The following is a 569,076-nucleotide window of genomic DNA, read 5'->3' as shown; positions in this document are numbered from 1 at the left end:
CACCTGCCCCTAGGGAAGTTTTACGTCCGAGTCTTTGTGTAGCCCACCGCCCTGGGCAGGCAGCACTGATGCAAGGAGAGTATAAGTCAGAATCAGAATTTGCAAAGTGCTGATTTTATCCCAAGTGGACTCAGAAGCTCCATAGGAAAGGAGCATGAAGAATATGGACATCGATGTAACCGTGATACCCAAGCCAACTGCCAGGAAAGGTCTTTCACAGCTATGGCTGCCCCTCCTGCCCTGGACCCACTGGAGACCACCAGGCAGGAGACCTGCTCTCTCCCACTGGTGGCTGGAGTTGGATACTGTTTTCTGACACACCGTGTCCAATGGCTGGAGTCCTTAAGGACAGCAAAACTTTAGGGTTCAGTGACACAGCCTCACAGAGGTATGACTCACCTGCTTCTAACCCTCTGTTTGCTTGAGACTGTTGTGCCCTTGATCGAAACCCTTCAGGGAAGGGCTTTAAGCAGAGGAGAGATGAGGTCAGACTTCTGCTCTAGGGGCTCCCTGGGCTGCTGCGTGGGAGAGAGACTGAGTGGCAGGGCCAGAAGCCAGATGTCCAGGTGGGGGGGCAAATGCAGGGACCTCTGGGAGGGAGGATATGGTGTGGTACAGATTTTCCCAGAGAGGTCAGAAGAGTATGGGAAATATAACCCTGGACATGGAGTGAGAGCAGCCAACGATGCTGCTCTGTGTCTCTAGGGACTGCGGAGCCACCTTACTTAGCTCAGCCTCGGTTTCCTCATCTGTAAAAGAAAAAAAAAGATGAAACTATCTGCCTCAAATGATTGTAGGGATGATTAAAGAAGTCATTTAAAGGGATTGGCAAGTACCTGGCAGGAAGGAAGTGATGGCTAACTCTCAGCAGCTGTTGTTGCCTCTCATGGTGAGCTCCATGGGTGTGCACCTGCGTGGCTATTCACGGCCCCACACTCAGGAGAGCCCTGCACTAGGTTCAATGCTGCACTGCCACTGTCTTGAAATTCTTAATGATTTTATCTTTGAACTTGTCTTTTGTGAGTGAAATCCGATGGGACTTGCGCATGAGCAGAGGGCATACGAGCACATACTGCCCCCTACACAGATAGTGTGCGTGATGCCCCACGAGCATATCATTCCAGTGAACTCACAAAGCCTGAGAGTTCAGCAAAACTCAGGGCAAGTACAAGAGAAGTGTGTTAGGTCTGCAATGGAGTATGTAGGAATTTTGACAGGCTAGAGAGGCTCCAGTTTCCAATTTAACCAGAGCTTGCTTCAAACACAGAAAGAAGGCAACAGTGTTCTAAGAAACACAACAACAAGAGGTCCTATCCATCCTTTCTTATTCATGTTACCTGCCTGTATGAGCCAACCACTAACACTGAAAACGATGGCACAGAAGGAAAGAAAGAGAATTGTGACAGTCTTCTTTGTCATCAGTAAGCCACAGACAAGGAGTATTGGTAGAATATGTGAGTATCAAGAAATGAAATAAAAGCAGCTGAGTTCATTTTGTGTAGCATTTCCGCTGTCCTGGTAAGAATGAAATACGTGCTTATGTACAAGCTGTAAAATATGAATTGCACCATTGCGGTGACTCCACATATGAGTTAAATGCTCTAGTACTTGTTTTTAAAGCTGGCATTGCTCAATACAAAGATGAACAGTAAAATCTGTGCTAGTAATTTAAAATTTTCTTTTCTTAGAATGACATTAAACAGCAGAAAAGGAAAAGCTTTATATGTTAGTACCTTTAACCACATTTGTTTCCTGCTCTTTGAACAAGGAGCCCCACATTTTCATTTTCCCCTGGGCTCTGCACTTTCCACTGTAGCAAGCCCTGTTGCCCTTTAATTAAAACTCAGGGGTAGACGAGGACTGGGGAGGAACAGGCCTGGCCCTTAGACACTAGAGCCTAGGGTGACAGGCACGTTATATGGTCAGAAGATACACCTTGGACTCCACATCCAAGCAAGTGAGCCAGCCCAGGGGATGGTCAGTCCAGCTCTGCCCTCGTCTCAGACCCGGTCTCCCCGAGGTCTGAGCGAGCATCCTCGTCCCTTCCCCCTCCACCCCAATGCCATCATCCCCGCCTGTCTAACTCCCCCAGTTCTCACCCTACCTAGCTCAGAAGGATGCATGGCTTTTGTCTTCTAATCTAGAAAAATCGACCCTGGGGCTGGTTCCCTGGAAGCAGGGTCTTAGATGGGGCAGGGGGAGGAGATAAGCAAGGATCCTACTGGACTCTAACATCAGCCCATCCTACAGGGAGCTCTGGAGCATTTGTGACACCAAAAAGCTGCCTCCCTTTGACAAAGAGGCTGGGCTCTTGCATCTCCATTTCAGCCAGTCTGTGGCTGCAGGTTGATCCAGGAATGGTTGCCTTAGGGCTCAGTGGCTCTCATTCAGCCCAGGGCAATTCTCCTCCAGAGAAGGGGTCAGCCATGCTCCATCAGCAGCTGGGGGACGGGGCATCTGAGAGGAACACCAACAGTGACCGCTACAGAGTCTAACCCTGAACAATTAGGAAACCGAGGGCCAAAGTCAGAGCGACCTTCCCCACTGTCACTCAGAGATGTAATGGTAGACCGAAGTCAAAGCCACATCTCCTGACTTGGGGCAGGGGCTCGGTTAATCTCTTGTCACAGGCCCACCCAGAAGACAAGGGCTCTGCGTCTTTTCAGTCTCCATCTGAAAAGTGGGGATGAAACACCGCCTCCCCAGGCACTTGGGAGGAATAGGAGTCTTGTGGAGAGCTCCCTGGGGGAGGGGGACTGAGCACAGAGCCACGTACAACACACGGGCAACGTGGACAAGAGTGTTAAAACATCGGTGTCATTCTCTTTGTCTCACTCCTTGATGTGAGACCTTCTCACTCTTTGCCGAACGTGTACTTGCCTCTGGAAACCATGGAATTGATATAAGTGTGTGCAAAAATAAACAAAACACTCCGGGTTCAGCGTTTGACTCCCAAAATTGGATTTTGATTTCCACACCTATAATTGTGGAAAACAGGCTTTGATGTGTGAGAGACGAAATTTCTAAATTCCTGGATCACCCCTTGACACTATGGACTAAACGTAGCCACCTTGCATGGCAGAAACACACCAGGGGTCTCTGCTTCATTGGCTGATGACTCCCCGGGGCCTGGGCTGGGTCTGCCCACAGTGGGTGCCCCTCCTCCTCTGTGGGATGCGGACAAGTGGTGTATTGCACTGTGTAGACAGGGCAGGGGCTGGAACATGAGGGAGTTTCCCTCCGGAGATGAAGGTGAGGTAGAAAGGCCCCCTCCTGGACAACAGAGAAGCAGGAGGGGCGGGGCAAAAGGAAGGCTGTGAGGGACCTCGCTCATCAGGGATGGGGAGAGGCTGGCAGGAGAGCGGGGAGCTGCTCCTCATTCTTCCGGGCAGGCTGGCCTGTGGCTGCAGAGTCAGTTCCTGCAGTAGGGTGGCCCAGCTGGGAGAGGGGCTAGCTGCAGGAACCCCAGGGTCCCAGTCCTACACCACAGAGGACAGAGAACTCACATGAGAGTCCCTTCACTGCCCTCGCTCCCTGGGGCTGAGGAGGTGCTGCAGGAACCATTGGACCAGAGAGGAAGGTGAGGTGACAAAGAGAAAAGTTTTAAGCTTGAGCTGAACTGTCGTGTGTGCATTTCAGACGCTGCCACATGTGGCAGTTCCTGCACCCCTCCCCTTCACCAACGTCACAAGGTGACAGGCACTCCTACTCCCGACCCTGATGGAAATAGCTTGTAAAGGTCTGAGGCTGTCTGTCCTCAGCACCTACGTGAGGCTTGCCCCGGGGCAGGCTCTTATTCTTACTGTGTCACAGAATCTCAGTGAGGTCCAGAGATCCCTTCTCAGAACGTTGATTTTAAATCCATAAAATAAAATACTGGAATTACAAAGGAGATCAATGATCCTGAAGTAGGCATCAAAATAGTTTTAAAAACCTGTCATGGGGCCAGCCCCAGTGGCCTAGTGGTTAAGTTCTATGTGCTCTGCTTTGGCAGCCGAGTTTGGTTGGTTCGCAGGCACAGACCTATACCACTTGTCAGCCATGCTGTGGCGGCGACCCACATACAACATAGAGGAAGATTGGCATAGATGTTAGCTCAGGGCAAATCTTCCTCAGTAAAAAAAAACAAATCTGTCATATAATGACACATGTGCTTCCTAATAATTAAACAACAAGATCTAGTGGCAGGACTATAACTATTGTAATTTCAAAGTAGTGATAAGCACAAATGATATTTTGAAATATCCCCAACAGCTTAATGTGCTATGAAAATATCTGTGACTTCTATTGGGAATAAAAATCACAGCTTCTTTTAGGGAAATCTTAAATTTCAGTTAAAGGCTAGGAGAAATGAAGATATAATATTTTCCCCGTCCCTGTTTACAGACTCACAAAATCCCCTCCATCACTCTCGTGTTCCAGGAGCCCCAGGTTAAGAACCCCTCACTCCAGGGCCTGTGACTGCCTTCCAGAGGGTCAACTCTGAAACTCTGGTCCTGCTGTTCAAAGCAGACAATCTGCCCTTTTTGAAGCTGGGCAGCAGTGAGAAGAGCTCACAAGTGAGGTTCTAGCAGTGGGAGATGGGACAGTACATCAGAAAGGGCTTTGGGGGTGGGGGCCAGCCTGGTGGCACAGCAGTTAAGTGTACGCGTTCCATTTTGGCGGCCCGGGGATCGCCGGTTCAGATCCCAGGTGCAGACATGGCACTGCTTGTCAAGCCATGCTGTGGTAGGTGTCCCACATATAAAGTAGAGGAAGATGGACATGGATGTTAGCTCAGGGCCAGTCTTCCTCAGCAAAACGAGGATTAGCAGCAGATGTTAGTTCAGGGCTAATCTTCCTCCAAAAAAGAAAAGAAAAGAAAGGCCTTGGGCCTCCTGCATGGGGATTCAGAATGCAGATTCCTGGGGCCCTGATCAGACCAACTAGTTCCCTTGCCTGGGAATCTGCACTTTAAACAGAGCTCCGGTGACAGCTTCCACAGCTTTCACAAACATCCTAGAACTTCTCTGGTGCCCTATCCTAACCAGGGACAAGACAGACAGAAAAGAGCCCTGGGATGCTCTCACTTCCTCCCCCGGCCCAAGTGCAAGTGGCGTCGTTGCCAGAGATGAGCCGGCAGCCCCTGGCCCCTCCAGGGCCCCTCCGCGTGTAAGTGATGCCTGAAACATGAGGCCACGCCGCCTCCTAGCAGAGAAACCCGAGTGGAGGAGTGTGCAGCCGGATTGAAGGACCGGGGACTCAGGGCCTCGCCGCCTCCCTCCCACGCTTCACCCGCCGCCACGCTGAATCTCAAACAAGCCGAGGAGCCCTGGCTGCTGGAGGGGCCCAGGAAGTGAGGCCAGGCACCATGAGGGCAGGAAGGCACCCGAGGCGGAAGGCCTGCATGGACAAGCAAGCCGCATGAGCCCTCAGGGGCTGAGCAAGCCCTGCTGACCATGAGCCGCCAGCTACAGGGCCTCGGGGAGGAAGGTGAGTCCACCCTCATCTCGCAGGGCCCACCCACAGGGTTCCTGGGCTGCTGCAGGAGACGGGGAAGCAGAGGATGTCTTGCCAGGACAGGGACCCGGGTTTGAGTCCAGGGCCTGGCACTTGCTCGCTGAGTGGCCTCAGTCTGGTTATCCAGCCACTCCCCGCCTCATCCATGAGATGAAGGCAGCCACCGCTTCCTTGCAGGGCTATTGGAGGGATTAAAAACAACATGTGCACAGTACCTTGCACAGCGCCTGTGTCAACACCGTGTGGCAGAGGCCATCAGAGCCCGCCAGGGTCTTTCACCCTCCTGCTGTCTTTGTTAGAGTCACCTTTCCTTAGCAATCCCTTCAGCAGTTTTCTCTGTCTGTCTGTTTGGGGCAAGGGGTTGTGGGGATGTCCTGACTCCATGACTATTCCAGGATGTCAGATAAATGTCAGGACTGGAGACTCTGGGGCTTGCTAGTCAAATAACCGCAGCCGGGTTCCAGTCTGCGGAGCCGCGAACCAGCTGAGGGTTCGCACAGTGAAATGGGGCAGTGCAGAGAGGGGAACTTTCCAGAGGTCAGCTGTTCATCCCGGGTGCATCTCTTACAGCAGGAGGTGGAGTGAGAGGGCGGGCGAGGAGCGGCTCTCCGGGCACAGGTGAGAGGGGCGTGCATTCTGGGGAGCCTGCAGTGCCAGCTCAGCCTGGCAATCCAGCCCCCATCCAGTGTTCTTTTTCACCCTCTTTCTTCTCTCTCCTCTCTCTCCCTCCATTCCTCCCTCCCTTGCTCACTCTTATTCAACACAATGCAAGGAGCCCTCCGAGGCAGGTGGTTTAATTGGGGAGGGAGCAGAGTGCTGGGCAGAGAGGGCCTGCCCTCAGCCCTGGGTGGCAGGGGTGATGCCCAGAGCTAGTGACACTGAGTTGAGCCTTGGGAAGCAGTGAACATCCACCAGCCTGGGGGGCAGGGAAGCGCGTTCCTGGCGGCTGGGAGGAGGTAGAGCCGGGACTCACACCCAGGCCACCTGACTCCAGACAGCCCTCTCTTAACCTCCACAAAATGCAGCAGAGGTGGGTGCTTGGCCACCTCCCATCAGGAATGTGGCCACAGGTCTTCCGTGAGCCAGTGAGGCTTTACCCAGAGCGGGCAACCAGCTCCTGGAGAAGCCGGAGGAAGTTGTAGGCCAGAGAGCAGACCGTCCGCTGCCATTAGGAGGCCAGAAGCCACATGCACAGTTGGGCATCCTACACTTCAGGTCACAGATGTGTGTGGATATGATGTTGTTTCTCCTCTTTGCATCCCAGGCAGGGCCCCAAGTGTAGGTGAGGAAGCAGAATCTTGGGGAGCAGTGGACTTCTGGGGGGTTGGAAGAGATGCCCCTGCCCCATTGTGGGCAAAGGTACTTGTCCTGGCCCCCACCCTGGCACACAGTACGTGGAGGCATTGGCCCCAGGATCCACCTCATCTGCCTCTTTTGCCAAGCCCTTCCCTCTTGTCGCCTACTGTGCTTCTACTGCTGGGGGCCTGAGTCCCTGATGAGGCAGCTCCATGACAAGGAGGGAGACCCAAGAGGAAGACATACAGAACAGCCAGGGCTCTGGGCAGGAGGGAGGGGCCGTGGAGGCACCACTGGAGTCTCAGCACTGCTTCCTGCCCCCGGAGCTGCCCCGTGGCTACTGTCCCTCCTCCCAACCCCACCAGTCCTTACCTCCCTCCAGGGACATGTGAGTGGACATGAGAAAGGGCACCGTGCCCCAGTGTGGCGGGATGAGAAACCCCTTCCACACAGGGTCAGCTTCCTTGGTGACAGTTGTCTGCTGGGTGTCTGAGTCTGGTCCTTCACGTTCCATTCCCATGTTGTCCTCCAGTTGCTGTCCCTTCCGCACCCAGCCTGGGTCCCCCTCTGCCCCAGCTGAAGGGGCTGACCTTGTCGGGGGTCCCTGTGGGCAAATGGTCCTTGGGCAGGACTGAAATGGAAAGTTGTTTTGCCTAAAACGAAAACCTTTTCCTACCGAAATATTCCACACACACCCCCTTCCCTTTGCCACTCTCCCCTCCCCATAGAAAAGAGGAAATGGGTCGGAATTTTCACCTCAGGGCTCCAAATGGTCCAGGGGTGCCGTGAAGTTAAATGTTGGGAATCTGTTAAATTAAGTGAAACCCAATTACGCGAAGATTTCCATTTTAAATCTCCTCTGGAGTCACCTCTAGGGGACCTGATATCCTATTCCTTCAGCTTATGTTCTACAAGGAGGAAAAAAAGTGTCTGAGAACACAGAGTTCTCTTCTCAAAATGAGTTATTATTCCATTAGTGAAAGAGGGTCAGAAGGCTCCCTCCTCCCGTGTCATCGGGCGAATGCACTCACCTGTTCAGATCACCAAGTTGGAGGGTGAGCCTGACCCAGTGGGCTTCCAGCTGCTCCTCAGCCCATCTTCCGCTCTGAATTGTCTGACTCAGTGAGGTGCACAAATGCGAGGAGGCCTGCCGTGTGTGAGGGAGCGCATGCTGGGCTTGGAGGTCTTCCTGAGGCGACAGCTGCCTTTCTAGCTCCTAAATTATGCATCATGTGGAGTCCATTGAAAACTGACTATGAAGAGAAACTGAAAAAGCAGCTTCTTTCCTGTGTGGAGGTTTGGGGAAGACTGAAGGGCAAACTCAGGCTTGCTTTCCACAGTCCACATGAAGTTTGTTCGGTTGGGAAATTAGATTACAATAGGAATCACAGCTTGGAAAAAAATGTATGAACTCCCCAAGTTATAGCTACGATGCTTGGAAGAATGCTTGGTACAGCTCGTTATGAAAAAGAAAACTATTTATTAGCTGATTGAGGACACATGGAGTTCAGAAGAGAATGCAAACATATATTGACTTTCTTATCCAGTCCTTTCGAGCATATGGAGCCAGTCTTGGATGCGGGCCCAGGAGACCCTTCTCCTTAATCCCTTGCCCACTCTCTCTGCTCCTCTGCCCTCTCTGAGAGCCTAGCTCAGTTCTAGAGCTTTCCTAGGAGTCTTGGCTCCAGTGACTCACATATTCTCACTCTTACTCCCATGTCTTTGGAGGGAGTGGATTTGTTTCTGGCTCCCTCCCTCCTCCAGGAGAGGGTTGAAGTCTTCCAGAGCCCTGGGGAGGAGCATCTACAGGACAAACCCATCTCTCACTGGCTAATACTGGCCAGCTTCCTAAATTGGGTGAGTTATTATTGCATTTAATCTTTCTTTACATTGTCTTACCAAAAATCCTTTTCCTACAGGGGATGAGGAGAAGAAAGAGGTTAGGGCAAAGGTGGATGAAGAAAACATGTCCTGCCACACAGACAATTACCTGTCTTTGAATCTGTAAACAGCACCCAGTGCTTTTCAGTGTGCTTTTCAGTTATCTCATTGGTCCCTGCTGTAATGGCAGCAATTGGAAACCAAGTCCAAAAGACATGGACACTGTTAATGGTGGAGTCAGACGCATGCTTGATGCCTCTTCTTGCCTTCACAGCAAGTGAAGAGCCACAGCAGACATGCTCACAGGGCCTGCCCTACGGTGACTAGGGATCAGTGTCCCCAACAGCCTCTTCAGTGCTGCTAGCATGATCCTTTGATGAGACCACATCCTGCAAAACATGCTCCAGAATCTCCCACTCCATATTTCAACCCAGCTCCCCATAGGCATAGACCTCTCTCTGGGCAACCTCCTCTCTCCACACACCCTGCCCTGACCATACCTGAGGTTCGGCCCTGCCTTGGTTACCCATGCCCCAAACTTCTTGGCATTTCCACTGGGGCCCTTCGAGCCCCTGTTTCCTCTGCCCAGAATCCCCCCACTTTGTAACAACCACCACCCTCTCCTATCTCCACCCCTTTCTTCTCTTGGCAGCCTCCTGTTCGTCCTTCAAGATTCAAAGTAAACATCAGTTCTTTGTGAAGCATTTCCAACCATCCCGATCATAATTCACCACTCGGTATTTCCATGGCCTCTTTTCTTTAGTCCACCATTTATTCCTTCTTTTTAAAAACAAAATACGTTTATCTAAGTTATCATCAAAAGCCGGCTCCCTAAATATCACCAACATAAGATGTTGATAAGACAAAACTGATTTATTACTTAGAGCAGACAAAGCTTTGGCAGTGTCGCACAGAGGGGAAGGTAAGGTCAGAATTTATTGAAAATTGAAAGTTTGATTTAAGGCAATTCTTTCAAAGTGAAAGTTTGATTAGGATTGGATAAAAATCACAATACAACAGCAAGGCCAGGATTTTGAGGCAAGGCATTCAGAGAATCTTAGAGTGCAAATTTTCTGTGATGCTTTCCATTGAAGAGTTGATGGGTCTTTGGGAAAATCCTATGATGAACAGTCAAGCCATTTGCCTGGGCAAGACACCCCCAGAAAAATAAAGTGATGCTAATAAAGACAGAGGCATAGCACAAAGTCATCTTAATATAGAGACAAAGGTGTAGCCTGGGTTCTCCGTGTCCAGGCTGAGTGTGGGGTAGATGGTTTTGGTTCTCAGTCCGTCCTTGTGGTCATTCTTCAGCCTGAGCTGAAGGGCAGACCATCAATATCTGAGAGTGTCAGTGCAGATCGTCACCAGTGTTTGAGGTCTCATACTTGCATGTCAATTGTCCCTTGATAATTATTTCAGCCTCCAAGTTTCTGATGGTAATTGTTTCAACCTGTGAGTCAGATTGCCCAGTTCTTTCTTCTGGATGACCCTTTGCTGGACTATTTGATACACAGCAGATGCAGCTGGAGGTCACACACCTGAACACTGGTGCACAGGTAAATACTAAGAGATTATGACCAGAGTTTATAGAGTCCACTTTTCATCCAGGAGCCAGGAGTGCCCACGCTGAACAATAGAACAGATCTCATGCCCAATCTGAAGAGTGCACAGAACCAAATATGGGGTCATTAGTCAAATGGCCCAGTTTTCTGATGTCTTTATTTACTTCTGGAATCCTTTAACAATGGTAAAGGTCTCTGAGAGATCTGCAGGAATGTAAGTGCATCATCCTTCCCCTAAAACAACTCACATCACCTTGGCCCTCGAGAGCTCAGTATTACAGCTGAAGCAGCTCTGTTCTGAGCCATCACCTGTCTGATTTCATAAACCTCTCGGGAGATAAGGTTCTTATGGCCTTAGTGGCATTGCCTAAATCAGCGACTATTCTCTCAGTCATAGCATGTAAGAGTCACTCTACTATCCAGGCCTCTTGTAAAACATGAAGAGTCCTGAGGAGAGAAGAAATTCAGAATTCCCCTAGAGTAGTTAGGGTTTCAGTTCCTGAATCAGGGCCCAGTTTTAATCCTTATTCACTGGAATTATCTACTGATCTCTTTTTCCTAGAGGAGAAACCAATGGGCCAAAATGGACCCTGGGTGATGTCAGAGACAATCCTGAGAGTAGGTCTTAGCTTACCAAGGTAACAAGCTCCTGTCTGATTTGTGAGTAGTAGCTAATAGTCTTCTGTGCCAGATCCAGCACCAGTCTTTGGGGGTCAAACAGTGATATGGTTTTGGCCAAAATACTCCTATGGGTCCATCAAATAATGCTGTAACCTTTTAGCACCATTCATTAAGAATTATTTGGTGTCAGGCAGTGAATTTTGTAGTATCAAGATCATTAGGTGGGCCTGAAGCAAAAGAAATGTAATGTGTCTTGCTTGTAAGATTTGTGAAAGTGAGACAGTCTCCAAACATACACCACCTGTCCACTAATCCTCTTCCAAGTTCTATTTCAGTGAAAGGTCAGTTACAAAGACTAGCTGTCACAAAAGGTCCCCAAGTATTGTTTCAGGGAGGCAATGCCCTTCTAGGATGCCATGGGGGTTTTGGATCTCTGGCAACCCGGCCTACTGTAGAGTTTGCCATCTAGAAAGTCACCCAGTTTTGAGTCCAGTTACCCAGGAAGCCAACTGATTTCTTACAAGGACCAAAGGAAACTGGGTGGTTCCCAAGGGAATGTGCACTTTAGCCAGTTCATGGGTGAATTGTAGCTGGTTATTAGAGGTATACCAAAGAGTGATTAAGGACGCAAATAGCAATATTAGAAATAGGGGCTTATAAGTAACACAGTTAAAAGTAGCCTTAAGTTAGTGAGAGGAAAGAAGAAAGGTAAAAGACTAGAAAACAGAAGAATACAAGATTTAAGATGACAGTCTGTGGTCTTGTTCCATGGATCTTGGGCACAGCTGTCTACATCCAGAAGTTGTCTGCTTCAGGAGGGCTCCTAAGAACCCTCCGCCTGAGGTCACCAGTTGAGACCATCTTTCAGTAATTTGAGGATGGTTTGTCTCCTTAGTTGAAGAACATAAATCCAAGAACCAACCCCTTATGAGTTTCACTACTGTGCTAGTTGTTATCAGTACCCAACAGAGTCCTTCCAGTTGGAGTTCTGAGGCAGTCCTTTGTTGAAGACAAAAACTGGCCTACAGCTTTGGAGTGAAAAAAAAAGTATCTGTAGGTGACAGAGACTTAAAATGACTCTGGTTAACTTATTACTGATAACTTTCAAACGTGAAATATTTCGGGGCCAGCCCCATGGCCGAGTGGTTAAGTTTGCACGCTGCAGCGGCCCAGGGTGTCGCCAATTTGATCGTAGGAGCAGACCTAGCACCGCTCATCAAGCCATACTGAGGTGGCGTCCCACATAGCAGAGCCAGAAGGACCCACAGCTAGAATATGCAACTATGTCCTGGGGGCCTTTGGGGAGAAGAAGAAGAAGAGATAAAAAACAGATTGGCAACAGATGTTAGCTCAGGTGCAAATCTTTAAAAAAAAAAAAATGAAAGGTTTAATGTAACTGACTAATTTAGTAGATAAGCTATGATTAAAAAATATTTTTTAAAGTGAAATATTTTGTCGCAATAATGAAACTGACAAAGAAATTTGGTCATTCCTGTAGCCTGCAAAACAAACTTGATAAAAGTAATCTAAAAGCTTTGGACAAAATGTCTGTAATGATTCAGCATGTTTTACATCCAATTTATAAAGATGGTTAAACATAATCTTTACAGAGAAAATACCTTGAGGTATAACATACAATTAGATAAAGACATATACATAACATACCAAGAATATACCAAGCATATAAGAAAAATATATCAAGAATACCAAGTAAAGAGATTTAGTAAGTCTGGAGTTGGTCCTAAGCGTATGTATTTTGATAAAACTCCATAGGTAAGTCTGATGTGCATCTCCAAATGAAAAGCACGGCCCTAAAAGATGCAAGATTCAAATTTTAAAAGACTGTCACCAAATAAGCATTTTATAAATGGTAACTGATTATACTCTTACCTAACATAAGAAAACCGCCATCAGGACTCTGAAAAATAGAAATAGATGACGGACAGCAAGGGCATTGACAAATCTGTAGGAACTGCCCGTAGGGCATACGATTGCTGAAATGTTGTAATATTTGACCTATACAAGTTTAACTTGGAAAACGCTAAGGAATCTCTTCTGATTTGATGACTTTTCCCATGAAACTTTAACAGTAACATATCAGATAATCCTAATTGTTTCTGGCACCTGTCTTTTTTATAAGGTAGAAGAACAAGGCTTTGTGAATTTACCAGGGGCCCTCTGGGAAATCTCAAAGATAGTTTTAGATACATAAGATACTCTGAAAGTTACTATGCTTCATTTCACGCTTAGGAGTCAATCTTAGAAACAAAAAAATTCAAAAGTTGTCAGCTTTGAACACTTAGGATAGGATCATGGGTGCCTTAGAAACAATATTTGGCTACTCATTTGAAAGTGACAACAGGGCCGGCCCAGTGGCACGGCGGTTAAGTTCACATGTTCCACTTTGGGGACCTAGAGTTCGCCGGTTCAGATCCCAGGTGCAGACATGGCACCATTTGTCAAGCCATGCTGTGGTAGGCATCCCAGATAAAGTAGAGGAAGATGGGCACAGATGTTAGCTCAGGGCTAATCTTCCTCAAAAAAATAAATAAATAAAATAAAAGTTAAAAAAAAAAGAAAGGGGCCGGCTCCGTGGCCGAGTGGTTAAGTTCACGCGCTACGCTGCAGCAGCCCAGGGTTCGGATCCTGGGCGCAGACATGGCACCGCTCATCAGGCCACGTTGAGGCGGCGTCCCACATCCCACAACTAGAAGGACCTGCAACTAAGATATACAACTGTGCACAGGGAAGGGTTTGGGGAGATAAAGCAGGAAAAAAAAAAAAAAGAAGATTGGCAACAGTTGTTAGCCCAGGTGCCAATCCTTAAAAAAAAAAAAAAAGGAAGATTGGCAACAGTTGTTAGCCCAGGTGCCAATCTTAAAAAAAAAAAAAAAGAAGAGAAAGTGACAGCAAAACATTTTAAAATAAGCATAGAAGGTGTTATGATTACCTACCAAGAACCTTAGCTCTTTCATAAATGAGAAAGCTTTGTTTTCTTAAATAATCAAGGCCATAAAGCCAACACAAAACACAGAAAATTATTGTGGGAAGACACAAAATCTTTGCTATGTAGGCAGATTATGGGTGGAGGGTGGGGAGACCTTATATATTGTAGGTGAAAACGACAGTAAACAATAAAAATAAACAGAAACAAGAGCATCAAAACTGAGCAGATTTTAGGACTTTAACACATTTCATAGCTTTTCAGCCTCATTATTTGCACACCTATAATCCTTCGCCAATAAAATTCCCTTTCCATGAACCTTCCGCTATTTTCTATTTCCGTTCAGGTTTGGTCCTTCACCGCTCTCCTTACTCTGCAAAAACCAGTCATTTCACTTTAGGACAAAGAGCTTTTCCTTTAACATGAACACATTTCTTTATTTTGCATGCAAAATTGTACCTGTCTGTCAAGATTGATCACAGTAGAGTCTCATTTAATTAAAACTTTTAACCAAAGGAACTTCTATTTCACAGAATAAACTGCGAGGATGGACAATTTCAGCTGTCACACATCAGCATTTTAGACTAGCAGAATTTATGAATACACATAACACAATACAAACGCACACATCCCATACACAATATCCACAAAATAACTCACTGGGATTGTGATTGGGGCTGCATTAAATCTATAGATGAAGTTGGGAAGATTTGACATCTTAGTAATATTATCTTCCTATCCATGGACATGGAATCTCTCTCCATTTATTTAAATCTTGGATTTCTCTCATCAGAGTTTTGTAGTTTCCCTTGGATCACTCATACATATTTTGTTAAATTTATACTTAAGTATTTTGGGTTTTGTTACCAAGGAAAATGTTTTGTTTTTAATTTCAATTTCTAATTGCTCATTGCTGGTATACAGGACTTTTACACGTTAACCTTGTTTTCTCCAATTCCTGTAATTGCTTATTAGTTCTAGGGGGATTTTTGTTGATTCTTGGAGAGTTTTCTACATAGATAATGATATTGTCTGTGAACAGACAGTTTTATTTCTTCCTTCCCAATCAGAATACCTTTTCTCTTTTTGTCTTGTCTTATTGCATTAACTCGGACTTCTAGTACAATGTTGAACAGATAAGAGGGGACGTGAGAGGGGACGTCCTTTTCTTGTTCCCACTCTTAGTGGGAAAGAAAATAGTTTCTCAACATTAAGTATGATGTTAGCTGTAGGGTTTTTTGTAGAAATTCTTAATCAGGTTGAGGAAGTTCCCCTGTATTCCTAGTTTGCTGAGAGTTTTTTTCTGTTTTTGTTTTCATTTTTAAAGATTTTATTTTTTCCTTTTTCTCCCCAAAGCCCCCTGGTACATAGTTGTATATTCTTCGTTGTGGGTCCTTCTAGTTGTGGCATGTGGGACGCCGCCTCAGCGTGGTTTGATGAGCAGTGCCATGTCCGCGCCCAGGATTCGAACCAATGCAACACTGGGCCGCCTGCAGCGGAGCACACAAACTTAACCACTCGGCCACAGGGCCAGCCCTCTGCTGAGAGTTTTTATCATGAACGGATGTTCCATTTTTTCAAACTCTTTTTCTGCAGCTAGTGATGTGATCACATGATTCTCTTCATTATCATGTTAATATGACAGATTATATTAATTGATTTTCTAATGTTGAATGAGTCTTGCATACCTGGAATAAATTCCACTTGGTTGTGGTGTATAATTCTTTTTATATGTTTTTGGATTCGATTTCCTTATATTTTATTGAGGATTTTTGCATGTATGTTCATGAGAGATATTGGTCTGTAATTTTCCTCTTATGAAATGTTTTTGTCTGGTTTTGGTATTGGGGGAATGCAAGCTTCCTAAAATGAATTAGAAAGTATTCCTTCTGCTTCTATTCTGGAACATATTGTAGAGAAATTGTATCACTTCTTCTTTAAACATTTAAACAAACGATTCATTAAAAATAATTCACTGGTGAAACCATCCAGGACTGGTGCTATCTATTTTGGAATGTTATTAATTGTTGATCCAATATCTTAAATAGATGCAGGTCTATTCAGATTAACTATTTCTCCTTGTGTGAGTTTTGGTAGATTGTGTCTTTATAAGAATTTGTTTCATCCAAGCTATCAAATTTATAATCATCAAGTTGTTCATAATATTCCTTATTATCCTTTTATGTCCATGTGATCTATAGTGATGACCCCTCTTTCTTTTCTGATATTAGTAATTTGTGCCTTCTTGCTTTTTTCTTGGTTAGCCTGGCTAGAGGTTTATCAATATAATTAATCTTTTCAATGAACTAGGTTTTGGTTTCACATTTTTTCCTTTATTTTCCTGTTTTCAGTTTCACGGATCTCTACTCTAATTTTTATTTTTATTTTCTTCTGCTTACTTTGGATTTAATTTGTTCTTCTCTTCTAGTTTCCTAAGGTGCTTAGATTGTTAAATTTGTCTGTCTTCTTTTCTAATGGATGCATTCAATGCTATAAATTTATCTCTAAGCACTACTTTTGCTGCATCCCACAAATTTTGATAAGTTCTATTTTCATTTAAATTTAGTTCAAAGTACTTTTTAGTTTCTTTTGAAACTTCTTCTTTGCCCATATGTTATGTAAAAGTGTGTTGTTTCATCTCCAAATATTTTGGTGTTTTCCAGCTGTCTTTCGGTTTAACTTCTAGTTTAATTGCATTGTGATCTGAGAGCCTAATTTGTATGATTTCTATTTTTTAAAATTTGTTAACATATGTTTTATGGGCCAGAATGTAGTCTATCTTGGTGAATGTTCCAAATGAACTCAAGAAGAATGTGTATCCTGCTGTTGTTGGATGAAGTGTTCTATAAATGTCAATTAGATCCAGTTGATTGATGGTGCTGTTCAGTTCAGTTATGTCCTTCTTTATTTTCTGCCTGCTGGATCTGTCAGTTACTGATAGAGGGATGTTGGAGTCTCCAGCTGTAATAATGGATTTTTCTGTTTCTCCTTGCAGTTCTATCAGTTTTTGCCTCACGTATTTTGGTGCTTTATTGTTGGGTGCATACACACGAAGGATTGTTTTGTCTTCTTGGGGAACTGAACTCTTTAACATTATGTAATTCCCTGCTTTATCCCTGGTAATTTTCCTTGCTCTGAAATCTGCTTTGTCTGAAATTAGTACAGGTACTCTAGCTTCGTTTTGGTTAGTGTTAGCGTGGCATATTTTTTTTTCAATTCTTTACTTTTGATCTATGTGTGTCTTTATATTTTAAATGGATTTTTTGTAGACAACATAGTTGGGTGTTTTGGGGGGGTTTTTTGCAGGGAAGACTCAACCTGAGCTAACATCTGTTGCCAATCCTCTTCTTTTTTTTCCCTCTCCAAAGCCTCAGTACATGGTTGTATATCTTAGTTTTAAGTCCTTCTAGTTCTTCTATGTGAGCCACCACCACAGCATGGCAACTGACAGATGGGTGGTGTGGTTCCACACCTGGAAAGTGAACCCAGGCCACCAAAGTGGTGAGAGCATCAAACTTTAACCACTAGGCCACCAGGGCTGGCTCAGTTGGGTCTTTTTTTAATCCACTCTGACAGTCTCTGTCTTTCATTGGTGTATTTAAACCATTGATGTTTAAAGTGATTATCAATATAGTTGGATTAATATTTACCACATTTATTGCTGTTTTCTATTCATTGCCCTTGTTCTTTGTTTCTATTTTTGTCTTCCACTCTTCTCCTGTCTTTGTGGTTTTGGTTGAGCATTTTATATGATTCCAGTTTCTCTCCTCTTTTAGTATATCAATTATACTTCTTTTTTAACTTTTTTTTTTTAGTGGTTGCACTAGAGTTTGCAATATCCATTTACAACTAATCCAAGTCCACTTTCAAATTATACTATTCCACTTCATGGGTAGTGCAAGTACTTTATAACAGAGTATTCTCAATTCCTCCTTCCTGTCCCTTTGACATTGCTGTCATTCATTTCACTTATCCACAAGCCATAATCATCCAATATATCGTTGCTATTATTATTTTAAACAAACTCTTATCTGTTAGATCAGTTAAGAATAAGAAAGATAAAAGATTTTATATTTCCTTCATTTATTCCTTCTTGAATGCTTTCTTTCTTTATTCAGATCTAAGTTCTTGACCTACATCATTTTCCTTCTCTCTGAAGAACTTCACATTACTTACAAGACAAGCCGACTCAATTTTTGTTTGTCTGAGAAAGTCTTTATTTCTCTTCCATGTTTGAAGAATAATTTTGCTGGATACAGAGTTCTAGGTTATGGTTTTTCCTTTCACCACTTTAAATATTTCACTCCACTATCTCCTTGCTTGTGTGTTTTCTGAAGGGTAGTCTAATATAATTCTTATACTTGCTCTTCTATAGATAAAATGTTTCTTTCCTCTGGCTTCTTTCAAGATTTTCTCTGTCTTTGATTTTCTGCAGTTTGAATATGATATGTCTAGGTGGAGATTTTTGGCATTCATCCTGCTTGGTGTTCTCTGAGCTTCTTGAATCTGTGGTTTGGTGTCTGTCATTAATTTTAGAGGATTCTCAGCCATTATTACTTCAAATATTTCTTCTATTCCTTTCTCTCTGGTATTCCTATTGCATATATGTTACACATTTTCTAATTGTCCCACAATTCTTGGATATTCTGCTCTAGCTTTTCCATTCTTTTTTTTTCTTTGCTTTTCAGTTTGGGAAGTTCCACTGACATATCTTCTGCTCTCCTGACTCTTTCCTTGACTATGATCAGTCTATTAATGAGCCCATCAAAGACGGTCTTCATTTCTTTTTACAATGTTTTCAGTTTCTAGGATTTCCTTTTGATTCTTTCAATTGAGAGTTTCAATCTCCCTGCTTACATTACCCACTTGTTCTTGCATGTTGTCCACTTTTTCCGTTACACCTGTTAGCATATTATTCATTGTTGCTTTAAAAGATTTTTTTTTAAGTTTTTATTTTTTTTCCTTTTTCTCCCCACAGCTCCCCGGTACATAGTTGTATATTCTTCATTGTGGGTCCTTCTAGTTGTGGCATGTGGGACGCTGCCTCAGCATGGTTTGATGAGCAGTGTCATGTCTGCGCCCAGGATTCAAACCAACAAAACACTGGGCCGCCTGCAGTGGAGCGCACGAACTTAACCACTGGGCCACAGGGTCAGCCCCTGTTGCTTTAAATTTTTGATATGGTAATTCCATATGACTCTGCTGTATCAGAGTCTGGTTTTGATACTTGTTCTTCAAACTGTGGTTTTCGCCTTTTAGTATCCCTTGTAATTTTTTGTTGAAACCCAACATGATGTGCTGGATAAAAGGAACTGGGGTAAATTGGCCTTTAGTGTGAGGTTTTGTTTATCTGGCTAGAAGTTAGGCTCTGTTTACTATTTGCTAGAGCTATAGGTGTCAGAGGATTCAATTTTCTTTAGTGTCCTTGTTCTTGTGTCCGCTGCTGTTTTTTAGTTTTCTTAGAAACTCTTTTTCTTAGAGCCTGAGCCTTGCAGTTCTTTTAGTTGTCATCTCTTTTTACTACACAGCAGCCCTATTGATGTGGTGGTTAAATATGGGGGCAGAGGAAGTGTTCTATAATCCTGTGATTAAGTTTCAGTCTTTCAGTGATCCTGTGCCTCTAGACTATGACATTTACAAGTGCTTTTTAGTGTTTTTCCCCCTTAGGAGAGATAGGAAGGCTAGCGGTGGCTGGAGTCGGGTGTTCCCCTTCCTCCAGGTTGGTTAGGCTGGTGAACTCCAGTCAGTTAGGCTCACTTTGGTAAAATAGTTTCCCTGAGGACAGGCCTTTGTTAAGGAGAACAGGACGCTCTGGGTTACTTTCCATATCTCAGAATGGTTACTGTCATCTGCTCCTGCTGGAAGCACCAGGGATTTTCCTCTAATCTCCACAGTCAGAACCTGGAAGGGCTCCTGAAGGTAAAACTCATGAAAGTGTAGGGTCCCCCTAAACTGGGCCTCCATAGGTTTTAACTCTTATGCTAGTCCACACTGAGCCTCCAGCAATTGCTTGGTTACAGTTTGTGTTCCTACCTGTATTAACCATGCCTTTTATTTTCTATATTCTGATGCTTTGGCATCTTGGGGCTCTGCTGGCCTTAAAGGGACTACCCCTCCTAGCTTTAGCTGACTCCTAGAGGTAGCAAACAACTCACCTGCAAGTGTGCCTTTCAGATGCAAACCAACCAACCCAGAGCTCATACCCCAACCACCTCCTTTATCAGGGTCTCACACTCTGGGCTTCTATCCCACCAGCCCTGATCACCCCAGGGCCAGGTCCCAGACAGCTAAGGACAGCCCGTATGCCCCAGAGCCACTGAAATTATTCAAACTAGTCAACCCTAACCCTCCTTAACCTGCTTCACCTGTTCCTTCCCTCAGAAACCACAATAAAGGCTCTTTCCCACATTTTCCCTCTCTCCTTCTGCCTCCTGACGGAACCTAGTGCTTCCCCATGTGTCTCTACATGGCGTGATGTGATATGCCTCCAGTTTCTAGGGATCTGTGAGTACAATAAACCTCTTCCTTCATGGCAGTCATTTCCATGTCTGAGTGTCTTACCTACCTGGTTAAAATAAGTCCTGAGTATCCCTTAAAACACTACCAGTCCTGGCTCCCAGGAAGGGCTTCTGCTCCAGGTAAGCTATGATTCTCTGCCTCGCCCTCCATTTTTTGGGACAGTAGCTTGCCCTATGAACTCAGTTCTCTAATGGATCTAAGATGAGTGGGTTTTTGGGTGTTTTTTCAGCTCCTTCCTTGTTGTCAGGATGGGGGTGATGACTTCCAGGCTCTGTGCTAGCCTGGGACAGTCCTAGTTTTAAAATGGTAAGTCCCATGTCCTAAAAGCCCCCTTCCCCACACCCACTTGGTATCTACCCCTGCTCCACACCGACTCATTCCCTACCTACTAATTGCCTAACCTCCACCCCACATCCACTTGCTACCTCACCCTGCCTGATACCCACTCACTGTACATCCCCACACTCCATTTTCAGGTCTCAGCTTGGAAGTTTCTTCCTTTAGAATGCCTTCCTCAAGTCTGGGTGAAGTCCACCCCATGCTTCTTGGACCATAGACTAATCACACTCTCTCTCTTCCACTAACTCCAAATTTGATGAGGGAAAGAATCTCATCAGTCTCATTTATTGCTGTAGTCCTGTACCTGAACAATGTCTAGCAGATGATCAATAAATGTTTTTGTACAGGTGAATGAGTTACTGAATAAACAGACATGTGTATATCCTTTGAGTTTTTGGCCAACTCAGTTAGCCAAGCAGGTAAGCACCTTGTCCATTTGAATATGCTACCAATATCCTAGTTTGAGATACAAGAAGAGAACTTTGGGTAGTTTCTCTCTGAACCTCAAAGCAAATTCCACTCACTAAATCCAACATGCTCCAGCTTACATCAGACTTGCACAGATCTTATCTCAGTTGGATTCCCTACCAACGCTTTGAGAAAGGTGCCTATAGATAGATTGGGTTCCCTGGAAGCAGAGCAGGAGATGGGGATTCTGTGCATGTGACTTATCAAGGGTGGTTCTAGGAGACAAGGAAGGAGGAAAACAGGACAGGGAAAGGGAAGGGGCTGAGCAAGCGTGTGTATTCAGCAGGAGTCTAGCCACGGCCTGATCCCACAGGGAGCTCTGGAGCATGAATGAACCATACACTTGCTCTGCCTTGAGTCAGGAGTGGACTTTTGTACCAGTTGGTAATTGGCTGTGGGCTGATTCAAGGAGAGGAGAGGGATGTAAACTAGGAAGTTCCCAAGAAGATGGTTCCCATCAACCAAGGGCTCCCTAGAGAAGGGAGAAGCTGTGAGCTGTTAGAGCCAGCATGCACAGTAGCTATGGGATGATGCAGTGGCCAGGTAATGGGGATCTGGGACCGCCAACAGCACATACTGAGTACCCAAGAGGAAGCTGACTCAGAGAGAACAAGCAACCTGCCCAGAGTTACCCAGGTAATAACCAGCAGAACAAGGCTTCAGGCCCAGACATCCAGACTCTGAATCCCCTGCTCGGTCTGCCCAAATTCCTCCACACCAGCCATCAACCGGTTTTGGTTACTGTTTCACAGGGCGGCTTGCTCCTCAGAATTGAAGCTCAAGGGTCAGGGAAGCAGAGAGGAAAGCTCCCTGTGGCCGCTACATCATATGCACAACCTTGGAAGGAGGCCAGATAAGGAGTAGGATAGAGGCGAAAATGTGAGAACCTGGGACTCTGTGGCCTGGACTTCGTCACTGACTGGAATGCTGCTGGGAATGGTGGGGGCCCAACTCCACCCTGCTCTGCCCAGAGTTTGGGTTCTCGCAATGCTCTTGGGGAACTCTGCCTGGTCATGGCAGAAAAGCCTGGCCGCCGCAGGGCGGGGGAGCGAGGATATGGACTTGCGACGGTGAGAACAAGTGTTCTAGAGCCAGATCAGGTTCCAGGCAATGCCCACTCGGACACAGGGCCTCAGAGAGCAAAAGTGGCAAGCAGGCTGGAGACGGGAGGGGAAAAGGCCTTTGTTGGGTACCTCCCATGGGCCAGATCCTGTACTCTTTTTAATTAACCCTCCCAACCATGTAGCCATATAGGGAGTAGGGGCTACAAGAGCCATTTTATAGATGAGGAAACTGAGCTGCAGAAAAGTTAAGTAGTTTATCTGTGGTCAAAGAGGTAAATGTTAGAGATGAGCTGAGACTCAAAGTGATTAAATGACTTTCTCAAAGATACCCAGCTAGTGAGTGGTGGAGAGGTTGGTTATTAACACCAGAATCTCATTATAATTTTTCCTGAATTTAATTTGTAAATGCCTATATGGATAGTTGTGCTTAAACCAGCTGTTGGGCAAACTGTTTGGAAAGTTCATACTGTAGAGTAGATTCTGCTCAACCAGGCCATTTGCCAATGCTATAAAGTCATGGTTTAAAAAAACACTCCGGCAGTGTTGAGAAACACAACCTGAACTGGTTCAGCTGCTCTCACCCTCCATGTCTTCCCTTATGCCGGGCAGGGGCACAGGAGGGGCAGCCTCTGGAGAGTGGAGCCAGCCGGGCCCTTCCTGTCTCAGTGGTCCAGCCTTACCAAAAAGAGGCCCATGCTTGGCCTTGGCCCTGGGGATCAGGAGATGACTCAGTTCTGACCCCAAGAAACTGAGCATGTGAAAGGAGGAAAGGCACATGCCTAGATCTCTACTCCGCAGAGTGTGGGAGTGCCAGCCCATCAGAGGAGGGAGACATTAATTCTCATCCCAGACCAGAGGCTCCAAAAGAGGTGGCCTTTGGAACCAAGAAGCTCCAGGAGGCATCTTGGGCATCGGATTTCTCACAGCTGGGGGCACTTTCCTGGGGTCCAGGCAGTGAGGCCAGAACTGTCCATTTCTTTCTCCTGCAGGTGACAGGTCTGGGAGGAGACCCTCGAGGAAGCAGGCTCCCAAAGCCCAGGGTGCGCCAGGCAAGCGTGGAGCACCTCCCGGCAGGAAGGAGCGGGCTGGTGGAAGCCCAAGGCCGGGGTCCCCACGGAGTAAGCAGGCCGAGCGCAGGAGACCCCGAGAGGAGCTGAGGAAACCTGAGCGAAGCACGGCAGAGAGGACCTCCAAGGGGAGGAGGAAGAGTGATGGGAGGACTTCCTTCAAGGAGCAGAGGGCACCCCCAAAGAAGGAAAAGGAGACGCCGAGGAAGGAGGAGATGTGGAAGCCGCTGAAGAAACACAGGTGTGCTGTGACTCTGATTCAGGCGCGTTTTCAATCCTTGCTTTCCCTCTCCTGCTGGCCCTTCTGTCTCCCCTGATGAGGGGCAGATGTCCCCTCCCATGCGAATAGGCTGCCCTGCTCTCTCCTCCTCTTCCCTTTGTCCCTGCCTTTGCCACTGCCTGGCTCTCTGCGGGGGAGTTGGGGGCCAAACTAGGAGGAGGATCAAGGCCATCATGAGTGGAGTGGCCACTAGGCATGCTCGGCTCAGCACCTCGTGTCAGATGGTGCAAGTGGAAGCTCTGAGTGGGGAGGTGACATCGCAACAGGCGAGACAAGATCCCAAGTCTCCTGAATTTCAGCTGGTGATTCACCACAGCTCTTGAAGAGGAGCTGAGAGAAATGAGCAAAATTGGACGCAGGAATCACTGTAGGGCTCAGGCACACCATTTTTCCAATCTGGACCTGGGTTGTCATCTGTGAAATGGGGCATTGATCCAGAAGGCCTTCCAGGGTTCCGCCAGCTCTGAAATTCTAGAATCTGGGGCTTTGATTTCTTTGTCTTATTTCCTTTGTTCCGTTAGCACTAGCACGCGTGGGGCAGTGGACAGAGCTGGCTTATGGAATCAGCAAGTCAGGATTCTAGTTCCATGTTTTGCTACCAATTTTGATGGGACATCTCCCTCTCTTTGCCTCCCTTTTTTGCTTCACTCTCTTCCCGGAACGTTTAAGAATCCCTGTTGATAAAGGCTGGGGAGGCTTTTGAAACAGTTGGAGGTATTGGGATGATGGCAAAAAGCTGCTGCTACCTCCCACCGGGTTCTAACAAATTTTACTTCTCCACCTTTACAGAGAGGGAACTGAGGCCCTCAAAAGGGGCCACTGATTTCTTCTGTCACCCGTGCCAGCCATCTCTGGCGTGATTAGGTCTCTTGTCCAGTCTGGTTGTCCCTGGACGTAAGCTAAAGGGGTAAAAGATGCATGGTGCCTTTAGCAACTTAAAGAGAACTTGACTGTATTGCTGATGGGCCCTGGAGTGTCCTGAACTTTAGAGGGAGGCTGCAGCATCCTAAACGGACTACAGGTGTCTGGATGGAAGGTGCAAAGTGAGGAATACAGACAAGCACTCATTCATGCCATTTTCAGCTGAATGCCTTGGCAGGACATAGAGAGATGAAAAGACTCAGTCCTGTCCCCCAGATGCTGACAGTCTAGCAGGGGAATAAGCATGGCGATCAGTCATCATAAGACAGGACAGAAAGCAGTATGTATATGAAAAGGATCTGATGAAGCACTGTATTGTGGGGCACTGGGGCCTCAGAGTTCCTCCATGGAGAAGGGAAGCATGTCAATAAGGCTTTGAAGCATAGGTGGAATTTGAACAAGCAATGACTGAATGCACCCCCAGACTGAGGGAACAGCCTAGGCAGAGACCCAAAGGCAGATGTCGTGGGGTGCATATGAGATGTGGCAAAAAATCCCCCTGCTCTAGGCTTGCCAGCGTTCAAGGGCTGGGGCCCCTCCTCTCCACTCCATTCTCCTATGAATCTCCTTGCTCTTCAGGAGTTCACCAAAGCTAAAACTCACGGAGGCTGCTGCAAACTGCTCTGTAAAATCTGCAGTAACCCAAGCCCACATCCTGTTGTTTCCATTTATGAAGCTGGCTAAGAAGGCAGCCCAGGAAGAACCCTTCTCCAGCCCCTCCCTCACCTCCCACCCCCCATCCCCACTCCCCTGTCAGCTGCTGTCTTGCTCAGCTGAGAGTCACTATTTTGATGAATGAAGGAGGCTGTGAGAAGTGCACACAAGAACTTGAATTTTGTGGCCGCTGAGCACATAGTTTTGTCTGTGAGGTGGTGAGGGTCATCACACGGCAGGGTTTCCAGCCGGAAGTTCTCTAGAGCTGCGCTGTCCAGTGCCATAGCCACTAGCCAAATGTTGGGCACTTGAAACGTGGCTGGCGTGACTGAGGAACTGAATTTCTGATTCAATTTAATTTCAGTTCAGTGTGAATACTACTGAGTTGACACAAGAGTTAGTGAATTTACTTAACTTGCACAGATAGATGTAGTTTTGAAATTGATTTAACTTTGAAGCCAAAGCATTTCTTCTAAAAAAAAAAAAAAAGACTAATTTTATCAGTGCAGATGCCAATGTCAAAGGAAAATGATATTCTGCTACTTGATTCATTTATTGGGAAACTTTTAAGTATATCTATAACAATTTGGGTATGTAAATCTACTTTTTCAACTATAAATTGTTTGAAATCCAAATACAGATCAAATGTGTTAGGAAAATTTAGTGTCTGAATTGACATGCACAATGAGTGTAGGACGAACACCGGATTTTGAAGACAGTACAGAAAGAATGTAAAATGTCTCATCAATAATTTTTATGTTGATTACATGTTGAAATTATAATTTTTTAATATTGGATTAAATGAAATGCATTATTAAAATTAATTCTGCTCGTTTGATTTTACCATTTTAACGTGGCTTGTAGAAAATTTAAAATTACAATAAGCGGCTTGCATTATATTTCTGTTGGGCAGCAATGCACTAGAGTGTGGTGTATGGGGAGGACTCAGGGAAATTAAATTTGGGGAGGCAGTCCTCCCGCTGCCTTAGGCCACAGGACAGATTTGTGGCCTTTTCTGACAGGTGGTGGGAGTCGCTGAGGGCTAATGAGCAAGGGCAGGCCTGTGAGGGGTGGTTGGAGCTGTGGGCGTCGGGGAGCACAGCCCACCTGTCTTGCCCATGGGCTCTTCTGCATTCCACAGAGTACCTGAGGACAGTCTCTTCCCTTTCACTCTCCTCTACTCCACTCTGGCCCTGCCTCCAGATCGTCCTCCTTGGCCTCCAGCACCTCTGTTGGGGAGTCTTTGTCTGAGGAGGAGCTGGCCCAGATCCTGGAGCAGGTGGAAGACAAGAAGAAGCTCATTGCCACCATGCGGAACAAGCCCTGGCCCATGGCAAAGAAGCTGACCGAGCTCAGGTGAGCAGGTGGTGGCCGGTCAGGGCCTCTTGACGTCCAAAAGGCTCCGCTCCTTCTGATGGGCGTGGGAGTCCCTTCTTCCTCTCCGCCCCAAGACATTCACCCTCCCACTCTGCTTTGGTCCCCCTCTGTCCCCAGCAAAAGCACAGTGCCTGGGGGGCTGCTGTGGGCCAGCACCCAGCAGGGTCCAGCAGGAGAGACGGAGGATCATGGCACTGCCACCTACGCCCAACCCTTCCACTGCCTGACGGCCCTTCTGTCCCATGCCCCCATCTCATCTGGTGGCTTCTGTGCCTCCCTTACAACCCAACACAGACATGCCTTTCAACAGGTACAGACCTCTCTTGTGTTCTTTCAGCAACAGAGTCTCTCCCACTTGGAGCATGGAGAGCAGGAAGACACGGTCTGTCTCAGCTACTCTCCTGTCCCAAATGCCTAACATGTGTCAAGTTTGCATTGATGCTCTGTGAGTGTTGTTCTGGCCTCATACCCATGCCCTTCACTCCTATTTTCCACTCAGCTGCTTCTCTGGTTTCCGTATGAAAGGCTGGCACAACAAGCATTTTATGATTCTTGAGTCTCTGCTGCAGTTTTGAGATTAAGGCAGGAGTCACATTGCTTAACTTCTGGTTTTCTATGAAAAAATTCTCATCCAACCTTACCATTTTCCCCCAAGTCCTCCTGGGTTTTTCTTTTTTTTTCTTGAAGATTGGCAATGGAGCTACCAACTGATGCCAATCTTTTTCTTCTTCTTCTCCCCAAAGCCCCCCAATACATAGTTGCATATTGCATATTCTAGTTGTAGGTCCCTCTGGTTCTGCTACATGGGATGCCACCTCAGCATGGCCTGATGAGCGATGCCATGTCCGCGCCCAGGATCCGAACTGGTAAAACCCTGGGCCACTGCAGCAGAGCGCACGAACTTAACCACTCGGCCACAGGCCGGCCCCCTCCTGGGTTTTTCTGCCACAAGGCTGGGGGTCACTCCCGTTCCCTTTCCCTCTCTATAAAGTCATTTTCTCTGGCTCCTCTCACACCTGAGTTTCCTCATTACTCAAATCAAAGCCTCCCCCTTTATTACGTAGAACAATTTGGCAGCCCATGACATGTTCAGCCTCACTGTTTGCACCGAAGAAGCATAGCGGGAACGCTGGCTGCACAAACACAGTGCAGACCTTGACGAGGTTCTGGTAATAGAGCTTACTCCACATCCCGGCAAATTATTACATTGTCTCCCATGCAGGGCAGGAAGAAATGATGATCCAGGCCAACGATGACCAACAACTTTCTGGGATGATGGAAATGCTCTAAATCTGCACTATCTAATGCAATAGCCACTGGGCATACGTGGCTAGTGAGTTCTTGAGAAGTAGTTGGTGTGACTGAGAAACTGAATTTTTCGTTTTAATTTATTTAGATTTAAATCGTCACATGTGGCGGTGGCTACAGTCTAGGCGGTAGATATAGCTTCAGGCAGTGGCTATCTTCCTTCCCAACTCCTTTTTTCTGAGTCTCTTCTCTCTGCTCCCTCAAGGACAGGTTCTTCCTCCTTCCATCTGTCACTCTAAGAGAACCTCACCCTCACTCAAGTGTCGCCTGAACACATCTTTTATTAACGGTGGAAAAAGAGCAACGTTGATGCTTGTGAAAATGAGATCTCCAGCTGGCGGGAAGTCTCAGGGACCATAAAATCCTTGGCTGCTGTTCAGCTGCCCAGAGGAGAAGTCTGACATCCCCTCCAGCCCGAGGGGCAGAGCTCCTGGTCTTGGTACGAGTGGGAAGTGGCTAAGGCCTGAGAAGCTGAAAAGACTCATGTCTCTCTCACTGGGGCGGGTCTCCCGGGAAAACAGTGGTCTCCTCCCTCCAGACCTCTCTCCTTCCTCTTCGCTCTCTAGGCGCCTCATGCCACACTCAAGTCTAAGGCTCTCCAGCCTCTGGGTGTCCACTCCAGCCAGTGCCTCTGCCTAGAAGATCTCTGCTTTCTGCTAGCCAACTTGGCTAATTCCTACACACCCTGTAAGACTCGAGCCCAGTGTCCGCTCTGCAGGGAAGTCCCCATTACCCTCCCTGCATTCAGGCTGAGTTATTTACTGCCCCTCTGATCCCTGAGGCACTGTCCCCTCACTTGACTGGATGCTCTTGTTTGCAGAGCTGTGCCATATTCATCTTTTAGTATTCTTTCTTTTTTATATATAGACATTTACTGAGCGTTCCGTATGTGCCAGGCACTATTCTGAGTGCTGTATGTGTAATTCATTTAATCCTCATAGCCACCCTGTGATATAGGTACTGTTATTATTGTTCCCATTTTACCCATCAACAAACTGAGGCACAGAGCAATTGAGTAATTTGCCCAAAGTCACACAGTGAGTTAAGTGGCGTCACCTGCATTTGAACTCAGGAATTTCTGGCTCCAGAACTTACACTCTTAATGTGATCACCTCCCTACATTTACTAGAATTCTAAAATGCACCCCTTAGGCTCCCGTATGATTTCCTCTTCTGGCAATAAAGTCTTCAACTGCATCCCCAGACTACACCCTCTTTCTTCAGAAGTAATGCTTTGGGGACCCCAGTCTCTGGCCCAGTCAGGCAGCTGGCAGACCTGGGCATAGTTGTTGTAGACAAACTAAGAAGGAAGGCAAGGCACAAAGAGCAACAGCAGTGAATGGGGCAAGCCTGTGTTCACACCTCACATCCGAGTGGCTTTGGATGGCCATTCAATCCTTCTCAGGCTGGTTTGCTTCCCTTAACCTCTCTGAGCCTCATATGCCTCATTTGTAGAATAGGAATAATAATATCTACCTCACAGAGTTGTTCTGACAAATTCAAAATATTTATATTAAGTGGCCAGCACATAATATGCAATTAATAAATGGTAGTTATTGTTATTATTCAAGCTTGAACATCTTTTGTGCCAGATACTGTGTTGAGCCCTGAGACATGAGGATGGGGAACAAAGATGCATCAGAGAAGACATTTATTAATGGACAGCATTAATAACGACACAAGGTAGGCTGTGATGTTGGCAAAAGAGCTTCCAGCACCCATGAGTCAGGGATGTTTGCTTTAATCATAGAATTAATTGGGTATATCTCTCAGCTTTGTCAGAAGGCTGATGTCTTAGAAAATTACCAAACTGATTGCTTTCTTCAGAGAGATATGAAGAATTCCACTTCCAGGAAGGTGGAGTAGACATACTTCTCTCCCTATTCTTCCCCCTAAGCACAAATACAACCCTGGATGTTATATGTAAAGCAAACATAAGAAGGCTCAGAAAGGTGGAGAGAAGAAAGCAGACTACCTAAGGACCTCAGGACCAAAGAAATGACAGGACGTTGAGTTCCAGGGTGTCTTTTTAGCCTTAAAAATCCCAAACTGGATACTGGAGAAGCTGCCCTTCCAGAAACGTTGACAGACACAGATAAAAAACGCATTGACAAAAGTCTGCTCTCTCTTGCCAAAGGACCTGGAAAGAGACATCCTGGCAAAACAGAAAACTCTTAGACGATAACAATGCTATTTCAACCAAACCCCACAAAGAAAAGAGCACCTCCACCTCCATCCCTGGCAGCAAAAGCCAAGTGGGAAAGCCTAGATTTCCTCCCATGCCAGGTTACAACAGGGTGCCCCCAAATCCCCCATCAGGTGTCAGAGAAGGCCAAGTGGGGAGCAGAGACTTTCATCCCCACAGGGCAGTAATGATCCCTCCCTATCCTCATGGTGTCCGTGGAGGCCACATGGGGAGTCTGGACTTTCACCATCACCTGGCAGTAACAAGGCATCCCTCCCCAGGATGATATGAGCAGAAGTCTGGTGGGGTGCCTGAGCTCCCATCCCTGCTCAGCAGTAACAAGAAGCTCCTACCTGGCCCCAGTGTCGAAGAAGGCCAAGTGAAGAACCTAGGTTTCCAGCTGGAAGTAACCAGGCAGTATCCCCCTTCACCTACTGGAGCAGGGTCAGAGGATGGCTGCTAGAGCACAAATTTAACTAAGATCCAGTCTTATAACATAATATCCCAAATGTCCAGGCTTCAGTCGAAAATCACTCTTCATACCAAGAACCAGGAAGATCTCAAACTAAATGATAAAAGACAATCAACAGATGCTAATACCAAGATGATATAGACATTAGAATTATCTGACAAAGATTTTAAAGAAGCTACCATAAAAATGCTTCAGTGAGCAATTATGAATGTGTGAAACAGAGGAAGAAATAGAAAGTCTCAGAAGAGATATAGAAGATATAAAAAAGAACAACTGGAAATTTTACAAGTAAAAAATACAGTAACTAAAATTAAAAACTCAGTGAATGAGCTCAACAGTAGAATGGAGATAACAGAGTAAAGAAATAGTGAAGTTGAAGATAGAACAAGAGAAATTACCCAATCTGAGCAATGGAGAGAAAATAGTCTGGGGAAAAAAAGTAAACAGAGACTCAGGGACATGTGGGACTATAATAAATAATCCAACATTAGTGTCTTCTCCAAATCCTGTGCCTTGGATATAAAGAGGAAAAAATGGAGTCCTAGAAGAAGAGATAAAAGAGGATGGGGCTGAAAAAGTCTTCGAAGAAACAAGGACTGAAAATTTCTCAAATTTGGCAAAACGTACAGATTCAAGAAGCTAAACAAACTCCAAACATGATAAACCCAAAGTAATCCATGTCCAGATACACCATAGTCAAACTTCTGAATACTAATAAGCAGTCAGAGAAACAATGCATTTCCTATAGGGGAAAAATAATTAGAAGGACAGCAAACTTCTCATCAGAAACCATGGAGGACAGAAGGAAGTGGCACAACAATTTTTTTTTTTAAGATTGGCACTTGAGCTAACAACTGTCGCCAATCTTCTTTTTTTTTTTTTTCTGCTTTTTCTCCCCAAATCCCCCCAGTACATGGTTCTATATTTTAGTTGTGGGTCCTTCTAGTGGTGGCATGTGGGACACAACCTCAACATAACCTGACGAGTGGTGCCATGTTTGCGCCCAGGATCTGAACCAGCGAAACCCTGGGCTGCCGAAGTGGAGCATGGGAAGTTAACCACTCAGCACGGGGCCGGCCCCCACAACAATTTTTCAAGTGCTAAATGAAAATAATTGCCAGTCCAGAATTTATATCCAGCAAAAATATCCTTTAAAAATAAAGCAGAAATCAAGACATTCTCAGATGAAGAAAAACTTTAAAAATTTGTCACCAATAGACCTACCCTAAAAGAATGACTAATTAAATAAAGTTTTCTAAACTGAAAGGAAGTGATAAAATAAGGAATCTTAGAACATTAGGAAGGAAGAATATGGTAAGAGCAAAAGTGTTGGAAAATATGGATTTTCCTTCTCCTCTTGGGTATTTAAAATTATGTTTAACAGTTGAAGAAAAATTATAACACCATCTAATATGGTTCTCAGTGAATGCAGAGGAAATATTCAAGGCAATTATAAACGGAGAGGGTAAAGGCACATAAAGGGAAGTAATGTTTCTACACTTTGATAAAATATCAGCACCAGTTGACTTTGATATATATACCCAAAACAACTGCTAAAAAGGCTTACAAAGAGAAGTTTGCTGTCATTTTATGCAAAAACATTATAGATAAGTCAAAACGGAATCCTAAAAAATGTTCAAGTAACCCAGAGGAAGGCAGGAAAAAGGAAAGCAGAAATGAAAAACAGAGAGAGCAAACAGAAAGCAAGAAATAAAATAGTAGGTTTAAACCTTAGTAGATCAGTAATTACATTAAATGTAAGTGGTCTAAATACACCAATTAAAAGACAAAGATTGGCAGAATGGATTTTAAAAATGATTTAAGTACATGAAGTCTATAAGAAACTCACTTTAAATATGATTATATATGTAGGTGGAGAGTAAAAAGACAGCCAAAAAATTATACTGTGCAAACATTAGCCAAAATACAGCAGTAGGAGAGGCTGTGTAAATATTAAAGTCAACTTCAGGGTAAAGAAAATTCCCAGGGATGGAGAGGAACATTACATGATAAACAACTCAATCCACCAAGAAGACATAACAATCTTAAATGTGTATGCACCGAAGAGGTCAGTGGTTTGGGTACTACTGTGTATTAGTTACGCAGTGCTGTATAGTAAATTACCCTAAAACTTAGTAGTTTAAAATAATAATAAACATTCATTATCATCTATGGGTCAGAAATTCGGAAGCAGCTTAGCTGGGCAGTTCTGACTTGGAGTCTCTCATAAGGTTGAGTCAAGGCGTTGGCCAGGACTGCAGAAGGTCTGACTGGGGCTGGTGAATCGCTTTCAAGGTGGCTCACTCACATGGATGACAAATTGGCTCTGGTTGTTAGAAGGAGCCTCAGTTTTTCTCTCCATATGGGCCTCTCCATAGGCTGCTTGAGTGTCTTCATGACACGGCAGCTAGCTTTCCCCAGAGGAGGAGGAATTCAAGGAGAAAGTCACAATACCCTTTATGTCCTAGTCTCAGAAGTCATAAACTGTTGCTTCTACCACCTTCTATTCATTGACAGCAAGTTACTAAGTCTAGCCCACATTCAAGGGGAGGAGAATTAAGTTCTACATTTTAAAATGAGGAATGTCAAATAATTTGCTGGCATATTTTAAAACCACCACATGTGGGAAGCCAGGCATTCTTGGCTAGCCTCAACTGTCCTCAGATTGATACGGTGAGGTCTTTAGAGCAGATGCCTCTACCTGGCTGATCTGAATTTCCACTTAGAATGGGCTCAGCATCTGGTTGATCCTTGTCTCCACAGCTAAAAATGCAAATTGCTTGGGGACAAAGAGAGACACCAAACCGGCATGACCTAGACCACCTTTGACCTCTGGCCACCTCCAACCTCTAGCCACCTCCTTTTGGCCACCTGTGTTCCCTACTTACATTGAGATGTATTCAATATTTCAGCCTGGCTCATACACTCTCCCAACATTCTGCATGGGACAGCAAACCTCTGTCATCAAACACAGGCTGTCCTGTGTCTATTTTTACCTCTGCATCTCAAAATTAAGTATAATTTTGAATCTGATCTCCTTCACTAGGGGAGGAGTTTGGGAGGTACATCATCTGAGAGAGACCTTGGGTCAACTTTAGAGTGTTCCCATTTGGAAGTCCAAGTTACCGAGCCCCCTGTCCAGGCACCTGGGCGAGCAGAAGTTTCCTCCCATCAGCCTCTGGGCTAGCAAAGAATCTCATCAGCTTCCCACTCCAGGAGCTGCAGTTTCCTCAGAAGGGTAAAGGGTGACTGCCCGCGAAATGAAATTGCTGGCCTCACAGTGCATGCAATCACACATTCAATTCTCATAATACTATCCCCATTTTTAGGTGAACACTCTGAGAGGCACAGAGTCCTGCCTGGTTCTCTCTGGCACAAAAAGCCGCACAATGTGCCTCTCTCGCTCCCAACAGTAACCACTGGCCACCTTGACCATGTTTTCCAGACTGTGATTTGGGCCACTTTATCTACAGGGAGGGTCTTCCTGGAGGCAAATGTGAGGGGGTTCTGAAGTGCTGTCTGCAGTGTGGCTGCCTCCTAAAAGCCCTTTCTTCAGTAACTTCCTCCTCTGCTGAGTGTTGGAGGGGCCTGAGGGGTCTGCCAAAAGTGACTTTGAGACCCAGGTCCCCAGAAGCTGCCTCAAAATAATGGACTCTTCCTCTCTTCCCTTTCATTTCATTTACCCCACACCATCTGGTTTGAGGAAAAAAGAGAGGTGAGTTTGTGGGAAGTTCCCAGCTGAAAGGACACTGCCAACAAGGAGGGGACGGAAGCACCTTCCAGAAGTAAGATTTGCAGCAGTTGGGAAGTGCAGGGCAGGAGCCAGTGTTTCCATATACCAAATACTGTCGCTGGTAAGGAAGACCATGATATTCTGGATCACAGGTGACACATTTAAAGGAGTTTGCTGTAAAAATGTTAGTTATTATTTATGTACCTTTGCTGAATCCAAAAAAGTTTACTGTGTCCATCAAAATTCTTGAACCAGATGGACTCTTCACAGCAAGTGGTCCTCAGAGCTTGCACCCAACACTGGGCAGAGCCCTCTGTTCTGCCGAGGGCTCTCTGGGGGTCTGGACATCAGGAAGAGAAGCATTTGCTGCCAGGTTCAATGGCTCAGGCACAAGACCTGGCCTTTACTTTTGAGAACTCTCATCTGAAGTCCCAAAATATTAACACTTGGCACACTTAAACTCAAAAACCCCAAGGGCTTACGAGTCTTTGCTCACTCATAAGATTCAGGACGCGGACAAAAATATGAGTTTCATGAAAATATTCTTTGGTGTCACAGAGATGTTGGTAGCCGCAGATAACTCCCTGCCGGGACATGGCCTGCCTAGAGGGGAAACAGCGAGCTGATCCGTTGTGAAGTACCTGCAGCCCAGCTTTTGACCATGGGCTCAGTGAGGCTCCTCAGCCTCATTGATATTGAGACATCCTAGTAAAGCCAGCCTCAGGATTAACCCCAGGGGAGAATGTGACTTTGATTCCTGTCAGGTGCCCGCACTTGCGCCTTGGAGGTGGTGTAGGCATTGTGTAACAAGCAGTGGGGCTGCAGCAACAGCAGCCAGACACACAGCTCCACAGTGCCTTCTTCCACTCAGCCCGAGACGGACTTCATTCTTCATCTGCTTGTGTGGGTTTATCCAGTTGTTGCTGATAAACTGGCCCCCTGGGTCGGGGGTGCGATAGAGGGAGCCTGATTTGTCTTTTGCTGATTTCCATGGGCTAAGTACTCCCACTATGGCCAATTTCAAGCTATCAGTGGTTTAACAACTGGTTGGCCAAGTTCCTGAATGTTTAACAATCAGTTTTCCGGAGCCAGTCCTCACCAGCTCCAGCACACCCTCCCAGAGTGTCTAACCGACAAACTGACTCCTGTGTTTCTCATCCAAACTTCCCCGGATGTTCATTCACTCACTCAACATTCATGCAGTCCACAAATATCTACTGAGTGCTGTGTTCACTTTCTATTGCTGCTATAGCAAATTGCCACAAGCTTAAGAGTTTAAAACAGCACTCATTTACTAGCTCACAGTTCTGTTGGTCAGAAGTCCAGCATGGTGTGGCTGGATTCTCTGCCTAGGGTCTCCTGGGGCCAAAATCAAGGCATCAGCAAGGCTGCAGTGCCCATCAGGGATTTGAAGTCCTCTTTCCAGCTCACTGGCTTTTGGCAGAATTCATTTCCTTGTCTTGCTTTCCATGAGGTGTCCTCCAGAGAGGACCAGCAAAAGAAGGTCGAAAATTCTCCTCCTTCAAATTTCTCTGGCTTTCCCTTCTGCCATATCTCTCTCTGACTCTTCCGCCTTCTTCTTCTCTTTTTAAGAGTTCATGTGGTTACATTGGGTCCTTCCAGAGATTCCAAGATAATCTCCCTATTTTAAAGTCTGTAATCTTAATTACATCTACGAAGACTCTTTCGACATTCACGGATATACCACCAGGGGGTGAAGGTCATGGAGACCAAAATTCTGCCTACAGGCACCTGTCATGTACTAAGCACTATTCTTGGCATTCAGGAACTTCAGTAGACAGAACAGACAAAATGCTCTGCCTTCATGGAACTTCCAATCTAATTAGGAGAGTAAAAACACTCAAGGCTTCCAGCCATCTACACATCCTCATAGTTCAGATTTCTTTGGGTTAAATGTTAATTGAATTCCTGCCCTTTTTTTTTTTTTCTAACCAGGGAGGCCCAAGAATTTGTGGAGAAGTATGAAGGAGCCTTGGGAAAGGGGAAAGGCAAGAGACTCTACGCCTATAAGATGCTGATGGCTAAGGTGTGTGGTACAGAGGCAGCAAACCTGTGGAAGGGCTTGCTCAGCTTCTGAATCTGGGTGACCTTCGCAGGCACCTGCCCAGCCTCGCCATTTATGTCCAGCTCCCCCAGAATCCTGAGCGCAAGGTCCGGTAGACCTTTCCAATTCATCCAGGATTGGAAACCAACTGTATCCTGTCAATTTCTCTACTTTGTCTGTGAAGAACTAAACTCACAAAATTGATGGTGTTAAAACCACTGGGATCTTATTTTTAGGACACACTGATGAATCATCCATTTTTATATAACACCTCAATAATTTTTTAATGTATTCCTTGTTTATTGGTGTCTTCAAGTTTTAACTTTTTCTTGGGGACATTTTGATATTTCATATTTTTCCCAAAATTTGATCATTTCATTAAGATTTTCATATGCGTTACCAGAAAGTTGCAGGTGGTGGTCCCACAATTTTTGTAATTACTTTCTATATATGTTGGGTTTAAATCTTTTTTATTCTTAATATTATTTTTCTCCTTTTACAGTTTTAATCGCCAGCCAACTATCTATGGGTCATTTTATTAACTTATCTAGAAACTATTTACCATTTAACAGCTGCACAGTCAGATCCTTTTTTCCCAACTAAGGAGGGTGCTCTGTCCTCTGTGTTTACCTTCCCTTATTGTTTTTAAGATTTTTTTTTATTTTTTATTTTTTTTAAGATTTTTTTTTTCATTTTTTTCCTTTCTCTCCCCAAAGCCCCCCAGTACATAGTTGTATATTCTTCGTTGTGGGTCCTTCTAGTTGCGGCATGTGTGACCCTGCCTCAGCGTGGTTTGATGAGCAGCGCCATGTCCGCGCCCAGGATTTGAACCAACAAAACACTGGGCCGCCTGCAGCATAGCGCAGGAACTTAACCACTCAGCCACGGGGCCAGCCCCTCCCTCGTTGTTTTTAGTTCTTTGTTTTTCTCTCTCTTTGCATTCTCTGAAATTTCCCAGGTTTAATGTCAATATCATTGAATCAATTTTCTTCTGTCTCAATTATAATATAATTCTGTTAATGAACTTTTAGCTACTTTGTAATCCTTCCATACTTCACCTGTATTCTTTTTTAAATCTCAAAAAAAGTAGTGTTATCCTTTACTCTAGAAGCCATATCTCTTGTATCCTATTACGAATGCTGAACAATTTCTCAAAATTTAGTTATGTATCCTAGAGGAAATGCTTTCCAAAAATTTCAGAGAATGATGTCCCTTTTTCCTTGTTCTGCGTACTATTTCTCAAGCCTTACTGGTTGTTTTTAGTCATTGAGACCCTGATTTCATCCACAAACAGGATGCTTAGTTTGCCTGCGTCTTGTTCGACTGCTGTTTGAATTTTGTTTTCCTATATATAGCTAGGGAGCCAGATGACATGCCCAGTTAGTAACCCGGTCCTGGGGCAGCAGCCACCATCTCACGCAGCTCTGAGGAGGGGAGTTGGGGCCTCCTCCTGCCCACGCTCCAGCGCAGTTTTCTGATTCTCTAAACCAATGAAGGATAAGAGCCTCGATGCAGAGCTTCTCCCTGGCCTCCGTCTGCCTCTGCCCCTCTCCAGGGCATCACTTTCCAGGCCAAGATGCCCATAGCCTTGAGGTTGTCAGGTGGCTGCCAAGTGACCAGATGGTAGGCTATGTCTCCAGGGGCCTCACTTGGCAACGTCCGTTCCCTCTTTTGGCCCTCAGCCTTGCAAGCGTATATTTTGTACTGATTTTATCAGCACTCTGACAGGGAATCCATCTCTCTGGGGAGGACTCACATTAATAAAGCTTTTCAGACTGACATATAAAACCAGGTGCCCAATTATTCATTTACAAGGAGAAATAACTGATGCAAGAACTGGAAAATTTGAAGTCTACATCAGCAGTGCCTTTCATTTTTGATAGTAGAGTTAGTTATACGGGAAGCTAAAGCATAATTCCAATTCCAAGCTATTAATTTGCAATGAAAAATCACTGCCATAGAAACCAAAATACTCACAGCCCAGGTGATGGGCAAATGCTTTCCTTATAGACAAACCCACGTAGGAATCCAAATAAGCCAAAGATGACTTTTAGCACAGAATCAGAACTAGGGAAGGTAGATGAAGCAATGGGGCCGGAGTGCCCAGTGTCCATCACCCGCCATTCCCCACATCCCTCCCTTCCTCTCTTAGGGATATCTTTGCCGTTATCGTCAACTAGTCTTTTGTTTATCAGTTCCTCTTCTCCTCTGCATCTGCGACCATCTCCCTCTTCTGACAGATATTTTTCTTCCTTATATAGTAATCACCCCATCAGGATATGGTCAAAGCCTTCAGGTCTGGAAGCCTGTCTGAATCCTTCAGATAAATTTTCCCTTTCATTCTTTAATGAATTTACAAGGGAAAGTCTCATTTCCTTCATGACCAAGTTCTTAGGAGAACTTTGTAATAATAGAAACTGATTTTAGGATCGTCTCCCTGCTATCTCTTGGCTGGCTTCTATGAATTGCTTAATTCCAAATGGATTTATTTCCAGGGGGTAGGGCTGCTGGAGATCAGCCCTTTCAAGACTTGACAAATTTTCACCCAGCCAGCAGACAGACAGCTACTCAGGTTTCTGATTGGTACAAACTCTGAGTGTTGGAGCTGGGAACAGACTGTGGAAAGGAGCAAAATGCCTTCCTAACTCCTTTCAGAAAAAAGCAGGCTATTGTTTCACCAGGAGAAGAATGGGAAGCCGTGGGCTGAGGTCTCTACCAGCTCCACCAGCCTTATAGCTTAGCAACAGTTCCTGTCAGATTAAGGCACGTGGCTGTCTGCCAAACGTGGGTGTGAGAGTTGCAAGATTTCTTTTTTCCCTTGAATTTGTGTTTTAAGACAAAGGAGGTTGCATCAGCGATTGCTAACCCAATTTGACCCCCCAAACCAGAAATTATACACAGAATCTCTAAGTTCATGTGTAAACTATCCAAACCTGAAATTTTATCAGCACTGTAGACAAATGCAAGGTATTGCTGATCCCCTGGCTTCTCTCCTATCCACGTCTGACTTCGGCAGCCTGGGTTTAACACCTCCAAGATGGCAGCCTCACCCACAGGTCGATCTCATGTTGACACATCAACATCAACACGTACCTCCAACGTCCCCCTCCAGGCCCCCATGCAGCATGTTAATGAACTGAGGATGTTACCTGTCTAATTTCAGAAATGGGTCAAGTTTAAGAGAGACTTTCATAATTTCAAGACTCAATGTATTCCCTGGGAAATGAAGATCAAGGACATCGAAAGTGAGTATTTTGGTGTCACTCTTTTTAATTGGTTTACTGAAGAGTTTTCCACAGGCTTAGATTGTGTTCTTGACCAGGTGATTAGATTATTTCTTAGGTTCTGTTGTATAAAAAAAAAAAAAAGGGCTTTGGACTAGTCAGACCAAGATTAAAATTGTCCTTCACTTTCTGATTGTGGGAGCTAAGGCAGATTGGTTAAGCCTACATTACCTCAGCTTATTTATCTGGAAAAAGAACATGGAGATCAGGATGTCCGTTCCACAGACTGGGTTTCACAGATTGAATCCATCACATGCATAAAGTGCTCAGTAGTGTTGACTTCCTCCTTCTGCAATACTTAAATTTCACCATCTTTTCTCTCTTGAGGTCATTTTGGTTCTTCAGTGGCATCATATTTCATCTTTCTCCGATGGATGTATGGGGTTAACCTCGTCCTTTTTGGCTTAATATTTGGTCTCGTCATAATTCCAGAGGTAAGAAAAGAACTTCCTATATCTTTGGATAGTGTTGAGGCTCAGCATGACCACCGTCTTCGTTTATGTTAATCAAATACTCTCTGTTTTACAAAGAACCAATCACTGATTTGAAATTCTATTCTCACATCAATTGCCCAGATAGTTCCACACAAAGAATAGAACCAAAACACTTGTGTTTCTAAATTAAGAGATGGATCCTACATTTTTCTACTTGTCATTTTACTTTAAGATCATTTGAGAGTTAATATCTCAGTGAATTTTTTTCTTTTACTCTGAAAACAAGGAACAGAATGCATTATATCATAATTTATTACCAAAAACCCTGCATTTGAATAGCGCTCTTCAGTATTCTCCAGACACAGTCTTGTTATGGATGTAGGCAGATGCTTCCTCATGGATGAGTGATTGAGAGACAAAAAAGGAATAAACACATGGCTTGTGCAAAGTTACACAATAAATTTGTGGTGAATGAGATGCCAGGTCTCCTGAGTATTGGCCTGGGGTCTTTTCCAAGGGTGCCTGTGGTCCACTGAGCGCTGAGCACACTGATTGCTGCAGTCCTGCCTGAACCTCTTAGTGCCGGTGCCGGGTACGCGAGAGGATTTACTTCAACAGCTTTGAGGGTAACGATATGTCTTCATCTAGTATTTTCTTCCTTCCAGGTTTATTAATTGGTTCTATAACACCTTAGTGACCCCTATTTTATTATAAATGGTTCCATGAGCGTATTGGGAGTCCGTTCTATCTGTAATTACATCCTTGGGAAACTTTTCTGCACATCCACTTTTCAAATTGAAAGACTTCCACCGAATGTGAATTAAATCAGACTAGTTGGAAGATGTGGATGGTGTATTGTAATAGTGCTTGGCAGCAAAGTAGTTTTACATTATTTATTAAACCACTGAATTCTTTTCTACCTTACCTAAAAAGTGTGCTTAAATATGTCATTAACTAGCTTTTATACTCCTTTATATTCACACTTGGAGATCAAGGGTTATGAGTCCACTTAGTTTTACATATATTCTTCAGCCATTATCACTCTCCAAACTAGAGATAAGGATTTTTAAACTTTCTAGTAAATTCATGCAAATGCCCTTGCACCAAATCTGGTTCTTCCCAAGGGGAAAATATTGCCAGAAGCTAACTGGAAGTTTCACTTCTTCCTTCCATAGCCAAGGAAGTGTGAGTTTTCCCCGGTAGCTACCAGATTTATTTCCATGAAAAGAGAATATATTTAAATATTGTAGGCCTATGAGACATCACTGGAATTGTGCTAGACAGTGGTCCCAGAGGCTGTCTTCTTAGGTAGTTGAATAATTTTAAGGACACTGAGGTTTTTTTTTTAAGGAAACATTAAATTTTGCATAATTTATGTAAAGTGCTATAATTTATAAATATTTCACATGAGGGGAACATTCGTTTGAAACAATGAAAGCTGAGTGATTGGTCCATTCCAATGAAGCAGCCAAGACCTGAACTGTCCAGGCAAGAGTGCCTTGACTTGATTGGTTGGTGACTTGGAAAGCCATACTGGAGTAGGGTAGGGGAAAGGAGAGAGACAGACAAACAGACAGGCAGAGAGGGCTGACTGGAATGAGGAGCCCCGGGCCAGGAAGAAGGACCACGAGGGGAGAGGGAGAGAGGCAAAGACCAGTTAAGAGCCTATTGCAATAGCTCAGTCCCAGATCAAGGTATTGTCAATGGGAATGGATTAAAAGAGAGGAATTAGAGAGAAGTAGAACAAACAAGACTTGATGACAGGTTGGATAATGGCAGCTGAGAATGTGAGGTGTCCCAAGATGGCTTCCTAGTTAGGATAATATGCAATTGGCCACATGGGAACCAGACACACCAAAACTCACCTTAAATAGAGTAGAAGAGGTGCCCTGTTGGTCAAAGACACGAATAACTTCAGATCCCCAGGGTTTTCAGCATAAGTCTGATGATCAGATATTCCCATGGCTCATGGATGTCTTAAAGCCAACCAGGGTGAATCAGAGGGTCTGAGAATAAGAATATTAGAAGTGCTCAGATGTTAGGCAACTTTAGCAGAATTTCTCCTCATACTCATCTTTCTTTGCCACAAACCCTCAATACCATTTTAATGGAATTAAACAGCTCTGAATGCTAGAATGAATCTTGCTCAGCTTTAATGACAATTGCCTATAGAGCCCAGGATGCCTACATGATCCCTGGGGAGCCCTCTGTTTTATGCTGCAGGAACTGGCTGTCAAGGCTGTACTGGATGTTGAGTTCATGTACTTCTTGTCTCAACATGGAGTGCATGTGAAAATCACATGGGAGGTGTTTTTAAAAATACCAGGTCCTAGGCCCACCCCAATCAGTTGAATCTAAATCTATAAGAGTGTGGTCTTGGCATCTCTATTTTAAAAGTTCCTGTGGTAGGCAGACATCTAAGATTACCCCCAATGATTCCCACCTCCTGGTATTACGTGCTTGTATAATCCCCTCCCCTTGAGTATAGGCTAGACGTAGTGACTCACTCTTAACAAATAGAATATAACCAAAGTTACTGGCTGTCACTTACATGACTAGATTATAAAAAACTATGACTTCCATCTTGCTGGCATTCTCTCTCAATTCCCTTCTTGGCTTGCATGCTTTGATGAAGCAAAAGATAAGAAAAGCCCATCGGGCAAGGAACTGAGAGTGGCCTTCAGAGAACAGCCAGCAAGGAACAGAGGCCCTCAGACCAACAACCCGTAAGGAACTAACTCTTGCCAACAATCACATGAGTGCATTTAGAATCAGATCCTTCCCCAGCCAGACTTTCAGATGAGACCAAAGCCCTGGAAGACACCTTGAAGGTGGCCTGTGAGAGACTCTGAAGCAAAGGACTCACCTAAACCATCCCAGATTCCTGACCCACAGAAACGGTGGGATAATAAATGTGGTTGTTTTAAGCCACTAAGTGTTAGGGTAATTTTTACACAACAACAGATCACTCATACAGCTCTCCAGGTGATTCTAATATGCAGCCAGGGTTGATAATTGCTGGTATACATTAATGAATTAAATTAAATACTTCTTAAAAATACCTTGCAAGCTCTGCTCTGGGGTTAACATAGACAGCATTCAGTCAGTAAGCCTCATATTGATATTTCCTCTAAAAATTATCATTAAAATATTTCAGATATATGGAAAGGTATAAAGAATGAGTCCATTTGCCTACTAGTTAGTTTAAAAATGAAAAATTACAGATACACTAAAGTCCTCTAATTATGTCTCCCCAATTGTATTACCTACACAACCATTACTTGTAATATTCTCCTGAACTTTCCATTTCAATTTACATTTTAAACTGTATTGGCTTAAAGATACACACAGTAGTTTCTTGTTTTTTAAAATCACTTGTGTCTCTGAAGTTATATTCCCTTTTGCATTACAGTGTAATTTTTTCTCTCTCAATTATATTAAAGATTTATCTCTTTTCGTTATTTTGTTAAAGAAACAACTTTGGCTTTGTTGATCCTCTCTGATAGGTCTTTTTTTTAATTCAGGTTTTCTGGTGGGGTATAACTGACATACTGTAAAATCCACTCTTTTTAGATGTACAGTTGGGTGAGTTTTGACAAATATATACAGTTGGTAACCATCACCACAATTGAGCTATAGAATAGTTCCATCATCCCAAAAAATTCCCTTGTGCCCCCTTTGCAAGCAATTTTCTCTCCTTACTTTCAGCCCTTGACAAGCAGTGATCTGATTTCTGTCCCTAAAGTTTTGCCTTTTCCGGAATTTCATATAAATAGAATCATGCAGTGTGTGCGTTTGTGTCTGGCCTCTTTCACTTGGCACGAGATCTTTGAGATTCGTTCATGTTGTTGCCTGTATCAGTAGTCTGTTCCTTTATTGCTGAGCAATATTCCATTGTGTGGATGGACCATGTGATCTATTCACCAGCTCGTGACCACTTGGGTTGTTCCCAGTTTGGGACCATTGTAAATAAAGTTACCGTAAATATTCACATTCAGGTCTTTGTCTTATTTATCTTCATCTTCTATATCATTAATTTCTAGTCTTACTATTTCTTTTCTGCTAATTTCTTTGGGTTGGTGTTAGCTATCTTTTGCTGTGTAACAAAAATATCCCAAATTGTTTGCTGAAAACAACAAACATTTATCATCTCACAGTGTCTGTGGTTCTGGAGGGGCATACCCAGAGCGTTACAAAGACCTGACATTCAGTTTCTTAAACTAGGTAGGGGATACACAGTAGTTAACTTTCTTTTCCTTATAATCAACTCTACATATATGATATAGATAGATAGATATACTACTTTATGTACAATATATTTCCCAATAAGGATATAAACTTTTAAACAAACAAAAAGAAATGAGGGAATTACCTAAAATTGATGAAGCTTTAAATGAAAAAACTAAAGTAATGTTACATTAAATGGTCAAATACTAAAGCCTGTGTTACTAAAAATCAAGAGCAACATGATATGCCCCTGTCCTCACTACTTTTAAACATTATTTTAAAATTTCTACCTAACACAGTAAGTCAAGAAAATTAAACTTATACATTTTGTACAAAAAAATACAAAATTATCTTCGTTTGCAAGTGATATTCTTGTATACCCAGAAAATCCCAATGAGTCTACCAAAAGTTACTTGACTTAATGAAGGAGTATGTTTTGATGGCTGGAGTCATTTGAAATAAACAAACATCAGTGGCATTTTCTACACTCTCAATATCCAGTTTGAAATGAAATTTAAAACTCTCATACTCATGATAGCAATAAATCTATATAATCACTAGTAATAAATTTAACAAATTAGAAGATTTCTATGAGGAACATTATAAAGCACTATAGGATAAAAATACAACTGAATAAACAGGAGGACACATTCTTGGAAGGGAAAATTTAATACCATAAAAAGAAGTCAGGGGCCAGCCCCATGGCCTAGTGATTAAGCTCTGCGTGCTCTGCTTTGGTGGCCCAAGATCAGTTCCCAGTCACAGACCTACACCACTCATCGGCAGCCATGCTGTGGTGGTGACCCACATACAAAATAGAGGAAGATTGGCACAGATGTTAGCTCAGGGTGAATTTTTCTCAGCCAAAAAAAAAAAAAAATAGGTAACATTTCAAGTAAATAAACAATAATTCAGTATTTAAAAAAAAAGTCAATCCTTCCCAAATTGATATGTAAACTTAATACAATTCTGATTTTTTTGTAATTAAGGAGCAAATAAAGGCATATCTATGAGGGTATTAGTAATAGAATCATGTGTACAAGAAGAACTGGAAATACTCTAATGTCCAACGGGGTATTTGTTAAGTAAGTTTATAGTACATACACATGATTAGATATTTTGAAGTCATTTTATTTTGAGAAATACCATATGACATAGGGAATTGGTTATAAAATACTATTAAGCTAAATAATCAGACTAAAATATATATAAAACTCAGAAACAACTGAAAGGAAATACACAAATATCTAACAGTCATTACCTTGGGGATGTGGAGGTGATAGGTAATTTTTAAAATGCTTTTCTCTACTTTTCCACATTTTCTACAATGAATATGTGATACTTTTACAATCAGGAAAGTGATGAATGTTACTTAAAGAAGAAACAATGTGTCCTGCTCTGAGAAAGAAAGTACGTAACCCAGTATCCCAATGTCTCTGTGTGTTTGTATTTCCTCCACGTGTAATTGTGTCGTTCTGTTCCTACATAAGGTACTCATGGGCACGCCCTATGGAAGTATACCCAGAAAGACAGTACCTCGGGCTGAGGAAGAAAAAGCCATGGATTTTTCCGTCCTTTGGGATTTTGAGGTACCATTGTGAACAATGCCAATGTGATACCAAACAAGGGCTCGATCTGCTCATTGCAAGATAAATGGCCAAGAAGGTGCTGGTAGAGAAAGAACTTTAATAAGCAATAAGCCAGCAAATCAGAAGATGGTGGACTACCATCCTAAGAAACCCATCTTAAAGGAAAACTCATTTGGAAATGACTTATATAAGGCAAACAGGGTTGGGGAGGGGGCTCAGGAGTGTCAGGTGATGGATGACCACAGAACGTTGGGCACTTCTCTGTAGCAGATCTGCTGAATGCAACATTCCTGAGGAATCTACGAAAACCTCAGTTACCTCCTTATCTGGGACAGAAGGAACAGTTTGGGCAGAGGACATAAATTCTCTGCTAACAAGTTCTTCTTTCTTTCTACCAGTTACAGATTAGCTTGCCTACATGCAGTTCTAAGTGTTTTTTCCAAAGCACATTGTGAGAATAAGATGAGGAGGGGCCTTGGGGACTGAAGTTCTAAGAGTCCTCTGCGCAGGGGCGACTGTCTGTCATATTTCTTCATGGGTCTCACGTGCAAATTCATGGGGGTTCTACGTGTTGCATGTGGTAGATCTTTAGTCTGGGACGTGTAAAGCTTACAGTTGGTCGCTGTAGCTTCTCCACGCTCCTGTGAGATGCTTAGTCAGGCAGAGGCTGTCATCAAGCTCCTCTCTTACCAGCAGTCCTCCCGCTGTTCTGCTAGGCAGGCTCAGAAACTTTGGTTACTTTCTTTCCCATGTTAACCTTGTGGGTACAGACACAGTTTCATCCTAATGCAGGGTAACGTTAACTCCTTCTTCCTCGGTTTCAAATGCACTTCCATTTTGTGATTGTGAGCCCTAAAGATTGCTTGGATAAGTGTGAAATGTCGCACTGAATTATCAAAAAATCGGGGCTCTAATCAAATAGGACCCCAGCACTATGCAAAACAAGCTAGCCAAACAACAGTCCTCCTTGGTCCTCTTCATGGGTCCTTTCTCCAGGCACACACTCTGAGGATGTGAGTCCCCCATGATGCCAATGGTCCCCTCATTCTGCCAGCTTTATGTATTATGGTCTTACCGTATGGTTTTCTCTCTCCATACCCACATTAAGACCCAGGTCTGTGACTACTCCAGCCTTTCCCCAAGTGTCACATGGCATGTTCAAGTGAATGTCATATCTGCTCTTCAAGTTCAACATCTATCCCACCAAAGCCACGTCTCTTCCCATCTCCTTTACTGCGACCATCGCTCACCCCGTCGTTCACGTCTGAAACCCGAGAGTCATCCTACACTTCTCCCTCTTCCTCACCACCTCCTCCCACATCCAATCAGCCACTAAGTCTGATCCCACTTACTAAATACTTCTTGAATCGGTTTCCTTTTCTCCATCCCCTTTACCTCTCCTTTGAATAATGCCACCACGGTACCAGGACTGCTGTCAGAATCTTCTACCTCTGCTCCTTGTCTTGGCTTGGCTTCTAAAATCTCCACTCCCTCTGCTGCCAGGGTGATTTTTCTAAAATGCAAATCTGACCCTGTCTGATATTCAGTTATTCCCGTTCCCAAATGGAATAAAATCTGGAGTTCTTAATTGGGTCTACAAAAGAATGGTTCGTGAGCTGGCTGCTCCCTACCTCTCCAGCCCCATGTCTATTTAAGACCTCACACTTTGTGCCCCAATATTATCAAGCTTGGGGGAAGTCCCTGAATGCAAGACACACTTTTAGTGCCTGCCTGCCTTTGCTCGTGGCTCTACGCCTGGAACACCTCTCCCTCCTTTTGGAATCCCTACACTCCAGTGCCTCTGGGGGGCTTGGTCTGCAGCTGTGAGGAGTCCTGGAGATGGGAGGCCTGGCTGAAGTGGCTCAAGCAACAGGGCATTGCTGCCGCTATCTTTCACTCTCATGGTTAGACTCAAGACCCCTCAGAAACATGTGAAAGTGAGTTGGAGTGTTTTTCCAAGTCATTTGGAACAGGAGTGGTTCCAAATACTCTGCTCCTAAGGATTAAGGATTTTCTTTGTTGTTTATTTTACCCAACAACCCCTGATGAAACATCCCATTTACCCAAAACAAACTGAATTTATTCAACATTAATCCCATTTTATATTCAACAGACATATAAGTGCTAAAATTCTAAGTTAATATCACACCTAACAAGTATACTAATTTTACCTAAAAATCAAAACCAAAACTTGCAGTTCGGGTTAGACTATGAGCCTTGCCACATAGAGTTTTCTTTAGAAGTTTTGAAATACTGAGATGATTCACAGACTTCTGTCTACTTCTGGAGTGTTAAATTAAGACTCTGGGGCTGGGGGAAAAGAATTTGGAGCTTTATGTACCTGTGCACACTGACTCACACACACACATCTTCTCCTTAATTTGATCCTAAATGTTAACAACACTCTCCTCTCCATCCTGTACCTGTGCACTCTGTACAATGGAGAAATAAAGAGATGGAAGAAAGGAGAGAGGGGGAGACATGGAGACATGGAGAGACTCTGGAGCAACTGAGGGAAGTGAAGGGAAGGACCAGGACATCCAGAACTCTTCCTTCCTCCCCTCAGACTCCTGCTAAAGCCCTGAGAGAAACCCCCGGTAGAATGGACGCATCTGGTGACTGTCTGTGCTGAGCTTGCAAAGCCAGAGCATTTGGGTTTGCTGTCCCACAGGGCTACATCAAGTACTCTCCTCTCTTCTACGGCTACTACAACAACCAGAGGACCATCGGGTGGCTGAGGTACAGGCTGCCCATGGCTTACTTCATGGTGGGGGTCAGCGTGTTCGGCTATAGCCTGACGATTGTCATTAGATCGTAAGTATGACCGTCTCATCTACAGGCTTTTAATTTTCTTCACACAAACAGCCCACCCCCATGGTCACTCTGCACCTACTTACCTTCTTATAGGGAATTTAGAGAGAAAACAAGGAAACAAAGCAAATGCAATCGCAAAATGTGGTATAAAAGACATAAACAGGGAAGCGTGGGAAGTTCTTGGAAATGGGATAGAACTCCTCTAGACAGGGCTGAGAACTGCCAGCCACAGTGCAAGTCTGGGGCACGGCATTTTAAACAAAGTGAGGGCATGTGCAAAGGCCCCAAGGTAGCCACTGTCCCAGTGTGTTCCAGAAACTGTCAAAAGGCCAGTGTGGCTTGAGGAGGGGCAGAGTACCTGGTAAGGTAAGCTGGAGAAGTTTGCAAGACCCGTCTCTGCCGTCTCCAGAGCTCAGCTTCCTCAGAAAAACTCTTCTGCCCCTCTGTAACTCCAGCCTGCGTGTGAGAACCCAGCCTGGTATTGATGAAGATATAGACAATAAGCCTAAATGAATGCAGGTGGCTGTAATTAACCACGGTGTCCTCTCTGGCCCCAACTCTACCTGTCCTTCTGGCCAGAAATGGCCTTGTAATATGTCTATGGTTCTTAATTGGTAATCTCTAAAGAAAAAATTTGGCCTAGCCCATGAATTGCCTTCTTCTAAGTCAAGGGACCCCAGTCAGTGAAGCTGGGGGGCAGGGCACAGTCTCCTGCACATTCCTGACCACCAAGGCCCACCCACCCTCCAGCAGGGCCACAGAGGTCACCTCTTCCAGAAGAACATGGGAGCCGTGTCTGCAGGAGAGGAGTAGAGCCCTCTGGAAGCCTGATTAGAACCCCTGGAAGGGCAGTGTGTGGGCCCAGCTTGACTTTCTATCACATCGTCTCAGGTGAAAATGCTGCTGTTCACGAGGGCCTGCCCAGCACATGACAGGGACCACTGGGTGGTATGTGGCTGCCCAGCTCCAACAAGCAAAATGGGGGAAAAAACGGGGAGACAGGTTTGGTTTTATTCTTAGCCCTCGTGTTATTACCTTTTTTCCTGCTATTATCCCAGATAAGTATAAGGATACAGAATGTTTCCCCGATGAACCAAAAAGCTAACTTAAGCCAACCAAGGCCCCAGAACAGCGCCCCCTGCTGTTGTATCTGATAGAGCCCCTGCTCAATTCTGTGCTTCTGGCAGGGCTGAGCTCCAGGGAGCACCAAGAGAGGTTGAAGATAGGGAGGATGAAATAGATGGGTAATAAGGCAGGTCCAAGGTACTTCCAACCAAGCTTGCTTAAGAAAAGGAAGTGAGTGTTACCTGGTTGTGGTACCAACTGCCTCAGGGCTTATTGGGTTTTATATCAGAAAAAAATATATTTTCTATCCAAGAAAATAGATGAGTTAGAAGGAGATGTTCCTGTGTGAGAATAGAGCAGAGGTCTAAAACATTGGCAGATGAGTCAAGCCACAGGAAATCAGATGTCAGAGCAGAAAACATGATTAAGTGTCCTGTATCCTGCAGACTCCTTATTACCCAACGGACACCCCGTGTGCTCGCAGGGGACTCTGAGTTTGGGGGGAAGGCGCCTTGGCTATCATTAGTCCGATTCACATCTGTCTTGGCTCGTTCCCCTCATTGGATGTGTGCTACCTGTGCCCAAGACCAGCTCAGGGTGACGAAGCAGAAAGAGGGCAGATACAACAACAGTGGTGTGCACCCTACAGGATGGCCAGCAACACCCAGGGCAGCACGAGCGAGGGGGAGAGCGATAACTTTACATTCAGCTTCAAGATGTTCACCAGCTGGGACTACCTGATCGGGAACTCAGAGACAGCTGACAACAAATATGCCTCCATCACCACCAGCTTCAAGGTAGTCACCCCGGGCAGTTCCCACTTCCTGGGGGAACTTTGGGTCCCTCCAGTCATTGGGAGACTTCCCCCAGCTGGGGCATTGGAAATAAGATCCCCAAATAATTTGTGGCAAGAGCTTTACCAGAGGGGTGAGCTTAGCTCTCACACCTTCAAGAAAGGATGCTCCTGGCTGGTCCCCACCGTCTGTTTCCTTATATGGTGCAGAATCCCGGATGCTGAGACCTGGTCCTGCCTCTTTCCTTGTGGAACTGTTTTCTGCTGGAGGAAGTGGAAGGACTCCTTTGGGCTGCAGTTCTCAACCTTTTATGCATGTTAGAATCGCCTAAGGAGCTTTAAAAACCTCTGGGATCCACCCCCAGAGATAATGGTATAATCAGTCTGGAACGGGGTCCCGGCTTTATTTTTTTTCTAAAGCTCTCCAAGTGATTGGAACACCCAGAAACAGCTGAGAATCCTGGTTTGCAGGTGTGAGAATAAAGGAATCAATTAAGTGTGCAGCTCCACACTTAATTGTCTCGTTAATTTGTTCACAAAAGAGGTGGCCTAAAGAATATAAAATAAAAACAAACCAGAGGGTAAGCAAGTGAGTGAAGGCAGAAGCTGGTACGCTGAAGCACTGCACATCCTGTTTTCTCCTCCGTGGCTGTAAAAACCGTCCAGACTCCGGATATTTCAATATTTCTGCCATCTGATCTGTCAGGCTTTCTTTCCCCCAGGATCTGGCAGAGGTCAGGTTTACGCTGCAGCTGTGCTTGGTTGTCCTGTTTCCTTCCCTCACCTCTCTCTCTGCCCTCCCTGGGAGGAGAAGTGGGCTGCTGCCCCCTGACTGGTGCCTACAAATAGCAGGTACACCTGCCAGGGACAGGACCTGGGCTCGGCGGCTCACTCTATGGCTTTCATGAGCCCGAGTCCAGTCGGCTTGGCAGAGGGGGGAGCAAGGAGCTGCCTCCTTCCCTGCTCACAGCAGTGGGGAGCCTCTGGCGGAGCATCCAAGGGCAGGGTGGGGGTCAGTGGGGGCTCTGACTCTTCCTCCAGAGACAAAAAAGGTCAATGCCTGTGAAGCACTTTGAACAGGTGGCAAGGAGATGGCTTCTCCCCTGAGTCTATTAAAAACAGAGATCATACATTTACACAGCAGGGTGTGTGTTGTGAGAACTGTGTGCATTAATGTGTATTCACTGCCTGATGAGTTACTTAAACCTGAACCTGAACACAGTAACTGTTAATTGCTTGGCAAAGTCTCCTTCCAGGTGCTTTGATGTCCAGGAGACCGCGTTTTCCATCCTGGCTCTGCCATATGCTGTTTGTGCCTTCATAGAGTTACTGATGTAGGATACAAAGTTAATAATTTAAAAATCCATCATATTTTTATGTACTAGCAGCGAGCAATTAGAAAATAAATTTTTAATTCCATTTACAATAAAGTTATGTAAATTACAAAATATTTTTGGGCATAGATTTAGCCAAAATAAAAAAGTGCAAGACTGCTGTACCAAAAAGTACAAAACATTGCTGAAAGAAATTAAGAAACTCTAAATAAATGGAGAGATATACCATACTCATGGATTAGAACAGGGGTCAGCAAACTCAGGCCCAGGGTCCAAATCCAGCCAGCTGCCTATTTTTGTAAATAAGATTTTGTTGAAACAAAGCCATGCCCATTTATTTATATGTTCTCTGCGCTTTCTTTCATGCCACAGAGGCACAGTTGAGTAGTTGTGAGAGAGACCACATAGCATGCAAAGCTGAAAAGATTTACTATCTGTCTGGCTTTTTATAGACAAAGTTTGCCAGCCCCTGGGTTAGAAGACTCAATATTGTTAAGATTCAATTTTAATCTATTTGATCTGTAAATTTTTTTCTTTTTTTTCTAAAGATTGGCACCTGAGCTAACATCTGTTGCCAATCTTCTTTTTTTTCCTTCTCCCTCCCTCTCCCCAAAGCCCCCCCAGTACATAGTTGTATATTCTAGTTGTTGGTCCTTCTAGTTCTGCTGTGTGGGATGCTGCCTCTGAATGGCTTGATGAGCGGTGCCATGTCTGTGCCCAGCATCCAAACTGGCAAAACCCCGGGCTGTCGAAGCAGAGTGCGTGAACTTAACCACTTGGCCACGGGACCGGCCCCTGATCTATAAATTTAAAACAATCCAAATCAGTTACTGAAATTTCTCTGGGCCTAGCTGTCTATAATGTGAGTAATAATAGTAACTACGCTATTGGTTTGTTGTTGGGATTAAGAGGGATAATGCATGGCAGGTGTTCAGCACCACATCTGGCACACAGTAAGGATTCAATAAACCGGAGCTTTTGTCGTTACATGTACCAAAGAAACAGCAACAACAAAATACATTTTCTTAAGGAGAAAACTAATTCTCCCCAGGGCAACACTGCCTTACATCACCCGCTCTGGATTATTCCGTTTGTGGAAATATAGAAAGTAGTAATCTCAGGAGCCCAGTAACAGTGGTTCCTGTTGGTTCGTGCCCTGTCATTATTCACTTCTCATTTTCACACATCAAGGAATCAATAGTGGATGAACAAGAGAGTAACAAAGAAGAAAATATCCACCTGACGAGATTTCTCCGTGTCCTGGCCAACTTTCTCATCATCTGCTGTTTGTGTGGGAGCGGGTACCTCATTTACTTTGTGGTGAAGCGATCCCAGGAATTCTCCAAAAGGCAGAATATCAGCTGGTATGAAAGGAATGAGGTAAGGAGGGCATCTCTGCTGAAGTGAATGTGGTGGGCAAATACTGAAATTATACTGGTTTCCTATGCCATGTAGCTGAATTACTGAAAGTCTGGATTATAGGACTCGTTTTAAAAAGTGAAATTACATCCCTTTCCAGTCAAGTAGTATGAACATCTTGAACAAAGAGTTGCTTGTCACTTGGCTTCTGTAGCTGGATAAAGCTGGATTTAATTAGCATGTCAGTCAACTGAATAGCCAGTTGTCTTAACACCAATTATTAAAAAGGTGACCCTTTCTTCACAGCTCTACAGTGCCATATATCACAAATCAAGCGTCTATTATTGTGTGGGTGTGATTCTGGGCTCTCTTTTCTATTCCATTGGTCTATTTGTTCCTGCACTAATAACACACTGATAAACTATGGCTTTGCAGTATGTCTGATATCTAGTAAAGGGAATTCTCTCATTGAGATCCACAGTAAAACATGTTACAGTTTTATCGTGATTATACTGAATCCATAAATCTCTTTGGGGAATTTGACATTTGTGGTAGTTGACAAAAATGGCTACAAATTCTTCCCATCCTTGTATGCGCATTTCTTTGCAACGTGATTTTCTAGCTCCTCCTATGAAGAGGTGGAATCTGTTCCCCTGTTCCTTGAATCCAGCTGGACTGGGACATGTGACTTGCTTTGCCAATGGGACAGTAGCAACTGTGATACAAGCAGACTTGAAAAGTGCTTGTGTTATCAGGACTTGTGCCTTGGGAACCCTGAGACTTCCACCATGTGAACAATCCCGGGCTGGTCTGCTCAATGATGAGAAACACGTGGCTCACTTATCTCAACACTCTAGGTGATAGCTAGTCAACCAGACATGTGAATGAAGCCATCAACCATCAGTTGCCCATAGATTCATGAATGAATCCAGGTGAGACCAACAGAAGAACCACCTGGCTAAGCCCAGAAAAAAATAGTGACCAAGTGAATCATAAGCTAAATAAATTAAATAATAAGAAAAAATCTATCTCCTCCACAAAGCAAGAGAGGACAGAAAAAGATATATGAAACTAGTAGGACAAATATAAAGCACAAATCAGATAGATTTAAATCTAAATATATCAGTGATTACAATAAATATAAATGAATTAAAGCTACAGTTTAAAGGCAATAATAATCAGGATGGATTTTTAACAAGCTGCATGCTTTTTACAATTAACTCATCTAAAACATCAGATCACTAAGCTGTGAGAGGGATACAAAAGATGCCCAGGATGGATTCTGCCCTTAAGCGGATTGCAGTTTCCCTAGGAAGCAGATTTTACAAAAATAAACCAAAACACAAACGAGTAGGCAAGAATAAGGTGGTCAAATAAAATGTTTTGAGTTACAGATGTGTTGCAGGTGGAAAAGTCCATGTGAGCTGGAGGGACAGGAAGGTTTTGTGGCAAAGGTAGGAATTAGGCTGAGCATTGGACGAACGTGTAAAAGAAAAGGGCAATGGTGGATGTGGGGCAGTGATGGCTCTGGAGGTGGGAAGAACGGCAGGAGCAGGGGCGGGGGTGTGAAGGTGATAAGAAGCCATGCCAATGGTCAATGCGAGAGAGTGTGGGAGAGTCAGGACCAGAAGTGTTGACCAACCTACAATTTGGTCAGCAGTTCAAGAATTGACTCTCCATGGGGGTGATCAGTTTAGTTGCAGAGAGAATGTTCTCTTTTGATCAGGTTCAGTTAAACGAATCAGGCTTCTCCTAAAATCAGAACGAAAATTGAGTGCTTACCACTTACCAGGCTCTGGGCTAGTAGATTTACATCCATTATCTCTTCTGACTCTCACAATAAGGACTGTCATCACCGTTTTATACATGGAGAAATATGAAGCTCAGAGAAGTCATATAACTTTCCTAAGTTACAAAACCAGCAAGTGATAGAGCTGGGACTCAAACCCAGACAGCTGACTCCAAATGCCACCCTCTTAACCACATCCCTCTGCTGTTGGTTCCCTTCTGCGATCTGACCTTCCTGTCCTCCGTGCTCCTGAGATAAGGGCTATCACTGTGACTCCTACCTGGCTCACAACTGTTATAGAACAGAAAGCACTGTCCCATGTGTTAATTCACTTGCTTCTCAAAGAAACTTTGCTATTTTTGCCAATACTAATAACAAAAATCGTGATAGCAACCAGTCGCAGAGCAATTATGATGCGTGGGACATAGGTTGACTGTTCAGGGCATGCTGGTGCCTTGGCTAGGGTCACACAGCAAGTTGTGAGACCCCAGGGCATCTCCAGGGGCAGGGGAGGAGGCAGCAGGCAGATGGAGATGCCTAGCCCTGAGGGTACGGGGATGGTGGCCCAGCAAGTGATAATGATGACGCAAGGAATGCAGGCTTTCCTGATTTCTCAGGTAGAGATCGTGATGTCCCTGCTTGGGATGTTTTGTCCCCCTCTGTTCGAAACCATTGCTGCCCTGGAGAATTACCACCCGCGCATTGGCCTGAAGTGGCAGCTGGGACGCATCTTTGCACTCTTCCTGGGGAACCTCTACACGTTTCTCTTGGCCCTGATGGATGATGTCCACCTCAAGGTAAAGACCACAAGCTCCCCCCAGTCCCTGGTGCCCACCCAATTTCCCTTTTAAAAATATAATAATTTCCTTATATGTAATTTATATTAAAGAATTTTTGGAAAGTTCAAAAAAGTAAAATGAAAAAAAATCCCCAGAATCCTATGACCCCGAAACAACCATTGTTAACATTTTGCTGCAGTTTTTCACCGTCCTTTTCTTAGGTTGTCTTTTTCACATCCTGTACTTGTCATTTGGTACCCTTAGTATATTATCTGCAGCCTTTCCCATATTGTTTCGTAGCTGCCATAAATGTTTACCAGCCGGGTGAATGTCCGTCGAGGTGATACGTCATGGTTAACTTAACCTTCGTCACTGCTCACCGGTCGGTTATGGAGCACTCACTATGTCAGGCCCTGGGGGTACAGCAGAGAACAAGACACAAGGTGTCTTGTGTCTTTTTCCAAGGGTGTTCACGCTCTAGGCTAGGAGACAGCTCATTCATTACAGCATGCTGCAGGATATGCTTCAATGGGTGCAAACCCAGGGCAGCATGGCAGTGCGTAGGAGGGGCTCCAGAACCCCCCTGGGGAATCTTGGCAGACATTGGGAAAAGCAGAGGGAACAGCTGGTGCAAACAGGGAACTCAGGATGGCTGAACAATGGAGTGGAGGAGAAGAAATGAAAACTGAGACTAGGGGCAGGGCTAGATGATGCTTCTCCTCCATCCCTCCCTCCTCATTATTGAGCAGCATGGACTTTTCCCCGAAGTTAACAGGAAGCTATTGGAAGGTTCCAAGCATGGAAGTGACTGGATCTGGCCCTGCCCTACCCTTCCACTCTCACCTCTAGCTTCCCTCCCGCTGCAGCAGACTGTTTCACCCTTCCTGAGCCTCACATTTTCTCCACGGGGCAAAATCCTCTCCTCCCTCTCTCTCCATCCTTCTTCCATTTTTGACTAGTTGGCTAATCCTCCCTGAGGTTTTGGCTCAGGGGTCACTGCCTCCAGGGAGTCTTCCATGGCCCCCACTGTTTGATGTGGATATTCCTCCGTCCCAGGGAGCATTTCCCACAACTCTTATCACTCTGTTCTGTGACTGTCTCTGCTCATCTCTGTCGCTCACTAGACTGTGAACTTTCTGAGGAAAGCCCCATCTCTCTTGTTCAGTCTTATATCACTGCTGCCCTATTTGCTCCGGATTGACCCTGAATAAGTTATTCTCAAAAGAAGAACGAGTGATTGGATGGATGGATGGATAGATGGATGGATGAACAGAATACCTTAGAGAAGACAAATTCATGGAAAAGACCCAATGACTTCAACCAGCTGCCCCCTTCTCCCATACAGATTGAAAGGCTGGGGAGAGCATTTCTGCAGAGACTCTGTTGAGGGGTAGGGCAGAGGCTAGGTGGTGGAGTGATAGCAAATGCTGGCTTTAATTGTTGTTCCTGTGGAAATGGTTGGACTGTGCCTGGCTCCTTCTAACCCCACGTCTCTATCTTCCATTCTAGCTTTCTAATGAAGAGACAATAAAGAACCTCACACATTGGACCCTGTTTAACTATTACAACTCCTCAGGTTGGAATGAGAGTGTCCCCCGGCCGCCCCTGCACCCTGCAGATGTGCCCCGGGGTTTGTGCTGGGAGACCGCCGTGGGCATTGTGAGTAGTTATGCTCTCCTGAAAACACGATCCCTATTCTCAGCTCTTTGTTATTCCTTCCTTGATGTTTCCATTTTTAAGCCACTGAAATGTCCATCCAGTATTTCTTAGGATAGTTCCACCTTTTTACTTTCCTTTTTTTTTTTTTTTTTTTAACGTCCCACATGTTTTTCTCTATGCTCCATTCATTAATCTAATACCACTGGATTTATTTAGAATTTTACTGCAGATTTCACTGAAAACCTAAGGTTCTCCACCTGGAAATCATGAATAAATACTTCAAAAATTGGATGAAGGATTTTGCATGTATATGCATTTGTGCATTTTTCTATAAAGAGAATTAATGGTTTTCATTAGAGTCTCAAAAATTAACAACTACCATTTCCCTTATCCACTTTCACATGGTTCCTGTGGCTTGCACAGTGTGGACTTCAAAGCCTAGTCTTCTTTGCCTTCCCAGGCAGGAACTTGAAGCATTCATGGGTAACACAGGGATCAAGTGCCTTCTCTTCCTCAACTCCAACTCTTTTCACGGCATTTCTATTCCTCTGCCACCCCACTGAGACGCAGAGTTTGTTACTTTTACGTGGGTCCCCTGAAGAATCCGCTCACCTAGGGCATTAGACAACAGTGTTGTTAACTGAGGGTGATGAAGTACTGCAGAGGAGGGGATTACATCACACACGCCATTGAACACTGCCGACAAGTCCCCCAGCAGATATTTTCCCTGCTCTTTCCCATGGATCCTGGGGCCCTTTTCTCCCCAGGCCCTTCAGGGAGGGCTCAGGCTCATCATTACTTGTCTCCTCCAGCCCAGATTCTCCCATACTCTACAAATCCTCCTCATCTTTAATGTGCAGAGCAATTCAGCTTCCCCAGTTCCTGCAATTCTAAACCCATTACAGTGTATAACAAAGATTCCTCAAGTCAATAAAACCCACCTCCTTTAGAAGGCAGAAGAGAGTTTTTTACCTACAGGATTCCTTTGGAATATTCTGCTGTAGAATTTTGCATTTCCTGTCTCACATCCTTTGACGTCATCCCTCTTGCCCTCCTCCCTGAATGCCCACCACTGTTCCCATCACTGATTAAAGCTTGTTTCTTTCTGAGTTTGTTGGTAATGATGAATTTGAGGCGTTATGTCCTCTCACCTATATCCTCCACCACCTCCACCCTAGGCTCCAGAGCATCACTTTGCACAGAAGTGGAGACCTCATACATGTTGATTTGTCTTTTACTTAGGAGCATTAACCTGAATTCTTATTGAAGAATAATCCCCAAAACTCATCAGCTGTTCACCCAGCGAACATTTATCAGCCATCTTGGAGGACATAAAAACGAGTAAAGTAGACCCTGTGCCCCCCAGGACCTCCAGGTCTATTAGATGTCTTAAAGGTTGTGATGATGTCTGGCAGATCTTTCCAATTTTTCAAAAGAAATTTAAGAAATGATTTGTACTCTACAAAGCAGAGAAAGCTTCGTTCCTTTGCTTTTGACTCTTCTGCTATGTGCCTCTGTGAAAAATCTGCATTATTTTCTCTATATGCCAAAAAAAAATCCAATTAGCAGGAGGTGAAGAAAGCTGGCTGTCATCCCCAGAGGCGATGATCAGATTCAGTCTTAGCTGGGGCAGCGGGCGCTTCAGAGCAGGTGGGGGAAGCAAGAAGTAAGCCTTCAGACCCTATATCTGTGCAATAGTGCTGATAACTACCAAGCACTAGGCATTGCCAATGTGCCAGGCAATTTGCACACATAATCACTGAGCTTCCCAATAACCCTGCAAAGTTAATATCATTATCAGCTTCGAGAGGTTCAGAGATTATTCCAAAGCAATACAATTAGTAAACTGTGGAGCTGGGACCTAAATTAAGCATTTTCCAAAGCCTGGGGTCCTTTCTCTGCCACCAAGAATCAGAAGGTCACAGAGAAGAATTCAGGTGGGTGGGGGAGAATTTGCATGGCAGCAATCAGCTGGGAGAAGAGGACAAGGTCAAATCCTGACCCCCCCCTTTTCCTGTGTTCCTCCTTGCAGGAATTCATGAGGCTGACGGTGTCCGACATGCTGGTAACGTACATCACCATCCTGGTGGGGGACTTCCTGCGGGCTTGTTTTGTCCGGTTCATGAACTACTGCTGGTGCTGGGACCTGGAGGCTGGATTTGTAGGTCACCATTTCACAGATATTCCACAGCAGGGCATTTCAACCATCCCCTTTGACATAGTCAGATGTATTCTTGTGCATTTCTTTAGATACTTAATGCCAGTCTCCACTCTGTGAAGTAGTGAAGTATTTCATCTGTATTTCCTTTAAGGGTCCTCTATGCCTTCTTAGAGGAAACTGCTTTTTCCCAAAGTAATTAACAATGTGACTTTCTTATCTGAGAAATGGAGCCATTTGGCCTTGGGAAACGTGGACCACACTCTTCAGTGCTGAGCAGATGGTTGGGTAGAGAAATGCCGAAGCAGCATCAACTCTTGTTAGGGAAGGCAAGAAACACTAGACTTGGAAGTCCATACTGTGCAAGCTACAGGAACAATAGTGAACGTGGATAAGGGGAAATGGTAGTATTTAGTTTCTGAGACGCTAAGGAAATCCTAGAGTGGGGGAGGGCAGATGTGGATGTGAATGTTTCAGAAAGTCCTGGAACGCACCAAGAACACAGTACCCATTGGTGCCGCCTTCTGCATTAGGCTTCGAGAAAACTCTGTGACTCTTATTCCCTCCACCTGGGATGCTCCTCTTCCCCACCTACGTGAGAAAGTGCTCATTCTAAACGTGTGTCATTTCCTCTCTGTTGTTGCCATCTATGATCTGGCAGAACCTCTGGCCTCATCTGTCCTGTGTGTGTCTCTCCCACAACACCTCACTCACTCACCCAGTAGTCACTGGTGTGTTGGTGAGAGGAGACCCCCCCCCTTAACTAGTCTCTATGCCTTGTTTACTGTGTCGTCCACATCGTGGCCCAGGTAAGGGCCCCACTACAAGTTTCTGTTGGATTTTTTTCTTTTCTTTTTTATTTCTGAGGAAGATTCGCCCTGAGCTAACATCTGTTGCCAATCTTCCTCTTTTTGCTTAAGGAAGATTCGCCCTGAGCCAACATCTGTGCCAATCTTCCTCTATTTTGTGCTTGGGTTGCCACCACAGCATGGCTGCCGATGAGTGGTGTAGGTCTGGGCCGGGCAACCAAACCTGGGCTGCCAAAGTGGAGCACGCCAAACTTAACCACTAAGACATGGGGCTGGTCCCGTATTTTTTTCTTTTAGTCATCAGGCACAGTTTTACACAAAAGCCTACTCAACTCCTCCCCAGCAGCAAGGAGAACTTTATAATCTTATCTGAGAACAAGGATGCCAGAAGCTGGTGCTCAAAGAGGATGGCATCTTTAATAGGAAGACACCACATTGCCAAGATGTCATTGCCCTCAAATTAATTTATAAGTTCAGCAAGATCTCAAAATAACACGAAAGTTCATTTAAAAAATAAGCATGTGGAAATAGCCAGGAAGATTTTTAAGACAGCAAAATGAAAGGGACTAGACCTACTTTTATATTAAAACATATTATGAAACTATAACAACTAACACTGGTACTAGGGAAGAGACAAACTTATCAATGGAACAGACTGAAAATTCCAGAAATCGGTACAATCTACAGGGAAATTTGGTTTATGATAAAGGAAGTCTTTCAAACCAGAGGGAAAAAGGAGGATTATATAACAAGTGGTTGAGACAACTGGTTAACTGTTGGAGGGGGAACTATATCTCGCACTCATTTCACCTAAGTAAATAAATTGTAGGTGAGGGCTAGCCCCGTGGCCCAGTGGTTAAGTTTGGCGCACTTTGTTTAGGCGGCCTGGGTTCATTCCCAGGTGCAGACCTACACCGCTCATTGGCTGCTGTGCTGTGGTGGCAGCCCACATATACAATAGAGGAAGATTGGCAACAGATGTTAGCTCAGGGTGACTCTTCCTCACCTAAATAAATAAATGAATACATAAATAAATTGTAGGTGAATCAAAGTTTTAAACATCAAAAAATGAAATCATAAATTCCTAAAAGAAAGTGTATATAAACTTATAATCTTGGAGTGAGGAAGATTTTTCTAAGCGAGACACAAAACCCAGCAGACAAAACATTTTTAAAAATATTTTAAAATGTTAAGTTTTAAATTCCCAGGATTTAACCCTCATGTAATTGGATTATGTGTGTTTCCTCCTTTGATCCCTGCTTGCCCCACCTTCCTTTCTTTCTCTTCTAATTTCTCATTCCTCCCTCTCATTCCTGTCACTCTGTCTTCATTTCTGGAAGACAAATTGGGAAGTTGGTTTAAGCACACTTCATTAGGGCCCCCAGCTCACCTGTGCTCACAAACTCTCTTCCTTCAAATATTTGACAGATCTCCAAAACTCTGATAACACGAACCTGGCTGAGCTCTTTCTTTTCCATGAACTGCTCTCAGGCTAGAGGAAGACGAGAAAGAGAACAGAAAATTGGAGGAGTGATTTATTTACTTGTTTGTTTGTTTTTAAAGCTTCCTTTTCATGTGATTCTCATTTAATTATTTGCTTTTCATGATTTATAGAGTCACTCCTTGATTATAATGTCAAGGTCCATTCCTGATTAGAGGATTGATAAAATGTTCTCTTAGGGGCCGGGGTCCTCCCAAGAATACACTGTCAGGCCCTAAAAGGTAAAAATTCTCACTTTTTTAATTGAAAAAAGTTTCAACTTTGAGAACTTCAAAACTTTTCTTTAAAAGTTGAAAACGTGTTAAAGAAATAGAACCCTTAATCTAAGATTCCTTTCTGGTCGCCACAGCAGGGTCTTTGGGGTGGAGTAGCCCTGGCTTGGCCAGTTGGCTGGTAATGGTAATGGGGTCTGGCTGATCCCACCAAACAGCTCTCTCTCTCTCTCCCTCCCTCCCTTCCTCCCTCCCTCCCTGCAGCCCTCATATGCTGAATTTGATATTAGTGGCAACGTGCTTGGTTTGATCTTCAACCAAGGAATGATCTGGTGAGTCATCCCTTTCTTCTGGGGATTACCTCATTCGGGGAGTCAAAAAACTGGAATCCCAGGCTTTACCCCTCAACTAACTGGGGAGAGGCTGGACAAACCCTCTGGCCTCTCTGAGCCACCTTCTTTAACATAAAAATTGGAAGGCAGAGCTAGATGAGAACCAGGGCAGTGTTTGGCCCATCCACGTGCTACCATGGACTTAGAGAGAGAAGGAGGTAGGCAGAGAAGGAAAAAAAGAAGGAACAGGGAGGAGAGAAGGAAAAAAGAAGAAAAGAAAAAGTGGGGAGGGAAGAAAGGAGGAGAAGGAAGGAAGAGAGGGAGGAGAAAAGGAAAGGCAAGAAAGAAGGAAGGAGGGAGAAAATGGAAGGAGAGAGGAAGGAGGTAAATGAACTAAGGAACTTCCTCCTCTGAGAAGGGAGTTAGAAAAAGCTGCACAACTTGAGCCAAGGACTTTCAAGATGCCAAGGGCTCGCCAAAGCCAACGCCCAATTCTCCTAATGTAAGGACTTCAGATACTTTTCTGAGCAGCAATGCTGTGTTAGAGAGACCGTGGAGAAACAGACGGGAGGCCGTGTAATTTGCTAGATGCCTAGTGGTGAGCCAGTAATGCTCAGAATGTCTCCCTCTCCTGAGGAATGGACGCCGATGGCTGGTGATAAATGTCCCGGTTAGATGGGAGGCCCCCTCCCTTGGACCTGCAGAGAAAGCAGCAAGGCCTCATGCCCCTAACCCATCAATCCCATTTCCTTCTGTCATTCTTCCCTGGCCTCTCCTGCTGCTGGGCCAACCAGGTGTGCATTTTCTGCCCTTCCAGGATGGGTTCCTTCTATGCCCCGGGTCTGGTGGGCATCAACGTGCTGCGCCTGCTGACCTCCATGTACTTCCAGTGCTGGGCAGTGATGAGCAGCAATGTCCCCCACGAACGCGTGTTCAAAGCCTCCAGATCCAACAACTTCTACATGGGCCTCCTGCTGCTGGTGCTCTTCCTCAGCCTCCTGCCCGTGGCCTACACCATCATGTCCCTCCCACCCTCCTTTGATTGCGGGCCATTCAGGTGCACAGTCTTGGTTGCATGGGAGCAGCTCCTCTGCCAGGGCAATCTGCTCAGAGAGCACTGGCTAGAATGCCAGGTCTGGTTTCATGTCAGCCTTCAAAAGGCCACAAAGCTTTGGGCAAATCATCAGTGCTGTTCAATAGAGCTATCTGCAAGGATGGAAATGTTCTATGTCTGTGCAATCCAATATGGTAGCCACCAGCCACATGTGGCTATTGAGCTCTTGAAATGAGGAGCAAGAAACTGAATTTCTAATCTTATTTAATTTTAATTAATTTTAATTTAAATAACCACACATGGCTAATGGCTACCCTATTGGACAGCATACCTCTAAGCTTTTAACATATGAATAATCTACTGCCCTGGATTACCTTACCACAGGATAAGTAATGGGGGATATGAGTAACAGGAGAAGATGAAATGACGGTACATCTACAAGTGCCATTCAAATGTGAAGCAGCTACTGAGAGCTTTCACTGGGCCCCCTTGCTCTGTGGAGCATTTGCCAGCACTCGGGGTTCAGGGTATAAGTCAGATTAGTTTAGGAGACCAGACATTGTATAAAGAGATAAATAACTATATAAGGAGGTAGACTGAGAAATAATGGGATCTACTGCTCTCTTTCCAAACGTGAGACCCTCTGAAAACAAAGCCCTCTCTCTACTCCATGAAAAGAGGTTCTGTCGTTCAAGAAGTTTGGAACATGCTGCCCCTGTTATCTGCTACCTTCTTGCTTAGAAATGCTCGATGCACACTTCTTTATTAAAGGCTCAGAAGAATTGTGCAATAAGATAACGTGTGCAAGCCAGTGTTTCCATCCTTATTGACCCTGTCTTCATGTGACACCCATTCAGGGCTGGGAGTAGGGTGAGGTGAGTGAGGCCCCAATCTTGCACATGCAGGACCCTAAGAGTGAGCACCCCAGCAGTACTCTGCACCCCTGGGCCCCACCCGCCTCACTCTAGGCCCAGCCCTGCCTACCAACGCAGATTAGCACACTTTGGGAACTGCTGATGTGGTACTTCTCAGGGACTTTATAAGAGACTTATGTAAATAAAGCCCTGTGGTTGGTGCCCCACAGTGAGTGCGGAGAAAGCTCAGAGGAGACAGACATTACCAGGAGTGCTCACAGCAGGGTGTGGTCTGGCTGAACAGGGGTTCAGACAGAAGGAAAGGGGGGCTAGGTCTAGAGTAGAAGACAGTGCTGAGCTGTAGAAGGCCTGGGGTGCCAGGCTGCAGGGAGAGCCACATGGAAGAAGCTTCGCTTGGCTTCCTCCTGAGCAAGGTTTGGAGGGCCAGGCCCTGGGTACAAATGCCAGTGCCCCTTTGCTCAGGCTGCCCACCTGTCCCAGGCAGGAGGCGAGTGACTGGGCCTGTGCCGTGCCTGGCCCTCGCCATCAACCCCACCCTTGCCTCCTCTGCTTCTCTGAAAGGCCCTGACAGCCCATACCCAGAGAGCAGGGGGAGGGACCTGAAAATGGAACTCAGAAGGAAGATGGCTCCACCTCCGTCCTGTCACTCTTCTGATCAAAACCTGCCAATGGCTGGAAACTTCATCCCTCAGATACTTTCACAGCTGTCCTCTCACTTTCTTCAGGTCTTTTCTCAAAGACCATCTTCTCAGTGAGGCCTTCCCTGGATACCCTAACTAAAATGTCACACACACACACACACACACACACATACTTCTTATTGTTTCCTTTTATCATATCACCTTATCACCATCTAGCACGCCATTCCTCTTGCTTATTTATCCTGTTTGTTGCCTGTATCCCTCACTAGGACATAAGCTCCATGAGGGTGTGACTTTTGCTTTCTTTCTCACTGCTTTATATCCACTGTCTAGAAGAGAACACCTGGTTTATGGTCAATGCTCCAACTACACCCTTCACCTCACAGAAATTCACCTTTACAGGGAGGGACTTGGGTTTGGACCGGATCAAATGCCTATAGGGGCCAGGCAGGCAGCATAAATGAAGGAGGTGAGCATTACAGGTGAGCATGGAGTTAAAAGCACGGGTCGGTAAACTACAGCCCCTGGACCAAATCCAGACCACCACCTGTTTTTGTAAATAAAGTATTATTGGAACACAGCCACATCCATTTGCTTACATATAATCTGTAGTTGCTTTCACAACACAACAGCAGAAATGAGTAGTTGTAACAGAGAACATCTGGCCCACAAAATCTAAAATCCAGCCCTTTTCAGAAAAAGTTAGCGTACTCTCTGACTTAGAGCATAGACTCTAGAGCCAGCTCTGTCATTTGCCAGCTGGGTCATCTGGAGCAGTTACTTAGCTCCCTGCGCCACAGGTTCATTGCCTGTAAGATGGAAATAATGGTAGTACCTACATCACAGGGTTGTTATGAGGATTCATAAAGCACTTAGAGGAGTGTGCTAGTGAGGCAGATATACGCGTTTGTTAAGCCTGAACCCTGCCCAAATTGGGAGTAGCTGGTTCTCACCTCCAGCCAATTGTTACCATGAGGAACATGGACCCAGTATTACCAGATCTTCATAGAAATCTGAACTTTTATTTGAAACCCCCTAATATTTTTATTACAGCAAGTAATTCAAGGGTTTTAAAGAACAAAAATACTATACCAATGCACAGAACAAATCTGTGGACGTTGGCCAGCATTTCACCTGTGTGTCCTCCCAGACAGAAGCTATAGGTATGCAGGTCTGCACGTAGCCAGAGATACAGAGCCACTGTCTCCTGCCTAGGTCCTGGAAGGGTAAGGCTGGGAGAGAGATTGGTGCTTGACCATGGGCTCAGGCTTTTCCTGTGGCCAGTGAACCAAGAACCAGCTAGACTTCTGGAGCCAACTTAGAGAAGTCTTTTATTGCATTCAGCGCACCAGGGCATACTGATCGCTTTTATGAGTGGTAGGAGAGAGCACTCACGTCTATTTCAAATTCCTTATTGATTCATTCATTCATTTTTGAGGGAAGAGGAAGAGCTATCCCAAGAAACAGAATATAGGGAAGCACTGCAGATTCCAGTCCCTCAATATAACTCACAGGAGAGAAGCAGAAGATTATAGCTGCCAATAAATCCCCAGATTCACTTCAGTCTGTATTCGTGGCCCAAATCTCTCTAATGTTTTTACTTCTGAGGAGGATAGGAGCTGATTTGAACTTCCTTTCTCTTCTCTTCCTGCCTTTGTTGAAATTCTATCAACAGTCCTCATAACTGGCCAGAATGAGGTAGGGAAGGAGGAAGAAAGGTGCCAAGGACCCTGAGAATCCCACACACTTTTCAGCGAAGAGGGACAGTGGTGGTAACGAGGGGGTAGCCAGGGTGTTTTGAGTTCCTGGTTTGTGCCAGGCATCGCATGAGGCACCCGTTTAATCCTTATAATAATCCTACAAGGTAGGAGGCATTATCTACACCAAGGGTCAACCGACTCTTTTCGTAAAGAGCCTGATAGTAAATATCTCAGGCTTTGCAGATCAAGAGGCAAAATCAAGAATATTATGTAGATATTTATATAACAAGAAAGAAACTAATGCCCACAAAGTTTTTATTGACAAAATTCAAAATATGATCATAATAGAGTATAATTTTTTATAATACAATGAGAAGAATGGAATTCTTTCTTTAGGGGGTTGATAATACTTCACATAATGGGGGTTCAAAGTTATTGTTGCCTATGATCAAAAATCAGTGTACTCCCCAGTTTGCCACCTCTGCTGCTGGTCCATCATTGTACCAGACGTGGCAACACATCTCCTACCAAAGGAAAAAGATCACCATAAAGCTTTACTACTGCTAAACCGTTGAACTGTGCAGTAGGTCAAGTCAGGATGTTCAGCTTCTGTTTCTGACAAAAAGGTACAGATACGAAAATGATTAAGTCAAGAGAACGAATGAAGATCACCAGTGACACGATTGATTTCATTGCACATGATAGATTCAAATATTTTCTGCAAACCACCTACTGATGAATAAGACAATGATTAACCATAGTCTGTAAACACCTAATGTTTCAAAAGCTTTGTAAGTCTGTCCAGCTCAGCCTTTTCTTACTCTACACATATTTGGACCAGTATCAGTTGTAGCGCATCATAGCAGGTCCCACTTCAGGTTGTACTGAATTAGCATTTTATCAATTTCTTTGAAAATATTCTGACCCATATTCGTTCCACATAGAATATTTATAGAAGTTAATTCTTCAGTCACTTAGAACTTGCATTAATTCCTCAAATAAACAACAACTGAGCAGTTTCAGTAATTTCTATGGATTCATCAAGAGCCAAGGAAGAACACTTGAAATCGTCTGCCTTGTTTTTGATAGGATATTCCTCTCAGTGTCCTCAACTCTTCAAGCAGCCGTTCTTGCTGGAAATTCTAAAAGTCTTAAACAAGTTTATTTTCTCTGGGTACATTTCTTCAGCTCCTGCAATCAAACACGATTTAATTACCTCACCACTGGTAAATAAGAAACATGATTTTGTAAACTGTAGGAAAGGGGATCCTTATTGTATGGAGAGAGAAAGCATCACTGAATTCCCCTACAGTTGTGTGGAAAGCTCAATTTGTAAGCAATGAACGTGGATATTTAGCTGAGGAGATTTCTAAGCAAAGTGTTGAAGGTACAGCCTGATTTCTTCTTGCTGTTCATAGTAAAATGTGAGAGGAAAGAGATAAAGTGAGGAAAGAACTAATAAGCAAAAGGAACCAGGACTTGATGATTTTGGAATTTCTTAGCCTATCTAGATTTCAAAAGCCTGTCCAGACACTAAAACAGATTCACTGTCAGGAAAATGTGCTCTAATGAGAAAGCCAAGGCTGGACAACCTTTGGCTAGTGCTTCTGAAGGATCAAAAGATCTGAACATTCATTTACACAGAGGATTTTTATTTTTTTCCCCCAAGGAAAATTCGCCCTGAGCTAACATCTGTGCCAATCTTGCTCTATTTTGTATGTGGGTTACCACCACAGCATGGCCACTGACGAGCAGTGTAGGTCCACACGTGGGAACCAAACCCAGGCCACTGAAGTGGAGCACACTGAACTTAACCACTAAGCCACGGGGCCAGCCCCATAGAGGACTCTTTTAAGCATGTGACTCATGGATCCTCTCAGCCATCTCAGCATAAGCCAGAAATAGAGCTAGGATTATTCATGAAAGATCTGTGTAGGACCCGCTTGTCTAACGGACTGAATTCCCATAACATACATGGAAGACCCACGAGGTTTTTGAGAATGTTATATCAGTAGGAACACTGCCAGCTTGGACTGAAAGGAACAGAGAAAAGACAAAATGAAGGAAAGCCATTGGACTCCAAAAATTCTCCAGTCAGTAAACAGGCTGATGAAGTCTACTCAGTTGAAACGTGTGCTAGTCTTCAAGAAAAAGGAAGGATGACTCTGAGGGCAGAGTACTGGGCTGAAGGGCAGAGCTGACGGCACAGAGGGTGGAGCCAAGAGCCCAGAGGATTATTCTCAGGCCTTTGAAACCTAATGAAGTTTGGCTGATTAAATTTCAAAATTTCTAGGAACTGATGATTCCTTTCTCCCTTCCATTTTGGAATTAGAATGTCTGTAACTGTTATCCTAAAGCTGTCGTACAATTGTATTTGGGGAGTAAATAACTTGTATTATGGTTTCATAGGTCCACAGATAGAGAGGAATTTTTCCCCAGGATGGATCATACCCAGAGTCTCATCTATACCTTATTTAGATGCTGAGTTTTGTGACTTTTGAGCTGATGATATTTAGATGAGACTTTGGACTTTGAGTTGATGCTGTAATGGATTAAGACTTTTGGAGATGTAGAGAAGGGGTGAATATATTTTGCAGGTAGGATGAATATGAATCTTTGGGGGCCAGAGAGCAGACTGTGGTAGGCTAAATAATAGCCCACAAGTTACCCAGATCCTAATCTCTGGAACCTGTAGATGTTACCTTATAAAGCAAAAGGGCCTTTGCCAGTGTGATTAGATTAAGAATCTTAGGATGGGAGACTATCCTGGATTATCCAAGTAGGCCCTAAATCACGAGTGTCCTTATAAGAGGGAGGCCAACGGAGATTTGACTACAGAAGAGCAGAAAGTGATGTGACCTTGGAAATAGAGAAAGATTTGGAGATTCTATGCTGCTGGCTTTGAAGATGGCTGAAGGCGCCACAAGCCAAGGAATTCAAAGAATAAAGCTCTATAAGCTGAAAAAAAGAAAACAAGCAACCAGGTTCTCCCCCAGAGCCTTCCTCTGAAGGGAGCACAGCCCTGCCAACACCCTGGTTTCAGCTCAGTGAAACCATCCAAGCTTTTGGCCTCCAGAACTGTAAGAGAATAAGTTTGTATGGTTTTAAGCCACTAATGTGGTGATTTGTTACAGCAGGCACCAGAAACTAATCCATCATGATTCAATGACAAAATAATCCACACTTGACTGTGACTTAAAAGCATAACATTTGAAGTCCATTTTTCTGTTCTTATTTTTACATGATGGGTATGTACTGGTAATGAAAAAGGAAATTAAATGTTATAATAGGGTGATACGCATGGCTCTTGAAATGCTGTAACATTATAACTGCATTATTGCAACAGTGCTAAGCACTGAGATGGCCACAAATGGTCTCTGACATAACTGCTCATCTCTGCCATTACAGCACAAATCAACCATAGACAATACATAAATAAAGGAGCATGGCTGTGTCCCAATAACATTTTATTTATGGACACTAAAGTTTGTACTTCAGGGACCAGCCCAGTGGCACAGCAGTTAAGTTCACACGTTCTGCTTTGGCGGCCCAGGGTTCACCGATTTGGATCCTAGGTGTAGACCTGGCATTGTTTGGCAAGCCATGCTGTGGCAGGCGTCCCACTTATAAAGTAGAGGAAGATGGGCACGGATGTTAGCTCAGGGCTAATCTTCCTCAAAAAAAAAAAAATTGAAATATGAAGTACAAACCTTATTATTATTATTTTTGTTTTTGAGGAAGATTAGCCCTGAGCTAACATCTGCGGCCAATCCTCCTCTTTTTGCTGGGGAAGCCTGGCCCTGAGCTAACATCCGTGCCCATCTTCCTCTACTTTATATGTGGGATGCCTGCCACAGCATGGCTTGCCAAGCAGTGCCACGTCCACACCTGGGATCCAAACTGGTGAACCCTGGGCCACTGAAGAGGAACACGCGAACTTAACCGCTGCGCCACTGGACCGGCCCCCATACTTCAATTTTTATGTGTCAGGAAATATTATTCTTCTTTTGATATTTTTCTAATCATTTAAATATGTAAAAACCTTCTTAGCTCAGAGGCCATATAAAAACAAGCAGCAAGTCGAATTCAGTCCATGGCCATTGTTTGTCAATCCCTGATCAACACTTTACATAAGAGAAAAATGAAGCTTCTAGCTGCAACATTTTGGAGGGAACTTAAAATTTGACAGACCCCTACTCAACATTTTATATGAATTCATATCTATGTCCTCTAAGCAAGCTTCTGAGACAAATACCATTATTATACTTATAATACCATATTATGTTATGTTATCATTGTACCATATTATACAGACAAGGAAACTAGGGCAGAGAAATTTTCAGTATCTTGCCCAAAGATATCAAACCTCTGCAGCAGGGTCCAACCGAACTTGCTATATGGTGAAAAATTCCATATCTGCTCTTCAAATATAGTAGCTGCTAGTCACACGACTATTGAACACTTGAATGTGTGACTAAGAAAATCAATTTTTAATTTTATGTAACTAATTTTATTTTACTTTTAATAGCCACATTGGACAGTACAGCTCTAGCGGGGAGAGCGAGGGTATGAATGCAGATAGAAAGCAAATTTAGGTAAATTGTCCATGGTGTCCCACAGCTAATAAATGGAGAAGCAGGAATTTGAACCAGGAATTTCAAATCCCAAAGTCAACTTCTTGGCACCAAAACTATCAACCGAAAGCCAGCAGCGGCCCGGAGTCTCTGGCAGGCATTTGTGGAAGTCAGTCTGCATAACCGTTCTTTGGTATTCAAAGAAAATCAAAATTACTGTTGTGAACTGTCCAGGAGCCTGTCTCAGACGATCCAATCTCCTTGAATTATAATCCGAAGATTAATTGTAGTTATTTTTGAGAGGCACCATGGGAGGTGCATCACATCTGCCTCTGGAGAACCATTTCTGTGCCAGGGGGCCCAGAAGAAGCTCCTTGCTGGTCTTATAGCTACATCGCAGGCAATTCTTCCCAGTGAGAGTATAGGAGAAACCCATTTCCATCTTACTGAGGAAGATATCAGACATAGGAGACCCATGTAGTTTGAGAGGCTGTGGTGCTGACCCAGCTACAAGCTCCAGCCAAAATGGCAGCCCCTCGTGGGGCATTTTTACTCACAGTCCATTTTGGAGCAGAGCTCTGGTTCTTCCAGGAAAGCAGTAGTGAGTGGCAGCTTTGGACCATGGGGGCAATGGCACAGTTGCGTGTGCCACATGAGCTCGGCAGCACGATCTAAGCCAAGGTGTCCTCTCCTCTTTCCAGTGGGAAAAACAGAATGTATGACGTCATCCAAGAGACAATTGAAAACGACTTCCCAACCTTCCTGGGCAAGATCTTCGCTTTCCTCGCCAATCCAGGCCTGATCATTCCAGCCATCCTCCTGATGTTGTAAGTTAGCCAGGCTCCACGGCTCCGCCTCAGTGAAGCCTCGCCTTGCAGTGTAGACTCCTTGGCAGTTCCTTCTTTCCTGGCCCTTAGTCTGGATTTCCCAGAGGCAGATCCTGAGACGAAAATTCAAATGCAAATAGTTTACTGGGGAGGGGAGTAAGGAAGCGAGACAGAGAAGGGACAGGAAGGTGCATATTACCACTGGGATGACTTTAATCCTGCTGGGGAATTCTGGGAAACAGTGTGCCTCTGAGTTATCCCGCGCAAGGGTGAGGGGTCCGGGGCATTCGTACACCAGCTCCCAGCAGTCACACGACGTAGCTTTCCTCACTCAACATTACGTTTGGGAGATTTACCCATGTGGGTACACGAGCACACATTTTAATGGCTCTACTGTGTCGCACTGTATGACTAAACGACAGTTTATCCATTCCTCTGCATAGAGGTGTTTATGTTGTTTCCATTTTTTTGCCATTGCAAGTGTGCTCCTTGTTTGCGTCTCCTGGCACAAATGTGAGCATTTCTCTAAGATGGACCTCTAGAAGTGGAGCTCTGGGTCATGGATATGGGTTTCTTCAATCTTCTTTAGATAGTTCTGAATTGCTCTCCAAAATAGATGTATTTCCTTACATCCTCGATTTCAAACATCCTCTGCTTCTGGTCCCGGCATGAGAGAGGGCTGACGTGATAGAACCACCTGACTGTCCTGTTACCTCCTGAGGAAATTGTGGAACCCAGACAGCAAACCTGACCCTTGAAGGCAGCAAAGGAAAACACTAAATTCGGAAACAGCCTCCGGAGGAACATAGCCACTCATGAGCATTTTATCCTCCCTACCTCCAGTTCCTCCGTCATAAACGGGTTGTTAATTAGGAGAAAGGGCAAGATCTGGCACTGAGTAGGGGTCTTACAAAACACCTACTGGTCCCTTCACCTGTCCTCCCTTCTTTCCACCCACAGTCCTCTGAGTCTTTTCTTCAGGAGGCTCATATGACAGCCTCTGACCCACACTCTGCCCCAAAGACAATGTGGTTCCTGCTTTCAGGTTGGAGAGAGCTCACAGACTCTACTGAAGTGGCTATGGGCGGCCCTGCCCTGAGGGGAAGACTTAGAATACCCAAGCTGGAGCAGCTGAGGCTTGAAATTCACGGAGAAAAGTGACAATTAGGATGAACCTAAAAAGCTCCCAGGCCACGAGCTGGCAGAGCACCCAATCCAGGTGGCACCCTGGCTTTTGTGGCCTCCCTCTTCTCAGATGGTGCAGTCCAGGTCAAAGCCCTGGCTCTTGGGTCCTGAGAAAGGGAAGCCCAGGCTACAGCCTCAAAGGACACCCAGTCATCCAGGACTCTGAAAACCAGCAGCCCAGCACAGACAGTCCCGTCAGTGCTCCCTGGGCAGGGGAGCTTCAGAGCATCCAGAGCTGTGTTTCCAGGCAAACTGGGAGCAGGCACCGAGCACCTGTCGCTCCTCTCTCAGCACTTCAAGACTGTGGAGAGAGCTTTGGCTCCAAATGTGGGTTCCAATGAGTCTAACGGATGGGGTGACCTTGGGCAAATTACTTAACCTCTCTGAATTCCAGGATACTGATCTGTGAAGATGGGAGTCATCCTTTCTACTTCATGGGGTTTTGTCAAAACCAGTGAGATGTGGGGTGGGATGCACATGGCAGGTGCCTGGGAACCACAAGCAGCTTCTTCTGCAAACAAGAAAGGCTGCTGCTTCGCCAGCTCTTCCGATTTCCCAGAAGAGAGATTCCTTTAGCCAACCTTTCCTGAGCACCTTGAGAGCTAGAAATTTGTGTAGGTCATTTCCATGTTCAACAAAATAGAGAGAGAGCGGGGATGTCCAGGACCTTCTCCACGTTGAGTGGAGAATATAGGATGGTAGGACTTCCCTCCACCCCGCCCAGAGGCAAAAAGCCCTGACACCTATTCCAGGAAGCCTGCCTTGATTCCTTGGGTGGCCAGCTCTTGTCATTTTCCAAGATCGCAGAATCACAGGAGACACGCTTTTCTCTTGCAGCCTGGCCATATACTACCTGAACTCAGTTTCCAAAAGCCTTTCCCGAGCTAACGCCCAGCTGAGGAAGAAAATCCAAGCGGTGAGTCTGTCGAGAGTTTTCATTCAAAAAGATGTCATGTTTCTGTTTGTTGCTAATTTGCTCTGTAAGCCCACTTGTATCTTTAAATGGCCTTCTTCTAAACCAAATCCAAAAATATCTGTATTATAGGAAGCAGCCTTGGGAGATTCAACATGTGTTTAATCGTTTGGGAGTACATAACAATAATGACTTAAATTTTAAGAGGTTGCTAAAGGACAGGAGAAATTCAGTGGATTCAACCAATGTTCATACATAATAAAATCAGTACCCACAATAATTTCTACAGATTAAAACTGATACTAAAAAAAAGAATACTGCTGTCAAAACAGCATATTGCTTGTTCCCCATGGCCTAAGAGGTCTCTTAAGTCCCCTCCACACGGGGCAGCCTCTCTCCACATCATCTGACACCCTGACTTCTGACTGCTCTCTTCAGCAATCCCAGCCCCCACCCACACCTCCTACACACACACGGTAAAGGGCGGACCCCAACTCTCTCTAAGCCCCGTCCTCCTGCTTCCTCACTCCCTCTTCTGGAACGAACCTCATCTGCCTCACAGCCTCATCTGCTCTTCCTTCTCTTAATCTCACTGTCCTCCTACCCAGATAGAAAACCACTGAGACACGGGACTGGAGGGCTTCTGTCACCCCCGGCCAGTGTGCCTTCAAATGCTGGGCAACCCTGAGTCTGGGGCTGCCCTCTGAGTCATGAGGACCAATACTAGGCGATTGAAGGTAGTTACCGAGAACCGGAGACAGAGTCCTTGCCCTCTAGATCTCCCCATCCTGGGCTCTGAGCCTCAAAGACCCATTTCCCTGGCCAGGACTGACTGTTCCTTTTTTCCTGCAGCTGCAAGAACTTGAGAAGAACCATAAATCTGTCAAAGGCAGAGCCACAGCGAGAGGTTCAGAGGACACGGCTAAAGACAGCCCCCAAAATGCCACCCAGCTCCAGCTCACCAAAGAAGGTAAATTCTGTTTCCTGATGATTGCTTTTCACCAGGCCACATGGGAAGGTGGGAAGAGCGTATGTGGTGAAATCACCCAATCTGGGATTGAAATCAGAATTCGGACAATCATTAGCTGTATGAAGTTGGGCAAGTTACAATAAAGATCAATGGTAGCACCTGCTTCACTGGGTGGTGAAAACAAGATGGGATCATGCGTGTAAAGTGCTTCCCAGCATTCCTGGCACAGAGAAAGACTCAAGGAATCTGAGCTGGTAGGAGTACCTGCAAAATGGGGAAGTGCCACCACTTCCCTTGCAGTGTCATTTCACTCATTTCTATCCCCTGAGTCTCTCACCACATTTCCTATGGTGACTGTTCTTCTTATATTCCTTGCAATTTAGTCTTCATTTCTGAAATGACTTTTTTCTTCTTCTTCTTCACTTTTTCTCCTGAGTCTGTCAGATCCCATGTCATATCCTCATGATCTGCTACTTAACCCATCATAGGAGCACAACTGGTGTCCCACTGGATCCCTAGGTGTGGGCCGACATGGATCACAGCCACCCCAGATGGAGGACGTATTGATTTTCTATATTGTTCCGAGCGTTTTCTTTAGGAGGAGAAATAGGGAGATTTGCATTTTGCAGCTTCTGCTCCTATCAGAACCAGTTTGTATTCTCAAAAAAGAGCAGCGCTGGAATTTCTAGAATAAAGGGTGAGAAAAGGCCACATGAGGAGTCCAGAGAAAGTATCACAGGGCCTCCTAGGGGAGTGAGCAGAGACCATCTACCCCCTGGGACTGGAATACTAACATATTGAAATAAACCATAAACAAGCGGATGTTGCAAAAAGGGGACAAGAAGTCTGTGTCAAAATAGAACCCGTCCTGGTGAGTCTCCCCAATTTATGGAAGACATTTTGAAGCTGCAGACGTTCTTGTTAGTAAGATCAGCCAGCAGTCCATAGATGCCCGCAGACTGGTTCAGAGATGAAATGCAGAAGAGCGACGGGCTGGCAGCTTGTGGTGAAGCTGAAGAAAATATTTGAAATAACCTAATTTTTCCAGATGGGGCAAGAAATGGAGTAAATGTGACATTATGTTGTAATATCACCAACAAAAACAAGACATATTTGGATATCAATGGACTTAAGTATGAAAGGAAAAACATTGGTGTATAAAATGTCTTTCATGAGAAACCAAGAAACTTACACTGAATGACAGTGGTTGACTCATGTCCCCACAGTTCCAATGTGCCTGTCCACTTTACCCACCCCTTTACCCTCCCTTCTCAACAGGCTGCTGTTTGGAAGTTTGCCGTGGGCAAAATTTGAATTTTTATTACAGATATAAAGCTTTTTCAATTTTACGCTGATTAAATCAGTAGTGTGGTATTTGACTTTTAAAAAATAAAAGTGTTATCTGAACACATCAGTGGGTCTAGGGTGTTGGAGAGAGCTTAGGAAGATGGTCAACCTTTCATCTGGAACTCTCCAATAGCCTCTATTGCTGCCCTCACTTAGCTTCTCTTCTTAAAGTATTTGCTAGAATGATGCTAGCTGCTCTAATAAACAGGCCCAAAACAGCTAATGGCTCAAACACAATAAAAGTTTACTTCTCACTCAACATAAAGTCCAAATTGGGTGTTTTCACTTGATGGCCACTTTCTTCCCAAGTGATGATGTGGTGGCCTTGGCTCCTTCCATCCTGTGACTCCACCTGTATCAAGCTAGTGCAAGGGGAAGAGCCTAGAGGACACACCTGGAAGGGGAGCACACCAAAGCCTGGACTGGGATCGCAGCCCACACCCATCCACAACGGAAACTTAGTGCATTTCTGTGTCCCAGGAACTGGGTTTGGTGAAGAACAAGCCAGTAATTGCCCCTAACTTGGAGTAAGGGGAAGGGAAGGAAAAGAGTAAGTGAAAGAGCTGGAAACTGGATCTGATTTCCAGAAGCACCATCCTGGGGCTGATCCAGTTTACACCGTCCCTTCCATCATCATGTTTCACTGTGGCCACCAACTGTGAGGCTGTCGCTTTATCGTCCCAATGCTACACTCAAGAAAACCCAGGCTCAGAGAGTCTAGCACTCCAACTCTACTTCTCCAGCCACCAGACAATACTCCTCCAACACATCTGTTTATGCAAAGGCTAGACCAAGGTGCCTCCAGACCCTGAGGGGGATCTGACCATCCTCACACCACCAAATAGGAATGAAATCTATGTACAGTGCAGGGAAGCTCCAGGGAGCTGCCATTCATACCAGGAAACTGGAGGAAAACCTCCCACATCCTCATTCTTGTCTTGGTTCATTTTTCAGGGGCCACACCTCACTCTGCCAGCCAAAGCCAGACCCTGGACAAGAAGACACAGAGCGCTGGGACCTCCAGTTCTGCTAGTGAGACCATGCTGCCTGCCTCCCAGCATCTCCCTGTATCTCGGCTCCCTAACGTCAGACCAGATTCTGGCCGTGGCCGGCCTCATACTCATCCTTGGAAGTCAGCCTCTGGAAAGAGTGCTGGGAGACCTCCCCACTGACAGCTGGGACTCGCAGGAGCACCATTCGGGGCTGATCCTCAGGCCCCACTGGCTCACACCCCTCTAAATGAGTGTCTCTCTTCCTCTCTCCTCTCACACACTTGCACATTCTCTCTCCTCTCATCAAATGTGGGAACTTTGATGACTTAGTCTCAGGCCCTTTTTGGCTACTAAGGGGGGAGGGCAATAGCTTCATCTGCCCTTTCGGGGAGCTGAGCCGCCGCACCCACTAACTGCCCTTCCCAGTACCCTGGTTCAGGCAGCTCTGGACCTTGCACTCACGGTGGTCTCCCTTGGCGTCAGACTTCAGGAGGAAGGGACAAGGTTGTCACGACCATCACAGTCTTTTTTCATGGTGCCCATGTTGGGACACAGGTTTCTGCCAGCTCCACCGAGAGGAGGGTGCAGAGGGACCCACCTTCCTGACCATCACCTCTGTCCAAAGGAGGCAAGGTGGCTTAAGCACAAGGTACAAGAAGCCAATGAAAACAAACGGAGCCAAAGTCCAGCCATGATGAGTGCAAAGATAGGGACACCCCAAAACCCAGGCTGAGGGGAGCTGATGCCTTTAAGCACCAAAAATGCATTGGGACCCCCCAGCTAGCAACATTGACTGTTATTTATTGAGCAGTTGGCTTGTTCTGAGTACTGAGGATTTCTATTAAAGACAGCTGTCTGCAGGATTGTGCCAGATAATTTATTCTTCAATGCAGCATTAGTCTGGAAAATGGCTCAAGATCATGCTTGGGGTGGATGAGGTACATAGAGCGTACAGGTATCTATATCACCCAACCGTGTCTGGAAAATGGACTGTATAAACCCAACCGCTCAATAAATAACAGGTTATCAGGGGCGTGGATAAGATCAAACAGCCTCAGGCTCAGGTTATGAACGTATGCTTTTCTGTGTCTATGGAGAGAAATGTGGCACATGTGTGTAACTCATTACCAATGCGTCTTGTTTGAGAAAGGAGCCAAGGAATTGGAGAAGCCTTTCAAATTTGACAGGAGGGTTTTCTCATTCACGAAATGAGTGTAAAGTGCCACCATCTTGTGGTTATTTCATGCAATTTCCTTTCCCGAAGCTCTTCCTAGTCACTGGATTTTAAACGGCACATTCCATTTCCATTGGTCCCCATTAGCGTTGCCCAGAGTAAAAACTCTGGGTTAATTTACACCAAAATGACACAGGAGCCATATGCTAGGCTAAATAAAAGGGGAATAGATGCTATAGAGTATGATCCTTCTCAATGAGTGAGAAAAGCAAGGAGAAAGCAAGAACGGAGGGAGGAAAGGCCTACACGTGGAAAGGAAAGGCCCCATGTGCCACTTGGCTTTAAAGCTTGAGCCTGGAGCCGGCCTGGGAAACCCACAGCTCCCCTTCAGTCCTGCTGCCCATGCAGGACATTTTCTCAGCTGGAACTTTTTGAGAAATCAGTCCTGCACGTCACCTCCAAATTAATCTCCAAACAAACACTGCTTGATGGAGAATGAGGGTCTCATCAGACCCAAGCCACTCAGCCTGGCCTTCATTCAAGGGTCCTTATGTTCCAGGTCTTACATGCTAGATCCTTCAGTCTTTTGTCCAACTACTGACCAGGATGACTCTTACACTTCTAGCAGATTCTTTCCTTGTTTCCGGCTTTTGCTTCCACTCTTTCCATCCTCCTTCTCTAAACGACCTACACATTCTTCTATGAATATACAAAATCCCTCCTGGCCATGAAGTCTTCCTCAGGAACACTAGCCCAAACAGTCTTCCGGTCAGCCTCCCATACTACTGCATTTCAGCACTTGATTATGTCCAGTCTCCCAGGATTATGAAGTCTCTGAAGTAGGAGGTCATGGGTTAGCATTACCATTGTTTTTATTATTCTCCCAGATGTCTGCATTGTTTACTCCCTTGCTTAAGATCTCTGCTCAAATGTCACCTCTTCGCTGAGAGCCTCTATGAAACAGGCAACATTCCTTCACGCTTATCAACACCTGATGCGCTACATATCTGCTTGATTTTCCGTCTCTCCCTAGAATGTAAACTCCATCACAGCAGTGACTTGGTTTGTTTCCTACCGTATCCCCAGCACCTAGAAAGAAACCCGGCATGCGTTAGGCACACAAAACATTTTTTTTTAACAAATGGAAGAATTGATTCTGTAGCTTCTTGAACACCAAGAGTTAATAGCTGATTCCTTATCTGCAAAAGAAGAAAGGCATTGGATCATACAGTCTACTAGGTGCCTGCTAGCTCAAAATTTACCTGTGTCCTCAGGGGCCCAGAAGAGACCAGCTGAATGGAATTGCTTCTTTGGGTTCTGAGAAGATGAATAGATGTAGCTTTGGGCTCATTTCTCTGCTCACTCCTCCCACCACTCCAGTCTTCATGTCTGTGAGGTGTGTGCACACTAAAAAGTCTCCTAGGTCTAATGCATATATAAAGATGCCAGCTATCAGGGCCACACGAGCACTTGAAGAACTGAGCTGAGGTTGACAGAAGCTGCAATCAAAGGTTAGGAAGCTCGCTCGCTTGCGGCACCCCAAAATTGTTTTGATCAATAACACCTTGCCTCCTCATCCAAAACGTAAGTAATGTCCTTCCCAGTGCAAAATCGGATGCTACCCAGTGCAAATTCATTAGGCAGTGACGGGTGGCCGGAGTTTTTCAAAGAGAAAGAGGAAGAAACAATGCTTAGAAAGTAGCCATGGGAAGCAAGGAAGACATGAACCTTTAACATCCATCTAAATGATGTGTGTTTAGGTCATAGAAGGAATTACAACAGAAGCTAGAATAAATTTGGAATTGAATTATAATGAAAATATTGCACACCAAAATTTGTAGACTACAACTAAAGCAGGACTTAGAGGAAAATGCATATTGAAGAAGAAAAGCTTAAACGAATGGCCAAACATCCATATTAAGAAATGAAGCAGAGAACAGCAAAATAAAGCCGAACAAGTAGAAGAAAGGAAACAATAAAGAGCAAAAATTAATTCAAAAGGAGATAAACACAACAGAGAGAGTCAACAAAATCAAAAGCTTATTGTTTGAAAAGTGAGTAAGAATGAAAATTTTCTGACTGATGAACTAAAAAAAGAAAGAAGGTAAAAATAAATATTAAGGATAAAAAGGAGATCACTAGTACAGATGCTGCAGAAAAGATTAAAAATTTTCCAATTCAAACCTAAAAAATGTGAAAGCATAGATGAACAAATTCCCAGAAAACTATAACAAAATTGGTCCAAGAAAGAAGAAAACCTGAATAATTCTGTGACCATTATAAATTTGAATCCATAATTTAAAATATGCTTTCAAGATCTTCTCTTTGTTTTGGGGGTTTTGCTGTTTTATTATAATCAGAGCAAGCGTGGATTCCTTTTTGTTTATCCTGCTTGAGGTGCATTCCTGTATCTTTGCATCCACGCTCTTCATCAGTTCTGGGGAAACTTCATCCACCATCTCTCAAATATTGTTCTTCCTAGTGATGGTTAATTTTATGTGTCAGCTTGACAGGGCTAGGGGATGCCCAGATAGCTGATAAAACATTATATCTGGTGCGTCGGTGAGGATGTTTCCGGGAGAGATGAGCATTCGAATTGGTGAACTAAGTAAAGCAGACAGCCCTCCCAAACGTGGGTGGGCGTCATCCAGTCTTTTGAGTGCCAGAATAGAACAAAAAGGTGAAGGAAGGGCAAATTAGTTCTATCTCTGCTTGGGCTGAGACATCCATCTTCTCCTCCCCTTGGACATTGGCACTCCTGGTTCTCAGCCTTTCAGACTCAGATCCAGACTTACAACATCAGCAGCCTCCTACCACCATTCTCAAGCCTTTGGGCTTGGACTGAACTACACCACAGCTTTCCTGGTTCTCCAGCTGGCAGACAACAGATCGTGGGACTTCTTGGCCTCCATAACCATGTGAGCCAATTCCTACAATAAATCTCCTCATATATATCTATGTACATCCGATTGCTTCTGTTTCTCTGAAGAACCTTGACTAACACACTCTATTTTTCCTTCCTACCTTCTGGCAGAACAGAAGCTAAACCCTCTCATTCCACATCCTGTCTCCTCATTGCTCTCTCACCTATCTAATCTCTCTTTGTTGCATGATGGATAAGTTATTTCATTAGATCTTCCAATTCACTAATGCTCTCTTCAGCCATGCCTAATTTGCTAATGAGTCATTGCGTTTCTTTTAAATTTCAACAAGTTTCTTATTTCTACAAGTTTCATATCTGTTCATTTCTGCCCTGCTGCCCTGACCATGGCACAGATGAAGCTGCATGCCTCCAAAAAAAACGATTTACAGAACCTTTCCTGTAAAAGGTCAGATAGTATTGTGGACTTTGTGCACCACATATACTCTCTGTTGCATATATATTTTTTCCAACCCTTTAAAAATGTAAAAATCATTCTTAGCTCTTGGGCCCTACAAAAGCAAGGTACAGGCCATATTTGGCCCATGGGTCACAGCTTGCTGACTCCTGCTCTAGAGATCCCACACTCCACCCAGCAGAATGGTCACCACAGCACAGGAAAGCTAATACAGCATTCGTGAGGATAAAAGCCCCTCTGGTAATGAGCCTGGTCCTCCCAGCTCATATAAGGCAGGCAAGTGATCCCAAAGACCATGTATACCTCAATGAGGAAATGCATGGGTGCCACACAGCATGGAACCAGTAGAGGCCTGAAATAAGGAGACCAGGAGCTCAGAGTTTCAAGCATCTGGCTGAGATCAGCATGTCTCAGAGGACAGAGGGCACAGGCTAGGGACCAGTCCAAAGCAGCCATGTTACAGCAGGGATTAATGGGGTCCCAAGACACAGTACTAGAACCTGAACACAAAGACCTGAGACATCCCCCCACCCCTTCTCCCTACAACTAGGCTCTGAGAGCACTCTCATAAACCCTGGTGCCATTCTGAAAAGAGCTGAAGAAGAGAGAGGAAATCTAAAAGACTCTTAGCAACACTGTTTAAACCAGAAATGATTGAGATACCAATAATTGTCAAGTTTACACACTGAACATATTTTCCAGGTTCCAACAATATTTAATCAGAGTGACAGTAAACTGTCCATCTACTGCCACTGGAAATTGAAAAATGGAATGCATAACTGTTTTACCGTGTGAAACTAAACTGTGTTTAAAGATGATCTGTCTACATGTGTAAGTTAATGGCTAAAGTGAATGAAATGAGTCAAGGTACCTGGATGTATAAAAAAATGGGGTTTTAGTAGAGTCTTTTGGGAAGTGATGGGAGAATTGGGACTAAACTGAGAACAGGTCAAATGAAATGTTGTTGTAATATTATTGACAAAAAAGAACAAGATGAGGGGCCAGCCTGGTGGCGTAGTGGTTAAATAAGCATGGTGGCCCAGAGTTCATAGGTTCAGATCTCAAGTGTGCAGAGCTACACACCACTCATCAAGCCACGCTGTGGCAGCATCCCACATACAAAAAGAGAGGAAGATTGGCACAGATGTTAGCTTAGCAACAATCTTCCTCAAGCAAAAAGTGGAAGATTGGCGACAGATGTTAGCTCAGGGCCAATCTTCCTCACACACACAAAAAAACCAGAACAAGATGAAAGACCACTAACACTTGCTGAGTTCCTACTACATGCCAGGTACCACACCTGTGTCATGTCTGGCCTATAGTAGATGTTTGATAAAATCTTTGTTGAAGAGACAAATGAATCCTCAGTCTTCATCCTGCAGAAGAAATGAAAGCTCAGGAAGATTAGGTGATTAACTTAAGGTCACCTGAACCCCGGTTTGCTGATTCTGATACGTATTTACTGCTGCTTAATATATCATCTCGAAATTTAGTGACTTAAAAACCACAATATATTATTTCTCACAGTTCTGTGGGTAGTCGGGGCCCAACTAGGTGGTTCTTCTGCTGGTCTTGTTTGGGGTCACTCATGTGGCTGCAGTCAGATGGCAGCAAGGGCTGGAACACATGACATGGCTTTACCCGTGGGTCTTCTCTCTTGACAGGGACAGCTGGAAAGCTGGACCTCTCCCGGAAGTCTCGGGGCCTTTCCTTCTCCATGTGGCTCTCCAGCACGTAGCTGAACTTCTTATGAGGCAACTCAAGGCTCCCAAGAATGCAAAACGCTGAGTAGTGGAACTGGCACAGAATCACTTCTGCCGCATTCTACTGGCAAAAAAGTCACAGACCCAGCCCTGTTCACTGTGGGAGGGGACTATACAAGGACCAAATGCCAGGAGGCACGGATCACGGGTGGTCATCTTTGGAGACTAGCTACCGCAGGTGATCCTGGGACACCACGCCCTTGACCTTCCCGTTACTTCATGCCACGATGAACACCCGCAATAGAACACGATTGGCTACTCTGCCTCAGAGAGATCATTCTGGCAGTGGAGAGACAGGTGGTTTAGAGAAGGGGAAACCAAAGCTTTTGCAAAAGTCCTGAATTAGGCAGGACTGGTGGTGGTGGTGGTGAAGACCTGAACACAGACAGGAAAAGTGAACCCAGCAAACAGGCCAAAAGGAAGGAAGACACAGTCTCTAACATCACACGCTGCAGAGGTCCCGCTGGGGTCAGGACTATGAAATATCCGGGAGCTAGTTTAGTTAAGAGATGGAGGTGAGGAAGCCAAAGGAATATTTTTAGTGTTTGCACCATGTCCCCGTCTAATCATAAGCATTTGTTTTAGGTTTTTTTTTAAAGATTGGCACCTAACAACTGTTGCGAATCTTTTTCTTTTTTCCTGCTTTTTCTCCCCAAAACCCCCCAGCACATAGTTGCATGTTTTAGTTATGGGTCCTTCTAGTTGTGGCATGTGGGACGCTGCCTCAGCGTGGCCTGACAAGCGGTGCCATGTCCACGCCCAGGATCCGAACCTGTGAAACCCAGGGCCACCGAAGCGGAGCGCGTGAACTTAACCACTCGGCTACGGGGCGGCTAGTATTTGCATCTCACTAGTTGAAGTGCACTTTTCTTCAGCCGTCTCGTCTCTGAGTTAGCAAACCTCTTCAGCACAGCTCCATTATAACCAGAGGACTCAAACCTATTCAAAGTACCACTGTGGTTAACTTTCAGCTCAGTGACTCTCAAGCTTTTTGCATTTAATCCACAAAAGTGTGTTTACATAACTAACATATATAGTATATATACATATTTCCCCACGTATATATATGTATGTTTATACATACATGTATACGTATGCATGTTTACCTGAGACAAAAGTTTCACAAATCAATACCCCTCCTCACTCTATGTGACATATTATTCCCTATTCTCTTTCTTCCTATGTTTTTAATGCTGGCTAAGAATGTCTAAATAAATTCTACATTCCACTAATAGATTCTGACTTCTCCTTTGAAAACCCCTATCTAAGCAGATAAGCACCTGTAACCCCAGGAATATTTAGGATTAAGTATAGAAATAATGAAGCAATCAAAGTCATAGCATTAATATTTTCCATTACAATTTGGAACCCTTTATTTAACCTGGTATCTATAAAACAGAATTTAACATACTAATGTATGTAATAGATTAGTTTTGCAATTCAATTTTTTTTTCTTTAAAGATTTTATTTTTCCTTTTTCTCCCCAAAGCCCCCTGGTACATACTTGCGTATTTTGGGTTGTGGTTCCTTCCAGTTGTGGCACGTGGGACACCGCCTCAGCATGGCTTGATGAGCGGTGCCATGTCCACGCCCAGGATCTGAATCGGTGAAACCCTGGGCCGCCCAAGCAGAGCACCAACTTAGCCATTCAGCCACGGGCTGGCCCCTTGCAATTCAATTTTTAAACGTGGAGTAACTGATTCAGACTCAGGTTGCAAGTGGATATATGTAACAGAACATAACCATATTTGTAAGCAATACTGAGACTGAGAGTTTAAGATTTACCAGCCATATTTTTAAGTTAATATATTAAGACTGAGCTCAGTACTTGGATTTTGTTTGTCAAGTGACCGAATTGCTTAAGAAGAAATAAAATAAATTGAATTTATAAATGCACTTCAGTTATGGGAATTTAAGTTATAAAAATCCCCTTAAAATGATGCTAATCTACCAGCATGTATACTACCCTAGGAGAACTAGGTTTTGGATTTGCAACTCTAACATTAACTATTAAAGCAAAAGTAATTTCAAAATAGTCGACTGAATGCCCAAAAGCCACCCTCGAGGACATGGAAGTGGCTCCAATCCACCGCTGGCTAACTGGGCGCTAACATCTAGGGCCATTCAACAGGGCGAGCAACACGTGGCCCAGCAAAAGGAGCCCCGTTCTGCTGAAGCAGGGGAACGAGAAACCGACCTGGGAGGAGGTGGGATCGTCTTCCTTTTCGACTTTATCTCCGGCCACCCTCATTTTTGGAAATAATAAATAAAATACAATTTAAAATTGTATTTTAAGGCCAGCTACGAGGAGTCACGATTCCTCAGGGTCTACGCCAGTTTGCCCCAGGCCCCCTTCCGTTCTAGAGAGGAGGAAAGGGCGCGCGGCCCCGAGGCTCCTGGGAAGGTCTTCCCCGAGTGGGAAGCCGGGACGAAGGGGTCCTGGGGACGTGAGGCGCAGGGAGAGGTCTGGGGCCCCAGGTACGGTGCCACGGAAAGCCGAGGGGGCAAGTTTCTGCCCGGGGAGGGTCGCCGCGGCCCAAGCGGGGCCTCCCGCCCACGTTTTACCGAGCTCTGCCTCCCGTAATTATCTGATGAAAACAGAGGGAACGGACCATTATCCAAACAGCACCTTTCCCGACCGTCCTGCGGCCCGCATGCCGCCCAGATACGGCGCGTCCCCAGCAACAACGCACGCGCGCGCCGCAGCGGCAGCCGGAAAAGGCCAGCCAGCCCGCGCTCGCCCCCCGCCCCCTCCCCCGGGCCGTACCACCCGGGCGGGCCCCCCGCCCAAAGGCCCCGAAAGGTATCGTCCTCGGCCTCTGATTGGCCGACGGTGCGGGGGCGTGGCCTCTGGAGCCGGGTTCCGCGCGCCAGAGCCCGCTCGTCGCATTGCGAGCCGGGCCGGGAGCGGGCGCCATGGTGAGGAGTGGTTCGGCGGTGTGGGCGAGGAGAAGGCCGCGCTGCGAGCCCGGGTGCAGGCCGGAGCCCGCGCCGGGGCCGGGGCCTACGCTGGGAGCGGGGCTGGGTGAACGCGGGGGCCGCGCTGACGCTCGCGCCCCGGCTCCCGTTCCAGGTGCTGCTGCACGTGCTGTTCGAGCATGCGGTCGGCTACGCGCTGCTGGCGCTGAAGGAGGTGGAGGAGATCAGCCTGCTGCTGCCGCAGGTGGGTGCCGCGGGGGGCTCGCCTTCCGCGCCGTGGCCCAGCCGGCGCGCGGCCCCCAGCATGCACCGCGCGCTCCCACGTGGCCGGCCGCGCCGTGGGGGGGGCCCCAGAGCCAGGGCGTCCTTAGTGCGTTCGGACTTAGAGACTCGTTAGGACCACTCAGAAGTAAGCCTCCCTGACTCCGCCCCGTACCGACGAAGCAGATCTGGGATTTAGGGCCCATGATCGGTTCCTTTTTAAAGCGTCCGGTTGGTTCTTAGGTGCGTGCTAGGCCGAGAACCGCTGCTTTACTGCGCCCTAGAGGCAAGAGCGAGGGAAAGAAACCATTCATCCTTTCTCCCTCAGGTGGAGGAGTGCGTGCTCAACCTGGGCAAGTTCCACAATATCGTTCGTCTCGTGGCCTTTTGTCCCTTTGCCTCGTCCCAGGTTGCCTTGGAAAATGCCAACGCTGTGTCTGAAGGTGAGTCGGCCACCACCATGTATCTTACGGAGGTAAGGCAGACAGAGTTCTGCTGCTGTTCTCCTAGGGGAGCTTGTGATAATTTGCTTTCCTCAGCTAAATTGTTCTCTCTGGTATGGGCTAAGCTGTATTTAATGTGTAGAGGATGTAGTTTTAAAATCTTCATAGAGTTCAAGATCTGGAATATATGGTAGGTTAAATGTAATACCTTAAGTGCACAATCCAGGATGTAGGCTTTATTTTCTTGTGGGCATTGGAATGATAAATGATACTTAAATCTGGTAGGGCAGGCGAGTTTAATGCTAAACCCAATCAAATGTCATTCTCTGCTACTTTGTTCACTTGATTGAAAAGGGCAATTCCGATACTTAAAAGCCAAGAAAAAGAGGTTGGTCCCAGAAGGCAAATCAAGTATTTCATCATGCTCCGGGGTGTTTTAAGCTTTCGGTTATGTATTTCACTGTTTTCTTGGACCTCCCATGGTTGATGCAGGCTTTGCAGTGATGACTTGAGTCTGTCAATCCCCTGAGTGCAGTCACTGATGTCTCCATGTCTCTGAGCAAAGCCTGAAGGGGAGGGGTCTAGGCATGCCATCCCAGCATGTTCTGCTGGACCATCGGAAGATAGATCTGTCACTTAAATCAGTTGAGGGCCCAGGGTCCCTTTTATGATTTTCAGCATCCTTCAGCTTGTTAGTGGGAGCTCTGTTCTTTGCTCTGAGGTGTTGTTCACGAGGACCTCCGCCTGCTCTTGGAGACTCACTTGCCGTCCAAAAAAAAGAAAGTACTCCTGGGTGTTGGGGACCCCAAGATTGGTGCTGCTATACAAGAGGAGTTAGGATACAACTGCCAGACTGGAGGCGTGATAGCTGAGATCCTGCGAGGTGAGACCATCGTCTGTTAGCATTCATGCCATTCTTCACATCTTCGAAGGAGATTCTGGAAACTTAATGGGGTGCTTAAGGTTGCTTCTGGGAAGCCTTCCTGCTTGGCTGGTGCCCATGGTGCAGGAGCCAGCTGAGAGCCCTTCCTTGCTCACAGTCTTGCCCTCCTCCAGGAGTTCGTCTGCACTTCCACAACCTGGTGAAGGGTCTGACAGATCTGTCTGCTTGTAAAGCCCAACTGGGGCTGGGACACAGCTATTCTCGTGCCAAAGTTAAGTTTAATGTGAACCGGGTGGACAATATGATTATCCAGTCCATTAGCCTTCTGGACCAGTTGGATAAGGACATCAATACCTTCTCCATGCGTGTCAGGTAAAGTGCAGGGGCAACCCCTGAGAACGGGGTCTTTGGCTCGTGGTTGAGCTAGTTTTGAATACTGAGATCAAGACTAGCTTCTGTGGGTAGAACCATGTGGGGTGGGGTGGGCTGGGCTGGGCCTCCTGGTGCTTACCACAGGCTGTGTTCTTACACTGACTGTATAGAAAGAGGAGGCAGAGCAAACCCACCCCATATACACCTCAGCCCAGGCCCTTTGCCTGGTCTGTATTGTGAATGGGGGGACAAGGAGTTGAGGAGGTTTTGAATGTGACTTCTTCCCCGGCCCTTCAGGCAGAGAGTCAGTGTGGAGAGGGCTGAGGCTGTAGCTTTATTTGAGAGGACAGCTGAGCCAGGGAGTGATTGTGGTTCTTTGCAGGGAGTGGTACGGGTATCACTTTCCTGAGCTGGTGAAGATCATCAATGACAATGCCACATACTGCCGCCTTGCTCAGTTCATTGGAAACCGAAGGGAGCTGAATGAAGAAAAGTTGGAGAAGCTGGAGGAGCTAACAATGGATGGGGCCAAAGCCAAGGCTATTCTGGATGCCTCGCGGTCCTCCATGGGTCAGTACAGAGCCTGGCAGCCAAAATAAGGTATGGGGCTCTGGAGGTCTGACTTGCACATTTACACTTGGTGTCGCTTAGGCATGGACATATCAGCCATCGATTTGATAAACATCGAGAGCTTCTCCAGCCGTGTGGTGTCTTTGTCAGAGTACCGCCAGAGCCTACACACTTACCTGCGATCCAAGATGAGCCAAGTAGCCCCCAGCCTGTCAGCCCTAATTGGGGAAGCGGTGCGTCATGGGGAGCACAGAAATGGGGATTGAGGAACATTGCCATGTATATCCACACTGCTTTATTTCCTGACCCACCATATCTTCCCTAATTGCACTTCAAGGGGAGAGGCGAAGCAGGGTTACGCAGTTGGTATGTTGGCAATTGTAGCTTCCCTAATTCTTTGAATCCTTCTCCAGGTAGGTGCACGTCTCATTGCTCATGCTGGCAGCCTCACCAACCTGGCCAAGTATCCAGCGTCCACAGTGCAGATCCTTGGGGCTGAAAAGGCCCTGTTCAGGTACCAGTGAGGGCACCTGCCCACACTCAGGTACCACTTCTGGTGCCCACTGCTTGTTTGGGGATCACAGTGATGGCTAACCAGGGCTCCCTGACCTATACAGGCCTCTGCTATGGGGGTGATGGCCAGTCCTGGTGTCTGAGTGATTCCCAGGGCCCAGCAAAGGGACCAAGTTTCCAGGTCAGCGACATTGGATGCCTTCCCTCTGTCTCTGGGAGCTGTGGGTTGGCACAAGGTGGGGTGAAGACCCAGCCCAGCCTGAGGCTCGATCTGGAAACTGGGGGAAGTAGGGAGGGGAGGAGCTGCCTTGGCTAATAGGGTTGAAATTTCTGATCTTGAAATCTCCACTGCATATTCTTCTCCCAGAGCCCTGAAGACAAGGGGTAACACCCCAAAATATGGACTCATTTTCCACTCTACCTTCATTGGCCGAGCAGCTGCCAAGAACAAAGGCCGCATCTCCCGATATCTGGCAAACAAATGCAGTATTGCCTCACGAATTGATTGCTTCTCTGGTATGGGGCGGGGTTGGCAGTTGTGAGGAAAAGGGAGGGAGGGAGGCTGACGACCTTAGCAGCTTCTACAATGATGCCAGTATTTTTCGTCAACAGCAGTTCACCTAGTGAGTGTTGATACTTTGGGTCTGAGTGGAGCTGACAGTAGAGGGAATACTGGGGTGGGGAGTAGTTTGCCCTTTAAGGGGCTGACAGGCTTTGTTTACCCACACACACACACATCCAGAGGTCCCCACAAGTGTATTTGGGGAGAAGCTTCGAGAACAAGTCGAGGAGCGGCTGTCCTTTTATGAGACTGGAGAGATTCCACGAAAGAATCTGGATGTCATGAAGGAGGCAATGGTTCAGGTCAGTTTGGGCTTCACTAGGTGGGGGAGGACCATAGCTGGCTGTTGGAGGTGATGAGCTGTCTTAGCCTGACCTGGTAGAGTGGAGGCAAAAAACTGATTTAATGAGCCTGATCCAGTAAAGCCAGAAGGGAGACCTGGAGAGCCGCAGGTCTGGAGAACTTTTTTAGCACTTTTCTTTGGCCAGGCAGAGGAAGCGGCTGCTGAGATTACCAGGAAGCTGGAGAAACAGGAGAAGAAACGCTTGAAGAAGGAAAAGAAACGCCTGGCTGCAATTGCTGCCCTTGCATCTTCAGAAAACAGCAGCAGTACCCCGGAGGAGTGTGAGGTCAGTAGGCAGGTTAGCCCTCAGGCCTAGGTGTGAAGATCTTAGGTTGTAAGATTTTCAACAGCAGGACACAGGTTGTGCTACCTTAAGCCATAGTCTTGAGTCCAGGCTTTTGGACTGAAATAAGGACCTGAAATATCTAAAACTACCTCTTGAGAGAACTTGCACAAGAGTACAGAGAGCTGGTTGCAGTACACACGCATTTCCTGGGCAAGTGTTTTCTGTCCTTGGCTGCCTCCCAGGAGTCTTCAACTGGGGGTAGTGTAAATTCCTGCTCTGCTTGTTCTCAGACGTGTGTCTGGAGGTACCATTTTCTAGCGGGGATTGGGGAAGGGAGGTTTCAAATGTGCTAGGTTAGAATCACTTCTCCTGGGATCTTCACATAGTGCCCAATTTGTCAAATAGTGTTTCAGGGTCCCTTCTGGAACTTGGCATGATGATTCTATAGTGACCAGGATGGTGAGTTTTTCTATAAATTATTTAATGGGCTTAGATAATCACATTTTCTCCCCACCTTCTAAGTGGGAGTCACCCTTGGGGTAGATATCCAGAATTATATCCATATAGTTAAAACTATCCCAGTGGGTTTTTTTTTCAAGATTTTATTTTTTTCATTTTTCTCCCCAAAGCCCCCCAGTACATAGTTGTGTATTCTTTGTTGTGGCATGTGGGATGCTGCCTCAGCGTGGTTTGATGAGCAGTCCCTTGTCCGCGCCCAGGATTCGAACCAATGAAACACTGGGCCGCCTGCAGCGGAGCGTGCCAACTTAACCACTCGGCCACAGGGCCAGCCCCAAAACTATCCCAGTTTTAACAGCATTTCCACCAGTCTTTCTGCCCTACTACTTGCCAGAATTTTAATGGAGTGTGTTCATACAATGATGAGTGACACTGCTCCATGTCCACTTCCCTTTTTTAGGAGACAAGTGAGAGACCCAAAAAGAAGAAAAAGCAAAAGCTCCAGGAGGCTCCTCAGGAGAATGGAATGGAAGACCCATCTGTCTCTTTCTCCAAACCCAAGAAAAAGAAATCTTTTTCCAAGGAGGAGCTGGTAACTAGTGATCTTGAAGAGACAGCTGGCAGTGGGAGTCTTCCCAAGAGGAAGAAATCTTCCCCCAAAGTGGAAACAGTTACTGACCCTGAAGAGGCAGGAAACAGGAGTGTCCCCAAGAAAAAGAGGAAATTCTCTTCCAGAGAGGAGCCGCTCAGCAGTGGACCTGAAGAGGCTGCTGGCAGCAAGAGCAACAGCTCTAAAAAAAAGAAAAAGCTCCAAAAGCTATCCCAGGAAGATTAGAATGGACATCTCCTGCTGGGGCCTAACCCACAGGACATTTTCCAACAACCTAACCCATCCCTTAAACCCCAATAAAAACAAATTCATAAAGAGTCGATATACATGTTTTATTGAGGCACCTTAAACAGGTGTGGGTGGGACCTATGGGCGGGACAGGGCATCAATGACAGCCTCAGTGAAGTCTTGGCAGGTAGCATAGCCACCCATGTCAGAAGTTCGAACCTGTGGGGGAGAATTGTCATCATCCCTGTGGCCTAGGCCCCATCCCTAACCCCCCCTCCAACCACCACCTAATAGTTCCCTAAGGAAGCCAGCCCCAGGACAACCTAGGCTCTGCCCAGGTGGTGGTTATGGTCAGGTTAAGGGCTCTTCTCTGGTCCACTGTACTGAAGGGAGATGTAGGTAGTATGGTCCTTGTGAGGTTGGAGGGACTAAAGGGCTCTAGCCCCCATAAGGGTGCAGGTGGCCGATGACAGACTTGATGAAGTCGGTTGTGGTGCTGTAGCCGCCCATGTCTCGAGTCCGCACCTACAGCCACCACCGGCAACAGCCGTGGGGGAGAAGAGAAGAGAGCCCATGAAGGGGGGGTAGGGCAATGTGATGGCAATGGGATCCAAGAAGGGGTGACAAGGCTAAAAAGAAGATGCAATGCAGCAGAGATGCAAGGCCAAAAGAAGATGCGATGCGGCAGAGATGCAAGGTGGCCAGGTTTGGAAGAGCATAGGGGCCCATCCACTCCTGAGAGCCAGAGCCACTCTTAGAGCCTATGCTGCAGCCTGGGCAGGATGGAAGGCTGAGCATGAAGTGAGATGGGGAACACTGACTGGAGACAGCATGAGGATGCCTTGGAGGAAATAAGGAGAGAGACCAGGCGGAGGAAAGATGAGGGCAGGGGAATGCAGATGAGGATGGGCTTCCAGATGTGAAGGTGCCCCCAGGGCCTCATCCTGCCTGCTATCTCCCTCTGCTCCTCCATCCCCCATACTCCCCCCAGAGAGACAGCTGCAAGTTTGGCTTGAAGATGGCCCATAAAAGAGCCAAGGGATGGAGCAGGAAAGAGGGAAGAGCAGATGGGAACTAAGGCAAAGGAGATCAAGAGGATGAAACAGCCAAGAGAAGGGAGGTGAAGAACAGCCCTGAGAGGGACAGCGGAAGACCACACAGCAGATATTCTGGGGTGCTGGAGGGAAAGGCGGTCCCAATTCAGGTTCCCCAGAGAGTAGTGCCAAGGCCCTGAGCCCTGCAGCCTCTCTAAACTCACCTTGCCCACTTTGATCACCTTCTTCACGGCATCTGCAATCATGTTGGAGTGATACTCGAGACTGTCAATGTGGACAGAAGAAACTGAGATTCCTCCCACATCATCCCCGACTTCCCCACCTGTGCTCCCCCTTACAACACCGGGCCTCCTCCCCCAGCCCACCATGACCTACTTGAGATGCCGCAGCATGTTGGAAGCTGACAACAGCATAGCGGTGGGGTTGGCTATATTCCTGCCCACTGCCTGGGCAAATGGGTGCCGGGCACCCTGTGGAGAGAGGAGCAGACCAGAGTCACTGCAAGCAGATGTCATGCAGCAGCTGAGGTCAGGGAAGGGCATTAGGGCAGAGGGAGGTCAGACCAGGGACACTCAGAAAAGGCATTGGGAGGGTGGAGGGCAGGAGCAGGCCAGGGTTACTTAGGAGAGGACAGAGTGGGGGAACTATCAGGGGAAACCTGAGGTCAGAAGAAGGGCATGCAGAGAGGGCTGAGGGAGGAGGGGACCTCACTCACCGTCTCAAAGACTGCGTACTCTGCACTGTAGCTCTCACCGGGGACCACACCAGCTCCCCCAACCAAGCCAGCAGCCAGATTGTCGATAATGTTCCCATAGAGATTGGGCATCACCAGCACATCAAACTGGTAAGGATTCTGTACCAGCTAGGGGGTGAAATGTGGGCATGGAGAAGAGAAGTAAATGCCACTCCTGCCCTCCCTCAGCACTGAGAGTGTAGACACAGGGAAGGCCTTACCTGCATGCAGCAGTTGTCTATGATCATTGTCTCAAACTTGATTTTGGGGTACAGTTCAGCAACTTCCTCACAGCACTGCAGGAATAACCCATCCCCAAGTTTCCTGTCCGTGGGCCAAAGGAAACAGATTCAGCCAAGAGAGTGCAGGGGGCTACCTTCCCAGGATCCTTCCCAAGGCAAAACCATTTCCCTCACATGATGTTGGCCTTGTGGACAGCCGTGACCTTGCTCCGCCCCTTCTTAGTGGCGTAGTCGAAGGCGAACTTTGCAATCCGCTGAGATTTGGTTCGAGTGACAATCTTCAAGCACTCAATCACACCCCTTGCACTCTGCGTAAAAAGAGAGAAGCAGCTAGATGACACTGGAAAGAACGGAAGAAGGAGCTATGCCTCTCTCCCACCTTTGCCCCTGCCCTCCCCAATTTCTAGGGCCTCACCTCATGTTCCAGAGAGCTGTATTCCCCTTCTGTCTGCTCCCGAATGATCACCAGATCTAAATTGTTGTGTCGAGTCTTATACCCAGGAAGTGACTTCACATGGACTACATTGGCAAACAAGTCCAACTTACGCCTGGGGGTGGGACAAAGCCATCAGCACTGTCCCTGGTGCCCCAGTACCCCTCTAACCCATGGCCCCTTGTCACCTACCTCAGCCGCATATCGTAGGAGGCTAATTCCCCCTTATACTCCATCGGGGTGTGGATCTTTCCTGCATAAACAAAGTTGGCAGGGGAGGGTGTCAGGCACAGGCCAAGCCCAAGGGCACCCAGATTGGGGTCCAATCTTCTCAGTGACATAATGCAACCCAGACTCTCATTTCCCACTCCCAAATCAGTGACCCTTAAGTGGCTCTAGAGGCAAGAGGCAAAGAAGAATAACGTAATTAAAACCAGAAACATCCATCCATCCACTGTTTTAATTTTAGTCACCATATTCAACTTACGTTGAAACTTCAAAATGACCTAAAAGGAGGACAGATGCTATTTTCATGTTATCAAAGAGCCTGGGTTTAACAGGTTGAGAAAAAATGCTACCTTTCTTGATGTTTCTGTGTTTATGCATTTGAAATTTTCTCAACCAACACTTATTAAATATCAACCATGTGTCAGGCACTAAGGATATCAACCAAAAAACACAACACACAACTCTTGTCCTCAAAGGGCAAACAATGCATTGGGGAAGGCAGATAATATGAAAGACATGATACAAACCATGGGAGAGGTATTAACGGCATACATAAGAACACAGAGACGAAATTCCTTCTGGTAATATCAAGAAGTGTCACAGAAAAGCTGGCACTTCAGCCAGCCCTTAGGTTAACTGAGTGCAGTAGGTTGAATAGTGACCCTCAAAATGATATGTCCATGCCCTAACTACCAGAACCTGTAAATGTGACCGTATTTGGGAAAATAGTGTTTGCAGATACAATTAAGTTAAAGATCTTAGATGAAATCATCCTGGATTAGAGTGGACCCTAAATCCAATGACAAGTCCTTATATAAGAAAAGGAGAAACAGATACACAGAACAGAAGGGAGAAAACCATACGAAGACAGAGGCAGAGATTGGCATGATGCACCTACAAGCCAAGAAATACCAAGGAACACCAGGAGCCATGAGGAACCACCAGAAGCTGGAAGGGGCAAGGAAGGTTCTCCCCTAAGCCTGCAGAGGGAGCCCTGCTAACATGTTAATTTCAGAATTCTGGCCTCCAAAGCTGAGAGAGAATCAATTTCTGTTATTTTAAGCCACCAGGTTTATAGTAGTTTGTTACAGCAGCCCCAGGAAACTAACACAGTGAGTAGAAAGGATTCTGACAGCCAGCATCAAATGAAGAACATTCTGGGCAGAAGGAACACTGTAAGTCAAGATAGTACATGTATTTGGAAACTAAGACAGTCTACTGTGACCAAAGCACAGAACAAGTATTGTGGAAATGAAGGCAGAAAAGCTGAGTCAGCTTACAAAGAACTTACTTTCCTATGCTAAGGCTGGGCCTGGCAAAGTCACGCTTGTCTGTCCAAGAGAAGAGATGTAGAAGATGGACTGTAGGGGCAGAACTGGAAACCAAAAGATCTAATGAGGAGATTAAAGTAGAGAAGCTGAAGGGAAGACAGAATGAAAGGGGCAGCCAGAAGTGTCATTCTAGAAACACAAGACGACTTGATGACCCATAATGCAGTCCCATGACAGACCCCCAACTCTTGGAGCCCTTCTCTATAGATAGCTCACGTCATCTCTCAACTCCTGGGTTTCCAACACAAAGGAACAAATGGGCACCAATCAGCGGTGGGGGCTTGGGGGAGTTAACGTATTAGTATGTGCGGAGAGAAGCTTAATGAACATTTGTTCTTTAGATTTTTAAATGACACATGGGCAGGATAGCAAGGGGGCACACGTACCAATGATGGCCACCTTGTTCTCCTTCATGGAACTCAGCACCTGCTCCAGCTTCTCCTCAGATGCCATATTCTGTACCTCGCTCAGGTGATGTTCCTGGAACTCCACCGGGACAGAGGCAGCCTTCAAGGACAGGTCCCAAAAATCGCAGGGTCAGAATCAAGTAAGTCCTTTCCAACCCACTCCATCGTCCCTGCTGGCTGATTCCCCCGAGCCCCTCACCTTGAACACCTCCTTGACAGCGTGCATCAGCTCAGGCCCCACACCGTCTCCTGGGAGCATGGTCACGGGAAAGGCGCCCTCCACCCTTACATCCTCGGCCTGCAAGCGAGGCCATCAGAGCTAGAGCTGGGGCGGGAGCAGGGGTCCTGAGGGCAAGGGAGGGATGGGGAAGCCTGGGGAGGAGGTGTCAGGGACTTAGGCGAGACCAGAGCCGGACTTGGGCTTACCTGGCTCCGCGAGGCGGCGTGCGCCACCGCCGAGGTACCCAGGCTCCGCCATGCCCCCGGGTTCGGGGCAGCAACCAGCGCCTGCGACAGGGATACACAAGCCTGTGAGGTCGGGTCGAGGATCCCCGGACCCCGAATACCGCAGTGAGCCTGGTACAAACCCGCTGCTCCCCCGCCCGCCCCCAGCCCGGCCTGACCCCCCGGGCTCACTCGGGTCAACCAGCGGACGCCACCGAGAGCCGCCATGTTTCCCGCAGGAGGTCGCGTGGGAAGTGACGCCGGAAGCTGGCGCGGCCCGGCCCCCTGACTTCCGGTCCGTCATGGGGCGCTAGGCGGTTCTCCCTTTACTTCTCAAACCAATACTTCCTGGCCACTGCTTTTCCTGCTTCCTTTTCATCTTCTTCTCATGACACCTTATCCTGGAGGCTAATGGGAGACGCAACCAGTTTGTCTACTTCTTTAAGTCACCATATTTAGTTTATGTTGAAATTCAAAGTAACATTAAAGGAAAATATGAGGTGGCATGTTTGTCAAACAAGGACCTGAGCTGAATAACAAGTTGAGAAACAATCTGTCTTAATGTTTTCATATCTACTTGTTTCTTATTCTTTTAACCAGTACTCACTGAACGTTCATATGTCAGGCACTAAAAGCGTTACTGAACACGACACAGTCCATGGGAGAAGGTGTGTGTCTGGTTTCTCCTTAGGTCTCCCAGCCTGCCCAGTTCCTCTGTATTAACCAAGTTTCCTCATTGTTTTTTCCTATGTGGTCTTGTTGTTTGGTCTGACAGTTGTTTCCTTAATAGTGTCCCAGGCCTGAAATCCCCTGAGCAGGATGGTAGTTGGAGACAAAAATTACTTCAGCCATATAAATGTGACTAAAAGGGAATTTTAGACGGATCTTTAAAATTCCAGTCACATGCTGTTTACTAGTGATGTGCCTAAAAACGAAATGACACAGGACTATTTGCCTAAGCCAGTGTTCTGGAGGTGTGGTTTTGGATCACCTGTCCAAGTGGACCAGGGGCACTTGTAAAAGTGCAGACTTATGAGTCCCACCCCAGACTTGCTGAATGGGAATCTCAGGAATGGGGCCCCCCAAAATACATTTTTAATGGACTCCCCCAGATGATACTCACTGAAATTTAAGAACCACTAGCTAGGTTCTCTGTGATTTGTATACCTCATCCATCCAAAAATATGCAGAATGTTCTCCCAGCCCAAGAGACGGAATGCAGTGGTTCTAATCTTGGGGACCAAGCACAGGCTTTGTGCCTCCTTCTCTGCATTCTTTTTGGCAGGGCATTCTCTACGGTAGTAGGATGGAAAGATTTTTAGATTTAAAGTTTAAATAATGAATATGTAATAAGAGTCTTGAACAAATGAAAAGTGCTGTGTAAATATAAGGCTGTTATAAATATTATGGTTAATATAATGTGTTAATATATAATATTAATATACTCCTCAGTCTCTACTCATATATCCCATAGAACATTAAAACCAGAGAGTGTCACAGTCTTGTTCCCATAGACTCCCTAGTCCCAACTTCCACACTGCCATTGCTATCCACCACCATTTTTCTCCTCCAAATATTGCTCTTTCTGATAAAGAAAAAGTGAAAGATTTACTCTTTTTAAAAACTATATTGAAAAAATATATATTGGCTGTTACTTTAGGAAATTTAGAGTGAGAAAGCAGAGATATGTGCCATCTTGATCCAATCTCTGATAATAATCAAATCTGCATCTCAAGAAATATTTTTTTCTTGAGAGTCACTACAACATTATCTCCAACTCTAAATTCTGCACAGACCTGAGCCAAGACTGATGCTCAAACAATATCTTCTAACTGGTGTAATGCCATGTGGCTGTCAGCATGGTAAAAGGGACAGATGAAGGGCACCAGTTGGCGCTCAAGCCAAGGAGATGAGACCATCATTGTCTAAAGGCCATTGTGTTCTCTCTGTGAGCTTGGCGAGCTTTCCTGGCTTTCAAGTCCCCATGAGCACACCTCTCACTGATACTGCCTGAGAATGGGGATGTTCAGTCAGGATCCTTGAAAAGTTCCTTAACCAATCTCTTGGGCAGGGGAGGGAGGTTAAACCATCTTGTTCCTTCCAACTGTTAAGGAGCACATATGAGCGTTCAGTGTGAGGTTGGGTGAACTGAATGTCAGTTTCCTAGGCCTACAAATCCTCCAGTACAGGGTTCCTAACCTGAGGTCCACAGAGCCTCCAGGTGTCCGTGAATACAAATCAGTACCATGAACTTGAAGGGGGAAAGTCCAAAACTCACATCTTTGTTCTCACGAACCTCTAACTGAGATTTAGCATTTCCTTTCATTATGAGTCTAGAATGAAATTATAGTGCTACCTGTAGCACCCTTGACTTTGTCGCTAATAGAAATTATATTTCATACCACGTTTCATTTGTGGCAGATCTCTTGAAATATCATTTCAGATATCACTCTCATTCCTATTTGGATATTATTTGACCCAATGTTAGATTTTGTAACTTAATACATTAATAAGGCAGCACACACCCTACTCTCTTACAAGGTTGCTTTGTTATTTTTATGTATCAATATAATGAGTTTTCTTTGTAACCCTGTTTGTTTTACTTCATGCATTTAAAGCTTTTCCTAAGAAGAGGGCAGGGGAAGGAGCTCAGCAAGATGCAGCCTCAGCTGGAGTCTACCTCACCTTGATCTGGGGAGCACTGGAGCATGAAAGATGTCTCAGGGTTGTCCCAATTTGAGGCAAGGCTTAATAACCCTGCATCAGCCCTGCATAGCCTGGTCTCCCAGGCACCTCTGGCTCTAGAAGGCTCCTTTTGGCCATGGACAACCCTCCAGAGAAGGAAGTCGCTGTGAGCAGTTAATGACCAACACCTGAAGCAGTCGGGGGACTGGATGCACCAGCTGGCAAAGAGCATCTGGACAAGGCAGCTACTGCGCTGTGGAGGTGAGAATGAACATGATGCACCGAGACAGGGTGAGGAGAGCGGGTATGGTTGAGGAGATGAGGTACAGTGAGGAGTAGTAAGTAATACTGGTGTAAGTGCTGAGGCTCAGAGAAATGGAGAGGAATTTATGAGCAATACTAAGGATCCCATTGGGATGGTGACTGTGAATTTATCACAGTACAATTGTGTGTGATTTCATGGAGAAAACCAACACTTGGGTTCATCCAAAAGTAGTATTTTGCCAGAGAGAGGTACAAGGGAGCTGCGGGTGGTGGCAAAATGGGATCGAGACAGAAGTGAAGTCAGTCAGAAGAGAGCTAATGGATGAGCAGGTAAGAAAAGGATCAAAGGCCCCAAAGTATTCAAAGAGTAGTGCTTGTGGGAGTCATTGGGCATGTAAGATGGAAGGAGAGGAGGGTGTCTCCACCTGCAGTGTTGGAAGTCAAGAGGATGCCAGTGATAATGAAGTCCCAGATGGGACTATGGGAGTGGGTGCTGAAGAGAGGTCAAGGAGACCCCTGCAGAGGAGGGCACAGACCCACAATATTGGATGAGTCATCTGTGTCACCATGGGAGTCACCCGAGATAGTCTCATCAGCTGAGGCAGGGGAAAGACTACAATCTAGGTGCCAGAGTCTTCTCTTGCTGAGCAGGAGAGACTAGGGGATCAGAGATGTCAGAGAAGGAGAAAGGTGATCTCAATGACTGGGAAAAGCCCCCAAGAGTAGAACTTCTTTTTAAATATAAATTTTAATTCTATTATATAAATATTATAATTATTTTTATATTACATATTTTATAATATATATAAATATATAATTTATAGCATATATAAATATATAATTTATTTTTACTATGTATTATATATAAATATATTTTATGTAATATGTTTATATTAGTTTTAATATAAAATTTTGCTTGAGTATTTTTAATTAGTAAGCAAATGATTACATTCCTTTTTTTAAAAAAATATTGTAAATAGGGGCCAGCCCCGTGGCCAAGTGGTTAAGTTCACGCGCTCTGCTGCAGGCGGCCCCGTGTTTCATCAGTTTGAATCCTGGACGCGGACATGGCACCGCTCATTGAGCCATGCTGAGGCAGCGTCCCACATGCCACAACTAGAAGGACCCACAGCTAAGAATATACAACTATGTACCGGGGGGCTTTGGGGAGAAAAAGGAAAAAAATAAAATCTTTTAAAAAAATGGTTTAAAAAAAATATTGTACCTGGGGCCACAGTTTCTTACCACTCCAATCATAGCCCCTAATCCTTCTGCCCTGTCCCCAGATGCAGTTAGTCATCTCCTTCAAAACCTTTTTCCTCTGCACGTACACCCCCAACACACACACAGAATATATAGTATTGTTTTTTGTATGGGTGTGTGCTTCAGAATAAATGGTTTCACACTCTATATACTTACTGTCCTATAATTTACTTTTTCACTGAACACTATGTCTTAGAGATCTAAGATACCATGTCTTAGAGAATGAGCAGACTCGTTTTATTTTGCTGCATAGTATTCTGTAATATGAATTTACTAAATTTATTGAGCCTTTCTTAAGTTGATGAACACTTAGGTGGTTTCTAGTTTGGGCCATTACCAGCAATATTTCTGTGTATATCCCTGTATGATTTTCTTTGTACACAGGATAAATGTCACAAAGTGCCCCCAAAGCACATGTACCCATGTATATATTTCAGTTATGAATGCGTTCTGCTGCAACAAACAGAAAACTCATTAAACAAATTACGATTGTTGAGTTTTTTCCCCCACACTTCCGAAAATAAGGAGTTACTGGGATTGGTTTAGTTGCTTGGTGATACACCCTAGGATCCAGGCTCTCTTAACTTTTCACTCTGCCAGCCATAGTGAGTTGTCTGATTTCTTCATCCTTGGTGCCTCATACTCACAATATTGCTGCTGCAGTTCTAGCCATCACTTCCACATTTAGAGCTGGAAAGGGAGAGAAAGAACAGTCCCAGCCACATCTAATCCTTATCAGAAATGTAAAATCTTCCCCAGAAACACTCTTAGCAGATTTCCACTTAGGAATCACAGGCCAAAACTAGGTCCCTGACCACTCATACTGAAGGGAGGCTGAAAAGAAGGGACGAGGTTTGTCCCGATTGGCTTAAACTAATTCTTCACACCCTGGCTGCACATTAGAATCACCTAGGGAGCTTTTAAAAATTACCTGTTTGGGCCCCACCACCAGAGGTTTTGATATAATTGGTCTGGGGTAGGGCCCAGACACTGGTGTTTTGTTTAAAGCTCCCTGGATGACTCTTAAAGTCGACCAGAGTCGAGAACCAGTGGCTTGCACCAACCATGATCCTTCACCTGGGGCTGGGCAGGTGTATCAACAGGATTAGATTCAGCTGCAGTGACAACACACACCATACCCTCAGCATAAACAAGAGAGGGGTTTATTTCTCACTAACATAATACTTCAGTGAGAGTTGGTTCAGGGCTCCATGGTGGCAGAGGCTTAGATTCTATTTTCTTGTTGGTCTCCTTGCAAGGCCTCCATTCGCAAGGTCAATCAAGATCCAAGACAGTTATTCCAGCTCCAGCCATCATGTATGCATTCCAACTAGCAAGACAAAGGACAGGGAAGAAGAGCAGAGGCCCCCAGCCCTTCAATGGCCCTTCCTGAAAGCTGCATATACCATTTCTGCTCACGTCCCGCATGACATGGAAATGTGTTCGTCTTTCCCTTCAAAGCTCTAGCTTTTGCTTCAGAAGATGTCCTCTACCTTAAGATGATAAGCATATTCTCCAATATTTTTTCTAATGCTCTTGTGGTTTTGTGTATTTATATGATTTACGTCATTAATTTATCTGAAATGTAGTTTTGTAAAGGTTAAAGATAAATACCTAACTTTCTTTTTTCTAAAGATTAGCTAATTGCCCCAGTATCATTTATCTTTCCTCCAGATAAGAAATTCTACCTTTATCAAACACTAAAGTCCCACATATCTTAAGTCAAACCATGTTAAACTGCTGAAATCTATCACCTCACCCAACTTTACTTTCTCAATTATACCACTGGTCACTAGTGGATGTCATAGTATGTGTTTATTTGTTTGTTTATTGTCTATGTCTCTCACTTGAATCAAAGAAATTCAAAGAAAGCTGGGATTTTGTCATTTTTGTCAACCGCTGGCTCACGTGTATCTGCTAATTGAATGGATGAAATTTATCCTTGAGTACGTTAATATATATTGATAAAATTTCTAATGTTGAGCCATCCTCGTATGTTAGAAAAGTCAGCTTGGTTATGATATATTATTCCTGAAGTATACTGCTCTGTTTCATCTGCTAACATCTATTTAAGACTTTCACATCTGTGTTCTTGAAAGAGCTTGGATTTCTCCTGTCTTTGCTTCTTTTGCCATCATCCAGTTTGGGCATCAGGACTGAGAAACAGGATTTTTTAAAAAGAGACAGATGCAGACACGACCTGGAAGTGGCCATGAGGGAGGAACTATTGGGAGAGGCAATCAGCCACAAGCCCCGAGTGTCCCCGCACGTTCTTTCTGGGTATGCTAAGAATGCAAGGTCCTAACTGCTCTTTGCCCACACCATTTCTCAGGCTTGTGTTTGCAGTGAGCAACCTGGAGGAATAAGATATCTCCCCCCAGAAATGCAAATCAAAACTACACTAAGATATCACCTTACACCCGTTAGAATGACAAAAATATCTAAAACTAATAGTAACAAATGTTGGAGAGGTTGTGGAGAAAAAGGAACCCTCATACACTGCTGGTGGGAATGCAAACTGGTGCAGCCACTATGGAAAACAGTATGGAGATTCCTCAAAAAATTAAAAATAGAAATACCATATGATCCAGCCATCCCACTACGGGGTATTTATCCAAAGAGCTTGAAGTCAGCAATCCCAAAAGTCCTATGCACCCCAATGTTCATTGCAGTATTATTTACAATAGCCAAGACATGGAAGCAACCTAAGTGCCCAGCAACAGACGAATGGATAAAGAAGATGTGGTATATATATATACAATGGAATACTACTCAGCTGCAAAACAGAACAAAATCATTCCATTTGCAATAACATGGATGGACCTTGAGGGAATTATGTTAAGTGAAATAAGCCAGCGAGAGAAAGATAATCTGTGTATGACTCCACTCATATGAGGAATTTAAAATTATGGACTAAGAACAGTTTAGTGGATACCAGGGGAAAAGTGGGGTGGGGGTGGGCACAAAGGGTGAAGTGGTGCACCTACAACATGAATGACAAACATTAATGTACAACTGAAATTTCACAAGATTGTAACCTATCATTAACTCAATAAAAAAAAAAAAAGATATCTCCCCCCCAGGACAAAGAGCAGGCTTGCTTATTTTCTGCTGCAAAAGAGGTGGGTTTCCCAAGCTCGGTGTTCCTCAAATGCAACACAAACCCACTGCGTGCAGAGTATATACCGGAGCCCTCCACATTGCCTCTGTGGGACTTAAGGGGCAAGGAAAACTATGTAAACATTATGTTTATGCGCTTGCTGTGCCATGAGTAATAAAGTCTTTTGTCTCTGACCCAGGAGTCTCATCTTGGCCAGCATCCATGAAAGAGTAAGAGGCTATTCACTTACCAGCAAGGTAAATTCCAAGGCTGGACCCTGACAGTTTTAGCAATGAGGATGGTGTGCTGACAAAGACATAGCTTTCTGGAAGAGGAAGGACAAGGACCCCTGGAGCTGAATAGGGGATATGAAAAGACTCCCTGGCCTATGTTAGCGAGTCCTTTCACCCAAACGGTGGGCGACAGGGCAAGGATGGCTAGGGTGAGGGTCTCACACTGTCTTACCTGTTAATGAGACTAAGCAGTGAGAGGCAGGGTTGAAACAAGCCACCTGAATGGCGCTTTGGTTCCTCCGTGCAGGAAGTGGAAGGGATGTTATGACAACGGGGCAGAAAGCCCCACAGCCCCACCCAAAATGCAGTATGAATGTGGCTGCTGAATCAAAGAGTCTGGAGCTGGGGGCCGGCCCGGTGGCGCAGCGGTTAAGTTCGCACGTTCCGCTTCTGGGCGGCCCGGGGTTCGCTGGTTCGGATCCCGGGTGCGGACATGGCACTGCTTGGCAGCCATGCTGTGGTAGGCGTCCCACGTATAAACTAGAGGAAGATGGGCACGGATGTTAGCTCAGAGCCAGGCTTCCTCAGCAAAAAGAGGAGGACTGGCAGTAGTTAGCTGAGGGCTAATCTTCCTCCAAAAAAAAAAACAAAAAAAAAAAGAGTCTGGAGCTGAAATAAATGGTATCAGCCATGATGTTTGAAATAGAGCTTTAAGTGAACCAAAAACATTTCAGGTTTATTTGGTTGAGCCCCACAAGGGGCTACTCAAACCCAAAGTGAATGAAAAGTCTTGCTTACTGGCACAGACCTGCTCTCTCCCTCACTACTCCACTCTCAGCTGCTTTGATGAAAGAATAGAGTATACTGGGACCTTGGAGGAGGCAAGGGCCTCAAGCGTTTATCACTCTGTTGGACCCAAGCACCCATGTCACCATCTTACCCCTTCAGCAGGCAGGGTAGCTGAATGCAGTGAGGAGCAGGGGGCAAAATGACCCTGGGCTCTGGTGCCCCCTGGACTGACACTAGACGTACACCGGGAGGAAGCAGCGGCATGCCAACCCTGGGGCCAGAGGCCAAGAGAAAATAAAAGCCTCCTAGCTGCCCCCAGGGGGCTAGTCTCCCCCACCACCCAGCACTCCCTATGCTGGAATAGCATGATCTCCTGGAGCTGGGACAGCTCCTCATCCACACACACTAAACTCCTTGGTCTGTTTTCCCAAAAGGTGAAAAAAATAAATAAATAAGTAAAGTCACCCAATTTCAACTGATGGGCTTTGAGCAAAGTTTGCAGTGGGGAAGGGGAATTAAAGCGACCCAGTAGCTGGGCCCTTTGGGCCAATTCAATATACTACTGGGGCTTCCACTGCTGAAATTTATAACAGTATTGACGTTTGTACAGGCTTGTGTTGTGAATGCCAATATGTGTCAGAGGGGATTCACCATTTCAGAGACCACTGCATGTAAAGAGATGATTCCTGAACCCTCTAGGATGGTCCAGAAGGAACCCCATAGGCTTCCAAGAGAAGAAAGGGAAACCGGAGAAATCCTCAATGGCTCCCAGATTACTGAGAAGCCATTCTCCAGCACAACAGCACCACCTGTTGGACACAGTCACCAACCACATTCCTTTTTTTAAAAAAGGAACCTGCTAATTTGTTACTGACCCACAGAGGTCCCATGACTCTCCAACCTGACATCCTCATTTTGGGATGGGTCAACTTAGATTTGGTGGCTATCAAGGGAAGGGCACAAAAGGCCTTACTAGTCAAATGGAAATACTGTATTCAAGAGCACAACTGGCCTAGCCCTAACATTATCTAGATTTTACATGAGAAGGTGGCAGTAATCCCTTTGAGGGACCCTCCATTCCTCACTTCATCACCTGAAGCAAAACTGACAGCTCAATGGGGCCCTCAACTCACAGAGGGTCCCCTAAGTGCCTGCCTGGTTTGCTGATGGTTCGGCTAAGCTGACACCCAATGGTGTCCACATTCAATTTCGGTGCCAGCTATGTGGAATCAAAAGCAGGCATGGTCGGGGCTGGCCCCGTGGCCGAGTGGTTGAGTTCGCGCGCTCCGCTGCAGGCGGCCCAGTGTTTCGTGCGTTCGAATCCTGGGCGTGGACATGGCACTGCTCATCAAACCACGCTGAGGCAGCGTCCCACACGCCACAGCTAGAAGAACCCACAACGAGAAATGTACAACTATGTACTAGGGGGCTTTGGGGAGAAAAAGGAAAAAAAAAAAAAAAAAGCAGGCATGGTCATTCTACTCAATGGGCAGAACTCAAGGCAGTGCTAATCGTCCCAGCCAAAACTTCCCCTGATGAACTGGCTACATTTTTACTGCCTTTGTGCTTTGCCAATGTCCTAGCAATCTTTTCTGCAAGACTGGCAGATTAAAGTATTCTTTGGAGCCACAAACTGTGGAAACAGATTCAGCTTCCAATCAGACAGCCTGGATCACTCATGGAGATGCCCATGGTAAGGGTCCTTCTCTAATAAGACCAACCGGAATCAAGCTGGTGATCCAACCTGCACCGCCCATATGACCACCATCACTGCTTGGATCCATCATCGCACCAGACACGGCAACACATCCATCATCATGGACTGGGCACAAAGTAAAGAAGTGTATGTTTCTGATGCAGAAGCCACCACTACATACCAGACTTGTGACACCTCTCAAAAGTTGAACTGTTTTTCTTACAGTAAAGAGGCCACATTGCACAGGGCATCGCTCCCTATTGGCTCCTGGATGATTGACTACATTAGACTTTTGACCCTCTCTCTGGACTATCATTGGTGCCTCACTGTTGTGGGCATATTTTCACGTCACAGTGTTGTCCTAGTCTGATGAGGCCATTCTGGACACACTATTGTGGCCCTTGAAACTAAGCCATGTCAAGTTTTTGTCTTTTCAGACCATCTATAGTCTGACAATGATGCACCCTTTGTTGCAAAAGCCAATCCACAATGGGCCAATAGTCAAGGTACTCGATGGCCATGCCATGCTCTCTACCATCGGCAGGCATCTGGTGTTACTGAGCACTGGAATGGCCTCCTAAAAAATAACTCAAAAAATTTCTGACTACCTCCCTCATCTCCTTTTGGTCCACATACCTCAGTGAGGTGGTGTGGTCACTGAATGCCGCCATTGCCAGACAAGGATCATCTCCTCTCAGACATTTCCTGGGTAATGATCAGGACAAAAAGGGTGGAGGGCTATATAGACCTATTCTGAAGATTTGGGATTCTGACTATCTCTGGGCATACTGATTCTTTTTTCCCTCCTAACAACAAGCCCAGGCCAGCCTCTAGGTAGCAGGTGTTGGCAAAAGTACCTAGGCCCTGGCAAAAGTAGGCCTAGGGTATTCAAACGGAATTCTTGTCTAAAGACTTGGATTGTCTTGATAGAGTGGCATGATTCTAGGTCATAAAGGTAATGACCACTTGGTTGAGTACACTGTTTGCCAAATTCCCATATGTTGACCCACACAGGGCAAGGTGTGAGACAGAATGGGTCTCTGTGAATTTTATCCATTCACACCTGGCCCCTCCAGACAAAAGGTCAGGGTATGAGAAGGGAAAGACTGGAGAAAAGATGAAGATATAGCTACTGGAATGAGACATGCTGCTTTCGTGGCTATGGAGGCCTGGTGGGAAGACACCTTAGAAGCCAGCAGGTGCAGGGAGGGGGGAACAATTAACATTCTCTTTGTCCTCTGGATCCAGCACTGCAGCCTAGCAAAACCATCACCTAGTTCAGCTGAGTCAAGAAACAGCTGCAGCTCCAGCTCTGGGTTTGTCATCCTGTTCATGAGCTATGCAAACAGAATTTATATGGGCATGGCCAGTCCCAGACTATTTGGTTGTACCCTTTGCCATCAATGGCAGCTCCTGAATATGGAACCTCCCCCTCCCTAGTACTTATACAAACACACCATCCAGAACAACCTTGTTTCAATCTGACCAGTGCACATGCATGTACTTTTTCTGTCACTGAATGGCCTTGGCTCATGTATGGCAAATGAGGTTGCAACTGTTTGATGACACTGTCCATGTGGATTGACCAAACCATTGTAATGATGATGCAAATCAGATTTAACACCAAATCTTGAACTTGAGTGACATGTGACCCTTCAGGGTGTATGTTTGTACGTGGGCCATGGAATGTCTCTCTGTTAGGAGGGGCATTGCTTTTTGATCCATCTGTTGCCTCCTATAATTATTAGCAATGACATCAAAGAGGAGCAGAATCATCTAAAACCCACTTGTGAGAATTTTAATGGATAATAACCTGGCTTTAGGCTATATCCTGGCTGTCTGAAATAAGACCTACTGATGCCCTTGAGACTTACTCACAACTGACTGAGTCTGGGACCCTGGGTGACAAGTTGAAGCCAACACTTCAGCTTGGCGTCATCTTGCTGCTTGAAGTTCTATGACTAGTAGCAGAGATTGGAGATGGGAGCTCAACTCTCCTGCTAAAGTGTCCCCCCAGTGGCTCCCATTGTGTTATTATTCAAGACTGAATAACTCAGCCTAGATTTGGGGAACGGGATGGATCCTGAGATAAAACTAATGCCTGTAGTGAGGGTTTTTCCTGAAGCAGTTGAAGAGACCTCAGCAGTCAACAGGGCGGAAGGCTGAGCTGGGGCAGGCACACCCACCAGGAAACCTTTTGGGATGGCCCTCACCTTTTTTGTTTCCTTCATGGAACTATGTGAACAGCCACATTCAGTGCATGATCTAATTTTTAAATTTTTCCTATATATTTTAATTCCCACCAGGGCACAAGACAAGGATCCAAATGCCTGCCTGACACTCTGGGACCTCCAGGGGGCGCTATGGCCCAACGCACAGCCTGGCCAAAGGGATCCTTGGGGAACGCACCACTTTGGGTCTGTTTTCTAGGCTGTGGCACTCCCTTTTAGAGAAAAAAAAAAAGAGAGAGAGAGAGTGAGAGAGAGGGAAGAGCTCCGCTGATTTTTAAAATATCATTTTAAGGCCCAGGTCTACAGGAAAAATTCCAAGCTCCTCAGCATGGCATCTGAGACAGGAGCATGATGCTTCAGGCGCTAAAAGCTTCCACCTGGAAGCAAGCACAGCAAGCCCACTCATTCAGCTCTACTAGTCTTCACATATGCTGATCCTCCTGCTCGAGACCCCCTTCGCCCCCTCTCAGGCTCAGGCCCTTCTTCTGTGCTGGTCCCAGTACTTGCCACTGCTTCTTCAACAGCCAGGTCACTCTGGAGTGACACGGAGTGTTTACAAGTCTCCCACCACCACACTGTGGTGCCCATAACGGCATGGCCTGTGTTCCAGTCTTTGCTTATCCTCCAGCACCATGCACATGACAAGACCCCTTCCCATGGATGCGAACACGAAGGTCCCCAACAGAGAAGGATGAGGTCAGAGGCTCTGGGGCGGTGATCTGGGGTGAGCCTCTGCCTGGACCAGAAGGGACTAGCATTCTCTGTAGGCCTGGACCCAGCTTCCTCTATGTGTCACCACCAGCCCTCCAGTTCTCTGTGGGCACAGCCACAGCAGGCCCCCAAATCCCTTCATCATGGAGAAACTGCAGCAGTTTGAAAGGAGAAATTTACCAAAGGAACCAAGAAAAATAATGCAAAATAAAAACTCACATAGAGTTCCAAGAAATAGTCTTGGTGGATCTTAAGCAGAGATACTTAACCTCTGACCCCAAGGGCTGACCCAGAATTGGCTCCTTGTCGTTCCACCTGCTGGGCCCAAGTGATGCCCTCAGCCCCCAGAAGCCTCACCCTTTGGCTCAGAGGCTCTAGCCCAGAAGCCCTTCTCTGGGGCTGTGGGCCCTGGGAAGCCGCAAACACCAGCCTGGGTGGTTTCTTTCTAGTCCATGTGGTTAACATAGAAGAGAAACCCACACAAGTCAGGAGCCCGTCCAGCCAGGCCTTAGCTTAGTGCTACTTTCCTGGGTTGACTGACTCCCCTTTCTGCCCCAGGTGAATTCCTTGCACCTCTCCCCCAAATCTACCTTGTGAAGGAGCCTTCTCGAACCATAAAAATTGCAACGCCAAAGCCCTTCAAGCATCATGAAAAGGAACGTGGACCCTGTTGCCCCCCAGAGAAGAAAGGTGTTGTAGAAGTAAGGGCATTGCAGCTGGAGGGGACAGCCCGAGCAAAGGCATGGAGCTGAGCGGCATTTGGGAAATAGTAAGATCTGTGTCAGGCAAGCAACGGAGTCTCACGGCAAGGGAATGGAGGGCAGGCTGGCAAGAGACATTTGGATCAGGCACTGAAGGGCCTAGAATGTCCCTAAACTGAATCCCTAAATGTCTCCTTGGGGAACGATGAGAGACATTTGGAAGTTTCTAAGCAGGTGATGGCCTGCTTTTAAGAACCATGGCGGGAGGATGGAGGGTGGCTGAGGGTGGGCAGCTGGGGGCAGGGAGGGAGCTAAGGAGGCTGTGATCAGACTGGGGCAGACCTCTCCTCCAAGCCCGAGTGGAGTCTAGCAGAGGGCAAGTAAGTTTCACAGTTAATGATACTCACTGTGGGCATTGGAGTAGGGAGAAGCACATGGAGGGAGAATCCTTAAGGCTTGACAGAGAGGTGGCTGCAGGCAGGGCAAGGAAAGTGTCAGAGATGAACTCCTCGGCCCCAAGCCTGGTGGGCATCAGAAGGAGGTGCCACGGACAGACAGGGGAGGCAGGAGGAAGAACCGATTTGTGAGGAATGGGTATGAATGGGGCCAGGGCATGTGGAGACGAAGCAGCCCCACCCCCAGCCCAGGGGCAGAGCTCTTTGTGATAGGGACCCTCCCTGGAGGCAGGAGCTCCCCTCCTCCCCGAGGGTCAAGCCCAGTTCTGTCCTCAGCAGCTGACGTTCAGGACTGACAGAGCACAGTGGAGGCCCACACTAGGAGATCATTTCCCCAAGACGGCCTCTGAGACTGTGGAAGAGCAGGAGTTCTCTGAGGGGAGAAAAGGAGAAGGAGCAAGGTCCAGCAGGTGAGGGCACTCAGAGGGCCAGGAGGAGGACAGTGTACTCAGGTGGTCAGGATGGCCTTCCCAGGTGTGTGGGGAAGGAGGAAGTGCAAAGAGGCCGGTGCTGCAGGGGGCTCAGAGGGCCTGTGGCCGAGAGAAGAGCAAACAGTTCAGAGCTGGAAGGGAGCCAGACCACTGGGGCTTCAGGAGTGGCTTGCTGGGGGCGGCAAGACATCCTTGGTGGAGTGTGCCTGTGGACTTTCTCAGAAACAGGAGGGGCACAAGTTGGAGGAGGAGGTGGGGACAAGGGAAGTGTTCTTTTAAGAATGAGGAGGTCTGAGTAGAGGAAAGACAGAGGATCAAGCCACTGCACAGATCAGATGGGGCAACACCAGGAGGTGCAGAAGATGGGACTGAGCAAAGAGGGCCTGAGTCCACGTGCTCCTCCAGGCTGCAAGGAGAGAAGAGACCAAGAAAGGATCAACACGGATGGCAGAGAGAGACAGCAGGATTCTGCCAAGATTCCCTGTGTCCTCTCCATAAAGTAAGAGGTAGGGTGTCTGCTGGAAATTGAGAGAGTCAGAGGAACGTTTGAGGCTGGAGAGAAGGGTGGAACAAGTATGGAGCAGCTCTGGGGAGTTTCTCTAGAGCAATGCTTCTCAAATGTAAAGTGACACAAATCACCTGGGATCCCGGGATCCCCGTTAAAAGATAGTTTCTGATTCAGCAGGTCTGGGCAGGGCCTAAGATTCTGCATTTCTAACAAGCTCCCGCATAATGATGATGCTGCTGGTCCCAGGACCACACTGGGAGGAGCAAGGATTTAGAGAGTCAGATAAGAGATGGAGAAAGAAACTGGCATAAGAATTCATGTTGAAAAGAGACGTACCTCTGATAATCTCACCTGGGGTAAAAGCTGAGACCTTAAGAAGTCTGGGTGGGAGTGACAGCTCCTCCAGGTGATGGGGAGCTGGGCATGGAGAGGGAGGGATGGTAACAAAAGTCCAGAGAGGAGTAGGGGGACCTCTGGCCCAGCAGCACCCCTGGGACCCCTCATCTGGATCCATGTGGTGTGGACCACTAACTGCATACTTGGAGGCCCCCTGAAAGAGGACGGGAGTCAGGGTGAACAGCAGGCAGGGCAGGCCACCCCTATGCTGTTCTGCAGGAAAGTGCTGCACTCATTGTGGGCTTGTTCAAAGTCTGGCCAGGACACACCAAGCCAGAATGTGGGGAGAGGGGCAGAAATGGTTCTGCCCCCCGAGGTCAAGGGCCAGATAATTTCTGTGCCAGGAACTAACAAAAGAGGAATGAAATCTGAGAGGGAAGATTCTCTGGCTAGGGAGAAAGAGGAAGTGAGTTGGGCTGAGTCCTAACTCCAAGCCTTAAGTATGCAACTTGCAATCAAAACTTAAGAGGTTTCTGAAAGGCACAGGTTGGAAACGAAAATGCTTTAGGTTTAGGCAACGTAGAGACGAGGACTAGGGATGGGGGATGCAGCGACGGGGCTCAGCAAGTCCGGGGCCCAGTCTAAGAGAGAGAGGTGTGAGTCCTAGGCTGAGGTTAAACCGAGGTCAAGATCGCCAGGAGAAATGCGGGAGGGCCGCCGGGGCGAGCAAAGAACATCAAGAGTAAAAGCTTGCAAAATGAGCAGCAATTGCGGGAACAGGGCGTCGGCGGGGAGAGGACGGCGGGTACATGGGAGAGGGAGATGAGGCCAAGAAGCCGGAGCTTCGTCCTGTGGCGACCCGGAGGCGGTGGAGGTTTCTGAGCTTTAGCCGGGCTCCCCCGCTGCGCATCCCCGTCTGCTCCCGGCCCAGGCCTCCCCGGCCCCGCTGGTCCCTCCTGTTCCTTCACGCGGCCTCGCTCAGGCCGCAGCCCCCAGCCCCAGCGACCGACTCGCCAGGGTCCGCCCCGCCGCGGCGGCCCGGGCCCGGCCGCTCCTCCCCCGATGATGTCACGTCCCTGGCCGCCCCTCGGCCGGCCGCGCCGCCCCGCCCCCGCCTCCCCCGGCCCCCAGTCCCCTGGGCCCGCCCGCTCCCGCCATCCCTCCTCCCGCCCGCGCTCCCTCCCTTCGGCTCCCGCTCCCCCGGGAGCGGCGGCGGCGGCGGGATGGCCCGGGCCCGCGGCCAGGCCCCGGGGAGCGGCGGTCGGCGGCGGCCGCGGCGGGGCGGCGCGGGAACCGGGCCCCGGGGGGAGTCGGCCGGGCTGCTGCTGCTGCTGCTCCAGGTGCTGCCGCCCGGGGCTGCGGCAGGGCCGGGGCGCCGGGGCACGCGGGGCGCTGGCGGCGGCGGCGTCTGCTGGCCCGGCGCTGCCCCTGCCTTTCCCCGGGACGCGCGGCTGCTGCTGCTCCTACCGCCGCTGCCGCCCCTGTCGCCGCCGCCGCCGCCGCCGAGCTCCGCGCCCGCCGCCTCCGCCTCCCGGATGGTAATCAGCGCCCCGCGCCGGCGCCGCGGGCGGGCGGGAGGTGGGGGCGGCGAGGGGGAAAGGGCGGGCAGCCCCGCGCCCCCGCCTTGCCGGAGGCAGCTCCCGGGGCGCTCGGGCCCCCCCTCCGACGACCGCGGCCCTGGGCAGCCGCCAGAGCGCGCCTCTGGGGCGCCTCCGCGCGGACCGGGAGCCGGCTCCGCTCCCGCCCTCCCCGCCCCGCTCGCAGTCCGCCCGCTGGCGCTCAGGCCGCGGGGGAATCCCTCCATCTCCCCGCCCCGCGCCCCGGGAGGGGAGGGGACAGCGCCGGCGCTCGCGGACCCGCTTTCTCCGAGGGAGCGCCCAAGAGGCTAGCGCGCACTGAGCTGCCGGGACGCGGAGTGCGCGGCGCTCCTGGAGGCGCCCGGTGCCGTCGGGTCCCGCGGAGCTGAGACGCCCGCAGCCTCAGCGGTACCGGATCCCCGGCGGGGAGGGCGCCCACCGACTGCGCGCCCTTATGTTCCCTGCGCAGGACGCTCTGCCCCGCGGCGGGCTCAACCTGAAGGAGGAGCCGCTGCTGCCCGCCGGTCTGGGCTCGGTGCGCTCCTGGATGCAGGGAGCGGGCATCCTGGACGCCAGCACCGCGGCGCAGAGGTAAGCGCTCGGACCGGACCCGGCGCGCTCGGGTTGGACGGCTCCGCGCCGCCTTCCCTCCTCTTGCTGAGCTGCTGGGGCGAGGGGTAGAGGGAGCCCTAACTCTGGACAGTCCCGGCAAGCTCTCCCGCCCGCCCTGCCCCGAGCGCCTGTGCTTCCCCCTGAGGATATGGGGCGGGCCGGGGCGGGGCTTCTGTCTCCAGTCCGGACTGTCCGGGCTCTGATTTCTCGCTGTAGCTCACGGGCTCGGCCGTCCATGGCTCTAGAGGAGGAGGAGGCATCCTGGCTGCCGAAGTCCCTGAGCCATGTCCCACAGGCACCAGCCGTCAAGGGAGGGCCAACCCCTCCTTCCTGGGCAGTCCCCGTACCTCTCCTTGTCCAATTCCGCGGCTCTCTGCCAGGAAAGGCACGAAAGCCAGCCCCCTTTCTGCTTTCCCACGCCCCTCAGAGTTGGAGGATGGGGGTGTGCAAAGCTGGGGAAGTGAAGCGGCTGGGGGCTGAAGAGTGGGGAAGAGAAGAGGTGGGCAGTCGGCTTGGCTGGAATGATTGGGGCTGAGAATGGGCAGGGCCCTTCAGGTTCCGCCCCTCCTCAAGGTGTTTCTCTGGTGGGTCCTGTGGGAAGCAGGGCTTCCTGGGAACCCAGCATCCACGCCCATCTCCTCTGGTTCCTTTAAAGGAGTCTGGGGAGGGGGCTCGTGGGGGGTGGACTCTCAGATTTGGAAACGAAGTTTAAAGGTTTGTTGATCTGCCCCCCACAACACCTGGGCCCCAGGCTTTTTGATCCCCAAGTTGTGAGCATGGGGGGGGGGGGGGAGGTTGAGACATCCTCCCAGGAGTTCTCAGTGGTTGGGACTAGGGAGGTGCTGCCTCTGCAGACAGCTGGGGCAGTGGGAGCTGAGCTTCCCAGAGGTCTGAGCAGCTGCTTGTCTAGCAGCCTGAAGGGATTCTAGTGGCCGGATGCCAGGGCAGACCAGGTGTGGCACCCGGGTCACACATTCACATCCTCAGTCCTGTTCAGGGGACACCACTCATAGTCCAACCCCAATCTCACCCCTTAACAAACACATACCTTGTTTCACATGCAAACTGAACTGGTGTTTTCGAGGTCCTGTCCTTCCATGACTGTCAGGAGGGAGCACTGGGGGCTCTCGCTGCAGCTCACCTCTTCAGGAAGAGAAGGGGTCTTGCCTGTGAATCAACCTACATAAGTTTTACTCATAAAGTAACTATATTCCAGGAAAATTGGAAAATAGAAAACAAAACTCCACCTCTCTAATACAACTACTGTCAACATTTTAGTGTATTTCCTTCCATCTTTCTTCCCGTTAACATGTTTTTTCTTGTGCTATGCATACTGTTCTCTATCCTGCCTGTTTTTCTGTTGGTTCATTTTTTTAATTTAACTTGAGATGAGTAATTTCTTAACGCACCCCATCTTTTTCTCTACCACAGTGGTGAGAGCTCCTTGTAAGGTTGGGTGGGGAGTTCCAGTGGGGCCTCTGGGATTTAAGGTTCTTATTTGTCTCCGACCCTCCCCTGTGTCCCTGCCCCAAGCCAGCAGATTTGATGAGGCGGAAGCAGATGTGAATGAGGCAGTGTCCTTGTCGCCTGTGTGGGTGCAGAAAGTGTGGGGATGAAGCTCCTCCCAGAGGATCGGGCCACCAGCAGTGTTGTGGGATCCACATGCAGGGGATCTTGAGTGGGGCTGGGGTGTCCAGTCTGAGTCCCCAGGACCACATCACTGGAACTCAGAAGGCTTCTCCAGTTGGAAGAGGAGCATTTCTTCAGGCCTGGGCTGCTTATCTCCAAGTCTGGAGACTTCTCCATCTCAGGACACAGGCTGGGAACCCCCACCCCCCGTTTGGTTGGCTCTGGGCTGCCTCCTTCCAGAGGTGAGCAGGCTAATCCTTTTTCCTCATTCTTGCCGAGGAGGCCCATCATCTCTCCCATTTGTATCTTGATCCTCAGTCAGTTCTCTGCTCACGTCTTCCCCTCCCAAAACAAAAATGCCTTTCCTGTCCCCACCTCTCTCTTCATCCTCTGCCTGGTTTCTCTCCCTCTCATGTGTGAGAAACTTACCCAGGAGCACCCCCACCCAAGGCAGTTGTCTTTGATGCCTTACTTGCCTTTGCCCCACAGCTACCGGGTGGTCAAGGCTTCTGGATGTTCCCTTTGAGTCCTACTCCTAATCTCAGTGCCCATGGCCACCCTTTAACAGTGACACACCCTTACCCTCCACCACTTTCCTTCCTGGCTTGAAGGTTAACCTACACAGGGTGACCACCTCAGCCTCCTAGCCCCACTGCCCCAGCCCCAGCCTCTGGGCACTCCCCAAAACCATCTGCCATGCACTGGGACCACAGCAATATTTCCAAAGAACTCTTCTCTGATCCTATCCCTCACCGATTAAAAACTTCAGTGATCCCCATTTCCTGCCGGATATTTGGCATTCAAGGCCCATGACAGTCAGACCCAGAACTTCCTTCCAGCCTCTGTATGATACTTGACATCCAGCAATGTTGGAGAATTAGTTGTTTCTCTTGAAACAGTTCTTCTACTCCCAGCACCCACACACCCACTGAATAAAGTCTTGCAGCCCCCGGGACCCACCCCACCCAGCACTGTCTCTCTCTGTGCCCTCCCACCCTGTCCAGGGGAATGGTTTGTAGTGCTGTCCAAGGATGCTTGCCACAGGCCAGAGTCAGCTGAGCCTTGCCTGTCCCGAGCTTCCTTGCCCTGCCAGCCTGTGCCTTCCTTTAAGGCAAGGATGATAGCTCATTCATCCTTGTTACCACAGCACCAGGACAAACTCGAGCAGTCAGTAGAGGGGCAATGAGTGGCTGCTCAGGGAAGCAGGAGTGCATGTCAGAAGGTTTCTGAATCCCTGTCTGTTGGGCTCCCCTTTCCACGTTGGTGGGCTTCAGGGCCTACCCGACCCCAGGAACCAGGTACTGAGCAGCTGCTGCTCCCCAGCTTTACCATGCCAAGGTTTTACAGAAGGTGGAGGAGGAGGAGAAGGCCCAGGGCCTGCTCAGATCAGTGAGGGAGGTTCTGCCAACAGGAAGGAAAGTTCTGAGCAAAAGAAGGAGTAGGTAGAAAAGAGGGGCTGCATACCCTTACACTGAAGGCACCAGGGAACGGGAGGCTGGTGCAAAGGCTGGCTGGGTCTCCCCAGTAGGGAACTCTACACAGAGCCCCTGGCCAAGCTGTGACTGTCCCTACCTGGGCCAGCAGGACTTTATCTCTGAGACCCATATCCCAGCCCCAGCCCACCTTCCCCGGACCTCCCTGTGGACCCATGTCCTCTTGCTAGGGTGCTCAGCCCAGAAGAAGCTCTCGTCTCCTACTGGTGGGATTCCCAGCCTAGGGAGACCCCTGGAGGACCCAGGCCAGCCCTCCCCCTTGAGCTGGTCCCAGTGCACTAACAGGGCCTTGAGAGGGAAGCCAGCTGGGGCTGCCTTTCCTGTAAGCAGCTGCAGGCTCGCCTCCCTGCTAGGAAATGCTTTTGTTTGCTTTAATAATTAATAGCTGCTCCTCAGCCTGGGACCTGGCAGGCAGGCCTGTGGGTGGGTGGCGAGGGGGTAGGCAGAGAGAAGCAGGGTGGGCAGTCTGTAGGTAGAATTGAGGGCAAGAGGAAGAGTGGGAGAGCTGGCTAGTGAGACCCCACACACACACATTTTGGTGGCTGAGACAATTTTGTGGGGCAGATGAGCAGAGTCGCTGCTGGGGCCGTGGGATCAGGATATGAAGCAGCCCCAAAGCCTCCTCTCTGACAGCCCCCTCTGGACACCGGTTCTGGGCAGCTGCGTTGTTGAGATGGGTGTGCCCCCGTGAGATGCTGCTTTTATCTTTCCTGGTCTCTGGCACAGCCAGGCTCTGGGCATGTCAGGCTGGGCCAGCCTGGGCCAATAGATCTTGACTGGGGCCAGGAATGCCAGGCCCAGCTTGATGATGATCAGCAGTCCCGGGGGCCAAGGGGATGCCCGCAGGGAGAACGGGGGCCAGTGGGAAGACTGGAGGCAGAGGAAAGGAAGAGGAGACTGATGCAGCCATGCCTGCATGGGGAAAAGAAGAGCTGGATTTAGCAGAGACTTTAGGAAAATCTGAGACAGGGGTGAGATGCAGCAGACACAATTTTTGCTCTTTTCACCTCCTGGGAGGGTCAACAAGGAGCTTCTCCCATTGCTGATGACCTCAGGGCTTGTCCCCATTTCCCCAGCATCTCAGCCTCCAAGACCGTTCAGGCCCAAGCCAAGGCACTGCTCAGAACCTTGGGGTGTCAAGATGGGCAAAAGTTAGGATTTGGTGGGGGGCAAGGGGAAGTAGAAGCCCTGGGGGTGCCTCTGGGGGAGGCCAAAGCTCTGGCCTCGGCTACTGTCCTCTGTGGCATTTGGCATGCTTCTTTGAAATTGCTCGTATTTATAATAAGCGTGTAGTCAAGGATGTAAGGAGCTACAAGTGGGCTTCTGAGTAGAGAGCAGAGACCATGAGGGAGGCGTTGTGTCCAATAGACAGCAGTGGTAGGGTCCAGGGGTTCCCACGAGAAGGGCCCTGGGGCATCCTGCTCAGCCTCGCAAAGGAGCATCTTCAGGGACCCACTGGGTGGCCCCAGCAATAGCAGCCAGACAACTCTGCAGCCCCAGCATGTCCCCACATGCATCCCTCTGTTCTCTGGAGCACAGGCCACCTGAACAGCCCAAGCTGTGAAGGTCAGGGTGTCCTTGGTGTCATCTTTCACCTGGATTCCCAGCACAGTCCTCAGGAGGCCCTTGCACACCCATGTTTGTTACAAGGCAGGTGTCCCCCAACCAAAAAGGTAGCTGTGCAAACCGAAGCTTTTCTGTCACAGTCTCATTGAACTTTTGGGCTATTTCAGAACAAAAGGTGGGAAGGGGGCGAGTGAGCCATGGTGGAAATATGAAAATGAGCACTTTCTCCTCCCACATCCGGGTTCTTTGGTACAGGAGCAAATGCTTCACCGCCTTATCACACTCCGGAGTTGATAGGAAAGTATTTTGAACATTTTGTTGAAAACAATCTTTTTAAGAAAGCGAAGAGATGTGTAATTCATTTTGGAGTCTTACAAAAGTGGTTAATGTGGCTGTTTTCATCTCTCAGCTGCATTTATCTGAAAAAGGCGCTTATGTGGCATACTTTTTGCACTAATGATGCTAAGTGAATGAGATGTTTCTGAATTATAGGCTCCAGCAATCCGTGTACCAGGTGAGGCAGTTCTTATGTATATCTGCCAAGCTGCACTCAGGCCCTGGGCTGCAGCTGTGCTGGCTTCCATCACACCACAGGCCTCTGGATGGCTGGGAGTTGGTGCCCCGCCCTTATCCCCTCAGGGCTCCAAGGGCCTGCTTCCCCTGCCGGCATCTGCTTCCTAAGACTTTCTTAGGCTGCCAGAGCCTGCTCTGCCCACTTGCACACAGGCCAGAAGTACCTGAGAAATGAAGCCCCAGAAGTCACTCCCTGAACCAATGACTGACCGGAGCTGGTGGACGGATACCCCAGCTCCCTCCCCAGCCCTCTGCGGGGATCACTCTGAAGCACATGTCCTAGACTCTTTCCAGAGCTCCCCGTGGGACTGAGCTGCCGTTGCCCACAGTGGTAACTTGTTGATAATGCACCCTTCATGGATTGCCTTTCCTTTTTCCTTCTCTCTCCCTTCCCATCCCCACTAGTGTTTCCTGGAATCACCTCCCACATAAGCTGTTTGCATTTGAATCTTTGTCTCTGGGTCTGTTTCTGGGGAAATCCAAATAAAACCCTTGCCTCTCCAGACTTCAGGGGCTCTCATCTTGCTTCCCTTCTTTCTTTTAGATAAGGATTCATATCAGTAGACATCTTCGCAGTTTCTCCCCACACCCCAGTGGTCGTCTTGGGCAACCCCACTTTGGAGACCACAGAATCAGACACGTTGGCCTTCATCTGCACCTCTCAGTCTCTAAGCTAGTGTGAGAGCAGACAGTGCCCCACCTCCCTCCTGCATCCCATACATGCGCACCCAGGTGCGCCCAGCAGGGGCTCCCAGACCTCTGGGCACCCTCTGTGTCTACCTCCTGAGTAGTTTGAGCGGATCTCTATGTTTCTTTCTTTCTGTTCTTTAATCTGGGTTTGTTTACTCATTACAAGAGCATCAGCTGTTCCCAAGGGGAGAAGAGGAAAAGTCTCCTCTCCCCGCTTCAGGACTCCCCCTTTGGGGCTTGCAGTTCCATCCAGGGATGTCACTGGTCACCTACTGCACATTGAGGGTAGGTGTCTGGGGGAACCAGGAGAAGGACCCGCCTCTGGGCTCTTGCTGATGTGCTGATCCTTCTGTCATCCTCTGTCTCTTGTTCACGAGAAATACTAGAACGTCTTTAAAGCTAAAGCTTTTCTCAGTTCACCTTGCTCTTCTCACATGTCCGGCAGGGGTATGAACTGGGTAAACTGGAGACATTCACAGACTAGGAGCAGCCCTGGTGTGCCCAGCAGGGGTCTTGGCCATTCTGCAATCCTCTCCTGGTCTGCAGGGGGCTGGGGCTGTCACTCATATTGTTCTGTTGTTCATGATAGCGATCTTGTTCCGGAGCCATAAACTAGCCACCTCTGTCCCATTGCTTTGCTTGGATGGGTGTGAGCCCAGGAGGATGATTGTGCCTCAGACCCACTAAGCAAGGTGGGGAAGGAAGGTGATGCTGAGCTGCCTCAGGGGAAGTGGAAATGAGCCTGACCCCACTGCAGAGTAGGGCACAGGCCTGGGAGGCAGTGTGACCCCCTCCATGCCCCTCAGCTGGCAGCACTGGATACTGGTCCACAGACCCAGGCAGGGGTGCCTGCTACCTTTCCCCTCCCTGGATCCCCTGACCTCTCTCCCTGGAAATCCCCTCCAGTGTGGAGGGCAAGCCCTGTGAAGGGAGCTTGACCTGGGGATTAGGCCAGACTTCCCAGGTCTGGTCCTCAGGAGCCTGGTGGGAACAGCAGGCAGCCGGGACCCAGGACTGACTGATATGTGCCAAGAGGGATGGGTGAGAGAGGAAGCTCAGCAGCATTGATGGACTCTTGGCCTGAAAGTGCGGGCACGTGTGTAGAAAGGGTATGTTGAGTAGTCTAGGGGATTGTGTTATTGCTCAGCATCCACCTCTCCTATTAAAGCCTCTTTCATTCTCTATACCCTCCATCCTTGCTGTCTGAGAGCCTTCCAGGCACCTTTCCTGGGCTTGGTGGCAGAATAAAGGGCAGAGTGATCTGGGATAGTACTACAAGCTGGCCCCCTTCTGGCCTTCTCCTCCCTGAGGTGGTTCTGGAACCTGTCCCTGAGAGTTTCTCTTCCCCTCTAAGCTGATCCTGGGGGCAGGAGGGAGGAGTCAAAGTTGCTGCCTCATTAGCATATTCATCAACAGTAATCAGGGACCTGCTGTGATCAAAGCCCTCTTCAGGCCTCCCTGTCTCAGCAAATGGGAAGCGGGAGGGTCAAGGCCTGGACTTGAAAGGACTGTAACCTGACAGGGAGGGAAGAGGAGGAAGGATGGACGGAGGATGGATGTCCCTGGAGAAGGGAACATGTGTAGAAAGAACCTTTGGTGGGAAAGAGAAGGTGTTGGTGGCCCCTCTCCTCATCGTGATCAGGGACAAGCAAGACCCATCACTTGTGCCTCTGAGATCAGCATTTCACATACACCACTGAGGATCCGAAGCAGACTTTCAGGAGAAGGAACAATTTTCATTTTATTGTTTATATATTTACTGTAATCTGTATGAGTAAAAACACAACAAGCCTTTCAAGCCCATGACATCCCAGATATTATAGGTTCACATGAAACAAGTGTCAATTGATGTAAAATTATACGAAGAAAACTATTAAGTAGTAATGAATATGGCAGATATTGTCACAGTGGCACATCCATGATGGGACTCTGGCCTGAATGGCTCTCAAGGCAGTTCCAACATCCTCATCCTCTCTGCATCGCTGCAACAGCCTCCCACTTTTTCACCACCCTATGTCCTCCCCGCCTGCAGCATCTTCTAACCCCTGCCTGGCTTCAGAACCTTCTGCTGGCCTTTAGTCCTGTTTCCCAAACTATGTCCCTCAACAAAAGAGCTCTGTAATCAAGTAAGCATGGGGTGTTAGTTATGTGCTGCCACATAAAAATTACCCCCAAACTCAGCAGTGTAAAACAACAGACATTCATTATCTCATACAGTTTCTGAGAGTCAGAAGTCACGGAGCAGCGCCACTGGGTGGTTCTGGCTCAGGGTTTCTTATGAGGCTACAATCAAGATGATAGCCATGGCTGCAGTCATCTCAAGGCTTGACTGGGGCTGGTGGAGCTTCTTCCAAGGTGGCACACTCACACAGCTGGCAAATTAGTGCTGGCTATTGGCAGGAGGTCTCAGTTCTTCTCCATGTGGTCCTTCCATAGGGCTGCTTGAGTGTTCTCACAACATGGCAGCCAGCTTCCATGACAGACAACAAGGCAGAAGCCACAATGTCTTCTATGACCTAATCTTGGAAATGATATGCTATTGCTTTTGCCATATTCTATTGACTACATAGATCAACCCTCGTACATTATGGGAAGAGACTACTCAAGGGCATGAATGCCAGGAGGCAGGGATCCCGGGGACCATCTTGGAGGCTGGCTACCACACATGGGGAACACTTGCCTGAGCGAGGTCAAGCAGGGTCCACTCCTGGAGGGTGTCTCAGGGCCCCGCTCATACACTCATGGGTGCTAGGAAGCCGCATTTCCTAGCAATTGTGGCCATAGCACTTTACTGTAGAGGGAGGATGTGGGGCTATGAGAGATCTAAGGGACACACTTTGGAGGAACTTGACCCAGGGAAGACGGTCTAAACTTTGGTTTTCGTGTCCCTGTATAGTCTGATACTTCACATGCAACCTTTTCTCTCCTCACTTCCCTTTTTGAAATCTGTGGTCCAACTGTAGGTCACACCTACAGCTATTTCTTATGCTGTTTGTTCTGCCCTTTGCCTGCTCACACCTGCTGAGCTCCTATCCATTCCTCAAGGATTGGGGAAAAAGCCACCACCTCCATGAGGTCTTCCCCTCATCTCTCACAGAAAGAATTCATTTCTTCTTCCTTTGCTTCTATAGTTTCTTCTGTAGTAATATCTTTTGGAGGCCCCCACCACTTCGTCTTGTGTTACAGCTCTCTGTATGCGTCTTCCCTCCCTTTCCAGATATTTGACTCCGGCCCCACTAGGTGCCTTGTGTCCAGCGCTTGGTGTATCACTGAGGGTCAGGAAAGATTTGGTGAATAGGGCCTTGGCTCTTCTCCTCCTTCTCTTGCCCTAGCCTTGCTTCTGGGAATCGTTTCTGATGAGCCAGGAGAAAGCCCTGGGCAAGGCCAGACCAGAAGGTCCTCCTGCTCAGGGGAGCTAGTGGCTGTCTTTCCCAAAGTGTAGAGGCAGATCCCTCTACTTAGAGAGGGCATCCCCTGCCTTCAGCCATGGCCCAGGGTCCAGGCTGAGCAGACTAGTGGCCCTGAGCCAGTTTGATGTCTCAGAGAGTCTGTTGGGCATCGTCATCTCCCAGGCAACGCCACAGGCTCGTGTACACAGCCGCGCGCTGCATACAGCGAGATATTTGTTCCAGACCCCCCCAGTTGCCTCTTGATGCCCTAAAGGGCAGTCACAGGAGCCTCTGGTCAGTAAGATGGGCTGTTTGTACATTTGATTTTGGAGATCGGCCTTTCAAAATGTGGGGCCTGGGGAAAAGCTGGGAGGGATCCTGGCAGGGATGCCTCTGTTTCCACCTGCTGTGCCACTTGTTCCCAAGGGAGCAGACTTGGGTGACCTTGGTCCCAGGAGGCCTCTGTCTGGAACTGAGATGGCTCTGAGAAGGATGGAATGGGCCCATCTAATTTGATTTGTTGCCCAAACTCTTGACATGTCAGAGCCAAGTCCTGTCCAGCCCACCTTTCTGGTCAGAGGCGATGGGGTCTTTCTCGCCAGAGGGCACGTTGGTGGTTCTCCAGCTCCTTTCCTCCCCACAGTGGCATAGGCCTGGCACGAGCACATTTTGAGAAGCAGCCCCCCTCCAACCTCAGGAAATCCAACTTCTTCCACTTCGTACTGGCCATGTACGACCGGCAGGGGCAGCCTGTGGAGGTGGAACGCACAGCCTTCATCGACTTTGTGGAAAAAGACCGAGTGAGAGGCCCGTGGGCTCGCTGGGATGGAGCCTGGGGTGGGGCAGGAGGGCTTCAGGGACCCCCCTCCCACTGGGGCAGATGAGTGGATAGATGGTGGAGGAGTGGAGAAGGGGGGAAGGGAATGGATGGGATGGAAGGAGAGAGGGTGGGGTTAGGGAGGAGTGTTGGGCGGGGGTGGCTGGAGGATCCCTGGGAACACCAAGCATCCTCCCCATTTTGTCCCTGCAGGAGCCTGGGGCTGAAAAGACCAACAATGGGATCCATTACCGCCTCCGGCTGGTATATAACAATGGTGAGTGAAGCCCACTGCCCAATGGGCACCACAGCACCAAGTGACATAAAGCCCCACTATCAGAGCTGAGGAGACCCCTGGCTCCAGAGGAGAAGATGTGGAGTGTGGTCCAGTCATCAGAGGCCACATGTGCTCCCCATACAACCAGCCCTCTCCACTTTCCCACCTTTAGGACTTCGGACAGAGCAGGACCTGTATGTGCGGCTCATCGACTCCATGTCCAAGCAGGTAAGCCAGTCCAGGGCATGCTCAGGCCTGTCCCACCCTCCTCTCAGGCCTGTCTGCTCCATGGTCTGAGCTAGCATCCTTGCCCCTGCCCTCGTCTTCCTGGTGCCATCATCCCCACTGGTCCACTAGCTCCCCCAGTTCTCACCCCGCCTACCATAAGAGGATGTGTGACACTTGCCCTCTGGTCTAAAAAAGGAAAATATTTGTATAAAGACCCTGTCTTAGGTCGAGTTTCCTAGAAGCCCAGCCTAGATGGGGATTTAGGTGCATGAGGTTTATTGGGGAGACAGGGAGAGGGGCCTCAGGAGAAGGGGAGGGAGGGAAGTGGGACAGGGCAGGGCATGCTCAGTAAGGATGGGGTCTCAGTTGGAGCCTAACCTCAGCCTGATCCATAGGGAACTCTGGAGAAGGAATGGTGTTAGAGCTGTCCCACCTTGAGGCAAGGAGGTCAGGATTCTGTACCTCGTATCAGTCAGTCTGTGGCTGGGGATCACTCCCAAGGGGAGAATATAACCTTCCGGACATTTTCAAGGGAGGCAGCTCCTATCTGCTGAGAGCAGTTCTCAAGAGAAAGTCCTTAGCAGCCAACACTAACTGCAGCTGGGGGATGGGTGCACGGGTCCAGTCAAGGGGACTGGCGGGGGGTGGGGCCCAAGAGCTTCTACTGCAGACCCCCACACCTTGCTGATGTGGAAGGTCACGGGAAGGAGGCTCAGAGGCCAATGTAAGGTGCTCAGGGAGACTGAAAGCTGAATAAGCCCTAATGGATTCTGCAGAGGCAGGGCCCCATCTCAGGGCTTTTCAGAGAAGTTGTACTTGCTGGGAAGGAGGGGGCTGGCTCTCAAATGGGCCCATCAGCAGCCCGAATGCAAGGTGGGGACTTGGGCTTTCCCACCCACGCAAGATCTTCCGGCAGCTTCTACCCAATCCCAGGGCAGAAGAAGAAATGTGTTGTTTCTAGAAAGCCTGTGGTCGCCGTGGTGTGGCAGGAAGACCAGGCAGTGGGAAAGTGGGATTGTGTGGGGGACAAGTGTGGAAGGGGCGGGAGGAAGTCCAGAGAGAGAGGGACCCCACGAGAATGAGGGATGGCTGGGAGGCCCAGGGGGTTATCAAAAGGGAAGCCAGATTTGCAGTTTAGGAAGCTCCCTCCTTGCTTCAGGGCAGAGTGGAGGCTGGGGGACTGGTGGAGAGGCTGATCCAACAGTCCAAGGGAGAGAAGCTGGCCTGGGCTGGGGAGGTGAGGCATGGGGAGAGAGGCTGATTAGCTGATGGGGATAGCCTAGAGGGACAATGCTTGTGAGCAGGAGGCAGAGGTGAACTAGGGGCATGGGAACAGTGGAGACAGAAGTGTGCTACCCCGCTGGCAGCCCGGCCTTGGTCCTTGTGTTCTGGGGGCCTCCCTGGCCCCAAGCAAAGCTGGATGTGGAAAGAGCTGCCTGTGGACAAACAGCATCTGTAGACCTCATGCCACTCTTGCCCACCATGGTGCTGGTCCTGGTTTGGGGAGCCAGTCTCCCAGCTCCTGCTTTGCACTCTTGGGCACCCCAAAGCAAGTTGGAGGGCCTGATCTTCCCTGGGGGCAGGGCCCATCTCTTCCCCTTACACTTGGACTTAAGAGAAGCCGTCTTGCCCTGAGCTGTGAACTTCCCCCGAGCTGTGAACTTCCCCCTCCCCAGGCCATCATCTATGAGGGGCAGGACAAGAACCCCGAAATGTGCCGAGTGCTGCTCACCCACGAGATCATGTGCAGGTAAGAAGAGCTGGGTCACTTGCACCATGTCCCTTGGCCAAGAGGTTGCCAAGGACTCCCACCAGGCCCTGCCTCCTCCTGCTGCCACCACCCCCCTCCCTGCTGCTCCCCGGGGAAGCCTGGTCGGGAGGCAAGCAGGGAGGAGGAAGGCCCCTGGGCACAGTGCTGGCTGAGGAGAGGGTCCTTGAGGCCCCATTAGCCTGGACTGTTTATGTGGCTTCTCCAAGTGTTTTTGTAAGAGAGGCCTCCTGCTGCTACTGGGAAGCTTAACTAATAAAGCTCTGGGGAGGGCTAGCTGGGGAGATGGGGGCAGGGCCTGGGCCTCCTAGAGTAGCTCTGAAACAGGAGGGAGGAAACTCCGCTGCCTGCTAGTGAACCTCAAGGCGGCATCCTGGGTTGGGTGGAGGGAACACAGCCCTTGGCTCCCTTTCCCCATTATCTGAGAGCATGGCATTTCTAGGCAAGGTATCCCCAGGAGATGCCGGGGAGACAGGGTCCCCAGAAGCAGTTCCTCATGCCCGGAAAAGGCAGTAGTGTTCAAAAATCTGGTTGGGACAGTAGCTACCTTCGGGAAGGGCAGTGACAAGGAGGGGGCTCGAGGGGGCTTCTGGGGCAATGGTCACATGATATTTCTTGGTCTGGTACTGGTTACATGGGTGGGTTCACTTTTCAATAATTCATGAGCTGCATGCTTACAATTTGAGCCGTTTTCTATATGTATAAAAAGTGTACAGAGAGAGAGACCCTGTAGGTGGCCAGCAGCCTGCCCTTTCCTGCATCCTCCAGGAGCATCATGCCTTTGGGACCAGGGTTTCCTGGCCAACCTTATCCCCAGGGCTGGGCTCTCCAGGTCCCCGCAAGGGACCGTCACTGCCTTCCTCTCCCAGACCTCTGGGAGTGAGCCCTTCTGGCCCACGGACTCCATACCAAGAGACAGGACATCAGCATCCTCACCCCAGAGCTACACACACACACACACACACACACACACACACTCTCCATAATCTCCTTCTCCTTCACTCCCTCCTCATCTTCCTCCAGCCGGTGCTGTGACCGGAAGAGCTGTGGCAACCGGAATGAGACGCCCTCAGACCCCGTCATTATTGACAGGTACAGGCTTGGGGAGGGGGCCTGGGAGCTGCAAGGCCAGGGCGGTTGGCCTCAGTCACAGAGCACTGGTGGTGGCTCCAGGGAGGAGCGGAGCTGCCCGCCCCACCCCCCGCCCCCATGTTTGTGGCTCCCAGCAGAGAGAGAAACTGTCAGACACTAGGGAGCCGCCAGCCAGCCATGGCTCCCTGAGTAAAGCCCCTGGTGGCAGACTCTCTGAGGCTGGAGTTAGGAGCTGTGTTCTCCGACAGAAGGGGCCCGGGAAGGGCAGGGGATTGGGCGGGGTGGAGTGGGGTGGGGTGGGGTCAGGGAGTGGGAAGTGAACCGGTGCCCAGAGAGAGGCTGCAGAGGATGGAGGGCTGGCGGGGACCTGGCAGCGAAAGCTCGCTTCTGGTCCTGGCGCCACCTCTGTGCTGTTTGGCTTGACTTTTCTGAACGTTTGTTCCCTTCGTTTGAAAACTAGGGAAATGCTTGGCAGGTTGCAGTCTTAGGACTGTCAAGATGGTGCATTGAAAACGCTTTCTCCCACCATGATCTTTTGAAGTTATTTTATTTCTTTTTGAATAGGAAATGCATATATAAGGTACAAAATTCAAAAGATACCAAAGAGGAAATAATGAGAAGGAAGCCTTCCCCCACCCCTGGTATAGCACACTGTACACACTTTTTTGTACGTTCTCTTTATTTTATTTGTGACAATATATCTTAGAGATCATTCCAGATTGGAACATAAACTCTACCTTATTCTCCTTTGAATAGATAAAACATTCACAAGGTGCAGGGATTCAAAAAGTTTGAAAGGGTTTACAGCAAAGTCGACCACCTCTGCCTCTGACCCATCCATTGCCCTCCACATAAGCAGCGACTGTTAGCAGTTTCTTGAATGTCCTTCCTGAGATAGCCTGTGCATAGACAAGAAAATACAGATATATATTCTTTTTGTGCCTTTCCTTCTATTTTTATAAAATTGTTGGCATACTAAATGTACTTTTTAGCACCTTTCTTTTTCTCTAAAAAACATCTATCTAGGAGCTTATGTCAGGACACAGGAAGTCTCCTTATTCCTTTTTGCCACTGCAAAATATTCCATTGTATGGATGGACTGTAATTTCTTTAAATAGTCTCTATTGCTGGACATTTTGGCTGTTTTCATTCATTTTCAGGGATAAAATATGCTGCAGTGAATTATTTTGTCCATGTGTCATTTTGCACATATAGGAATTTATATGAAAGATGTTACTAGAAGTAGAATTGCTGGGTCAAAAGATATATGCATTTGTAATTTTGATAGTTATTGCCAGTTTACCTTCTGTAGAGATTATACCAATTAACATTCATACCATCAATTTTGAGAATGCCTGTTCCACACACTCTGGCCAATTGAGTATGTTGTTTATTCATTCAACAAATAATTTTTTAACATCTTCCCCATGCCAGGGTCTCTTCTATATGCTGTGGATTAAGCAGTGACCAAAACAGACAAAAAGCCTTGTGTTCATGGGCTTACAATCTAGCAGAGGAGAGAGACATAAACTACCTGAATGAGTAAAAAGTGTGACATGTTCGTTGGTGATAAAGGCTAAGGAGAAAAAGAAAGCCATCGCGGAAGATCAGAGAGTCCCCAGGAAGGGGATGTTGCAATGTAGAAGATTTAAGGAAAGCCTCACTGATAAGATGACATTTGAGCCAAGACCTGAAGAAAGAAGGGAGTGAGCCATGTATGAATTTGGGGCAAGAATGTTCTCAGCAGGCGTGTACCTGGTGTGTTTAAGGAACAGTGAGAAGGCCCAGGTGATTGGAGTGAGAGGACAGTAAGAGGACATGATGTCAGAGAACTAATGGATGAGGCAGGAGGGAGGCACGATGGTGCAGGGCCTTGTAGGCTGCATGTAGACTATTGTAAAGACTTGGGCTTTTATTCTGAATGACATGGAAGCCATTGGGGAGTTTTAAGCAAAGGGGTATGCCCTGATTTACATTTTAGCAAGATCACTCTAGCTCCTGTGTTGAAGAGGACTTGTAGGAGGAAAGGGTGGAAGCAAGGAGATGAGTTAGGAAGCCGTTCCAACTATCTAGAAGAGAGATGACAGAGGCTGAGACAAGGGATGTTAGAGAGGAGGCTGTCAGAAGTGGCTGGATTCTAGATATATTTCATAGGCAGGACTCACAGGGTTTGTTATGGAAGGAGAAGCAAAGTGACAGAAAGAGAAGTCAAAGACATCGTCAAAGGGGACCAGCCCCGTGGCCAAGTGGTTAAATTCATGTACTCCACTTCGGCGGCCCAGGATTTCTCCAGTTCAGATCCTGGGCGCAGACCTAGCACCACTCACCAAGCCATGTGGAGGTGGCGTCCCACACAGCACAACTATAAGGACCTGTAACTAGAATATACAACTATGTACCAAGGGGCTTTGGGGAGAAGAATAAGGGGGAAAAAAGGAAGATTTGCAACAGATGTTAGAAAAGAAAAATAAAGACATCTCTAAGTTTTCTGGCCTGAGCAACTTAGGAGGATGGAGTTGCTGTTTATTAAGAAGAGGGAGGAGCTGGTTTGGGAGGAGGTTGATCAGGAGTTTGGTTTGGGGCATGTTATGTTTAAAGTGCTTACTAAACATCCAGGTAGGGATGTTGAAAAAGCAGCTAAAACCATGAGTATAGATCTCAAGGGAAAGGTCCAGGCTACAGATATAAACTTGAATGAAGAAATCATCAAGGGCATGAGTGTTATTAAACATAGAAGAGGTTCAAGGACTGAATCCTGGGGTGTCTAGTGTTTAGAAGTCATGGAGATGTGGAACCAGCAAAGGAGAATGAGAAGGAACAGCCAGTGAAGTAAGAGGGAAATCAGAGGAGTGAAGTGTCCTGGAGGCCTAGATAAGAAAATATTCCCCAAAGGAGGCAATAGTCAACTGCATCAAATGCTGCTCATGCATGTGATAAGAAGACTAAGAATTGACTGTTAGATTTAGCAACGCGGGGACATTGGTGACCTCAACAAGAGCTAGTTCAGTGGATTGTAGGGCCAGGAGTCTTATAGGAGTATGTCTGAGACAGGACAGGAGAAGAGAGATTAGAGAAATGACTAGAGGGACTCTGGAGTTTTGCTCGAAAAGGGGTCAAAGAAATATAGTGGTGGCTGGAGCATGGTGTAAGACCAAGAAAAAAGATAGCTTCTTCATATGCTGATGAGAAAAACGCAGTCAGAACTGGGAAAATGATGATGCAAGAGATAGAAGGGAGAATTGCTAAAAGCATGTCCTTTAGTGAGCAAAGGGCACGGGATCTCATGCACGGGACTGATTTTAGCTGGGAGCATAGATGTTTATCCAAGGAAACAGCAGGGAAGACAGAGAACCTGGACACAAAGTGTGTAAATGGGTATCTCCAATGTAGGAGCTTGCAGACATTCTCTTCTGAATGCTTTGTTTTCTCAGTGCAATAAGAAACAAGGTCAGCAGTTGAGGATGAGGATGGAGAGGCAGACACTAGGGCATGAGATAGTTGTCCAGGAGGGTGAATAGGCCATGGAAAGCTTGTGTGATTGCCAGGCAGCGCTAAGGACCTGCCTGAGGTTTGTGGTCATAAATTTAAAGTGAGGGCTTTCTTTGACCGTGCAGAGCTGCACAGATGCAGGCACAGAGTGGTGGCATATAACCAGATTTCGGAGTTTGCCAGGTAAGTACAATGAAACATGAGAGGGCAAGAGTGTGCAAAGTGCATGCAAGGGGTGTTTACAAAAATAGAACCAGGAATTTAAGCTAGGTAAGGAGAGGAATATGGGAGGGTGAAGAGAAGGCAGGATGAACGGAACGCAGATTCTGATGGGACCAAAGAATTATTGGAGTTGAGAGACTAGAAGAGGGTTGAGCTGAAGGTTAGAAGGTGGTTAGAGAGTAGGTTGCTTGTAGGCAGGCTTATTCAGGAATTTATTAGTAATGTGTGGCCAAGGGAGGGTGGCCAAGGTCATAGGAGGAGAGGTGCTCAAGGACTGGAGAGGAGAATGTGTTGGAAGAATTATCTATCTATGTTGATATTGAAATCACCAAGAATTATGACAGGACCAATGTTCAAAAGCACATATAGTGTTCCAGGAGTGAAATCTTTAAAGAGTGAAGACAAACGATCTCAAGGTTGAGAAATGACTGCAACAAGCAATGGGTGCTATAATTATTTTTTGTCTTTCTCCATCATATAAATGAACTGTGATATCCCAGTGAATTCCATTTCTCTTACACTGAGGTTGAGCACATTTTCATGAATTTAAAGTCTGTTTGTATTTCCTTTTCTGTAAAGTATCTGTTCATATCCTTTGTTTTTCTGTAAAGGATTGGCTTTTACTGATTTGTAGGAGTATATTTGTATTAAGGGAATTAGATGTTTGTCATGAGTTGTACTTATTTTTTCCTAGTTGGTTGTTGTCTTTTAACTTTTCTTAGGGTGACACTTGCCCAATTCCTCTATCTTTTAAGTACTCTGGATTTTTATTATATTTAGAAAGGCCTTTCTCATGCCAAGATTATTTTTAAAAATTTATCCTGTGGTTTCTTCTAGTACTTTTATGGCTTCATTGTTTACATTTAAATATTGATGCATTTGAAAAAATTTCATTATGATGTCCAATATGATACATACAAAAGAAAAATATAGCAAAATAGAAATTATGAAGCATAATAATCAATGTAGTGCTATGAACCTACCAACAAACTTAGAACATTAAAAATTCCACTGAAGCCACCTCTATGTTCCTTCCCGGTCCCATATCACCGCCTACCCCTCCCCTAAAGGTAGTAAGTAAATTGAGCTGTGTGTTTATCATGGCCTTTCTTTTTAAAAAATACTTTACCACAGATTAGGTAATCTTAAACAATAGGTTGTTTAGTTGTGCTTCTGTTTAACTCGGCAAAAGTGATATCACCTTGTAGTAGTCTTCTAAAATGTTCTTTTTCAATTCTGCGTTATATTTCTCAGATTTTTCTCTGTTGCTGTATTTAGCTGTAGTTTATTGTATCGCATTTTTGCTGCGGTAAGCAAAGGTGCTGTAACCATTCTTGTTTGTCTCTCCTAATGTGAGTAGGTACCAGAGTTCGTTAGGCTATAGACCTAGGATTGGAGTTGCCAGGTCGTAGGGTATGCTCATGGTCAACTTTATGAGTCAATGTCCAGCTGTTTCCCAAGGTGATTGTGCTGAGGAACACCCTGCCCACACTGACCAAGTTCCTGTTGTTCCACATCCTCACCAATGCTTAATATGTCAAACTTCTTAATATTTGCCGGTTTAGTGGGTGTACACAGAATTTTGTGGTGGACTTAATTTGCATTTTTCTGATTACTAGTGAACTTAAACATCTTTTTATTTGTTTATTGGGTTTTGTATTACTTCTGTTAAGTAGTTGCTGAAGTCTTTTGCCCACTTTTCTTTTTGAATTGTTTGGGTTTTTTCATATTGATGTTAATGGTTCTTGTAGACCCTAGATACTGATCCTTTGTCAAGGAAGTATATTTCAAGCATCTCAATGGAGTTGAATTTATCAGTATTTTCCTCATGGTCTTTACTCTGTGTTTTATTTAAGAAATCTTTCCCGGGGCCGGCTCCGTGGCCGAGTGGTTAAGTTCGCGCGCTCCGCTGCGGCGGCCCAGGGTTCGGATCCCGGGCGCGGACACGGCACCCCTCAGGCCACGTTGAGGTGGTGTCCCACATCCCACAACTAGAAGGACATGCAACTAAGATATACAACTGTGTATGGGGGCGGGGGGAAGGGTTGGGGGAGATAAAGCAGAAAAAAAAAAAGATTGGCAACAGTTGTTAGCCCAGGTGCCAATCTTTAAAAAAAGGAAGAAAGAAATCTTTCCCTATGCCAAGTCAAAGATATTCTCCTATATTTTCTTCTAAAGGTTTCATAGTTGTTCTCTTTTACATTTAGGTTTGTAATCCATGTGGAACTAATTTGGGGGCATGGTGTGAATTAAGGAATCAATGTAATTATTTTTACTTATATATCACTAATTATTCCACTATTAATTATTTAGTTCATCCTTTCCCACCAAACTGCGGTACCATCTATGTCCCAAATCGAGTTTCCTTCTATTTTGTGGGTCTGATTCTAGAATCTTTGTTTTTATTCCTTTGGTCTGTCGATGATTCTTGTGCTAGCATCACATTGTTTTAATGACTATAGCTTTGTAATAATGATATAGACAAGTGTGTAGGGCAAGTCTCCCACCTTCTCTTGTTCTTCAAGGGAGGACTGGCATTTTGGCATTTTGTCTTTCCATATAAATTTTAGAATTCACTTATAAAGTTACACACACACACACATATCTTTGGGGATTTTGATTAATCTTACAATTAACTTATATGTCAATTTGGAGGAGAATTTACATCTTCTTGCTACTGAGTCTTCCTATCCACAAATATAGTGTGTTTCTCCATTAATATAGATCTTCTTTAATGCCTTTCAATAAAGTTTTATAATTTTCTCAATAAAGGCCACCTACACTTATTGTTTTCATTCATTTAGTCAATATTTATTGAGCATCTAGTATGTACGAGGCACTGTTCTAGGATCCAGAAATACCAGAATAAACAAAACAGACAAAAATATCTATACTCATGGAGGGAAAAGACATGAGAGTGGGCAATAAAAAATAATTATAAGTATGTTAGAAGGTGATAAGTGGAAAAAATAGAAAAAAATAAAACTGAGCAGGAATTTGGAGTTGAAGGAGGTGCAATTTTAAATGGAGTGGTCACAGTAGGCAAGATTGAGAAGGTGGAGTTTGAGGAAAGACTTGAAGGGGTGAGGAAATGAGCCATTCTGATATGTGGTATGGGTAGCTTATTTCTAGGTACAATTTATATTTTGTTGCTGTTGTAAATTATATCTTTTGTTATGTTTTCTGTTTATTGATAGTAAAGAGAAATGCAATTGATATTTACATGTGGATCTTTGTCTTTAGACTTGTTTTGTTTTGTTTTTTACTATATAGACGGCCATCTTACGCAAACGATGACTGTTTTGTTTTTCCTATCCAATCCTTATGTTGTTTTTTTCTTGCTCTGTTGCACTGACTAGAACGTCAACTACGGCCTTGACTATAAACAGTGGTAATGGGCATTCTTGTCATGTTTTCGATTTTAGAGACAATGCTTCCAGTGTTTCACCATTACAACCGTTGTTAATTGTAGCTATTTGGTAGCTATATATCATCAGGTTAAAAGTTTGGTAACATTTTTGGGTTGTTGGGTTTTTTAAATCATGAATAGATATTGAATTTCACGTGTTGCTTTTCTCCACATATATTGAGTTGACCATATAGTTTTTCTCCTTTAAACTATTAATGTACTGAATTTCATTAATAGATTTTCTAATACTGAATTTCTCCTGGTATAAACCTAACTTGATGATTTACTATCTTCTTTATAGGCTGCAGGATTTGCTCTGTTAATAATGTGTTTAGAGTTTTTGCATTTACGTTCAACAGTAATTGACTTGTAATTTTCTCTTCTTATAATGTCCTAGTATGAGTTTGACAATCAGTGGCATACCAGCCTCAGATAATTAGGTGGAGCGTATCCTTTCTTTGACTATTTGCTGAATGAGTTTGGATGAGTTCGGAATGATTTGTTGCTTGAAAATTTGTTATAATTTACCTTGAATTTTGGGGAATGAGGAGGAGAAAATTTTTAAACCATTGATTCAATTTTTTAGTGGTCATAGAACTATTTAGGCCTTCTATGTATTTTTTACTCTGTTTTGGTGAGTTATATTTTTTAAGGAATTTGTACGTTGTACCTAAATTTTCAGATTTGTTTCCGTAAAGTTGTTCATGGTGTTCTCTTATCTTTTTGATCTCCACTGTATCTTTAGCCGTGAGCCTTTTCCATTCTTGATATTAATTGTTTGTATCCTATCTTTCTCCTTGATAAGTTCCAACAACAATTTGCTTTTTATTAGTCTTTTTCTAAAAACTTTTTAGCTTTTTCAGTCTTTTTCTAATGTGTTTGTTTTGCACTACATTCATTCTGCATTTATCTTTATTATCTCCCTTCTTCTTTTATTGGGTTTATTTTGTTGTTCTTTTCTAACTTCTTAAGCTGGATGCTTAGCTCATTAATTCTTAGCCTTCTTCTTTACTAATATAATCATTTAAGGCTATGACATTTCCTTAAAATACTACTTTTCCTGTATCTCACATTTCCATATCTCATATTTTCATTATCTCTCAGTTCCAAGGATTGTTAAATTTCTCTTATGATTTTTCTGTTAATAAATGAGCTATTTATGTGTTTTTCTTTATTCTTTATTTTTAAATTAACTTTGTGATGTATAATTGATATGCAATCAAATGTGCATAAAGTATACAATTTGAAAAGTTTTGACGTATGTATACGCTGATGAAATGATCAGCACAGTTGAGATAGTGACCATATCCTTCCCCAAAAGTTTCTTACGCACCCTTGGAATCTCTCCCTCTATCCCCTTACCTCCATCCTCAGGCGACCATGGATCTGCTTTCTGTCGTTATAGATTTGTTTGCGTTTTCTAGAGTTTTGTATAAATGGAATTATACAGTATGTGCTTTTTTTGTCTAGCTTCTTTTGCTCAGCATAATTATTTTTTTGAGTTTCATCCGTGTTGTATATATCAATAGTTCATTTCTTTTTATTGCTGAGTAGTATTCATTTTATGAATATAGCAAAATTTGTTTGTGCCTCCATCTCTTGATAGACATTTGGGTTGTTTCCAGTTGGGACTATTACAAATAAAGCTTTATAAACCTTTATGTGCAAGTCCTTGTATGGACAAATGTTTTCATTTCTCTTAGGTAAAATACCTAGGAGTGGAATGGTTGTATCATACAACAAGTGTATGTTTAACTTTATAAGTAATTGCCTGTTTTCCAAAGTGGTTGTACTATTTTACATTCCCATCAACCTGAGAAGGCTCTTTTTAATTTTAGCCATTCTAATAGGTGTGTAGTGCTAGCTCATTATGGTTTTAATTTGCATATCCCTAATGACTAATGATGCTGAACATCTTTTCAGGAGCTTATTTGCCATTTATATATTTCCTTTGGTGACGTGTCTGTTCTAATTTTCCATTACCCTTCTTTTTTTATGGGTTGTTTTTCATATTACTCAGTTGTGTGAGTTCTTTATATATGTACTGTGGATAAAAGTCAGATATATATTTTGCAAAAAATTTTTCCCAGTCAGTGGCGTGTCTTTTCATTCTCTTAACAGTGTTTTTTGAAGAGTATGAGTTTTTAATTTTCATAAAGTCCATTTTATAAATTTTTCCCTTTGTGTGTTGTGCTTTTGGTGTCGTAGCTTAAAAATCTTTGCCTAACTCAAGGCCACAGTAATATTCCCCTTTCTTCTATAAATCTTGTACTTTTAGGTTTTAAATTTAGGTTTAGGACCCATTTTGAGTTAATTTTTGTAGGTGATGAGAGGTATGAATTCAAGGTGCTTTGTTTTGTGACATTCATTTCTTCTAGCACCGTTTCCTTTAAAAAGCTATCCTTTGTCCATTACATTGCCTTTGCTCCTTTGTAAAAAAGTCAGTTGCTTATATATGTGTGGGGTTATTTCTGGACTCTCCATTCTCTTCCATTGATCCATTAGTCTAGCTTTTATGCCAATACCACTCTGTTTTTATTACTGTTGCTTTAAAATAATTCTTGAAATCACATAATTTAGGTTCTCCAAGTTTGTTTCTTCATTACAACTTTTTTCTTTGCATTTCCATATGAATTTGGGGATCAGCTTATCAATTTCTACAAAAAAAAACCATTGAGATCTTGATGGAGATTACTTTGAATCTATAGATCAATTTGGGAAAACTGATATCTTAACAATATTGACTCTTCCAACCCATGAACAAAGTATATATCTCCATTTATTTAAATTTTTCTTTAATCTCTCTCATCAATCTTTTGTAGTTTTTAAAGATTTTATTTTTTCCTTTTTCTCCCCAAAGCCCCCTGGTACATAGTTGTATATGCTTAGTTGTGGGTCCTTCTAGTTGTGGCATGTGGGATGCCACCTCAGCATGGCCTAATGAGCGGTGCCATGTCCGCGCCCAGGATTTGAAACGGCGAAACCCTGGGCCACTGCAGTGGAGCGCAGGAAATAACCACTCGGCCACGGGGCCAGCCCCCTTTTTTTTTTTAAGATTTAACTTTTTCCTTTTTCTCAAATTTTTGTAGTTTTTAGACTACAGATCTTTCACATCCTTTGTTCAAATTTATCCCTTAGTATTTCGTTATTTTCATGCTATTGTAAATGCTATTTTAAATTTTAATTTCCAATTATTTGTTTCTGTATATAAATACGCATAGTTTTTGTATATTGATCTTGTAGCCTCCTTAAACTTACTTCTTAGTTCTAGTAGCTTTTTAAAGAGTCCATTCGATTTTCCACGTAGACAATCTTGTCATCTGCAAATAAAGACACTTTTATATATTCCTTTCCAATCTGGTTGTCTTTTACTTATTTTTCTTGCCTGATTATACTGGCTAGACTTTCCAGTACAATGTTGAATAGTAGTGGTGAGAATGAGAATGGACGTCTGTCTTAGTCCTTGTCTTAGGTGGAAAGCACTCAGTCTTTCACCATTATGTATGTATGTATGCAGCTATACGTTTTTCATACATGCCTTTTATCAGGTTGAGGAAGTTCCCTACTATTTTTAGTACTGAGAATTTTGTCAGGAGTAGATGTTAGATTTTGTCAAATGCTTTTTTCTGCATCTATTGAGATGATCATATTTTTTTTCTTTGTTAGTTCAATATGGTGAATTGCATAAATTGGTTTTCCAATGTTAAACCAGCCCTACATTTCCCAGATAAACCTCACTTGATCATAGTGTATTATCTCTTTAATATACTGTTGGGTTTGGTTTAAATTTTGATTAAACTTGATTAAAATCTTTAGAATTTTTGCATCTACATTCATGATGCAATTTGTCTGTAGTTTTCTTGTAATTTATTTGTCTCGTTTTGGTATCAGGTATGCTGATTCTATGAGGCCATAGAATGAGTTGGGAGGTATTTCCTCTTCTTCAATTTTTGGAAGAGTTTGTGTAGAACTGGTATTACTTCTTAAGTGTTTGGTAGAATTCACTAATGAAGCCATCTGGGCCTGGAGTTTTCTTTGTGGCAAGTATTTTAACTATAATTTTAGTGTCTCTAATAGAATAGGTTATCTACTTCTAGAATTGGTAATTTGTATCTTTCAAGGAATTTGTCCATTCCTTGACTTTGTTGGCATAAAATTGTTCATAATATTCCCTATCCATCTAATATCTCTAGAATCTGTAGTGATGTCACCATTCTCGTTTCTGATATTGGCAACTTGTATCTTCTCTCTTTTTTTCCTGATCAGTCTGGCTACAGGTTTATCCATTTTATTGATCTTCTAAAAGAACCAGCTTTTGATTTCATCAATTTTATCCACTGTTTTTCTGTTTCCTATTTTGATATTTATTAGTTCTTTTCTTCGCTTACTTTGGGTTTAATTTCCTCTCCTTTTTCTGATTTCCTAGAGTAGAAGCTGAGGTTGTTGATTCAAGATCTTTTTTTCTGTCTAAAATAGACCTTTAGTGCTATACATTTCTCCCTAAGTACTGCTTTAGGGGCATCCTACAAATCCTGATATGTCATATTTTCATTTCCTTTCAGGTAAAAATACTCTCTAATTTCCCTTTCGAGTTTTTCTTCCCCCATGTGCTATTTAGTTTCCAAAAATTTGGTGATTCTCCTAGGACCTTTCCATTATTGATTTCTAATTTAACTCAATTGTTTTCAGAGAACATACACTTTGTACGATTTTAATCCTTTTGAATTTCTTGAGATTTGTTTTATGGCCCAGAATATAGCCTACCTTGGTGAATGTTTTGTATGCAGTTGGGAAGAATGTGTATTCTATTGTTGTTGGATGGGGTGTTCTATTAATATCAAATAGATTAGTTGACAGTATTGTGTGAGTCTAGTATATCCTGTCTGATTATCTGCCTGTTGATTCTGTTATTAAAATCGCCAACTATTACTGTGGATTTGTCTCTCTCTCCTTGAGGTTCTATCAGTATTGCTTCATGTAATTTGAAAAACTGTTACTAGGTGCATAAATTTTAGGATTGTTATGTCCTCTTGTTTAATTCACTCCTCTATCATGAATCCATGAAACCTATTTTGATAATAATATAGCCTTTCCAGCTTTCTTTTGACTAGTATTAGCATTAAATCTTTTTCCATTCTTTTACTTTTAATTTGTTTGTGTCTTCAGATTCAACATGCACTTTTTGTAGACAGCATATAGTTCAGTCATTTTTTAAATCCAATCTGATAATCTCTACCTTTTAATTGGGATATTTAGACCATTTACATTTAATGTGATTGTTGATATGGTTAGCTTTGAGTGTATCATTTTGATATTTGCTTTCTATTTGTTCTGTCTCTTCTTTATTCTTTTTTTCACATTCTTTTAGATTATTCAGGTATTTTTTAATTTTTCCATTTTATCTCCTTTGTCGGCTTATTAGCAAAACTCTTTATTTTGTTATTTTAGTGACTGCTTTAGGACTTAAAGTACACATCTCTTTTTTTAATGTTAATTTTTTATTTCTGTATCATTGAGACCTGTCTTGTTATTTGTCTAGCTTTTTTTATTTTTTTGTGAGAATGATTGGCCTTGTGCTAACATCCATTGCCAATCTTCCTCTTTTTGCTTGAGGAAGATTATCCCTGAGCTAACATCTGTGCCAATCTTCCTCTATTTTGTATGTGGGATGCTGCCACAGCATAATTTGGTGAGCAGTATGTGGGTCTATGCCCTGGATCCAAACCTGCAAACCCCGGGCTGCTGAAGCAGAGCACATGAACTTAACCACTATGCCACCAGGCCAGCGCCTAAAGTACACATCCTTAACTTATTGCAATCTACCTTCAATTATACTGCTTCATGTGTAATATGCTATTGTTGTCATGAATTTTATTTTTACATATGTTACAAAATCCACAATACATTGATGTTATTTTTGTTTAAACAATTATTTTTAGAGATTTAAATAATATGAAAAATATCTTATATATTTACCCATGTAGTTACCATTTCTAGTGCTCTTCATTCTTTTCTGTAGATCCAGATTTCCATCTGGTATCATTTTTCTTATGACTGAAGGACATCCTTTAATATTTCTTGTATTTTTTGAAAGATATTTTTGCTAGGTATAGAATTCTAGGTTGACAGTTGTTGTTGTTATTGTTGTTGTTTTAAGATGTTGCTCCACTGTCTTTTCTCTTGCGTTCTTGATGAGAAATCTGATACCATCATCTTTGTTCCTTTGTACCTAACATGTCTTTTATCTCTGGCTGCTCTTAAGATTTTCTCTTTATTCATTTTTAGCAACTTCATTATCACGTATCTTAGTATCGTTTTTCATGTTTCTTGTGCTTGGAGTTCATTGATCATTTTGGATCTATAAGTTTACAGTTTTCATTACATTTAGAAAGTTTTTCACCATTATTTCTTCAGGTATTTTTTCTGCCCCCTTCCTCCTTTGAGGACTCCAATTACCCAAATATTAAAATGGTGGAGGTTGTCCTGCAGCTTACTAATAATCCTTTCATTTGGGGTTTGTTTTTTTTTTTTCTGTTTTTCATTTTGGATAGCTTCTACTGCTATGCCTTCAAGTTCCCTAATCTTTTCTTCTTCAATGTTTCATCTGTTGTTAATTCTGTCCAATATATATTTTATCTCCAACATCGTAGTTTTCATCTCCACAAGTTTGATTTGAATCTTTTACAAAGTAGAGACTTCCATGTCTCTATTTACATTTTTTTAACACACCAAGTACAATTATAGTAACTCTTTTAATGTCCTTTTCTCCTAATTCTAACATTTGTGTCTATTCTGTATCACTTTCAATTGATTGATTATTCTCCTCATTATGGGCCATATTTTTTTGCATCTTGGCATGCCTGGTATTCTGTGATTGGATGCCACACACTGTGTATTTTTCCTTGTTGGGTGGTGGAAATTTTTGTACTCCTATAAATCTCCTTGAGCTTTGTTCTGGGATGCAGTTAAGTGACTTGGAAATAGTTTGATCTTTTTGAATCTTGCTTTCATGATTTATTAGATGGGCTCATAGCAATACTCAGTCTGGGATAATTATCCCGAACTGCTAAAGTAAGATCTTCCTGAATACTCTACCCAATGTGCCATGAATTATGAGTTTTTTCAGCCTAGCTAATAGAAACAGGCACTATTCCTATCTCTATGTGAGCACCAGAATTGTTCCTTTATTCCTTTTGGGTGATTCTTTCCTTGGCCTTAGGCAGTTTCCTCATATGCATGCACTGATGAGTACTCTAGTAAATACTCAAGGAGGACCCTCCACAAGTTTCTGCTTTCTCTTTCTGTGTACCTCTCACCTCTTTGAGACTCTGTCCTATGAAATCTAGCTACCTTGGTCTCTCTGGACTCTCAGCTTCATCTCCTCAACACTGGGAGTCTGCTGGGCTCTGCCTCAGTTTCCCCTCCCTGTGCTGCAGCTTGGAAACTCTCAAAATGATATGGTGGGAGTTTTGTCAGGTTCACCTCATTTATTTCTCATCTTTCAGGGATCACTGTCCTTTGTTGTCTGATGTCTATTGTCTTGAAAAATGTCGTCATGTATATTGTCTGGTTTGTTTCGTGTTCTATTTTTTTCAGGCTGTAGGTAAATGTGGTCTCGTTATTCCATCTTGGCTAGAGGCAGAAGTGAGTTTTGTAATTTCCAAACATGTGGAATTTTTGTAGTTATTTTTGTCACTAATTTCTAACCTAATCCTGTGTCTAATTGGGTCTACCATTTTACATATGTCCATTAAATCAAGATTATTAATTGTGTTTTTCAGAGCTGTCTTTATCTGCTTGATCTATTAAAAATTGAGAAATTAGGTTACAATCTTCCATGAGAACTTTCAGTTTATCTTTGTGAGTTTCATCAATATTTGATATGTATTATATATATATAATATATGTGATATTTATAATTAATATATAATCAGTAATATGTATATTATTGACTGTTTTATTAAGTGTGGATGAGTTTTAAAATCTTAGAACTTTCTTCTGAATTGAAACTTGTATCAGTATTTATTGATCCTTTATTTCTAATAATATTTTTGCTAAAAAGTCCTTTTTGTCTGATATTATTTAGAGGCTCTCTCAACTTACTTTTGGTTATATTTACCTCATATACCTTTTTCCATCCTTTTATTTTCAAACATTGTGTGTCCTTATGTTTCAGATAGTTCTCTTTTAATGGCACATTGCTGATTTATTTTTTAGAATCTAGTCTATTTTTTAACTGGCAAGTTTAGTCCACTTTATTGAGATTACTGATTTATTTCAACTATTTTCTACCGTCTTACTTTGTGCTTTCTGTTTGTTCCATTTCTTCTATGTTTCTTTGTTTTCCCTTTTTCCTATTTAAAAAATTGAATATTTTGTTTGGTGTAGTGTATGTGTTTGTTTTTCAATTTTTCCCTTTATTGGTTTAGAAGTTTATTTACTTCATTTCTATTCTTTTAGTGACTACTCTTGAAATTTACTATATATTCTTAGTAAAATCATAGTTCCTTTCCTGACTAATATTAGAATCTTTGACAGTGGTATGCTGGAGCTGGCTCATACCAGTTCACAAAAGCTAATTGTTAGCATCTCTTCTCAACTCCATAATCACTGACATCACGTTGGTAGCTTGAAATCAGCCATGGGGGGACATATATATCCGTGGAAATCAACAAACATTATAAATCAGGGGTTTTTCCTCCTGAAAATGGTTGTTAAACATTTACCAGCACACCACTGATCTTGGACCATTCTACTACTCCTGCCTTATTTATAAGGCTTATTTATAAGCCATGTAGTTCAGAATTTCAATTCTTTTTAAATTCCACATATTGTTATTATTCTTTTTATTATATGTGAACAATTTTTCTTTAGATTTACCAAATTTTTGCTCATATTTTCCTTCTTGCCTCTCACAACTTCCTCTAGGGTCATTCTCTCTCTTTCTGAAGTACATCTTTTAGAAGTTCCTACTTTAGTGAAGGTCTGTGGTGGTAAACAGTATGCGCGCCTTTGTTTTACTATTAGTGTCTTTATATCATTCTCTTTCTTGAAAGATGGTTTTCCTGGGAGCACAAGTCTAGGTTGACAGTTATTTTTTACTTAGCACTTTGAAAATATTTGTGTACGGCATAGTTGTCATTCTTTTGTGGGTAAACTCGCCTTTCTCTCTGGCTGTATAGAAGAGCTTCTCTGGGTTCAGCCCCATGGCCCCCCCCGTGGCTGAGTGGTTATGTTTGCACTCTGCTTCAGCGACCTGGGCTTTCACTGGTTTGGATCCTGGGCGCCAACATGGCACTGCTTATCAGGCCACGCTGAGGCAGCATCCCACATGCCACAAGTAGAAGAACCCACAACTGAAAAATATACAACTATGTACTTGGGGGATTTGGGGAGAAAAAGCAGGGAAAAAAAAGATGAGCTTCTTTTTGTCGTTGGAGTTCTTCAGTTTCATTCTAAGGTATCTAAGTGTGGATTTTTTTTTATCCTGCTTAGAATTTGTTGGCCTACTTATATCTGTGGATTTATATCTTTCATCAGTTTTGGAAATCTGTTAGCCTTTATCTAATGTTACGTCTCATTCATATTCTCTCTTTTCTCCTCTGGCACTTCAAATGACACTCCAATTTAGACTTTTGATTCTACTCTCCATATAGCCTAAACAATTTTATATTTCTGACCTGCTTTCCTCTTTGTGCTGCATTCTGGGTAATTTTTTTATTGATCTTCCAGTTCATTAATTCTCTGTTTAGTTGCATCTAAACTATTATTTAATTCATCCATTAAGCTTATAATTTCAGTGATTTTACTTTTCATTTCTAAAAGTTTTATTTAGTTCTTTTTCAAATATGTCTAGCTACTTGCATAGTCTCTTGTTGCTTTTCGTTTTCCTTTAATAAACTTTTTTATTTCTGTAAAGTTTTTGTGGTTATTTCCCATTCTGTATTTGATGATTCTGATATCTGAAACTTGGGGTACTAAATCTCTTGTTCATTACTTCTGCTGATTCTCATTCTTGATGGTTTGTTTCTTTGTTTGGTGTTTTTGTTGTTATTGTTGTGATAGTGATGATTTTGGCTCATATGTGGTTGAACCAAATCTGGGCCAAAATGGGATGCTTTCCTCTGAAAGAATTTGTGTTTGAGGCTACCAGGAATAGAGGGTGCTACCAACATGGGACCTTTCCCGATTCCCCTGAGGATCCAGCATCATCCTCTGAGGTGAGGTGGTCCCTATTCTGCATCCTAGTGCTTATATTGGCATTTGCCACCAGTACAATCCTAATATTTGTGTTAGCTCATAATTCATGGTTCCCACTCACATTTCAACTCACTTGCTTTTGTTTTTTAATATCCTTGGAGATTCTCCTTGCCTTTTAGATTAAAGCTCGTGATCTAGTTATATTGGGAAGGCACTTCAAGATATGTAGTCTGCCATAATACTGGACAAGGAAATCATCCATTTGGAATTGACTCTGGTGAAAGGGAGGAAATATGGGTCCACCTCTATTTTTTTCTGATGGCTTCCAGTTGTCCCAACATCAATTATTGAATAATCCATCTTTCCCCACTAATTTTAATGTCACCATGCTATATTCTAAACATAATTGTATGTATTTCTGGACTTTCCATCCTATTTCATTATTCCATCTACTTATTCATTTATAAATATGCTGTTTCAATTTTTGAAGCTTATAACATGTTTTAGTAACTGGCAGATCTAGTACTCCCTCCCCACTACTCTTATATTTTAGAATTTTCCCAACTATTTTAAATTATTTTTTATATCACCTTTACAATTAAGTTGTCCAGGTCACCAAAACATTACCTCCTGATGTCATATTTTTAATTGGGGTAAAAAACACATAACAAGGGGCCAACCCCGTGGCCGAGTGGTTAAGTTCATGCACTCCACTTCAGCAGCCCAGGGTTTCTCTGGTTTGGATCCTGGGCGCAGACATGGCACTGCTCATCAGGCCATGCTGAGGCGGTGTCCCACATAGCAGAGCCAGAAGGACCTATAACTAGAATATACAACTATGTACTAGGGGGCTTTGGGGAGAAGAGGAAGAAAAGAAAGATTGGCAACAGATATTAGCTCAGGTGCCAATCTTTAAAAAAATATTAAATAAATAATGTAAAATTTACCATGTTTACCATTTTTGCTGTCATTGTTGAGCACATATGCTGTGCCTGGGACTGTGCTAAATGCTTTACTTCAATCTTATTTAATCCTTGCAACATCCCTGTGAGGCAGGCATTATTTCCCTCTTTTCAGCTGAGGTACTTGGGGCTCTGAAAGTTAAATACCTTGACCAGAGTCTTACAGGTGAGGAACTAGGAGAACCACAGCTGTATCCAGATCTCTCTGTCTCTTGAGCTTAAGCGGGCCTGCTGCCTATTTCCCCATGTCTGATCTGTCGTAGGCCTTCTCAGGGCTTTTTGGTACCGTCTCTGGGTTGGCCCCTTAACCCTTCTGTCTCTCTCATGAGCCTGGTTCAGACCCTCCTCACCCTTTTCTCATTATTGCAGCAGCTTCCTTGCTGTTATCCCTGTCTTTACCAAGTTGCTCCTGCTTCCACGCCATCTCACTCTGCTACCAGTTTAATCTTCCAAAAATAGTTTTTCTTTCTTTATTTATTTTTAATTATTTTATTGAGGTCGTAATGGTTTATAATATTGTGTAATTTCAGGTGTACATTATTATTTATCTGTTTCTGTATAGACTGCCTCATGCTCACCACCAATAGTCTAATTTTTATCCGTCACCATATATATGTGCCCCTTTACCCCTTTCGCCCACCCCCTAATGCCCTTCCCCTCTGGTAACCACTAATCTGTTCTCTTTATCCATGTGTTTGTTTATCTTCCACATATGAGTGAAGTCATGCAGTGTTTGTCTTTCTCTGTTTGGCTTGTTTCACTTAAAATAATACCCTCGAAGTCCATCCACGTTGTTGCAAATGGGACAGTTTTGTCTTTTGTCGGGGGTAGGGGGAGGAATATTGGTCTTGAGTTAACATCTATGCCAGTCTTCCTCGATTTTATGTGGGATGCCACCACAGCGTGGCTTGATAAGCAGTGCTAGGTCTATGCTGGGATCTGAACCTGCGAACCCTAGGCTGCTGAAGCAGAGCATGTGAACTTAATCACTACACAGCCTGGTCGGCCCCAATTTTGTCCTTGTTTAATGGCTGAGTAGTATTCCATTCTATATATATACACCACATCTTAATACACTTGTCAGTTGATGGGCACTTGGGTTGCTCCACGTCTTGACTAATATGAATAATGCAGCAATGAACGTAGGGGTGCATAAGTCTCTTTGGATTGTTGATTTCAAGTTCTTTGGATAAATACCCAGTAGAGAGAAAGCTGGATCATATGGTATTTCTATTTTTAATTTTTTGAGAAATCTCCATACTCTTTTCCATAGTGGCTGCACTAGTTTGCATTCCCACCAGCAGTGTATGAAGGTTCCCTTCTCTCCACATCCTCTCTGTCATTTGTCATTTTTTGTCTTGGTGATTATAGCCATTCTGACATGTGTAAGGTGATATCTCATTGTACTTTTGATTTGCATTTCACTAATAATTAGTGATGTTGAACATCTTTTCATGTGCCTGTTGGCCACCTATATATCTTCTTTGGAAAAATGTCTGTTCATAGCCTCTGTCCATTTTTTGATTGAGTTTGTTTTTTTGCTGTTGAGCTGTGTGACTTCTTTAAATATTTTGGAAATTACCCCCTTATCATATATATGATTTGCAAATATTTTCTCCTAGTTGATGGGTTGTCTTTTTGTTTTGTTCCTGGTTTCCTTTGCCTTGCAGAAGCTCTTTAGTCTGATGTAGTCCCATTTGTTTATTTTTTCTTTTGTTTCCCATGCCTCGTTAGACATAGTATTTGAAAAGATGCTGCTAAGACTGATGTCAAAGAGTGTACTGCCTATATTTTCTTCTAGGAGTTTTATGGTTTCAAGTCTTACTTCAAGTCTTTAATCCATTTTGAGTTAATTTTTGTGTATGGCTTACTGTCATTCTTTGGAGTATGACTATCCCGTTTTCCTAACAGTTTATTGAAGAGACTGTGCTTTCTCCATTGTATGTTCTTGACTCTTTGTTGAAGATTAGCTGTCCATGGATATATGGTTTTATTTCTGGCTTTCTATTCTGTTCCACCGACCTGTGTGTCTGTTTTTGTGCCAGTACCATGCTGTTTTCACTACTATAGCTTTGTAGTATATTTTGAAGTCAGGGATTGTGATGCCTCCGGCTTTGTTCCTTTTTCTCAGGATTGTTTTAGCTATTCGGAGTCTTTTCTTGTTCCATATAAATTTTAGGATCCTTTGTTCTATTTCCAGGAAGAATGTCATTGGGATTCTGATTGGGATTGCGTTGAATCTGTAGATTGCTTTTGGTAATATGGACAATTTAACTATGTTTGTTCTTCCAATCCATGAGCATAGAATATCTTTCCATTTCTTTATGTCATCTTTGATTTTTTTCAATAATGTCTTAGAGTTTTCAGTGTATAGGTCTTTCACCTCCTTGGTTAAGTTTATTCCTAGATATTTTATTCTTTTTGTTGCAATTGTAAATGGGATTGTATTCTTGAGTTCTCTTTCTGTTAGTTCTTTTATTAATGTATAGACATTAATGTGTGGAAAACTGATTTTGTAAGTTGATTTTGTACCCTGCAACTTTGCTGTAGTTGTTGATTATTTCTAATGATTTTCTTGTGGATTCTTTAGGGGTTTCTACATATAGGATCATGTCATCTGCAAACAGTCAGAGTTTCACTTCTTCCTTGCCAATTTGGATACCTCTCATTTCTTTTTCTTGCCTAATTGGTCTGGCCAAAACCTCCAGTATTATATTGAATATGAGTGGCAAGAGTGGGCACCCTTGTCTTGTTCCTGTTCTCAGAGGGATGGCTTTCAGTGTTTCCCCATTGAGTATGATGTTGGCTGTGGGTTTGTCATAGGTGGCCTTTATTATCTTGAGGTACTTACCTTCTATACTCATTTTATTGAGAGTTTTTATCATAAATGATGTTGGATCTTGTCAAATGCTTTCTCTGCATCTGTTGAGATAATCATGTGATTCTTATTCCTCATTTTGTTAATGTGGTGTATCACATTGGTTGATACGCAGATGTTGAACCATCCCTGCATCCCTGGTATAAATCCCATTTGATCATGGTGTATGATCCTTTTAATGTATTGCTGTATCTAGTTTGCCAATATCTTGTTGAGGATTTTTGCAGCTATATTGAACAGCAATGTTGGCCTGTAAATTTCCTTCTTTGTATTGTCCTCGTCTAGTTTTGATATGAGGGTGATGTTGCCCTCATAGAATGACTTAGGAAGCATTCATCTTCTTCAACTTTTTGGAATAGTTTGAGAAGGATACATATTAAATCTTCTTTGAATGTTTGGTAGACTGCTCCATAGAAGCCATCTGGTCCTGGACTTTTGTTTTTTGGGAGGTATTTGATTACTGTTTCAATCTTTTTACTTGTGATTGGTCTATTCAGATTCACTATTTCTTCTTCTTTTTTTTTTTTTAAAGATTGGCACCTGAGCTAACAACTGTTGCCAAACTTCCTTTTTTTTTATTCTTCTCCCCAAAGCCCCCCAGTACATAGTTGTGGGTTCTAATTGTGAGTGCCTCTGATTGTGCTATGTGGGACGCCGCCTCAGCATGGCCTGATGGGTGGTGCCATGTCCGCACCCAGGATCCAAACTGGCAAAACCCTGGGCTGCCGAAGCAGAGCACGTGAACTCAACCACTCGGCCGTGGGGCCAGGCCCCAGATTCTCTATTGCTTCTTGATTCAGCTTTGGGAGGTTGTACGAGTCTAAGAATTTATCCATTTCTTCTCGGTTATGCAATTTGTTGGTAGTTTTTCCTAGTATTCTCTTATAATCCTTTGTATTTCTGTGGTATCCATTGTAATTTCTCCTCTTTCATTTCTGATTTTATTTATTTGAGCCTTCTCTCCTTTTTTCTTAGTGAGTCTGACTAAGTGTTTGTCAATTTTGTTTACCTTCTCAAAGAACCTGCTATTTGTTTCACTGATCCTTTCTACTGTTTTTGTTTGGTTAGTTGGTCTCTCTTTCACTTATTTCTTCTCTAAGTTTTATTATTTCCCTGCTTCTGCTGACTTTGGGCTTTGTTTGTTCTTCTTTTTCTTGTTCTGTTAGGTGTAGTTTAAGATTACTTATTTGAAGGACTGGCCCCACAGCTGAGTGGTTACATCCGCACACTCCACTTCAGCAGCCCAGGGTTTTGTCAGTTCGGATTCTGGCCGTGGATATGGCACTGCTTATCAAGCCATGCTGAGGCAGCATCCCACATAGCACAACCAGAGGCACTCACAACTAGAATTTACAACTATGTTCTGGGGGGCTTTGGGGAAGAGAAGAAGAAGAAGAAGAAAAGATTGGCAACAGTTGTTAGCTCAGGTGCCAATCTTTTTTTAGAAAAACCCTCCGTTTAAAAACAAAAAGATTACTCATTTGAGATTTTTCTTGTTTGTTAAGGTGGGCCTGTATTGCTATGAATTTCCCTCTTAGGACCACTTTTGCTGCATCCTGTAAGAGTTGGTATGATGTACTTTCAGTTTCATTTATCTCCGTGTATATTTTTTATTTCTCCTTTGATTTCTTCATTGATCCAATGGTTGTTCAGTACCATGTTGTTTAGTCTCCACATATTTGTCACTTTCCCAGCTTTTTTCTTATAGTTGATTTCTAATTTCATAGCATTGTGGTAGGAAAAGATGCTTGATATTATTTTAATCTTAAATTTATTGAGGCTTGTCATGTTTCTCAGCATATGGTCTATCTCTGAGAATGTTCTATGTGCACTTGAGACAAATGTGTATTCTACTGTTTTGGGATGAAATGTTCTATATATATCTATAAAGTCCATCTGCTCAAGTGTTTCATTTAAATCCACTATTTCCTTGTTGACTTTCTGTCTGGATGATCTATCCATTGATGTAAGTGGGGTGTTGAGGTCCCCTACTATTATTGTCTTGCTGTTAATTTCTCAGTTTAGGTCTGTTAATAGTTGCTTTATATAATTTTGTGCTCCTCTGTTAGGTGCATATATATTCATAAGTGTTATATCCTCTTGGTGGAATGTCCCTTTATCATTATATGCTGCCCCTCTTTGTCTCTCATTGCCTTTTTTATCTTCAAGTCTGCTTTGTCTGACGTAAGTATGGCAACACCTGCTTTCTTTTGCTTGCCATTTGCTTGGAGTATCATCTTCCATCCCTTCACTTTGAGCCTGTGTTTGTCTTTAGAGCTGAGATGCATTTCCTGGAGGCAGCATATTGTTGGGTCTTGTTTTGTAATCTATCCAACCACTTGTGTCTTTTGATTGGAGAAGTCAATCCATTTACATTTAGAGTGATTGTTTATGTATGAGGGCTTAATACTGCCATTTTATCTCTTGTTTTCTGGTTGTTCTATATTACCCTTGTTTCTCTTCCCTTGTATTTCTGACTGTCATTTCAGTTTGGTGGTTTTCTGTGATGGTTTTTTGTTTTCTCTTTCTATACTAATTATGCCTCTGCTCTGAATTTTTGTTTAGTGGTTACTGTGAGGTTTGTATAAAAGATCTCATAGATGAGATAGTCCATTTTCTGATAGCCTCCTCTCCCTTAGCCCAAGTAAGTTCCATCTCTTTACTCTTCCCCTTCTAAGTTATTGTTGTCACAAATTATTCTGTTTTGTGTTTTTGGGTTTGTGATTAAAATGAAGTATTTATAGTTATTTTTTATGCTTTCCTTCCCTTTGTCTTTTATGTTATAACTGTTTGCTAACCTCTTCTGATAGAGAGCTGTAGGTTTCTAATTTGTATATCTATTTGTCTCCTTGCTCAAAGCTTTGTAAACCTTTGCCTTTTTGTTTCAGGTATGATGCCTTCCTTCATCATTTCTTGTAAGGGAGGTCTAGTGGCAATGAACTCCCTCAACTTTTGTTCATCTGGGAAAGCTTTTATTTCTCCGTCATATCTGAAAGATAGTTTCTCTGGATGGAATATCCTTGGCTGAAAGTTTTTGCCTTTAAGTATTTTGAATATATCATTCCACTGTCTCCTAGCTTGTAAGAATTCTGCTGTGAAATCCGCTGAAAGCCTGATAGGGGCTCCTTTGTAAGTCATTCTCTTCTACCTTGCTGCCCTTAATATTTTTCTTTCTCATTGACTTTTTCCAGTTTTACTATTATACGCCTTGCAGAAAGTCTTTTTTGCACTGACATAATTAGGAGTTCTATTGGTTTCATATACTTCCAAGTCCAGTTCCTTACCAGGTTTGGTAAGTTCTCAGCTATTATTCCTTTGAACAAGCTCTCTGTTCCTTTCTCCCTCCCTTCTCCCTCTGGAATATGTATAGTCCTTACATTTCATTTCCTAATTGAGTAGGATATTTCTCAAAGAGTTTCCTCATTTTTTTATGTCTTAGTCCTCTCTCCTCCTCCACCTGAAGCATTTCTTTATTTCTGTCCTTTACATTACTAATTCTGTCTTCCATAAAAAGTCAGCTCTATTTTTTAAGGTTTCTAGATTGTTTTTTATCTCATTCATTGTGCTCTTCACCTCCAGAATTCCTGTTTGTGTTTTTTTTGTTTTTTTTTGTTTTTTTTTTTAGTGAAGAATTCCTTCTGCCCATTAATTTTATTCCTGGGTTCATTGAACTGTCTTTCTGTGTTTTCTTGTAACTCATTGAATTTCTTTATGACAGCTATTTTGAATTCTCTGTCATTTAGATTGTAAATTTCTGTGAGTTCAGGATTGGTTTCTATAGACTTGTCATCTTCCTTCTGCTCCGAAGTGTTAATGTAATTCTTCGTGGTGTTTGATGAAGTGATCCTTTGCCAGTACATAATGGTAGTATCAGGTCACAGATCCCATCAGCCACCTCTGGGGGGTGGGGACAGCAGCTGTGTCTTCTGAACCCTTCTTGTCTGCTGGAAGTTGTTCTTATAGGGCTCATCTGTATTTGCCTGCTGGCCACAGCTGCTTAGCAAGTCTCACATGCACATGCAGGTGTTCTGGTGGAGAACCACTGCCTTGGCTGGAGACTAGCCAAGCTAATGTGCTAGGCAGGAGGGGAGTGGTGCTTTCTTTTGCAAACACGGGCCCGCTCTGTGCTCATGGGTGGTTTGTCTGGGCTGCTGCACTTGGTAGGGGCACCCACGTGCTGGCTGAGCCATGCCACTCAGTTTGGAATGTTCCCGTTGGTGGGACTACAACTCCAAAAGTGAAAGCATTCACACAAGCCTGCCTGCTCCCCCTCCTCCTCTTATAATGGCCCACTGGCTGCTGTGTGAGGACCCATGACCCAGATTGCTGCCTCTGAGGAGGGAAAGGGGATCCGCTCACCCTTTTCCACTGTTTCCCTGGGATCCAGTACCCCTACCTTCAGATATATGGCTGCATGGATCTTGCAGAAGTCCTATTGTGCTTTGTAGGAAAACCTCTGTTGGTTAATGAATGTCCATTTGGTTGTAACTTAGGGGGAAGAGACTAAGGGAACAGCTCACTCCACCATGATACTGACCTCACTCCTCCATCTTTACCATTTTTTTGTACAGTTCAGCAGTGTTAAGTATATTCACGTTATTACGCAACACATCTCCAGAACTTTTTCTTCTTGTAGAACTGAAACTCCATACCCTTTAAACAACTCCCCATTTTCCCTTCTCCCAAGTCCTGGTAGCCACCATTCTACTTTCTGTTTCTATGAATTTGGCTACTTTGGATACCTCATATAAGTGGAATCATACAGTATTTGTCTTTTCATCACTGGATTATTTCACTTAGCATACTGTTCTCAAGGTTCATCCATGTTGCAGCATGTAACAGGATTTCCTTCCTTGTTGAGGGTAAATAATATTCCATTTTATGTATATATCACATTCATCCATCAATGGACACTTGAGTACTTCCATCTCTTGACTATTATGAATAATGCTGCTATGAATATGAGTGTGAAAATATCTCTTTGAGACCCTGCTTTTAGTTCTTTTGTATATATACTCAAAAAGGGGATTGATGGATGATACGATAGTTTTTTAAATTTTTTTGAGGAACACCATACTGTTTTCCATAGCAGTTGTGCCATTTCGTGATCCCACCCACAGTGCACAGGGTTCTAATTTCTCCACCCCCTCACCAAAACTTGTGTCTTTTTTTTCTATAGTAGCCATCCTAACAGCTGTGAGATGATATCTCATTGTGGGTTTGATTTGCATTTCTCTAATGATAGGTGATTTTGAGCATCTTTTTAGATGTTTGTTGGCCATCATCTTTGGAGAAATGCCTGTTGAAGTCCTTTGCCCATTTTTTTTATTGGGTTATTTGTTTTTTTGTTGTTGAGTTGTAGTCTTTTATATATTCTGTATATTAACCCCTTATTAGATATATGATTGCATATATTTTCTACCATTCTTTATGTTTTCTTTCCACTCTATTGATTGTGTGTAATTTTCATTGAGATCATGTTTAATGTATACTAACCTAGGTAGAAATGAAATCTTTATGATGCTACATCTTAAAAGTGTTACATAAAATGTAACATTTATTTTATGAGCTGCAATAAAGAGGGTTGTTCAAGTCTTCTGTTTCCTTGCTGATCTTCTGCCTCGTAGTTCTATCCAAAAATAAATTTGTAATGTCTTTTATATTCTGCATAGTTACTTTTCCTAAGACTCTTTGTTTCTTCATGTGGATTCTAATTACTGCCTTGTGTCCTTTCATTTCAGACTGAAAGACTCACATTAGTATTTTGTGTAGGAAAGATCTGTTGGTGATGAATTCTCTCAGTTTTTGTTTATCTGGAAATGTCTTAATTCATCCTTCATGTTTATTTAATTTTAATTAATTTATCCTTCATTTCTGAAGGATAATTTTGCTGGATGTAGAATTTTTGGTTGACAGTCATTTTCTTTCAGCTCTTTGAATATGTCTTCCCACTGTTGTCTGACCTCCATGGTTTCTGATGAGAAGTCTGCTGTTATCTTACTGAAGATCCCTTGTATGTGATGAGTTGCTTCTCTCTTTTTGCTTCCTTGGTTCTTTCTTTGTCTTTGTCTTTCAACAGTTTGAGTGTGATGTGTATACACGTAGATCTCTTTAGGTTCATACTACTTGGAGTTCATTATGTTTCTTGGATGAGAGGAATAAGATTTTTCATCAAATTTGGAAAGTTTTGGGGCATTGTTTCTTCTTTCTTTTCTGCCCCTTTCCCTTTCTTCTCTCCTGCTGAGACTCCCATTTTTCCTATGTTGGTATGCTTGATGGTGTCCCATAACATCTTAGGCCCTGTTCATTTTTCTTCATTCTTTTTTCTTTCTGCTCCAGAACTGGATAATCTCAATTGACTTATCTTCAAGTTCACTGATTTTTTTCTTCTGTCAATTCAGATATGCTGTTGAGTTCCTCTAGAAAATTTTTGTTTCAACTCCAGAATTTAAATTTGAGGGTTTTTTTGTAATTTGTATCTCTTTATTGATGTTCTGTATTGAGTGATATATCATTCTCCTACTTTTCTTAAATTCATGAGACATAGTTTCCTTTAGTTCTTTGAACATATTTATAATAGCTGATTTAAAGTCTTTGTCTAGTAAGTCTAACATGTGGGCTTCCTCAGGGACAGTTCCTATTGAGTCCTTTATTTCTCACATATGGTCCATAATTTCCTGTTACTTTGCATGTGTCATAATTATTTGTTGAAAACTGGATATTTTAATAATAGAATGTGTTAAGTCTGGAAATAAGATCCCTCTTCCCAGTGTTTGTTTGTTTAGTGACTTTCCTGGACTACTTCTATAAAGCCTGTATTCGCTGTCATGTGTGATCACTGACATTTCTGTTCAGTTAGCTTAGTGGTCAGTTCTTGAGTGGACAGGTGTTTCCTTAAATGCCTTGAACCAGTAAGTCTTCAACCTTTTGCTGAAAGGTTCTCTGTGTGTTGGGCATGACTTCAATGCTCCAGCAATTTAAAACTCTCCCTTAACCTTTAATTCGTGCTTGTGCAGGGTTCCTAGGTCAGCCAGAGATGAGAGACTAGGGCCTTCTGAGATCTTTCCTGGGCATATGCTGTTCCCTGCACATACACATTGCCTTCTAGATCTCCAGGAACATATAAGAACTTTTCAGAGCCCCCCAAGAACATCTCATTCCCACTTTTTCTTTAAAATTTTTTGGCCAGACTCCTGTCTGCCCCAACTGGTATCTCTGCCTCAAGCAACAGCAATGTTAAACAGTTTCCCCTGGTTGTTTTCAACACCCTAAGGATAGGGCTTTTCCCACCAAGCAAGCTCTGAGTCAGGTCAAACTGACAACAAGTCCTGTGAATGGGGCTATCAGGGAGCTGCCAGACAGGTCAAATAATGACAGTTGTCTGGGGATGCAGCTTGTTGAGAAGCTCCAAATCCAGTCTGTCCCTTCCAGTGGCTATTAGGCTGCTAGTTTTCACAACTGCCATGTTGGCAAGGCTGCTGATTTTCAAGGCTACGGCAGAGCTGAGGAGAGGGGGATGGGCATAGGGCAAATTAAAACACTGCAAAGCTCTCTGTTCTTACTAAGATTCAGCCATTTTTCTTGGGTAAATACTCCTTGGATTGTTGCAAGCTTTTGTTAATTTTCAGAGTTCTGAAAAAGTTGGTTTTGACCATTTTTGCCTATGTTCCTGTTGCTTTATGGAGGAACGCATTTTCAGAGTCCTTGATCTGCAATTCTCAATGTTCTATCCTGCAATTGACATTTTTAATCTAAGTTTAAGATTTTACCTTGTTTCCTGTTAAAAGTGATTTGGGGGCTTTGGTCTAGCATTCATTCTATCACAGTAATTTTGACTCTTGAATTCCATTATGAATCAATGAGCACCTGCTGTGGGGCAGGTACTATGATGGATGCTTGGGAGAAGAAAGAAAAGTTTAAACAATGATTCCTGCCCTCTGAGAGCTTATAGAGCAGTTGAGGGGACAAAACATAATTATGTGCGCCTTTATATAATGATAAGAGGAAATAGAGAATAATATAAGGCTTTAAGACGACATTATCCAGTAGAACTTGCAATGATAGAAATGAACTGCACTGACCAATGCAGTAGCCAATAATCACATACATCTGCTGGACACTTGAAATGTAGCTACTGTCACTGAGGAATTAAATTTTTTATTTTATTTTATTGTAATTAATTTAAACATAAGCAACCACATGTTGCTACCTTATTGGACATCACAGCTCTAAGACCAAAGGTTTCCTTAATTGGCCAGGATGACTGGTATAGGAGTGGGTGGGGAAGATTCCCACCCATGGGAGGCCCACAGCTCTCCTTCTCTGGCTCCCAGGGGTGGGCAATGGACACTCTCTGGCACGTAGTTGTGCTTGGCGCACGGTGGATGTTGTGCAGTGATGCTGTTGAAATAGGTTTTGTCTAAGCCACTTGGCAGAGGTAAACTCTAGTCTGCCTTGTTGTGGGCAAACTTAGACCCCAATCCCTAGATCAGGCATAACCTGACAAGTGCAATTTGATGAGAAGGGTTACAGAGCTGCAAAAGAATCAGCCCCGCTTCTTTACCCAGTGGTCAATGCGACATTCACTGATTTTTCTCTGCAGCCATAAAATAAGCTCATAACAGCATCCATCTCCTTTCAGCCTTTTCAGTAGATTCTCTTTGCTCCCCCACTGATGCTGTAAGCATAGGCTTCTGTCTAGGGCCCATTCTGGCAATTTCCCCCTTAAGGTCCTAGAACCTTCCTGCTGGGTCAATGCTGAAGAGGGGCTGAGGTTTTCCCTCTTGCCTGCAGAATGAACTACACTTCCTTCCCTCACCCCACCCCTTTCAGAGCTGGGAGCATTTGAGGGAGGGAGAAGCAGAAGGGGTTAATGAGAGATTCCCTCATGTACCCTGGGAGTCACGTGGGCTGGGATGCCAGTTACAAGGACAGGGTCCCCCAGCCGCCCTTAATTCAGAGCAAGGACTTAAGAGAAGACCTCTGGGCAACTGAAGCCAAGCTCAGAGTCAGAGTGGCCCCCATGCTGAGGCAGGAGCAGAGCTGTGGACAATGTCCCCAGAGGATATTGGAGGACAGGGTGAATGAAGGCATGAGGAGGCCTGGGGACCGTAATAGGTGGAGTGGGAGATGGCTAGTGAATGAAATGTCTGCAATTTGACAAATTCTTTCCATAAAGTGAAGGGTTCTTCAGGGTTTGAGGACTCAAGCTAACCTGGAATGTCCGGCTATATGGCTCAGAGCAAGGGCTCACCTCCCTCAGCTTCAGTTTCCTCATTTGTAAATGGAGCTGACTCTTAACCCCAACCAGTAGGGAGGTTGTGAAGTTAAGTAAGATGCATTTATGCAGTGCCCAGCCCAGGGCCTGCCACCATATCATTTCATACCCGACTCCGCCCTCCCCACAATGGACCATCTTAGAGGGTATGTGCAACTGAGCCTAGACAGCAGCAAGAAAGTCAGTTAAAGCCAAGGAAGAACTTTCTGACTCTGACCACAGTCAGATGAGCAGGAGAGGAGTATGAGCCTCTGCCAGGGGTCCTAGGATGTCTGGGCTGGGATTGGGTCCTTCTCCGAATAGGAAGGGGACACTCTCAGCCTTCTGTCTATTCTCTCTGCCCTGGGTCGCTTGGCACATTGTGGAAGGTGCCAGGCCTTGCCAACCCCCACCTCTGCCTCTCTCATGATTCATAAATAGGAGGTGCCAAGGTCTCTGGCTTTGGAGCCTGGTTCACCCGCCCAAGGCCAGAGGCGCATTCAACTTCTTCCCTTCAGTCTTGGGACCCCCATCTTCCCCTTTATATCCCCAAATTACTCACAAGCACACCTTCCTCCTCTGTGGCTCCGTCTGCCTGTCCATCCCCCAGCCCTGCATCCTACCTGTTCTCCATCCCTCCTCCTCTTCTCTTCTTCCCATGGAGTCCAATATTCTGCATTCACAGAAGACTCCCTGGGCTGGGGGGACATGCAGGTGATGTGTGTTCAAATGAGCACAAATGGACTTCATGCTTAGGTGACCCACTGTCACCACTCCAGCCTGTCCCTGACACTCCACATGGGGTGCCCAGAGGCCTCCCATTAGCAGCCCCTTCACCCCTTTCCCCCTCCCCTCAGGCCCCGTAGGGGAAAGTGGAGTCACCACCACTCTTCATGGGCAGCTGGGGGCCCCTTAGCAGTCTTTCCAACTCCTCTCCCCCTCTCCTCAGGCCCCATGCCCAGCCCCGAGGTTTGGAGAGCCTAGTAAGTGCCCTATCAACATGTTAATCAAATTACTTAGGAGCTAAAATTGACGCTGTTCATTAATTATACAAGATTATGCTAATTGTGCATGCAAATGCATGCAGGGGAACAGAAGGTGTTCAGGCGCATGGTGGGCCATTAGCATAGAGGATGGGGTGCGGGTGCATTGGCATGCTAATGTATGCGCTGGCTATTTATAGTCCCCCAGCCCATCTGCACTGCAGCCACCTCTGTCCCAAGTGGGGATCATGATGGGGAGGCCAGGTCCAGGCCTGGCAGGTGGCTATGGTCCTGGGGACACTGGGCCTTGGCTGCTGTCCCAGATCAAAACTGGGAAGTAGTGTGTGCCACCCCCACCTGGGCCACCCCTACCTGGGCCTGGACTCTCGCACCAACTCCTCATTCACCATCACTTCTCTGGCCTAGGCCCTTTGGTGCCTGCTTCTCCCTGGAGGCAAAATGACTCTTCCAAATGACACAACCAAGAAGGCACCCCCTGCTGACTCCCCATCACCCACAGGTCAAAATCCACATGATTTGGTACCAGCTCCCCAGGGCCAGGTCCACAGCTGCCCTCCTCAGTCTTGTCAGGCACCACTGGGAAAGTGTGCCATGCATGCCACCTGCCCCTTGGCAGGGCTGTAATTCCCTTTGCATGGAGAGCCCCTGCCTCCTACTCCTCTTCTAGGGAAAATACCCCTGGTCCTCCAAGACCCCAAATGCCCAGGATCATATGCGACCTCTAGGAACCCTTCCACCTCCCCCAGGCCAAGTGACTGCTGCAGATTACACTTGGCAAGTAATCTTGCATGCCCACCACTCTATCTTACTGGTTGTACTTTGAGTTTCTCTCTTTGCTGCTTGATTGTAATTTCCTTAAGATCTTGTTCAGGGGCGGCTCCGTGGCCGAGTGGTTAAGTTCACCCGCTCAGCTTCGGCGGCCCAGGGTTTTGCCGGTTCGGATCCTGGGCATGGACACGGCACTGCTCATTAAGCCATGCTAAGGTGGCATCCCACATGCCACAACTAGAAGGACCCACAACTAAAACTATATAACTGTGTACCTGGGGGCTTGGGGAGAAAAAGGAAAGATAAAATCTTAACAAAGGTCTTGTTCACCTCTAGATGCCACTGCCTGGCACATAGAAAGTGTTGAATACATTTTTTAAATGGTCCAGTCATCTGTACCCTCCTCTGTCCTCGAGCTGGAGGCAGGGAGCAGCAGACAATGAAAACACAGACGCTGCCCCAAAAGATGTTCTGTTTCTTCTGAGCCTCATGAGCTCAAAGGCAAGCCGTTTGGGGTTAAATTAGCAGAGGACACCCCCCCCCCCCCGCCATTTCCCCATCACAGGCTGTAGGCTGTAATGCCAACTTTGGACTTGGAAATAAATACTAGTTTTATTCTACCCTTTGCTCCCAATCTGCTTTCTTTCCCAAGGCATTCATACACAGGGTGCTCTGTTGTTTTGAACACGCTGCCCCAACCCATGTATCCATTCACATCACTTCTTCGTTCTAGGTCTGCACTGTCTGATACAGTAGCCATGAGCCACATTTGACTACTTAAATTTAAATTAATTAAAATCAAATAATGGGGCCGGCCCCATGGCCAAGTGGTTAAGTTTGCGTGCTCCGCTTCAGCGGCCCAGGGTTTCACCAGTTCGGATCCTGGGCGCGGACCTGGCACTGCTCATCAGTCCACGCTGAGGCAGCATCCCACATGCCACAACCAGAGGCACAACTAGAATATACAACTATGTACTGGGGGGCTTTGGGGAGAAGGAGGAACAATAAATAAATAAAATCTTTAAAAATGAAATGAAATTGAAAATTTAATTTCTCAGTCACACTAGCTGCATTTCAAGTGCTCAGTTGCCACATGCAGGTAGTGGATATCATTTTGGGAAAAGCACAGTGCTTGCAATCCAGACATTCGTTTCTTTGCTCCTAACAGTCTGTAGTTGCAAGCACTCTTGGGCTCAGTCCAGCTCTTTCAGTTACTAACAACTTTCTCTTTGGAAGTGGGAACATAATTTCAGCTCTAAGTAGGTATCTCATGGGGATGCAGGGAGTAAAAAGCTGGTGAAAAGCTCTGTGACCTGGTTTCTTGGGATAAGATTCCTAGAAGCAGAGCCAGATAGGGGGATCCTTGTGAAAGTGATTTATTGGAGGAGAGCTCTTGGGAGAAAAGGAGTGAGGGGAGCAGGATGGGCAGGAGAAGGAGCTTAGAAGGAAATAGTTTCAGCTGCAGGATAGCATCCTCCTGATCCTTTGGGAGTTCTGGAGTATGAATAGAGTTGGTCCTCCTTGTTATGTCAGTCTTTGGCTGTGGGTTGCTGGTGGGGAGCGTATGCTTCTGGCTGAGGATAATTCTTGGGTAGTGGGGGCAGCTGGGAGCCCTTTAACAGGCGACACTCACAGGAGCTGGGGCATGGGGGAATCCAGGCGGGCACCAACCCACCACATGATACCGGGACACTGGCTTCCAACAAGCAGCTCCATCCTGCTCTGCTCTCCATCCCACTCTGCGTTCCATCCCCTGAGAACCCAGAGTTTAACAGTGGACTCACATCAGTCACCTCCACATTTCGCTTATCTGTTGTCTCTTTTGAGTAAAGCGTTGCAATAGGGGAACTTTCCTTATGCAGTGGTGTCACCCCTGAGAAGTTACGTATAAGTCAAACTTTTGCACTTAAGTCATGTTCAGTCCAGCAATTGCTTCTTTGGTAGGGAATATTCCATTGACAAGGAAGGTTCATTTTAATTTCATCTTGAGTCGTTTTTACAGAGAGGAATAAAAAACATTTATTAGAAGTTTTTAGGAAGGCTAGACTAAGTTCAGATACGGTAAGGTAGGTGTGTGTGTGAACTGCTCTTATGTCTCACTGAAATCATAGGCATCAGAGTCATGATGTGTAACCACCACCTTTTAATTACTTTATTAACTGAATGACCACTGCTCACACCTCTTCATCTGGTATTTTGTTAAACTTTTTTTTTTTTTTTTTGACGAAGATTAGCCCTGAGCTAACTACTGCCAATCCTCCTCTTTTTGCTGAGGAAGACTGGCCCTGAGCTAACATCCTTGCCTATCTTCCTCTACTTTATACGTGGGACGCCTACCACAGCATGGCCTGCCAAGCGGTGCCATGTCTGTACCCGGGAACTGAACGGGTGAACCCCGGGCCGCTGAAAAGCAGAAGGTGCGAACTTAACCGCTGCACTGCTGGGCCGGCCCCTGTTAAACTTTTCATTGTGGAGAATGTTGAACATGTAGACAGAATAGAGTGACGAACCACGTGTACCCTCCACTGAGCTTCAGCAGTTGGCTTATCTTGTACAACTAATCTTTAACCCTGAAAATCTTCTCAGACTAAGAGCAGCAGTCACAATAGCCAAAGGCCCAAAACTAGGAGCAAGGGGACCTGAGTCTCCTTTGCGACCCTGATGAATTTGTAACCTTGAGGAAATCCCCTGAAGTAGCTGGCTGGTCCCTGCACAGCCTGCTTCTCCGGGCTGCTTTGGAACCCGAGCTTGCTGCACCTGCTGCAGCGCCACCCTCAGGGCTGGGGCGGGGCTGCACTCTGAGAACCCCACTTCTAGGGCCTTTCCCATGACTCTTGTCAGTATCAGTGATTCATGAAGTCCTGAGTTCGTATCCCGACTTTGGCATTTACTGTGACTTTGCAGTTTATTCTCGCTCATCCTCGGTTTTCTCATCTGTAAGGTGGGAATGATTGCAGACCTACACCCCCTCAGGATTATGAGAGGCTTAAACAAGGTAATTCAAGTGACGTTCTGCAGAGTTCCAGGCACTTTCTTGATAGATTGTGCTTGATAGATTAGACCCAGATCACTTTTTAAATTTTTTTGCATAGTTTTGCATTTTATCTGTAACCCTTGCTTATATTTATGGTGTTTTCTTCCAGTCATTCTAACAGCAACTCCTGCACTTGACCCTTGTCTTTCTATGAGGCCCAGATGAGGAGACCATGCCCCTAAAGAGCTTCATGACCACAGTGGGGATGACGCTGGGCACAGGTCCTTCTCCAATCCAGGGGGCATCCTAAAATGCTCACCCTCCTTGGGGGTCTCAGGTCAGCCGGGGCTATGGGCTTGGCCTCCTCTTGCATTCCCCAGGCTCCCTTCCAGCCCCATAGGGCAACAGAGGTTGGGGTGCTGCTCACAATCCCCTATCCCCCTACGCTCCCTACTCTCCCACCTCTCTGTCCGCAACCCCACCCTCTGCTCATCCAGGCTTGGTGGAGAGTGCTTCCCTGGTGACAAGCAGGACTTCACAGACCCTCAACAAAGTACACATCCCTTCTTACTTCAGGACCCTGTGGGGTGTCCCAGGTCCCAGAATCTTGCCCTCACTTACTGAGACCCTGCCCAGGCTCTCTTCTTTCCAGGAGAGTCCAGTGCCTCAGTTTCCACATCCACATGTATATTTGTCTCTCTCCGGCTCCCTTCCCATCAGCTTCTCTGACCCTCCCCAGTTCTCAGCCCTACCCCTGGCCTCCCCGCAGACATGGCCTGGAGGACCTGCTGCCCCTCCTTCCTCTTCCCTGACTCCATTCTCATCCTTTCCCAACTGCTCTGGGTGGAACAGAGTGTCACCCCATGGGTTCCAGCCTACAGACAAGTCTCCTGGGCTGTCCTCACATTATTCCCCCAACCCCGGCCCTGCAGCCTGGCAGCTGTGGATGCTGTGTCTGCCCCTCAGTGGTGGGAAAGCCAGGCCCAGCGCCCTGCCCTGAGGCTGAGGAGTAGCCAGGCACTGCTGGGACAGGGGAGAGTTTGGGCCCTGTTTCCTGTTCCCCTAGAGCAGAATGGAAGTCCCCCAACTCCAGGCCCTGTGATGCAGCGTTCGTGACACTAGCCTTGGAGGCAGGATCCTTTGGGTGCCAGGCACCCTTGTTAAAGAATAATGTTCAAAATGTTAGAAACATAATTCTCATACATATTGTTACTGAGCATGTGTTGAAGTTTTCTATGACTTATTGATGAGAGAACTAGCAGGATGACATAGCTGGTTCAAAGAAGGCTAAGAGGAACTGACATATACTATATACATATATATATATGGAGGAGCGGGGAGGGGAGAGGGAAATTATTTACGTTTCCCCAAAAAACACATTTGCAGCTTTCTGCAAATTAACACTTAACTTTACAGAGTCTGGGCCCCAATCAATAGCAAATACAGTCAAAGTTACTTCCTCCTAGAGAATCAGATAACTCATAAGTGGCTTTGTTAACCTAGCACTCTAGAGCAGCATTGTCAATATAAATATAATGCTAGCCACGTATGTGATTTAAAATTGTCTAGTAGCTACGTTTTAAAAAACAAAAAGCAACTGGTAAAATTAATTGTGACAATATACTTTAACCCAATATGTCCAAAATATTATCATTTCAGCATGTAATCAATACCAAAAAATTACTAATGGGATATTTTGACATTCTTTTTTTCTAACTAGGTCTTTGAAATCCAATGTATATTTCACACTTCCAGCACATACTCAGTTCAGACTAACTTCATTTCTGGTGCTCAGTTCCAAGCAGGGCTAGTGGCTACCATATCAGATAGTGCAGCTCTGGAGCAGTGGTTCTCAAACCTTAGGGTGTGCCAGAATCACCTGGAGAGCTTATGACAACACAGATGTCTGGGCCCCAGCCCGAGAGTTTCCAATTCAGGGGGTCTGAGCTGGGGCCTGAGATTCTGAATTTCTAGTAAGTTCTCAGATGATGCTGATGCTGCTGGTCTGGGCACCACTCTTTGAAACTACCATTCCACGAGGACTTTGAAAGCACTCGCAGGCATCCTTATGCCTGTTTTCACGCTGTGGATAATTGTTCTCAGTAGCCCTGAGGCTCTGGGGGGTGGGGTGCAGCGATAGCAGCAGGCTCTCTGGAGAGTGTTTGCATTGGTTTGGCCTCTGGCTGAGTGGGCTGCGGGCTGTGAGCAGCTCACGCACTACCAAGTGGCAGTGGGAGAGATTTCAGCAGCTCTACCACTGATGGCATGAATGTGTGGCTCTGACCAAGAGTTCAGAGGGAAGGGAAAAGGGGACTGACCCTCAACACCCCCACAGAGGGCCCACGCCTTGGCTGCTTCTCACTCAAAACCACTCTGCCAACCAGGCTCAAAAACTGAGATGTTCCGGGGCAGATCTGCATAGATGGAGGTCCCGGCAGGACCCTCGGGCTCTCAGGGAGGGATGGTCCCCAAGCCTAGAGTTGGCCAGAAAGACTGGACAGACAGGAAATGGTAACTGCTGTAGACCCAAAGGACAAATGCAACCTGTAACTTATTTCTTCAAATAAGTTATACTGGAAAGGGGAAAGGTGGGAAAACCTACTGAGCAAGGGCTATAGAAGGGCCAGAGGGGGCTCCCCCATGGGGAGCCAGGACCCTGCAGGAAACAGCAGCCTGAGGCCTTGGGAGGTCAGAAGTAAAGGATGTCCTAGAGGCAGCACTGGAAGGCATCTCAGCAGCCATGAATCACTGCTGCTCTCCTGGTTCACAGATGAGGATGGATACCAGAGATGCAGGATCTACCCCGGGTCTCACAGCGAGTCTGTGCCTGGGCCGGAGCCTACATCTCCGGCCCCATCCCAGGAACCCTTCCTCTGGATCCCGTAGGTTTAGGAGCAGGGTTGGGTGCAATGGGCACGTGTGTGGATGTAAGGGAAGTACGTGTCATCTTTGAGACACTCCTATGCTTGGTGCATCATCAGTGATATCCAAGAATTAGCATTAATGCCCTTTAGGACAGGGACTGTGTCCTATCTTGGTGTTTTGCCCTCCTCCTTCCAGCACCTTGTAAAGGACTGAGCACATGAATATGGAATTTAAATGAACTTGTCTGCACTATGTGTGATTATGATGTCTACACTCTATGTCACATAAATGTGGGACATGCAGGAGGTGACTACTGTGGACATAGGGGTGTCTACACCATGGGTGTCTTATAGGGGTTTAGGGAATCATACTATGGCATATAATGTGAGGCGAATGGAGTGTCTACACTGCGCAGGTGTACTATTTGGGAGCATTTGCTGTGTCTACACCTTGGGGTGACCTATAGGGGTATATAGGGCGTCTCTACTATGGTGACTACTGTTTGGGGCATATAAGCTGTCTGCACTGCGGGGCATAGGGGGGTATGGAGTGTGTACATGGTGGGCGTGCATTGTTTGAGGTCATAGAAGGTGTATGTCTGCACCTCAGAGTGCTCTGCGGGGTTGTGTAGAAGGTCTACACTACAGGAAAGTATTCTGGGGAGTGTCCACTGTGGATGGAAAGGCATGCGGATGTAACGTCTCTATGGAAAGAGAACCGAAAGGGGCTCCCAGAGGGGATCCTCTTGTGTGGGGGAATATGACAGATGCTGAAGGGCCAGCAGGGGGACAGAGGCAGGGCCCGTGGGGAGGTGCATCTCCAGGAAAGTGACTGGTGGCTGCACCAGTCACCAATGGGGGACTGCCCCCTGGGACAACTCTGTCCCAGGTGTCCCAACACTTGAGGACCTCCTCTTTAGGGATTAGCTTTCAGAGCCTGTAACAAATCTTCCTCTGAATGTGAATTTCATGTTTGTAGACTGGAGGCAACTCTGATGAGTTCCATGGATGTTCAAATTTGAGGTTCAAAACCAGAGGGCAAGGGGCTAGGCCCATGGCCAAGTTAAGTTTGCGTGCTCCACTTCGGTGGCCCATGGGTTCTCCAGTTCGGATCCTGGGCGCGGACATGGCACCACTCATCAAGCCATGCTGGAGTGGCATCCCACATGCCACAACTAGAAGGACCCACAGCTATGTACCAGGGGGCTTTGGGAGAAAAAGGAAAAATAAAATCTAAAAAAAAAAAAAAGACAGAGGGCAGTGGTAAAACAAAGAAGCTGGCTGGAGAAACTCACAGTGTGGCCCAGAAGGCTGTGCCACAGGCCAGGAACCCCGCACACTTTAGCCAAGCACCTTACAGTTTATAAAGCGCATCTCCCCAGATACTCATAGAGTCCTGTAGGGGCTAAGGCAGATATTGATAGTATCCTGAGTTCACTAAGGGTACAAAACCAGAGCATTGTCCAGGGTTATCTTACTGGTGCATGGCAGGACCGAGGCCCCACCATCCCAACCAGCTGCCTGGAAGGACTGGAGGACCAAGGGCTCATGTGTTTGTCTAAAAAGCAACCTCATCACTGCATATACTGTGCCTTTTCCTGATTCCTGTATGTGAAAAGGAAGATCTTCACTGTGTATCTGTACAGCGTGTCTGAAGGTACCTGTGTGTCTGTGATGGGCATCCACTCTGTGTAATTAGGTTTGTACTCTGTGTGTAATGGACATAGAAGGCGTGGAGATCTGTTTCCAGGGGGACGTGCTGGGGCAGGGCATCTGCTATGTGTGAGAGAGATCTGCTGCGTCTAAGGGGGATCTGCTATGTGCGAGGCGGATTTGTTGTGGGGGGATCTGCTTGCTATATGTGATGACTATACAGTATTTGCAACAACCGTCTTTTGGGTGATCATATACAACGTAAAATGGTGTATTCATATATATAATCTATGTGTTCCATATTCTTTCAGTGCATATACTATGTAGGATAGTTACACACTCCACGTGAGGGATACACACTTTGTGTGCATAGTGTGCCATGTGTGCGTGCTGAGTACAGGCTGTATATGGAGCACATATTGCATACACTCCTGTGAAGGGTATACCCTGAGTGTGGGTTACACGCTATGTGTTATGGCTATGTTTTGTGAATAATAGAATGTAAGGCATATGCAGTGTATATAATGGACATACAGTTTATGGCGAGTATGCATTGTGTGGGTGATGAGTATACTCTGGGGGAGGGATATGCCATGGGATATGGATGCACTCTATGTGTGATGGGCATATACTATGACAAATATGCATGGTGTGGGATGTTTACAGGAAAATGTGAGTGCCTGCTATATATGGAGTATACATTGGGTGATGGGTATAGCTCATGAGTAATCAGTATACATACTACATTTAATGGACATACCTTTTATGATGAGTATATTTGTGTGAATGTGATGAGCATACACTTTGTGGGACAAATAAGCACTGTGTGATCTGTACACCATGGGGACATATTCTGCGTAGTGAAGGAGTCCTTGGGACCGGTCTCCTCGGTGTGTACACCCTGTGTATATGCAGCTTATGATGGGAATATGGGGTGTGAACCTGTGTGTGAGCAGGCAGAGGGGAGTCACCTGCAGGAGGGAGCATGGCAGGAAGCAGTTGGATCTTCATCTGTTTCCAGAACCCCAGACCCTTGAGCCCACCGACCACACTGTTTCAGGTTCTTCCTCAAGTTCTTCCTCAAATGCAACCAGAACTGCCTAAAGAATGCAGGGAATCCCCGAGACATGCGCCGCTTCCAGGTGGGTCTGGGGGGATAGTTCCCCCTGCAAACCCATCCTTTCCAGATAGTGGGGGAGGGGGAGGCTGTGGCCCTGCCATGCTGGGAAAGGCCCCAGGGCAGACCTCTGCCCAGCCCTGTGCTTCAGGGCCTGGCGCCTGCTGGGGGTGGGGCAGCTCCATCTCAACTGATGCTGGCTGCCAAGGGAGGCTTCATTAGAGTCCCACTTAAGGAGATGCTAATTGTGACATTTTTACATGATTAACGACCCAGCTAATTTGCATAGCGTGAAGCAGAGAGCAGCTGCCCTTAGCACATCCCCAACCTGTACACCCCTCCCAGTGAAGAGCTGGGGGGAGCAGGCAGCCCCAATTTCCTCCCAAGGGTGGGGGCTCCCACTGATAGGTTCTCTAGCTAATGCTGCCCCCCAAACCAAAACTCTCATTCCCAAATGCCTAAGACCCATCCCTGCCTTGGAGCCCCAAGGATACAGCCTGGGGGGCTGGAGGGGGGAGTCCAAAAACAGGAGTCACTCTGTCCAAGGAGCCAGAGTTTTTTCCAGGGTTCTTGATTTTTCTAGCTCCTGGGCGTCAGTTCCTCTAGGCAGCTAGAGACTGTGCATCTGTGGGTGTCACCTAATCCAGCTGACCCCTTTCTACCAGCTCAGTCCCTGAGGGCCTGAAGCTCTTCCCAGTGCTAGTGACCCTGAATTCCATCATGTAGCCATCAGCCTCAAGTTGCTGGTGCCCGGCATCAGTCCCCTCTCGCGAACCCCCGAGGGCCCCAACCAGGCTGGCCTCGGCTCTCCCCGCAGGTGGTGGTGTCCACGACGGTGAGCGTGGATGGACACGTGCTGGCCGTGTCTGACAACATGTTTGTGCACAACAACTCCAAGCATGGCCGCAGGGCGCGCCGCCTGGACCCCTCCGAAGGTCAGGACGCCTGGCCCAGCCCGGGCTGCCGCGGGTCCAGCCAACCCCCCAGTTCCCACCTTGGCGCGGGCCCCTGACCTGCCTTCTCTCCTGCCTCCCAGCTGCCACCCCCTGCATCAAGGCCATCAGCCCTGGAGAGGGCTGGACCACAGGGGGCGCCACCGTGATTGTCATCGGCGACAATTTCTTCGACGGGTTGCAGGTCGTGTTTGGGAACGTGCTCGTGTGGAGCGAGGTGGGCCACCCCCGCCAGTCTCCCTCCGGACCTCGCGGCTGGGCCCTCCCCTCGCCCGGTCGAACCGCAGGCCTCCCCTCTCCCCTCACAGCTCATCACGCCCCACGCCATACGGGTGCAGACGCCCCCGCGGCACATTCCTGGGGTGGTAGAGGTGACCCTCTCCTACAAGTCCAAGCAATTTTGCAAGGGAGCCCCGGGCCGCTTTGTCTACACAGGTAAGGAGTTGGGTTGGTGGAAGGAGCCACATCCCGCGAGAGCCCAGGGTCCGAGTTACCAAGTATCTACTGTGTCACCACGCCCCCTAAACAGCTGCATCCCCGCCCATGCCCCAGCCTGTACCCTGTGACTCCTCGTCTCGCAGGACAGTCTTCCCCTGTTTCTTCTCGGTTTCCCTCCCTGGCCTCTAGTTCCCGATCCCCTCCCTGGAGTGGCATGGAATCCCCTCCCTGGCCAGACAATTCTCCCGGCCTTGGGCTTCCTGCCAGGGCGTCTCCCCTGCCCCCATCCCTTCTCAGGGTCTAGAATATCTCCGTGGGAGTGTTTATTTCAAAGATGTCCCCAAATAGGCTCGCTGCTCCCCGAATCTTCCCTGAGTCTGTTGGTTCCCCCAAGCCACCCCAGGCTGCACTGCATGCACATGAACATACCCCCCACCACACACACACGCCCCTTGCAGGAAGCCAAGGTGAGAAGTTAACACAAGACATGAGTGAATGCCATTCTCTGAAGAGCCATTGTAGAATTCTCCCATCCTGGCTCTCTTTGGCCATGGGCCAGGACTCTCTCTGCCTCCACCCTCCTGCCCTGCCCCAGCCCAAGCCTCTCACTTCTCCCCATCCCCGCACCCCACCCAACGGATATACAACAAGCCTTTCCCGGGGCGCTGGACGCTAGGTAGTGACCCTGCTTACTGTCAGGGAGTTCCAGTCTAAAGTGGGGAGGCCAAGCAGTGAACACAGGGTGGGGCAGATGGAGTTGCAGGTGGCGGGGCTGGCAGTCAGAGAAAACCTCCAGGAGGGAGTGTGGGCTAAACTGGCCTAAGGTGGGACAGAGGGATGAATAGGGAGGTAGAGATGGGGAAGGAAAGGCTTCTGGGAGAAGGAATACAAGCACAAAGACCCAGAATAAAGAACATTCACTAAACCTGCAGTTGGAGAAGATAGGGAGTTTGAGGCTGGTGAGTTAGATTGGGCCAGGCTGCAGAAGAGGAGGAGGAGAGTAGAAAAGGAGAGGATGAGGGCTTCTGGAACCTGGTCAGGAGGCCACTGCGGCCCCCTGAGAGCCCTGGATGTGGGCCAGTCCCTTCCTTGGGAAAACATGCTAACCTCCAATGGTCAGAGTCCACCTGAGCTGTGATAAATGGAGATGGTTGAGTTTTTTCTTTTTTACAATAAATAATTTGCTCCTGATAAGACCAAATGCAGACAGAAAATTCTCCCTTCAGCCCTGCCCCTAGGAATATAGAAGCTAATATGTACATACAGTTTCCTTTTTTTCTAATCACAAGTGGGATCTTTTAGTGCATGTGTGTTAATGCCAAGCTCCTGGCCCAGGGCTTGGCTCAGTAAATGAATGAGCAAAGAAAGGAACTGAGGAAACGTCCTAAACCTCGCTGACCCGGGCGCCCTGAGTTTTCCGAGAGGGTTGGGCTGGGCGGGGCAGAAGGGGTCTGCAGCCAGGCTCCTGGCCTGGTTGCTTGAGGGTTTGCCCTGAGTGCCTGGCGCTGGGAGGGGCCTTCCTCCAAACACAGCCCCTCTCCCCAGCCCTGAACGAGCCCACCATTGACTATGGATTCCAGAGGCTACAGAAAGTCATTCCCAGACACCCCGGAGATCCTGAGCGGCTGCCCAAGGTACTCAGAGGGGCGCTGCCGGGCAGGGATGAGGGTGTCCTGTGGCCGAGGTGGGGAGAAGGAGGAGGCTCCCAGCCCCTCCGCCACCGCAGGGGCTGCCCCTCCGTCCCGCTGTCTCCTCCCCTGCCCCCAGGAAGTGCTGTTGAAGCGGGCGGCCGACTTAGCCGAGGCTCTGTACGGAGTGCCCAGCAGTAACCAGGTATGGCGCTTCCGCCCGCCTCCTGGCGCTGCCAGGCCCGGGGCTGTCCCCCTCCCGGCGCCTGCGGCTGCCTCGGCCGTGCCCTGCTCTTGTCTTCGCAGGAGCTCCTCCTGAAGCGCGCGGCGGACGTGGCTGAGGCTCTGTACAGCGCCCCCCGTGCGCCCGCGCCACTCGGACCCCTGGCTCCAAGCCACCCGCACCCCGCCGTCGTGGGCATCAACGCCTTCAGCAGCCCGCTGGCCATCGCTGTCGGGGACGCCACGCCCGGGCCGGAGCCGGGTGCGTCCCGCCGCCCCCTCCCGGCAGTGCCCGGCACCCGGATGGCCCCTTCCCTGCCGGCTCTGGGCCCCTGACTGCCGCTCTCTCGCAGGCTATGCGCGCAGCTGCAGCAGCGCGTCCCCCCGCGGGTTCGCGCCCAGCCCCGGCTCGCAGCAGAGCAGCTACGGCAGCGGCCTCGGAGCCGGCCTCGGCGGCTACGGGGCACCTGGCGTGGCCGGACTCGGCGTGCCCGGGTCCCCTAGCTTCCTCAATGGCTCCACAGCCACCTCACCCTTTGCCAGTGAGTGTCCCCTACCCGCAGAGGGCGGGACCGGGGTCCCGGGAAGCAGAATGGGGCTCAGCCCTGCCCATTCTGAGCTCTTAGGGCGGGCGGGCGCGGGGGCGGGGGTGGCACACATGTTTCTTGAGGGTGGACCCTGGCCTTCCCCTTGGGAGCCAGGCCAGCCCTCTCTGCCTGCAACCTCTCTGCGTTGGGCACCTGTGCCTTAACCCCACCCTCCATTGCACATCCCAGGACCTTAGGGCCACAGCAGTTCTTGCACGTTTAGTTCTTTTTGCTGACTCCAGTGGTACACATCGCTTCTAGTGCTCCCCTCCTCCTGAAACGGGCTTTGATGAGCAGACGTCCAGCTGAAACCTGGCGGACTGCCACCTTTCCATCTCATGCCAGGACTTCGAGAGGAGGCTGGCGCCCCCTGCCGGAAGCCTGAGGGAACTCAGGGCTCGAGAAAAGCGGTCTTTCCCCTGGCCCCGAGCCCCGCCGGAGCCTGAGTCTGAGAGGCAGGGGTCGCGGGAGGGAGATGTGGCCCCCTGCTATCTGGCTGCGCAGAGCGAGCGAATTTTGCGTGGTCAGACAGCTGGATTCAGAGTTTGGATGTCCAAATCAGGAGCTGTCTGACATTCAGCAAGTTACTTTACTTCTTTGAACTTCAGTTTCCTCTCTGAAAATGAGATCAGTATCTCTCTCTCACACACACACACACACACACACCCCTTGCTTAGGGTTGTTCTCAGAACAGAGTGTGCCACTGTGCGTAAAGAGCCCAGGCACAATTCAGAAAGAGTGTATGATTTCATAGTCTCAGCACTGACTGTGGGCACTGTGACCATCTGTCTGGCGTATTGGGGGGGCAGCTCAGAGCTGGGTAGATGAGCAATAGAGATTTTCTGCTTTTGCCATTTTGCACTGCCTTCAAGTCACTCCTTCCAACACCAAGTTCAAGAATGTCCTGTTTCCAGCTCCTTATAGTTTAGCTATTCAGCAGACATCTATAAAACATCTATGGTGTGCCAAGCACTGGGCTCGGGGTTTAACTCCATCCCTGCTCGCCTGCAAGGAGCCTCCCTATCAATTGTAAGAGAGGTTATACCTCAAGTCCTGGGAGACGCTGCTGAGCCAGAGGAATGGGGAAGGCTGCCCAAGGGGGAGCTGGTTGTGGCTTTTCCTGCAGTTCCCTCTCCCCATCCTCTGGCTTATGTTTGCTCTTGCTGAGGACTGAATATCTGGCCCCTGCCCAGCCTTCCTTGGTGCTGTTCCTTCTGACTGCACATGTGAGATTGGCTCTCTTCTCATGGCCTGCGCTCCCTTCTGGGACCCAAAGCCTCGTATGGCAGCGTCCACGCAGACCATGACCCTCTGGTGGCCCAACCAAAACCCCATCTCTCCTGGCCCTTTGCTCACACCAGGCTCCACTGCTCCCACTTCCCTTCACTTCTGGGAAAGTACTTTTACAGCCTCTCTCTGGGTGCCCCTCAGATTTGAAACTGGTGGGGACTGGAATACCAGCCACTCTCCCCACCGCACACAGTGCTGTCGGCAGAGGAACACACTACTCCAGGGGGCAGAACCCAGCCCACCTGGGGTCTTCCCATTTAGCCAGAGGATTGAGAATTCTAGAGCTGCTTAAGCCCCACTTCCAGCATCAGCTAGGGACACCTTGGACACACCTGAAGGTCCATCCCACCTCCTGATATTGTCTTAACCGGTGCTTACCCAGATCCCCATCCATTCTCCATGTGCATGGTACTTTGTGGCACACCTCCAGGGGATGTCATTCTCATTGAGTTTGCCAGGAACTGCGTGGAATGACACCCACAACTGTTCCAGACAGAGAGTCTGGGGCTGTCTGCTTGGACCTCCCTTTAGTCTTCTGCTTTAGCTGCCAGCAGCCGTGGACTGACCCACAGCTCCCAGTACTACCCAAGCTACACTATGTGGCTGTGAGCCCCAGGCCTGAAGAGATATAGTACATTTTCTGGCATCCGTCTCAAGTCATCTATGGAGATCCATGGGGCTGAGAACATTTAGAACAGGGACAGCTGTTGAAGGCATCATTGCATGAGGGGCAGGGGCAGCTCTGATACCAAAGGCAGCCTTCTCAGGCTATTGGTTTCCTCCAGGAGGGTCCCAGCCCCACCCAGTTGCCAGCTACTTGGACAACACTCAAAATCACAGCCTTATGGGTCTTCAGAAGAAAGAGTCAGGGAATTGGGCTCAGATGAGGATGTAGAAAGGGGATCCAGAGATGCCTTGGACAGGCAGGAGCCCCCAGGAGAGGACGCTGCAGGAAGGAGGGGCAGGCCAAGCCTGTTTGCAGGAGGCTCCCTGGCTATTCCCAGGAGAAGAAGCCACAGCCCTGGATGGCTGGGGGCTAGAGAACAGGAAGATCTGAGGATGTCGATCCCTACACCTTCCTTTAAAATGGACCAGCTGGAAGAGGGAGATACAGGAGGCCTCTTGGACCCTGGCTGGAGATGGCAAGGACCTGCATTAAGCTGGAAGAGAACAGAGTGCCTGGGGTGGGGGGTAATTGGTAAGGGAACATATTTGTGGAGGAAGTTAGGGTGCTTGTTGTGTGAGCTGTGATTCTAGACAGAGAAGCCTTATAACAGGAGCTTATGTATACCCCCAAACTTCATCCCTGACCACTTGCCCGAGCTCTGCTATGAACTCTCATCTTTGACTCTAACCTTGGCACCCCAGGGCCTAGAAATGTTTCTTAGCATCTCAGAATCCTGGTGGTTTTCAGTGGGAACTCTAACTTGTTCCTTCTCTTGCTCATCCCTCATCTTTGAGCATACCTCCCAGTCTTCAGTTTTGTTGGATGTTCTGGTTTTGCTTTCATTTTTACCTAGTCTTATCCTGTCACCTCCAGTTCTGAGAAGGGGTCTGCAAAACCCCCAAAAAGGCGAGTGCTGGCCCAAGACCCCAGACGCTTCCAGCTTGTCTCTAGTCCCTGCCCTGTGCTGGTCTCCCCAAAACCCTCACAGCCCCCATTGAGGTCTGAGCCTGGTGCCCAGGTCAGCAGCCCATGTGGGGCCCACTGCCCAGACCAGGGCCCCAACTGAGCTGCTCACTCTGGTGCTGTCTCCCTGTTGTGTCTCCCACCGCCTTCCCTGCTGCACCTGCCCCTCCCCGCCCCGCCCCGGAGTCATGCCCTCTAGCCCCCCGCTGGCCGCTGCCTCCTCCATGTCCCTCCCGGCCGCTGCCCCCACCACCAGTGTCTTCTCCTTCTCGCCTGTCAACATGATCTCCGCTGTCAAACAGAGGAGCGCCTTTGCCCCCGTGCTGCGCCCGCCCAGCTCCCCAACCCAGGCCTGCCCCAGAGCCCACGGAGAGGGGCTTCCAGGTGAGTGAGCGAGGCTGCCCCACTGGGGCGTGGTGGAGCAGCAGGGCTTGAGAGGCCCACTCCCTCCACATCTCACCATACCAGTTGACCAGTTCTCCCTGGAGGCTGCAGAGCAGGGAGCTCTACGGGTGCCCAAGGAGGTCCATCTGGACCTCACTTTCCTGGGCCTCATAGCTTGGGATGGTCACCACTCTGGATGCTATCAACTGGCCACTTGGCCAAGGGGAAGGAGACTCACATCTCAGTTGAAGAAGGTCTGGAAACTACCCCAGGGCCCCACCCCCATCCACCTGAGCCCAGAGCAAACTCGGAGCTGAAGGGACTCCACCCGACACCGGCTGCGTGCCTTTGACCTGTGCCTCCCTGTGTCCACTGGGGGGTAGCACACACCATTGTGAGAGACTGGGTAACTGGATGGAAGGGACTGACCTTCTATATGGTTTAGCCCAGCTTCCCCTCCCCCATTTTACAGATAAAAAATTGAGACCAAGTCCCCCCTCCTGCACCCATTAGTGAAATGGTTGTCGTTTGCCATTTATCAATCTCCTCCAAGTCAACATCCAATTTAACAAAGCCTAGCCCTAACCGGTAGTGTATAGCAAGTCAAAAAAAGTCCCCGAGAGTAACATGACCCTTAGGGTGGGCTTGTTAAACAATAATGCTCTAGGATGATTTAAAGGGTACCCAGTCACTTTTTGCCTTGTTTACAATTTTTGGATAATTTGTCTTAAGATGTCTAGAGCTTAAAATATGAGGGGTGCAGAGGACAGAAGGCCACTGATTTCTCCTTTGAGCACATCATGGGAGGGGGTTAGGCAGGGGCCGGGGGTGATGGAAGTGATGAATTTCGTGGAGATGTGGGAGGAAGACAGGCTGCTGCTGTGTTGGCTCTTTCCTTTTCTGTCCTGGTACTTGGTCATATGCTTCCTTACCTTGAGACAGGCCCTCTGAAGGAGGCAGGGCTGGCAAGAAGAGCCCAGAGTCATCTCTCTCGATTGAGGAAGCTAGGGGAGCCAGGACTCAGGGCTGCACCTCATAGGAGGTCTAGTTAGAGACGTCACCTAACTCTCTGCTGTGCTGGCCCCAGGCCAGGGCTAAGGGTGACCAACTACCTTCAAGGTAGATACCTCTGCCCTCAGAAAGTGCTATACACCCTGCATGCTGTCCCTAGCCCAGAGAGGGACAGGAGATAAGGTCCCCATGCTACACGTGGCTTATGGCTTCTCTCCGTGTGTTATCTCTCCTTGTGTTATTGCAGACCAGCCTTTTGAGGATTCCGACAAGTTCCACTCTCCAGCCCGGGGGCTTCAGAGCCTGGCATACTCCTAATTGTGGTAAGTCTCTGGCTGGGTCTTGCCTCCTACCCCGGCCCTGGATGGGCTCCCTCTCCAAAAGACCTTAGCAGGAATGGGGAGCTGGGGTCCAAGTCTCTTTCTCTAGGTCCAGGCCACATAGCCCATCCTGGTGGCCCAAGCTGAGCAAGTGGAGAGAAGTGGTTTCCTGTCTCCTTGCAGCCAGCCTTCCTTCAGGATCTTCTTTCGTTCCACCCACCAGGTCTGCAGGTGTTGCCCCCACTGAGACCAGACTGTTGGTCCCTCCAGGAATCACACCCACGCCCTGGATGGCAGCACAGACAGATACAGGGCCAGCGCTGCAGACAGACCTCAAACCATGGGCCTGGACGGGGAGAGGCCTTCCTCCCCATGCTCAAGGCCCCTCCCAGCCCCACAGGCTTCTCTCACCTCCCTTTCTTGGGGCTGGTTGGAAGCCCAGCACTGTGCTGATGCTCTTGGCATGAGAGCATCCCGGGGAGGTGCTAGGATGCCAGGCCTCACTCCCTGGGTCGGTTCCTCTGGAAGAGAAATACCTTGTACAGACCAAGGGCATTGGGTGACAGGAGCACAGGATGGGCACTGTGGGAAAGAGGACAACTCAGGGAGAGGTGGCCTGGGAAGGTCCTGTTTGCATCTGGCCAAGCATCCCAACTTACCTCCAGGGCAAGGGGTGGTGGCCAGCAGCCTCCGGAGGCCTGCCCAGGCTCCCATGGAGCTTCCGATGGCTGCTTGACCCTGTAGCTGCCTCACTCCTTTTGAGACCTGCGCACTCATGCTTGCCACATCAGGAATCTCGGTGGGGGCTTTGGACATGGAGGGTGCAGAAGAGGGGGTGCCAGGCCCCAGAATATGGGTCTTCCCCGTAATGGATGTCTCATGGACTGTGGCCCCCACCCACACATGACTCTGGCTGGCCCCATAGAACCATGGAATGGATTCAGCTGCCCCTGACCTCACACTCTGCTCTGCTGAGGTTGGGGAAAACAGAACAATAAACACAGATGCAGGTGGCCACCCAGCCTCTCTTGTCTGCTTCCTTAGCATGGGTCTGCTTTTTTCAGCGGTGCTGTAGCTCTCATGGGGCCCCTCTAAACCATGCCTCTGGGCAGTCTTCTTGCACCCTGGGCTTTTCAACAGCCCCAGAGTTCAACTGAGCAAGTATCCTTTGCTCCATCTCTGCTCTCAGGTACTGTGGTCTGGGTAGGGGCACGCTAGCAGGCCTGAGGACCCAGGACACAGGCTCAGCCCTGAGAACCCTGGCAAGGAGCAGAATCTGGCCACAGAGGACTCAGTCCCCCAGCTGTCTGGCCAGGACCAAGGTGATGGTTGTCAGAAGGACAAGGCTCAGAACCAGAACAGAGCAAACTAAACACTACCCAGATGTTTTGAGCTTCATCCCACTCGGAGGCTGCAGGGCCTCACCTGGGCTGTGTCAGGCAGCTTTTGGCTCACAGGAGAGCCTATTTTGAGTAACGCCACCCCTCCTGCCTCCTCTCTCCTCCCCAGGCCTAGGTACCTTCTGGCTCTCCTGTCTCAGAGATTGGGACGAGGGGTAGTAAAGAGGCAAGGCTCCCAGGCTCATTTACTGCCCCCCCCCCCCCCGCAATGAATCCCAGTTGTCTCCATGAGACATGTTCCCTAGACCCCATAGGCCTAGTTGTCTGACCCTGGAAGCCACTTTTTTGACCCACTGTCCAGAGAGCCCACTGTCCAGCCCCAGGTCTCAGGCCCTCCTCTCTCTCCTGGCAGCACTCCTTGGCTCTGGCCTTTGGAAACCCTGTCCTTTCCTTACCCACTTGCCCACACTCTGCAGCCCTCTGGACAAACACACTTGCCAAGGCAGATGGGCTGGCCCTGTCCATCAGAGGCCTCCACTGCCTTCTCTTGTCTTATTGGCCAGTACCTGGGATTCATCTCACCTAGGACCTGTGACAGGGTTAGTGTCTGGTCATCCTGCCCTATTTTCAGTGCTCACCTGGCCTGTCCCTCAGTTCCTGCTTCCAGCCTGTGTTGCAGAGCCCCAAAGCCTGTGAGCCCATGCCCTGCTGCATTCAGGCTCCGCACAGTTCCCACTGCCCAGGGCCCTCCCAGGGTGGGCACCCGCAGGACTCCACTCTGACTGGACGTGGGTGGTTACTGGATGGTGATCACACTCTGCTTCCTGGGATGGGTCAGGTGCCGTGGTTGATATAAATGAGGTGTGATATCTGTCCTCAGAGACCTCACAACAGTGTGCTCCAGCCACCATGTGGGTCAACACTGCCCTCTCCCTCATCCACAGCAGGCAGAGCTAATCAGTTATGAAGTTTGCTATGGACTGAATTGTGTCCTCCCAAAATTCATACCTTGAAGCCCTAACCTCTCCTCCCCATGGGACTGTATTTGGAGACAGAGCCTTTAAGGAGGTGAAAGGTTAGTAAGATCGTAAGAGTGGGGCTCTAGTCTGATAGAACTGGTGTCCTGTATAAAGAGAAAGAGACTCCAGAGCTCTCCCTCCACCATGTGAGGACACAATGAGAAGGTGGCCGTCTACAAGCCAGGAGAGAGTCCTCACCAGGAACCAAATCAATTCAACTGCCACCTTGACCCGGGACTTGTAATTTCCAGAACTGTGAGAAAATAAATCTCTATTGCTTAAGCCACCCAGTCTATGGTATTTTATTCTGGGAACCCGGGCTGACTAATACAATGTTCTTTCCCACATGTTGTAGTTTTGGTTCCCCTAGAAGCGGAAGCTGAGACAGTCCCTGCCGGAGAACTCTGGGAAACACTTTAGAGCACACCACAGAGTTTTTGCACCCAAGGGACAAAGGATCTAAGATGCTGATCCTCCAGCCCTCATCTCTCATTGCCTGAGGGCTGCTCCCAGGAGATTAACCCTCTAGCACTTCTGGCCTGCCCCTCCCACCTGCAGAGAAAAAACCACCAGTTAGGCTTCTGTTGTACAATGTTGTAAGCAAATTCTAGAATAATGAGTCAAAGGGATATAGGCCAGGCACTGATAGCCTCTGCTATGCCTCAGAGCCACCAGGATCACAGAATCCTTTTCAACACAGCCCCTGATTAGAGCTGTAACTTGAGATGAAAACTATTAACCAAATGTGGTAGATATCACACCAGGCCTTTTTGTAGCCAATAAATCAGTCACAAGTCCGTGTAAGACGAGCCTGCAAGCAATCCTGGGCCTGTGTCTGCGTCTGCGTCTGCAGCACCTCCAACAAAGCAACAAGGGCATCTTCTGGGCCTCACAGACGGATTACTTCCTGGACTGCCCACATTCCTTAGTCTACTCCATTTTCAGTAGCTCCAGCAATCCTAAATCTGAGGATGACATTGAGCCAAGTGACAGAAGCTCAGTCTTGATCTTACATAAACCTGTATAGAGACCCCACTGCCCAATAAATGCTATCAGATAACCAGGTCTTAGTTTAGCAACAGTCCTGAGGCCTCGTACACAAGACAGAATTGATTGATTCCTGGGGCTTGACCCCTACATGTGCTGGACATCCCAGACCAGTGATGGAAATCCTAATCTTGGCTCCAAAGCCTACGTTCATTTTGGTCAGAGTGGTATCATTCACTTGGAATGGAGGTTATCTTAGTATGGATTCCTCTCAGGAGCAGAGCCCTGAGACAAGGATTTGGGTTCAGATGGTTTATTTGGGAGGCAATCTCAGGAAGCACCAGTGAGCGAGGAAGGAAGAGAAGCAGCGAAGGGAAGGAAACCCAACACAGTGTGTTATTGAGCAAGTTACTACTGTGGGTTTTCTGGACCTCAATCCCACTGGGGAACTCTGGGAAACATATTAAGTAAATGCCTCAGAGATTTCCCACCTGAGAGGCGAGGGAGCTTGCGTATTTGTATACTATCTTCCATCAGTCAGGGGTTGAGGGCTTCTGGGGGCAGTGGGAGGGAAGCACTACCTTCCTGGCACTACAGTTGGCCCCTTGGGTGAGAAAACAAGGCCCCAGACACTAGAGAAAGCTCTCAGGCAAAGAGATGCAGGTGCTGGCAGATGGAGTCAGACAAGTATACACCAAAAAGGTAAAGATGAGGGAATACAGATGGGGTATAACAGGGTCTGCCCTGGAGGTGGTCCCTGGCAGTCAGCCTGTGGAAAAGGAGGCTGGCTTTTCATACTTAGTACATTTAGAGTGGTCATGAATTTTCCTCTACCTACAGATCCCACTGTTCTTGGGACTAGGTGACAGAAACTCTGCCCAGGCTGTTTCTAGTTGAGGTATCAAGATGCCAGGTGACAAAGGGACCCTTCGCAGCATCAGCCCGCCCCCAGGCTTTTTCCCACAGGGCCAATGAGGATGGGGGTTGGATGGGGGTCAGACCCTTGGTTGCTTGCCCTTCAGAGAGAAAGCATCTCCAGGAAGTCCTCTGCTTTCTCCCCATGTATGTTTCCCGGCAGAACCAGACTGCTGTGTTCTACATCCTACCCGGGGGATCATACAGCCTCTGGGGCTGCATTTGGCTGGAACAGGACCCACTGTGGATAGGCCTCACTGATTCAAGGGAAGCCACACAGCAGCTTTGACCAGCCCTACTACTGACTATTCTGCAAAATACCCTTCTTCCTCCCACCCACGTCCATGTTGGTGGGGCCCTTAGCTTCTTCCAAAAAGGAAAAATCTCCCAGAAAAATGGAAACTGCCACGCAGTGGGGAAAGGATGGTCTTTTCAGTAGTGGCATTGGGTCAGTTGGATACTCATATGAAAACATTAAACTTGACCTCTGCCTCACACCTTATACAAAAATCAATTCCAAGTGGACTGTTGATCTAAACGTGAAAGCTAAAATAATAAAGCTTCATGCCCTTGAATATAGACTAGAAGTCTCTTTCCAGAGTAACCTCCAAGGTCTATTTCCTCACTGTATGATCAACTTTAGAATGAGGCAAGCATTGAACATATTTGAGGTGATTCAAATGGACCCCAAGATCTCTTTTCCCTTCCCTAGGATAGTTTTTATAAATAGGAAAAATTTTCACAGATCACAGTGTCTTTCTCCCCTAGAATAGACAGGCTTTTCACAGTTACTGATTCTCTGAAGCTCCTAGCTCCTGAGCCTAGGGTAGCTCCCTTCCCCCTCCCCATCCACATCTTCGAGGCTATAAGTATACCCTTCAGCTTCCTTCCTCTGCTACCACCGCAGTGGCAGTGACAACACTCATTGGATGGTGGCAAAGAATGAACCAGCTCCTTGAAGCCACCAGGCTTGAAGTTCTGTGTTCACAAGACTCCCACTGTGAGAGTCCTGATAGTTGTGGGGCATTGGCTACTCCCGTGGACTCAGATCCTCCTGTCACTTCTTTACATTCCCCTTCTCTTCACTCTCATTATGAGCTTTTGATGACTAGAACTTATTAACTGAATGTAGTGTAAGTTGTCAATTTTTTCTTTATAATTAGTGCTTCTTGTATCCTTTTAAGAAATCTTGGGGCCAGCCTGGTGGCATAGTGGTTAAGTTCATGGGCTCTGCTTCGGCAGCCCGGGGTTCACAGGCCCGGATCACAGGCAAGGACCTAGCATCACTCAACAAGCCATGCTGTGGTGGCATCCCACATAAAACAGAGGAAGATTGGCACAGATGTTAGCTCAGTGATAATCTTCCTCAAGCAAAAAGAGGAAGGTTGGCAACAGATGTTAGCTCAGGGACACTCTTCCTCACACAAAGAAAGAAAGAAAGAAAGAAATCTTCACCTACCCCAAAATCAAGAAGATAATTTGATTTTTTTGTGTATGGTATAAGCTAGGGATCAAGTTTAATTTTTTCTTTTTTTGTACGGATAGCCAATTGGCTCCACACCACTTATTTGTTGTTGTTGTCGTTGTAAAGATTGGCACCTGAGCTAACATCTGTTGCCAATCTTCTTTTTTTCCCTTCTTCTCCTCAAAACCCCCCAGTACGTAGTTGTATATTCTAGTTGTATGTCCTTCTGGCTGTATATGGGAAGCCGCCTCAGCATGGCCTGATGAGTGGTGCTAGGTCTGTGCCCAGAATCCGAACTGGCAAAACCCTGGGCCACCAAAGCAGAGTGCATGAACATAACCACTTGGCCATAGGGCCAGCCCTCCCACACCACTCATTGACATGACCATCTTTTCCCCTACTGCACTGCAGGAGCATCTTTATCATAAATGAAGTGTCCATATATGTATGAGTCTGTTCTAGATTCTCTGTTCCGATCCATTGGTCTTTTTGTCTATCTTTATACCAATACTACACTATCATAATTACTTTCAATTTATAGGAAGTTTTTATATCCAGTACAACAAGTCATCCAACTTAGTTCTTCATGCTTATCTTGGCTATACTTGGTCCTTTGCGTTTCCATATAAATTTTATAATTAGTTTAATAATTTCTATTTTTTAAAAACCTGCTGAATTTTCATTGAGATTGCATTAAGTTTATAGATCAATTAATGGAGAATTGACACCTTTAACAGATTGAATATTTCAATCTATGGATATTGCATATTCCTCCATTTATTTAAATCTTTTAAAAGTTCTCTTAATAGGATTTTATAGGTCTCTATGTGGGAGGCTTACACATCTTTCATTTATTCCTCAGTATTTGATTATTTTGTGCTATTATAAATATATCATTTTCTTAATTTCACTTTCTGTTTGTGGGCACATAGAAATACGACTGATTTTCGTACAATAACCTTCTATCCAGCAACCTTGCTTAGCTCACTTATAGCAAGACTTTATCCATAGATTATCTTGAATTTTCTTAAGTAAATAATTACATCATCTGAAAGAAAGACAGTTTCATCTCTTCATTTTCAGTCCTTATTTCTTTTACTTCTACACTGGTTGGAAGCTCCAATACAATGTTGAGTAGAAGTATTGGTGGTGGACATCTTTATTATGTTCCTGGTTGCAGAAGGCAAATTTTTAAGATTTAACCATTAAGTATCATATTTGGTTTTATACATATCCTTCTATTCTTAATTTTCCTTTAAAATTTTAAAATTGTGAATAGATGCCAAATTTTATGAAATGCTTTTTCTGCATGTATTAAGATAATCGTGTGACGGTCTCCATTATTTTGTTAATGTGCTGAATTACATTAATTCTATGTCTAGTGTTAAGTAATTGCATTAACTGTTTAATTACATGTTTAATGGTACACTCCTTTGTCTCCTTTACCCAGAGTATACCAATTGTTAACATGTAGCCCCATCCCCCCCACGTTTGTACTACTCTCCCGGAAGGCATCCTTTGGCCCTCACCTTCCCCACTTCTCCTCAAGAAGCTAGGCTTCTGGGAAACAAAATGCAGAGATCTGCAGACTACCTCGGTCCTTCACCCTGCCGTGCTACCTTCTGGGAGCAGGGGAGGTAAAAAAAACCACAAGAGCAAACACAAATTAATCTCTCACTAAGTCATTCTACCTCAATTCTACCCTGTCTCTCCCCAGCTGGACTCTTAGTTCTGGGTTCCCTCTACTGGAGCTCCAGAATAGCACTTGTGGGCCATCTGTCCAGGAGCCCCTGCCTCCACTCACTTCCCAAGGGGAAGGTGTCCAAAGCACCCCGCCTCGCCTTAGCCTTGGCAAGGGAGTGCAGAGTGGCAGCCCCCAGGGGGATTGCGGGGTTCTGCTTTTGGAGCTGCGGGGACTGCCGAGGAGAATGGGTGGGAGGGTTCTGAGTGCACAAACCCCTTTCCCCACCCCCCGCCCCCACTGGAGACACAATGGAAGAAACTTCGTGACTCCAAAGATATAGAAGAGGCTTCCCAGCAGGGCAGTAACAGAAACAAGATCGTTTTTGCACATGTCTTTGGGCTATTTTATTCCTTGAGAGAGAAGGAGCCAAGCATTTAAAGGAGAAAGGAAAAACGCCGTCAAGTAGCACTGTTTTTTGGGGCCCAGCATCCTGGCATCTTGGTTCTCCAAAGCCTTTCCTTCCTCAGCCTCTGCCAGCTTGGGAGTGAAAGCTGCTCCCAATGTAACCTGGGCTGTGCGGTGGGCCCCTCAGGCTAAGCTGCCGGAGCTCGGGGGATGAGCTGGGAGAAGCTGCGAAGGTGCTAGGAGAGGGGAGGTGTGGATGTCGCCCCATGGCAGGGTTGTAAAGTCCTGTCCATCCAGCACTGTGGCCAAGGGCCACTCCGTAGCCTGGCAGCCATCCCGTGAGTCCAGTTCCTGAAGGCCTGCCTCGGGATGGAGTGTGGGGCAGGAAAGCCCTTTGGCCTGGGTCCTTGCCCTGCTTCATCTCCCAGGGTTCCACCCACCTGGGAGCCTGGCCCTCCTCCATACATCCATCAGCTCACCTAGAGCCTGAGTCCACTTTCAGGTGAGTGAGGGAGAGTCTGGCCACTTCCCAGCTGGCACCATCCAAAGCCCAGCCAGCCTTGGCTTCTGTGGTAAAAACTGGTTTGTCTGGGCTGTTCCCCAGGCCCTTCTTGGAGCCAGGCCTAGAAGGCCACCTTTGCCAAGACAAATTGTGGCTGCTGGGTGGAATGTGGTAGAATGGCTGCTGAGCAGGCCCAAACCTGACAGGCCTGTCAATCGTGTCCCTGCCAGTTCCACAGCAGGGAGCCCCTTTTCCACAACAGGGTCCCCAGGGTGAGGCCAGGCCAGGACCAGGTACCAAGAGACTGTCAGGCATCTCTCCACCCTCTTTTGAGTGAGTAGGGGCATCCCCTCCCTTGGTCTCACCTGAAAACCAAAAGCCCATAATGAGGCCTCAAGGTTGACAGAATTCCTCCAAACCCGCTTCCTCCGGGGGAGCGGGGAGAGGCTCAGTAGCAGAAGGCGGGAGAGGAAGGGTGTAGGGAGATGTGTGTGCCTCTGTGTGTGCCTCTGGGTGTATGTGTGGAGTGGGGGCTGCCAGAGCAGGAGAAAGAACCCCAGCAGGGCTTCTTCCTCCCTCAACACAGCCCAGTATAAGGGGGCTACATTGCCATTAGATCCCCCACTTACTCAGCACTTGCCATAAACCCATTCCCTTAGGTGGGATTCCCTGAAAGCAGGACCTGAAATGGGGATTTGGGAGCATGTGAAAGTACTCTCTGGAAGAAAAGGGGTGAGGGTGGGGGAGCTAAGCAAGAATGTGCTCTCGGTAGGCTCTAGCATGATCCCCCCGGGAGCTCTGGAGCATGAGGCACAGGCACCACAGTTGGACCCTCTTAGTGGCAAGGAGATGACTATAATACCCCTGTGCCAGTCAGTCATTGGCTGCTGGTTGCCAGAATGGGGTGGAACATAACCACTGGGTCAAGTAGCTCCCTTTGGCCAAAAGCAGTACTTGGGGGCAGGGGGCATCTGTGAACTGTTAGCAGCCAACACCCCAAAGTTAGGGGATGGGTACACTGGCTAGGAAGGAGGATCTTGGTGAGACGCTAAGGGACTCCACTATACCCATCTGTGTATTACCTCCAAGACCAGGGCCTAGGCCTTCCTTTATGGTACCACCCCTTCTTGGATGGCAAGGACTCTCCTTCTGTTTCAAGCAGGGCTTATAGGGAATATCCTGGGCTGTTGACAAACAAAGGGCAGCGATCCACCCATCAGATGAGGCTCTGGAGAGCTCTGCAGCAGAGGTGGACTTATAGCCAGTGGAACAATTGACTCAACAGCGGTCACTCATTGGAAGAGTGATGGGTGGTGTCTACAACACTCTGCTGACCCAGGGCTCCTCATTCATTGCCACAGATGTCTCTGAAAGCTGGCCCACCCTCTTGTGCCTGTCATTCTCTGCCTCCTCACCCCTGCTACCCAAGTTGGCCCCATTTCCTTTCTCCTCTACCTCCCAGATCAGGTGACCCTCAGCCAGTCCCCAAGGTAGGGGGAGAGGTGGCAGTCTTGCTGTCCCTCTAGTCTCTTTCCAAGAGATCATCTTGGCATCAACTCCTGCTTCCCTCAGGCCTTCCCTTTTGATATTCAAAAGCCAACTTCCAAAACAAAACAAAAATTTCTGAGCCTGCTCTGTTCCCCCTCTGACTTGCTGGGATAGCATCTTAATTCTCCTTTGGGCAATGTGGACATTACTGACTGACTGGGGGAAGATCACAGAAATGAGGGAAGAGAGGAGGAGGGAAGTTCAAAGGGATGCAGTGTCCGGAGCCTGGGAAGGGGACACTAACAGGAAGCTGATGGGAGGGAGCGTTAGGAACAAATAAAGGATGCGTGGAAAGCACTTCGTGCACCAAAAGACAAGTAAAACAAAACAAAAGCGCAGTAGAGACTCCCACTTTGAGAAGACGGAATAGATGTACTTTCCCCTATTCCTTCTGCTAAGTATAACTTAAAACCCTGGACATTATATATAAAACAAACACAAAAAGACTCTGAAAGGTAGAGAAAAGGAGATAATCTGGGGACTTCAACATCTGAGGAAAGAAATGGCAGTGAGTTCCATGGGTTTTCTTTTTGCCTTGTATATTCCAGATTTGGAACTGAAGAAGCTGGCAACCCCAAAATGCCAATGGGTGCAAACAACAACAAAAAAAGGCCCCAACGAAAACCCACTCTTTCTAGCCAAGGGACCAAGAAAGGAGCAACCTGGTAAGATAAACTTTTAGATAAAAAAGTCTCTACTCCAGCCAAACCCCTAGAATAAACTCTGGCCCCACCTATGCCCAGGCCAGCAAAGGCCCAGTGGAGAGCCTAAACTTCCACCCTCCCGAGGCTGCAATGAGGTACCCAGCAACCCTGCTGGAGTGACGTCAAAGAAGACCAAGTGGAGAGCTGAGACTTTCATCCCTGCCAGCTGACAACGAGGTCTCCACTTGGCCCCACCCATGTGTTCTTACTGACTCCTCAGTGAAAACCACGTAAGGAACCCGGATTTCCACCCCACTCAGCAGTTACAAGCGGCCTCTCACCCTCCCTACTGGGATGGTGTCACAGGAAGCCTAATGGAGAGTCAGGACTTTCGCCATGGCCCAGAGGTAACAAGGCTACTCCCCCATGGAGGTGTCAGTGGCAGTCACACTTGGAGCCAGACCTCCCACCTCTGTCCATCAGTAAAAAGGAGCACCCTCATCTCCAGGTGTCAACAGAGGTCAAGTGAGAAACTTGTACCTTGGACCTCCACCTAGCAGTTCCCACCGCTTTCCCTGACAGATTGGTGTCAGAAGAAGCAAGTTAAAATATAAAATTTAAATAAGATCTAGAGTCTCGTAACATAATGCAGAACTTTCAGGTCCTAATTGAAAGTGATTCATCACACCAAGAACCAGGAAGATCTTAAAATGAGAAAAGACCATCCATAGATGCAACACTGAGATGACAGAGGTATTAGAATTATCTGACAAAGATAAAGTAGACATGAGAAAAAAGGCTTCAGCAAACAATTACAAATACTTTTAAAACAAACAAAAAATAACCTCAGCAAAGAAATAGAAAATATCGGTGAAGAATTAGAAAGAAGAACCACATGGAAATATTATAACTGAAAAATACAGTAACTGAAATTAAAAGCTCAGTGGATGGGCTCACCAGCAGAATGGAGGACACAAAGGAAAGAATCAGTAAACAGAAGACAAAATTATAGAAATGACCAAATCTGAGTGAAAACAGACTGAAAAAAAATAAAGAGAGCCTCAGAGACCTGAGGGTTTATAACAAAAGAGTTAACATTAGTGTCACCAGAGACCCAAAAGGAGAGGAGAAAGAAAGGACTGAAAAAGTACTTCAAGAAATAGCTGAAAACTTCCCACCGATGTCGTAAGGGCCCTCCACCATTGAGAAAGACGCTATTTGAAAAAGAGACCTCTGACGGCTCTTTTGAGTAGTAACCTAATTCCATATATACTTGTGTTTCTTATAAAGCTGTAATTAAAAGAACATTTGTAACTTCAAAGTTCCAAGAAGCCTGAGGAGTTGAGTCACTATATTGGGTGTGCTCCCCCAATTCTTCTTCTTGCACACAGATTTTAGTAAGTGATAGTTTGACACTGAATTGTGAGCCTGTGGCCTCTATTTCCTCCATGCTGCTTTCACAAACTTGGGGGCATTTAGCTTGAGACTCATCTTTCACAGGCTGAAACCACTTGTGTCTCCCTCTCCATGGATATCAAACAGGTTTTGTCTCAAGCACATACTAGTACATATGGTGTCTTTGTACAAATTAGAAAAAAAAATCCCTTTCTCAAGGAGAAAAAAAGAAGTATGTGGTGATTTATTTCTTAACAATAATAATTAGGACAAACATACAGAAGCACCTGGTTCCTCCCAAAACTGAAAGCCTTTTATGTCACCTGATATATTTCTAGATGAGGAATGTGCTATCTGCAGAATCCAAAGAAGCTGCCAGGCATTGTGCTTCCTTCCTTGTGGTGGGGCATGCAAGATGCAGCAATTGGTCTCTTACTTTGGAGGAGACATCCTGGCATGCCCTTGATTAATGGATCCCATAAAACTTTATTGAAGTAGCAGTTCCCTGAATCTTCATAGGGTTTATTTCCCAGCATCTGGAGTGCATGTGTCTTACCAAGGCCTGTAGCGTGCTAGCCATGTCATGCTCATCTTGCCCAATCAGCATGATGTCAGCAAAGTAAAGAGCCCTTGTAGTGTTCCACAAGATGTACAGATGGTCCAGATATTTTCAAGCTTACACTTAACGTAGCCCTAGGGCAAAACTCTAGATGAATATTCTTGACTATTCTGTGTGAATGAGAAGTGTTTCTGATCCTCTTTTCTAATTGGGATGGAATTCTAATATAGAATTCACCATATTAACAAACTTAAAAAAGAAAAAAATATATGATCATTTCAATAGATCCAGAGAAAGCAGTTGACAAAATCTAACGTCCATTCATTCCAATAAAAATTCTCAGCAAACTCAGATTAGAAGAGAATCTCCTCAAGATGCTAAAGGACATCTTTAGAAAGCTAACAGATAACATCAAACTGAATGTTTCTCTCCTAAAATCATGAAGGAGGCAAGGATGTCTACTCTCACCACTCCTGTTTGGGGTTTCCTGTACTTCTTTGATCTGCAAATTTATGTCTTTCACCAAATCTGGGGGGTTTTCAGCCATTGTTTCTTAATTCCTATTTAATATAGTACTGCAAGTCCTAGCAAGTGAAATAAAGCAAGAAAAAGAAATAAAAGGCTTAATGTTGTAAAACAACAACAAAAAAACTATCCCTATTGACAAAGGACATGATCATCTATGCAGAAAATCCTAAGGAATCTATTTTTTAAAAAGCTCCCAGGGAGCCGGCCCCACTGCCCAGTGGTTAAGTTCGTGTGCTCGGCTGCAGCGGCCCAGGGTTTCACTGGTTTGGATCCTGGGCACAGACATAGCACTGCTCATCAGGCCACCTTGAGGCAGCATCCCACATGCCACAACTAGAAGGACCTGCAACTAAGATGTACAACTATGTACCGGGGGGATTTGGGGAGATAAATCAGAAAATAAAAAAAGATTGGCAACAGTTGTTAGCTCAGGTGCCAATCTTTAAAAAAAAAAGCTCCCAGAACTAATAAGCAAGGTTAGCAAGGTCACAAGAATTGAGACCAATATACAAAAATCAATCATATTTCAATATACCAGCAATAAACAACTAGAAAGTGAAATTTTTGAAAAGAGTACTGCTATTAGTTTGCTAGGGCTGCCGCAGACTGGGTGGCTAATGCAAGAGAAAGCAATTTTCTCATAGTTCTGATGTGAAGTCCAAGGTCAAAGTTTTTGAAGATTTGGTTTCTCCTGACACATCTTTCCTTGGTTTATTGATAGATGCCCTTTCACTGTGTCCTCACATGGCCTTTTCTCTTTGCGTGCGTTTCTCTGGTGTCTCTCCCTCTTTTTATAAGGACTGGGTTAGGGTCTATGCATCTGACCTCATTTATCCTTAATTACCTCTTTAAAGGCTCTATCTCCAAACTCAGTCACATTCTAAAGTTCTGGGGGTTGGGACTTCAACATAGGAATTTAGGGGTACACAATTCAGTCCGTATAGTACCTTTTACAATAACTCAAAAAAATGAAATAGACATAAATCTAACAAAATATATGCAGGATTTGTAGGCTAGAAACTGTAAAATGCTAATACAAGTGATCAAAGAAGACCTAATAAAAGGAAAAACATACTGTGTTCATGGATTGGAAGACACAGTACATTTGAGATGTCGATTCTCCCCCAAATTGACCTATAAATTTAATGCAATTCCAATCAAAATCTCAGCAGGATTCCTTGTAGATATAAACAAGCTAAATCTAAAATGTATATAGAAAGGTAAAGAAACTAGAATAGGCAAAACAATTTTTAAAAAGATAGAGGATTTACACTAGACAATTTTTTGTAGAGTTTTTTTATTGTAATAAAAGTTACCATTATGATAATTTTTAAGTGTACAATCGGTGACATTAAGTACGTTCACAATGATGTAATGCTGGAAGTACTATCCATTTCCAGAACTTTTTTCAACATCCCAAACAGAAACACTGTACCCATTGAAAAATAACTCCTCACTCCCCCTCCTCCTAGTCCCTGGTAACTTCTATTTGACTTTCTGTCTCTATGAATTTGCCTATTCTCAATACCTCATATAAGTGGAATCAAATGATATTTGTCCTTTTGTGTCTGGCTTATTTCACTTAGCATAACATTAACAGGTTTTGTCTCTATTGGAGCTTGTATCACAATTTCATTCCTTTTCATGGCTGAGTAATACTCTATTGGATGTGTAGACTACATTTTGTTTACTCATTCAATTTGTGATGAACACTTGGGTTGTATCTACCTTTTGGCTATTGGGAATAATGCTGCTATGAACATTGGTATACAAGTATCTGTTTGAGTTCCTGCTTAAAATTTTGGGGGGGGTGGAATATACCTAGGAGTGGAATTGCTGGATCATTTGGGAATTTTATGTTTAACTTTTTGAGGAACCACTAAACTCTTTTTGACAGCAGCTGTAACATTTTATATTCCCACTAGCATTACAAGGGTTCCAATTTCTCCACATCATTGCCAATACTTGTTATTTTCCATTTTATTGATAATAGCCATCCTAATGGGTATGAAGTGCTGTCTCATTGTGGTTTCGATTTACATTTCCCTAATGACTAATGATGGTGAGCATCTTTTCATGTAGTCATTGGCCACTTATATATCTTTTTTGAAGAAATGTGTTCAAGTCTTTGGCCCATTTTTTTTTTTTTTAAGATTTTATTTTTTCCTTTTTCTCCCCAAAGCCCCCCGGTACATAGTTGTATATTCTTCGTTGTGGGTCCTTCTAGTTGTGGCATGTGGGACGCTGCCTCAGCGTGGTTTGATGAGCAGTGCCATGTCTGTGCCCAGGATTCGAACCAATGAAACCCTGGGCCACCTGCAGCAGAGCGCGCAAACTTAACCACTCGGCCACGGGGCCAGCCCCCTTGGCCCATTTTTGAATTGGTTTGTTTTGTTGTTGTTGTTGAGTTGTCGGAGTTCTTTATGTATGCTAGATGTTTAAATTTCTGTAAATATTTTCTCCCATTCTGTGTATTGTCTTTTCACTCTCTTGCAGTGTTATTTGATGCACAAAACGTTTTAAATTGATGAAGTCTAATTTATCTGTTTTTCTTTTGTTGCCTTGCTTTTGGTGTTCTATCCAAGAAATCCTTGACAAAACCAACGTCATGATGATTTTCTCCTGTTTTCTTCCAGGAGTTTTATAGTTTTAGCTTTTAAGTTTAGGTTTTTGATCTCTTTTGAGTTAATTTTTGTATATGGTGTAAGGTAAGGGTCCAACTTCATTCTTTTGCATGTTCATACTACCCAATTTTAAGATGTATCATGAAGCTACAGTAGTCAAGACAGTGTGGTATTGGTGAAAGGATAAATACATACCCATGCAACAGACTAAAAATTTCAGAAATAGACCCACACAAATATGGTCAACAGATCTTTAACAAAAGTATGAAGGCATTTCAATGGAGAAAGAATGGTCTTTTCAACAAAAGGTGCTGGAAAAACTGGACCTCCATATGCAAAAAAATAACCCTCAACTTACATCTCACAAATATAAAAATTAACTCAAAAAGGGATTATAAATCTAAGTGTAGTGTGTAAAACTGTAAAACTTTCAGAAGAAAACATAGGAAAAAGTCTTTGTAAGTTTTGGTTAGTCAAAGAGTTCTCAGAACACAAAAAGTACTGTGTATAAAAGAGAACATTGATAAATGGAACTGCATCAAAATTTAAAACTTCTGCTTGGCACAGAACACAATTAAGAGAATAAAAAGATAAGCCACAGATTGGGAGAAAATATTTGCAAATCACGTATTAGACAAAGGACTTGTATTCAACTCTCAAATTTTTAAATGGACAGAAGACTCCCTTTTTTTGCCCCCTGTACGTGATGAGTCACTTCTCTCTTGCTGCTTCCAAGACTCTCTCTTTGTCTTCTGACAGGTTGATTTTATATCTAGATGTGGATCTCTTTGAGTGTATCCTGCTGAGAGTTCATTGAGCTAAGGCAAAAATACAGGAACAGAAAGGTTATCAGTGATGGCCTAGGGTTTGCACAAGGGAATTCTCTATGTTCGTGTCTACAAACAGGTGATGGGTACAAGAATCTATGCATGTGACTCACTGAAATGTACATCAAAAAAAGGTGAGTTTTATTGTATGCAAATTTTTAATAAATGAAAATGGCTACTTTTAAAAAACATCAAATGTTCACACAAAGTTTAACTTTTTTTTTTTTTTTTGAGGAAGATTAGCCCTGAGCTAACTACTGCCAAACCTCCTTTTTTTGCTAAGGAAGACTGGCCCTGAGCTGACATCCATGCCCATCTTCCTCTACTTTATATGAGGGACGACTACCACAGTATGGCTTTTGCCAAGCAGTGCCATGTCCACACCCAGGATCCAAACCAGCGAACCCTGGGCCGCTGAGAAGTGGGACGCACGAACTTAACCACTTCGCCACCAGGCCAGCCCCCTTAACATATATTTTTAAGGGAACACCAATGTACTCCCACGAGGAAGAGGAAAAGAATATTGCCAAGCTCCAGAAGCCTGCCATGTTCTCCTCCCTAATTGGTGCTCCATTGCTCCCCCTAGGATCAATCGCTATTCCTAATTTTATCATAATCATATCCTTGCTTTCCTTTATTATTCTATCACTCAAGCATCCATAAACAATTTAATTCCATTTTCCCTTTGTGTTTTGCTTATTTCACTCAAAATTGTTTCTATGAGAGTCTTCCATGTTGCATATGGCGGTTGTTCATTTTCATTCCTCTATACAATTCCATTGCATAAATGTACCATATTTTATTCTCCATTGTACTCTTGATGGACATTTGGACTGATTCCAACGAGGGTCTATGACAAATAAAGCCACTATAAGCATTCATGTACATGTATCCTTTTGCACATCTGTGAGAGTTTCTCTATGGTATATATTGTATACCCAGAAATAGGGGCACGTGTGCCTTCAATTTTGCTAAATTATGCTGAAGTGTTCTTCATCTTGTCATATAAGTCAAGCGGAATGCAAAAGCAAACACCTCTAGTGACACATGGTGCAGACACCAAAAAGGATTTATTGGAGAAAACTTCTAGGCAAAGTGTGGGGAGAATGTACATAATGCCCAGAAGTCCTCTTAGCTAAAAGATGGCATGCTAGGCCAGGCAGGGCTGATCTCACTGCTAAAAGAACTCCCGCAGAGGGGCCCATTCTCACGCCACTTTACATATTATGAGGAAGGAAGGAGGGACCTGAGAACCCCTTGACAACTATGTAACAGAGGGAGCTTTCTGGCCAGGAAAATGTCTCACTAGATGTGGGGAAAATTCAGAGCGTGGACATCACCTGGGGGAGATCGCACACCATTTCAGTTATGCTGAACTAGCTGGTTCTAGGCTACCCAAAGAGAGAAGGGAGAGAGTCAGTGGAAACTTCCAGCAGACACACCTGAGTGTGTTCAGTTAATCATTATATCATGTCTGTCTCTGGTAGTTTTCTTTGCCCTGATGTCAACTATATCTGATATTAAAATAGCCACTCCTGCTCTCCTTTGATTAATGTTTGCATGACATATCTTTTTTCATCCTTTTACTTTCAAGATGCCCATAGCTTTACATTTGAAGTGAGTTTATTGTAGTATATAGTTGAGTCATGTCTTCTAATCCATTCTGCCAATAAGCTGTGCACTTCTCTTTATGTATATTAAACTTTGATGAATAAAAAAAGTCTTTTTTTTTGGGAAAAAATGATGTTGTACAAGAGGAACTGGAGGTAGGGAGAGAAGGAGCAGGGAGATGGGAGATGTGGCCCCAAATTCCTCATGGTGATCTTGCATTGAAAACATGACAGAGAAACAGACATACCTCGAGAAACAAACAACACAAGAGCCCAGAACCAGGCAGAGCTTACATAACAAAGGGCTACATGCACATCTGTGTGCCATATTTTGCCTGTCAGTATCTGTCCCGTTCCTGCCCTTGCAAGCTCTCCTCTGAATTGCAGGGGGCTGGGAGCCTGGAAACCACAATTTGTGGGCTTCTTTGCAAGCTAGGTTACAGTTGGATTTTGCCAGTGGCCTTCAGAGGTTGGAAATTAGAAACTGGAAAGAAGGGAGAAATTATTCTACTTCTGGTTCTGGCCATGGCAGGTGACCACAAGTGATCACAAGTGGCTACAGGTGGCCACAGGTGACTGTGGGCTCCAGCACCATCAGCAAACACAGGCTTATCAATACCAGACCAAGGGTGTTATCAGATTCCTGATTTCTAGGTAAAACTCTCTTCTCCCTTTTTCTCACCCAGCTCTTCCAACACCTTTATATCCAATGCCCAGCATTAAATTTCCCCCTGCTTGAAATACCTAGACTGGGTTGTTTTCCTGGCAAGACACAGACTGACACATAACTTCCCCTTAGTCTGAAAGAAACTATTTAAATCCTGTCATTTACCAACTCTCCAAAAATGACTAGTGAAGCAAATTCAAATGCTGTCAGCTGTTCTCTTTAATTCTCTCTCTTGGAGCTATCTCTGTCCACACCCCTGCACTTGGCCCACCCCCCATCTAAACTCCTAGAACCATGGCCTCTATCGCATCCTTGACCGTTTGAGCTCCTGTTGATCTGCAGTGCTGTATTTCACTCCCATGGATGTAACTCCCTTGTCTGTGCTCCCACAGCAACCGGCCTTCACCTTAGCACACCTCACACTGGACTGTACTAAAGTGTCCTCTCTCTTGACTGGTCCTGGGTGGGCACTGTTTACCTTTGACTCCTTGCACACTTGGCACTGAGCAGACGCCTACAGAATGTTTAACTGCACTACAATGGCACCTGCTACCGAAGTTGATGGTTGATGAGTTGAGTCACTCTGCCAAGCCCTAGGTTCAAAAAGAACCCAGGCAGGATCCTCTTTCCACGCTATTTCTCCAGAAGTCAACTGATGAGAGTATGCAAGTGTGTGTAGAATAGGCTGGGGGAGAAGGGGGAGCTGAGGCCTGGCCCAAGGGGAGGACCTGAGAAATAAAGACCACAGGAAGATTGGCTGAGGTACCAGGTAGCTTTAATGGGTCCAAGCACCTCTTACCCCACTTTGTCCCTCCCTCCCCACTCTCAACCCCCCTCCCTCAGTTCTAGACAGGTCCAGCCTGCCCAAGGCTCTGGGGCTTTTCTGGAGGTGTTAGTCCTTCTGTCCCCTCAGCCGCTCCAGCCGCCTCCGAAGATCTGGGGGCACCTTCGCCCCAGCTGCCAGCAGCTCTCGAAGTCTCTGTTTGGGAGTCTTGGTGAGGTGGAAATTGCAGGGCATGGGGCCCTCTTCAAAGGTGACCCGGCAGCTTCGTGTCACTGTGTGGTAGCCCTCAGCACTGGCAGTCACCATATAGTCCCCTGGGGTCAGCAGGCGCCAGTAATCCCCGCCCCACGCTGAGAGAAGTGAAAGGCAAGATCAGGGTCCAGTGATCCTCGGCTTCTGACTCAGCATAAAGCCCTCCTGCACCTCCGCCATCCCTTCCCCAGACACGCACCTGTTGTCACATCATGGTTAATCCCGTCCACGGCAATGACAGCATCAGCAATCCCAAGCTCCGTGTCCTTGTCCCGCACGACTCCTGCAATGCCCATGCGCACCTGTGTGGGGACAGGTTATCAAAATCCTTTCCCTTCAGCATGAGAATGTTCCTTCAGTTCATTTCCTGGCTCTGCTCCCCTGTGAACTTGAAAAAGACAGTACGTCTACCATGCTCCCAGGTGACGATACACTGGTAAAAATATCTGATTGATCAGTTGCATCTGGACTGGGAGAACTATAAATACCTGACAGGAAGGCATATCTTCGGGCTTCCCCAAGTTCAATGACCCTTGTTACTGGGCTTGTCGTTTTAGAACCTTTGGAAACTATACCGATGGAGCTAGTGCAAGGGACATGAGTTCCTGTGGAATATGAAGCGTCTATGCCAGGGCACTTCCTGCACTTGCCTTATGTGAACCTTTTGTGAGAACAGCTCTCCCGAGAATAGCTCTGGGACCACCGCCCAGACTGCCATGGGGTCTACTCCTACTGGCTAACAATGTCTGACGCCACCCTGCTGGCAAACTGTGCTTCCTGTCCTACATCCCTCCAAGTCAATCTGATGCCAAGTGCAACCCACGGCATTTGTGAGTCAGAATATTCAGCTGGACCTTAGGAGACCCCTGTGGGGAGCTGCAACCTACACGGAGGGCAGACCAGCCAGGAATGACTTGGGCAGGCTGGGGGTGAGGGATTCGGATCCGACCTGTTCCAGGTAGGTGAGGAGGGCATCTTTGTTGTTCTCCCACTCCTGGGGCAGTTCATTCTCGTGAGGGAACTTGTCACAAGACAGCTCCACAGTGACCTCAAAGCAGTTGGTGTGTAGGTAGCTGAAGTCATTCATGCCTAGGGGTACCACAGACACTGGAGCCTAACGGGGAAGGACGGGAGCCCCACCCTCCTGGGGCCCTCCTCTGAGAGACACTTCCCAGTGGGAATTGACACCAATGCTGTATGTGACAGCAGACTGTCTTATTGGGGTGGGGTTCAAGGGACAGGGCTAACTCCATCCTCAGGCACCTACTCCCAGGGACTGTGTGCCAGTCAGCCCCGTTGATGACGTTGCCATGCAAGGAGAAGTCCTGGTTGTGGCAGGGTCGGCGATCTGGATCCTGCATGGCCCGATTAGTGCCGGCATAGACGGTGCTGAGCCAGCGAAACACGGCATCATCTGGGGTGGGCGTGAGTTCACGGGCAGCCCACGGGGTCCGAGTCATGTCAAATGGGTAGGACACCACGAGCTCACCCCCGTGGAGGTTGGCACTCAGCACAAAGGGGATCCGCTCCATCCACTGGATCACTGCCCGCGTTTCAGGAGCCACCTGGACAGGGGCAGGTCAGGAGGGGAGGGAGACAGAGACAAGGGCCCCCAGGGTGGCTCTCCACCACTGCCCCCAGAATACTCACAGTGGCATTGGGCAGGGTATAGTAAGTGGGCAGTGGCAGGTGATGGTTGGGGACAGTGTCAGGCACCAGCCCATCATCTTCTGCTTCCCAAAGTGGTGTGTTGAGGTCAGCAAAATTATGGTTAAGGTCAATACCCTGCTGGTTCCAGCGGCCCTCTGCCCAGCCCACCAGCTCCGAGCCCTGCCAGGGAAAGGGCTTGTTCAAGACAAGCAGACTCCAGGCACCAGGGAGGAAAGAGCAGGGTGGCCCCTCTGCCAGGCTGCCTACCCGGCGGAAGGCAGTCTCATAGCCATCAGGGTTCATGGAGGGCAGCAGGTGAATGCGCATCTCGGTGAGCAGCCGGGTCACCCGTGGGTCTCCTCGCAGGAACTCACGGCACAGGAACTGCATCAGAAGCAGGAGCAACTCCCGCCCCAGGGCCTCATTCCCATGCATGCCGGCCACATAGCGCACCTCAGGCTCCCCTGGGAACACACAGGGGCTTGCAGCTGGCTCACACCCATGGCTCCTCCCTGTGCCTACCTTTCCCCACCCGGCCTGCCAGTACCCAGCTCATGCTCCCCAGGCTGGTCCGACATTTCCATCACATACAGCTTCAGGCCCTGGTGGCTCTTCCCGATGCTGTAGACGCGGGTGATGTTGGGGCATTGCTCGTTCACCTCCTTCATCAGCTGGGGCATAGGAGGATTAGACCCAGGGGTCAGACCACATGTGGCTGTGGAAGGACTTACAAAAGCCAGTGGTGGCCTACACAGATGGGGGCACCATGGCATGGTACAGGAGGGGAGCACCAGACAGGAAGGAAGGGTCAGAACAGGAGAGGCATTCATAACAAGGGAAACTAGGGAAGAGTTTAAGGGTCAACAGGAAAGAAAGATGAGACAGCAGGGGATAGAGGGGGCCATAAGGGCAGTCATAGCAGGTTACGCCGTGGTGGGAAGGGGACTTGAGATAGGCAGCTCCTCCCTCCTGGCTCATAGGGGTTACATCTGACCTTCCTCATGGCCTTATAATTGTGATGCCGGAAGTCCAGAGGGTCGGGGGATCCCAGCACAGGGGCCTCAGGGAACAGGCTGTTAGGATCTGGTGGAGAGGGAGTTCATGGGAAAGGGTGAGTTCACAGTGGAGGTTGCACCCTGCCCATCCAGCCTTGTCCAACTGCCCACCTGAGACGGGGCAGGCCAGGATCTCTGCCCGGAGGCAAGATGCGCCTCCCTGGAGCCACGTCTGGGGCAGCAGGCGAATGAAGCGAGCCACCTGGGGCTCAGGCAGGAGGTTCAGCACTGGTGTCTCTGGGTCTGAGTTGGCAGGAAATACCTGGCGGCATCAAGTCCTTTGTTGGAGCTGCTGGAATCCCAGCAGCTTGGCTCAGGATCCAGGAAAGGAGCTGAGGCCTCCAAGCTCACTGTCAAACCCACCCTGGTGGGCTCAGCTGGAGACTTGCACTCTGTTTCAAACACAGACACCCTGCCCACAACCCCTGCCAATGGGCAGCCCTAGGCGGCCGTGCTTTCTGGCTTGGTCACAGCTCATTAGACCAATAGGGCCACATGACTCAGGAGAAGCCCATCCTAAAGCTGGCCTGGACCCCACCCCATAGCCTGGTGTGAAAAGGTCCATGAGAAGGGGAGATAAGTGATGCAAGGACCAGAGGCCCTTTGCCAGAAGGGGTGTTCCAACAGGAGGCATGAATGGCACCCACGTCACAGAGGAAGTATTTGGGGAAGATGCAGGCATGTTCCAGAGCAGCCTGGTTCCCAAGGCTGCCTGCTGGTGCCACCCATCCTGACAACAACCCCCTTTCTCCTGGGATGCCCAAGTTGGCATCTGTTCTTTGTCCTCAGAGGAGCCCCAGCCCAGCCCAGCACCTTAGAGTGATCTGGGTGCCCAACTCCCAGCACAGAGGGCCTCAGCCACCATGGGACCACTCACCGCGTCCATTCCACTGCTGCGGTTCCTACTCCCCCACCAGGTCCGACTGTCATTGCTAAACTGGACCTTGTATGATGTGACCCAGTCGTACCTGGCAGGAGTGGTGGTGGAGATAATCAGTGGCCCCAGGACTCCCACTCCAGCCCTCCTAAGTCTGTGTATGACTTCCCGACCTGGAGCTAGCCTGCCTCACCTCCAGATAGAGTTCCTGCCCTGTGTGATAACGCCTGAGAAGCGGGTAGGGTGCCTAGCATCCACTTGAAACCACGGCTCAGAATCCTGCTCCTCAGCACACCAGGCCCCATCATATAGATCACCATCCTCTAGGCCTGACTGTGGGCACAGAACATGGTGATTAGACCACAAGGGCAGTGTGGGGTGGGCCAGGATGGGGAGTGGGGCGCAGCAGGAAGAAGGTCTTCGAGGTCGCCTTGCTCTGAGCCAGGGGTGCTGACCTGGATGTTGAGCCGTCCTCGGTGTGGTCCAAGACCAAAGGACTGGCTGCTGGATGCCTCGAGCTGGCTATCTGTGACTCGCAGGGACTCCAGGCCCAAAGGGGGACAGCCTGGGGCAGTGACAGAGCAGTGAGACAGGATCAGAGAGAGAGTGGTGGGGGCAGGTGGGAAGCTGAGCCTCAGCCTGCCCGTGTGCTGGGCAGGCTGGGGGCGTGCCTATGCCTCTGAGGCCAAGAGCAACATTACTATATGGGCCAGTGGCCACAAGTCTGGGCAGAGCCCCTGGAGGGGCGGTACCTGGTTCTTGCTTTTCAGGGAGATCAAGGGCCTTTGCAGGGTTGGTGGTCACTGGAGGCCCAGCAGTCACTGGGGGTGTGGGGCGAGTTAGCTTCTTTCGTTTCTTCATAATGATCTTTTTCTTCTTGATGATGCGAATCCGGACATGCTGTTCTGAGGTCCCTGGAGACCGGGGAGGCATAGCACCAGAGGAGGGAAGAATGGCAGATGGAGTGGTCTGCCAGCCCAAGAAAGCATGCAAGCCCACAACAGCACGCCCCTACACACAACTATCTAAGGACCTCAGCACGGGCTCAAAGGCCTACACAGACGGACCCCAACCTGACTCTCCAGACACCTCCTTACCTCCTTCTCCCTCCTGACATGAGTACATGCTTGGTCAGCCTCACCTCTGACCCTCTCCAACGGAGAGCTACATCCAGCCACTGGGAACTCTCTGGTTGCTCCAAAGAGCTGAGTTTGGTTCTTTACCTCCAGGCCTTTGCCCTGGCTGTCCCCTCCCCATCATACTACCCACCACTTCTGATTTTATTGCCTAATTCTCATTCTTCCTTCGCATCTCAGCCCAGATTTCCTTAGAGGAGCCCTCCTATGCCCCAAAGCCCCCATGCCGCCTCCATCATTGCTTCTGCCCTCTGGGTTGAGATGTCCTGTCCGCAAATCCATGTCTGCCAGGGTGCTCAGCCTTTCCAGGGCTGGGCCTGTGTCCTAGTCCCCCATCCACCCACCCAAGCTCCACAGGTACCTCCAGAACATGCTGTGCATTTTCATGTCTGGTGCCCTGTGCCTTTGCACTGTTTCCTTCTTGGCTGCCCTGTCTCTTCAGCTCTTCCTGATTCAGAAATATTCACCCTTCAGAACCCAGTTCCACTTGCCTCCTCTGAGAAGCCCTCCTTGACTACTGTCCCCTTGCCTTCCTCCTCTGTGCTTCCACATCTGAGAAGTTGAGAGGCAGCCTGCCTCTCCCCCTCCCCAGGCAGTGCCCCATTCCTCCAGGCAGCCTCAGCAAAGAGTGTTCTTCCTCCCTTTCTCTTGTTCTTTCCTTCCAGCCCCTGCCCTCAAGCTCTCTCCTACACAGTCTTGCTCTGCACCTCTTAGTCTCAGTGCCTTTGCCTGCACCTCTTTCTCCCCTTCTCCTGGTTCTGGTCTCAGTTTCCTCATCAGTGAAAAGGGAAGGTATTGGGCTGGAAGAGGCAGCATCCCACTGGCTCCCGGCACAGGACTGCTGACTTGGTCTGGCCAAGAACTGGGGCTGCTGAGTCAGCAGCCATTGCACCGGGCAGGGAGTGTGTGTGTGTGTGTGTGTGTGTGCGCGCGCGCATGTGTTGGGACAAGGGAGGAGCGAGGGAGAGAAGAGAGTGTGTGTGTGTGTGTGTCCATGTGTTGGGACAAGGGGGGAGAGGGGGAGGGGGAGGGGGAGAGGGAGAGGGAGAGAGAGAGAGAGAGAGAGAGAGAGAGAGTGCGTGTGTGTGAGTGTGTGTGTGTGTGTGTTTTGAGGCAGGGGGCAGTGGGGCAACCGACTTGCCTGAGAAAGGGCCCTCGGGCCGGGCGGGAGCTCACCATTACTCTTCTCCGCGGGCGGCTGTGCCGAGCTGCTCCGCTGGGCCGGGGTCGAGATCGGAGCCTCGGTGGTCGCAGGCGGCGCATGGTCCGGCACGGAGGCGCTGGGCGCCCCGAGACCCAGGCCGACGGCAGGCGCGAAGGCGGCCAAGGCGAGCAGGAGACCCCACATGGCGGGATCCAGAGGTGGGACGCGCGGGGCCGGCGGCGGTCGGTGGGTCCGTCTCTTCCTGCCGGGTGCTCAGGAGCCCCCCGCCCCTTCCTGCCGCCGCCGCACGCCCCCTGCGGCCTCCGGCCCGCCCACAGCCCGCTCGCTGGCCTCGGACCCGGGAGGGGAGGCGAGGGGGCCGGGCGGAGCGAGCGGGGCGGACCCCCGAGGGGCCGCGGGGTGCGGCCGGGCCGCCAGAGATCTCCGCACCCACCGACCCTGCCCGCCCTCTCGGGCAGTCCCGAGCTCACCCGCTCACTCGTGCGCTGCCCTGTCCAGTCTGCAAAGCCCTTTGCGCCCTCGATTTCACTCGGTCCTGCAAGGCTCCCCCCCCACACAGTGGGCACCTACTTTGTACCATGCACCATGCCAGGCGCTTTACACGTGACCTGTCAATCAAACTTCATTTTACAAATGGTAAACTGAGGCTCAGAGCGGCTAATTGGCTTGGCCAAGGTAGCAAAGCTGAGAACATAAGGGAGGAAACTACAGTACAAGAGGGAAATCCATCCAGAGCCAGAGGTCCCCTGATAGGGTGGGTGGGACAGAAAGAAGAGTGGGGGAAACTGAGGCGGAGATGGGGGACCACAGGAGGGCTGGCCCTCCAGGAATCCTTCTGATAGACAACCCAAGGGGCCCAGCCAGAGGCCGCGATTCTCACCACCCCACCCCCGCCCCCGGCCCCGCCTCTCCCTTCCCTCCTCTTTCCTACTCCTTTGCTCGCCAGGCTGCCACGTTCCGAGGTTACATAACCCGAAGAGAGGAGCTCGAGCTGATACCCAGCGGGCTGGGGCCGGGGGTGGAGGGGCCGAGGCTTGATGCGCGTCCTTCCCTCCCCGCTTCCTCTCCCGCCCCCCGCCTCATTCTCCTCCAGGGCAGCCCCCGGGCTCTGTTTTCGGGACTGCTCCAGATCCAGGGATTCCAGAGCGCAGGACCCTGTCCATTCCCCCTCCGAGGCCCCCTGTGACTCCCCCACGCTAGGGTCGTCTCTCCAGAAGGAAGGAAATGAGTCCATTGTGCGCCTCTGGTCGGTGCTTTGTCCTTGCGAGGAGACCGCCAGGGAGATACGACCATCCCCACGTAAGAAGCAACGCTCAGAGATGGACAGGAATCCTCGGGCGTGCCCGGAGCCCTGAGCAAATATTTTTGGCAGGGCTACTGCCTATATAAACAATTCGAATCACCCCACATCACCGTGTCAGCACCACCTTGGCGGCCCAATCTCACAATCTCAGAAATACCGCTCAGCGCTCCTGGAACTGAGACCCACCACCCGCACGGACGACCTCATAGACGTGAGTCCCGGAGCTCCCCAAGGCATTTGGTCCATCCCATGTGCTCTGGGTAGAGAGAGACCCCCCAAAAGGGAGTAACCGGGTCAGGGCCCACGCGGGTCCCGCTCGCCACTTGGAGCACCCCGCCTGGACGGCGCTGCCAGGTCCCAGACACCAAAGAGGGACTTAGAAAGTCTCAAGGAAGGTGCGCCAAAGTGGAGGCTCCCTGAAGCGTGGGGCCCGGTCAGGGGCAAGAGGATGGTACTTCGGGCCAGGCCGAGGCTTCACAGGGATGGGAGGCCAGTATAGGCTCCTGTAGAGCTAGAAGCGGATCTGAACAGGTCTTGAGGGCTGCTCCGCCTCCCACTAAAGCCCAATCTAGCCACTTCCCTGTCTCTGGTCCCACCCCCATCCAGGATTCACAGAGGGGTGTAAGGGGGTTGAGGGTACACCGGCTAGGACATCTCAGCCTCCTGAGGCTCCCACCCCCTCCCAACCAGTTCCCCACATAGCAGCCAAATCATGGCAAGTTCCTCCTGGTTTAAGTTCTGAGTGGGCTCACCTGCAAGGCCCTTCATGACAACGTTCTTCCCTACATACACCTTTCCCACCTCATCTCCCTGTGCTCTCCCGTGGCTCATATCCCTGCAGCCACACTGGCATTCTAACTGTTTCTCTAATGCACCAGCCCCATCCAGCCTCAGAGCCTTTGCACTGCTTCACCAAGTTTGCATCCTCATCATTTGGATTGCCTTTTAGTTTCACCTGCTTCCAAAGGCATTCCCTGACCATTCTGATGAAAGTAAGCTCCATCCTCTGCACACACTCTATCCTCTCGCCTTGTTTTATCATTGTCATCAAGGCACTCAACACTCTCTGAGATTATCTTGTTTTATTTGTTGTGTTCATTGTCTGGGTCCCCCTCCCCCTGCCCACCCAGCAGGAGGTAAGCAACCCTCCAGAAGAGCCTTTTGCACCCAGGTGTTCATAGCTGTACCTCAGAGCCTAGAACAGTGCCTGGTCCCCTAGTCAGTGCTCAAAAAGTATGTGTCTAATATATTCAAGGGTAGAGGGGACCAAGCAGCATGGAAGGAAGCTGACCCTCCCCAATAGCGCCAGGTTTTGCAGGAGAGGAGATGGCAGGCCATGAACTAGGAAAGACCCACCCCCAAAGGGACTGTTGGTATGGGGCAGGCTGGCCACCTCCTACCAGTCTCTTAGGGATTTGGACCTGCAGGATGCTCGTACCCCTTGTGTCCCCTGTGCCCTCTCATCCCCCTTCTTACCCCACTGTATCCCTTGCCTCTCTGTGCTATTGCAAGCTTTAGGGCCCCTTCATGCCCCTCCATGCCCCCTGAGCCCCTCGGCACCTTCTCACGCCCCTTCATAACTTCCTCATCCCCTCACGCCCCTCTGCGTGCCCAGCCCGGCTGCTACCTTTGGCCCTTGCCACTTGGTTATCTGGGGCTGCAAAGGTGCCAAGCCTGGAAGCACGTTCTGGAGGTGGCAGTTCCAAGGTTTCAGCAGCAGGTTTGCACCCACTTATTGGCACAGCCAGATCTCTAGCCCCAGGAGCCAGGTGGAGGGTTTTTTGTGGCCTCATGAGGATGAAGATATGTTGCAAAACGCAACTGAGCAGGAGTGAGCTGGACTGGGTGGAGGCACCTACCCAAAAGGGATTTTGGTTTAAGGACTGGGCTGGGAATCGCCTCCAGCTCCCTGGTGTGGTCAGGTGGCTGGAAGTGGAGAGGATAGATGACTTTGGCGCCATACAGGCTTAATTTCACATCTCACTTCTGCCATTTACTTTGTTTGGGTATCCTCAGGCAATAATTTCACCTCTCTGAGCCTCAGTTTCCTCATCCGAGAAACTAAAGTGGGCACAATACTATCTTCCTCTCAGGGTTGCTGTGATGATCAAGTGATATAATATGTGGTTCCAGGGGCCCCTCAGTTAACCCGATGAATTAAAGGCGGGGGAAAACAGCTTAATACAGTCCTCTTGCTCCCACATACATGGAAGGAATAAAACAACATCAAGAAAAGAAAGGAGGTTATGTATCTGGCTGTACAAATAGAGAAGTAGTGGAAACCACTGCCTGCCTGTGCCTCCTAATCTGTCCCTGGTGCTGAGGCAGAACTCACTCCCTGCTAGATGCTCTCCCTATGATGCAGGTGAGCATTAAATGGGGGCTCCTGTGACACCTAGATGAACTAGAAGGCACCTCCCCACATGCCCATCCTCCCCTCATCACTACCTCCCCCAGGTGTCTCTCTTTTGTACATCAATATCTTTGAGAGCCTTGCTCTTCATATTGTGGCCAAGGACCAAGAGCACCAGCATCCCCTGGGAGCTTGTTAGAAATACAGAATCCCGTCCCAGACCTACTGAATCAGAATCTGCATTTTAACAAGATCTCCAGAGGATTCAACCCCAGGAGACTCATGTGCACAGTAAAGGTTGAGAAGCTCTTGGTGGAGATTTAGAGCACCTCCATCTGAAATGCATGAGATTCACTACTTCTTAGTTTGATGGTGTTTGATGCTGTCACTAGAAATTTTATCTCAAGCCCCAAGAGTGCATCCACACAACATTAGGAAATTGGTATTTCACTCGTCCTGGGAGAGTATATTCCTGATCTCTACAATATGACCCTGTATTGATGTGCTTTTTTAAACTAAAGCATTTTTATTAAAATACTACAGAATATAGTTTTAATGGTAAACCATATTTAGACCTGTAATAGAAGACTCTTTTCTATGCTTCTCCACTCCCAAGGAAACCACGTTTCATTCTTTTTGTTATTTCTCCTTTTATTTACCTCTATGCTTCTATTGCTATTTCTTTATTTTTCACTTAGATGTTATCTGTGGATTTCCTGCTGCAGAATTAAAGATTTAGCTTTCCTACCACCCTGCCCCATACCGCCTCCCCCCCCCAATACACAAACATACACTTTCCCCTCCTTCTATCCTCCCAAAAGAGCTGAATCCCTGGAGTTAATATTCAGTGCTTATGTTATGACCATGTAAATATTATTGCCCAACTTTTTGTGTTCCCCAGAGTTAGTAATTACTTTGTTTTATCTTCTGCTTGGTTTTACAGGCATCAGTTGCTAATCTAATCCCAAAGCCTCCAACAGAACTGAATATTTATTTTGAACATGTCTAAAAACAGCAGATAATCAACCTCATTTTCTTCTGGAGACATTCCTCCTGGAGCATCTATCTTTTGATTCCAGGCTGGGTTGCTTGCTTTCTTCACTTGGGAGTGCAGCTGACATCCCAGGCTTTTCTCATCATCCCTCTCCAGTGTTTAGCTTCATTTCTGGAATCCCATATTGTCCTTTTTTTTTAGTTTAATTTCTTGTTTTGCTGAAGCACATTCTCTGGTAGCTTCCTAGGAAAGAATGTATGCAAGGTCAGATTTTTGAGAACTTTTATGTGGCTTAAAATGTCTTTATTCTAGCCTCACACGATAATCATTTGGACAGATATACGCTTCTAGGCTGGTAATCATTTTCCCTCAGAATTTTGTGGGCATTGCTTTATTGCTCTAGGAAGAGCCAGAGTGGTCCCAAGGGCCAGTGGCATTGGCTGTATAGGCTCTTGAGCCTATCATCACAAAAGATGCCAAGACCACCAGGCTTGAGTTTTGGATAGGGCCCGCTGGAGGCAGATATGCAGTCTAATTATTGCTCTGTCTCCTCCTCTCCCAGAGGCTGTATGGCCATTGTCCCCTACCTCTCACCCGCATTAGTTTTCCTTCAAAGTATGAAATGTGGGGGCAGGCTCGGTGGCATAGTGGTTAAGTTCGCACACTCTGCTTGGGCTGCCTGGGGTTCACAGGTTCGGAACCTGGGTATGGACCTAGCACCTGCTCGTCAAGCCATGCTGTGGCAGCATCCCACATAAAATAGAGGAAGATTGGCACAGATGTTAGCTCAGTGACAATCTTTTTCAAGCAAAAAGAGGAAGATTGGCAACAGATGTTAGCTCAGGGCCAATCTTCCCCACACACACACAAAAACCAAAGTATGAGATGTGGACAAAGATTAAGTTCTTTCAATTATGATCCATTTCCCTCTTGCCTCTCAAGTCACTAAACTGAGATGTGCTGGAACCTCTGTAAATACCACCCATTTACAGATTATCAGTGGGGAAAGATTTCTTTTCTAGGTGACCAATCCCTTCATCACATGTTCATTTTCCTTAATTTCATCCTCAGAGGGTAACCTTAACCTCCAGTTTGGGGGTTACTATGTTGCAGCCTTCTTACATTCACATCCTCTATGCCATTTCTGGAATCCCAGTATCTGGAACACCTCCGACAAACCATAGTGTTTAGAACACCTAAACCACCCCCTCCTGCCCCACCCCCAGTTAGCAGGTCACAGGGGAGCCCAGCCCCAGAAAGCCTCAGGTTGCTTCCTGGCAGAGCCCGTCTCTGCATTCCAGGGCCAAGTCCTGAAAAATTCCCCATAAAGGCCCACAGACATCATCACCCCATTCTTGGGAGAGAGAAAGATTGAATGACTTGCTCCTGGATGCACAACTCTAGAAACCTACAGAACAAAGCAAGCAGCCCTTCCTCCCTTGGTCAGCTGCCCATGTAGTGATGGGCTTAGAATGCCTTCCTGGCAATTCAGATCCCCATGGGAGGGCCCTACTCCGGAGAATTAGCTAAGGCGAAAGGGTGAGTCTTAGTTCTCAGAAATTGCTGACTTCCTTTTGGCTAAGCCCCACCTAGGCCACCAGCTGCTCATGAGGCTGGAACCAGCAGCAGCCCCCTCCCTTTCCTAGGACCCCACCTGGCAATAGGTCACAATGCCCCAGCTGCCGAGTCCCAGAATGGCTGATCAGAGTGGGAGGAGGTGAGGAGGGCTTGGTGGGTGGGTGTGTGGGGAGGGGGAGATTCCCAAGGAGCCCAATTCCCCGCTCCCTGAGCTCACCCTTGAGTGTCACTCAGGGTCCCACCCCCTACCACACTCCCACCCCTACACCCCACCCCCCCCCAGCACTAGTCCTTCCTGTAACCTCCACCTCCCTCCATGACCCATCTCTACTTGCCCGGGCCTGAAGCCCTTGCTTATCCTATCCCAGTCCATCCTAGGGGCCTTGGTGCTGGGCAGGGGTCAGGTAGTCCAGTGGGTCCATGTGTGTCCCCCTGGGGCCCTAGCCCGGCCCAGCTCCTGGACAATGTCCTAGGGCTAGCAGCACTGGGACTGACAACTCTGGCAGTCTCTTCCACGGCTGGCCCAGCCTTGCTGTTGCTGCTGCTACTGGTCAGCTTCCTGGCCTTCGACCTACTCCACAGGTAAGTGGGCAGTAGCCTGGTAGGTGGGCAGGTGGTCAACCATCTGAAGTCCAGCTGCCACCCTCTCTTTCCACAGGCCTGCAGGTCCCACGCGGTCACAGCATACACTTCTCACAGGGGGCCAGAGTCAGGGGGCCGGCGAGGGTCCAGGACAACAGGAGGCCCTACTTCTGCCAACAATGGCAGTCACAGGACAACTCAGCCTCCTGGAGGCTCTGTTACTGCTGCTTCTGGGCCTGAGGCTGCTCCTGGGAGCTCACGGCATGCCCTTGGCCCTGCTTGGCCTGGCTTTCTGCCTCCATCCTTGGGCCTGAGTGCCCTCCTGAAATACACTGGCCACACTGCTTCCTCAGGCCTCCTTTCCTCCACCCTGGGCTGGGCAGGTAGGAGGGTACCCCTTTATTCCCAGCCTGAACCTTAGGGGACCTCCAGGCCCACAATATGGACAGTGGATGCTTGGGTCTGAGTCTGAGGTCAGTGATAGAATGTGAGATAAAGGATAGGGAGCCCAGGGCAGGGTGTGGTAGCCATCTCAGAGCCTGCTGGTTGGGGATGGCCATTCTGGCCTTCTCTGTAGTTCTAGAGAATGGGCATCCAGAAAGACTTGCAAGAGAACAGAGTGGGACTGGCTATCGGCCATCAGGGAAGGGACAGAAATCCAGAGAAGACTTCTCACAAGAAAGCATGAGAATCTACATCTGTGGGCTTACCAGACTCCCCTGCCAGCCTGGAGGGTCCATGGAGAGGGGCTCAGGTGACCCTCATGCCCTCCAGTGGCTCCTCTCTTGGCTGGACCCCACCCCAGTCCGGGTCACAATGGGGCTCCTCTGGGGAGGGTGGGAGTGAGTGAGAGTGGGGGTTTGCCTCTGGCTGCCAAGCCGTCCTGGGCACTCAGGAAGCAACATGACTTAGGTGGCTCTGCCCAGAGGTAAGACCCAGGCCCCAGCTCAAAGCTTCACCCCACGCACACTGGTTCCCTCCTGATCCCCTCACCCCCACCTGCCCTGAAGTCTCAGGCATCACCAGGACTGCTCCTACAGCTGGCCTGGCTCTCTCCCCAGGTGCACCAGGCATGATGCAGCAGCCGCGAATGGAGACAGATGCCACTGGGGCTGGCGAGGGGCTGCAGCGGGCAGTGCCCTGGTCGGCTTGGGTCACACGGCAGGGCTGGGTGCGCTGGTGCATGTGCCACGTGCCCCAGAGCTGGACCCAGTGGTGGACCACATCGGGCTGGCGGCAACCACTGCAGCGCATGCTGTGGGGTCTGGAGGGGATCCTCTACCTGCTGCTGGCCCTGATGCTGTGCCATGCACTCTTCACTACTGGCTCCCACCTGCTGGGCTCCTTGTGGCCTGTCGCGGCCGCAGTGTGGCGCCATCTGCTGCCAGCTGTCCTCCTGCTGGTGCTCAGTGCCCTCCCTGCCCTGCTCTTCACCGCCTCCTTCCTGCTGCTGTTCTCCACGCTGCTGAGCCTCGTGGGCCTTCTCACCTCCATGTCTCACTCAGGCTACGCTCAGGACTTGGACCAATAGAAGGGCAACCCCATCCCGCTGCCTGTGTCTGTTGAGCCCTGGCCTAGGGCCTGAGGCCCGGAGGGAGAGGGAGGGCAGTGGGACCAGGGCCTTCCTGCTTCAGCAGGCCCCAGACCCCCAATCCTTAGCACTGGTCAGGGCATGTGTGATGTTGCTGGAGCTGGCAGGGTAGCCTGGCCTCTGGGCACGTCCCTAAGTTGATGCTGTAGGCACTTGGTGTAGGGCCTCAAGGGCTTCAAGAAGAGGGGACAGAGCAGAAGGCTTAGCCAGGAACAGAGCTTGGCCAAGCCACCAAGTGCTCCCACATGGGTGTGGCGACACCACTGGGGCCCCCTTAGTGACTGGCAACATCTTCTTCTTGCAGCTGTCCTGCTGTCTCAGCTTCAGACTCGTTGAAAACTACATGGGTACCCCTGGACTTAGCATTCCTCCCACCCCCTCTTTTAACTTCCTGAGGCTCTAGAAAAGGCCCACTGACTGAAACCTAGCTGAGAGAGGGCTGGCCAGAAGCCCTATGAGACCTAAACTAACTAACCCTCAGGCATTTCTGCCCCCCACTCCCTAGACTTCCTACCTCCTGCCTCAGTCCACATCCCAAGTCTGGGAAATGGGCCAAGTAGAGAAGTGAGGGTCCCAGAGAGTACCCACTCTTTAAGACTCCTAAGTTCTGTTATAGAAAAGTGAACAAGACATCCCATTTCACCCACCTACACAATGTGTGGCCCTGGCCAATCAATTCTTTTGAACCTCAGTGTTAAGTGTGCTCCAGCACTGTCATGGGGTTGTTGTGAGTCAAAGGCAATACTAACATGTGAAGTACTTTGTAAAGACCAGAAAACTGTAAGATATTGTATTGAACCCTGAGGACGTTCTGTAGGCTCAAAAGGTCTTTTGACCCCGAAGGCCAGTGAAAGAGCAGGAAGCTTCCCTAGGCCTTCAGAGAAATGCTCTGTATCTGGGGATACAGTTTGGGCTCTACAATGGTAAACAGAGGATGGACGGGAATGGACAAGATGTAAAAGGTCTTGTGCTCTGAAATCTCAAAATGTGCACATGTTGAACTCTTCTGATTGTGAAATGCTTGGGGCTGGGGCTTGGTGCCAAGAGATGCTTGCACAGCTGTGTGAGTGGGGACAGCATAACCCATGGGTTTCTAAAACCAACCCAGCAAGCTGCTCACAGCACCAGAAGGGCCTTGGAAGGTGGCATCTCTTGATGCCCAGGATGCTGGCCATTCCATCTGCTGACCCTCCAAACAAAACAGTGAGTGATCAGTTATTACCAAGTAAGGCACATGACAGACAGCTGTATCCACAGCAAAGACCCGCCCACCTGACCCCCAACCCACTCCTGACCCCCACCCAATTCCTGACCCTCCCCAGTTCCCACCCAGTCCTGACCCCACTGTGTACCTAAAATTCCTACTCCTAAAGCCCTAGACCCAAAGTCCCCCTCGTCTGCTACCTAAATACTCAGGCCCTGGGAACCAGCCCCTAGAACTCGGGTTCATTTTTGCCAAAACCCATTTGCTGTGGAGTTTCATAACCCTGCATGCCACTGGTTAGATGCCTTCAGCATCAGTGACTGAAACCCCAGCACCTCCTTCCTGTTCCCTTGTGGTTCTCCTTGAAATATGGCCTGGTAGTGAGGGCAAAGCAGAACTTGGAGGTGGTATGCCTCATGGTTAGCATGGGCTTTGGTGTATGAGCTGAGGCTGAGTTCGAATCACAGCACTGTCACTTTCTAGCTCCACGGCCTTGGAGGAAATTGCTAAACCTTCCTCAACTTCATTGTCCTTGCAGGTAAAACAAAGGCAAGAACACCTGGCTCCTGTGGGGCTCCTGGGGTGTGGGTGAAGTTCCTGGACCGGCGCCTCACACCACTAACTATAGCTATGCTGTTACTATCCCATTTTAGACATGAGAAGTCAGGCTCGGGGTAGCCTCTTGACAGTGGCAAAGCCAGGTTGTTTGAGTCCTAGTCCACCCTACCAGGCTGCTAACGGGAAAGCGATGGAGGAAATACAACCTAAGCAAAGACCCCATGGCTTCCCAATGCCTGTTCTTAAAGTTCCCATCAGAGATAAAGCCAGGATGCTAGTGTCGGGTCCATCGTAGACTTAGCCATGCATTGCTGGCCAGGGATATCCCCCCAGAGGCTTGGAGCCATTCTGATTAAGGGGAGAGGAGGTTTTGGCCCAGACCAGATACACCGTGAGGGAGGATGTAGACGGGAGCAAGGAGAAGGTCCTCTTCCCTTCCCCACATAAATATATGCCTTCCACTCTCCTGCTATGCTGGTGTAGGGTAATGTGGTACAGCCAACCTGGAGAACAGATGGGCAATATTTATCAGATTAGATCAACACGTACCCTGTGACATAGCAACCCAAAATGAATTCTCACAGAGGCCCATAAGGGCCTTGCTCCTCAAGGTGTGGTCCCAGGACCAGTAGTGTAGGCATTACCTGGGAGCTGGCTAGAAATGCAGAGTCTCAGGCCCCACCCCAAGCCTGCTGAATCAGAGCCTGCATTTTAGCAAGATTCCCAGGTGATACACGAGGACACTAATGTTTGAGAAGCTCTGCATAAGAGGGGATATGTGTGAGAATGATGATTGCCCTGTTATTGGTGGTGGCAGGAGATGGGAAAGGTAAAACATGGTGCATGAGCACCCCGAGGAGGAGGAGGCAGTTAGAAGGGGCAGAAGCTATATGGGTGGATCTTGAAATCCTAGCATTGAGTGGAAAGAAACTAAGAAATAATACAATTCTTTTTACACAAATTTAAAATACATGTCAGCAAAACAAGACACTTTTTGGCAAGACAAAAAACAGTGGAATGGCCAACTCTAGGGGCGGGCAAATAGGAGTGGAGCATGCAGATAAAAAGGAATAAAGTGAGCGACCTTGCAGAGAGGAAAGAAAAATGATAAGATGAACATAATTCCTGAAATTCCTTTAAATGTAGACAAAGTCCTCCCTTTAGAGTTAAAAGGCCTAAAAATGCAAGACTGGGGACAAAGAACATGCTGGAATGAGGGAGTTCTAAGCTTTTCCGGTGTGGGTCAAGAAGGGAAAGCTGTTTAGTGGCTGAGCCTGTATCTCTGCCGGTCCTCCCCCACCCTACCCCACAGCCTGCTCTGATGAGATGGGGGTGGGGGTGGGGATCCAGTCACCCGTTTGGCCTGGCCAGAAAAATAATCAGATCAAGCTGGAGGTGGGTGGGGTGGCATAAGGAACCGGAGCGGAGGATGTGTCAGCCGCGAGGGCCTTGTGTCAAAGAAAGCAGAGAGGAAATCCGCAGCTGCATACACATATCCTGGGGGCTCCTAGGAGCATTAGCGTCCGGTAGGACTTTCCTCTGCCTCAAGGAACAGGCAGCAACGAGTAGGAACGGCCAGGACGCGAGAGGGCGGTGTCAAGAGGGCTGATGAGGCTGGGGGGCACCACTGGAGACATAGTTGTCAGTGGGCACCCTGGGGGAAGGAGAAGGGTCCCTGGAAGTAGGTGGCTGTGCGGCGCCCGGGGAACCTCTAAGGGCCGGCTGCGGGAAGCCGGGAGGGGGCACTCTCCCCAGACTCGCGTGTGCCGGGGAAAGCGGGAGGCCACGTCCCGCCTGGGGACTGAGGGGAGCGGCTCTGCTCCCTGAGCAGTCCGCGGCCACAGAGGGGAGGGAGGAGACTGGGTCTCGTGGGGAGGAGGAAGCGGCCAGCGCTGCGCGGAGAAGTCGCCCCAGGAGGAGGTGCGGGTTGCGGGCACCGCGCAATCCCCTAGGTTCAGGTGCGCGGGAGGGGGGCCAGGGTGATGGCTGGAGGGCGTCAAGGCGGGCGCGTTGACTGTGGGGGCAGAGCGGGGCGAGCAAAGGCCTGAGGCTGGAAAAGAAATCCCAGACCCAACCGGGGATCGGAGGGCTGTGGGCACCCACACAGGGAAGGTGCTAACCATCTCGGAAGATCGACACCCTCCGGAATCGCAGCTTGCTGACCCGGCGACCGACGGTGCAAGGTGCGTCCCCTGGCGGAGATCTCCAGCTCTGGCCACGAAGAGTCAGGCTTGGCTGGGGTGTGGGAAGAGAGGGAAAGCGGAGAGAGGCACACAAGCGGAGACTCGGCGCTGGGAGCGAGGGTAGAACTTGGGGCCAGGGATGGGCATCTCCGGCCCACCGTCATCACAGTGTCGGCGTCGTTGACTCCTCACCCCTTACCCCAAATCTCCAGCCTGGGTCCCCCAGCCAGAAACCTAGAGGCATCGAGGGCAGAGCTCATGAGAATCCTGGAGAAGGAAGGGCCCAAACTAGCCGGCTTCACGGTGTCTCAGACTCCTGGCCCAGCCCTAGTCTATTATCCCATTCCTCCTGGGATAAAGAGCTGTCTTTGTGAGGTTCTGTCAGGGTCTGAATGCAACCAACTTGGGGCAAGTTATTCCCTCCTGCTGAGCAAACACCTCATCTGTATTCTGGATCTTGCTTCCTTTATGCTGCCTCCTTACCTTTCAAGTATTTTTCCATCTTAAAAATAAAAGAACTTGATTTAAGATCTGTTCCTTCTACCATATTTTCTGGCTTGTATCTTCAAATGTCTAACCAAAGCCCAATTTTTTAAAATATGTGATACTGTACACTTGAAAATATTTTTAACATATATGGAAGTTGTGAAGCCCTCTATCTGAAGGCTACCACATTGATCTAACAGCCAGGCATTATCAGAATAGGGCTCTTTCTGTGTGTTTATCTTCTGACCGTGCAAGCTGGAATTTCCAGACAATGGCATATGGAATTGCTGTTCATAGGCACCTTTGCCTTGAGCCTGATTTAAAAGAAACTGCTGGGCCAGCCTGGTGGTGCAGCGGTTAAGTTCACACCTACTGCTTTGGCAGCCCGGGGCTCACTCGTTCATGATCCTGGGTGTGGACATGGCACCACTTGGCAGGCCATGCTGTGGCAGGCGTCCCACGTATAAAGCAGAGGAAGATGGGCACGGATGTTACCTCAGGGCCAGTCTTCCTCAGCAAAAAGAGGAGGATTGGCAGCAGATGTTAGCTCAGGGCTAATCTTCTTTAAAAAAAAAAAAAAAAAGGAACTGTTTCCAAGGTTCCACCATTAAGAATTATGTAGATTACTGTAGAGTTTTGGTGGTTAACCTTTATCCAGCGAAGGAAATTCCTTCCCATTCCTAGTTTGCTAATAGTTTTGATCATGAATGGATGTTGAATGATAAAATTGTTTTTTCTGCATCTACTACAAGGACTATTTGGTTATTCTGCTTTATTCTGTTTATACCATGAATTACGTTTTTAGATGTCTTTTCATATTAAATCATTTTGGAAAAAACTCATCCTGGTTCCCTTTTAATTGACATGTAATTCACACACACATTTTACATTCAAGTAAAATGCACAAATCTTGGGGATACCGCACAATGAATTTTTGCATATTTGTGTGTGTGTCCACGTAACTACCACCTAGACCAAGATATAGAACGTTTCTATCATCCCAGAAAGTTCTGTTATGCCCTTTCCCAATCAATACTTCTCCTGAAAGGAAGCCACTATTCTATCAACATAGATTAGCCTATTCTTGAAATCATACAAAACAAAATCATACAAAATGTACTCTAGTGTCTGGCTTTTTTCAAGGTTACATCTGTGAGATTTATCCATGTTGTTGCATTTATTGGTAGTTTGTTCTCGTTTATTAGTGTGTACTATCATATTGTATGGGAAGACAACAATTTATCCACTCTCCTGTTGATGGACATTTGGCATGTTTCCAATTTTTGGCTACTATATGAATAAAATTTCTATGAATATTCTTGTACAGGTCTTTTGGTAGACAGATGCACTCATTTCTCTTGAAGTGAAACTGTTGGATCACAGAGTATGTAAATGTTCAACTTTGGTAAATGCTGCCCAATAATTTCCAAAGTGATTTGTACCAAGCAGTGATTCCACTGCTTATTTCAGCCTATGAAATTCATTGTTCGGGGTTTCTGCTCTCTCCTGGTCATCAGATATGGTATTTACTTTCTGTTTCTCATTTTCACTTTTGTTTGGGTGATTTCTGAGAGGAACAGGAAATATCTTTATCACAACCTCTTTCCTTTTCAAAGCCAAGAATGCAAGGTTGGCTTAACATTCAAAAGAAATTAATGTAATTCACATCATCAAACTAAAAAATTTTTTAAAACGATCATTTCAATAGATGCAGAAAAGGCATTTGACAAAATCCAACATCCTATTCCTGATTTAAAAAAACAAATAACAACAAAAAACACCTCTCAGCAAACTAGGAATAGAAGGAAACTTCCTCAACTTTATGGAGGGCATCCATGAAAAACCTATAGCTAATCTCATACTTAATGGTGAAAAAATTGAATACTTTTCCCCTAAGATCAGGAACAAGACAAGTATGTCTGTCTCACCATTTCTATTCAACATTGTAGTGGACATCCTAGCTAGTGCAAAAAGGCAAGAAATAGAAATCAAAAGCATACAGATTGGAAGGCAAGAAGTAAAACTGTCTTTATTCGCAGACAACAGGATTGCCTATGTAGAAAATCCAACGGAATCTATAAAAAAGCTATTAGAACTAATAACTGAATTTAGCAAAGTAACTAACATGTGTACATGGTCATGGTTATGATGTAAGGTTAATATACAAAAATCAATTGTATTTCTCCTTACTAGCAACAAGTGATCAGAAATAAAAATTTAAAAAACAGTATCATTTAGAACTAAAAAAATATGAGCACTTAGGGGAAAATCTGACAAAAGATATGAAAGATTTGTACACTGATAACTACAAAATATTGCTGAGAAAAATTAAAGAAGACCTAAATAATAGAAAGATATATCTTGCTCACGGGTTGGATGACACAATATTATTAAGATGTCAATTTTTCCCAAATTGACTTATATATTCAATACAATTATAATCAAAATCCCAGCATTTTAGTAGAAATTAACAAGTTGATTTTAAAACTCGTATGGAAATATAAGGACCTAGAACAGACAAAATAACTTTGGTAAAGAAAAACAAAGTTGGAAGATTAACACTACCTGGTCTCAAGACTTATCATAAAGCTATAGTAATCAAGAGAGTATAGTATTGGCATAAAGACAAACAGATCAATGGAAGGCAGTAGAGACCAGAAATAGATATACACATATACATACATCTGATCTAGACAAAAGTGCAAAGGGAATTTAGTGGAGGACAGGCTTCAACAAATAGTGCTCGAACCACTGGATATTCATATGCAAAAAAAAAATTTCAATTCATACCTTGCACCATATATAAAAATTAAGTCAAAGTAGATCATAGACCTAAATGTAAAACCTAAAACTATAAACCTTCTAGAAGAAAACATAGAGGAAAGTAGTTGTGACCTTGGGTTAGGCAAAGATTTCTTAGATATGACACCAAAAGCATAATTCATAAAAGAAAAATTAAACTACCCTCAATCAAAATTAAAATTTTCAGTTCTTCAAAAGACACTGTTAAGAAAAAGACAAGACACAGACTGGGAGAAAGTATTTGCAAACCATACATCTGATAAAAGACTTGGATCCAGAATAAAGAACCCTCAAAGCCTAATAATAGTTTTTTTAAAAGGGGGGGTGGGTGTAGGGAGAGGATGAACAAATAACTTGAACAGAAACTTTACCAAAGAAGATATATAGATTGCAAATAAGCACAGGAAAGGATGTTCAACGTTAGTCATTATGGAAATGCAAATTAAAAACATGCTACCCACCTCCTAGAACAGCTAATATTAAAAAGACTCCGCAATACCAAGTGTTGGCGAGGATGTGGAGGAAGTTCAACCCTCATGCACTGCTAGTCAGAACGTAAAATGGAACAACCACTTTGGAAATTCATTTGACAATTTCTTAAAAAGTTAAACATACATCTACCATATGATCCAGCCATTTCATTCCTAGATATTTACCCAAGAGAAATGAAAACATGTCCATACAAAGACATGTACATAAATGTTCATAGCAGCTTTATTTGTGATAGCAAAAAATTAAAAATAACTTGGATGTCCATCAAAAGGTGAATGGATAAATAAACGCTGGTATAGCCAAACAATGGAATACTACTCAGCTATAAAAAGGAATGAACTACTGATACACACAACAATGTGGATGAATTTTCATGTTGTTCCACTAATCTCATTAATCAGACTGAGTGAAAGAAGCCAGATGAAAAAGAGAAACTTTGAATGATTCCATTCACATAAAATTCTAGGAAACGCAAATTCATCTATAGTAACAGAAAGCAAGTCAGTATGAATGGTTGCTTGGGGATGGGAGTGGGGAGATGTGAGGAGGCTGTGGGGAGGGGAGACGGAGAGGGATTATAAAGAGGCAGAAAGATAAATTTCATTATCTTGATTGTGATATGGTTTCACAGATGTATACATGTCAAAACCTATCAAATTGTACATTTAAAATATGTGCAGTTTATCATGTCAGTTATACCTCAATAAAGCAGGTTTTTTAAAAAAAGTGTAGGTCCATTTCCTTGCGATCAGGAGTTTGTCTTTCCCCAACGTACGTGGCACATGTACTTGAACACTAAAATGAACTCACACAATCTATGCAAGGAACTGGATAATGTAACAGAAGGCAAGTTATCTGCTTTTGTTGGGAAACTTCCAGTTTGGTTAAAATGTTTTGAAAAAATTCCACTAATTTTCTTTTCTTAAAAGACTCTTTTCTCCTGGAAAATAAAGGCTGGCATCACAACTGAAGTGCTCAGATATCTTTTACTCCTTTCAGGAACATCTAAGTGTGGCAAAGGAAAGGATACTGGAGCCATTCTTCAAAAACCCATTCCATGAATGAGAGGGAGTCTATGTAAGACTGTCTTATTAAATGATTTGTCAGTGGTCACATATGAATGGTTTTTGAGACAATGAAGTTTGCGTTCTGTCATGCTTAACTAGCAAATAACGTGCCTACATACTGGAGAAACATAAGATTTGCATTGGTTTTATATCTCAAAACAAAGTTCAGGAAACAATTTAAATGCATGTAATGACCTGTATGTAGCTATCTTGTTGAAGTTTCTTGTTTCCCAGTCACGACTGAACAAAATCTATAACAGAGTCAAGTGTCTCACACTGTATGCTTATAGGACAACAAACCGAAAATAAAATAACTTATCTCCGTTCTATTCTCATGATTCAAAGCTATGTTGGGATGCTGAAGAAAAGTTTATGAAACCTCACAGTGGACAAGGGAATACTAAGATGGAGTGGAAATTAGAAACGTAGAGGTAGAAGGATGGGGGACGTGGGGCACACTGAACAGTCTCAAAGTGCTTACACAGTGAGAATTTCAGAATTGGGATGGGGTTTGAAGAGAGCAGAAAAACCAATAAAGGCTCAGTAGGGAAGGTGACGGAATTCTTAGAGAACAGGAGGGCAAGCAATGGAGAAGACCCCATGAGGCTGAGTAACTCACATTACTTTATTCCACAAATCAGTCCGGGCAGACAATTTTCTCTAGCAATGCTGCAGAGCCCCAGGGTGAGAGGTGCAAAAGTGACCAGAGAAACGGGTTTTGGGGAAAGGCACAAAGGACTAACAAGGGATTGGGCAAATTAGATTCTGCTAAGAGGGCTGCTCGAAGGATGCATTTTTGTTAACAAATTTTTTTTTTTTTGCTGAGGGAGATTCACCCTGAGCCAACATCTGTTGCCAGTCTTCTTCTTTTTTCCTTTTACGTGAGCTGCTGGCACAGCATGGTCGCTAACAGACAGTGGTGTAGGTCTGCACCCAGGAACCAAACCCACTGCTGAAGCAAAGCACATCGAACTTAACCACTAGGCCACTGGGGCTGGCCCAGGAAATTAATGTTTGCAAAAAAAAAAAAAAAAAAAAAAGATCTAAAATCTTATCTCCCTAACAAGGGGCTTTTTTTCATTTTCATATGTTCCCTTCCACATTTTTTGTCTATACCAAGGAAAACCAAGCTTTTCTGAGGCAGTGCTGGTGCCTTTGCACTTTCTCATCTGACTCTCAACTGCCCTGTTGAGGTTGCTCTCTAAAGGGTTTATTAACTCCCATTGTCTGCACCAGTTGCCCCAGCCCCAGCGTGTGTTAACAGCTTCTTTTGATTTGCATTTAATAGATAGCTACTGAGGAGCAACACTTTTCTGTTCTATTTCCATCTCCTTCTGTGCGAGATGTTATATCCTTTGCCAAGGTAAAATCTCAATAAGCACGGAAAATCAATGCAAGAACTCTGCATCCCTCTCTTCCACCCAATTTTACTTGAAGATTAGCTAATGGGTCTTTGTGTACCTTATTTTCCCACCTCACATCATTTATCAGCCCACTGCCATGCTCCATCCCCCACCCCATGCCACCCCATACTCCACCTTTGACACTTAGTGGAGTTAGGAACCTACGGCCAAGACCACTTGTTAAAGCTGAGACCCTGTACTCTCTTCTTTAACTTCCTTATGGAGTTCAGCACATCCTCCTACCCCCCACCTTGGAATTCTCCCTCAGGTCCTCCTCTATTGCCCCCCTCCCCCAAAAGAAGTCAATCTGTGTTCACTTTGCTCCCATTGCACATTATATCCATCAAATAATGGGTTTCTAATTGGTCTCCCACTTGGGTTTGGGAGCTTCTTGTTTAGTTCCAACCACTTATTGAGTGTCTACCATGTGCCAAGAATTATGCAAGATAAGGTATGTGTCTTTCTGTCTCCAGGAGTAGATGAATGTTGAATGTACACATGAATGTGTAGTATAGGTGAGAACTAGCCAAATTCAAAATTTCATATAAAATGTTGACAACTTCTACTCAGCCCTTGATGTTTCCCAAACCTAAAGAGCTGCTGACAACAGGCCCCTCCAGAATCTTTGTTAATCAACATGAGTGTTCTGGTGAGGGTGGAAATGAGTGAGAGACAGCAGGAAGGACATATTCAATGACTGCTAAACAATGTGAGGGGAAATGTCCAAGGTTGGAGAGAGCCGAGAGGCAGCCTCTCCCAAATCTTAAGATTATGGTTTGGGAGACCCACTCCCTCACACAGGAAAATGCCACTCTGTTCTTCCATGCCTTTATTGGTGACAGCAATGGACAAGAACAATGCCAGGCACAGCAGACATCCTGGCCCAGTACCTGGGGTGGCAAGCAGGCCCTGCAGGGCCATTGGTACATCCAGCCCCAGCCCAAGATCCAGTTTACCCAGGCCATGTCCCCGAATGGGCAGGAAGCCGTCTGTCCAGTTTGTATGTGTGGATCAGTCTGTCTGAGTGTCTGAGCCGCTGCCTGCAGGGCCCCCCCATCCTCGGCACATGGTAGGGGCTGTTGGGAACACAGCGTGGCATCCCCCGGTGGACCACTGGGCCCCAGTGATGACCATGGGGGATAGCGCCTGGGCCTGGAGGTGGCAGGGGGCCAGGCACAAAGTTCACTCCAGGGCCGCATCCTACAAAAGAACCAGTCATTATCAGAGTGGACTTCTGGCCAGGGTGGGCCAACTCTCCCTTCAGGCAGCTCTGGTCCTCCAACGTGTTTCTCTGCACTTCCCCGTCTGCAAAATGGCAATACCACTTCCCCTACCTCCGAACCAGGAAATTATGACAATCAATGAGTTGATTAACGAGTCTATAGATGCTGCTCCAGACTCAGCTGTGACTGAACCCAACACTGGAGGGGCACAAGGGCTACCCAACTCCTCTCAGCCCACCTGGGCACAGAAGGTTAGGCTGGGGGGGTGTAAGGGCAGGCTGAGGAGGCACCTACCTAAGTGGGGTGGCATCGAGAAGTCTTCCGTTGGATTATAATTGAAGAACTGAGGGGGTGGAAAGGGTTGGCCTGGGAAAAAAGTGGCATCCTGGGGCAGGGGTGGGAACAGAGGAGGCGGGGAGGGCTGAGGAAGAGGGTAGGGAAAAGGCATGGGAGGGGGCAAAGGAGAGGGCGGGGGTGGGGGCAAGGCCAGCTGCTCCCCGAAGTCTGGGGGCTGCCCCTGGCTCCCCTGGAACAGATGATCCGGCTCTGGCCAGTCCTCAATCCATGGGTCTAGGAATGGGATGGTTGTCTTAGGTAGGCCTGGGGAGCCAGGCCACCCTGAACTCTGGCTGTCCACACTTCTAAACCTCTACTAGCTCCTCTAGGAGAACAGGACCACGAGGCGGAAGCACCCTCTCATTTCCCTGCTTTCTAGCCGGTTTTCCTCATTCTCTCCATTTCAGGTCTCGCCCAGGGTGTGTTCCTTCTTTCTTGCCTTTCTCAAGTCATGGATCTGCCTTTGTTCTGACCTCATGCTCCCCTCCAGAGCCTTCTCCCTTTGTACGCCCAGATCCTCTGTCTTACGCTGTGTCTTCTCCCAGCTTCTCCTCACAGACAGATAAGTAAACTTAGTAAGTCTTCTCTTAAAAACATAAAAATCCTGTTGCTCCCTTCTCCCAGTAGTCCTCTGCTCCTTCCAAACTTCCAGAGTATTTTGCCTAGTTTCCCTTCCCCCATGAACTGCTCAGTGCCTCTTTTAACCCCATCCCACTTCTTCAACACCTTTCCTACTAAAATGTAACCAATTTTTGGCAAATTTAACAAACTCCTTTCTTCCTAACACGGCCAACAGCCTCTGTCCTCCCTGAAGGTGCATCTACCCTCATCTCCTTTTGTTTCCTCCATCAGCCCCTCTTTCCTTCAATTCAAAAACGTGCCCATTGTTCTGCTCTCTCCTGCATGGTTCACACTCACACCCTCAGCTTCCATCTCTCTGTAGGCACTACTCACTCCAAATCTAGTCCACATTTCCACCAAAGTCACCAACTCATCCTCCCACCCAACGCTTTGTTTTGATGTCCCTACTCCTGTAGCTCCAAACTGGATTCAGAAGACCTGAGCCACCATGAACTAGCCTTAACAACCTTTAGAGCATCCCTTCCTTTGCTGGGGATCAGTTCTCTCATCTAAAAAACAAGGAAATTGGACCATTATATAATCAAAGTCCTAATTCACCTCCATGAAGCTCCAACTCCTGGCTACCGAGTCCCAGAAGTCCACTTCTAGGACATCCCTGGCCTTTCTGTGTCCCCACACCCTCTAGTGCTGCTACAAACAGCCTTGTAACGTGACTTGTGTCTCTGATGCAACAAACACTATCCCGTAGGTGTTATGTACACAGCAGTTGTGCTAGACACTGGGGTCAAAAAGGGGTAAGCTCTCAACAAGTGAGGTGGGAACTTTGCCCTTTGAGAACATGACCCAGTGGGGAAGTAGACATGGAAACAATCAGCCACAACACCCACTTTGTGAGGAGGCAGGAACTGAGAGCACAGCCAAGGGGCTTCTTTGCTTCTGCCACACTGCCTGGATCGTCCTTCCTCCATTTCTGTCTTTCTACTCCCCACATCCGTGCCTAGCTAAAAGCACCCTCATTTCTTCCCTGTTCGCCTATAGGGTAGAAGTGAACAGCTTTTGACATGCTGCCTCACGTGCTCAACACTTGTCTAAGCTCACTCATGTACACAGAATTGACTACATGGCTAGACCATAAAGAACCCAAACTTGGACTGGAATACTGCTCCTGTGATCTCACCTTCCCCAGGGGATGAGGAAGGAGCACTCAGGGGCCACAACAGTCCTTTAAGGGGCCTCTACTCCCCCTGAGTACTTGTTCTGTTCTCTTTCTGAGCCCTGTGCTCGGAGGGCCCCCTCTGTATCACTATCCTCCCCCTGTGTGGTAGGGCTCACCAGGGGGATAGTCACGCTTGGGCAGCTCCACACCCCAGGCATCGGCCACATGAGTCAGAAGCAACTGTGAGAGGTGGCGGTGGGCGTGCTGGTCCCAGTGGATACCGTCCCTGTGACGGTGCTGTACTGCATGCCGGAAATGAAAATGGAGGTCCAGGACATCATAGAAGTGGTCCCCAGCCAGCGTAGCACTATAGAAGTTCCCTTCAACCACATCCCGCCGCAGAGAGCCCGCCAGGGACTGGAGCTGAGTGAGAAAGTGCAGTATCTAAGAGCCGCAGAATGAAGCAGGGTCGGGAGGGAGAGTCCTGTATCTACCAGTCAGCTGCCTCCTCCCCGATCCTGAGAGGCCCCGGTCACTTGCCTCTGGCAGAAGGAAACCCCCAGTGACGCGCTCCCCCAGGGGCATTGCCATGTTCCACACCAGCAGGCAGGAGTCTGGCAACACTTGGTCCATGCGCACAAACACCCGCTCCAGGTTCTCTCGGTAGCTCTCCATTGAGCAGCGGCCATACCTGTTGGGCAGCACACAGGGTGGGTGAGAGCACAGGGGTAGATGGCCTCTGAGCCGTAGCTCCACCCCCAACCAGTGTTTCCCTCTACCCCAGCCCCCAACCTGGAGAGATCCCAGAGACAGGAGTTGATGATCACCAGGTCCGGGGCAGGCCCACATGTCAGTTCTTCCAGCACGTCCTCGAGGTACTCGGAGTAAACGCGGGTGAGGAAGTAGAAGCGCACAAGGTGGTGGCCAGAACCCGAGCAGAACTGGCGGACTTCCCGATACTGTGTCCCGTTGTGCAGCTCACCCAGCTGACCCCCAGCCACCAGCTGGTCCTGTTCAAAGCTCAGCTCCCCCTGCCCACCCCCCACCCCAGCTGGTCAGACCCATGCCAGGGAGGAGGACCCCGCCAGGCCAGGGTCTGCGCCCTCCCACCACTGTCAGGGCTGCCAAGCTTCCCTCACCTTGGCCTTCAGCTGGGCGGCTGTGAGAAGTGAGTCTTTCTGGAGCAAGAGCACCAGGTCCTTGTACACAGCCCGCTGGACTGCAAGGAGACAGAGATCCTGAGGCTGAGGCAGGCCTCACCCCACCCCAGCTCCTCCCAAGCCCAGGTCTCCCATCTTCCCAGGGCAGGGGTTGCCCAACACCACCTCTGTGGAGTGTGGACTTCGAGGCAGCAGAAAAGATGAGGTTAAGAAGTCCTGGCACTGCCTCCATTCCCTCTAGCTGTGCACCACCCTCTAACTTATTAGAAGGTGACCCAAGATCACGTGGCAGAGGTAAGTCTGCCAAATCATCCAGGGGGACAGACCAGCGCTCCCATGAGGGAAATTATGGGGGACAGTCAGGGAGAAAAATGCTGAGCAAGGATGGGGTAAAGAGCTTGACAGGCTACATCTGTCAGGACACCTGTGGCAGGTGCGTGGGGAAAAACAAAAATAAAACCTACTGGACTGGAACAGACTAGGGATCAGAGAGGAGGTCTGACATGGAGACAAAGGGTCTAGATGTAGACAACAGGCTGCAAACGCAGGACTAGGAAGTGTGATCCTAGAGGGGCACTCACTTGAGTCTCCCAAGATGACCACGAACTTGTTGTGTAGCAGCTGCTGGACTTCCGAAGCCTGGAAGTGGACCATGGTGCTTCGCAGCGGGCGGCGGGGCTCTTCGTTTTCCAAACAGAAGACCATGCCGCAAGCAACGACGGGCTGCAGGGAGAGGCTACTAAGCTGCGCGAGGGCGGGGACTCAGGGCAGGTCCGCCCGAGGGACCGCCCCAGGATAAATCAGACTTGCGCCGGGTCCTCCCGGGCTGCTGAGGGCTACAGGAACAAGGTGGCCCCGGCACACTGGGGCCCAAGTTGGCGCCGGCCTCAGTCACACTTGGCACCAGTGGCAGGGGTCGCCCCGCCCGCAGGCCTCCAGGGCATGGAGGCGCTTCCCGCGCGGCCCCGCCACGTGCCCGCCGCCCTCCCGCGCATGCGCGCACCCGCTCGCGCCAATTACCGATTCCCGGGGCTCTGCGTTGTTCACCCGCGGCCAGGGCAAGCCTGCGCCCCACGCGCCTCGCCCGCGGCGGGCTCCGGGCCTAGTCTCATGTTCCCGCGCCCTGGGAGGCCGCTCCGTTCTGCACAGCCCACGCCCCGCAGAGCCCGTGCGTCCCAGTTAGCCGTGGGTGCGCAGCCCGGCGCCCAGCCCTCTCCATGCGTGCGTCGCGGCGGCCCCGACGGCGCCTCGGGCCTGGGCGCCCCGGGCAGAGACGCTCACAGTTCCCACTTCCGGTCACCCATGTCCCGCCCTGGGCGACGCCCAACGCCCGAGGGGAAGAGGAAGTTGGCGGGGGTGGCCGCCGCGGGGGCCAGCAGCCAGGGCCGGGCCCACCCGGGCGGGCACGCGGCCCGGGTGTGGGCGGGGGCGCGGCGGCGGCTGAACTCAGCTGCCCACAGTGGTGATGGCCGCGGCGGCGGCCTCGCCACGTGACCCGGACGGGCGGAAGCGGAAGTTCCGGCCTGGAGCCCGCTAGGCGGGTGTCCCCTCAGCGTTGCCCAGCCGCCGCCCGCACCAGCCATGGACTGCTACACGGCGAACTGGAATCCCCTCGGGGACTCCGCCTTTTACCGGTGAGCAACCCGCCCGCCCGCCCGCCCACGGCCCAGCTTACCCGCCTCACCTGCCGCCTCCGGTCTCCGGGTGGAGCCGGCGGCGCGCGCCCCTGTCCCCGCTGGCTTGGGGTCCGCCCCTCGCCGGCTCTGCCCCGGCGTCTACCACTTAACGCACAGCCGCCTGTGGGGAGGAAGCCGGGCCTTCCCCTCCTCCACAGAAGGAAACTGAGGCAACACTGTAGTCACACAAGTAGGAGCGGAGCCCAACGCTGAAGCCCAGGTCTTTCAGTCCCCGGAAGGATGCTCGGGTCACGTTGAGGGAGGCGCCCACGGGTGACAGCGAGTGCCCAGTCTCCTGCCGGGAAGCGCTGCTAAAGTCAGAACACAGGGGCACTCCGAGGGCGGCGGGATCCCGCGGCGGGCCGGGTAACAGTGCTGACCACGGCTGGGAGAAGGGGGGAGTCGTCAGTGAACCCAGGGTCAGCGCGAGGGAGGACTGCCAGCTAGGCGCAGCCCTCTCATGGGAGCGGTCGCCTGCTACATCACTAATCTTTCTCAAGTGTAAACCGATCACATCATTACCCTGATTAGGATTTTTCAATGGCTTCCGTTCTTTATAGGATAAAGTACAAACTCCTTCTCGTGGAACATCTATAAACAACTATAAATCAGTTTCTATGTCTCTCCAATTTCACCTGCCCCTCTCCTGCCCAAATCTTGTGCTCCAGTTGCACAGAATTACAGGCCCCAACACACCATGATGTATTATAGCTCCTTGTGTTTGCACCAGTCTGCATGCAATTCCCTCTCTGGGCACTGCCACTTCTCTCTTTATCTCACTGGAGATTCCTGCTCATCCTTCAGGACTTAGTTCAAGGGTTCTTTCTGAAACCTTCCCTGGTCCAACCCCAGGAGAGTCAGCTGACTTGCATTTGGGACTCACAGGTCCCGGTGCTGGGGTCTGCTATGTATGGCACAGGAAGGCAATATTTGTATAGATTTCTTTGAGTGCTGAGACTATGTTTCTTGTATCTCTTTATCGCCAATACCTATTTAGAACAGTGCCTGCTATGTGGTAGTTGCCCAGTAAAGCTTTTTAAAAATACTTTATTGATTGCAACTGAAGATCACAAAGACATCACGTTCGGGTCTGATTTCAATAAAAGACTCCCATTTGTGTTAGAGAAACTGTATACCATTCTTACTCACATATTAGAACTTTTCGATGTAATTTTTGATACAGAAAATGTCAGCCCTTAATACTCCCAAGGTGGGGGCCGCCCAGTGGCGCAGCGGTTGAGTTCATGCTCTCTGCTTTGGCAGCCCGGGGTTTGCTGGTTCGGATCCCTGGCGTGGACCTACACACTGCTCATCAAGCCATCATGTGGCAGGTGTCCCACATATAAAGTAGAGGAAGATGGGCACAAATATTACTGCAAGGCCAATCTTGCCAATCCTCCTCAGCAAAAAAGAGGAGGGTTGGTGGCAGATGTTAGCTTAGAGCTAATCTTCCTCAAAAAAAAAACACTCCTAAGGTGGACGAATGCCTTGTGGTAGCTCTTAGAGATCTATTGCACTTGGTGTTTATTTATAATTCTTCTCTCTTATAAACATGCATATACAATGTGGAAAAATTGCAAAAATGTAGTTAAAAATCAGTAAAGGCAGTAGAGAATAACAGTGATTTCAACTCTTTTTGTGGAGAAGGGATGGCTGTTGACTAAAGTAGCCATGTAATTTTGTTTACATGCATAGCATACACTTTTTAAAATATTAACTCGTATTACTTTTTAAAATACATGTTGCCTGCACAGGCTTGCTAAATCAGAGAGTACTAAAGATGGTGACCTCATTACCACAGGGCTCCTGCTTATCATATGAAGTCTTAGTTTTGTTGATAACACTGGTAAAATTTTAAATGAATGTAAGTGTTGAGCACATGCCATAGACATGACTTGTGTGGCTAGCATACCCTTATCGTGCTGTACTGCCAGAAAGGAGGAGAGCTCTAAGCCTTGCTGTGGAGGATATGTTATTTTTGCTAACAGAGTTGAGCCTTTCTATGCACTAGACACTGTGCTAAATACTTTATGTATTTTAACTTAAGTCTTACAACCCCATGAGGTAGACATCGTTAGTCCCATCTTACTGATGAGGAAACTGGGCACAGAGAGATTAGGTGACCAGGTTACACAGCTAGAAAGTGGTGAAGCCAGGACTTGAACCCAGTCCTTTTCTACAATGTGTGCTGCTAAAGCATAAGATTTTTTTTTTAAATGGGGAAATATAATAGTGTGTTCCAGCTTCTCCACCAGAGTGGAAATGTTTTGAGTGCAGATACTTAGTTTTATTTGTATTTGTGTATAGCCTTCTATCAGGACATAATACATGTTCCAGTAAGTGAATGAATGATAAGCAGGTCGCAGACGTTACATTTTGAACCCCTATCTATAGAATAGGATTGTTTGCCTTGGAAGTAACGTTCTGGAAAACTCACTGAATTTGGGAAGGCAAGGAGAGGAAATCATGACTAGTTCTTATGGTGCTCCAGAATTTTAGCCATTTTTATCCTAAAAACCCAGCTTGGGCTAATCCCATTAATTAATTTTGCCCAACCCTTTGCCAAGCTGAGTGTGTATTGACCAATAAAAAGATGTGGACCCCGTCTGCCATTATAGAGCTTATAGCCAGCAGGGGAGACAGTTGATAACCACTAATGACTCAGGATTTGTTTAATCATAATCATTATAAAGGAGGGGTGTAGGGTCCTAAGAGAGCATTTAACGGACTGGGAGTTTGGAGGTAAAGAAGACTTTCTGAAGGAGATAGTAATACCCCATCCAGGCGATGAGTAAACTTAGATGCAGGGAGTGGGATGGGGAAGAGCATAAACAAAGGTCCTGAGGCAGGAAAGACTGGGATACTCTCAGTGACTGAAACAGAGCCAGTGTGGCTGCAGTGCCACAGGCAGCAGGGGCAGGACAGGAGGTCAGGTTGATGCCTTTCTTCTAGGCCTTGGGGGCCACACCCTGCAGGGCCTTGAAGACCACCTTTATTTGAAGAACAATGGGAAGCCTTAATGACAGGATTGATGTAATTGGATTTGTAGATGTGTGTGTCTTTTAAATTCCTTCTGGAGGCCATGGGGGGACAAGTCAGAAGGGGCAAGCAAGAATGGAAGCAAGGAAGACTGGTTTGGAGGCTGGTGGACCAGACTAGGGAGAAGTTGATGGTGGTGAGTACTGAGCGGGTAATGGTGGGCATGGAGAGGAAGAGACCGGTCTGAGAGAGATTTAGGAGGTAAAATTGAAGGAGATTGTGATGGGTTGCATTTGGTAGGGAGGAAGAAGAGCAGGGAATGGAGGATGACTTGGTTTTTGGCTTAAGATAATGAGAAAGGAAGAGTGAGTTTGGTGGAGAAGAGGTGAGCTGGGTTTTGAACACATTGTTTCAGGTACTTTAGAAACGTCCCTTATGGTGAAAGAAGGGAGACTGAAGATACATTATATATTCCTGAAAATCTTCTTAGAAGAGAGGTTGAGGGGCTAGCCCGGTGGCGCAGCGGTTAAGTTCACACATTCTGCTCCGGCAGCCAGGGTTTCGCTGGTTCCGGATCCTGGGTGCGGACATGGCACCACGTGGCAAGCTATGCTGTGGTAGGCGTCCCACATATAAAGTAGAGGAAGATGGGCATGGATGTTAGCTCAGGGCCAGTCTTCCTCAGCAAAAAGAGGAGGATTGGCAGTGGATGTTAGCTCAGGGCTAATCTTCCTCAAAAAGTAAATAAATAAATAAACTTCTCTATTCAAAAAATAAATAGGTCCCTTCTCCTTGTCCCGTCTTTCTCTGCCCCCTGCAAGTGTCTGAAAACTGCTGTCTATACTTCCATTTTCTCTCTTCCCACTGAGCACTACTCTGGTCTGCCTGCCCTGTTCTCAGTGATATCTCATTACTGCAGTGGACACAGCTCAGGCCTCATCTGAGCTTGACTCCCTGGAGCATTGGATAGAGTAAACCCCCCTTTTTTCTTGGAAATTGTATTTAACCTTTTACTTTGAAAATTTTCAAGTGTACAACAAAGTAAAAGAGTAGAATGAGCACCCTCATAGCCATTATTTAGGCTTGATGTTACTGTGTTGTGATATTTGCTTCAACTCTTTTAGAAGTTAAAAAATCTTAGTAATTTAGTGAACATCCGTGTATTCATCACCCAGCTTCAACAAATATCAACAGTTTGCCGTTCTCATTTCATCTCTTCCCCATCTTCCCAATACACACACACTTTTTGGGGACTGTTTAAAAACAAACTCCAGACCTATCTTTTCAATCAAATACTTTTTCTGTTGTATTTTAAAGTAGACTACAGACATAACTTCAATGTGCATTACCTTAAAAAAAACCCCACAGTTTCCTCTAAAAATACTCTATTTCACACCTAACAAAATTAACATTAAAATGACAGCCCCCCTTATTCAGACTTGCGCAGTTGTCTTCAAATTGTCTTTTTTATATCTGGTTTGTTCAAATCAAGATCCAAATAAGAATTACTTGTTTGCTTACCTCTCTTGATTAAGCCTCTTGTAAACGTGAACATTATTATCCCCACCCCACCCCTACCCTTTGTTTTCATGACATTGGCTTGTTCAAGAGACCAAGTCACTTCTAGATTTGTCCCTTTGCTTTCTTGTGGTGCCTTTAAACTTTTTTCTGTATCGAAGCCTGTGTTTCCTGAAACTGTTTTAGACCTAAAGGCTGGATTAGATTCAGGTTGAGTATTTTTGGTGGAAACGGTTTGTAGATGATGCTGTTTGTGCTGCCTCATATCTGGAGGCATCAGTGTATCAGGCTGTCTGCTGTGAGGGAAGTTGAGGTGGACCAGTGGGTTCAGATGCTGGTGGCCACATCCTCCATTGTAAAGTCATATTTTTTACCCATTTGTGAGAAGAAAGTAGTCTGTGGAGTGCTGCACTGGTTACATCAGTATGAGTCTAAGCAGGAAACAGAAACTATACAGTGATTAAACAGGGGAAGTTTAATATAAAGAACTATTAAACCATGATAAAGTAACTATAAGATAAAATAAAACTGTCCTCCTCAGGGGCTGAGGAGAGTACCCAAGAGAGGACAACCTTGGAAGGGGGGTACTCTCCCCAAGCTGGAGAAGATGTAGTTGCAGCCCACTGGATGACAGAGAAGTTTGCTGGTTTGCCTGGGCCAGAGCTGGTCCACAGTCACTGGGCAAGAAGGAAGCAGCCCTCTAGGGCATAAATGGGGCACAGGTGAGCCACAGCTGGTGGTCAGGTTCGTGGGCTTGCACAGGGAGTGGGAGCACCAGTGTGGACAGGAGACTTGGTGCATGCAGTGTCTGTGTGGAGAGAGCTGTGGGAAGATGGACACCAGTCTGAGGCCAAGGCTGTGAAGTCACCAGGGGATTGTGTGTGCTAGGCAGTTGGTTGAGGCAGACCACCACCAGGTGTCCTCATACCCACACTGCTGACTGACTTTGCAGTTGCTGGAAACAGCTAGAGAGCCCCTTCCTCCTGCAGTGTCCCTGCAGCGCCTTCTACCAAAAAAGCTTAACATCCGGCTCACTGTGTAGCATGTATCGAAGGGTGAATTTGGAGCTGGGAGGCAAAAATTGATACTGGCACTCTTTGGCTACTTGGCTACACACTTTTTTTTTTTTTTAAAGACTTTACTTTTCCTGGGGCCGGTCCAAGTGGTGCAGCGGTTAAGTGCACACATTCCGCTTCGGCAGCCCAGGGTTGGCCCGTTCCCATCCCGGGTGCAGACATGGCACTGCTTGTCAAGCCATGCTGTGGCAGGCGTCCCACATGTAAAGTAGAGGAAGATCGGCATGGATGTTAGCTCAGGGCCAGCATTCCTCAGCAAAAAGAGGAGGATTGGCAGATGTTAGCTCAGGGCTGATCTTCCTCCAAAAAAAAAAAAAAAAGACTTAATTTTTCCTTTTTCACGCCAAAGCCCCCGGTACGTAGTTGTATATTTTTAGTTGTGAGTCCTTCTACCTGTGGCATGTGGGACGCCGCCTCAGCATGGCCTGATGAACAGTGCTGTGTCCGTGCCCAGAATCTGAACCGGCGAAACCCTGGGCTGCCGAAGCAGAGCGCGTGAACTCAACCACTTGGCCACAGGGCCGGCCCCGGCGACACGCTTTTGAACTCCCTTGCAACAGCAAAATAAGTCTATATTTCTGCTTAACAAGATAGCCCTATCCTTCTTACAAGTAAATTACTCTCCCAAAATGAGAAGACACAGTCTTAACAGTCATTGTATCCACCACTGTATTAATTTCTCTTCAAACTGAGCCACAGTCCCATTGAGTATTCTGTTACCTAAAAATTATTATTATTATTTTTTTAAATTTATTTTCTTTTTGAGGAAGGTTAGCCCTGAGCTAACTACTGCCAGTCCTCCTCTTTTTTTTTTGCTGAGGAAGTCTGACCCTGAGCTAACATCCGTGCCCATCTTCCTCTACTTTATATGTGGGACGCCTACCACAGCATGGCACACCAAGCAGTGCCATGTCCACACCGGGATCCGAACCAGCGAACCCTGGGCTGCCAAGAAGCTGAACGTGCGAACTTAACCACTGCGCCACCGGGCTGGCCCCATGTTACCTAAAAATTAAATTGTAAAGTTAATGTCTGGTAATTTGTGTATAAAATAAAGATGAGAAGGAGAGAGAAGATGATGACTAATATATACTTATAAACACATGCATATAACAAGCATAGAGGAAATACGCAAAGTGTCTCCAACCTTCATTTCTGTAACTGGTCACGAGATCATAGTTGATACCTGTGGTTTCCTTCTTCACCTGCCCATCTCATATCTCCTTGCCCTTAGCCAGAACCTGCACTGCTCTGGGTTCCTTACATAGTGGAGTGACTCAAGCCTTCATTCCTGAGTCTTACAGCTTTTTTCGGTTGCTGTAGTTTTTCATTAACCTTTACTGTTGGACATGGAAGTACTAGCAGGTGCCTCAGAGGATCCCCTGGGTTTCAGACGTAGTCCTCCTTGCCTCCATTGTGTAGCAGCAACTCGATTTCCCTTTGGTAATCAGGATGTTCTCTTCAGCCAGTAAATTAACCCCATTTTCTTATGCCTCTTGGTTCAGTGGCGTAAGGAGCCTAAAATGGCAAGGTGGCGCTCTTATTTTCCAATTCAGTGAACCCATTGTTGTGTCCCCTGGTGGAAACATTCTCCCCTTGAAGACTAAGCTCTCCAAACCAATAGATCTCAAAGTTACTGTAACTGGAAGCAACATTTTTGTAAGAGAGTCATTAGATGTAATAGTGAGGAGCCACTCCCACTCCCACCCTTTGATTCGTGGTCCCATGTATTCTGACTATGGAGGAGACAATACCATATGATGGTCTCTGATGCCGAGCATAAGCTACGTCTTATAAGATAGAACCCCATCCTTCTAGGATACTGTCTCCCAGTTGGCACTATAACTGAGTTGTCAGTAAATTTAGGCCAGCCACTTCTGGGTGATGGAGTATATGGTAAGACCAGTTGATTCTATGGACCTGAACCCACTGCTGTACTTCCTTTGCTGTGAAATGAGGTCCTTGATTAGATGCACTGCTTTGCAGAATGCCACAAAGGTAAATAAGGCAGAAGTCCACAGATAGTGGGTGCTGGCAAAGGCATTACAGACAGGAAAGACAAATCCACATCCAGAATATGTGTGTATTCCAGTGAGAACAAATCTTTGCCCCCTCCATGATGAAAGAGGTCCAATATAATCAACTTGCAGACTGGTCTTCTGGGAATGGTGCCATTTGGGACCATGTATTGGTCTCTGCTGTTGGCAGATTAGCCACTCAGCTGTAGTGTTAGCCAGGTCAGCCCTGGGGAGGGAGGCATTCAAGACATCTACCCTAAGTGAGGTCATCACAGGGTTTGCAAGCAGAGGAAGGCTAATCTCGGACACCCACCACCTGTAGGTGGACACAGGAGGGCAAGCTACTTCCACTGGTAAGGAAGGCTGAGAATGACTTGGGGGTTCAAGATTGTCAGTTTCATCTGGGTCTAACCAGATATCCCCCTTCTGTTTCAGGATCCCATTCTTTCTTGAACAGTACCCTAACTTTCACATGAGAAATGGTGCATTAGTGAATTCAACTGTCATAATTTAACAGCCCGCACAGTTCACTTTTGCATTTGATTTTCAGCAGTAGCAGCTGTGTGGCTACAAGAAATAAGAGATTCTTTTAGGGCTGTTATAGAAGCTTTCTGCTTCTTAGACCATGACTTGCACTGAAAGTTAATGGACCCAAGCTTGTCATTTTCTCTTTGCAAATTTTCAAGTGCACTCAGAATAATCCATCTACACCACAGCCCTTATAATCATCATGCACCAAAGTCACTCTCGATGCACATGTTCGACTTGGCATTTCACCACAGTAAACTGCAGACTTGGTTAATTGTGATGCCACTGCATTCACTTGGTTACTAGCATCCGTTTCCCATTGGCAGGGAGCTCAATACTGCTCTCAAGCCCAAGCACACGACCAAACCAATCCCCAGAGCTCATCTTTAGGGGGTCTATCTCCTGGGACCACTCCCTGCACCAAGTCTATGTCAGTCTAGGTCCAGTCAGGAGACTTAAACTAGTAAAGTTTAATAAATATAAAGAATTATTAATTGGGGCTGGCCTGCTGGCACAGCGGTTAAGTGCACACGTTCTGCTTCGGTGGCCCAGGGTTCACCAGTTCAGATCCTGGGTGCAGACATGGCACCACTTGACAAGCCATGCTATGGTAGGCGTCCCACATATAAAGTAGAGGAAGATGGGCATGGATGTTAGCTCAGGGCCAGTCTTCCTCAGCAAAAAGGGGAGGATTGGCGGTAGTTAGTTCAGGGCTAATCTTCCTAAAAAAAAAAAGAATTATTAAACTGTGATAAAAGAGTAACTATAAGATATAAGAAAATTTTATATGGTAGCCTATGGCTGAGGGAGAATACCCAAGAACTAGAAACTAGGAAGGGGGACCCTTCCCCAGACTGGGGTTCAGACCTTATTGGAGAAAATACAGTTGCAGCCCACTGGATGGCAGAGAAGTTCACTGGTTTGCCAGCTGGTACACTGTTGCTGGACAAGCAAGAAGCAACCCCCTGGGATTCAGAGCGTAGAGGGGCAAAGGTGAGCTGCAACTGGTGACGAGGGGTGTGGGGGTGCAGGGTTAGTGGGGGAGCTGGTTCAGGCAGGCACCCTGGAGCCCACGGTGTCTATAAGGTGAGCCACAATCAGTGACATGGGTATGTAGAGTGGGGTCAGTGGAAACACTCAAGGGCGCAGGTAGGGTAGCCAGTGGGGAGGCATCTTGGCATGCAGAGGAAGTGGGACCTGGCATGGGCAAGAGGCCAAGAATGTGGTGTCTGTCCAGGGAGCCGTGGGAAGGTGATGCCAGTCTGGGAGAGCCTTGGAGGTTGCTGCCTGCTGCACCACCAGATGTCCTCACAGCCTGGCTGCTAGCTGGCTGTGCCCGGCTGGAAGCAGCAGGAGAGCCCCTTCCTCATGCAGCATCCCTCCAGTGCCCTCTACTGAGAAAGCTTAACATCACTCTCACTGTGAAGGAGAAATGCTTAAAGGAATGCTGAATTTGGAGCTGAGCAGCAATGAATTGACAACTGGCTAGGTCCGTGTGACTGTTTTCCTATCAGATTTTCATCCAATGATTTGAGGAGCAAAATATCAAAAGAAATGCGTATGGGGTTATAAAAACTCAAATAATACAAAAGTATACAGCCTAAAAGTTGGCAGTCCCCCTACAGCTCTCCCTGATTGACCACCCTCTTCAAAGGTAACCACAGTCTCTGACTTGGTGCAGCTTAGTGTCTCCGGGTGTTTTTCTGTGTATTTACACACGTGATTATCTATAAATATGCTTGTCAAAAATGTGCTCAGTTTTCCTATTACAGAAATGGGTTCATATGGTTCATATTGAGCTGCAGCTTTTTTAGCTTAACAATATATCTTGAGATCATTTCATGTCAATATACATAGAGTCACCTTATTAATGGCCACATAATATTCCCCAGAATGGGCCTACCATAGTTTATTTAACCCCTCCCATTTTGGTGGACATTTAAGGAGATTTTTTTCAGGATCTTTTTGAACTATTTTAAATAGGGGTGCAGTGAATTCACACCTTTGTGCACTTGTGCAAGCAGTTTTATAAGTTACACTCTTGGAAGGAAGTGGCTAAGTCAGAGGGTGTACACCTTTAAAAGGTGGATAGATAGCAGTTCATTGTCTTCCGTAACAGCCGGACCAATTTATACTCCCACTAATGTATGAAAGTGTTTGTTTTTCCACATCTTCACCAATATTGGATGTTATTAGCCTCTTAATTTTTGCCATTCAGAAGGCCAAAACATAAAAAATAATTCTTATTTCATATTTACCTAGTCGTTAGGTATGTCTATTCATATCCTTTGACTGTTTTCCTTTTGTGTTGTTTCTGTTGATTTGTAAAGGAGCTCTTTACATGTTCTCCCTGGTAACCCTTTGTTACAAATGTTACAAAGATTTTCTCCAATGATCACTTGGCTTTTATTTTGTGTGTTAATTTTTAGTGTATAGATTTTAAATTTTTATACAGTAAAACCTATCAGTCTTTTCCTTGATAATTTCTGGGTTTTGTGTCTTCCTCAGAAAGACTTTTAAATAGTTTATTTTTTTCAAGATTTTTATGTTTAGTTTTTAAATATTTTCACATAGGGCCAGCCCAGTGGCACAGCAGTTACGTGGCACCGCTTGGCAAGCCATGCTGTGGCAGGCATCCCACATATAAAGTGGAGGAAGATGGGCGCATGTGTTAGCTCAGGGCCAGTCTTCCTCAGAAAAAAGAGGAAGATTGGCAGCAGTTAGCTCAGGGCTAATCTTCCTCAAAAAAAATTTTTTTTTTCACATAAAGTAGTATGCTATAGCCCTTGACCATTTATTTTATTTTTTAAAACTATTTAGAGCCTTTTGAGTTTTTAAGGAAAATATCCCTTTTTCACATGAGTCACAAGCATTTTTTTCCCTTTTCATAGTTTGTCTTCCTAGTTTGTTTTTGGTGAATTTTTTTTAATGCATAAAATTTTTTAATACATTAATTAGTTAATTATCTAATACATATTATATATTAGATTTATATTATATCACATATTATGTATTTGTATTATGCAAACAAGTATTTAATACATGAATTAGTTAATCTTTAAATTTTCAATTGTTTTAATAAATAACCATTAATATGGTTTAAAAACTCAAGGTCTCATTCCCACTCCTGTCCCTCTTTAACTGACTGCACCCTTCACCTACAAGTAAGCACTGTTATTAGATTCTTATAAGTCTCTCCAGAGTTTCTCTTTTCAAATAGAAGCAAGTATAAATATGTATTGTTTTTACCCCCTTTTATGTAGAAGTAACCAGAAATTCTTAATTTTTATTTAGACCCGTTTGTTGCTCTTTTTCTTTGTGACTTCTGGGTTTTATATCATACATAGAAATTGTCTCTACTTTGAGATCGTTAAAATAGCCAAGATTTTTTCTGATGTGGCTTCATATTTTTTAACATTCAGATCTTGAATTCCATCTGGAAAATATTTTGTTGTAGAGATTAAGTAATGAAATATTGTTTCTTGTGATTCTTCCCATATGGCCCATTGTCTCATTTCAAGTATCAATTTGCACCAATTTGAAATGCCATCTTTGTTACAAGCTCAATTCCCAGGTCTTTTCTGGATTCTGTTCTCCACTGATCCATGTTTGCATCTTCCTGTGCCAAAACAAGTTTTAATTAATTTTAGTTTTAAGTGTATTTGATATCTGATATATATGTGTTCTCATATTTTCAAAATGTTCTTAAATATTTTCCAGTATTTTCTCTTTCAGATGGTCTTTTTTCTTTTCCCCACATGAAATGGAGAATCAGTTTGTGCTTCCCTCCCCACCAAAACATTGAGGGTGATTTTTATTGGCGTTCTTGTGCATTTATAGGTCATTTTGGAATATTTCTCCATGTCTTCTGTATCATTGAGTAAACTTTGATTTGATTTTGTAAAAATTTTTATTAGGTCCATTCTTGGGGATTTTATAGTTTTATTGCTATCATGATTAGGATCTTTTTAAAGTTATATTTCTAACTGGTTCTTTCTATGTTATAGAAAATTAGTTGGGATGGCAGATATATTGATTTTGGTTCATCACACTACTAAGCTCTTTTATTCATTGTTCCATAGACTGCTTTGGATTTTCTAAGTAGACAATCTGATTATTTGTAAATAGTAGCAATCTCACTCTTTCTCCAAAATAGAAGCCTCTCTTTATTTTTTTCTGAAATTATTTTGGCTAGAACCCCAAGAAGAATGTCAAATAGAAGGTAGCGGTAGTCATCTTTCTGATCTTTAATGAGAAGGCTCTTGAAATGATATTAGCCAAAACACTCTCCTTCTTCAACACTGTCTTCTCTTGGTGTCCTGGAATAGTGATCACTCCTTCTCTGTCCCCTTTTCCCCACCTCCCACCATCAAATGATGGCATGCCTCAGCCTCCTGCTCCATCCTCGGTGATCCATGCACATCTCAGATTGCAGTCATCTCATGCCGGCTTGTGGTTTCAGTTACTTCCTGTGAGCCAAGCATTCACAGTTTGACATCTCCAACCCAAGACTCTCTCCCCAGCTCTGGACACACTGAAGAGCTGCTCTTGGTTTCTTTCAGGCCCTGCTAACTCAGTACCTCTAGAACTAAGTTCATTATCAACAAGTGTTGAGCTAGACCCTTGGGTATACAGCCCACAACCTGATTTGGTGTTAAGTACTAGAACTAGAAGAAAGGCTGCCTACCCTGAAAGACCCTCTCAGAGGGTCTTATGTCCTCCTAATGCAGGCCCAAGCCAGCCACCCCACCCTAGTCCTACCTCAGTTTGTGCCCTGGATATTGGCTACACAGCCTGCCTGTCCCAGGAGCTCCTGCCGTCCTTGGACACTTGCCCCAAGAACCACATCCTTCCCTGCCAACACCCTCTGCTCCCTCACCTGCTATCCCTAAGGTTGCATGTGATCTGTCGGCCTAGCTGTTTCTAGTCAACGCCCTCCTCCCCGCCTCTGGGGGGAGGCCTCCTTGACTGCCCTGTAGAGGCTTTAGGGGGTCCTCTGGGGCTCGCTCCATCCAAATACAGGTCCACGAGGAGGCTAATGTCTGTTTACTCTGTATGGGCAGGAAATATGAGCTGTACAGCATGGACTGGGACCTGAAGGAGGAACTCAGGGACTGCCTGGTGGCCGCTGCGCCCTATGGGGGCCCCATTGGTATGTTATCCCTTTACCACCTCATGCTCTGGGACCATGGGATGAACTCAGGGTCCTTGATTCCTGGGGACCTTGCTGTTGGGTTGTTCTTGCTGGCGTATGCCACCCTCTCCACCCTACTGAAATGCTTTTTTTTTTTAAAGATCGGCCCTGAGCTAACATCTGTTGCCAATCTTTTTTTTTTTTTCTCTTTTCTTCTTCTCCCCAAAGCCCCCCAGTACATAGTTGTATATTCTAGTTGTGGGTCCTTCTAGTTCTACTGTGTGGGACGCCGCCTCAGCATGGCTTGATGAGTGGTGCATGTCTGCGCCCAGGATCCAAACCGGCAAAACCCTGGGCCACCGAAGTGGAGCGCATGAACTTAACCACTCTGCCACGGGGCCAGCCCCCTGAGATGTTTTTAATTCTGGTTCTCATGAGGCTTGCTTCATATGAGGTGGGCCTGAGGAGCTAGTTCATAAGGCCTGCTTCACATGGGGTGGACCTGGTGGAGCTAGATCAGAAGGTCTCTTCTCAAACTGCAGCACTGCTGAGGAACCCCTGGCGGAAGGAGAAGGCTGCCAGTGTACGGCCGGTTCTTGAGATCTACTCTGCTTCCGGTATGCCTCTGGCCAGTCTGCTGGTGAGCAGCCCAGACCTGCCCTGGGGCTGGGGGCTGGGCAGGGTTTCTGTGTTCCAAGGACAGCTTCAGGAACCTCCTTCTCCTCTGCAGTGGAAGAGTGGGCCTGTGGTGTCCCTGGGCTGGTCAGCTGAGGAGGAGCTGCTCTGCGTGCAGGAAGACGGTGTAGTACTGGTTTACGGGCTTCATGGTGACTTCCGGAGACACTTCAGCATGGGCAATGTAGGGGCCACAGGGGCCTGGGGAAGGGGGATAGAGTCTGTGACCCCCTGGTTCGCTCAACTCATGGCCCTTCTCCCCAGGAGGTGCTCCAGAACCGGGTTCTAGATGCCCGGATCTTCCATACTGAGTTTGGTTCCGGGGTGGCCATTCTCACAGGGGCCCACCGCTTCACCCTCAGTGCCAATGTGGGTGACCTCAAACTCCGTAGGATGCCAGAGGTGCCAGGTGAGTCCTGACACCCCTGAGACAGCATTCACTGCCCACAGATGTGCCTCCAGACCATGGGACCAACAGAAGCAGAAGCTCTGGGCTCTGGTCATCCTGAGGTTGTCCTCTTTCCTGACCACAGGTCTGCAGAGTGCACCCTCATGCTGGACCACACTGTGCCAGGACCGAGTGGCACACATTCTTCTGGCTGTGGGGCCCGATCTTTACCTCCTGGACCATGCAGCCTGCTCCTCAGTGGTGAGAGCCCTGAGTGGGAGTGAAATGGGTGAGGGGGCTGGAGGAGGCAATAGGGAGGCTCTGAGAAGTCAGTGTCTCTGGTGTCCTCTGTGGCCCTGCCCTAGACGCCCCCTGGCCTGGCCCCAGGAGTGAGCAGCTTCTTGCAGATGGCTGTCTCCTTCACCTACCGACACCTGGCGCTCTTCACAGACACGGGCTACATCTGGATGGGGACAACATCACTCAAGGTGTGATCCCAGGACAATATGGCGGCACCAGTCCTTGTCCAGGGAAGATCTTTTGAGGGTAGGGGAAGGGCTTTTCAACCAGACTGGTGATTGCTAAGACAGGGCCATGACATTCCCTGCACCCTTTCAGGAGAAGCTGTGTGAGTTCAACTGCAACATCCGGGCCCCGCCGAAGCAGATGGTCTGGTGAGGATGGGGGTGTTATGCTTGGAGTGGCGGTAGACATAGTCTTGTTTCTTGGGACACCTAGATTCATCCTGTCTGCTGGCTAAGCCAAGTAGAGCTTGCATCTTATCTTCTCTACCAGTGCACACTTGAGGGAAACCCCTACCCCACTGTGGGCCCCAGATGCCCCAAGAGCTGAGAGCACAGGGTGAGGGAAGCAGACAAGTCAGTCAGAGGAATGGGATAAGTGGCAGCAAGCATGTGCAGGGCTGTCCTGAGGCAAAGCAATCTAAGCAGTGATGTGGGAGACATGGCTGTGGGCCCGGTATCCTGTGAGTGTCCCAGACATATGTGTGTGTGTGGTGCTGCCGACAGGTGCAGCCGTCCTCGCAGCAAGGAGAGAGCCGTTGTGGTGGCCTGGGAGAGGCGGCTAATGGTGGTGGGCGATGCACCTGAGAGCATCCAGTATCCTTTGAGGGCTGCCAGGAGGGGGAGGGCGGAGGGGGTCACCTGCCCTGCCCCATCTCTGCTGCTTTTGGGAACCTTGACCAAGATCAGGTTTGTGCTAGATGAAGACTCCTACCTGGTGCCTGAGCTGGATGGGGTCCGCATCTTCTCCCGCAGCACCCATGAGTTCCTGCATGAGGTTCCAGGTGAGGTCCTCACAAGGGCACCACGTGACCCAGGGCACAGGCTCCTCAGCACCACAGCTGCCCTGGGCCAGTGCTCCAGAGCAGGATCAGGGCACTGAGGCAGGGCTGGGGGTTCCCTGCCCCCATCCCCTACTCACTAACTCCCTCCCACAGTGGCCAGTGAGGAGATCTTCAAAATTGCTTCAATGGCCCCTGGAGCACTGCTGTTGGAAGCCCAGAAGGAGTATGAGGTAAAGCCCTGGGCTGCTTCTTGGGCCCCAGGATGCTCTCCTCCTTCTCCTTCCCCTGATTGGCCCAGCCCCCTGCCCCTGCCTGGGCATGGGTGGGCACAGTGAGGTGCCACCTGTCAAGAGAGGGATCCAGGCAGGACACTAGGCTGGGCTGGGGAGGGCTGGCTCAGTTGGACTGAAGGGACATGGTGTCCTCCATGTAGTGATGGGGAGGGGGAGTCCCCACTATCCCCAGCCCAGGCACAAGTCAGGGCTACTATCGAGAGGTCTCAGGGCCCCTCACAGGCAACTGTGGGCTGATAAAGGGGGAGTGTGGGCACCTGGGGTGGCCTGAGTGGGCTGAAGAGGTTTGGGTGCAAGCCTCTGCAGCCCCTCCAAACCAGCCCATTTGAACCGTAGCCCAGAAGGGCTGGGGGCCAGATGTGGGGGTGTTCTCTGTCGTGACGCCCTGTCTTTGGAACTCCCCCCACACCCCAGAAAGAGAGCCAAAAGGCAGATGAGTACCTGCGGGAGATCCAGGAGCTGGGGCAGCTGACCCAGGCCGTGCAGCAGTGCATCGAGGCCGCAGGACATGAACACCGGCCAGACATGCAGAAGAGTCTGCTCAGGGTTGGCCTGGATGGCAGGGCTGGAGGGAGGGGACACTGGGCATGGGTGGACTGGCAGTGGGGGAAACTCTCTTCTCTTGCCCTCTGGCTCTTCTCAGGCGGCCTCCTTCGGAAAGTGTTTCCTCGACAGATTTCCACCCGACAGCTTCGTGCGCATGTGTCAGGACCTGCGTGTCCTCAATGCCGTTCGGGACTACCACATTGGGATCCCCCTCACCTATAGCCAGTATCCCCAAGCGTGCTGGAAGGGTGTTTACAGCCAGGGGTGGCAGGGGACGGGGAAGGGGCTGGAGATGCCACCTGAAGGTCTTTGGCAAATAGGGTTATTCCCCAGCTGGATCCTTAACCGAGTAAAATGCAGATACAAGCAGCTCACCATCCAGGTGCTGCTGGACAGGTACAGCAAGCCCAAGGGGTGCTGGGAGGAGGCCTGTGGGTGGGCGGGCATTACAGCTGCTGGTGGGCTATTGTGGTCACTGCCCCTGACCCATTTCTCTGGGACCTAGGTGGTCTAAGTTACAGTCTGAGGCCACTCTGCTCTCTCGTTCTGCTCGCCTCACCCCTGTACCCTTTATCCTCCTTGCCTGCAGGCTTGTATTGCGGAGGCTTTACCCGCTAGCCATCCAGATATGCGAGTACCTGCGCCTTCCTGAAGTGCAGGGTGTCAGCAGGATTCTGGCCCACTGGGCCTGCTACAAGGTGAAGATGTAGGATGGAGTGCAAGGGCATTTAGGGGATTCCAGGCCCTGGTGAGGTGTAGGAAATATAAAGTACAGAGCTGAAGAGGTGGGTCCTGATTGAGGGCCCCTGAGGGGTGAGATCCAGGTGTGTGACACCCCTCTCTCTCTGCAGGTGCAACAGAAGGACGTGTCTGACGAGGATGTTGCTCGGGCCATTAACCAGAAGCTGGGGGACACGCCTGGTGTCTCTTACTCTGACATTGCTGCGCGAGCCTATGGCTGCGGCCGCACAGAGCTGGCCATCAAGGTGTGGGTGCCAGCCCTCCCCAGACGCTCTGATGTGGCTATTAGAGGCCCCCAGGCCAGCTCCTTCTCTCTGTGCCTTCCTTCCCACGCCACAGCTGCTGGAGTATGAGCCACGCTCTGGGGAGCAGGTACCCCTTCTCCTAAAGATGAAGAGGAGCAAACTGGCACTGAGCAAGGCCATTGAGAGTGGGGATACTGACCTGGGTGAGCAAGGTTTGGGTGAGGGCAAGTCTGGGGCCCCTGGGCTGAGTGAGGGGCTGAGCTGAAGTCCCTGTCCCACCTCATCATCCCACAGTGTTCACTGTGTTGCTGCACCTGAAGAATGAGCTGAACCGAGGAGATTTTTTCATGACTCTTCGGAACCAGCCCATGGCCCTGAGTTTGTACCGGCAGGTGTGTGCGGTGGGCAGAGGTGGGGGCGGAGCCTCCTGAGCCCCTGACTTGGCCTGGCTCACCGACTACCTGTCTGTGGCCCCAGTTCTGTAAGTATCAGGAGCTAGAGACGCTGAAGGACCTTTACAATCAGGATGACAACCACCAGGAGCTGGGCAGCTTCCACATCCGAGCCAGCTACGCTGCAGAGGAGGTCTGATGTCTATAGAGCGGGTGGGGCCCAGGGCCTGGGCTGCTGGTCTGGTTCTTTCTCCAGGAGACTAGGCCTCACATTTGGTGCACACCCCATCTAGTCCTCACTATTGAGGGAGAGTCTGGGAAGATGTGAGGCCAGGATGGGGGTTTGTCGCAGAGGAGCTAGTCTTCCCACTAGGGACACCAGAGCCATGTACCCAATGGGTAAGGCTGGTCCTGGTGACCCTGGGCACAGAGATTGGGGAGAAAACTGTAGCCTGGGTGGGGAGGGCTGAGGTCCTTTGTGCTGTGAGCTCAGGCTTCCTTCTTGCCCTTGTAGCGTATTGAGGGGCGAGTCGCAGCCCTGCAGACAGCTGCTGACGCCTTCTACAAAGCCAAGAATGAGTTTGCAGCCAAGGTTTGGCCTACCCTTTTCTGAGAACCTCCTCTCCTCTCTGTCTTCCCTCCTTGTCCCTCTCATCCCCATGCTGCCTCATCTCTGTCCCCAGGCCACAGAGGATCAAATGAGGCTCCTACGGCTGCAGCGACGCCTCGAAGATGAACTAGGGGGCCGGTTCCTAGACCTGTCTCTACATGACACGGTCACCACCCTCATCCTTGGTGGCCACAACAAACGTGCAGAGCAGCTGGCACGTGACTTCCGCATCCCTGACAAGAGGTGGGTGAGGGCCTGGACTGCATGGAGGTCCTGGGACCACCTGCCCCTCCTGCAACACCTCCAAGCCCAGCTTTCTCACAGGCTCTGGTGGCTGAAGCTGACTGCCCTGGCAGATCTGGAAGACTGGGAGGAGCTAGAGAAGTTTTCTAAGAGCAAGAAATCACCCATCGGCTACCTGGTGAGGCAGGGGCCTTCCCTCCACCCTATCCCACCCTCAGGAGAGTAGTCCTGGGGAGAGGCCCAGGCCCAGAATAGACAAGGTGGCCCGTTCTTACTCCTGTTCAGCTATCCCATGTAGTTAGTGGTTGCCTCCCGGGTATGCATGTTCGTGGGCCAGGTACATGAGATAATGGGCCCGAATCTGCCTGAAAATGTTGGGAGGAAGGAGCATGAGCTGATCTCCCCAAGGAGGGCCTCAGGGCCATGCGCCTGAGGAAATGTAGTTGAGTGGGGGTAAGAAGGGGGGACAAGGAGGGCACATCTGCGAGGCAGTGGAGGTTATTGAGGAGGTTTGCTTTCTGTGGCAGGCAGTTCAGAGGTGTGTGGGTAAGTGGGATAAGGGCAATGAGAGAAAACGCAGGCCCTGAAAGGGCAGGAAGCACCTGTTGTGAGGGGGTGGCAGTGGATGGTGGAGTGGACACATGGAAATAATTGGTCTCAAGGCTCTAACAGATCCTTGATATAGTCGTTTCTGCCCTGAGAAAGTTGAGATCACAACTGTTGTATGTGTGTGTCAGGGTGGGGTGGGGCAGGATTATACATACTAACAGGTACATAAAATATATAGGGACGATGTGTCCATTGGGCTTTTGCTTGTGAGTGAGAGGACAAGAGGGCTCTGCCTTATCTTCTCCCCCCCCCCCCCTTTCGTAAGCCCTTTGTGGAGATCTGCATGAAGCAACACAACAAATATGAGGCCAAGAAGTACACCTCCCGCGTGGGTCCTGAACAGAAAGTCAAAGCCTTGCTTCTTGTTGGGTGCGTCAGCTGAGAGCCCTGTGGGTGCTGGGTGGCTGAGCCACTGAGCTGATGAGGGGCAGGATTTGAGCCCTTAGGCAGCCCAACATCGTCTCCCCTCCTGCTCGAACCGCAGGGATGTGGCTCAGGCTGCAGACGTGGCCATTGAGCACCGGAATGAGGCAGAGCTGAGCCTTGTCCTGTCCCACTGCACCGGAGCCACAGATGGGGCCACAGCCGACAAGATTCAGCGGGCCAGGGCACAAGCCCAGAAGAAGTGAGGGGCCCACCCTGCACATCTCCCTGAGCCCTGGGCTTGGCAAAAGTGTCTCTGCTCTTCCAGCTCCTCCCTCAGAGCAAAGCCGAGGAGCTAGGGTGGGGTCTGGTTGTAAATAAAGTTGGAACATTTTAGAGTGCTTGTCTTATGCAGTCCAGCTTAAGTGAAAGCAAGCTGGAGGCAGAACCATCCAGACACCTTGGCAAAAAAGAAAAGTATGTTGGGGCTGGAGGGGAAGTTTATCCAGTGACATTTACAGGAGACCTGCCCCTCTGCGCAATTACTAAGGAAAGCCCTCTCAAGCTCACAGCCCCCTAGGAAGATCATGGAGAGAGATGGCACAAAACTTAGTAAGCACCAACTCATCAAGAACCGCACTGAAAACCATAAAGCATCACACACACACACACACATACACAACACACACACACAACCATTGCTATTTCATTTACTGCACATCACAGCCCTGTGAGATAGGTAACATCATTCCATTTTACAGAAGAGGAAATTGAGGACACAGGGAGGTTTGGTAACAGCGAGTATGTAGCAAAACTGGGATTTGAAACCAGGTTGGGTACTTGGGGGTCTTAGAGCTGCTCCTTGACTGCTGTGGTGACAGAGGAGGGATGACTTAGAGCTGGAATTTGGCCCTCTGTGAGCAGAAGAGCCCGAGGCAAGGCCCTGGGTTTGTATTACTGTGAGGATTGGAGGACTAATGAGAGTCATGTGGCCAGCAGGATGGAGGGGTTGGAGGAGGAGCCATTGGAAACCCTGCCTACTGAACAGTGGTGAACGGAGCAATTCCTGAGTGGTCTCTGGGCTGAAAAGAAAAGGAAGATCTTAATTCTTCCAAGGACGAACTGCAAACTGGAGACCCCTGGCTCCACCCTCCCCCCAGTGGAGGCTTCATCCCCAGCCAGTAGGAACACTGTGGCCCTTCAGTCCCCTATCTTCAGCCTTCAGTTTGCACTCCGGTGCACCTTGGCTTCATGACCCAGCGCCCCCATCCAACAGAGGGCATTACCTTTTCCTCTTGTTGCTCCCTTAGTCTAGAAGGAGGACAAAGGAGGAAACCAAAGCCCTGAGGGAGGGCAGGCCTCATTGGAGCTTCCCACTTTCCCCTCTTTGACCCCCTTAGGCTGATCCTGGTTAAAAAGAGCGAGAGACAGCCCGGTAAGGTGTTTCTTTTTCTTTTTCTTCCCCCACCTGATTTGTAAAAGTAAGTTTGTCAAATCCTCCAAGGGGATATAAATCAAATTGTAAAATAACGATTTATTATGCTCACTAATTATGTGGGTCAAGAATTTGGACAGGATAAGATGATGGTTTGTCTCCACAATGTCTAAGAAATCAGCTGGAACTTTCAAAGATTGGGGTGACTTGACAGCTGGGGCCTGAATTCATCTGAAGGCATGGCAATTCACGAATCTGACAGTTGAAGCTGGTTGTTAAATGGAACCTTAGCTGGCCAGGACACCTACAACCTGCAGTACCTCACAATATGGTGGCCAAGTTGCAAGGGCAGCATCCCAAGAAAGCCAGGCAGAGCCATACTGCCTTCCTTAACCTAGCTTTGGAAGTCACACACAGTCAAACCTGCCACATTTATCAAGGCAGTCACATAGGCTTACCCCACCCATTTTGAAGGGGAAATAGACTCCACCTCTTGAGAGGGGAGTAGCAAAGCTCTGGAGGAGTGTGTAGAACTGGAAACGTGGCCAGTTTTTGGAATCACAGTCTGGCACAGCCTATCAGGCTTCTCTCTCAGAATCAGCAGACACCTCTGGGGATAGGAAAGGAGATCCAGAATACTGGGATCATCATTCTGGGGTTTTTCCTCCCTAGTCTTGGCCCCACAACTCTTCACTGCCCTGATAGTTCTTTGATGCCTTTAAAAAGTGTTTTCTCCAGTTTTTCTAGTTGTTCTCAGTGAAAAGGGGTTAGTACCATACGACCCAGTCTGTCCTCTCTGGAAGGGGAGCCCAGGGCAGTGCATTTAGAATATACACAATAAAAAGCCTATGTCCCCAAAATAACATACACCATATCTACTGATGTGATGTGCAAACATTAATCACTGTACACATCAAGTTGTACAAATATATGAGAACTAACAATGATAACATTTATACAAGCATAGTGATTACAACTTCATAAAAAGTTTGTGTGTGTGGAGAAGCACTGGAATTATTTGTGGGGAGAGTTGTTTGAAAATTAAAGGTAGCTTTGTGTACTTTTTTGTAAAGTTAAACACTGATTTTTTTCCCCAACATTTTATCATAAAAACTTTCAAAGATACAGCTAAGTTGAAAGGATTTTATGGTGAACATCTCTATACCCGCCACCTGCATTCTACCATTAACATTTTATGATACAGTCATGTGCCACATAATGACATTTCAGTTATGAACAGACCACATAGATGACAGTGGTCCCATGAGATTAGTACCATATAGCTTAGGTGTGTAGTGGGCTAGACCATCTAGGTTTGTCTAAGTACTGTAGGGAAGGAAGAAACTTTCCTCTACCTTTCTGGGTTCTTCTGGCTGGTCTAGGAATTAAATTGACATGAGACAGATTAAGAGGAGGAAAAAAACCAAGTTTAATAACGTATGCATGGGAAAACCCCAGGAAAACAGTAATTTGCCAAAATGACCAAAGCCCTCACCTTAAATACCATCCTTAGCTAAAGACAAAAGAAGATGTTGGGGGTGGGGAGAGTCAGGGACTTCAAAGCAAAGGAAAGCAATTCACAGGTAGCTGAAAAGAAGCAAACGTTTGGAAAACAAGTGTGTGTTTGGCCACACAGAAACAAGAACACAGAGGGGGACACAACAAACAGACTTTCTAGGTTGCTCCCTGTCTACCACCTAGTTCATGTTATGCTAAGGTGATAGCTTGCTTCCTAAGACAGGTTTTTTTAATCTGAATTCTTTTAGGCAGTTAAGGGGAAGATAAGAAAAACTTTGAGTCTGTCTGTTTCTTAAAAATAGCCTAAAGTAATCTTCAAAAGACACATTTTGGGGTGGCAAGTTTTGTTCCCCTTCAGTACACTCTATGATGTTTGCACAATGACAAAATTACCTAACGACATATTCTCAGACTGTATCTCTGTCATTAAGCAACACATGACTGTAGTTACTTGATTGTACATCTATCCTTTCCTCCGTCCATCTTATTAATCTGGCTTATTTTTAATGCATTTCGAAGTAAGTTGCAGTCATTAGTACACTTACCTCTAAATATTTCAGAATGCACTTCATTAACTAGAGTTAATTATTTGCAATTTTTTTCTTTTCAGACAAAATCTATATATAATGCTGACAAGTGTACATTTGCTGATTTTTGACAAACACATACCCCTATAAATAGTGATGTTTTAAAAACAACTAGGATCTTTTTCAAATCCTCAATTGGTCAGTCGAAATTAGTGTAAAATGCCTGTACCCTGAGTGAGTTGTACTGCAGGCCTGAGCCTGTAGTCATAGGTGGGGCCTAGTCTTGGCCAATGGATGGGGCTAGGATTGGGCCTGGGACCAGGATTTTGGTGCTGGGGGCAGAGAATGTGGAAACATTTCTTCTAGTTTAAGATATCAATGGCAGCCCTGGAGTGAGGGTCAGGGCAATGGCTCCTTTCTCAGGGCTGCAGTCTCTTTTAGGTACAAAGCTCTGGTGAATGACCCTTGGGAGTAGAACTGTGGCCTAGAAAGACACTTGGCTCTTGTTTACTTCAACTTTCTATCTTACTGCCTTGCTTTATTTTCATTACAGCATTTGGAAAGTTTTCTTGTTCACTTGTTTGTTTATTGTCTGTTGGCCCATCCACAATGTAAGTTCCTGAGAGCAGAGACCTTTTCTGTCTTATTCCCTGCTGTGTCCAGCACATGGTCTGCACTCAATAAGTATTTGTTGAGTGAATGACTCATTGTTCCATTTACCACATGGGAAAGGAGGCCCCGAGAGGGGAAGTGACTTGCCTACAGAAACAGGAGTCTTTTACCCCATCTTCCAGCTCTCCTTCTAGTCTAGTCCTTCTCTCATGAACCCCATGACTCCTAGGGCACCTGTTGGGTAGCTGACAAGTGCCTACTTGTAGGTGTGTGCTCCAATGGGCTGGGACTAAAGCAGGATGGTGAGCAGTCTACCACTTGGGTGGGCCTGGGTACAGGAAGCCTGCCTCCCCTCCCTCTCTCAGTTCTTCTCTTCTCCCCTCCTCTCCTCTTCAAAGATAGCTCTTTGCCCTATGGTGATGGGGAGAAGCTGTGGACATCCTGGGCAGCAGGTAGGATGAGGAGGCGGGGCAGGCCTCCACAGGTGGGCAGCCCAGGATGGGACTCTGTTGTCTCTCACCAGAGTCAGGGTCTATGTGGTTGCTGAGCTGAACTCTCCTTCCCAGGGTCTCCAGAATGGGACACTCAACACCCTGCCTCTCCTTAGTCTGAGGTTCTGTCACCCCTGCACACACACCAAAAATCCTCTGACACAGTGCAGCTGTCTCATGGAGAGAAGGAACTGTGTTTCCTGAGAATGGGTTACTTGCCAAGCTGTACATGCCTGTAATTCTCAGTACAACAAGGGAGGTTCCGGGAAGAGTAGCAGAAGAAGATTCAGATCACCCAGCCAATGCTGAAGCTTGAACTGCAGGGCTCTCTGACTCCCACACCCACTGCAGCACTTTCCCAAGTGTGGTCAGATGGGGTGGGGATCCTTCAGATGACTTCAAGGATGAACATTTTTATTTTAATAGCTATTTATTTCAATGTATCTTAGAAAATATAAGCATGGCAAACCTTTTTATGGGACTATAAGTAAAGCTATAAATAAAAAAATTAATCAAAAGAAACATATTAAGAAATATTAGTGTAGGTCAGATGCAGATAAGGTAAAACTAAGCTGGTGGGGTTTGGTCCTAGGACAGGGCTATCCTAGCTCCCCAGGGACCTCTTACACTCACAGTCATTTTTCAGAGTTTCTTAACACTTTGAGTTCAGGTTTTTCACTTTTCCATTCGGTGTGCAGATAGACTGAGTTCAGACTTCCTGGGAAACATGAATAGTGGGCGTGTGGAAGGGCTTGCCCTCCTTGGCTGCCCCTGGGGTCCAGCGAGAGACTGGGCATGTGGTCTCCAGGCCTTTGGGCTGAACTGTCTATCTGGCAGAGGCGCCTTGAGTTTCTCGGTTTCATGACGCCTCTGGACCAGCCCTGTGAGAGGGCGTGAGAGACATAACGCCCACTTAAGGAGGGGCTTCCCTGTCCCGGATGGCCTGAAGGAGGCCCACCGCACCCCGTAGTCCCAGGCTGTGGCTCTGGTCAGCATACACTCGCTTACTCCATAATACGGGCGGGGGAGGCGGTTGCACAGAGTCCTCAGTTGGAGACCCAACTGCAGGCGGTGGTGGGACTGGAGGTGGTAGGGGTACCAACCATGTGGAAACGGCAGCTGATGTGGGCTCCTTCTTCTGTGCCGAAATGTCCCTGCCACACCCTCCCTGGCGTGAAGAATTGCCGCCAGCCTCAGACCCTTCCCCTGGGGCGCGCTGAACGTGGGGCTCTGCCTCGCAGGGAGTGGGAGAAGGGGGCTCGGAGCCTGCGCGCCTGGAGGAGCGGCTTGCCTCCACCCACCCCAGGCAGCGCAGTCTCTGGGTCTGGAATGAAGTGTCCGCTGGCAAGCGCCAGCCTACAGACGCCCAGCCACTCTCCTTGAGCCGACCCCGGTGCGTCCAAGGGACCCTGCGTAAGGGCCACAATCAGGAAAGTGTCTCCCACCACAACTGTGTAATTGGCCTTCAGCTGCGGGCTCCCAGGTCCTGCAGCCTTGGAACACGCTGCGGTCGGCCGGCCGGACGGTTTTGGGGCGCCACACGTTGGGTAGGGAGCGTTGGGGAGAAGGTCCACTCCCCCTATCCCACCCTGTTCCCGGCCCCAGCCGGGGGACGCATCTCCTGGTCCTCTGCGCTTGGAACCTCCCCTCCCTTTCCAGGCTTATGGCAAACGACACCCCCACCGCAGAGCACCATGTGTCGTGTTTCTACCGGCTGGGTGGCAAGCCAGTCCCCTGTATGCGCGTCTGGAAAGTGGGAGAGATTTCCCTGGGACTCGGGTGGGGATGGCGTGGGCTGACTCGATGTAGGAGGACACCCACCATGCCAGGCCCGTTCTAAGGGCTTTGTAGGTTCCTCTCTCCCCAGTGAGAGCCTTCGTCCTTTAAATGCCTTGCAGCAATTAGCAAAACAAAAAAGGTCTGAATGAAATACGTTTAGATAGAGGAGTGGAAAGACGGGTTTTGAGTTTCAGGCTGCCCTGGTCGCTAGACACTGGAGTAACTTGTATCTGGCCTCAGTTTCCGCATCTGTAAACTGGGAAGAAGGCCCACGTCCAGGGGGCTGGGACGTAGGGCGGAGGAAGGCGTTGGTGCACGGGCGGCCGGTGCTCCCGGGGTCCCGCCTCGCTAAGGACTGGGCTGCAGTGGGACACACATCTCCCAGGCCAAGCGTGAGACCGCGAGCGCGTGAGACCCGGCTCTGCGCCCCAGGCCAGCGAGCGGGCGCTCGGAGGCGCGCACGGGCGGGGCCCACGAGAGTCGGAGACGCCCGTTCGGCGTGGGCCAATCAGCGTCCGTCTCTGAACCACCAATGAGGAGGCGCCTTACAGCCCAGGCCGTGTCGGGAGCGAGGCTGCAGCGAGCGCGGCGCTGACAGAGACGCGCGCGCGCGACCCAGCTCGGACCCGGGGCCGCCGCCGCCATCACCGCCGCCCGCCCAGTCGCCCCTCAGCCGCTTCCGCTCGCCATGGAGGCGAGGCCGCCGCCGCCGCCGCGGGGCTCCGAGCCGCGGGCCGGGCGGCGGCCCTGAGGGCGTGTGGCGGGCCGAGACGCCGCCGCCGCCGCGGAACCGAGGCGGAGCCGCCGTCCTCGTCCCCAGCGGTCCCGCCCAGCGCCCGACTCGGTGAGTGCTCGCGGCTGCCGCCGCCCGGGTGGGCTCTGGAGGGCCGGGCGCTCCGGGGGCGGGTGGGAGGGGTCCTCGGCCGGAGCCCAAATCTCTCTATTCCGGGGAGGACCCGTCGGGCGTCTCCAGTCGGATCCCACCTCCCTGCGCTGTCCGCAGGGGGGTCCCCGGAAGCGTGCCGGACGGGGCGCGACCCCTCTGGACTGCCCGGGAACTTCGCGGGCGTCCTCCCGGGCCGGGCGCCGCCGCAGCTCATTCTGAAAGAAGAAACTGGGACCAGCGAGGACAGAATTTGCTCAGGTCCATTTAATGGGAAGAAAGAGGACAACTGCTGGCACGAAAACGTTTGCTCTTGCAGGGACCAACTTTTCTTCCCCTTAAAGCCCCCCGGCCCCTCTCCCAGGCCCGCCTCTTTCCCACCCACTCCCAACTGTTGAGGCTGCTTAGGAAGGGGGCTGGGGGCTCCGAGCTGCCCAGAATGCCAAATGAGCCAAATGGGAATGCTGATCTCGTCCCCCCCTTTTTTTTTTTTTTTTTACTTTTGGTGAATTAAATAAAGAATACGAGTTCCTAATTGTATTTCCTGAAGATAAAATTAATAATGGCCCAATGTGGACGGCTTTTTGTTTGTTTGTCTGTTTTTTGAGGTCAGTGATGATGTTGGTAGGACAGGAAAAGAGGAACGTTCAGAACCTCCCTCACAGGGCGAATGCCTTCCCCAGCCTTGGCCCAGGGCAGGGATTCCTGCTCTAGAACCAGTCGCGTCTCCGGGGAGATTGCTTCATTGCCACCTGCTTGCTGTTAGAGCGGTTCTAGAACCAGAAGATGGTGGGCGAGGAGAGGACTGACTGTGGAAGATGGGCGAACATTTTCCTGCTTGGCCACTCCTTTAAAAACACAGATCTGATGCTGTCACTTGTTTACTTAAAAATTCCCTCCCTCTCCTTTTCCCATGGGATGAATGAAGCCCAGAATGCCTTATCAGGTCATACAAGGCCGTTGACAGTCTTGCCTCAACTTACTGTTTTACTTTTAGTTTAACCTTTCATTTCTCCTTCCCCTCGTGCCCCTCCCTGGCCATTCAGAGCTGCTGGGCTGCCTCTCTGCGTGTTTGGATGCCTTTGCTTGTGTGATTCTCTTTCCTCCCCAGCTTTTTACCTGCCGAGCTTCAGTGTTTCCTGTAAAAGCTCTTCTCATTTGAGAAGCTTCTTGAGGGCAGGAGCTGTGTCTTGTTTACCTTTCCATCCCCCATGCTGAGAGAGTTCTTCCTCCCAATTGTCTTGTAGGTCCCATCCCATCTCTTCCCCCTTATGTCATGGCTTTTTTTGTTGTTGTTTACTGCCAGGTACCCACTTCCCCGAGAGAACCTTTCCTGAAGTCCTGCTTTGAGTGCACGCCTAGGCCTTTTAGTATCTCTGATTTCTCCATCTCTCCTTGTCCATCCCATCCAGCCTCCATAAATAGTCAGCGGGAAGTTATTGGCTGATCTCATCCCACTTGCCTCCAGTCTACTGGACTCTGAAAGGGTCTGTTTTTCACCTCTGCCTGCCTGAGGTGGCCTGGCTAATATGTATGCTCTAAGGCATGGTAGGATCTAGGAGGCTGTTCACTGGGTACCTTTTAGCCACTTATTTACCATCTGGGTGACATTCAGAACCAGAAAAGCCAGTCCTCTGACTTAAGTACATTCATGTGCCTTCTATTTGCGAGGCAAAGTGTTTGGGATACAAGATAAAAGTGAGGAAGTCATATCTTTACCTTTGAGGGGCTCACAGTTTAATGCAAGATAGGTGGATACAAATACTTACAGGTGCTATGAGATGTAATAATAATAACTGTTATCTTTTATTTGCCTTGTGACAGGCTATGTCATAAATGCTTTCCACACATTACTTATTTACTCCTTTCAACAGTCATAGGGGTTTATTCCTATTTGACACAGGTAGAAACTGAGGCCATACAGTGGGCAGATGAGGAAATAGTTAGGATTTGAATCTTGGCAGTCTAGTTCCAGAGCATCTGCCTGGCTGGATAGACAGCATTCTTTCCTGGATGGTCTGAGAAAGCTTTCTGGGAGGGGGCCTTTGGGTCATGAAGGATATGTAGGAGTTTGTGGTAGACAGGATATAGGAAAGAGGGACCAGCATAAGCAGGTGTGGAGGTGGAAGGAACCCACTGTCCTTGGAGAGCAGAGAGTGGTTAAGCATAGTTGGATTGGATAGAGAGAAGGATGGGAGATGAGATTAGGGTCAGCTTGAAGGGCTGTATGTGCTGTGTTAGAGTTTGGGCAGTGGAGAGCCATGAAGATTTTAAAGGAGGTCAGGGACTTGGGCTGACTGGGCTTTGGAAGGGTCATTCTAGGGCAGCATGGGGCCAGATGCTCATGCCCATGCAATTTAGGAGACAATGGCAAGGCCTCACAGAGGCGGAATCACAGCCTCTTAGACCCAGAGGGAGGCCTAAAGACAATTCTTCTCAGTTTCGGGAAAAGATAATAAATACATAGGAGAAAAAATTCCAGCAGTACAAAAGGTTATGTAGAGAGAAATAAGTCTCCTTGGTACCCTGACCTCCCCAGAGATGGCTGAAGTTTCCAGTTTCTGTAGCCTTTGACAGACACTTATAAACACGTGTCTATTCATGTCCATATTCTTCCACCCATGGTACATACCAGTCACACCTTGCTTTTTTTTCACTTAATGTGTTTAGGAAATCATTACATATTAGTACGTATAGAGCTGTTCGTTCTTTTTGTTGACATTCTTTTACTTACATCTTTTTGTTGACATTCTTTTACTTACATCGTTGTATGGCTGCACCGTAACTTGTAACTAGTCTTTGGGTTAAACGTTTAAGTTGTTGCCAAGTTTTTCTATTACAGCGTTACAGTGAATGTCCTTGTGCATACTTTGTTATGTGCTCTTGTGTAAAATTATCTAATAGTGTATTTCCAAAAGTGGAATTACTGTGTCAAAGGATACAGGTGCATTTTAAATTTTCAGACATGTAGCCAAATCATCCCCCTTCAAGGGGGTTGTCCTAGCTTATCCTCTCCCCAAAAATATGAATAAGACAATAGATTTTTGTCAGAGTATACATCAAGATCGCCTGGGATGCTTTTTCAAATATCATATGCCTACTTTTTCCTTACCTAACTTTCTCTCCCCATGTGATTCTGTCTTATTTCTTTCAGTTTACAGAGGGAGATATTGAGGCTCAGAAGGATAAAGTGACTTGCACAAGACAGTCATTGTGGGTGGTGGTGGTTTTTTAAGCAGCTCTGATTTGTATTTGCCCAGCACCTTTCATTGGAGGCGCTCAGAGTCGATTTGTAAACATTGATGCATTATTTTTCTCCACCTTCATGTGGAAAAAATGAGAGGCAGGTGAAGTTTGAATGATAAGCAGGAAGCTGGCCAAATATAGAATCTTCTCTTTAGTGCAGTAACTAATAAATGTTTCCAGATGCCAAAGCTGAAGAGATGTTTTTTTAGTGAGTCTGAGTACAACAAAAATAGCAATAACACAACACTAACTTAATAAAACTGAGCAGCAAACCCACAAATAACCCAACCTTAAAATTTGTTTTAATATATTCTCAATAGAAAAGAGAATCCATTAAATGTGAAATTAATTTTACGTTTATTCTAAATTTATATCCATTTATGTACAGGCATAGATTTTTTATAAGTGTAATCATAATCAGTACATGCAGTATATGATCTTTGTATTCTCGAATACAAGAATTACTCATTTATGTATCTCTATCTTAAATCATAGTATAGTATTCTATACTGATAGTATATATGCTATGAATATAGTATTCTATATTGATAACTGTTGCTTGTGGATTCTTTTTAATTCTTTCCACCTCCCCACCCCTCCTTTTTACTATTGTAATGGTACTTCTGAGCACCCTTGTTCAAATACTTATTTTGGATTATTTTCTTGGACTCTTACCCCCTAAAGTGAGTTCACTGAGTCAGGAACAGTTTCATTGCTGAATTGCTATCTGGAAAGGTTTACACAGCCATCGGCAGTTTCCCTGCTTCCTGACAATCCGGCCAGTGCTATTACAAACAAAACATAATATTTGATTTTATTACTTTGAGGGAAATATAATGATACTTTGAATTAGGTTTAATTTATGTTTCTTTAGAAAAAGAAACCAGTAGCTCCTTTAGATTTTGAAATAAGTACAGTGCTGTGATATATATCATATCCACGTGTTATATAGGTAAAGCCAACTTGTTTTTAAAGAAACACATGGTTGATGGGGCAGAAATATTGTGGAAATTTAGGATAAGATGATATTGTTATGAGATAGAAGACCAGATGCTGTTCAATTGAAAATACCATATATTGTGCCAGGAGCTGAGGATACCTGAGTTACATGGATGTGATGTCTGTCCTTATGACACTTAGGGGCTAGTGTAGTAGACAGATGTTAATCACCTCATGGTAATTACAGATGTGATCAAAGGGGAAGAATAGAATGTCTTGGGAGTGCCAGAGAAGTTCAGTGTTAATGCATTTGCAGTTAAACAGCACTTACAAAGGCCTGGAGCTGGGAAGGGGTTTGATACCTTAGGGTAATACTTCTCTAACTTGAATGTTCACATGAACCATCTGGGGAGCTTGTTAAAATGCCAGGTTCTGATTCAGTAGGTCTGAGGTGGGACTTGGGATTCTGCATTACTACCAGCTTCCTGGTGAGGCACATGCTGCTGGTGGGTGGATCACACTTGGGGTAGCAAGGCCTAGTTGAGAGCTTAATGAGCACCAGAATCTGACTGACTGTGGTGAGTAGGAGAGGGTAGTTCTCTGCCCTGGCTACACTTTAGATTCACCTGGGGAACTTAGAAAAATCAGTCATGCAAATGTCTCACCCCCAAGTATTTTGATTTAATTGGCCTGGTGTGGGGCCTGAGAATGTATATATTTTTAACTTCCCAGGTGATTCTTTTTTAATTTCTTTTTGTTTTTACCTATTTATTTATATATTTTTTTCTCCAGGTGATTCTAATGTGCAGCCAGGCTTGAGAACCACTGAACCAGACAGAGGCAGGGGCCGCCAGAGTTGAGGGCTTTGCATACTGTGCAAGGATTTTGAGCTTTATCCTGAAGGCAGAGCCAAGCCATTGAAAGGTTTTGAGGAAGAGAGTGAACTAATCTGATTTGCAGTTGTAAACAGTTCACTGACTGCAATCTAGAGCAGTAGTTTTCAAAGTGAGGTAGATAGATGATTCACTGGGATGCTGGAAGAAAATTTTAGACCTTTTTATTTTTATCTAAAAAATGGTAAAACATTAAATTGAGGGATTGTCACTGGCATCCTCTTAGGTCTATAGGTCAAACAATGTTAATATGTTGACTATGGATCCTGAAGGAGGAGAAGGGAGTTCTGCAGTGAGCAGGCAGAGCCATATTAATAACAGTTTATATTATCTGGTTTTCATTAAACTAACCTTCACAAAATGGACAAGTGGCTTAAAATGATTTCTGCAAAGAAACCAGTGATTGAAGAAAATGCTAGTAGTACTAGCAAGCACAAGCAAACAAACAGAAACAAAATGGCAGAGCTGACCCTTGCCCAACTCCTATTATGAGCTCCTGGTGAGCTATTAAATCAAGTAACTAAGTCAACTGTTATTACACTGGAAAGTATCAATTCTATTTGAAACATGGATTTACATCCTCTGTCATTAATAGGAATCTTGCTTTGAGAGTGTGTAGAACCTTGAGATATTAAATAATGAAATATGAGACTCTCACTAGCACCAAGACTTGAAAACTAAGCATCTAGAACATGAGAACCTCTACATTTTTTTTTTTCTAGTGATGTTTGAAGTCACAGGCTATTCATTCAGATGCTGTACAAAATTTTACTAACCTGATGATTAAAGTGTATATTTTGAGGTTTCTTGTTCTTATAAAAGACAAAAAGGCACATACCATTGGCAGGTCCCCCCCCCCCCCCCCCCAAAAGGGCCCGCTTTACAAAAAAGACTGATATAGTACATGGAAAATAATGTCAGGAAACCAAAATACTTTCCTTTGTCAGCAAATATTCTTGTAAGATGGGTAGAAAATGTTGCTCAAGATTTGAACAAACAATGTTAGAACAAATTTTGCAGTGTGGGAGGTTTGCTATAGTTATAAAAATATAGAAGCTTCTAGCATGCCTTAGTATTTGCTAGATTCTTTTAACAATTAAAGCCAAGAAAAACCACCTCTTTTGTGAGCTACTGTGAGCTACTAGAGGAAAGTTGTACTGGAGAAGACGTATTCTTTTTTTTTTTTTGCTTGAGAAAGATTGTCAATGAGCTAATATCTGTGGCATCTTCCTCTGTTTTGTATGTAGGACACCATCACAGCATGGCTAGATGAGTGGTGCATAGGTCCATGCTGGGGATCTGAACCTGCAAACCCTAGGCCACCAAAGCAGAGCGTGTGAACTTAACCGCTGCGCTGCTGGGCTGGCCTGAGAAGACATTCTTAATAGTAAATGACTGCCTTAATAACATTGCTATATGGAATAATTGTCTAATGTAAACTACTGACAGAACAACTGTTTTGGTGAATAAAGGATGAAATTCATTCATGCCTCTTCATGGACTATTGAGGCAGGTTATCATTCATTGTTGTCTGGTGGTAGAGTTGTTGATGTTATGTGTTTTTCTTTTACACCCCCCCAAAACTGCTGACTTTGTGATAAATGGCTTCCCTGCAAATATTATTTGAAAAAGTAATATCCTTAGTCTATCTCTTCAAGCAAAGATGTTATTCTAACCATGAATGAGAAAGTAACTGCTTTTTTCTTAGAAAGAAATGTGCTATGGGATAGCATTTTTCTTGTAATAAATAACAATAAGCTTTATTGAGATATAATTTACATACTATATGTCACCCTTTTAAAAGGTACAATTCAGTGATTTTTATTTTTATTTATTTTTTTGAGGAAGATTAGCCCTGAGCTAACTATCACCAATCCTCCCTTTTTTGCTGAGGAAGACTGGCCCTGAGCTAACATCTATGCCCATCTTCCTCTACTTTATACGTGGGACGCCTACCACAGTATGGCGTTTGCCATGCAGTGCCTTGTCTGCACTCAGGATCTGAACCGGCAAACCCTGGGCCGCGGAGAAGCGGAACGTGTGAACTTAACCGCTGTGCCACCAGGCTGGCCCACAGTGATTTTTTAGTATATTCATGGAGTTGTGCAACCATCACCACTATCTAATTTCAGAACATTTTCATCACCCAAGAAGCAGTCTTGTATCCATTAGCTTCACTCCCTATTCTGCCCTACCCCCAGCCCCCGGCAACCACTAATCTTTCTGTCTTTGTGGATTTTCCTATTCTGGACATTTCATATAAATGGAATCGTACAACATGTGGCCTTTGTACTGGCTTCTTAGCATTATATTTTTGCTGTTCATCCATGTTGTAGCAGGTACCAGTACTTCATTCCTTTTTATAGCTGAGTGATATCATATTCCATTGTATGGATATAGGACAGTTTGTTTATCCATTCATCAGTTAGTGAAAATTTGGGTTGTTTCCACTTTTTGGTATTAGGAATAATGCTGCTGTGAGCATTCATGTACAAGATATTGTGTGGACATGTTTTCATTTCTGTTGGGTATATACCTAGGATTTGAATTGCTGGGTTAAATGGTAATAACTCTGTTTAACTTTTAGAGAAGCTGCCAAACTGTTTCCCAAAGCAACTGCACCATTTTACATTCTAAGCAGCAATGCACAAGGGTTCCAGTTGCTCCACATCCTTACCAACACTTGTTATTCTCTTTTTGGTTATAGCCGTCTTAGTGGGTGTGAAGTCGTATCTCATTGTGGTTTTGATTTGTATTTCCCTAATGACTCATGAGCTCATTGTGATTTTGTTGTACCTCTAAAAACTCTCATAATTTTATGCATGAAAAACTTGGAAACATAAATTTGTTACCTGGTAAAAATCTCCAAATGTATTTCTAAAAAAAATTCCAAGTGGTCTAATGAAATAAAGGACCTAGGCATTGATCATCAGTGACTGTTAAAACAATTAGGGAAGTTTATAATAGAAGGATCAGACTGACAACCTTCTGATCAATCATAACCTCTCTAAAATGGATACAACCAAACCTTATGTTCCTCTGATGTTGTACAATAGGAAAAATATAACACTGTTCATTAAATATTCTTGCCCCTCCTAAATCAAATCAAACCTGAGTCTGATTAAGCTTCTAGATCTAGCACCCAGTTTATAGAACGTAATTATGAAATTTAGAATGTGAGAAGTTCTATAGGACACATGAACCCAGTTACATCAAATAAACGGCAAGAAAAAAATTGGAGGAACTACTGCAGATTAAAAAAGACTTGAGACATATTAACCAAATGTAATGTGTGGACCTTGTTTACATCCTGTTACATACAAAATAACTATAAAAAGATATTTATGAGACCATTGGGAGTAATTTGAATACTACTTTTATATTAGGTGATTTTAAAACAATTTTTTAAAAAAATTTTTCCTTCTCTCTGAAGCCCCCCATTACATAGTTGTATATTTTAGTTGTGCGTCCTATTTGTGGCATGTGGGACGCTGCCTCAGCATGGCTTGGTGAGTGATGGCATATCCGTGCCCAGGATCCGAACTGGCAAAACCCTGGGCCGCTGAAGCGGAGCGCACGAACTTAACCGCTCGGCCATGGGGCCAGCCCCAACAATTTTCATTTTTTTAAGGTGTGATAATAGTATTATAGTTATATTAGGAAAAGGAAAGACTTTTTTTCTCTTAGAGATAAGTACTGAAGTATTTATGGATGAAATTATGTGATTCTAGAATTAGCTTTAAAATAATTCATTGTGTTTGGAGGTTTATAGATGATTTACCATATATTGATTGAGGCTGGATAATATTTAAGGGTTTATTATAGAGTTCACTCTACTTTGTATATGTTTCAAAATTCCCATGGTAAAAAGTTAAGAAAGAAAATACTCCAAGTGCATAGTTTTAGTGAGTTTCAAATTCATTTGTTAGAAATAAAATAAAGGTAACATCTGATTAGTTTTCAAGAGTAACTGTATTAGGGAAGATGGACATTTGCTAGCCAAATTTAAAGGAAAATGTTTATATAATTGAATGGGGTTGGGAAAATAAATAACGATTTGGTTAGCACAGCCGTAGCACTTCTTCTTTTTGGACCCATGTTTCTTTTTGGCTGTGATAACCATTAAAACTAAGTATTGACTTGAAGTCAGATTTTCAGATTGCTCTATCACAAAGTATTAAAAAGAGATTTTTCAAGTATAATGAGAAGTAATTGATCATATGGATCACACTAAGATATTTTTAAAACAAGTTTAACATTAATGTTTTAGTGACAGCATTAATGGTTTTTATACTTACCCATATAAAAATCATTGCAATCATTATTTTGTTTGAAAATGAATGTTTTGTAGTATTCATATGTATTAGTACCTTTCTCATATTTATGGGTGAACATATGTGAAGATGTGTGCATTGACTGATTGATTGGCCAGTGTGCAGTCAAAAGGTTTGATGTCATTATTTTGGAGAATGGACTAGACAGAGCATAGAGACTAATTTGGTGATTGTTAGAGGTGATTTAGCCGGTCCTGGTGGTCTGGTGATTAAGATTTGGTGCTCTCACTGCCGTGGCCAGGTTCCTTTCCTGGTCAGGGAACCATACTAGCCATCTGTTGGTTGTCATACTGTGGGAGCTGCATGTTGCTGCAATGCTGAAAGCTATTTCACATACCACCAGGGTCACCCATGGTGGACAGGTTTCAGCAGAGTTTCCAGACTAAGAGACTAGGAAGAAGGACCTGGCCACTTACTTCCGAACAAATTGGCCATGAAAACCCTATGAATAGCAGTGGAGCATTGTCTGATACAGTGCTGGAAGGTGAGAGGATGGCCAAAAAAGACTGGGCAGGATTCTGTTCTGCTATACACAGGCCTGCTAGAGTCGGAATGGACTCAACCGCCTCACTCACAACAACAAGAACAGATTTGGCCAGGGATGATGGTGTTCTCGGTTTAGGGTAGTGATGGTGGTGGGGATGGATGATGTAAGTAGTAGAAGCATTAGTAGGATTCCAGATTTCTGGCTTTTTGGAAGAGATGATTGTTAGTGAACTGAACTTTTGTGTGTGGGAAGAAGTTGAAACCTAGTTGCTGTGAATTGTGCAAGTAATTCTCAAATATTGATTGACAAATAGCTTAACCTGCAATTAGTTTTCAAACATTGGTTGACAGGTGGCTTAATACAATATTGTAAATGCATAATACTACCCATTAATAAAGAGAATGTCTTCCATTGACGTATCAGCAGTACTGTTACCAGAGCAGTGTGAAGTTCCAGGACTTCCACTGTTGTTCTAAAAGGAACTGGGGGTGAGAGTTGGAACAGAACTTTACAACGATGCTTCTGTTCTCCTGGTGGCCCTTTACGTGCCTCCGGTGATATGAATGCTTCACCCACCTTTCGGGGAGTGAGACCAGTCCCTGAATCACGGCCTCCTGCCCATTCTCTCTGTGAGACCACTCCTCTCCACTGCTCCTTACTTCCCACCTAGACCTTAACAGAGGCTGAATTCACAGTGACTTCCAGCTGGTGTTTCTCTCTTTTCCTGGTCTGGTGTTTGCCTGGCCCAGAATCTTGCTACTAGTTGGTAGAAGTCATAGAAGATCCTTTTTTCTTCCTCTTGTTCATAGTCAGTTAACAATAGTGTTGTTGGCAGCACTTGTGACTCTCTAAGGCAGTAATTCTCAATGGTGGCTGACTGTGGTTGGGGGGAAGTAAGTTTGAAAAAGTTTTTTTGTTGGCTTGGAAAGATTCTGCCTGAGCTAACATCTCTTGCCAATCGTCCTCTCTCTCTCTTCTTTTCTTCCCCAAAGCTCCAGTACATAGGTGTATATTCTAGTTGTAAGTCCTTCTGGTTCTTTGTGAGCCACCGCCACAGCATGGCTACTTACAGATGTGTGGTGTGATTCCACAACTGGGAAGCAAACCCGGGCTGCCAAAGCTGCGAGAGTGCCAACCTTTAACCACTAGGTCCTCAGGGCTGGCTCAAAAAAAGCATTTTTTAAAAAAAGAAAAACATGATTTTATGTTTTTTAGTCAGTGTTTGTATTTTAAAATTTTGTTTCATTTGAAATTGTGTATTTGAATGATTAATACATGTACATGTTAAAATATTCAAATAGAACTAAAAATATACAGTAAAAAGTAATTCTCTCCCCCATCTTCCAAGTTGCCCAGAGGCATCCCCACGTACTTGTGAAACCTTCCAGAAATAGTACATGCCCATACAATATAAGAGTTACTTAATTTTGACATTTCAACTAAAAATAAAGGAGGATATGAGAGTTTTATGTTTATCAAATGGGGTGAGTGTTAAGGCAGATTGACATGTGCTGTTCTTACCTTTGGGTTGGGTTATGTGGAGTTTAGTTCCTTTTGTCCAGTGTTAATGGGAGAGATTGCTTAAAGAATTCATTCTTACTCAGTTGTGCTTAGTTTTCAAAGGTTCTACTTTGAAGAAGGCTGTTGTAGAGCAAGTAGTGGGTAACAAAGCAGCTCCATTATCTGTGGTTTTCTTAACATCTGAGGGGGGCTCTTGTGCACGGAAAGGACTACTTAAAATTACTTGGGTTTCAAATTAATATTCTGTTTATTTGAATGGCAAATTAAAAACCTAGTTTTCCTTTAGTCTTGTTATTGTACTTGTAAGCATTGTAATTTTTGTATAGAAATGAGAACAGTAACTTTCACTGGCTCTTTAATTAATGGTAATTCAAGCTTAACAGATTAAATTTTTCCATACCTTTTTGTTAGTGAATTAAATTTCCTTAGATGTTTAAAATACGTTTATAGGTTGTCAAGCATAACCAGTCCTTGGCAGGTCAGAGTTACCACCTTAACAGAATCTCCTTAAGCACTTGAGCAGTACTGAGAAATTAAACTTACAAATATAGTAAAGTGGGTTCTCTTAAGAGTTCCAGTGCTTTTCATTAGCTGAATCTGAATTACCAACATTAAAAAAACACGTATCCTAAACTTAAATCAAAAGTATCAGTATCATGGGTTTGATATACCTCATCTTGTTGCTCGCTTGTTTTTCTTCAGGAGTTGTAATGTCAACCCTGTTAAGGAGGACAGCTTTACCATCTAGCAGAGCCAAGGTTACTGGATTGAAAATATAGGAACATGATACGGCTATTTATTGGTCAGAGGATCAAGACTGAGACAAGAGAACTAAGGGCTCTGTGTTCCAGAATGATTTTACTCAAGAGGTGCCCTTCCTTTTATAATAGTCCTGAATTCAGCATCAATGCGGAATCTTTGGGGTTTGTTTTGCAACCCCTGTACTTTTCTTTTGTTTTGTTTTTTGTACCCGATGCAGTTTATTCTATGTCAGTTTTATATCAATAAAGCTGTTTTATTTTATTTTGTTGAGGTTATAATAGTTTATAACATTGTGAAATTTCACTTGTACATTATTATTTGTCAGTCACCATGTGTATGTGCTCCTTTATCCCCTTATGCCCACCCCCCAACACCTTTCCCCTCTGGTAACCACTAATCTGTTCTTTTTTTATTTATTTTTTATTTATTTTTTTAAAGATTTTATTTTTTCCTTTTTCTCCCCAAAGCTCCCCCGTACATAGTTGTAATATTCTTCATTGTGGGTCCTTCTAGTTGTGGCATGTGGGACGCTGCCTCAGCGTGGTTTGATGAGCAGTGCCATGTCCGCGCCCAGGATTCGAACCAACGAAACACTGGGCCGCCTGCGCGGAGCTCAGGAACTTGACCATTCGGCCACAGGGCCAGCCCCTAATCTATTCTTTTTATACATGTATTCATTTACTTCAACATATGAGTGAAATCGTATGGTGTTTGTCTTTCTCTGTCTGGCATATTTCACTTAAGATCATACCCTCAAGGTCCATCCATGTTGTTGCAAATGGGACGATTTTGTCTTTTTTTATGGCTGAGTAGTATTCTGTTGTGTGTGTGTGTCACCCACACACACACACACACACACCCATATCTTCTTTATCCATTCAGCAGTTGATGGGCACTTGGGTTGCTTCCATGTCTTATCTATTGTGAGTAATGCTGCAGTGAACATAGGGGTTCATAAGTCTCTGAATTGTTGATTTCAAGTTCTTTGGATAAATACCCAGTGGTGGGATAGTGGGTCATATGGTTTTCTATTTTTAATTTTTTGAGAAATCTCCATACTGTTTTCCATAGTGGCTACACCAGTTTGTTTTCCCACCAGCAGTGTATGAGGGTTCTCTTTTTTGCACTTCCTCTCCAACATTTGTTGTTTTTTGTCTTGATCATTATAGCCGTTCTGACAGGTGTAATGTGATATCTCATGGTGGTTTTGATTTGCATTTCCCTGATTAGTGATGTTGGACATCTTTTCATGTGCCTGTTGGTCATCTGTATATCTTCTTTGGAAAAATGTCTATTCATATCCTCTGTCTATTGTTTGATTGATTGTTTTCTTGTTGTTGAGTTGTATGAGTTCTTTATATATTTTGGAGATTGGCCCTTTGTTGAGTATATGATTTGCAAATATTTTCTCCCAATTGGTGAGTTTTCCTTTCATTTTGTTCATGGTTTCTTTGCCTTGCAGAAGCTCTTTAGTCTAATGAAGTCCCATTTGTTTATTTTTTCCTTTCTTTCCCTTGCCTGAGTAGACATGGTATTCAAAAAGATCCTTCTAAGACCGATGTCAAAGAGTGTACTGCCTATATTTTCTATAGGAGTTTTATGATTTCATGTGTTACCTTCAAGTCTTTAATCCATTTTGAGTTAAATTTTATGTATGGTGAAAGATAATGCTCTACTTTCATTCTTTTGCATGTCCAGTTTTCCCAACACCATTTATTGAAGAGGCTTTCCTTTCTCCATTGTATGTTCTTAGTTCCTTTGTTGAAGATTAGCTGTCTGTAGGTGTGTGGTTTTATTTCTGGACTTTCAGTTCTGTTCATTGATCTGTGTGCCTATCTTTGTACCAGTACCATGCTGTTTTCATCACAATAGTTTTGTAGTATATTTTGAAGTCAGAGACTGTGATGCCTCCAGCTTTATTCTTTTTTCTCAGGATTGCTTTAGCTATTTGGGGTCTTTTGTTGTCCCGTATGTATTTTAGGATTCCTTGTTCTATTTCCTTGAAGAATGTCATTGGGATTTTGATTGGGATTGCATTGAATCTGTAGATTGCGTTAGGTAGCACAGACATTTTAACTGTGTTTATTCTTCCAGTCTATATGCATGAAATATCTTTTCATTTCTTTATGTCATCATCGATTTCTTTCAAAAATGTCTTACAGTTTTTGTTGTATAGGTCGTTCACCTCCTTGGTTAAATTTATTCCTAGATATTTTATTCTTTTTGTTTCAATTGTAAAGAGGATTGTATTCTTGAGTTCTCTTTCTGTTACTTTGTTATTAGAGTACAGAAATGCAACTGATTTTTGTAAGTTGATTTTGTACCTTGCAACTTTGCTGTAGTTGTTGATTATTTCTAATAGTTTTCCAGTGGATTCTTTAGAGTTTTGTGTTCACAGAATCCTGTCATCTGCAAACAGTGAGAGTTTCACTTCTTCCTTGCCAATATGGATACCCTTTATTTCTTTTTCCTGCCTAATTGCACTGGTCAGAAGCTCCAGTATTATGGTGAATAAAAGTGGCGAGAGTGGGCACCCTTGTCTTGTTCCTGTTCTCAGAGGGATGGCTTTCAGTTTTTCCCTGTTGAGTATGATATTGGCTTGGGTTTGTCATATATGGCCTTTATTATGTTGAGGCACTTTCCTTCTATACTCATTTTATTGAGAGATTTTATAATAAATTATGTTGGATCTTGTCAAATGCTTTCACTGCATCTGTTGAGATGATCATGTGATTTTTATTCCTCATTTTATTAATGTGGTGTATCACATTGATTGATTTGTGGATGTTGAATCATCCTTGTATCCTGGTATAAATCCCACTTGATCATGGTGTATGATCCTTTTAATGTATTGCTGTATTCGGTTTGCCAATATTTTGTTGAGGATTTTTGCATCTATGTTCATCAGTGATACCGGCCTGTAATTTTCCTTCTCTGTGCTGTTCTTGTCTGGTTTTGGTATCAGGGTGATGTGGGCCCCATAGAATGAGTTTAGGAAGCATTTGTCTTCAATGTTTTGGAATAGTTGGGAAGGATAGCTATTAAATCGTTGAATGTTTGGTAGAATTCTCCAGGGAAGTCTTCTGGTCCTGGACGTTGTTTTTTTGGGAGGTTTTTGATTACTGTTTCCATCTCCTTACTTGTGATTGATCTATTCAGATTCTCTATTTTTTCTTGATTCAGGTTTGGGAGGTTATATGAGTCTAAGAATTTATCCATTTCTTCTAGATTGTCCAGTTTGTTTGCATATAGTTTTTCATAGTATTCTCTTATAATCCTTTATATTTCTGTGGTACCCATTGTAATTTCTCTTCTTTCATTTCTGATTTTATTTACTTGAGCCTTCTCTCTTTTTTCTTAGTGAGTCTTGCTAAGGGTTTGTCAATTTTGTTTATCTTCTTGAAGAACCAGCTTTTAGTTTCATTGATCCTTTCTACTGTTTGTTTTGGTTTCAACTTCATTTATTTCTGCTCCGATTTTTATTATTTCCCTGACTTTGGGCTTTGTTTGTTCTTCTTTTTCTAGTTCTGTTAGGTGTAGTTTAAGATTACTTATTTGAGATTTTTCTTGTTTGTTAAGGTGGGCCTGTATGGCTATGAATTTCCCTCTTTGGACTGCTTTTGCTGCATCTCATATGGGTTTGTATGGTGGATTTTCATTTTGATTTGTCTCCAGATATTTTTTGATTTCTCCTTTAATTTCTTCAGTGATGTGTTGGTTGTTCAGTAGCATGTTGTTTAGTCTCCACATATTTTTTACTTTCCCAGCTTTTTTCTTGTATTTGATTTCTAGTTTCAAAGCATCGTGGTTTGAAAAAGCTTGGTGTGATTTCAGGTTTCTTAAATTTATTCAGGCTTGACTTGTTTCCCAGCATATGGTCTGTCTTTGAGAATGTTCCATGTACACTTGAGAAGAATGTGTATTCTGCTGTTTTTGGATGGAGTGTTCTATATATATCTGTTAAGTCCATCTGGTCGAGTTTTTTGTTTAGTTCCACTATTTCCTTGTTGACTTCTGTCTGGATGATCTATCCATTGATGTAAGTGGGGTGCTAAGATCCCCTACTATAATTGTGTCATTAATATCTCCTTTTAGGTCAGTTAATAGTTGCTTTCTATACTTTGGTGCTCTTGTGTTAGGTGCAATATATTTATAAGTGTTAAGTCCTCTTGGTGGAGTGTCCCTTTTATCATTATGTAGTGCCTCTCTTTGTCTCTCATTGCCTTTTTCATCTTGGAATCTACTTTGTCTGATATAAGTGTGGCAACACCTGCTTCCTTTTGTTTGCCATTAGCTTGTAGTATCATCTTCCATTCCTTTACTCTGAGCCTGTGTTTGTCTTTAGAGCTGGGATGTATTTCCTGGAGGTAGCATATTGTTGAGTTTTGTTTTTTAATCCATCCAACCACTCGGTGCCTTTTGATTGGAGAATTCAATCCATTTACATTTAGAGTGATTATTGCTGTATGAGGGCTTACTGCTGCCATTTTATCACCTGTTTTCTGGGTGTTCTGTATTTCCCTTGTTTCTCACCCTGTGTATTTTGGACTGCTGATTCAGTGTGGTGGATCTGTGTGATGGTTTTCTCTTTATTTATCATTTGTGTGTCCGTTCTGATTTTTTGTTTAGTGGTTACCATGAGTTTTGTAGAAAAGATCTCATAGATGAGATAGTGCATTTTCCTTTAGCCTCTTATTTCCTAAGTGTAAGCAGATTCCATCCCTTTCCTTTTCCCCATCTAAGTTATTGTTATCACTACTTATCCTGTTTTGTGTCGTGAGTTTGTGGTTAAAGTGAAGTGGTTATATTTATTTATGTTTTCCTTCTCTTTATCTTTAATGTTATAATTGAGTGTTTTCTAACCTTGTTCTGATAGAGTTGCAATTTTCTCATTTTGTCTGTTTATCTCCTTGCTCAAGGCTTTGTAAACCCTTTCTTTCTTTTTCCAGGTATGAGGACCTTCTTGATCATTCCTTGGGGGCGGGGAGGAGGTGTCTTACAGTGATGAACTCCCTCAGCTTTTTTATTTTCCTAAAGATTTTATTTTTCCTTTTTCTCCCCAGAGCCCCCCGATACATAGTTATGCGTTTTTAGTTGTGGATCCTTCTAGTTGTGGCATGTGGGATGCCACCTCAGCATGGCTTGATGAGCGGTGCCATGTCCGCGCCCTGGATCTGAACTGGTGAAACCCTGGGCCGCCAAAGTGGAGCGCACAAACTTAACCACTTGGCCATGGGGCTGGCCCCTCCCTCAGCTTTTGTTTATCTAGGAATGTTTATTTCTCCATCATATCTGAAGGATATTTTTGCTGGATAGGGTATTCTTGGCTGAAGGTTTTTGTCTTTCAGAAGTTTGAATATATCATTCTACTCTCTCCTAGCTTATAAGGTTTCTGCTGAGAAATCTGCTGAAAGCCTGATGGGGTTCTTTTGTAGGTTATTTTCTTCTGCCTTGCTGCCCTTAATATTGTTTCTTTGCCATTGACTTTTGCCAGTTTTACTAATATATACCTTGGAGAAGGTCTTTGTACACTGATGTAATTAGGAGTTCTGTTAGCTTCTTTTCCTTGTAATTCCATCTCCTTCCCCAAGTTTGGGAAGTTCTCAGCTATTATTTCTTTGAATAAGCTCTCTGGTCCTTTCTCCGTCTTGAGTACCTATAATCCTTATGTTGCATTTCCTAATTGAGCCGATATTTCTCAGAGAATTTCTTTGTTTTTTTTTTCAGTCTTAGTTCTTTCTCCTCCTTTCCTTTCTTCTCTGCTGTCTGAAGCATTTTTATATTTCTGTCCTCTACGTTGCTAATTTTGTCCTTTGTAATATCAGCTCTGTTATTTAAGGACTCCAGATTTTTCTTTATCTTTCATTATGTTTTTCATCTCCAGCATTTCTGATTGGTTTTTCTTTATAGTTTCAATCTCTTTTGTGTAGAATTCCCTCTGTTCATTAATTTTATTCCTGGTTTCATTGAACTGTCTTTCTGAGTTTTCTGTAACTCTTGGAGGTTTTTAATTGCTATTTTGAATTCTCTGTCATTTAGATTGTAAATTTATGTGTCTTCAGGATTGATTTCTGATTGTCTTTTTCCTTCCAGTCTGGAGTATTAATATACCTCTTCATATTATTTGATGAGGTGGATTTGTGCCTTTGCATAGTGATAGTGTTTGGTTGTAGATTCCTCCTGCTGCCACTGCAGGGGGACAGGGGCTATGTATTCTGACCATGCCGTGATCCCTGGCTACTGTGCCTGTCCAAGCCTGGGCCACTTCTTGGGACCACAGACCCTCTGTGGACTCTTCCACCGAATTGGAAAGCGGTCATGCGGGGGCTCAGGATTGCCACTGCTGCTCCCACGGTCCCAGTGAGGCATGCTTTCACTGTTAGGGCCACACTGGTTCCATGGCATTCTCAGCGGCTGAGAAGTTGTTGGTCTGGGCCTGCAGGTCCACCGCCCCCTCTTCCTAGGTTGTACTGGCCTCTGTAGTTCATGGACAGGTCCTCCTCACTGGATCTGAGCCTGGACCACTCGCTGGGACTGTGGTGGCACTGTGGGCTCTCCCACCAGATAGGAAAGCGATCACACAGGGGCTTAGGGCTGCTGCCACCTGCTCCCACACTCCTGCTGAAATGCACTCCCACTCTCAGGGCCGCAGTGGTACTATGGACTCTTGTGGCAGCCAGGAAGTCATCCACCCAGGCACGCAGATCCACTGCTGCCTCTTGCCTGGTTGCACCAGCCATTGTGCTTGGTGGACGGGACTTTCCTGCTGGTTCCGAGCCTGGGCCACTCCCTGGGATTGCAGCTGCACTCTGGGCTTTACCACCAGATGGGAAAGCGATAATGCAGAGGCTCAGGATTGCTGTCACCTTTTCTGCAGTTGTGCCAAGACACGCTCCCACACTTGGGGCCCCAGCGGTGCTATGGGTGCTCCAGCCAGGAGAGCAATTCCACGTGTGTACAGGGCTGCTGGAGGACTGTCGAGTGCTCACCTATTTCCACCACCTCCCCAGGGGTAGTCCATCCACTTTCAGATGTATACCTGCTTGGGTCTCTGAGGCATCCTTTTGTGCTGTATGGGTATCCCCCATTGATCAATGAATGTCTATTTAGTTGTAGTCAGAAGGGGGAGAGAGAAAGGGAACAGCTCACTCTGCCTTGTTGCTAACCTCACTTCTCTTTTTTTTAATTAACCTCTTAATCAACTTTTTCCCCAAATCAAATTGGATTTTATATTCTTTCTTAGGTTTCTTCTCAGGCCTTAGAGTTATGTTAATTTTGGGAGTTGGATGTGACTAGGGTTTATATCTCATGCCTGCCAGGCTTTGTGAAGTTGGGCAAAGCACTTAACCCTTCTGAGACTGTTTCCTCACCTATTAAATGGGTTCATCAGTAGTACTCTTTTACTGCATGTTTGTTTTAAGGATTAGCTAGTGTATGTTAAGTGCTTAGTCCAGTTCATAGCACACAGTAAACCTTCAATAAATGTTAGGAGATACTATAATGATTGTTTCTTTTCTTTCTAGTAGTTTTGTTTGGATGCAGTGTAGCTATATGGATTATCGTAGAATAAATTTTAATCTTCCTGGTTTTAACAGGAAAATTTGGAAAGGGTGGGAGAGAGAAGAGAGAGGAAGAAGAATTGAATAACTATGATAAACTATACAGCATTTACTCCCTGAACTATCTTCCCTGGAGTTCTGTGACACACTGTTTTCTCTACCTCTTTGGCAACTCCTCAGCTCCCTTAGGCCCCTCTTCGCTGACCACTCTTTGTTTAACTTACCAAAGATTCCTTCCTCAGCCCTCTTGTGTTTTGTCATACACATTCTTCCTCTGCCTGTGCCTGTGGTTTCAGCTTCCATCTCATTGCTAATTAGGAGAAAATTTGTCCTCAGCATAGATTGGATGGTAGCCAGCAACCTACTGGTCATCTCCATTGGGCTGTTTCCCAGGCACCTACTACAGCCTCAGGACTGAGCTCACCTTCCCTTTAAATGTGTTAGTATTTTTATATTCTTTATCATGATGAATGGCACAAGCCAGTCCCCCAAACCACAAACCTGGTTGATGATGTTCATCTGGTTGATGATGCATTCCTGTCTGTTTTACCTTTAGATATTTAGTATTTAAATATTGAGAAATATTAAAATACCTTTAATGTTTCTCAAATTCACCTACTTTCCTCCATCTCTTCTGTTTCTTATTCAGGTTTCTTCTCACTTAGATGACTGCTGCAGGTTCCCTACTTGTCTACTCATTATTACTTCCTTGTTGCAGGTCATTTACCACATTGCTGCCAAGAGTGATCTTTTTCACTTTCTTCTCTAATCATAGCACTTCCCAGCTTAAAATCCTCTGGATAAAATCCACACTCTGTATCAAAGCATGCTTTTGGGATCCAACCCCTCTTAACCCTTTAGCCTTATCTTTTCCCTGTGCCTAATGCCCTCAACTGTGCTGCACTCTTTCAGACCCTTTGCCTCTAGCTGGACTGCCCATCTCCCTCTACTTTACTTTGCATTTTAATTTCTTAGATAGGGATCATCTCTTCCAATGAGCATTACCTTCCTGACTGCCCCAAATCTGATCTAGGTGTAGATCCTGTGCTTATTTCTGTCATATTGTGTGATAATCCACACATTGGCACATGCGGGTTAATGGTGTTAGAAGGATCCTGGTGGTCCAAAATGTGTAGTAGTATGTAATTTTGCTGAGGCTTGGGTTCATATTACTTGCACTTTTAGTTTGGTGGTGGCCGGTGAGTTCAGTTAGCTATTCAGTGAGCCTTGCCTTGCATCTAAAGCTGTCTTTTTATTATTTCCTGCTTTTTGCTGTTTATCTTCTAGTTTTCTAGGTTTTATTTTCTGATTCCAGAACTGGAAAGTACATTTAAAAAAGAAACTTTAAGCCCATATAATGCTCTCAAAACTGAGAAGTTTTTTTTTTTTTAAAGATTTTTTTTCCCCCCAAAGATTGGCACCTGGGCTAACAACTGTTGCCAATCTTCTTCTTCTTCTTTTTTTTTTTTTTTAAGGCTTGGCACCTGGGCTAACAACTGTTGCCAATCTTTTTTTTTCTCCTTCATCTCCCCAAACCCCACCTGTACACAGGTGTATATCTTAAGTGTAGGTCGTTCTAGTTGTGGGATGTGGGATGCTGCCTTAACGCCGCCCAAGGAGCAGTGCCATGTCTGTGCCCAGGATCTGAACCCTGGGCTGCCTCAGCAGAGCACGCGAACTTAACCACTCAGCCACGGAGCCAGCCCCTTAAAGATTTTATTTTTCCTTTTTCTCCACAAAGCACCCTGGTACACAGTTGTATATTTTTGGTTGTGGGTCCTTCTAGTTGCAGCATGTGGGATGCCGCCTCAGCATGGCTTGACGAGCGGTGCCATGTCCGCGCCCAGGATCTGAACCAGCAAAACCCTGGGCCACCGAAGCAGAGCGTGTGAACTTAACCTGGCTGAGAGGCTGGCCCCTCAGAAGGTTTTTAAGATGCCTTTTTCTTCTCCTCCCTTCATCTCATTCCCCTCTATCTTTGGCATTAAGTTAGTCAGGGTTGCAAACTCAATTATGTGTTTGGAGGCCAGGCAGGCAATATGACTGAGAGAAGTAGATTTATTGAGTCTGGTGCCACGCTGGAGGTTCCATGGCCTATCTGAAAGTGTTCACATTCAATTTATTTATTTTTTGGTGAGGAAGATTGGCCCTGAGCTAACATCTGTGCCAGTCTTCCAATATTTTGTATGTGGGACACCGCCACAGCATGGCTTGATGAGTGGTGTGTAGGTCCATGCTCGGTATCTGAACCCGCAAACCCCAGGCCTCCAAAGCGGAGCCTGTGAACTTAACTACTACGCCACCGGCTGACCTCATATTCAATTTTTTCTTTTTTTAAAGATTTTATTTTTATTTGTTTTATTTTTTATTTTTCCTCCTTCTCCCCAAAGCCCCCAAGTACATAGTTGTATATTTTAGTTGTGGGTCCTTCTAGTTGTGGCATGTGGGATGCCACCTCAGATTGCTTGATGAGTGGTGCTGGGTCCACACCCAGGATCCAAACCGGTGAAACCCTGGGCCATGCAAGTAGAGTTAGTGAACTTAACCACTCAGCCATGGGGCTGGCCCCAAGATTCAAATTTTTTTTAATACACTGTGCACCAATTTATGACCTACACTGTAACTACCAAAGACTGTACATGTGTTATTCACTTTATCTTTCTCTTTGAAATTGAACTCATTAAACAAAAACTTAAGTAACCTTACCACTACTTATTCTTCTAGACCCAGCCAAAGTGTCACCTACTTAGTAAAATCTCCTGGATTCTTCCAAGAATTATTTTTTTCTTTTTTTTAGGACTGGATAACAACTATATAGTATTGATCATAATGTATTTTAATTACTTGTTTTCATGTCTAATTTCCTGGTAGTTTATTGAGGACAATTTATTCAGGAGCATGTCTTAGCAATCCTATTAGGAGTTCAGTACATTCGTGTTAAACGTTGAAGGAAGTGCTAGGCATATAGTAAACAAAGACATGTTTGTTGATGAACAGATACTGATTAAAACCAAAATATGGGGGTCTATAATATAATAGCATTTCTTTTTCTTTTGATGATTTGAAGGGCTGGGTGTCTACACTAAATTTGAACTTTATTTCTTAGAAAAGTCCAAGAATGTTAGTGATGATAGATCTATTTTGTTGGGTTTGGTGTGGGCAAATCTGTCTGTACACATGATGACTAAACCACCTAATCATGAGTGACAAATATTTCATCCTCCTGAGAGAAGATCCATTACAAGAGGAACTTCCTGGTTTCAACTTCATACAGTTAAGACAAATTAAACACCTGATGATTGTGGAAAATGTAAAGAAATTTGAGTGCATCTTGGACAAGGAAGGAACTTGGAGTTAACAGACCTCAGCTCTATTTCTGGCGGTACTAATTAACCATGTGACTTTAGGCAGGTCTCTCTGGGTCACAGTTTCTTCATCTATAAAGTGATAAGTAATTTGATGGTTTAAGATGCTTTATAATTCTAAAACACTAATTTTTAAAATATTAAGACCACTGAAGGAAGTACTTATAGTCTAGTTCATTCTAAGAATTTGAAGTAATTTACTGAAATACATATAGTGCCTTAATATGTGTGTATGTGTGTGTGTGTTTAGGGGCTCGCTAGAAAGACGTGAACAAACTGGTAACTTAATTACCTCTGGAGAGTGGGGAACTGGATAGCTGGTAGGAAGGAAGGATACCTTCTATTCAGTGTATTTTCTTTTGTATTTTTGAATTTAATAATGTGTACTTGATTACCTACTGAATGAGGACAAATAAAACTTAAATATATAGGGGCTGGCCCGGTAGCGCAGTGGTTAAGTGCGCAAGTTCTGCTTCGGCGGCCTGGGGTTCACCAGTTCGGATCCCGGGTGTGGACATGGTACCACTTGGCAAGCCATGCTGTGGTAGGCATCCCACCTATAAAGTAGAGGAAGCTCAGGGCCAGTCTTCCTCAGCAAAAAGAGGAGGATTGGCAGCAGGGCTAATCTTCCTCAAAAAAAAAAAAAAACCCGCAAAACCAACTATGTAAATATATACATAAAGTCAGAGTAAAGAGAAAGTAAGGGTCTTATGGTAAGAGAGAGGCAGCCTAGGGATGTTAGTACAGAGAGTGCAGTGCATTCAATCCTGTGCAGTTGTTTCAAGAAGACTGTATATTGAGCTCTCAAATCATATTGGCCAAAACAAAGCAGTCCTGAGAGATTCACTTGACTTTCAAGATATAAACCATCATCAGTAGTGAAAAACATAGCCTTTCCTGGCACTAAGGTTTGAGGCATTTCCCTCTTAAAAGGGGTACTGTGTGATATGGTGGAGGATGTTTTCAGTAATGTAGTCCAGTGTCCCAATGGGGTTCCTGTGATATATTTTGGCGAGAAGTTTCTCTAAGGAGACTCTAATAGTTTTAAGAATTTCAATAATCTGAAATGTAAGCATATAAATGACTGCTTAACTTATAACTGAGTATTACCACACGATTTCAGTGTCCATGTTTGTGTGTATGTTTAAGTTGGTTATATACATCTTTATTTGTGAGTAAATAGTTTGTGGGACAGTGGAAGGCCAAGTAGTGCTGGGTACACTGGATGACTTTGCTGCTGTTGTTGAATGGGAAAGTGGTGAGAGAATTGGTATTATATGGCGTCTACATTTAAGCATGCCAAGTTAAAAAAAAAAAAGTGTACTAGTCAGTAGCATATCCATGTTGTGAGTGGTGATTTAATTTCAACATTAATTCTATCATCTATTCAGTATTGTTAATTTGAATTTCATTAGTTTTATATTTTTCATATTTTATAAATTTGCTTTGGTTCTGTAGCTATATGATAGCATAGTTTTATGTTTATATTTATTCAATAAAAATTTAACTTAGCATTGGAGGTGTGTTAAGAATTTTGTTGCCCAGGGCCAGCCCCGTAGCTGAATGGTTAAGTTCATGCACTTTCCTTTGGCGGCCCAGCGTTTTTGGTGGTTTGGATCCTGGGCGTGGACATGGCACCACTCAACAGGCCACGCTGAGGTGGTGTCCCACATGCCACAACTAGAAGGACCACAACTAAAAAAATATACAACTGTGTACTGGGGGAACTTGCGGAGAAAAAGCAGGAAAAAAAAAGTTTGGCACCTGAGCTAATAACTGTTACAAATCTTAAAAAAAATAAAATAAAATAAATTTTGTTGCCCTTTAAAGGGAGTCTGTATATTTCTCACATTTGAGAAGCCCTGCAGTAGTGATTTTGTTGTAGATCTTGTTACAGCTTTGCTCATTCTAAGCAGAGTCCACAAATGCCCAAATGAAAGGCAGTTTTCTAGACATCATTTCTCATAACAATTTTATTGAACTAGAAAAAGAAACTTTGAAGTCATGAGTACAGTTGCTGATTAATGACAAATCCAACTTACTTTGAAAATGGAGTCTGGGGGCTGGCCCTGTGGTGCAGTGGTTAAGTTCGGACGCTCCACTTTGGTGGGCCAGGGTTCGCCAGTTTGGATCCTGGGTGCAGACCTATGCACCACTTACCAAGCCATGCTGTGGCAGGCGTCCCACATATAAAATAGAGGAAGATGGGTACAGATACTGGTTCAGGGCCAATCTTTCTCAGCAAAAAGGAGTAGGATTGGCAGCAGATGTTAGCTCAGGGCCAATCTTCCTCAAAACAAACAAACAAAAAGAAAATGAAAGTCTAAAGACAACACTGCCTTGAGTAGATGGTAACATCATCTCTACGTGAAGCAACTGCAGGCAGGACTAAGCTGATTATCAGAAAAGATTTCAACCACTGCAACCCATAAATGAACAGACAGACTAGGCTCCAACCTTTTCTACAGTTGAATAGAGCATGACTTGAATGAGTTTTGTCTGAAAAAATATCAAAGTTCAAGTACCTAGTTGTTCATCTTAGCCATAGGAAGATATCCGTAATCTGCCTGTGAAATGCCTTCTTCTAACAGCATAATTTTGTGGTGACTCTAGCAGGACAACTCTTTTGGAAAAGAAACTCTAGAAAACAGAATTGTGCTATTTAAAGAATCCATCGGATATTAACTTCCTGCCCAAAATGATGATTTTGATGTTAAAGTTGTTGATCTTAAGCCATTTTTTCTGATAATAGCTTAAAAGAGCCTTTTTTCTGTTGAAGCGTTTGTTCTTGATATCAAAATATTTGTCAGCATAGAGATAACTTCTTTTTCTTTCACTTTTCAAATAGTTGTGAGAAAATTTTGAAAGAAAGGTGCAAGATTTTATATGTCATTCAGTGTTATCTGGCTAGACTCTGTTCAATCCAGTCTTGTGATTTGTAGGGCAATTTGGCTGTAAATACCGTTTATCAGAAGAAGGAAGATTCTTTTTATTCCTTGTCTGCAAAGAATTTTTTATAGATGGATGTTGAATTATATCCTATGCTTTTTCTGCGTCTATTGATATTTGTATTGTTTTTCTTTAAATTGTCAATATAATGACTTATGTTAATCAAATTCTTATGAGAAAATGCTGTTTTATTTTTTCTTTTAACTCATTGTTTTATCCAATTTTTTTTTTTTTTAAAGATTTTATTTTTTCCTTTTTTCCCCAAAGCCCCCCGGTACATAGTTGTGTATTCTTCGTTGTGGGTTCTTCTAGTTGTGGCATGTGGGACGCTGCCTCAGCGTGGTCTGATGAGCAGTGCCATGTCCGCGCCCAGGATTCGAATTAATGAAACACTGGGCCGCCTGCAGCGGAGCGCGCGAACTTAACCACTCGGCCACGGGGCCAGCCCCTATCCAATTTTTTATTGTTAAATATACATAACAAGATTTATCATTTGAACTATTTTTATTTTTATTTTTATTTTTTTTGAGGAAGATTAGCCCTGAGCTAACTACTGCCAATCCTCCTCTTTTTGCTGAGGAAGCCTGGCCCTGAGCTAACATCCGTGCCCATCTTCCTCTATGTTATATGTGGGATGCCTACCACAGCATGCCATATCCGCGACCAGGATTCAAAGTGGTGAAACCCCAGGCCACCGAAGCGGAGCATGTGAACTTAACCGCTCGGCCATGGGGCCGGGCCCTCCTCTTGTATTTCTAATTCAGAGACCATTCAGGACCATGCCTTGCATTTAGTTGTCATGCCTCTTCAGTCTCCTTTGATTTGGAATAGTTCCTCAGTCTTTACTTGTTTTCAGTGATCTTGACATTTTTGAAGAATAGGCCAGTTACTTTGTAGAATGTTCCTCAATTTGGGTTAGTCTGATGTTTCCTCATAAATAGATTTAGGTTATACAGTTTTGGCAGGAATACCACAGACATGATGTGTTCTTCTCACGGCATCGTATCATGAAGCACATGTCAATGTGTCTCATTACTGGTTATGTTATATTTTATCACTTGGGTAAGATGTCTGACAGGTTTCTACACTGTAAAGTTAGGTCAAAAGTATTTTGCACTTACTAATTAATAAGTAAATAATATACATTTTGTGGGTTGATACTTTGAGGCTATATAAAATGGTCCACTTCTCCTCACATTTTCACCTACCAGTTTTAGCATCCATTGATGATTTGTGCCTGAATCAGTTATTACTGTAGTGGTTGCCAGATGGTGAATTTAAAAAATTTCGTCTTTCCTTCTGCAATCATCATCTGGCATTTCACTGTAAGGAAAAGCTTACTTTCCTTGTTTATTTCTTTCTTTAAAATCATTTAAATATATCGGTGTGGACTTCTGGATTCCTGTTTTATTCATTTTTAATTTATTTTGATGCTCAAGTTGTCCCGGACTTGGCCGGTGGGAACCCTTTCGTCCTGTACTCTTTTTTCATCTCCCCATCATTTTTTTGATCACTTAACTTTTCGGCACAAGATTTTCCATGCTCATTGTGCTTTCACTGCCGCAGTCTTGGAATCAACCATTTCATCAAGGAACTCTGATTCCTTTTATTAGAGGATGTAGTTGGAAAACAAGATCTGGACACCAGATGTGTTCCTTGCTATTGGGCTGTCGTTGCTCCTAGGCTCTATTAGAGGTCAGAGGTAGGATATTGTTTTAAAATGTACCCAGGATTTAATTTATAGGTATGACTGAGTGATGACATGAAGGGGTCAATGCCATTGAAGGAAGTTTATTATTTATAGTTCCCCAGAAGCAGGAGGCACACCATGCTGTGCAGGGCCACATGGGGGAAGCACCAGGGTCAGTTAGGAGGCAGAAGGAGCGAAGGGAGAGCATTGGTGAGAACCTTTATTGCTATAGTGGTGGGAATGTCCCATTTTGGACAGGAAGTGAAACACAAATGTTGGGGTGTGGGTTGTAGGGTTTGTAATATTTTTAAACATATGCATATAAACATACGCAAGCATTCATATCTGCCTATAAATATTGAAAGCTGTCATTTCACTCTGATACCTTAATTCCATTCCAACACACAGGGTTTTTCTAATCTTCCCCCTTTTTGAATTTGTACCTCCTTTCTCTGACATTGAGAATCTGGCTCTCGATCCTTTTTTGCTCCATTCCCCTGTAGGTAACAATCCTCTGACCATGAGGGCCATCCTTTTGGTCCCAGCCCCACTGAGAGTGCTGGCTGAGTGCCCCCATCTAGTTCCATGAGCCATTTTTATATACAGACAGTTCTCACTTTGCATGATTCCAATATGCATGAAGTTCTGTTAACATGGTCCCCAAATAACAGCTAATGAAATGCAGACTATAACTTGGGGTCAGGACTAGTTTCTCCAAAACTTTACTCTGACCCTGTAATAGCTGATTAATACCTCCCTAGACATCATTCAATTGAAGGTAGCCCTTTTATTTTTGAGGAAAATGACATTCTCTACATTGCTCTCAGCTGAACTTTACACAGTTCTGCATTTCCCTCTGTCAGTTCCTCTTGGAATGGTGGGTGGATAGCAGAAGAGAGGATATGTACAATAATGTATTTTTAGTTCTTTTGAACAGAAGGTTTACTCCAACCATTGCTACTGATGACAGGAAATATATTTATAGCTCCAGGGAAGAGGGTCCTGGTTTAAGAAAATCTGAGAGGTTCTATTTAATATATTTCATTAAAGCTCATTTGCACTTCACTGAAAGTTCTTGCCTTTGAAATGTAGTTCAGATGAATGAACCTGTAACTTGTGAAGTATAGGTATTTTCTTAACTATATTCAGCCTTCTCCTAAATTTGGAAAAACTTTCTATTTTGAGATTTCACAGTTTGCAATGTCTAAAACAAAGGACTCTTCTAGAGTATACAGGATGTGTGTGGATAATTCAGATGGTAGCATGCAGTTGTGCAGTAAGGATATTGAGGGGTTACTAAATATTGCTCCCAATTTGATATTATTCGTGAAGTTCTTATTGGTACAGTTTCTATTGTGATTTTCTTTTAGAGATTGAAACCAAAATATTGTATGCAGATTGTAAGATATTTTCTGTAAAACCGGTTTGGGGTTTTCCACCAGGTACCACATTACTTTCTCGCAGGTTTGAGACAAGACTTTTGCCCATGATTATCATGTGCAATGGGCACATTAAACACAAGTTAAATTATTCTGAAGCTTTTCCTCTCCCCCCCCCCCCCACTCTCTTTCTTAATTGAGGGAAGCAAAGAGTTGGTTTCCAAGGATACGTCTTCTCTCTTATGCTGATCTTGGATTGATGCAGTCATGGAAACCAGGCAGTAAACTCATTCTTGGCAGCTGCCAGCACTGGTCTGATCCTTTCTTTTAAAAGCATGAGATTCTTTAATAATACATTTTGTGGAGGTTGGTGCCAGATGATTCCAGGCCATCCCAGAGGGGGGTTGGGAATGTTGTTGAATAGATGTAAGTGATTCAGTTAAGTATTAACAGGTTGCTAAACAAAACTGCAGTGATTTGGCTAGAGATTTTTATGTCTGATTTAAACAGAAGGACTATAAAATACAGAATTATTAATGTTTAGTTCTTTTTAAAAATATTTAAAAACATTTCTAATTATAATTTTGGGATTTTATTTTTTGTTTTTAACTTTATGAATTCAAAATGCTGAGTTGTAGATATGCTGAGCTTTATTTAGCACTGTAAAGGTTTTCAGCTGGCCAACTAAAGTCTGTCCACTAATGAAATGAAAATATGAAGTAATGTGCTCTTTAAAATATTTTGTAGATTTGAGGGGCTGGCCCCGTGGCTGAGGGGTTAAGTTCCAGCACTCCGTTGCAGGCGGCCCAGTGTTTCATTGGTTCAAATCCTGGGCGCGGACATGGCACTGCTCATCAAACCACGCTGAGGCAGCATCCCACATACCACAACTAGATGGAACCACAACGAAGAATATACAACTATGTACCTGGGGGCTTTGGGGAGAAAAAGGGAAAAAATAAAATCTTAAAAAAAAATAAAAAAAGATATTTTGTAGGTTTGAAGCTGATTACGTGATTCAAGTCCTCTCTCTGCTACTTATTAGATATAAAACCTTGGGCAAATTACTTCACCTCTGTGGTTCAGTTTTCTCATCTGCAAAATGGGAGTAATAACAGCCACTTCATGGGGTTGTAGTGAGGAGTAAATGAGCTAAATTATGTACATGCCTGACTTACAGGGAGCACTCAGCAAATGTTGCTATTTCATTTATACATTTATACATAAGGAATAGAATTATTGATGAAGTTGTAAAGGCTGAAAAATAAATAGATTTAGAGAAGATTGCACTGAATTCATTTAAAGGAAGGAAGGTATTTTTGATATATGTACTATTTTTTAGATTGCCAAGGGTGGTAGAGGATTAAGGAATCTTGTCCCTACTCCCAAATGAATAAATCATCTGTTTTCTTGTTCCTTTTAAAGATTTAATATTAGGTTTACATAACTTAGCAAGATATTTGTCAGTGTAGGAAACATTGATTGATTGCTACATAATAGGTAGATGCTAAAATTTCAAAGGTGAATAAGACACATTCTTTTTCCTCAATAGTTTCCTGTTTTGGAGGGATGTGGGTGAGGGGAGAAGGCTGAAGAAGTGAGGATGACCTCTTCTTATAAAATTTAGTTCTTTATCTAATCATCAGGGAAATGCAAATCAAAACTACACTAAGATATCACTTTACACCTGTTAGAATGGCAAAAATATCCAAAACCAAGAGTGACAAATGTTGGAGAGGCTGTGGAGAAAGGAGGAGGGTATGTGACACTTGACTATCAGAAAAGATATTTAAGACAGTTTTGCATTTGTGTTAGAATAGACAAAAAGTATTTAGAGCAGAATAGTAAGTTCAGAAACAGACCTGGATATGTATGGGAATTTAGAATGTGATAAAATCACGGAGAAAAGAAGGGAGTATTCAATAAATGGTCTTGCAACAATGGGCTGTTTTAAGAAAAAAATATGTGAAGATTGCTAACATGGATGTGCTCAAATAATCACCAGATTATAGAGTATATTTAACCAAGTAACTGAATTAACTACACTCTATTCTTTTTCTAAAATATATGGAGTGATTCTTAAAATAAGCTGAACACTCATGGCTGGTAGGCTGCTCTCTGGTTTTCCTTGCCTTCTCTAATCACTAGTTGAATTTTATACTTTGAGGGGTCAGTAGGTCCCAAACCTGCTTATACTGGGTATAGTTACTATTGTAATTTTGTAACCTAATTAAATATTATATAAACTAATGAAATATGAGTACAAAAATAGTTGTTTTTAAGAAAGTTAAGTTGAAGATCTTGAAAGGATTAGATAAATATAAGTTCCTTTCTCCCCCAAATTACTGTCTTCTTAGTTGTGGGCACAAAAGCTTTAAAAGACTAGGGGGAAAATCATAAAAATCTTATTAAGAGTTCTGTGCTCAGTTGTCTCACAGTTGTCTAAGTTCTTGTTCCACTTTAAAGAAATTGAAATGTGACATCATGGATATCTATTGTGGGATATGGTATATGCAAGAAAGAATATGTGCAACATTAATTAGCAGATCCATACTCAAAGAAGAGGCCTTGGTCTTTCTACTGAAATATTGGCAGATGAATGTGCATGTATTTGTTTAAAGTCAAAATCAAATATTTAAGTTACATACATATTTTTTTGATTACCTGATTTACTGTACTTTTTCATATAACCAATCAGTCCTCCTGTCTTTGCTGGGTAAAAGTTTTACCCATCTCTGAAGGGAGTTGAGGAGATGCTTTTATATCCTTAGGCTAAAGAAAACCTTTCTCTAAAGCAGGGGTCATCAAACAGTTTCTGTAAAGGACCAGAGAATAAATATGGTAGGCTTTGCAGGCCAAAAAGCAAAATCGAGGCTATTATGTAGGTACGTACTTTATAACAAGAGAAAAAACACATTTCCACAGATTTCTTATTGATAAAATTTGAATATAATAATAGTTATTTGAGTATGACTTTTTGTAATATAGGTATACTAATGAGAAGAATGGAGTTCTTTTTTAAGGTAATACATTTTGTTTATTTGTGGTTCAGGGTTAATGTGTCCTGTCATCAAAAGTGATTGCAAATCTTCATCTTTTAATACTGATTTGTAATGAGATTTTGCATATTTCATCTTTTAAAATGTTTTCACACAGATATACTGCCAAGTATTGATATCAGCCCACAAGCATATTATTTTAGTTGAGCATATTAATCACTTGGGAAGCATTTATAGCATTAGATATAATATAGACTTTAATATTTGCCATTTTTAGCATATCATTGCACTGCAGATTAATTACTTCCAGTTGCAGGTTAGGTGGAAGCTCCATAACTGCACTGTTAAATAGATTTTGAAATATGGAAAAATTTTTTTACTTGCATTGAAGTCCTAAAATGCTTCCTGAACTGTAGTTTGAACTAAGAAAATATATCCACTACAGATTAGTTTTGGAATGGAGATCTCACTTCCTATTTTAACTTTTTGACAGCATGGGAAGTGTATAAAGTAGCTCGACATTACTTACGATTCAAATATTAGTTTTTATCTAAATGACTTAACTTCAGTTTGTTTCACATATAAGTGTTCTTCCCTGTAATTTTAGGTTGAATTTATTAAATATTATAAAATCTGCAGCAAAAGCTAAGTTTCAAAGCCATTCATTATTTGATAATAGTGGCTGAAAGAAGTCTTATTGTTCTGAAAAGTTTCACTCTCAGCCCTGAGCTTTTTAAAGGAAAAAAAAATCACAGTGAAACTTTACTACTGCTAAGCCATCAAACTGCTGTGTGGTCAAGCAAGTCAGATTATTCAGCTTTTGTTTCTGACAATGGTTAAGTCCATGACAGCACATGAAGTTTGCCATCGACACTATTGGTTCAGTAACACATGATAAATTCAGATATTTTCCATAGTACCTGCTGATGAAAAATAATAGTGAATAACTGCCTTACATCTTCACAAGCTTTATAAATTATCCACCTAAGCCTTTTTTTACTCCATGCATATTTTTACTATCATCAATTATAACACATCTTAGCAGATTCCACCTCATGTTAAACTGAATTAGTGTTTTCTCAACTTCTGGGCTTTAGTTGTTCCATCCAGACTGTTCATAGAGGGCAATTTTTCAATCCCTTTAAAGTTGGGACTGCCTCCTTGAGTAAACAACAACTGCGGAGTATTGGTAACATCTGTCAACTCATCTAGAGACAGAAGCATCTACTTGAAATAATTTGCCTTGTTTTTTTAATAGATTATTAATCTTACTCCCATTGTCCTCAACTTCTGGAGCAGCTGGCCTTGCTGAAAAGCTGATAGTCTTAAGTTTACTTTCTCTGAATACACTTCTTCAGCCCCTGCAGTCAACCATGATTTAATTAACTCACCATTGGCAAATTACTTGCCTTGCTTGGCTAACAAATCACTCTCTTGGAAACTGGTAGATTTCCAAGTTTTGGTTGCAAAACCTCATATTTTTTTTGATTGCAGCCTTATATCTTTTTCTTCCCTCCTTCCCTTTCTTCTTTCCAGAAATTAGGCTGTGACAAGATATTCCACTTTAAATTTTCTAATTTTGTTTCTGACCATTGGTTTCCTGTGAATGGAGATGACTAGTTAGTCTGGTAATGTTGATGTATATTGAATTCTTTTAGCACAGTTATAGTGTCGCTGCATAATAAACATCATGCTTTCCAATCTGACTTGATAACAAAATAATCCACTCTCCACTGTGCCTTAAAAGCACTACAAAGTCCACTTTTCTTGTTTTGACATGATAGCTGTGCACTAGTAGTAAAAATTAATAAATAAACTATCAGAGTATGCCAGGGTGCACGTGTAGCACTGGAAGCACTGAGTTGTAACTTTGCCACTGTGATTTGTGGTGCACTGAGCCCCAATGTAGTGCTCTGTGAGCACCGCATGTATAAGTAGCCAGTGACCTTTGCCATTGTGCTCTTGAAGCCAGCCATAGACAATACGTAAATGAGTGAGTGCAGGTGTGTTTTATATTATTTATGGACACTGGAGTTTGAATATCATATAGTTTTCGTGTCCTGAAACATTATTCTTTTGATTTTATCCAACCATTAAAAAATGTAAAAGTCATTCTTAGCCTGCAGGTCTTACTAAAACAGATGGTTTTGCTCACCTCTGTTTAGTGTAAAGCACTACACCAAGGCCAAAATCAAGAAGGAAAAGATTGCATAAAATTTGACTGCAAAAAAAGATCATATAAACAAAAGTAAAAGATAAACTGCAAATTGGGGGGAAAATATTTGTAAACATATGTTAGGCAAAGGTTGTTATTGTTGGAGAGGAAGACAAGTCCCCTACCCTTTGGATCCTTCTGGCTGGGCTTTGAATTAAATTGACATGAGACAGACTAACAGGAGAAAATCAAACAAAACTTTACAAAATGTTTATGTGGGAGAGACTCAGGGAAACTGAGCCAACTCACCAAAACAGCTGAGCTTCCAGTTTAAATATCATCTTCAGCTAAAGACAAAGGAGGATGTTGGTTTGGGACTTCAGGGAAGAGGAAGGCAATTTACATGGAGATGGAAATGTAAGTGGGCCAACTGCAGACAATGTGACCTGAGAGACACATTTTACATTACACCACAGTTATCTTATAGTATTAGCTCCTTCCTAGAACAGGCCCTTCTTTTTTAAATTCTTTTAGGCAGTTGTGGGAAGGTCACAGTTTCTTTCCGTGTCTTTTGTTCTTAAAAATAATGACCCAAAGAGAGAGATTTTGTGGTGACCAATTCTGATCCCTCACAGTCCTGCCTTTGAAACTTTAAGAAGTTTCACAGTCCTTTGAAACTTTAAGCTTCATAGTCCAGAAGCTGAGTCTGGTAGATTGCTCCATCTCACTAAACACATTTCTTAGTCCTGATAGTAGGTCAGTCCAGTTAAATTCATTTTAGAAGGTGGTGATGCAAGTGGGCTCCCAAAGTTAGGCCTATAGTGTGGAAGCAAGCCATCAAGTATTTAATAAGAAACATTTCTGTGGAAAGAACAACAAGGTTAGTGCTTGGAGCAAATTATTATCCAGTTTCTGAGCCCCAGGGGCAGCCAGTCAAGAAGATTTTTAGATGTCAGGGTTGAAGCATCTTTTGCAGCTTGAAATGTCTTGGATGATGTCATTGGGTTTTCAGGTGTCCTTTTGAGTGGCTTACTGAGCAATAGGCATGGTATTCTGTTGATCTCTCTTAAGTTTATATCAAGTTATCCAGCTTCAGTTTGTAGGGCTTCAGAACAGGGGTGGTTTCAGTTCTCAGTGATTCCAAATGAAAAAGATAGAAAAAATTGAAAATGTTAGTTTGGAGATTTATAGCCAGATATTTCAGGAGATTAGAAGAATTTAGGATCCAGTCTAGTTTACAGGTGGAAAACAAAAACCTCAAAGACAGTTAAGAAAATTAGGGTCTAATAATATCCACAAATGTGTTATAGCTTTTACTGAAACATAATTTTTCTCTCTAAAATCACCCTCATTTTTGCCAGACATAGCAAAATTAAGACTGATTGGTTTGTAAAGTAAGTCTGCTTGCAATAAATCTGGCCCAATTATTTATGTAAGTACAACAACAATAGCAAAATAAATAAATAAGTATAGCAAATAGGCTCTTTTAAACCTTATTTGCTGGAACTTTTTATAAGGAATCTCAGATTGAACTTCAAAGGCCCCTTGAGGCCAGGAAAGCCAAGGACTTACCAGACAAAGCCTGTAATACCCACAGATTTGGGTGAATTTCTCTTCTCAGGGTCCCCAAAATATTTTGGGACTCCAGGTACCTGTGAGATAAGTGACCTTCCTTACTTACCCAGTAAGGTTGCTGGGAATCCTGTAAACAGGGTATCAGGCCAATATTTCCAAGTGGCTTTATTCCATAAATCCAGTTTTTGTTTCTCAAAAGTTGTCTGGTTGTATCTGAGTCTATGCCTGTTTCTCTCAGATTGACATTCCAGTCAAAGCTTTGGTAAGATAACCACTGTTTCCAATTGTGTCCTCTTATAAGGAGAACAGATTCTTTTTTTTTTAATTTTTAAATTTTAATATTTTTATTTTTCCTTTTTCTCCCCAAAGCCCCCCGGTTCATAGTTGTGTACTCTTAGTTGTGGGTCCTTCTAGTTGTGGCATGTGGTATGCCACCTCAGTGTGGCTCTATGAGCAGTGCCATGTCTGTGCCCAGGATTCAAACTGGCAAAACCCTGGGCTGCTGCAGCAGAGCACACAAATTTAACTACTCAGCGCAGGGGCCAGCCCCAGGAGAAAATTCTGATTGAACTTATGCGAATAACTATGTTGCCATGAAAGTAACAGTGCTTACTAAGTTTCCAAGTCCTGGACAGATCAAGTAGGGAGAAAAAGATAAATGTTGCAATTCTGTTTACAAAAGGATAATTTACCAAGTTATAGTTCTAAGTCATAGTTTAAGAGAAAAGAGGAGAAGTTTTTCTTAAATCTGAAAAAATAAAACATTTAAAAAATCAGCAATATTTCAAATGAAGTCATAAAAATTGTAATCATCCCCTTCAGTTCATTCAATCCTGTGTAATTGATTTTTGATCTTCATCTTCTGTTAGCAGTCTTATGGGCTCATCAGTTTCTCTGTTAGAGTTCTGTAATTTCTTACCCAGTTCAGTTTTATAATCTGAAAGTTCATTAGAAACCTGCATTCGAGTAAACGTCAGAGTCCTTTTCATGGATCTCTCTGAGGATGAAGACAGTTGCAAAGGCATCAGAGTAAAGCTATAACTTTCTGTAAACAACAAAAGACTTAAAAATGACAATTGAAAGAAATTTGGTTAATTTTGTGACATATAACACTTTAAGATAATAACTAGAATTATGGATGAAAACCAGGACAGATCAGAATTTTAGGAATGTTATATAAGTTTTAAAACACTTATGTCAATACCTTTACCCACACAATACCATAGGTCACTATGAAACAATGCTTAGTTATCCAATTAACCCTGGTGACAATTAAAGATTTTTAGTTGAATGCATGAGATTAAATAGCTGTAAGAAAAACCTTAACACCTGTGGTTAAAGACCTGATAAAAACAATACAGGAACTTTATTTTGATTAAACACAAAACCCCTACTCTTCTGGTAGACTACTCAAAGCAAAAACCTTTCCTAATCTCTTTACGAAGAGCAGACTAAAAAGTTCAAGAAAATTATTCTTTTAAGAGAGGGAAAAAAACAAATTTTAATTTTGCACCAGCTTACTTTTGATATTAAAACTTATTTACTTAAATTCATTTTAATTTTAGCCTACTTGACCATGCACAAAACTCTTAAGAATTTCTCTTTCACAAATCTTCTGTAACTTTCTTTCTACATTCAGAATTTGTCCCATGCCTCCTTTTTTCATCCTAGTACCTTAGGACAAATTTATCTTTCTTAACCAAACAAAAATATTTCCATTCTTTATACCTTCTTTCTGAAAATATACATCTTTCCTTGAATACAAAGATGTTTCCCTTATTAATTTTTAACAGCTTTAATCACATTAAAATTTTTAACCTTTGGGAACCTTAATTTTTATGTAAAAACTAAAAAACAATTATAAACTGTCTTTTACATTAACATTCTGTGGCTTGGCAAGTTTATAAATACGTTTTATAATTTCAGAAACACTTTATCTTTTTATAAAGATACATCTTTTAATAAAAGATGTTTACCAATAGACCCAAAACATCTTTTAGTTTTTCTGTAATAAGAAGCCAAAAGTAGATAAACTTGTATTTAGTAGTTAATGTCTAATATTGTATCTTATTTAGAAATAATGTAGATAGTCAATGAATTTTCCATCATTTAAATGAGGAAAACTTCAAAGTTTCAAGTTACTACAGAGATTTTGGAAGTTATTAAATACATCTCATAAAATATGGTTATTGCTAAAAATTTAAACTTATCTTGTTTACATCTAAATCATTTGTTCCCAATGATTACATTTAGATTACCCACGAAAACTTTATGAGACATTAGACAAAGTTAGCTATCATTTTAACTTATTATTCTGACAAATTTGTAACACGGATAACATGAGTTTATTTAACTAGTAAACCCAGGCTGCATGTCTGCATCATATGCAGTGCTGATAACTCTGATGACATGTCCATTTTAATCAAACCAACCAACTTAAACAAGCTTTCATTCACCAAAGATTATTTCCTATCATGTTAACTTGAAAGACATGTAAGCACTTACTTTAAGTCAATTAAACAGAGCTCTTAATTTTGGCCACAGCATCTGAGGTAAAATATTACACATATATAGCATACATATAGACACACATAAACACACAGGTAGACACAGAGATGTTAAATTTTTGTTAAGAATCAGGTACAATACAAAACTCAGTAGTTTATGAGAAATTTTTGTATTTCAAATAATGGCTTAGGTCCTAGGGAACATAGGTGCAGAAAATTTATATCATAAAGGCACAGAGAAGCCAGTCAGGTGTTCTTCAAGAGGGAATTTCTGGGGCTTATTTGCCTTATCGGTTTCTAATGTCTCAGTCTTTTGTCTCAATCGATATCTAGAAGCATTTTGGGAGGAACAGGGGAGGTCCTGGGGTTGGCAAAGGACAGGTGGACTTTGAATTGCTTTCTAGAGACATACCTCCAGCCTTGCAGAGATTTGCAAAACAAAGATCGTTCCTTCCAATTCCCCAAAGAACTGGATTACAGCCTGAGTGACCAAAAGAAGAGGCTGACCCAGCCCACCAACTACACCTTTCCAGTTGCGTCTTTATATCAGGGAAATTTTTAAGTTAAGAGGTGAATCAAAGATTTGTGTGTTCTGAAACTTTTAGGACAATGTATCAGACCTTTAAAAGTCTGCACAAAGCATTTAACAAAGGCTCTTTTTTTCTAAGTGTACAATTTAACCCTAGACCAATTTACCTTGGGAGGGGGCTTTTCCTATCCTTTTATTAGCACCTGATATTAGCCTCTAGTTTTTATCTGATACTGTGTGGGCTCAGGCACCTCCATTGACTTCCCTTTAGCACGTTTAGTTAACACTGTCTGAAGGGCAGATTTGTATGCTGTCTTACACTCAGGCATGGGAAACATTCCCTTTCCCCAGTGAGACACAGTGTCTGTCCCCACGATACAGTCTATAATACAATCAGGCAAAAGGAGATGCAATCACTTCACATAAAAGCCCATAAATATATTAATTTTTCTACAAAATTTAATCTGAATTCCATCAATTCTTACACTTCTTATCATAGCTTTCATTAGAACTTTATCAATAGGTCTTGGTCTTATAATTTTGGATAGGGGAAGCATTCTTAGATATTTTAAAACATACTCAGGCAAAGTTGATGCAACCTCTTTATATAAAATTAGCTCAAACGTTCCAGCCTTTATAATCTTATCAACATCTGTACTTTTACATTTTCTCAGTTTAATTGTAACCTGAGTCAAGGCCTTAAAGCTAGCCATTATTATTTTTTGTATTTCCTTTTTTTCTTTTTTGAGGAAGATTAGCCCTGAGCTAACATCTGCCACCAGTCCTTTACTGAGGAAGACTGGCCCTGAGCTAACATCTGTGCCTGCCTTCCTCTACTTTATACATGGGATGCCTGCCACAGCATGGCTTGGCAAGTGGCACGTAGGCCCGCACCTGGGATCCAAACCAGCGTATCCCAGTCTGCCAAAGTGGAATGTGTGAACTCAACCACTGTGCCACCAGGCTGGCCCCTGTATTTCTTTTTTAATTTGGCCTTTTCCTAGGTACTGATAAGAATTATGATGAGAGCTCTCGCAAATTTTTTTCCCAATTTAGAAGTTTTTCCAATTTAAACAGTCTATTATCTGGCCACATTGACAAATAGGATCTTAACAGCGACCCATACCAATAAGCTTTTTTTTTTCTTTTTTTCCCTTTTTCTCCCCAAAGCCCCCTGGTACATAATTTTGTATTCTTAGTTGTGGCATGCGGGATGCTGCTTCAGCATGGCTTGATGAGCAGTGCCATGTCGCGCCCAGGATTCGAACCAGTGAAACCCTGGGCCACCACAGTGGAGCATGCAAACTTAACCACTCGGCCATGGGGCTGGCCCCCATACCAATAAGCTTAAGCATGGACGCAAGAGGCATCCCCAGAAGAGATCCAGAAAGTTCACTCCCAAAAATAATCAAAGAAAGCAAAGGCCTTCATTGCATAACAAGCAATGAAGGTTGAGACAACAAAGTCCACTTATGACAAACTCCCCTGAATCCTGACACAGCTGGACAAAAAGAGCGTGTCCTGGAACCGCAGTCTACTTGACTGGCCACCAAGATGCGTGCTGCTACATGCATCCTCCAGATGGTGGGACCAGAAAGGTCACAAAGTCAAGCTCTCAAGACAGAATAAGACAAAAGCAAAAACCTCATCTGATATGCACATTAACAGCTTTAGCCATGACTTGGGTCTCTTGGAGCCAGAATAATACCTAGGAGGGGGCTACCTCGGGGTTTGGGATTGTGTGTGCTTTACAGAGTACCTCGTCATTGCACAGACATTTTCTTGAAGTTGGCGGAGGACCTGTGTCATCTACGCTGTTCTGTGACCAACTCATCCTTTACATGGGGGACTTCTTGAGGTGGCAAGCACCCTAATGACTCTTAACTACTCGACCCGCACCCACCACATTTGCAGCCTTTTTGGCTTCCAAGAAGCCCTTAACGACAGCTTTCACCTCACATGCGTATTCCCAGACCACAGGCTTATGGAGATGCACATGTCTTATGACAAATGACAAAAAAGACAGAGACAAGGAAAATAATTACTCTCTCTGGGAGGAAAAGGATCAATTAGTACTCAACCAAATCCTGGAATTGCTGAGTCCAAGAAGTTAGCTTCACCAATATTTTCTCCTGCTAATCTAAATTTAGAAAAGCAAAAAAATTCACCACTGTCACTTCCATTGGACCCTCCAGGCAGAGATCCAGGAGACTGATGTGGTAAGAACTCTTACATCCTGCTAGCTCTTCTCAGGGGTCCAGAATCTCTCAACTGCGGTAGTCCAGGAATGAGCAGTGTCCAGCCAGTGAAATTTTATCCCGTCCTTGTTGCCAGCCTGTAGGTGAGGAAGACAAATCCTCTACCCTCTGGGTCCTTCTGGCTGGGCTACGACTTAAATTTATATGAGACAGAATAACAGGAGAAAATCAAACGAGTTTAATAACATGTATAACATGGGGAAAACCAAGGAAAACTAAGTAACTGCTTGAGATTTTTACAGCAAGCAGATACTATATTTATCAATGTTTATTTATTTTTTGAGGAAGATTAGCCCTGAACTGACATCTGTGCCCATCTTCCTCTCTTTTATATGTGGGACGCCTGCCACAGCATGGCGTGATAAGTGGTACGTAGGTCTGCACCCGGGATCTGAACCAGTGAACCCCGGGCTACCGAAGTGGAATGTGCAAACTTAACCACTGCGCCACCAGCCTGGGCCCTATCAATGTTTAAAAAGCAAAAAAAAAGTTGTAATTTTTGAATTGCTGCTTGGTTTTCTATTCCCTTAGCTTTCTGTGTCCCTGAGCAGAGACAGAGAGAAGAGGGTGAGTCCTGTCCATTTCCTGCCTCTGCTTTGCTATAGATGTTGCTGTGGTTCAGAAGACAGACCACGTGGAGTTTAGGTCCCAGCAGATGCCGCCACCCCAGTCCTGGCTTTTGTATCTTCTTGGTGTTTTACTGGGACAACATAATGGGTACTGCTTGCATTGATGCCGTGTTGACTCGGAAGTCTAGGGTTTGATTTTTCAAATGACATTGGAACTTTGTTGGTTCCGTTAAGCATCTTATAAATAATTTTGATGTTAGGAGTTTTGAATTGCTTTTTAATTTTATTTTTGTTGTTTTAAATAGTTATTAATAGAAGCAAGGGAATGGAGGGAATCTTCTAACTCAACTCTTGCTTAAAATAGTTCTACTTTTGGTAGGATTCTAGATTTTTCTAGATTTGTTAAATGTTTCTAAAAATGTTTGGCATAAGTGTTAACTTCATGTGTCTGTTGTATACAAGCCAATTTTTTTTTCTGTTTCTAAGTTAAGTCAGTCGTGAGCAATAACAAGAAGCTGGTAAGTGAATAACTGCTGCTGCATTTGCTTCAGGCATTAGGTTACCAAGGTGAACCACAAGGTATAAGAATTCTATTTTCCCTTTCTTTTCAAATCAAGAGTTGTGGAATTTGATGTGCATGAATCATGCTATTATTTTTTTCCTATAGCCTATGTAGATGATGTCATTAAACTAGACTTTGGCTTTTAGATCTTAGTTTAAAATACTAGAATGATTGGCTAAGTGATAATTACGTGTATTTCATGTGGAAAAGGAGTGATATGCTTGTCCTGAAATAAGCTGATCTGATCAGGAGGAACCTTATCCTGAGCATGGCAGGAAATAAACTTGTAACACCAGTGATATACAGTGTAGCAGTTATGACTGGGGCAAGATGAGTATGAGAGGGAGTACATGTAAAATGTAAATTATAAGAAGTTTGAGAGAAAGTGGTTTTGTGATCTTTGTGAGAGCTGGAGGTGGGAATATTGGATAGACATATAGATGTGCCTGTATTTTAGGAAGGCATACTTCAAAAAGTAGGGAAGACACGGATATGAATTGATAAGAATGGTATACCAAAAGGGAAGTCAGTTTAAAGAAAAACGAAAAAACTGCTCTCAAACTAAAGATAGATAGGTGGTTGCTTCTAATAGATATTCAGACTTAGAAATTAGAAGACAAAAGTTTTGAGAAATATGCAGAGCCATTAGCCTATCAGCAAATATAGAAAAAGTAAAGTAACTTAATTTCTTTTAAAATCTACTTAGTATTAAAACTAATTTTTAATGAAAAAGCTCTTTAATCTTTTATGGCTTTTGCCGCTATTCTCTAGACCTGCACTATCCAATATGATAGTCATCAGCTACGTGTGCTAGTGTATTGGGCAACGCTTATGTAGAACATTTCCAACATCACGGAAGTTTTTATTGGGGAGTGCTGTGAAAATGAGACACATTATTACAAAAGCTAGTAACAGTAAGTAGGGGAAATTTTCTACCCAGAAATTTTCCTAAGGAAGAACTAGGTTTTTATAATACCTATGAAACATTGGTGTGTGCTTTTTTGTTTTGTATTTTGTCCTTTATTTTGAAATAATTTTAAATTTACAGATAGGTTGCAACAATAATACAAAGAGCCCATTCACTCTCTGGACCATTTGAGAGTAACTTGCTCACTTGATGCCCCATCAGCCCTGAGTACTTTAGTCTGTATTTTCTACAAACAGGGAAATTCTCCAGTGTAACTATAATCCCATTAAAATCAGGAACTTAACAGTGATACAGTAGTACCAGCTAATCCTCAGATCCTGTTCAAGTCTTACCAGTTTTCCCAATAATATCCACTATAGAAGAAGGATCCAGTTCAGAATCACACATTGTTGTCTTTGACTTGATCATCTTGATACTTTTGAAGAGTATAGGCTAATTCTTTTCAGGAATATTCCTCAATTTGGACCTGATGTTTCTTCATAGTTAGATTGAGAATATACATTTTGTTTGGAATACCACATAAATGGTGCTGTATCCTTATTCTGTCATGTCGGGAGGTACACAATTTCCATGTCTCATTTCTTGTGGTATTAACCTTGATCACTTGATTAAGGTAGTGTCTGTCAGTTTTCTCTACTATAAATTTATCTGTTTTTCCCTTTGAAGCCAATGAGTATTTTGTGAGGAGGAGGCACTTGGAGACCATGTGACTATCCCATTCCTTGTCAAATTTTCACCCACTAATTTCAGCATTCATTGATATTTCTTGGCTGGATTATTACTGTGATGGTTGCCAAATGATAATTTTCTGTTTTCACCATTCCTTCCACATTCATCAATTGACATTCCATTGTAAGGAAAAGCTTTTCTCCCCATTTATTAATTAACTTATATTAATATAGACTTATGGATTCCTATTTTATTCAATGACTTATTATCTATTAATATAATTTCTTAATTTGATACTGAATTTGTCCCAGATTTGGCCAGCAGAAGCCCCTTCACATTGGCTCCTATATCCTTTTGACATGTCCTGTCATTCTTTTCTTTTTTTCTTTTTTTTTTTTTTTAGATTTTTTCCCCCCTTTTTTTCCTCCCAAAGCCCCCTGGTACATAGTTGTGTATCCTTAGTTGTGGGTCCTTCCAGTTTTGGCATGTGGGACGCCTCCTCAACATGGCCTGATGAGCAGTGCCATGCCCGCGCCCAGGATTTGAACCAGCGAAAGCTTGGGCCCCAGAAGCAGAGTGTGCGAACTCAACCACCCAGCGTGGGGCCAGCCCCTGACATGTCCTGTCATTCTTTGATTACCTCCCTTCCTTGCTTTCTGGCACAATAAGATGTTCAGGTGTTTTCTTGTACTTTTCCTGCCCCAGTGCTGGAATCAGTCATTTCACCAAGAAGCCCTGGTTCCTTTTATTGGAGAATGTATTTAGAAACCAGGTCTGGACACTAGGTGTGATGTTCTACTGGGGCATCACTGCTCCTAGGCCCTCTCAGTGGTCAGAGCTAGGGAGTATGCACATGTATATAAATATGCAAACGTATAGCTACTCTTAGACGTGCGTCTATATCTGCATTTTCTCTGTGTGTGTATATATATGTATGTATATATGTATACATAAAATTCTGAGTTTATACTTCTACCTCCAATTCCAGTCCAACACCTTAGAGTCCAGTTTAGTTTCCCCATTTTCGTGTTTGTAACTCCCTTCTCTGACAGAGAAACTTAGCTCTGATTATTCTTAATTTATTTACTTAATTGATCAAGCCCCTCTAATGTACCCAGTCTTTCTTTCCTTATGAGACCATGTGGATGACAGCCTTGCTCAGCACCACCTAATGGTTTTTAGATTGAATTATTCAGGAAGGTAGGAAGTACAGTGTATCATCATCATTTGCAGATTCCATATTTGCAGATTCACCTACTTGCTAAAATTTATTTGTAACCCCAAAATCAGTACTTGTAGCACTTTATGGTCATTCATGGACATTCACAGAGGGGTGAAAAATTTGCGTTGTCCAGTACATTCATTCCCTGTTGAGGTCAAACAAGGAGATGCTCTGCCTTCTTGTTTCAGCTCTCATGCAGGAAGCAAGTGTCCTTTATGCAGTCTATTTAGTGCTATGTTTTTTTGCATTTTTGTGCTTTTATTGGTGATTTCACTGTTTTAAATGGCCCCCAAGTGTATTGCTGAAGTGCTTTCTAGTATTCCTAAGTGCAGGAAGGCTGTAATGTATCTTATGGAAAAAATACGTGTGTTAGATAAGCTTTGTTCAGTCATCAGTTATAGTGCTGTTGGCTGTGAGTTCAGTATTAATGAATCAATGATATAATACATCCAGAAAAAGGAAGAGGAAATTCACCGATCTGTATGTGAAGTTGCTCCAGAAAGTGCTAAGGTAACATCTAAGTGCATGGCGAATCTATGGAAAAGAGGGAAAAGTGGGTAAATTTGCGAATTTATGAGATGACAAAGATAAAAAAGGCATAGTGGAAAGCATCATTGTAAGGCTGAAGGCCAAAGAAATTTCCCATCATGATGCTAGGATAAGGAAAATATCCTTCATGGCTCAAGGAAAAGTCCTTCATGGCTCGTTTGCATGTTTCAAAAGATAATCCTGCGTGAAAAATGTTAAACTTGCAGACAGTGCAAGTTCCACAGATCAGGAAGCTGCAGAAGAATTTTTAAAATACTTGCTAAACGTTATACAGGAAAAGGGTTATGTGGAAGAGCAGATTTTCAATTCTGAGACTGGTTTGTTTCCTGAAGACGTTGATGAATAAACTTATATTAACACAAATGGCATCTTGATTGATGGAAATGTTGTGACCAGAGGCTCACAGGAACCTAACCCTATATTTCCCCTGAGAGCAACAGTTTGGTATTCACTAATTCAGTATTTGTGGTGACTTTATAGAACTTAACTACCACAAATAACAATCGTTGACTATAGTTTTACCTTTCTAAAAAAGAAAACTGTTGATTTTTATTCTTCTTGTAAAATTGGCATCACTTAGTATCTTTAGTTTTAGTATGACTTGTGAAAAACCATGTTACAAAATCAGAATCTTACCTTTTCTACCAGTTTATGATCGGTCCCATCCTTCCTCTCTTACACATAGATTTGGAAATCTCAGAGTAAAGGTTTTCTTTTGCCTGTTGTTGTTTCTTCCTTTTGGCTATTGTGAATAATGCTGCTGTGAACATTCGTATACAAGATTTTGTTTAAAAACCTGTTTTAAGGTTTTTTGCATATATATACCTAGGAGTGGAATTGTTAGGTCATAGAGTAATTCTATGTTTAACTTTTTGAGGAACCACCAAACTGTTTTCGACAGCAGCAACATCATTTTACGTTCCTACCAGCAATGTACAGGGTTTCTCCTCATCCTTGTCAATACTTGTCATTTTCCCCTTTTTTGAGGAAGATTGGCTCTGAGCTAACGTCTGTTGCCAATCTTCCTCTTTTTGCTTGAGGAAGATTGTCGCTGAACTAGCGTCTGTGCCAATCTTTCTCTATTTTATGTGGGATGCTGCCACAGCATGGCTTGATGAGTGGCGCTGGGTCTGTGCTTGGGATCCGAACCTGCAAACCCTGGGCCACAGAAGCAGACCACACGAACTTAACCACTATGCCACCGGGCTGGCCTCTCCCTTTTTTTTTTAAATAGCCATTCTGGTAGAAGTGAAGTGGTATCTTATTGTGGTTTTTATTTGCATTTCCACGATGACTAATGATGTTGAACATTTTTTCATGTGCTTGTTAGCCATTTGTTTGTCTTCTTTGGAGAAATGCCAATCAAGTCTTGTTCCCATTTTTTGATTGGGGGAAGGGGTCTTTTCATTGTTGAATTTTAAGAGTTCTTTATATGTTCTGGTTACTAGAGCAATATCACATATGTGATTTACAAATATTTTCTCCCATTCTGTAGGTTATCTTTTCACTCTCTTGATAGTCTCTTTTGAGGTACAAAAATTGTTAATTTTGACGAAGTCCACTTTATCTATATTTTCTTTTGTTGCCTGTGCTTTTAGTGTCATATTTAGATAGGATTTTGGGGAATCCATTTCCAAATCAAGATCGTAAAGACTTACTATGTTTTCTTCCAAGAAATGTATACTTCTAGCCCTTATATTTAAATCTTTGATTACTTTTGAATTAATTTTTATATACTGTGTGAGATAGAGGTCTAACTTCATTCTTTTGCATGTGGTTATCCAGTTGTCCTGGCACCATTTGTTGAAGAGCTTATTTCTCCCCACTGAATAGTCTTAGCACTCTTGTCAAAAATCAATTGACCAAAGATGTTTGGGTTTATTTCTGGACTCTCAATATTATTTCTTTGATCTATATATGTCCTTATGCTACAACCATACTGTTTTGATTACTCTAGCTTGGTAGTAAGTTTTGAATTTGGGGAGTATGAGTCCCCCAAATTTGTTTTTCTTTTTCAAGTTGTTTTGGCTATTTAGGGTTCCTTGCAATTCGGTATTAATTTTAGGGTCAGCTTTTTTATTTCTGCAAAAATAGGCTTTTGGGATTTTAATAGGGATTACACTGAATCTGTAGATTGCTTTGGGGAGTATTACCATCTTGACAATTTTGTCTTCTAATCCATGAAGCCAGGATGTCTTTCCGTTTAGGTCATCTTTAATTTTTTTCAGCAATGTTTTGTAGTTTTCAAGGTACAAATCTTATGGCTCCTTCATTAAATTTACTCTGTAGTATTTTATTCTCTGATGCTATTTTAAATGGAATTTTCTTTTTTTGGTGAGGAGATTGGCCCTGAGCTAACATCTGTTGCCAGTCCTCTTCTTTTTTTTTTTCTCCTGAAAGCCCCAGTACATAGTTGTATATCTGTATATCCTAGTTGTAGGTCACTCTAGTTCCTCCATGTGGAATGCTGTCACACCATGGTTTGATGAGTGGTGTGTAGGTCCATGCCCGGGGTCTGAACTGGCGAACCTTGGGCCACCAAGGCAGAGCACGTGAACCTAACCATTCGGCCACAGGGCCAGCCCTGTATATGGAATTTTCTTAACTTCATATTTGGATTGATTATTGCTAGTATATAGAAATACAACTGATTTTGTGTGTTGTTCTTGTATCTGGCAATTTTGGTTATTTATTAGCTGTCATAGTTTTTGTTGTGGATCTTTTAGAATTTTCTATATATAAGACCACGTCAAGTGAATATAGTTTTACTTCTTTCTTTCTACTTTGGATTCCTTTTATTTTGATTTTTCTTCCCTCATTGCTCTGCAAAAACGTCTAGTACAGTGTTGAATGGAAGTAGCAGAAGTGGGCATTCTTGTTTTGTTCCTGATATTGGGGGAAAGCTTTGGAGTCTTTTCTTGTGAATATAGTGTGGGTTTTTCATAATACTCTTTATTATATTGACGAAGTTCCTTTCTACTCCTAGTTTGTTGAGTGTTTTTGTCATAAAAGGGTATTTGATTTTCTTAACTGCTTTTTCTGCATTATTGGAGATGATCATGTGTTTCTCACCTTTATTAATATGGCATATAACATTGATACATAGACTTCTAAATAGCAATTAATTAGCTGTTAGCTTCTGTTTTATCCCATCTTTTGCATCATATGTAGGGTTTATTATGAATGACTGTTCATCAAGATTATATTGTAGGCATCTCTTCAGGATATCAGGTGTTAAATGAGATTATCTTTTTAAAAATCAACTTTATTGAGGTATAATCAATCTTCTTACAATAAAATCTATTAATTTTTCGTATACATTTGGATGAGTTTTGCCAAATTTATATAGCTGAGTAACCATCACCACAACTGAGATTAGAACATTTCCTTAACTCCCGAAAGTTCCCTTGTGACCTTCTCAGTGGTTCCTCCCCCTGCTCCCCTGTCTGGGCCCCAGGCAGCTATGGATCTCTTTTCTGTCACTGTAGATTAATTAGATTTGTCTTTTCTAGAGTGTTGTTTAACTTGAATCATATAGTATGTACTCTTTTCTCTGGATTCTTTCACTCAGCATGATGTTTTTGACATTCATCCATGTTGTTAGGTATATTAGTAGTTCCTTTTTTTCTTTTTTCTGAGTAGTATTCTATTGTGTGAATATACTACAGTCTGTCTTCCACATGTTAATAAGCATTGTTTCTAGTTTGATTCCTTCATGAATAAAGCTGCCAGGAACATGTGTATACAAGTCTTTGTGTAGATATATGTTTTTATTTCTTTTAGGTAAATCTTAGGAGTGGAATTGCTGGATGTTATGGTTTAAGTGTATGTTTAGCTTTATAAAAACCTGCCAGACTGTCTTCCATAGTTTTACACTTTACATTCTCATCAGCAGTGTGCAAGAATTTCACTTCCTCTACATCCACACTTGATATTGTCAGCCTTTTAATTTTTTAGCCATTTTAATGGATTTGTGGTGGTGAATCATTCTGGTTTTAATTTGCATTTTCCCAATGACTAATGATGTTGAGCACCTGTTTATGTGCCTGTTGGCCATTTGTATATGTGCTTTTGTGAATTGTCATCTTAAATCCTGTGCCCATTTTTTTGTTGGATTATTGTTTGTTAATATTATGCATGAGTTGTAAGGGTTTCTTATATATTGTGGATACAGTTCATTAATCATGTATATATTTTACAAGTGTTCTGTCCCAGCCTGTGGTTTGCTTTTTTGTTTTTTTAATGATGTCTCAAAGAACAGAAAGTTGCAATTTTGGTGAAGTCTAAATTATCCCTTTTTTTTTTTTTTTAAATGCTTCCTGCTTTTTGTGTCAAATCTGAGAAGTCTTTGTCAGGGACCGGCCCCGTGGCTGAGTGGTTAAGTTCGTGTGCTCTGCTTTGGCGGCCCAGGGTTTTGCCAGTTCAGATCCTGGGCATAGACATGGCACCACTGGTCAGGCCGTGCTGAGGCGGTATCCCACATAGCACAACCAGAGGCACTCACAACTAGAATATACAACTATGTACTGGGGGGCTTTGGGGAGAAGAAGAAGAAGAAAAAAAAGAAGATTGGCAACAGATGTTAGCTCAGGTGCCAATCTTTAAAAAAAAAAGTCTTTGTCTATCTGTGGTAGATAGAATCCTAAGAAGACCTCTGATGACCCACACTCTTGTATTATTTCCTTCCTGTGAGTGTGATGGGATTTTACTCCCGTGATTATGTTACATGACAGTCATGCATAGCTTAGCGATGGAGATAGTTCTGAGAAATGTGTCCTTAGGCGATTTTGTCATTGTGCAAATATCATGGAGTGTACTGAAGGGGAGCAAAATTTGCCACCCCAAAATGCGTCTCTTTAACTTGAGGATTATTTCAAGCCGACTATTTTATTTTTTTTTTGCTTGGCTTTACATCAGTATTGTTGTTATTTAATGAGATACAGTAAATGCACTGTCAATAAAACTGGAAAAGATATTTATTAATTAGGCTGATTATTTTTAAGAAACAAGGCTCAGTTTTTTTTGTTGCCTCCCCCATAACTGCCTACAAGAATTCAGATAAAAAAAACCTCTCTCAGGAACCATGCTATCACCTTAGCATAACATGAAGTAGGTGGTAGATAGGTAGGAACCTTCTTAGAAAAGCCTGTTTGTTGGGCCCCGCTCTGTGTTCTTCTGTTTCTGTGTGGCCAAACACATACTTGTTTTCCAAACATTTCCTTCTTTTCACTTACCTGTGAGTTGCCTCCCTTCCATTTGAAGTCCCTGACTCTCCCCACCCTCAACATCTTCTTTTGTCTTTAGCTAAGGATGGTATTAAGGTGAGGGCTTTGGCAGTTTTGGCAGGTTACTTGTGTTCCTGGGTTTTTCCCATGTATGTGGTTAAACTTGTTTGTTTTTCTACTGTTAATCTATCTCATGTCAATTTAATTCCAGCCAGAAGAACCTAGAAAGGTAGACAAAAATTTTCTTCATCCCCTACAGTACATACACAAGTGTAGATGGTATAGCCCACTACACACATAGGCTGTACAGCACTAATCTTATGGGACCACTGTCGTGCATCATCATGCAGTGCAGGACTGTATGTGGCAAAAGGGATATTAAAGGTGTAATTAAGTTACTAATAAGTTGGCTTTGAGTCAAACAGGAGATTATGCAGAAAGGCCTAACCTAATCACATGAACCCTTAAAGTCTCAGTCCAGAAGTCAGAGCCAGGAGAAGTCGTGAGAAGGATTCAGCAAGAGGGAGATTTTTCCATTGCTGGCTTTGAAGATGGAGGGTCCACATGGCAAGGATTGCAGATGGCCCCTAGCAGCTGAGAATGGCTCCAGGATGAGAAGTAGCAAAGAAACAGGGACTTTAGTCCTACAGCTGCAAGGAACTGAATTCTACCACAACCATGTGAACTTGGAAGAGGTCCTAAGCTTCAGATGAGAACACAGCCTGGCAGACATCTTGAGTTTATCCGTGTGAGATTCTGAGCAGAAAATCCACCCATGCTCTGCCTGGACTTCTGACCTCTAACTTAGTGATGTTTTTTATGCAGTAATATAAAATTAGTACACCGTGTCAACATTGTGAAGTTTTCTCTTATGTGTTCTTATACTTTCAGCTTTTACATTTAGGTGTAGATTTAATATCCTTTCAAGTTAATGTTTGTGTATGGTATGAAGGTAAGGGTCAAAGTTCATTTCTTCCATATGAGTATCTACTTGTGCCAGCAATGTTTGTAGAAAAGACTCTTCTATCCCCATTGAATTGCCCTGCATCTTTGTAGAATGTCAGTTGATCATATGTGTGTGGTTTGATTTCTGGATTCTCCAGTCTATTCTCTTGATTTATATGTCCTTATACCCATAGCATACTGTCTTATTCAGTGTGTCTTCCAACTTTCTTTTTCTTTATCAAAATTGTTTTGGCTATTTTGAGTTCTTTGGATTTCCATGTAAATTTTAGAATCAACTTGTCAAATTTTACAAAATTCTGCTGAGAATTTGATTGGGATTCCATTGAATCTGTAGATGAATTTGGGACAAATTGACATCTTAACAACATTGAATCTTTTGATCCATGAGCAAATTATCTCTCTTCATTTGTTTATTTTCTTTAACTTCAGCAGTGTTTTGAGTTTTCTTTTTTTTTTTTTTTTTTTGAGGAAGATTAGTTCTGAGCTAACATCTGCTGCCAATCCTCCTCGTTTTGCTAAGGAAGACTGGCCCTGAGCTAACATCCATACCCATCTTCCTCTACTTTATATGTGGGACGCCTGCCACAGCATGACTTGACAAGCAGTGTGTAGGTCTGCACCCAGGATCTGAACTGGTGAACCCCGGGCCACCGAAGCAGAATGTGCGAACTTAGCCACTGCGCCACCGGGCTGGCCCCTGTAGTTTTCAGAGTACAGATCTTGCACATCTTTTGTTAAATTTGTCCCTAAGTAATTTGCATGTTTTTAAAATCCTATTATAAATGGTATTTTGAAAAATTTCAGTTGTAAACTATTTATTGCTAATGTATAAAGATACAGTTGATGTCTATGTTTATATTTTATGCTAACCTTGTATTCTGCTATTTTGAAAAACTTAGTAGTTTTGCTTTTTTGTAGACTTCTTAAGGTTTTCTATCTATAAGATCACGTTCTCTGTAAATAAAGACAGTTTTACTACTTCTTTTCCAATATAGATGCCTTTTTATTTATTTTTCTTGCTTTATTTCACTGACCAGGATGCCCCAATGCAATGTTCAGTAAAAGTAATGGGAGGGTGTCTTTGCCTTGTTTCTAATTTTAGAAGGGAAGCATTCAGTATTTCATCATTAAGTGATGTTAGCTTTAAGTTTTTCATAATGGCTTTTATCAGGTTGACAAACCTTTCTTATAATTCCCAGTTTGCTGAAAGGAGCTTATTCGGATGATTTGGATTATAGGGAGAGAGAGTGCAAAATGGACTTACTCTTTGAACTCAGATATTATTCTAACTTTCTTTTTCTTTATCAAAATTGTTTTGGCTGTTCTAAGTTCTTTGCATTTCCGTGTAAATTTTACAATCAGCTTTACAACTTTTCTCCAGATATTTTTCTAAACCAGTAATGTTTATTTCTTTGTGCAGCATTTTTGATACATTATTCAGATATATTTTCCAGTTTATTAATTCTCTTGTCAGCCGTGTCTTCTCTAGTGGTTAACCCATCTACAGAATTTTAGATTTCAGTGACTCTTTTTTATTCTGAAAGTTCCATTTGGTTGTTCTGCTTGATTTTATTCTTCTTTTTAATGCTTTTTTTGCCTTAGTTATGGTTTTGATGCTTTTCTCTTTAATCACTGTTAAACACACTTATAGTCTTTATGAGACTGTTCTGTTTTCTGAATCCTGTGCATTTTGTCTTGAGGGTCTGCCTTTCCGCAGTGATTTTACTTTTGTTTCTATTAGAGATGTCTAGTGGTATCACTGGCATGGGCCAGTTTTGGTAATTTCTCATCAAGAGGTTCCTGGATCATATGATAGAGTGAATTTAGACCCCAAATCGCTATGAAGCATATGCCTCTAGTTTCAAATTCTCAAGGGGAGCTTTTTCCTCCCCTTACCCACAGCTCAAACAGAGGCAGATAAGCTTTCTAGTCTTCTTGTTCATGCAGGTGTTTTGGGGTTTTTTTTTTTTTGATCCATTTCCATTGAGAGCATAGGCCTTTGAGTGCCATAACTTTGGAAGAGGTCTTGAATCCAACTCTCCACCTTTCTCAAGAGCCTTTTCTACTTTTCTCCTGCTTCTTGTCTTCTTTCTTCTACTTCCCTTGGTTACTAAAATGTCTTGACAAATGCTTCTCGGGCCAGTGCAGAGGTCAGCACGTGCTTCCAGCTCTGGCTTTTGGTTTGCTCTTTGTTTCATGCTGATGACAGTTTTCTTTACTTTCTTGAGTACTTAGCTAAGCTTTTCAAAGTATGTAAGCATTTATTCAGCATTTCTAGATTTTTGTAGCTGGAGAATTTTACTAGATTTTCTAGATTGCTGTATTTCAAGATAAAAAAGATAAGACTGTGCTTTAAAGATTGAGTTTAATTTACAGAAATATTAGGTGTCAGCCAAAGTATAAAATTACTTTTTTTTTTTTTTAAAGATTTTATTTTTTCCTTTTTCTCCCCAAAGCCCCCCGGTACATAGTGGTGTATTCTTCCTTGTGGGTTCTTCTAGTTGTGGCATGTGGGACGCCGCCTCAGCGTGGTCCGACGAGCAGTGCCATGTCCGCGCCCAGGATTCGAACCAACGAAACACTGGGCTGCCTGCAGCGAAGCGCGCGAACTTAACCACTCGGCCACGGGGCCAGCCCCAGTATAAAATTACTTTTTACATATTCATTTATTAATTTCTATTTTTAAATGGCAGCTCCTCTTTAAAAAAAGAGATCAGGAGCCTGATTTTCCTGTCTACTTCCTTAGGAAACAGAAAGGCAGAAACCTGGTGAATAGCAAGACCAGTGGTTGCTGTAGTAAGCATGGGACTTTCTGGCAGTGGCTCTGTTAACTGAACCATGGCAGTGTCTAATTTGCTGCAAGATTTTGTTTCCTATTCTTGGAGTAAGAGGTTCTGCTACATCAAGGAATTGGCTCTTTCAATTTATTTTATTCATTCAGTCAGACAGTGATTAGAAAGCCTCACTGGCTATGTACATTGCGCCATACTTAGGAGTTTTGTAATTATATGACAGTTTTGATACATTTCAAACAGTGCTTTTGAAACTTTCCGTTCACCTCCTTCTGGAGGAAGCCCATTTCCTCCTGCGGCTATTGACATACGTTGTTTATAGGCCCTATTCAACTAGCAGATGAGAGCAGAGATTTGGAATCAGATATACCTGGGTTTGAGTCTCAGTATTGTCACCCCCCAGTTGTTTGACTGCGGACAAGTTATTTAACTGCTCTGTGCCACAGTTTCTTCATCTGAGAAACGAAGCATCTATTTCCTGGGCTTGTTTTGATGATAATGTTAAATAATGTACAATATACACTTGGACACAATGCCTGACACATAATAAGCACTTAATAAATGGTTATTATTCTCATCCTTGTTCAGCTGCTGCTTTTTGAGATGTCTGGTTATTTCTTTTTTCTTTTAGCATGCCTGGTTTTTCCTTTTTTACTGAATGACTTTCGAATGTAGTTACAGTGGAAGCTGACATGTTAGAAAGGAGAAGTGCATTGAAAGCATGAGGCTGTGCACAGACCCAGCTCTAGTGGTAATCAGCCACTGTATTGGCGTCTTCCAAGATTTGACCAAGTCTGTTTTTTCAAAGATCCAGGCAACATTCCTTGGCCTTGAAAAGCAGAAAAGTGCCCAGAAAACAGAAATTAAGCAGTTATTGATGCACTGAATAGTAAAGAGTATTATTTGTACTTAGTAAAGAATATGCTGCATGTTTGCCTGAGGTTTTATTTAATGCATTTTAAAATTTACTGTGTTTTTATTTTCCTTTTAAACCTTACTGTCAAGTTCAAGAATAAGCTGAACTAAAAAGAAACTAATATCTTAGGATAAAGAAAGATTCAAATTAGTAGGCTATACCACAGTATTGGTGGAGTTTTTCTCTGTGTTTTGAACTAGAGAAAAGACTTATAGGAAGAAAGAGTCCTTTTATAGATTGCTTGCAGTATTCTAAGGGCTCTGCTAGGCTCTGTGGATATTGTTAAGACATGATTCTTAGCCTCAAAGATCTTACTGTCAGTTGAGGGAGGCCATAAACAGTTACAGTAGTTTGTGACACATACTTTGTTAGAGGTAATAATTGACTCTGGTGGCTAAGGGACAGGAAGGTATTGGGACTCTTGGATTTCCAGCTTGGACAAGGAGGAAGACAAGAGTTGGCAAACTGAGCTGCTGGCGGTTTTTGTATAGCTCACAAACTAAGAATTGCTTCACATCTTTATATGGTTGAGAAAAATTAAAAGAAGAATGACATTTTATGATGTGGGAATTATATAAAATTCAAATTTCAGTGTTCATAAATACAGTTTTATTGGCCTGTAGCTATACTTAAACTTTACCTGTTGCTTGTAGCCACTTTGGTGATACAACAGCAGAGCTGAGTAATTGTGACAGAGGCTATATGGCCTGCAAAGCCAAATATTTACTGTGTGGCTGTTTACAGAAAAAGTTTGCTGATTCCTGGGGTAGATGGCAATTTTTATCCACTGAGATAAGCAGTTAAGGAGGAACAGATAGAGAGGAAAATAACGTATTTCTAGGAGTATGGGTTGTTTGAATCAGAGGTGCTTGTGAGCTATGCAAGTCTAGAAGGCAAGGTCATGTATATCTAGGTTCTGAAGAGATTTTGAGGCTGGAGTTAGATGGGGGAAGAAAAGATGACATCCAGATAGGTGGATGGGGGGAGTGGTTCTTAGCCCTGGCTGCACATTGGTATCATCTGGGGTGCTTGAAAACAACCAAAAACCCCCAAACAAACACTGCCAGGCACACTTCCTACCCCTGACCCCTGAGATTATGATGTACTTGAGCTGGGATGGGGGGATATTTAAAAAGTTCCCCTACGGATTCTAATGTGCAGCCAGCTTTGGGAACTACTGGTGTAGAATGAGAAGGTTGAGGATGGATCCAACATTTAAGGGGCTGTTCTAGATCTACTGAGAAGAAATGCTGATTGAGTAATGATGGGAATTGTGGGAGTGGTCAGATCCTGCAGTTTGGTGGAGTAAATAAGGATTGGGAACTCCCCTTTCTAGATCATTGTTGACTCTATCAAGAGCAGTTCCTATGGATACTAAGAGAGGGTGTATGTCAAAGGATTTGAGGTTAGGGGAGGAGAGAACACTCAGTGTGAACTATTGAGAAGACTGGGAGGGAGGGAAATAGGAGAGAGTGATAGCTGGGATGGGAAGGCATTGGAGCTGTAGTTTGTTTAAGAGAGGTTTTTTTAAGATGATACAGCCTTGAGCCTATTTATGTACTAAGGGAGTCAGTACTCAGAAAGGAAACTGCCTGAAATGACAGTATCAGTTGCTACCATTCAGTTTTCACAGAAAGAGCTAGATTTTGAATAGTTCTTAGAATAATCTTAATATTTTAGCCTTTTTTGGAATTGTATGCAACTGTGCTTCCTACGTTTAGACACATTACCAGTATAGCTGGAAAGAAATGGACATAGGATTTAGAAACAAGGCCAACAACTGTTCTTTGCTCACCCTGTCACTGTCATCCTGTCGGAGGCATTGATCTCATCTGTGAGGACAGGACGGTGAACTGAACAGGCTCCATAACAGACTTCTAAAAGCCTTTAGTTTAAACTAGTACAACTTGTAATTAAATAAATGAAGAAGCTGAGCTTATGAAATGTCTTAAAGTCCACTGCCTGATCTTTTAGTTCCTTAGTACCTGAGCATGCGCTTCTTTTGAGAACACCAGTGGTTTGGTTATGATTCACCCCGGGTGAATTTGGGCACATAGTATACAAAAAATACCACTTCATTTTGCCATTAGAATATTTCTTTAGGGAGCTGGCCCTGTAGCTGAGTAGTCAAGTTTGCATGCTGTGCATCGGTGGCCCAGAGTGTCACCAGTTCAGATCCTGGGTGGAGACCTAGCACCATTCATCAAGCCATGCTGAGGCGGTGTCCCACATAGTAGAACTAGAAGGACCTCCAGCTAGAATATACAACTATGTACTGGGAGGCTTTGGGGAGAAGAAGAAAAAGAAAAGATTGACAACGGATCCTTAGCTCAGGGCCAATCTTTAAAAAAAAAAAAAAAAAATTAGGAGCAAAATCTAGCATAAAGTCTTCTTTTAATGTTTTTATTATGTACAAGTAGTAGCTAATAGTTAAATAATGCAGGGATGGTACAGAGATCCCACCATTGTTAACATTTTGAGGGTTTTTATTGGGAGTCTTTCTTTTCCCCAGTGGTTTTTGTTTCTACATCAGTGTAAATACACTTAATATATGTGCCAGTTGCGTTCTCCGGAAAGCAGATTGAGGTGGAGTAGGAGAGAATAGGGCTTATTGGGGAGCGATGCCTGTGAAGAAAAAGGGAAAGGAGTGGATTGGGCATGGGAAGCCATTAGACTGCAGTGCACACCTGACAAAGTCTCTGGCAGCCCAGATTGCCTGATAGAGGAGTACCTCACTGGATGGAAATGGCTAGGCCATTGTACCACCACATTGCCTAGTCATTGTCTGGGGCCGTCCTGAGGGAAGGGTGCCCTCAGCTTGAAAGCTGAGGTGGATTCTGAAGGAACTAACAGCAGGAAGCTGTCAGCTAACCACATCCCTTGTAGCTGGGCAGCAAGTCCTTTCTTGAAGGGATCTGAGCAGTATATCTTTGTGTCTGCCATGACATAAAATGTTCTGTCCTGCTTACACCCATTAGGATGGCTACTATCAAAAAAACACAAAACAAGTGTTGGTGAGAATCTGGAGAAGTTAGAACCCTGTGGACTGTTGGTGGGAATGTAAAATAGTATAGCTGTGGTGGAAAACAGTGTGGAGGTTCCTCAAAAAATTAAACATAGAATTACCATGTGATCCAGCAATTCCACTTCTTGGTATGTACCCAAAAGAATTGAAAGCAAGATCTTGAAGAGCTATTTGTGCATCAGTGTTTATAGTAGCATTATTCATAATAGTTAAAATGTGGAAACAACCCAAAAGTCCATCGACAGAGGAATGGATAAGCAAAATGTGGTATATACATACAGTAGAATATCATTCAGCCTTAAAAAGGAAGGGAATTCTGCGATATGCTACAACATGGGTGAACTTTGTGGGCATTATGCTAAGTGAAATAAGCCAGTCACAAAAAGACAAATACTGTATGATTCTACTTATATGGAGTACTCAGCGTAGTTAGAATCATAGAGACAGAAAGTAGAATGGTGGGTTGTCAGGGGCTTGGGGTAGAGGAGAATGGAGAGTTATTGTTTAATAGGTATAGAGTTTCACTTTTACAAGATGAAAAGACTTATGAAGATGGATGGTGGTGGTGATGGTTGCACAACAATGTGAATGTAATTAATACTGCTGAACTGTACACCTAAAAATGGTTAAGGTGATAAGTTTTTCATTATGTATATTTTAACACAATAAGAAATGTAAAAAAAATGTGTCCTGCTTTTTCTGTTTATCATAAGTGAGTTATTTTGTAGTCTTCATAAACTTTTTAAATGGATACATAATATTCTAACAGTGCTTACTTTATATATCCATTTCCTACGACTCTAAATTTTCCATATTAATAAAAATACAGCAATGCTATCTTTGTATGAAGTTCTTTACTGTATTTAGGATTGTTTTCTTTAGGATTGTTTTCTTTGAATAGATTCCCAGAAGTAAAATAGATTGAAAAGTGTGAACATTCTTAAGGTCCTTCATGTTGAAAGGCCTTTTACAGTGTCAGTGCAAGGTATAAGCAACCTGTGTCATCAGGTTTTCAACAGCTTCAGATCTTTTCTTAAGCTTGGGTCATTTGTAGCTGAAAAATGGTGTCTCTTCATTTCTGAGCTACAGTCCTGTATAGTGTTTAGTGAGCTGTGAATTTCAACTCATTCCTCCGTCCAAAAGAATGGAGAAGATAATGATGATAATGAGGGCACCAGAATCAGAATGACCACGTTCAAATCCTGGCCCTGCTGTTTACCACTTTGTGACCTTAGACAAGTCTCTGTGCATCACTTTGTTCATGTGAATAACAAGACTAAAGATAGCATCTACCTTATAGGGCAGTTTTGAGGGTTAAATGAGGTAGAACACATAAAAACACTCAGTATGATGTCTGGCCCATTGTTTATGCGTAAACAGATATTATTTCAATATAAATTTGATTATTTTAGTATTTTAAGAAGTAGAATGGGAGAGAATATTAAATTCAGACTATACCCTTTTTCCAAGAGAAAAATCTGAGGCCTAAATACGTTAATAGATGTGGCCTGGGTCACTTAGCTAATGCGTTGCAGAGCTTAGACCTGAAGCTGGGTCTTTGACCAATGCAGGGTTTTTCAACCTTGGCATTTGGGGATAATTCTTTGTTATGAGAGGGCTCTCGTGTAGATTTATGACTTGTATGACTATCAAAACTAGTGTCAGATGTTGCCAGATGTCCCCTGGTGGGACTAATCCAAGATAAGGGAGAAGTGCTTCATCCTGCCTCCACTGGAAATACCTAATTGCTCATTGAATTTGGTTCTCAGGAGCTCTTCAGTGATCTGAACTAACTACTTAAGATGGAGCTTTGTCCTGTGGCTCCTGGAATCTTCAGTACAGCTCTGTGTGACATCTTGTTGAGTGTGCTCCTCTACTGGGAACAATCCGTGGTGTTTAAATAGAGCTCTTCTATCTTTGTAAAGGTTTTATCCTTTGGTTGCAGGTGGTACAACTGAAAAAAGATATTTATGGAATTCCGATGAGTGGTGATGGATGATGCAGTTCAAATAACTAAGGTACGAGAAATAAAACCAGAGCTTGCAAGGAGGCTTTGTCACCCAAGTTAGTGTCCTCACAAAATAAACATAAAGTCAAGTTCTCTCCTATTCCATTTATTTCCAAGCTATAGGAGTAGTTTATTTTTTTATGATTAAAAGTGTTATAATTATCATTGTTTAAGGCAGTGGTTCTCAGCTTGGTCATCAATCAGAATCACTTAAAAAACTTTTTTAAAAAAAGACCCAAGTCTGTGCCCTGCCATACTGTCCTTGTTGAATTAAAGTTTCTATGAGTGGAGCACAGGCGATCCTGATATGCATCCTTGTTGAAGAACTGATGCACTGAGAGATTCAAAGAATGCAATACTCAGTCTATGTAGCATCAAATAACTTGTATTATAAAGGAAAAACAGATTTGTATTCAGCTTTCCCATTGCTTTAAGTTTTAAGTGGTAGTGCAAACCAGCACTACAGCTTTGGAAAACTTGTGGGTATTTTCTACAGAGCTAAACATACATATATCCAATGACCCAGCAATTCCACTCCCAGGTATTTACCCTTGAGAAATGAAACTGTATGTCTACACAAAGACTTGCATATAAATGTTCACTGTAGCTTTATTTATGATAGACAAAAATATTAGAAATAGTCAAGTGTTCAAAAATAGATGAATAGATAAATAGTGGTATATTCATACAATGGAATTCTAGTCAGTTATAGAAAGGAACAAACTACCATACAGCAACATGGATGAATCTCACAGGTACAAGGTTGAAGCAAAGAAGCCAGACAAAAAAAATTAGATGTAGTTCAATTACCAGAAGATATGATGATAGAAGTCAGACTAATGGTTGCTCTGACAGGAGGTGGGAGGAGGAGGTATGAGAGAGCAGCACTGAAAAGCTTTTACGTGTTAATGTGTTTGTTTTATCTTGTGGTAAAATATACATAACATAAAATTTACCATTTTAATCACTTTTAAGTGTGCAATTAGTTGGCATTAAGTCCATTCACATTGTTGTGCATCCATCACTACCAACTCTCTCTAGAACTTTTTCATCTTCCCCAATTGAAACTCTACCCCTTAGACACTAACTCGCCATTCACCCTCCCCTGAACCCCTAGCAGCCACTGTTCTGCTTTCTGTTTCTCTGAATTTGACTACTCCAGGTACCACATTGTCGATGCAAATAACCAATACCCATCCTATAGATAAGAGGGGTAAGATGAGTTTTACTTGAGCCAAGCTGAGGACTACTAGCCCAGGAAGGCATTCCAGAGAAGCATGGTTTATACGTTTTTAGAACAAAGAACATAACATCAGACATGCCCAGGATACATATTCATCAAAGTTTCAAAGAGGTATTTAGCTACAGATTAGCAGGTCAACGTGACTTTGATGTCCAAGAAAGGAAACTTATCTTCTGGAGTCTGATACTGGCATCATAGGAAAGGAAGTATGCATTCTTATCTTCAAAGAGTGCATTCTTTTACTTTGAGATAATGTTTAATGCATCCTTTACTTTAACAGTTAAAGCATATGTACAGTGTATCTTTGATAGGCCATAAGTTAGGCTTCTTTGGTTCAGGCCGAATCAGGTTTAAACCAGAATAGTTACTCCATAGACCTCAATATGTGAAAATTTCTTATTGACGTATAAAGGGAATCATACAATATTTGTCCTTTTGTGTTTGGCTTATTTTACTTAGCATAGTGTCTTCAGGGTTCTTCCATGTTGTAGCATGTATCAGAATTTCTTTCGTTTTTAAGGCTGAATAATATTCTGTTGTATGTATATACCACATTTGTTTATCCATTCATCTTTGAGTGGACGTTTGGGTTGTCTCCACCTTTTGCGTTGTTGTGAATAATGCTACTATGAATATTGGTGTATAGATATCTGTTCAGATCCCTGCTTTCAATTCTTTTGGGTATATATTAAAAGTGGAGTTGCTGGATCAGATAGTAATTCTATGTTTAATTTTTTGAGGAACCACCATGCTGTTTTCCACAGTGGCTGCACCATTTTTACATTCCCACGAGCAGTGCACAAAGGTTCCAATTTTTCTACATCCTCACCAACAGTTATTTTCTGTTTTATTGATAATGGCCATCCTAATGGGTGTAAAATGGTGTCTCGTGGTTTTGATCTGCATTGCCCTAAAAATTAGTGATGTTGAGCATATTTTCATTTGCTTATTGGCCATTAGTATATCTTCTTTGGAGAAATGTCTATTCACGTTCTTTGTCCATTTTTAAAATTAGATTATCATAGTTCTTTTTCAAAAGTGAGATTATACCATGGATGTTCTATAACTTGTTTTTTAAATTCTGATTCTTGTTGTAATATGCTTACACAAAGTTATAAAGAAGAAAACTGCAAGAGAACCTGAAATAAATGTGTTCTTCAATTCCTATCCAACTCTGCTGAGACAGTCTTTAATTGTTTTGAGACTTTTTGATGACCTCCATAATTCTAGATTATATATTTATGTTGCTGTTTCTTTTTTTAACCTTTAAAAAAAATCAACACAATTTTCTGCTTCTCCAATATGAAAGATGAAGATTTACCTCACACACTCCCCATCTGATTCTTGCATTACGTTTTGTTCTTCTGTTAAGTATTAGTTTCCTGGGGTTGCTGTAAAAAGGACTACAAACTGAGTGGCTTAAAACAACAGAAATTTATTGTCCCACGTTTCCAGAGGCTAGAGAGCTGAAATCAAGGTGTTGGCAAGGCAGGGTTTCTTCCTTCTGAGGAAAATAAGGGAGAGTCTGTTCTTTGCCTCTCACCTGGCTTTTGATAGCTTCAGGCATTTCTTGGCTTATAAATGGCATTCTCCCTGTGTCTTCATATTATCTTCCCTCTAAATTTATGTCTGCCTTTGTGTCTGAATTTCCCTTTTTATAACTGTACCAGTCATTGGATTAGGGTCCACCCTAATGACCTCATCTCGGTCATCGGCAGAAGCCCTATTTCTACCTATGGTCACATTCACAGGTCCTGGGTGTTAGGACTTTTGGGAGGACACAAATCAGCCATAACAAGTTGGTTACTTTTCTAACTATCAGAAGTGCTCCAGAACCTTTGTTTTTTGTTGTGTTAAGTTTGAACAGTATTTCTTGACTCCCTCTCTTTGTTAGATGAGATTAGTACCCTGCCTTTCTGTCAGATACAGTTTTCAATTTAACCTAGCAGAATTGTTAACCTCTGCATTCTGTCCTCAGAACACAACCAAGCCTTTCATGGTCTGTCCATAAAACTGGAAAGCCAGTAAACAATATTTACATTATTATAGTAAGTAAATACTGTGTACTGTCAGGCCAAACATTGTTTCCTGGGTTTATATTTCTTTCTCTATAGGTTCAATGTCATGGACCCTGGGCTGTTCAAATGAGAAAATGAAGAAAAAATTACTTCTCTTCTTGAAACTATCAGTTGCTTCCAGTCATATCTTTATTTCATATTTGGACCATGACTTTCTTTTTTTTTTTAAGATTTTATTTTTCCTTTTTCTCCCCAAAGCCCCCTGGCACATAGTTGTATATTCTTAGTTGTGGGTCCTTCTAGTTGTGACATGTGGGACGCCGCCTCAGCATGGCTTGATGAGCGGTGCCGTGTCCACGGCCCAGGGTCTGAACCGGCGAAACCCTGGGCCGCCAAAGCAGAGCATGTGAACTTAACCACTCGGCCACGGGGCCGGCCCCTGGACTATGACTTTCTTTTATAATTTTTTCCCTGGGGTTTCTAATTTTATTTTTTCTTATCTGTCTTTATTATTAGCTTTCTTTTCCCCAGGCTCTCAATCATACACATTCTAGTGTGTCAAGACCCTGCTCCAGTTTGTACTAATTGTGTTTTAGGCTATGTGCACAGCTGTTTTCTTGGGATTTTCCTTACTGCATTTTTGAGTTGGATCCAGTCCACTGATCTTAGATCTCAGTCTTCCTTTTTTTTTTCATTAATTTTTTTTTTTAATATACTGGAATTAATTCTCAAGTAACTTCATGAGAAAAAGAGTACATGGCAGATAAAGTTTGACTCTTTTTGATGTCTCTTATTCCCCCATGTTTGAGTGATGGTTTGGTTGGTTATAGAATTCTAGGTTGCAGATTATTATATTCCCTCAGAACTTTGAAGTCATTGCTCTGTTTCCTCTGACAAATCCATTGTTGCTCAGAAGTAAAAATTTAGTCTCATTTTGTTTCCTGTAGGAAATTTATTTTCTCCCTTCTCTGGAAGCTTCTCTTTTATATTCCCTATATTCTAGAATACCATAATGGTGTACTTGGTGTAGGCCCCTTTAAACTGAAAACTCATGTTTTTTGTGTGTAATGAATTGTCTATGTTACTTTCTTAGGTAATATCCTCCCCTCCGTTTTCCTGCTTCTTTCTGCCGGAAACCCTTTTTGATATTAGGCCTTCTGGATTGATCATGTAATGTTCTTCCTCTCCTGTTTTTGAACTCTTTGACTGTGGTTCTTTTCTGAGAAATTATCATGACTTTATCTCTCAATGCTTCTATTGAATTTTTTTTCAGTTTGCTTAAAAAATTTTCTAGAACTGTTTCTTGTTTTCTGATTTTTAAAGATTGCATTCTGTTTTTCTCTCTGAAGATAGTAGTTTTTTGAAGTTTGATTTTTTTCCTGGAATATTCCCTTTTTCCTTCAGTCATTTTCTTTTTCTCCTTGTTTATCTTTGTGTGGTGATCCTTGTCTGTTCTTTCTTTCTTTTTTTTTTTTTAAGATTTTATTTATCCTTTTTCTCCCAAAGCCCCCTGGTACATAATTGTGTATTTTTAGTTGTGGGTCCTTGTAGTTGTGGCACGTGGCATGCCACCTCAGCATGGCTTGATGAGCGGTGCCATGTCCATGCCCAGGATTTGAACCAGTGAAACCCCGGGCCACCAAAGCAGAGTGCGCGAACCTAACTACTCGGCCACGGGGCTGGCCCCTGTTCTTTCACTTTTAAGAATGAAAGTTAGAAAGTTGAGTAAGAGTTGTAAGTACATAGGCTGGGCTTGTCAGCTGGCTGTTACACTTTAAAGAATGCAGGGTTTTGCCCTGGAATATGTATCAACTGCTCCAGGTTTATAGAGTCAGTGTGTTTACTGTTTTCATAAAACCTTCCCTCTCACACTCTTTTTTTTCTCTCTGAGGGTTAACACCTGACCATAGCATTAGTTCCTTTATTTTGTTCTTCTTATCTCTCCAGCTTTATTTAGCCATTGTTGTGTGTTCTTTCTTATTTTTTCTTACATTCTTTCTTATTTTTTAATGTACATCCCTGCTTTTGAACACTATGTAGTCATTAATGAGTGTGAGGTAAGATTATATATACTGACATCAAAAAATGACCATAAAATATTTTAGGGCAAGGGGCCGGCCTGGTGGCGCGGTGGTTAAGTTCAGCTTCAGCAGCCTGAGGTTTTGCCAGTTTGGATCCCGGGTGCCAACATGGCACCGCTTGGTAAGCCATGCTGCAGCAGGCATCCCACATATAAAGTAGAGGAAGATGGGCATGGATTTAGCTCAGGGCCAGTCCTCCTCAGTGAAAAGAGGAGGATTGGCAGCAGTTAGCTCAGGGCTAAACTTCCTCAAAAAAAAAAACCCAAAATTTAGGGCGAAAAAAAATCAAGTTTCAGACTTCTGGTTCATGATGGCAGATTAAAAACATTTATTTATGTTTTCTCCCTTATAACACTTCATTGAAATGGTAGTGGAGGAATAAAAAAGGTTTAACAATGAGAAAATGGGAGTAGGGCTCATTGTAGGTAAGGGATTTTAAGGTTCGTGAAAAATAGGGAATTGATGGAAGAGAGGAACTAGGTAGAAGAAGCCATAGCCTGGAGAACTCATAGAGTGGGCTCTGGCTCTGGAGAGTGGTGGTAGGTACCTTGTGCAGAAGTAGGAGAGGTTCAGGACCTAGAAATGCTGGTAGTGAAGCAGGCACTGACTGAAGAAAATTTACTTAAAAGTTTGGGGCTACCCCGACGTAACCCAAGCCAGGCTGCCTAAAGTCAGAAGATTTCTAGTTTATGGCAGAAGAACCCCTCAATAAGCTCGCAACCCCTCACCACATCCCATAGTGGCTGTGGAAATGAGAGACAGAGTGAGCTGTTGTTGTTAATATAAATTTGTTACCGATTTCATCCTCATCACTACTTGTGCAAGTTTGAAGTCTCAAGGAACATGTGGAACACTTCTTAGGGAAAAAGTTTGTGTAAAGTCTTAGGAATTTGAGTTTTATAATAATGAGTTGTATTTGAGTTCCTCATCTTGAAGGTGTACATTAAGGTAAGGGCTTGATCTGAGCCATAAAAATCAAGGCAAAGAAATGTATAAATTGAATACAAATAAATGGTCATTTTGGTCATAGTAAAGGATTAGTGAGTACAAAGAAACATAAGGAACTCGTGAAGAGGGAAACTTGGATAGTGCCTGCTGTGTACTAGACGTTGTGATAGGGGGCTTACATTATAACATAGAGATAGAGTTACATGTGTATTACATATATTATTTTATAATACAGCAATCCTCTGATAGTAGTGGGAGAGATTGCTGTTTTAAAGATGAGGAGATGAAAACTCGAAAGTTAAATACCAAGAGCTTTTCTAAGCTATAGGAGTGTCAGTGCTAAGATTCAAATGTAAGTTTGTGTGATTCCACATTCCACGCTTCTTTTACTCCACCCTATTGCCTCTCTAAGGAAATAATTGCTTTCTCAATTTCTTGTGTATGATGAAAAATATACTAGTATGTTTGTAAACCAAGCAGTGTTAGTCTTTTGTTCGTCACGTGTATTGGGCATTTGCTGAGTGAAGTAGAAGACTTGGATTTTGTTCTCAAGGAGTATATAGTGTAAGTTGGGGACATGAAAAAAAAGTTTGCTTGTGGGCCGTGAGTTCATTGAAGACAAGGACTGGTATTAATTGGCGTTCTAAACCCAGCACTTGGCACAGTGCCTGACTTTTCAGTGAAGGTTTGTTGAGTGAATGAACTGGAAAATGAATACATGAACTTCAAGATAAGGACTTTGTGTTTTTCTTCCTTGCATCCCTAACATTTAGTGCAGTGCTTGGCCCATAATAGAACCCAAATAAAATGTTAACGTGTGAATGGTGGAGGAAGAAAAGGTATTGGAGCTAAAATTGAATAGTCATTGTGTCAAGAAAACCAGGAAACTGAGATGCTTTTGAGAAAGGAGATAACGATCACGTGTCAAATGCAAGTTAAGGAGAATGAAAATTGAGGAAAAAAATTGGATTTGATCAGGAAGTTATTTGTAGAGTTGAGAGTCAGGGTGTTAGGAACATAATGACGTTGTTAAGGAGAGGTAGGAATGAGGAAATAAAAGCAAGGTACATCTTGGTGGAATGAGGAAAGAAGGGAAAAGAGAGGGCTGTGGGGTTAAATGAGGAGATTATTTTGTTTGCATTTTTAAAAATCTGTTTGGAACATCTCTGCCTGTTTGTAAACAGAGGGAGGTGAGAACTGGAGAGGGAAAGATTGAAGGTGCCAGAAGGAAAGGCTTATTTTGGGGGAAAAATCTCAAATGGGATCAAGGCCACAGAGATTAGCCTTTGAAAGGATGAGAGAATCTCTTCTTCCTGTCTAAACAGAGAGAATAGAGGCTCTACAGAGAAGGAGGGAGAGGTGATGTCTTCTTGTCACTAAAGCCATCTGTCCAGAGGGAGCTTGGGCTGTTGTACTAGAAACTGGCAAAGGAAGAATGCTTTTTGCACAGCACTGAGGCCCCGAGTGTGGACACTTCTGAGCTGTGGTTGGCAGCCTGAGATAGGAATGGCAAAACCAGATGGTATGAATAATCCACAAATCAGCATGACACTTTTTTGTAATTAGGGAATTATGGAATGGAGATTTTCTTAGTTCACTCTAGCTACCATAACAAAATAGAGTCATGTGCCACATAACAATGTATCAGTCAACAGTGGACCACATATATGATGGTGGTCCCATAAGATTATATAATGGAGCTCAAAAATTCCTATCACCTGGTGATGTCGTAGCCATCATGATGTCGTAGTGCAGCACATTACTCATGTGTTTATGGTGATGCCAGTGTAAACAAACCTGCTGTGCTGCCAGTTGTGTAGAATCAGGACATAAAGAAAATATTTTTGTACAGCTATACAATGTGTAGTTTAAGCTGTGTTATTATACAAGAGTGAAAAAGTTTATAAAGTAAAAAAGTTACAGTAAGCTAAAGTTAATTGTTGAAGAAAGAAAAATATTTTTTATGAATTTAGTGTAGCCTAAGTTTACAGTGTCTGTAAAGTCTACAGTAGTGTACAGTAATGTCCTAGGCCTTCCCATTCACTCACCACTCACTCACTGACTCACCCAGAGCAACTTCCAGTCCTGCAAACTCTATTCATGATAAGTACACTACACAGTTGTACCATCTTTTTCTTTTATACTGCATTTATATATTTTATATATATATATATATACACATACATACTGCATTATATACCTTTTCTATGTTTAGATACACAAATACTTAACATTGTGTTACATTTGTCTACAGTATTCAGTACAGTAACGTGCTGCACATGTTTGTAGCCTAGGGGCAATAGGCTATACCACCTAGGTTTGTGTAAGGACACCTTATGATGTTTGCACAATGATGAAATCACCTAAAGATGCATGATATTACCACAGACTGGGTGGCTTAAACAACTGAAATTTATTTCTTGTAGTTCTAGAGACTGGAAATCCAAGATCAATGTGTCAGCAGGGGTTGTGTCTGGTGAGAACTTTCTCCTTGGGTTGCAGAGATGAGACTTCTCGCTGTGTCCTCATGTGGTCTTTCCTTGGTGCATGTGTAAGAGAGAGAGAGAAGGAGGAGGGAGTTATCTCTTTTTCTTCTTATAAAACCACTAATCCTATCATTAGGGTCTCATGCTCGTGATCTAATCTAACCCCAGTTACCTCCCAAAGGCCCCATCTCCAAATATCATACTGGGGATTAGAGCTTCAGCATATGAATTGAGTGGCGTGGGGGACACAAACATTTAGTCTGTAACAGATGTACTTTTTATTCACTTTTAAGTTGATGGTTGAGAGATTTTTATAATTTTCATTAACATTGTTAACCAACAATATTGAATACTTATTATGTGTAGGTTTTTAAATTTAATTAAATTAATTAATTTATTTATTTTTAAAGGTTTTTATTTTTTTCCTTTTTCTCCCCAAAGCCCCCCAGTACATGGTTGTATATTCTTAGTTTTGGGTCCTACTAGCTGTGGCATGTGGGACGCTGCCTCAGCATGGCCTGATGAGCGATGCCATGTCTGCACCCAGGATTCGAACCTGCGAAACCTTGGACCACCGCAGCAGAGCACACACACTTAACCACTCGGCCATGGGGCTGGCCCCGGTTTTTATTTTCATGTTGGGAAAACAATAAACTAAGAAAATTCCTGCGCGAGGCTTCTGATCTTATTGGGGAGAAGTATTATATGCATAAAAAGCAAATTTAGTGTATGGCACACAGCATTATAGACTAAGTACCAAGTGAGGACAATAGGTATGTGTCACAGAGATTACAGTTAGAACAGTTACCTTGAGTTTCATTTCTGCATAGCTTGTGAAGATTTAGATATTATCTCTTTTATAAATATGTGCCAATTTCAGAGGTAAAACACTTATATTTATGCCTATTCCCACCTTTTGTACTCCCTTCTGTGGATGTGTTTGTACTTGCTGATTTGTAAATATTTTATTTAATAAGGTTATTTAACCCTTTGCCTGCAACATTTTGCAAATGTTTTTCCTAGTTTCTTATTTTGATTCAAATTTTCTTTATGAAGTCTTTTTGACATACAAGAGTTTAAATATTTTATATATTTGAAGTTATTTGATGTTTCTCTTTTTTGTTTAGAAAGTCCTACTGCACCTCAAGAACAGAGAAATAGTTACATGTTTTCTTCAAATTGTTTTATAGTTTATTTATACTTAGATATATTATAGTATTTTATTTATTATTATTTATACTTAAAACTAAAACATTTGTAATATGTTTTTGGAATATTATGTGAAATGAGGAGCTAATTTACCTTTTTTGCAATAGTTAAGCAGTTTTCCTAGTACTATTTATTAAATAATCCATTCATTTTCTCCTCATTTGAAGTCCTTTCTTTATCATATACTCAATACTTACGTATACAGACTTTCTTGTTAATTTGTTCCTGCACCATTACCACAAAGTTTATTTTTCTTTCTCCGCAAAGCTCCAGTACATAGTTGTATGTCCTAGTTGTAGGTTCTTCTGTGTGGGACGCTGCCTCAACATGGCTTGACAAGCAGTGCTAGGTCTGCGCCCAGAATCCAAACTGGCAAAACCCTGGGACCCCGAAGCAGAGCATGCAAACTTAGCCACTATGCTACCAGAACGGCCCCACCACAGAGTTTTAATAAATTTAATTATGTAATACCCCATAGTACAAATATCTTTTCATTATTTGTTTTAAAAAATGTCTAGACTATATGCTCACTTGTTTGTGTATTTGAAGTTTTTTGGTTTTTACTTTTTTATTTTTAAATAATATGACTCAAAAAAGGTGCAAAAATAGTACAGTATTCCTGTGTACACTTCATCCAGGGCACCCTAGTGATAACATCTTATATAACCGTAGTACCTTTTCAAAAACAGGCAATTGGTATTAGCATAATACTGTTACCTAAAAAAATAGGTCTTATTTGGATTTTTGCCAGATGTTACATTTATGTATGTATGTATTTATGGTTTTGGTATATATTACTGTGAAATTTTATCAGATATGTAGATTTGAATAACCACAATCAGGATACAGAACTTTTCCATCACCGCAAAGAAGAAATCCCTCACGCTACCCTTTATGATCAGATCTTCTTCCCAACCCTAAATCTTGGCGACCTATCATTATAATTTTTTCATTTCAAGAGTGGTATATAAATGGAATCATATAATATGTAACCTTTTGGCTTTTTCACTCAGCGTAATGCTTTTGAGATTTCATCCAAGTTTTTACGTGTATCAACAGTTTGTTCTTTTTTTATAGATCAGTAGTATTCCATTGTACAGCTGTACCACAGTTTTATCTGCTTGTGGAAGGATATTTGTGTTGTTTCCAGTTTGGAGGTATTAGAAAAAAAACACAAAACCTGTTATCAACATTTATGTACACATTTTTTGTGTGGACATGTTTTCCATTTCTCTGGGATACATGCCCAGAAGTGCCGTTGCTGGGTCATATGTTAAATGTGTTTGGTTTTTAAAGAAACTGCCAAACTGTGTTCCAGACTACCTTTTACATTTAACATTTTACATTCCCTTCGTAAATGTATGTGGGTATGTGGGTATTAGCATCGTACGAGAGAGACGATTTCTCTATATCTTCACTAGCATTTGGCATTGTCGCTATTTTTTTATTTTAGTCTTTCTGATAGGTGTGTAGTAGTATCTCATCATAGCTTTAATTTGTATTTCCCTGATGGATAATGATAGTGAACGTCTTTTCATGTCCTTATTTGCCATCTGCTTATATTCTTCAATGAAATGTGTATGTGTTTTGCCTGTTTTCTGATGAGATTCCTTATTTTCTTACTCTTGACTTTGGAGAGTTAATTATACTTTCTGGATAAAAGTTCATTGTTAGATATATGTTTTGTTAATATTTTCTCTCAGTGTGTGGCTTGTCTTTTTATCCCCCTACCAGGGTCTTTCATAGACCTGGTTTTTAATTTTGATCAAGTCTGATTTATGAATTTCATCTTTTTGGATCTTTGGTGTCACGTCTAAGAACTCTTCCCCTAACCCTAGGTCACAAAGATTTTCTCTTATGATTTCTTTTAAAATTTTTAATCATTTTACATTTTATATTTACATCTAGGATCCATTTTTAGTTAATTTTTACATAAGGTATGAGATTTTGGTCAAGGTTTTTTTTTTGTTTTCTTCGCCTGTGAAACTCCAGTTCCTCCAGCCCCATTTATTGAAAAGACTATCTTTCCTCCATTGAATTGCTTTTATATCTTTGTCAAAAATCAGTTAGGCATTGGGGCTGCCCTGTGGCCAAGTGGTTTGCAGGCTCCACTTCGGCGGCCCAGCGTTTTGCTGGTTTGGATCCTGGGCAGGAACCTGGCACCGCTCATTGGGTCATGCTGAGGCGGTGTCCCACATAGCACAACCAGAAGGACCTACCACTAGAATACACATCTATGTACTAGGAGGGCTTTGGGGAGAAGAAAAATTGGCTACGGAGGTTAGCTCAGGTGCCAATCTTTAAAAAAAAAATCTTTTTAATCAATTAGGCTTCCTTGTGAGTCCATTTCTAAACTCTCTGTCCTGTTTTATTCATCTCTGTCTATCCCTTCTTCAGTACCATACAGTCTTGATTACTGTAGCTATATATTAAGTCTTAAAATTGGACAGTATGATTCTTCCCAGTTTATTTTTCAGTATTGTTTTATTCTAATTCCTTTTCCTTTCCATATAAATTTTAGAATCACTTTGTCTATATCTACCAAAAAAAACCTGCAGTGATTTTGATAGGAATTGTGTTAAACCAATAGATCATTTTGGGGAGAATTGGCAGCTTTCCTAATTTATTTGTCTAATTTGATTTCTTTCATCATTGTTTTGTTATTTTCAGAATACAGATCTGAACATGTTTTGTTAGATTTATACCTAAATATTTCTTATGTTGGAGAGTGATTGTAAATAGTATTGTGTTTTTAAGTTTGTTTTTTAATTAATCATTGCTAGTGTATAGAACACTGTTGATTTTTCTGTGTTGACCTTATAGCCTGTGACATTGCTGAACTCACTTACTAGTTCCGGGAGTTTTTTAGTAGATTCCTTTGGATTTTCAATGTAGATCATTATGTCCTCTACAAATAGAGACAGTTTCATTTCTTTAGTTCCAGAGATTAGTTCAATCTATGGAAATTTTTATTTCCTTTTCTTGCCTTATTGCACTATCTAGGACTTCTGGTACTATGTTGAATAGGAGTGGTGAGAGTGGACATTCTGCCCTTGTTCATGATTTTAAGGGGGAAGTATTCAGACTTTAGGGTTTTTTTGCAATGCCTTTTATCAGATAGAGGAATATTCCTTAAATTCCTACTTTGCTGAGAGATTTTCTCATGAATGGGTGTTGGATTGTGTCAAATGCTTTTTCTGCATCAGTTGATTAGGGTCATGTGGTTTTTTCCCTTTAGACTGTTGATTCACATTGATTTTTTAAATTCATGGGATAAACCCTACTTGGTCATGGTATGTTATTATTTTTATATATTGCTGCACTTGATTTGGCAATATTCTGTTGAGGATTTTTGTTTCTATGATCATGAGGGAAATTGGTCTGTAATTTTCTTTTGTTTACTCTCTGGTTTTGTTATCAGGATGATGCTGGTATAAAGTGAGAGTTGAGAAGTGCTCCCTCTTCTACTTTTTGAAAGAGGTTGTATAGAATCAGTGTTACTTCCTTATTTGAATTTTTGGTGGGATTTGCTAGTGAAGCCATCTGGGCCTGAAGATTTATTTTTCAGAAGTTAGATATTGAGCCAGCCCTGATGGCCTAGTGGTTGAAGTTCCACATGCTCTACTTCAGTGATCCCAGTTTGGTTCCCAGGCACAGAGCCACACCACTTGTCTGTCAGGGACCATGCTGTGGCAGTGGCTCATGTAGAAGAACTGGAAGAACTTAAAATATACACAGCTGTGTACTGGGACTTTGAGTTGTGAGGGGGAGAAGAAAAGAGGAGGAAGATTGGCAACAGATGTTAGCTTAGGGCAAGTCTTCCCCTGAAGCAAAAAAAAAGAAGTTAAATATTTCTTTAATAGTTATAAGGAGTTTTGATAGTTTGTAGTTTTCAAGGAATTGGTCCACGTTGTCTGTGTTGTTGGATTTCTCTATGTAGTTGTTCTTTGTATTCCTTTAACCTTTTAATGTCTGTGGTATCTATAGTGATATCCTTTCTTTTTTAAAATTGTGAAGGTTTGCTTTTGAACTAGGATGTGGTGTGCCCTGTAGAATGTTCTGTGGGAGCTTGAAAAAAGTGTCTAGTCTGCTGTTGTTGGATGAAGTGTCCCATAAATGTCAATTAGATCTTGTTGGTTGATGGTATTGTTCAGTTCTTCTGTATTTTTGTTGATTTTCCATCTAGTAGTTTTGTCAATTACTGGGAGAGGGTTATTGAACCCCCAAACTACAGTTGTTGATTTTCCTTTCAGTTCCACCACTTTTTGCTTAATGTATTTTGGTGCATACACATTTAGAATTTTACGTCTTCTTGGTAAATTGGTTCTTTTATCATTATTTATTATTCCTCTTTATCTCTGATAATTTTCCTTGCTCTGAAGAATACATTATCTGATATTAATACAGCTACTTCAGCTTTCTTTTGATTAGTATTTCCATGGTGTATCTTTCTTCATCCATTTAAAAAAAAATTTAGGCAGTTTTTGTTTTGCAGAACAACTGATTGCAAAATGTTAATAATAAGGGACACTAGGGGTGGGGACTCTTGGGGGGAAGAGGGTATGTGGGACCCTGATGGCGCAAATGTTAGATCTTTATTATTGTCCCACAGGACTCTGAGGCTCTGTTCATTTCTTTTTCATTTGTTTTCTTCCTCTTGTACAGATTGGACATTTTCTGTTGATCTGTTCTTAAGTTCATTGATCTGTTGTTTTCGTTCTGCTGCTGAGCCCATCCAGTGATTTTTTTTTTCCAATTTCAGCTATTGTATTTTTCAGTTCTAAAATTTCTATTTGGTACTCTATCATCTATCTGTTTGCTGAGTGTTTACAGTTTCCTGTTGGAGAATTTTGATGGTAGCTGCTCTAAAATCCTTTTCAAATAATTCCAACATCTCTATCATCTTGGTGTTGGCATCTATTGATTGCCTTTTTTCATTTGAGTTGAGATTTTCATGGTTCCTAGTATGACAAGTAATTTTGGATTGCATCCTAGACATTTTGAGTATTCTCGTTCTTATTTAAAATTTTATATTTAACGGGCAGTCAACCTGTTTAGGTTTAGAGCACACACCCTGGCCCACTTTTGTTGGCCGTGATTCAAAAGTCAGTTTAGTTTTCCAAGTCCTGTTGTGCTGTTCTGATCTCCCCTACTTATATGCTACCAAGAGGCCAACCAGAAACCTAGGTGTTATTCCATACCAGTGTTCAGTTCTGAAACCTTTGTGTTGTTGTTTCTGGTCACTTTTACACATGGGTTGCTCAGAGGTATATCTAGGATTTTGTACACATATTGAGAGGATTCATTTTTCTAGCTCCCTCCTCACCATAATCTTCCCCCTACTCTCTAGTTGGGCTGGTGATGGAACACTGCCTTGTTATTCCAGGGTGGAGATGGAAGACAGGGCTCTACCCACATTCTCCAAAGCTGCAACATGGTGGGAGGGAGAGTGCCCTCATTAATGCCAGGCAGAGTTGGAAGATGGTGCCTGGTGAAGAGAGGGAGGGTCCTGCCATTTTTTTTGTTGTTTGTCTAGCATAGGACAGGTATGGTCAAAATGTTTCTGTCTTGCTGTGCTGACCTTTTCCTGGTCGTTTGTTTAGAGAAAGCAGGCTTCTCTTGGTACTTTTTTGTCTGTAGTCACTGATGTTTTCCGGTTGTGGGCCTCTCCAGAACTCAGGCCAGGACATACTAGAAGTCAAACCAAACCAAACAAAAAAAACAGGAAACTTTCTACTGGGTCAGTCCTCATGTCCCATGGTGCCTAGCCAGTCCACCTTCTTTTTCCCACTTTTCAGAATCTTCTCTCAGTTGCTTCATGAATTTTGTCTGGGGTTTTCTGTTGTAATTAGTGGGAGGAATAGGGTAGAATATGCTTATTCCATCTTGTCCTGAACTAGAAGTATCTGTTTGAGTTTTAAGTTATGAACATTAGTTTATGAACATTACTTTTTTACCTGTGTACCTTTTTTTTTCCCCCTAAATACGCAGTCTTTCATCTGCAGGTAAGTTTTGGGAGATTTTCCCCAATAATTATATCTCATTTTGTTTTCTTTTCTTATCCCATTAGCTAGAATTTCTGGAGCAGGGGTCAGCAAACTATGGCCTGTCTCCCGTATGCAGCCTACTACCTTTTTTTGTACAACATATGAGCTCAAAAATGAGTTTTACATTTTTAAGTAGTTGGAAAAAAACTCAAAAGAAGAAGAATATATGAAAATTATATGAAGTACAAATTACATGAAATTCAAATTTCAGTCATCATAAATAAAGTTTAATTGGAACACAGCCATGCTCATTTGTTTACATATTGTCCATGACTGTTTTCATCATACAGTGGCAGAGTTGTGTAGTTGCAACAGAAACTGTATGCCAGCCCCTGTTGCAGAAGATTAGTAAATCATTGTGGTGATAGCCAACATATTTTTCTTGTCCTGCTTTAGTGATAAATGATTTCAGTGTTTGCTTTTCAGTATGTTGTTGGCCATTATTTTGAGATAATTTTCTCAGCTGAAAGATTCTTTTGTGTCTTGTTTCTAAGGGTTCCTCAGAACTTCCCCTCACAAATGTGATTCTGTTCCTCCATTCCCTGACTCATTGAATAGCACCTGCTGGGTAAACCAGAAACCCAAGAGGAGTAGACTGACACTTCCCTCGCCCCCAACTCAAGAGAAAATCCGCTGTGAAGTCCTGGTGCAGTTTACCTCCTAAATATCTCTTTACTTGTAACATTTTACATCTCTGCCAGTACCTTAGACTCTTAACTAGGCTGCCCACGTCCTGTACTCTGTCCTCTATACCCAGCCAGAATATTCATTCCAGAATGCCTGGCAGGTAAATCACCCTCTAGTAGAAGTAGAAGTCATGTTGTTCTCTTCAAAGGCTTGTTAATGCTAGCAGAACAAAGAAAAATCCCACTTCTATGGTCTTGCCTTGCATACGTCTCCAACCTTCTCTGGTACCATGCTCTTCCTTGCTCTTTGTGCTCCAGACACAGTGGCTTCTTTCAGGCCCTGCTCCCACCATTTCTGAGACAACTGACTAGAATGGAGTTCCCTATCCTTATTGACTGTTCAACTCCTAGTCATTCTTCACATCCCAGTTCAGGAATCAGTACCTCAGGGAGGCCTTGACTGAGCTCCCTGACTAGGTCGAATTTTCTTCTTGTAGGCTTTATAGTCCTGTAATTCTCCTCCTGTCACTTGTCACATCTGTGAGGGGATTTGTTTAATGTCACTTTTTTACTCCTAGACTGTAAGTTTCATGAAGGCAGAGGGTCAGTTAGGTTCCACTTACTGTTTCATTTCTAGTACCAGGAACAGAACCTGGCATATAATGAATGCTCAATAAATGTTTTTGTCTAATGAAGGCATTTTTTAAAAATCAGGAGTTTTACAAGCAGGTTTTCTGGCATCCATCAAGGTAATCATATGCCTTTTTATACCTTGAATTATTTTTGTGTAGATTTTTATTAATAAGTTTCCTAATAATAAACCATGGTTAAATCTCTAAAGTAAACCTTACTTGGTCATACTGTGGTATAATTATAACATATGTTGCATTCTCTTGGCTGGAATTTTAAGATTTTGCAGTTACAATTTGTGTGTGTATGTGTGTGTGTGTGTATACTTTGTCAGTTGTTGATATTGGAGTTATACTAGTATCTTCATAGTTTGTTTTATTCCATTCCTTTATTTTCAACTTTTCTGCATCCCTGTTTTAAATGTTTCTTACAAAGGGCACATAGTTGGGTTTTTTTGTTATTAGGTCTTAGAATTTTCACATTTTAATTCGAGCATTTAGTTCATTAAATGTAGTTAATATTTTGAATTTAAATCTGTCATCTTACTCCTTGCTTTCTATTTGATCCACCTGTTCTATGTCCCATTTTCTCTCCTTTCTTGCTTTTTGGATTGATTGGCTTTTTTACTATTCCAAATTTTTTCCATCTTTGAAGTTATAAACTGTATTGTTTTGGTGGTTACCCTAGAGATTACAACATGCAACCTAGAATTATCAAATTAATGTAAACAGTGTATTGGTACATTGATTCTTAAACAATACAAAGATCTTAGAACACTTGTAACTTCTTTAATTTACTTCCCCCTATATATGTTTTTGTTGTGTATTTTAACCATATATGTTTTAAACCCCATAAGACATTATTATTGTTTTATATGGTTGGCATACATTTAGATCTACCCACATATTACCATTTTCATTTTTCTTCACTCCCTTCTGAATCTTTTTGGGATTATTTTCCTTCTGCTTGGAGAACATCCTCTAGTAATTTCTTACTGTAGTTTTGCTGGTAATGCATTTTGTTTGTTTTTCTTAGTCTGAAAATTTTTAAATGTCACCTCTAGATTCCTGAAAGATATTTTTGCTGAGTATAGAATTCTAGATTGGCAATTATTTTTGCCCTTTGAACATAGTCACTCTGTCATCTTCTGGCTTCTGTCTGTATTAGGGTTCTCCAATAGGATGTGTGTACATGTATATAGAAAGAGATTTCTTTTAAGGAATTGGTTCATGCACATGTGGAGGCTTGGTAAGTCTAAAATCTGGTGGGGTAGGGCAGCAGGCTAGAGACTCAAGAAAGAGCTGCAGTTCAAGGGCAGTCTGCTGGAGAATTCCCTCTGGCTTGGGGAGAGATCAGCCTTTTAGTCTGTTCAGGCATTCAATTGATTGGATGCATTCAATTATGAAGGACAGTCTGCTTTCCTCAGCCCACCAGTTTAAATGTAAATATCGTCTAAAAACACCTTTACAGAAACATCAGACTAATGTTTGACCAAATATCTGGGCACTGTGACTTAGCCAGGTTGCCACATAAAATTAACTGTCACAAGTCTACCCCTTGTTGACTTGGCACCCATAAGCATCTTCTTAAACCATGCTTGATCTCCAAATAAAGACAATAGCAAGGTCGTGCTCCTGCCTACCATGATTCAACTATCCTACATACAACCAAAACCTCACTAACCCTTTCCAAAGAAGAGGATGCAAAGTCTTTTGGATGATGTTTACTTTTCTTCTTGATATCCTGTAATTTAAATGCTGTGTTGTAAAGTTAGCAACACATAAATACTACGATCAGCTGTTTAGTCTAATTGTTTTTCCTTGAAGAAAATATTTCTGTATCTTTTCTATAGCTGCGTAATAAAAGATCCTAAAACATGGTAGTTTAAAGCAATAAGCATCTAATTAGCTTATGGTTCTGTGAATGAGCAGTCTACGCTGGGTTAGCTTTTTAGTTCCTCTGTGATCTTTACTGGAGTCATTCATGAAGCTGTAGTCAGCTAGTGGTTAATCTGAGGTTGAGATTATCTCAAGCACACGTCTGGCAGTTGGTGTTGGCTGTCTGCTGGAGGTCAGCCAGGGCATTGTCACATTATGGCAGCAGTGTTCTCAGAGAGGAAATCAGAAGCTGCAAGGTTTCTTGAGGTGTCAACTTGCAAGTTATACCATTATTTCTGCTGCATTTTATTGGTTCAAGCACATCACAAGGCCAGCTCATATTTAAGGGATTGGGAAATAAACACCCTTTGATAGGAGTACCAAAATCTCATTATAAAAAGAATGTGTACAGAAATTGGAGGAGTTTGTTTTTTTAATTATTTTAAAAACAGTTTTATTGAGATGTAATTGACATAAACTATGTAAAGACTACACTTTGACAAGTTGTAACATTTATATACCTGTGAAACCACCCCCACAATCAAGATGATGGACATATTCATCATTCTCCAAAATTTTCTTTGTGTCCCTTTGCAATCCTTCCCTCCTACCTTTGGAATCCCTCCCAGCTTCTTCTGACCCCCAGGTAACCACTGATCTGTTACTACACATTACTTTTACATTTCCTAGAATTTTTTTTTTTTTTTAAGATTTTATTTTTCCTTTTTCTCCCCAAAGCCCCCCAGTACATAGTTGTATATTCTTTGTTGTGGGTCCTTCTAGTTGTGGCATGTGGGACGCTGCCTCAGCATGGTTTGATGAGCAGTGCCATGTCCGCGCCCAGGATTCGAACCAACGAAACACTGGGCCGCCTGCAGCGGAGCACGTGAACTTAACCACTCGGCCACGGGGCCAGCCCCACATTTCCTAGAATTTTTGCATCCTCTCTTCTTTCCTTATATAGTTATTTAAAGCTATACATTTCCAGTGAAACATTTATCTCCCACTAGTTTTGATAGTACTAATTTCAGTTCTAGGAATTTTTAAAATTCAGTTTTTTGTTTTTCTTGACCTTTGAATTATTTAAAAATATGTTTTGTAGCCTACAAATGTGGAGGAGGGTAGGGGTTTTTTTTGTTATTGGTTTCTAGTTTAACTGTATCATGATTAAAGAGGCAGCATGAAAAAGTGGTTAAGAACATGAGCTTTAAAGCTAGATTCCCTCAGTGTGAATCCTAGGGTCCACTGTTTACAAGCTGTATTATCTTGGGCTGCAGCAAGAGTGGTACTAAGTGGGAGGAGTTTTTCTAACTCTTTTTGCAAACAGTCTACCAGTGTCTTTTTTTCTTTCTGACTACTTAAAATTTTTTAAAAAGAAGATTCTTTGGTTTTTCAGAAGTATTATTGTGGTGTATCTAGACACAGATTTCCTTTTTTTGTTCATCTGCTTGGGGTTCTTGGGACTTCTTGAATCGGTAGCTTAATGTCTTTTATTGGTTTGGGAGAATTTTCAGCCTTTGTTTCCTCAGATATTTCTTTTGTCTCATTTCTCTCTTCTTATCTGGGACTCAAATTATATGTAGATTAGATCATCTCAACGTATTCTGCATATACTCTTATCTTCTTTTATGTATTTTTTATCCTCTTGCCTCCCTCTGCTTTATTCTAGATATTTCCTTTTGACCTATCTTCCATTGCACTAATTCTCTTTTCATCTGTATTTTATCTGTTCTGAAATCTATGTATTGTGATCTTTGTTTCAGCTGTTGTATTTTCTCAGTTCTAGAATTTATGTTTAGTCTTTTTTTCTTTTAGTTCTGCTATAATATTTTTTTTTATAGGACTGATTCTTTGCTGAAATTCTTAATGCCGTGGTACTGTTCTTATCTGTTTTCCACTGATTCTTATGTTATCTCCTCATGGAGCACAGATTGTATTTTTAAAATTGTAGAAATAATTTGAGACCTAGGAAGATTTCGTTTTCTAGAGAGGATTTACATTTGTTTCTGGCGTTGCCTAGGGGTCTTGAATCATTTTAATCTAGTTTCAGAGATTGAGATGCTTTTAAGCAGGAATTTAGTCCCTATAGGGGCAGGTCAACTTCAGTCCACTATCTGAGATATCTCTTATGTGTGGGGCACTTTTCTCGGTGCTAGGTAGGTCTTGTGCGCAGAGTAGATATGGTCTTTGATCCACATGGAGCACAGAGTCTTGATTACAATTGACAGCTTAATTAAGTTCTGCAAAAGCAGTGAATATCCTGTTATGGAATGGGAAGGGGTTGAGAGTGGCCCAGCATAACTAACTGGGGCAGGTTTTGTTTGAGCTGAGACCTGGCTAATGTGAGAGGACCAGGAGCAGAAGCTTCTGAGCAGGAGCAGTTACCAGTATAAAGACTAGATGTTGACAGAAAAAGTGGGGATGGGAAGAGGTGGGGGGAGAGTTGAGATTGATTTAGAACTATGTTAATGAATGTTGGAGACACCACCCACCCCTGCCATTTTTCTCCCATTTTCCTTTGGAAAGATTAGCAAATTGGGAATTGACACTAGGCTGTAGATCTAGCTCTGTGATCTTGGACTAGTTACGTAATTCTTCATTAAGACAAAAGGGATGGAGGGGAAGAAGGAGAGGAGAGACGTGGAAGTGGGATGGGAAGTAATGAAAAGGGCACATGAGGAGAGGGACCATGTCAGATTTCTTCTGTTCCACACAAGTGTTTGCACAATTTGGCACATATCATAGGCATTCTCTAAGTACCTCTTGATTTAGCAAAATGAGAACAGATCAGATAATTTTTTAAATGGGTAGTTGTTGTAAAGAAGAAGAAGAAGAATTTTGCATCTTATTCCTCTGCTTAAAGAATAGAGGATAAATGACTCAAAATTAAGAAAAGCCATATTTATCTACTTCCTGGTTGATAAGAGTTTTATTGACTAACCTGAAATGTTTTGGGTAACGTGAGAAAGGTAGATGAGAAAACACTTGAGATGTAAGCTTCTCGAAGTTAGGAGCTTCTCTCTTCTTTGCATCCCCACCTGGCACGAGACCAGGAATTTAGTTGAACAAATTAGTAAATGAGTGGTTCCCTGCTTTGGAAGAACTTAGGCTGTTCTTACCTTACAAGATGGGTTTACCATCCATTTGCTTTGTGTAAATACCAGGAAGAGATTAAGAAACGATTTCCTCTCATAATATTATTAGCCCAAACTTCTGATCTGATCGATGGATTATAGAACTTAAATTTCCTCAAAGCCAGCAGTCAGAGAACACATTGTTACACTGAAGTAAACAAGAGCATACCTCTCAGAGCCTTGTGAAGCGTATTCTGTCTCTGGCCACAGACCCTAGGTCTTGAGCTGATATTTGAGAGGGAAAGATTGGAACTTAGTCAACTTAAACTCCCTGTATCTTAATTTTCCAGCCATTATGTAAGGTTTTCTTTTTCTAGAAAGAGACTAATCTGGAATGAGAATTAATTCTCGTCAGTAAAATCAAAGCTTTAAGTAGGTCATCTGACTTTGCTTTTGTGCTCCACATTCATCCCAGTTATAAAAAGGCCTTTCATGAGTTTTCTAGGCTTTCCCCACTGCCGGACTCTCCACAGGCATTGTGAAAGCATTAAAACCCTCCCTCCCCCCAGTGCCTGTCTCATGGACCCTTTCATAGAGTATACACTGCACTGTGTTTAGCTCAGCGGGAACTCTTTGCAGACACTGAATATATGAACAGTCCGTCTTCCAGATAAGGGATTTCAGTATTGATTAGTGTCATAGCCATAGAAGTTAGTGTCTGCCAGTATATTTAATAGATAGAGTGACTTTCAGCCTAATTTTTGGCAGTTATTAGGCCGAAGTTTGTGTTTATGTTAAAATTATTTATATACAAAATTGGCCTCTAGATAATTTCTCTCTAATTGGAGGTTGATGAATGCTTCAAATAGCCTACGTACTCATAATTAACTTTTTAAAAGAAGATAATCAGCACTGAAATAGCTTTTTAAGTTTTCCCTGCAGGAGTGGAGGAGGAAAGTTTACATGGAAATTTGAAGGGATATTAAGCAAGCTGCTTATGGCATTTTTTGGAGGTAGTAAAGGATTTGCATTTTACTGAAATTGAGATCCATGTGTCTCAAGGAAACTATAACTATATAGAGTTAACCATATTTATTGATTTTTCAAAGACTACAGCCCATCAGTTAGAATAGATTCCAAACAATTCTGGTAAAATCAGTCTCTTGGGGCCTTCCAGTTTACCTTCTCTGTTATTCCCACTATAGAAAATTGTCTAACATCTTCTGAGCTTTTAGTCACTAAATCCTTTATTTTCTTAATCATCTTTAATATCTACCTTCCTTTCCTGTCAAGGCTAGACTCTTTGGTTCAGTAATTCAGCTGTTCTCTTGCTGCTACTCAATCCTATTGCTTATGTTCTGTTATATTCACCCAGCAAAACCTTAATTCTGTATGTTCTCCAAACCATTACTGCTTAGAGCATCTTTCCAGAAAAGAATTCTTGAAAAATGTATCTCATCTCACCTGGACCCTCAGGGCTGCCTGATGTCAGGCTTCCTGCCATTTCCTGCAACAGCAGTGTTAATCTTAGCACTTCTTAAAACCATCCCACTATTTCCTCTTTTTTTAGCCTTTGACTCTGCTACATACTTTACAGGAAATCTTGAAGATGTCACGCTGAAGCTCCCTCACTTTTCTACTAGTTCTCTTATCTCTTTCTGCCTTTCTTGTATACCTTCCTATCTGATTCCTTCTTATCAGCATTTACACATGATTCCTTCTCTCTTAACCTGACAACCAGCCAACCCTTTCTTGAGTGCAAATCAGTGGTTATTTTTGCTAGGGTATAATAATCGTATAACTAGTTACCTTGATAACCTGTCTTCTTATTTCTAGTGATTTGCCTGTAGGTTCTTGTGGGTTTTCTATGTAAACAATAGTATTTCCTACAAATAATCTTATCCTATCTGATTTTTATGATTCTCATTTCTTTTTCTTGTTGCAAAGGCTAGGACCTCTCATATGTTATTGAATAGAAGAAGTGATAGTGGATCACCTTGTCTTATTCCTGATTTTAAAGGGAATGCTTGCAGTGTTTCCCCATTGAATATGATAATTATGAAGTGTTATTGTTTGTTATTGTTTTAAAATGGTAACTGTTCTTTGGGTTAAGGAAGTTTTCTTCTATTCCTCATTAAGAGGGTGTTTTGGTTTTTTTTGCTGGAGGAAGATTAGCCCTGAGCTAACATCTGTGCCACTCTTCCTCTGTTTTGTATGTGGGATGCCTCCATAGCGTGGCTGACGAATGGAGTAGGTCCACATCCAGAATCCGAACCTGTGAACCCGGGCCGCTGAAGCAGAGTGAGCAGAATTTTAGCCACTTGGCCATGGGGCTTGCCCCAAGAGGGTTTTTTAAAATATCATGAATTCATGTTTTTTTTAATCCAGTGCTTTTTCTACGTTAATTGACATGATTGTTAGATCTATTTTCTTTAATATGGGTGAATTATATTTAGTCTGTATATTAAGATGTCCTTGTATACCTTGGGTAAACTCAGACTGATCATGGGTTCTTTTTTCACTAACCAGATTCTATTTGTTAATATTTTGTTTAGGATTTTTGAATCTATATTATTAAGTGGAAATGGGCCTCTAATTTCCTTTCTTGTAGTATTTTTGTCCAATTTTAGTGCCAGGTTTCACTCATCTCTTAGAATGAGTTGGGAATTATTCCGTCTTTTTTCTCACCTATCATCTGGGCCCAATGTGTTTTCTTTGCGGGAAAATTTTTAACTTCTCATTCCACTTCTTTAATACTTATGAGAATGTTCAGTTTTTCATTTCTTCCTGAAATACTTTTATGTTTTTCCAGAGATTTGTCCATTTCTTTTAAGTTTTCAAAATTATTTGCCTATAGTGACTGATAACAGTCTCAGTTTTCATCTGTTGTGTCTGTAGTTATTTCCACTTTTCATTCTTAATATTAATTTGTGCCTTCTCTTTTTATCTGTTTTTGTTGGTTTATCAAAGAACCACCGTTTGGGTTTGTTTCATTTATATTGTATATTTTATGTATTCTTTTCATTGTGTTTATTTATCATTCCTGTAATTTTTGAAAACATAATAATTGCCATACAGTTGTACACATTTTAAGTGTAAAATTTATTGTTGCGATGTATGCATACAGCAGTGTGAAACTATCACAATCAAGAGAGTATGAACATATACATCACCCCCCAAAGTTTTCTTGTGCCTCTTTGTAATCCCTCCCTCTTGCCCCTGCCTACTTGTCTATCCCCAAGCAACCATTGAGTTGTTTTCTGTCACTATAGATTAGATTGTATTTTCTAGGGTTTTATATAAGTGAAATCATGTGTTATTGTATTAACCATTTCTGATGTTCTGATGTTTGATGTTTCTGATGCTTTGACATCTGGGTCCTTGCTGACCCTAGAGAGACTGCCCCTCTCAGGGTTAGCCACTTTCTAGACATGGTCAGCAACTCACCTGTTAGGACGCCTTGCGTATGCAAACCAACCAATCCAGAGCCCATACCCCAACCACCTCCTTTTTGATCTCTCTCACTCTGGGGCACCATCCACCTAATCACTTCACCCCAGTGCCAGGTGCCAGGCAATTAGGGATAGCCTCTAAGCCCCAGAGCCTGTTGATATTATTCAAATTAGATAATCCTATACCTATTTACCTTGCATCAGCCCATTCCTTCCTGCAGAAACCTCCTTCTGTGTCCTGACTAACCCTGGTGCTTCCCTATGTGGCCCCTGTATGGCATGGCATGGTGTGTTATCTCCTTTTGAGAACTGTGAGTAACAAACTATCTTTTCAATGACAGTCATCTGATTTGTTGGTCTCACCATACCTGAATAACTCTAAAACCTACATTTTAAAATAAATATATACTCTCTTTTGTCTTGCTTCTTTTGCTCAGCATAATTATTTTGCGATTCATCCATGTTGTTGTGTGTATAAACAGATCATTCCTTCTCTTTGATGCGTAGAACTCCATTATATGGATATATACCAAAATTTCTTTATCCAGTCATCTATTGATGGACATTTGAGTTGTTTCCAGTTTTTGGCTATTACAAATAAAGCTTCTGTGAACATTAATGTATAAGTTTTGCATAGACATACATTTCCTTTTCTCTCGGATGAGTACCCAAAAGCCGAATGGCTGGATCATGTGGTAGGTATATGTTTAACTTTTTAAGAAACTGCCAAGCGATTTTCCAAAATGGTTATACCATTTTAGATTCCCACCAGCAATGTGTGAAGGTTCTGATTTCTCCATATCCTTGACAATACTTGGTATCGTTGATCTTTTAATTTTAGCCACTTTAGTGGGCACATAGTAGTTTCTTGTATTTTACTTTGCATTTCCCTAATGATTAATGATTTGAAGCCTCTTTAATGTGCTTGTTTGCTTTATATATATCTTCTTTGGTGAAAATATCTGTTCAAATCTTTTGCCCATTATTTTATTGGGTTACTTGTTTTCTTATTGTTGAGTGTTGAGAGTTTTTTATATATCTGGATACCAATCCTTTATCAGATAAATGCTTTGCAAGATTTCCTCCCAGTCTGTGGCTTGTTGTTTTAAGAAGTGTGGCTAAATATATACATAACATAAAATTTACCATTTTAACCATTTTTAAGTGTATAGTTCTGTGGCATTAAGTTTATTCATGTTGTTGGGTAACCGTAACCACTATCTATCTCCAAAACTTTTCATTTTCCCCAACTGCAACTCTGTACCCATTAAACAATAACTTCCCCTTCTCTCCTACCCCTGGCAACCACCTTTCTACTTTGTCTCTATTAATTTGACTATTCTATGTGCTTGATATAAATGAAATCATACAATATTTGTCCTTATTTCACCTGTATGATGTCTTCAAGGGTTATCCATGTGATAGTGTGTATCAGAATTTTCTCTTTAAGGCTGAACAATTCTCCATTCTATGTCTGTACCACATTTTGTTTATCTGTTCGTTTGTCGGTAGACACTTGAGTTGCTTACGCCTTTGGCCATTATGAATAATGCTGCTGTGAAAATTGTTGTATAAATATCTGTTTGAGTCCCTGCTTTCAATTCTTTTGAGTATATACCCAGAAGCAGAATTGTTGTATTATGTGATAATTCTATGTTTAATTTTTTGAGGAATCAGCATACTGTTCTCCACAGCAAATGCACCGTTTTACATTTCCATCAGCCATGCACAAGAGTTTTAGTTTCTCCACATCCTCGTCAACACTTGTTCCTTTCTTTTCTTTTTTCTTTGCTAATAGCCATCCTAATGGGTATGAAGTGGTATCTCAGTATGATTTTGATTTGCATCTCTGTAATGATTAGTGATGTTGAGCATCTTTTCACATGCTTATTGGCATTTGTATGTATCTTCTTTGGAGAAATGTTTATTCAAGTCCTTTGCCCATTTTTTGACCAGCTTGTTCTTTTCGTTGTTGAGTTATAAGAGTTCTTTGTATATTCTAGTTTTCAGTTCCTTATCAGATAGGTGATTTGCACATATTTTCTCTCATCCATGAGTTTCCTTTTCATTCTGTTGATAGTGTCCTTTGGTACACAGAAGTTTTTTTTTTTTTTTTTTTTTTTTTATAGTAAGATTAGCCCTGAGCTAATATCTGCTGCCAATCCTCCTCTTTTTGCTGAGGAAGACTGGCCCTTAGCTAAGATCCATGCCTGTCTTCCTCTGTTTTATGTGGGACATCTGCCACAGCTTGGCTTGACAAGCGGTACATATGTCTGCGCCCAGGATCCAAACCAGCGAACCTTGGGCCGCTGAAGCAGAACATGCAAACTTAATCTCTGTGCCACCAGGCCAGCCCCTGGTACACAGAAGTTTTTAATGTTTTATATATATATTTATTGAAGTTATGATAATTTGCAACATTGTGAAATTTCAGTTTTACATTATTGTCAGTCACCATATAGGAGTGTCCCTTCAACCTTTATGTCCACCCCCCATCCCCACTTCCCCCTGGTAAACACTAAACACTTCTCTGTGTCCATGTATTTATCTTCCACGTATGTCTGAAATCATATGGTGTTTGTCTTTCTCTATCTGGCTTATTTCACTTAACATAATACCCTCAAGGTCCATCCATGTGGTTGCTAATGGGATGATTTTGTCTTTTTTGTAGCTGAGTAGTATTCCATTGTGTGTGTGTGTGTGTGTGTGTGTGTGTGTGTGTATGTGTGTGTACACACCACATCTTCTTTATCCAGTCATCAGTCTGATGGGCACTTGGGTTGCTTCCACATCTTGGCTATTGTGAATAATGCTGCAATGAACACAGGGGTGCATGAGTCTCTTTGAGTTGTTGATTTCATGTTCTTTGGTTAAATACCCAGCAGTGGTATAGCTGGGTCATATGGTATTTCTATTTTTAGTTTTTTGAGAAATCTTCATACTGTTTTCCATAGTGGCTGCACCAGTTTGCATTCCCACCAGCAGTGTATGAGGGTTCCCTTTTCTCCACAACCTCTCTGGCATTTGTTATTTTTTGTCTTAGTTATTATAGCTATTCTAATGGGTATAAGGTGATATCTTAGTGTAGTTTTGATTTGCATTTCCCTCATGATTAGTGATGTTGAACATCTTTTCATGTGCCTGTTGGCCATCTGTATATCTTCTTTGGAGAAAGATCTGTTCGTATCCTCTGTCCATATTTTGATCAGGTTGTTTGGTTTTTTTTGTTGTTGAGTTGTGTGAGTTCTTTATATATTATGGAAATTAACCCCTTGTCAGATACATGATTTGCAAATATTTTCTCCTAATTGGTGGATTTTCTTCGTTTTGACCCTGGTTTCCCTTGCCTTGTGGAGGCTCTTTAGTCTGATGAAGTCCCACTTGTTTATTTTTTCTTTGGTTTCTTCTCTCCGAGTAGACATAGTATTCAAAAAGATCCTTCTAAGACCAATGTCAAAGAGTTTACTGCCTATATTTTCTTCTAGAAGTTTTGTGGTTTCAGGTCTTAGCTTCAAGTCTTTGATCCATTTTGAGTTTATTTTTGGATATGGTGTAAGATAATGATCTACTTTCATTCTTTTACAGGTGGCTGTCCAGTTTTCCCAAGACCATTTATTGAAAAGACTTTCCTTTCTCCATTCTTACCTCCTTTGTCGATGATTAGCTCTCCCTAGATGTGTGGTTTTGTCTGGGCTTTCAATTCTGTTCCATTGATCTGTGTGTCTGTTGTACCAGTACCATGCTGTTTTGATTCTTATAGCTTTGTAATATATTTTGAAGTCAGGGATTGTGATGCCTCCAGCTTTGTTCTTTTTTCTCAGGGTTGCTTTTGCTATTCGGGGTCTTTGGTTGCCCCATATGAATTTTAGGATTCTTTGTTCTATTTCTGTGAAGAATGTCGTTGGGATTGTGTTTGGGATTGCATTGAATCTGTAGATAGCTTTAGGTAGTATGGACATTTTAACTGTTTATTCTTCTAGTCCATGTACATGGAATCTTTCCATTTCTTTATGTTGTCATCAATTTCTTTCAATAATGTTTTATAGGGGCCGGCCCGGTGACGCAGCGGTTAAGTGCACACATTCCGCTTTGGTGACCCGGGGTTTGCCAGTTCGGATCCCAGGTGTGGACATGGCACTGCTTGGCAAGCCATGCTGTGGTAGGCGTCCCACATATAAAGTAGAGGAAGATGGGCATGGATGTTAGCTCAGGGCCAGCCTTCCTCAGCAGGAAGAGAGGAAGATTGCCAGCAGATGTTATCTCAGTGCTAATCTTCCTCAAAAAAAAAAAGTCTTACGGTTTTCATTGTATAGGTCCTTCACCTTCTTGGTTAAATTTATTCCTAGATATTTTATTCTTTTTGTGGCTATTGTAAATGAGATTGTGTTCTTGAGTTCTCTTTCTGTTAGTTCGTTATTAGAGTATAGAAATGAAACTGATTTTTGTTACTTGATTTTGTACCCTGCAACTTTGCTGTAATTGTTGATTATTTCTAATAGTTTTATTGTGGATTCTTTAGGGCTTTCTATATATAAAATCATGTCTGTGAACAGTGAGAGTTTCAGCAGAAGTTTTTGATTTTGATGAAGTTTAGCTTATCTATTTTTTTATTTTGTTGTAAGTGTTTTTGGTGTCATATTTAAAAAATCATCGCCAAATTTGATGTCATGGAGCCTTTTCTCTATATTTTCTTGTAGGAGTTTTATAGTCTTAGCTCTTATGTTTAGGTCTTTGATCCATTTTGAGTTACTTTTTGTATGTGGTGTAAGGTGGGGGTCCAGCTTCATTCTTTGAATGAGTATATCCAGTTTTCTCAGCAGCATTTTTTGAAAAGGCTATCTTTCCTTCATTGAATTGCCTTTTCACCTTTGTCAAAAATTATTTGGGCATATTTGAGTGAATCTTTCCAGTTCTCTGTTTAAGTCTATAGATCTGTATGTTTAACCCTTTGCTAATACCACACTGTCTTAATTTTGGTAGCCTTAACATTGGGTTGATGGATTCCTTGCATTTTATTCTTCTTTTTCAAAATTGTCCCTGGTTTTTAAAGCATATAGCCTTGTACTATACTTTGGTTTCATATATCTGATAGTTTATTCCAAGGTACGTTTTAAGCAGAATAAATACTTTTCCATATTGTTCTTTGCCTTCATTAATCTGCAATATAAATTTATACCGAATTATTTTGTATTACTGAAGTAATCTAGTTGACCTCCCTGCCTCCAGGCTCCTCTGTCTCCAGACCCCCAACTGAAGTAAAAGTTAAAGCAGTAGAATTTAACAATCTGTTTCATAGCCTTAGTGGTCCCGATTCTTTATATAATTTCACTTATGGAAGCAAGCTGCTCTTCTGGGCCTCAGATTCCTGCTAATTTCAGGGGGTCCTCTTCCCTTTGTTTTAGACTTCTCTATCATGTTTCCTTTCTCAAGAGAAGGTTTATAATGAAGGTTGATTTCTGGTGTTCTAATACTTCTTCAGAAGCCCTTCAGCAGTTTCTCAAGCTCTTTTCTCTCATGGGCAAGTATTCAGTGTGTTGTTCCTACTCCACCCTCCCTCGGTGGCATGTATCATTTTTCTACTCATCAACACCCACCTACTCCTGCGCCCGGTGCTTGTCAGATGTCTCCTGCCTGGCTCATTGCTGCTTTTCTCCCCCTTTTATAGCTTTCTTCTTCCTTTCTTTGGCTTACTGCCTGACTTCCCTGGCAGCTGTTCTGTCATTGCCTGCCTGCCATTCTGCCCCTTCTCCTACCCTCCACCCCTGCCCTGTGTAGGTACTACATGTACTGTAGTACTGCATATTCTCCATGGTCAGTACTAAGCTTATCACCTTCCCCATGGTATGTCCCAAAGCATGCCTCCTCCTGCTTATAGCATTGCGATTCACCTAAGTCAGATACCTGCGCCTTCCTTACCTCTGGCATCTCATTGTTAAGTCTTCCATTCTGCCTCCATAAATTCTCTTGTCATCTCCTCTGTATATTCCTGCCCTGCTCTGAGCTCTTCTCATTTATTGGCCAGATTACTTCTGAAGGCTTCAGTCAGCAACCCTCCTAATCTCAGCCTCACCAGTTGATCCTCCACCTGCTGTCAATCAGTTTTTCTAAAATCCAAATTGGTCTGATCAACCTCCCTGTGCTGAAGTCTTTGCTGGTTCTTCAGTGTGTTCACTGGAAAGTCAGAACTTTTTATTGTGGCCTACAGGCCCCTTCATGATCTGATTGCTGCTTCCTCTAGCCTCATCTCCTTCATTTCCTCCACATAGCCTCACAGACCCCAGTCTTTCAAGTCTGCCATTTTCACATTCATTTAACAGGTATTTATTGAGGTCCTGCTCAATTCCCTTGCCCAGCTCTTTATCATTCCTGGAACCGGATAGACTTTTACAAACTTCCAGTTCTCTGTGCTTAAAAGACTGTTCTGACCCTTCTCTTGGCTCACTACTCTTTATTCCTGCCAAGTTCGGCTCAAGCATTACCTCCCCTGAAAATTCGTTCTTTGTTCTGCAATTTCACCACCTCACCTTAGTCTTAATTGACTAATATTATGTATGGCAGGTGGTAATTCAGGGTTTGAATAAATAGTTTATTTGCACCTCGTTACTGCTTAGTGAACTACTTGCTGATAATGTCCATGTCTAATCTGTCTGTGTAGTCCCAATATTTGGTGAAGCATGAAGGGAAGAACATGAGCTCTGGAGTTTTAAAAACCCTGAGTTTGAATCCTGATAGCCTCTCATTAGGTATGTGGCCTTGAGCAAATTCCTCTATGATCTTTAGATTCTTCATCTGTAGAATGGAAAGAATATCTAACTCATAAGCTGGTTGTGAGGATTAAATAGGTTAAGGTACATAGAATGCCTAGTACGAGGACCTACACATAGCACGCAACCAAGGATTGTAGCTGTGAAAATAGTTTTTGTTCTCAGTAATAAATAAAATAATGTTGATTGAGTGAACAATTAGCTGAAGGAACTGAACACTCCTTCTAGGTGCCTTTTCTTCAAATCAGAGAACCTGAAAAGTTTTAAGAGAAGGCCCAGGGCAGAAGTTAACACTCCTAGCTGTCGCTTCTTCGTTTATCCCACACCTGGGAGACATCCTCAATGAGGCTGAGAGTTGAATGCGTATCTTTCCCTCAGAGGGCTTCATGTCTGCAAGAAGTGAGTTTACTTAAAATCAAGACTAGTACTTGAACAGTCATATATATTGAATATCTGAAAATCAGTGGTTGATTTACATGAGCACATTTTAAAAAATCACTGCCCCTTTGTTTAGAACTCTGTCAAATGGAAATAATTATCAATTAGTTTTAGTTGGCATTAGGAAGATCTATCTGTTTCTTCATTAGTCTTGAAACTTTTGAAGGATCAAATGGTGATAAGACACGTGAAGAAAAGTTAGGTAGTCCTGGATTTGAATTCTCCTTCCACAACTTACCAGTTATGTGACCATCTCTCAGTTTCTTTACCTGCAAAGTGGGAGTAAGAGAAGTATCTAATTTGTAGAGTTGCTGTGAGATTTAACTGAGCTAAAATGCTGGATGTTGAGATAAATGTGCATGACACTTGAATATTTTATCAGTGCTAATGTATTGAATATTAAATGCTTAATTTTGAATAAATGGATTCTTAATGGAAGCTATCACAGCCAAAGTTTAAACTTGAGAAAGTGCAGGTCAGCTGAGCTTCTCCCTTGCTAGTGGGGACTTCATAATATTGATTCCTTGTAACAGTTTTTCTTTAGCAGATGTATGCAGCATTGTACTTACTAACTTAGAGGACTGAGAAAAATGCATTCCAGAGCACCCTCATCATTTCCATTCCTAGATCATCACAAGTCATAACTTTAGGAGTTGGTCTTCTTATTCCTTATAACTAGCTGTATCAGGATTGGGGTTGGTTGCATATATCAGAAAATAAAATAGGTTTATTTCTTTCTTGTATATCCGAAACCTGAAAGTAAGCAGGGCTCGTATGGCAGTTCAACAGTGTCATCACAGAACTGTCTCTTTCTAGCTCTCTATTCTGCTATGGTCAAAGTCATTTCAGGGTTCATGATGGCTGCTGGGACTCTAATTGTCACACCTAAATTCCACAGGAGAGAGGTCAGGGAAAAAAGATTCACTCTCTTCCTTTTAAACCACCTTCCTAGAGATCTCATAATACACTTTAGCTTATATTTCCTTGGCCAGAATTTAGTCACTTGTCCACACCTAGCTGAGGAATGGGCATGTTTTCCTTAGTACTAGCACTCAGTTTTCTTTCTTCTTTCTCTCCTAACTCTAAGGTGATGAGGATAGTATGTCTCTCAGGATCTCAGGGTTCATTGACAGGGAGTGTATGTCCAGGTAAGGAACGTTTCTCTTTGGCCAGAAGCCAAAGGAATCTTTCTCTAACAGATACTCAGAATGCCCATGAATGGTTCCTTCATGTCAGGTGTAGGATATATATTTCAGGTGGTTTACCACTAAGTGCGTGTAAACATGTATAATTGATTGTTTATGAATTTAACAGTCAAGGTTTATGCAGTTCAAGAGAGGCCCCCCCGCCACTGTCCTGTCCCCGCCCCCCCCGACACACAAGGGTACACAACATAGGAAAGTTGCAGTACCACCAATATCAGCATCATAGGGTTGAGGAGGATTAGTGAGAGAAGGTGTTCAAAGTGCTCAGTGCAGACTTGGCTTTGAGATGGAAGGGCAAATGTGAATGATATAACAACCAGTGGGCACTGCCCACCATCCATGTTCCCACTGCAGAATTCAGACACTTTACATGTATCCCTGGAGAATGTCTCAGATCTATTATGCTGAATTTGAATTTTGAGAATATTTAGGAAATGTTCTTAGACATTCAGGCATCGGAAAAACAACAGCTATTATTTTTCAGAACTTCGTTTGTCATTTATCCTTGGGCTTTTAAGTATTGCTGATGGCTCTTGGTTTTCATATGTTATTTGAATGTTAAACTTTCCTGACTGAGCATCCTAATGTCTGTGCAGTAGAAATAATGTTTTTTTAAGTAAGAAATGTTTTTGTAATGAAAGAAGGACTGTATATTGCTCCTTTGTCTGGGTGAGGTGGGGTAAGAGAGAGAATACAATGTGAATGCGAGTGTCCAATAAATTAGGGAACTGCCCGGACTTCATGACTCATCTCCCAACACCTCTCTGCTCAGTTGTTCTATGTTCACAGTTAACTAAAGGTTTATGATTCTCAAGTGCTTTTTGAAAAATGAACAATGTATAAACTTGCGTTACTTTCATTATTTTGACTTTCCTGGAATATATAATTCTATCTTTACTCAGGCCACTCTTGGCTAATCGAAGGTAATATAGGGAATAGGGGCGGAAATCATAAGTAATTAACTCTTACTCTTCAAAAGCGAGCAGAAAGACTGGTTAAAATAATTGTGATGTATCCATATGATGAAACACTGTGCAGCCATTGGAAAGAAAGGTAGCTAGATGTATTGATGTGGAAAATGTCCAGGATTTTTTATTTAAGTAAAAATGCAAGCTGTAGACAGTATGTGTAATATGATCCTATATATGTGTGTATATATATAAATATATGTATTTTTTAACGTATAGGTAGGTATATGGTGGTATAATATAGGAAATTTCTAAAAGGTACAGAAGAAAATATTTAGTGATCACTTTTGGGAAATGGGACTGGCAGGAGGTGAACGAGACTTAATTTTGCTTTATATCTCTCTGTTCTGTTTGTATTTCTTGTAATGAGCATGCTTTACTTCTTTTTTTTTTTTAAGTAGTTTATAATTTCAGTAGGGGGGTAGAGAACTAGTGTCTTTCCTATATAACAAAAGCAACCTTTTAATAAATAACATTAAAAGATTCCATTCATTTCAAGTAGAAGACAAAAAGGTCTCAGGATCTAATGTAACACATGATAACTATGGTTGATATCACTGTATCGTGCAATTGAAATTTGCTAAGAGTATAACTTAAATGTTCTCAGCAAAAGAAAAAAAAAGATGAATGTGTTAAGTAACTAGATGGGGGGAGTCCTTTCACAAGGTGTATGTATATCAAATCACCACAATGTTCACTTTAAATATCTTACAATTTCATGTCAGTTATACCTCACTAAGCCTGAAATTTAAAAAAATAAAAAGATTCCACTCACAATGGTTACATCATGTAAAGTAATCGAGAATAAATACAGGAAGAAGTAAATATGACAAAAAATACATTAACACTTTGAGGAATACCATAAATTAAGTAAATGGAGAAAATACTGTGTCCCGGGATTATAAAATTTAATATCATAAAATGCCAATTCTCCCTGAACTGATTATTTTATTAGCCTTTCATTATAAAAAATTTCAAATATAAGAAAAGTTGAGAAAATTTTATACCTACCACCTAGATTCTACAATTAACATCTGTACTTGTTTTATCATGTGTCTGTCTCTTTACTGATCTGTCAATTCGTATTCTTTTTAATGTATTTCAGAGTAAACTGCATGTATCAGTACACTTCTTCCCAAATACTTAAACATGCATATCATTTACAATGTTTGTTTATGGGTGGCGTCTTTTTTAGAGGTGAAATTTAGTTATGGTGAAATGCACAAATATTGTTATCATTCAGTGAGTTCTGAAAAATGCATACACCATGCAACCCAATTCCCTGTCAAGATACAGGATATTACTAGTATCCAGGAAGTACCCTCATGTTCCTTTCCAGTAAATCCTCCATCTCTTTCCCAGGCAACCATTATTCTGATTTTTTCCACCGTGGATTAGTTTTGCTTGTTCCAGAACTTCATATGTATGGAATCATACGTTATAGGCTCTTCTGTGTAAGGCTTTTTTCACGAAGCATGGTTTTTGGATTCATGTTGTTGTGTATCAGTAATTCTTTCATTTTCATTGCTGAGTAATATTCCATTGTGAGAAAATACCAGTTTGTTTAAATATTCTCTTATTGATGGTTACCTGGGTTCTCAGTTTTTTTGTTATTACAAACATTATTATGTTAGTCTTTTTGTAGACATATGTTTTTATTTCTCTTGGGTAAATATATAGGAATGGAATTACTGGATCATCCTGTAGGTGTATGTTTAGTTATATAAGAAGCTTTCAGACAAACTAATTTTTAAAATAAAAGAATCACAAATAGTAGCTCATGCTAAAAATCATACTGTGACAGGGCAGAAATTCCCACTATGAGAATGTGTGCACAGGGTTTCCAACATCATGCAGACTATAGCTGGCAGGGCTGGACTCCTTCGGACTTTTGATAGTGCATGTTTCCTTCAGATTCACCACTCAGTATCGAGGCTAGACCTTCATCGTAGAACCAGCTTTTAAAATCTTCAGTCAGAGAGAAGTATGAGGAAGAGAGGAATTTGGGAGAGAATGGGGTATCAATAAATCAGATGTGACAGAGAGAGATCGAGGGATTTAACCACAAAGAGGTCATGTGTGGCTGTGAGTGTGAGTCTGCTTGCGTGGGTGGGTGGGTGTGATGTATGGGGAGAGAGGGGGGGTGTGGTGAAGAAAGAAATACCTACCAGTGGGCTTTTCAACCTGTGAATTTTAATTTAATTTTTTGTAAAAGTTATTTTTTAAATGGTTCATAGTTAGAAGTGTCTTGTGGACTGAAAGGAAATGATCTGCAAAAAGTCTCTTCAGGGGAGGGCCCGGTGGCACAGTGGTTAAGTTTGCATGTTCTGTTTCGGTGGCCCAGGGTTTGCTGGTTCAGACCCTGGGTGCGGACATGGCACCTCTTGGCACGCCATGCTGTGGTAGGCGTCCCACATATAAAGTAGAGGAAGATGAGCATGGATGTTAGCTTGGGGCCAGTCTTCCTCTGAGAAAAGAGGAGGATTGGCAGCAGTTAGCTCAGGGCTAATCTTCCTCAGGAAAAAAAAAAAAGCCTGTTCATTCTGTATAACAGCTGCATAGTATTCCATTTTAGGAATATGCCGTAATTTATTTAATTGTGTTCTGCTCTCCCACTGGTAAACATTTAAGTTATTTCCAATGTTTTTTTATTGCAAACAATGTTGCATTGAATTACCTTGTAGGCCACCTTAAAAGTAGGGGTATATCTGTAAAGTTCTCATGTAGAATTGTGTCAAAGGGTTTGTGCTTTCGTATTTCTAAAAAATATTTACAAATCTTATGAGAATACTTGTTTACTCAAACCCTTGTCAGTGCAGTGTTGTTAAATTTTTTTATATTTGCCTATCTGATAGGTGAAAAATGATATTGCAGTATAGCTTTAATTTGGCTTTCTCTGATCTTGAGTGAGGTTGAGCATCTTTTCATATATTTAAGGGAATATATATTTAATATGTTTAAGAGGTTTTCTGTGAATTGTCTGTTTCATATCTCTTGCCCATTTTTCTTTTGGATTGTTGGGCTTCTTTTTATATACTGCAGGAGTCTTTTATATGTTAGGAAAATTAGATCTTTGTAAACGAGTTGGAAATATTTTTAAAGATTTCATTCTTTAAAAATATAAAAGTATTTGTTTTAGTAGAATGGTGGGAAATGAAGCCAGATTGCCATGGAGACAACTCTTTCTAGAAATTTGGCTGCGACGTGGAGTAGAGAGAATGCTAGCTGGAGGATTGGTGTAGATTCAAAGGAGTTTTTCTTTTCTTTGAAAAATTCTTAATTGTGTTTAAATGCTGGTATGAGAGGAAAGAGTTAAAGCTAGGAGATGGTTGTTGAGGATCACAGGGCAAAGTTCCTAAGGGACTGAGGTTCTTGGGAAGAATTGAAGAGAAGGAGGAAATTTATAGATATGGTGACTGGAAGTTAAGGATGTCCCATTCCAACTGCTTCTGTTTTCTTTGAAGTGAAAGCAAGGCCACCAGCCAAGGATATGTGAGGAAGATGGTTGGAGAGGAGAAGAGGTCCTTTGAAATCACTGCTGTGGAAAATTGAAGAGAGAGCTGAGTAGGGAAATAGAGAAGGATTGCAGAAAGTATTCAGTGTTCCACTGAGGCAGAAATAGTGATATCAACCTTATGAGTTGTTTGATTTTCTTATGTAGCATTTGACAATCCAAGTGTAGGGCTGACAGTTTAGTTCAGGATTGCGTGTTTTGTTTTGTTCCGTTTTGTTTCCCATGTAGGCTTGATAGAAGAACAGTGTAGCAAAGGAATTTAGGAAAGTAACAAGGGAGTGATTGAACTGACATTGTTCCTTGGTTAGCTAGAGAAGGAAATACAGACAGAACAGAGATACTGGAAAGAAAATCAGAGAGGGGTTCCAGGGACCAAAAGCCTGGGTGAGATCAGAGAACCTAGGTGTAGTAGACATAACAGAGAGAGAACTGCAAGTGTAGGGAGTGAGGTTGGAGAGAGGGAAGGTAAGATTGGGTATGAGGGCTTTTCCTGGTGATGAGAGAATCTAGAGTGCAGCCGTTGTCATGGATGCCCAAGTGGAGTAGAGGTGTAAGGTTGTTGGAGTTGAAGAAGTCAGGGAACTCGGAGGCTAGCCCAGATGTGAATTGTGGTGCCTGTGAGGATGTTGAATGGTCTTCCAGGAGAATATCAGGACTTGGGGATGGGAAGAAATCTGTGAGCCACATTCCAACGTCCAGTGCCAAGGGAGTACCAGGAAATTATTAGGCAAAAAAACCATTAAGAACAGGGACTATTAGAGCAGGCTCCAGGAAGAATGGTTTGCACATGGCATCCTTGAGGAGTGAGGAAACCTCAGCTCTACTTCCTGACGTGCAGCTCTGGGATGCTTGGAACAGAAGACTGGAGACTGGAGAGAGGAAGTAAGCATAGGTGTGGTTGCAGTTTAGCCAGGGGGTCAGGAAGTTACAGGAATTTGCCTGAGGGTCTTTGTATCCTCTGGGAAGAATGAGGCCTTCAGTATGGTTTTCCTGGTTGTGGTATGTGGATGTAACTGTTAGTGACGTGGATCTTCTTCAATTCTGACATGTCTCACTAGTTTACACATACAAATCCTCTGCAACCTGCCACCCTTTATGCATTTGTTCTTTCCCTTACATGCTTTCGCTTCAGGTACACCTTTCTTCTATACTTTCCTTCTTTTAGTTTTGCTTCTTATGTTCATACTCTGTTGTGAAATCTATTTTCTTTTTAACTTTCTTTTATTTATAAAAAGATCATGCTTTTTATTTGAAATTTTTTGGAAATAAAGTGAAATATATATAGAAGAAAATAAAAATCTAAAATGCTATATGCCCAAAGTGTTTATAGAAGATTTTACCTTCCAATCTTACTTTCATGCGTATACATTCATATGCATATATAAATTTAGTTGAGATCATGTGTTATATTGAGTTTTGGTCTGGCTTTTTCTTCTAGCTTAAAAAAATGAAGGGTTCGTTGCATTTTCTTAAATTCTTTGCGTATTGCATTTTGAATAGTAACAATATATTATCTTAAATGACAACATAACATTTCAAGAAATCTTTTTCAGATTTTCCCTATTGTTGGGTATTTGAATTGTTTCTACTTTTACTTTTTGGATTGTTTTTACATTTACTTAATAATAGAACTGTGGAAACGGGTCAGAAAGTAATGGGTTTTTTTCATTCTTAACCAAAACACGTTAATTTACAATTTTAATGTACAATATGAAGTCTGTAATTTCTTGAAATTCTCACTTGGCTCTTGTAAAGAGCTGAGTCTACACTTTAAGTCTTCATCATCAGGAAGGAGGCCTAGTTCTTCATCCATCTACTGGGAAGGATCTGGATGTGGAAGGTCATCCAGCCCAGCATCTGAGTCATGCCAAAAGCACCAGAGAATCCAGAACCGCATGGTTGCACTGAACAACTCTGCCTGGATCACTTAGGATCTGGTCAGCTGGGGGAAGTGCCTGTATCGGGGCTGGATATGCACACCACCACTGGTGTGACGGACTCCACTGCCTCCAGCTGCCCGAGCGGATCCCTCTGAAGAGGTGGCCTCCAACACAAATGAAAGGCGCACATCAGAGCTGACATGCCAGCCTGTGTCCAGACAGTGGTCCTCAGGCCTTCATGTCCTTCAGATTTTTGTATAACCTTTCTGGAAAGGAGTTTGTTATTGTAGGCTAATTGACATTCCCACCCCTAGTTGAGTCCTTTTCATATGACTCTGGCTAGCAATGAATATTTCATATGATTGATTTTTTCTGATTTGGAAAGTAAAAATGCTACCTCATCATTATATTCCTTTACTTAGTGGGGATGGTCAACACTTTTTTGTGTATTTTTTTTAGCTGTTTATTTTTCTCTTCTGTAAATTTACTGTTTAGGTTCTTCAGATTTTTCAAAATTGGAGTCTTAATGTTTTCTATATTGATATGAGTTCTTGTTTTAATCCTTTGTCTTACTTATGACCATTTTCCAAGTTCGTTCCTTTTTTCTTTAAAAAAAAATAAACTTATTTAAAGAACAGTTTTAGGTTTACAGCAAAATTGAGCAGAAAGTATCGAGAGTTCTCAAATATTCTCTGCCCCCTCCCACACACACACACAATCACCCCCACTATTGACATCCTGCACCACAGTGGTACATTTATTACAGTTGATGAACCTATATTGACATATCGTCGCCCAAAGTCCATAGTTTACATTAGGGTTCACTTTTGGTGTTGTATATTCTATGGGTTTGGGCAAACGTATAATGACGTATATCCACCATTGTATTAGCATACAGAATAGTTTCACTGCCCTTAAAATCCTCTCTGCTCCACTTATTTGTTCCCTCCAGCCTCCTTAATCCCACAACCACTGATCTTTTCACTATCTCTGTAGTCTTCTTGCCTTTTTAATGTCGTATAGCTGGAATTATACAGTATGTAGCCTTTTCAGATTGGTTTTTTTCACTTAGTAATAGGGATTTAAGGTTCCTCCATGTCTCTTCGTGGCTTGATAGCTCATTTCCTTTTAGTGCTGAATAATATTCCATGGTCTGGATGTACTACAGTTTATTTATCCATCCACCTGCTGAAGGACATCTTGGTTGCTTCCAAGTTTTGGCAATTATAAATAAAGCTGCTGTAAACGTCTGTGTGCAGGTTTTTTGTGTGGACGTAAGTTTTCAACTCTTGTGGGTAAATGCCAGGCAGCTAGATTGCTGGATCATATGCTAAGAGTATGTTTAGTTTTATAAGAAATCGCCAAACTGTCTTCCAAAGTGACTGTGCCATTTTGCATTCCTACCAGCAGTGAATGAGAGTTCGTGTTCCACATCCTCACCAGGATTTGATGTTGTCAAGTGTTTTGGATTTTGGCTATTCTGATAGGTGTGTAGTGGTATCACATTGTTTTAATTTGCAGTTCACTAATGACATATGTTGTGGAACATCTTTTTGTATGCTTATTTTCATCTGTATATCTTCTTTTGACTATTTTTTAATTGGGTTGATAGTTTTATTATTTTTGAGTTAGAAGAGCTCTTTATTTTGGATAACAGTTCTTTAGCAGATGTGTCCTTTGCAAACATTTTCTCCTAGTCCATTGCTTGTGTTCTCATTCTCTTGACAGTGTCTTTAGCAGGGCAAAAGTTTTTAATTTGAATGAAGTCCACCTTACTGATTATTTCTTTCATGGGTCATGCCTTTGGTGTTGTATCTTAAAAGTCATCGCCATAACTAAGGTCATCTAGGTTTTCTCCTATGTTGTCTTCTAGGAGTTTTATGGTTTTGCATTTACGTTTAGGTCTATGATCCATTTTGAGTTAATTTTTGTGAAGAGTGTAAGTTCTGTGTCTAGATTTTATTTTTTTGCATGTGTATGCCCAATTGTTGCAGCACCATTTGTTGAAAAGACTCCATTATATTGCCTTTGCCCCTTTGTCAAAGATCAAGTGACTGTATTTTTGTGGGTCTATATCTGGGCTCTGTCTTCTGTTCCGTTGATCCATTTGTCTATTCTTTCACCAACACTACACAGTCTTGATTATTATTGCTTTATAAGAAGTCTTGAAGTTGAGTAGTGTTTGTCTTCTGACTTTGTTGTTCTTCTTCAATATTGAATTGGCTATTCTCAATCTTTTTTCTCTGTATATAAACTTTAGAACCAATTTGTTGATATCCACAAAATAACTTGCTAGGATTTTGATTGAGATTGTGTTGAATCTATAGACCAAGTTGGAAAGAACTGATATCTTGACAATATTGAGCCTTCTTATCCATGAACATTGTTTATGATTGATTTCTTTTACATTTAGTAGCTTTTATTTTTTCTATTGTCAGATATTCCATTTTTTTCTTTTGTAATTTCTTTTCTTTTTCCCCTCCCCAAAGCCCCAGTACATGGTTGTGTATCCTAGTTTTAAGTCATTCTGGTTCCTCTATGTGGGATGCTGCTACAGCATGGCTTGATGAGTGGTACATAAGTCCATGCCCAGGATCCAAACCAGTGAACTCCTGGCCACCAAAGCGGAACACATGAACTTAACCACTTGGCCACGGGGCCGGCCCTGCTTTGTGATTTCTTATATTGGCTTTATGTTTAGAAAATCCTTCCTCATCCTGAGCTCACCTATTCATTATTTCATGAACTCATTATTCACGTATTTATTCCATTTAAAATGTGTTTTTAGGCATTTAATTCTTCAACTCATTTGGATTTTATTTTGGTATGTGGAATGAAATGATGGTCCAATCCCCTTCCCTCAAATACATAATTTTTCCCCAAACCATTTCCTATTGATTTATCAAGAATAGACATGTATACATATACAATAATCAGCCTTCCAACTCCTAACCCTTATGGAGGGAATTGTATGCTTTCCCAAATTTGGATTATTGTCAGGTTGGAAGAGTAGGAAAACAGTCAAACCTTGTATGGCTGCACCTTGGGAAGGTCACCTCCCAAACCCAATTCCCTGTTTCATACAGTTGCTGGTGGTACCAGAGGCAAACTCTTGGGATGTATATGAACCTCTTGCATCCCCCTCGCCCTCCCTCAGAGATTCTTATGTGCCCCTTGGAGAAGCATGTCTTGATTCCCTTGGAGAGTCATTACCATATTGAATTACCTTTAGTCTGTGAGTCCCTTGAAGATGGGACCTTGAGTGTCTTGCTTCCCAATTGTTTTCCTAGTACTTAGTTTGGTGTAGGGCACAGAAATCTGAACGGATGAATGAGCCATTATTACCAATGGGAATATGCCACAGCCCTCTGATGTGGTTTGAGGTGGAATAAAGGTTGAGAACTGCTGTATAATGTCTGCTTTGAAGGGCAGTACATTCATGCAGTCAGCCTACCTTCTCCAAACTTCTCATTCTGAAGAATGAGAAGCTGCACGTAGCAATTCTTGGAGGAGCTTTTTAAAAGGACTGCTACATAGCTCTCACCCCCGAGAGATGTAGTCTGGCATGGGAATTTTTTAAAGTTCTTTGGGTGATTGTAAAGTGCAGTCAATGTTGAGAATCACTGCTCTAAAAAGTATGTTCTTATTAAGTCTTATTTATATTTGTGTAAAGATTCAGTTAGGTAGTTGGATTCCTGGAGAAATGTGCCTATCAGACTCCCAAAAGATCCTTGGTCCTTTGTGCACTTTTTAATAGCTGGGAAGATTTTGCCTAAAATACTCCTTTGCTGAGTAGTTTGGACGTAATTACAAGAACATAGGACCTTATCTAACATGACTTTCTATTTTCCAGGTCAGCATGGATTCCTGGTTCATTTTTGTTCTGCTTGGCAGTGGTCTGATGCATGTCAGTGCCAACAATGCTACCACAGGTAAACTGTCATTTGATAAGGCTGGTATTTGGAACAGAATTTTGCTTTCACATTTAATGACCCAAATTTGAAGACCTAGGTACTGTTAAAGAAGAAAAATATTAAAATATTACTTAAAAGTGATGGTAAAATAAGTGTTTGGAAATCTCTGAGTTGTGTTGTATGCTCAGCATTGTTCTATATACCACATACTACTTTAAATAAATAAGGAGATTATGTGTTCATTCCTGAAAAGTAAAAAAAGAAAAGAAAATTGTTGCTATAGATTGATTTTGAGGGACTAATCTGGTTTCTTTCTCCCTTAGCACTAGCCCTTTGGAGGTGATAGGAACGATCCAGCATTAAATAAAAGTGTGCGTGTTTGTGTATCTGATCTTTGTTCAGTCTCCAGGTGTTTGAGAGTTTATTAAGGCTTGCTTCTTTGTGCCTCATAACTTTTGAGTTATCATATTCTTTGTATGATGTTTCCTTATTTTTTGGTGTTCATAGTTTCACCGTCAGTAGGCGTTACAAGATCTATTAAAGCATCGACAGCAGAATCAGTTAAAGAAGAGACCAAAACTTCAAATCCTACTTCTTCAGTAACTTTTCCTTCCACGGCACCAACGTTCAGCCCAAATGTAACTCTGGGACCCACATATGTAACCACTGTCAATTCTTCAGACTTGGACAATGGGACCACAAGAACAGCAAGCACTGATTCTGTAGTCACTACAATTTCACCTAATGGGACATGGCTTCCAGATGATCAGTTCACAGATGCCAGAACAGATCCTTGGATGGGGAATTCCAGCACTGCAGCAACCACTCCAGAAACTTTCCCTCCTTCAGGTACTAGAGATAGTTTGTGTTTGTTCTTTCTCTTCTGTACTGTCTTTCGTGCAACAATTCTGTCAGATGACTTGGATAATTATCTCCTTTTAATAGATGCTTAATATAAGACTATAGAGGTTAAATCATTTGCCTTAGATCTCAGGGCTGTCAAGTAGCAAGTTAACCTATTTCTTGTTTTTTTTTGTGGTCTTTCCACATTGCTGTTAGGGAACTGAATTTTCCATAATCTGCTACAGGTCCAAATTATGCCATAGCTAAGAAACCAGCTATTGTACAGATAACCCATTTCATGTCTCAGGAGACTGAGACTACATTTCACTGGTGACTTATTCCAGATCAGTAAAACGCAAGGAAACCTTTATGGTACATGAGCATGTCACATTCTGAAACCCCACATCCTAGCCATCACCACCGTCTTGCCAATCCTCCCATATTATTACACCATAATTTTTGGTTAAATCAGTATTTAATGTTTTATGTTATTATGACTATGTAGTATTACTCCCTGCTGAGTTATAGGTATCGTGTGATTATTTTTCCTTTCTTGTACAATTTTTTTCTGTATTTAATAATTCCCTTATATTATTGTTTGTTTCGTTTTCTATTTGTCTGTTGCGAACCAATTCTTCCCACATCCTCCATAGCCTCTCAAGACAGTTTTCCACAAAGTCAGACCTCTTACATAATCTGTTATTTCTTTTTTACCTGGAGATCTTCCTCCTGAGCCCTCCATTGTCTTACTCAAGTCTAGGCTTGTTGATCACTAGGGCTGCTCCAGGGTTGCTGCCCAGGTGTCAGCCTGGGATTTCCCTTCTCTATCATTCTGGGAATTCCCTTTGCTTTCTGGCTTCTGTATTGTCTTCTTTCTTGGATTACCCCATCATTTGTTATAATATATCTTCCAGTAGCTTCCTGAGAAAGGGGCCCATGGGAGGTAAATTGTATGAGACTTTACATGTCTAAAATATCTTTAGGGCCGTGTATAAAATTTGAGGAAATATTTTTATCCTCAGAACTTTTAAAGCATTGCCTAATTCCCAGGCTTGGAAGATTCTACTGCTGTCCTGATTCCTAATTCTTTATCATCGGTGGCTTAAAATTTCACAGAAATACTTCTTGATGTGGGTCTTTTTCACTCATTATGTTGATAGGATCTTTGGAGCTGTGGTCCTTCAGTTTTGGAAAATATTCTTAATTTCTTTGAAAATTTTCTTCCTTCTTCCATTTTCTCTGTTTTCTTCTTCTAAAACTCCTAATATTTGGATATTGGCCATATCTTGAATTAATTCTTTAATCTTCTTAATTTTTCTTTCCTATTGACCTTTGCTCTTTGAGTCTCTGTTTTTCTCCTTTTTAAAATAAGCAAGTGTGTATGTAGTCCTTGTTTTCTTCCACTTATAAATAATATACTTTGTACATTTCTGCACATTGTTTTTTTCAATTAGCCTTTCATACTTGTGTATTATAGTAAACAGCTGCTTCATTGTGTGGATATGCCTTAATATATTTATCCAGTCTCCCATATCAGTGTACATTAAGGTTGTTTTCAGAGTACTCTTACAAAGAATTCGTCATTTCAAGCCTATATGAGAATATTGGTGGAATAAACTATTTTAAGCGTGCATTTATAAATTGACAGATATTTCCCGATCTCCTTCTGTTGAGAAATATATTCCTGTAGGCAGTGTGTCAGAGTGCCAGTTTTTCTATACTCTCTTCAATGCAGTAAATTATCAAACTGTTGGATCTATGCCAATCTGACAGGTGAAAATTAGCATCTCAGTGTAGCTTTAATTTGCATTTCACTGAGTGAGGTTAAGCATCCTTCCATATTTGGAAGGATAATTTATATTCTTTTTCTGAGAACTGTCTGTTGATATCCTTTGCCCATTTTTCTTATTAGGATGTCAGGTTTTTCTGACCCATGTGTAGAAGCTCTTTAATGTTAGGGAAATGAGACCTTTGCCTACCTATGATAAAGTTGCAAATATTTTTTCCCAGATGGTCATCTAGCATTTCTGCATCACAGAAGGTATATTAGCAATTTTTAATTAAAAAACTTATCAGTGTGTTTTAACTGTTTTCTAGGTATTAGATCATAAATAGGAAGATTTTCTTTATTCCAATATTATAAAATAATTTTCCTTATGTTTTCTTCTAGACTTTTATGGTTTCTTTCTTCTGTGTGTGTGCATGTGCACTGTGTGTGTGCTTAAATCTTTGATCCATCTGGAATTCTGTTGTAAAGTGTAAGCTATGGATTTTTTTCCCCTAAATGGTTAACTGCATGTCCCAGTACCCTTTAATGAATTATCTGTTGTTTTCCTCACTGATATGAAATTCTCCCTTTATCATATATTGAATTCTGATATGTTATTAGGTTCCTATATGTATTTGAGTTCTATTTCTGGACATTTGTGTTTTCTATTAATCTTTTTCTCTGTCCGTGTATAGAACCTCACTGTTTTAATAATTGCAACTTTATAAAATATTTCATATCTGACAAGGTAAGTCATCCCTTGTTAAATCTTGTTTTTCGTAAGTTTGCTAGCAATTCTTGATTTTTTTTTAATGAACATTAGAATCAACTTGTATAGCAGGGAAGAAGTTTCTACTGACCATGTTGAATTTATAGATTAACAAGGACAATCGACATCTTTAAGTCTTCCTATCCGAGAATGTAGTGTATTCCATTATTCCGTTTGCTGAAGTCTTATGATGTATTTCTTGGTAGTGTGTTTTTGTTTGTTTATTTTTCCTTTTTCTCCCCAAATCCCCCCCGGTACATAGTTGTGTATTTTCAGTTGTGGGTCCTTCTAGTTGTGGCATGTGGGACGCCGCCTCAGCATGGCTTGATGAGCGGTGCCTGTCTGCACCCAGGATTCAAAGTAGCGAAACCCTGGGCCTCCGAAGCAGAGTTCATGAACTTAACCATTCGGCCACGGGACCGGCCCCTTGGAAATATTTTAAAATTTTGCCACTGACATTACACCTGTTTTGTTCAGCTTATTTCTGGAAATTTCAGAGGGTTTTCTTTGTCTTTTGTTTTGTTTTTGTTAGTATAAATGGAGTATTTTCTCTCGTTATATCTTCTCACTGGCTGCTGTTGGGGATATGAAGGCTATTGAGGGTTTTCTTTTTGAGATATAATTGACATATAACATTGTTTTAGTTTTAAGTTTTTTGATTTTAAGTTTATTGATTTTTGTACATATATTTTACACTGGTCATCTTAATTTCCTTAGTGTTTGACATCATTTTTTTCAGTTATCATAAGTCTTCAAATCATGTGACCTACAAATATCTCTTCCAAATTTTTAAATCTCTTTCTTTTGATTAAATGACTTGGTGAATACCTCCAGAACAAAGTTAGGAAGCGGTGGTAAAAACAGACAGCCTTAGCCTTGTCTTATACCTGACTCTAAGAAGGATGCTCTCAGTGATTTTCCATTAAACTTGATGCTGCCTTTTGGGTTGAGAGAAACATATTTCTCATGTTCAGGATTTATCAATGTCTTCCTATTGTAAAGAGCATGTATGTCAAAAATGGGTGTTAAATTTTGTCAATTATCTGTTCAGTGTCAAGGAGCAAGATCTGTATGATTTTTTTCTCTTTTTATTATATGCTATGGTGAATCATCTTAATAGATTTCTTAGTTTTGAACTATTTACATTCCTGCAAAAACAACTCTACTTGGCCGTGTATTTTTCTTGAATGAACTGTTGTAATTTGTTTGATGTTATTTTATTTTGGATTTTTCCATTGGTTTTCGTAAGTTATTTCTAAAGGAGATTGGTCTGTTTCCTTTTTACATGTGGTATTTTTTGATAAATTTTAGTTGTCAGTTACTTGTTTTGCTTCATGGAAAGAATTGAAGTTTACCTAGAAAACTATGCATTTTAGTCATGTTTCCAAAATTATTGGGATGGATTTGAGGAAAAGTCATATTTTAGGATTAATTTCCTACATAGCTATGAATATTTCCTATTTTATATGTTTACGTCCTTTATCTTGTTTAGGTTGACTATCCATTTATCTATGGTTTGTTACTTTTTTCTCCAAAGAACTTATTATTATATATTTATTAGTTGTGTCATTTTCAGTTTTTATTTCATTTCTTTCTTTCTTTTCTTTTTTTTGGTGGGGGGGGTGTAGTTTGACGAAGATTAGCCCTGAGCTAACTGCTGCCAATCCTCCTCTTTTCTCTGAGGAAGACTGGCCCTGAGCTAACATCCGTGCCCATCTTCCTCTACTTTATATGTGGGATGCCTACGACAGCATGGCATGCCAAGCGGTGCCACGTCCACACCCGGGATCCAAACCTGCGAACCCCGGGCCACCAAGGCGGAAGGTGCACACTTAAGCGCCACCGGGCCGGGCCCCTCTTTTTTATTCTTACTTTTTGTTCTTCTTAGATTTATTTTGTGCTTTTTTTCTCTTCCTTATTTGAATGCTGAATTTTTTATAAGCACAGCTTTAACCATATCCCGTAAGTGTTCCCGTAGGTAGTTGTTTTAGTTAGGGTGCATTCTAAGCCACTCTGACAAAGACATACCAAAATTCAGTGACCTAAGTAAGACAAAAGTGTCTTTCTCTCCCCTGTCACATCTGGAGGTAGACAGGGCACTCATCAGGACCCACTTCCTTTTTTGTTGTGGCCCTGCTATCCTGACAAAATTGCCCTTATCTGCTTGTTCAGAGATGGCTCTCATCATTACATTCTGCTTCCAGCTCCTGGGAAGGGGGAGCAGAGGAAATGGGGACATACAATTTCTCTTCCAAAGGATGTGACCCAGAAATTACCCTTATCACTTGTGCTCCCATCCCATTGGCTGGAATTCTTCATATGACTACACCTAGCACAAAGGAGTCTCAGAAATGTAGTCTCCAGCTGGACAGCTTTGTGCTCAGCTGAAAAAAAAAGAAAAAAAGAAAAGGTTCTGTACCAAGCACAAGAAGAGAAAGAGACTTATATTGGGGGAGAGTTGGTGGATTCTGCCACAAGTGTGATTTTGTTGTTATATTTTAGGTATTTTGCAATTTGGTTTTGGTTTTAATTTTCATGTGTTTTCTTACTTTGTTAAGTTCTGGTTTTATTGCATCATGATAAAAAGAATATTGTTTGTACTGTAGGGAATTTATTAGGGCTTGTGGATATTCCACAAGCCTTTGAAAAGGTTTTCTCTGTTAGTATATAGTTTGGTCTATACCAATTAGATTTTATTACCTATTATCATTAAGGTCTTTCATACCCTTAACTTAATTTTTCCCTGTTGCATTTTAATGGCCTAAAAGACATGAAGACCTCTAATACCATTGTGTTTATATTTCTCTTTGCATTCTTATACTTTTTATGAATGTTGATGCTGCATTGTTGTTACACTCAGGGAGAATGACAAACCACTGATCTGGGCAGTCTTGTCTCCCAGTTGTTGGAGGGTGCCTCATTCCAGCTCCACCTTATACAAAGGGAAACCTATATTCCTGTAGAATATTTTGTCTTTCCATAGATTGAATACTACTGTTTTCCTTTAATCTGAGTGAATGTTTTTATTTTTCACTTATTACACAGGTAATTCTGACTCGAAGGACAGAAAAGGTGAGCCACTCACCTTATGTCTGTTGTCCCTTTTACAGTGTACAATATTTGTTGTGTTTCCTCTGCTCACAGTCTATGGTAACTTTGCATCTGTGGTTGTTATGTGTTTACTTTTTTTTAAGTTGTTTCCATAATAACCCCATAGAGAAGAGTAACACAAATAAGTATTCATTATGTTTTCAAATGTAGATTAAATATTCTAACAGCTATGATGTATTTTAACAAGTAATTCTATCAAGTAAGCTGTATCTTACTTTATCATGTGACCTTGTTAATAGTACTCTTTGGTGATATTAGGCCATAATTTTTATGCCATAGTTAATTTCTAATTTCTAGGCTGTAGTTGCCTTTTAAACATTGTAGCTTTGTGTTGTTTTTTGCCCTAGTCCATAAAATGTCAACCCTTTGTCACTTCATGTGGATTTTATGGATTTTCAGCTCTCTAGTGTATAGTCCCTTTGGCTGCAGATGCTGTGTCCGTTGGTCTAAGCAGGACTGCCGTATCCCTGGTTACCATAGAAGAGAGTATGTGGGTACTCATGTATAGAAGTGGCACATTTTGCTTAGGACAACAGTTAAGGCTACCATCAAAGAGTGTAAGAGAAAGAGATCATCCAACAGTATCAGAAATGACCATTGCATTTGAGTTTGGAAAAATGTTAATCTATGAAGCAATTTTTCTCATCATGATTTCCTATTTTATCAAATCAGACTTTTTGAGACTTTTTTTCTTGATTCCCTGCATAATTAAGTAATAGAACATTTGAAGGCTTATGAAGTCCCACTAAGTAGGGAGCTTTTAAATCAGAAAAGTAGATACTCTAACCCTTTATGTGTTGTCTGTCTGCCTCTGCATTTGGTGAGGAATAGTGAGGTGTTATCATATTGTTGTACAGATTTCCCAGCTCTTGCTTTCCTAAACTCAGGAATGAGATTCGGTTAATGTGTTCTTGCTGTTCACGTTCACTTACCAGATTCTCACTATCACATGGAGAACTTAATAGATTTATGTTGCAATAGATACTTATATTTGCTCCCTAAAACTGCTCTTTTAATCAATTTTACAATAAAGTCAGAAGTCAAAGTGGTAGGCTTCAAAATTAAACATAAGATCTGTGATTCCTTCCTCTACATAGTATGTATTTTCTTAATCAGCCTTTTTCTTGACCTAGATAGTATCCCTGTTTTACCTACCTAACTAGTATGGATTTGAGTAGTTTCAATATTATAATTAAAAAGAAATAAAATTACCTTAGTTATCTAGGTCATTGCTAATTGTAACACGCTAATATAATAAATCTTCTTTTTAACTTAAAAAATAATTTTGTATAATTGCCTTTAACCACACAGGAAAATGAAGAGACATACATGTTCTCAGCAGTCTCTAAAAGCCTCATGTGTAATGACAGTTTTATCAGGGTGGATCTTTAGAAGTAGTGCTATAAGTTTTTATATCACATTGTAATTTTAAAACCAAATGCTTTTTGAGAAATGAGGCAATTATTTTGAAATATATATTTGCATTATAATGGGTTTGCTAAACAAATTATCTTATGCAGATGAATTAAGGGTTATAGGTTTTTATGCACTGGCCTTTGGGATGCTTTTGAACAGCAATGGCTGATGTTTTAGTCGTCAAAGCAGGAGGGAATAAAAAGAGGAAGGGAGGCAGGCGGTTTTGCTTCTTTTCTTTCAAAGTCCAAGAAACTGGTTATTTTCTCATGTGTGTTATTTTTAAAATGTAGTCCAAGTTATTTTGTTAGGACTAGCTTTTTTTCTTTTCTTTTTTTTTTAAAGATTGGCACCTGAACTAACAACTGTGGCCAATCTTTTTTTTTTTTTTTTTCCTGCTTTATCTCCCCAAATCCCCCCTGGTACATAGTTGTATATCTTAGCTGCAGGTCCTTCTAGTTGTGGCATATGAGACGCCGCCTCAATGTGGCCTGATGAGCGGTGCCATGTCCGCGCCCAGGATCTGAACCAGCGAAACCCTGGGCTGCCGCAGCGGAGCGCGCAAACTTAACCACTGGGCCACGGGGCCAGCCCCTAGCTTTTTTCCTAATTGTGGTGAAACATACATGATATAAAATTTACCGTTTTAACTGTACAATTCAGTGACATTAAATCCATTCACATTGTTGTGCAGTCATCACTACCATCCATCTCCAGAATTCTTGTATCATCTCAAACTAAACTCTGTAACCCATTAAACATAACTCCCATTTCTCCTTCCCCCAGCCCTTGGCAACCACTATTCTCCTTTCTGTCTCTATAAATTTGTCTCTTCTAGGTAGCTCATTTAAGTGGAATCATACAATATTTGCCCTTTTATAACCAGCTTTTCTTTTAAAGCATTTTTTATCTTGTTAATTTGGATGATTTGTGTAATATATAGTAATACATTAAATCGAGTTCTGGCATTATCTGTCAAGTACCTCTTCACCATGAAGTGAGTGGTCATGAGTATACTCTCCAGTTGTTATTTAGTATTCCCTAGTTTTACATCTCGGTTTTGTTTTGTTCTAGGGGAAACAAACTGAAACAGAGATGCACATGTGACAAGTTTGTTGGTGATACTTTCTACCTACAGCACCTGTGAGGCAGTGAAGGCAGTTCTGTTGGGTAGAGGGAGGAAATGAGGTGCCATCTGGTCAGAGGCAAAGGCAACAAAGGCCTCAGCCAATCCCACAGGAAGCTCTGGAGCTGGAATGGAGGTGAAGGGTAGGGGTTTTCACCTGGGCCAGGTTACTCTCTTAGGCCAGGGCAGTTCCTGGGGAAAGACTTGGCTGAGAGCTCATAGCCACTAACCCTCCCACCAGCTGGAGGAATGAGGTCTTTGGTCCTGAAGAGGAGAATCTGTAACATCTACTAGCATTCCCATGAAGCTTGAGCAAGATAGTGATGCATGCTCCCATTCATAAATAGAGATTTTTCCATCTAAGAAAATGCTATTGGATGATTTTGATATATGTATTAAGGTTGGGGAGTGGCGTAGTGGGATATTTGGAGAGGTAGTATATGCAGTGGTTAAAAGTATGGGCTCTGAAACTAGACCATCCCGGTTTGTATGTTGACTGTACCACTTACCAGCAGAGTGGGGTAGGTGTTTAACTTCCCTATGCTTCATTTCACCATGTGCAAAATAGGATAGGAACCGAATTTCCTTCATGGGGTTGTTGTGAGGAATGAAGTAATGAAGTAACACATATAAAGTGCTTGGCCTAATGCTGGGTTGGCACATAGCAGTTGCTCAGCAAGTGTTGGCTATTACATTGCTACTCCTACCACCACCACCACCACTCTGTTACCAATACTATTAGTTGGGAAGCTAAGGAGATAAAGAATCTCAGCTCTTCAGTCAGAACTCTTGGAAACAAGGGCACTCCTAGGCTCCTGGAGGCGGTGTGCAAGGCAGCTCCCAAGGCAGGGTCATCTTGCAGCCATACCGCCACAACTGTAGACACTCCTAATCCTCTGCCCTGTACCTTTTAGACAAAATTCTGCATAAACTCATCTCATGCTATTCTTCAATAGTTTTTTTAATAATAGGATTTTCACATGAAGACCTTATAACTGATACTTGTTAAATAGCAAGAACACAGGATAAAGCTGCTCTAACCATACTTTATTTTAGATGTAATCATTTATATAACTTTTTTTAAAAATCTGAAAATAGTATCCTCTTATATTTGTGAAGAAGTCCTTGAACTACGGAGTTCTAGAACCCCAGAGGCTCCTTAAAGTTTCTCAGCTCTCAGATCAGTTCACCTGCTCCCCCTGGCTTTCTCCTTCAATACTTTGCTAGTGTTGGAGTCAAGAAAGGGATTGACATTCCTGTTTAAAGAGATCTTTTTGGATTATCATAGTAAGTGACATTATTATTGTGAACTCCATTTATGATGGCTTTCGCTAGGCACCTTTAATAATGTATTCATTCAACAGCTGTTAGATGTGAAGGATTCCAGAAAGGAAAAGAAATGTTCCCTGTCTCATGGAAGAAACACATAAATACCAAGAATCGAGTCCATTCAGCTGCTTGCTGTTGGGTATACTACACAAAGTGCTGTGAGAGAACTTAAAAAACTTATTGTACCTGGGGAGTGGGAAGGAGGCATGGAAGTGAGCTTTGGGCAGTTTAAATTAATATAATAACTGCAGAAAATGAGGACGCACCAGATAAGGTAAAAGCAAAGAGACAGGAAAGAGCAAGTATGTGTTTGAGGAAGTGTGCACAGTTGATGTGCATAAGGTGGGAAGTGACTGGAGGTAGCCTCAGCAGAATGGGCCTGATGGTGCATTGGGCTCAGGAATCAGGGTGTCTCCTGGTAAAGGGAAGGAAGGAAGTGACATAGTCAGATTTTTGTTTTTAGAAAGATAACTCCAGATGCTGTGGTGAAGATAGATGGGCAGTAGAAAGTAAAGTTTCTGAATGATAATTTGGCCCTTGACAACAGTAACGGCTCAGCCCAGTGGCTTGGGCTCTTGAGGCAACCTGATGACTTCTGCTGTTTTTAGAGCCAATAGGAAGCACTTAAAACAACATTCCAACTCTGCCTTTGAGAGTTGATATATATACTTCTACCAAAAACTGGAGATGAGACAAAGAAATCGGCCTTAGAAATTAAGGCTAGAGGAGTATGGCTTTTACTTCACTGATTATTTTTTAGTTGACCAAGGTGTGTCTAAGTCCTTAGGTGACTTAGAGGTGAGCCCTTAGAATATTATGATCCTCCGTTTTCTTGGAAAGGGGATATAGCGAATAGACGTCTGTTATCCCAGAACACCATTTTAGTATTTTTGAAATGCTGCCCCTGATCTGACTCTAGGAAGTGAAATTTTGCTAGAATGGATGCAGGGGAGGGGTGGGAATGGACCAGTGTGTGCCTGCTTTGCCACTACCAGCTTGCATCATGCAAGGCCACCTCTCCAGAGGACCCAGACCAGGACAAGCCTGAGCATGATGAGACAACAAGTCTGCCCAGTTTGGGAGGAGCCCTAGGAGGGTGGCTTGATCCTGAGCATATCTCCAAGTCTGAGATTTGATACTGAGAGCTGTAAGTTCTCTCCTGTTTTCTTGATAAATCTGAATCTCTTTTCCTCACAGAGGCCCGAGGACATCTTTACTATCGGTATTGTCTTTAACTGTATCAGAAACATGGATGTAATTCAGATCTCAAGAGGTAAAATCTGACTTTTATGATAGAGGACTAGTCTGGCCTGAAAGCTTGGAAGAGTTAAAGTGTTGTTGGTCCTATAGTTTATGAAGAGTCTGGAGAATAGTGTAACTTTGTGATCTTGCTTTAGATTTGCAGCTGTGTGATATGGGCAAGTTAATCTCACTGCTCTGTGTCCTCATCCATAAAATAGGGTTAATAACGGTATCTATCTTAAGGTTGTTAGGGTAATTGAATGATATAATATGTGTACGGTGCTTTGCTCTGTGCCTGTTACATAGTGCTTAAATATTAACTTTAATAATAATTTTTATTAATTTCTAAGATATCTGGCCAGCTGACACTCTTCTTGTCTTACTGCTTGTAGTTGTCAACTCTACTAGTAGTGGTCATAAACAATACTGCACTGTTTGTGCCTTCGGGATACTCATTCCATCCATTCATTCATTCAGGACTTTTTCTGACCACCACATCTTACATCACAGAACACTTTCCCCAATTCCCTCTTTTACCCTGCCTTATTTTTCTTCATAGCACTTATCACTTACCTGTATCATATATTTCTTTGATGTGATATCATATCATATCTGTTGTCCTGTCTCATCCACTAGAATATACGCTTCATAAGAGCAGGGAATTTTGATTTGCTCACTGCTGTATCCTCAGGACCTGCCTGGCACAGTCACTCAATATGTACTGAATGAAAGAAATATTGAAAATAGAGATATCTGGAGGTAATCTTGAATCTGCACCCTCAAGAAGTTGATAATTTAATGGACATATAATCAATGACCTCAATGTGATAAGAGTTGTAGCAAAGTAGGTATGTAGTGTTAATGGAAGTACTAGAAAGGAGCAATTACCAAAAAAAAGTGATATTTGAGCTAGAATTGTGTAAGGGGGAGGTGGTAATAATATTCTAGATCAGGGATTGGCAAATTTTTCTATCAGGGGCCAGATAATAAATAATTTTAGTTTTGTAACCATACTATCTCTGTCACAGCTACTCAGCTTTACCTTTGTAGTGCAAAAGCAGCCGTAGATAGTATGTAAATGAATGAATGTGGCTGTACTCCAATAAGATTTTATTTACAAAAACAGGCAATGGATTACATTTGTGCTGTAGTTTCCCTGTTCTAGATGAGGGAACCTGCCTGAGCCTAGAAAGCTGGACTGAGGTTCTCTGCTAGTATGTGAGCTTCTGGATGCCAAGGCCAAATTGTTTCCCTTTGTATCAGGCACTTTACAAATGTTGCTTCTTTTAAATCTTCCATTAACTGTGAAGAGGTGGAGAGCAATGATATATTTGCATTTCATAGAGCATTCCACAAGGGTTGCAAGAGATTATCACAGTACTACTAAGTAGGGTAGTAGAGATTTGAACTCCCAGATCTGTTTGATCCTAAAGGCCCATGCTCTGGAAATGGCTGTCATTTGACCTCATGCTGAAATGAAAATTGACTAGGTAAATAACACTGGGTTCAAAGTCCTTCCTAAGAATTTAATAGACAGTGCACCATTGACTTCTAGCAAAGATATTTTAGATGAGCAGTCATATGCAAATCTGATTTTTATTTCTCTGTAGGGAAGCTTTTTCCTTTTGCTGGAAGTTTTTAAGGATGACCTGTGGTTGGTTTCAATCCAGAATTTCAAAAGTTTGTCAGGATGCGTCTAGGTAAAGATCTTTTTTCAATATTACTGCTCAAATTTGATGGTCCCTTTTGGCCTGGTAACTCAAGGAACTTGCTTGTATAATTTCTTCCCCTCCTTCCTTACCATTTTCTTCTTTGGGAACTCCTATTGAACAGATATTAGAACTCCTAGATCTATCCATCTTATCTCTTTTCTCTGCTCTTATAATTTCCATCTTGCTCTTAGTGCTCTGTGTTCTGGGAACTTCCGTGATTTGGTCTTTCACATTACTAATTTGTTTTTCAGTATGTCTTTTCTCCTGTCAGCCTTTCTATTGAGATTGTTTTTCCCCCAATTATGTCTTAGTTTTCTAAGAACTCTTTCTTAATTCTCAGATTGCTCCTTTTTTTCCCCATTTTTTTATTGTGGTAAAATAGACGTAACAAAATTTACCATTTTAACCATTTTTAAGCATACAGTTCATTGGCATTGAGTTCATTTACATTGTTGTACAACCATCACCACCATCTGTCTCCATAACTCTTTTTCATCTTGTAAAATTGAAAATCCATACCCATTAAACAGTAACTCGCTATTCTCCCCTCCTCCCAGCCCCTGGCAGCCATTCTACTTTCTGTCTCTATGAATTTCACCACTCCAGGTACCTCACAGAAGTGGAATCATATGGTATTTGTCTCTTTATGATGGACTTATTCACTCAGCATATTGTCTTCAGGGTTCATCCATGTTGCAGCATATGTCAAAATTTCCTTCCTTTTTAAGGCTGAAAATATTCTGTTGTATATGTATACCATTTTGCTTATTTATTCATTTGTCAGTGGACAGTTGGTTGCTTCTGTGTGTTAGCTATTGTGACTAATACTGCTATGAACATGGGTGTACAAATAGCTCTTCAAGACCCTGCTTTCAGTTCTTTTGGGCATATGCCCAGAAGTAGAATTACTACATCATATGGTAATTCTATTTTTAATTTTTTTGTGGAACTGCCATACTGTTTTTTACAGCAGCTGTACCGTTTTACATTTCCACCAACAGTGCACAAGGGTTCTGTTTCTCCACATCCTGCCCAACACTTGCTGTTTTCTGGTTATTTTGGTAGTAGCCATCCTGATAGGTATGAGATTGCTCCTTGTTTTATAGTGGCTTTTTTTTTTTTCAATTGATGCATTGTCCTCTTGCACAAATTGCAATGTATTTTATTTAAAATATATTTAAATTTTATTTGAAAATTGAAAAAATTCTGGTTCTTGTGTTATCTCTGTTTTCCAGAACTGCCGTTGCTGTCCTTGGTATTTGTGAAGGTCACTTGTAGGGCTCTTGGTGAGCTTTGCTCTGGAGCATTGAATGGACTAGAATGTGCTCCCAGCAGGTGTCCCTTGTAGAGGACAAATAGGGACATATCCTAAACTAAGGGTTCAGTCGTTGTTTAGGAAGTTGGAACACGGTTATTCTCTAGGCAGAGCTGCCTTTCTTTTTCTTTTCCCCTTCTTCATCTCCTGTAGCTGCCTAGAATAATTGGAGGCACCACCCTTGTTCTTTCTCTGTCTTCAGAGACCACCCAGGAAACCCTCCATGGACCTAGTATACCTAGCAATCATGTGCAATGTATAGGCCCTCTTTGGATGCCAGCACTAACCCAACCAAAAAAAGCGTTTATGAGACAGTCAGGGATATTTAAACAGTAACTGAATATTAGATTATATTAAGGAATTGGTGTTGCTTTTTAAATAGGATAACAGTATTGTGATTATGTTAAGAATCCTTCTCTCTTAATGATACATACTGAAGTAACTACAGTTGAAATGATATGTCTCAGATTTGCTTTAAAATAATCCAGTGGGGTGGGGTATAGACCAGTGGTTCTCAGGGTGATTTTCCCCCCAGAGGACATTTGGCAATGTCTGCAGATGATTTTGGTCATCACAATTGGGGTTTGCTAGTGGCATCTAGTAGTTAGAGGCCAGGGATGTTGTTAAACATCGTAAGCGCACACGACAGCCCCCACAACAAAGAATTATCTAGCCCAAAATGTCATTAGTGCAAGATTGAAAAACACTGGTATAGATGAAAAAACTGGTATATAATGATAATGTTGAAGTGAAGTGATAAGTACATAGGGGTTTATTGTAGTGTTCTTTTTACTCCTGTGTAAGTTTGAAAGTTTTCCATCATAAAAAGTTTGAATATTTATATATATGCAACTTCTATTTGTTAAAAAAAGAAGCCATCGACACTCTCTGTGACAAACTCCCACTCTTTATAGAGTGCTGTTTTTCCAGTTGAGTCTTGTTATGCAGCCTGTGGGTTTACTGGCCCTGTGTTGGCAAGCCATTGGTTAAATACCATCCTGCTGCCCCAAGGCCCACTTTCATCCCCAGTCCTGGTTGACTCTAAGCTTGAGGTGTTTCCAGATCTAGACTGCTAGACCTAGAACTTACCTTTCAACTGGAGGTTCTTTGGCTCTGATTGGTCTGTTCAGCAGTCCAGTCCCATCTGCTTTGTCCTCTGCAAATCCCTTGGAGTTTCTGGTCTACTGGTGCCACTCTTTGCTGCCTTCCAGTTATGCTTTTGGTTCATTAGTATTTTTATATTGCTTCCATCATTTCAATCTTCTTTTAGAAAGAAGAAAAAGAAGTAAAATTATGGATTCAGCCCACTGTCCTGAGCCAGATGTCTCTAATTATCTTCTTTTAATGCCTGATATACAGCATTTTAACTGGAATTTAACAAAGACATATTTAGCAATAAGTCATTAATTCTTTTATTTATTCACTCGATGTAGTCCAGTATTTGTCTAGTGCCAACTGTGTGTGAAATTCTGTGCTAGGTTTTAGGTATATGGTGAGAAAGAAAGTAGGTATGTAATCCTTACCCTTGTGGAATTTATAGTGTAAAGGAGGGACAATTATTAATGAACTACACTCAAATAAATATATAATTAAAAAGTGGGATTGATGTCATCAAGGGAAATAACAGAGTGCTCTATGAGCATAATAAAGGAAATAATAGCTAACATTGACTGAGTACCTAGTGTATCCTAGTTACTGTGCCAAGAACTTTACATGAATGATCCCATTTAATCTTCAGAATAACTAATTTTAGAGATAAAGAAACTAATACTTAGGATCCTAATTTAGTATTAGGAAGTTAGAAAAGACCTCTCTAGGAGAAGTAACACTTAAAATGAGAACTGGATGACTTAGCCAGGCAAAGAACAGAGGAATGCTATGTAAAACAGAAGGAATGACATGTTCAAAGGACTAAGGAGGGAATGAACTCAGCATGGGAGGACGCCAGTGGCTGAAGTTTAGTGAGCAAGAAAAGAGTGGCAGGAGACAGAGTAAGCAGGGGCTAAAGTAGGGAGGTTGTTATAGGCTAGGGTAAGGATATTAGATTTCATTCTAAAGGCTTGGGAAACCATTGAAATAAGAACATGATCTGATTTGCTTTCTTAGAGGTCAGTCTGCCTACTTTGTGGAAAATGGATTGGCAGAGGACAGAGGCTTACTTTGACCCAGATGAGAGGGGATAGAGATTGGGACTGTGGTGATGGCAACAGAATGGAAAAAAGGCAGACAAATTTGAGGTGTTGGTTCCAACCCTAAAACATATTACTTGCAGCTGGGTTGTATATAGAAGATAAGCATGAGGAAGAAACCAAGGAAATTTCCACATTTCTTGAGCAACAGAGTAGGTGGCTACTCTAGCTACTGAATGGTGAGGGGAAGGTTCTAGACACAGAAAGTTTGCATTGCCTGTGAAATTAAAGTGGAGGTGGCATATAGGCTCAGAAGAGAGGTCTGACCAAGCAATACAAATATGGGAATTGCTAGCGTTTCATTCTTGCTTACAACCATCTGGCTGATCAGATTAACTAGGTAGAGTGTAGAGAAGAGTGCCAAGGACAGAGCCCTGAGGAAATCAGACATTTAGAGATCTGATGTTGGAAGAGGAACAGCTAGCAAGGAGAAATGAGATGGAGCAGCCAAGAGATAGAAAATCAGAAGAGTGCTTTGTTGCGGAAGCCAAAACAGGAAAGTTCATTAAGGAGGAGAGAGTAGTCAGCCGGTTTGGATGCTCATTTTAAGATGAGAGCCACATATCAGTGTGTTTGAAAATTGCCATAAAGAAGCATGGTATAATATTTCCCATCTCTTGCAAAAAAACCCAGAAAACTTTCCACCCCACATCTCCCTCCTGCTGCTACTCCTTTTCTCTGTATCCCTTTATGGTAAAAGTCCTCACCTGAAATAAGAAGTCAAGATCTCAGTGTATTCTCTTTCCATCTTTATTTCGTTCCATTTAGACTTTCTCACCAACTGCTCAACTGAAACTACTCTTCAAAAGGTCAGCAATAGTGGCCATCTTGTCAAATTCGGTTTCATGTCCCTGTCTTCATCCTACTTAATTTGTCGGTACTATTTGATTGAGTTGATTACTCCCTCCTTCTTGAAAAACTATTCTTGGCTTCCATGATACCATATTCTGCCGGATTACCTTCCACCTCGTGACTGCTGCTTATGAGTCAGTTTAGCTAGCTAATCTTTTAAAAGAATGTAAATCCAGTTTTATCTCTCCCCTGTTCAAAGCTCTCCAATCACATAGTGTTTCTCATCACATTCAGTATTAAATCCATGCTCATTACCATGGCCTACAAAGCTAAGTCTTCTGGCTCCTGCCCACCTCTCCAGTCACATCTTGTAGCAAAACCGGCCTTTATGCTGTTTTCTGAACCCGCCAAGCTCCTAAGGGCCGTTTTGCTTGCTATTCTCTGTGCCCTGAAAGCTGTTTGCCAAGATCTTTGCATAGTTCACTTCTTCACGTTATTTAGACCTCTGCTCAGTATAAACACTTCAGACCTTCCCAAACTACTCTTAAATAGCCGACCAGTGCCTCCTCACCCCATCTCTCTCTGTCCCGTTACCCTTCTTTTCTTCATAGCTCTTGTCTCTGTCTGAAATTATGTGTTTACTTGTTTATGTACAGTATCCTTCCACTTCCCCCAGACTGTAGGCTCGCTATCACTTGTTTACTTGATCGCTTCTGTATTCTCAGTGTCTGAAACAGTGCCTCGCATACAGTTGCTGGTCCATAAATATTTTTTGAATGAGTGCTGCTAAGAAGTTGAATCAGATGAGGATGGGAATGTTTCCATTGGATTTGGCAATATGCCATTTGTTGGTGTCCTTGATGAGCAGTTTAAATAGAGCACTGAGGGGTAGAAGTCAGCAAAATAGATTAAGAAGTACTTGGAGGTAAGGAATTGGGTTAAATAACTGTTTTATAAGACAACTGTTTTGAGAAGTTAACTGTGAAGAGAGACATAGGGCTGTTGGTGGCTGGAGGAGAGGAGAAGTCTTTGAGGTGACAGTAATAGATGTAATCCAGAATATATGTGACAGAATTGACCTTTACATGGGAGGGATATGTCCTCCCTTTTAACAGGATGGAAAATGGTGAAGATAGTTACAAACTCAGACTGGTTGTGTAGTTCCTGGTGGGGGCATCACAGTGGAGAAGGAGGAGTCAGTACCTGGTCAGTTGCCATGAGAAAAGGAGGCTAAGTACTGGGTGGAAAGGAACCCAGGCCCTGTGGCATGGAGGGAAGAGTTGCTATATTTCCAAGCCAATGTTGCTATAATTGGGGTCCTGGTAAAAGGTAGCTGTGGAAAGAGGTAGAAAAGAGTACCCAGCATTTTTGGATACCTAGTGCCTAAGGATCTAATAGTGTCTCCTTGCTTTAATCAGGAACAGTATTCTCTGGGTCAGGAAACCATTTGGGCTTATGATAGGAAAATTGTCCTTTTCCGTTCCTCTTCCGTCTTCCTCTAGATGGAGCTCATTGAGGCCAAGAGAGAGTACATTGTTGGCCCTGCACACTCAGCTTGCCATCAGGATTGGATATGTTCATGCTCTCAAATATTTGAGTATTTTTTATATGCTAAGCACTGTTTTAGGCTCTGTACCAATGAATGAAACCAAGTCTCTGCCTTGAAAGAGCTTTTCTTCTAATGCAGGGAGACAGAGGATAAACAAATGTATGATAAATCAGAGAGAGAGTGGGCATGTCACCCTTGGTCCTCACCCTATCCTATCTATCCAGTAGCCCTGGGGTGGCAGTGGGAGATGTTCTCTCTCTTGCTTTATCCATACTCTGCCATCTATTGAAGCATTGAATGAGCCCTTTTTTCTCATCTGGATGTTTCCCTGAGCAGCCAACTTGAGCCCTCCATTGCGCACACAATGGTAATGACATGTTTTGTTCTCTTAATTTCAGATGAGACGCCAATTATTGCAGTGATGGTGGCCCTGTCCTCTCTACTAGTGATCGTGTTTATTATCATAGTTCTGTACATGTTAAGGTGAGCATGCTAATGCTTCTGCATTCTCTCGGACTCTATTTCAATATGCCAGGGTCTCAATAAGCCCAGACAGACCAGAACACAGTAGAATAAGGAAAATTAATAGGATAGAGGGGAACAACTCCTGATAGTGATACTAAGGTTAAAATTCTGCTTAGAATGGTTTAAAAGCTCTGCATAGTCTTGCTGAAGACCCAGTCCCTCCCCTTTGCTTCCATCTGTCTAAGTCCAGGACAACCTAACACCCAGGATCGTGGTTTGGAGTTTGAGGGAAGAAGCCACAGTCTGTATTATTACTGATAGATGTTTTAAGATCTTCAGATCTAGCCCTATTGAAGCAACCCCAAAAGTGCCCCAGTGGAGCTTATGTGCTCAATAAAGGCCTTCTTTATTTCTAATTGGGGCTTTGTCTCCAAACGCCTCTAGGACCCCTGACCCTGGTGTGCTAGACTGAGCCATGTGAGTTACAGGGTTCCCTTTCCTGACTTTCTTTTAGGGTCCTCTAGATGTTACTACTCAACAGGGAACAAAAGCAAGGAAAGGGGACCCAAGGGGAAGAGGAGGAAGGTGCATTTATTCTCTTCCTGTTGAAGTTACTGCCCTGACTAGTTGGGTTTAATTCTGCCTTTGTCTTTGGCTTAAGCTGGTCTGCACTCCCTCTGTTCTTCTTCAGGGATAAAGAGAGGTGAACCTTGTACCCCTCTACAATTTGTCATGGGTCTCTACCATTCTGCAGGAGATCTGTGGCCAGACCTGTGCCCACTTAGTCTGAAGCTCTGGCTTCTCCCTGGTTGCATTGGGGAAATACCAGGGTTTGTATTTGATATGGATATTCTTATCTCCCCCCACCATATTCTACCACTCATCCCTTCTCCACCTGCTATGGCTGTGATCTCCAGTGAGTCCTAGAACTAGAGCTACACAGAGGAGCTATACAAGCCAGAATATACTGTTGGTGTTACCTTGGTTGGATTCTAGTGTGCTGAGGGTGAGCAGGAGCATCCTGAGGCACTAAGTCACCATGGAATGGAGCTGCCTCAGCATGTGCAGGACCTGTCTCTAAAAGAGTCTGTTTATTCGGTAAAGGAGATTTAGAAAGGCTGAATTGATAAGTGGAAACAACAAAGCCAATGATTGATCTCTACTCACCCTGTGCTTAGTTTTTCACTGTGAACATTTTCTCATTAGGTTTAAGAAATACAAGCAAGCTGGGAGTCATTCCAATTCTTTCCGTTTATCCAATGGCCGCACTGAAGATGTGGGTAAGGCACCCCCTAATGACATGGGGAACTTTCAGGGAGAAGAAAATCAAGAAATTAGGGGTTTCCTCATCCTAAAAGGAAGGAAAAAAAAAAGAAGAGAGCAGCCCTAGTTCTTGGAGGCCTGGTCCATGAGATTAAAATCCCCAATTTAGTCTCCAGAGAAGGGCTGGGTCCTCAGGGCACCTGACCAACCTTCCCCCTTGTGCACTGCAGAACCCCAGAGCGTGCCACTTCTGGCCAGGTCCCCAAGCACCAACAGGAAGTATCCGCCCCTCCCCGTGGACAAGCTGGAAGAGGAGATTAACCGGAGAATGGCCGATGACAATAAGCTCTTCAGAGAGGAATTCAACGTGAGTTCTCTGCTGAGGCTGGTGTGTCAGCAGGGAGGAAGGCAGACCCAAGGTCAGGCCTTTTGAGTCATGGGGTAGAAAACAGGTTGCTAATGGGTTAAGAGGTGAGAAATTTTTACCAAGCTCATCTGACTCCTTTCCTATGTGATCATGGACAGGAAATGAAAAAAGATTTGCTTCACCTCCCTCATCTACCCATCCATCCATCCATCCATTCGTCATCACATCTGTTATTTTGTTTGTTTAATAAATACTTATCAATATCTAATATGTGCTAGGTGCCAAGAATTTGCTGGGGAGCAAAAACAGATTCAGTCCCTACACTTAGGTAACTCGCTGTCCAGTAGGGAAACCCCCATAACTATGTAAGTTCAAAAATAACTATATATCAGAACAAAAATAACTGTTTAAGTTCGAACAGCAATATAGGACATGGAACGACTGGTGCATTGTTGTAGGAGCCTGTGTTAAGAGATGGCCTTTTAGAGTCTAGAGTGGGGGTCCCAGAGTGCCTTAAGTCGACAATAGGAGTAGATCAGTATGGAAAATGAGGACCGTTAAAGACTGCAGAGCACAGGCCTCATCTTTGGCATTTAGATTTGTATTTTTTATAACTCCCTCCAGGAAACAACATGTTTGTGAATATAGATTGGTAATCCCAGCCCACCAGTTCTGATCCCAGGTCAGAACTTCTTGAAGAAATGATGTTGTAATTGAGACCTAATTATAGGCAAAGGCATTGGGAAGGGGTGGGGAATGTTCCAGGCGCTGAAAATAGCAGGAGCAAACTATCAATAGGGTGGGTGAGGGAAGGGCACATGTGAAAAATAAGTAAGGGCTATGTGTGGCTGAAGGGCAGAGATTCAAGGGAGTAGTAAGAGGAAAAAACTGTGCAAGAAGACTGAGCCAGTCAGTAGATCTTGTAGATTGTCATTAGAGAAGTGGAAAGTCATGGACCAACCAGATTTATATTTTGAAAAAATGCCTCTGGCTGCTGTATAGAGAATAGTCCATGAGGAGACCAGAATAGATGAGGAATACAGTTAGGGGCTGCAACACTTGTTAAGACCCGAGGTGCTGGTGGGTTGCCCTAAGGTGATAATGATTAGGGAGGGGGGAGTGGATTTGAGGACATAGGGGAACAGTTCCAGAGTTGGCTAATTCATCAACTTGGGCATTGTTAAACTCTCAGTCTCCTTCACACTTTTCCACTCAGCTATGGATCAGCTTTGTCTCTTAGGCTGGCTCCCCTCATGATGCGAAAATGGCTTCCCCATTCTAGGTGCCACATGGAGGTGTAACAAGGTTCAGTGAGAAAAGGATGACTGCTTCTTTCTGTGTGTCTCCTTTTATCAGTGAGGAAAACTTTCCCAAAAACTTCTGGAGACTTCCCTTATCACATGCTCCTTCTTAAACCAGTCATAAGCAAGGGAGAAATAGGCTTACTGCTAGTGGCTGAGACCAATCTAGATTATTCTTGTGTCGTGTAGAGGATAGGCAGGCAACCCCACAGAAGGGAGCTCCAGTAGCAAGGAGGAAAGGAGAAATGGTTATTGGGTGGATGAGTGGGTCACCAGTGGTATGTGCTTCACCACTGAAGGGCTTGTAGGAGTAGAGAGTGTGACGTCAGATTTGCACTTTGTGAAAATCACTAGCTACAATGTGGAAAATAGATGGGAGACAGGCAAGAGTTAGTGGAATAACTTGGACTCTTTTTTCTGGCTGTTGGAAAAACAGCACCATTTATTGCTCGTTATTGATTGAGAACATTTACCTCATCCCACAAGATAGGACCCCATCCTCAGCACCATAGCTAAGTCTTCAATAGGTGCTCTACTGTTTTGTAATCTGTAGTGCCAGCTGCTTCTGGATAATAGGTTATGTGACCTCATGGCCATACTTCTTTTTCTGTAAATGAGTTCTTTGGAGGTAATATTCCCTGAGATCCTGTGATAGGGCACTCCAGTAAATCCCTGGATGAAGATGGTGTTCCTAGAGACATAGTAAACAAATTCAATGGTGAGAGCCAGTTGCCATGCTACCATGGCTACTATGTTCTTGGGCTTATTGGGCCAGCACTGGGATAGTGAGGGAAAGGGCTGACCAACATCTCCTGAGTTCTTAGCCATGAGTGTTATCTGGTAAGCATACACATGGAGCATAAATATTTCCTGTCTTTCTTGTTCTAGTTATCCATTATCCAGGGGTTGGCTTAGATCATGACCTCCATTGAGGTAGATAGTGTGATACCTTGCTTGAAGTTCTGTTCACTAGAAGGATTTCTCATTTATACTCATTCAGAGCCATCCCTTAAGTAGATTATCCTACAGCAATCTACTTCCAGAATGAGCCAGCATGTCTCACAGCAATTTGTACGCTAGACTGGACTTTTTTCTTCTTCAGTCAACTGTTGGTATTGTTGGGAAATCAGAGCTGTCCATTGAGGGAGTATGTGTGTGGCAAGAGTTTTGTACATATCCCTTAAAGCTGGTGATTGGATTTCTGCTGGATGTATTCAGATTTATGGCTTATTGAATCACATAATACTTAGTTTAGGATAGGCAATTGAAGTCTTTTGTATCTCTGGTGTCCCATCATCAGGCTTACAGTCTCTACCAGAGCCCAGTGCTAAGCTAGGAACGTGATCTTGCTGACAGGATCATGGTCTTGTCCCCAGATCTAAGGTTTTCATTATGATTCTCCTGCTCAGCCTTAACCACAGACAATTAGGGCCCCATGGATCTACCAGAGCCAGTTTCTCTGTGGCCTGGATCAGCTGGAGAGGCTTCTTTTTTCAGATCACTCAATAAATGAGTCAGAGCCGGACACCAGCATGTGGTATATGCTGTCTCCAAAGTCCATAATGGCCCAGCAAGCGTCACTTCTCCTGCTTAGCAAAGTGGGAAGTGGTGGGGTAAGGAGTGGCAACTTGTGCTTTATGTTGGAGGAGATATCCTGGCCTGCCACAGGCCTTTGACTTTCAGAAAACTTGACTGAAGTGGCATGCCACTGTATTTTTTTTTTTTTTTTTTTTTTGAGGAAATTAGCCCTGAGCTAACTGCTGCCAATCCTCCTCTTTTTGCTGAGGAAGACTGGCCCTGAACTAACATCCATGCCCATCTTCCTCTACTTTCTATGTGGGACACCTACCACAGCATGGCTTGCCAAGCAGGGCCATGTCCACGCCCGGGATCTCAACCAGCAAACCCCGGGCCACCGAAGCGGAATGTGCGCACTTAATTGCTGCGCCACCGGGCCAGCTCCATGTATTTTTATTTTTATGTTTAGCATGTACATCTGAGATACATAACATCCTGCTCTTCAAATACTGTCAGCTTGATGTCATCAGCATAGTTGGCAAGGTGATGTCTGGTGAAGCAGTGAGACAAAATCCGGATGAACCAGATCACAGCAGAGAGAGGTGAAGATGATTTATCACTGAGGCTGCTCCTGCCATGAGAAAGGGAAACTACTTTGTGTAGTCTTTGTGCACTGTAAAGGGAAAAAAAAACACCACTTGCCTCGTTAGTAGCTATATGCCAGGTGCTAGGGCTTATGTTAATCTGTAGGAAGGAGAGTACATCTGGAAAAGCTCAGATCTGCAACTCCACATGATTCATATACTATAGTCTACTGACATTCTTAACAGTTGTCAATATTCTGTGCTAGTCTTTGGTAGCTTGCATGGGGAGGTGATAGGAAGCTTCACGATAGCTAATTTTAGTGGTTGTTGAGCACTTGCTTCATGCCATCACGAAACTCAGACATGTAAAAGAATTATCATTATCCTGCATTATTTTAAGTCTTCTGTAGCACTTAGAATCTCTGTGACTCACCTAGGGACTTAGCCTTTTGGTAAAGAGAGATTACTGCTCCAGCAGCTTGCATTTGCTCTTGCTACTGTAAATGGTCCTTATCTAAAGGGTTGGGGACCGATGTGGGTATCCTGCCACTTGCTATAGATTTTTTTTTTTTTTAAGGAAGATTAGCCCTGAGCTAACATCTGCTGCCTATGCTCCTCTTTTTGCTGAGGAAGACTGGCCCTGAGCTAACATCTGTGGCCATCTTCCTCTACTTTATATGTGGGATGCCTGCCACAGCATGGCTTGCCAAGCAGTGCCATGTCTGCACCCGGGATCTGAACCAGCAAACCCCAGACTGCTGAAGCGGAACATGCAAACTTCACTGCTGTGCCACCAGGCCGGCCCTTGTTATAGATATTTATTCCAACCATAAATTGGGAAAACAAATAATTCCTAAGGTGAGGCCAGTTCAGGCCAAAATTCCTTCCATTACCTGGCCTGCAAAGGCTCCATTCTAACTGGCATAAAATAGTGGCATTCTGGGTTCCCAGGAATTGGTTAGTTCAAGGCCTGAACCCAGTAGACTCCAAAAGGTATATTTCCAGGGCCAGCCCCGTGGCCTAGTGCTTAAGTTCACTGCTCTCTGCTTTGGCTGCCTGGGTTTGGTTCCCGGACTTTGACCAATACCATTCATCAACAGCCATGCTGTGGCAGTGACTCACATACGAAATAGAGAGAGAATGGCACAGATGTTAGCTCAGGGTGAATCTTGCTCAGCAAAAAAAAAAAGAAGTGTATTTCCCTTTACTCAGTGGAGTGACCATAGTAAATGGCTACAGATTCTTAAGAGAAGATGAGGAGGAAGGTTCATGGTATGTAAGTGTTGATGTGCTGTGGCAGGGTGCTTCCTTACATATGCCCATCATTGAAGGGTTCTGGGTCTGTAAACTGACCCAGGCCTGGGAGTTGGATGAGAAGGGGCCCTTTCTCTAGCATGGCAATCTAGTCAGGCCCCCTCAACTGACCTGGGCTGGCTGCCTCCCCGTTTCCATTATTGGGAGCTTCACAGTGAATTATCAATAACCAGAGATATCTGACCTCTGGTGACTGTGGCCTCTGAGGCTCTTTCAATCCTACTAAGATAAGAATCCCATTTTGAAGCCAGTTCCTTACACCAGCATCTCATTCTGGTAAAGACAACCAGGAAAGCACTTCTGAAAGATTCCAGTGCTTTCCTCACCAGTGTACACCCTCTAGCAAGGTGCATGTTGTGGATCTCATCAGGGACATGGTGAAGGTGTCAGTGGGAATGTTGAGACTGTTGGATCCTGTGTGACATTGATCTCTCCTTTGTGCCAAGGCTTTCTGGCTTTTCATTGTCACCTAGCTATACCTAGCATTCAGTCCAGACTTCCAGTGGCCAATCTAGCCCACTGTTAGAACCATGGCCAGTTTCCTGGGATGTTACACTAATTACAGAAGTTCAGTTAACCATACCATAACTAGAAATTTGGTCTTATCCAAAAATTATGCTCTCCTCTCCTTGGTCTAATGTCGTCAAAATATATATTCCTATGAAGTTTGATGATCCAACTCAGTGGATCCCTGCAGTTTCTTCTAAGTATCAGTGCTTTGCTTTAATACCTTGTTTATGTATTTTACCCTCCACATTGTGTTATGCTTGCATCCTGATTACCCATGAGCATGAAGAGCTGGGTTGTGGGACAGCTTTCATTATGAAAACAAGATGTAGTAGAAAGCATAATAGAGATTTTTAGAAGTTAGCTGTCTCCAACTCATCCATTTCCTTTCAGCATCATTTCAGTTGTCTCACTTAAGGCCCTGTCTTTTTACATGAGCAACCCAGGAAAGATGTGAATTCCATTGGCATTAACATTTAGCAACCAGCAGAATTCTGAAATCTTAACATTTGGTTCAGCGAAATACATAGCACAGTCATAGAAGGCACTGAGTCTTGTGCTGTCTTTGGAGATGAGCATTTGCTGTTGGAACTGGGGTTTTTCTTGTTTTACTATTTGAAATTGTCAGAAGTAATCCTACTCCTTGGTTTCAACATTTCTCATCTCCTTTTGATTGGGACTTTGTCACCCCTTTACCACCACCTAGAATGTGTCCCAGGTAATTGGAAGCAATAACTGAAGTAACTGTTGTACAGTAGTGAACTATGAGTGGCTTGCTCTTTCCCATCCTGAAAATTGGTTGACAGTTCCTTTCACTTCATCTGAACCATAAATCAGGTTCACATCACCCACATTTCCCCCATCAGTCTCTCAGCTACAACTCCCTCTGATACTAGCTGCTAAGTCAGTTAAGTTCCTTTATTTAGTAACAGGGGAAGTCACTTAAGCAAAACAACAAAACCATCAATTGAGAAGACACTGGGGAAGCTGGCAAAATCAAAATCAAAAGATGAGGCAGACTCCAACCCTTGGGCAGGACAGACCCTATCCTGGTGACTCTGGGGCCCTTTAGGGAAGCTTCTGCTGCTTTCTGCGTTTCAGAATCCTGGGAAAGAGAATCTGGTTGGCACCATGTGGGTCAGGTGTGACTGTGCTTGCGTCAGTCAGCCCTGGCAGGGAAGAAGAAGAGTAATACATAGGGCAAGTGCATCAATTTGTGTCTACTCTCATAGAATAATATTCTTATAATCATGGGGTGAGGAAGAAGGCCTTTCTCAGCAAAACACAAGATTCAGGAGCCAGAATGGAATAGATTGAAAGAAAATAGATGGAAATGTTAAATATCTCTATGAAAAATAATGCCATAGAAAAGAGGCCAACCAGGAGAAACTATTTGCCACAGGTAGAGAATTTTCTATAATATAAAAAGAACTTCTACAAACCTGTGATAAAAAAAGTAAACATTGCAGTAGAAAAATTGACAGTTCACAGAAGAAAAGCAAATGGTCTATAAACATATGAAAAGAAGCTCAACTATATCTAATAATCAGGGAAGTCCAGATTAAAAGTAACCATTATTTGGTGCCTGTTAAATTTGAAAATTTAAAAAGATTGATATGAAATATGGGCAAAGGTATGGGGATACAGATACTCTGATACATAGGTAGGGGAGTTTAAGTTGGTATAGCATTGGAAGGATGATTTGGCAGTATCAACCAAACGTTAAATGCTTATGCTATCTGACCTAACTTCCGGCACTCTAACAGAAAACCAATTATATATTTGTCCAAGGATACTCATTGCAGCATTATTTGTAATAGCAAAAAATAAAATGAAAAGCAGATATCCTCAGCAGAATGGCTAAATGATTTCTTGCATTCATTATGAAATTCTATACTATCATTAAAATAAATGTGTTGACATAGAAAGATCTCTAAGTTGTATTATGGGAGAAAACATCACAGAGGACCATACACAGCATAATCCCCTTTCTTAAAAAAAAAACTACGTATGTCTGTGTGTGAGTGTGTTAACACATTTTTTAAGGTCTGGAAGAATACTGTAAACTGTGAGTAGTGGTTACCTACTCCTACAAGAGGAGTGGAAGATAGGAGAGACGTGATAGGGAACTTCCACTTTCTGCTGAATTATTTGGCTTTCTTTACAACAAGCATATTCTTTTTATAACATTTTAAAAAGCAAGAGTTTTTTTTTTTTTTAATATGGTGGTAACTAAAGCTAATGGAGCTTAGTTTTAGCATAATATTTGTTATGCTTTAATGAATATATAGCTTGTAGAATAAAGCGTTGATGTCCCCAGCTTGACCTATGCCAAGAGTCTTGTGGTCAGGTCTCTGTGAAAGGAAATATCATTGAATGGGAAGTTGTTCTGGAGAAAAACTGGACCATGGGGGTGAACAGCTGAAGGAACAGTAGGCATAGGATATAACAGCTGTTTTCAGATATTTAACAGGCTAAAAGGAAAGTGTGTAGCATTTCTGTGAATCCTCACCATGGTTGAAAGTTCCAGGCAATGGCTTTCGTCCTAGAGTTATAAACTGGAACTTTTATATTTACCAACATTTGTCTTAGAAGCAAACGTTACATTTGTTTAAAAGAAACACTTTGAAAAGCCACTTATTGAAGTCTCTAAAGCATGTTCAAGGTTTAAAAAAAAAAAGATACAATGTAGTTAGGTCCTGAGAAGAAGGGGATAGGAAAGAAGGGAAGGAAAGAGGTGAAGCCAGTGAGATGGTCAAAATCTCTGCATTGTGAAACCACACACGCGGACACCCCACCCTACATCTTTAGTAGAGACAGCTTAATTCTTGGATTTCCAGGTGAAGAAGTGTGAATATGCAATCTGGTGACAGGACTGTGTGACATCTGAGGGGAGGCAGAAGCAAAATAGTGTCTACATTGATGAATTGTCTCTAAATAAATGAGTCAGAGCCAGAGGCCTATGGAAATTAGCAGGAACTTTGTGAAGGGCTTTGGAATTCAAAAGTGCAGGGAATTGGCGGTTCAGGGTTTCCAGGGGCCAGAGAAGGCTCCAGCTGACATCTGGGTTTTACATTAGTCAGTACAAGGGAAAGACAAAAGAAATTGTGTATCTGGCTGTTGGGTCCTTCTAAACAGAACTATTCTAAGATGAGATGAACTGCCTTGGAAAGTAGTAGATTCCCCATCATGGCAGAGTGTTCAGGCACTGGTGACTATTAGGCGAGAATATTTGAAAGGGGGTTCAAACTCAGAAGTGAATGAGATTCAGGGCTGTACTAGAGACCTTGGGCGGCACAGTGAGACACGAAAAGAAATGGAAGATATTGAGGATTGACAAGAAAGAGACAAAATATGTGGTTTTCACAGAGGAGAATATTGTCTTCAGAGACATCCAAAGACTCATCAGATAAATTATTAGAATTAATAAGTTATTTTAGAGAGGTCAATAGATACAAAAACAGCTTAAAAAGTTAATGCATTTCTATATGTAAGACACAATAAAAAAATCTAATAATTTTTAAAAGATGCATTTATAGTAGCACCCAAAATGTCAAGTACCTAGGAATAAATTTAACAAAGTCTTTGGAGGAAATTATAAAAATGTTGAAGACATTAAAGAAAAAAGCCTAAATTAGTGAAGAGATAAGATCAATGGATTAGAAGGCTCAGTATTGTAAAGATGTCAGTTCTCCCCAAACTGATATGTAGATTCAATGCAATTCCAATAAAAATCCCAACAGGTTTTTTGTGGAACTTGACAAGCTGATTCTAAAATTTATATGGAGGAGAAAAGATTCAAGAATAGTCAAGACATTCCTGAAGAAGAAGAACAAGGTGAGGAGACCTGCCTTACCAGATATAAAGAGTTACTAGAAAATTTAGTAATTAAGACAATTTTGTATTGGCACTGGGATAGACGGATTGACCAATGAAATAAAATAGAGAGCTCAAAAGCAGATTCCTGTGTAAATGGAAACCTATTTATGACAGAAATGCTGTTGCAGTTTTGGTGGGGGAAATGATGGTCTTTACAATAAGTAGTGCTGGGACAATTGGGTAACCCTATGGGAATAAACGAAATTGAATTCCTGTCTCATACCAAATCAGTCATCACAAAAATCAGTCCCAGTTTGCATACACACTGAAATTTGAAGGACAAAATGATGAAACATAGAGACAATAATATAGGAAACTATATTTATGATCTCAATTTGGAAAGGATTTTTTCAAACTTAAAATGTTGATAAAGGGAAAGATTGATCAACTTGACTACCTTAAAATGCAAAACTTCTGTTCATAAATAGATACCATAAAGAAAATGAAAAAGCAGGCCAAAATTTTGGTAAAAGATATGTTTAACACTTAAAAGGGATAAAGGGTTAGTATCCAGAAGATATAAAGTACTCCTACAAATTAATAAGAAAATAAATGAGCCAACCCAGTAGAAAAATGAGGAAGACACTTGACTAGGTATGTCACAGAAGAGGAAAACCCTGTTGATTGGTAAACTATAGAAAGATGGTGAACCTCATTAATAATCAGAGAAATGTAAATTAAACCTACCTCTGATACATTTAAAGTCTGACAGTAGCAAATGTTGATGAGAATACAGAACAACTGGAACACTTTACATTGCTGGTGGAAGTATAATTGGTACAACTACTTTGAAAAACAATTTGGCCTTATCTGGTAAGGTTAAAGATACTCATACTTGAAACTCTTGCACATATGAACAAGGAAATTCATACAGTTAGTTTTCAAAGCAGGATTGTTAACTGTAAACAACCCAAATATTCATCAGTAGTAGAATGGATAAATAAATGTTGGTATGGTCTCAAAATGGAGCACTACAGAGTAGTTAACGTGAATGAACTTTGGCTGTGTGGAAAAACCTGGATGAATCTTCAGAACATAATGTTAGGCCAAAAAAGCAAGTCACTACTTGATTATGGTTCCATTTTTATCAAAAAATAGACTGAACCCTAAAAATACATTGTTTAAGGATACAAAATGTATGAGATACAAATAAGTTAAAGCAAAATCCCAGGCTTACTTGTGAGAGGAGAAGGAAGAGGATATGATGAGGAAGGGCCCAAAGAAAACTTCTAACTTAAATTGAGTGATGGATATACTTTTTTAAAAAATAAATATAAAAATTGAAAAACAATTTTTTAAAAAACTGATGTTTTAAAAAAATGGCTTAGTACATAGCCTTGCTTCCAGTAAAGGCTTAAGCAAGGAATGAAATGGTCTTTGATGCCACCTAGTGTTTCTTGTAAATTTAACATCTTATAGCCTTCTGGTTCAACGCTAGGTTTTTCAGAGTAGAAACTAAAAGGAGAATTCCCCCTGTTTTCATCCCTGACATAGGCTCTTCAATCTGACTCTTTGCATCTAGCACAATATTCTCTAGGGCTTTCTTTTCCCTTGTCAAACAATGGCTCCTGTTTCTTCCTGACTTTGCTTTTAGGATCCTCAGCCTGCCTGATCAGACCTTTTAGGATCAGACCTGGTTTGATTTCATCGTGACTGGGGGAGCAAGGAAGGTTGATAGGACTGTGACGTGTGGTCATTGTCATTACTGACCCTGAGGACTATTTTCAAGAGTCTTGCGGTCCCTACCTCTGTTCTACATCATTTTACTCAAGGGATGTACAGGAAAAGTGATGCCTCTGGATTTGTCATGAGGGCTTTCAAAACTTGTATCTCATCCTGTCCCATACCAGGGTGGAAATCTGGGGAAATCTAGCCTATCTGGATGAAGAGAAGGCAAATTGGGTGAATTGGGACATTCCAGTCTTAAGTAAGGTCTCTGTTCCCTGTGTAAGAGTCCAGCCCAGGAAACTTTTTTTTTCCCCTTTTTGTATTGGTAGTACAGGATCTGAAGAAATTACCTCTCTTAGTAAAATAATATGCAGAACCTCCAGGGTTTTAATTCTGAAGGGAAAATCTCTGAGTAGTGAAGACAGATGAACTCTGAGACCCTGACTTTCATTTTCCTAAGGTCTTTCACTTTAATTTCTCCTACCACCATCTTGCTGGTTCCCAGGAAATATGTTTGCCCTCTTCTTAAAGCTCTTACTTCCATCTGGCAAAATTGATTCCTTTAGGCTGGCATTTCCTTTATTTAATCATGTTTTTTTGATTAGCAAAGCTAAAAACCTGAAAGTCGTCCCTCATTCCTGTATCTTTCTCTCCCCAATCTACCTTCCCTTCATTCTATCTGTAATTCTCACTCCAGAATACATCTCAAATGCATGTATTTCCTTGTACCATCATCTTTCCACGCTTCTGTTCTTGCCTTCTTCCCAGTCCATTTTCCACACAGCAGCCAGAGAGAATGGTCTCCTCATGCACTTAAAATTCAAACTCCCTATTCAAGAACCTACATGGAAATGTGTGATCTTACCTTCCCAAGCTCATCTCCCACTTCCTCTTGCCATCCCCTCCCACTTCCTCTTGCCATCCCCACCAACCACACTTTCTACATAACACCCCCGTTGACCTGTCAGCTCCTCTTGAGAGCCAAGCCTTCTGCCTCTGGGTCATCACAGATGCTGTTCTCTGTGCCTGGAATACTGTTTTCCACACTCCATCCTTCCCCGCAGAGACCTACCTTTAATCTAAATTTGGGTATATGAGTATTTCTTGAGCTTTCTGACACTTTCTCTAATAAGCATTCTGTTCTTTCATTGCGTTTATCATGGTGTGTAATTTTATATTTATTTTTTTATTTGTTTAGTGTCCATCTTTCACCCACAATTTTGTATTGTCCATGAGAGCAAGAACTGTGCATATGATTGATTCACCACTGTTTCTCTGTACCTAGCCCAATACCTAATAAGTACACAATATATATTTGTTGAAAGAATGAATGAAAGTAATATGTGAACCGTAATTTACTTAACTGTTCCCCTACTGCTGAATACTGAGGTTGTTTTCAGTTTTTGGTCATTCAAAATAATGATCAAGTAAATAATTTGAACATAAGATTTTTATTTCTTTAGACTAGATTCTTAGAAGTGGAGTTGCTAGGTCAAAGGGCATGAATATCTTTAAGACTCATAAAACATATTTTCAAATCACTTATCAGAAAGGTTGTATAAGTTGGAATTTTAAACTGTTTCCCTTTCTACTTTCTTAGTTTTGAATATATGGAACATATAAGAAGAAAATATTTCAGATAATAAAGTTTAGCTTCCCATTCCTGTAAAAGTAATTTACTGAATGTTTATTCTGTGCTAGACATGAGATTATCTTATTTACTTCTTATGTGACAAGATGAGGAAACCTGGGCCTAGAAAGTTTAACAGATTTGCTGAAGTTCACACAATCCAGACTATCTCATGTCAAACCATTTATGTTTATCCATATGCCTCCCAGTGCTAGCTAATTTACATTTGCTCCAAAACTGCTGCAGGTTCAGTGTCACCTCACCCAAATCCTCTGCTTCCTAACTGCTGCATCCATGTGAATGCCCTCTCACCCACCTGCCTGTCCTTGCTTCCTTGCCACAACGCTAGAGGCTGGGCTGCCATACCCCCTTGTCAGGCCCCTAGAGAGGGCCCAACTCAACTGACCATCCAGATCCCTCCCATGTGGTTCGCTCTGAGATGCGTCTCATCTTTGCATGGTGATTAGCATGGTGATAAATGGCTCATCCCTTCAGTTATGTCCCCACTTCATTTACAGGGGTGGTCCATTTTGACCCAGCATTTTAAAAGGCCTTTAACCACATAGTAATTATATGAAGAGCATGCTGCCCCCTGGGGATTCTTGGTGTTAAACTGTAAGGAGCATGCAGGCTATTTAGAGGAGAGGTTCACTCTCTGTGTTAGAGTGCAAGTATTCACCTGGGCTCATCTTTTTCCCCCCAAGAAAAGGTAGAACTTGCTGTCAGGTCAGGATATGGTACAACAATTTGCATATGTGATATTTATCTCTGCTAGTAACTCCTCTAATTTCTCTTAACCTTTCAGGCTCTCCCTGCTTGTCCTATCCAGGCCACTTGTGAAGCTGCCTCCAAGGAAGAAAACAAGGAAAAAAATCGATATGTAAACATCTTGCCGTGTAAGTGTTTGTAGGGTTTCTTGGGAGGTAACCTGAAACAGCATCTCTAGCCAGATTTTCTGAGGAGGGAAAGAATCTTGCAGTTGATCATGGGAGGGTTGGTAATAAGAGTAGGGTCAGGCCTTTGGACTGAAAGAAGCTTGATGGCTCCCAGGACGACCCCAGGTGTTCATAAAGTCAGTTGGGGTGCTTGGCCAGGTTTTTGGTGGCAGGCCTAAAGTTTCTAGGAGGTCAAGGAGAGCAGTTTCTCTAGGACCAGATAGGAAGTGCATGGTGGTTGTGGTTTTTTGTAGTGCTCATTGCAAAGCAATTTGATACAGAGTTCTCTTCATAACCCCTTCCCAGAGTTAGCCATTGCTAATCAGTTGATCTATAACCTAATAGACATTTTTCTAGGCCAGTGGTCTCTAGAATGGGATATGGGTAAACCAGTAGAATGTGAGAGCAAGATGGTTGAACTTTTTAAAACAATTTTATCCTTTAAAAGATTTCTGGTGTATTTTTGAGTGCATAATATTAGAGATCACTGTACTGCCACTATACTAGGCATTTACAACTACTTTTATCTTATTTGTGTATGAATGTGTATATATATTGTATGTTTTTAAAATGTAATTGGTATGCTGTCTGTAGACATTTCTCTTTTTTTCTTTCAACATATATATTAGCAGTTCATCTGTCAAAAAACAGAAGTGTTCAGTTTTCTTTTTATCACCTGCTCACCATTTCATACTGTGTTTCACACATACACAGTTTCATATGTGTATTTCATACAAATAGTGCTGCAGTAACATCTATATACATGTGTGTCTCTGTATACATAGTCACAGATGTCTCAAAAGGCCTGGTTGCATCAGGACTAGTGAGAAATAAAATTGAATTTAATTGAAATATTAATTTTTTTTCTAGATGACCACTCTAGAGTCCATCTGACACCAGTTGAAGGAGTTCCAGATTCTGATTACATCAATGCTTCATTCATCAATGTAAGGAAGCTTGAGCTTTTCTCATTATTACCTTGAATGAGTATTGGCTACCATCCACTGGCTCCTTCCCAGCTACACGTTAGGAGGAATATGTGTCATTTCAAGTTTTCCCTGAGGAGTCTAATTTTTTTAAGGGACTGAAAACATTTTTTTAAAGATCAAACAGATAGTTTAAAATGTATTCTTATGTTTACCTTGTCATCATTCCCAAAGGTTTCCCATGCAGAAATCTGATTCTACATGTGTACTTTTCTGTAAGAATCAGTGAATCCTGTATTGAGCTTATTCAGATAACTAAGAACAAAAGCAGGGCTTGCCATCTATAGTAAAAGTAAAGGAGAACAGGACAAGAATGTCTGACACCAGGAAGTCTGGTTAGTCCTGTCTGCTATGAAGCAAGGTCTGAGGGAAGAGCTCAGACTGGGAGGAGGTTTTTAGGGGTGATTTGGAGAATGTTTATACAGATGGTATGAGAGACTTGAGTTTGTTTTATAGGCTTGGGGAAGGAGCCAGTAATGAGAGTTTGAAAAGAAGAGAAAGAGAGAGCAAGCAAGCTAGTAAGAGCAAGCCTGACTACTGAAGCAGGATGCATGAAGAGAATACTGATGGAATTTGTACACCCATGTTCATAGCAACATTAATCACAGTAGCCAAAAGATGGACCAGCTCAAATGTCCATCAACAGATGCACGGATAAGTAAAATGTATACATACATTATATACATACAGTGGAATATTTTTCAGCCTTTGAAAAGGAAGGGAACTTATATATGCTACAACATAGATGAACCTTGAAGACATTATGCTAAGTGAAATAAGCCAGTCACAAAAGAACAAATATTGTATAATTCCACTTATATGAGTTACCTAGAGTAGTCAAATTCAGAGAGAGAGAGAAAGTAGAATGGTGGTTGCCAGGGGCAAAGGGGAAGGGAGAATGGGGAATTATTTTTGTTTGTTTGTTTTTATTAAGATTATGATAGTTTACAGGGAATTATTTTTTAATGGGGACAGAGTTTCAGTTGAGGAAGATGAAAAAGTTTTCGAGATGGACAGTGGTGATGGTTGCCCAACAGTGTGAATAAACTTAATGTCAAAGAACTGTACACTTAAAAATGGTCAGTTTTCTGGGCCAGTCCTGATGGCCTAGTGGTTAAAGTTCAGCACACTCTGCTTGAGCAGGCCGGGTTTAATTCCCAGGCGCAGAACCACACCGACTCATCTGTCATAGAAGAACTAGAAGGACTTATGACTTGAATATACAACTATGTACTGGAGCTTTGGGGACGGAAAAAAAGAGGAAGATTGGCAACAGATGTTAGCTCAGGGTAACACTTTCCCAGAAAAAAAATAGGTGAATTTTTGAGCCGGCTCTAACCGTCTAGTGATTAAAGTTCAGCACTCTCACCACTTCAGCTGCCCGGGTTCACTTCCTGGTCACAGAACCACACCCCTTGTCTGTCAGCCATACTGTGACAATGGCTCACATAGAACTAGAAGAAGTTACAACTGGGATATCCAACCATGCACTGGGGCTTTGGGGAGAGAAAGAAAAGTTAATTTTATGTTATGTATATTTTGCCACAATTTTTTTTTAAAGAATACCGATGGTGAGATTAGCACTGAATGTGAGAAAGGGCATTTCTTCCTCTGAGATTGATGGTAAAGGAGAATATAGAATAGATAGAGATGATTCGTAGGTATGGGTAAATCAAGCTGAGGGAACTCATCTGTTTTCTCTAAGAAGTAAAGTCATGATTATCTGCTGAAAGAAGGGGATGGGACTGTGACACGAGAGTGATGAAAGTTTAGAATAGCTTCTGAGATTCGTAAGAAAGAATATTGAAGAGGGAAAGAAAAAGGCATGTCTAGCTGTACTAAAGGCTGGGGCCTCAATTATGTGATTTTCTCCAACTGTGCCCTAGGATTAGTGATACACAGAGAAGATGTAGTATTCAGACAGAGGGACTGGGGATATCAGTTGCAGCTTCAAGTAGTCAGCTGAGGGCTTCATGTTCAGTAGAGAAGGGAAGTGATGTTAGGAATGACCGTGTCTTTTGATCACAAGATGGCTGCAGGAGTTCCAGCTATTCCTTGTAAACACAACAAAGAACATACAGGAGGAACATTTCTGCATGTCCTTTTCTCTTTACTAGGGAGCGTGGCCTTTCCCAGAAACCTCTCCATTACACTGCTCTTCAGGGCTCGCTGGCCAGGATTGGATCACCTGCTTTCATGCTTTCTCCACTCACTTGCTAGGGCATTGAGAATCGTCATGATTTACCCTATGCAGCTGGGGAATGGTCACCTTCCAAGCCAATGGAAGGTGAATGTCCAAACAAAATGGTTCTCATTGTAGAGAAGAAATGGGAGGAATGGCTTTTGAGTTAGTAACCAGCAGTGTCTGTCACCATAACCAGTCTGGCTTCTTCTCACATTAAAGGTGAAGACAGATAAAAATTAGTTGGATATTAAGGCTGGTAAGCATGTAAGATGGGTCTGTTTATGGTGATGATGAGCAAGGCACTAGGAGCAAACAAGCCTTCTCCTTTGGCCATGCTTAGTTGGAGCTCACAGTAGGGAATCCTATAATGACTTGATGGTTATTGAAGAGTCATTAATAGGTGAGATGAAAGTTTAGATGAAGAGGGTTAAATTTGAGACACCGAACTTAGTAAAAGTAGAAAAGCAGGAAAAGGCTTATGGTTAACCATGATTAAGAGTCAGGCATTAAAAAGATTTAGGTGTCACAATTTATTAAATTCAGTCAACATTTTTTGAGCACCTGCTATGTACTGAGAACTGTGGGTAGGCTCAAAGGTTACAGAGATAAGATATGGTCCCTGGTATGGCATACAGGTCGATTGTTTCCTGTAATGCACAAGGTGTGAAGGGAGTATTGCCAGGTTCTCTGGGGCTTAGCGAAAGAAACATTCAGCCAATCTGGTGATCCAGTAGAGCTAAATATTGAAGGGTAAGTCAGTGTTCAAGAGAAGAAAGATGGGTAGAAACTTCAAAGCAAAAGGAGAAGCATGAGCAAAGTCAGAGACTGGAAACAGCAGTCTTAGATTATAAGGTACAAGATGGGAAGTCTTGGGGCATGAGGCTTGGGGATTGGTAGGGACTTGATCTCAGAAGGCATTGAATGGCAAGTGTGTCCATTGGGGTTCTTAGTTGCAGACAACAGAGTACACTTTTTGTCTACTCTTTTAAGCAGGAAGAGGTTTATCATAAGCTGTTGGGTAGCTTACAAAATCTGTGGGAGAGGCAGTGAACTAAGCTAAGGTGCTGCTCAGTGAGGAACAGAGCAGCCATAGATGTACCCAACTACCCCATGTAACTCTCATAGTGAAACCTCTGCACAGGTGCTACAGAAGAACTGGATGCTTCTGCTGCCATGTTTGCCCAAAGACCAGATCTTCCTAGCACAGTCACCATCTCACATTGCTCACTTCTACCCGAAGTCTTGTGTGGGAGTCTGGTAGGAAGAAGCTAGGTTTTATGCAGAACTGAGCTGTAAGGGAGTCTAGGGAATTTATCTTTTAGTTTCTCAGTCTCTGTAGTAAGAGTCAAGCTAGAAGAGGGTGGGACTGGGTGCTGAGTGAGCCACTTAGAGTATCTGCAAATTTTCAGTACAGCTAAGGGTTTTGATTAATTCTCTAGGAAATTGGGTAACATTGAAAGATGTCAAAGACAAGGAGTGACATGGCCACATCTGGATATTGATCACCCAGGTTACCATGTACAACGTGGATTTAGGAGGGGCTGGTTGGGGCCTGTTAGAATAGCAGGTCACAGATGATGAGGGCCTGTAAAAGGGTTGGAGAGGAAGCAGCAAAGTAAAAGCTACTTTGGAGGTAGAATTTAGCAGGACTTGGTGAGTGTATATGCAAGAGAATACAGGGTGTATGTAGAGTATGGGGTGGTCCACATGAATGTATCCAGCATACAGTTGGTCATATTGATCTCTATCTCAGAGGAGATACTCCAAAGCCATGCCCTTGGAAGTCTTTAGAGAGAGAAGGGTGAACCCTGGGACCCACTGAGCCCTGGGGCCAGGCACACTGAGCAAGAGGAGAGAAGAGCATCTCAGAGGGCAAAGACTAAAGCATGGAGGAAGCGTTAGGTGGCCACAGGGTTAAGTAAAGATTAGAGCCCCTGGGAAAGAGAGTGGAAGTGCTTTGGACTTCGAGTATAGGGGCAGACTATACTAAACTAAAGTAAGCTTACCAAGTTATGCTGCCATTACCACAATTGTTTTAGAACATTTTTTCACAGCTTTATTGAGATGTAATTCACTTACTGTGATTTTCACCCATTTAAAGTTTACAATTCACTGGTTTTTGGTATATTCACAGATATGTGCAGCCATCACCAGTCAATTTTAGAACATTTTCATCACCTCAAAAAAGAAACCCTGTACCCTTTAATAGCTGTTACCTCTTAGTCTTTAGAACATTTTGCTCACCCCAGTAAGAACCTTCTTCTCCATATACATCTATATACAGTTAATCCCCTATCCTACCCCCTGGCAACCACTTACCAAGCCTTACCAAACCCTTTTTGCACGGAGAACTAAGATCACACATGAATCTTGAAGGGAAGTGTTACCAGGCACCACAGAGGTTAGTAACAGGCAAGGGGGAATGGGACCTGTGGTTTGGGGAACACAAAGGTCTGAAAGTGAACCTGACATTGGTCACAGGAAGAGACGAAACAGGCAGTGGCACTGTTGGCAAGTGGGCCTCCAACCTGGAGCGTTAGGAGGGACCAGTTTCTTCACTTACCTTTAGATGTCTAAGAATATATAGGGTCTAAGAGTGTGGGTTTTTTTAACTGGTAGGAGTGTAGCTACCAGCTAGAGCCAACTGGGATTTGACTTTCAGAATCCAAAGATGTCTTTGGAATCAGGGAGCCACATTTCATCAACATAACACAGGGAAGATTGGTAATTTTGCTTCATTCTAGTTACACCTTACTGGTTAAGCAGTGTCACCATATCACTATGCAGGCATGCTTTCCTGGGGGACATATGGCACGTTCCTGGTAATGATGGCATAGGCAGCACTTTGGAACTGGGCCCTCCAACTGTGCTTTCAAATTATTCATGGCCCACGTGCTCTGGTGAGAATTTAGCAGTGACTTCTTGTGGAGCCAGAGATATGACGAGGCTTAACATACTCTAAGAGCTTCTCAGTTGTACTTACAAGTTTAGTACTATAAGCAGAATGCAATGTCCTGAAGAAAGGCTTTCTCAATTTCCATCTTCTAATGAATAAAAATATTTGTGGAAACTTAAATTCCTCTTCTCATCAAAAATTTTAACAAGCTTCCTATGCTGACTCTAAACGTGTCCATCTCGAGGCCTAAAGCTTTCTCCTTCTGTGTTGGGAAGCAATCCTGTCCTGCCCTTGTTTGAACTGGAATAGGAAGTGGCTTCTCAGACTCAGATCCCTCTTTATTCTGCCACTACCTTGGAAACTTGTATTTCACATCATCACCTTGGTGTGACATGGTGTCCCATCCATGAAGCTGCCTCCCTCATTGCCTGTGTTACTGCTGAGAGTGGCAGGGGGTAATTTACAATCCTTGCACCAAATGGTTTTTCACTTAGCTGGAAATTCTCAAGTAAACACTACATTTAAACAGTGAAGTTGGGAAGATGTATAACTGAAACAATAAAGACTAAAAAACAAAGTTACTGCCAGTTGTCAGTTTTTCAGAGGCTCCTTATCTCTTAAATGGCACCCCCAGGCTCCTTTGCTTCTTATCTCCCACTACCTGTAATGGAGAATTCTGCTGTCAAACACTGGGAGCTGTTCCACCATACCCACAGGCTATTCCCAGAAAGTTTTAGCACCTGGGTAAAGCATCATCAAGAAAACAACCCCTTTCCATTCCTAGTGTGGGCCCAGCTTTACCCCTAGAACCACCACATATGCTTCTGCTTTGGAGAGTTCTCAACCATTAACTCTAAGACCCAGATGTCAGCTGCTGAGAAAGTATCACAGAGTCTAGCCTAGGAGTTGGTGTTTGGATGTTCTTACACTGGTGTTCATTAATAATTCACTTTGAGAAGACTACCTAGACTGTGTAATCTTTGTAATCATTGATTCCTGCTACCCAAAGCTAATCCCTTGGAAATTTCTAGAATAGAATCCTTGTTAATTTCCTGGATCTTTTACAAGAGAGGCTTTGTTAATTGGTTGGGAGTCTGGAGAATTTCATTCCAATCCATTTTTGGTTTTCACTTTCTTTTTCTCCCCAACTCCCCCCTGCCCTCTTCAACACCCCCGCCAACCCAGGGCTACCAGGAAAAGAACAAATTCATTGCTGCACAAGGTAAAGTAATGATAATTTTTTACTCTTGGGCTTAACTATGAGCTCATGGTGGATTTGGGTTTTTCTTCCAAATGCTAAACAGATTAATCAGAAGGTCGTAGTTTTTCTGCACTTATTACCCCTTGAAAGAAATGTAATCCAGCTTGCAGTTTTATAACTAAGCGCCTTCATCTTGATGACTTAGTAGCTAGGGATCCTTTAAAAGAAGTCCTTTTGTATATGTGCATTAAAAAGACTGGAGAAGGACATACACACAAAACACAGTCTTATGAGGCCCTCTGTCTTTGGGGCCCTTTGGGAATATTAGGTTCAAGCCAGGCTGCTCAAGTTTGGATTCAGTCTCCAGAGAGGATTGGCCACCTCACAGGGTACAGGCTGGCTCATCTCCTCCCCCTACCCATGGGCCTGAGCTCCACTGTTATTTATAGATAAGTGGCCTAGGAACCCTCAAAGCAGGGGCCTAGTGCCGTGGTCCTGCACATTGCTCTGCACGCATTTCCCTAGACCAAAGTTCTGACCAGCAAAATTATCTTGATGTTTGCAGCATTAAAAAGTAATTGACGTTGGGGCTAGCCCGGTAGCATAGACGTTAAGTTCGCACTCTCCGCTTCGGTGGCCTGGGGTTTGCCATTTCGGATCCTGATGCGGACCTACACACCGCTTATCAAGCCATGCTGTGGCAGCATCCCACGTATAATATAGAGGAAAATGGGCACAGATGTTAGCTCAGGGCCAATCTTCCTCAGCAAAAAGAGGAGGATTGGCGGTGGATGTTAGCTCAGGGCTAATCTTCCTCAAACAAAAAAAGGAATTGATGTTATTGTGGTCCATCAAAGCCCATTTATTTAGTCACTCAACAAATATTTATTGACCATCTGTTGTGTGCCAGGCACTAGCCTAGGTGATGGGGATATGTAGGGAATAAAACAGGATATGGTCCTGCCTTTTTGGAGCCTTTAGTTGGTAGAGGACAATTTATAGCAAAATTAACAGAAATTTTGGTGAGTAGCTATGCTGTTCAATATGGTAGCCACTAGCCATTCGTGGCTATTTAAAATTAATTTTTAAATTAATTAAAATAAAATTTAAAATTCAGTTCCTCAATTATACTAGTTTAATTGTATATTTTAAGGCTCGAGAGCCACACGTGTCTAGAGGCTACCATAGTAGTACAGATATGAAACATTTCCATCATCGCAGAAGGTTCTTTTGGACAGTACTGGGACAGAGATAAAATAGAGAGGTAAAAGAAGGTGGTCAGGAAAAGCCTTAGATCCTCCTGGTCCTAGCAGTCTCCCACTGGGGCCTGGCCATTGCCTGCCAGGCCCGGCTTTCCCTTCCCCTGTAGCTGTGAGGCCTTGTTGACACTAAAATATTTATTGAATTAAGGTCACCTGTGACTTCCTGGTGGCCCTTTTCTCAGACTCCCATCCCCTGAAGCCTCTCCACAATACTTCATGCTCCTTAAAACCCTCCTACGTTATTTCCTGATACTCAGATACCTTGATTTTTCTCACTTTTCTAAATATTCCTTCACTGGTTTTTATTCTTCTTTCTGCCTACTAGATATAGCTTCCCCCCCCCCGTTTGTGGATGACTACTTCCTTGAAACTCCTTTTTTGTCTTTCATGGCACCATTTCTCTCAGTTCTCCTGCCTCCGCCTGCTCCTCTTTAGTTTCCTTCCCAGGCTTTTTGTTCTGTCTGAACTTAAGTAATGCTAAGGATCCCCAGCATTCTTTGTTGGGCCCCTTCTTTTCTTCTCCTCCTCTGTATTCTCTCTGAGGCCTCATCTAATACCCACCTCTGTTTGACTGGCTGCTGTCTCTCTTGAGCTTCTGAGCCACATTGTCATATGAATTTTGTACTGCTCTACCTGGATACCCCCACAGACTCTTTAGATTCAATGTCAGAAACTGAAACATGACTCTTCCTCAGCCCCTAAACTGCTTTTCCTCCTGTATTGTCTGGCTGTCACCATGACTGGAATGTAATCCACCTAATCACCCAAGCCAGATTGGGGATCATCTAGATCTCCTCCTTTCCCTTGCTCAGAGTATGACTAGTCCTCATTTCTCTCTCCGGTGTCTTTCTTCTCTAACACACTGCCTGACTCCCATCCTTTCTTCCAGTTCTCTTGCAGTAGCCTACTGACTGATCCCTCTAGGCCCTAGCCTTGCTCCTTGCATTCCTTCCACCAGAATGGACTTTCTCCCTGTGAAACTTTTATCAGGACTCTCATGAAAGTCCTATAACAATTTTCCATTATCAGTAGGACAGCCTTTCCTTAGCCTGGCCTCTACCCCTTTAGATTCTGATACTTACCAGCTCTGATATCTTTCCAGCTCCCTCTTGTACCAGTCTGTGCACAATGACCTCACTAACTCCTTGCCGTCCTGGATGTCTCATGCTCTCGCTTGCTGCCAGCCCCCTGCACCTCTGCCTGAAGTGCCTCTTCTCACTGTGCCCCCTTTATGAACTCCCATCCACCTGGTCTACCCTAACAAATGGCTCAAGTGTCACCTCCTCCAGGAGGTTTTCCCTGACCTTGCCAGGCAATAAAACAGTTTCCACTCTGTACATCTTTCTGGTGTGTGTCCAATTCTATCATTATTTGTTTTTCTTTTTAATACTTATTTTTTTATTTTACTAAAGGGAATACAAAGTTTAAGAAAGTCAAAAGGTATTACAAAGCTAATAAAAACAAAGCTCTCCCCCATTTCCTCTTTTTTTAGTCTAATGCAACCATTTTTATCTGTTGACTTATTCTTATGGTAGATGATAATTTATTTAAACCTCTTACAAACTTCCTCACATTCAATCAGACAGACATGCATAGACATGTCCCTTTTCCTTATTCTCCCAGTAGAGTTAAATCACAATTTGGAGTTAAGATAATATTTATTATTTACATTTTTATTACTATACCAATATTATTCACAGCTAAAGCATATAATATTATATGATTTTTTTGTACAGTTTTTGGTTTTCCTCTTTTCCAAGAGTTAATAATTATCTTTTTTTCTTATTCACTTAGTTTTGAGGTTTTTTGGAGTTTTTTTTCTCCTTTTCTTTCTCCCTGAAGCTCCCCAGTACGTAGTTGTATATTCTGGTTGTAGGTCCTTCTGGTTGTGCTATGTGGGATGCCTCCTCAGTGTGGCCTGATGAGTGGTGTCCTGTCTGCACCCAGGATCCGAACCAGCGAAACCCTGAGCCACCAAGTGGAGCCCATGAACTTACCCACTCGGCCACAAGGCCAGCCCCTCACTTAGTTTTTTATGTACCTAAGGCTGATTTTTTTTCCCCTAAACTCTTACTAGAAGTATATGTTTCTTCTCAGTGCCTTCAGATACATGAGTTTTAATTTTTTTAAGTTCAATTTTTTATCTTGGGATCCTTCTAGGACCTTCTTTCTTCAGTTCTATTCTGGATTGGTTTCCCTGTAGCCCTCTGGCAGAGTTATCACCTTAGCCTTCCCTTCACCCACACCCTGGGAATTCCATTAGCTTCTCTCCTGCGTTAGATCCCATTTCTTTCTCTCTCTCTGCTCCCTCATTTTTGTTTAGAAATCTTCTACTGGCTTTCTGGAAAAGGCGGTGTAGGAGGTGAATTTTAAATTCCAGCCTAAGCAAGTCACCCAACCTCTTTGTGGCTGATGACACCTACCTCAGAGCATGGTAGGAAGGAGTAAATCAGATATAAAGCACTTATCTCACTGTCTGGCCCATAACGTCAGTATTCAATCAGCAGTCATGATTTCTAATCCTCAACTGTGATATCCTTGGGAGACATTGTTCATGTTATCTTTATATTTTGACGACTTTTTACACCCACTTCACTTTCTGGTGAAGTGCTTGGCACATACATGGTGGATACATGGGAAATGTTCGGTTAGTAGGTGAGTGGATGGATAGACGGACTGGATATTTAGCTGAGGACATGTGGGCCCAGGCTTCCAAAAGTCAGGAATAAATGTTCCCAGTTTCCCCAGCATCTTTCTTCACCTTAGTGTTTATTCTCTTCATCTTTGCTATTGGCTACTTTAGGACCAAAAGAAGAAACAGTGAATGATTTCTGGAGGATGATCTGGGAACAAAACACAGCCACCATTGTCATGGTGACCAACCTGAAGGAGAGAAAGGAGGTGAGTGGAGAAATTAGATTGGTGGACCCCTGATACACACATGACCAGCAGAGGGATTGCTCTGCTGGAGGTCTCTGTTGGAACCTGTGCTATCCACCGTTTCTGGCTCCTGTGCCAGTCATTCATCCAGACAGAACCCCAGCCAGTATGCCTACCAGACTTTCCTATGGTCTGGAAGCCTCCAGTGAACCTCAGAGGTGTGTGTAGGGTATGTTTCTTGTGTCTAGTAGTCAAACAGCTCACCCTGGTTCCCGAACAACGTGGAAGAAAAAATTGAGCCATTAGCCAAGGAAAGGCCCCAGAGTGGCTTTTCTCCCCTGGCTTCTCTAGTTTCTCATTCCCTTGATTTCCTGACCCTTCTCCTGAGTCAGCAGAGGGAGCTATATGAACTGAGACCCTGAGGAATGCAAAGGAATCTGAGGCCGTGGCCTTATCTTGCAGGCAGCTTTCTGACTGGTCCTTTTCTTCTCATGGCTGCCAAGTCCATACCTGGCCAGTGCCATCACTGGGCCACAGCCAGCACCAGTCTTGAGTCCTGGATCAAGCCCCAGAGAGAAATCCCCGTTCAAGACAGTCTTTCTCCAGATGGCCCTTAGAGTCACCTTGATCCCCACACTGGGGTGTTGGGTGTGTCGAGCAGCACCTCCACAGTGCTTAGGAGGGAGAGCACTAAGGCTGGGCTTTAGGTTTGTTTCCTCCAGCTGGGCCTCTGGCTTTTGGAAGCTGTCCAAGGCCTAGGCACCAGAGAAGGCCTTGAGCTTCTCATGGCAGGTTTACAATCAGCATCAGTCCACCCTGGTGACTCCTCATAACGAGTTGCTAGTTCTAGAGCATCAGACAGGCTTGCCCCTGGAATATTGTGAAAGTGCAGATTTTGTTGGTAAAATGGCTTCCAGTTTGCCCTGAACTGAGGGAATAGGGGTGGGAAAGAGTGAGAAGTATGGGGTTGGAACCATGCGTAAGTTAAGAGACTGTGCTAAACAGGATGGAAGCTGAGGAACTTGAAGAATGAACAGTTAAAATAAATAAGTCTACAGTAGACTGAGGTAAGAGAAGAGGCCACAGAGCTTTCTGGGACTTCAGTCTGGACTTGTGTGGTCTTTTCCTTTCAGGCCCTTTGCATTTGCAGGGGGCTAGAGGTCTGAGGTCAGGGGATGAGTGTCTGTTCCTTTCCAGTGCAAGTGTGCCCAGTACTGGCCAGACCAAGGCTGCTGGACCTATGGGAATATCCGTGTGTCAGTAGAGGATGTGACCGTCCTGGTGGACTACACCGTGCGAAAGTTCTGCATTCAGCAGGTACTATTTCCTACCTCCTTTCTCAGTTCTCATTTAGGATCTGCTGACCATTAAGAGGGTGGCACAGGCTGTGTCATCCCCTCTCTTATTCAGGGTGGTCAGGAATCGCGGAGTGGGTGGTACATTTGGACTCTGAAATCACAGATCTGGGTTCCCAGGGAACTTCTTTATCAAAGCTAAGAGAGGAGCATTTCCATGACTGGGAGAAAAAGTATTATTGAGATAGTGTTTGATCATCTTGGGTATGAACCACGTACATCGGGAAGTGGTGTAATTTTCTGAGTGCTTGACTCACCTCTCCTCATTTCTTACTCCAAAGGCTCCTGACATCAAGGTTGTGGTGGGCCCTGTCCTAGCTCTCCAGAGTGACCCTGGAGGCTTGAGCAAAGGTTGCTTTCAGCTGAGGGGCATGTGGTGCTGTGAAAAGGGGGTTTACCAAGAGTCAGGAGACTCTGCATTTTAGTTCTGACGTTGCCGTTTACTAGTTCTGGGACCTTGATCAGGTCATTTAACTTCCCTGAGTTTTACGTTCCATATCAATAGGCTGAGAATAGTAGTAACAGCCCTGCCTACCCCATAGGATTCCTGGGAATATTCTCTGTCCATGGTTAACCTTCCTTGGGTATATTCTCACTTCCCCATTATCACTGACAATCACAGCTGGCCCCAGCCCCTAAGCCTCACCCTCCTTCCCCTGGTGCTACCCCAGGGTATTAGGACCAACACAGTCTCCTCACTTCACAGGTTGGCGACGTGACCAACAGAAAGCCACAGCGCCTCATCACTCAGTTCCACTTTACCAGCTGGCCAGATTTTGGGGTACCTTTCACCCCGATTGGCATGCTCAAGTTCCTCAAGAAGGTGAAGGCCTGTAACCCTCAGTATGCAGGGGCCATCGTGGTCCACTGCAGGTCAGTATGGCCTGACCCTTGGCTCCTCACTCATATCACATTCTGCTCCCATGGCCAGAGCAGGGCAAAGTGCAGAGGCCCTGGCTGAGGAGGCTGGCACAGAGCAGATGAGCTGTTGGGGCCCTGGGGCAGCAGCCAGAGAGATTCCTCAAGTTTTCATGCTGGGTGGAGAGTACTTGAGGAAAGAGGGAAGGCAGTCCTCCAAGATTGGGGGTGGGGAGACTACTGCTATGCTTGGTTAAGTGCCGCCTCATGTGCTTGGAGCCCTCAGACCCTTCCAAGCGTCAAGGTTTCCTGGTCCTGATAGCTAGAGGTAAGGAGTGCAGGGTGCAGTGAGGTTGTTGGTTCCACGAGAGTCCTAGCTCTACCCCATTCAGAATTTAGAATTTAGAGGCTTGAAGAAAGAGCCCTAGCCTGTGCTGCCCCCTCCCTGTATGTTCCCACAAGGAATGCTCAGTATCCTGGTAACACCCCTGCTCTCTGGCTACAGTGCAGGTGTAGGGCGCACAGGTACCTTTGTCGTCATTGATGCCATGCTGGACATGATGCATACAGAACGGAAGGTGGACGTTTATGGCTTTGTGAGCCGCATCCGAGCACAGCGCTGCCAGATGGTGCAAACAGATGTGAGTGATTTGTGGGTGGAGTGAGGGTGGGGGGCATTCCAGGATCAAAACATCTACCAGCCTTGTGGATTACTCAGCCTCCCAGGTTATTGTAAATGATCATCATACAGTGTGGTGAAGGGTCCTTATAAATTATGTATTGAAAGGAACATGGAACACAGAGGAGGTTGTGCCCAGGGGAATTGGGAAGACAGAGCAAGTGTCATTTGCACTGGGCTCTAAGGAGAAGGAACAGGTCTTGAGGGAAGCAGTGCCCACAGCATTGTGACGCAGCTCAGCTGTGTTTGGAAGCATCAAGGAGATCAGCTCTGTGGTTAGGGCACAGGATTCAAAGGGCTCAGCATTGGGAAGGAGGATGGCACAGGTTTTGTGTGTCACCAGATTTTGATGGCCCCTTCAGGCTATCGAATCTTTACTCTTGGAATGAGCAGGAGTTGGATTTGTTCTTCTCTCCAGGAGGGTGCCATGGTAGGACCCTCCTTCCCCAGTTAAGCACCCCCAGAGGGAATCATGCATTTCAAGTTCTGCCTCACTGAATTGGGACAACGAGAGCAAATCATTTTATCCCTGGTAGGATCAAAGAAGTGGACTGGAGTGAAATGGGAGTGGGAGTGGGAGAGGGTGCTCTTGCACCACAAAAACCATGTTGTGTGTAACTGGGAACTCATCTGTGTTTCAGATGCAGTACGTCTTCATATACCAAGCCCTTCTGGAGCATTATCTCTATGGAGATACAGAATTGGAAGTGACCTCTCTAGAAACACATCTGCAGAAAATTTACAATAAAATCCCCGGGACCAGCAACAATGGATTAGAGGAGGAGTTTAAGGTGAGTTGGAGCTGAACCACCTCTTTCAGAAGGAAGGATCCCTATGATCTGGTGCATGTGGGATATTTGACTCCAACAAATGGTGAGTCCCCTTGCTAGGAATGTGGGTGGTTAAAGAGTTGGGTCTCTGGCCTTTGACTCATACCCTAGTCGTTCTCAACCCATCCTGCATGTTAGAATCACTGGGATTGTGTTTAGGGGGAAAAAAATAGTCAGTGGTACTTTTTTTAGTTTCCCAGCTCCTCCCTACCACCCCCTCAGGTGATTATAATGTACAGCAAAAGCATACTTCTATAAAGGGCCAGATACTAAATATTTTCAACTTTGCAGGCCATGCAGTCTCTGTTGCAGCTACTTAACACTGCGGTTGTAGCACAAAAGTAGCTATAGCCACTAAGTAAACAAATGAGCATGGCTGTGTTTCCATAAAACTTTATTTCCGGGCAGCAGGCCCATGTATTTGGCCCATGGACCATAGATTGCTGACCCCTAAGGAATATGTCACACTGTCATCGATAAAAGTACTCCCAGAAGCCAGAGAGTCTGGGATGGGATGGGGAAGACCACATTCCTTAAAGCACTCCTTCTCAGGCTATAACATGCAGACAGATTACCTCAGAAACCTGTTATAATGCAGGTTCTGATTCAGCAGGTCTAAGTTGGGGCCTCAGAGTCTGAATTTCTAACAAGATGTGGCTGATGCTGCTGGTTTATGGTCTACACTTTGAGTAGCAAAGATCGAGAAGGAACCTCAGAATCAGGGGAAAGGAGCATATACATTTGAATAAGGTTTTCTGAAGAGTCTGAGATAGCCTCTGGAGGTAAAACAGCAGGGAGAAAGGGAAGGAGGGCACACTCCCTCCTGTGGGGCTGGGATCCTTGCTCCAGGATCATAAAGTTCTAGTCCAAGGGAATCCCAGAAGGGTCCACGGGAGCCCAGAAGGCAGTGTTTTCCCAAACACTCTCTTGGCTTGTTGACTGAACTTAAAGACAGAAGAAACAGTGTTTTGACATGTAGAAATGGAGGTCAGGGCTCTGGTAAGAAGAGCATTGTGCAGCCAGTGTGACCTGGAGATGCAAGTCCAGTGACAGGCATAACCTTGTCAAATTCAGTTATTGGGATCAGTAATGTTTCCCCTCCCCTTCCCAATTTAGAAGTTAACATCAATCAAAATCCAGAATGACAAGATGCGGACTGGAAACCTCCCAGCCAACATGAAGAAGAACCGGGTTTTACAGATCATTCCATGTAAGAGTCCTCTCTCCACCCAAAAGCCTTAGTACCCCATTGCCCCTTTCCCTTCACCCCTTCCACTTCTCAGTTACTAGGTAATGATCGGCTTGGAGACAAGAATTACCACATTGCCTCTTGTTGCTCCCACTTCTTTAGTGGCTTCTGGAAATAAAAGAGCATGAAGGCTAAAGTCTTTCTTCCTGGGCTAGGAACAGGCATGTTGTTGCCCAGCTGGGATCTGCCCAGGGCCTGGGGTGGGGAGGAGAGGACAAGTGATGTTGGGGAGCCACAAGCCACTGTCCTTCCTGCAGATGAATTCAACAGAGTGATCATTCCAGTTAAGAGGGGTGAGGAGAATACAGACTACGTGAACGCATCCTTCATTGATGTAAGTGGTGGCTTTGTCCCCAGAGCTCCCAGCACACCATGGAGAGTCAGCTGGGCCTTGCAGTGTGCCCTTCCAGTGCTTGGGAGGATTGTTTTTGAGTCAGTCATCAAATACAGAACTGATACCCACCTACCCACCCTGTGCACTCAGTCTGTCAGGCCCCAGAGAGCAGAAGGTGGGGGAAACAGGGCATGCACTAGGGTAATAGCTGGAGGAAAAGATTCACAACACAAACCTCAACCAAAGGTTGAAAACACGAACCTCTGATCCTTCCCATTCCTGCTCTCTTCCTCCTAGCCCAGGCCCCCCTTCCCTCGCCCTCATCAAAAGAGACCATCGTGTCATAGGGTTTGATCCTTGGCCAAAGGGGCACTCTGCCTGGGATGAGTTTGCCTCCAAGCAGCCACCATCCCTTCCCAGTGGCCTGTCTTCTCTGCTAGCCCCTCCCTGATCAAACCACCTCACTCCTACCATTGGCCTGGACTGTACAGGGCTACCGGCAGAAGGACTCATACATCGCCAGCCAGGGCCCTCTTCTCCACACAATTGAGGACTTTTGGCGAATGATCTGGGAGTGGAAATCCTGCTCTATCGTGATGCTAACAGAACTGGAAGAGAGAGGCCAGGTGAGCTGAAAAAGGTCCTGGGCTGTGGGAACCAGAGACTGTGTGAAAAAGGGGTAGAGGGAAGCTGAAAGGTATGTTTGGACTTTTTCTTTGTCTTAAACTATCCAAAGAGCCATTTCCAGGCAGTATTGCACAGCCAGTTGATGTCTGAGCAATTGGTAGCTTTTCTCAGGACTGGAAGAGCAGTGCGGTCTGAGCCTCCATTTGGTTCCCGAATCGTTCACATGCTCATACTTCTCTTGTGAATACGGTTCCCCTGTGCCTAACTTTATGCATACCCTCTCCTCCCCAACTCCGCAGGCAGGACAAGCTAGTGAGATGAGGGATACAGAGCCAGACCAAGGCTCTGATATGGAGCTCCTGTGAGTGTCCCTAAGAAGAGGGTGCCTTCCAACCCAGAGAAATGAACTAGAGGCCTGTGGGAAGATGTTGCCTCTTTGCTGATTACATAGCAGAAAACAATAGAATTTGAGAAATAACAACAAAAAAAAGAAATTTGTAAGTTAACATTCAATAACAAGGAAATCTTTTGAAGAAAAAAGCCCTCAAGTCAATTATAGAGTTGTCTGTGAACTGAGAATATACAGGGACCTTCGAGGCCCCCTAAGTCAGCTCCCACTCAGTATAGGAAATCTCATAACACTATTCCTGAGTCAGAGTCTTGCAGCCTCTGCTGAGCACTTTCTATCTCAGGGATTGCTCTTTCTCTGTCCACCTCCCACCCCTACTTCTCTCTCTGTTACTGGGTGGCCCAGCCTGTGTTCAGACAGTGCACCTGAAACAGTCAATGCCTCCCCCCTCCTCAAAATGCTTTCTTCCCTTGACTTCCATTATGTCACCCCGTCACTGACCTGGCAGCTCCTTTCATTTCCTTTGTTACCACCTCCTCCTCTGCATGACATCTAATCATTGTCCTAGACTTAACCTTAACCCCCTCTTGTTTTCTTTTGACACACTGTTCCTTGAGGATCTCCTCCTGTCCTGTGGCTTTAAATACTATCCGTATGCCAGGGATTCCCAAATCTATGTCTCTAGCCCAGTTACCACCCCACCTTCCCAATTGTGGACTGGTGAATCCACGTACCCACTTGATATCTTCACATAGATGTCTTTTAAGGATCTCAAACTTCATATGGCTCAAATAAAACTTGGTTTCTTCCTTCCCCATATAGTAGTGCACCCCACTCTTACCCATCTTAGTAAATTGTACCACCTTCCACCCAGTTGCTCATGTCAGAAGTCTAGGAGTTACCTTCATTACTCTCCTTTCCTCACTCCCTGCATCCAGTCTGTCAGTGAGACCTGACATATGCTGAGCATATCCCCTTCTCTCCACTGTAACTGCTGTCACCCTCATACAAACCATCATCATCTCTCACCTGCATCACCAAAGTAGCCTGGCAACCTGTCTGCCTGCTTCCATTCCCACTCCCTTTTAGTCACTTCTTCACATGGCAGCCAGCAATCTTTTTGAAAATATAAATCTAACTATGTCACTCCTTGTCTTAAAATCCTCTTTGGGCTTCCTGAGATCTTGAGGGAAAATCTACCCCTACACACGATAAGTTTAGAAACTTTTCATGTTGATATCCAGTCCCAAGACTTGATATCCTCTTCCTCTCGGTTTCACTTGCTTATTTTAAATCTCCTAGTTACCGTTTTCCCCCGTCCCCATTTGCCCTCCAGATGCTAAGTGGGGCATGGTTTCTGAGATAGGTCACAGCCTCTCCTCCTTGGGAGCAGGATCCCATATTTGTTGTGGCCTTCCATTCCCCTCAGGCCTGGTCTCCAGCTCTGTGCTCTCATGTCTCCATCCTCAGCAGGATCCCAAGGCATTTTTAGCCCTGGGCCACACTGGGTACAGCCACTGCTGGCCCCTACCCAGGATTCCTCAGGCCCATGTTCTCCCTTGTATGGAAGGGGTCCCTGTCCTTTAGCCCAGTGGAGAGTTACCTCAGCAGTTCTCTGAACTGAGGCTGCTCTTGTTGAATATTCCACAGCCTGTGCCTTCTCTGCTAAAACCTTGTCTTCAGCTTAACTCAGCCTTCTGAACTAGTGTTACTTCACTAACAGCTCTTTCTGCCATCTCCCTCCCCATAGTCATGAGAGGCACCTCTGGGTAGCATTTCCCTCCATTGTTCCCTTTTTCTCTCAAATAGCTGGCTTTGTTTTTAAGTCCAATCTACTCCTCTGTGTTGTTGAGCCTGCACAGAGGGCTGAATTAAATAAACCCTGTAGCCTTCACCTGGCTGAGTAGAATATGTTCCTGCCATCAATCCAGCATCTATAATTGTCTGTGTGGCTTCTCTTTACTCCATATCATCCCTTAAATCATAACTCTCTAAGGTTCCCAGGCTTGTTGTCTCTCAGCACATCATAGCTACTTCCCTACGATAGCTGTGTCACCTTGAGACTCACTCTGCAGTGTTGATGTAACCTCTTGGTTGGTCCCAACCACAGGTAACCACCTTGGGTAGTTGTCCCCATTTGTCTGCCAAAGCAGGCTCCCCATTTGCTTTCACTGTTGACCAACTCCCTGTCCACAGTTTGAAGAGGGGGCTCTCTTGATAGTTCCCCAGCTCTGCCTCTCTGGGACCTCCTTCCCATCTGCCCTTTACTTCTCTGTTATGCCTCTGCCTAAACTAAGAAGATCTAAAATATCTGAAAGCCTTTAAGTATGGGAACATAGTATTGTTTTTTCTTGTCATAGTGTGATTCTAACTCCTACACTCTTTTGCTCTCGAGCCCATTTGGATCTTAGTGGTCTAATGGCTTTAAGGCCCCAGTCTTCTGTCCTGCCTGATAAAGGGCCATGTTGGGAGGGAGCTGTGGTAGCAACCTCACTACACCCTCCAGTGCCTTAAAACCATGCAATCTGTGGGTATGGGAAGCCTTAGTTAGAATTTTTTTTAAAAGCTGTTCTGGTTGAAGGGAGGGCCTGGAGCCCTGACCCCCAAGACACCCTCAGGGCTCCTAGTGGGCACACGTAGAAAAGCCCTGGTCTGTGGCATTTCCTTGATCCCCTACTTTAATAATCCTTTGTTTTAAAATGAGCTCAGTATCATTTATAAGGGGGATAATGAATGATCACACATATGTAAAGCAAGAAAAGTTACTAAAATGGACTTTTAATAGTGATTTTATTAGACCTAAGAGGCTGTCAGTCATTTTTATTTTTGTACTTTTCTTAATTTCCCCAAATCTTTTCTAATGAACATAGAGTACATTTATGGTTGAGTATTTTTAAACTGCCAACAGTGAAATATCTAAGGTCTTCCCCAAAATGCTCTAAAGAAATAACTATATTTTGTTTTATTTATATATTTATACCCTGGCTTGTTCTGCAGACATTAAAAAATTCATTGATCAGATACTTACTGAGAACCTACCATATGCAGGCAGTGTGCAGGTGCTGGGAGTACAAAGATTAAAAGAGGCCGCCTCTGCCCACAGGAGCTGTAGAGGGAATTGAGCCAGGTGCAAGCAGAGATAGACAGTAAACCATCTACTGCTCTCCTGCTCACTAGCAAGGACAGAAATGCGAGTGCTAGCAACTTTAAGGTGTCATTGCAGATACAGAGATAAAGAGGAAAGGATGCTGTGTCCTGGGCTATGGTAATGCACCGTGGCTGGTGGGAATGTCATTGGGTTCAGTTTTTCTGGATTAGCAGTCTGACGTATGTAAGCAACTATAAAATCTGGAAACGCTCTAAGGGAGAGGGGGAAAAAAGGAATTGGAACAAAGACACTCATTCCTCCTCTCCCTCCACCTGCCATTGAGGGTTGGATGCAGCTGTGAGGCAGTGGTCAGAATTCTTCAGAGACCCTGTCAGTGTTGCAAATTAGACTATAAATAAGTAGCAACAAAAGGTTAAGTGATTATCTCTGGTAGTGGAATTAAGTTTTTAAATATAGATGTCCTGGTGAGGATCAGAAGTTAATTGGAATGATGTTAAGTGATGTAATAACTCTCTGAGTTTTTGATAACTTGAGGATGACGTGTGTCGGCATAAGAGGTGCTGTACTGAGGGAGGGACAGGCTCATGGGGCTGCCCTGCTTCAACTACACATGGTACCCTGAGCCCCTCACCGCTTCCATTTGTCCCTCCAGGAGAAATGTGCCCAGTACTGGCCCTGTGATGGACTGGTATCCTATGGAGACATCACAGTGGAGCTGAAGAAGGAGGAGGAATGTGAGAGCTACACCGTCAGAGACCTCCTGGTCACCAACACCAGGGTAAGATGGCTGGTAGTAGGCTTCTCCCACAGGGAGAGCAGGGTTGCCCCTACCTCTCTGATCTCACTTCCTCCAAAGGAGAACAAGAGCCGGCAGATCCGGCAGTTCCACTTCCACGGCTGGCCTGAAGTGGGCATCCCCAGCGACGGAAAGGGCATGATCAGCATCATCGCAGCCGTGCAGAAGCAGCAGCAGCAGTCAGGGAACCACCCCATCACTGTGCACTGCAGGTACCGCTTGCCTCGGCCCTCAGAGGGGAGAAGGGGGAAGTGATCGTGAGGGTATCAGACAGGAAAGCCAGACCAGAGTGGGATGTTAGTGAGCACCTGGCAATCAAGTTTGATGACCAGGATAAGTCCAGATGATAAAAGAGGATCTTGGAGTTTGAACTTAACACTTTAAGTGCTAGGGAACCAATCATATTAAGATATTGGGCAGGGGAGCATTTAGGATGGTGATGGGTACAGGAGAGCAGCAGGGGAGGCTGACACTGGAAAGACCAGTTGGGTGACATGGGGGTGAGGGCCTGGCCTCCATAAGAAACACAGGAAAAGAGAAAAGGGCAAGTATTTTGAAAGAAAATTAACAAGACTAAGACTTAAGAAAGTTGTGGAAGAGAAGAGGAGTCAAGGGTGTCTCTCAGGTTTGAGACTGGATAACTGGTAATGGCTGGTATCACTGACAGAAGAAAAATGGTAGGAGGACTCATGAGGGGTGTAAATTTTGTTTGAGGCATGTTGTTTGAGATTGCATTTTAGAAAAAAATTTTAGAAAAATTTTACCCTGAGTTTGTATTGCTTTTATAATTAGGGGAAAAAATGTCTCTTTTAAAAGAGAAGGAAGAATATATTAAAAATTCCTACAAATTGGTTTTGAAAATGAAAAATGAGCAAAGGAACTTCTAGGAATATATCCAATAAATGTTCTTCAAGTGGCCAAAATGAAATAATTACAGGAATTGAAGCACTGCTTATAATAGTAAAAGACGGTAAATAATCTAAACCTGTATCACTTGGGGCCTGATTCAGTAAGCTGTGATATATCTCGGACTACAGAGCTGCAAAAAATGAACAAGGAATCTGTTCATGTACTCGTATGGAATAATCCTCTAGATTTATTGTTTGGTGGGAAAAGCAATGGGAGACAGAGAAACAGTACGTATATATTTATGTTGGTATATGCATAAATTATCTCTGGAAGGACACACAAAGACTTGATGACGTTGGTTGTTTGCCAAGAGGAAAACTGAAGAGTGTAGAAATAGAGCAGGAAGGAGACTTTTCACTGGTTCAGACATTTTTGAAATTCAAACTATGCTAATTTATTACCTTTACAAAAATAAATCATTTAAAAAATGTTTTAAAGAAGAAAGGTGCCAAAATACAGATGGACAGTAAACATGAAAAGATGCTAAACCTTACTAGTAATATGAAAAATGGGAGTAAAAACAATGAAACACGGCTTCTGGCCCATTGGATTAGCAAAATTAAAAGGATTCCTTGGCCTACCAGAATAAACACTTCCTTGCCCACATTTTTTTATCTTCCATGCTTCTCTCTCCCTTGGTCACCCTCTCCTGGCAAACCCCATGTTCTCTAGCTACCCTGCACCATCCAGCTGAATGTGTCTGAAGAAAAGCACCATGTTATAGGCCTCACTTTACATTTCTGACCTCGGACCTCATGGTTGGCCCTTAGTGCTGCCCTGCAGGCCTTTTGCCTCTCCCACTCTTCTGTGCTAGGCCTAGGCAAACTAGGGCCTAAGGCCAAATCCGGCCTGCTACCTGGTTTTGTGTGGGCCTGCATGCTGAGAACTGCTTTTACATTTTTAAATGGTTTTTTAAAAATCAAAAGAAGAATATTTCATGACGTGAGAGTTAGATGAAATTCAAATTTCAGTGTCTGTATATAAGGTTTTATTGGAATACAGCTATGCCCATTTGTTTATGTATTGGCTGTGGTTGCTCCCATGCTCAAGCAGCAGAGTTGAGACCATATATAGTGCTCTCATCACCTCACACTGCTGTTCAACACATAAGAAGTCACAACTGCACAGTTATAGCTCGATTTTGTCTTGTCCCCGCAAAACCTAAGATATTTTCTGTCTGGCCTTTTACAGAAAATCTTGCCAGCCTTTGTCCTAGATGATTTATTCACACTTTCTTTCAAACCTCCAATACATTTCCCTTCTCATATTTAAGAGATGACCATGTTTTCTGTTTGTCTAAGAAAAGAGAAGCAATCAGAGAGAACTTACACATGCTCCCACCACCACAGCTCCTCATCTACCTGCATTGGTGCTGTGGACCCTGCATCCCTCCTGTTCAGTGGGTGGCTTATTTGATCTCTCTCTGAAGCCAGATACATTAGTCATCTATTGCTGTGTAACCACCATATTACCACAAACTTACCATCTTAAAACAATACACATGTATCTCACAGTCTCTGTGGTCAGAAGTCTGAGCATGTCTTAGCTGAGTCCTGTGCTTTAGGGTCTCACAAGGCTGCAATCAGGCTGTTGGCCAGGGCTGAGGTCCTATCTGAGGCTTGACTGGGGAAGGATACACTTCTCAGCTCATTTGGTTGTTGGTAGCATTCAGTTCCTTGTGGGTTGCTGGACTGAAGTTCTTTGCCACATGGACCTTCCTGGCATGGTTGCTTGAAAGACCAAACCAGCAAAGGAGAGAATATCTCCTTACAAGACAGGCATTATGGTCTCATGTAACATAATCACATACATGTAATGGTGGACATCCCATCACCCTTGCTATATTCTGTTGGTAAGAAGCACATGCCAAGTCTCACCTGCACTCCAGGGGAAGGTACACAAGGGCATGAACACTAGGCGGCAGGGATCTTGGGGGCCAAGCTAAAGTCTTTGTGCCACACCCAACTTCCACATGGATACCAATTCTCCTTTTGTCTCCTCAGGGACCTGACTTCATTATCCTCCATGATCAGGTTCTCCTCCGCATAACTACCATCTGCATACAGACATGCTATAATTTCTCTCATCTTAATATTTTTTTTAAAAACTCTTGCCTCCAATTCCCCTCCAGCTACCCCTCTATTTCTCTGTTTTCTTTAATAGTAAAGTTTCTCAAAAGATTTGTCCATACTAATTCTCCAGTTCTTCTTCTCCCAGCCTCTCTTGAGCCCATTCCAGTTAACCCCACATACACACCCCATTGCAGCTGCCCCTATGAGGACTATCTGTGACCTCCATATTGCTGAGTCCACCGATCACTTCTCAGTCTCATTATCCTTGGCCTTCATCAGCATTAGACACAGCTGATCACTCACTTCTCTGTGGAATGCTTTCAGCATAGCTTCTCTCCTGGATTTTGTCCTCATTGGCTGTTCTTTCTCTGTCTCCTTTGCTGATTCCTCCCCATCTGTGATTTAAGGCCCAGTCCTTGGACCTCTTCTCTGTCAACTGACAGTTACTCCCCTGGGTGCACTCATCCATACTCCTGACTTTAATACCAATTCCCAAATCTTTATCACCATTTCACCCTCTCCCTTAAATTCAAGATTTATATATCCACTTACTTACTCCACAGTTCCACTTAGGCATCTTCAAAAGGGTTCAAATCAGAACTTCTGATCTTTCTTTCCAAGCCTACTGTTTCTACAGCCTTCCCCAAAACAGAAAGTGGCATTTCAATCAGCCTTTTAACTCAGGTGAGGAGCCTGGGAGCCATCCTGTTCTCTTCTCTTTTTCCCATATATGTACATCTAATGATCTACCTGCAAAATAATTCAGAATCAAGTGTTTATGACTCCCTCCACCACAGCCCTCTGTCTAAGCCACCATCGCCTCTCCTCAGGAACTCTATTGGCCTCACTGATTTCCCTGCTCCCACCCTTCCCCCTTCAATCTATTCTCAACACAGGAGCCTGAGAGATCCTTTAAAAACTTCAATCAGACTACATCACTCCTTTACTCAGAAGTCCAACAGTGGCTTACAAGGCCCAACGTGACCTGAGGGCTCCTTGCCCAGGCCAGGCAGGGGGTACAACAGTGGACTAGCATTCTCTCTGAGCGCTCTGACCCCATCCCTACCACGCCCCTTCCTTTCTCAGATCCAGTTATGCTGACTTCAGCACCTAGACACACTCCTGCCTTGTGCCTGAGATGCTCATTTCCCAGAGAGCCATTGGGCCTTGCCCTCACCTTCTTCAGGTGTCTGTTCATGTGACACCCTATTAGAGAGCCTTCCCTGATCACCCTCTTCACAGTAGCAGCTCTCCCCACCCAGCAGGTACTCAGTAAGGGTCTGGTGAGTGAATCAACTGATGACATTGAATGGGATGGATAGTGTCAAGGTGAGAGTCTGGATTCCTGGTATTATTTAGGAAAAAATGAGAGGCAAGGAAAGGAATCAGCAGACATACACCAATGCAGAAGGGCATGGCTTGTCAAGGATAGGAAAGAGAGGACTAGATGTCCAGCATGAGTGAGCAGGAGGTCAAGGCAACCCAGGCACGTTTGTAGGTGGACAGTGAAGGTTCAGTGCTGAGGGTGGGTGAGTATGAGGTTCTTTGCCACTGTTTCACAGGTGAGTCCATCAGCAAGCAAAGTGGGCCGTGCAGGAAGGGCAGCAGGGGTGCACCTACCTTCCAAGAGCTGTGTGAACATGGGGCTTATGTGGAGAGAAGCAGTTGGGCCTCCTGTCCCCACCCCCAGCAGCTCCATTGGATAACAGACCTTCCCTGGAGCAGCTCCCTCGGCCTTTATCTGCTCATTGCTGCTTCACTCGCCTCCTTGGCACAGAGGGCCGTAGCAGGTGTGGTAAATGTATCTGTTTTCTTACAGTGCGGGTGCAGGACGGACAGGGACCTTCTGTGCCCTCAGCACAGTCCTGGAACGGGTGAAAGCAGAGGGGATTTTGGATGTCTTCCAGACTGTCAAGAGCCTACGGCTGCAGAGGCCACACATGGTCCAGACACTGGTATGCTGCCCCGCATATTTGTCCATGCCACCACACCATCTGCATCCCTTCTCTGTCAGGGCCAGCTCAGGGGGGAAGCTCTTCCGAGGGGTCCATCTGGTAGTCAAAGACTGTGTAACCACAGACTCATCCTTCCCCAAGGTGCCCCAGACAGACAGAATGAGCTTTGAGAGGCAGGAGATCAATGGGGGGATAGTCCCACACCAGTAAGAGATGCAAGTGGCCTCTGTGAAGGCTAGAAGGGGCTGCTCAGGTACCTCACAGGGCTCTTCTTTGCTTCTCATGGGTCCTGGGCTGGGGAAGACTCAGGAGTACCTCCTTTCTCAGGCTCCCTGTTAAGAGATCTGACTCCTGACAATCTAGATGACAAGTAAGTACTGAGTATGGGGACAGACATCCAAAAAGGTTCCTGAACCCCATGAAGTTGGCACTGTCTGAAGGGAAAGAAAAGGAAATTTTAAGAGGTTTGGGAGTTGATGAGGCTTTGAGAAATGAGACACCTCCAGGCTGGCAGCCATGGTGAAGGTGTGGTCCACACAGAGCCATCTTCCCAGTCTGCCAGCCCAGCGTGCTCACCCCTGACCTCTGCAGGCCTAGGACCATCATCTTCATGTCTGGTCACCGCTATCTATAGAAAATTGGGTGCACTCAGCCGAGGAGTGCTGTCAGAACTCTGGTGGGCAGATCAGGGCTCTGGGGGAAGTCCAAAAACATTCATTTCCTCTCAATTTTCTATTTAAGAAAAGTGAGTCTGTCAGTAACTGCAGGTACGTTGTTCCCTACAGTAACTCTGGCTTTCCCCCTCCTTTCCCTCTCCAGGAACAGTATGAGTTCTGCTACAAGGTGGTACAGGAATATATTGACGCGTTCTCAGATTATGCCAACTTCAAGTAAGAGGCGAGGAGGCCCCGTGGACAGAATTGCCTTTAATATTTTGTAATATTCTGTTTTGTTAATATACCCAAAATTGTGTATATATCTTATAACTGTTTTAGAAATTGGTACATAGGCTTCTATTACATATTAGGTGGAGATTTTATATGTAAATGTGTTAGCACTGATAGTCCTTTTTCCAATGTTTTATTGGGGAATTAAATAGTGTGATGTTTGGATTGATATCGTGAAATCCTCTGCCTGGAAATTGGGCTGTACTGTTCTTTGGTTTATACGTCTTTTCCTAAAGAAGAAAAAGCTACCATTCCAGGTAGCTTGGCATCAACCTAGAAAAAAAAGCACAAAGTTCTCAGAGCTGTTGAGGAGATTGGTTGTCCCAGTGCCCCTGTTCAGGCCACTGTTCCCTCCATGCTCTGTAAATAATCTCCCTCCTCTCCTCCCCTGCCCCCTTCTCCCACCACCCACATCCCACCATGGGGAGTAAAGGGACCAGGGCATTAGCTCTGCCACCACACTAGGGATTATCAGGTAATAAAGCTTTGACTCCCGGAGGAAACGTCTCTCCCTTTGTCTGGGGTAGGGCAGCTAGACCAGCACTGGGGCTCTTCTAGGCCATTCCTGGCCCTGCTGTTCCTATTCTGTCTCAGCTGGCCACAGAGAGGCCGTAGTCCTCCTGACTCCTCCTTTCCAACAAGTGCTGCCCCTCTGACTCTTCGCTAGTTGCCAGGACCCTCCCTTCACTCCTAGCACATCTTTGGTGCAGTGGTCCCAGCCAGCCTCACTCCCTGGGAAGATGGCCAGGGTCCTCACTGTTTCCCTAAGTGCAAGGGCCTGGAGGAGAGAGGGGTGGCGTAGCTTTGGGGCTGAGGCCAGTCTCACCTCTCCAGTCCTTGGTGCTTTGCTACAAAAGTGTCTGGATTGTGTCACTCTGTCCAGAGTAAGTCTCTATATCTATACTTATTGTGTTAAACAGCTTCCATTTCCTTTCATATCTGTCCTCATTGCCAGGACTTTTATGTGGAAGTTCCTCAGATCCATAGGCCAGGATGGCGGGAGTCTTAGATTCCAACTTGATTTCAAGCCTGACATGTTGTACAAAAGTGTCTAACTCTTGTATCTTAAATAAGGCAGATGTTCATTTATTTCTCATGTGACAGTATCCAGAGACCTGGTCTCCTCCCATCTCATGGTCCCAGTGTCCCTTAGGATGTTATTCTCATCCTCATGGTTGAAGCCAGGTCACTGTCTTTTCCCATGGAGAAGCAAAAAGAGCATGGAGAGCAAGAACTTCATTTTTAAGGACATGAAGCAAAAGCTGCACTTTTCATTTCCACTCATATCCATTGGCTAAAACCAGCCAAAAGGTGCTGGGAAATGTAGTCTTTAGTTGGGGCACAGCTGGGAGGGTGGGTCTGTCCACTGCCTCCTATCCTGATGAGCAGCTCATCACAGAAACAGGAGAGTAAACTGGTTGCCACGGCTGTCAGTGGAGGGCTGAGAGAGCCTTGTGGCCTGTGGGGTCTTTCTTGGGGAGCAGGAGCAGGCACTGGGCTCCTCAAGGGCTGTCAGGAGTGAGAGGCGGCACCCCAGCCTGGTCCGTAGAGGCAGGCTCAGAGGTCATTGCTGCTGTGCTGCTTGCAGGAGGTGGGACTTGAACTGGACCAGAGGGATGCTGGAATTTAGATGAGTGAAAGGAAAGGTCAAGTGGAGCCACATTACTGAGGGCCTCAGAGGCCAGGCAAACAAAGACACAGTGGTCCAAGATGGGAGCCAAGTTCTGCACCACATATTCAGAGTGTCTGCAGGAGGCAGGGACTCCACACAGGCCACCTCTGGAAGCTTGCAAGAAGTGAATATGATTCAGCAGAGGTACTCGGTCCTTCTGTAGGAACCAAGGAATTTCAAGGGGCAATAAATTCAAAAGTCAGTAGTTTTTAAAAGAAGCCTGGATAAATTAAGCAAAGACAGAATCAGGAATTTCCTCTGTGTATGTATTATTTTTTTTCCAAGTAATTTTATTGAGATCATGATGGTTTATAATATTGTGTAATTCAGAGTCAGGAATTTCTGATGAGGGGTGCCATGTTTGGGAAGGAGACCCTAGCCCCTTGCAAACTACCTTTTGGTGCCTGTGTGACCAAGTCCAGGCAGATGGAGGAGGGCAGGCCTTGGGTCAGCAAGCCACGCAGTGAACAGGCAGGTGAGCTGTTCCTGTGCTCTGCGCTGCCTCCCCACCTCCCAGCAGGCTGCCTACCTCCCACTGCCAGGGCTGGTATTAGCTGCGCACCAGCGTGGCCTGGCAGCTTTCTGCTGGAGTCCATGCTGACTTGGCCAGTGGCAGGGCCAATATTGTAAATATCACCTTGTTGCTAAACAGATGTCTTCAAGGAGGAATTATCTCAGCTCTTTGCTCCCCTTCTCTCTCTCAGCTTATAAGGTATTACTCATCCCTTTCTTTTCACTCCTTTCTTTTCCTTGTATTACTCAGGGCTCACATGGTCGCAAGAGACATGAACTGACAGGAACTAGTCTAGGCTAAAAGGGGAGTGTATTGGGGCTCACATGGCACAATTGTGTGAGAAGGGCAGGGTGACTGCTTCATCCAGTGCCCACCCCTCAGCCAGTCAGTCATGACCCATGGGGTAGAGCAGGGGTGAGGATTTCTCAGAAGGAGAGCGGCATCCAGTGCCCACCACACATCCAAAACTTGGGCCTGCCACACTCTCAGAGACCTCACTTCATCCAGTCAGCCCCCTCCTGGGTTTTCAGTTTTCTTATAATGAACCTTCTCTCCACCCCCTGTCACCCAAATGCTCGTCTTTCACTTAAAAAAAAAAAAACACATCCCCAAGGTCTAAGTTCTTCCTTCTTTATGCTAGACTTCTTGAAAAGTCTACACTCTCACTTGTCCCTCTTCCCCACTTCATTCCCACACATTCTTTTCTTATCCCATCTTGTCAAGGTTGCCTCAGTGCTGAGCCCCAGGGATCCAGTGTCTGTCTGTCCACTAGCTCCCCACTTGGTATAGTGATTCCCTTCTGACTTGTATCCTCAGTCTGTAGCTGCTCCTCTGGTGTCTCCTTCCTCAGAGGCCAGGCATTCCTGTGGTCTGTATGGTGTGCACCCTGAGCTCCAGGTCCACATATCCTGCTTCCTGCTGTAACTCTACTAGGGTGGCCCAGAGGCACCAGTCTCAGGCTCCCCATACCCAAGTGTTCACCTAGTCTCTCCAGAGTCCACTGCCCTTTCCTGCAGCCCTCCAGCATCCTCTGCCCAGCCCCTGCTCACCCTCATTCCCACCACGCCCCAGCCAGGATCCACTGGCAGTTCCTGTGTTAGCTCTTTTCAGTTTTCTTCCTTACACTGAAGCCCCCACTGCTGCCTGGTTTGTATGACTCTAGCTAACTCTGCATCCCTCATCCCAGACCACCTGTTCAGGGGCTTGTGCCCCTCTGTGCTCTGACAGCACCTGAGCATGACACTCTAAACCTCTGCTTTCCCAGCTGACTATAAGCAGCTCTCAGACTGGAATGATGTCTGAGCATTAGTTGGAGCTCAGTGGTGAACAAATGGCTTTCTGTGTCCTGCTGAGAGGGATATGAGGATGAATGCCAGAGTTTATGTCTGCAAGGAGACAGCAAACATTCCTGAAAAGTTAAGCATGTTGCCAGAAAAAAAGGTACCAGAGCTTTCCCTGGGAAGCTTAGTTGTTCTGGTGTGGATTTTTCAGAAAAAAACACAAATTACAGAAAAAATAAAAGCACCCCATTCCTCTTTAAAATAAGCACCAAGGACTTTGAATAAAAGGTTCTATAAACCCAAACGAGAACTAAGCTAGTTTATTGAACTCAAAGAATCATTTTCACTAAACCACAAAGCAAACATTTTCCTAAAAACTACTTGGTTAACCAATACATAAAGGAACAAAGTCTGTGTATTTCCCAAAACAATTTAACTGAACATACAATTGACACGTTCGTTTTAGGTGCTTGCTAAATAAGTCAGTTTGGAAATTCATCTGTGCCCTCCTGCCTGGGCAGCTGAAGTCCAGGTGCCCAAGACCGATTGTAGTACCCATTATGCCATCCCCTCCCCCATCTTTGCCACAGGATTTGATGCACATGCTCTCCCACTGACTGGCCACCACGATGCCCAGCCTGACCCTGGCCCTCACATTTGCTGTTCAACCCAAATGCGGAGATTGGCTATTAACCCTGTAAATAGGCCCTCTGCCCCCCAGAGGCTGATGGTTCATGGTGGAAAGCTGAGCTGATGCAGACTGAGGGGCGGGAGCCTGTTTCTAGCATCCCAGGGCAGCTGTGCCTGAATCCATGCGTGGTACTGTGCTGAGCACAGGATGTGGAGGGTTTGGAACCTTGGGAGGCAAAATTATTCCTACCCCCTGCTGATAACCCCACAGAAGCTGCACTGCCCCCTTAGCTGAGCCCCCTCTCATGGGCCTGCTTGGAAGAGAGAGCGGCCACCTCTGGGTAGGTGTGTCCCACCTGAACCTGCCTCCAACTCAAGTGACCCAGCCCTGGTGCCCAGGTGTGTGGATGAGGTCTGTGCCACCAACCCATTTTACAGGTGGGCAAACAGAAGCCCTCAGGGAAGGTGGTCATAGCCTCCCCCAGACCTCTTAATTCTTAGGCTGCCATTTTTCCTCTGAGGAGAGTTCTGAGCTGGTTGGGACCCAGGGAGTCACCAGGCTTTCCCCCTCTCCCAGCTACAATTTCCTTTTCAGGTCACGGTGGGCTGTGAGGGCTTTCTAGACCTAAGGGCAGGAGCGTGAGGATGTGCAGCCTGGGAAGCAGTAAGATGATTCTCCAGGGCACGGGCCAGGCTGCAGCAGGAGCCCTATGACTTCAGATCCCTGGGAAGATGCAGGGAGGGAGCATCTGTCTGGTGATCCTAGGGCCAGCACTGAACATACACCAGGAAGGGAAAGGGGTAGGTGGCGAGCTGCTCCCTTCCCTCTTTGAGACGTCACTTGAGTCTTGGCCTGGAGCAGGGGGTGGAGCCACCTGATCAATAAGTCTAGGGCTGGCTGGCTGTGGTCCCACTGCTGCCTAGAGGAGCCACCTCAAGGAGCCACGCTGTCCACAGCTCTCCCTTGGTGAGTGAGGAGGCTGCCCTCTCAAGGGCTGGGACTTCTGGATGGAGTTCCATCCTGGGTGCATGAAACACTGCTCCTCTTCCCCTCCCAAGTCCCTCTGTCCCTGACTCATGCCCAGAAAACCCCCTTCTACTCCGTCCCCCAACAACACTCTGTTCCTGTGCCTGTGGCCCCTAGCATGGGAGGAACAAGGGGTTAGAAGCACTTGTCCCTGTCACCACCACACATCCATTCCACATTTCTAAGTGCCATGGAAGAGATGGCAAGCCACAGAGGAAAAGGGCAGGGAAGTTGCCACTCTGGTCCCCCAGCACCGGGTGCCCCAAGTGCCCCCACATTGCTGCCTGTCTCATGGAGAACTCCCTGTCCAAAGTCTCTGTACCCCTCTCCAACCTTCTCCCACTTCTGGAATCCCTGAAGGAAGAAGGGGTAGGCCTGACCAACTGGGGAGGACCCTCAGCTGGCGAGGCTGGGAGTCTCTGTGTCCCGGCGGCTCTGGGAGAAGGCTAGTTGCTAGGAGCCCTCAGGGTCCAGACCCCTGTACTCCTGGGATGAGGAGCAATGGCAGAAGAGAGAAGGGCATTGGGAGACACTAAAGCTGCCCCTGAAGTGCCAGTTGTCCAAGGGGACCCTCAAGGAAGAGGCAGGGCGTATGCATGGGAGTGTCAGACTCCTTCAGTGCTGTCCACTATACATGGGAGCAGTGCTGCCATGGCTAGCTTCGGGCTAGGCCTACTACTGCTGCTGCTGCTGCTGCTGACCACCCACCCTGGAACTTTGGAGGCTCAGCACTGGTCACATGGCTGGTACCCTGGAGGAAAGCGAGCCTCTAGTTCACCCCAGAACACCCAGCATGCCCTTAGGCCCCCAGGTGGATGATGGGTTTCCTCAGCCTGAATGAGAAGAAGAAAGTGCTGGCTGGGGCTCCTTCACCTACCTTGAGCCTTGGGTGGGGGTAGGGAGGGCAGGCTGCAGCCTCAGCTCTCTGCTGAGGAAGGATCCTGGGCACTGCAGCAAGCAGCCCAGGCCAGATTGCCCATAGCCACCCAAGCGATGCCCTGGTTCCCCATGAGGACAGTGTGCCCTGGGAGAGCAGGACCATGGCTCCGTGGCCCCTCCACGGGAAGCAGCACCTGGTACAGAGACTGCTGGTAAGTAGGGTGACAGGCCCCCAGCATTGGCCACCAGTAGCCATCAAGACTAAGAACTGGGGGTTATGAGGGGAGGGAGGCATGGTGAGATACCACTGAGCTTGGTGCTCTTGCTGCCCACAGTATGGTGCCATCTGCCATCTTATTTCCCAGAATTCTAGACAATGTGTAATACGTTTATGTTAAAGTAAAATCACTAGTGGAGTAGAAGAAGATAATTGTACTAAAAACCTCCATAAATAAGACAGTGGTGGCGGTGGGATTCCCCAGGCTTCTTAACAGTCAAGAGAAACCAGTAAGTCTCAAGGTGGGCAGGCCTCTGGCCAGGGGGCGCCCACTCACACTGATAGGCAGCAGCAGGGTCCTGAGAACCGTGCTCAGTGACATGTGCAGTAGGAATGACTGGTTGCAGAGCTCCGCAAGGCCATAGCAGAAGATGAGTGTGGGGAGATGGTTTATTACTATTTTACAGATTGTACTTTAAAGTGCACCAGGGGGGTACAGTAACTAAAGGAGAAAGGGGTAAATTTTTCTGTAAGGCAACACCTTATCGCCTAATTTAAGTCGGTGTTAGCTCAGATTTTCGCATATCAAGTTTGTTGTGCGCAACGCCGCATGCCCAGGGAGCTAGAGAGACCCGACGCTGGGTTCCCTAGGAGCCGGAGCGCGCGGGGCGGGGCGAGGGGCTTGGGTCGGACGACGGACGCGACGACACATATCCGCACGACGTAGGAGCAGGCAAGGGCGCACCCTGGTCGGCGAGGCTAAGGCTGGTGGGGAGGGGAGGGGAGGCGAGGGGCGGGCAAGGCCGCAGGTTGGCGGCCAGGTGACCAGATCTTCCGCTGGAATGACCGCACCATCCTCCCGCAGACCGGACTCCGACCGCCGCCCCCCGCCGCCCTCCAATAAAGATGTGAGGTGTCCGAAGCTGTTGCCTCGGGTTCTGTCCTTCGTCCTCTCCCTCTCCCACCCCTACCAAGACCGTTCCCTGTGTGCGGCTAGAGGGACGCTCGGCTCGCAGGCAGAAGGGACACGGGGCGAGGCCGGGCTCCGCAGGGAGGGCGCAGCCCAGGCCCTCTGGCGGGGCGCGGCTGCAGACCCGCAGGCTCGCAACCCGCGCCGCTAGCTCCAGAGGGTGGGGATGGGAGTGAGTAGCCTGCGGACTACACGTTCCGTGCTGCCCTGCGGCCGCTTCCGGCCCCCGTGATACTCTGCGGCACGCGGACTCGGACGGCCTTGGTCATGCTGCGCGCGCTGAGCGTTTTGGGCGCGCGGCCCCGGTGCCGGGCCCCGTGCCAGCCCCCGGCCCTGCTGCTGCTACCCGCGCGCGGCCGCAAGACCCGCCACGACCCGCCGGCCAAGTCCAAGGTCGGACGCGTGGCGACCCCGCCCGCAGTGGATCCTGCGGAATTCTTCGTGCTGACGGAGCGTTACCGGCAGTACCGCCAAACCGTGCGCGCCCTCAGGTGTGTGTGACGGAGGAGAGGTGTGTCGGGGCGGGCGGGCGAAGAGGGTGCTGACTTTGGGCACGTCTCGGTCCAGGCTGGAGTTCGTGTCCGAGGTGCGGAGGAAGCAGCACGAGGCCCGGGCCGGGGTCCTGGCAGAGCGCAAGGCGCTGGAGGAAGCCGCTGAGCACCGCGAGCTGATGGCCTGGAACCGGGCGGAGAACCAGCGGCTGCAGGAGCTGCGGTGAGCGGCGGGCCGGGGCGGCGCCGCCGGGCGGGCCGGGAGACCCACCCGCGCTCAGGCTCAGCCTCTCGCCCCTCCCAGGATAGCGAGGCTGCGGCAGGAGGCGCGGGAGCAGGAGCAGCGGCGGGCGGAGGAGAAGGCCCGCCAGGCCCGGGAGGCGCAGGCCTGGGCGCAGCTCAAGGAGCAGGAAGTGCTGCAGCTGCAGGTGGGCCGCGTGTGCAGGGGGCGGGGCTGCAGCCGGGGACGACTCCTGTGCGGCGGTGGGCGTCCTGGGCGCAGCCAAGTGGGGCGCTGGCTACGTGCTGAGAGAGGCAGCGCAGCCTGAGCCTTGAGAGAGGGTTAGCAGGTGACGATCCAGGAGACGGAGTGCAAGGAGAGTGCCTGTCGGGCGCAAAGACCCGAGGTGAGAGTTGACACTTGAAAGTGTTCCAGTGGCTCGCGGGCGGTAAGCCCATTTCTGTGGGAGGGACTCCTGCCGTCCGCAGGGAGTTTGTATTTTGCCTTATGGGTGATAAAGTCACCGAAGGGTTAAATATTCTGGGCTAGGATGGCAGGGTTGAGACTCAAAAAGCAGCGAGACATGTTAGGAGTGATCCAGCGAGAATGGATGAGGCTTGAATAACAGTAATAGAGAGAGGAGGAGGAGTTTGAGAGAGTCTGAGAGACCCAGGCCACACTGAGGGACTGACTCCGCCCAGCGGGACCGAGATCCCTGCAGCTGGTGTGCTTGGGGTTCTGGGCTGAGGTGTCCAGCGGACGATTATCTAAGAAAGAGGAATGTGGCACGGCTGCCTGACCTTCTTCCACTGGAAGGTCAGTGAGGCACTCAAAGAGCACCTAGGCTCCAAGCATCCTTCCCAGGAGAGAGTTGTGGCTTCCTGAGTGGGCTGAAGCCCAGCAGGCATGTGCTGGGAGCTCCCATTCAGCTGGCCTTCTCTCTCCCAATAGGAGGAGGCAAAAACCTTCATCACCCGGGAAAACCTGGAGGCGCGGGTGCAAGAAGCATTGGACTCTCCGAAGAGCTACAACTGGGCCATCACCAGAGAAGGGCTGGTGGTCAGGCCGAAGCACAAGGGCTCCTAAGGGCCCAGTAAAGACAGTGCCCATCCAAGGACCATGCATGTAAGGGGTAGGAGGGTTGGGCCTGATCTGGAATAAAGCAGTTGGTGTTTCCCATGCAGAAGGAGGCTCAACCTGTTGCCACACAGCCCTCGCGTTCTGGCCTCTGCACCTACCACTTGCTCAGAAACTCCCACGCACAGTGCTCTGCTCTGCACTCATGTGCAGTTCTCACAGAGCACCAGACCTGAGGGGTGTCCATCTCACAGAGGAGCAGATTGGGCCATAGTCCCTGTGGGCAGCCAGGTCATCTCTTGAGTATCCTCGAGGGCAGGGGTTGGCAAATTACAGTTCTTGGGCCAAATCTGGCCTGCTGCTTGTTTTTGTAAATAAAGTTTATTGGAACACAGTCACACCCATTCATTGACTACTTTCACACTACAGTGGTAGAGATGAATAGTTGCGAGAGAGACCATATGACTTGCAAAGTCTAAACTATTTGTTATATGGCTTTTTATAGACGTTTGCTGACCCCTGAACTAGGGCTTTGGCTCCAGCCAGGAGCAGGTCTCATGTCTGATACCTGAGACATAAGCTGACCATTGGCCAAACACCTGCTTCAGTTTCACCCTGGGCTTTGCTGGCCAGGGTCTGGTGTGCCCAAGCCACAACAGGCAAGGAGGAGACCCCATTTCTTCTGGTGGTCCTCTCCACCCGTGGCCTCAGTGACCCACGTTTGCCTTGGCATTACCAGCTTCCTCAGACCACACACCAGAATTGTGCTGGGAGGGGAGGCCTAGTTGACCAAGGTTTTACAAGGTCAGTGTGGTTTGTCAAGCACTTGGACCAAACCCTATGGGTACCAGAAGTACTTGGGATTGCAAGGTTAAATAAACGAGCATATAGATCCATGGCCCCTATTCAGATGCAGGCCCTCAAGCAACATCTGGGATGAGATTGAAGAGACATGTTTCTCTGAGCCAGAGCTGCTGGCCCTTTGCCACCTTCACCTGAACTTGCCCCGATACCACCAGAGGAAAAAAACCAGAATCTCAGCTTCTTTCCCCAACTCCCATGTTTTAGAAAGGATCTGGGAACCCCCAAGAAAGGAAAACCTTTTAGGGAATATGAACAATGGCTCACATTCAGGTGAGGAAGCAAGTAATAGAGGTGCAAGCAGAGGGCCAGTGGTTATAATAGTGCCTTGCACCCAGCCCTGATCAGGGCACTGCACCCCTGAGGGCAATGGCTTCCCTCCTCAGGCTGGTAACAGAAGCTCTTCGCTTCCCTGGCACTGAGGCTGGGCACTGCACAGTGGAGTCCTTGATTTCAGGTGCTCAGCATAACTTCTGGGGTGAGAGCCAATGGGCACACCTTGTGGGCCATGGATTCGCAACTGTGCCCACAGCCTTGGGCTTTATTGTGAGGCGTGGACCTTCCCCTGCAGTGGAAGCCTTTGGTAAGCTTTGACATGGGATGCTGGGCCCGGGTTTGGAAGTCCAGTCCCCGCCCCTCTGCACCAGCATCCAGACAAGCCATCTGTCTTCAGGTAAAGGAGACAGTGTCATACCTTCTTAAAGCTCTGTCTTTGGGCCGCTTTTCTTCACTGCCAACCTTTACTGTCCTGCATGGGACTGTAACTCATTAGGTTTCACTGCTCATGCCAGTATGTCATGAAGAGCCACCCGTAAACCAAGTTTCAGCATTTGTATTCTCTACCCACAGCATCTCACTGGTATAGGCACAAATAGGCAGCTTACTGGTACCTTTAGGGTTAACTCACACCCAGTCCCCTCTGTACCTGCGTCTAATGGGTCATAGAGTACTGCTATGTGCACAGGTAAGCTGTTAGATAGTATCTAGTCTGGGTTGCAGAGTTGTGTGGTATCCCACAGAAGAATGCCTATCTCCAGTAGAACCCTGATGGGCATGGTCTTGCTCAGAGTCACCAGGGTCTCTTCCTGATAACTTTTTTTTTTTTAGGAAGATTGGCCCTAGGCTAACATCTGCTGCCAATCTTCCTCTTTTTTTTTTCTTTTCTCCCCAAAGCCCCAGTACATAGTTGTATTCCCTAGTTGTAAGACATTCTAGTTCTATGTGGGACATGGCCACAGCGTGGCCTGATGAGCAGTGCTAGGTCCGCGCCCAGGATCCAAACCGGCAAGCCCTGGGCCACTGAAGCAGAGTGTGCAAACTTAACCACTCGGCCACAGGGTTGGCCCCCACGAGGGTCTCTTCTGATTGTTACCTTTTAAGTTCCAAATATGGTTTGGGTCTGCTGCAGACCATGTGAGCCTGGACCTCCTAGAGAATCTTCTCTTGCTCAAGACTCCACTTGTGGGTAGTAGATTTGAGGGCTACCCGGTAAATGCATTTGGAGCATGATACCCCAGTGTAAGTGCTTTCACCAAGGTTTCAAGAGGCCTACAGCGCTTTGTGCACAATGGGGTAGAGAGGCTACATTGGAGGACAAGCATAGTTTGTGTTTTACTTGTGGGGAGAGGTTTGCTGACCCCCCAGGAACTTTGCTGAGTGAGCAAAATTTTTCCCAGGATTTCTCTCCCCTATCAAACATAAGTGTTTTACCAAAACACTCAGGATTCCTGTCCCTTCCAATTCTCCAGGATAAGCAGCATGACATCAATGAAGTGGACCACCGTGATTTCTGGGGGGTAGGTGATCAAGGTCTTGAGGATTGGGTTGTACACAACTTACAGCTGTTCCCTTCTTGCGCTGGGTGGTGATGGTCTGCTGCCAGGGGGGAGCAAATGCTTGTGGTGCTCCAAGTGGACAGGAGAGGAGGAGACAGCATATTTAGGCATGGATGGGTGCTGGGTGCCTCCTTAATCTGTTCTGTCGAGACCACACTAGACGTGAGTAAGCCTGAAATCACCCATATTTTCCCCATATATTCCAAGTTTTCTGTGTGGAATACAGTCACAGGTGTCCAATATTCCCTGAAATCTTTGGGAAAGCTCCCCCAGAACTTACCCTGTGGTTATTTCCCTGGCACACGTGCAGAGGTAAAATGGATTCCTAGGAAACAAGCCCAGTTGACTGCTGAAATAAGGACAGTTGTGAATTCTGACAGGAAGAGTCAAGCTTGGAACTCTTTTTTCCTTCCCAAATAGGAAGTCTGAAGCATATTTGCAGCCCCAAATCCTGAGACAGGCAGGCATTTCTCTTGTTGGGTGCTTCAATGAGTATTTCCTCAGTGCAGGTAAGTGCATAAACCATAAATGTGAACATCCATGTCAAGAAACAGAATACTCTGGGTCTAATTCATAGTTCAGTTTACAAGGGCTGAGATCAAGAACCCGTAAGGAAGAACACTGTGCTGCCACAAAAGGGCCCAGTAAAGTAACGTTAAAAAGTCAGAGCTGCATAAGCTCCAGCCGCAGCAGTGCTCCACTGGTCACTCCACTAATGGCTCACAGATACCCAATAATCTTCCCCAAATGTTGGGGCATTTCGCCTCGCTGAGGGTAAGAACGCAGGTAAGTGGTTGGAAGTTTCTGGGAAGTTGTGTTCTAGTTCATGCTCCTTCATTTTTTCATTTTAATGCTGGCTGCCGGGGGGAGAGAGGGTCTGGGAGTGGAATTGTGTGTCTGGGAAATCCAGAACAGATATAAACGTCAGCCACGGCTGCTGCCCCTTCGCCCGTCACTCCCAGAGCCTGAGCCCCCGGATGCTGGTGCTGGCTGACCCGCAGCTGCTCCTGTTGGGACTGCAGCACTCCTGCAGGAACCCAGGAGCCACGCTCATCCCGCTTCTGCCGCTGCAGCTGCCGGAGGTGCCCCAGAAGCTGAGGGGAAACGTGGAGTCGCCTTCCCTCTGGCCTCAGAAACAGATCTTTTGTCGGTGACTCCTAGGTTATTGTCATACTGGAAGCCAGCTGGCAGGGAAGTCTGGGAAATGCAGTGTGCAGCCTCGAGCCTTCTGTGGAGCTGAGAGCTGTGGATGAATGACTGGTATAAACTAATTCTTTAGAAGCACTATGTCTCACAATTTATAGTATTTAGAGTGGGATCGGCAGAATTGTTTTGTGTGGACTTTTTTGAAATAAGAGGATGAAACTTGACACAGGAATGTATTTTGACAATTAGGGATTTATACTTTCTTAAATTCTGCAAAAATTATCAATAGCTGCAAACATAGCCTATCACTAGCTTGTTTTTTAATCTGAAAACATTCTGATACTTTTAAATGTAATTTTGTCTGAAAACAAATATAGTTCACTTCTAACTTTTAATAATTGACAAACTGTATTCGTCAAGAAGGGTTTCATGTAAAATATCTTCAAATTAACGTTTGGCAAAAGTCATCATTAAAATATATATTTTTGAAAACAGTTTATAAGCAGCTGTTCTACCTCCCTTTTATCATTATTTATTAGGATTGTCACTTCCTTGTGTGAGACACGTGGTTTTTTGCCTCTGAATATTTTATTGCTGCCTGTGACATTCAGCACTTAGGAAAAAAGTTTAAATAACAAATTTCCAGTATTTCAGTTACTTCCTGACCTGGTGAAATTTGTGTTTGTTTTGGGGTGATCTTTGCAAGTATACTAACTGTTGTTAAGGGGAAAACTGATTTGGGGATGACTTGAGCTGCTTAAGTCACACCTCGTGGTTTCCTGAGCCCTTTTGTGAGTTTATAATAGAAATAAAATAAGACCTTGTAAAAAAAATCTCCCAGAGAGATGGGAGTGTTTGCATGACTGCTCCGCTCACTGCTTCAGCCCATAAATCCATAGGAATAAATTAAAATGAGAGAAAGCACTGTGAGAGGCTAGGTAGCTTAGTGGTTACAAGCCTGGTGCAATCTGCCTGGGTTTGAACCCCAGCTACCCCTTTACTACCTTGAGTGTCTTTGGGAATATTTCGTAGCCTCTCTGTGCCTCAGTTTCCTCAAAAGCAAAATAGGGATAATACTGGTATCTACCTCTAAGATTGTTGTGGCAAGTAAATGAGACATTCGTGTAAAGCTAAGGTCAGTGCCTGGGAAGCAGTAAGTGCTCAGTGTGTGTTAAATGCTGTTGTTGTTATTTTTCTAGTGAAGCTAGAGAATGGCCTCAAATTCATACCATTGACTAAGAAGAATTACATGCCAAGTACAGTCTCTGGAGGAGGCCAAGATCTGCCCTGTGGTTCCCCTTATCTCCAGCAGAGGGCAGGCTCATCAAGACAGTGACAAGGCCCTCAAAAATGTAAAACTGAAAGATAAGATTGGTAAATTTCACTACATTCTTTTTTTTTTAAATGAAAGAAAGGGGGCCGCCTGGTGGTGTGGCAGTTAAGTTTGTGTGTTCCACTTCAGTGGCCCAGGGATCGTGAGTTTGGATTCCTGACACAGACCTATGTACCCACTTAACATGCTGTGGGATGCATCCCACATATAAAGTCGAAGAAGATGGGCACAGACGTTAGCTCTGGGCCAATCTTCCTCAGCAAAAAGAGGAGGATTGGCAGTGGATGTTAGCTCAAGGCTAATCTTCCTCAAAAAAAAAAAAAAAAGAAAGAAAGAAAGAAGGAAGGAAGGAAGGTCTTTAGGAACCTAGGTAGATGTTCTCCCAGGCTCTCCTCTAAAACCCGTCTCAAATCTGTTGCTCTCTGTGCATTTGCAGTTTCAGTCTCTGTCTCTCATTTGAAAGTAAGTTGCAGACATCATGACACTATACTTTATCTCTAAACACTTAAACATAGATCTTTTCAGAACAAGGTCATTTTCTAAAATAACCATAATGCCATTATCTACCCCAGAAATCAAACAACTCCCCATTTCCTCCTCCCCCTAGCCCCTGGCAACTACCATTCTCTATGAATTTGACTACTCTAGATATCTCATGTAAGTGGAATCATGCAATATTTGTCTTTTGTGACTGGCTTATTCCCTTAGCATGATGTCTTCAAGATTTGTCCATGTTGTAACATGTGTCAAAATTTCCTTCCTTTTTAAGACTGAATAATATTCCATTGTTGTATATACCACATTTTGTTTATCCATTCATCCATCCATGGCCACTTAGGTTGCTTCCATCTTTTGGCCTTTGTGAACAATGTTGATATGAACATGACTATACAAATATCTCTTTAGGACCATGCTTTCAATTCTGTTGGATATATACCTAGAAGTAGAATTGTTACATCATATGAGAATTTTATTTTTAATTTTTTGAGGAATCACCATACTGTTTTCTGTGGCAGCTGCACCATTTTACATTCCCACCAATGGTGCACAAGCGTTCCAGTTTCTCTACATCCTTGCCGACACTTGTCATTTTCTGGTTTTGTTTGGTTGGATGGTTGGTTTTGATAGTAGACATCCTGATGGATGTGAGGTGATATCTCATTGTGATTTCTATTTGAATTTTTAAATGTTGATGAAGCCTAGATTATCAGTTTTTTTCTTTTATGGATCATGCTTTTGGTGTCACATCTAAGAACTCATTACCTAATCACAGGTAATGAAGATTTTTTCCTACTATTTCTTCTAGAAGTTTGATAGTCTTATATTTTACATTTAGATCTATAATCCGTGTCAGTTAATTTTTGTATAAGGTGTAAAGTTCGAGTCAAGGTTCATTATTTCACATATGATGTCTAGTAGTTCTCAAAACATTTGTTGGAAAGACTAGCTTTTCTCCTTTGAATTACCTTTGAACCTTTGTCCAAAATCACTTGACCTTGTCAGTTTCTTGGTTTTGACAATGTGCTGTGGTTGTGTAAAATGCTACCAATAGGAGATCTTGGGGGAAGCTGGGTAAAAGGTATAGGGTAAATCTTTGTGCTATTTTTGCAACTTTTATGAGTCTTTAAATATTTCAAAATTTGATACTTTAGAAATCAGTTGGTTGTGTTTGTGTGGGTCTATTTTTAGACTCTCTATTCTGTCCCTCTGATCTATGATCTGTGTGTCTTGATTTTTGTAACTTTATGGTAACTTTTTTTTTAAGATTGGCACCTGAGCTAACATCTGTTGCCAATCTTCTTTTTTTCTTCTTCTTCTCCCCAAAGCCCCCCAGTACATAGTTGTATATTCTAGTTGCAGGTCCTTCTAGTTGTGCTATGTGGGACGCCGCCTCAGCATAGCCTGATAAGTGGTGCCATGTCCGTGCCCAGAATCCAAACTGGAGAAACCCTGGGCCGCCAAAGCGGAGCAGGCAAACTTAACCACTCGGCCACTGGCCAGCCCCTATGGTAATTCTTAAAATCGAGTAGTATGATTCCCCCATCTTTATTCTTCTTTTGTTACTGAGCCCCAAGGGACTGGTGACCCTCAAGTGTGTCCTTTTGCCTGGAACCTCCCGCGCCAATAGAACGAGAACAAGTTCGGAATAGCAGAGCAGAAACGTTATTCATTGATCAATGAATGGAGGAGGCAGCGCTCATGCTCTAAAACGCCTTCTCCCCAGAGAGGCAATAAGCCGGGTTCTTATGGGATGTGAAGGGGGAGGGGTCTCACTCGGGGCGGGGGCATTTGGGGCATGCACAGATCTTCCTTTCTTGCAGATGGCGCCTTTTGCACAGGTTTCCTTTCGCGCATGGCACCGCATCGCCATCGTGGACTTTTCTGGTTTGGACTGGTTCTGCCGTTTGGCTACCTGGCTTTGTTCTGCCTTGGTTCCTGTAAGCAAGCACAACTTAAAACAAAGCATTAGACATAGAAAATGTTTTAGAGACTTCCTTGGGTGACACTTTCACAAAATTGTTTTGGCTGTTATAGTTCCTTTGCCTTTCCATTTCAATTTGAGATTCAGGGTGTCTGTATCTACAAAAATTCCTTCTGGAATTTTTATTAGAATTGTGATAACTGTTTTATCAATTAGATATTATTTTATGACCCATAATATAGTTTATTGGTGAGTATGTTCCATGTTCTTTTGAAAAGAATGTGTTTTGTTTTTGAGTTAAATATTGTATAAATGTCAGTTAGATCTAGCTGGTGGTGGTTGGTGTTCAGTTCTATGTGCTTGTTGATTTTCTGTCTACGACTTCAATAAGTTACTGAGAGTGAGTATTAAAGTCTCTGATTATAATTGTGGATTTGTCTATTTCTCCTTTTTGTTCTGTCAGTTTTTGCTTCATGTATTTTGAAACTTCATTGCTTGGCACACACACATTTAGAATTGTTATGCCTTCTCGATAAATTGACAACTTCATCATTATGTATTTCTTTCTTTTTTTTTTTTTTTTTTTGTGAGGAAGATTTGCCCTGAGCTAACATCTGTTGCCAGTCTTCCTCTACTTTGTATATGGGTTGACTCCACAGCATGGCTGATGAGTGGAGTAGCTCCATGTCCCGCATCCAAACCTGCGAACCCGGTGGCTGAAGCGGAGCACCAAGACTTTAACCACTCAGCCACAAGGCCAGCCTCCCATTATGTATTTCTTTATCACTGGTTCTCTTCTTTGCTGAGAAATCTACTGTGTCTGATGTTAATTTAGCCACTCCAGCTTTCTTTTGATTTGTGTTTTCATGGTAAATCCTTTTCTATCCATTTACTTTTGAAAGCTGGATGTGACAGATCTGGTAATAGAAACTGAGGTAATCAGGCTTTTAGTATGAGGTTTTTAGGTTAATTTGATTAGAAGCTGGGCTGTGTTTAAATGTTTGCTGTAGCTGTAGGTTCCTGAGGCTTCTATTTCCTATAGTTTCTTTGTTTTGTTTTGTTTTTCTGCCCTGTTATCTTTGGTTTTCTTTAAGGATTCCTTCTTAAATAGAGTCTATGTCTTGCAGCTCTCTCAGTTGTAATCCACTGTCATTGTATTGGAGCCCTATTGGTGTAATGGTAAAGTGTGGCGAGGGGAAGCATTCTATAATCTTATGATCAAATCTCAGGCTTTTTGGTTGTTTGTTTTTTTAAAAAAAAATGGGCCTATATCCCTGGGCTGTGACCTTCAGAAGCCTATTTTAGCCTTTCTCTTTTTGTACCCTTATGTGAGACAGGCCACTAAAGGGGGCTGGAATTGTCTAATTGCCCTTCCCCAAGTCAAATAAGGCTTTGATAAAGTAGTTTCCCTTGAGGGCAGGTCTTTGTTACAGACAGTCCTCTGGGTGTATTTCAAAATGGTTACTCGATTTTTCTCCTATCTTCACTATGACAATCTTGTGGTATTCCTGGAGGCAAAACCCACTAAACTGTGAGGGTGCACCCCAAGACTGGGTCCCTAGGATTTTTTAACTCTCAAGCTGGTCCATACTCAATCTCTAGCAATTAGTCAATCATCATTTAAACGTTCCTACAAGTTGCTAACTCCAATGGCATCTGCTGCCTAGTAAGCTGGTTTGGGCTCTGATTATCTATATTCACAGATCTCCAATTTTCGGGGTGGCAGTTTGCCCTGTAACCTCAGTTCTCTGATGGATCTAAGAAAAGCCATTAGTTTTCGGTTTACTCAACTATTTTCTTGTTGTGAGGATGGGAGTGATGACTTCTAAGCTCTCTACATGTCAGAGCTGAAACTAGAAGTCTATCCATTTACTTTTAATCTACCTGAATCATTCATTATGTTTCAAGTGAGTTTCTTATAGACAGCATATAATTGGGTTATTTTTTTTTTCCAATCTGTTCTGAAAATCTTGTCTTTTAATTGGTGTCCTTAGACCATTTATATATAATGTATTTTTTGATATTTTGGATTCTGGGCTACCTTTTTTCTTCTGTTTGTTCTCTCAGGTTTTTGTCCTCTGTTTCCCTGCTTCTGCCTTTGAGTTCTTTAGACATTTTTTTCCTAAAAATAGCTTTATTGAGACATAATTCACCTATCATACAATTCACCCATTTGAAGTGTATAATTCAATGGTCATTAGTGTAGCCACAGAGTTGTACAACTATCAAACAATAAATTTTAGGAAATTTTCTTCCTCCCAAAAGAAATCTCATAATCATTAGCAGTCAATTCCCATTTCCCACCTTCTCAACCCCTTCCCATCCCTAGACAACCACTAATCTACTTTCTGTCTCTATATTTTCCTATTCTGAACATTTCATATATATGGAATCATATAATCTGTGGTTCTTTTGTGACTGTTTTCTTTCACTTAATATAATTTTTTTAAGGTTCATCAGGTTGTAATATGTATCAGAACTTCATTCCTTTTACAACCGAGTACTGGCCCATTGTATGGATATACCATATTTATTTTTTGATTGTGGTAACATTGGTTTATAACATTATATGAACTTTGGGTGTACATCATTATATTTTGATTTCTGTGTAGATTACATCATGTTCACCACCCAAAGACTAATTATAATTCACCACCACACACATGTGTCTAATCACCCCTTTCACCCTCCACCCTCCCCCCTTCCCACCTGGTAACCACGAAGCCAATCTCTGTCTCTATGTGTTTGTTTGTTGTTCTTATTGTCTACTTATGAATGAGATCATATAGTATTTGACTTTCTCCCTCTGACTCATTTTACTTAGCTTAATACCCTCAAGGTCCATCCTGTTGTCACAAATGGCCAGATTTTATCCTTTTTTATGCCTGAGTAGTATTCTATTTTGTATATATACCACATCTTCTTTATCCATTTGTCCCTTGATGGGCACCTAGGTTGCTTCCAACTCTTGGCTATTGTGAATAATGCAATGAACATAGGGGTGCATGTATCTTTACTCATTCACGTTTTCATGTTCTTTGGATAAATACCCAGCAGTGGAATAGCTGGATCGTATGGTAATTCTATTCTTAATTTTTTGAGGAATATCCATACTGTTTTCCATAGTGGCTGCACCAGTTTGCACTCCCACCAGCAGTGGATGAAAGTTCCCTTTTCTCCACATCCTTTCCAACACTTATTATCTCCTGTCTTGCTAATTATATCCATTCTGATGGGCATGAGGTAATATCTCATTATAGTTTTGATTTGCATTTCCCTGATGATTAGTGATGTTGAACATCTTTTCATGTGTTTACTGGCCATCCGTATATCTCCTTTGGAAAAATATCTGTTTATATCCTCTGCCTATTTTTTTTTTTTTTTTTGAGGAAGATTAGCCCTGAGCTAACTACTGCCAATCCTCCTCATTTTTGCTGAGGAAGACTTGCCCTGAGCTAACATCCATGCCCATCTTCCTCTAGTTTATATGTGGGATGCCTACTACAGCATGACTTTTGCCAAGTGGTGCTGTGTCCGCACCGGGGATCCAAACTGGAGAACCTTGGGCCGTCAAGAAGTGGAACGTGTGAGCTTAACCGCTGTGCCACCGGGCTGGCCCCAGGATTTTTCTTGTTTGTTAAGGTGAGCCTGGATTGCTATGAATTTTCCTCTTAGTACTGCTTTTGCTGCATCCCATATGGGTTGATATGGTATGTTTTCATTTTCATTTGTCTCCAGATATTTTTTGATTTCTCCTTTAATTTCTTCAATGACCCATTGGTTATTTAATAGCATGTTGTTTAGTCTCCACATCTTTGTCTCTTTCCCAGCATTTTTCTTGTAATTAATTTCTAGCTTCATTGCATTGTGATCAGAAAAGATATTTGTTATTATTTCAATGTTCTTAAATTTATTGAGTCTTGCCTTGTTTCCCGACATATGGTCTATTCTTAAGAATTTTCCATGTGTACTTGAGAAGAATGTGTATTCTGCTGTTTTTGGATGGATTGTTCTATATATATCTATTAAGTCCAACTGGTCTAGCTTTTCATTTAATTCCACTGTTTCCTTGTTGATTTTCTGTCTGGATGATCTATCCATTGATGTGAGTGGAGCGTTGAGGTCCCCTACTATTATTGTGTTGCTATTAATATCTCCTTGTAGGTTTGTTAATAGTTGCTTTATAAACTTTGATGAACCTATGTTGGGTGCATAGATATTTACAAGTGTATGTCTTCTTGGTGGAGTGTCGCTTTGATCATTATATACTGCCTTCTTTGTCTCTCTTTACCTGTCTTATCTTGAAGTCTACTTTGTCTGATATAAGTATTGCAACACCTGCTTTCTTTTGTTTGCCGTTGGCTTGGAGTATCATCTTCCATCCCTTCACTCTGAGCCTGTGTTTGTCAGGGGACTGAGATGAGGCAGCATATTGTTGGGTCTTATCCTTTAGTCCATCTCACCACTCTGTGTCTTTTTATTGGAGAATTCAATCTATTTACATTTAGGGTGATTATTGATGTATGAGGGCTTAATACTGCTATTTTATCACTCATTTTCTGGTTCTCCTGCATTTCCTTTGTTTTTTGTCCCATGTGTTTCAGTCTACCAATTGAGTTATGTCGTTTTTTATGTTGTGTTTCTTTGTTTTCTCCTTCTTTATTATTTGTGTCTCTGTTCGGCTTTTTGGTTAGTGGTTACCATGAGGTCTATATTCAAACTCTCGCAGATAAGATAGCTCATTTTCTGATGGCCTCTTATTCCTTAGACTAAGCCAATTCAGTCCCTTCCCTCTTCCCCTCCTAGGTGTTTTCTCACATCTTATTCCATCTTGTGTTGTGAGTTTGTGGTTAAAATGACAAGATTATCTTTGTTTTTGGTGTTTTCCTTCCCTTTATCTTTAATGTTATGCTTGAGTATATGCTAACCTGTTCTGATATATAGCTATAATTTCTGATTTTGTCTACCTATTTATCTCCTTACTCCATGCTTTATAATTCCTTTCTCCTTTTTTTTTTTTTTTCAGATTTGAGGGACTTCTTCAGGATTTCTTGTGTGTGTGTGTGTGTGTGTGTGTGTGTGTGTGTGTGTGTGCCCGGGGGCAGGGGGTAGGGGTCTAGTGGCTACGAACTCCCTTAGCTTTTGTTTATCTGGGAAAGTTTTTATTTCTCCATCATATCTGAAGGATATTTTTGCTGGATAGAGTATTCTTAGCAAAAGATTTTGTCCTTCAAAGATTTGAATATGGCATTTCAGTCTCTCCTAGCCTGATAGAGGTTCCTTTGTAGGTTATTTTCTTCTGCCTTGCTACCCTTAGTATTTTTTCTTTGTCATTCACTTTTGCCAGTTTCACTACTATATGCCTTGCTGTAGGTCTTTTTACATTGACATATTTAGGAGATCTGTTAGCTTCTTCCACATGGATTTCCATCTCCTTCCCTAGGTTAGGGGAATTCTCTGCTATTATTTCTTTGAACAAGCTTTCTGCTCCATTCTCTTTCTCTTCTCCCTCTGCAATACCTATAATTCTTATGTTGCATTTCCTAATTGAGTCAGATATTTCTCAGAGACTTTCTTCATTTCTTTTTAGTCTTAGTTCTCTCTCCTCTTATATCTGGAGTATTTCAATATGTCTATCCTCACTTATGCTGATTCGGTCCTCTATGATGTCCACTCGAATGGTCAGGGAATCCATATTTTGTTTTATCTCATCAATTGTGTATTTCATCTCCAATATTTCTGATGGATTCCTCTGTATACTTTCAATCTCTTTTGTGAAATAGCCCCTGAACTTGTTGAATTGTTTCTCTACATTCTCTTTTAACTCGTTGAGTTTTTTGATGATAGCTATTTTGAATTCTCTGTCATTTAGATTGCATAATCCAGGGCCAGCCCCGTGGCTGAGTGGTTAAGTTCACACACGCTCTGCTTTGGCGGCCCAGGGTTTCACCAGTTCGGATCCTGGGCACAGACATGGCACCGCTCATCAAGCCATGCTGAGGCAGCATCCCACATGCCACAACTAGAAGGACCCACAACTAAAATACACAACAATGTACCGGAGGGCTTTGGGGAGAAACAGGGAAAAAAATCTAGATTACATAATCCTGTGTCTTCGGGACTGATTTCTGGATACTTGTCATTTTCTCTCTGATCTGGAGATTTAATATAATTTTTGATACTGCTAGAGGATGCAGCTTTGTTCTTTCACATTCACATATTATGTGGTCATAATTACCACCTATTGCCAATGGGTAGGGATCAAGAGCCATGTATTCTGAGCCCTCTGCATTCCAATGGGATCCCAGGCACTGGAGCCAGCACTAGGCAGGTGGAAGCGAGGGGGGGACTTTCACCTGTGAACTCTCATGGGCTTACTCACACTACTCTCTGCTCTCCTGAGGTGTTAGCTTGATGAGGTCACCCCCGTGTTAGCTTTCATCTCAGTAGAGACTTTCCCCTAGGCTGCAAGGGCCCTTGGGGATCTTTGATGTTCCTGTGAATGAGCCTCCCCTTCCCTCTTCCTTCCCTCTCGGAGGCCAAGCGCAGTCTTTTGGGGAGGGAGTGAAGTTTTCTCTTACCTGGTTCCACCTCCTCCGAGGTGGTTCCAACCTCTCCACCCTCCTACATGTGGCTTCATGGGTCTCTCAGACGTCTTTTTTGTTGTGTGGATCTCCTCTGTTGGAGTGTGAATGTCTTTTTTGTTGTATGGTGGAGGGGAGAGATTACAAGGAGAACTCACTCCACCATGATGCTGATGTCACCCTAATATTTTGTATTTTTGAGGTGTCCCTTGTAATTTCTCCTCTTTCTTTTCTGATTTTATTTGTTTGAGCATTCTCTTTTTTTTCTGGTGAGTCTAACTAAAGGTTTGTAAATTTTGTTTATCTTTTCAAAGAACTAGCTCTTAGTTTCATTGATTTTTTTCTTTTTTTTTAAAGATTGACACCTGAGCTAATAACTGTTGCCAATATTCTTTTTTTTTCTCTCCCCAAAGTCCCCACCAGTACATAGTTGTATATTGTAGTTGTAGGCCTTTCTGGTTGTGCTATGTGGGATGCCACCTCAGCATGGTCTGATGAGCAGTGCCATGTTTGCACCCAGGATGTGAACTGGCACAACCCTGGGCTGTCAAAGTGGAGCACGTGAAATTAACCACTTGGCCATGGGGCTGGCCCCTTTTCTGTTGTTTTTTGTTTCTATTTCATTTATTTCTGCTCTGATTTTATTATCTCCTTCCTTCTACTGATTTTGGGCTTTGTTTGTTCTTTTTTTTCCAGTTCCTTTAGGTGCGCTGTTAGATTGTTTGTTTGAGATTTTTCTTGTTTGTTGAAATAGGCCTGTATTTCTATAAACTTCCCTTGTAGAACCACTTTTCCTGCACCCCATAAATTTTGGCATGTTGTATTTTTGTTTTCATTTATCTCCAGGTATTTTTTTATTTCTCCTTTGATGTCTTCATTGACTCAATTGTTGTTCAGTAGCATTTTGTTTAATCCCCACATATTTGTGGCTTTTCCAAATTTCTTTCTGTAGTTGATTTCTAGTTTCATAGTATTATGGTCAGAAAAGATGCTTGGTATTATTTCAATCTTCTTAAATTTATTGAGACTTGTTTTGTGGCCTAATATGTGATCTATCCTGGAGAACATTCTATGTGCTTTTGAAAAGAGTAGTATTCTGTGGTTTTTGGATGGAATGTTCTGTATACATCTACTAAGCCCAACTGGTCTATTGTGTCATTTAAGGCCAATGTTTCAATATTGATCTTTGGTTTGGATGATCTAGCCATTGGTGAAGTGGAGTGTTAAAGTCCCCTACTATTATTGTGTTGCTATCTGCTTCTCCTTTTATATCCGCTAATAATTGTTGTATACATTTAGGTGCTCCTATGTTGGGTGCATAGATATTTACAAGTGTTATATCCTCTGGTTGGATTGCTCCCTTTGTCGTTATGTAGTACCCTACTTTGTCTCTTGTTACAGTTTTTGTTTTAAAGTCTATTTTGTCTGATGTAAGTATTGCTACCCCAGCTTTCTTTTCATTGACATTTGCATGGAGTTCCTTTTTCCAGCCCTTCACTTTCAGTTTGTGAGTGTCTTTAGGTCTGAATTGTGTCTCTTGTATGCAGCATATATATATATGTGGGTCATGTTTTTCTGTCCAATCGGCCACCTTATGCCTTTTGATTGGAGCATTTAGTCCATTAGCATTTAAAGTAGCTATTGATAAGAATGTACTATATTGCCATTTTGTTACTTTTTTCCTGAGTGTTTCAGTAGTTCTTCTCTGTTCCTTTCTTCTCTTTCTCTTTTCCCTTGTGGTTTGATGGCTTTCTTTAGTACTATGTTTGAGTTCCTCTCTCTTAATTTTTTGTGTATTTATTATAGGTTTCTGGTTTATGATTACCATGAGGTTCACATATAATAATCTACATGTATAGCTGTCTATATTAAATCGACGGTCTCTTTAGTTTGACCTCTTGCTAAAAGTTCTACTCTTTTACTCACCTCCTCCCACATTTTATGTTTTTGATATCATATCTAACCTCTTTGTGTGTGTGTGTGTGTGTGTGTGTGTGTGTGTGTATCTGTTACCCTCTTATCATGGAAATAAACAATTCTGTCTTTTGACCTTCATATTAGCTTCATAGGTGGTTGGACTTTTTTTTCATATTCCATTTTAATTAATCTATTGTGATTTGACTATATCTTTGTATAGTTTCCTTTACTCTTCACTCTAGGGATTACAATATGCATACTTAATTTTTCATAGTCCTCTCAGAATCAACATTTTACCACTTCAAGTGGAAACCTTAGCCCAATAAAGATTCCTTTACCCTCTTTCTTTATGTTGCAATTGTCTTATTATTACATTTACATACTTTGAAACCCCATTAGACGTGTTATACTATGACTTTTCCTTCATCCCTGATGTTCCAAGTTTCCCTCTGGTATCAATTTCTTGACTTGCAAAATATCCTTTGGCAATTATTTTAGAGTATATGATGTATTCTCTTGGTTTTCCTTCACTGAGAATATCTTTCTTTTATTTTCATTCCTGAATGATATTTTAACTGGAATTGAATTTGGGGTTAACAGTTCTTTTGTTTCAGTAATTTAAAAGTTGTTACAGCTCCTTCTGGCCTCCATGGTTTCTGATGAGAAATCTACAGTCATACAAATTGTTTTTCCCCAATTAAGTAATGGGTTGTTTTTCTCTGGCAGCTTTCAAAACTTTTTGTTTGCCTTTAGTATTCAGTACTGTTATTAGGACTGGTCTGGACATGAATTTCTTTGACTTTATCATGTTTAAGGTTTACTGAACTTCTTGAATCTGTGAGTTTATGTTCTTCACCAAATTTAGGAAATTTCTAGGCATTATTTCTTCAAATATTTTTTTCTGCTCCATGCTTCTTCTCCTTTCCTCCCGGACTCTGATGAAACAAATGCTAGACACTTTGGTATTATACCACAGGTCCTTGAGGCTCTATAAACATTTGTTTTCAACCTGGTTTCTCTCTGTTGTTTGGACCAGATAATGTTGACCTTAGATAGTCACTTATTTCTCCAGGGAAAAATGGATTATTTGGGATCAGCAAAGAATTGCAATTAGGGGTCTGCAACCATGGCAAGCCACATGCAAGTTCCCTGATGGCAAAGAGAAGAGAAACTCTTTTAGATGGGGGAGGGTGATTGTAAACAAATTGTCCGTTGGAGGACTTGAGAGTTCTATGTGTAGTGGCTTTTCACTGGCTGAGCTGTGACAGTCTCTCATTGGCTGAGCTTCTTGCCTGTCAAGAAGACGAAGTCTTTCTTCTTTCTGGTCAGCTCTGCTATCAGTGTAGGGCGTGAAAGCTCCCCATTTTGGCATCCCAACTTAATGAGGTTTCTGTTTATTAGTTTCCACAATAATTTCTATTGATCTATCTTCAAACTTATTTATTTATTCCTCTGCTATCTCCATTCTGCTACTAAGCCCATAGAGTTTTGTTGTTGTTGCATTTTTTGGCTCTAAATTTTCCGTTTGTTTCTTCTTTATGTCCTCTGTTTCTTTGCTAAGACTCCACCTCTCCATTCATTTCAAGAGTGTTCACCTTTACATTCTAGATTGTAGTTATAATAGCTCTTTTTTTTTTTTTTTAAAGATTTTATTTTTTCCTTTTTCTCCCCAAAGCCCCCCAGTACATAGTTGTATATTCTTCGTTGTGGGTCCTTCTAGTTGTGGCATGTGGGACGCTGCCTCAGCGTGGTCTGACGAGCAGTGCCATGTCCACGCCCAGGATTCGAACCAACGAAACACTGGGCCGCTTGCAGCGGAGCGCGCGAACTTAACCACTCGGCCACAGGGCCAGCCCCTATAATAGCTCTTTTAATGTCTTTGTCTGATAATTACAACATTTTGTTGTTTCATTGTTAGTATCTGTTGATTGTCTTTTCCCTTGCCAGTTGAGATTTTCCTGATTCTTCATGGACCAAATAATTTTGGACTGTATCTTGAACATTTTGAATATTCTATTATGAGGCTCCAGGTCTTATTTAAGTCCTAAGGAGAATTTTTATGTATTTTTTTTGTTTTAGCCAATAATTGACCAAGTTAGGTTCAGGCCACAAATTCTGACCTTGTCTGTGAGCTGTGGTTCTAATGTTAGTTCAATTTTCGAAGCATTTGTAGTGCTATTTGGATCCATCCCTCATGTGTGCCACCCAGTGGCTAGTCTGGGATTTGCACTGTGGTCTACCTGGTAGCTGAATTCTAAAGTCTATAGTCTACTGTTTAGAGTGAGATCTTCCTGTGCAGCTTGGAGACACATTCACTCAAGAGAGTGAAGTATGTTTGTTTCATCTTCTGCAGAACAAGATACCACTTTCTTCTTTTTTTACTTTAAACCTTTTAATGGAAGTATAACATATACATAAAAGTGCACAAATCTTAAATAGGTAGCTAATTTTCACAGAATAAGTATACTGTGAAATCAACACAAGATCAAGAAATAGAAGCACCTCTCAGGCCCTTCCCAGTCAATACCTCCCAACAGTAGCCACTCTCCTCTCACCTTTAACACAATAGATTGAATATGCCTCTTTTGAACCTCATATAAATGAAATCAAACATTTCTATTCACATGCATTCTTTCACTTGACATAATGACTGAGATGTTTTCATGTGTAGCAGTAGATTGTTAGTTTTCATTGATTTATGGTATTCTATTGTATAAATTTATTTATTCCATTTTACTATTGGTGGACATCTGGGTTGTTTCTAGTTTGGGGCTATTACAAATGGTGCCACTATGACAAACATCCTTGGATATGTCTTTTGATGTTTATCTGTATGTATTTCTGGAGTGAAATTGCTAGGTCATATGATATATGTGTATGTTCAGCTTTAGTCATATTGTCAAACAGGTTTCCCAAGTAATTGTACCAATTTGCACTCCCTCCGGCAGGGTATGAAGGTTCCCGTTGTTCTGTATTCAGTTGGTAATACCAGCCTTTTTAATTTTAGCTATTATAGTGAGTGTGTATCTTGTTGTGGTTTTAATATGAATTTCCCCAATAACTAACGGGGTAAATACCTCTTCATTTTTATTGGACAATTGCACAGCTTCTTTTGTGATCTTCTCCTGACTCATTTGTCTTTTTTTTTTTTTTTTTTTTTTGAGGACGATTAGCCCTGAGCTAACATCTGCTACCAATCCTCCTCTTTTTACTGAGGAAGACTGGCCCTGAGCTAACATCCGTGCCCATCTTCCTCTACTTTATTTTATTTTATTGAGGAAGATTAGCCCTGAGCTAACTGCTGCCAATCCTCCTCTTTTTGCTGAGGAAGACTGGCCCTAAGCTAACATCCATGCCCATCTTCCTCTACTTTATACGTGGGACACATACCACAGCATGGTGTGCCAAGTGGTGCCATGTCTGCACCCGGGATCTAAACTGGTGAACCCCAGGCCGCCGAAGCAGAACGTGCGCACTTAACCACTGCACCACCAGGCCAGCCCCGCATTTGTCTTTATTAATTGATTTGTAGGAGTTCATTTTAGATTTTTGACTATGAGCCCTTTGTTGAATATATATGCTGTGCTAAGAAGAATGGTTTAACCCACAGGGGTGTTTGGGAGGTACTAATTGGTCACGGGTGTCCCAGGACTGAAATAATCAAGAAACCCATTAGGGTCCCTCTTGTTCTATGTGACCAAAAATACTCTATTTGTATTGAATCAGGGCCTAACCTGAGCCACCACAATAAAGCACCCTAGTCCCTTACCCCATTATCAGACCTCTGTTTTCGTTCACAGACCCAGAGCCACTTGGATGAATGAGAGACCAGATGAAGGAAGAACCCTGCAATAACATTTATATTTTACTATATATCTTCCTTCTAACATTTGCCAAAGACACCTGTGACCTGTGTAGCTGGAATGGGGAAAGAAAGACACCCAGACTTTCCTGTAATTACTGGGTAAACTAATCCCCAGGGACCCAGGGTTCCACCGTGGTCTACTGATCAGAGCTGAAGCTTGTGGTGGTCGGGAGATAAGTAAGACCTAGGAAGCAGGGAGTAACACCATGCCTTTATAAAATATAAGTGTGTTGGAGGGTAGGAGATAAAGCCCATGAAAACACAGAGGCTTGCCATGTCAATGACATTTCTGGAAATGCAGTGTTCTGGGGCGTGTTGGGACAGTCTATCAAAAATGAAAGAGAATTCTCACACTGCGCTGGTGGGAAAAGCTAAACCTACAAAAATTCTTGAGTCTAGGAATTCCACTCATAGGTATATACCCAAGAGAAATGATGCTTATGTCCACCAAAAGACAAGTAGAAAAATATTCATAGAAGCTTTATTCATAATAACTAAAAACATAATAACTAAAAACCCCAATAACCATCAACAGAATAATGGATAAACACATTGTAGTATATTCTCACAACTGAAGAATACTCAGGAATACAAAAGAAATGAACCACTCCTGTGTTCATCAGAATGAACGGATCATAATGAGATTCTGTAGAGCAAAGAGAGCCAGAAGTAAAAGAGCACATTCTCTACAACTAATCTATATGAGGCTCAAAAACAGGCAAACCTAATCTGTTGTGATAGACATTACAGCAGAGGCTGCCTCTGAGGGCAAACTGACTAGGAGACAGCACGGGACAGCCTCCTAGGGCACTGATCATTGTGGTGTTTTACGCAGTGTATAAATAGGTAAAAATCCATTGAACTGTACACTTAAGATTTGTACACCTTATGTAAATTTTACTCCAATAAATAAAAGTGAAGGAGAAATATTTCCCATCAGAAGGACAAAATGACATAGTGAGAAAGGACTACATAAATTTGGCCACAAAAGTAGAGAGAGCATCTTATGAATGCCTTCTCTTATGTAAATACGTGTGTTGCTCTTATAGTAATAGCAAAAGAGATGGTCTTTCTACCTCTAAAACATGATGGACAAGTTGCTATACCTTGCACCCTTTATCCCTGAAAAAGAGACGCAATGCACAGTGGACCTCTGGATTTTGGAGTCTACATTTGAAAATGTTGCTGTGACTCATTTACCAGAACCAGAAGGGCTGTCAGCTTTGAGGGTCATACAGGGCAAGAGGACACCACAGAAGATCCCACTGCAAGGCAGGCAGCTTTGCCTTTTAGGCCTTATGACCAAGCAGGTCCACTCATGCTCGAGATGTCACAGTTGATCAGAAGGCTGGGGGAGCCTGTGGCAAACTCCAGTGGGATCTCACATCAGAAGTCCCTAGAGTTTTAGAACAAAGCAGTGGCCCTTTTTGACAAGTCCTAGCTCCTTTTGAAAAAAACCTCTTTCCTTGTGCCCCAGCCCTGTTGAGACTGCCTGATCTTGAGACTCAGGTGTGTATGAGCTTACTATGTATAACAAACCACCCCAAACCATAGTGGTCTGAAACAACAAATACTTATTACTGCTCATGGGTCTATGGGTCAGCTGGATTATCCTGCTGCTCTTCGCTGGGCTAATTCATGCATATGTGGTCAGCTGTGGGACAGATAAGCAGCACGGGCAGATGGACTCTTCCTGAACTCATGCTCTTTCCTTAACTCCTGTTTGTGATCTCACAGAGAGCCTTATATGTCCAGTTGACTAAAGAGGAAACAATGGAGGCCAATTTTCAGACAGCTCATATCCAGATGGCAGGTGGCTGTGGTGTTGCTTTCTTGCTCATGAGTGGCCCTGAAGGATAGTAAGGAGATGAAATTCTCCAGCTGGAAGTACTTGAAACATTACATTGCACCCACTTTACCTGGAACTAGAGAGAACCTTAGGGACAGACAGGTAGCTAATGGTGTGTCTGCATGATAAGGGACTTAGCAGGAATATGATGGTAGGATGGTAACACGGAGGCTTGTGAATGAGTATGTGGATGAACCTCTCAGAATGGACCTAAAGTTGGAGAATATTGTGTTCCTTTAGGAAGCTCACCAAAAGGACTCACTGTAGAGATGGCTGTCAATAATCAGGCAGACAAGGTGACTGGCGCATGTCAGACATCTTCTATCCCCATCCATCCCAGTTCTTGCTCATTGGACTCATGAACAAAGTGGTCATGGTGGCAAGGGTTGAAGCTGTGCGTGGGCTCAACCACATGGACTTCCCCTCACCAAGGCTGACCTGGTGACCACAGTGCTGAGAGTCTAACCCACCAACAGCAGAGACCAAGTTGAGCACCCATTCCCTGGAGCCCAGCCAGCCACTGCCAGCACTAACATTCATAGACACACTGAATGCCTCACACAGCATGATAGATATCCTGCTGAATCACTTTTGATGAAGGAACTTCCTGTATAGAAAAAGGAGGGCAGTGTTTCTCTGGTTTTACCGTGCACCCATCCATCAGAAGCAACTGGCCTCAGAGAACAACAGAACAGCCTTTTGAAGGTTGAATTGTTACTGAACACAAACAGAGGTTTGTTTACCCACCACACAGGAGGGCCAAAAACTGGAAACAACAGGCTTGTGGTAAGGAAAGGGGTTTATTATTGAAAGGCAGCCAGTTGAACAACGTTCACACTCAGATCCACCTCCTCAAAGGGAAAAAGGTAGGGGTTTTTATCCAGAGTTTTAGTTAGTGGGGGAGAGTGTGTGTTGGGGTTTCTGGTAGGGGAGAGGGAGCATGTGCCCTTGCTGGTTGGCACCTTCCCACCAGCTTGCATTTGGCCTTGAAGACTGAATTTCTTTTTCCTTGACTGTCTGGACTTTTCTGGTTAGTTTTCATCATTAGCCTGCGTTTGGCCTCATGAGGCTGAATCCTAATGTCTGGACCTTAACTTCCTGGGAAAGGCAGCTCACTCCTATACTAAGGAGGGACAGAAAGGCCTGGTTAGTGTTAAACAGCAGTTGATTATGCTGACGATGCACAGCTGCAGTGAGCAAAGCTCTTCTCAGAGTTTTTGCTTCAGGGAAGATTTTTTTCTTCTTCTTCTCCCCAAAGCACCCCCGTACATAGTTGTAAATTCCAGTTGTAGGTCCTTCTGGTTGTGCTATGTGGGACACCGCCTCAGCATGGCTTGTTGAGTGGTGCTAGGTCCGTGCCCAGGATCCAAACTGGTGAAACCCTGGGCTGCCAAAGTGAAGCAAGTGAACTTAACCACTTGGCCATGGGACCGGCCTTAGGAAAGATTTTTTAACTTCTTCATTCTTGGTTTCAGTCCCCACTGTCTATTTTGGGGAACCTCAAGAGAAGAGAGGAATTCACCCAAATATGTAGGTATTGCAGGCAGAGTCTGATGACAAGCCCTTGGCTTGGCTTTCCTGTCTTCCAGAAGCCTTTAAAGTTCAATCTGAGATTCCTTATAAAAAGTTCCAGAAAAGCAGATTTAAAAGAGCCTATATGATCAATTGCTATTCTTGTTGTACTTGTGTATATAATTGGGCCAAGTTTACTGAAACTAGACTTATTTTGCAAACCAATGAGTCTTAATTTGGCTATCTTTGGTATAAATGACAATGATTTTAGAGAGGAAAATTATGTTTCAATAGAAACTATAATACAGGGGCCGGCCTGGTGGCGCAGCGGTTAAGTGCCAACGTTCTGCTTCAGTGGCCCAGGGTTCCCGGTTCGGATCCAGGGTGCTGACATGGCACCACTTGGCAAGCCATGCTGTGGTAAGCGTCCCACATATAAAGTAGAGGAAGATGGGTATGGATGTTAGCTCAGGGCCAGTCTTCCTCAGCAAAAAGAGGAGGATTGGCAGTAGTTAGCTCAGGGCTAATCTTCCTCAAAAACAAAAAAAAGAAACTATAATACATGTTTGTGGATATTGGATTCCGGTTCTGTTCATTGTCTTTGAGACTTTGTTTTCCAGCTGTAAACTGGACTGGATCCTGAGTTCTTCCAGTTTCCTCAAATATCTGGTACAGATCTCCAAATTTATGTTTTCAGTTTTTTCTGTCCTTTTCATTTGGAATCAATGAAAACTAAAACCACCCTTTTTCCTGAAGCCCTAAATACTAAAGCTGAACAACTTGATATAAACTTGAGAGCACCATGATAGCTCATGTTTAGACAATCTTCATGCCTGTTGCTGTATAAGCCATCCAAAATGTTTCTTCGACTCTGACGTCTAGAAATTTTCTTGACTGGTCATCCCCTGGGCTCAGAAATTGGTTTATAATTTGTTCCAACCATAAACCTTGTTTTTCTTTTTATTTCTCTAGAAATACTTCTTGTTAAATATCTGGTTACTTGCTTACACAGTATAGGTCTAACTTTGGGAGACTCTTCCTATGTTCTAGAGATGATCCAAAAGACCTGGAAGAAACTCAAATTAAGAGGCTAGACACTGTCAGATGTTTCTCTGCACCATCTTTTTTGTATAGACTGGGTCTTGTTGAAATCCTGGACTTTATCCCTACTGAATGAGACCCTACAAAAAATGCCACAAGGAACAGGAACCATGCCATAAAAGTACATCGTAACTGGGATCACCCAAACCTTGGCTACCTTCATACTCTAGACACTGACTCTTCTGAATGGACAAATGAGCCTCTGACAGACCACAGATTGCTGTTCAGAAGATGGGCTTCTAAAGAGAAGTGATAAGTGACGCCCACATTCTTACCTTACTTGTTGGATTATTAGACAGCAGGCTACTTGGCTACACCAGATGTCACCTGAGGTTCTAGGCGTTAACCTTGATTAGTTTACAGGCCTCTTCTCCTGGATTCCCCAAGGATTGAGGTCCATTATGGAGGGGATACTGAAATTTGGGCTGTTTATTTTGCTAATCTGCGTGGTCATCTATATAATTATAAAATGTGAACTTAAGTGTTGTTCCAAAGCCATTGATCAGAGTACTAAAATATTAGTCAAGCTGGGGCTGGCCCCATGGCTGAGTGATTAAGTTCGTGTGCTCCGCTTCGGCAGCTCAGGGTTTCGACGGTTCAGATCCTGGACGCAGACATGGCACCACTCATCAAGCCATGCTTAGGTGGCATCCCCCATGCTACAACTAGAAGGACCCACAACTAAAACTATACAACTATGTACCAGGGGGCTTTGGGGAGAAAAAGGAAAAAATAAAATCTTTTAAATATTAGTCATGCAAAGCATATCTCATTCTCCCCACCTGGTACCCAAAAATATTTTAAAAAAAAGGTAAAACACTTTCATTCCTCTGTCCCTGATCTCTGCCCTTTCACAGCAGGAAGTGGCTGGAGTGGTCTTTGCCCCTCATTCCCCAAGATTGAGGAATGATCATAAGACAGTGGGGATTGAAACTGAGGATGAAGAAGTAAAAAAATCTCCCCTAGAGCAAAAACTCTGAGAAGAGCTTTGCTCACTGCAGCTGTGCATCGTCAGCATAATCAACTGCTGTTTAACACTAACCAGGCCTTTCTGTCCCTCCTTAGTATAGGAGTGAGCTGCCTTTCCCAGGAAGTTAAGGTCCAGACATCAAGATTCAGCATCACGAGGCCAAACGCAGGCTAATGATGAAAACTAACCAGAAAAGTCCAGACAGTCAAGGAAAAAGAAATTCAGTCTTTAAGGCCAAATGCAAGCTGGTGGGAAGGTGCCAACCAGCGAAGGCACATGCTCCCCCTCCCCACCTAAAACCCAAGCACATGGTCTCCCCCCCTACCTAAAACCCTGGATAAAAACCCCTACCTTTTTCCCTTTGAGGAGGTGGATCTGAGTGTTAACGCCCATCTCCTCATCTGGCTGCCTTTGATAATAAACCTCTTTCCTTGCCACGAGTCCGGCATTTCCAGTTTTTGGCCCTCCTGTGTGGTGGGTAAATGAACCTGTGTTTGTGTTCAGCAACAGAATTATGATGCCAGCTCAGAGCTGGGGGTGGATTATATTCTGAATCTGCAACCAAAGTATGGAACTGTCTCCCATAGCCAGTGACATAGGAGAGAATGGTTAGCCCCAGCAAAGAAAAACAATTCATGAAGAGTACCGAGAGCCTAGCTGAAATTAGAACCTGCTCACCAGTGCTACTGTCACTTTTTGCAGCTGTGAGACTGCCATCAGCAGTGCTCAGCCACTCTGGTGTAAGAATAGAGAAGACCGCTTCAGCATCGAGGACCAAAGTTGTGCGGGACACCTTTAGGCACCATCTCAGAATCCTCTCAGCCCTACTCTTGCTCCAGCCACCGCTGGAGGACCATTCCACGCAGGCTTCAACTGGCTCTGCACCAGGATCATCAGGCAGTGCTTCCACTTAGGTGGAAATGATACTCCTCACCTCCTAAAAGGTTAATTGGACCCTTACCACATGACCCAGCAATTCTACTCGTAGGTAACCTACCCAAGAGGAATGAAAACATACATCTGTTCAAAGACTTGCACATAAATATTCATAGCAAGACTATTATAAAGGCCAAAATGGGAAGCAATTAAATGTTCATCAGCTGATGAATAGATAAGCAGTTGTGGTCCATCCATGGACTACTTCTCAGCAATACAGAAGAGCAAACTACTGACACACACACAATCACTTGGATGAACCTCAAGAACACTATAGTAAGTTAAAGACGCCAGACACAAAAGATTACATACCAAATGGTTCCATTTATAGGAAATTTCTAGAAAAGGTAAATCAATATCAGTGGTTTCCTAGGGCTGGGGGTGCAAGAGGGAGTAATGGCAATCAGGCATGAGGACCTCTTCACGGACGGAAGTGTTCTGAAACTGGATTGTGGTGATGGTTGCACAACTGTTCGCTAGAAATCATCAAACTGTGCACTTACAATGGGTGAATTTTGTGCTATGTAAATTATATCTTATTGAAATTGTTTAAATAAAGAACTTTAACTTTCATGTCAGCAATGTTGGGCATGGCTGATCATTTCCTCCTTGAAACCCTGTCTTCACTTCATACTCATTGTTTTCTCCGACCTTACTCAGGTTCAATCATTGGTCCTCTTCTCCATCTCTACTCCTAGGTGGTCTCACTCAGGTTCGTGCCTTTAGATATAGGTTCTGATGATTTCCAAGTTTATACACCTTCAGCTTAGCCCTCTTGCCCGAACTCCTGACTCTTATATCCAAATGTCTGCTCAAAGTCTCCTCTGGATGCATGATGGGCATCTCAAATGACCTGTGTCCACACTGAGCTCCTTCCCCTCCCAACTCAAATCTGTACCACCCTCAGGGTTCCAATCCCAGCTGTTGGCAGCTCTGTCCTTCCCATTGCTCAGGCCAAAAGCCTTGGAGTCATCTTCAACTCCTCTTTTTATCTCCCACCCATATCCAACCCATCAGCCAACCCCAGCTGGTCTTCCTTCTAAATACACTCAGAATTGGATGACTTCTCCCCTCATGTGCCCGACCCCCTCAGTCCAGCCTGCCATCATCCCTCTCAGGGGTTGCTGCAATAGCTTCCTCATGGCTTCCCTGATCCTACCTTTGCCCCACAGCCTTTTCACAACACAATGTCCAAAGTTGTCGTAACAACATGGAAATCCAATCATGTCGCTCCTCTGCTCAGAGCCCTCTCTGGCTCCCCATTTCATTTGGCCCCACATTACTGTTCTGACCCCAGTCTCTCTGCTTCAGCTACACTGCCATTCCTTGAACATGCCACACACATTCCCACCTCAGGACCTTTGCACTTGCTCTTTCCCCTGCCTAGCATGCTCCCCTACATGGCAGGCAGAATTCTAAAATGGCTGCTGTGATTCTGCCACTTGTATCCACACCTTTGTGTAATCTCCTGTTGCATATGGATGTAGGACCTGTAACTTTCTTCTAACCAATAGAAGAATATGACCAAAGTGATAGGGTGTCACTCCCAGGATGATACTACATTATATGGTAAATGGAAAGGGATTTTACAGGTGTAATTAAGGCCCCAATTACAGAAATTAATAAGTTTGGCTTTGAGTTAAAAGGATTGTGATCCTGATGGGCCTGGCCTAATCAGAAGAGCCCTTTAAAAGGGGCTTCCCTGCACTCAGGGACTTGAAGCCCGGAGACTCCTCTCTGTTGCTGGCCTTGAAGAAGCAAGCGCCGGTGGGTTCCACAGCTGCAAGGAAATAAATTCACCCGACAGTCTCCCAGGCTCCAGAAAGGAATGCAGCCTGGCTGACATCTTGACTGCAGCCCTGGGAGACCCTGAGCGGAGGACCCAGCTGAACCGTGCCCAGACTCACAGAAACTGTAGGAGAGTAAGTGGGTGCTGTGTTAAGCGGCTGGATTTGTGGTAATTTGTTACATAGCAACAGAAAACAAGTCCACCCTAGATAGCCACACGGCAGCTTTCCTCACCTCCTTCAAGTGTCAGACATCATCTCCACAAAAGCCTCCACCCAGCACCCTAAGGAAGATTGCAACCAGCACCCCCTTTTTCTCCATAGCGCGCTGCCCGCTCGCCTGCTGAAATCGGTTCACTGTCTACTGCCTCTTCCCCCGACTAGCATAGAGGCCCCTGAGGGCAGGGCTTTTTGTCTGGGTCACTGGTGTTTCCAAGCACCTATCCTGGGACCCAGAGCATCTTCAGAGGAGCAGTTGCGGGACAGAGGAAGGGCTGCCGCCCGTGGGGCCCTTAAGCTGCGGTAACTTATGTGCATGCGTTAACTTGAGTGAGGTCAGCGTGCCCACAGGCAGGCGGCAGGCCTTTCTGGGACCAAGGCTGGGGTCAAGCCCTTGCTTGCCCTTCTGGCCTGGCAATGCCAATGAACTGATTTGGATGAGAAACAAGATCAGCTGCTGACTGGTAGTCCAGGTGGGCCTGACCAGTTCCTTAGTGGCGGGCAGCTCACACCAGTGACTCAGGGTCAGCCGGGCTCTGTGACCTTCTCAGCCCCGGTGGCCTCAACACCCTTCTCGAAGAGGATCAACAAGCGTGGAGGAAAGGCTTGGGGCTGTCCCAGTCTCTTCTCCTGGGGGTGACATTGAGGGACTGGCCCTGCTGAGTCTGCTTTTTCTGACATTGGCCTCATTTCTTCTGTGCTACTGCAGGCTGGGTGCCCTGGAGAGCAGACTGGCATGCTTATCACCAAGGGCCCTTGGGACCTACGCCTGTGGAAAGGAGGGGGCCAAAACAGGATTGGGCAGAGGGGAAACTTCCATGCTGGCCTCAGTTGATCCCACAGGGAGCTGAAATAGGCCTTCAGAGTTGTCCAGCCTTGGGCCAAAATGGAGCAGTCACTGGATGCGGCCACCAGGGAAGGGTGTGGCTTGGGCCAGACGGCTGTAGCAGCTGAGGCAGGCTCTGGGTGGGCTACTTCCAGCTGAAGGCCGTCGGCTGACCACACTCCCAGCACCTGGGTGGCAAATCCCTTCTCCAAGGAGGATCCGTGCTGAGCATCTCCCTGTCTGTGAAACGGACCAGCACCCCTTCCACCGAGGCAGTCTGTCTTTCTTTCATTTTTAATTATTTTCATTTTGAGTTATATTAAAACGCAAAAAAAAAAAACACTCTTTCTAAATGCATAAAACAAAAGACATGGGATTACAAAAGAAACCAATTGTATTTATATTCAAGTATCAAAATGTTGAAAGACGTTTTTGATATAGTCACAAATGTGCTTCTTTATTTAAAGCATTAGATAACAAGATCTAGTGGCAGGGCCAATAAAGGCCGTAATTTCAAAGTGATGACGAGCCTAAACAGGGTTTAGAGACATTTGCAATAGCTGTAATGTGATAGGAGGACGTCTGTCATTTCGATTTGTGACAAAGCCACAGGTATTGCAAATTCCACTGTGGTTTGTTGCCTGCCTCATAACTGAAGGAAAGCTGAATTTCAGTTAGGGGTTAGAGAAAACAAAGCTCTTAAGCATCTGAGTTCCAGGTGCGGGGAAGTGGGTGTTGGTGTGGGGAGTGGGGGTGAGGGGTGGGTTTCATGAAATTTAGGTTCAGAAAGAGGAGACCTTCCTGACAGAGGGGACGAGGATGCAATGTGGTGCCCCAAGAGGCCCAGAGATGGAAAGTCCTGCCAGAGCCTCTTCTGGCCTGGAGGGGGAGTGCCCACCGTTTTCCCCTCACTCCCAGCTACTGGGAATGGGCTACATAGTACTTGATTGAGCCACACTGCCCCCAGGCCCCATACTCCCTGTCCCACCCTAGCGGCCCAGGCCACCGCACCGGCTACGTTCCCCCCGCGCAGCATTCAATATCGGCGCCCGGTCCATTAGCCCTTAGCTGACGCAGTGACCTTGACCTGGCCGGGTCTGGCCCCTACAAATGAGGGCGCCCAGGACCTGACCCGCAGCGACCCGCTGTGACCAGTCATGCGGCGACCCTCTTAGCCAGCGCTCCGCCCGCGCGGCCCCCAGGCATAAAAAGGCCGGGCGAGGAGCCGGCCGCAGCCACCGACCCGGACCCAGCGCACCCGCACCATGGCCGGCCCCAGCCTCGCCTGCTGCCTGCTCGGCCTCCTGGCGCTGACCTCCGCCTGCTACATCCAGAACTGCCCCCTGGGCGGCAAGAGGGCCGCGCTGGACCTCGACGTGCGCAAGGTGAGCGCCCCAGCCCTGGTCCCCCCGCGCCGGGGGCGCAGGGACCCGCAGCCCAGGGTCGCCCCGGCCACTCCCTTCCCCGCGCCAGACCCGACTGGGAACGAAGGAATGTGGGAGACTTTGACCCCCCTCCTTTGACCGTTCTGGGGCCAGAACAGCGCCAGAGCGACCCCGAACCTCCGGGGCTCCTCTGCCGGCCCTCGCCGCCCAGAGGGGCCCGGACTCCCCGCCCGCCTCACCCTCCTGCCTCGCGGGTCCCCCGACGGAGCCCGGCTCGCCGCCCCGGCTGCCGGCTCACCCCTGCCCTCCCGCCAGTGCCTCCCCTGCGGCCCCGGGGGCAAAGGGCGCTGCTTCGGGCCCAGCATCTGCTGCGGGGACGAGCTGGGCTGCTTCGTGGGCACGGCCGAGGCGCTGCGCTGCCAGGAGGAGAACTACCTGCCGTCGCCCTGCCAGTCGGGCCAGAAGCCTTGCGGGAGCGGGGGCCGCTGCGCCGCCGCCGGCATCTGCTGCAGCCCGGGTGAGCCGGCGCCGGGGCGAGGTCGGGGGCGCGGGGCCGGGGCGGGGGCCTGGGGGCCGGGGGACCGGGGCCGGGGCGGGCCGGGGCGGCCCCTGACCCGGCGTCTCCTTCCAGACGGCTGCCTCGCCGATCCCTCCTGCGACCACGAGGCCGCCTTCTCCCAGCGCTGAGCCGATCGGCCCCGGACCCTGTCGGAGGGCACCCTTCGTCCCCTCCATAGCCACCTCCAGAAATAATGAAAATAAAATAAAGCAGATTTTTCCCTCTCCAACTCGACTCGCGTCTAAGTGTCACAGCTGGGAGGGGAGGGTATGGGGTGGGCGTCGGTGGGGGAGGGACGGTAGAAGATCGCGCCCGGCTAGCCCTGCGTCCCGGCTCCCTCTCAAGAGTTCTGAGCAGGAATTCGGAGCCAAGGGGAGCGGCGTTGGGTTCTGCTGCCCCGGGGAGGGAGGGCGCGCTGTTCTCTCGACAGCGATCTTCTACGGGGTGGAGGAAGGAGGGGGACCACAGGGCGGACTCCAAGGGAGATGGAAACAGCCCCCTGCTGACTCCCAAGAGAGCTGGGGGCCTACAGCAGGCTGCGCTTGAGAGGAACTTTCAAAGGTCCAAAGCGACAGAGCTAAGGGTCTGACAGGGAAACAGAGGAAAGGCAAGTGGTCAGTGGAGAGTGAATGACTTCCTGATGTCGGGAAGGAGGCTTGAGTCACGGAGAGCTGGCCGAGGGGACTGGAGCTTGGCTGGGGCAGCTGAAGGCCTGCATGTTTCCGGGTTCCAGACTCTCAGACAGGCCACAGGCGACAGTTGGTGTCTCAGAAGAGGTGGCCAAGCTGGGGAGGATGGCTTGAGGACCAGCACCACCCATGCCTGTTGCTCATTGTCCTGCCAAGGAGGTCCTGGGTCCCCAGTGCTGGAGTGAACACAGCAGCCCTGCTCCTGCCTGTGCAGTAAAGGAATGTGGCAGCATTGGGGACCTGCAGGGCAGGGACTCCTGAGAGCCCCCAGCCACAGAAATGACCACAGAACACAAAGGACAGGAACAAACAGAGAGACTCCCTCAACCTACTCTTCTCACCTATTCCTGGATCAAAGACAGTTTTGGGAGTCAATAAAAGCCTGATCCTTCTCCAGAACACCCACCCGTGCTCTTACCCCTGCTGTGGGCAGGCAATTTCAGAAGGCCCATGGCCACACTCCCGCTCCAAATAAAACAGGAGCATCACTATCTGTTAGTAATTTTAAAATGTTATTTCTGTGGCTTTCTCACCCCCTGGAGTGTTACCATGCAAAGGGCACGATCTGCTCACCACAAGACAAAAGCCAGTCTGTCAAGAGGCAAGATGGTGGCAGAGAAAGGGCATTTTATTAAGTGATGAGCTAGCGGATCAGAAGATGGTGGACTAGCATCCTAAAGAACCGTCTTAAAGGGGTACAGAATCTTGAGCAGTTATACAGGCTAGTGGGCTATAGGGGAGGGGGTCAGGGGTGTTGACCCAGACTGGGAGTCGCCACATCAGATCTTTCAATTGTCATCGATGATGGATACCAGTATAGAATCTCTGTCCAGGGGTTATCACATTCCTAGGGAAGTTAAAAAAGTTATCTTATCGCAGCTGAGAGGTATATCTGTAAGCAGGGGCCATAAATCCATAAAGCATGTGTGTCTCCTGGAGGGTGCGTATCCAGCTGTGTTAGTCAGAGGTCATTCAAAGTCAGAGTATGCCTTCTTTTCTACAATATGGCTTCCCTTATGTCAACCCTGTGTTGAGGCCGAATCAGAAGGACTACAGAGCAACCGGAATGCGCTCAGCTGCCTCCCACCCCACCCAACACCGAGCAGTGTGTGGGTTCCACAGACAGAGTGGAGAGAGATAGTATACTAAAGAGGTCTGTAAGCCTCTTTATATAAATTACAAAAACAGGCAGAACTAAGCCATGGCGCTAGAGGTCTTGGGTGGGGCAGTGACTGGAAGGGTTGGGAGGGGGCTTCTGGGGTGCAGGTCATATTTCTTGGCCTGAGAGCTGATAAAACAGGTGTGTTCCATCTATGAAAATTCATCAAACTATGCAAATGTGATTTGTTGACTATTGTATTATATTATACTTGAATAAAAGTTTTTTAAAATGAAAAAAAGATTATGATTGCTGAGAAGTATGCAGAGAATAGAGATGAGGCTTTTGAAAGCCCAGTGGCCAACATCTTAGACTGGGGCTCCTGCTGGGCCTGTCCCAGCAGGTCCCTCCTCCGGCCTCCTATTTGGCGAGGGAGGGGTGGAGGGGGCGTTAGTCACTGAAGGGATGAGAGATGAGTCAAAGTGGGTCCTGTTCAGTCAGCTGTGGTGAAGTATGTGATACATACACATGAGTATCTGAGGAAAGTCGTCAAGGTTCTGTGGTCCCTCAGAAACCACAGACAGAAAGGGGAAGTGACCAGTGGGAACTATACTCCTCCACCAGAGATGTGGTTACAGTTTGTGCTTTTCCAAGCTTGTCCACCTGCCACGTCAGCAGGAAGCCCAGGATCTCCCCTGGGACCGCCCTCTCTGCCCTGAGTGCCCTGCATACCCTCCAAACCCCAGTGGCTAACACAGAGCAGAGGGGTGTCAGCCCAGCTTTCCCCACCCTTGGGAGAGAGTGCAGAGTCCCCCCATGGCCTCTAGCATCTGCCCACTGTCCCATTCTTTCCCTGGGATCCAAAGGCCGGCAGTGTTTTCTTTTCTAGCTTCAAAAACACAGGGTCCAATTAATACTTCTTTTCTTAGGGATGTTCCAGAGCTGACATCATCCTGGGTCCCACGGACGAGCTGGGGAGGAGCTGGGAGAGTTGCTGAGGAAACGCATGCCAAGTGACATCGTTCAGTGGCCAGATGGAGCTCCTTGTCATTCTTCTCTCTTCTCTGTTGCTCGCTCCCAGGGGCCTTGGTCCTCGTTGGAATGTCCCCTTCAGACCCGCAAAGTGCCTGGGGCTTGTCCAGGGCGGTGGTTCCCAACTCCCCCTTTGTGTAATTAGTACTTTGTGAATTCACTTTATTATCAGGAAGTGAAATTCCTAGATAATATGCCTACCTACACACAATTTCAAAAATATATAATTAGTCCTAGCAGGGATATAAAGTAGACAAAAGGAAAGTAATTTATTAAAAATAACATTATTTTAATATATAACTAAACAAGCAAGGCTACACTAGGTGATATAGACACAAAAAAGTCATCTGATGATGACACCTGCTTGTAAGGATTACAATAGAAAGAGTTGGGAAGCTATTCCCTGCAAGAAGTTCAGGAATATAAGACAGTAGAAGGCCATGAGGATCCACATTCTCTTTTGTGCCTTAAAAAAAGACAGACTCAGATGTCAATGAATTGCAAAAAATGTATTCATGAAATGTTTGGGGAAATTCGAACAGTGCCTGAATATCTCATGATGATAATATACTGTTGAATTTGCGATTGGGGTTTGTGTGCGTGCGTGTGTGTGTGTGTGTGTGCGTGTGTGTGTGTGATGACAATCTGTGGTCATATTTTTAAGAAGAGTCCCTCTCTTTTGAGATGCACAATGCAGTGTTCACAGGGGTGGGGGTAGAAAAGAAATAAGTGACCCCATGTTGATAATGAAGCTAAAGGGGTGGGGTACCCGAGGGGTCTTTGTCTATTGGTTCTACTTTTTTGTATATTTGAACTTTCTCATAATAAAGCTAAAAAACAAAAAGATTGTGGTAGAAGTAATTCTTCTGATATGAAAAGATGCTTCAAATTTACTTTGCTAAAAAATGCACAAATTAGTACATATGGATTATGAAATGATACTAATTTGTAAGATAAAAACGCGTATGTGTGCATACCTGGGTACTGTGGGCAACGTCGGAGATGAGCTCTTTGCAGCTATGGGAAGCTTTAGGACAGAGCTCTCCTGTCTAAAAACTATAAACTTCAACTGCATCATCCAACACTTATTATTTGTTTTTTTTTAAGATTGGCACCTGAGCTAACAACTGTTGTGAATCTCCTTTTTTTTCCTCCTGCTTTTTCTCCCCAAATCTCCCCAGTACATAGTTGTATATTTTAGTTGTGGGTCCTTCTGGCTGTGGCATGTGGGATGCTGCCTCAGCATGGCCTGACGAGCGGTGCCGTGTCTGCGCCTAGGATCCAAACCAGGGAAATCCTGGGCCGCCAAAGCGGAGTGCGTGAACTTAACCTCTCGGCCATGGAGCCGACCCCCATCAAACATTTATTGCTATGATTTATTTTTATGTCACACTGTATGAGTGAGGCCCTCCAGAACAAGTTTGAAGGGCAGCATTTTCTGTTTTCTGTAGGGGTAAGCAAGTTCGCTTATCTTCCATACCTACTAAGGTTGGTGTAGTTTTTAAATCTGGAATGGTGTGGAATTATACCAAAACTTTTTCCAGCATCATAAATGATGATTGTCCATGGGGCAGAGGTGCTGATATTTCTTTCCATGTAGAGGGGTTTCCTTGAGCTAATACTCCTCCCTGGGGAGAAAGAAGCAGCTGATCTGATGGGGGGTCTGCGAGGAAAGGAGTGTGCACAACCCCACCCCTTCCTCTCTGATTCCTCTTGGGATCCGCCTGCCACCCCAGGAAGCACAGGCTAATGCAGAAGCTTAAGGGGAAAGTGCTGTGAAGCCCTTGGTGCCTGGGACGGTGAACATTTCTAACTTGTAAAGATCCCTAACTTGTTACTCAGCTTTGTGAAGCCCACTTGCTAGCAGATTTCTTTATTTATTTTTATTTATTTTTTTAAAGATTGGCCCTGGGCTAACATCTGTTGCTAATCTTTTTTTTTTTCCTTCTTTGTCCCAAAGCCCCCCAGTACAATTCTATTACTATGCAATTCCCATCAAACTCTCAGAGGATTTTTTTTCTGTAGAAATCATTACGTTGATTCTAAAATTGGTATGAAAGGGCAAAGGAGCTAAAATAGCCAAACCAATTCTGAGAAAGAACAGAGTCGGAAGAGTCACTCGAGCTGATTTCCAGACTTTCTATAAAGCTACCGTGTTCGAGACAGGGTGGGGCTGGAGAAAGGATGGATCTGCAGATCAATGGAGCAGATTAGAGGCCAGAAATGGACTCACATGCAGATAGCTCAAAGATTTCGAGAAAGTTATGGAGACGATTGAGTGGCGAAAGAATAGTCATTTCAACAAACAGTGCCGGGACAAATGGATGTCCAGATGCAAAACACGAACGTCGAGCCGTAGCTGGCGCTCTCTACAAAAACTAACTCAAAACGGATCATAGTTCAATCTGTTTAAAACATATAAAGCTTTGGTGATCACGAATAGAGCCACTGTGAACATCCACACGCAGGTTTTTGTGCGAATGTAGATATTCATTTCACTTGGTAACTACCTATTATATTAATGGGGTTGCTGAGTGAAATGGTAATTTTAAGGTTAACTTTATGAGAAACTATGAGACTGTTTTTCAGAGTGGTTGACTGATCTTGCATCCTCACCAACAATAGCTGAGAGTTCCAATTGCTCCACATCCTTGTCAGCAGCTGATATGATCAGCTCTCTCTTGTTTTTTTTTTTTTTAAAAAAGCCCTTGTAATGGATATATCACTGTGGTTTTAATTTGCATTTTCCTAATGATTAATGATGTTGAACACCTTTACATGTGTTTATTTGCCATCTATACATCTTATTTGGTGAAGTATTTGCTTCAATCTTTTGCCCATTTTAAAAGTTGGGTTGTATTATTATTGAGTTTGGGGAGGTCTTTATATATTCCGGATATAAGTCCTTTATACGTCATGTGGTAGTAAATCTTTTCTCCCAGTCTGTGGCTTGCATTTCATTCTCTTGATATTGTCCTTTAAAGAGCAGAAGTTCTTAATTTTGATGAATTCCAAATGTATCAAATTTCTTCTTTTATGGCTTTTGCTTTTGGTGTTGGAGCTAAAAAATCTTTGCCTATCTCGAGGTCATAAAGAATTTCTCCTGTATTTTCCTCAAGATGTTTTATAGTTTTAGATTTTACATTTAGCTCTGTGATCCATCTTTTAAAAACCAGCTGCCCTTCCCACCTCCCTCCATCTAGAAGGGGTACTAAATTCCCCTTAGGTCTGGTCCTGTTCCAGCCCTTCCCGGACCTGGGGACTGGCCCTGAGTGGGCCGCAGTGGGGCAGAGGCAGGAGGCCACGGCAGGGATAGAAGCCTGCAGGGCTCCTACACAAACACACACACACACACACATGCTAGACTTACTCATGCTGGACACTGACCTGGGTCAGGGGTGAGAGCAAAGCGGAGCTCTAAGACAGAAGACAGCCTGATCTTGGCTTGGCACCTGGACCCCGGCCAGGGCTAACTGAGACTGAGTCAGGAGGCTCTGCCCCAAGACGGGGTGTTGGGGTCAGGGCTCAAGGTGACTCCTCTCTGCCTGTGCTCCCTTCTGGCCTCCAAATCAGCAGAGGATTCCAGAGGAGATGTAGCCCCGTGTGGCATCAAGTCCTGGAGCAATAAATCCCAAGTAGAGGATGCAGAGAACAGAGCGGGCAGAGAGAGGATGAGAGGTAATGGAGGGGTGAGGGGGCAGAAGAGGCAGGAGAGGGAGGCAGGGTGACAAAGAGAGAAGCAAGAGAGGGCCAAGGAGCTGGGGGGGCGGGGCAAGAGAGGGGAGTGCCCCGGAAAGGGGATAAAGGGGAGGATGAGATGGAGGGGACAAAGGACAGAGAAGAGCAATGGCCAAATGCCAGCGGATATCTGCCCTGAAGCTGCATGTGTCAAAGGATGGAAGGTCCTAATGTGAGTGCGCACGTGCGAGTGTGTACATATGCCTGCCCGTCATCGTGTCTGTCATCTCTGTGTTTCTCTGGGTGTGTCTGTGCTTCTGATTGAGTATCTCACGGTCTGGATCTGTGACTGTGGTCAAGAATCACAGAGCACATCCCTAACAATTATTCTCTTGTCCATGGTCCATGTTTGTCTCAGTGTGTGTGTGGTTTATGTAGCTGGAAGGGGGTGGGGGGAACGACGAAAACATGTAGCTAGGTTCTCAGTCTCCCACACTGGCTGAGGGGCCCCAGTGGGGGGAGTTCAGTTTCCTCCTGGACAGACTGCACCTGGCCCTCTCTCTGCTGGCTCGGGGGTGATGTTGCCTCCCCGACCCCGCGCCCCCCCCCCCGCGGCCCCCCCCCGCCCCCCCACCCCCCCTCCGCACTCCCCAGCGCAAAGCACAGCCTTGGATGAAATAGACAGTGGACTGGGAATCTGGGGACCTGGGTGGGTCCATGAAGCTCTTTGTGCCTCAGTCTCCTGGGATGTAAATGGGGACAGGAACTCCTGGTCACCCCTTGGCTGTCGTTCCCTTCTGCCTTTCTCTCTCTCTTCTCTCCATCACTCTCGATGTCTCTCTCTCTCCATCGTTCTACTATTTCTGTCTCTCTTGCTATCTTGTTCACACGTGTCTTTCTCCTTCTCTGCCTTTACTTCTATCCCTCTGCCAGAGGATCCCCGAACCCAGCTCCTCCACGGCCAGTCTCGTCCTGTTCCTGTCTCTCCTCACCCCTCCAGGTCGCCCGGTCCTTAGTTTTGTCTAGAACTCTGCGGGCCCAAGATCTCTTCCCCTACAGGATCTGGGGACTGGCTGGGGCGGGGGCTGCGGTGTCCGCGATCCATCTTCCCACCACCACGCCCCCCGCCCCGCTCCCATCCCCACCCCGAGAGACGAGACGGAGACAGACACCAGCCAGTGCATTTTAGAAGGTTTATTTTTCGTGTTGCGAGGGCGGGCGGGGCGGCGGGGGCTCAGTAGACGCCGGGCTCGCCGGGCTCGGGCGCCCCGGCCAGCTGCACCAGCCGCAGCAGCAGGGCCCCGGTCGGGCCGTCCAGCTGGGTGGCGTTGCTCCGGTCGCTGGCGCGGGCGCGGCGGGGGAGGCCGGCGCCCTCCCGGCACTCGGGCTCTGTCACGCAGCTCTCTGCAGGAGGCACAGTCTGAGCGGCGGCGCGGGCGGCTGGGGGCGCACCTCGGGTGCCTGCACTGCCCGCACCGGGACCAGACCCAGATCGGCCCGCCCCGCCCGCCCCACCGGGTCCCGGTGCCACCCCGCCCGCCCTGGGCCGGACCCAGGCCACCCCGCCGCGCGCGCACCGTCGTTGCAGCAGATGCCGGCGGCGGCGCAGCGGCCCCCGCTCCCGCAAGGCTTCTGGCCCGACTGGCAGGGCGACGGCAGGTAGTTCTCCTCCTGGCAGCGCAGCGCCTCGGCCGTGCCCACGAAGCAGCCCAGCTCGTCCCCGCAGCAGATGCTGGGCCCGAAGCAGCGCCCTTTGCCCCCGGGGCCGCAGGGGAGGCACTGGCGGGAGGGCAGGGGTGAGCCGGCAGCCGGGGCGGCGAGCCGGGCTCCGTCGGGGGACCCGCGAGGCAGGAGGGTGAGGCGGGCGGGGAGTCCGGGCCCCTCTGGGCGGCGAGGGCCGGCAGAGGAGCCCCGGAGGTTCGGGGTCGCTCTGGCGCTGTTCTGGCCCCAGAACGGTCAAAGGAGGGGGGTCAAAATCTAAACTCCCTTTGTTTTCAGGTGACTGAGGACCGGCTCTCGGTGACAGCCTTCAGCATCCTCCCGCTCCGTTGAGGGCGGGGTTTCGCATGGGCTGCAGCATGGGGGAGACCTTCCTCCTCTCTCGGCTGCCCACCACCCACCCCCTAATCTAGACCTTTCTCCCCTGCCCCTTGGCTCAAGCTGGATCTCTAGCACCTCCCTCCCCACCGCGTGGCGCGGGAAGGCGGGTGGGGGTGAGGCGGGCCCCCGCCTGCCCCGACACATCCAGGCCCTTCCTCCCATTTCCTGTCCCTTCTCCAGCCTTGCCCTCCACCCCCGCCCCCCAGCTGATGGGCCTCACTGGAACCCTGACCTCTACTTACCTGCCTGTGGACTAACCACGTGAGTGGCAGAGGCCTGAGCCCTAGAGGGGGTCATGAGGCACCAGGGGGGACTCAGGCTCCCAAAGGTGCCAAGCAGAGGGAAGGTGGGTGCTGCCCCCCTACACACCCTAGCTTGTTCACTAGCTCAAAGTTGAGCCGCCTGTAACCTGGAAAGAATTGAACATGGTAACTGGATTTCCTTCAGCTCTGCTGAAAATAGAATAAAAGGAAATCGCCTGGACATGCAGCACGAGAGAATTGGGCAAGGTACCCAGCAGAACTTTCTTACAGGGTGCTTGGGTGACACCTCCCACTCAAGCAAGCTCAGAGAAATGGCCTGCTTCTGTCTGGGGACGGGGAAGCCAGTGGCTAGGAGAGGCTGGGAGCTGGATGCAGAAGGCCCCGAACGCCAGGGTGGACAGATCCTCTGCTGCTCCAGCCAGTCCTGGATGATAGGCACCCATGGGCGCAGAGGAGGCTTTGCTGCCCAGTTCTCCTCACCTAGGCCCAAGCCCAGTTACTGGGGAAACGTCTGTTTCCTGCACCCCTTGTCTAGATGAGGATGGTTCCAGGAAGCCCTGCCGCACACCCTAGCCTGCTGGCAGCCTGGTCCCCTCTGCCTGGCCATGCCAAGCCTCTCTCCTTCTGCTGGGCACTCCCCTAAAGCCTGCCTCTCCCACGACATCGCCCTTGCCTAGCCCTTGCACTGTGGTACTGGCCCTGGGACTCGGCCCCTTCCCGGCAGCCCTCAGATGGCTGTGGTTGTACCTGTCTCAGCTCCAGGTCGGACATGGCCCTCTTGCCACCCCTTGGGCAGTTCTGGAAGTAGCAAGCGGAGGTAAAGGCCAGCAGGCCGAGAAAGCAGGCGGGCAGCATGGTGTCAGGCATCCTGGCGCAGGTGGGCACAGTGAGCGATGCTGCTCTGTGGACTGTGCTGCGCTGCCTTCGCTGGCTGCCTATTTATGTCCGCAGGTGTTCCCCCAGAGGCGACGTGGCCGCCACCCCCCTTCCCCTGTGGCTCCCCAGGAGCCCACGGCCACCAGGTCCCAAGGCGTCAGCAGTGATTCAGGCATCTGGGGACACACGTGGGCCTGTCTGTGCGGGGAGGGGGGGCGGCAGGGGGAGTGGTACCGGCCTCCGGGCTGTCATTGGCAGCAGTATGGCATGGTGTGACAGGAGCTGTCAAGACTGTGATTGCGGCTCTCCGGACTCAGGGAGGGGGACAGACAGGGGTCTCCTGGAGACCGTCTCCAAGCTTTCTGGCTGCCCAGAAGAAGCTGGGGGTCTGTGAGCCCTGTCCCTTGACACAGCCCCCTGGGAATGGGGCAAGGGGGACCCCAGGGGCTGGTATGTATGGAGAAGTGTCAGACCCTGGCCCAGGAGTGGTGGGGCAGGGGACAGTCAGGTGTGCGGGACCCCACTGGGAGGCTTAGCCTTATGAGAAGACAAGTGACCAAGAAGGGCACACACCCAAGGTGGTGGGGACAGAGGGCTTTATCCTGGCTGCCTCAGGAAAGGGAACTGCTGCCTGCAGCCCCGTGGTAGTCCATGGGGCCGCAGTTATGGAGGCAAGGGGCCAACATGGACTCAGTGCCATTCCCACAGGCTGGGTGGAGCAGGCTTCCGGGGGAAGCTGAGGACGCCCCACCCCACATACACCCAGAGCAGGGTCCAGGGGCTCAGAGACCAGGGGCCTTGGGGACAGCTTTTTGTCATGTCCCCATCACTCCCCTCTGAGGCAGGAACATGGGGGTAGGGGAGCTTCTATGGGGGAAAGGAGAAACGCAGACCCAGTAGGTTCAAGGGTGGGGGAACCCCAAGGAAGCTGATAGCCAGCTTGCCCCAGTTCTTACCCCTGCCAGGTCCCTATTTTGTGGGCAGCAGGGCAGGTCCCATCTCAGGCCTGGGGTGGGAGTGGGGACACCAGGGCTATGGGGCTAGGGGAGGGAAGACAGTCAAATGGGCTCAGCTTGAGAAAGCAGCCTTTAATACATGACCCGGGGCTGGTGGGTTGAAGGGGCCGAAGAGTCCCTCCTCCGGGCCACCAGATTGCCCCCCTGGTCCTGGGACCCAGGCTAACCACCCCACACCTCGTGGGCTTTGCACGACCCCCAGCTCTCCCCAGGCTCTTGGCCTCCTCTCCAGGGGGCTGCAAGGAAGCTCCAGGGGACACAGCTGCCTCCTCCCCACCAAGTGCTGTGAGGGGGTCCAGCATCCCAGGGAGGGGGCCTTCCACACTCAGGACCTGACGCTGGCTTTTTAGGAACATCCCCTTAGAGGCTGTGAGGACGCTGGAGCCCAATGGCCTGTTGAAATCTGGCCCCTGTTGCTCGAAACTTCATGACGTGGGCAGGTCACTTGACCTCTCTGTGCCTCGCTTTCCTCCAGTGTAAAGTAGGGAAGAGCTTCCAGGACCCAGCTCACAGGGCTGTTGTGAGGACTGAACTCACGTAATATAGAAGAGGTTTAGAAAAGGGCCTGCACCACTGTAGAGTTAATTAATAGTAGTATTGTATTATTAATGCCATTACTCTTATTAAGAGCTGAAGAGATTTTTCCAGAGAGAGTAGCTTCCTGGGTTAACCCAGGAGGAACACTTTCATTCCACTCATGGCCTAGAAAGAAGCTGGGTCCAAACTGTTGCCCTGCTGACTCTCTGGGGGTTGGAGGGGGCAGGCTGGGGTAGGGGCAGACCGTGTGGCCTTGGCCCAGCACCTTACCCTCTCTGCGCTTCAGGTCCAAGTTATCATCTGAAAACGGATGGGGCTACACTAACTGAAGGGCTCAGGCCCTGGGACGGGCCAGCACGTGTGTGTTCTGACCGGCTGTGTCTACCAGGATCATTGTTCTAAGACTTGCCTCCCACACTAGGGCCTCCTCAAACTCTACCTCCAGAACGAGAGGGCCTGCTTCTCCCAATACCCACCTTCTTGGAACCCCCACTGGCTGGAAAAAGTCTCATTCCTGTGCTGACTGCTGCATTGCAAGTACGGCACCACACGTAACTGGACCCTCCAGATACCCCACACGCCTTCTATACCTGCTTTATATGTCTTAGGTACTTCTTCACACCTTCTCCATCCTTCCGTCTCCTACACCTCGGCTCATTATCTTGACTTACACATCATTTTAAAAGGGAGGATTTAGCTCTTTCCAGTCCCTCCTTGCCCTCCCCCAGATGTACTCTCCCACCTACCATTTTCTTGATATAATGATATCATAATGGTTAGATCAGTATTATGAGTTAGACCGCAAATCTGCCCTCTGCGCTAAGCCATGTGGTATATTACGATGACATTTCCATCACTGAACAACTTTTTGTGTTCCCTGGAGTTAGCGATTGCCTTGGTTTTCACTGTGGTCCATCTACCACTTTTGCCCAGAAGTCAACATTTACTCTTCAGTTCCCTTCATGCAGGCCCAAACTAGTCCACTGAAACTCCCATTATCAAGGTTGGTTGTAAGTTACCTCCATATTGCCTAGTTTGGTGGTCATGTCTGTCTCCTCATTTGACATATCCCCCTGGCAGCATTTGACATGGTTGAGCACATATTCTTTGTTAAAAATATGCTTCATTTGGCTCCATTGACACTACGCTCTCCTGGTTTTTCTCCCACCACACTGAATGTTCTTTCTCAGTCTCCTTTTCTGGCTCTTCCCCTTTGACCTTGACTTCCAAAGGTTGGAGCATCCCAAGACTCAGTCCTGCATCCCTTCTCGTCTCCTCTTCCTAGGCAATCACTTCTAACCCCATGATTTTACATACTTTCTGTAAACTAATGATTCCCAAATTCACATCTCTATCCTGGGCCTCTCCCCCGAGTGCCAGACTGCCCAATGACACCTCCCCTTGGATGTTCAATAGGTCTCTCCAACTTAACATGGTCAAACTCATCTCCTGATTCTTAGCTGCTCCCCTGCTGTCCCCCAGGGTTCTTCTACTCTGTAATCCACCATTGTCTAACCATCTGCTCCTCCTAGGACCTGAGACTCACCCTGGTCCTTCTCTGTCCCTCACTCTTTGCTCGTCTTACCTCTAAAATGTATCTCAAATCTATCTGCTTCTTTCCGCTCCTGCTTTGGAATCTCAGAACCTGCTGTTTCCTTGTCCTAGAATGCTCGCCTACCCTCACCCCTCCCTGGGATTCTCCTGGCCGCTTAAGTGTCATCTCCTAAAAAGAGCCTTCCCTGACCACCCTCCTGGACCATCCCTCACCTCCACCTCAATTCTTTTCTAACTAGGATCTATGTCAATGGGTTTAATAGCACCTACTACGACTTGCAGGTCATTTGTTTGTCTCTTTATCTTTTTGTGTGTGTATGGCTCTCCCCCTTCTAGAATAAAAGCCCCAGGGGAAAAAGGACTCCATCTTTCTGTTTCTTACTGTAGCCCCACTCTTGGTACAGTGCCTGCCAGACAGTGTGTTTTCAATAACTTATGGAAAGAAGGAAGGGAGAGAGGGGAGCCCTGGGTACCAACTTCAGCTCTCCAGGGAGTTACCGTGTGACCTTGGGCAAGTCACATCTGTTCCCAAAGTTACTTGTTTGATGTACTAACCCCACTTCCTATCTCACTGAGGTCTTAAGGGAATCAGATGAAGGTGCTATAAAGGGCTAAGATTTTCTGAAATCTTTACAGAACAAACAGTTGCCAGCCTCTAGATTAAACCCCAAATCTCAGAATGTTCTGTAAAGTACTTCCTTACCTTTAGACCATCTTTTCTGAGAACAGTTAACTGCCCCGGTCCCCCTACTCCTGTTTCTTCTTCCCCTTTGCTCAGGATCAACCCAGTGTCTGTACCACATGACATCCTTGCTACCTGGAAGGGCGGTTGGTCTCATTTTCAAACAAAGCCGGCTGCCAACAGCAAGTACAGCTTCTCTTCTCGCCTGTTTTGCACTAGTCTGACTTGAGGACCCTGGACCGTGAAGACACACAAATGCTCTATAAACTAGGAAGAGGTGACAAAAGTGAGCAAAATTTGTAGGAGCCCAAGACCTGCCTACTGAATTGAATCAAAGAGGCTGCACGGAGCAGGGATAACAAACGTGAGGAAAATCCTGGGCCTTAGGCTACAGCTGTGAAACTGAAACGGATCCACATTAGGACTAAGAAAAAAAAAATCCCTCCCTCCTTAATGAAACCGGGGAGCTAAACGTGAATATTTCCCAGATCTCTAGAGGCGGCAACATTAAGCTTAAAAGAAATAAGAAATGAAAAGATCTCATAAAAAATTCTTACTTGCCAAAAAACCTAACTGAAAAGCAAAATAAACTAGGGAAAATATTTTTAACCAACTCTTTCCTATATTCAAAGCCTGTACAGCGGCAAGATGGACGCCTTCACTTCTGGGGACTCTCAGCTCCAGCTCCAGGTCCCAAAAGCCCCCCTGGCGCACCTACTGGGGACAAAGGCTGCAGCCCGGGAGGTGGCAGATGTTGCCCCCTTTTGCTGGGCTGGGCAAGAGCCAGGGTGCGTCCACATGCCCTCCCTCCACGAAGCAGCCAGACAGAAGGGCAGGAAATGCCCGTGGGCTGGCGGGAGCAGAAGCGAAGAAAGTCAGAAGAAAAGACAGGAAGGTCTGTGGGCCTTGGGGACCCGACGGGGCGGGCGCGCGGCGGCCAGGGTCGAGCACAAATTGGGCGGCGCGGCCCGGGCGCACGGCCCCTGCGCCAGCGGCTCTAATGAGGCGGCGGCCGGCGGCGGGCGAGCTGTGCCCGGACTGCTAAGAGCCGCATGAGCGCGGCGCCCGGGGAGCGCGGCCCGGCATCACTCAGCGCCATCAGCGCGCCGGGCGGGGCGGCCGCTCGTCCCGGGTCCGGCTGCGATTTTTCAAAGACTTGACTTCGGTTTATTGAATCTCCACAGTTCGTTTCTTTAATTTATATCTTTCTCTTGGCTATTTCATTTTATCTTCTTTCTCTGAGTTAACTCTCTACTTCTTTTCTGACTTCTTGAGTGGCATACTTGGCTCATGAATTTTCACTCTTCCTCCTTTTTAAATATGTATTTTTTAAGGATATAAAACTTCTCTTATTCCATGATTTGTAGGTCCTTTATTGTGATTTGGTTCTACATTTATTTTACTTATTTGGTAATGTTACATGAGTCCTTGAAAAATCATGATGTTATTCAAGAATTAGGTGATCAAGATTGTGGTTTGAATGGTCATAGCTCTCTGCCTTCCCAAATGTGTGTTTCCTTAGCTGTGCGTCTCCACGAGCAGTCTGTTAACACCTCCAGTATGATCGTGGGTTTGTCTGCTTCTGCCACTTTGAAGATACGTTGTTAGGTGCATACAGCTTTCTGATTGTTACCTGTTCTTGATGCTTTATTCCTTTTATCATTAAATAAAATCTCTCTTTATCACTATTAATATTTTTGCCTTAAATTCTCTTTGCCTAATATTACTGTTGCCACATTAGCTTTCTTTTTCGTCATCCTTTTATTATCCAGCATTCCATGTCACTATGCATTTGGTATGTCTGTTGAAACAATATGTGGCAGGACTTGATTTTTTTATCCAACGTGCGTGTTCCTGTTTTAACAAGAAGCTTAGTCTGCTTGCGTTACGGTGGTCACTGGTCTACTTGGACTCATTTACGTACAGTTCACTTCTGTTTTCTGTTTACTATGATACCGGCTCACTTCTTTTTCCTTCTTTCCTGTCTTCTAGTAGATTGATTATCTTTAAATTTTGTTTCTACTGTAGTAGTTTAACTAAACAATGTCTAAGGCATTTCACAATGTCACAAGAGATGTTTATCACCATTTTATTGATGTGGAAACTTGGGCACAAAGGGATAAAGCAAATTTCCTGAAGTACCACGGCCAGCAAGGAGCAAGAGCTGGCCGAGCACCCCGATTCCGGAGCAGCCCTGACGGGGATCACCAGCCCTGCATCCTTTAAGGCTTTCATGGATTCGCCCAGGTTGTAATCTGCCATTTTGATGGGAAGAGGGAACTCCAGGAGCTGCCACCATCGTGCTCTAAAATTGTTCATCTGGTGCCACCCTAACTGGCTTCAAAATAATGGAGAGGGGCAACCCAGGTGAGGGTAAGTAGGAAAGAAACAAGAGGAGCCATGAGTTGAGAATTGTTGAAACTGGGTGATGGGTACATGAAAGTTCATGATACTAATCTGTATTTTCATGTGTGGGGGGCCTTTTCCACAATAAAAAGTTTTTAAGTATCAGCTCCACCTTTTGTGGGAACTTGGGTAAAATATGATCAAATATTTAAAAGTTGCAAGTCAAGCTAACAAATGTTAAATAAAACGTATTCTATCCTAAATACATTGGGGTGGCTGGCCTCTCCCTGCAGCCTTGTTCCTTCCCACATCCCAAGGGACATGCACGCATCTGGGCACACCAGCCTGTGGGTGTAGGTCTGTCAATGGGCCTCACAAACTGCCTCCCCTTTCTGCCACACCGGTACATTTGCACACCTGAGGGCCCACCTGGGGCACAGACCCAGGGAAGAGGACTTCTCCAGCCCTAGAAACAGTCATGGGAAAGTTAGGCAGGGTGTTCCAGGCCACAGCCCACAGGGCTCAGATTCTGGGTGGGCATATCCCCTGGCCTCACTCTAAAGAGGGCCAGAACAGGCCCTCTAAGGCGTGGGGCCAGGGCCGGGGCCTCTCTTGCCTGGGTCTTAGGCATTACTGGTCCTTGACACCCTCAAATCCTGAAATCCTTTGGCAGCAGAAGAATCTGCCAGAACCAGAACCTTGCCCTCAATAGGCACATGGCTCCAAAGGCGTGGCTGCTTCGTCCCCACCTGCTGTAGGACACTGGGGTCCAAAGCAGGATATGAACATCTGTTTCACTGCCTTCTGGCCCTTGCTGGACAATCCTTCACACCCTCATGTTCTTGAGAGTCTGTTGCTAGCCCCCTACTCTTGCTTCAGTGTTCTGTATCAGGTTTGGAAAATTTGAGCAAAAGGAATTTACTGGAAGGCTTTTGAGAGCTCACCATTTAGGGGAAAGCTAGAGAACCAGGCTTGGAAACTATGGTTCTGGAAGGCCACAAAACATGAACAGAGGAAGTCTCTTGAAATGGACGTCAGTTCCCCCAGAAGGGGCTTCTTGTACCTGTCACTTATGAGGGAGGGCTCTCAGGAGTCAGTGGAGCTGGACAGGCAGGGGAAGGAGCCAGGCAAAGGTGAGGGTTCAGCTGGAGCGTGACCTCAGCCTGATCCCACGGGGAGCTCCGGAGTATGAGTGGCACCACAGTTTCCCTACCATGGAGCAAGAGGGGTGATTTTTTTCCTACTTGCATATTACTCAGTCATTGGTCAAGGAGGTTCAGGGAAGGGAATCTCCCAGGCATTTTCTTGATGAAGTGGCTGTCATTGGCTGAGGGCAAGTCTCTGGAGACAGACCAGCTATAAGCCATTGGCAACCAATGCCCACAGCATCTGGGGGACAGATGGGCACAGCATCAACAGTGTCCACTATAGAATGACTTCAAGTGCCTCCAGTCTTGTCTCTCTTCTCAGATTCACATTCCGGGAGGGGTGTCTATTTGGCTTAGCTTGGCTCTTGTGCCCATCCCTTACACGTCTGAATAAAGCTCCCTCAGACTGTATCCACTGGAGAAAGGGTAATGCCTTGAAGGAAAACCAGGGTGATACTACTGACAAATAAAAATGGCAAGCAATAGGATATATTGGAGTATATGAGGAAGCCATTTGATGTAAACCTAATTCGGCCTGATTTTGTTTTTTTTAAAAGGGCCTGACTGTGGCCGTTGAGCATGTATTGTATATACATTTCCTATGGCAAGAACAAAGGCCCTTGAGATAAAGGTGCAACTTCCCTCCCCCTCCCAACGTTGGCATTTCCTTAAAGATTAAGCATCTTTCCTTAGGCTAGGAACTGATTGTAGAGTTCACCTGTGACCACTCAGCTGGAGACAACAGACCTGCCATCCTGCTGTGTTCACCAAGACAGCAGACCCACCTGCTAGAGACAGCAGACCTACCTGCTATTTCCATCAATTGCTGTGCCGACAGAGCAGTCTCGCGACTATTGTGAAAGGGACATTTCAATCCTATGTGAAACATCCTCTCTGGGGGTATATAACCACTCTGTGCACCGCACTTCTTCGGTGCCCTTTCTTCCTTTGGGAAGAAAGGCCCCGGGCCATGGTCCTCAGATTTCAGCTCAGAATAAACTCACCCAAATTTTCATTTATAGATTGGTTATGGATTATTTTCTTCGACACTATGAAGGGGCAATGGATGCTGTAGAGCTACCCCCCACCCAAATCCACTGAGATGTTTTTCTGAAGTCAGAACCAGAATCCCATCTTTCCTGCCTCCACCTCTAACCTTAGCAGAACTGACCTCCTTTGCCTGCAGGTCAATGTGGTACCCTAGAAATGCTTTATTCACCTATTTCCCCGTCTTTCTGCTCCACTAGGCAGTGTTCCTTTCATCAGTGTGTCCCCAGGATGCTGCAATGGTCCCCACATTGGCCCTTCAGTAAATGACCAAGTTAGCGTGCCGGCTAGCCCCCGGGAGCAGCACTGTCCTCCATCTGTGCTCACTGCCCACAGTCAGACGCTTGTCAGGGCACAAAGTATTAGCATAGGGACATTTCCAGGCTCTCCTCTCCCCTCTCTGCTAAGAGGATCCTCACTTTGCCTCCTGGTTTCTCTTCCTCTTCCCCCGGCCCCCTCTGTAGCAGTCTTCTAGGATTTTGGGGTCGTTCCAGTTACTACTGCTGTCCAACATGCCACTCCAAAATGCAGAGTACAAACCACCACTACTTGATTATGCTCATGGATTCTGAAGGTGAGGCGTCCAAACAGGGCACAGCAAGGACACCATTTCTCTGCTCCACAATGTCTGGGGCCTACACCGGAAAGAGTGAATGGCTAGGGGCTGGAATCATCTGGAGCCTTCTTTACTCACATGCCTGGACACCAGGGCTGTGATGACCCAAAGGCTGGGCTTGGCTGGGACTGCTGACTGGAACGCCTGCCTACCAGTGGCCTCTCTGTGTGGCTTTTCATAGTTGGGTGGCCTTGGGACAGTCAGACATCTTGCATGATGGCTCAAGGCTTCAAGAGTCAATGTTCCAGGGGACAGCCGGTGGATGTAGCATTCCACTTCGGTGACCCGAGGGTCGCTGGTTTGGATCTGGGGCATGGAGCTACACACGCTGATCCAGCCATACCGTAGCAGGCGTCCCACATATAAAATAGAGGAAGATGGGCACACATGTTAGCTCAAGGCTAATCTTCCTCAGAAAAAAGAGGAGGGTTGCTGGCAGATGTTAGCTCAAGGCTAATCTTCCTCGGAAAAAAAAAAAAAAAGAGCGAATGTTCCAGCAAACAAGGCAGAAATAACATAGGGTTACTGCTATGGTGCTCGATTGGTCGAAGCAGCCACAAGCCTGTCCAGAGTGAGGGAAGGAGCAGAGTGCCCCTTTGGATGAGAGCAGTGCTGAATAATTGACAACCGATCATTTAGAACAGTCACTGTGGTGAGAAGTTAGGAGGAAAGGATGAAGACTAAGGTTCCGAATAGATTTTTCCATGGAGTGTTGAAGAGAGAGATATGGGAGCAGCTGCAGAGCAGTAATGCGGGAGGTACCTGGGAGGATGAAAGGGGGATTTGAAGGAGTGTTGCTGAGTAACGTCACAGTGGGAAATGGTATTTTGGTTGCCGAATCTGTGTTTCTTTTGCTCCAGATCACTAAGACTGAACTGAACCACATGGCTCACAGCTTTGTGGGCATTATACAGACCAAGCTCGAGCAGGTCCAGCCAGGCCTTGCCCACACCTGCCCCCAGGTTTCTTAAGCCGAGGAAATTTTCAGGGTTTGAGGCACTTCCGTCATTTCCGTCACCCCATTAGAAAGGTCAATTTGCCAAGGCCGTCTCATGCAAAAACTCCTGCCGGCATCTCATTTCCCCTGGTGTTCCTGCTCCCCTCCCCTTCCTCATTCCCAGGGGCCAGATCCCCCCAAGCCTGATCTCATCCTTTGGGTGGAAGGGAGAGGAAGGCAGGTGAGAGGGGTTCTCTCTAGAGGATCGTTTTCTGAGACTGGCTAATTAGAGGCTTCCTAATTAATGAGCTATGGGGTTGCATTTCATCAGCTGAGTCACAGTTTATGTCTAGGCCCTGGGCCCAGGGGGAGGGTATCAGGAATCGGGGCGGAGGGGGAGCCTGTGTCTCTGCCTCCCCAACCTGATTCTCTACCTCTTCTCTTTTCAAATTCAGTTCTCCCTACCGGTTTAGAGGGTATCAGCAGCCTCCCTCCCTCCTTCCTCCTGCTTCTGCTTCCTGACAGCTTCCTGGGACTGTCCCCAAGTTTGACCATCCTTCGTGCCTTCCCACCCCTCCAGGACCATGCAGGGCTCATTTGGTTACTGTTTCCCAGTCACCCAGTTTCTCTTTCAAACTGAATCTCCCTCAGCCACACAAATCACACAACTGGGGTTGCTATCTGCAGTGTGGCAACCACATCTCCATAGGATCTGGTGGGCTCTAGTACCCATTGCCCTCGCGGCCGCAGCCTGCTTAGAGACCCTCTGGAGCCACTCTGTCCCCGCTCCTTCCCTGTATGGCTCCTTCCCATATCCTCCTCTTTCAGTAACTGTGTGTGACGGGTACTTTTCCACTCACATTTCAACCAGGAGATTTATCCATTTACATGAGGTTAACTCTGCTGAGTCTTTGGGGGGGGCGGGGGGGAATTTTTATTTTTATGTCTAGAGTTGTAATATTTTTGAATTTTCAAAAGCTGTGCTGTAGCTTAGTCATGAGTTATCCCGTAATTAGACTTTTTTGTGCCTCTGGTTCCAGGCTGCATGGTGGACTTGGACCTGAGTGGAGAAGTTCCTATATGTCCTGGAGTTGGGTGGTCTCTCACCAGATCAGTGCTCACAGGGCCCCTGTGCCCTGCACAAGGTCCCTGTTCAAAGGAGGGCTCCTTAGAGGCCCTCCAGTGACAATATTCAGGCCATCTCTGTAGAGGGGACTTGAGTCTGCTCTTTGCCAGCCTTTGCTACCTACAGAGCATCTCAGAGGTTAAGACTTGGTGGTCTTGGAGTCAGTCAGATGAGCTCCTCATGGAAAGGAGCCTCAGCTTTCTCCTCCCTCCAAGAGTTGTGAGGATGAAATGAGACAAGAATATTAAGCACTTAGCATGATGCCTGGGTGCTCGACACATAGAAACTTTTTTCTAAACTTTTGAACGGCGAAAGTTTTTCTTAATACACATGGATGGCTTTCCAATTCTCCATAATCTTGATAATATATGCAAAATCATGTATGTGTAAACCCCTTGTTCCAGGGCCCATCTTCTGGACACAGCTGGCCCCTCCACAGGCGGCAATATGGCTCCTGAGCTCCCCAAGGACCAGCACTGGCTGCTCAGGCTGCTGGCTGGTGGGGCCAGAACTGTTCTTTTTGTATTTACGCCACAGAGTCTTTGGGCTGCAGTCCTGTAAGTGGGATGGCTGGGTCAGAGGGTACATGCATTTGTGACTTTGCTAGATATTGTCACATTCCCCTCCATGGAGGTTTGTCCCCCTTGCATTCCCACTGGCAGTGTGTGACAGTACCTGTTAATCTACAATTTCACCAGCAGATTGTGGCCAAATTTTGAGATTTGTGTCAATTTGCTAAACAAGAAATGGTATTTCGAGTCATTATTTCATCATATTATGAGCAAGGTTGAGTATCTTTTGACATATTTAAAAGGTCATTGCATTTCTTTGTGAGTCTTTCTTATTTTTAGGAGCTATATAATAGGGATATTAACCATTGTAATACAAGTTACAAATACATTTTCCCAGCTTGAAATTTGTTTTTACTTTGCTAATGGCGGTTTTTTTGGTTTTGGGTTTTTGCTATGTAGGAGGTTTTTTGGTTTTAATTTTTATGTAGTCAAATTTATTGATTTTTTTTCCCCTACTGCATCTGGATTTTGAATCAGAAAGTTTTCCTTGCTCCCAGATTTACAGGAATTCCCTTGTTTTCCATTTCATTCTCGTTCTTAGATGGTTTCATTCCTCCAGTGACTCCAGCACCACTTTTTGGAAGATCTGTCTTTCCTCGTTATTGCTGCTGCCGCCGTTACAAGCAGCACACTGAAGATCCATATGCGGCTGGGCCTGTTTCTGGATTTTTTTTTTTTGAGGAAGACTGGCCCTGAGCTAACATCCATGCCCATCTTCTTCTAGTTTATATGTGGGATGCCTACTGCAGCATGGCTTGCAGAGCAGTGCCATGTTCACACCCTGGATCCGAACCAGCAAACCCCAGCCCGTTGAACTAGAACGTGCGAACTTAACTGCTGGGCCACCGGGCTGGCCCGTTTCTGGATTTTTAATTCTGTTTCACTGGTCTGTGTATGCATGGGTTAGTTCTCCATTCCCAACCCAAACTGTTATTCATTTTCAGGGTTTTCTTGGTTATTCTGGCTTGTTCTTCCAAATGATCTTTTTAATAAGAATAGTGTCTAATGACAAGGGCAGATGTCCATGCAATATTGTTAAGAGAAGTAGCAGGCAACAGAACCACACAGTATATACACACACATTTTTTTCCTTATAGAAAAATACTGGAAGGGAAAAAACCAAAATGTTTGTGTGGTCATCTCTTGATCGTATGGTTACGGGTAGCATCACCTTGTTACTGGCACAAACCTTGATGGAAAAAAACTTGCCAAGCGCCACAAGGCTGCCTCCTCCACCTTCCTCCTCACCTCATCCCTGTGCCACTGGAGGTCACGTCATCCCTGGACCACAGCACCTGTTTGTACAGGAGGGACTGCGTGACAGCAGGGTGGATGTGGGGTGGCAGGCAAGGCTCAAGCTCACCTGAGTCTCCACCCCATTAGCCTGCCCTCCATTATAAGCCCTCCATTCCCATGTAGGGCTGTCTCCCTACTCTCCTGACAGGTTCATTACAGGTAAGAGGAACACCAAGGGCCAGTCTCACCAAGTTCCTACTCTGGCCCAGTACTGCCCAATAGAACTTTCTGGAATGGTGGAACATTCTTCTTCTGAGCTGTCCGACAGGTAGCCACTAACACATGTGACTATTAAGTACTTGAAATGTGGCTGCTGCGACTGAGGAACTGGGTTTAAATTTTATTTGCTTTAGTTAACTTAAATAGCCACATGTGGCTAGTGGCTACTATATCGGACTGTGCATCTTTGGTCAATTCCCAACCCAGCCAATTCCAACCTAGAACTGGCAGGAAAGATCCCGCCTATGCAAGTGGGCTGAGGCCAGGCAGGCTAGCGCAGGCTGGGGAGAGGGCTGGGCAGGAAGCTGAGAGGCGGCAGAGGGGGCCAGCTCAGCCTGAGGCAGCCCCGCCCCTCTCCCAGTGGCCATCACAATAGCAACCAGCCCAGAATCACAATACCACTGCGGGGAGGTAGCTGTTTCCTCCAGGGGCAGGTCTCTCTGTCTGCAGACCTACTTAGAGCAACCCAGGCGGCAGGGGACCAGTTCCTGGGGAATGGAAAAGCGCCCAGCGGCTGAGCGGCCTCAAGCTGGAGACCCAGAGGAGGAAGCGGGGTAGGCCTAGGGATGGGGGAACCTTCTTGGCCCCAGGACCCAGGCGCTGCAGGGCCCTGCAGCTGGGCGGCCAGGAGACACAATACCCTGTGAGCGCTGACCAGCTGCTCATCTTCCTCCTGGCGATTTGGTTCTTCTACTTCTTCTACCTTCAGAACTACTTCTGAGTGGCCCTCCCTTCCACCTGCCCCCTGGGCTGGAGGACAACAGCAGCAAGCAGTGTGGCCCAGGTCCTGCGTGTGAGGGCAGAGCGCGGCCAAGGCCCCAGCCTTGACCCTGCAGGGAGAACAGCCAGGACACGGCAAGGGCTCACTCTGCACCTCGGGCATGGAGATTGGGAGACAGCCACGGGGGCCAGGCCCAGCCTCTTGTTCTGAGGGCCCAGGGCTACATGTCCAAACAGCCTTTGTGTTGAGTAAATGATACAGGAGAGGAAAGGACACGCGCCCCACACAACGCAGACCATGACATCTCCTGTGAAGTTGTGTCCAGGGAAACGCCACCAGGAGGCAGAGGGAAGGATGTGCCGGCCTCTCCGCAGCCGCCTCTGTGGACGTACAAACCCCCAAGGAACTCTCAAACACGCAGGCTCTCTAACCCCAACCCCAGATCTCTGAATTCCTTGGTCTGGACTGGAGACCAAGAATCTGAATTTTTAATAAGCTCCCTCCTTCCCCTGTCAGTCTAAGGACCATAGTTGTTCCTGTCCCTCGTGCAAAGCACGGAAGCCAGAGAGAACAGCAGCCTCCATCCCTCAGCGGACCCAAGAACGAAGCAGAGGCAGCAGGCCTGTGGGAGGAGAGGGGAGCAGGCGGCTCAGATTCCTGGGGGCCTTGAGAGAACCCCCCCCAGTCTATCTACAGGGGCCTTTGATAAAATCTCAAGGATAAACTATGAAGTATTGCTGGGCTGCTCCTTCCCAAACGTGTTCAGAAAGGAACAGGGAATAGCACGGTGTATTTTCTCACTGATGTTCTCCTAGTGACTAAAATCTATTCCACACAGTAAACAGTTGTAAGAATACATATTTTCCCTCTGGGACTCCATAAAACTAAATTTTGAATGGAAAAACAAAAGCAGCCTATATACAAGTAGTTTTCCTGAAATGGGCCCCCTGCAGAAGAAGGTACCTTCCCCTCGGAGGGCTGCGGAGCCAGCTCCGCCATCATGCAGCTGAGCATGTTCTGGCACCCTGGCACCCAGCCTGAGAGAGGCTGCTCGACCCTCCCTGCCTGCACGCACACCCACCTGCACACCCTCACACATCAGACACATCTGAAAATGTGACTTCTTGTCCCTTCAGGCCATTGACCTGAATTACAGGCTGAAGGGGTTGCAGTGACTGCTCACGGCTGCTCTACCACAGTCCCACTTTGTCTGGGTGCAGGTAGGGAACGGGTATGACGACACAGACACGCATTCTGCCAGGAGGAAGCCTACAGGGGACGTCAACCATTCTTTATTAAGGCTCGGAGTGGTCTGCCAGCTGGGGGGCTGAGTCATTCACTCCATAGACCTCTGCCACGGTCCACTTTTGGGTGACACTGAAGGTGGAGGCTCTCTTCGAGATCCTGAGCCACAGTCTTTGTGCTCCACTCACATCCACCCTGCAGGATGGGGGTGGGCGTGCAGATAACTTGGGGGGCCCTCAGCAGAGTGGGGCTGGCTCTAGCAGGCCCTGGGGCCCGGCAGGGGGTGGCAGGGAAGCAGAGGAGGGCAGGGACATCTCCCCCATCCCTCCCAGCCCAGACTATGGCTTTGTTATCCTATTGCCACTGGAGCAGGAGTGGAGTGCTCCTCCTCCACCCCTCACTCCCGGCCTGTGCTACGCTGTGTGAGGAGATAAAGGGAAAGCCCTTGGGAAAGAAGAGGCCCCTCTGTGCCTGGGACCTGGCCAGACCTCAGGGGAACTGTGACCCCCACTCCTGCTCTCCCTCGGCTCCTCCCAGTGATAGGTCTTCTCGAGTTGAGGAGCTGGTCACTCAGAAGTGGACTCGCAGCACGTCCTGGCTGGCAACTGGCTGCTGGCAGGCTGTGCATGTCATGGGCAGGGAGTGCTGCTTTTCACCCAGGCAGGGCCGGCACAGGAGGTGGCCACAGGGAAGCTGATACACAGGCTCCTTTTTGAAGTAGGCAGAAAACACTCTTTTGCAGGAGGCACACTCGGGGCCCAGGACGCTCCCAGGCTGCTCTGGTAAATCAGGGAGGAAGATGGGCCAAGGTTAGGGAAAGCTGCCTCCTGGTCCAGGCTCCATCCTGGAGGCAGGGCACGTGCCTGGAATGGGACAAGAAGCTTCCCCACCCTACACCCCTGCAGCAGCCTGGCTTCATCCCTCCCTAGGCCTCCTCTGCCTGACCTGGGAGGAGAGGGTACGAGGGAACCTGGGAAGCTGACAGGCCTCTTCTCGATCATCAAATCTCAGTGCTCCCATGAATGCTCAAGAAAAGCTGACTTCTGAGGGCAGCTGGGCAGCACTGGGCCCTTCCTCTCAGTGTGCCAGCAAGATGTACTTCAGCTTTTTATTACACTCACAGATTCTGAAGGGGCTGCCAAGGCCAGAGCAAGGCACAAGCTCACCCTGACAACGCTGATAAACTGCAAGAGAGGTGAGATGTGACAAGAAAAGGAAAAAGCAGAAAATGGTCTGGTGTACCAGGGTTGGGCAGGTCAAGGGGAGGTCAGCAGAGGGGCAGGGCTGAGGTCTGTCTGCAGCAGGCCTGCTTGCTCAGCCTGGCACCTGCTTCTGTTCAGTCCTGCAGCCCGGCAGCTCCCCTCACGACCCATCATTCCCCTTCCTATGTGGCAGGCTCTCTCTCCTCCCATGATTCCTGCAGGGCCTCCTGAATGAGGGCTACGGGGGCAGGTCCTGCCAAACCCCTCCCCAAGCTGCACTCACAGCTCTTCCCCATCTTGGGCCCTAAGGAGGCTGCTCTTTCTCCCCCAACCCACACCCCTCTGGAGAGGACAAGGATGGCCTCTTGGGGGGAAGTGCCAATAAGAACGAGAAGAGGCCAGCCATGCAGAGTGAAGGGGACAGCAAGAACAAAGAATGGCTAGTCCATTAAAGACAGAGAAAAGACACAGAGGTGGGATGTGTAAGAGTATGGCTTCAGAGGAGACTGCAGAGGAGGGTGGACGAGGGTTGGAGCATGCAGGCCCTCACAGGCAGCAGGAGTTGGGTTTTACTCCAAATTCAATGGGATGTGCTGGAGGGATTCTAAGAAGAGGGGTACCATGACCTGGTTTACATTATGAGAAGATCGCTCTGGCTCCTGTAAGGCAGGTGGCTGTGGGGGCAGTAGCGGCTGCTGCAGGAATCTGAGGGAGTGGCACAGGAGCTGGGGCCAGGGTGGCGGCAAGGGCAGTGGAGCAGAGAAGGCCACTCTGAGATCTACTCTGGAGGAGCACGAACAGGACTTGATGATGAAAAGAACGTCGTCAGGATGAGCATGTCGAGGGAGACCAAGGAGGACCTCCGTGTTAGAGGCCTGACCAAAGGGTAGAAGATGCTGCTCTCTACCCGCAATGGGGATGATAGGAAGTGGGGGTGGGCGGTGGGGGGAGAACATTTGGAGGGCAGACATCAGCAGTTCTGAGTTAGAACGTTCACTCAAGGTATCCATGAGTTCCCATGTAGAGGCACCAAGCAGCTGTCAGGGAGGTTGGGGTCTGAGTCCCAAGGGGAGCTATAGGTGAACATGGGCAGTCACTGGCCAAGTGGGCTCTCACTTGGGTGACAGACAGTACAGAGTCCAGGAAGAGTCTGGAAGAGAAGGAAGAGTCGGCAATGGAAACTGAACAGGAGCTGCTGAAAATGGGGAGAAAAAGAATGTAACATCTGGAAGGCCAAGAGAGAAGGTATCTGAGGAAGGAGGGGCTGATCAGTCACACCAGACGCTGCTGAGAGGATAAGTGACCAGTGTATGTGGGGTCACAGAAACCGCTCATCACTTAGACAAGACAGTTCTTGGGAATGGTCAGGATGGAAACATAATCAGAGAGACAGGGAGGTGGGGACAAAGGGAGGTAAGGAGGACAAGAGGCAGAGGAGGTAAGATGGCCTGGGATCCAGACGAGAAGGGACTGGCTCTGGACAGGCAGGAGGAAGCAAGCGTGCGGCTCATCATAAGCCCCACCAGGCTTCATCTTGTAGAAAATGCCCCAGCATTCCAGTCAGATCCTCTCACTTTATATCCTAACCAATTCTATCATTCTAAGTGATCCCAGGTTCATTTTAGGAAAAAATTGGCTCAGTGAGCTACCACTGTACTTTTCTAAGACTAAGAAAATGTTAATAGGAAGAGATGAAGATGACATACTCAACCCCAAATCCCTCCACACTTACACAAAGCACTCCAGATGTCAGATAGGAGACAGACTAGTCAAGAAAAATATCTAAAAAGTACAAACCAAAGTCCTCAGCATAGAATAATCAACATTAGATCTTACCAAAAAACACAGCAGAGGGTAGCCAAGCCCTAAGTCCACAGAATTACTAAGAGTTGACTAAAGAAAGCCTTTCTTGTGAAGAGTTAAACTTCACAGGCAGACCCTCAACTCTCCCTGGAAGAGACTGGGTTCTCCCCTCAGCCCCGGGTGTTAGAGTTAAGGAATCTGGGGATGGAGGTCCACAGAGCCCCACAGCATGGCCCAGCATCCCGTTCAGGGGCTCAAAGGGGACGGATGGGGCCCATGTTACCCGAGCCTGTGCCTGGCCTCCAGGAAGTGCTGCTCCCTCTTGTGCTGAGGTGCTGGAGCTGTCCCCTGGTCAGCCGAGCCGTGAAAGAGGGCCTGGAGCCAAGGGTTGATGTCAAGGCAATTTCCAAGCTTTGTGACAGTTTCTGCTCATGGGACACTGGACCTGTTGAGAGACGCACAGAGGTTCGGCAAAGACGACAACCAAAACACAAAGTCCTCTGAGGACTATAAAAACGGCACTTACAACTTCGAGTAGACACAAATGTGAAGAAAGTTCTCCCTAACGTCTACCAGTGGATTGTGATGCCAGAAGACAGAGAGCGAAAGTCTTGGGGATCCTGGCAGTTTGTACCCATCCCACACCCCTTTCGGTGTTCCCAGGCTCTGCACTAGAGTTCCTCCTCCCAGGACAGACTGCTGAGCGGGCACGGGCCACCTTGTGGCTCCCCTGCAGAACTGCACCCTACTTTCTGAAGGCCTCCCTGCTGGCCATGGAAATGACTCTGCAAGCAAAAGCCCCACCTCTGCCCCTGCTCCATGCCCCCATCCCCTCCCCAGCAGCACCAGTCTGCTCTTTCCTCATCTCCTCCCTTCTGGGGCCCGACCAGTCTGCGACACTGCTGGCCTGTCCTTTCTCTCCTGTTAAGTAAAGCAAAGCTGTTCTCATCGAGGAGCAAAACGAAGACCTCACTCTGCCCACTCCACGATCTAGGGGGCCTTCTCTGCATGGTCCGCAGAAAGTCAAGCAATGGACTGAGAATAAAAGCAACGTGGGAAGGGGGAGAAACCTCCAAGAAACAACCCAGTGACCTGCCTGGTAGCAGGGTTCACAAAACTGCCCACAAGTGATGAGTGGAACATTTTGTCTAGTCTGTAGGACATAGAACATCAGCTTGGGGCTGTGGAGCACTGGTCGGTGTGGTCTTGTGTCAGCAACAAATGTGTCAAAGCCGACACCCCTGGAGACATCACAGACATAGGGTCTAAGGACCTTTCTCCTTGTCTCGCCCCCCCTGTACCTCATATGCTTCCAGGAGTTTCTGGGGGTCATGTCAACCAAAATTTACACTCAAAACCAGAGAAGACACAGATGTAACTTTCAAGCACACTATTTTCATAGGCTTTCTAGAGTAAGAGAGGAAATTAAAAGAATGCTAAAATCTAAACAGACTAATTTCCATTTAGAAAAAAGAAAAAGAGCTATGTCCAAAGCACCAGGTGCTGACAATCATGGGGAAATTCTACCAAACGTGAAGAGTGAACGAGTCTAACACTGTTAAATTATTCTACAGTTTAGAAAAGGAACATTTCCTAACTCTTCTTATGGAGTAAATAAATCACTGACACCAAAACCTGACCAAAGATGGCATGTGCACGCCTACACACACACACCACAGTCCAATCTCACTCAAACACCAGCAAACAGAATGATGCAGAATGTTAAAAGAAGCAAGACCAAATGTAGTTCCTTCCAGGACTACAGTAATGGTTCAATATTAAGAAGTCCATTAATGTACTTTCTCACATTAAAAGATCTAAGATGAAAAATCCTAATATGATCTCCATTGATATGGAAAAGTCATTTGACAAGATTCAACCACCAATCTTTGAAAAAACACTGAATAAAATAGAGATCAACAGTGTGGGAGAGTGTCTGAATGGCTCCCAATGAACCTCACCTCCTGATCCTCACACCCTTGGGTACCCCTTCCGCTTGAGCATAGGCTGGACACAGTGACTTGCTTTTAAGAGAATATAGCAAAGCAATGGGATGTCATTTCCATGATTAGTTCTGTAAGGCTGTGACTTCCATCTTGTTTGCTCACTCTCTCTGGTGTACACAGCTACCATGTTGCTTGCTGCCCTTGAGAGGCCCACATGGCAAGGAATTGAGGGAAGACTGGTCATGAGCCAACAAGGAAGAGAGTCCATCAGTGCAGCAATTCCGCAAGGCACTGAATCCTGCAACAATCACATGACAGAGCTTAGAAGTGAAGCCTTCCAAGTCAAGCCTTGAGTTAGTCAACTGCAGTCCAGTCAACACTTTGACAGCAGCCTTGGAAGACCCGGAAGTAGACGACCTAGCCAAGCTACACCTGGATTCCTGTCCAGAGAAGCTATGAGATAACGAATGTGTGGTACTTGAACCCAGTAACTTTTGGGGTAATTTAAGCTGGCAAAGCAAAAACCAAAGGGCAATGGTGCCAAGCGTCCCCTGGGAGGAGGAGGGCTGACAATGGGCATGGAGATAGGAGGGCAGATTACCTGTTGAGCAGTCCATGTGTGTCAGACCAAGCTCACTGGCAGCTTTCATTTTCTTAGTGGTGTGTTCTGAGGTAGTGGGTGAGACCAGAAGGCTTGTGGTAGAAAAACAGGAAGCATTTATACCAAGGCTACTGTCTGGGGCATGGTCAACCTGCTCCATCTTCCTTTTCCGAGAAGGCAGAGCAATTGAAGACGGGGTAACTGCCAACGCAGTCTGTGCTCTCCCAAGCAGGTAGCAGCCAGGGATGGAGTGCTGGAGCAGGAAATGGTCAATCCGGGCCTTCAGGGAGGGGTGAGGCAGGGGCTGGGAATGTGGAGTAAAGGCTACCCCTGTGAAAGGGTCACTGGGCACTCGGCCCCATGTGGCTTCACTGCGGTTACACTTCTCCAGTGTGCTCTGGTCGATGACCTTGCCTGAAGGGAGCAGCATGGGGCAAGGCATGATTTCCAGGGTGATGGGATCCAGGAACTCCTCAGGCACATCCTGAATTACCTCGGCCAGCTCTTGCAGGCTGGAAGGGGCCGGTGGGCTCTCAGACTGGCCCCCAGTGTCACAGTCGCTTTCCATGGGCAAGGCGGGGGCCTGCAGAGCCAAGTCTCGAGGGAGGCTCTCTGAGGCAACCAGCAGGACACTGTCTATCACCTCTTGAGAGCAGGTTTTGGCTGGCTGACCCCAGACTTCCAGCCGCTTGATGCAAGGTATACCGCTGCCTGTCACATGGGTGATACAGATCTTGACATGGGCCACGTGGCTAAGAGAAAGAGCCCCTTTATTCCAAAGCTCCTGTGCCACAACAGCAGGGGAGGGGAGCGTGGCTTCCACTGGGCCAAAAGGTGGCCTAGCCTTGAAGCCCCTGTGGTTAAACACGACTTGGCTCTGGTTTTTCAACAAGACTTTGCCTACCAAGGTGAATGCTTCCCTGTCCGGGACGGAAGGCTCAGCTGAGCCCAGGGCCCGGCACTCGAGGGTATTCCAAGACGCTCTGCTGGATAAGGCAGATGTGTACATTTCCAGGCCAGTGACATTCTGGCCTCCCCCAGCTGTGAGGTCTATGTTAATCCTACAGATTTCCACACTGAAGGGAAAGGAAACTATCACATAGACTGGTGGCTTAATGAAATACTCTGTCCTAAAACCATGACTTCTCTTTGTGAGATCTTCAGAGATGAGATTTTCTACTTCATAACCATCAGCTGATATCTAGATTTAATGACAAATACAAGACACATTTATTTGATGAGATCCAAACAAAGACAACTAGTTTTCAAGAATTCATCACTTCTAAGAAACTTTAACATAAAGTCTGAAATTCCTCACTTAAAATTTCTTCTAATACATCGAATTTTCCTGGGTTTTTTGCAGCCATCTAAGATCAGGTCAAAGGCTGGAAGCAACTGTATCCCCAAGTACTGCCCATCCTTAAAGAATATGAGCAACAAAACACTGCCCAACCCAACCAAAAATCTCTTCAAAATAACATCTGCGTAAAAGGGGGCAGATATACTAGTGTTTTTTTTTATTTCAAAGGATGAAAACAAGCCAATTTAGGGAAAAACAAAGATGTTCATTAAAGTTCTCAATTTTGTATTTGGACTCTATCAATTATAACAGTTTCCTTAGGAAAGCACAACAAATGAGCTTCTTGTAAATTTATGAATGATGGAAGTAAGCAAAAAAAAAGAATGTGTGCACGGGAACAAGAACCACAAAAAACTATGGGAAATTTAAAACAGAGAATGTTCTAGGAGAGGTGGGATTGTAACTTTTTCCCCTTTTAGTATTTCTAACATTTGTTATAACCAATGGAGATTTTAAGATATCTTTGTCTGAAAGAGTCAGCTTAACAATGTGGGACCCTTCTGAAATAGTACAGTGTGGGCATAAACTTTTAGGGGAGGGGTTCAATTTTCCCCTTGGAGTTTCCTTATTCCCTTCTCTGAGCTGTGGAAAGATACTCTCCTTTGCACAAAATGGAAAACAGCTTAATTCAAGCAATAAAGAACAAGAAATCCAAATAACAAATATAAGCCATTATTTCTAGCATGAGAAGTTAGCAAGAAGAATGGGGTAGAGGGTATTTCCACCTTCACTAGGACTTTGAGTGGAATCAGAACTTATCATCAGAGGGAAGAGTACAATGACTACGACCCTCCAGAAAATGAGTCACAGCTCACCCTGTAACAGTGCTAACTCGAGAGGGGCAGCCTGACCCATGCTTACATATCACCTGGTGGCATCTAAAACAATGAGGGTGAAAGCACATTAAGCCTGAATTAAGTCCACATAGACAAGGTAGGAAATGGGGAAAAACATGAAAAATATCGTATATTTATTTACATGCATATACTTGCTTTATTTACCTTGTTGCAGTAAATTCTTGGTCTGAACTGTGGAAGGCAAAGATTTATTACCATCTTTGTGGCTGAAAGGACAGCTTCCAAGCATCAGAAATAGCCTTAAATAAAAGATAAAACTTGGTGTGAGACAAGTTAAAATTTAATTCTAAACTTCTAGCAGTTGATTCCTAAGAGAAGAGAATCAAACAGGATAACAAAAACTTTAACACTCACACTCTTGTGATCTATACTCACTCTCTTTGTATCCTACATGTGATGCTGGGAAAAAAGCTAGTCACTAAAAAACTGCAGAGGAGATTTCTATTGCTGACTGACCAGGGTGGCAAAGACTGCCGGTTCTCTGGCTGACAGCTGGAGGCAAGAGCCTGTCACCTCTGCAGGTGGGGGGGTCTCCAGAGGAAAAGGAGGGTCAAAAGTGGCTGAGCTCAGAGAAAGAGCAGGACTACTTAACTAGATGGTTCAGAATGGAAAGAGTCACAGAAAATAATCATAGTGGTGCTAGGCATCTTTGTCATTTAACACTTGTCAATGCAATTACATTTTCTTATTAAAACAAAAACAATTAGAAGAGTCAAAAACATCATTATTGAAAATCTTAGGGTTGGAAGCACCTTAAAAGGACATCTAGGGGCTGGCCCAGTGGTACAGCGGTTAAGTTCGCGCATTCTGCTTCGGCGGCCTGGGGTTCTCTGGTTCGGATCCCAGGCGCGGACGCACACACTGCTTATCAAGCCATGCTGTGGCAGGCATCCCACATACAAAGTAGAGGAAGAGGGCACAGATGTTAGCTCAAGGCCAATCTTCCTCAGCAAAAAGGGGAGGATTGGCAGTGGATGTTAGCTCAGGGCTAGTCTTCCTAAAAAAACAACAAAAAAAGGGACATCTAGGGGCTGGCCCAGTGGCACGGTGGTTAAGTTTGTGTGCTCCACTTGGGCGGCCCAGGGTTTGCCAGTTTGGATCCCAGGCTCAGACCTACACACTGCTTATCAAGCTATGTTGTGGCAGGCATCCCACATATAAAATAGAGGAAGATGGACACAGATGTTAGCTCAGGGCCAATCTTCCTCATCAAAAAGAGGAGGACTGGCAGTGGATGTTAGCTCAGGGCTGATCTTCCTCAAAAAAAACAAAGACATCTAATCCAAGTAGTCATTTTAATGACCAATGTCCAGGGTGGGGGAAACAGGTGAAAGTGGTCAAAAGGTATAAACTTCTGGTTGTAAGATAAATAAGTAATGGGGATGTAATGTACAGCATGTTGACTATAGTTAAAATAACATATTGTGTATTTGAAAGTTGCTAAGAGAGCAGATCTTAAAAGTTCTCATCAGGAGCTGGCCGAGTGGTGCAGCGGTTAAGTTCGCACATTCTGCTTCGGCCGCCAGGGGTTTGCTGGTTCAGATCCCGGGTGCGGACATGGCACTGCTTGGCACGCCATGCTGTGGCAGATGTCCCAAATATAAAATAGAGGAAGATGGGCACAGATGTTAGCTCAGGGCCAGTCTTCCTCAGCGAAAAGAGGAGGATTGGCAGCAGATGTTAGTTCAGGGCTAATCTTCCTCAAAAAAAAACAAAGTTCTCATCACAAGAAAATAAATTCTAACTGTGAGGTGATGGATATTAACTTATGTTAATGATTTTGCAATATATACATATATCGAATCATTGTTGTGCATCTTAAACTTACATAATGTTATATGTCAATTATATCTCAATAAAAGTGGAAGAAAAAATGACCAATGTCCAGCAGCCTTTGGTACTCCCTGGAGAAAAGCCGGGAAGCCACTAGCAACATCCCTCCCAATGGCAAGCCTCTCCAATGGATCCGAAATCCTTGGGTGAGGCCAGCCACCCGTTTTTCCATGTGGCAGACAAGGCCATGAAGAACTCTTTTTCTTTTTTTTTTTTAAGATTTTTTTCTTTTTCTCCCCAAAGCCCCCTGGTACAGAGTTATGTATTTTTAGTTGTGGGTCCTTCTAGTTGTGGCATGTGGGATGCCGCCTCAGCATGGCTTGATGAGCAGTGCCCTGTCCATGCCCAGGACTCGAACTGGCGAAACCCTGGGCCACCACAGTGAAGTGCGCGAACTTAACCACTCGGCCACAGGGCTGGGCCCCGTGAAGAACTCTTTTAGCCCAACAGGGACAGGGTCACTCTCTGGGGTCATCTTGTTGTCATGATCAGTAGACGCCACTTGCAGAGGCCAGGCATGTTGGGCATCCTACAACATTTTAGTAGGCCGTTTCTGCACAGTGAAGAGCTGCCATGGGACCTTTAAATGTTTATCATCTCAGCCTAGTCTCCTAACTCAGCTTTACATATGAATACAAATTTTTTTTTGCTTGAGGAAGATTTGCCCTGAGCTAACATCTGTGCCAATCTTCCTCTACTTTGCAGGTGGGGCACCTCCACAGCATGGCTCATGAGTGGATTAGGTCTGCATCCAGGATCCAAACCTGTGAACCTGGACCACCGAAGTGGAGCACACAGAACTTTAACCACTCAGCCATGGGGCTGGCCCCACAATGTATTTTTTAAATCATTTTAATATATGCTTAATTTTCTAGGAAGGGAATTTCCATGTAAATCATAGAGAGATCATACTTTATTTCATTCAGATCTTTGCTAAGAGGTGTTCACCATTTCTGAAAACTACATCACTGACAGCAATGCTAATAAACCTGACAATCTGCATTTACAGCAGCCTACATTCTAGGTTATTCTACATGTTGGTAAAAGCTTCTGATTACTTTTTTATGCCTTCCAGTATGGTCATTTCAAACATTTACACATGAGAATAAATTTTACTATCACACTTTAAAATTTCTCCTTTATATTACTGTTAGGGCATCTGTGTGTATGTATGTATGCATGTCTACGTGTGTATGTACGTAGGAATGTATGTGTGTCTATACCTGCACACACATATACATGCACACACGTTTGTTTTTTAAAAAATAATGTACATAAGTGGGGCTGGCCCCGTTGCCGAGTGGTTAAGCTCATGCGCTCTGCTGCATGCGGCCCAGTGTTTCATTGGTTCGAATCCTGGGCGCAGACATGGCACTGCTCATCAAACCACGCTGAGGCAGCATCCCACATGCCACAACTAGAAGGACCCACAACTAAAATACACAACTATGTACGGGGGGGATTTGGGGAGAAAAAGCAGAAAGGAAGAAAAAGCTTTCTTATATATGGCAATAACTGGTTAGAAAAATTAATGGGATAAAAGGGTCCTATTCATAAATAGCAACCTTAGCAAGAAACACATAAGACCCCTTGAGGGAAAAATTGACAAGTGGTGCCATGTCCACGCCCAGGATCCAAACCAGCAAAACCCTGGGCCGCCGCAGCGGGGTGTGTGAACTTAACCACTCGGCCATGGGGACAGCCCCAAGAAAGCTTATCATTTTGGTATCCTTACTATGTGTCCGCTTGTCTTATTGAATTCATTGATTTAACAGATTTTCAGTTATTTTCTACAATCTCAGTAATAATGAGAGCCTCTTTTTCAAGATGGTAACTCTTATTTCTGTCTCTCTTCTTACTACATTAGTTAGAACTTCCAGAATTATATGAAATAATAAAGAGTTGCCATGATTGTTTTGTTCCCATTAGGAAATGCCTCTTGTGTTTCATCTTTGAGCATAATTCTGATTTTTAGATTGAAATATTCTTTTTATGTTAATAGAGCATTCTAATTTTCATAGTTTTTTGAAAATTGGAGATATGCTTTGAATTCTGATTTTCCCTATATATTGTGTTTTGTTATTTTTCTTATCTTACAGACTGAGATATAGCACATTTTCCTAATTTTAAACCATCCTTTTATTCCTAGGATAGGCTTGATTTGGTTTTAGCAGATTGTTCCTTAAATGTTATTCAAATTCTATTGAATTTGATTGCTCATATTTAATTTTAGATGAGATATTACTGCACATTCACAGAACATTTACAAGCCCTGTGCTAGGTACTGGAGTATAGAGATAAAAATGAAATGGTCAGGTGGTGAAACTATTCTGTATGATTCTATACTGGTAGATACATGACATTATGCATTTGTCAAAACTCACAGAACTGGGGCCAGCCTGGCAGCATAGCGGTTAAGTTCACACGCTCCATTTTGGTGGCCTGGGGTTCGCAGGTTCGGATCCCGGGCGCAGAGCTATCACTGCTTGTCAAGCCATGCTGTGGCAGCATCCCACATAAAATAGAGGAAGACTGGCACAGATGTTAGCTCAGCGACAATCTTCCTCAAGCAAAAAGAGAAAGACTGGCAACAGATGTTAGCTCAGGGCCAATCTTCCTTACATACACAAAAAAACAAAACTCACAGAACTGTACAACACGAAGAGTGAACCTTAATGTAAACTATGGGCTTTGGTTAATAACAACATATCAATATTGCCACATCAATTACAACAAATGTACTGCACTAACGCAAGATGTTAATAATAGGGGAAACTATGTGCAAGGGAGAAGAGGAGGTATTTGGGAACTCTATTTTATCTGATCAATTTTCCTGTAAATCTAAAACTGCTCTAAAAAATTAATAATAACAATAATAATGAATGATTGGGGAAGAAAGTGACTGAAAACAAATTAGGACTAGAGATCAAACTGAAACAAGTGACTGTGTCATTACAGGACAAGGGTGGCAGACCCTTTTTAAAAAATCTTACAAATCATGCTGTTTCTTTGGGAAATAGTGATGCCTAAACACTGTAGAATTCTATAGGATTCTGGCTGCCATCAAGGTCTTTGTATGATGTTTTCATCTCTCTGGTTCCAACATCCCTGATCTTTTAAGGTCAAGTGCCTCCTGCCTTAATGCCTAATCCAGAAAAAAAGAAAGGCTTACCATATGAAAATGCAAACAGCCTTATCCAGGAAGACTGCCTCCTCAGCCCTGACTAGGAAATGGCCATGTAACCTGGGCTCATTGCAAATACTGTCCAGTAAATACCTATAAATTATTGTCTCCTTTTCCAGATTTGGCATCTAAATACAAGAGAGACTGAGTAGAAATCGCGGGCCACAGATCATGGCTAAAGTTCCCTGCAGCTCAGAGAAGTAGCCTGGAGCCAAATAACGGCACTATAAAACAGCAAGATAATAGAGGTTATAAGCAGATAATATATGTCAACTTTCATTATAGAGATTTTTTCTTTTTATTATAAACTATTTCAGATAAAAAGGTAAAGAACATAACATAGTAGACACTTATGCCCACCACCTAGACTGAGCAAATGTTAACATTTTGCCATGCTTGCTTCTCATTTCAGTATAAAGAGAAAAATTTTAAAGGTATAAACAAAACCGACCAACAATCTTATTTTCTCTCCCCTTTTACCAAGAGGAAAGCTCTATCTTAAGTTTGTGTCTCTCATTCAAATCAGTATAAGTACGTGTGTATACAAAAGCACGCAGCAGTCTGTGTATTTTCAATGTACCTTAAAGATAAAATACCATGTGTATCATCTTGCAACTTGCTTTTCTATGAAACGTTATTATTTTAAGATTTGAAATGTATATGTCTAGTTTATTCATTTTAACTTCTTCATAGTCTTCAATTATATGACTGAAATACAGTTTATTTCTCCATTGCCCTATTACTTACGTTGTTTGTAATTTTTTACTATGAAAAAAAAGCTGCAATAAATATTCTCTACAAGTCTTCTTGTGAAAAAAAAATGAAATGAAATGGTCTTGTCCTCCAGTCTTGAGGCATTACAGATTTTCTTCCAGCAAAGATTACGGAATACAAAGGTTTGTAATACAGCTTTCCGCAGATGACACTTAGAGTGGGAAGTGTGGCCTAAATCAACGTTTTTCAATTTGTGGTTTCAAAATCAAATTATGGGTTGAAGAAAGGAAATATTAACTAAAAGAGAATACAAAATACCAAAATGCACATAGTATGGGCATTATTTCATGAAACTTTTGTTTCAGTTTTCTACAAACACATATAACAAATGTATTTACTAGATCTAATATAAAATGAATTTCTTATTGGGGCTTTTTTTTTTTAGGAAGATTAGCCCTGAGCTAACATCCACTGCCAACCCTCCTCTTCTTACTGAGGAAGATTGGCCCTGAGCTAATATTCGTGCCCACTCTCCTCTACTTTATATGTGGGACGCCTACCACAGCATGGCTCGACAAGCGGTGTATAGGTCTGCATCCAGGATCAGAACCAGCGAACCCCGGGCTGCCGAAGAGAAGTGCATGAATTTAACTGCTTTGCTGCTGGGCTGGCCCCTTAGTGTGGCACCTGATGAAAAAAATGGAAAACCTCTGGCGAAAAGTATACCCAGAAGTCAGGGAAGAATTCACAGGAGTAATGTTTGAACTGGAGACAACTAAGACACACGCCTGACTGCATGGGCAACTCTGAAGAGGGACAGACACCACATCCTAATGGAACAATATGCTTGACTATAGGAGCCAAGAGGCAAGAACAGGAACAAAAGGGGAAGGGCTAAAGGGAGAGGGACCAGGAAGAGTCAAAGCATAGAGATGAAACAGTGTGAGGTAAGTCCAGGAAAGGCTGAATATGCCACTTAGCTAGAGGGGAGAGGAGGAGGCAGGGCTGGAAAGGCAGATGGAGTCAGATGGACAGGGCCTTGAATGTCATGCCAAGGAGCTTCAGACTACTTTACCTGGTGGGCTGTGGCAGTGTTTTTCCAAACTGCAGACCAAGAATTAAGAATTCAAATTACTGAACCACAACTAGCACTTTTTTTTTAAGTAGAATAGAAAGAAAATGTCACAGTGTACCACACGAGGGTGAAACTCTGAAATATGTGTGTCTCTATATATAGAGAGAGAGAGACACACACACACATTTATCTAAAACTATATCTAGCTATCTATCTACTTATTCTGGGTTTTAATGTAGAAGACACTTCTTACTAAGGGTTGTAAAAAAACTTTGAAAGCTACTGGTCAGAGGAAAGTTACAGAAAGCTTATAACCAGGGAAAGAAATGACACTAATGAAAAGTCTGCCATTAACCTCCCAGATGACAACGGCAATTTTGAACCACTTAGAGGCAATTCACCCTTCAGGGGTTTCCCCTTTCCTCCGGCTGTTATGTTCCCACTATACTTTTTGTACTACATGAGGGGCTATCTTTGCAAATGGCTTCCTGAAGACATCAAAGATGAGCATCAAAGTACAAACTACTTAGAAATAAACTGGCGGTCTCAGTTTTTTCCTTCAATTTTTTTTGAGGGAGGGGTATTCTTGAAAAAGAGGAAGGAGAAAAATGAACTATGCATAACGTATTACTAAGCATTTCACAAGGATTTCAAAGCTACCTTCTAGGAAATCTTTTATTTTAAAAAATTTTAATTAAACTTTTTATCTTAAGATAATTATAGTTTCACATGCAGTCCTAAGAAACAATACAGGGATCCCATGTACCCTTTAACCACGTCTCCCCACTGGTAACGTCTTGCACATAGTACATCATGACCAGGAAACTGACAATGATACCATCCACAGATCTTACTCAGATTTCACCAGTTTTACATGCACTCATTTGTGTGTGCCTGTGTGTTTAGTTGTAAGCAATTTTACTCTATGTGTAGATTTGTGTAATCACTACCATAGTCAAGCTATAGTACAGATCCATCACCACAGGGATCCCCTGTACGCCTTTTAAGAAGCCTTTTATTTTACAAATCCAAATGTCTATTACCACAGAAGTCTTGAAGGTCTTCACCCAGATATAAACCCCTCAACTGAAGACTCCAGTTAATCCCACTATCAGTGTAGATACACAGCAAGAAACAAACTTGAATGACACATGTTTATGCTTGGTGTACCTGTCACTTAAACGATAAATATGACTATGTAAAAAATGCAAAAGTAGGGGGCTGGCCTAGTGGCTCAACAGTTAAGTTCACATGTTCCGCTTCGGCAGCCCATAGTTCGCCAGTTTGGATCCCAGGTGCGGACCTACACACCATTTATCAAGCCATGCTGTGGCAGGCGTCCCACATACAAAGGAGAGGATGGGCATGGATGTTAGCTCAGGGCCAGTCTTCCTCAGCAAAAAGAGGAGGACTGGCGGCAGATATTAGCTCAGGGCTAATCTTCCTCAGAAAAAAAAAAACCCAGCAAAAGTATATATAAAATAAAGAAAAAGAACACAAAATAGAAGTATTACGATCACATATTAGTTAAAAGTCTACATCTAGGAATATGTATGCAGGAATAGTTTGGGAGGTAATGGTAGACATGTAGAAATTTAAAATATGCAATGTATTAGAGTGGTAGGAAAGTTTTTTTTTCCTTTCATGTGTTTAAAAAGTTGACAGGAGTACTCAGACAATTGGACCAGGTTCCTAATGTCGCAGGATGATATCAGAGAGGAATGAGGCTCTAGATTACAAGCTGAGAGTATTTCTTGCAGGTGACAGCCCCTACAGGACTGGATATCCAGATGGAGTCAGACCTTTCTCCTCTGCCTCCCTGTACTCAGGCTGAGGGAGGGAAAGTGCAAGGGAAGGGATGAGAAGGGATCCAGAGGTAGGGTGACCCACTATGTGGTCTATCTGAAACTGAGGGGTTTTCCAGAATTCGGAACTTTCAGTGCTAAAACCAGGAAAGTCCTGGGAAAACTGGGACAAGTTGGTCATCCTATCTGAAAGGTTTCTGTCTGCGTTTCCTTGGAGCTGGAAGCAGCCAAGCAACCTTTTTGTTGTTGAGGACACTTGGGGGTGGCAAAGTGTAGAGGGATAATTTAGAAGAGAATAAGGTGACCATGACACTTTCTGAACACCTCAGCATCCATCTTCCTTTGGCCTACAAAGAAGCTGCCATAGATGAGTTATACAACCTGATTTTTGAGTCTCACGAAAATGTAATGGAAAGTAATTCTGGCAGACACACATAATTTTAAAGACTAGGCTCAAACAGGTTACAGAGGGAAAAAAAAAGAAGAAAAGATTACCTGTCAAATAAGAGAAAAGCATTTAACCTCAAAGAGTGGGTGGAATACCAATGCACTGAGCAATTTTATAAATTGGGCACTTCAGCTTTTAAAGAAGTACAATGCTTCTTATAATTTCTAAATTGAGATACTTGTCCATCCGTGAAAAAAATCTGACTGGTGTGCATTTTCCTTAGAGCCGGTTAAAATGAAAGACAGCGGTCCCAGCCCATCCCACACAGTCACCCACCAGTGCGAGGTAAGCAGGGAGACAAGAACACAAGAGCAATCCTATACACTTGTAGCCAATTCACCCTTCAATGGCTTAATATGTACAAGGGATTCTGCTAGGCACAAGTGGACACAGTTTTTACTCTTTAGACACTCACAGGTTCAAAACAATGCAGATGGGCAAAGGGTTCTAATACTATTTCCTCAGTGCCTTAATAGCAGTGCCAGCAAAACTGTATGGGAACCCAGGTGAGGCAGCCAGGCTCTCCATGTACAAACCTGAACCCTAACTCCGTCCCTCTCTTCCAGGGCCTTATTCCATCTGTTCTTGCCTCTTTCCTGAATCCTCAACTTATCTCTGACTACAGAATCCTTTCCTTAACAAGTAAACATTGCTCCAGTCTCTTCTGCCCCCAAGAGCCCCCTCAAAAAAAGCCTTGCCTTGCTGCTATATGTCTTTCTTAGGGTTGCCAACCTAACAAACAAAAACACACACTTAAATCTGAAATTTGGATAAATGGATTTTTTTTTTTTAGTAAAGCAATGTTCCATGTACTATTTGAGACATACTTACACTAAAAAATTACTAAATGCACATTCAGCAAACTATGAATAGAAAGGAACTTCCTCAACATGATAAAGAGCAATTATGAAAAACCCATAGCTAAATCATATCAATGGTGAAAGACTGATACCCCTAATATCAGGTCTGAGACAAGGATGCTTTCACCATTCCTATTCAATTTTGTACTATAAGTTCTAGCCAGAGAAAGTGGGCAAGAAAAAGAAACAAAAAGGCATCCAAAGTGGAAAGGAAGAAGTAAAACTCTCTACCCACAGATGACATGACCCCATACACAGAAAATCCTAAACACACACACACAAAACCTATTAGAGCTAATAAAAGAATTAAGCAAAACTGCAGGGTAAATTAGTTGTAACTTCTATACACTAGCAATGAGCAATTTACAAAGGCAATTAAGAAAATAATTCCATTTACAACAGCACCAAAAAGAATAAAATACTCAGGAATAAATTTAACTGAGAAGGTATAAGACTTGTACACTGAAAACTACAAAATGTTGCTGAAAGAAATTAAAGAAGACAAATAAATGGAAAGACATCTCGTGTTCATGGATGGGAAGACTTACTATTGTTAAGATTGAAAAGATGCTAATATCATTAGTCGCTAGGGAAATGCACATCAAAACCACAACGACATACCACTTCACACTCATTAGGATGGCTATTTTTCAAAAAAAAGTGTAAGCAAAGATGTGAAGAAAGTGGAACCCCAGAACACTGCTGTAGCAATGTAAAATGGCACAGCCACTGCAGAAGACAGTTTGGCAGTTCCTGAATAAGTTAAACATAGAACTAACATACGACCCAGCAGTTTCACTCCTGGGTACATACTCAAAAATACTGAAAACAAGTGTTCAAACAAAAACTTGTACATGAATGTTCACAGCAGCAACAGTCACAATAGTCAAAAGGTCCACCAACTGAGCAATGGATAAACAAGATATGGTAACATCCACACTATGGTCTATTATTAGCCATAAAAAAGAATGAAGTACTGGTACATGCTATAAAACATGGATCCTTGAAAACATTACACTAACTGAAAGGAGCCAGACAAAAGGCTATGTATTGTACAATTCCAGTTATATGACGTATCCATAATATGAAAATTCAGAGAGACAGAAAGCAGACTAGCAGTTTTCAGGGTCTGGGGGAGAGGGACGTAGGAGTGACTGCTTAATGGGTATGTTTCTTTTTGGAGTGAAAAAAATGTTCTGGAACTAAATAGTGATGACTAGTTACACAACACTATCCATGTACTATCACTGAATCGTACACTTTGCTTCAAATGGCCAATTTTATGTGTATTTTACCACAAAAAGTATTCATTACTTATCTGAAATTCAAATTTAACTGGGCATCCTGTATTTTATCTAGCAATCCTAGTCCCATTCTAAATCCTGCTCAAGTTTCCCCTTCCCCTCAAAGCTTCTCAAGGAATTTCCTCAACATTTGCAATCCATTCCTTAACTCCCATTCGTTCAACAGGTGTGCAATCCGGCTTTGCCCCGCCAATTAAACTCCAACTGCTATTGTTAAGGTAATCAATGATATCCAAGTCGCCAAATTTATTGAAGATTTTTCAGTTCTTGCCTTAATTGCTCTCTCCCCAGCAAGTGACATACAAACTCCCTCTCTTGAAATACTCTCTTTTCCCTTTGGCTTCTTTCTGTGCAGTAAAAGTTAACTCAGCAGGTGTGGGTGTTCAAATCCTCCGCATTCAAAAGAAACTGGCCCTTCACCAGTTCCTAGGAGATAAACTCTAAGCCCTGGAAACATCCTGCCTAATAAGACGATCTATATATACTTGGGGCCTTGGGCCATGCCGGACAGTTTAGGCTAACAATATGATTTATGGTGGGAGCCTTGGGCCATGCTGTATCAGCCTGACCTCTGGAAGGGCTGGAGACTGAGTGACTAAGCTCTGCCATGTGGGGCACTCCAAGCTTACATGACTGACTCCCAATAAAACCCTGCAATGCAAGGCTCAGATGAGCTTTCCTGATTGGCAATATCTGTACGTGTTGTCAAACATCACTGCTGGGAGAATTAAGAGCTGTCCTCATGACTCCACTGGAAGAGGACAACTGAAAGCTTGTGCCTGGTCTCTCCACTATATTTTTTGCTGATTTTAATCTCTATGCTTTCACTGTAACAAACCATAACTTTGAATATAACAGCTTTTTTGAATTCTGTGAGTCCTCCAAGGGAGGGTGGTCCCTGGGATCCCTGTCATACTTCTCTGTCACCGTTTTTCCTAAGTCTGATTATCTAGCTGTTCTTTTTCTGTCTTTATCACTGGACCTCCTTTGCTTTGCCCTCTCACAAATGCTGGTATTCCATTCTGGTAATCTTCCCTGTTCCCCACCTGCATTAACCTCCTTCCCACCAGTCCCAGGCAATTTCACTCATCTGTAGTTCTGACTGCCACCTGTCCTCATCCTCATTTGAGACCCCAATCTGGACCTTTCTGCTTGAAGGCCCATCTGAGCATGACCAGGGCAGACTCATCATTAACCCTCTACCCAAACATCTTTCCTGCTTTGATCCCTATTTTAGTTGCCGACTCTGTATGAATCAAGGCATCAAAATCATCATTCCTCAGTCCAATCAATTAGCAAGTCTTGTCTTTTTCCCCTTCCAAACATCTCTGGAATTTGCTTTCCATTTCCATAGTTCTGGCCCTCATTATCTCTCACCCGAGCTCGTGCACACATTGGTGAAGCATTCTCCATGACCTATCTCACATATCCTCCACTCCTCAATCTAGTTCCATCCTGCTCTTTACCTAACATTTCTAAAACATGAATCTGTCCAGTTACTGTCTGACTCAGATCTTGTTAGCAGCACCCCAGCCCTTGTAGACTTAGGCTCTTTAGCAAGGCCATAAGGCCTTTGTGACCCAGATACTCTCCACCTCTCCTGACCCACCCTCCACCTTCCTTCCCCCTGCAACTCTCCAGCATTGTCCAGTCACTCTAAATTCCCAGACCACACTCACTAAACGATATTATCGATGTGCCAGGACCCATTCTAGGTGCTGGAGATAAATTAGTTAACCAGACCAAGTTAACTCAAAGGGCTGTCTTCCAAAAGGGAAACCAAGAAGTAAATAAATAAAGCATAACTTCTGATACTGCTGAATGCAGTGAAGAAAATGAAGCTGGAGAAGGTGAAAGCATGATCAAAGGCCAATGGGGTACTGTTTTAGTTAGCATGGATGGAGAAGTCCTTTCTGAAGAAGTGTTCTTTGAGAACTAAATAATGGTGGGAGAGATCCTTTTTAAAAGAAATTCTCACAGACTCCACATGTTTACAAAAGTTACTTACATATATGCAATCTCCTTATGCTTGTGGCTATAATATAACCACACCTGAAGCCCACTAGACCTCCTATTAGGGAAGGTAATGTTTCCTTCTCATCTGAGCTACTTGCTATGAAAAACATCCTGCTTGGTCTTCAGATGTGGAACCACTGGCCCAACAGGCACTTAAACATTTCTACTCTTCTAGGTCCAATTTTAGGAAGAAAATGTCCTGGAAGCAGGGTGGTGGTGTTATGCAAGAGAAGTAGAAACGCAGAAGAGTGGGCTAAGAGGAAGATATTGAGCTCACTAATTCTGAAATGGCTCTTTAAAACAGGAAGAACCAGCAACTACTGAGGACAACCAACCAAATCTAAACAAGAATGAGAAGGACTTTAGAAGGTGTGAAGAAAACATGTATGGGGGGAAGAAATCCTGAAATGTAAGTGAAGTGGGAAAAGATTCTTATTTTAAAACAAGGTATATGAAAACTACTTTTAAAAAATTGGTTTTATGGGGCTGACCCGGTGGTGTAGTGATTAAGTTTGTGCACTCTGCTTCGGTGGCCTGGGGTTTGCAGCTTCAGATCCCTGGCATGGACCTACACACTGCTCATTAAGCAGTGATGGCCTCCCACATACAAAGTAGAGGAAGACTGGCATAGATGTTAGTTCAGTGACAATTTTCCTCAAGCAAAAAGAGGAAGATTGGCAACAGATGTTAGCTCAGGACCAATCTTCCTCCCCCCCAAAAAGGCTTTAGACAATGTCTGACTATACCTTTATCCTAAAAATTCAAAGTAACTGTGAGATAAGGCTGGTAAACAGAGAAATAAAAATGAAAACAAATTACTTGACCATAGGACACTTTAAGATGTTTATTATTTACCTGCACAAATTCGCAGCAATTTGTACAACTGGACCAGGTTACAATTAATTCACAGTGACATACACTAGCTTCAATGTGCCACGGACAAGAGCACAACTAAGTCTCCTCCACAGATGATTTTATTATCAAACCTACATTCTGGCTTTTATAACTGTTTCATAACATCTGGTACAGGGCACATCTACAGTCTTTGAGTAGAAATGCCCCAAAGGTCCTTCAGAGAGCAGCGGTGAACACTTTCTCATGGAGGAATGCCAGCTTTTCTAAGCGAGTTCGTTTCAGTAGTGGGAGCCATTCCCAGTGAGATAACTCTACCACACGGTACCCAAGCCGATTCAGCTGCCGCCTCTTCATATTGTGCAGTCCAAGCAGATTCCTGGAACCATAGCAATACTGGTTCTTGTTTGTCAACTGAACAGCCAGTTTCACTCGTGGGGCCTGCATGTAGCCTGGGGGACACAGGCTAGCCATCTCCATGGCCCCCAATCTGTCTGCCACATTGCAAAAGGAGGCCCCCAAGTGTATGGCTGCCTTCTTCTCTAATTCCATGGGCTGCTGCCCAGTCTCTGACTCAGCTTCCTCCTGGAAATGCCCTCTTGATTTCCCTTTTAGTAGCTGATTCATCAAATCATCCGTAAGGCTGACTCCCACATGCTTAAGCCTTAATTTGGCTACATCTTCAGTTGGTGTGGCTTCTCTGTTAAATGGTAATGGCTTCAGGTTAACATCAAGCTGGACTTCTAAGTCAGAAGATCGGGTATGAGTCAAAATCATATGGTGCTTGATGTACTGAGGCCCACCCAACATGGTCTCAAGTAAAAAGAGAGCTTCTAGGAATTCAGGCTTTGACATCATATCCTTCCTTGCTAAATTCCATAGCATTTCCGACCCCTCTTGCTGAAGGTGAGAACAAAGACGATTGCCTCTGTAATCTGGACACTCAATGCCAACTATACCATCAAGAGTATACAGCTCCTTAGTGAGTTCAAACTTACTTCTCTCTTGAGCTAACCTGACAAACCCTGGACTCAAAGCAAAATCGATGAGCTCTGCCGGAAAGTATTCAGAAAATGCCAGGCCCAGCAGGCAGGTGAGCAGGTGTTCTGGATATCGGTTGAACTCAGGCATCTTTCTGTGAATCTCATTTATCAGGCTAGAATAAAACTCTTCTGCATTGGGTGGCTTATAATTCAGAGTTCCAAATGACCACAGAATCTTGGCAACATCTTTACTTCGACAGTATGCTACCCTAGAAGGCAAAGAAGCAGCCACGGCATTCATTACCCCTTCATCCAAGAAGTGTAAGGCTGAACAGGCAAGAGTCAGGTGCATGACACCCTGAACTCCCAGGGAAGGAATTCGCTGAGGAGCAATCTGTCCAAATTGCTTCATGAAATTTATGTGATCCACATGAGTGAAACGAAACATTTTAAGAATATTCACTAAGGCATAACTACTCAGATGCTGCATGTCAGCACAAGCCAGGTCTCCAATTTTCCGCATGACAAATTCAGAGAGACTACTACTTGATTTAAAGAACCCCAAACAGATTGTACCAACCTCCTCTAAATTGATCAAATCTATATACTTGAGGATCAATGATTCCAGTTTTTGCATTAGGTCCTGGGGTACCTGACGACTTTCACCTATAATATAAATTAAATGAATCAGCTGGGACAAGGATAGACCTTTCCAGTGCAAATTAAGATAACTAAAAAAGATTTTTAAAAACCGAGGTACTTTGCGGCCCAAGTACCGCCAGAGGTCAGCCACCAAGAGAAGTTGATCCAGACTCATCTCCCATACCTTATGGCAAAAGTTGGTTTCATACACATCTAACATTGGATGGGAGTGAGGGATTCCTAAACTGACAAAGGCTTTCAAGATATTGATCAGATCTGGGGAGTCAAAGAGTTGTATGTTTTTCACACTCAGCTGGCAGAGCAAAGCAAAGCTGGCACTAGATAGCAGAACAGAATGCTGCTCTGCAGGCAAAGAGCTCAGCTTACAGAAATAATCAGCAATGATTTGAGGCTGGAGATTATCCCGATACACTGTAACTTTGTGCAAAATTAGTTCACCTTCTGAAACAGACAAGGGCTGACAAGTCTCAGATCTGTTATAGCTGTGAAGTTGGTACTCTGGTCTTAGCTGTAGGAAAACTCGGGGGTCTTTAAAGGAATCAAAAGCTTCTATATCCTCTTTATCAATCCTCATGGCCCTGGGTGAGCCCGGATTCAACGTGCTGGCCTTAGAGGCAGAAGCTCTACTGAATTCCAAACTTGGGAGAGCACTGCTGGTTGTCAGGATTCTCCGAGAAGAGAAGGTAGTACAAATGTTCTCAACTTTTTGGGCAGGATGGCAGCGGCCACTGTGTTCTGGAGGGTCTTGTCCCTTGGGCCATGTGTAGCTTCCTACATTCCAATATGTCGCTCTTTGGGTTGCACTGTAGGCAGAAGGACTGCAAAACGCTTGACGTACTAAAGGTTTTAACAGCTTGAGAGTGGCTGCCATTCTGGTGTCAGTACTGATCGTTTTGGCAGTCAGAACACAGTCCTCACAGGTTTGACCAGGTACTTTCTTGTTTACATGGTGCTTGATTACAGCTGGATGGGGAGGCGTTCCACAGAAACTGCCTGGAAATCTTCGGCATTTCACAAGAGCCATGGATCACAAATGACTGGGCCAGAATTGGTGCCAGATACTGAAAAAAGGGTAGATGAAGAATAAGTGGCTTCCACCTATCACAATACCAAAATTTACACATTATAAGAAATGGATTAAAGCTACACTGCCGTCCACTCAAGTAAGTTCAATGCTAGTGAATGCCCGAACCACAAGACAGCATACATCAAGGATAAATTCCATGTGCCTTGCATAAAGGCACAGGAAAACCACAAACCCAAGGTATTATTGGGCAGTTCTCTGGACTGCTGCTCAGTCCAGACTTCCTTCTGGACTTCCTCTTCCCTCTGAACAGACTTCTTTTATTGTAGAAGGAAAGCAGCAATGGTTAGAGAAGAGACGGTTGCTCTGCTAACACTCAGAAGGAAGGAGGAAGGTAGATTCCCAAAAAGGAAGCTGGGAACAAAAGTGAGCAACCTATTCCATCTCTGATATCAACACATAAACGTCCCACTTGGAGAATAAGAAAGCTGGTAAAAGCTGACGTGCTAACATCAAAGTAAAAAGTGGAACTCAGTGTAAGTTTAATTAATTATACTCTGTTCCTAAAGTACAGAACTTTTTATTACAGAATTCGGTTGTTCTAATACTGCTCCTGTACGTTTTAGAAGATGCCTATTCTCCTCTCCAGGATTATAAGAGAGTTTGAATCACTGTTACACGGTAGTCATGCACTTGGGAAATATACAGCCATGCGTCACTTAACAAGAGGAATACATTCTGAGAAATGTGTCACGCAATTCCACTGTTGTGTGAACATGATAGAGTGTACTTACACAAACCTAGATGGTATAGCCTACTACACACCTAGGCTATATGGTACTAATCTTACAGAACCAGCATTATATGTGTTCTGTCGTTGACTGAAACATCATTACACAGCACATGACAGTACTCAAAAACGCACGCATTTTTGTGGTGGAGGGCAAAAGGCTGAGGCCCTGTTCACTGTCAATTCATGGGTGGGAAGCAAAGAGCATCTCAAACCTGGGCTCAGGGAACACCAATTCACACGACTGCCCCTGCTGACAAACCAAGGGAGCAACACAGCTTTCCTCCGCAGGAGGTGGATTTGCAATGCTTCCAGCGAGTCAAGTGTTGATTATCCAGCCTGTGAGTAGCACAAGACCCATTTTTCTCCCATGGTAGAAACCATGAGAGGCTATGAAATTGACTCTGCTGTACTCTTGCTTTCTCTAAATGCTTACTGTCTTTCCTTCCACTTGAGAAATGCTAAAGCCTGACAAGCAAAACCCAGGGAGCCCTGAGCTGCTGCCAAGATAGGGAGCAGACAGGGCTGTGCTGCAGAAAAATCCCATGAGGGTTCTGATGGTGTCAAAATGACTCCCTGAAATGCCTGCCCAACTCTCCTGTCAGCCCCTTCCTTCTAGAGCCCACAGCATAAGAACTAGGGGAGGCCAGTGGCTTTATTTGGTTAGCCCAATTACATAGGCTTCTCTGGGTGGCAGGAATATATGATCTAATTTCTTTGTAAACCAGAGCAGAATTCTTTTCCATTAAATCTTTATATACTTGATTCTTTACTGTGGCTTGTGGACCATTCTGCCTACCAAGTTTCAATCCGTGGGTCCAGATGCTACAGACCAGGTGGCAGCAAACTACGGCCTGGGGCCCAAATCTAGCCCTCCACCTGTTTTTCTAAGTAAAGTTTTATCAGAACACAGCCAGACCATTCATTACATATTGTCTATGGCTGCTTTCTCACCACAAGAGCAGAATTGAGTAATTTTGGCAGAGAACATATGTCCTGCAAAGCATACAATATTTACTACCTGGCCCTTCACAGAAAAAGTTTGCTATAGACCATCAGCTTATTCCTATGAATGCAGATGGCAACATTTTACAAATTAGAAAACATTAGGTAAATAGTACTGAAATAATTTTTTATTTAATATTTAGGTGATAATTGAAGATTTATGGCTCAAAATAGTCACTAGGAATCTCAATTAATACTGCAGCACAGGCATAGTGGGAACAAAAGAAACAGAAAGTAATGGAACTCTCCAGTTGACAGAACAAGGCTTTTAAGAAGACCTACTTTGGAACCTGGAATCTAAATTTAGTTCAACACAATGTGCAACTAAAACCATAAACTGTTCAAATCTCTGGTCTTTCACTGCATCTTGGGAACTAGATCTGAAGAAATTTTAAAAAAAATACAAAATTTTTTACTAAACAGCTGTGCTACTCTAAAGCAAAAAACTGAAGATCCAAATGTCCACCCAGAAGGAGGCTGGTTTAGAGGATAAATATGAGGCAGGCATCAACACATGAAAAAGTAAATACAAATATTCAGCGCAACAAACAGAACGGTGCGATCACTTAAAATAGCCTTACATAAAAAGAAAGTGACCATACAGATTCTTTGTGGGGAGATTTTCTATTATATCTTTGATAAATTAATTTTTCCCACTTTATATTGGGGTTAAAACTGTTAATACAGGGGCCAGCCGGTGGCCAAGTGGTTAAGTTCACACGCTCCACTACAGCAGCCCAGGGTTTTGCTGGTTCGAATCCTGGGCACGGACATGGCACCGCTCATCAGGCCATGCTGAGGCAGTGTCCCATATGCCACAACTAGAAGGATCCACAACTAAAAAAATATGCAACTGTGTACTGGGGGGAATTTGCAGAGAAAAAGCAGGAAAAAACAAAAAAAGAAGTTGTTAGCTGAAGTGCCAATCTTTAGGGGGAAAAAACCCAACACTGTTAATACAGAAGAGTCTATGAATTAATTTAACAAATATCTTTATAAATGATATAATTTTAAAACCACATTAAATAATTTACATTACTTCAATTAATACTACCTAAGAGTACTTAATGAAATTAAGGCGCATGGTCTTGAAATGAATAAAAGAACCATTTCCTGGAACATCAATGTTTGACTGGTACAGATCCAGTACAGATCCAGTGTTTTTAACTGATGTGGCTCTTTTTGATTCGCAAAAACATAGGCTAAGTCCCAAAATGGAAATAACAAAAGCCACAATTGTCTTAGCGACTCCTCCGTGCCAAGCCTTGTATGAGCTATTTTATCTGCATTAGCTCCAATCCTTACAACCTTTCTGAAAGGGAGGTTTTAACCTCTCCATATTGTTGATGAGGAAAAGGAGACTCCATGAGATTAAGAAATCTGACGAAGGTTACAGCCAAAGCACAGAGTGGGGTCTGATGTCAAAGACTGATTCGAAAATCCACGTTGCTGGTGTATTGGAGAGATGAGAAAAGGAGCCAGATCCCAAACAAGGGAATGGGCAGGATCCTGAACAATGTATAGGCTTCCCAGGTGCAGGGAGCTGGAGGGTTAGAACTGGGTGAGCTCAAAAGCCCCTCACACCTCTAACAGTCTAAGATCCTAGCTGTCACCATTGTTAGTTTATACTACTTACAAAAGGAACAAAGAGAAGACCTCAGACTGAAATCTACATTTAAAAAATGGGTTTACAGGGGCTGGCCCCGTGGCCGAGTGGTTGAGTCTGTGCGCTCCGCTGCAGGCGGCCCAGTGTTTCGTTGGTTCGAGTCCTGGGTGCGGACATGGCACTGCTCGTCGGGCCACACTGAGGCAGCGTCCCACGTGCTACAGCTGGAAGGACCCACAACGAAGAATATACAACTATGTACTGGGGGGCTTTGGGGAGAAAAAGGAAAAAAATAAAATCTTTAAAAAAAAAAAAAATGGGTTTACAAGCTGCCTTAGTTATCAAGGTAAAGAGAATTACCACAATCTCTGAAGACCTGAAAGTTGAAAGAAGAGATATGGGATCCAGAATTTAGGGTTCAACATAGGAGAGAAGCAAAGGGAAACCCCAGGACAATGATGAAAGAACATCCCAGGACTACAGCTGTGGGCAGACATAAAGAGCAACGAGTTCATGCTGGAAGAGATGGATATTACCTAGGAGAGGAGACTGACACTTCTAATGGATAATTTGGGGACCAAGAAGTAATAGGGAGAAAACCAAGCCATAACAATGGTAACAAAAATTATTAACGCCAGGAAAACAAAAAAGTTGTCCAAGACAGAAAATGTTATATTATACTCTGCTCAGCTGTGACTAATATTTATTAATATAATCCTTGAGTATCAACCTAATCAAAACTTATGAGCAAACTATATTGGGAGGATGATGGGAGGGGAAAAGGAGTAGGGGAGCTTGGGTAGTTATATAAGAGACCTAGAGCCTCAAAGTCAATAATAAAGAAATCAAAAGATTTTATAGGTATAGGTATGTCCTAAAAATCAAGAAATAGCAACACAAATGTTATCTAGAAATACACTGATAAATGCCAAAAGAAACAGACAAATAGTTAAACTGCCTCTGGGAAACAAAAATAGAGGGAAAAAAGAGAGGGAATTAACATTTAGTATTCTAAGCTCTACCAAACTATTTGATTGTGTAAACCATGTATATGTACAACTCTGACAAAAATTAAATTTACAAAATTTAAATGTACTAAGAGGAAATTAAGGTATTCTTCAAGAAGACAATCAGTGAATAGAGAAAGTAACCTTAACATTCAAGGAAAATGCTGAAAAGTTCTTTCCAGTGTAAGCACTTCCTACTGTCTAGAGCTCCTTTACGGATGCCCAGTAACAGAAATGATGACAAAATAAAGAATCTTAAAGGCATGCAGAGCCAAACTGCAAACAGCAAAACAGTAGCTACTTACTTTATCACCATGCAACTTTTAGCATTACTGTAGATACCGTATCTATACACACAGGTCTGAAATATGACCACTTCAGAAGTTGGGTCTTGAGTACTGTGGGGAAGGAAAGGAAATAAACACAGGAAAGATACAGAACCAATAAAGCAGAACCATGGGAGAAAAAGCACTGCAAAGGAGAGGTCAGAAAGTGGTGCTCAAATAGAAAAAACACAGCTGAAAGAGACTTAGTTCCTCCTTAAAGACGCCCAGAGACTCTATAAGAAAGCTGGGAAGGGAACACTTTGAGACGTACAATCAATAACTCCTGACACCTTCTCTAAAGGTTCAAAGGTATCTGGCGTCATTTCACAAAGCCCCTTTCTTAGTTTAAGTGTCCCAAGTATACTCTCCTCCCTATCTCCTCTTTAGGGGTCCTAAAGAAGCAGAGTGGAACCTCAGAGACCCCTGGACTGTGGCTGTTTCAAAAGGCACTGCCCAAACCTCCCTGAACGATCTGACTCCACAGGAGCGAGGAGTCTTACCTTTCCACCTTCCAGTTACAGGTCTGAGCAAGGCTGAATAGCTTCATTTTAAACTACAGTCCAGAAGTTAGAAGTAAGCTAGGTAGAGGAAGGGAGCCCCCACATGCTAACTGTAAACTAAGTATATGACACTTCAGAATATTCAGTTTACTAGTTACTGGATCTCATCCTTTTTTTTTTTTTTTGAGGAAGATTAGCCTTGAGCCAACATCTGCTGCTCATCTTCCTCTTTTTTTTTTTTGCTGAGAAAGCCTGGCCCTGAGCTAACATCCGTGCCATCCTCCTCTACTTTATATGTGGGACGCCTACCACAGCATGGCTTGCCAAGGAGTGCCCTGTATGCATCCAGGATCCGAACCCGCAAACCCCAGGTCACTGAAGCAGAATGTGTGCACTTAACCACTGCACCACCAGGCCCGCCCCAGGATCTCATCCTTTAATTCTGATTTCTGATCCTTTTGCTAGAAAGGTTTAATCCTCTTCTGTCCTGACAAAATTGCCACAAATAAATGGATACTTCAATCCTCATTCTTGTCTTAGCAAATAATTTGTTGAGCAACCCTGAGAACTAAAACAGCAAAAAACTAACTTTCTCTAAGTGCTGGAGTCTTCTGCAGAGTCTACAAAGCTTTAAAACCCCTGGTAAGGGCTTAGAGACTGACAGTAAGGACCTTTAGCTATCAATGCGGGCGCTAACTAGGCTAGACTCAACTTCTGCACTTCTGTTTCCACACAGGAGCAGAGCCTACATGAGAGGGGTCTGCTACTACTATGAAGGTAAAGCACTAGTGCAAAGGTGTTTAGGTCAAGTTAAGTGTAACCCACAGAACTAAGCCAAACCAAAATCAAGTCTAACAGCCCATCCCCTCCACTTTGTTCTAGCTTCCATGCTTATCAGAGAGAAAACAGTACATCACAATCATCTTTGAATTTTTTTTTAGCTTATATAGCCCTCTCCTTCCCTTCTAAGACTCTGCTATTCCTCTATCAGAATGGCAAGCAGGGTCTGGGTAGATATAGTCTGATACGAACCCATAGATGATTCTATTAGAGCCACTACTGTTGAAAGGTTTCATAGGACTCTGTCTTTAGAAAATCTCTGGGTATAACAACAGAGAGCAGAAAGTCATGTCCTCTCAGCCCATCTAAATGAGACTACTACAGGGCTGACAAAATTCATGCAGATAAACAGAAGTATCTGGGGGATGGCTCAGTGGCCTAGTGGTTAAGTTTGCACACTCCACTTCAGAGGCCCAGGGTTTGCTGGTTTGGATCCTGGGCGTGGACGTACACGCCGCTCATCAACTCATGCTGTAGCGGCATCCCACACAGAAGAACTAAAGAACTTATAACTAGAATATACAACTATGTACTGGAGCTTTGGAGAGAAAAAAAAGTAAAGGAAAATTGGCAACAGATGTTAGCTCAGGGTCACTCTTCCTTACCAAAAAAAAAAAAAAAAAAAAAAATTTGGGGCTGGCCCCGTGGCCGAGTGGTTAAGTTCACGCGCTCCGCTGCAGGCGGCCCAGTGTTTCGTTGGTTCGAATCCTGGGCGCGGACATGGCACTGCTCATCAGACCACGCTGAGGCAGCATCCCACATGCCACAACTAGAAGGACCCACAACGAAGAATATACAACTATGTACCGGGGGGCTTTGGGGAGAAAAAGGAAAAATAAAATCTTTAAAAAAAAAAAAAAAATTTTTTTTAAAAAGAGATCTATGTGTACCCACAGTCACGTGAAAAAAATTCTCAAATAAATGGTCCAAATATCTATCACTGTTAACCAAACACTTGATTTTATCTGTTTTCCTAGATTTGCAAGGCCACACAGTACAGTATCTCAGGCAAGTGGTGGGGGAACTTCAGAATTCTTTGATATCAAAGTTGCCTAATTTGCATGATGAATGACAAGGCCTTGCTGGGGATGAGAAAAATAAACCAATGAACGGGGAGGAAAACCATACTGACAAATAAATTAGACCTGCATAACTGCCAAAGGCTTCATTTTCTCAGTTGTCATGCAGCGCTGCGTCTCCAGGTTTTATTTTGGTCTACCAGGCAGCAGTAATTCCATCCCAGAACCTGCCCAAGGCCATTCAGAACAGTAAGTCGCAGAATCTAGTTCTGGAAAGGCAGCTGTTCTTACTACTCACAAAGTGAGCCCAAAGTGCAGAAACCATGAATTCAGATTACAGCAGCAACAAATGACTGAAGCACAAAACACCAGCCATGTTGGTGCTAAAGCACTTGGCTACCAGCTCCACAGGACGAAGCACTGTCCAAGGGTCTACAGGGAGTGAGCCATGAAGCATCACTGGGGCAGATCCATGAACGTAACTGGGATAAACAGGGCCCAAAGTTCCCTGAGTCAGGACAGAAGAGCTGTGTCATGATTCATACGGACAGATAAAGGGCAATTATTTTTCTCAACCCTGAAAAGAAAAAAAGGAGGGGGACATCAATAATACTCTTAGTTAGGCTTGTGCAACCAGAAACTGTCTGTTAAAAATGGGCCAAAGGTATATATCGTAGTGATATTTACTGAAGACTCACCCCATCCCAGCTACTAAGCAAAATACTTTGCTGTTCAAAGTGTGGCCTGCGGAGCAGCGGCCTCAGCCTCACCTGGAAGCTAGTTAGAAACGCGGAATCTCAGGCCCCATCTCAGACCTACAGAATCAGATCTCCAGATCCCCAAGTGATTCGCATGCACGTTAGGTGCGGCAGAATATCTCACTACATTCTCACAACAGCCTTGTAAGGCAAGTACTGTTATTATCTCCGCCTCACAGAAGGAACATCAAGGCTCAGATAAGCCGCCTGCCCAAGGTCATATAACTCCGGAGTGGCGGGGGTCGCAGCGGTTCTCCCTAGAGCCGGGCCTGCGACAGGCGCGGAGCCGGGCGTCGGCACGCGCCGCCCAGGAAGGCGGGAGGCGCGGGCCAAGGCCTAACTCGGCAGGGAGCGGCCGCCCCGATCTCCTCGCCGGCCGCCGCCACTCACCTGAGCCTGGCGAGCGCGGGCGACGCGACACTAGAGCCCAGCTCCCGCGGTCTGCCGCGCCACGGCGACTCCTCCAGCAGCACCCGGGCCTCACAGCCCCACTTCCGGCCAACTGCCCGCTACTTCCGGCTGCTGCGCGAGTGACGGGTGCGGCCGAGGCTCAAAAGACTCCGTCAGCGTTTTCCAAGGACGTTTTCTATGGGAGGACGTTGCTGAGGAGACAGCTGGAGTCTAGGACCTGCGGCAGGGAAACAGCGCAGTGGATGGACCGCTCTGGAAGTCATCGAATAATCTATATACAGGTTCGAATCCCAGACTGGCACTCAGGGTTTTATGGCCTTGGCGAAGTCACGTGAACTCTCTAAACTGAGTTTCTCATCTATACAATGAGGATAATCATGCATTTATAGTAGAGATATATCTATAAAGTGCTCTCAGGAGAAGACTTAGTGATGGATAGACGAGCCTGTTAGCAGAAATGGATGTAAGGAGCTGGAGGTTGAGGAAGCCAGTGCTATGGCGGATGAGCTAGGGTGATCCCCCACCTTCCTAAGTAGGGGGGTTCACAACTGAGTCAGTATGGGCAACTAGGCAAGGAAGAGACTCTACCGAGACCTTCCAGGAGGACCTGGCCCCAGACTGCCACGCCTAGTGACACTGGAGAGCTGCTGGTCAGAGTCGTCAATGCACTTGTCAGTGCTCTGGCTGCTGTTTTGCCCATCCTAAGAGATGTGAAGGGGACCTGAGAAATGGTGCTCCCTCCTGGGCATCATCTTGTCAGAGAGACAAAACCAATGCAGGGAGGACACTTCACCGCAAGAGGCAAACTTGGCATCCCAACTCCTGAGCTCTGTAGAGGGCACTGTTTGCCTGGGTGTGAGCATTTGGAGCCTCAGACCACGGACACCACTGCTCAAGGAGAGTTTTCTGCGGCCAGACCAGAGCAAACACTGTTAGTTGCTGATTATGATGTTGTCCTTGCCACCTGAACCCAGAGAGAGTGGAGGGCCCATCCCCAGAGGATGAACTATGATTGCTCCTAGGCAGCCATGACAATCTTAGCCAAATGCTCAATTTCCCAGCCTTCCTTGAAGTGGGAGGAGCATGTGACTTGGTTCTGGCCGACGAAATTTAAAGGAAAATATGGTGGCAGAGTTCTGGGAAACCTTTTACTCTTATGATAAAGTGGTGCTGCGTCAATCCCTTCATGGAGCTGTGGCAGCCACCTTGTGGCATGGAGGGGACAACATGCTAAGGATGGGAGAGGGGGATGAGAAGTCCAAATCCTTGATGAATCAACACCTCTGACACTTATGACCACATCCAGACTTTTTGTCAGGTGAGAGAAAATAAACAATTCTTTGAGGTCCCTGTAAATCACGTGTGTTACTTATACCAGAATGCATTCTTGATTGGGGGCTTCGTGACAATAGCCAAAGGAATTATCTTAAAGGTCAGCACTTACCCCCAATGGTCAGCTCCCTGCTTGCAGCTGGCTTCGGTCCCTTTTGCCTTTGGGGCCTCACCACTACTTACAAACCCGTTCTCAGCCTTCATGCCTATGTATTCCACCCTCGAACACTGGCCAATTGCTGTAAGGTGGCTCAGGCTGCATCTAGCTGTCTTGAATCACCTGCCTTCTAGCCAGCAGCCTGGTGTCCAGATTCTGAGCTGGAACCAGCTTGAAACCCTTTTGGTGACAGTCTGGGCTAAAGAGAAAGCCCCATCCGGCAGAAGCGTGGAACCACAACTCCCCCTGGGCAACATGGAGGAACTTGGGCTTTGGGCCAACCTCCTGGCATGGTCCAGTGAGCACCTCCGGTCTCATGCCTCCTCTGGGAAACCTGTTTACTCCAGCTTTGCCCTCCACACCCCCTCACCCAGGCTTCACTTCCCACACCTGCAAGGCACAAGCAGGCCAAAGAATGCCACACAAGAGGCTTTCTCCATTTTATTTCTTTGGGAAAAGAAAATGAAGTCTAGTCTTTCCATCACATATGGTAGAGATATATATTTATATATATTTATATATAATTTCTTTTGTGGTTGGAAGTCCCAAAGCTGAGTCTGTTAATATTTTTTTTCTATCTTTTTTCGTACTAATGCCTTCTCTTCCCCCCACCCCTCTGGCCCAGGTTCTGGGGCAGGTGCAGTGAGGGGTGAGTGGAATGGGCAGTGATTGCCAGGATGGCCCCTCACTCAGCTCAGAGATCTGGTGAGGGCCACAGGGAAGGGGCTGTGCAGAGGGATAGAGGCCGCACAGACAGGCACTCCTGTTTTTGTGGGGGACGCACAGCTCATTAAACAGTCACCAGTCATGGGAGGAGGCTGGTCAGGGATTGGGGGACGTGCTCACAGTAGTTGTCAGCTCTCTCCACCCTGCCCTCCAGACCCAGTCTTGGGGGAGGGAGGAAGAGCGTGAAAGAGAAATACCAGGGTTGAGGGCCAACCCTCCTCCAATTGTTATTGCTGGTGAATTAGAAATTTGCCTTTCCCTTCCTATTGCGGGAAGATGGACTCTGAGAGGGCCCCCAGAGGAGGAAGGAAGTGACATTGGCTGTCCCAACCCCCACTGATGGCCATGCCAGGCCTACCCTTGGCAAACACCAGGCTACCTCAGGGCCCTGGGAACCCAGGGGTCAGTGTTCCCCTCAGGGCAGCCTTGTTCTTCACGGGCAATCACAACCACCCCCCACCCCCCCAAAACAAGGGCCTCAGGCTCAGGCTTGGACCCAGTGGAGCTTGGAAGTGGGCAGTGCACCAAAGATCAAGCAGAAGTTTCTACTGGAAGAAAAGGTAAGGTTTAGGGGAAGAGGCAGCCTGGGACAATGATGTTTGGAGCATGAAAGGAGGCTGGGGGAATTGAGTCGGGGAAGACACAGGAAGACATCACAGACACTCATATAACCTCCGAAACTGGGTGAGGGGAGTGCCTGAGAGGCAGGTAGCACTTAATAGCTGTAGTTAGAGCCGGAGAGTGGCCCTAGGTGAGGGGTCAACCAAGCAGATGGGGCTGTCGCCCTGTGGATCCTGGCTAGAAGGGTGAGGGTAGAGCTAGGAAGCTTCCAGGTGACCCTTCCCAAGAACAGGAGGGCAGAACTTTCCTGGGCAGAGCCTCCAGCCCCAGCCCTTCCCTCCCCCAACACATACATATGGACCCATACTCAGGACCAGGCTAGGCTCTGAGGCCTGAGCCCGAGAGACCTTGCAGGGAGGGGCTGGGAAGGTAGCCCTCTCAACCACAGACAGGCCATCTGCTCTCACTTGTCCTGCCAATCTGCCCAGGGAGGGAGACTAGTGCAGGAAGGAGAGAGGCCAGGAACCCAAGGTCTGTCAGCTTCAGCAGACCCCATGCAGGCCCCCTCAGGCTACATGGCCTAGGATGTGAGCACAGAGAGCATCACTGGACACAGGGTGGCCAACAGTAGCAGCCCAAACCCACTGAGGGGTGGGGGCACCTCACAGCACTGCAGGCCTGCTGCCTCCTTCTCCAATGAGGGAGGGCCAAGAAAGGGAGCATGGGCTCCCCTGCTGCCGGAGCCCCTCATCCCCACTCACTCTGCCCTCCCTCCATTCCCTCTTTGGGAAGAGGGTTCGAGTGGGCTGCCCAAAGGGGCAGTGGTAGAGCTGGGAGGGACCTGGTCACAGCTGCTTTGAGAACCTCTTTGGTCTGGGGATATGGTAGGAGATGTGGGGAAGAGAGATGGCAGGGAGGGGGATATTGGGGACTCTGGCCTTTGACAGGGAATTTGTCAAAAGGCCACATGCCCAGCTAGGGGATCAGATTTCTGTGGACTCAATGCGTTCGAGGCGGGAGGGGGTCCAGGCTTTCTTCTCCTCGCCATGTTGCGGGGTCGGTGTGCTGGCACCTCCGGCAGCCCCACGCTCTCGCAGCCGCCGCTCCAGCTGCTGGTTGCGCTGGTACATCTCCACATAACTAAGCTGCAGCTGCTTCTGGTACTCGATGACCTTCTCCTTCTCCTCCAGCCAAACGCGGCGCTCCTCTGCGAAGCTGGCACCCTGGCGCTCCCGGGCTCGCCGCTCAGCGGCCAGCTCAGCCTGCAGCCGCCCCACCTCCCGCCGCAGGGCCCGCGTCCCACTCTCCCCCCCAGCATCCACCTCCCCATCCAAGGAAACCAGGGAGGCAGCAGCAGCCACCCCAGCCTGACGGCGCATCTTGGCTTCGTCGCTCTCGCAGGTGGCCAGCGCATCCTGTGACTCGGCCGGGTCCACAGGGGTCAGTGCTGGCTTGAGGCAGGCCGCGGGCAGCTCGCCCTCCCCCAGCTCCAGGCTGGCCTGTTTGCTGCTGAAGGAGTCCCTCAGGCTGAGCAGCTGCTCCTCCTTCTCGCGCAGCGAGGCCCGGCCCTCCCGCAGCTGCGAGCGCAGCCCCACTATCTCACTCAACTTCTGGGACACGTCCGCCTGCGAGTCCTTCAGCTGCTGCTTCAGGAGGGAAATCTCTCCAGCCTTCTGGCACACCTGGGCGGGATCAGGTGAGAGGAGAAGCCAGGGTGAAGGCAGAGCTCGCTCACCCCACCCCCAACCCCCAGGGCTCATGGGCGGCTCCTTGTCAGACTGGGCAGAAATGACACGGGGCACCCTCCTCAGACTCAGGACAGACATGGCTGATCTCCACGGCCCAGGGACAGCTCTGGTCCTCAGACATTCCTAATCAACTTCGCACCGCCCCCCCCACTTCACTCCTCTTGTGATAGTGGTGGGCTACTCCTCTGGGTTTCTCCAGAGGGATGGAAGGAAGGGGATACCAAGGGAGAAGGTCCAAGCCCCCAGCCCGCACCTCCCACTTAGTTTCCTCCATCCGGGGCAGAAAGTCAGCCTGTTCCTTCTGACAGGCCGCCACCTTGTCCTCAAGCTCTTCCCGTTGCCGCATCAGCCGGGCTGCCTCCTCCTGCAGCTGCTTCTTGTCCTGCTGCAGCCGCAGCACCTGCAACTGTAGGCCCTGCTGGGCACGCTGGGCACGGCGGGCCACCTGCTGCAGCTTCCCGCTGCAGCCCTGCCGCAGCTCGGCCAGCTCGCGCTCCCATGCCTTCTGTCGCTCCTCCAGCACCTGGGCCACCGCAGCCTCACTCTGCTCCAGGCTACGCCGCAGAGCTGCCACCTCCTGCTCCTTCTCCCACAGCCGCTCCTCTAGCTCCTGGATCAGAGCACTGGGCGAGGGTGGTGAGCAGGCTGCAAATGGCAGGCCTCCACCTCCGCCCTCCCCGGATCCCAGGTGGCCTGGCCGCCCCATGGATGAGGATGACCCACTCTTACTGGAGGCCCGCCCACTGTCAGACGTTGCCAGGTCTTGATAGCCCGACCCACCACCGCTACTGCTGCCGCTGCCACCACCATAGCTGGCAGTGCCAATGCGGTTGATGTGGCTGGTGGAGGCACTGAGAGGCGCCAGGTGCTGGCTATAGCTGGAGCTGTAGGTGGGCAGACTTGTGAGTGAGTTCCGGCCTGAGTCTGAGAGGCCGCCCCCACCCCCACCTGCTGGAGTCATGGTCCGAGACTTGTCCAGCCCACCCTTGAGACCACCAGGGCCCTGTCGTCCCTCAGGGGTCCCATTGGTCTGTGGGGGGCACAAGTTCTGCATGGAGTGGAAGTTCTTAGGTACAACGGGCTTGAAGGCTGAAGGCCGAACTAGCGGCTCTGAGCACTGTGTAAAAGGAAGGAAGGGGGAGTGGGCATCAGGATGGGCCTTAGCCTCAGCCCCAGCCTTTCCGTCTGGCCAAGACTTATTCAGCAACCCCCCCCCCCATTAGATATCCATCCTGGGAGTCCCTCCCAGCTGAGTGTCCACCTCATGCCCCCTCCATACCAGGTCTCTGCCCTAGACCCACCAGGTAGACTTGGCCCCAAGGCCCCACCCCATGGCTCCCCAGCCCAGCCTCCATCCTGGCCCCTACAACCCAACTTCCAAGAAGACCCACTTCACCCTCCTCTCTGGGCTGCTTCCCATCCCCATAAAAGGCCTGGGGACTGACCTGGTCTAGCTTGCCAGAGGTGGCCAGGAGCTTAGGTGGATGGCTGGGCTCACGATACTGTGGTGGGGCCTTGTCACTGCCGCCGCTGCTGCTGCTGCCACCACTGCTGCCCACCACATTGCCACAGACATCTGTGTGGTCACTGCCCCGCAGCTCGCCATTGAGGTAGAGGGAGTTGGCGAGAGCCTTGTCCTCTGAGGGGTAGCGGCCTGGCCTCTCCCTGCTGGCCCCACTGCCACTGCCTCGGGGGCCAGGGAAACTGCCCTGGCTGCCCCCACCCCCTGTGCGGGTGCCCACGCTCTTCATGGCAAACTCCTGGGCATGGGCCACCCCACTGCCCACACTGCCCATGGCCAGGCGAGGGTCCGGGGGTCCGAGCTCAGAGGGCCGCGGGGCAAAGGCCAGGAGGGGATCCCGCCCTGGGTCAGCGCGCACAGGCAGTGTTTCCAGCTTCGCCATGACTAAGCCAGGAGGGCACTGTGGGCACAAGGTGGGAAGGCAGAAATAGGTCAGTCCCACCCCCCACCCCCCAGCCAAGTCTGCCCCAGCACCACTTGCACCTTGCCCCTTAGTGTCCCCTTCCCTACAATGGGTACAAGAGTTCCCAGACACCCAAGGTGAAGGAATGGGGCTGGGGTAAGAGTGATAGCTTGGTAATGGGGGCTGCCTGTTGCCCACCCGACAAAGCCCAACCCAGGGCACCATGCACATACCCTCCTGGCTTTGCTCAGCTCAGCATTCCACGCCTCAAGCCCACCTACTCCATGAGCCTCAATTCTTCACTACAGCCCCCAGAATTTAGGCGTTCTTTACCCAGGGTCTGGGCCTGGATATCCCAACCTTATGGGCTGAGGAGATGGGATTGGAAGGAGACAGCAATACCTGAATCCAGTAGGGAACCTCAGATGTAAAGGGAAGGAGAGAAACCCACCCCTATCCAAAAACTGTGGGCGGGGGTCCTTCCCGGCCCCTAACCTAGAGCGTTGCAGTCAAGGGCAGAAGTGGAGGCTCACTACCAGCGCAGGCTCCTCTCCTTGCCTTTCCAAGGGGGTGGGGGGCCGACGGGTTCTCAAGCCTGGGACCCTCCTCGGCCCGGTCTGCAGGGGCCATGTGCCTCACTCTCGCAGTCGGGGCTCGGCCCGAACCAGTTGCGCGACTTTGGACGGGCCGACTGGGCCATCCCGGACTGCAGTGTTCTCCTCTGCGAAATGGGAGGAACGAAGGACCTACCTCGCCGAGCTGCCGCATGCCAGGAGCCCCGAGGCGGCGGGCGCGGGAGGGGACAGGGATCTCGGTGGCGGTACGCGGGAACTGCCGCGGCTGCGCGCCTCTGGGTCGCCAGAGGGCGCCACCACGGACACGCCCCGCCCCCCGTGGACGGCCGGGGACCGCGGCGGCAGCGCGGGGCACGGGGGCCCCCCGGAGGTCTTCCCAACTCGGCCGCACGGGGAACTGGCACGAGAGGGCCCCCTCCCCACGGTCAGGCCCTAGGCAGAGGCCCCCAGGCTGGCCGAGGCCAGGGCAGAGGCCGCAGGGCCGCCGGCCGTGCCTCCCTCCGGGCTGGCGTTCCCATAGGTGGGCGGGGGCGGGGCGGGGCCTCCGCGCTCAGCGGCGCCCGGGCTGCTTCGGCGCCCGCCGAACCCCTCTAAGAATTCACTGCCACCGGGAAGACTTCCTGGATTCCGCCCCTTCCTCGCTCTCTGTGGACCTTGACCCTGCTCAGTTCACCGCGAATTCCTCCGAGCCCTCTGTGGGGGTGCGCCCCATCCCCTAAGGCCGGCCCACAGGAGCCTGGGGAGCAGGGCCTCGGGTTACCTGTACTCAGGGAGGCCCCGCTTCCTGGTTCCTTTGTCTCAAGTCCGCACCTGGGAACACCTGCCCCAGAGAGCTGCGTAATCAAATGCGTGTATCAGAGATGGCAGGGGGCGCCCTTCAGGCCTTTACCCCCTACTCCCATCAGAAACCAGGCAGATAGCCCTCCTCATTCGAGGTGAAGGGGTCCAGGTGGCACCCCACAGCCCCTTGAGTGCTCTTTGGACTGTCTTCTACCCAGATGCCCACTTCTAATGCTGTGTCTTTCCTATCAGGCCCCAGACCAGTGGAGCCTGACAAAATTCTTGCCCTCCAGGAATCTTCTAGCCACCACACCTGGAGTTAAAGCCCTAGGTGGTTGGAAAGTTCACCACTAAGCCAGGCCCCACTGCCTTTGTAAAATTTCATTCTCTTGGTGTCTGCCCCCCACAGGTGCGGGGAGCTGCACTTTACCACCTTCCTCCCTCAGCCAGTTTGTCCCCACAGGCAGGGCTGAGACTAGGGTGAGGCAAGAGAGGCACCGAGGGTGCAGTTTAAGTGCAGGATCAGCAAGTGCAGGTCCCTGAGAGTGAGTGCCTCCTTCCACTTGGTGTCCTCATGCCTCACCCTGGTCCCCACTCTGCAACATATTCCAGCCCGGCTAGCCCTCAGCCCAGAAATCTCCATCCATCCACCCTAAGCATAACCCCCTTCTTTTGCTATCTGAATGCAGTGTAGGGAGCAGCTTGGGATTAGGAGGATGGAAGCTGAGTGGCCTGAGGCTTGGAACCAGTAGGAAGGCCTGGGCAGGGTTTGGGAGGAACAACTGACAAAACTTCATAGAGATGAGGCTTAGGGGGTGGGGGCAAGAGAGGAATCCAGGCTAGGGTGCCAGTTTGGGTGTGACACCCTTAACGTGACAGGGGGAGAATGTTTGGGGAATTAGGTGCTTTGCGGAAGACCAGAGAAAGCTCTCTCTCACATATGGATGGAAAGAGAGACTGGGATCACCAGCATTCAAGGGTGGTGTGGGTGGGGCCCAGCATCGAGCTAGGGTGGCAGAGCCCCAGAAGCCGGGGATGCAGTGTGGGAGCAGGAAGAATGGAGCAGGCCCTGCTGACCAAGATGAGGGGCTTCAAGAATGTGGGACAGCTCCCTCCCTAAAAAAAGGCCTGGCAAAACTGGGATTGGAGAGTGTGCCCTGGATTTGGCAGGTGGAAACATCACTGGCATCTATGAGAGAATGGTTTCAGAAAAGTGGCACAAGGCAAAGCCAGACTACAGGAGTAGAGAGGTCTGGAGGGAAAGATGGGAGAATTCCCTGCTAAGAGAGAAGGCCAAAGAAAGCTATAATTTAAGGTGGTTTGGGATCCAAGGGCACTTTTCTAATTTTAAAATTAAGCATGGTATAAACTTGAGTGTGTTGATATGCCAAAGGAAAGTGCCCAAAGTGAGATTAGAGATCTAGGCATGGGGACTATGCCAGAGGCCTGGATGTGGGCAGGAGAAAACCTCAGAAGTGAGCATGTTCGTTGTGAGAGTGACAGGGATAATGTTTGGGAAGGTGCTTTGTAAACTGTAAAGTGCAGTACTGCCTTCTCTGAGATCCAGGAAAGGAGAATTTGACCATAGGTTGGGGCTGATCATATGCTACTCTACCCCACCGTTCCCTTGGAGTGTGTATGGTCCCAGCCAGGCTCTGATGCCCAGAATCCTGGATGAAAATGATGTCCCAAGACTGTCTTCTGAGCCTCCTCTCCCTGTGCTCTACCTGGGGAATCCTTGACTGCCAACCCACAGCAGCTCTCCCTGGAGCCTTGCTCCCCAAAGAGCTTCTTGCCATAATTCTAACATGTCACAGTCAATCCCATGCAAGCGTTCCCTGCCCCTTGCCTTTCTCAAGCTTGGGCTGCTGCAGATTCTTTCCTCAAAAGCCAGGCAAGGAGCTGGCAGGACAAGGAGGGGCATATGTCTCCCTGGCAGGCAGAAACTGAGCCCAGGGGAAGGGTTTGAGCCTCTTCTATGGGTCAGAGACCTGAACTGGCCCAGTTTACTGAGTGTGGTCTGCAAAGGTAGCCTCATGGCATCAGCTCAACAATGTGGAATGACAGCCTGTTGCCTGACTCTGCCTCTATCTCTGTCCCTCAGTGTCTGGGACATTACACAGAGTATTAGCAGTCACAAAGGGGCAAAATGGACTCTACCTGGGGGTTCCAGGGGCAGATCCCTCCAACCCACAGTGACTACCCAGCCCCTCCCTACCTGTGTCCCTCCCAAAGCTGGGAACACTCCACCCTTCTCTTGGGGTCTCAGAGGTCCCAAGCTCAGCCCATTCACCCCCTGAAGATCTCAGCAGCCCCTCCTGCCAGCACCCTTACTGGGTACTCCTCACTGGCCTTTCTTCCGCTGCACTCCCTCCCCTGTGCAGCTGCCAGGGGACTCTTTCTAAAGGGCAAAGGCAATCTTGTCCCTGCTCTGCCCAAATTCTTCCATGAGCAGTGCCAAGTGCAGTAGACAGAGTTCTGGAGGCATCAGCTCCAAGTGTAAATCCCAGCTCAGCTGATTAGGGGTGGAACCGCATGCAGGTTATTTCACCTCGGGTTCTCACATCTACCTTACAGGAATCTTAAGAAGTAAATGTATTATGGGTAAAACCCGTGGCATTCCTCCCAGCCCCCAGAACCAGAGCAGAGCTTGCAGCTGCTCTAAGGCCTCTCCTGCTGCCCATCCTATTTCCCCCAACCTGAGCCTCTCTCCACTCCACACAAAATCTCTTCCCATCTCTCTGTGCCCATCCTGCATCCTTCAAGGACCAATCTACATGCTGCCTCCCAGGACAGCATCCCTGATCTCCTTTAGTGGGGAGGGGTCTTGGAGCATTTGGCTCAGGCTACTCCATGGAGATTTCACTCTGAGGTTTCCCCGGAGCTGGCCTGTGGATGCCCCGGTGGCACAGATGGCAGAGTCCTGGGGTCTCTTGGCCTGACACTGAGGAGATGCAGAGGGAATGCGTGTGGGAATGCTAGTTATGAGCAATGCAAAGAGGCAATGAATCCGGACAGGAAAATCAGGAAGGGCTTCCTGGAAGAAGGACTTTTGGAGAAAAGGGATTAGGGGCACTGGAGGGCCTTTGGGGGTGCAGAGGTCTCCAGAACTTCTTGGTTGGGATATGTGAGGGGAGATCCATCTTCCCTTGGCGACAAAGGGGTAAGGGGCCCATCCGCTAGCTTCTGGCTCTGATGAAGCCCGTGTTTCAGGACTGAGGGGGCTGACAGCGCCCCCCCTTCCCCCAGCACACACACGCGCGCACACACGCGCCTCCGCGCGGGGGGGTGGGGGTGTTCGCCATTCACCAGCAACCCATTGCCCGCAGCGCCAAGAGATAGAGACCCCGGCCACAGGCCGCCCCGAGGAGGTGCCCGGGGGTCTCTGCGGTGGAGGAAATCCCACCGCACCTCCCCGTGCTCCCTACCAACGCGTGTGGCCCCGGGGGGCGGGGCGCAGAGGGAAGAGGTGACATAATCCGGGCCGCACCCCCTCCGGCCGCCACCTCCCCCCAGGCTCCGCGAAACATCCATGACATCATCCGCCTCATCTCCACTCTCCTCCCCCCTGGGACCCCAGCAGCGGGACGCGCCCCCTCCCCAGCTCCAGGTCTGGCTGGACAAGCCTCGCAGTGCAGCGAGGACGGCGACAGGTCGGAGCTGGGAGGGGCGCCACGGTGGGCCTGCCTCACTTACTCGCTGCCTCAGGGTCCAGCGCGGGGTCTTCGGCGAGGGCGCCACCGGCCCGGCTAGCTGGCGCAGCCCGAAGCCCGCCCGGCGGGGCGCGCGGCGCGGGCCCGGCTCCGCTCCGCGCCCCTCCCGCTCCGCGCCCGGGCCCCGCCCACCCGCGGCTGCGGCAAACGAGGGCCCGCCCTCCGGCCACGCCCCCCAGAGCCGCCAATCCCCGGGCTGGGGCGGGGCGCAGTGCCTTAACCCCTTCGTGTCTGCGTCCCGGCCCCCGCGTGGGACCCCTCTGTCCCACCCACTCCAGGGGGCAGCGAGCCTGCCCCGAGCCTTTCTGCTCGTCGTCTGTTACTCCCCAAGCCCTTGGGCTCAGCCCCTAGTCTCTCCTTTCCAATGAAACCAGTGGGACCGCGCCCTCCGCCACATCTTTGGCGACCGAGAGGAACCCCTCTCGCTTGGGGAAGGGTCTCCGGACGCTGAGCCCCGAGCCCCATTCGTCTCCCGCTGTTGCTCTTCCGGACGCGGCCTCCCAGCGGATGCTGTGAGACCCTGCAAGTCTGCACGCTGGGGGCGGGGCGAGCCGTCGCGAGTGGATCTGACACTGCCGAGCGAAGACCGCCCGGGCGCAGGGACCGCAGCCGCGCGTGTGGGAGACTTCGAGTGGCCGTGACTCCGCTCGTCAGGAAACGCAGCGGGTTTGAAACTTGTTGCTTGCGGAGGGTCGCCGTCCGCGGGAAAGGGCAGACGACGAGGAAAAAGACCTTACAATCCAGCAGGGTTTGAGTGCTTTCACCCTGTGCCCCGCACCTGACACGAGGCCCGGCCCGGGCCCGCACGCTGCATCCGGGGGTGAGAGGGAGGGAGAGGGGGGACCTGGAGCACCAGCTTCGCACGCGCGTGCCGCATTCTGTGCCGCGAGTGCTTATTTCGCCCCGGGTGGCCGGGGAGGACTGCCGGGAGGAAGTCAGCCGGGAACTGAGGCTTTAGCTTCGAATAGGGTCGGGAAGAAAGCCAGGCCTAGGGTTAGGCAGTAGCAAAAGCCTAGAGCCACAAAGGACTTGTCCTAAAAGCTGGAGTGCCTCCACTTTGGCTGGGATTGCACCCATTATATCTCAGCTGTTATAGCTGATTTGTTTGGTCATCGATCATCCTATTTTATAGTTTTTATTCCTTGCTATTTTCTGAACTTTTCCATATTTGCTTTTATCTTCTATAGTGATTTGCAAGGCAGAAAGCCTGTTTTTAATTCTCCTGGTGATTGCCTTTAAGTTTATCGAATAAAAATACAGTTCACATTTCACAAATTATTAAAATGACAAGTCATTCGTTTTTATACTCCTCTTTACATAAAGAGAAACTTAACGTGTCTTTCCATCTCCTGGCCTACTGTCCTCACACCTACTTTTTTTTTCTGCTTAATCCAGGATGAGAGATCCAGCTTTTGTTTACATTCTTTTTTTTAAGCCACAAAATCCTCTTTTGCAATCATTGTTTTTGGCTTTTGCCAACCCTTTGTTTAATTGGTATCACTGTCACTGCCAGTTTTTTATGCTCTAATTTTTCTATTCCTCTTTCAGATCCATCTTTCACTTGACTGGTGGTTTCAGGGAAGACCCTGCATGTAATGTTTTTCTAAGCCTTTACCCTAGGTAGGTAAGAAGGCCTTTCTACTATCTTTGCACACAAATGGTGGCTTGACTGTTAGAGAATTCTTGAGTCTCAAACTTTTCCCCTCAAGACTCTTGTCCTTATTCCATTGTCTTTTGGCTTTCAAAATGGTACAAGTACACCTGAAACTAATATAATGTTATATGTCAATTATATCTCCAAAAAAACGGTAGCAAAGCTACACTGGTCTGTTTTAGGTAAGCGATGTCCCCGGTGCTTGTTGGGATTTTTCTTTACCCTCAAAAGTCAAACATTTTGCCAGTATAAGTCTCAGTGTGGGACTTTTCCTATTAATTTTCCAGAAATAAAAGAGATCTTCTTTTCAGCTTAAAAAAAGTTTTCTTCTAATTTGTTTCTGTCCATTCTGTGAACAGATTGTTTTGGGGTTTTTCCTCCCCTAAAATTATCACATTGATCATCACTGTCAATGAGATCTCTGTCCTTTTTCTCTGTCTCCTGGGAGAGTATCTCAAGTTTTTCTTCACCATCACGGATTTAATTTTCTTCAGAGTCAAGGGTACTCTTTGTTTTCTCCAGTAAGATATTTAATTCTGCTTGTTTATTTTCCCTTCATTTCAGCCAATTTCCACCCCACCTTTGTTTTGATCTCAGTTTAATCTCTCTTTATGGTTCTGTGTTCCTATTTCTTACAGAATGTGGTTTTGCATCTGAAGAACACCAAGAAAATAAGATAATACTACATCTGACTCTGTTCTTTTTTTTTAAGAAAGGCTTTTTAAAATTTTTATTCTTTTTATTTTTTAAGATTGGCACCTGAGCTAACAACAGTTGCCAATCTTTTTTTTTTTTTCTGCTTTATCTCCCCAAATCCCCCCGGTACCTAGTTGTATATCTTAGTTGCAGGTCCTTCTAGTTGTGGCATGTGGGACGCCACCTCAATGTGACCTGATGAGCGGTGTCATGTCCATGCCCAGGATTCAAACCGGCGAAACCCCAGGCCACCCCAGCAGAGTGCGCGAACTTAACCACTCAGCCACGGGGTCGGCCCAAGAAAGACTTTTTTTTAAAAAAATATTTTTTTCTTCTTCTTCTTCTCCCCAAAGCCCCCCAGTACATAGTTGTATATTCTAGTTGTAGGTCCTTTTGGTTCTCCTATGTAGGATGCTGCCTTAACATGGTTTGATGAGCGATGCCATGTCTGAGCCAGGATCCGAACCAGCAAACCCCTGAGCCACCGAAGTGGAGGGCAAGAACTTAACCACTGGGCCATGGGGCCAGCCCCCTGACTCTGTTCTAATGCATATGAAAACGTTGATAAAGTGGACTATTTTCTGGGAAATAACATTATAAAATAAGAAAGATCTTGAAAACCTTATCCAAGAAATATGTCCAAAAAAGGCTCTGGGCTCAGATGGTTTAATGGAAGAATTCTCTCAAACTTTCAGTGAACAGATAATCCTGGCCCTGTAAATCCACATTAGAGCCCAGAAAACTGTTTCATGTTATGAAGCCACAATTCCCCTTAAATAACACTAATTCCCAATAAAGATAGCATAGAAGGAACTGCAAACCAATCATATTTATAAGTTCAGGGGGGAAAACATTCCTAAACGCAACTCAAGGAAATAAAATTAAATATTAGTGTATATGAAATTAATAATCCATGAGTTTGTTAAATGAAAAAAAAATCATCATAATAGATGCCAAAAAGTCATTCAAAAATCAATACCCAAAAAGAACTCTCATAATTCACTAGGAATAGTTGAAATCAAGACGCAATATTTTATGCTACCTTGACATCTGGTAAAATTAAGAGGGCCTCGAATGGCCTCACTGAAAGTTGCCCTGGCCAAACAATTCTCCTTATCAAGTGGACAGACCAGGTGCAGTTCTGCTTATCTCTGAGCAGCAGGTTTCAGTTCTCTGCCAGTCCAAGGAATTATTCAGACAAGCCAATCACATCCCCTGCAGGAACCAGGGGCACACCTCACCCTCTTGCTGCTACAAAGCCTGCCCCCCACCCCACCCCCAGCCTCAGGTTGTTCACTATATTCCCGAGTGCAACACCTGTGTGGCCCTGAATGGTTTGTGGTGTCCTCCTCCCCTGGCCTGTGAGTATATGTAACTAATAAACTGCTGTCAATCTCACCTGTCCAGTGTCAGGTATTGTATTTGGCCATCCCCATAACCCATAACCCTAGGGTGGGAATCCCTCACCAATGGGGTAAAGAGGAAGTGATTGAAACAAGAGTCTATCATCTCAACAAAGCTGAGAAAATAAAGAGACTATCAGACTGACAAAAATTAAAGAGAGTGAGGATATGCCATCTCAATGAGGCTGTAGAGAAATAGGAACTTGCATAATGTTTTTGAGAATATAAAATTGGTACAACCCTTTGGGAGGACAACTGGGTAATATATAAAAATGTGCAATGTATGTATCTTTGGACCCAGCAATTCCATTTCTAGGAAGAAATGCCATCACAAGTAATATGATACATGTACAAAGATAGTCACTGATGTACTGATTGTAATAGCAAAAAAAGAAAAATTTAAACCCAAATACATCAATCTATTAATAGACTGATTAAATGAATCACAATGTGTCCAATGCAAGGTAACAATAGAAAGCTATTTAAAAGAATGACATGGATAGCTATGTATTAACTTGGAAAGATGACTATATTAAGTAAAAAAGCAAGTGGCAGAATCACTATGTACACATACTATACTCTAATCTTTCTATTATTTTTAAAAGGATAAATATGTACATGCATAGAAAAGTCTGGAAAGATACACATCAAACTATTAACAGTGGCTACCTTGAGATGGTGGGATTGCAAGGGGTATGGCAGAAAAGAGGACTCTAGATTCTGTAATGTAGGCATTTTTTACAATAAGCATGTATTACTTTTGTGAAAAAAATTAAAAGATAAAGAAGTTTGCTTGGAAGAATAAACAGGTGAGTAAACTCTGAAAATGTAGATACAACAGACTATTTGTTCAAAAACCCCTGCCCCAATGGAGTTTGCATTCTATTGAGAGACGGCAGTAAAACATATAGTGGATTAGAAAGTGATAAGTACTAAGGAGAAGTTGAGATTGCAGGGGGATCCCAATTCTGGATACGGTGGCAGGACTTGCTGAGGAAGTGACATTCAAGTTGAAGACTTGGAGGGGAGGGAGCAAGCCAAGAGTAAATCTGGAGGTTTCTAGGATGCAATCATTTTATCTAATAAAATTAGCTCTTTTTCAATATTTTCTTTTTTTTTGTCAAACTAGCTACAGCTTCCAAACAGAAATAGCTACTTAAACTTATTTTAATTACAGTTTTTAATAAGATCAATAACTTCAAAAGGAATTAACTTTGTTAAAGATCTACTTCTTTCAGTGGCACTAGTCCTAGACTAGTTTGATGGCCAAGTTCTACCCAATCTATAAAGCGACCACTCTAAGTCATAGCAAAAGATGAAACGCTCCCAAATCCATTTTATAAAGGTAGAATAATCTTAATGCCAAAATCTGACAAATGATATAAAAGAAGAAAATTGTGATTAATCATCTGTCTTCCCCACTAGCTTGTAGCATCTATGTGGATAGGATCCTTTTTTAAACTTCCATATCCCCATCTTAATACTTTGGTAGGCACAATAATGGCCCCCCAAAGATGTCCCAGTCCTAATCTCCAGAACCTGTGACTATGTTAGGTTACATGGCAGAGGAGAATTAAGGCTGTGGATAGTATTAAGGTTTCTAATCAGCTAACCTTAAAATAGGGAGATTATCCTGGATTATCTAGGTGGGCACGATGTAATCACCAGGGACCTTAAAAGTGGAGAGGAAGCTAGAAGAGAGAGGGGAAGGTGTGATTATGGAAGAAAGGTCACACAGATGCAACTGTAGCTGGCTTTACAGATGGAGGAAAGGGGCCAGAGCCAAGGAATGTGGGTGGCCACTCAAAGATGAAAAAGAACCTCCAAAAGGAACACAGCCTTACCTTGACTCTAGCCCAGTAAGACCAGTGTTGGACCTCTACCTAAGAACTGTAAGATAAATTTGTGTTGGTTTACGCCACTAAGTTTGTGGTCATTTGTTTCAGCAGCAATAGGAAACTAATGCAAGCGAATAATAGACACTCAACATTCATTTGCTGAATGATGAATGAAATCACAAAAACCTTGGGTCTATAGATAAATGGGTAAAAGATAGAAATACATTATTTACAGAATACAAATGGCCAATAAGCCGTTGAAAACTTCTTCAGCCCTGCTGATACTGAAGAGATGCAAATCAAAATCAAATCAGCAGGCTATTGTGATCCTTTGGGGTCCTACCCACCAAGTCACCCAGAAGAGAACTCTTCTCTGGGATGACTGGGCAATCCCAGTGACCTCCAAACACCAAATGGGGGCAGACACGGCACTTTAATCCATGCTCAAGTTTGGATGTTTGTACCAAAGCTTTTTACAGCTGTGTTTGCTTTATGAGGAAATAAAAACTCTGGAATTGAGCCAAAAGTTCCTGAGAATGACCAGTAAAGGTCTTAGGAGTTATCTAGACCAATATAAAACTGTAACTGAAACGTTTATGATCCAAGTATGTTGAGGTCTTTTACAAGCTGTTTTATAAACTGATTAGCTGATGTTTACACACACACACACACTCGGCCCATGAAAAATAAAAGTTAAAGGAAAAACTACAAAAAATTATTAGACTGTATACTACTACTCTTTACTAATTTCACATTTTACCTAAGATAAAAGATGGTTTATGCTTTTATGTTCCCCAGGCTCCTTCTGTAACATTTAATTTTTCTTTTCTGTTCTTTATATAATTGATGCTTTATTTATAAGAGACTTATCTGTAGCTGTACAGTGTAAACCTCATTGCAAGATATTTAGAAACAAAGTAAAAAGGAACACAAGTCACCCCCTCACCCATCATCCCAAGTGAGACTTATGTACCCACATCTATTTGTGAAGCATGTTGGCCCTTCTTAAAGCTGCAAGCAGAATAATAATAAGATGATTATTGTATCACAGAAGTTATGGTCATGCCCAAATCTTTAATCAGTTTTATAGAAACATGCAGACTCTAAAAATGTTACCAGATCTGGGGGCCAGCCCAGTGGCCGAGTGGTTGGGTTCGTGCGCTCCGCTGCAGCAGCCCCAGTGTTTCGCCGGTTCAAATCCTGGGCGTGGACATGGCACAGCTCATTAAGCCATACTGAGGTGGCATCCCACATGCCACAACTAGAAGGACCCACAACTAAGAATATACAACTATGTACCAGGGGGCTTTGGGGAGAAAAGGGAAAAAATAAAATCTTAAAAAAATGTTCCCAGATCTAATTTTTGTAAAAGCTTGGGTAAATTTGTCCAGCAGAAAGCCTTCTTTGTAAACTTTTTATGTTATCATTACAGATAGACACAGTGGTAGCTAAAGAAACTTATTACCTGCCCTTGGGGCCCAAACTTCCCATGTGTTCTTCACTAATGTTTGCCAACTTTTCCTCTCCTAAATTGCTACCGCCTGGCAGAGACAGTAGATGAGATGTGGAAAAAATGAGAATTTGCTGCGGCTGATGGATTACTTGCTCAATAATTTCTCATCTATTCCTATTTGTTACTATGGTCTATTTTGATATGAGGCAACATGCACAAACTAAAAAGGGATCAAGACAACTGTAGAACTAGACATCAAGCACATTTCTACACAGTTACACCGTTCTGTGAACTGTGGAGTTTAGCTAAACAACAAAGTGACTTGACTTACCTCATTGATGAGAAATAGTTAAAGGAAAATAAAACAACAGAGGTATTAAATTTCAGTTACTAAGTTATGATACAGTTGGAACACTGCTAGTTTTAGTTTGGTCTTATTATGATGGATGTGTTTTTTGCGTTATATGTTAGAAATGTTAAGTCAAGGGGCCAGCCCCATGGCCGAGTGCTTAAGTTTGTGGGCTCCACTTTGGTGGCCCAGGGTTTTGCCTGTTTGAATCCTGGGCGGGGACATGGCACTGCTCATCAGGCCATGCTGAGGCAGTGTCCCACATGCCACAACTAGAAGGACCCACAACTAAAAATACCCAACTATGTACCAGGGGACTTTGGGGAGAAAAAGGAAAATAAAATCTTTTAAAAAAAAAGAAATGTAAGTCAAATTGTACAATCATGTAAGAAAGTTAAAATGACTAAAAGCAGTCAGAGTAAATTTAGCAGGTTACATGCAAAAGGTTACACTTAAGTACGTTTAATGTTACAGTATCAGTATTTCATAGGTTCTCTTATAAGGTTCCCTTATACATTTTGCTGTAATGAATAATCAAATAATGTATTAACCAGCCAAAAATTATATATGGTGTCAGAATAAACTAAGTAAAACTATTTTTCAATGTCACTACTATAGTCTACATGGCTTTTGGTACAATTCTGTGACTATCAAGTTAGGTATGATACACAACTCATCACTCAGATATGGATTCTCAGCCCTGTCCTCCATCTAAAGGAACAAGCTCCTTAGGACCCTGTTTTTCAAACTGTAGGTTGCAATCTGTTAGTGGGTTATGGAATCAATTTAGTCACCATCAGCAATGAAACAGAGCAGAGAAGCAAACATCAACATGTATCAAACCACGAGGAGTGGAGGACTACTGTGAAACTTTTGCTTCAGTTATCTGTACGAATGCACACACACATAGAGCGTACTGCGTCTTTAATGTAAAATGGATCTCTTACTAAGAGATACTGTCAGAAAGTTTGAAAAACAAAGCCTTAGTGGAATAGTCATCTCCAATATTGGGGTAGGGGCTTGGGACTGGAGGTATCTGGGACATGCACTCGTGAAGGCTTCCAGTCATACTCTGGACCAGCACTACAGGGAAGTGGAGGGTATGGAGGGAGGAAATGATGGAGTAATGACCACTTGTAGGATACAATGTTAGCAAAGAGGGTTTAAGAACTGAGTTACTGATTCAAAATGCTAATTAATTAAACATCCCCCCCTTCACCAAATACAGCCCAAATCTCTGGGCTAAGCATTCATCACCCTTCCCAGCCGGGTCCCAACCTCCCTTTCTACTCTCTCTCTCATTTGCCCCTGCCTTTCTTCCACCCAACACTCCATGCCCCTCAGTGAACCACAAGCCTTGACGTTCTCCGCACCTGTCCTCCCCTCAGCCTGGAAGGCCTCTCCTTGTGAGCCGCTGGTCCCTTTTTTAAAAATTTATTACGGCATTTGGCCACGCACCTGCTGCTTAGATGACTGGTGGTCTCCCTGTTAGAGTGGTACCACTGCCCTTGCCTCCACTGTGGATGGGGCCATGGTTTCTTATTGTAGCTTCCTGGGGTGCTTAGCATCCTGCCTCTTACTCAGCAGGCTCTCTATAAATGGCGAGTGTTTTTTAAAACACACTTTAGATGTATTTAAATAATTTTTTTGTGTTACAAACATCCAACATGCATGCTGCACTGGTGTCACCGTGGCAGCCTGGGGGAGCCACTGAATTGTGGAGAGAGTGAAGTGACTACTGGTGCCCTCACATGTCCACTTTTTGCAGCCCCTCTTCTGAGGCTTAGCTTGAGCCAAGGATAGAGGAGGCCATCTAGGGCTCATTGTCTTTAAGCTTTTATGGGAAATTTTAAACATGTATAAAAACAGATGAGTATAACCTCCGTGTACCCATTATCTAGTTTTAATAATTTTTCAACTCATGGCCAATTTTGTAAATAACCATTTTTGAAAAGACAAGTTGTATTATACAGCTCTCCAACTACAGACTTGTCAATAATAGGCCTTGAAGGTCCATAAAAAACAGGAGTGTGATGGAACCAAACCGAACCAGACCGGACTCTGCAGGGAGCAAGTGGTATTAAAATAGACCTCTTGGGCTGGGCTGTGAAGACAAGACCTCCAGAGCAAGCATATCAGGCATTTTGTAACTTGGGAGTTACAAAAATCAAAACTTATCTGACTGGCTGGAGCCAAGTCTAGAGTTTCTGATGGAGGAGGAAAATCTGACTATGAAAGAGGGGCCACACAATGGGAAAAGGACTCAGATAGGGTCACAGTAAAGTCCTGCTCCCTCACTCTGAATCATCACCTTCCAGTCAGATCTACATCCTCAGGCACCTGAGACAGTCACCCTCGTGCTCCAGGATAAGCGAAAACTGTACCCTCATGATGAAATAAAAATAGAGCCAGTGAATAAGCAAATGTAAATCCATGGTATTGAAATGTTTATCATCAATTTTAGTATTACATGTACAGATCAGTAATGTAATCATTATGATACTATGTGTGTCTGGTCTAGTTTTTAAGGTGTAAAAGCATGGGGGCTGGCCCTGTGGCCGAGTGGTTAAGTTTGTGTGCTCCGCTTTGGTGGCCCAAGGTTTCGCTGGTTCAGATCCTGGGCGCGGACATGGCACTGCTCGTCAGGCCATGCTGAGGCGGCGTCCCACATGCCACAACTAGAAGGACCCACAACTAAAAATATATACAACTATGTACCAGGGGGCTTTGGGGAGAAAAAGGAGAAATAAAATCTTAAAAAAAATAATAAGGTGTAAAAGCATTTAAAATAATTTCATATATTAAATGTGGGACTTTAAATGCTTAGACATATGAAGTAATAAACGTTTAAATGCTCGAAAAATTGCAAGCTGTTAAACTTGTAAGTTTTCATTTATTTGTTGTGAAAGCGGTTTGTACATATTTAGAAAAATGTTAATCACTTACTACCTGAAGAACTGTTCATTTGATAAATCTATTAGTAGCTCGATTACTAAATAATGCGCAAAGGGTCACAGGGTTCTCTCACCACACTAAACCGTTGGGACATAAAGAATCTTAGAAGGCTTCTGGGATGTGAGGAAGGAATGTGCCTGTCCCCACTCCTGGGTGGGCAGTGTCTTGAGGGTGGAGTGAAGGGACTGTGGCTGAGGAGGGTTGAAGGAAAGGACAGAAGAGACCCGGAGCTGCTGTGTTGCTCTGTGAGAAGCCCCGTCCAGTGTGGAGTTTAATTACTTGCAATGTCATGGCCTGCCTCTCCCCTCCACCCCCACCTCCCTTCACTGGCTCTCAACCTTGGCTGCACACTGGAATCTCCCGATGCTCCCTGAGTCCCACCCCCAGAGACTCTGACTGAACTGTCTGGGGTGCAGCCTGGCACAAGACTGTTGAAAACTCCCTAGGTGATTCTAATGAGCAACCAGGGCTGAGAACACTGTTCCAACTGTAAGCCATCTACTTTTCCCTTTGTAATTTTATGTTTCTATCTCATACTGTGGGTCCCTATGTCTGTTTCTTCCCTCTCCTACTAGACTCTGGGCTCCCAGATGACCTTCCAAACAATGCATGCGGCCCTTTCCAGCTCCAGGTGACTCCAAGTGCCCACTGCTGATAGAAGTAGCAGAGTCACACCTTACTTTGAATTTAGGTTCTATAGTTAATGCTTATGGCAACAAATGAGTCAAAACCACACTGGACAACCCCTCAGGAAGGCTCCGCCCCAGAGCCTGATGTCCTGTCTTCCCATCACCATTCACATAGACAGCTTCCTCCTGGGCTGGAACAGAAAGCTGCCTCCTCCACCAGGCACCCGAGGTAGTAGGTGGATTACGCTCAGGGGCCACCTTGCATAAAAAATACACATTTAAGCACATGCCTCACCCTTAGCACAGCAGGATGCTCACACCATGAACAGCCCACAGGAACTAGAGTGACTGACCCTACAGGAGACACACGCCTCCCATCTCTCACCCACTCCCAAGCATATGGTCCTGACATCCACCAGTGGGTGGAATCACCCACACTATTTAAACATTTTGTCAAGGATGTAGAGCTGAATCCATGTGATGCAATGTATGAAGCAATGTGCCTCCACTGCACAATTCTATCCAGCTCAAGCAGGTGCTCCCCTTCCTTCTACCTGCCCCACAAGCAGCTGGCCCAGCCTCTCTCCCCTCCTGACCTCCCTTTCCTCCCTCTTAAAGGCTGCCATTCCCTAGGACTCTATCCTTGGCACTTTTCCTTAACTATTCTCCCTAAGGGCTCTCAGCCCTCCTTAGGACTCCTGAATCCATACAAAAAACAGCAAGACCTCCCTCCCCCATTAGGGGAGATGTGGCCCAAGAGTTTTTCCACTTTTGCGGTAGCCACAGCAGGGAGAGAGAGAAGGACCTCACCCAGGCCTTGGGGGCTGGGTTTGCAGGGAACATAGGAAGACAGAAAGTGCTCAATATTTTTCTGAGTGAATGAGTGCATGATAAGAATGGAACTTCCATCTGCCTCTAAAGGACCACCCCACCCCCCAGATATATTCTCAGGTCCAGATTTCACCTGCTTATCTGGGATCCCAGGCCAGGCCTTCTGCCACACCAAGCCACACCACGCTGAGCAGTGCTCACAGGCCTTTAATCTAGAACAGCCTGGCCATACTCCATCACAGCCCCAGGATGGTAGGGAGGAATAAAGATGTATGGCCATGTAGGCTGTGCCAACTCCGAGTCCAAGAGGGAAGGGCTAGGTCAGGCTGGGGCCTGGGCAGGGGCCTCCCGGCCCCAGGAGATGAGGGAGTTGCTGGCCTGGGCAAGCTCGGCGATGGACACCCGACCTCGCTGTCGGATGAAGTTAGCCACAGCAACCAGTTCCTCTGGGGTTATGTAGATGAACTTGCCCCGGTCGTCAATCACACCTGTGGGGATACACAGGTTGCAGGGCTGAGCCTTCTTGGGCCCTCCCAACCTGACCTGAAATTGCCTGCCGGCCCACCCACCCATTCAAAAGTGGCTCAGAGCTCTCCAGGACTGCTTGCCTGCCTGGCCTTTCCTGGCTGCATCCATTCCTGGCCAGGTGAGTCAAATCTGGCTTTCTTGCCTGTCGTCATCACCCGAAGCCAACCCCAGGCCTCAGCACGTACTCCTTGTGACCGTGTCCCCCTGCTAGTGCCCTCATTGCACACCCCTCCCTCCACCCAGGGTGGTCGCCCTGCCTCTGCAACAAGTCCCTGCAGCCCCCTGTGGCTAGATACTCCCCAGGGCCGGGGCCTGTAGTGATTGATTCTCATCCTCTCACCTGTCAGAGTCCCCTCAGCCAGCAGGTCCTGGATGCGGTTTATGGTGTCCTATGGGGAGAACAATTTTCAGAGCAGAAAGGGACGCTGCCATCCCCAGAAAAGGCACCTGCATCCTCCCTCCCACCACAGCCAAATATCTTCCTCTCCCTCTCATGGCTGCCCCCCATGGTGACTCCATGCTTCCTTTGGAGGGGCCTAGGGGAGAAGGGACTCTGGTCTGGGCGCCCTGCAAGACCCCCAAGAGAGGCTCTCTTCCAACCACAAAAGGAGGGATGGTGACATTTGGCTGTGAAGGCTGGTGCAGCCTGTTTGCAAGACAGTTGTCAAGGTAACTGGATTTGGGCTGCTTCAGTTACAAGGGCTGCTGGAGTGATGGGGTTTGGACTTGTTTCTTTTCCTCCCTGCCTGTTCTTCCATCTAGAAGAGAGGCAGGACTCCTGCATTGCCCAGAGACTCCTACACTCTACTCACTCTTGGTTGGGAGCATCAAGACTCTATCTCTAGGGCAGGCCTCCTCTGACAGCCACACAGACCTCGTGGCCACACTCCACATAACTGGCCACCTTCCAGGGCTTACCTGAGTCCGCAGGCCCACTTGGGAAGCCAGGTCTTCCAAGAGCACAACCTTGGACTGCTACAAAGAGAGGGAGGGAAGGGAGAGAGCCTGAGTATGGGCAAATCCCTCTCCGCACTGGAACCCTCTGACGTGTATATCCTGATCTGATCTGGGTGGCTGGATAAACACTGAGCAGATTCCTATGGGAGAGCCTTGCTCCCCTCACACTCACTCACACATGCTCAGAATCACCCATATATAAAGATACACACACTCATAAACTCTCTTATTCTCCTGTTTGTAGGGAGGGATCTCCCCATCTCACTCGCCCCACAAGCCCCGTCCTGGACTGGGGATGGCCTGAGACAGACACACATGTGGAGAGCCAAGCACACCTGCCACCTTCTCCTCTGCATCCAGCCGTATCTTTTTAACATCATGGACAGGTTGGAAGCACCACAGAGATGTAGGGAGCGGGTGCAGCCACCGAAAGCTATTTTAAAAGACTGTCACCAGGATTTGTGTTTCCTGAAGACGTGCTAGGACAAAGTGCTGAGGTGTAGGGCATGCAATGGTGAAAAAGACATAGCGCCTGCCCTTGAGCTCACAGTCCCGCTGGGGAGGCAGGCGAGAACAGGGACAAGGAGAGAGCAGATAAAAGGCCCCAACAAGCCAGGGTCTCAGCAGAGGCAAGACGGCTCATTCCTGCCTCCTCTTTGCTCACCGCTCCCCCGCCTGGAGACCCCCACAACCCTGACACACCCACACTTCTTCACCCATCCTCTTCACACCATCTGAGACACTGAGCCCACCCTTAAAATAACTACCGCTAACACTGCCTGGTACTTTCCACGCACGGCCATGTTTCACGTGCTTCCCTCATATCCTCAGTAGCAGCTTTAGTTCCTGGGCGTGCAGCTGAGGGTCCACTGCTGGGTCCCACACGTGCATCTGCCCCCGCCTCCCCCACACACAGATAGCATGTGACTTGAGAGAAGGCAGCCTTTTGCATTTTTGTGAATCTTCCATAGCAAATGAGCTGCAAGAGGAGTGACACGGTGACACCTCCCCAGCTGCAGATGGCATGTGACTGTTCAAAATGCCAAAGTGAATGTGCAAGCGGGGAGGCAAGTGAGCCGCAGTTGGGCCAGGGGGTGGGCAAGCACAAGGTGACCTGGCCAGCTGGCCTCTACCTACAAAGCAGGGAGCCGGCACTGGGCTCTTAGTGACAGCTCAAAGTGGAAACATGGAGTCACCCCAGATGGTCCCTGCAGACCTGGCCTGAGGGGCTGCTGGGGCCAAGTGTGTTTGGAAAAATAAACAAACCCAGCTGTTGTCAGAAAAGGGAGTGGACCGACAGGAGCAAGCCAGCCTTATGCTTCACATAAACTCCGCTGGGCACAGAAACATGCCTCCAGTTCTGAAACCCTAAGATGAAAGGGTCCATCCCCTTGGGGCCAGGAGGAAAGAGTGTGGGCTGAATTTCAGAAGTCCTCCTTCTCCCTGCAGACAGCAGCTCTGGGACAATCGGTCAGCACAGGCTAGAAAGACCTCTAAGCTCCAGAGGAGCTTGAAGAACCCCTAGAGAATGGCACTTCCAAAGAGCCACTGAAAGGGAGGGCTGGAACTGCCCTGGGAACCTTGTCCCAGGTCTCTGCAGAGGAGAGGGGGAGCTGACGCTGAGGGAGGAGGGCTCCCAGAAGAAGGGACTCAGGACCACGTTGCTGCCCACTGGGTAGGTGTGGACAGTGAGTTCCAAACAGCAGCAGGACTGTGTGAGAGATGTCCTGCCTGGGGCTGCAGCCCTCACTCAAGAGTGCCAGGGTGAAGAAGGGGCTCCATCAGAGGGGAATGGTCACAGCCTGAGGGAACAGAACCCTCTGGAAGCTCCCTCTCAGGAACCTCCGGCAGCCCCTCACTGCTAGGAGGTGTCTAAACCCTGCCCTCTTTCAGAAGACGTCAGGGGAGGATTATGCAAGCCCTGGCTTCTTGGCACCCCCTAGTACCACCCCCACCACCACCCCCGCTCCCTCTGCATTCCTTCCCTCAGCCGCCTCTGCACCTCTGAGTTGCACTTGAAAACCTCTCCCCTCGTCGCATCCTTCGTGGGAGAGAAGTTGCTTAGCAGCAAAGCAGAGCAGGATGTGCTTATGCAACCTGGAGCAGCATCCGGGCAGCCTGTGCCACGGCTGCAGACAGAAGGGGACACACCTGCTGCCCCATCCTAGACTCCAAAGGAAACAGTATCCTGTTCCCCCCGGAAGACCCAAGTTCCTGGTCAGGAACACATGGCAGGGGACACTTGTTTCAACTCAGTGGAGCCTCAGTGAGGCAGAACTGACAGAAAACACATGGGAAGAAACTTGGAAACACAGTGACTCAGTGAGCGTGGGGTCTGAAGAGCAGGGAAACTGTCAAACCCAGAGTGTGAGGAAGTGATCAAAGGCTTGCGCCTCCCACACAGACCAGGTCCTTCTCTACCTTTGGAGGCAGAGGAGAAAGGACTCTCCTGGCCAGGACCCCATCAGTTCAGCCTCTCTTGGCCTCCCTGCCCACTCCTGCATGAGCACAGCCCCTGCTCAGGTCTGCTCCCTCTAGGAGAATCCACACGACACGCACACGCGAGGCAGGGAGCTGACACTCAGGCTCTACTCTGCAGCTTCTTACCTTAATGTAGTTGATGAACTCTGTCAGGAAGCTGTGGGACTAGAGGAGCAGAGAAATCAGGGTGAGTGTCCCCTTTGCAGCACAGGAGTCTGTACCTATCCACCTGCCCACCTGAGTGTCACCTGCCTGCTGTCTGTGTCCCCACCCAACCATCTGCATGTGCCACTGGCCCACTTGCCTGCCTGAGCAGCAGAACCTCCCATGTTGAGGGTTTCAGAGGCACCACTTCTCCTGAGGACAAGGCCTCTGGCTGCTAGAGGCTGCTGGTCCTGATGCCTATGTGCCTCTCACTGCCTGACTAGGGAGGCAGGTGAGGAGCAGCGGGGTGTCTGGGATGGGGTGGCCAGCCTTGGGTCTGATACAGGCCTCGTCGTGGTGGGCGCAGGGAGGGGTTTCCCAGGGGCGACAGACCCACCTGTTCCTCAGTCATGGTCTCGCCCACACCCTCCTCCTCCACCACGAAGGCCTCCTTCAGTTTCAGGTACTCCTCATGTTCCCGCTGGGCCTGCTCCTCCCGGGCCTTCCTCTCTTCCTCTTCCTGTAGACACAGAGGAGGCAAAAGTCAGGTATTTTGGGGTGGGCATCCATCCCATCCCTGTTCCAGTCTCTGCTGCCTGCAAAGGGCACCCAGGCATAGAGCCCGGCCTTTTCTCAGGGACAGAGCTCCTTCAAGAGCCCATCTCCCTGGCCCCAAAGTGGAAAGGCAGGCAGAGGCCCCTCTTCTTGTCAATTCCATCACCTCCCAGACAGATGCTACTCAGCTCCCTTCTCAAAAATCCTGCCACGACCCCACCCCACAATATCTTCCAGTCACCCCCACCTTCTCCCTCCCTTGTCATGTCCAAACTTCATGAACAGACCCCCAGGTTCCATTTCCTCACCATCTATTCACCCCTCTAGCCCACTGCAATCTTGCTTCTGATGCTCAGCTCCACCAAAAACACGATTCCTGCTACAGTCTCACCCATGCCCTCCATCCCACTAAATCCAAGGGAGGGGTATCAGGCCTCACATCCCTGTCCTCTCAGCTGTTGGGCAGAGCTGACCATCCCCTCTTCCCTTCCTGGGCTTCCAGACCCCACCCTCTCCTGCATTTCTTCCTGCTCCTTAGGCCATTCTTCCCACCTCCTCCATCACTCAGCCCTGTCCCTTCTCTCTCCTTCACTCTTTTTCTGGCCACCTCACCATGCCCACAGCATCAAAATTATCTCTTTGTCAGTGACTGCCACAGTTGTATCCCTGCCCAAATCTCTCCTCCCAAACACACGCCTGCCCATGTGACACACCCACTAGGCCATCTTACAGGCAGCTCAAACTGAATTTGTCCCAGAAAGATCCTGTGATCTACTCCCCACACATCTGGTCCTCCTCCTGGGTCCCTGCTCAGTGAATCACACAGCCACCTGGCCAGCTGCTCTGGTCAGAAATGAGATCTAATCTACCACTTCTATCTTTAACTTCTGGAAAACTCAGTTCGTGCATGTTGCTCCATCACCACCACCACGACCTAGTGCAACAGCCTCCCCACAACCCAACTCATTTTCCAGAGCTCTCAGAAAGATCTTTTTAAAACATGAAGCTAAAGCTGCAACAGAGAATATACAAGATGAGCCTGGAGCATCTTGCAGTGCCAAAAAGTAAGAAAGCACTCAAAAAACAAAATAATGAGTGTATGTCAAAGGTACACAGGAGCCAACTGAAAGAGCTTCCAATGGCCAAAGCAGGAACAATCGAAGCAACAAAATAAATAAGACAGTATTGAATTATAACACAAAGCACAAAATAAATATCCATAAGTCCAAGTAGATATAAATAAACGACTGAATCTGTAAACAGAAAAGAGATAAATCTCCTGTACAAAAGAATTCCAAATGTTTTCTGTAGATACTCTCCACTCGCTGAGGTGGAGCGTAACTCCCCACCTCTTCAGTGTGGGCTGTGCACGTCGACTGGTTTCCAAAGAGTATGGGAAGGGGGAGAAACATTGCAGTGGAGGAATCCAGCAAACGCCACCTCAGCTAGGTGATCAAGGTGTACATCACTAGCGGTAAGTCAAGTTGATAAGGCGTACCCTTGATATGCTATATTGAGAATGGCATTGCACCTGTGGTCTTCCTCCCAGAAATCCATGACCCAAATCTAACCATGAGAAAAACATCCGCCAAACACAACCTGAGAGACATTCTACAAAACTTGCCCAAGATGCCTCAAAATTGTCAAGATCAAAAGCAAGGAAAGTCTGAGAAACCATCACAACCCAGAGGAGCCTAAGGAAACCTGACAACTAACTATAATGTGGTATCCTGGAAAAGAAAAAGGATAGTGGGGTAAACTAACGAAATGTGAAGAAGGTGTGGAGTTTAGTTAATAATAATAATGTATCAAATTAGCAGTTGTGAGAAATATACCACAGTAAAGGAAGATGTTAATAATAGGGGAAACTGAGTGCAGGGGAGAAGAGCCCCAGGATATTTAAGGTACATCAGGTAGGATCAATCTTCAGAAAGGTGAAAAAACTCTCTCCACAAATGCCTCCTCTCTGCTGTGTTCTGGCCCATCCCCCAGCACCCACAGCCAGGCTTTCTACCATCCAGTGTCCCTGGATAACACAGTCAGTTAGAAGCCAAGGGCGCTAGGCTATGAGGTCTTCCCAAGTAGGGCAGCCCTGGCTCTCACCCTATATACACCAGCTCTTTGGGACATTCCCTTTCTCGGGTACCTAGTTCTCAGGAGGAAGGAAGCACCTGGCAAACAAATGCTCATTAACTACCTTTATTGCAGTGGCCCCCATTTCCTGAATGTCTCCTCTATGCTAGGCCCTAAACAGAACCTAGTTCAGGTAAGATCTAGCATCCCTTACAATGACCCTTATCAGCCTCAAGGCTCAGGATCCAGACGCCCCCTTACTCTATGACCCTTCTCTATCTTGTGTACCCTGCTCTAGCCACTCTAACCATTTGAAAAATCAACGTTTTTCAAATACTCCAGGTATGTTCAATAAATCACAGGCACAAAAATCCCCATCTCAGGCTCTGCTTTCCAGCAGCAGCTTTACACAGGCTGCGTTTAGAGCACAGGGACCAGATAAACCAGGGCCTCCCCTGCGCCTGGTCCATGGCCCATCTCCTCGGTTGGAGGTGTTGGGAAGCAAGGCTGCCTGGCGTCAGAAGTCTGGATCAGGGGTTTACCTCACCTTCTGTTCCTCCTCCAGGCGAAGCCGCTCCTCCTCCTTTTTCCACTCTGCCTCACGCTGGGACTCCAGGCGTTTCCGCTCCTCACGCTCAGCCTCCTCTGCCTGAAGAGAGGCCTTCATAGGGAACACATCCCCACCTCCAGCTGGAGCTTGCCCACCTCCCAAACAGGCCAAAGCAGACAACGCCTGAGCCAGGCCACGGACCAAGGCTGCAGGAGACAGGCAAACAGCAAACCCGAACCCAGTGTGCAAGGAGCCTCGAGGGGAGTGTCTGCCATAGGGGACAGGGAAGGCAGGGCCCTTTCTCACTTCCCAGAACTGCACCCCATCCCTCCTGCTTGCCTCACGCTGGGCTTTACGCGCTTGTTTCTCCTCCAGCTTCCGCAGTTTCTTGGCTCCAATTTTTCCTGATGAGTGAGTTTCTGTTGGCTTCTCGATGCCTTCTTCCTCCTGGGCTGAGTATGGTCAGGGAAAGACATTTCAGGTCCTGTCCAGAGAGGACCACTGATGATGGATCCACTTTACCCCTTGTCCTTCTCCTCATGGGGGGATCCCCTTCCACCCACCTGCAAATGTTATGAGGTCAGCTCTGTACTCCAGAGGCATCTGCCATGAATGCAGAAATTCACCCTCTGGGTGTGTGTGTTAGGGATAGGGGAGGGGTGAGGCAACCATGGGGCAAGGGAACAAATGATAACTTTAGATGCTGCATAGCCATAAAAAGGGAAGTGCCAGGTTCTAATATATGACTGTATGAAAATCACATTCAGGACTGTTCGGGCTTGCAGAGTTCTCTGGTTTCTGTCTCTGAGCCAAGCCTCCAGGGAAGCATGGCCCCATGGGGCTACTTATCTGTCTCAAATCTGAAATCATGCTCACTGTGATCTGGAACTGCTGAGGGTTCTGGGCTCTGCCCCTGGCCAGGGTTTTGCCATTGTCCCACCAGACCCAGGGCAAAAAGACAGCCCAAACCCCAGGACTACCCCAGGAGCTACTAAAAGTTAAAGACCCACTGATGCCTAGCAGCAAGGATGTCTGACTCCAAGTCCGAGATGGAGGGATGGCCCAACAGAAGGCCTCTTTTTTGAGCCAAAGGGGCTAGTTCCCAAGGGTATAAGGGCAAAACCCCCAAATGCCTCCTCCTCAGGCTCAAGCCAGCTGCTGAGTACCAAAGAAGAGAGATTCTTTCTCACAATCCTAAGAGCTCTGTTGGTTTCCCTGCACCACGGATATGGAGGCCTCTGTCAACACGATGTCTCTATCTTCAAACGCTGCTTCTAGGGTTACAGGTAAGCCTTCTCCAGGAACTGGAGATGCTCTTGGCCGGCACTCTGGCCCTAGGGTGAGGCCCTCAGGCAATGAGTGTACCCACACCAGGAAAGATGCTGGGACATAAGGAAGGGACTGAGAAACTCTCTAGGACAATCTGAAGACCCTTACCCTCCTGCTTGGACACTGAGAGCCAACATGAAGGAAGAGGGGGTTGGTCCAGAGGAATAGGGGCCAAGGTCCAGAACTGCTGGTCCCCAGGACCAAAGGCTGGTCCCAAGTCTCCCCCTACTCCATTCTATGGCTCCCAGATATCCCTCCCACACCGTGGCTTGACACCTGACTCTTCCACCCAGTTTTGGGGGTCCTCTCACCTCCTAACCCAGCCCCCTTCCCTACCAGGTTGGGCTCCTCTCACCTGGAATGATGGCCTCCTCCTCGTTCTCATCCACCTCTGACCAGGCCACGCGCTGGGCTCGACGCTGGGCCTGCAGGCGGCTGCCCAGGTCCCTCCGGCGCCGGGGCCTGCCCCCAGCTCTCTGCTCCTCAGGCTCCAGGGGCCGAGGCTGGGCCACTTGGCCTGCTACTATTGGCTCCTCTTCATTATTCAGTGGCTCTTGGCCAGCTGTAGGGAAGAGAGGAACCACGATGCTGTCCAGCAGCCCAATCCACCTGATGGCAGGGGAGCAGCATCCTGGAAGCCTTACCCTCTTCCACTTGACTACCTCCAGGCTTCCGCTGCCCACAGCACAAAGCCCCAGCTTCCAAGACCATAGTGGCCTTTACAACCCAGACCCACACCTTGGTCCTATGCAGCAAGATCATCTCTTCCCTCCTGCCTGTGTCAATACCTTTCTCTCCCCTCAAGGCCCCACCTTTCCAGTAGGCCTGTCAGGAGACTACCACCCTACAAGATGGAGCTGAAGCTCTACCTCCTCCAGGAAGACCACCCTGACCTCTCCAGATCTCATCTGAAGGCCCACTGCAGGACAGCATTTATTTCTTGCCTGACACCACCTGCCCTGGTTTTACCTGGCACCTCAGAGAGCACACCTGAGGTCTGAGTCTCTCTTCCTAGGAAGATCTGTTGGCTTACCTCAGTTTCTCTCTCCCCTGCCCCTGGAGCATGCAGGTGCTCTGAAGTAGCTTGTGGGCCCAAGAGGGGAAGAGACATACACATAAACCCATATGCTGACAAGAAATGGGGGCGGCGACGGGGAGAGGATGACAGGTATGTCTGTTCTGTGCCCTGGCCGATGACATGGCCTTCCGGTCGGGGTGGAGAACAGGGTGGAGGATGCATGGCCGCATAGCTGCTGTCCTTGACAGGTAAGGAGAGAGTTTCAGGGTGTCTCCGGGAGCTGCGTCCTGCTCTCTCCAGCTCGTGGGTAGGCAGAAGACACTCAGGTGCCCCCTTCTCGGCCCTGGCTCTGGAGTCAGCCTGGCGGGGATGGAAAACCCCTGCGGCCTCTTCAGTGAGCGCAGAGCGGGATCGTCCCGATGAGGGACGGGAGTGTGTCCGCCAGGGCTGGGCCCCTTTGGGTCTGGAGGTTGGGAGTGCTAGGGGGCGAGGAGAGGGATAGGGCGAGGCTGTCTTTTGGGGCGGGGAGAAAGGTATAGGGGCGCTGCCCGCCGGCCACAGGCTGGGTTCTAGCACTGCATCTCCCCGCCAGACCCGTCGCGCATGCGCGCGGCCTGCATGACGCGCGGCTCGCAGCCCGGCGCCGGGATCCTCGTCAGCCCAGCCAGGCATGCCAGCGCATGCGCAGGAGCCGCAGCGCGACGGCCTACGAAAGCTCAAGAGGCCAGAGAACCAGGCCCCATGGGCCCCGGCGCGGCGGCATCTCTTACCTGCTGCCGCCCGGCCCCGCCTGCGAGTCAGGAAAAGGATAAGGCCGACAAGCAGAGCCGCCGCCACTAAGTACACCACGGGGGCCATCAGGAGGACGGCTTCCAGGGGGAACAAGCGCGTCCGCGCTATGCCCCGGGATCTCCCAGGCCCCGCCCACGCCCCTAAGGCCCCTCCCGTTTCCCATCTTAGACTCCGCCCACCACCCGGAGCCCCGCCCAGGTCGCACACGTCACAGACAGGCCTTAATTTTTTAGTTTAAAATAAAGTTGGGGGTCGTAAAAAACCATAATGTTAAGTGGAAATTATTGCAAGTAGTTATGTCAGCATGGCAACATTTATGTATGTTTTAAGAGCACTAAAAAATACCACATAGTGTTTATGGAAACGTGGAAAAACTACAAAAAGATGCTTAGAAATGATACGCACCAACTTCAGGACAGCATTCTCCTCTGGGGAGAGAGATGGAATGCATGGAATTAAGAGCAGAGCTTTGCCTGTATCTGTGACATTTGATTTCTTTAAAAAAGGAGAGGGAGAGACCAAGTCTTCTATTTAAATAAATTGTGATATACTTTTGTACTCAGATCTGCAATTTTTTTTTTTTAAAGATTTTACTTTTTCCTTTTTCTCCCCAAAGTCCCCCGGTACATAGTTGTGTATTCTTCGTTGTGGGTTCTTCTAGTTGTGGCACATGGGACGCTGCCTCAGCGTGGTCTGATGAGCAGTGCCATGTCCGCGCCCAGGATTCGAACCAACGAAACACTGGGCCGCCTGCAGCGGAGCGCGCGAACTTAACCACTCGGCCACGGGGCCAGCCTCTCAGATCTGCAATTTTATACCTATTTAAAAATAAAATTAGCTTTATTAGGTTGTACAAGAATTAGTTATCCAATTTTCCATAGTGAACACTCAGAATTTAAATGCCCACAGGGAATTTAAATTTCCCTTTAATTCTTAAGAATCTATTTTAAAAACTGGGGACAAATTATACCTGAATTAAGCTGCTTTTTAAGAAACGAGAGGATGTAAACTCAAGGTTTTTTAAAAAGCAAATAACAATTACTGGGAATTTGCTATTACAGTATTATGAAGCTTTTTAGATGTGATAACATAACTAAAGATTGCTGGCCCAATGGTGTGTGTGTGTGTGTGTGTGTGTGTGAAGACTTGAAAAAATATGGCAACATGTCAACAGCTTAATACCTGTTAAATTAGAATGGTGGGAACTTTAGCATCTATTTTATTATTTTCTGTAAGTTTAGAATATTTTATAATTTATATTTTTAAATTTTACACAAGCAAAAAGGGCAGCATAGATAAAATAAAAATAGCAAGTGTTGATAATTGTTAAGGTTGGGTGATGGGTAAATAGGGGTTCTTATACTGCTCTTTTCTCTATAAGTTGACATTTTTGTGAAGTTTGAAATTTTCCATGATAAAAACTTTTATTAAAAAGTAAAAGTTGAAAGGCCAGCTCCAGTGGCTGTTTGTTTGGTGTGCTTAAGTTTGGTGTGTTTGGTGTGGTTAAGTTTGGTGTGCTCCACTTCGGTGGCCTAGGTTTGATTCCTAGGCACACATCAGTGGCCACGCTGTGGTGGCAACCCACATACAAAATAGAGGAAAATTGGCAACAGATGTTAGCTCAGGGTGAATCTTCCTCAGCAAAAAAAAAAGTAAAAATTAAGACTTTATACATTTTTCTGCTTAATTTGCACGTGCACAGAATGTTGTCTGGAAGGGCAAAACAAAAAACTGTCATTAGCGATAACTCTTCCTTGCTGCCTCAGTTCACATCATTTTTATAGCTTTCATATGGAGTTTTCAGAGTCCTGGACCCCAAGTATGTCACTTAAGGTTTGTGGACAGACTGGAGGGGGTGGAATATAGCAGGGAGAACAACAGTGAGAGAGCTGCTGCCCTGGTTTAAGAAAGAACAGAATAGAGGGGCTAGCCCAGTGGCGCAGTAGTTAAGTGCACACGTTCTGCTTCAGCGGCCCAGGGTTTGCAGGTTCGGATCCTGGGTGCGGACATGGCACCGCTTGGCAAGCCATGCTGTGGTAGGCGTCCCACATATAAAGTAGAGCAAGATGGGCACGGATGTTAGCTCAGGGCCAGTCTTCCTCAGCAAAAAGAGAATTGGTGGCAGATGTTAGCTCAGGGCTGATCTTCCCCAAAAAGAAAAAGAACAGAATAGGGCTGGATTCATGACAGTAGCAGTTAGGGTTGAGAGGAGAGGACTGATTCAAGAACTATTTCAGAGGTAGAGCCGATAGGACCTGACAAGCTCCTTTGAGGGCAAGAATCACCCTTCTTCGCCTAACTGGGTTTTCCCCACAATTGAGGGGAGTGCAATTCCAGAGATTTCCTGTCGTAGTCCTTGCTAAAGGGGATAAAAACTTACATATTTTAATTCTAGCATAGTCTATTTAATGAATGCATGACTAATATAATCCCCTTCCTTTTTGTTCAGAGCAACTACAACTTCACTATCTCTTTATAGGTTGGCTCATCAGTTAAGCAAACCAATCAAACATTTTTGTTGTTGTTCTGTTGTTGCCTGAAGAGGATTCTGTCACTTGCAACCAACAGGCCTGACTAAAGATCATACATACACAAACTTTTGCATACAATTTTGGGTATTCACCTATCTCCTCCCTTCCCCCAAGGCCTTCAGATTTAGAGTGTGGTCTATCTAAAACAAACATACATTCACAATACTCCCTGTTTAATAACCCTTTGTGGGCTCCCACAGTTTGCTGGGTGACTGATCAGCCTCCCCAACCTAGGTAGCTCTCTCAGCATCCAGGGCACCCAGGGTCCTTGCACTGGCCATAGCATTTGATACTTGTCTGTGGAACACCAGCTGCCTATACCCAGCCTGTCGCAAGCTGCCTAGCCTAAGACTGTTGCTGAAGCTTTCAACAGCCAGGTCAGCTTTGCTGAGGGCTACCTCCTCTGCCCCTCCACCTCCCTACAGATGATTTCATGAAGAAGGAAGACATGAAACAGGGAGGGCTACCCTCTCCCTGAACTTAACCCACTACTTCCCAGATCAACTCCAAGGAACCTCACAAACAGCATCGTGGAAAGGTCACTGAACAGGAAACTTCAGAACCTGCCCCAGGACACAGTAATGCCTGTGCAATACTCCCATTATCTAAGATCACTGAGAAAGGTTTTTAGAGAGCTTGAAATTTCTGGATGTTCTCTGAGGACAAATTCTGGGTTCTAAAAAAAATTCATCAAGATTATCAGAGGTCAGTAACATTAAGCAAAATAACTCATCGAGGCACTGATAGACCTCCAGACTTCTGCTACTCCTCTGACAAGACTCGCCACACCAGGAGTAGAGCTGGCCCTAAATCTCCTTTGCTTTTAACCCTTGGTTGCTGAGTCCCTGGAGGAGGGAGACAGGTGGCTTGCCCAATGAGGGTGTCAGCAGTTGAGCAAGGCCTGTTGCACAGGTGGGTCTGCTAGAGCATTTTCTACTCTTCACCGTGTTCGGGATGCAAAGATCTGGCTGAGATGGTGGATACGGACAAGGGATGATGGATTTGAGAGGCTGGAGGGATGAGGGAATGAGGGAGTTGAAATATTGAAGTCCGGAGGCTGGGAGATGGATGAAAAGACCGGGCTTGCTTTAGGCGATGCCAAGTCTAAAATCACAGTCAAGAGATCAGAGCTGGTGGGGAAAGAGAACTAAGGAAGCGGCACCGAAGGTGAGGTCAGCAAAAAGACACAGGCTTGGGAGCCCTTGCCCAGTAGGAAACAACAGTTCTGAGAGACCTTGGAGTTGCCCGCAGAGCAGGCGAATCGCCCAGAACATGGGCCTGCAGCTGATCGCGGGCCTCCGTGTAGGGACAAGGGGGTTCTTTGCTTCCCTCGGGGCCCCCCTCCCAGAGAGGGGCGACAGCGGGGGTAGGGCGGGTGGTTGGAATGGTCTCTTCCGGTGCTTGAAGAGAGGGTCCCTTGGCGGGAGGGACGGGTCTCGGCGTACTCAGCCTGCAGTCTTGGGAAGACCCTAGCAATTCGGGCGCAGGGGGGCCGCGCCATTTTCCTCCCTTCTAGCGCTCGGCGCCGCAGGCTGCTCCTCCAGAAAACGGGCGCTACGCTCCCCAGGGGTCTGAGTGGGGAAGCTGAGCGCGACCCGTCGCAGCCGCGCAGCAGGATTCCGACGCCGCCGGACGGGAGACCCTCGGCCGGAATCCAAGCCGCCCCCTTCCGCCGCCAGCCGGAAGTGCTTGCGACTCGAGGCAAAGGAGCTTCCGGTGTGTCTGCCGGGTCTCCGGGTCTCACCATGGCGGCCTCCTTGGCCGGCAAAGAGATCGTATTTGTCACGGGGAACGCCAAGAAGCTGGAAGAGGTGCCGGGAGGGTGTGGGAGGGCGACCAGGAGGCGGCTAGGGGTAGCATGTGGCAAGGCCGGCTGGGGTTAGGGTGGAGAAGGGGCTTCCAGGCGGACGGAAGCACGCGGGGAGAACGGAGCGTGGGGCTGGGAGGGATGGGTTGGACCTGCGTGTGTGGAAGAGGTTGGGCCGCACGGAGTGGGACGGCCCTGTGTGTATAACCTGGGGTTGGCCTTGATAGAAAAAAGGCTTTGACAGATCCGGGCACAGAGCTTGTGGGCTTAGGGGCTGCGTGCGCCGAAGGAATGGCGGGGTGCTTAGCACCTGTCGCAAAGGTCACCCATTAAGCTAGACCTCAAACCGGTACTCCGACAGCCGTCTGGAGCTGATCCAGACCCCGCTGTGGCCAAAGAGGTGGGTCATGTGTGAGGAATCATGATGACACCCAATAGATATGGCTGAGGCAGATCAGTGGGGTGCAGTCATTAGGGGACCCTTCGTTTGTCCACAGCAAAGGGATCCATGGCATGCCTGTGCCAGTACAGGGTGAACTTCTCAGGTGCCAGAGCGCTGTGCTGATAACAGGCTTGGAATCCTGAGGCCAGACTAGTCAGGCAGACAGGCAGTGCCACCCTGAACAGAGCCCCATGCAGGATGGTGGGTGCCAGTTCCCAAGCCCATCTCTGCCTCTGGTTGAGGAGGAGGCCCTCCCACGTTCAAAGAAGGGACTGGAATGGCCAGAGGAGGGTCACTGGAGAAGACGGACTTGAAGTTAGCCTAGAAGAGAGAGTCTTAACTCTTCATTCCCATAGTAACCATTGGCAGACTGATGAAGCCTATGGACCCTTTCTCAGGAAAATACTTTTAAATGTACAAAATAACATAGAATTACAAAGGAAATTGATTTTATTAAAGTACAATTCTCAAAATATTACAAATATTTGTGAACTAGTTACCTATTCTTTATTAATGCATTAAAGGGTTCAATCTATTAGTGTGTAATTACCATAATTTTAAAATAGGATTGTAAATGGTATTTTGAGATATCTGCTGCAACTGTAATGAATGGAGTATAACAACATCTGTAGGGGTTTTTTCTTTTTTTTTTTTGGAGGAAGACTGGCCCTGAGCTAACATCCGTGCCCTTCTTCCTCTACTTTGTATGTGGGACGCCTACCACAGCATGGCTTGCCAGGTGGTCCCATGTCGGCACCCGGGATCTGAACCTGTGAACCCCAGGCTGCTGAAGCAGAACGTGCGCACTTAACCGCTGGGCCACTGGGCCACCCCTATGTGTAGTTTTAATAGATTTAAAGGTCACAGGAGGTACTAATGCTGTTTTGGTTTGTTTTCTAATTTTACAATGGAAAGAGCTGCAAAATTTCAGCCAGGGGTTAGTGAAAATAAAGAGGTATTTTTTCCTATCCAAGCTCACAGGCCTCCTGAATCAGGATTCTGGGTAACCCCTGATAGAAACTTCCTAACCTCGGAGGACGGGTAGGGTTTCTGGAAGCATTGAGAAGGGAAGAGAGTGTTCCTGATGGGGGGTTTGGCATGAACAGAGACCTGAAGTAGGAGGGATAGAGTGAGGAGATGGGGGAACTGACCTGCTAGGGTGAAGCTCAATGGCCTTTCTTGAGGGGAAGCTTGAGGGGACTGGCAAGAGAGTTACCTGAAAAGAAAGGTAGCTGACAGTTTGTGTAGTAATGGGGAGTCCATAACAAATGGTGATAGATGTTCTTTCATTTTGGAACAGGTCATTCAGATTCTAGGAGATAAGCTTCCTTGCACTTTGGTGGCACAGAAAATTGACCGTATGTCTCTTTTTTTTTTTTTTTTTTTAAAAGATGGTTCGATTTCTCTGTCTCCACACTACCTGACTCTGTGTGTGTCTGTTTTCCTTAATAAGTGCCAGAGTACCAGGGAGAGCCGGATGAGATTTCCACACAGAAGTGTCAAGAGGCAGCTCGCCAGGTGCTTGTTCTGTGCGCATGTGTTCCCATACTCGCTCCTCTTGTCCTGGTGGCTCCTGGGGCCTGTGCTTGTTGGGGTGGGCAGAGAGCAATAGGGTGAGCACAGTTTGTCATGACTTCAAGACCTACCCAGGCCTAGCTAGGCTGGAGTCAGTTCATGTTAGCCCTGGAATACTACCTTGCTCACCCTTGACTGCATAGTATTCCTGCTGACCAACACTCACACCCACACCCACACACACACCCACACACACACACACACACACACACACACTTCTCTCTCCCTGATTTTCAGAGCTATTCATTCCAGCCAATACATTCTCACACACAATCTACAATACGATATGCACACATCTACGTCTGCACTCACCTATCTCTGTGGAACTGAGAAGGAGCATTTTATGCAAAGTCAGGCTGCCCAGGTATGAATCCCAGCTCTCCTGTTGCTGTGCCTGGAGCAAGGTTTACACCCTGCGAAGGGCTTTGGTGTCCTTGTCTCTAAAATTAAGATGAGAGATTAGCCAAGGGCTGTACCCTGTAGCAGATGGACCTCTATCTGCTGCTGCTTCTGCAGATCCCAGCTAGCTGTGGGCCTGGCCCTTGTCTGGGTGGCCTGGGAATTCAGGGTGGGGGCGGGGCCTGCTACTAGTTGCAGGTCTCAGGGCTGCATGTCCTTGTGCTGCAGGTGCAGGGGCCGGTACTGGTGGAGGACACCTGTCTGTGCTTCAATGCCCTCGGGGGCCTGCCCGGACCCTACATGTGAGTGCTCCCCCATCCCCTTGTAGGGCCCTGCCCACAAACTCGCCTAAACTTCGAAATGATTGGTTACCTGATATTGCCGGTCATTCAGTGTCTTGGCATCAACACCAATATTTCAGATTGTGCTGAGGAAGGATTAGGGATCAGGGAGAGGCCTGCCTTTTCTTTTGTAAAGTGTGAGAATGTGATTGTGTAAGTGGAGATGGGCAAGGGGAACCCACTGGTCAGAGAGGTACATTATAGGCAGATCAATTTCAGGAAAGAGGAAATAAGGAAGTTGAGATCTGAAAATGGATTTTTTTAAACTACCCAGTACCCTGGGCCCCCTGAGAAGGTCTTTGTGTATCTCTTGGGTACAAATACCTCAATTTGAATACCCCTCCCTGGGCTTGGAGGGCGAATGCACAGAAGTGCTGTCGCTGGGTGTTGAATACGTATATCTTTAACTTTGGGGTTGCCAATTTACTTACCAAGGCAGTCCACCCATATACACTTGTCCTTACAGTGCACATTGCTCTATATTCTCACCAGCACTGTGTATTATGGTGTTTCATATTCTGCAGCGTGGGGAGTGTGAAATGTTATCACATCTGCTTTTAATTTGCATTTCCCTAATTACCAGTGAGGTCGAAGCCTTCACTGGTTTATTGATTCTTCTGTGCATTGCCAGTTTGCCTCCATTTCATTTTTCCTATTGAATTATTTCTCTTCATTTTTTTTTTTTTAAGATTTTATTTTTTGATTTTTTTTCTCCCCAAAGCCCCCTGGTACATAGTTGTGTATTTTTAGTTGTGGGTCCTTCTAGTTGTGGCATGTGGGATGCCGCCTCAGCATGGCTTGATGAACGGTGCCATGTCCGTGCCCAGGATCTGAACCGGTGAAACCCTGGGCCACTGAAGCAGAGCAGACGAACTTAACCACTCGGCCACGAGCCAGCCCCTTCTCTTCATTTTGAGTTGAGACGTTCTTTATCATGTCCCCTTGGCTGTCCCCGGGCTCTCATCCCTGGGGGTGCAGCCCGGAGAAGAAGGTGGTAGGAAGATCCAAGCGCTCCTGGTGCCTGATTCACCTGTATTTCTCTTGCAGAAAGTGGTTTCTGGAGAAGTTAAAACCTGAAGGTATTATCCCCATTTGTTTCTTCCTTTAGATCTGTTGGGAATTGAGAATCTGGGGGTTCCAGGGGAGAGGCCCCAACTTGTAACTGGGAATTTCAGGTTCCACTCCCCACTGTGGAGCCCCTGATCACCTCAGTTTCCCCATCAATAACCTGCAGCTCACAGCTTCCCCACACACCCAGCCCACAGCTTCCCCACACACCCGCGTCCTCCAGGGAGCTGGCTGAGGTGTGGGAGGAGTGGATGGGGGAGGGGTGGTGGGAGCTGTGAATTTGAAGGACAGAGGGGCTGTAGTTTTTTCTGGCTCTCTGAGAGGAACTTGGCTTACTGAGGGCTTCCTGTCCTTGCCTCAGCCAGAGCCTGGCCCGGCCTGGGGGCTGACCGGTTGTCCTTCCTGGGACCCAGCAACGTGTAGGCTGTCACCCATAGTTGCAGGCCAAAATGTTTCCTCTTTAGGTGCTTCTAAAAGCACTTTATTTTATGGAACATTTCAGACATGTACAATGGTAGAACAGGGTAATGAACCCCACGTCCCCAGCATCCAACTTCCAGGGTTATCAGCGCAAAGCCTATCTGATGACCTGTTTATGCGCACCCCACCCCACCCCCCAATTTGGTGCTCCCCATACGGGGCCGTGGGGGCTGGGCAGCACAGACTGCCCTGAACCCTCACTGTACCCGCCCGCAGGTCTCCACCAGCTCCTGGCCGGCTTCGAGGACAAGTCTGCCTACGCACTCTGCACGTTCGCGCTGAGCACCGGGGACCCGAGCCAGCCGGTGCGCCTGTTCCGGGGCCGGACCTCGGTGCGTACCCACGCTTGTTCCCGTGCGTGCCGCCAGAGGGCGCTGCGACTCGAGCCTAAGGCCCAGGGTCTTCTGCGCCTTCTGCAGGATCTTCTGCAGGACGTTAGTGGGAAGGGCGCTTGTGGCCAGAGTTAGTTCCCAGGGTTCTGCCCAGAGGCTCTCTTGGGCACCACAAGTAGACGTGCTTTCAATCCAGAAACCTGTTTGACCCCTGAGGCTGGTTCAGGGAAACACACCGCGGCTCACAGCTGTTGAGGCCTGTACCCCCAGAGCTCTGCACTGTGTGCCCACCTAAGGATGTGGAATGTCCCTTCTTGTTAAGTGTACAGTACAGTAGTGTTAACTATATGCACATTGTTGTGCAACAGATCTCTAGAACTTTTCATCTTGCAAAATCAGATGCCCTCCTAAGATGTAGAAACCAAAGGTGACAACTCCCAAAGCTGCATCTACAGCTCAGACTTCTCCAAGCTTGAATCTCCTTATTCAGCTGCTGAGGCGACAGCTTCCTTTGAATATCACACAACCTTTCCAACTTCTTGTGTTCATATAAATCTTACTTCTTGCCTCAACTCAGTGCTTCCCCGGCTGCCCTTCAACACCCCGGTGCCTGCATATCAGACTCAGGTTCTGCTGCTGCTCACAGGGTTCAGACCACCCTCTGGGCTGGCCTGCTCCCCCCACAGCGCATCCATTCTCTCCTTGTGGCAGGAGTGTGCCTTCTGGCACATCACTCCTCTGCTTAGTCCCTTCTGCTCAGGATGAAAATCCAGACTCCCACCCTGGCCCACAAAGCCCTACCGTGGAGCTCCTCTGGGGGCTGTCCGCAGCCCTGCCTGGGTAGATTTTGTGTGTGGTAAAAAACGCACAACATAAACATTACCATCTTTACTCTTTTTACGTGTCCAGTACAGTAGTGTTGACTGTATGCACATCGTTGTGGAGCAGATCTCTGGGAGTTTTTCATCTTGCCAAATTGAAACTATACCTATCAAACGACTCTCCTTGCCCCCGCCCCCAGCACCTGGCAACCACCCTTCTACTTTCTGTTTCTAAGAGTTTGCCTACTTCAGACACCTCGTGTGAGTGGAATCCTGCAGTATTTGACTTTTTGTCGCTTGCTTATTTCACTTAGCATAATGTCCTCAAGATTCATCCATGTTGTGGCATATGACAGAGCTTCCTTTTTTAAGGCTGAATCATACTCCATTGTACGTATATACCACATTTTCTTTATCCATTTATCTGTTGATGGACATTTAGATTACTTCCACATTTTGGCTGTTGTGAATAATGCTGCTATCAACATGGGTGTGCAAATATCTCTTCGAGATCCTGTTTTCAGTTCTTTTGGTTATACCCAGAAGTGGGGTTGCTGGATCATATTGCCTGGTAAAATTTTTAAAAATTAGTTGTAGTTAGTGTGCTACTTTCACAGAAATGTTATTTCAAAAGTCAAGCTTGAACAACCACTGGTCCAACTTCCTGCACAGTGACTGAGCAGCAGCTGCCCTGCTGACAGGACCTGGTCACTGCAGTCCCCACCACTCCCTGTTGTCTCCCCCGCCTTGGCTGCTGCATGTACTCTGTTGCTTGCCAGTCCCCACTTTACCTGAGTGGCCTTGCTGTTGCTTGTTCTGTTCTCACCTGTGCTCTAAGCCCCAACCACGTTATCCTTTCAGCAACGCATATACCAGGTCCTTTACCATCTCGTGACCTTGGCAGCAGCCGTGTTCTCCACCTGGAATGTTCTTGCTCTAGCCCTTTATGTGGCCAAAGTGTCCCCTCCTCACTGAGGCCCTCTCTCGGCTCCCCATCGAAGTCCCTCCATCCTGTTATTCTTGAGCCCAGCTCCCTGTTTGTTCCCTTCCGGGCGCTTTGCATTTGGTAATCATTAATTTGTTTACTAGTGTAATGTCTGTTTCTATGAGGGCAAGGCTAGGCCTGCTGTGACCCCAGTGCTGAGAACACTGCCTGCCCCACTGTAGGTGTTCAGAAAACATTTGTGTGAGGTTCAGAGTGTTTCAGTAATGGGCTTCGGTCACACAGCTCCCCTCTAGCAGAATTTGCCTTTGGTCTGAATGACCTGGCATATATGTGGCTGATTCCCATCCTCTACTGCCTCTCTTATATTTTTTAAATTATTATTATTTTTTGTTTGTTTTCATGGCAACATGACACTTCATGACACTAGACTATGATTTGTGCTGTTTGTAACATTTTCCTGTTGGAATTTGCGTATTACAGCCAGTATTTATTGAGTTCATTTCTGTGTTGAACATTGTGCTAAATAATTTCTATTATATTATTTCACTTAATTGTTAGAACCTCCTTTGTATTTTCAGAAATGTGGTAATAATAGCAGGCGTAGGGTTTGTCTGCAAAGTTCAGGGTCCTCGACTTCCCATTAGGAGAAAATGTTTTCTGTCAGTTTTTCAAAGTTAACTTCTTCCATGAGGTCACAGTTTGTCAAAGCTGTAGAGAGGGAAGGTGGCCCCAAGGGCATCGGTGGGCCGATCAAGCACATAGCTCCTCCCTGTATGCGGTGGGAGAGCTGTCTTGCTCTGTTTTACTTACGTATTCAGCAAATGTTTGCAGGCACTGTGGACCCCTTGAAACCATATATTTTGAGTAAATAGGGTTTAACCAAATTCATGAACTAACCAAACTAAAACTGGCGACTGCCCTCCTCCTAGTGCGTCTCCTCCACACCCAGTGACACATCTGTCCCCCCTTTCCTCTGGCAGGGCCGGATCGTGGTGCCCCGAGGCTGCCGGGACTTTGGCTGGGATCCCTGCTTTCAGCCTGATGGATACGAGCAGACGTAAGGAGCCCCAGTTTCCTCTGGGGGTATGGGGTTGGGATAGCCGTGATCTGGGTTGGGTCAGGGCCCCGCCCAAGTGCAGGCACGCAGCTATGGGTGGGGGCAGCTCTGAGGGTGCCATTCCAGCCAAAGGCAGCTCTGCTGGGGTGGATGCAAGGAATCTGGGTGGCCCGGTTCACGGTGCGGGGGCAGCCGGGCGTAGCTGGGAGTCCTGGGCTCTCAGGCTCCAGCTCACCGCAGAGCAGCTGTGTGACTTCAGTGGCTTCCCTTCTCTGACCTTGGCTTGTCATGTAGAAACCTGACAGTTTTGTGGGATGGTCTTCTGATTCCCCCATCTAGTTTGGAAAAATGTTAACACTTTTGCAGCCTTTGGTGGGCACTACATTAAACCTCCAGGTGTCCTCAGGATTCCACATTACCCTCCCTACCCCCGCTTATTTACAAAGGACACGTTGGCCATTATAGGAGTCAGGTTTTCCAGGCTTGAAGGGCCTGTGGGGAGTGTGGCTTGAGGCCTCACAATAGCCAGACGGGGCTGAGGACAACATGAAAGTGCACTAAGAATGCTCTTTGGTGACACAAATGTTCTATATGTGCACTGTCCAATCCAGTAGCCACTAGCCACATGTGGCTGTGGAGCAATTAAAATGTGGCTAGGGCCACTGAGGAACTGAGGTGATTTTTATTCAATTATAATTGATTTAACTTTATTTTTATTTTTATTTTTTTAAGATTTTATTTTTTCCTTTTTCTCCCCAAAGCCCCCCGGTACATAGTTGTGTATTCTTCGTTGTGGGTTCCTCTAGTTGTGGCATGTGGGACGCTGCCTCAGCGTGGTCTGACGAGCAGTGCCATGTCCGCGCCCAGGATTCGAACCGACGAAACACTGGGCCGCCTGCAGCAGAGCGCGCGAACTTAACCACTCGGCCACGGGGCCAGCCCCAATTGATTTAACTTTAAATAACCACATATGGCTAGCCGCCACATATTGGACAGCACAGATCTGAAGCCCACAACTGCAGTGTGGGATTCTCACCTCACTGGAGTCCTGATGTGGAAGACGGGCCACTGGCCAGCTGTCCCACACTGCCCCCCCCAAACTCCCCCCAGCACATTAGAGGAGACTGCTGTGTTTGTTCTGTCAGGCCCCACTGCTTCCTGTCAACAGATGACAAAGCTGATCAAACACGCAGCTCATCCCCCTGTCCCCAGCTTCCCTTAACGATTTTTGGACACACTAGAGCAAGTTTAATATCCTTCCGCACTCATTAATACGGGTTCCTACCTACAGGGGAATTTAAAACCCTGTCCGATTTCTAAAGAATTAACTCTAGCCTCCAAGAGCTGGTGGCCCTGTTCTCCTTTCTTGGAGACTCCTTGAGCTTTGGGCTCTAGGAGGGGGTGGGGAGTACATACCCTCCCTGAATCTGGGCTCCCTTTTCTCTGTTGCCCCTTAGGTACGCAGAGATGCCCAAGGCTGAGAAGAACACCATCTCCCATCGTTTCCGGGCCCTGCTCGAGCTGCAAAAATACTTTGGCAGCCTGACTCCCCCTGGGGACAGTGATGATGGCCAGGGGTCCGGGGAGGGCTAGCCTGAAACCTCCTCCATCAGGCTGGCACCCCTCCAAGTACTTCCTTCAGGGTCCCACTTCCTGGGGGTGTTGAGACAGCCTCACCAGCCGTATCTGGAGGAGCAGCTGGCTCTGCTCAGAGAAACTTTGGCCAAGGGACACCATTCTCTTGCCCTTGGGGATTCAGTGGTTTCTCCTACAGCCTCCAGGCCTGGGATCCTGAAAGGACCTTGGATGTTAGAACTGGTCTGGGTGGGATTGCGGGTTTGGGAAGAACCACACAAACAGCGTTACGTGTTTTTTAAATGCAGCAGATAAAAGTTCTGGAAGGCACTGGCTTCCAAATAAACTGGATATGTCTGCTTCGAAACCGGCCCTGGGCAGGTGTCTGTCTGCTGAGTCCCCTTTGGCAGGAACAGGAAGCCTCTCAGGTCGGGGAGGAGGGCTGGGGCGGGACATGGGCAGCGCTGTGGTGAGGGTGTTTGCGTGCCCTTGCTAGCTGGAATATTACATCCTCTTTCCTTTATTCTTCAAGTGTCAGGTCGTGGGCTGACCTTTTCCATGCCAGATCTGTGCTGTCCACCCAGCCAGCGAGTGATGCCACTGCCCAGCTGGCCTCCATGATGTTCCCTAGGTTGGGGGGCGGGCAGTGTGTGATGTTGAGCGCTTTGGCTTTATTCCAGTATACGTGAGAGCAGCTACAATGTTGGCTTCTGATTATAATGCCAAGTTCCTTTTTTTTTTTTAAAGATTGGCACCTGAGTTAACATCTGTTGCCAATCTTTTTTTTTTTCTCCTTCTTCTCCCCAAAGCCCCCCAGTACATAGTTGTATATTCTAGTTGTGAGTCCCTCTGGTTGTGCCATGTGGGATGCCACCTCAGCGTGGCCTGACAGGCGGTGCCAGGGATCTGAACCATGGAAACCCTGGGCCGCTGAAGTGGAGCGTGCGAACTCAACCACTCAGCCACGGGGCCGGCCCCCCAAGTTCATTTTTATGATAGAGGGGATAGAGTCCTTGACCTCAGTTGGGTTGTCATGCTGTGGTTCAGCCTGGGGCCTCCCAGCCCCTCAGGAGGCCCAGCTCAGCTGCCCCAGACCCTCACTATGCCCTGGTGAAGCTGTTCCCTGGGAGGGACTTTGGGGACCCGGGGCAGCTCCCTTGCCTTTCCTGCCAGTGTTTCTCTGGTAATTAGAAGGTGCCCAACCCTGAGGACATTCGGAAAAGCCTGTTGTGCACAGCAGGTCGGGGGTGGGGTGGGGGCGTCCTCAGTGCTGATGCGTCACTCCCAGGCTGCTGCACTCACACGCAGCTCTGGAGAACATCCCCTCCAGCCACTGCTCCTTTGTCCTGGCAACATGGCTCAGGGCCTGGGTTTGACTGTTGTTTCCTCCCCTAAACTGCGTCAGAGCGCGTGGGTGAGGACAGAACTTCATTCCTTTGCCCCTCTCTTGCCTGCGAGGCCCAGCTGGGTTGTTTCCCCAGGAAATGCCGGTGGCCGAGCGCAGCCACCTCTGAGTTGTCTCCTTGGTGGTGGGTGATGTCTGGCTGGGGATCAGACGTGGGGTGCTGGGGGCCTGCCTGCTGCTTGCCTGTTGATTCTGGATACGCTGCCACCTGCAGGGAACACTCAGGCTACTGGGAAGGGGGCCCCAAAGAAGGACTGCATGCCACAAGGGCGCGGTGGGTCCGTGGGGCTTGGGGCAGGGCATTCCTCCGTTTGCTGCTTGGCTCCTTCGCTAGAGTGCTATCCTGGGCCCACAGTACACTTCCTGTCTCCCTTCTTAAACTTTTAGCTGCCCATCCCCACAAACAGCACAGAATGTACCCAACTCTGCCTGCCCAGGAGAACTGCTCGGGGGAAGGGTGAGGTGTCTTCATTGCGCCCCCGTCTCCACTCCCCCCATCAGTGCACGAGGGCTCCCATATCGCCACTCTGCCGTCCAGCCAGCATTGGTAGACTGAGTTTTGCCAGTCTGCAAAATGGAAGGTGCCGTCTCACTGCAGGGTTGCATTTCTCAGGTAACCAAGGGGTTTGAGTATCTCCTGTCACTCCTGCTATTGTTTTTGCCTCCCTCTCCCGCCTCTTCTCAGCCTTTGCGTCTTTTCTATTGGAGTCACTGTCTCTTTGTTAATCTGCAGTAATTCTTTGTGTATCAAGATATTAGTTCCTTTTTGGTTTGAGATGTAGCAGATATCTTCTCTCATCTGCTCCCTTAGTCTGTGGTGTATTTGTCAAACCAAAGTCCTGTAAGGGGATATGATGGGGTGTCTGTGAGCTAGGTACTCCGTCTCCCAAGGCTGCTGCTCCCTGGTACACATGGGTGCTCCCCTGAGCCCCAGATCTCTATTCCCTGCTGCCACTGTCATGGAGCCTGGCCAACTACCAAATGACCAAGCCAGAAACATGCCACCTCCATGCCATCAAACCAATCCCAATGTCCTGCCATCTAGATTCTTCCACTCCCCTCCATCCCCACTGTCACCAGCCTGGTGCATGGTGCAGCCCCTGCCCCACCCCAAGCCCACTACATATAAAATCT

At 45.2% G+C, this 569,076-nt stretch overlaps 19 protein-coding genes, 2 long non-coding RNA genes and 5 other non-coding genes across 59 annotated transcripts; 16 read left to right on the top strand and 10 right to left on the bottom strand.

Annotated features, from left to right (window-relative positions):
• Positions 1–5,289: 5,289 nt before the first annotated feature.
• On the top strand, positions 5,290–78,329 carry TMC2 (transmembrane channel like 2). Its single transcript, XM_070247798.1, has 20 exons — positions 5,290–5,472; positions 6,070–6,117; positions 23,183–23,501; positions 26,319–26,471; positions 36,146–36,236; positions 39,418–39,499; positions 39,866–39,972; positions 45,690–45,788; positions 48,460–48,602; positions 50,317–50,464; positions 52,986–53,174; positions 55,560–55,739; positions 57,231–57,380; positions 59,413–59,541; positions 62,325–62,392; positions 63,210–63,449; positions 71,938–72,063; positions 74,086–74,164; positions 75,014–75,131; positions 77,433–78,329. Exons 1-20 carry the CDS (start codon positions 5,439–5,441, stop codon positions 77,648–77,650), a joined length of 2,721 nt encoding a protein of 906 aa, XP_070103899.1. The 5' UTR covers positions 5,290–5,438; the 3' UTR covers positions 77,651–78,329.
• Positions 78,330–82,676: 4,347 nt separating this feature from the next.
• On the bottom strand, positions 82,677–86,501 carry LOC138920219 (uncharacterized). The gene is made up of 3 exons (XR_011431034.1): positions 85,943–86,501; positions 85,250–85,359; positions 82,677–83,358 (listed from the first exon to the last, which is right to left on the bottom strand). It is a non-coding gene; the product is annotated as an uncharacterized lncRNA (long non-coding RNA).
• A 66-nt stretch (positions 86,502–86,567) lies between these two features.
• On the top strand, positions 86,568–92,286 carry NOP56 (NOP56 ribonucleoprotein). Of its 2 annotated transcripts, XM_023626226.2 has the most exons (13): positions 86,580–86,664; positions 86,819–86,908; positions 87,254–87,368; positions 88,090–88,251; positions 88,425–88,623; positions 89,006–89,193; positions 89,275–89,426; positions 89,607–89,707; positions 90,074–90,222; positions 90,449–90,570; positions 90,757–90,897; positions 91,303–91,356; positions 91,817–92,286. In XM_023626226.2, exons 1-13 carry the CDS (start codon positions 86,662–86,664, stop codon positions 92,189–92,191), a joined length of 1,851 nt encoding a protein of 616 aa, XP_023481994.1. In that variant the 5' UTR covers positions 86,580–86,661; the 3' UTR covers positions 92,192–92,286. The 2 variants fall into 2 exon arrangements, with proteins under 2 accessions (XP_023481995.1, XP_023481994.1); XM_023626227.2 differs by lacking the exon at positions 91,303–91,356 and having other exon boundaries at positions 86,568–86,664.
• On the top strand, positions 87,864–87,931 carry LOC111770089 (small nucleolar RNA SNORD110). Its single transcript, XR_002803033.1, has one exon. It is a non-coding gene; the product is annotated as a small nucleolar RNA SNORD110 (small nucleolar RNA).
• LOC111770081 (small nucleolar RNA SNORA51) lies at positions 88,746–88,877 on the top strand. The gene has a single exon (XR_002803025.1). It is a non-coding gene; the product is annotated as a small nucleolar RNA SNORA51 (small nucleolar RNA).
• Positions 89,770–89,855, top strand: LOC111770087 (small nucleolar RNA SNORD86). Its single transcript, XR_002803031.1, has one exon. It is a non-coding gene; the product is annotated as a small nucleolar RNA SNORD86 (small nucleolar RNA).
• On the top strand, positions 90,288–90,358 carry LOC111770079 (small nucleolar RNA SNORD56). The gene has a single exon (XR_002803023.1). It is a non-coding gene; the product is annotated as a small nucleolar RNA SNORD56 (small nucleolar RNA).
• On the top strand, positions 90,616–90,686 carry LOC111770078 (small nucleolar RNA SNORD57). The gene has a single exon (XR_002803022.1). It is a non-coding gene; the product is annotated as a small nucleolar RNA SNORD57 (small nucleolar RNA).
• On the bottom strand, positions 92,280–97,475 carry IDH3B (isocitrate dehydrogenase (NAD(+)) 3 non-catalytic subunit beta). 4 transcript variants are annotated; one of them, XR_001379439.3, is made up of 13 exons: positions 97,260–97,475; positions 97,050–97,130; positions 96,823–96,921; positions 96,603–96,723; positions 94,850–94,910; positions 94,640–94,772; positions 94,399–94,532; positions 94,204–94,306; positions 93,965–94,111; positions 93,625–93,719; positions 93,453–93,513; positions 92,518–92,719; positions 92,280–92,413 (listed from the first exon to the last, which is right to left on the bottom strand). XR_001379439.3 is itself a non-coding variant. In XM_014735072.3 (12 exons), the coding sequence occupies exons 1-12, from the start codon at positions 97,293–97,295 to the stop codon at positions 92,633–92,635; spliced, it is 1,158 nt and encodes a 385-aa protein (XP_014590558.2). In that variant the 5' UTR covers positions 97,296–97,475; the 3' UTR covers positions 92,280–92,632. The 4 variants fall into 4 exon arrangements, 3 of the variants coding, with proteins under 3 accessions (XP_014590558.2, XP_001497133.2, XP_023481996.2); XM_014735072.3 differs by having other exon boundaries at positions 92,280–92,719; XM_001497083.7 differs by lacking the exon at positions 92,518–92,719.
• Positions 97,476–113,600: 16,125 nt separating this feature from the next.
• On the top strand, positions 113,601–178,457 carry EBF4 (EBF family member 4). 4 transcript variants are annotated; one of them, XR_011431031.1, is made up of 18 exons: positions 113,601–114,008; positions 114,517–114,638; positions 124,643–124,799; positions 125,030–125,093; positions 125,266–125,321; positions 126,998–127,071; positions 128,113–128,181; positions 168,921–169,002; positions 169,795–169,912; positions 170,014–170,147; positions 170,239–170,365; positions 171,914–172,002; positions 172,136–172,201; positions 172,303–172,480; positions 172,572–172,760; positions 175,925–176,109; positions 177,368–177,443; positions 177,664–178,457. XR_011431031.1 is itself a non-coding variant. In XM_023626225.2 (18 exons), exons 1-17 carry the CDS (start codon positions 113,694–113,696, stop codon positions 177,436–177,438), a joined length of 2,109 nt encoding a protein of 702 aa, XP_023481993.2. In that variant the 5' UTR covers positions 113,603–113,693; the 3' UTR covers positions 177,439–177,443; positions 177,664–178,457. The 4 variants fall into 4 exon arrangements, 1 of the variants encoding a protein (XP_023481993.2); XR_011431032.1 differs by having other exon boundaries at positions 113,602–114,008; positions 173,067–176,109; XM_023626225.2 differs by having other exon boundaries at positions 113,603–114,008; positions 175,912–176,109.
• Positions 178,458–196,917: 18,460 nt separating this feature from the next.
• On the bottom strand, positions 196,918–203,627 carry CPXM1 (carboxypeptidase X, M14 family member 1). The gene is made up of 14 exons (XM_023626223.2): positions 203,090–203,627; positions 201,530–201,691; positions 201,233–201,342; positions 200,971–201,110; positions 200,778–200,868; positions 200,012–200,162; positions 199,840–199,928; positions 199,393–199,516; positions 199,113–199,309; positions 198,846–199,025; positions 198,463–198,760; positions 198,145–198,284; positions 197,395–197,497; positions 196,918–197,293 (listed from the first exon to the last, which is right to left on the bottom strand). Exons 1-14 carry the CDS (start codon positions 203,259–203,261, stop codon positions 197,052–197,054), a joined length of 2,199 nt encoding a protein of 732 aa, XP_023481991.1. The 5' UTR covers positions 203,262–203,627; the 3' UTR covers positions 196,918–197,051.
• A 4,079-nt stretch (positions 203,628–207,706) lies between these two features.
• LOC138920193 (uncharacterized) lies at positions 207,707–210,706 on the bottom strand. Its single transcript, XR_011430963.1, has 2 exons — positions 210,599–210,706; positions 207,707–207,971 (listed from the first exon to the last, which is right to left on the bottom strand). It is a non-coding gene; the product is annotated as an uncharacterized lncRNA (long non-coding RNA).
• On the top strand, positions 209,623–210,236 carry C22H20orf141 (chromosome 22 C20orf141 homolog). The gene is made up of 2 exons (XM_001496958.5): positions 209,623–209,888; positions 209,965–210,236. Exons 1-2 carry the CDS (start codon positions 209,623–209,625, stop codon positions 210,200–210,202), a joined length of 504 nt encoding a protein of 167 aa, XP_001497008.3. The 3' UTR covers positions 210,203–210,236.
• A 254-nt stretch (positions 210,707–210,960) lies between the features above and the next one.
• On the top strand, positions 210,961–211,432 carry TMEM239 (transmembrane protein 239). Its single transcript, XM_003363901.4, has one exon. The coding sequence runs from the start codon at positions 210,961–210,963 to the stop codon at positions 211,417–211,419; it is 459 nt and encodes a 152-aa protein (XP_003363949.1). The 3' UTR covers positions 211,420–211,432.
• Positions 211,433–222,488: 11,056 nt separating this feature from the next.
• On the bottom strand, positions 222,489–227,636 carry PCED1A (PC-esterase domain containing 1A). Its single transcript, XM_023626222.2, has 8 exons — positions 227,152–227,636; positions 226,713–226,854; positions 226,111–226,190; positions 225,764–226,002; positions 225,512–225,662; positions 225,148–225,394; positions 223,192–223,467; positions 222,489–222,874 (listed from the first exon to the last, which is right to left on the bottom strand). The coding sequence occupies exons 2-8, from the start codon at positions 226,834–226,836 to the stop codon at positions 222,627–222,629; spliced, it is 1,365 nt and encodes a 454-aa protein (XP_023481990.1). The 5' UTR covers positions 226,837–226,854; positions 227,152–227,636; the 3' UTR covers positions 222,489–222,626.
• Positions 227,506–247,867, top strand: VPS16 (VPS16 core subunit of CORVET and HOPS complexes). 2 transcript variants are annotated; one of them, XM_001496764.6, is made up of 24 exons: positions 227,506–227,765; positions 240,990–241,078; positions 241,603–241,700; positions 241,791–241,919; positions 242,000–242,144; positions 242,269–242,384; positions 242,489–242,611; positions 242,742–242,797; positions 243,152–243,241; positions 243,335–243,429; positions 243,583–243,659; positions 244,137–244,268; positions 244,366–244,493; positions 244,629–244,664; positions 244,858–244,966; positions 245,120–245,254; positions 245,349–245,457; positions 245,549–245,646; positions 245,732–245,839; positions 246,161–246,238; positions 246,330–246,499; positions 246,581–246,677; positions 247,374–247,477; positions 247,593–247,867. In XM_001496764.6, the coding sequence occupies exons 1-24, from the start codon at positions 227,713–227,715 to the stop codon at positions 247,735–247,737; spliced, it is 2,520 nt and encodes an 839-aa protein (XP_001496814.2). In that variant the 5' UTR covers positions 227,506–227,712; the 3' UTR covers positions 247,738–247,867. The 2 variants fall into 2 exon arrangements, with proteins under 2 accessions (XP_001496814.2, XP_070103687.1); XM_070247586.1 differs by having other exon boundaries at positions 227,607–227,765; positions 244,626–244,664.
• Positions 247,868–254,375: 6,508 nt separating this feature from the next.
• On the top strand, positions 254,376–421,905 carry PTPRA (protein tyrosine phosphatase receptor type A). Of its 10 annotated transcripts, none has more exons than XM_070247794.1 (23): positions 254,381–254,677; positions 315,232–315,304; positions 359,608–359,686; positions 360,176–360,517; positions 379,225–379,309; positions 380,498–380,571; positions 380,785–380,921; positions 389,889–389,982; positions 394,128–394,218; positions 395,128–395,204; positions 401,510–401,546; positions 405,591–405,688; positions 406,865–406,984; positions 407,729–407,895; positions 408,386–408,521; positions 409,201–409,350; positions 410,506–410,599; positions 410,896–410,972; positions 411,464–411,598; positions 415,710–415,835; positions 415,914–416,065; positions 420,654–420,789; positions 421,609–421,905. In XM_070247794.1, the coding sequence occupies exons 6-23, from the start codon at positions 380,551–380,553 to the stop codon at positions 421,681–421,683; spliced, it is 1,923 nt and encodes a 640-aa protein (XP_070103895.1). In that variant the 5' UTR covers positions 254,381–254,677; positions 315,232–315,304; positions 359,608–359,686; positions 360,176–360,517; positions 379,225–379,309; positions 380,498–380,550; the 3' UTR covers positions 421,684–421,905. The 10 variants fall into 10 exon arrangements, with proteins under 10 accessions (XP_070103892.1, XP_070103895.1, XP_070103889.1 ...); XM_070247788.1 differs by lacking the exon at positions 389,889–389,982 and adding an exon at positions 366,094–366,120; XM_070247795.1 differs by lacking the exon at positions 315,232–315,304 and adding an exon at positions 366,094–366,120 and having other exon boundaries at positions 254,395–254,677.
• Positions 421,906–427,221: 5,316 nt separating this feature from the next.
• On the top strand, positions 427,222–428,155 carry LOC102149638 (progonadoliberin-2). Its single transcript, XM_014735068.3, has 2 exons — positions 427,222–427,670; positions 427,793–428,155. Exons 1-2 carry the CDS (start codon positions 427,361–427,363, stop codon positions 428,017–428,019), a joined length of 537 nt encoding a protein of 178 aa, XP_014590554.1. The 5' UTR covers positions 427,222–427,360; the 3' UTR covers positions 428,020–428,155.
• A 510-nt stretch (positions 428,156–428,665) lies between these two features.
• Positions 428,666–431,107, top strand: MRPS26 (mitochondrial ribosomal protein S26). 2 transcript variants are annotated; one of them, XR_289244.4, is made up of 4 exons: positions 428,666–429,416; positions 429,493–429,639; positions 429,721–430,042; positions 430,588–431,107. XR_289244.4 is itself a non-coding variant. In XM_005604514.4 (4 exons), exons 1-4 carry the CDS (start codon positions 429,193–429,195, stop codon positions 430,720–430,722), a joined length of 630 nt encoding a protein of 209 aa, XP_005604571.2. In that variant the 5' UTR covers positions 428,668–429,192; the 3' UTR covers positions 430,723–431,107. The 2 variants fall into 2 exon arrangements, 1 of the variants encoding a protein (XP_005604571.2); XM_005604514.4 differs by having other exon boundaries at positions 428,668–429,416; positions 429,721–429,844.
• Positions 431,108–461,012: 29,905 nt separating this feature from the next.
• Positions 461,013–462,049, top strand: OXT (oxytocin/neurophysin I prepropeptide). Its single transcript, XM_023625933.2, has 3 exons — positions 461,013–461,261; positions 461,577–461,778; positions 461,893–462,049. The coding sequence occupies exons 1-3, from the start codon at positions 461,142–461,144 to the stop codon at positions 461,946–461,948; spliced, it is 378 nt and encodes a 125-aa protein (XP_023481701.1). The 5' UTR covers positions 461,013–461,141; the 3' UTR covers positions 461,949–462,049.
• A 7,503-nt stretch (positions 462,050–469,552) lies between these two features.
• Positions 469,553–471,579, bottom strand: AVP (arginine vasopressin). Its single transcript, NM_001434704.1, is given in 5 exon segments — positions 469,553–469,722; positions 469,896–470,074; positions 470,076–470,091; positions 470,094–470,097; positions 471,429–471,579. Coding segments are annotated over 5 exon segments (489 nt in total). The 5' UTR covers positions 471,549–471,579.
• A 15,050-nt stretch (positions 471,580–486,629) lies between these two features.
• On the bottom strand, positions 486,630–519,524 carry UBOX5 (U-box domain containing 5). 8 transcript variants are annotated; one of them, XM_070247785.1, is made up of 6 exons: positions 519,391–519,507; positions 500,680–500,806; positions 494,533–494,627; positions 492,172–493,372; positions 489,908–490,069; positions 486,630–487,398 (listed from the first exon to the last, which is right to left on the bottom strand). In XM_070247785.1, exons 3-6 carry the CDS (start codon positions 494,584–494,586, stop codon positions 487,190–487,192), a joined length of 1,626 nt encoding a protein of 541 aa, XP_070103886.1. In that variant the 5' UTR covers positions 494,587–494,627; positions 500,680–500,806; positions 519,391–519,507; the 3' UTR covers positions 486,630–487,189. The 8 variants fall into 8 exon arrangements, with proteins under 8 accessions (XP_070103886.1, XP_070103884.1, XP_023481982.1 ...); XM_070247783.1 differs by lacking the exon at positions 500,680–500,806 and adding an exon at positions 515,863–515,955 and having other exon boundaries at positions 519,391–519,496; XM_023626214.2 differs by lacking the exon at positions 500,680–500,806 and having other exon boundaries at positions 519,391–519,524.
• Positions 508,457–510,996, bottom strand: FASTKD5 (FAST kinase domains 5). Its single transcript, NM_001256937.2, is given in 1 exon segment — positions 508,457–510,996. A coding segment is annotated over 1 exon segment (2,298 nt). The 3' UTR covers positions 508,457–508,698.
• Positions 519,525–521,328: 1,804 nt separating the features above from the next.
• LZTS3 (leucine zipper tumor suppressor family member 3) lies at positions 521,329–531,054 on the bottom strand. Of its 9 annotated transcripts, none has more exons than XM_023626211.2 (6): positions 530,912–531,054; positions 527,196–527,268; positions 526,356–526,581; positions 525,381–525,857; positions 524,189–525,052; positions 521,329–523,869 (listed from the first exon to the last, which is right to left on the bottom strand). In XM_023626211.2, exons 4-6 carry the CDS (start codon positions 525,837–525,839, stop codon positions 523,171–523,173), a joined length of 2,022 nt encoding a protein of 673 aa, XP_023481979.1. In that variant the 5' UTR covers positions 525,840–525,857; positions 526,356–526,581; positions 527,196–527,268; positions 530,912–531,054; the 3' UTR covers positions 521,329–523,170. The 9 variants fall into 9 exon arrangements, with proteins under 9 accessions (XP_023481979.1, XP_023481975.1, XP_023481981.1 ...); XM_023626207.2 differs by having other exon boundaries at positions 526,419–526,581; positions 530,912–531,053; XM_023626213.2 differs by having other exon boundaries at positions 526,394–526,581; positions 530,912–531,050.
• An 11,869-nt stretch (positions 531,055–542,923) lies between these two features.
• DDRGK1 (DDRGK domain containing 1) lies at positions 542,924–553,323 on the bottom strand. The gene is made up of 9 exons (XM_001496384.5): positions 553,142–553,323; positions 551,709–551,915; positions 550,364–550,476; positions 550,022–550,123; positions 547,244–547,366; positions 546,829–546,867; positions 544,183–544,239; positions 543,605–543,653; positions 542,924–543,224 (listed from the first exon to the last, which is right to left on the bottom strand). The coding sequence occupies exons 1-9, from the start codon at positions 553,227–553,229 to the stop codon at positions 543,058–543,060; spliced, it is 945 nt and encodes a 314-aa protein (XP_001496434.1). The 5' UTR covers positions 553,230–553,323; the 3' UTR covers positions 542,924–543,057.
• Positions 553,324–557,353: 4,030 nt separating this feature from the next.
• Positions 557,354–566,904, top strand: ITPA (inosine triphosphatase). Its single transcript, XM_001496329.6, has 8 exons — positions 557,354–557,505; positions 559,244–559,301; positions 559,397–559,461; positions 560,146–560,219; positions 561,306–561,337; positions 562,023–562,138; positions 564,886–564,962; positions 566,420–566,904. Exons 1-8 carry the CDS (start codon positions 557,440–557,442, stop codon positions 566,553–566,555), a joined length of 624 nt encoding a protein of 207 aa, XP_001496379.2. The 5' UTR covers positions 557,354–557,439; the 3' UTR covers positions 566,556–566,904.
• Positions 566,905–569,076: the final 2,172 nt, after the last annotated feature.

Source organism: Equus caballus, chromosome 22 (genome assembly GCF_041296265.1).
Source record: "Equus caballus isolate H_3958 breed thoroughbred chromosome 22, TB-T2T, whole genome shotgun sequence".
Lineage (NCBI taxonomy): Eukaryota > Metazoa > Chordata > Mammalia > Perissodactyla > Equidae > Equus > Equus caballus.
This window is presented reverse-complemented; position numbering and strand designations above follow the sequence as displayed.

Excerpts from the sequence above, each read along its gene's own strand:
- TMC2 (XM_070247798.1), top strand. The coding sequence starts at position 5,439 with ATGAGCCGCCAGCTACAGGGCCTCGGGGAGGAAG. Across the intron at positions 39,973-45,689 it reads GTCTCGTCATAATTCCAGAG|GTACTCATGGGCACGCCCTA; the intron begins GTAAGAAAAGAA and ends TTCCTACATAAG. Across the intron at positions 59,542-62,324 it reads GGGACCTGGAGGCTGGATTT|CCCTCATATGCTGAATTTGA; the intron begins GTAGGTCACCAT and ends CCCTCCCTGCAG.
- NOP56 (XM_023626226.2), top strand. Across the intron at positions 87,369-88,089 it reads TGCCAACGCTGTGTCTGAAG|GTGTTGTTCACGAGGACCTC; the intron begins GTGAGTCGGCCA and ends CTTTGCTCTGAG. Across the intron at positions 90,223-90,448 it reads ACGAATTGATTGCTTCTCTG|AGGTCCCCACAAGTGTATTT; the intron begins GTATGGGGCGGG and ends ACACACATCCAG.
- IDH3B (XM_023626228.2), bottom strand. The coding sequence starts at position 97,295 with ATGGCGGCTCTCGGTGGCGTCCGCTGGTTGACCCGA. Across the intron at positions 94,533-94,639 it reads ACAGCTCTCTGGAACATGAG|AGTGCAAGGGGTGTGATTGA; the intron begins GTGAGGCCCTAG and ends CTTTTTACGCAG. Across the intron at positions 94,112-94,203 it reads TAGACAACTGCTGCATGCAG|CTGGTACAGAATCCTTACCA; the intron begins GTAAGGCCTTCC and ends TTCACCCCCTAG.
- EBF4 (XM_023626225.2), top strand. The coding sequence starts at position 113,694 with ATGGCCCGGGCCCGCGGCCAGGCCCCGGGGAGCGGCGGTCGGCGGCGG. Across the intron at positions 172,202-172,302 it reads GAGTGCCCAGCAGTAACCAG|GAGCTCCTCCTGAAGCGCGC; the intron begins GTATGGCGCTTC and ends TTGTCTTCGCAG. Across the intron at positions 172,481-172,571 it reads CACGCCCGGGCCGGAGCCGG|GCTATGCGCGCAGCTGCAGC; the intron begins GTGCGTCCCGCC and ends GCTCTCTCGCAG.
- CPXM1 (XM_023626223.2), bottom strand. The coding sequence starts at position 203,261 with ATGTGGGGTCTCCTGCTCGCCTTGGCCGCCTTCGCGCCTGCCGTCGGC. Across the intron at positions 201,692-203,089 it reads GCCCGCGGAGAAGAGTAATG|GGACCTCAGAACAGCATGTC; the intron begins GTGAGCTCCCGC and ends CCCGGTCTCCAG. Across the intron at positions 200,163-200,777 it reads GCAGCAGTGGAATGGACGCG|GTATTTCCTGCCAACTCAGA; the intron begins GTGAGTGGTCCC and ends TGATGCCGCCAG.
- C22H20orf141 (XM_001496958.5), top strand. The coding sequence starts at position 209,623 with ATGACCCATCTCTACTTGCCCGGGCCTGAAGCCCTTGCTTATCCTATC. Across the intron at positions 209,889-209,964 it reads GCCTTCGACCTACTCCACAG|GCCTGCAGGTCCCACGCGGT; the intron begins GTAAGTGGGCAG and ends CTCTTTCCACAG.
- TMEM239 (XM_003363901.4), top strand. The coding sequence starts at position 210,961 with ATGATGCAGCAGCCGCGAATGGAGACAGATGCCACTGGGGCTGGCGAG.
- PCED1A (XM_023626222.2), bottom strand. The coding sequence starts at position 226,836 with ATGGTCTTCTGTTTGGAAAACGAAGAGCCCCGCCGCCCGCTGCGAAGC. Across the intron at positions 226,003-226,110 it reads CCGCCCAGCTGAAGGCCAAG|GGGGAGCTGAGCTTTGAACA; the intron begins GTGAGGGAAGCT and ends GGGGGTGGGCAG. Across the intron at positions 225,663-225,763 it reads TGTCTCTGGGATCTCTCCAG|GTATGGCCGCTGCTCAATGG; the intron begins GTTGGGGGCTGG and ends GCTGCCCAACAG.
- VPS16 (XM_070247586.1), top strand. The coding sequence starts at position 227,713 with ATGGACTGCTACACGGCGAACTGGAATCCCCTCGGGGACTCCGCCTTT. Across the intron at positions 241,079-241,602 it reads GCCCTATGGGGGCCCCATTG|CACTGCTGAGGAACCCCTGG; the intron begins GTATGTTATCCC and ends CTCAAACTGCAG. Across the intron at positions 246,239-246,329 it reads AGAATGAGTTTGCAGCCAAG|GCCACAGAGGATCAAATGAG; the intron begins GTTTGGCCTACC and ends CTCTGTCCCCAG.
- PTPRA (XM_070247788.1), top strand. The coding sequence starts at position 315,278 with ATGGATGATGCAGTTCAAATAACTAAG. Across the intron at positions 360,518-366,093 it reads AGAAACTTTCCCTCCTTCAG|GTAATTCTGACTCGAAGGAC; the intron begins GTACTAGAGATA and ends CTTATTACACAG. Across the intron at positions 415,836-415,913 it reads TCCTGGTCACCAACACCAGG|GAGAACAAGAGCCGGCAGAT; the intron begins GTAAGATGGCTG and ends CTTCCTCCAAAG.
- LOC102149638 (XM_014735068.3), top strand. The coding sequence starts at position 427,361 with ATGGCAGAAGAGAGAAGGGCATTGGGAGACACTAAAGCTGCCCCTGAA. Across the intron at positions 427,671-427,792 it reads GCATGCCCTTAGGCCCCCAG|GAAGGATCCTGGGCACTGCA; the intron begins GTGGATGATGGG and ends CTCTCTGCTGAG.
- MRPS26 (XM_005604514.4), top strand. The coding sequence starts at position 429,193 with ATGCTGCGCGCGCTGAGCGTTTTGGGCGCGCGGCCCCGGTGCCGGGCC. Across the intron at positions 429,417-429,492 it reads CAAACCGTGCGCGCCCTCAG|GCTGGAGTTCGTGTCCGAGG; the intron begins GTGTGTGTGACG and ends GTCTCGGTCCAG. Across the intron at positions 429,845-430,587 it reads AGGAAGTGCTGCAGCTGCAG|GAGGAGGCAAAAACCTTCAT; the intron begins GTGGGCCGCGTG and ends CTCTCCCAATAG.
- OXT (XM_023625933.2), top strand. The coding sequence starts at position 461,142 with ATGGCCGGCCCCAGCCTCGCCTGCTGCCTGCTCGGCCTCCTGGCGCTG. Across the intron at positions 461,262-461,576 it reads TGGACCTCGACGTGCGCAAG|TGCCTCCCCTGCGGCCCCGG; the intron begins GTGAGCGCCCCA and ends CCCTCCCGCCAG. Across the intron at positions 461,779-461,892 it reads CGGCATCTGCTGCAGCCCGG|ACGGCTGCCTCGCCGATCCC; the intron begins GTGAGCCGGCGC and ends GTCTCCTTCCAG.
- UBOX5 (XM_023626214.2), bottom strand. The coding sequence starts at position 494,586 with ATGGTAATAAATCTTTGCCTTCCACAGTTCAGACCAAGAATTTACTGC. Across the intron at positions 490,070-492,171 it reads ACACATGGACTGCTCAACAG|GTCCAGTGTCCCATGAGCAG; the intron begins GTAATCTGCCCT and ends GTCTCTCAACAG. Across the intron at positions 487,399-489,907 it reads GAGGCCAGGCACAGGCTCGG|AGCAGCCTGGGAGCGTCCTG; the intron begins GTAACATGGGCC and ends CTGATTTACCAG.
- LZTS3 (XM_023626207.2), bottom strand. The coding sequence starts at position 526,490 with ATGGCCCCTGCAGACCGGGCCGAGGAGGGTCCCAGGCTTGAGAACCCG. Across the intron at positions 525,053-525,380 it reads CCTCTGGCAAGCTAGACCAG|TGCTCAGAGCCGCTAGTTCG; the intron begins GTCAGTCCCCAG and ends CCTTTTACACAG. Across the intron at positions 523,870-524,188 it reads TGGAGGAAACTAAGTGGGAG|GTGTGCCAGAAGGCTGGAGA; the intron begins GTGCGGGCTGGG and ends GATCCCGCCCAG.
- DDRGK1 (XM_001496384.5), bottom strand. The coding sequence starts at position 553,229 with ATGGCCCCCGTGGTGTACTTAGTGGCGGCGGCTCTGCTTGTCGGCCTT. Across the intron at positions 550,124-550,363 it reads CGCGTAAAGCCCAGCGTGAG|GCAGAGGAGGCTGAGCGTGA; the intron begins GCAAGCAGGAGG and ends GCCTCTCTTCAG. Across the intron at positions 547,367-550,021 it reads GCCTGGAGGAGGAACAGAAG|GAAGAGGAAGAGAGGAAGGC; the intron begins GTGAGGTAAACC and ends CTGTGTCTACAG.
- ITPA (XM_001496329.6), top strand. The coding sequence starts at position 557,440 with ATGGCGGCCTCCTTGGCCGGCAAAGAGATCGTATTTGTCACGGGGAAC. Across the intron at positions 557,506-559,243 it reads ACGCCAAGAAGCTGGAAGAG|GTCATTCAGATTCTAGGAGA; the intron begins GTGCCGGGAGGG and ends ATTTTGGAACAG. Across the intron at positions 560,220-561,305 it reads GGCCTGCCCGGACCCTACAT|AAAGTGGTTTCTGGAGAAGT; the intron begins GTGAGTGCTCCC and ends TTTCTCTTGCAG.